We start from the raw sequence: 562,317 nt of genomic DNA, 5'->3' as shown, positions 1-562,317 counted from the left end.
TTTTCGGTGATGTTGTGAGCTAGACCTTAAAGTATCTTTGGTAGGTATTCAACCCTTCAGCTCTCTGCTGAGACTCCTAGTGGCAGAGACAGATGTGATGAGCTGGAGTAAGAAACACACAGCACCTCTTATTGAATGGGAATATGTCCTTATTTGCTGCTTTCTGTTCGTTCTTGGAAGTTCCCAATAATGACAGTAATTCAGCACACTGCTCTCTTGGGCCATGACATGTTAACCACTAAGGCAAAAACTTAAATCACATACTTAGTTTGCTCAGGGAAGTGGTAAAATCACTATCCCTGGAAGTGTTTAAAAAAATGTGTAGATGTGGCACTTGGGGACATGGTTTAGTATTGAACATGTCAGTGCTGGGTTAATGGTCAGATTTGATGATCTGAGAGGCCTTTCCAACCTTAGTGATTCTATAATTCCTCCTGGGAAATAACTGCACCATTATAGAGAGAAAGCTCTGAAAATATTGCTATGAACTGTCATTTCTTGTGTAGGCTGCCACAGTTGTTCTTTGTTTGTTTGTTTGACTGCACTAGAAATTAGTAAAGCTACATAAATCTTTTGTGGCCAGTGCCAGATTAGCACTATGGGGTCTCTCACTGAAGAGGCCATTGCTGCCCAAGAAGCTTAATCTACACAACCAAGTGACAGTTGACACGAATGCCAGTAACAACCCTACTCAGGTGCCCAAGAGCAGTGCTGGGATTCAGCAGTTGCTGCTTAGGAGGGTCTAAGTACCAGTTTGCTCAGTTTCACATTGCAAGCAGCAGTGACCTTCCTACTGATGAAAGCACAGCACTTGGTGAAAATGTCAGTCCCTAGCTCTTTGATGAACCTTCTACCTTAAGGCATTAAACTTCCCTCTTGGCTGTTAAGCAAAATTCACTGTACTGGGTATTCCCTTTAGTAGGAATTATTCAGGTGCTGCAGTCTTTTTCTCTAAAGGTCATGGTTTCTACCCCAGAAATGTTTTTACTGTACAGGTCCATTCATGCTTTACAGCTGCAGAACAGAAAAGTGAAAGTTTTCAGGCAGTAGATGTTTGTGATGGTTGTGCCTCAGCATTACTGCTGTGACTTGGGCCCTGCTAGATCAAGCTCCCCAGAAGACTGACACCATCCCTTCCCTGCTGAGACCTTACAGGAAAGGGAGCTATCCTTGCATGTTGACCCTTTTTTTTATCATCTTTACCAAGCCATGCTGGCACCCCCACCTAGGTGCCAGGGGAGCACCCTAATTAATTCCAGGGGAGCCAGCATTGGATGCAGCAAGGAGCAACCCAGGAGGGAAGGGCAGCCAACAGTGGCAGCAGCTCAAGGCCCAAAGGATGAGCTTATGGCTCAAAGTAAGACCACTTGACATCCCACTGGTGGAAACCCTTGTGTGAGGATACTGGATTCCTTGGAGAGCAATGCACAAGCATGTCAGAGCCTGCTGTGACACTGTTCAATCTGTGCCTGTTTGTGTGTGGAGATCATCCACACATGTGGGTGTGAACATCACAGTAGGTGATGTTCAGCAGTTGTACCTAGATTACATTAAAACATGTTTTAAGCTGTGTTTACATGTTTTCTAAACATCTGTGAAGGCCCTCTTGGGTGGCACTGTTAATTTTTGCACAATGCACAATCTGGTTGTACGAAGTAATAAATGTGTGCTAGAGTCTGTCCGTCCCGCTCGAGTGGGGCTGTGAGTGCTTTGCTAACTGCTTCCAAAGGCTGCCACACAATGTGGATCTCTTCAGGATGTCATGGTGCTCTTCCACCAGAGTCCTGGATGGAGAGCAGTTAAAGCAGAATCTGGGGTTTTTGGATAAAGCTGTCAGCAATTCTTTCTCTCTAAATTGGCCTTTTGTTGCCACAAGCTATAAAATGAAGAATACTCCAATGCTCAGCACATGGAAGGGTGGGTAGGGGAGAGCAGAGGCCCCAGCAGATGTTCAGTGTTAGCACCTGATTCAGACCTCACAGAGCCAGGCAGCCTTTTTTATTACTTGCCCCTGGGCTGGAAGTATAATCAGGCTCCAGAGAAGCTGTATCATCAGCTGCCTGCTAACCAGGAGACTTTCAAGAGCAAAACTTCTATTAGAAGGAGCTTTCAAACTTGGAAAGAGACCCCGTGTCTCCTGGGAATGAGTTGATTATTTGAATTTTCTCACTAACTTCCTTGTGAAAGAGTGGAGTTTCCAGTGTTTCATAATGCTTCAGACATGAAAGAGTGAGCAAGGGAAATGCTGATCAGGGGATTTCAGGAGAGGTCAAATCTTTGCATAGGAAGTTCAGGTCACCCCAGTTTAAAAGAGACTGAAATAGCAAAGGTGCACTGACTTGTTCTGATCACGGGAAAGATGAAAGAGCTTGTGTGCTGTAAAGAAGTCCTCCATCAAATGAGCAAAGACTTCATGGTACAATCCAGGCATGAAGAGGTGGAAGCAGACAAAGAAACAGTGATTTTATTTCTTTGTCTGTTACTGGGATAAGCACCCTCAATCAGATTGTGAATTGAGATGATTTTTCAGCGCTGTAGTGACAGGTAAGTACATGATGAACGTGCAGGTGACACTGTGCTGCTGGGGAGCAGGCAGGGAGCCTGGGGGTCCTAGAGCTGCACACTGCTGTGAAGGGGGTGTCAGCAGCTGAGCCCCTCTGTGTGAGCCAAGAGAGTAGGCTCAGTAATGCTCTGGTGGGATAAGGCAGACTGCTGGTGACAGCAAAGGCAGGGGATGGTGCAGTTCAGAGAATGTCTCACACAGACATTTCCCCCTGCATGTTAAGGGTTTCACTAGAGCTCTGTGTGAGCCACTTGTGTTCAGAGCCCAGCTGCCACACACACCACAGCTAACAGAGCTGCAGCAGCCAGTGCTGCTCCTGCATCCCACAGCACAGGAGCATTTGACCCTCCATCTTCTGAGCCTGCCTGGTTTTGTGTGCTGGCTGTGACCCATTCCTGTGTCCCACTTGTGATTCAGTACCTCTGATAGAGGAGTTCCTTTTGAGCAGTACACAGCTGTCTTTTGATTAGCTAAAGTGCCATGCTTCTACACATGTCTGCATGTAGGTGTCTTGGAAACATTCAGGCAATTTTCTTCTTCTTTAGAAGGCCCCTCAGCTGGCATCAAAAGCAGATGGGATGAAATGTCTTGGCTAGCTTGGTTGCCCAATGCAAGAAAACTTACCTCAACAGCCAAGGAAGTGCCACAAGGAAAGTTCTGGCTTTGTTATGAAGTGGCAAAATGTGGGGATGTTCCCACTCCTACTGCACAGGCAGTTAGGGTTGTGTCATGTCCAAGCTCTGTTTGCTGGGGTTTGTGTATTTGTGATTTCTTAGTTGCAGAGGAACATTTTTCTGAGACTTAGTAGGAATTGTTCAGTGTCCAGGTTAGGATTTTGGAGATCCCATGATCTGGTTGATACAGGAAGCAACTGAACCCATTCCTAGGATGGTTACTTTTGGAGAAACTCATCATGCATCCTGCCTTGCTGTCTGGCTGTACAGTAAGATGTGTAGCTTTGTACAAACTCACTTAAATATAGTATTTAGAATATTTGTTTGACAAAGAGAGAAATTCTTACTGCCAGTTTGCAACTCTATTGCTCTCATTTGTAAGTAGCCCCTGCATATATTATTTCACTGAGGTAAAAGAAAATGTCTTGGAATTAAGATTTTTTTGAACTTGACTTTGCAGAGCAAGAAGGTAGAAAAATATTTGCCTAGAGGAAGCTGCAATTTCTTTTTTTTTGTGGCTTTCCTTTTTGTCTAGCAGTTGCACTGCTGGGCTGGGCTTTCTGTTTCCAATTTGTTTTGAAATAATTACCATTGTTTACCCATCTCTCAGACAGCCTTTGCAGATGATTTGGTTGCACAGAGCCCTTTTTGCTTGGCGGTTGGTGTTCTGGCACAGCGTGCTGTGTGACATCTGACTGAACAGGCTGAGATCTTCCTTGTGAAGGAAAGGTCACCCAAATGGTGAAGGTGAGAAGAGCTGCACAGAATACCAATTGGACTGGCAGAAACCATAGCAACTCTGCACAGGGTTTATAAATACAACCAAGAAGAAAAGGGGAATACCCTCAAGGAGATGCTGACAGCACTGCAATATGCATATTGATAAAAGTGTGGCTCTTTGCATCTTCACCAGTGAGGAGAGCCTATGTAAGAGGGTGGAAGTGGCTCAAAGGAAACCAATTTCAGGCACTGCCAACAGATTTCATCACCCAGCCTTGCTGCTTTATAACATGCCAATATCCAGGGGCCAATTTGCTACTGCTGCTACAAGAGCTGCCCTTTAGATAATCAAACTGGACTTTCTAAAAGCTTGCTGCCCATCTTGAAATGTCTTCAAACTTTGGTGTGTGGTGGGACTGGAGCTGTGTTTGGAAGGCTAGAAGAATAAGGGAATGTTAATAGTGGTGTATTTCTGTAAGGTCCTGGGGCTTTTTTGTGCTGGGTACAATCTGGGTGTGCAAGAAGATGTGCTGCAAATGCTTATGGGGAGTTTGGATGGTAGAAGGATGAGAAGGATGGGGGGAGGGAGGTGGAAGGTCCTGGGATCAGTGGAGGAGACAAAACTGTCCCTCTGATTCCCAGTTCCCAGCCCTAAAGCAAACAGTAGTATTTTTCAATTGTTTTTGATTTGCAGCCCCCCTAGCATTTTTTGTGCTGAGGCTGAAAATCTCTGTATTGTGAATTGAACAGAGCAAGTTTGTTTTTCTTAAATACCTTTTGCAGACCCTTAATAGGTCCTCCTGTGGCTACAGATGATAGTCTGAAAAGCACTGGCCCATGTCATCCTAAGCTTGCCTGAATTTCTTATGGAAGAGAGTCTATAATGGATGGTGTTGATTTTTTCTACTTGTTAGTTTGCTCAGAAAGATGAAGCTCAGTGAATGTGAGGTGCTTCTGGGGAGTTTATTTACAGTGTATTTTCTTCTGTGCAGATTAGCATTTCATCAGCATATGGCACAGCCATTTAAAATAAATATTTGGCTTTCCTTAAATTATGCTTGTGTAGAAAGGTCCCTGAGTATGCATATCTGTCCCTCTGTTGTATCTAATTAGACATTTCTACCATAGTGCTGGGGAACCAAACTCCTTCCCTCTTGCAGGGGAGCCAAGAGCCTGCTCCTCCCCTGCCTGAGGGATCTGTGTGCCCCAGCTCAGGGGGAACAGGCAGGCAACCCACCCCTTCCCTGAGGGGCTCCAGCCACACACTGGTGGCGCTGCCAGGGCAGCATCCCTCCCTAGACCCTGGCAATTCAGATTTATTTAAACTGGGATCTTAAGCCCAGCTTAAGCAAATGCTTGGCACCTGGTCCAGGCTCCCCTCCTTCACCTGCCAAGGCAGCTGTGCTTTTGCAAAACACAGACCTGAGCAAAGCCAGGGGGAGAGAACTGCACAAAAGGCTGGGGAGGAGCTCAGGCACTGTTGGGGGAGGATGGGGTAGGATGGGGTAGGATGGGAGGCTGGGCTGCAGCCCTGTGTGCCCACCCAGTCTGGGCAAGGGAAATCAGCAATGAGGAGAGGGAACAGCATTCCCTCAGGCATGCAATAGAGATGTGGATGGGAGAAGAGCAGGAAGCTTATTTTAAAACAAAGGAACAAATGACAAACTAATCAGTTTTAAGATGGAGTGGAGCCTGTAACCCAAGAGGCCTTTTACATCTCTTTGGCATATCCAGATGTTTTGTTTTCTCACAGATGATTTGGAACTTGTTTCCAGTCTAAGTTCTCACTTGATTTGTATCCATCTGATCTTGTGCTGATAGCACTGTCTAACAAGTATTTCTCACTCCCTGATATTTACCGTACATCCCTGAATGCTTTTATAGACTCACCATATAAAGCAGCACCTTGTGCTTTGCTGTACTGTATAAACTCCTTCAGTCTCTTATATAAACTGGATCCTCCTCAGCACCCTTCCTTTCTGACTGAGCCTGTTTTTTATTTAACACAGATCATCAGGAGCTTACATGGTGGGTCCATAAGCCACACACAGCAAGATACTCAGTAAGGTGAAGAAAAAAGAAATTGCTGTGATGGTACATTTTTGTAATCAAGTAAATAAACCAAGTATTTGGTTTCATGACCTGCAGGAAGGCAGAAGATTTGGGTATATCATTATTGCACAGCAAACAGGCCTCATTAGATAACTGAGGCATTCATAGGCACAGGGAAGTGGTGGAAGATGCAGGAGCTCTGCAGACAGCAGTGAGAGAAAAGATGTGCATATTCTGTTTGCATGTCTCCACATGGTTGGAGACCACAGCACTTTTGTGGATGTTTGGATGCTGCCCAGACAAAGGGGAAGAAAGTATCTGGGACCAGCTAACACACACCTGGGGCTCATGGCCACCAGTTTCCAGGGATGAATGTGAGTGTGGAGGGACAGGATGGAAAGCAACAACCTTCTGCCATTCTCACTGCCTCTGCCTCACTCTTGGAGCCCAGGCACTGACACTCAGGTCCCCACAGACATTAGCACCCAGTCAGTCTGTGCAGGACCTTGCTGGTACAGGACTCTTCAGTGCATGCTCCTTGTTCTTGAGCTGTCCAACCACAAAACCAAACTGCAGCCTGCCAAAGGGAATTGTTAGCATTTGGCACCAGAAATCCTATTATGCAAAAAAAATTTAGACTGAATCTGTTAAAGAGATTCTCTTCATATCTGCTGGTGGCTCTTACAGCCAAGGTGGGAATAAAGCTATTGCTCCTCTGCTGCTCAATGACAGGGCTGTTTTGTGGTTTTTCTGTTGTGTTGCTCTGCTGGGACTGTGTGGGTGTGCCAGCAGCCCAGAATGGCTGTGTATAGACAATCACAGCTTTGCTGCTTGGTGACCCTGGGAATGCAAAGGCTTTCTCCATTAGAGACCCAGCAGCTCTACTTCTGAAAGACTTCTTCCATCCAGAGGTATTTTATACCATGTTTCAATTCTCAATCCTTTTGACAGAAGTTACCTGCAGGCTGCCTGGCCAGTCTTTTCCTCTAATGGTGCAGGGTAGTTTCAAGAACACAAAGAAACTGTCACACTTAACAAAAAATGCCTGGCCAGGTTTGGTGAAGGACAGGAACACAGGAACAAGGTGTCTGAACCCCCCTGACAGAGCCCACCACACACTCCCCAGATGGGAGCCACACTTACTTGAGATGGTGTTGAACATGGTCAGGGAAGGACCATGGGACAGCAAGACACAGGTGGTAGGAATTCCTGCTGCTGATGCAGCTCCCAAGTGAGGATCCATGGATGCTTTAGGGGCATGAGTTTGGAACAGGCTCATAGTTTACATGGCTTTGGTGGTTAAATTGTGGTTTCTCATAGCTGTGAGTTTTGCTAGCACTCTTCTCAAGGGAGGGGGACAGAGGTCCCATAAAAAGAGTATTGTTAAGGCCATTGATCTTTGTGTGTGCACTGCATCTCTTCAGAGGCCTGTGTTGTGCAAGCTGCTGGACAGGCACACAGGAATGACAACCCCAGCCTGAACAAGAAACTGGGGACACCAGTGAGACAAGCCAAGATGGGAAGGAAAAGGCAAGGAAAGGAAGAGGCAAGAGCAGAGGTGGGAGATCCATCCCATCATGGGTGCAGCCAGGATGAACTGAGCTTGCTGCTATCCCTGCTGCTTGCTGGCAGCCCTAGGGAAGGTGTCTCCCAAGGGCTGAGGTCAAACACAGCCTGTCTGAAGGAAGCTGTCCAGACCACAGCCATGGGATGGTGCAGTTTGGGGCACTGTGGGGCATGGGCAGCTGGCAGCACGGGCAGCCTGCTCTGTGTGAAAATGAAGCTGGGACCATTTCCATCTGCTCCCAAAGAGATCTCCTGGCTCAGCTTCCTGAATGTTTCCTGGTCCCACCAGGATTTTCCAGCTGCTGCTGCTACACTGCACAGAGCTGGATCATTTGAGTCTCCAGTAAGCTCTGCTCTTCAGCTTCGGTTTTAACCTTGAGACAAACTCATTTTTTCCTTAAGGATTGATTTAGCACTCCATGAAACAAATGTTCCAGTATCTCCTCCAGTCTCTCAGGACTCATTACAAATTTACACTTAAGCCTTGTTTTTCATTTAAGCCTCGGAGTTTTCCATGTAATTTTCCTGTACAGAGAGGAATGTGCAGGTACTGAGTGTGCAGAACCCACTTGCTCAGCCAGCACAGATCCCTCAAACAGTGTTTTATATGCCATTTCCATGGAGTTTATAACCCCTTTGATTTAGGGTTCTTGGGCTGTGCTGCCCACACTGGATTGATAAACACTGAAGTTTCTTAAGAAGCACAGAGGCTGCACAGCATAAGAGCTCAGCTGGAAGGGATTCAGAGTCCTGCTGAGCTCTGAATTCTTGAAGACCACTTGACTCCTTGATCCAACAGAAACCTCCCAAACGCAGCCATCTGCAGAAATCTGTCCTTTAAGAGAGTAAGAAACTGTCAGGGGAAGAAAGGGTTCAAACTGCTCTCAAGATTGAAAAGCCCCTTGAGGAAGCTGGCAGGGCTGGAGGAGCTCAGCAGCTGCTTTAGATGCCCAGCAGTTCTCCGTGTGTGCTCCAGCAGCCGTGGCTGGGCTGGATGCAGCTCCCAGCCTTGGGGCTGGCTCAGGCACATGCCTCTTGCTCAGAGCACTGCAGCTCCAAAGCCACTGCAAAGGTCTGTGCACAAAGTGCTGACTGCAAGCATCCATCACGAGGAAAACCGAGAGGAATGCGATGCACCAGGCGTGTTTAGAAACCACGGATGATTTACAAAGTGCTCTTAACTGGAAGTTTCTCTGTGCAGCTTTCTGACCTGGTATTCTTCTGATGCAGACATGTAGGAGTCTTTTGAAAGGTCCGTGTTTACTAAAAAGGAGTTACATAATTGGGGATGTATTTATGAAGTGTATATGTGCAGGAGGGTGAAATGGCTTGAGCCATGAAAGGGTCTGGATGTGTCAGGGCACCACCAGCCCAGTATGAGGGACCAGCACCCTGTTCTCTGGGTGGAAGAAAGCATTTCCTGTCCTTATCCCCTGGCCTTCTGTTCCCAGGGCTGGCACTGAGGCTATGAGAACATGGGAGATCTGATTGTGTCTATACAGAGGCAGTAAGGAATAGAAGAGGTGAAAAGAAACACAGTCTGTTGAGGAAGGTGCTCAGAATGAGGGTCATACATTTTTAAAAAGAAAATTTTAAGGGAGGTTAACCTGACATTTTTCTAGAAATCCTACTTTTAAATCTAGTTTCAAAAAATCTTTTAAAATCTAAAGAAATTTGAAGAGGGAGAGGACACACCATTCTTGGTGTCCACTGTGGGAAAGGCAGAGGGAAACAGGCTCAAGTTAATGCATGGGGTATTTATGTTAAACATCAAAAGAAAAAATGAGAACATCCCTACAACAAAAATTGGAAGTGTTGTGGAGACACCATTCCAGCAAGATGTGTCTGGACTAAAAATTGTTCTCTACAAACAGCACTGGAGGAGCCATCCTGCCTGTGAGCAGGGAAGTGGACTGAGCGATCATCTGGACCTAGTTCTGATGAGTTCTGCCACAATTTGGGCTTTAGAGCCTTTTTCCCTGCTCCTGTACACCAAAGGAATGAGTTTATGAGGGCTGCTTCATGGAGTTGCCACTGGCACCCACCAGCAGAGGCACAGGGAGAAGTTCAGTTTCAGGAGCCTGATGACACTTTTCCACACCCAGCTGGGTGGGCATTTCCACACTGGGAATACTGGGGCTAGCTGGGATGCTGGGATTCACCCCCATGCTCCACAGTCCTGGAGGCTCACAGCACACATCCTCACACCCCAGCTCTCCCTCCCTATACCCCCCCAGCCTTAAAAGTGGCCACTTGGCCTGGTTATAGGTTATTAATACTTCAGAGACTGAGCTGCCTCCCTGCCACAAGGATTTTGTCCAAGAACATGATGGGCAACAGGAGGAAAAGGAACATAAAACAAAATGAGGAACTCTAGTTTTTGTGAAGGTAAATTCTGTTGCCTCCCAGGTTGTATTTGGGCAACCTCACCTCAATTTCCATCCACTAGGTAACCCTGCCTCTATCCTGACATGTGCAATTAGCATCCAGTCTTGTCTCAAACACCTCAAGAAGTGCAGTTTCCATCACTTGCTGTGCAATTTTCTCCAGAAAGTTCATGTGCTTATGGTTAAAAAGCATGTCTGGTTTCTAATTCAGCTGGGCACGCTCTCCAGTGCCCATCATTGTCTATCTGTGAGCCTTTCTCTGACCAAATTCTTAGTGCCCTCTTAGCATTCCACATTTTCTCTCCACACATGTACTTATACACATCATCAGATCACTTCTCAGTTTTCTTTCTGACAAGTTACAGAGGCTGACCTCTAGAAGTCTCTCCCTGGAAGTGATTTTCTTCAGCTCTCAAACCATTTTTTATGTCTCTTTTCTTTACCAGCTCCAATTTTTTGATGTGCTCTTTTAAATATGGCACCTCAGCAGGATGTGGTATTCTGGTGTCAGCCTGTCCAAGGACATGCACAGAGATAAAATCACCTTCTATTCCACTTCACAGTCCTGTTGCTTATGCACTGAAGGACCAAATTAGCTCATTCTGCTGCAGCAGACCAAAAAAAAAAAAATAAATTGACCCCACATTTGAGAACCAGAAGGCTGGATAGTGGTATTAAAAAGAAATAAATGGAGCCAACATGAAAGCAGAATTACAAACCAGGGCAGGATTAATAGCACACTGTGATACTAGCCTGGACACATGAGTTGAAATAAAATGCTGAGAAAACAGTTTCTTCCCCTTCAGAGCTGCTTGCAAGGCTGTGCTGCTGTGAAGGCTCCTGTGTGCTGGGCAGGGAGCTGCAAAGAGCCAGGGCAGCCCCAGGGAGGGTGAGTGACTCCGGGATGGCACGGCTGCCCTTGGAGACCCTGCTAAACTGTGCCCCCAGGCTCTCTGAGCAGCTCTGATCTTTGCCAGGCTCAGCCCACAGCTGGCTGTGGATAGATCTGCCCTGCAAACTGAGATACCACAGGGCTCTGTCACAGGAAGGCACCCACAGCCCTTTGTGCTCTCTGTCTTCTGCATTCAGAAACAGGCAGGAGGGTTTTTCCTTAGCTCCCATGCCTGGTGACACTTGCTGAATGCAGAGTCAGAGTGCCATTTGCAAATACATTTTCAGTACACATCCTCAGCATAAGCCTCATCTTCCTGTATCAGAAACAGTGACCTGACCCCAATTGCTCTAAAATCTTTGAGGGATTCCCTGAAGCATCTCAAGGGTAATGTGCCCTGTGCCAGTGGTCAAGTTTCCTGGTCTTTGAAGGATTTCTGTGAGATAGTTCCTTAGTCCCCTTCTTCCTCATTTCTATATCTGTAAAATAGATTTAACAATCTTGGGGGTTGATAAGAGGCTCAGATCTCATGCTAAGATTTTTGTTTGTGCTGCTGCAAGCCCTGTTGCACTGCTTCTCTCCTCAGAACCAGAGTGACAAGGTGAATCCTTCTCCCTTGCTGACCTGCTAGTTTGGGGGTTTGGCCCCTGGTGCCTGGGTGCTCCAGGAGCCTGGACACTGAGGGCACTGCCAGTCCAGTGCTTGCAGTGTGTGTATTGTTGGACACATGTGGGAGGGTGTCCCTTCCCCAGGGGATGAAGCAAAGCCAGGGAGAGGAGCACTGGTGTGTAGAGACAGCTGTTGGGGGACTGATGGGTGGAGAGAGCCTGGAGGGGGTCACCAAGCTGGCTGGTGCACACTGAGGCACCAGGGGATGGTGAGAGAGCTGAGCTTATTCAGCTGTATGAGGAGAAGGCAAAGGAAAGATCCAGGTTTTACCTGCAACCACCCCGTGGGAGGTAATACAAAACATGAATCCAGACCTTCACAGGATATATATGGTGAAAGGATGGGAGACAGCACAGGAAATTCTGTGTAGATATAAGGCATTAGGATGGCACTGTGAGAGTGTCAAACACTTTCACTGGCTGCCCAGAGAGGTGTCTCTGTCCTTGGAGGAGTTAAAATTCATTGTGGTCCTGATCAGCTTGCTATGACTGGATCTACTTAGAGCTGAGCTGGTACTTCCATAGGTCCTTTGTGACCTGAGTCATTCTGTCAATCTCTGACACACTTGAAGGAACCTGCAGGGCAGTGACAGCAAGGAGACAGCAGCCATCATCCCTCGAAATGAAGGCTATGCAGATGGCTTATTGGCATAGGAACAGGATAAAATTTAATCTTCATGCAGCACCACTTTCCTTTTTCACTTATTAAAGGAAGCAGTGTAATCCTAGTCCGTGGAGCAGCATTTCACCTTGGACAGGGGCATGCACAGAGGGCTGAAGGAGAGCTGTGCTGGTAATGGCTCTTTGACCAGAGATGCTCCAGGTGCCCTACAAGCACTGCTGGGAGCTCTCACAGAGGCAGCAGCTGCCCCAAGGCCCTGGAGACAGACCTGGGCAGACCTGGGAATCCCACAGCTGTGGCCTCTTGGCCTGTGATCCTAATTAATGCTCAGGTCTTTGGCAGTGATAAAGAGAAGACAAATGAGCATCATTTGGCCAGCTGGGGGTGATGTGAGAGGCTGTGTGAGGTCATGTCACTTCACTTGAGGTCTTGGGGGCAGGGCTGGAGCCCAGCTGGCTCCCCTTCATCTGTGGAAGGGGGTGTGCTCCCCTTGGAGGATTCAGCTCATCCTGAGGTGTGTGTCAAAGACTGGAGAGTTGACAGGGCTGGTGAGGGTATTTGGAGTTTGCTGTCTTTCTTTATTGGCTACAGAGGGGGAATCTAATCTGGAGATTAGAGGGACAACCATCTTAGACTTGGCCAGTGGAAACAACCCATTTTGGGGTTTGATTACAGGTGAACCTTAAGACTCCACATGGCTCAACATATCTGGGAAGGGACTAAATCCCTGTAAGTGCCAAGCTCAGCACCAAGGCAATATACTGCCTTCATGGGATCAGAAATCAGAGTTTTATATGGCTAAAGCTAGAGAGGGAAGTCCAATTCCTGATGCCACGTGCCACTATCCTGAACGTTTTGCTCTTTCAGAGTCAGTTTTTTTCATACTGGGGAGCTAAGGAATTATGCTTCCTATAGGAAAAAAAAAAAAAAGTGTTCACCTTTGGTGGAAAAAAAGCAACACCTCAGCTTGATTTGCCCTGGCCAGGCTACCAAAGGCATCCATGTGTGTTATTCTCTCCCCATTCTTTCTTCCATTCTCTGATTCCAGACATCTCCCCATTCCTCCTAAATGGTATCCATAATTTTGTTTGCTGACTCTTCCTCCTGTGCTAGCAGTGCCTCCTCCCTCTCCAGGCCCAGCTACCACACTGTGTTCTGCAGAGATTGCCTTGCAAGCCTTCAGAAAAGCTTTCCCTGCTATGCAAAGAGAGAAGAGCGCATTGCTGTTTGATTCTTCAAGGAAGCCTGTGTTTTGGTCAAAAAAAAACTTAATCAGTGCAGTAAGATGGAGAATAAAGCCAAGAATGCTGAATTACATCTAAAAGTGTTGTGCTCTTTCAGCACAGATGTGAAATATATGCTTTGTGTCTGTGGAAATCCCAGAATAACATTTTGGAGGATACCTACAAGTGTCCGGACAAGCCACTATGCAGGAGCAGGCAGTTCCCAGGGAAGGCTCTGTGTCCCTCAGGATTCCCAGCAAAGCAGCATTGCTGGGGACCCTGACACCCAACACACTTCCTTTCATTGTAAACAGTACTGGTGGAAAAGCAGATTTGAGCTTGTGCCACAGGTACATTCAATGAAATAAGATTTTGTTGCATTTGGAATTTACTTACAGAACTTACAGAATTCAGAACATTCAGAAGTTACTTACAGAAATTGTTCCACCATTGCAAAGCACTTCCCAGATTTTAAACATATGATTATGCACTTCCAGCCCTGTGTAATGCCATGAAGAATTACAGTGTTTCACCTCTTGTTCAGTATCTCACATCTGTACAAACAGTCAGTCTTTTGGCTTTAGATCCTAGGGATGGAGCAGTGTCCTCTGCCCATGAGATTGCTTGTGGGAGGATAGATGTTGGTTCCTTTAGTTCAGCCTCTGGACTGCTTCACCAAGATTTCTTATTCTGCCCCTGAATTTCTGCCCAGCAGCACTGCAGCCTGGGGCTCTGCTCCCTGCAGATCTGCTGGGATGCAGGCTGCAGCCAGCTCCACCAGCAGCGTGTCCGTGGGTCCGGCAGCTCCGGGAGCCACGGGTCACACAGGGACTGCTGACTGCCAGCCTGGCAGCTGCTCTGGGAGCCCTGCCTTGAAAGCAAACTGATAAAAGACCTCTCTTCGTGCTGCCATGGAAACTGAGCAGACTGAACAACTTGTTACTTCTCTCATCTCCAGCAGCTCAACACCTGGAGTGACTTGACCTATGAAGATATTTGCATTAAGTATCACACGATTGCTGAAGAAATGGGATTGAATGGAAAAACAAAAGAGAAGAGAAATGTCCCAAAGATCCTCTGAAAGCCGTTGGGAAAAGGGAGAGCTTTTGAGAAATGGAGGCATTTCTTTGGAATGACAAACAAGGGAACAGAGAGGCCAAGAAGAGTTCACTATGGACCCAGAAGAGTGGGAGAAACCCAGAAGAGTGGCTCCAAGCTTTGCTGGGACACACAAACTGCAGGAGCAGCAGAGCTCCAGGCTTCATGGATATGTTGCTCCTGGACAGCATTTTCCATCCAGCACCCCATTTCTCCTTCAAATAGCCAAGGCAGTGTGAAGCTGCCCTTGCTGGGGAGCAGGGATTGTTGCTGGAGTCCTATCTCACAAAGAGCTCTCACTATGAGATTCCTGGACTAACTTCCAGCATTCACTGCAGCTCTTGCAGGACCCTGCAACAGCTGAACCTCCCCTGGGAGAGGTTATTAAACAATAGGTTGTTGGTTTATATGTTTAATGTGGTAGTAAATTAGAGAAAATCAATATTTATTTGTGAAGTTCAAGAATCCAGATATTAGCCATGAGCCTTGAATCTTCCCAGTGATATTTTTTGCAACCCCATGGCACAGGCTGCTCAGAGTTGGTATCTTTGCTCCCAGCACATCTTTCTCCTAACCAGGGAAGACTCTCTGGTGCCTACAGCAAAGCCTTTAGGAATAAACCTTCTCACCATGCCCTGCTGACTCCAGAGCCCACTTCTCTGTCCCCTCTCACTCCACTGTGACTCTGCAGCAGGCACTGCTCAGGCTCAGCCCCTGTGGCCCTTTGGAGGCTGGGATGGATAGGCTGTGTCTGGCAGCATCCCTGGGCATGCAGCAGCTCAGTGTGCTGATACCAGCCTGCAGAGCAGCCCTGGGCTGCACAGTGCTGGGCAGGGGCAGGGCTCTGGCCATCCCCCTTGCCTGTGCATTCTCCTGTTTGCTCCTGCTGGGTTTGCCCTGAGTGATCCCAGCCAGGCAGGCATGGCCTGCATCCAGGGGCTGCTCCCTGGTGAAGCAATGTGGTTTGCTGGGCTGAAGAAGCTGCCCCACCTGCCCAGCTGGGTGCTCCTGCCAAGGCAGTGCAAACACTGTGTGAGCCCCTCCTCCCTGCCAGAGTGGGGCTGCTCTGGGAGGGACAGCCCAGGCAGGTCAGAGTCACTCACAGACACAGGCTGCCTCTGACAGTCACAGTTTATTGCAGGTGCCATCTTTCTCCCTTCAGGTACCACCCTGCCTGCTGGCAAGTGTGTGGTCAGGAGCAGCAAACCCCACCAGCACCATGCAGCCATCCTGTGCCCCACCCCTTCCCTGGGTTCTCACACCAAATTGGGCAGCATGCTGCTGGGGACTCAGCTGTGATACCCTGGTTCAATATCACAGCTCCTGGACCTGCTCCACAGTTTGTTGTTTGGGACTTTTCCCACTTTTTTTTTTTTTTTTTTTTTTTTTTTTCCAGTTTTTAAAATTTTGTGCTAGTTTTTTTTTTAATGCTTATTTTGTGTTTTAATTTCATGTTGAAATTGTTGGCGTCCTCCCACTGGGGGCTGGGCATAGGTATAACCAAGCCACTCCCACATGGACTCTATTCTGAAACAAAAAGATTTAATTCTGAATAAATAAGTTTAGGACTGAAACTATTTTTCTTTACTGAATCAGCCAACTGCTCTGCACTGGTTTCTTCAGAGGTGGTTATTTCAGTCTGGTTTTCCATGAAGATACTTCATGCATGTGAAATTCACTGAATAATGACAAAATGGTCTTTGCTGGTTTTACACAACAAATTCTTCACAAACATGGGGTGTCCCAAAGTAGTGTCTCCCAAGCAAATGCCTCCCAAGCACTTGGTGCTCCCTACTCCTGGCTGGAACAGGCTAGGAGTGCAACCATAAGTGGTTTTATTGTTGTTGGATGGTGTCCTGGATCAAACATTAGGGGCTTGGGGCATGATTTTGGCATAGCAATAGCACTGCCTAAAGAGGAAACAGATGATGGTTCTTTGCCTGTGTTAGTTTTGGCATGGGCCAGTCTTTCTCACAAAATAACCTCTTAAATTAGGCTAACGAGGTTTCAGACTAGACAGGCTCTCATGGCATGGAGTGGAGGGGAGGAAGGAGGTGTATCCTGTTGGCTGTGGAGAGAGATGCACACCACCAGCCACTCAAATGCACCAGAATTATATCCAGAATAAGTCCAAGTTGTCCCTGCCAGGGCCCAGCCATGGCATTTTCCCCAAAACTGTGCTGGGATGATGATGTGGGAAAGGTTAGGGCAGAGATCCTACAAATCAAGTGCAAGTGGGGAATTCCCTGGGAGGGGATGGGAGGTGACCTGTGAGCTACCTAAGCACACATCTCTGCATCTCTGGGCGAGGATTTGGCACCAACCCACCCAGGGGAAGTTCTGGGGTGTTCCCTGGAAGGATTTGGATGAATCATGCCCAGCATGGATGAGCCATGGTGGGACACTGAGGTCTAGTTCCACGGAATGCTGCCTACCATGCTCACAATGCTAACAGGGATGTAGCTGGAGAATATCCATCTGACAGGATGTGTGAAGGAATATTCCAAATCCCTGTCATTGTAGGTGCATTTTGACATATTCCTGTGAACTAAGCACTAGTGATCTTACAATTTGACATGCAATTTTGATCTCAGAAGGCACCACTGACTGCTGCCTTCTCAGCAGCACACAGTCCAGAGGGTGGCAAGGGATAGGCACTTGGAAGGGGCTGAGGCTTCAAGTGTGTTAATTAATTTGTGGCAATTATTTAGGGAAATGGGGGGAGAGATCACCAGACAAGTGAAGGTGCCAACAAATTTTACCCATTTGTCTGCCCTGCCTCTCCAGCAGACCTTTTTCTCTGAGTGCCTGGGAAGGGCTGAGCCCGAGCTGCCCCATGCACGGTGTCCCCACAGCATCACCTGCACCTCACACTTATTTAAAAGTGATCCAGACAGGCAACCAAAATGCTCAAACAAAATCCTGCATAACAAAACTCAGGAGCTGCTTTGTTCTACACCCACCAGTTTTGCAGCAGTAAATAGCTCCGGGGCACCAGTGACTCGAGCACTGCTTTTTCATGGCTGAAGAGTGATTCTATGTATTGAACATTTGTTTTACACTTGAGAGCTAAAAGCTTCCTTTTCCCACCTCCTGCTGGAGACGCAGGCACCTCGGGCATGTAACCAGGAGCGAGCTGCCTCTCTGTGGGAGAAGGGCTCTGTGACTCATGGAGAGCCACTCTGCTCAGCCTGCGGGCTGTGATGGCCGTGCAGAAGCAGCTTGTGGAGAAGAATGCCTCTAAACTGCAAAGGTGTTGATTCAGAGCCCTGTGCAAATGCAGGGACAGGAAAGTGGAACAGGAATGTGTGTTGGGTGGGCAGGGGCTCAGGCAAGGCGCTCAGTGGGTGTGCCATGGCCAGGGGAGCATCACTGGCTACCTGGGCTTTGCTTCCAGGATGTGCAACAAGTCTTCAGGAGGATGCAGAGCTCCCCTCACCTCAGGGGTGGGATTATAATATTTCACCCCACAGGGCTTCTTCTGCCAGGGAGGCTCCTGGTTCACTTCCTGAGTAGCTACCATGTGTGTGACATCCTGGCAGCACTGCTCAGCACAGGCCAACCCATCCACCACCTGCAGAAATCCCTGTCCCTGTCTGAACATCAGGAAACACTTCTGCACTATGGGGGTGACAAAGCACTGGCACTGGTTATCCTGAGAGCTGCAGAATCTGTACTTCTGATAAGAATTATTTTGAAAATAGTTGATTTAGTTACAATCCTCTGCACAGGAGAAGAGCCTTGATTTCTCAAGTTAGGCCAGAATATGCAAGATAACAAAATATTACATTACAATATCCACATTTAATTTTAAACCACAAACAGTTAAACAGTTTTAAATATTATAACAGAAAATGACAACAAGCTGAAGTGGAAAAAGAAATCAGAATGTGACCTGTCATACTTTCTTTGCTAAAAATGGTCCAGACCATCCTGTAATACAGTCTAAATTGGGCAATGCTTTGTTCTGAAAGCTTCATGTTTTAACAGCATTTCTAAGATGGTGCAAAATAATTACAGCTACAGTAGGGATTTTTGTAAAGTTTTGGATTCTTTTATCCATAATTCCAAGTTTTCATTTGAGGATATGAATGCTTAAGAGAGAACTGCAAACCTGGTTTGCAGTATGTGCCAGGAAAATTCATTGTATATACGATAGGTTACATTTTATTCATAAATAGTTTGATCGTTGAAAGTCATTCAGAGAACCCGAGCTGAATATGAATTTGTGCCACAGTCAATGAGTAGTGTCAGGTAAATGAAGACTGAGAATGTTGTGTTGTAGAATCACAGTATCATGGAATTGTGAAGGTTGGAAAAGACCTCTGAGGTCATGGAGTCCAGCATTAACCCAGCCCTGCCACCTCCACCACGAAGCCACTTCCCCAGGTGCCACAAACACATTTTCTGTGCACAGCAGAGGCTGGTTCCCCCTTGTCTGTGGCTGTGGGGAGCCCCCAGCTGCCTGTGGGAGCATGGTGTGGTGCAGACTGAGGCTCTGTCACCTTTTTGCCCTTAGGCTTTGTCGAAAGCTGCAGAAATCTCTGGCTGAGTGGCTGTGGAGGGAGGGATGGGGCTGTGTCATGCTCAGGTCCTGTCCCTGTCTGCGCCTGTGGCTGTAAAAGGAGAACAAACCACAGGGCAACCACCCTGCCCAGGGCTCTGTCAGATTCTTGATGCCTTGACTTTCAGACAATGTCCATGTAGAAGGCAGTGAATTTCTGTGAGTGGCCAAGCACAGGAATGTGCCATAGCCCAGGGCCCATCCCTACCTGGCCTTGTGGCTTCAAAATGCAAAATAATATCAACAGCCAAAGGAAGCAGCCACCTTGGCTCGCCTGGCTGGAGCCACATCTCCCTGGCACACAGGAGACACTCATTCCATGGTGTCATGGGCCACCATCAGGCAACTGCCTGCCCTGGCAGAGCCACCACACCAGTAGGCTGGTGCCAAGAGCTGGTGTCATTTTTGATTGCTTGACCCAGTGCTGGTGTCCTTGCACAAATTAGGAAGTCTCTGGCTCCGTGGCTGAAGAGGGGAGTGCACCAGGCTCCTCCTGCTGTGATATACCTGGAATTGTTTGTGGCCATGCTTGGGTCAGGAACATGTGTGTGACATATCTCTGGTCCCACTGGTGTGCTCAGCACTTTTGGGATGAAAGGTATGTCCCTCCCACATATTTTCATAGGAACATGGTGAAGCACCAGTGAAATGAGCTGCAGGTGTGTTTTCTATCCTGGAGGTGTAAAATTACCAAGATGATTTCCTAATTAATTATCATAGTTAATTATTTTTCCCAGGGACCTCTTCCCTGCTGACTTTTCAGTTTGGATAGACAGGATGTCTCCACCAGCCTTCAGCAGCACTGTATGTTGCAGATGAAAACATCATGGTTGTGGTTGCTGTTTGCTGTATGATTGTGTTTATCCCACATGCAGATAAAGTGTGGCAAAAGCCAGGATGTAAGCTCCAGAGTGGACTTTAGGAAAGAGGAGTGACAGAAGATGGACCCCAGCTGTACACCTTAGCCTTTGGGAAGAGAACAAAATTACTGCTGAAGCCAGCAAGCATTTCCAGCCCAAGTTGGTTTGCCACACACAGATGTGGATCACCTAATTGCCTGACCATAGCTATTGGGAAAGAATGGCTATAAACTATTTCTGGGATAAAATTTCTTCCACTCAACCTCTTCAGCGATGTTTATGTGAGAGCTGGGGCTCCTCTGATCTGTTTACTGAGGAATGATTTGCAGAAAATGCATCTCTAACAAGGTTGTGCCCTTCCTTACGGCTCTGTGGTGCATGGTGTGTTCCTGTCCCAGGTCACCCATCATTTACATGTGGCAGTGAGTGCCGGGAGAGGGGAGCAGGGGGCAGCCTCCCGTGCCCGGAGGGTGAGCCCACCACACTACAGAAGGTGAAAGGCATTCACCCCACTCTAGCACGGGCTGCGTGGACTTTTTCCGGGAAACATTCAAACCCCATCGGGGCCAGGATGAGGACGGCATCCCTTAGCTCTGGGACCCCCCACAGGCGCTGACATCTGCCCAGCCCATCCTTCCCTGCGGAAAGGCAGCAGCTTCAGCGGGGGCATCTCAAGGACCGAACCGAGCTCTCGCCGGACCACGCTGGATCCCCAGCAGCCCCGAGAGGCATTTTGCAGCCGATATTTCGGCCAGAGAGGGGAGCGGGGCCAGCAGCGGAGGCGCTCCGAGCGCTCCCGGGCGCTCCGGCATCGGCGGGGTGCAGCTGCCCTCTGCCGGCCTCCCGCCGCACAGCTCCCCTGGAACAGCTCCTCTGGAACAGCTCCCCTGGAACAGCTCCTCTGGAGCAGCCCGGAGCCAGCCGGGCTCCCCCCGAGCCGTGCCACGCCTGCCCGTGGCAGTGCGCGGGGCTGGCGCTCCTGCCCGGCTTCCCCAGGCTCGCTGCGCCAGGGGCGGGGATGGTTGAACTGTGCCCACGGGGGCTGCAGCGCCTGCATGCGTGGAGAGGTGCTTAGAACTGGTTTTCAGATGCTTCAGCGTCGCTGGATGCTCCTTATGCTTCTGGGTTTTCTGATATATCTGTGCCATCCCCAGCCATTTCTGCTCCCAGCAGAGGAGATCTGGCTTAGTCAGATCTAAGTCAGAAATCCCTAAAATAGAACTATAAAAGCGTATTTAAATCCTGGTTTTGAAAGCAAATCTCATCCTTTGTCCCAGAGGACAACTGGGGATGTCGTGCTGGTGCATTCAGCAGTTAGTGTTCCACTGCTGGTGAGCACCAGAGAAAGAGGTGAAGAATTCCTCCAGGCTTTTCCCACATCGCTGCTGGCATTTTGACACCTTTGAGGTTCAGTGCCGCAGAACTGCAGGCAGGGAGCAGAGCACCCAGCCTGGGTGTGACCACGCAGGTGACAATGCTGCTGTCTCCCGTGGTCGGCACTGGAGGCAGCGGGCTGAGTTGGCAGAGCTGGTCCTGATAGCTCTCACATTGCTTGGGTGCTCCAGAAACTGGGTTTGCTCACTCCCCATGGCCAAGAAGCAGAAGGACAAAGTCCCAGCTCTGTCTGGTTTCCTCCTGCTAGGTCTTCCCAAGGGATTTCTCAAGGATGCTGTGAGTGATGCTGTATCCATCCATCCATCCATCCATCCATCCATCCATCCATCCATCCATCCATCCATCCATCCATCCCAAGGTGTGTGGAGGGGATAGCTGTGACTATAAACTGAGTTTTGAAGTTGCACTGCTGTTTAGCTTCACCTGACACAAGGATGCAGTGTTACCCCAGGTTTTCTGTAGATTCTCTTTCCATGCAAATGTCAGAGAGAGGCTGGAACGAGATACCATGTGAAAAATAACAGGCTTTTTAGTGCCCAGCTGGGTATGATATCCAGCTGTGCACAATTCCAGGAAATGGCTATACAGAGAGAGCTCTGGAAATGCATTTTTCACTTACCATAAATGATGAGTCAAACCAGGAAGGCCAGGCACAGAAAAAGGCAGTCACAGTGCCTGTGGGCTGTGGGAGAGCAGAGGGGCAGAAGCACTGCTGAGCCAGGTGCACAGGGATGCCTGGGTGGGATATTCAACCACAGCATCCCATGGAGACCTCAGGGCCACTATAACATGTGGTAGCATTTCTGTGCAGGCAACTTTCTTCTGCTGAACTTTGTTTTCCTTCTGTTTTCTCTCCACTGCAGTCCTGGGTGTCCCAGCCTGCTCCACTGGGTGCTGGCTGGGCAATGCCATGACATCTCCAAATTCTTGTCATCATCAAAGGAAAGTCCCCCCACCTGGTGGTGCCTGCAGAGCAACAGCAGCAGGAACAGAGGGAGTGGGAATGTTCGTGCAGTCTGGGAATGTTAGCAGGGAAGAACAGGAACTGTATTTCTCTTGCTCTACTTGGAACAAAAAAGATGATTTAAAGTGGAACAGTCCCTCTCATGCTTTCTAATTTAATGTGATTGATGATAATTTGGTTGGACAACTACAATTCTCACAAATACTTTGGTGTCATTTTGGGAAATGGAAAAAGCATTATGTTGATTTGAGCTGCAGAATTACCAGTGGTCACTGAAGTGTACAAATAAAAATAACTCTTCCAGGATGGTTTGGGATTGGAATACTAAATGCAGTAGTGGTTGCTGCTTTCAGGAAATTGTAGATTGAGTGATTCAATATTAACTGTTTTAAACATAACTATAAATACATCAGAGTTTTAATTACAATTGCCTAGAAGTAAGTAATTATTTTAGCAATTCAAACAGGAGCTAAAAATTAGGTTTTCACCTTTTTGTAAAGCAGGACACTGTTAAAGGACAATCTTGTTTTTTCTTTTTTTCTTTTTTATTTTTTTTTTCTGAAGAATTTAAGATGTTATACTGGGTCTGGAGTGGCAAAAAGACATGGGATTATTGTTTTGCCCATGACAAGACAGAAATGAGCAAGGAGCCTGAAGGAGAATGATATCCCCACTCCAGCTCCAGGGCTTTGAGGCCAGGGTGTTCCCATCTGGCAATCTCAAGAGATGCTGCAGAAGCAGGATTTCCATGGCCAAGGCAGTTTTGTGTTGTTGTTTTCTAGAAGATCTCTGGCAGTGGGGATCTGGGTCCCGAGGCTCAGGTCCTGTCAGAAGAGACATTTATCAACTGCTGGAAACGTCTTCAGGACAAAGTTATTTTGAGGAGGAGGAATTACAGTTATCTCCTGCCTGGTGAAGCTCTATCGACCCCTGACAGCCTCTGGGGCTGGGGTTGGTGGCAGCTGGCATGGGATCTTGCCAGGACTGTGAACCACTGGTGTTTTCTGCTGGTCTGGACCCTGAGCTCATGAGTGAAGCTGAGCATCTGCTTTAAAGCTTCAATGCAGGGGTGTCTGAATGAGAGCTGGAGATTTGCTCCCCTCTTCAGACCTCACAGACATTCAGCCTAGAGTTACTCAGAATGCATGGCACAATTATCCACCTAAACCTGGCAGCAATTACTTCCCTGTTCCCTTGGATTTCAGGGAAAATCCTTGTCCTGGAAGCTGCACTCCCCATCCCAGAGATAACTAACTTTCTGCCTAGATGGCAAAGCTGCAATAGTAGGAGTGGTGGAAAGATGAACAAAGATGCTATTATTTATGCACTTGTTACTCAACTCTTCTAAAAGCAAGTATTTGTAGTCACTTCTCACCATAGGGAGGCACTGATACACACTGTGTGACATTCTCTGTGGGTGCCAGGCTCCTCACTCAGCTGTGCCCTTGCCCTGCTGGCTCTTTGCTGGGGCTAGTGGCTGTGGGTAACCCTGTGGATCTACTATGTGCATCATTACCAGCACAGATGCCAGAGTAGCAAATCACAGGACAGACAGCACATGCCAGCCTCTATTGCACTGCCAGCAGCAAAGGTTTCCTGCAGTCAGTGCAGGTACTGCTGCTGGAGAGGGGGCAGTGGGGACAGGAGAGGGAGGAAGGCTTTGCTGTCCATTAGCAAGGCTTGGGCCCCTGTGTTCTTTCATTTTCTGATTAGTTTGTCTGTTTTGAAGAGGTCCAAAAAGCAGAGTTGGGTGAGAGATGGGAAACTGCTGGTTGGGTGAGCACATGCTGCAGTTTCACTGCTACAGCACAGTCCTGTGTGAGCCTCAGTGCTCTTGGGGGCTGTGGGAGCAGCTAAAGGCTGCCACAAATAAAAATATGAAAGTGCTTCAGGCTCACCCCTCTGCTCAGAGACTTGTGAGACGTTGCACATGCTCTGCCAGGCAGTGGGATGCAGATCAGAGCTCTTTTCCTGTGGAAGCCACACCCTGAGCCCCAAGGTGTGTGTGGGCTGCTCCCCACCCCTAGCAAGGGCGAGTGGGCAACTGACCCAGCCTGGGGGCAATAACCTGGCTGGTGGGAGCATCCCTGCCCACAGGATGCCCTGGGGGAGCCTGCATCCTCAATTCCCATCTGCCAGGAGCCCCGAGGTGCCCTGCAGGTGGGAAGCATCCCCAGGCAGTTTTGGTCGTGGCTGCAGGACTGTGTGTCCTTCCACTCTGTCTCAGCCAGGCAAAGATCTCTGCAGACACGCTTGGCTCATCCTGCTGTGTCAGGGAAATTTTTTCAGACATTCAGCCTGCATTTCTGCTTTCTTAATCTCATTCCTAATGTTCTTTGCTTAAGCCCTTGGGGCAGTAAATAGGAGGCAGTTTAGCAGGAATAGCTAAGTAGCTGTAATGAGATTTCTGCTCAGGACAGTCTTGCCTCTCTGTTCATCTGTGTCATGCCACTTCTGCTTGAGTCAGCGTCCCCTGGAGAGACGTGCTGCTTGCTGAGGTCTTCCCCCAGGATTTATATTTAGCTCTTTCAAATCACAACCAATTACCTTTAGATGCCTCTCCCTCTGTTCCCGTGGCTGACTGTAGGTTCTTCAGCTCCTAGCAGAAACTGGAGAGCACAGGTCCTTCCCACCTTCTCAGTCACAGCTGCTCCTCACCATCAAGTGTTCCCTGCAGCATTTCCAAGTGCAGGAGTAGGGTCAGTGTTGTATTCACTTTGACCTCAAGACACAAGAGAGTTTTTGTAGGTCTTGATCTTCCTTTCTGCTCTGAGTCTTACCTTTTTATTTCCAAGATTTACAATTTCATTTAAGTGTTCTGCAGTTACTGCTTTCTATTGACTTTATTTACTTTTCACTTTTGTCCTGCCTCATTCTTTCACATTTAACAGTGAAGTTCTCTGAACTACTGCCCAGTTTTTCTCCTCCTCCCCTTTCACACTTCTTTTTCCTCCCAAGACACTCATGCTGCTGGGATGGGCAGCAGCTGCAAAGGTCCACAGAGAAGCTGTTCTTGGCCCTAAAATGCGACTGTAAATGAGGGCTAACTTCCCGTGGTACCCAGCCCCCCCATTTCACCCAGCTGATAGGAAATTTGCCTTCTGAGCCTGCTGCAAACTGCTCCCAATTATCCTAATGGTCCTCTAGTGCTGTATTCCTACAGGCACTCTTACCCTTGGATGCCCTCCAAAGCCCTTCTGCTGCACCCCAGGGCACACAAAACACACCCTTTGCTATAAGAAGGCACTGGCAGCCTGTGACACGTCATTTCAGCCCCTTGGAACTGAGAAACCATGGAAAAACATCAATTACACTTGATGACTGTGGGGGCACAGTGCAGGACTCCAAGCCTGGGCCAGCTCTGAGAGGCCAAGCCACCTTGCAGCAGGCTGGGCACAAGCCACTGCCTGCCCAAGGAGATGGGAGGCTGTCCCTGGCTCAGGGAGGTGCCTGCCATCGGATGGAGAGGTGCCTGTGCTGCACAGCCACAGAGCTCAGCCCTGCTGAGCAGCACCAGGGCTGAGGGCTGCTCAAAGTCACCTGGGGCTGCAGGGTGAGCTCACCTGGAGCAGCTTCTCCTGCAGCTCCCCCGGGCAGGCTCAGCTCCTGAGGGGCAGGTGGAGGTGCAGAGGAATCTGTGGCAGAGGCAGGTTTGCTCTGTGTGTGGCAATGAGCAGCAATGGGTGCAGCTCCACCCGCTTCTCCTCCGGCACTGCCTGGCCCCCTGCTGACCTGCACCCACCTGGAGAGGGGTGGGTTGGCTGGGGAGCAGTTTTCACAGTTTTAAGCCTTTTTCATTCAGCATATTCCCTGCTATTGCAGGAGGTTTTGATGCAGTGCTATGCCTTAGCACAGCACAGCTTCAAATAATTTTTTATTACATTGAATATAATATCTTACACTGAATTTTATTATAAGATGCTGAAAGCTTTTTTTGGCCTGTGGTGTGCAGGGAGGATGTGAACAGCTCATTCTGGCGTCTCTGTTGCCTGAAAGTGTACAGTCTCTGATGGATGTTGTTCCTTACAGGTCCATGCCTTTGCCAGTGTGTTTCAGCTCCTCCCATAATGTTTATCACCTCTGAAAACACCCACAGCATTTGAATCAGTCCGTTTGGGAAGTAATTGATGTTATCAGATGTGTGTGTCAGAAGGAATTTGTCCCTAGAGCAATTAGGTTGGTTGGTTGTCTTCCACGGGATCTCTCTTGATTTATATAAATTGCAGTAAATATAGGCTTGGCCTCCTGTTAGTCAGGCTGGGACTGGTCTGACTGGGTGATGAAAAGCTCCTGGGTTTAATGTCTCTGCATATTTCCTGGCAGGTGAGCTCCTGCCTTTGCAGCCTGCAGGTGTGCAGGGATGCTCCCCAGCATGCGAGCAGCAGCTGCATCCTACAGCACAGAGCAGGGCAGCCTCACACCAGCCCTGAGCCATCACTTCAGCACAAAAGGGGCACTTGGCTTCACATTCCTCCTCGGAGCAGCTGGCACGAGGTGCCCCTCTGGCTCTTCCTGTTTTGTTACAAACTGATGTGCAAATGATGAGAGAGGTGAAATGATGCCCTTCCTGTGACAGCCTGCCTGTGCTGGACACAAACAGGTCCTGACCCAGGCACCTCAGGCTTTGACTAAGCCCCTTGATGGGCTTCAGGTATCACATGTTATATATTTCCTGGGTCAAGGAAATGCCTGCTGGTTCTGGAAGGCAAAACAGCCATGGGATGTGCTGGGGCAGTGAGCAGGGTAGAAAGCCACCCGAGGATGAGAGCATGCTCTAGTCTCCATTTAATGGTGGATCTCAGGTCTAGAGAACCTCCTCTTACAAAGCCTCTGCTCTGGAGGGGGCAGAGAAGTCACATCTCCAGTCACAAATAAAAGTAATATATTTTCTCCTCTGGGGAGTGGCTCTGGAGGAGCTGAAGTTGTGCCAAGCCAGAGCTGTCCCTGCCTGGCAAAGCCAGTTTGCTCTCACAACCTGCTCTTTCACAAGTAGCCAGGTCCACCCAAACCCTCCTGCCCTTGTGGTGCCTCCTGATGGTGACATCCACCCCTTGCCCTGGTCAGGGTAGCCTGGCATTGGGGATCTCACTTGGGTGAGCTGAGCCTTTCAAGTCTGGTTCTGCCACAGCAGTGGTTTGGGAGAAATGTAAACCAACCAAAAGCTGAAGCAGGACCCAGCTGCCAATGCTGGGACAGCTCATGGGCGTGCAATGTGTCCCAGAATGACTTCCACCCAGCAGCAATCACAGTGAGACACCTCCTGTGTCTTTAAGTGCTTCCTTCCCTTGTCCCCTCCCTCGCTGCCCCTGCCCCACGTGGAACTACTTGCAATTCCCACTAGGGTAGGTGGGCACATTCCCCAGGACCAGGGGCTCCCTCGTGGTCTATTTGGAGCAGGGAGGGGACACTGGCATTCCCTTGTGCCCTTGCTCCTTGTCTCCCTGCACCCAGAAGTGGGCTCTCACCACCAGCTTGTACCTGGTGACATGACCCACCCGTGTGCCCTTGGCTTACCTTCCTGCTCCAGAAAGCACTTCTATGGAAACTGCTCCAGCACAGCTGGCACGTGCAAATAACTTCCTAAATCAAGGGGCCACTGTTACCCAGGATGCAGAATTACAACTTGCCCAAAAAGAGAAATCTTGATTATTGTCAAGTAATGCCTTGGTGAGCTTTGCTGATGGTGGTGCTCATGTATCTTACTGCTTCTGAAACATCCTCAAATGCCTAAGAAGTTGCACAAATGCATATTCTAGACAGTATTCATGCCTCACATGTTAACAACTGCTAAGCTACAAACAGCAGGTGAGTAAAGAGAGGAAGGAAGATGCTTGATTGATGTAGGAATGTAAAGGACAGTGGAGCCAGGGAGCAAACTGTTTTTCCTGGCTTTGCCAGGGGCAATTCTCTGATCATCATATCCAGAATTCATGTTCCTCTAAGGTGAAGGTCCTGGGTCAGCTAGAGAATGAAGATCCCTGGATTTCTTCTTGTGACTACTACACGGGGGTATTTACTATTTGATGCTTAATCAAACAGAAACATGCATAAATGTAATATTATTATAGTAATAATGATAAGACCCAAATGGCAGAATGCAAGAAGACACCAAATTACTCTGAAATTAGTCAAAAATGAGAAAAATGCTGGATGTCAGTGGAGCCTTAATTCCCACCCACCTCTGGGTGACACAGGCTGACAGTCTGTAATTGCACCATGACACACCAGTTTGCTCACAGGCTGGGATGAGGGTTTGCAGCAGGAGGGAGGTGGCAGGAAAGGGGAAGCAAGCCAAGCATGGCCAGCAGTGCTGGTGACTCCAGGTCCCTGCACTAACCAGCATCTTCTCCTGCAGCAGCTGCAGCTCTGGAGCCTTCATCCCCTTCACTTCCCCCTTTTTGCCTTTACTACCCACCTCCAGTCCATGGCTTGCTTGTGTGCACCCAGGTTTCCCTGCACAGGCTTTATAATGGTTAATTTCCTCACAGGTGCATCTGCAGTGGTGCTCATGTGGCAGCAATTTGCAGCTGCTGTGAAGCTGTCTCCTCTGCTCCCTTGCAGGCACAGGCAAGCCTCCCCTCTCAGCTGTGCAATGAGGGGCTGGGGTCAGTGTGCCCACCCCATCCAGGGTGCTCAGGGCAGGGTATTTTCAGTGTGCAGAACACATTTCAGTGCAGCTCTGCACACCTAGCCTGCCTCAAAATCACACGTTGCTCTCCCTGCCTTCTGGCTGTCTGGGAGACAGGGAAATCACATCACCATGGGCTGGTGGGCTGGTGGCAGAAACAGAAATATCACAGGTTCAGCAAGGGTGGATCCCCATTCTCTGGCAGGGCCATCAGCTCCTTCAGCCTGTCACTTTAGCCAGTCACTGTTCCTCCTTTTTTCTTCTCAATTATATCACAGAGGCAGTGATCTTTCAGGCAGGAGTCTTTCCTGTGCATAGCCCAGACATGTTCCTGGAGCATTGTCTCTCCTGTCACAGATGGGAGCATGTATTCCTGCCAATCTCCACTATGTGATCATGTAATTCATTTTTCTAATCCACAGGTTAAGTGAAAGATGCAAGCAACTTTTGTAGGATGTACAAGTACATCTAAGAAGGAGTGATAATATATTGTATTTATGTACCCTAGACCAGCTATATCATGTACATACCATGCTGGTAGAAACATGTTCAGAAACTAGTGGTTTAAAATGCTGACCTATCAGTTTTTCTGAGCACTTTGATTAGTTCTTATTTTCTGTTTGCACAGCACCATCTAAATTCAGCTTTCCCTCAGGTCTTAAACAGTAAAAAACTGCAAACAAGCCCCATTTACAGGCAGATCCAGCCTTTAAAATGTTCTTCAAAAGCATGGCTTCTATGGGGGAAAGACCCAGGTGACCCTCACCAGCCTGCAATGATGCTGATCAGCCCTACAAAAGCAAGGAGAAACACTGAGGCATCTTCCCCATCCTCAGCTCTTGCTGTATTCATAGTGCACCCCAGAAAACCACCAACTGAGCAGGAAAATTCTCTGCTGTGTAATGACACCTTCCAGCCTTCTGTGCTTCCTTGGAGTGGTGTAAAAGCCACAGGCAGGGCATTGGGATGTAGATCTTGCAGAGCTATGTGCATGTTCCTGCTGGAAGGTGGCACAGCTTGTCTGCCACAGCCTTAGTCCTGCCAGGGGTCCTGGTACGAGCCTGGGCAGAGATGGGCACTGTGTGGGAGTGAAAGTAAGATAAATATGAAATTACTTTGTAGTGGGGACAGATGTATAGAATTTAAAGACAACCATGCTGATATCTGCCTACCCTTGGATCAGATCCAAGGAGGCTCTGTCACTCAGGATGCTGCAGCTTCTTCTGGAGGTGCAGCCAACTTCTCCTGCGGGTCCAGCTCTGCAGTCATGGAGGAAAGGCTGCTTGGACCTTCCCTCTGCCCCTAGAAACAACCCCACCCTTTTATCTCAGAAGAAAATCTTCCCTTCCCAAAGTGTTACTGATTCTTAACTTATGCAGGGAACAGTTTTTAAAATTCCTGCAACACCTTCCTGGCAACATTCCTTCCTTTGAGGAGAGAGGGTGGGCACAGTCATCCCCATGCCTGACAGCAAGCAGTACCCTTAGCAACATCCTCAGTGCTTTACTAAGGGACCAGCACTTCCTCCAAGGTGCCCTCTCTCCTCATGTGTCAGGGTGGAAAGCTTCAGGGCAGCAATGCTGTGGCCCAGTATGGGCTGGCATCCTCACCTGCCCAGTGTGACCCTGCACCAGGCTGACCTGACACTGACAGCAATGGACTCTGGAGCCTCTCCCTAAATCCAGCTTTTGGGTGAATGAGTGAGCTAGCAGCTGCTCTCTGCTTGCAGTTATTGAGACATTCCTGGGGCTGGACAGAGTCCAGCCATAGCAGTAATTGCCCACATTAGCATGCCAGGGATGTTGGGGTCAGCCTGACCAGCCTGCTGGCTGCAAGAAGCCCTTCCCTGGAGAGGCAGATGAGGACAGAGCCATGAGGAAGAGCAAGGCAGTGTTCCCTGCACGGGCAGCCCTTTTCCAATCCAGCAAAAACCATGGTGAGGGTGTAACAGGGAGACTGGGTGTGCTCCACACACACACTTCATTTCTTGAAATTATAAGCTAAAAAATGACTTTTGCTGCTGTGGTGGCCCCAAAGGAGCACTTCTATGCCTGGAGTGTGGTGACTTGGTGGCCTACCACTCATGGTGGATGAGAGTCCTCTTGCTCAGCAGTGAAGAAGGCCAATGGGAGCCTGCTTTGTCCTGCCAGGGCTTCAGTTTGAGGAAATGGACTTGGTCCATTGAAAAGAGAGAGGTGGCAAGCCCAGAGGCAGAGTGACACAGCATGCCCAAAGCAAAGAGAGCAGCTGTCACTGTCACTGCTGCTGGCTCTGCTGCTGCCATGGTGCCATTGAAGGCAGCAGGGCTGGTGCCAGGGCCCAGCTCCAGAGACTGCCAAGCATCCCTGCCTCCACTAAGCAGCTTTCCTCACAGCTCCCTGGAGCAGGATCAGCACGGGGGATGAGCCAGGGCACCCATGCCCTGCCAGGACCCAGGTCCCCACAGCTGGTGGCAGGCTCAGCAGAGCCCTCCTCAGCAGGGAGAGGTGCACAGAGCAGGGAACCAGAGCCTGCTGCCCCATATGGTCTGGCCACAGGTCTCTGTTGGCTTTCTTCCTCTGTCACAACCGTGTAATCCCTTCCCAAGCCAGCCAGGAAAAATCTTGCAGTGGGTGCTTGGTGTATCACATCCTGCCTGAGCTCCATCTGGCCTGGAAATTGGAGGAGGGGAGCTTAGTCTGCAGCTCCCTGTGCAGTGCCAATCTTCCCAGAGACTCCCTTGTTACCCCAAATGCCCTTTTTCTGATAGCACAGCCAAGGGGGAGCTGCTGAAACACGGGCATTTTGGGGCTGGCTCTGCAGTGAGGTGGCTGTTTGTCTGCCTGTGGAGCTGCCTGCAGCCACCTGGTGAAATGTCACCTCCAGTGGAGTATGGCTGTGGCAGTGGTGGGGGGTGTGCCCTGTGTCTGCCCCCTGAACAGAGGCACAAGTTAAGCCATTTAGCAGGGACACAGTCTTCAGATCTCATAAGTGGCTAATTTTGCTTCCAGGGTGGTGGGGCAGCTTGCACAGAGACAGAGATGGTGTGCTTGTCCCTTGCCTCAGCCAAACATGCAAATACTAACAACTGGGTAATCTTGGGTGCCTGGTGCAGCCCTGAGGCATTCCTTATTTGCTTTGCAGCAGCAAACATTCGTGTCTGACAAGAAAATCTTTATTTTGATAGTTTTCTCTTCTTTTTACAGCAAACCTTCAACTTTTCTGAAGGGCCTTGGAAAAGCTAATCCTAACATCCTAAGTTTTACCTACCACCCACCACGCCTGTCAGTGCTGGGAACACTGGGTAGTTGGGGCTGGCACATACTGGAGGTGTGCTTCCACTTTTTGCCTGCCAGGAAAATATCCCAGACCCTGGAAATACATCTTGCCAAGGAAGGGAGCAGTGTTAGATAGATGCTGAGCTCTCAGAAATCATCAGTCTTCCTCTAAAGGAGGAAGGCTCAAGTTGTGCCATGGTGATGGGAAGCATGAGCCTCAGAGGGGGACATGGGGGTCACTTTGTGCAGAGCCATCTCATTAGTTTGATGCAAAGACCAAGCTGATCACCAGCCTGCCACAAAAGCAAGAAACTGAAATGTTCACTCTGTGGTCTGTTCTGGCTCCCCTCAGGCTGCCTTGCAGCATCTGCAACACCTGCATCCCCCACTAAAATACTGGTTTTGTTTCTGTCAGGCACCCAGAGTTGGTTCCTTGGTGTCAAGCTGACTCATAAGTCGGTGCTTAATTTGGTGCAGGACATGATGGCACAATGCATGGTGGGGCCAGGGCAGCACAGCCCTGCTGAGGCTGTGTGCATGGTGCAGAGCCTGCAGCACCTTCCTGCTGAGTGTTCTGGAAGGTAAAGTGCAGGAGAGGACAAAAAGCAGCTGATAGCAGCAGCCTGAGACCCTTAAGGATCTGTCTGTGCTCCTGGCATCTCCTGGGTACCCTGTGCCAAAACAAATCCCAGATGATTGTGTGGTGGACTCATACCTCCACCTGGAAAGTAAACTGGTGAGTTTACCAGGGGGAGAGGAGGCATGCTGTGGTCTGTCCCCTCACAGTGTGGTGCCACTGCTCCCACAAGGTTCCTCCTCTCTGCCATCCAGCCTAGAGCCAATGCCCCCAGCGTTTTCCTGACTCACCTTCCCAAACCACCTCCTCCCTTCCCGCTGGCACAGAGCTGCAGGGTGAGGGCAGCATTCAGCAGAGGTGTGATGTTAATGACAAGGTGTAGGGCAACATAAACAGGAAATCCTGCCACAAGATACCTCCACAAACACTTAATCAGGCTTTCAGAGCAAACCATCTCCCCAAAGAGATGGAGCAACCCCACATCCTCTTGTAATGCCAGGTGGGAATGCTGCTGTTGGGGTGACAGTACTGTGCCTGGTCCAGCTGCCTTGCCTTTGGCAGCTGTACCCTCCTGAAAGCAAATGTGAGAGGGAGCCAGATGCCTGGCAAATCCAAAGGAGAAAGGTTGGCTTGCCAAATTATTTGGTCTGTTCAAGGCAGAGTAATAAATGCTTGTCTGAGTAGCGTCTACTATTAGTGGACGTGTTCCAAAATGGTAGGAGACGTGATCAAAAAAAGTGTTTCCATTTTAATAACTAATTAAACAGCCTAACTTAGCCAGGAACCGCTGCTGTGGAACTGAATCCAAAACCTAAAAGAAATAGCAGTAGCTATAGCCTGGAGCCTTAGCAGTGAATGAGTGATAGAGCAAAAACATCTGTCCCTTGGAAGAAGGTCAGAAAAGGCTGATAGCTCTCTTCCAAACAGAGAAAAACCTCTCCAGACTGGGAAATAAAACTGTTCTCATTGGACCCGTGCCCCCCAGTCCTTGACAAGCTGGCCAGGGCAGTGGCAGATGCTCAGTCTGTCCTGCTCATGCTGCTGTGGTTCAGGCATATGGCTGTGCTTGGGCTGCAGTGGTCCAGGCTTAGCACAGAGCCAGGGTGATGCTGTGCTGCCACAGCAGTGGCTGGTGTGCCCCAGCCTGGCCCTGGCCCCTCTTGTGGTGGAGCTGGTCTATTAAATCATCTGCTGGGCTGACAGCTCCCCAGTGTCCCCATGGCTTTGCCTGCAAAGCTGGCTTGATTCCTGGCCTTGAAACAGGCTGGGAACACAGCATGCATGGGGATTTGCAGCTCTCAGCACGTTTATAAGGGAAAACCTTTTCCATGACAGTTAGGGGCAGCCCACAGCCTCCCCCATCACATTGTGCTTGCATAAGCCATCTTGTTCACCTGGGTTTCCTGATGTTGCACTGATGCCAGCTTTTTATCTGCTTTCCTCAGCACAGAGGGCATCCTGCCTTACCTTGGGGGCTGTTTTTACCTGATTTGTACAAACATGGTTGCCTTGCCCTTGCCCTGGTGCTGCGTTTGGCTGAGGTAGGCCAGTGAGGTAAAACATTACTCCAGAGAGGATCAGAGAGGCAGCAAGGTGCCCATGCATGTGCATGTCCCCTGGGAAGAAGGCTGGAAGCTCAGAGTGTGATGCCACATGCTGGGATGGAACACCAGACCACAGCAGCAGCCACTGAGAGCATGAGCAGAGACCTCACCCCACCTGGATTTGCATCCACAACTGTGCAGCTGAATCAGATGGGAAAAAATTGCCCTAACAGGTGCCTTTGACAGAAAAATCTTTTTGTTTTTTTTTCCACTGAGAGGTTCCCCAGGCAAATTTGGAAGAACCCAGAGGAGAGGAGTTGGGCACAGTTTATGCTTAAAGTGAGCAGTCATCTCTCCAGTGATGGTGTCTTATTTCTCTCTGTGGGCTTCCAGGCAGAACAATAAATCTTTCACATGGAAGTACTTGGCATGGACCTAAATTCACATCTCTCAGCTGCACACCAGCATCTCCTATTGCTGCTCCCAGTCTCTCCAGGCTGCTGACACCTGCCTGCCTTGGGTCACACTTACTCCTGCTACTTTGGGATGAGGCAGAGAGGGAGTAAGAGACTCTTCCTGTGTTTATTTATCAGAGGAGGCCATTCTGCATGCCACAGTGGCTGGGCTGTGCTTGTCTCCAGGAGCCATTTGTGGTGTGTGTTTGACCTGTGGATGCATGTGGAACAGCCCCAGCAGAGCCCCACTGCTGGGGATGATAGAGTTACAGAGGCATAGAATAGTTTGTGCTGGAAGGGATGTTGAAGATCACCTGGTTCACACCTAACCCCCCTGATATGGACAGGGATCCCTTCCACTAGACCAGATTGCTCAGATTTCCATCCAAGCCGGCCTTAAACACTCACAGGGATGGGGCACTCACAGCTTCTCTGGGCAACCTGTGATAGGGCCTCACCACCCTCACAGTAAAGAATTTTTTCATAACATCTAGTCCAAACCTACTCTCTTTCAGCTTGATGATGGAAAGCAATTGAGTGCTGGGAGTGGCATGTGCATATTAATTCCAAAATAATCCCTGACATGACAGTTGTGGTGTTTTGGGCCCTTGGAGCTGGAATTTGTTCAGCTGCCTCTTCTTCTGTCCTCCAGGCTGCCAGGATAACGGCTTCTCCCCTCTTATCTCAGCTGATGCTATCACAGTTCCTCCCATGCCAGCAGACACATGTCATGTGGTGAAATCTCCCTCTGGGGGAAGCTGCCGAGCCAGCCTGGCTGCCAGCGAGCCTGGCGTGATCCTTCATGTCAAACCAGGGTGGAAAGGGGTCAGCAATAAATGCCTCTCTGCTTTTTAGAGTGTCTTTCATCCAAAAAAGCCAGTATGGTATCCTGCCCTTTGATCTGCATATGAGAGCTGGGAAAGGAAGATTACAGCTGAAACCCTTCTTAGCACAAAGCACAGCATTGGGCTTTGTAAATTCTGAATTGTTCCTACCTCCAGTGTGAGTCTGGGCAAGCCCCTCCAGGGTTAGGGACAAGGGCAGTAGGGGTTTGCCCTCTTCCCAGCATCTATCTTTTGCTGAGTGGGGACAGACTGGCTCCGTGAAAGCCACTTGGGAAGTTAGTCATTGGACTGGACACCCCAGCCATTGCCCTTTCTGCCACAGAAACAAGTCCCTGATTGTAGGTAGATGTGTCTGTGTGCCCACAAACTCACCCTCAGTGTGCACTCCTCCTCTGGTGGCACTGAGGGTGCTTTTCCTCACACACTGGTATTTTGCTGAGCTCAAATGTCCCTGGCAGAGGGAGCCTGACCAGCATCATGCCTGGGGGATCCAGGGCTGCCCAACAGAGCTGAGGAGGGAGGAGCAGTGGCTCAGCTTTCTGCTGGATGATGAGATGAGTCATTTGGACCCTTCCACTATCTTTGCCATCACAAATAAGTTGGTAAGTGAGCCTCGTAGTGCCCAGCATAAAATACAACTCTGCAGTTCAAAAAGGAATCACAAAATATGCTGAGTTGGAAAGGAAACACAAGGATCATTGAAGTACAGCTCTTAGTCCTGCCCAGGACCATCCCCAAGAGTTACACCATGTGTCTGAGAGCACTGTCTAAACACTTTGTGGACTCTGGCAGGCTTGGTTCTGTGACCAATTCCCTGGGGAGCTGTTCCAATGCCCAAACACCCTCTGGGTGAATAACCTTATTCTAATATCCAACCTGAACTTCTCCTGACACAGCTTCAGGCCATTCCCTGGGTCCCATCACTGTCACCACAGAGCAGAGCTCAGTGCCTGCCCCTCTCTTCCCTCATGAGGAAGCTGTAGCTGCAGTGAGCTCTCCCCTCAGTCTGCTCCAGACTGAACAAAGTGACCTCAGCCACTCCTTGTCCAGCTTCTGCTCAAGGCCCTTTACCATCCTCATTGCCCTGCTTTGGATGCTCTACAGAGGTTTAATATCTTTTTCACATTGCAGTGACCAAAACTTCACAAGAATTCAAGGTGAGGCAAGGACAGGTTTGCTAAATATACTTCATATTGCTGTTTCCCTGTGTGCCATAATTGCTCTGGGTGTATGTCCATGACCAAAAGGCAAATAACAGAAATAAAATGCAGGTTCCCTGAGCACAGTGTTTAAGGGAGGCATGGGGGGAAAGGTGGGCAGATTGACCCCTCATTACCTGGCTAGGGATCAATAAAGCCTCCTCAGATATTGAGGCAATGCTCAAACATGTCCAACAGATGAGCTGAGTGGCTTTTCTGTGCAATAGGATTTTGGAGAACAGCTGGTCACCTGGACTCAATGGCCCTCTTGTGATACACAGGCGGGATGCTGGGCCAGGGGCTTGCTCCAGCCTCTTGATTACAAAGGACATGGCATCCCAGAGGGTTTGGGAGAAGCTCTGATAGAGGCTGGAGTGAAAGCACAGCCTCTGCCTTGTGCAACCAGCTCTCCTGGCCCTGCTCAGCAGCTCAGCCAGGGGCTGTGCCAGCAGTCCAGGCTGCAGCTGGAGCAGGACACAAGGCATGGTCACCTTGTCCTGGGTGCTGCAGTTCCTGCAGAGAAACCTCCTGGGGCTGGGTCTCTCTCCATACATTTTTATATCCCATGCAAAGTGTGGATACTGCTCAGATATCTCCCTTTGGGGAGGGGTTGGTGTCCTTACATTGGTCCTGGATTTGGTCTCAATTTGACAGATGGAAAAACAGTAAAAGAGAAAGAATGGGAGTGTGTAGGAACTTTCTGCTTTTCACAGCACATCTCCCCCAGCACAAGGGCTGGAGGTAAACCCCTCAGCCTGAAGAGCTCAGGAGCAGGGGTCACCTCTAAGCTGGTCCCTTTGCAACAAGACACTGCCAAGGAGCAGCTGCCAGGCCTTGGATCTGGATCTGGCAGTGCCCTGTGTGCCCCCACCCACCTGTGCCTGGGCAGGGCTCCAGGCTGAGAAGCAGAAACGCTTTGGGAAATGCTTTTCTCCCCACCCAGCTGTGACTCACAGGGCACCTGCTCTGCCTGAGCTCTGTAACCATTTCCACATCCATGGCCATCTCACCATTCCTTGGGCAGCATCCCCTTGGCAGTCCCTGCTGCTCCAGGGACCCCTGAAGAGCATCCTGCCTGGCATGGGGCAGTGTCTTGTGCAGCACTGTGATGTTCCCCTCATGCCACGTGCCAGCCCTGAGCTCCATGGGAATGCTCTGCCACCAGCCAGGACAGACAGCACCACCTGCATGGCACAGAAACAAGGCATGGCTGTTGCACAGACACCTCTTGATTCACCCTGAAAATTACCCCTCTGGGCTCTTGATCACCCTTTGACCTGTCCAGACAATCACGATGCTATTTTTGCCTCATCTGGATCCGTGCTGCAGTGTCATATGAATACAGCTTGTCACTGTGATAACTCTCTTCCTTCCTAATCTCTCATCACTGTTGTTGGTCATGTGCAAGAGAGTGACTCCTTTCCTGTGACAGAAGAGTGCCATGCCTGAAGGATTACTTTCAGGGAACTCACAGGAGATTCATCTTGGCAGCCACAAGTTACTCTGTTTTACACTATGTTCCTTAAACCCACTGTTTTGTCTTTCTAGCACCACATGAAAGAGACTTCCAGGCTCCCTTTTAGTTTCCTCTGCTGCTCTTCAGCAGGTTTGGTGCCTAGAATCCCGTGGGAGTTTGCAGGAGCTGAGCCCTGCTTTGGAGAAGCAGCAGAGACCAGCCAGTGGGACTGCCACAAGAGCAGTTTGAACTCTCACAGAAGCTCCAAGAGGATGTGCCTAAGTGTCCATGGCTCCAGCTGCTGCCTCAGGTGGTCTCTGGGCTGTCTGGCTGTGATCACCATCCCAGCAGATGTGAGTGAAGCACCCCTGGCACGGCACAGCCGAGCTCACCACGCCATCATCTTGCCATCTGCAGTTTTCATGGAGACCCACGATCTGGGATCTGCTGGGAGGTGGTTCTGGGCTTCAGTCTGGGCTTCAGCTCAACCTCCTTGCCCCAGCTTACTGCCAGGCCTGTCCTTTCACAAGGAGCTGCTGGCATTTGTGCTGTGCCTGTGCCACACCTTCAGCGTGGCTGCTGGTGCATGAGGTGCTGCGAGAATCTGTCTCTGGGACAGGAGGGGCTCCCTGGGTTTGTGCTTGGCAGGAGGCTCAGTGGAGCTCTGGGCTTCTGTCCAGCAAGCCAGAACTGCCACAGTCCCCTGACAGAAAAAGTTTGTCTGGAATAAACACACTGTGCTGTGTGATGCCACCTGTGCCAACTCCTGGGCCAGTTCAGCAGAAATGAGCCCATGTATGTGCCTCTGTCCAACCTGGGTCAGACATGCCCAAATGGGTGATTTTTCTCAGTTTCATGATGATGAAGCTGCAGGGTGGAATTGCCCCCCTGGGGGAGAGCACCTATATGCTCTCCTTGAGAAACCTTTGGGTTTCCAAAGAGATTACAGCAGTGAGAAACACCACTTCCTAAAGAATTCAGTGGTCAATAGCCTTTGAGTGGGAGAGGGAGAATTTAACCTGAATCAGATACCTAAGAGATTTCCAGAAAGAAAAGGAGTGGGAAAGGCTGCTGTGAGTGGGATTTCCACCCAGTGCAGGCAGCCCAAGGACCTGGGGCACAAAAAGGCACTGGGGGAGTTTGCTGCAAAGCAGTGGGAATAAAGCAGCAGCTTTGCAGGGAGCTGTGCCCCTGGCTCTGCTGGCAAAAGGCCTCATGGAGGGTGGGTGTCAGGCCTTTTATCTGCACTGCCTTTGTAGTGATAAGGCTCTGGTTCTTGAGAATACCAGAGATCAAGTGTGGAAATCAAACGAGGGCTTTAAAGAAAGGGCTTTATTTCGAGCTGCAGGAAATAAAATGGCCACCCTGCCATCCTGAGGGAGCTTTAAAACAGGCAGCTCCAGCTCTCCACTTTCACACAGCAATGCAAAATCCCTACTTGATTTGTGTGCATTAAGGGGGCAGAAGAGTCCTGTGTGAACTTGAAAACTCATAAGGAGAAAAAACAAAAGCAGAAATCCTATGTTAGGTTTAGAATAAACAATGTTTAGCTGTGTTTTGCAGTTTGTGTTTTTCTCAGGCATAACCATCAGCAGACTCATCAGACTGAATCATTTCAGAGCTGTGCTTAAGCCTGCTGTTTTATTCTTTATTGCCATCAGAAGTTAAACAGAAACAACTGTTTCTCTTTACCCTTCTTTTTAAATTTTCTCATCTTTTTTTTTATGTGTATAACAGAATTGCAGAGTCATGGGATAATTTCAGGGAGGAGGAACCCAAGCCATGGCCAGCTCCAAAGCTAGACCAGGTCCTCAGGACTCCAGCTCTGAGTTTTTCCAGGGATGGAGATCCAAGCTTCTCACTGGGCAACCTGTGCCAGGGTTTACTAACCTCAAATGTGGCAAATTTTGACCTCGTTTCCTTTTAATGAACCAGATTTTCCCTTGTCACAACACCTGACCATTGCCTTGGTCCTTTCAGTGTGCATTTCTGGGAAGGTCCTGCCTTTCTCTTCCCTATAATTCCCTTTAGGCAATGGACAACAGCACTTGGTTCCCCCATAGGCAGCATTAGGACTCCCCTAGATGCAGCTCCATGGGTACTGAGCTGAGGGGAATTCTCATTTCCTTGCTTATCCTGCTTACTCTCTTGCTGATGTGGCCCCATGGGTGGCCAGCCCTCACCCCCCACTTAGCAGAGCTCTAAACAAGAAATGATGTTTAGTCACAGAGTTTGGAGGGAAAATACCATCACTGAGAGAGTTCATTAAATATTTGACTTCTCAAGAAGCCTAAAACCTGTATTTGCTTAGAATAAAACTAAGAGCATGACTTGAGAAATGAGGAAGAAGGAAGGGGGCATAATCTTGCAAAGATATTCACCCTCAGAAAAAAGTATGGACAAATATTCGTTGGAGGTGTTAAATAAGTTCAGGTCCCATTCAAGTCAAGGATCTCCTAAGGTTTAAGTGGGAAAAAGCTAGCCAATCCACTAGGATGGGCAGTGTTTAAGTTTTTGCCCCAAAGTTCATGTTCCTGCCCCATGGGCCAGCAGAGGAGCCAGCCTGGGAAGTGGTGATGCTCACCAGCATCCTGAGAGGGATAGCTCTGGAAGGAGAGAGACATGCTGCTGGGACAGCAGTCTCTTGGAGAGCTTCCCCCATGCTTGGTCCTCGTTTTGGAAGCTGAAAGTGCAAAAGCACATCTGAAGCACTCTCTCCTACATTACTCCACTGCTTGCCACAACCTTCCCAGCTCTGACACTGCTGGAAAACCAGCTGGGCCAAGGCAGCTGTGGCTTGTTATGGCTGGGGTGGGTACAGCCCCTAAAGCAGCTGGTAGATGTCCCAACCAGCTAGTTCAAAAACTTAACCCCTTTTTGCCCTTTGCTTCTTCCTCAAGATCCAACAAGCTCATGCCCACTAATGTGGCTTCTTGCTGGTGGCTGCTGTCCCATGCATTCTGCTCTCCCATCACCAAAACTGCAGAGAGGGATTCAGGGAAAGTTGGCCACATTTTGAGGCCTGCTTGGTTACATAAAAATTGAGTATGGGACAACCTGCACCTCATATACCAACCTTCCCTTGCCCATGGGATCCTCATGTCTCCCCAAAGCTGGCAGAGGCTCACTGAGTCACAGGTGCTCCTTCACCTGGAGAGGGAATGTGGCTGCTGTGATGCCATGTGCTGTGCAGGCACATCATGACTCATGCCTGACTGCCCTCCAGAAAGACACCAGCATTCCCTGGGAGGGTAATTCTGTGCTGGCCCTCCAGTTCCTGTGCCTTACTCTCAGGGTGCCAGGCAGAATTCCAGCAGGCTGCTGGTTTGGGGTGGATGCTGCTGAGAGAGTTCCTGGATGTACCTGTGTCATTGCCAACTGCACATGGTTGCCATAGAGATGTAGGACACGTAGATCTGACTGATAATCATCTTTCCCCCCCACACTTTCTTTCTTTTTGTGTTAAGTAAAGGAAGCTGCATAGCTAGACATGCCTCTGAGGAGCTGCATTGAGAAATCTTGGCAGCCAAGTGGTGGTTTCAGATACTGAAGCTGTAAGCTGCTGTGTGTTTACTGGCAGACAGGGGTAATTCCCAGGGAGCAGAGCTGCTCCAGAAAGGTGATGGACAGAAACTGGGGAAGGCTTCAGCTCTCTGAGACCTTATACTGCTGCACAAGGTGGAAGTGAGCTCAGACCCTGGTTTTGTTATGCTCCTCCAAAATATATGCTCTCATAACAGCAGAAATATCCTTTCTAATTAATAATCTATCTGCGTGTCCACAAAAGTCTGTCAGCTATTTCTGCCAGCAAATACTGTTTGCACTTTGCAGCATGCTAGGATGTGATCTTTGTCTATATAAACTTGATTTGCTCCTGTAGATCCTGGATAAAAACAGTATAAGGCCTCATTCACTCCAGAATTACCAACTGCTTGGCTCCTGGCACCTACCCCAGCACTACTGATTTTTAAGAAATCCTGCTAGTGTAACTTGTTGAAGTTGTGTTTATAATCTGTTTCTCCTTTTGCTTTGGAAGAGCAAGATCAAGGCACAAATAATCACACAGCAAAGAAATATCTGTTCAGACATTTTATCAAAGACCATAACAGAAGCATTTAAGGGAGTGTTGAAGTGTTGAGAGTTTGAAGAAATAGGGTTTCCCACCAGAGCTAGAGTTACCTCCTCCTTTGATTGCACCATGTCCTCCTAAAATGGAGCCTCCACCAAACCTTGATGGCTGCAATGTGAGCCCAGCCAAAACACCCAAGACAAGGAAGGCCTTTGCCTTTTGGAAACTTGGTTTTTTCTCACAGAAGCCCAGAAGGCACCTTGGTGAGCTGTCCCTCATGTGAGCACTGCCCTTAGTGTCAGAGGAGATGAGTGCATGCCCAGCAGCGTGGGACAGCCTTGCACAACCAGGCCTAAATGTAAACCAGACATGGAAGATAAAGTCTCCAGTAAATAAAATTGCCATAGCTTGGGGCCCCAGGCAGCTCCTGTTTATGTTGGGGGTGTTGGCTATCCTGGCTTCTCCTCAAATCAAGTTAACTCAGCACATGGCTGAGACATTGTTTTTTTTTTTTATTTTTTTGATTTAAGAGCATTCCTGAAACAGTCCCTGCTAACTGATGTTTCAAAAGTGCTGTGGCATCAGAAGATGAGCAGCATGGATATCCCTCGTGCTCAGCAGCCAGGCTCTCTCCCTCCATGCACAGCAGTCAGGACATTTCCTGCAGCAGCCTCTGCCTGCCAGCTGGTGGGATGCTGTGGGTGGCACATGCACCAGTGTGCTGGGCCCCATCAGAGGGCACACACTTGGGTTAATGACCTCCCTGAGAGCCAGAATTCCAGAGCTTATAATTCAACCCCAATTAAATTGCTCATCAACAGGTAATCAGCTGGTCCACTGGATTTGCTAAGAGTCATAGCTGTGCTTTCCTATGCCTGTGTTTTTTTTATTGACATTCCAGAACTTGAGGTTAAGGTGGGAAGCAATGATCAGTCCATCCTGCATGCCAAAGCCTGCCTTCCAACTCCAGCCTCACAATATCTTTAAATGACTTTGTGTTGGAGGGTTCAGCTACACACCATGTGTAGGATTGCTCTGGCACATCCCTTTTCTGACAGTCCTCCAGGAGACTTGCCTTCACAGACAGATTTTTGGGCAGCCCAGCTGCTGGTCTGGCACAAGATGTGCATTTTTGCAATACAAATGTGTGCAGTGATGATGCTTGAGCTTTCTTGCGTGGCACTTGAAGGGTGTAAACCAACTTGAATTTATACTTGAAGGGTATAAACCAGCAGCAGCAACAGATGGATCTAATTCTGGAGATGTTGTGAGCCTCTGAGGATGTGCTGGTGCTCTCACCTGCTGCTAGTGTCTGCAGGAGCTGCCTCACACCTTGTGAGACACAGGGAAATGGCCAGACTCTTTAAAAACTACCCTAAACAGTGCATCAGTTTGCATCCTGAGCTCCAGAGGGTGTGCAGGACCTTTTGCACTGGTTTCAGTGAGAGAAATATCACCCTGCAGGGTGGGGGTTTGCAGAAAGCAGCGTGGCTTGCCCACACACACAGGCAGAGTTTCAAAGGCGATGGAGATCAAAGGAAAAGGCTTCAGACAAAGCCACAGCACAGAGTACCAGGCATGTTAATAATTTAGAAACAACCAAATGTGAGAAGAGTCAAATGCAGGCACTGCAGGAGTCTGTGGGGTGTTTGCAGTGAGTGCATCCCAAGGCAGGAGACAGGCACCAGTGCAGGGCAAAGGGCTCTGGCTGCCCTGCCTCCCCTGCTGCCTCACCAAGGGAGGGGGCAGACTATCCTCCCCCTCTGGAGGGCCTGGAAGCATGCTGTGTTCAGACCTGTGTGTCTTTGGGAATAAAAACTTCTGTTTTTGCTGGCTGTGTGTGCAGAGCCTGTGGGAAATTGTGAGTGCACAGACTATGGCCAGCTGCCATTCATTCTGTGCACGAGTGACCTGAACCTGAGTATGCTGAGTGTACCTCCTGTGCAAATTTTAACCCTGATGGTTAAAAATTGTCAATAAATATAATAAGGGGGATGGATTTTTTTCTTTGAAAATAAAGGATTTTTAATCAAACTTTAGTTAACCATGTGCCACGGATCTTCCTTAAGCTGAAAGTAATGAACTTCAACATGAATAGTGCTCTTAGGTGACTAATGGGATATTGGAAAACTCACTTGGTGATTTTTAGGGATGAGTAAGAGATGGTGTAAAGAGAGAGCCTGTCAGAAAAGTGCTTGTAATCCTTCAGTGCTGGCTGCATGAAGAGATGAAAATGGGAACCTGAAATGGAGCTCCTTTATAAACCCATCTCACAATATTAAGGCATAAATTTTAGAGCTAGCCCACATAATGGCTTTCAGTTTCAAGTCACAGGTAAGATCCATTTTTAATGGTACTATTTTTGCTGTGGTGCTTCTGACAAATGGTCAGAGAAACGTCAGTTGTGGCAGTCCATAAAATTAGCAACATCTCCCTAATAAAGCTAAAGACAGGAGCCCCTTTCTGAACCTGTAGGGGCCAGAGCATCCCTGAGTGTGCAGCACAGCTCAGGCTCCTCAGTGCTGCAGGGATGGCCCTCTGGGGCAAAACAGAGCCTCTCCAGGTCCTTGTGCCACTGTCTGTGTCACTGGTGAAGATACTAAATAGTACTGGTCCCAGTACTGACCCTTGTGGGACATCTCTCTTTACTGGTTTCCCTCTGGACACAGCTGTGGCTTGTTGGACAGAGCCATCCAGACAATTCCTTACCCACCTAACAGTCCACACAGTACCTTTCCTTCTTAGTGTCAAGGATGATGTGAAGGATTGCATCAAAGGCCTTGGGGAATTCCAAGTAGAGACCCTGCCCTGAGCTGCAAGGCTTGCACAGGGGGAATATTCTGTGAGCAGCAGACTGAGCCCAGGGCACAGCATCAGCCCCCAGGAAACAGGACCAGGCTGACAGTGATGGAGGGAAATGCTTCCTTAGCACCTAACCTTGACAGGCCTTTTTGTTTAGGAGTTCCTTCAGGTATGTGCCTACACCCACACTTACATATCTATATAAGTACTTATATAGATTTCAAATCCAAAGTTTGAGTGCAAAGGCTTTTAAAAGCATTAAAGGATTTAAAGGCTCCTAGTAGGAGAGACACTGGTGTGGAAGAAGAGAGAAATTAAAGTTTTGCTCTGGCTGGGAGAGCAAAAATGCAAAAGAGCTGGTGTGGGGAAGCCTGGAGTCATCTTTTTGTCCATTTCCAGACTTTGTTGCTGCACACAAACTGTGGTCAGTGTCTGTGAAAGGGGGGCAGTCAGCCCCTTTCCCACCATGGGCTGCTCTGCTCTGCTCACAGGCTGCCTCCCTGCACAGCACAATGGCAATCCTGCCACCTCCCACTACCAAACCAAAAATAACATGAAATATGGGAAAATTTAACTTGGGTCAGTGGGTACTGATTGGCAGTGAATGGAAGGGCAGCAATTTCAGAGAGGGCTGGAATCAGGTAATACAGCTGAGAGCTGATGCTTCAGGAAGTATTCACTACAAAATGGGGGTTTTTTTCTTCTCTTTTCTTTTTCTCTGCATCTTTTTTATTGATCTGTGAGAGGAGAGCTCTGCAGATGCAATATCTGAGAGCTGGTAGTGTCCTCATGCCTTTGTCTGCAGCTCTTTTCTCTGTAATTGTTTCTGGCTTCCTCTGTACTGTACCTTGGGCTTTTCCTGGAAGGCCTTTTAGCCATCTGAAATTAAAGGTTCTTCTTCATCAGCCCCTTACCTGAGCTTCTTGCTTCTACTATTAACCAGCAATTTTCTTAGCACCCTGAAAATCTATTCAGTTTTTCCATCAGAGGTCAGGTGTTTCGGCTGGGAAAATCCTCTGGTGAGGAAGCTGCCACTCTTTCTTCTGACCCCAGCCCTCCTCCTTCTCCTCACCCAGCACACAGAGGAGACTGGTTCAGTTTCCATGCCCTCCTTTAGCACCAGGAGCTGGGGTGATGTTGCAGACATGCATTTCCAGTGGTGAAGCAGCCCAGCTCCCCTTATATTTCCATTTTTCTGGGGCAGTGGGTGGGTGTTTCTGTTCAGTACCTGTGTGCTCAAAGCTGACAGAGGGCAAACCTTGCCCTGCCCCTCACACCTTGTGCTCTGTGTCCAGTTTTGCCCCAGTGACAGATGGCTGCTCAGTTTGCAGCAGTGCTCAAGCCTGGAGGCACCAGCATTTCCCAGGCACGGTGCTAACTGGACACAGAGATTAGCTCTGGCTCCTCTCCATCTTTAAATGAACTTCCCCTAATTAGGGAAATTGCCTGTGCTTGCACTTCAGACAGATCCTCCCTGGAATTATCTCACAAACTCCTCGTGCACTGCTGCACACGAGCCCAGTGTGGGGTGAGGGTTATCCCGAGCCCCTGGCCAGTCCCACCTCTGCTCTGGTGGCCACATCACTGCCCAGGGTTTATGGCCTTTCCCCGCCTCTTTGCTTGCTTTGCTCACTTCTCACCCCCTCTTCAGCTGGAGATGGGCAGGTTCCTCTTCCCCCATCTCTCAGTGGTTACCCTAACACCACCAAAGACATAACCCCACACCTAAATTTTATTATCCCCCAACTCTGCTCAAATCCCTACAAGGCCAGATCATGGAACTTCCCCTACCTCCCTTTGCTAAACAGGTACAATTGTTTTAGGAGACCTTAAGGAAGGACAGCTTTAGGAGTCTCCTAAAGTGTGTTTGTATTATATTGCCACATTTTTTTCTCAAAACAGACTTTTGGTATATGGCAAAGTCAGTGCTGTGAGACAAATTAAGTCTGGGGAAAAAAAAGAAAGAAAACCAAACAAATTAAGCTTGTTAAGCTTTACAGAAAACCACTGCAAGGCTGAAGCAGGACTTAAAAGCTGGGGCTTTCAAAGGGCCCTGAGGGAAGCAGCCCTGGGACTGACACTGAATTTAATTTGCTCTATGCTGAAGGAGGCAGCTTTGGAGAAATGCCCATTTGCATACTGATTCCTCCAAGAGACACTTTACCAGGTTTAGCAAAAATTAGGAGCAGAGCAGCCAGGGAATCCTCATTATGAGTAGAGAGCAGAATCCAGAGAAAGGGTCCCTCTGCCTTAGAGAGGACTTCACAGGGCACCACAACTTTTCTTTTAACAGAGGCATTACTTACTCTCAGGAGATGTAATGGGAATTTATCAGTGTACACAGGCAAGAGAAAACATTTTCAAACTAGAGAAAAAACACCCCACGCCTCCACAAACTGCAGATGAAACCTGTGTGAGAACAGGAAATGAATTTTCTGTTAATAATCCTTAAGGTTAACAAACTCACAAGAGTCAGACAGTGAGAACAGTGCCCAGCTCTGACACCTGCCCTCCAAAGCACTTTTTATTTTATGTCATTTTTTAATTGAATGGATTTCTTTTTCTGTTCTTTGTATTGCAGGCAATGCTTTGGATGGCATAACGAGGCTCTGAGCCAGAACAGGCTGGAATTGAAAGAGATCTGGGGGAAAAGTGGAGCTTGCCTGGTTTGAGGATATTTCTTTTCAATGTGGAGAGAGACAAACCAAACAGGCGGAGTTTGCTACGGAGGAAAAGACACCAAAACCTAATTCAAGTCCTGGCTTCAAAGCCTGGCTCCTTATCTAAACTGCAGGTCTTGTCATCACAAGTACAGTCACACAGAGAGAAATAGAATAATAAGTGAAAATGTATTTAGTGCTTTTAATACAGTGTCATCAGTCAATATGATTTATTTAATCTTGAATTCCAGTATCTGGAGCTTTTCTTAAGAACCAAGATTCTGCAGTTGTGCAGCTTCAGCAGCATTGCAACTTTTAATTACACCTTCTTCTTTCTCTCTTCTATGTGAAAGAAGAAAGCTTGAAACTCCAAGTGCTGAAGATGAGGCTTCAAGGAGCTTGTGAAATGTTTTTAAAGCCTCAGTGTTTACAAGCAGGATGAAGATTTTGGGGGTAACCAGGTGAGCATCTGGGACTGATCAGTATGAGGCATGCACCTCAAAAATAAAAACAAAGAAATTGCCACATATGATTTTTTTTTTTTCCAAATGGTTGGATTGAACGTCAGCTTCATAATGGGAAGGAAATGGATGGATACTGACAGCTAGATATCCTGCCTTTACTTGGTTTTGTCCCAAAATCAATATGATATTGAATGTGTTGGGTGAGACTCTTAGACCTGGTAATAAGGTTTGTTCCCCATGCAGGAAGAGAATGAGTGTGGCATCTGTGCAGCCTCAGGCAGATCTTTGTGACTCCCCTGATGCCCAGATCCTGCTTTGGGTGCTGCATATCAGCCATGGAATCTCTCTGGGTAGTGATGCCTCTCTGCAGCCAGGCAGGGCTTTCAGCTGCCACACAAGCTCTTTGTTTCCCCTCAAGTACTTTTTGAATACTGTGTTTGCTTTGTGATTGGACCTTTGATTGGTGGCAGAACTTCATTTCTCTCTAAATTTGCCTGGGAACGAATCCAGTTCTTCCAAATGCCAGCTATTTGCACAGAAATAACAACATCCTGGGCTGGGGTAACTCTGGGGGCAGTGATGAGGTGTGCAGCCCTCCCTCCTGGCTGGCAGGGCACACAGTGAGCTCAGCTTTACAATGTCAATACCCCCTGCACTTCCCAACCCCTCTGAGCAAACATGCCCAGAGCGTGCTGCAGGTGGGCTGGCTGGCCAAGGGTGCTGCCTCCTTCCCTAGCAGTGCTTGGCAAATCCACAGCTTTGTTCAAACAGGAAAACACATTAAGAGGCACTTCATCCTTGAGTGTTCCTGTCTCTGCTGCCTGCATTCCTGGCTGGGGTGTTTAACACACATTAAGTGCAGTGTGCTCGTGGGACCCTCTGATTAAAATACCAGCAGGCCAAGAGCGCTGGAGGAATCAGCCTGACTCCTTAACTGAGAAAAGATCATTTATATTGAGTTTTTTTATCAGTGTTCCCTTTTCCTTAGGTTTCATGTCCTCAGTCTGATGGTCTGTATGCTTCCCATAGAGTTCCCAGTGGCCACAGTGATGTGACCTGAGATAAAATCCACAGTCACAATTTTCAAGCATGACCTCTGGTTCTGGAGTTGGGTTTCTTTAACTTGCACCATATGAAAGTTTCCTTCAGCCTCAGCTGAACATTTGTGTTTCTTGTGCCAGCAGGATTAGCTCCCAGTCACTGGGCCAGTGCTCTTCCTGTGCCTGTTTTTCTGTGCTAACCATGGATAGGATGCCTTACAGAAGAGGGATGGTGCTGCTTGAGGTGAATTTCAGCTGAGGTTGCTCTGTTTTCAGATTCTCAGGTTGAAAGGGGTCAAGGTGTTTGGCCTCTGTGACAGAGCTCAGCAACAAATCTGGTGCCATTAAAGTGTGAATTGAGCAAAGACACCAATCATCCAGCCAGGCCCTCCTCCTGGTTACATCTGCAGTGTAAAATCCAGCTCTATTCTCTTCTGCTCAATGGGGTGATGACAGCAGTGCAAGTCTTGCCCAAATGTGAAAATTTACAGATGCAGTTGTTCCAGAAGAATTACACCTAAACCAGTCCTTGACTATTACTCCAAAAGCAAACCCAAAATAATATTCCCTCCATGATATCATGAGAGGGATACTTTGGCTGAATGCAAGAAGGTGACACCTTACTGAATCTGGGTCCCCAAACAGCAGACCCAGAATCCCACAAGCATTTTGGACTGCAAAGATGACAGCAGAACTTTCTGTGACCTGCCAAGCATGTCCTGGGAAGGGGCTCTGTCTACTCCACCTTCATCTCCAGAAGATCCCCTGTCATGAGCCCAGTGATCCCTGATGGCCCTGGACACACTTTGCACTGACCAAAACACTTCCAAGAGTCAACCTTCCACTGTGACAGGCGTGGAGAAGGTCTCACCCAATACCCTCTAAGTTTAGCACTGGGGATGAGACACAGATCTCATCCACAAAAAAAATTTAAAATAATAAATAAGTTGAGAAAACACAGCCACTGATTCTTTTAACATCTTTTTCCTCTCTTCCCATGAACTGGGCTAATTTTCTCAAACAATAAGGTTTGCTCACTTTCATCTGATAATCTTTCATTCAGACCAAAACGCTTCTCACCTGCAATCATGGTTTGGTTTTTTCCCAGCAGTCAAACACATCCCTGCAGTACAAAAGGGAGGTTATTTTACCTCCTTCTCAGTAACTAGGGTTGATGAAGTGGGTTTCCATAGGATGCACTACACCAAACACTGAGGCTAACAACTGCTTGTTGGTCCTTCAGCTTCCTCCCAGCAGGTTGGGTTGCAGTTGTCAGATCTCCTGCTGAACCAGTCCAGGGCTGATGTGGTTCCTTGTGGGACATCAAGGACACAGCAGTTTAGACTTGCCAGAAACATAAGCTGTGCCTCAAAACTTCTCCCAAAGGATCATAACACACAAGGTATATTGAACTAAAATCAGGAGAGAAAAGGGATCTGACCTGGAGGTACACATGCCAATATTTACACCAAAATAAACAGCTGGAGTAACTTAACTTGTCCTGGAGCAGATGTAGAACAATTTGTTGAGCAAACTTCCAGGAGGACATAAAGCTGGCCAAAACCCCCCATTTTTACATATTTTTGGGAGATGTGTAGGGAAATGTTCTGGAAATAAGGCAAGCTCTATTTGCTTGTGCTGAAAAGATAAATATTTTAGAGTTTATGGTCCTGGTTGTCAGCACCTCACCTGAAGGAGTGCCCAGAGGCCCATTTGCCAATAATCAGGTTACAGGATTACGAGGCCCAACCCATGAGAAAACCAAGCAAGGAAGTCAATATTGTTCAGCACCTCTCTGTGTGTCCGTGCAGCCCAGGCAGGGCTCTGGCACTGCACAAACACTGCTGCTGGTCACAGAGCAAAGTGCCCCACAGAGAACCAGTACCTGGAGAACCAGCTGGCCCAGGAGATGGAGGCTGCTTTAAGAAACCTGATGTTCGTGGTGTACCCAAAGGAAAGCCAGGAGGAGCTGTCACTGCCTGCTGCAAATTCCTGAGAGGGTAGGGAAGGCATTTACCTTTATTTAAGGTAAATCCTGGCATCAGAAAATAAAAAAATTATACCTGTCTCCACAGCAGCTCAGGTTAGAAGGGAGTATCTCTCACCACTGAAGTGATGTCTTGTGAAGTCCCTGAGCTTGGGGAGCAGAGCAACATCTGCTTGCTACACTCAAGTCATTGGGTTGGCAGCCAGCAGGGATCCCCAGGATAAGCTGCTGGCTGAAACCACATCCTGGACACTGATGATGCCTGCAACATCCATCAGACAATAGCATCAATTGATCTCCTTTCACAGAGGGGAAGAAACCCAGAAGAATTCGGCCTGGGAATTTCACTCTCTACCCTGGGAAGAAATTAGTCTCATGGGTGAAAATAATGCAGCACAGCCAGGGCTGGGCAGCTGGCAGCAGTGGAAGCCAGGCTGCTCTCATTAACAAGGAGGAGCAAGTGGGGACAAAGCCTGGCAGAAGCAGCTACCAGACACCTTGGATCTGGGACCCAAAGACCAGCCTGAAGCCCTGGCTGGGGCTGGTGGCCACCTCCAGGCCAGCAGACACCCAGGGAGAAGGGTTTCCTGCCTACCTGTAAGACTTTTCCTCCAACTTTCCTCAATTTAAATCTGGTTTTATATTGACAACTGGTAAAATGATCTGGTAGCCTGCTCACCCTGGCCCTAGGATTTCTGGTGCCCCAGATACAGCTGTTGGAGGAGACTGCAGTGACCCCATTTATTCCCTGGTTGACATGTCCATGTCAATTCTGCTGTATCCATCTCTGCTGATAATTTTTGTCTCTGGAGGAATGTAAATATGCATTTGTCCTTCCCACTAATGAGGGGTTTCTCAGAGCTGGGATAGCCTCTCTGAATTCCACGGTGTTATTGTTGGGTTAGAAAGAAAAAAGTCCCAAAGAGGTTGGCCATGCCAGCCAGGAGTTGCTTTGTTTTTTGACTGTATGTCAGTGCTGGGTTTGCTCTGACCTTTGAGGGCTGCTCTAGCCTCAGAGAACAGCAGCACCTGCAGGGAATAGGCAGGTCTGCTGGGAAAGTGCCTGCCAGAGCTGCAGGAGCTCATCTGCCAGAGCCCACCAGGCTCTGCCCCACTGGAAGGAGCCTCCAGGGACAGCCAGTGCATCCTCCAAGCACAGTGTGCTGCACACCAGGGCCTGAGCTAGCTGGTGTCCTGGTTTGAAGGAAAGGTGTCTGCCAATAAAGGCAGGAGCTTCTCTTTGAAATGGAGAATGTAAACCCCCTTCCTCCAGATTATTATTATAATTTTGAAATTAAGGGGCTCTCAGGCAAAGATATGGGAATTAGGAATAACAGGTTTTTACTAGGAAAATTAAAACAGAAATGCAGTATTACAAAGAACAATCCCAAAACACTGACAGAGTCAGAATACAACCTGACACCCCATCAGTCAGTCAGGGTGTTGGTAGCAGTCCCATTAAATGGTGGCCACAGTCCCCCTGCAGTGACAGATGTGGTTCAGCTGAAGCAGTGCTCCTGTAGAAGGTGAAGTTTTCCTCTGAAGGTCCAGGGATGATGTGGAAAAGGTTTAGTTTTCCTCTGAATCCAGTGGAAAGAAGCTATCTTGGTGCTCAAAATCTCAGTTTTTATCTAGGTAGGAAAAGCTTGACTCCTCCCCCTGGCTGGAGCATCTCCCAATGGGATGATGTAATTTTATCAGTCATGCAGTGGGACTTAATGGGCCAGCAGCAGATGATATCCTCCTGGAGGGAGGATGGGTTGTGAAAAAGATGACTGCTCCACCTGGTTTTAAAGATGGCCCATTAGCAGATAATGAGTACCACGGAGATAAGGGTCACTGCCCCACCCAGCTTCAACAGATGGTGACAGAATACACATTTCTGGCCACATCAACCCAACACAGCTGGGTAACACCTTTCACAGTGTGCCAGCAGAATATGATTTGTCTGTTCATGAGGTAGTAAAAGGCACATTATTTACATCCACAGTGATTATGTTCCACTAGAAACATTTCTTTATAATCTGAGGTATTGGGTTTTCATGGCTACAGAGGAGGGCTATGGGGCTTTTCTGAGAAGATGCCCCATGTCTAACAGAGCCAATGACAGCCAGCTCCAAGACAGAGCTGCTGCTGGCCAGAGCCACCCTGCCATGAGGGTGGCAGTGCCTCTGGGATAGCAGCTCAAAGAAGTGCTGGGAAACGCTGCACAGCAGAGACTGCAGCCAGACAGGAGCGAGAACAGGTGAGAGGAGCAGCCCTGCAGACACCAAGGACTCTGAAGAAGGGGGGAGGAGGTGCTCTGGGAGCTGGAGCAGAGATTCCCCTGCAGCCCGTGGCACTCCATGGGGGAGCAGATATCCATCTGCAGCCCCCAGGGCACCCCACACCACAGCGGGTGCGAGCCCACAGGAGCCTGTCACCCTGTGCAAAGCCCATGCCAGAGCAGTTCCCAGCAGGACCTGTGGCCCCAGGGAGAGAGGAGCTCACACCGGAGCAGGTTTGTTGGCAGGAACTGGAGATCCATGCTGGAGCAGCCGTTCCTGAAGGATTGCACCCATGCTGGAGCAGTTTGTGAAGAATTGCAGCTTGTGGGAAGTGCACTGAAGGAGTTTATGGAGGACTGTCTCCTTTGGGAGACCCCACACTGGAGGAGATAAGAGTGGCAGAAACCGGGTATGATGAACTGAGCCCCTACTCCCTGTCCCTCTGTGTTGCTGGGGGAAGGAGGTGGAGAATTCAGGAGTGGAGTTGAGCCTGGGAAGCAGCAATGTGTGGGAAGAAGGTGCTTTTTAGATTTGGATTTATTTCTCATTATCCTGTTTTGATTTGATTTGTAATAAATTTAACCAATTTCCCGAAGTCAAGCCTATTTTGCCCATGACAGTAATTAGTGAGTGATCTCTCCCTGCCCTTACCTCAACCCACAAGCCTTTCATTACATTTTCTCTTCCCTGCCCAGCTCAGGAGAGAAATGACAGAATGGCTTTGGTGGACACCTGGCATCCAGCCAGGGTCAACCCACCACAACCAAATAAAATACTGTGTTTTCTTTTAAATGAACTCAGAATCATTCAGAAAATGGGTGAGATGAGGGCAGCTAATAAGCACACTAATCAAAAGGGAGCAAGAGTCCTTCCAGACATTCATTTATACAAACTAAGAGGAGGATGACAAAGGAGAAAACAACTGATAAAACACTGAGGAATTAAATTAATTGGTACTAAAAAATAACTGAGTTCTGATTTTTTTTCAACAATCAACTTACTTCTAGCAAAGAAACATGGCCTGGCTTCCAAGACACGATGAAGTAGATCATCAGGATTTGAGGGATTCAGTTTCCAGAGCTCCTGAACCTGGAGTCAGATTTTTCAGGTCTCTGATGCCACAATGAGGAGTTACTTTACAGAAAGAGCTTTAAAAAATAAAGCATTTCAAGGAGAGTGAGGTTATAAGGGGCTTGGCTTGCTCAGTCAGGGCTGACAGACATTGTGAAAGAGCTCACCACCAGTTTATCATCAGTGGGATTGCAGCAGTCCAAAGCACAGTGTCAAACACATGGGGACACCCTGGAGGTTTTGAAATCTGAGCAGACCAACACAGAGCACAGAGGTGAAGAGACTTGCCCAGGGTCAGGGTGCAGGCTAGAAGGGCAATTAGCTCAGGTCCCCTTGGCACTGTGTGTTCTCATTGCACATACAGTTAGGCAGGACTGCCTCAGGGCTCTTACCTACTGTGTGCATTTTGGCCTGGTTGCTGCAGACTTCAGCTGTGCATTCTTTCAGCACCATGCTTCCCTCTGGTACCCAAGCAGGAGGTTCTTCCTTTCACTTCTTCTTTCCCCAGCTGCACACAGCCTTGGGGCAAACAGCCAAGAATGGCAAGTTCTCCTTTGCAGCTTCCTCAGCTGGGTTAGGCAAGAAATTAAACGGTTCATGCCCCCTCTCCTGTCCCCATTTTCTATCTTATGACTTTCTGCAGGGTATCTTTCAATCAGAATTGACAGCCAAAGTAGTGAGTTGACTGCTGGCCCAATGCTGTACTGACTGACAGTGGTCTCTGGAGTGGCTGACCTGCCATCCCAGCTCCTGTGCTGCATAAGTGGCATTGGAACAGCCTGGCTGTCACCAGCTCTTTGCAGAAGTCACAGCTGAGATGCTGCTGTTTCACAGGAAGCTTAAGTGGTTGTCGTCACCAAGTGCCCAAGCCACAGCCTGTCTGCCCTGGAAGAAGCTGTCACCACCTGACACACTCCCTCTCACTTTTCTGAGCAGCTATCCCAGCTTCCAGGTGGGAGCCTGCTGTCATTAATCACAGCCATACTAACGAGAAAGGGCAGTATGAAATTGTTTGAGGGTATTTTAAACCAGAAACTATTTTTTAATGCTTCCTCTTGAGATCAGCTGGTCTCTGCCCAGGCATGAAACATCACTTTTCTCTTCCCTCTCCCCTGTGCCACCGTGATCCTGGGAGGGTGTGGCAAGGGCAGAACTGGGCATTCAGCTCCAGGGCTCCAGAGCTCAGAACACTCCAGCTGTCCCAATGCCATTGTGAAAAGCAGCAGGCTGGTGGTCAGGGGCACACACTGCCAGCCTGTGAGGGTTCAGCACATGGGAGCCACTCCGTGGGTGCCTGCCCTCTGTCCTGTGCTGGAGTCTCATGCTCCAGATCCCCTGCTGCTCCTTGTATGACCCAGCACAAGAGTGTGGTGGCACTGAGGCCACTGGCTGCTCAGGCTGCCTGCCCCCCTGGCTCTGCCACCCCACTCTTGCCTTCCCTTTCATTCAGCTCCGTGGTGTTCAGCACAAAGCACTCCTTCAAGAGTCTGCAAGAACGACCCAGGATTGTTTTCAGCTTCCACCACAGATGACAGCCCCTGGATAGCCCTCTCAAGAGCTCCTAGTCTTGCCTGGGGGCTGGCAGCTTGGCTACAGAAGATTTTCTTTATGCACTTTGCCATCCAGTCTTTCTTTCAGAACTATTTGCTCTGAAGAAGAAGCTGCAGCACGTTTGTTGTGCCAGAGTGTGCCTCGCCCCACAGCTACAGCTCCCAGTGCACTGCACAGGCTTTGGGAGCTCTAGGTGCCAAAGCATTGCAAACTGAATAGGGTCAAATCTCCATTAGCTCTGCAATCTTTCTATTTGCCTCTCCAAGCCTACCTCTTACACTCAGCTACAGTTTTTAGCAACACACTCTGATTGCAACATTTGGGCAGGAGGCACAACCAAGCCCTCCAGAGCAAAATGAGGGGTGAAGCCTGTTCAGTCCCAGCTCTGACCCTTTGTGTGTTTGGGCAAATAATGCACAGGCACATGAACTCCTAGGCACCACTGGCTGCCTCTGGCCAAAACGATCTGGTGTCCAGAGAGTGCATTGTATGGTTCCTGTGGTGTTTGGGGACTGGAGGAGAAGGTGTGCCCGTGGGACAGGAAAGCCCCTGGCACACACATGCTGCCCACCTGCCCTTCCAGCAAAAGTGGGGCAGATGTACAGGAATAAGCTCTACAGCTCCTGTGAACATCTCAGAGACGGTCCTTGCCTGGTTGGGCATGTTTTATAAGGTCAGGGAAGGGCCCATGTGGCTGTTGGAATTGTTTCCCTCTGTAAGACAGCCAGACACAGGAGTGGGGAGGAGCGTGAGCACGCTGCTGAGTGGGCAGCACACCTGGCAGGGCAGGAGGTTCACAATTCCAGTCCCTGCCTGTGGGCTTGTCTCTGGGTTTCTCTTTGTACCATTCCTGGTGAGCTCCTGGGTTACCACAGGGCTGCTGCCATATGCTAGGGACTCACAGAGGGGGAAATTTGGGATACATCACCACAGTGCCTGTGGAATTGCCTAAGCAGAAAGAGCATCCTTCTGCCCAGCCTCCCCCCTTTCCCACCAAACCCAGACACACAGTACTCCCTCTGACACCTTGTGACAGCATGTGTACAGATCTCTGCTTCCCGAGGGGTTAGTCATTCCCGCGGGGATCACCCGTGACACAAACCTGAGCATCCCACTCTGCAGCCTCGCACCGGGACACCCAGCCTGTGCTGGGCTGAGCTCCCCGTTTTTAAAAATCATCACAGGGACACCAGACGCTGTGCTGTACAAGCTGCGGGGCCGCCAGGGAACCCGGCTTTCTGTGGCCAGCAGATGGCATCGCCACTCTCACCGCCCTGGCCACGGAAAACAAGGAAAACGTCTGCTTTTCTATTTCTCACTCTCTCTCTTCTTTCTTTCTTTCTTTTTTTTTTTTTTTTTTTTTTTTTCCCAGGTGCGGCCGAGCTCAGAGCTGCAAAGCACTTGATGGGCAAATGTACAAAATACAGTTATAGATACAGATATAGATTTATATAGGTATAGATACTGATTTTCTATAAAGATCTGTTCTTGCAAAACCTAATGGAGGAATGCTGCCCTGTCTATTCCCTGGAACTAATTGGCTGGATGTGCAACATGCCAAGCATCCTTACATCCTCCTGACCTGCGGAGCTGAGGGCACTCTGTGCCTTGGGTTGGACTCCAAGAGGATCCAGGAACACATCTCTTAAACACATCTCTTACACAGCATCTCTGAGAGAGGAGACAGAGAAACATGCTGGATGCTGATCCCAGCCTGCTTGGCTGCCAGCTCCTACATTTCACCCTGCAGAGCACTGCCCAGGGAAGACGGGCTGTGCCTCCAAAAGCTGAGTCAGTGAGTCAGCAAGATAAGGCTGACTAAGCACTTCCCCATCTGATGCTGGGCATCAACCACAAAGCATGAATGACTTTGCATTTATTAGGCAGAATTACTGAAGTGGCTACAAGCTAGCAGGCTTAAAATAACCAATTGCTCCCTTTGAAAAGCAACATCCTTACTAAGCTCAGGTGATAAAGATTTCAGTTCCTCCCTTCCCATAGCGAGGCAGATTTGTCTGGGAGGAGCATAAGCCAATATATCCTGTCATCTCCACTTACATGCTGCTCCTACCACGTCAAAGGGTCAAGTATGTTATGTTTTGCACATAAACCATTAATGATTAACTGTTTTCTGTAGAGGAACTAGTTTTTCTCTTGGCTTTTAAAAAAATAGACCTTGACAGATGAAATGGAAAACCATCCTTGGGTTGGTTTCAGTGGGTATTTATGATCATGGCATTGATGGTACAGATTAGAAGGCATTTGGAATCTCAGGCTTTTTTTTTTTTTTCTTTTTCCCCTGATCTGTTCCTCGTAGGTTTGAAAATGGTTAGAAAAGCATGTGAGAAAAAATAGGCTTGTGGCTGGGGCACATAATTTCCTGGTCTGGTTGACAACTCTGTGACCTTGAATGGGTCACTAGGAGAGCAAAGCACTTCTGTTTTAAGGTTTTAAAAGTCTAACTCCCAGAGAGAGAGAACCTAAGTCAGGATCATCCCCTGAGCTCGGGGCCAGACCCTACAAATACCACAGGCTGTCCCTACAAGTGATGGAGGGTGAATCATCCCACATGTCTTGGCATGAGATGAAGTGCTTTTTGGGAGACCCTACTAAGAACATTTTTTAAAAGAGGTTCTCAACTTGGCTTAGCTGTTTAATTTTGAGATGGCTGAAAGAGATTAGGATGAGTCCTAGCCTTAACCTCCTCAGGACCTTGCCTTGCAGCTGCACTGTCTTGCAGGTGTGTACCCCAGCTGGCTGAGCTCAGAGAGCTCATTGGTGACTCTCATTTTGGTGGCATGGATTGGCAGCACGTTCCCCAGCAGCCCCTGAGCTCGCTGTGCTGGGGCTGAGGGGGCCCCTGCAGGAGACTGGCTGCTGCACACAGTTCTGCCATGGCCATGGAACCCCCTCCCCCTCCCAAGGACACAGAAACAACCACCTTCCACAAGAATCATAGAATAGTTTGGGCTGGAAGTGACCTGTAAAGGCCATGTAGCCCAAATCCTCCTGCAATGAGCAGGGACATCTTTGACTAGATCAGGCTCAGAGCTCCATCCAACCTGACCTTGAATATTTACAGGGAGGGGACATCTACCACCTCTCTGGCAAGAGGTCCCACCTCTCCAGAGCTCAGCTTTCACATAAGTATCCCCTGATGATAAAGGAAAATAAAAATAGTTATGACCAAATTATTCTTTGAAAGACAGCCTCTGGTCATTGGGGGAGAGATGGAAGCATGAATAGAGTCACAGATCAGTCAGTTGCTGTGCACAGAGACTGTATTGATGGACATGTTAAAAATATCTGCATGGCTGTAAGCCAGAAACCATTTTGTGTCTAAAATGGGATTTCATTTCCTTTTCCTTTCTTTTGTTTTTTTTTTTTTTCTGTTCCAGTTTTGCTGAAGGACCCTATCCATGATTCACTATGTCAAAGCTTCAAACTTTTTTTGTTGTGAGCCAGGGAGGTATTTTTCTCTGCTAAGAAGCTCACAACAACATTTTAAATGGTGTGAGACAGACAGACTTGCAGGTAGAATCTCGGTTCACTGCTGCAGAGCTCACTGCACTGGGGGGCAGAAAGCTCAGCACATGGTGTCTCCCTCCAGCTCTGCAGGGGGCTGGTCTGTCCTGGGGAAGAACAAAGGGTTAACAAACACACCTGAAAAGGACAGGAGCTTCTGGGAATTACTGCTGTGAGTTTCCCTTGAAAACAGGGTCTTAGCTTGGATTTTCCAACTTGTTAAGCACCATCACAGCCATCCACAGCATCCTCTCCTATTTTCCAGTGTGTCTTTGGAACTGGGGGCACCAAAATTGCACCAGGCCCATGGACTCCACAGAAGAGTGCAAGAATGCCATCCCCTGCTCTGCCAGCCATGGCTTCGCCAGTCCAGCCCAGGAGATGGCTTGCTTCTGCTGCAGGAGGCTGCTGCTGACTCAGGTTTGTGGAGCTGCATGTCTGCTGTTCAGAAATCATTCAGGAGGCTGATTTCAGTGACAGGTACACAGTAACACTCATGGATCTGCTTGGGAGTAAATGTGCTAAATAATTGATACATGCTGGATACAGCACTACAGCATAATCTATCCTGGATGCAACAAGAGTGCCATGAAAGAAGCAGAGAGGAAAATAAGGACCTTTTGCCCAGGAGCTACAAATATTTAAAATCATCATCCAGGGAGCTAACCTTCCCTTCAAAGCTGCCAGATTTATTTCAGTGTATAAAGAGAATGTTCTCCTCAAAATGGATATCACAATCAGAAAGCTTTTATCAAAGGTCCCCAATTAGTTTTGTGCAAAATTTCAAGACAGTGTGTGCAGAAAGCAGGTAGGTTTTCTCTGGCATAATGGTGGTCCTTTGTGAGACATGACAACGAACTCCCTAATTAATCTTCGAAATGTCAGAGCCTGCTGGAAGTAATTGGGCCTGACAGTTCAAGGGCTAATTAACTTCAAACCTTGATTTTTCTCTTGCTTCCTCCACAATTCAAGGTCACTTATTTACTTTCTTTTTATACAACTTTTATTCTTCTGTAGCATGTCTGCTCATATGTGCTTTTCTGGACATGAAGATCAAAACTGAAGGTATTGAGTGGGGTGTGTTGCACTTCATGAATCCTCAAGGAGTTTCCTGACTTCACAAGAAACAAAGCTGATGTAAGCAGAGGGCTGGTCCCTGGGGAGCAGCTCACTGTGGGAGATGCTGGCTGGATATCAGCAGGCAGTGCTCCTGTGGCTGGGCATCCTGCAGAGTGGAGCCAGTGTAATCCATCATCACTGCTGTCCCAGCAAGGCAGCAGGGAGCAGTTTCTCAGTTTCAGCAGGCCCCAGAGTGCTGCAGTTTCACTGCTCAGCTTTATGTGAGCAGCATTATGTGTGCTACAGCCTGCTGCCTCGGCAGCCTCCACTGCCCTCCTGCTTCAGGTCCCCTGGGGCTGGTGTCCCATTTGTTTTTCTTGCTCTGCAATCTCACTTGACCCTTGGCTGAAAAAAAGATAAAGGACTTCTGCAGCAGAGGCTCCAAATCCTATCACCTGCTGCCCATACCGTGTTGAATGACCTTGTGGCTATTACTAGAAATGCACGAAAAGCTTTTTCTCTGCTCGACAGGCTCAGTCTCTGCTCACTCACGGACACAGAGCACATCTTCATAGAGCAGTGTGTGCATAGACTCCTGAGCTGACCCCTGCATCTCTCTGGCTTCCACATGGCAAATGAACAAGGACAAGTCAGGCAAAGAGCTGTTTGGGAGGCAATCCCTAGGGGTATACCTGAGCTGGGAGCCACGGGGCTGCCTTCAGGATCTCTGGCAATGGGAGCAGGGGCCTGTGCCAGCTCCTGAACCTCTGCTGGCACTGAACAGGTCCCCTCCAGGGCACAAGCATGGGCACTAGCCTCCCTCCACTACCTCCTGCCACAGGCACTGAAAGTCACAACTGCCAAATGGTTCCAGTCTCTTTCTGCCTCAGACATAGCTGTGCTGGTTACATTTTCCCTCAGTGCAAAAGACTACGAAGAATGAGAAAGAAAGCCAATTATATGGCAAACAATTTGGGGGGAAAAGAGGGATTTCATCTGACCAGGTCTGATCATAACAAGGCTGTCATTCTGGGTGACTGAAGTCAAGTCACAGCAGCAGCCAGCTCCCATCCAGCCATTAGCTTCAGACACACACAGCTCATACCTGAGCAGAAGAATCATCTGCACCAGAGATCAGGTGCTGGAGAAGCTGTATCTGATTTCCTCACTCTTTTTTTTTTATAATCCTCATTTCCTCTCCACCAAGCTTTCTTACAGCTGCTGCACAGCCCTCTCCAGACAATATCTAATCTGTCTGTCACAGGCATCTCAAGATGTCCCTTGAGTGTGGTACCTAGTGATGACTGACAACTGTCATTAGGCACTACTCCTCAAACGACAAGGCTCATTTTGTTAACAGGATTGCATAGATTCAGCCTGCAGACCCAGAAGGGGAAAAATGCCATATGTTCACATGGGATTTATATAATGTCTCCTTTTGCAATCCCTGTAATTTAGTAACCCAACAAAATTAAGAACATATGATGATACTAACCATATATTTCATATATTTTTTGTTGGTTTGCTTTTAAGTGTTCCATCAAAGAAATGAGTGTTTGATCTGATTCAGACTGTTTTTCTTTCACTGAATGTTATCCAAGTCACTTCAAGTTGTCTGAGCCAATGAAATAGAGGTGAAATGTCAATGGAGAATAGGTTTCTGAAAAGTTACTGTCTTACCTTAAAGGAGTGATGGCGGTGGTGGAAAGCAAATATAATGATCCAGAGAGCAAATGGCAGGATGAAGCCTTTCCATACAGACACTGCAATTTTTCCTCTACAGTTACAGCTTCTTTTTGTTCTCACTGTTCTAGGAAGGCCATGTGAAAGCACTATTAATTTCAGTTTTTCCTGGTCACCTTCCTATCCTGTGTTGAATGATGCTGTGATGACAACACTTCAACACTACCAACTGAAATCAGCTCCGCTATGAATTAAACTACTTATTCGAGTAAGGGAAGTCAGGGATTCATCAGACACAGGAATCCAATGTCAGAAGCAGTAAGTCTTTTGTTCAGGCTTGAAAAGATCCAGAAATGTAAGGAAATCACCTCCACCAGCTTCCCTTCCCCGGTGCTGCAAACAAGGCATATGGTGACATGTCAGGAGCTGGCGATGCTGAAAGAGGGGAAATGACTTTCAGCAAGGAGCTTCTTGCCTCTGTTTGCATGGCTGAAGCTTACATTTATCCTTGCTTTGATCTGAACCCCCTCCATGCCCTTGCCCTGGCTATCCTGCCTGGCTCTGGCAGCCAGGACAGCCCAGAACCTCCTTTGTGTGGGTAATGGAGCAAACCCACATTGGTGCTCTCATGCAGCACATTGATATTTTTCTGTCTCATGGCTGTGCCCTTTGCCTCTCTGCATAAGCTGTGCACAAAGATAAAAGTAAAGACAGGAGCATTTCTCTGCAAAGATTTTGGTATTGGGGTGGAATACTGCTGTAATATAAAAGTTATATGTTTTCCTGAATGAATTCCAGCTCTGACAAGCCAGAGTCACTCCAAAGCATACAGGTAGTTCCAGCAGCAGAGATTAAGGAATTTTGTAGGCCTTTAGGATATTTTTCTTCCTGAATCTGTGTGAAATAGTGCTCACATTAAGCCAGCATTCACCTTTGAGCTTAGCCCAATTATTCTTCCAAAAGAAGTTTTTTCTCCCCTCCCTGTCACAGGTGTTTTGGGAGGGATTAGGGGAAAGATGTGTGCTCTGGAAATAACCAGAGAGGATAGCAGCCTTATGACCATATCTCCAGAAACATTGTGTCTACAGGGATCTGTCTCTGGGTACTCCCACAGTTTCTTCCTTTGCTCTTCATCGAATCCATGAGATTTTGTTTCATCCATGAGCAGAAACAGATGATTTTTCATTGTGTATGCAGCACAATGAGTGGGACTGGTAATATTTACTCTGCCTGATGTTTCTTTCTCTGTTTTATGGAGCATCCCTGAAGGAGTGTAGGAGCAGCAATGGACCTTCTGCTGCTGTCTCCAGAGAGAGGAATGGTTTTTCAGATGCATTTTGGCTGAAGGAACCCCAGCATTGTCTGTAGTGCTGTGCACTCACTTTCTAGCAAGGGGCTTGGACAATAGTCTTTTCCTGATGCCAACACAGATTTGTCCTTTCCCTCTCTTCCTGCAGTCCAAGGACAAGTCTGAAGGTAACCAGAGAAGGCTTTCTCCTCTCCAAGCCGGAAGGCATTTGGGGACAGTGCTGGGAGCCAAAGCCAGCACGTGGCCTCTCCGGGTGTGAGATGTGAAGTTCAGCATCAGGAAGAAAATCCTCATGGGTTCCTGTGTGTGGGTCTTATTACAAAATTAAGTCATTACATTTTCTGCTTTCTGTGTGTTTAGATTTTTAAAAGACACAAGCACTTTCTGGTTTCAAAGTGAGAAGGAGTAAACACAACAGTACCAGAAGTGGCTTTTGAGTGTTTTTGTCTTTATTTTCAAGCAGAGTATTTTAGCTTCTGTATAAGGATACATTGCCAAATTTCACTATACAGGATATAAAAGCTACCTGTGGCTCTGCACCATTGCCTTCTCTCTGACTTCACTGTGTAAAGGTGAGACCATTATTTTCACTGTGTCCAAGTAAAAGCTTATTGGTACAGTGAGAATTTCCAGTGAATAATGCTGGAAAGGTAAGACATGGATCCCTTGATGAGATATCCCTGTGCTCTGGCAACAGTAATAACTCGCTTTGCTACTGTGTGCAAAGTGGTTTGTTGTTCTAAGAGCAGTAAAGTGTTTTGTTGTTCAAATATTATGAAGGTTGTTTTATTCAGATGTACTGGTCAAAATCACTTGAGCACTCTGTTGCTCTCAGCACAAGGCTCCTCACTGCTCAATGTGCAGCTGGAGGGGGCATCTTTCTTTTTTTTTTTTTTCATTATCTGCAAAGCAGGAATGAACTGGCATCAGAAATACCACAGTACCAGATCTCAACCAAAGGGCAACCAGCTTTAAAATTAATCTGGCATGACACAAAGTGCTTGGATTTTTGGATAAGTAACAATGAACTCTTTTGGGGGATCCACAACCAATCATTTTGTCTTAAGATTAAAAATTTAAGGTTGGGATTCTTACCACTTAAAATTAGCTTTTCAGGAGTCAGGCATCTAATCTAAGCAGTGTGTTGTGTCAGAGAAAAGATGGGCTGCCAAAATATGGTTCACCCCTCTGAAGAGAGCTGCCAGAGTAGATTGGATGGCTTGCCCTCTGCTCCTGCCTTTTTTTGTAGTTCATTTGAATCTTAAGGTAAATACCAACCTTTCATATGGCTTTGAGGGGAATCCACTCAAAGTGCTCAAAGTTGCTATAGAAGACCTTTCTCTGAGGTGAGGAACTGATATTTTCTCCATGTCATTATGTTGTTGGGGTGTGTTTTTTTGACCAGCATGCTTGAAACAAATGTGAAACCTGTTAAGAAACTGACAGATGGGGTTTTTTTCTGGCTTGGTTTGTTTTTTTCTAACGTGTGTCAGTATTTTCCAAGGGAGGTGTTTGATCTGAGACAGGCTCATATGCCAGAAAAGGTTTGCACTGATTCCGCAGAATGCAGAATTCTGGTTCCCTCTCAGGGAAGAGAGGGTGGTCACAGACCTGAGAGCAGGAGGGTAAAAGAATAGAGTCTTGGCATGTCCTCTGCCATTTGTTCATTAAAGAAGTCAACCCAATACTTAATTTGGTAGATTAACAATAGAAGCTATCCCTACAGAGCTGGAAACAAGCTTCCTTATGCCACTTGCCAATAAGTCTCTGCAGGATTTAATTTAACATATTCATTTGCTCACAAAAGTGCTTTAAGAACAACAAACACGTCCTTTAGAAGGACAAAGAAACTCTCTAGTCCCCTACTTTGTCAATCAAATTAATCACAAATACACAAAAAACTGTATTCTTCCTTGCTTTATTTGCACATGTATATTTGATTCTGTGTGAGTGAGAGCACCTATAAAACTAACTCTTAACTAAAATACCTCAAATGCTTATCACTAGAAGACCCCACCAAACATGCCAATTAATTCTATAACCATGCAAAATGTTCTGAGGGCCAAGCACCAGACAATAGCATTCCCAGGCAATAGATATGGGGAAAAGAAACAACTAGCTTTACTCATACACACATATATACTTCTATAAATATATATTTTAATGCATGCATTTTTTTATGTTCACCTCTCTGATCAGTACTTTTTCTTAGTTACAGAACAGATGAAGACCTGCTGTTCCCAGTAGGAGGAAGTGGATGCCCAGACTGTCTCAAGAGGATTTAAGAGATTCAATACGTGGCAAGAACATCCATCACACATTGCTTTACCTTACACAAATTCCAATAGTGAGTTAAGGTTACAAATGGGAACAGAATATCCTGATGGGACTTCTGACAGATCTGGTCACCTTCCATGTGAGAAAAGGCCAAGGGGTGTTTCAGAGTCCTTGTTCTCCACAGCTGCAAAGCCAGGACTCAGTCTGAAAATGTGAGAAAAAACTAGACCTGCACCCAGATCTGTCACACTACAGATCTTACAAGTAGACACCATGCTGAAACATCTAAGATGGACTTAAACCAACTACTTGAGCTTGACATTTAGAACAGAGCACCTGAACAGCTCACTAATTTCCTGAATTTAGTTGCCAGAGCAGGTGCTTAAGCATGATTTTCAAGGTTATGCTGTGCATGACCCAGTGGTTGCCTTAAGCCATCTCCCCACCCTTGGTCAGTAGAAGTCAGTCCCACACACAGAACACACAGCACAGACTTTCCCAGGAGTAGATGGATTCCTATGGGACGTGTCCCTGTGTGTCTCAGCACCAGCCAATAATGTACTGAAAGTTGTGCTTAGTTTCCACACATAAAGATCCTTGGGATTAAGCACGTACAAAAATATTCTGCCCAAAGAAGGAAAAGAAAGAGTGTGAGAACAGAAGTCAATGATGAAGAGAAAAATGCACACTCTGCTACCTGTTTAAAGAAAACAAAATATGCAGAACAAGATTAGACACATGCTGCCCAAACTATTCAGCTACTTGTTTATCAAACTGTAAAACATTGCATCAAATCCTGTTAAACTAATTGGAAATTATTTTTAAAATGGGAAAACTACTCTCACCTTTTAAATTTTTTCTAATAACTTCCAAGTCTATAGAGATCTCATCTCTCCTGTCATTTTAAGAGCTTATTTATATTTGCTAGCATGTAAATCCACTTGAAGAAATCATCTGTCTTTAGCTTAGAGGGTTGAATAAAAGGCTTAAGTGCCAAAGAAATCAGCACATTCATTTATTTTTCAACATTCTCTGATACAGCAAGTCTGTGATGCGTCACTTGGATGCTTATTGTGGAGAAGGAATGGCATCACAGACAGTGAAATGAAACTGAATCTAACAATGCATGCCAGCAGAAAAAAAAAGGAATTGCTTTGCAGAAGAATTCATAAGCAAACTGTTTAAATTATTTCTTCAAACCAGTACAGGTGTCAGCCACCTTCTTCTTGTAACTCTTGATACAAGTTGGTACAGGCCATTGTTTATTTAAGTGTTCAACTGCAGAAAAGAAAAAAACAAATGTGGAAAAGAAAAAAAAATCACCACTTCACACACAATAGTTCAAATTCTACAAAATATTGCCAGTGGCTTTGAAAATGCATCATGGTGGCTTATGGTTTTTTGTGTACTTTTGGGAGGCACATGATGCTGCCGTGGCTCACCAGGCAGGGCAGGGACAGTCTGGGACTGGTGAGACCACAGCAAACACATAATGCTCAGCTCTGCACTGATCTTTCACCTCTGCAGCTGTCTCAGTACCTGGGCAGCACGTAAGGACTAAGCCAAAACCAGTGGTTAGAATGGACAGGGTAGTGCTGGTAAATGGCTGCATATTAACAAGAAAATATTGCCTTAGTCACTGAGTTTATGACTTGCTTTGCTACATCCTGCTCTTTATTGCTCTTCTCCATCTTAAAGCCTGCAAGCTACTCTTAGTTAATATTCTTGCACTTCCCTGCTCATACTGTTTTTCTCTCGTCTTTTTTAACCTGACTCATATTTTCAATATTCTAGACTTGAATGTGATTAAGAGTCACCAGATGGTATCACTGAAGATGGCTTTGCTGATCTTATTTAAACTGGCTTATTTGAGTGCAGTTCCTTACTGAAGAAATGTTTATGGCTAAGTGTGATACATTGACAGTTTCAGTTGTGAAGAGGTTGAAGAGTAAAATCTATTTTGTATAAATGAGGTTGTTTTTTTTTCAAGACTGATATGTGGGTTCTGCCTCTTGGTTACATCTCTGCAAGTGAACAGCCAGGAGCCTTGTAAATCCAAAATCAATCTGTGGAGAAGTTTGCCTATATTATTAAATTTACTAGGATCCTAGAAAGAATTGTAAAGGTCTGATACTCTTGGGAGGAGGAAAAGTCAAAGCAGCATGAGAGCTCTGCTGGATCACTGACAGCCTACAGGAATGTGCTGCTTTGAAAATCAGTTCTTTATCAAAGGTTTGCAGGCATATATTGCCTGCAAAAGCTAAAATGGAAATGCATTTTTTGTTTCATCATGCTACACACAGTAATCAGGAGTGGAACAATTCAGTCTGATGAGAGTTTTCATTCCTTTTCTTTTAGGGAAAAAAGAAAATCTGAATAGCTTTTTTGTTTTTCAGTACTTGCCTTGTTCCGCCACTCTAATGTACAGCTTTCACCAGCTCTCTCAACTGCCACTTATACACTTTCTAAAGCACAGGAATATTAGTTTTTCATACAAAAGGGAAGAGGTGTTTAATAAATAAGGAAAAGCAGGAGTTCACTTTTGCTGCAATCATTTGTCACAGAAAGGGCAGGGTGAGTGAACAAGATCTTTGTTAGGTGGCATTTCTAATACCCTTGAAATACTCCAGTATTCTGTTTAACCAGTCTCTGCTTGAGAACTGCCTCTTGCTGCATCTACAGAGAAATCTGCAGCAGTGAACTGGGAAGCATACACACATTACATGCCATATTAAAGCCGTGAAGAAAAAGAGATCTAGGCATATTTTCTCTGAGCTTTCATGTCCTCTTCTTGTTCTTTTTCAACAAACCTTTAACAATCAGCTCCCTCACTGTGTCCTTGGTGTCCTACATAAGGATCTTTCTGGAAAAATGAAAGGTTTTCAGACCTGCTGCAACTCTCACCTGGTAATGGGACTCTGTCCAGTTAATAGCAGCCAGGCTGCACCCCAAGCACTTGATGTTGCAGATGCCAGAGCACATGCTGTGATCACTGAGTAGCCTCATTTAGCAGAACAGGCAGCCCATAACCTTCTCACCTCTGGCAGGAGAGCACTGAGGCGTTTCAAATGATGCCATGATTGTAACACATCCAAAGTTACTCCATCAGTCATCAGTTTGAAAACCGAGTTAATTAAGTGACAACAGAAAGTGTTGTGCTGCAAAGGAAACAAAAGAATAACATTTTCTTGCCTTGAGGTGATTTTCATTTAAGCCTTGATCCTGCCAAAGTTTCTCCACCTGCTTAAATATGTAACCAGTTCTGCTTCTGTTAGGTAATTCCTTCAGCCTGTGCCCACTGACTCCAGCCATGGTGGCACTACTTTCATACTGAAGGTTCTGCATAAATGTTTGCAGCCTCCCTGGCATTGGATCTCAGCATTCTGGAGCATGAACCATGCCAGGATCTGGGTGGGTTAGTGTGGAACAGCCCTGAGCATCAAATCATGGTTAACTTTCCAGCTGAGCAGAGTGGGGAGCAGAAAACACCATGCTGGTGGGGAGAAGTGAAAGAGATTGGAGAGAATTCACTAAGGTTATCTCCAGCTGTATAAAAATTAAACATCTAGACTAAAATGTAAAAGCTTTTAAAATGGTCAATAGAAGGAAGTCAAGAATCTTATCTAAGAGGACATACTTTGTTCCACTGATGACAGACAGAGGCTGCAAAAATAGCTTAGGATATCCAGTATTTTCAAAGGACTAGATTTAGATGAATTGAGTCCCACCCTTAGAGTTATGCTGAAGGGGATCTGAAAATGTGGCCTAAGTTTTTGTGCACGGACAAGAATTGATACTCAGCTCCTCATCTCTCAGTTGTGCCTGCAGCTGGCACCCAAGGCACCAGCCCACTGCCAATGACAGACAAGCATAGGCAAGCACTGACACTGATGTCTGACAAAGCCTCCTTTTATTGAACTCTTCATTAAAATAATTTTAATAAATTAATGAAACTAAGATCAATAAAAACTAATCAAGCTCTTTCAAAGCAACTACACACACATAGAACAAGCTCAAACCTGTTCACTCAGTCTTTCAGATTCTGTTGCTCTTTTGCTAACAGTAAACCAATTAGAAGACTTCTAGTGCTGGCTATTTCAGAAGCAGTTGTCTCTGCAACAGAAGTACCTATCACTGTCCACAGAGGCCTTGGGACTGGAATGAGGTAGGGAGGCTAGAATGAAATCAGGCTCTCTTGGGTTTCATGCTCATGATGAGCAAAAGTGAAAATAGAGAAACAAAAAATCAATCCCAACACTGGCAACATTCAGGACTCAAGTGGCAGTGAGCTTGGAAATAACATGGAATTCAGCTTCCCATTAATTTGCCCAGTCCCTAACGTTGTATTGTAAGCCTGGAATAATTTAGATTGTATCACTAGAGTTGAAGTAATATAAAATTATTTAAGAACTTAATGCAGCCCAAAGCCTGTTAAAAAAAAATCCTATTTCAAGATTCCATTTCCCAGAGCTACTACTTCTTTCTGTATTTTCCCCTTTAAATCTGAAAGAAAGGGGACTATTCATCAAAACAAAAAGCAATTATTCAGTGTTTCATATACTGACAACATTCATCCTCAGGAAGTCTTTGTCGATTGTGCCTCATATGTATAGTTATAAAGTAAAAGAAACACAAAACTGTGGTGTCTCCATATCCTATGGATGACATGAGACTATTGTCCCATTATGTTTAAACAATGCACCACCACTCATGGAGAGTCTCCCCAACAACAGTGACCAGTTACCAGAGGTCAACCAATCTCTTTAGCCAATTAAAAATAGCATTTCCAGACACTGCTTCATTCAGATGTTGTTTCTGATCTAAAGGCTAATGAATGATAGAAAATAAGGCAAATAAAATATTACATTACATTGACATAACTTACATAAACAACAATTAAGTCAGCGCAGATTCTGAGTTAGGTTTTTGTTTCAGCTCAAGTAGTGTACAATTAGATTTGCATGTAATCTATCTGAGTGCTTCAGCTAATTTAAAAAGTGTTCAGAGTATTAATATGTATGTGTGCATATAGATTGAGAGCTTTATAAACATATGTTTAAGTATATATACACATGCATATAAGTAACAGCCTGAAATTGCAGGCATATGAAGGTCATCAAATTAAAAAAACTCAATGGTTCTAATGTATTACAGATAACAGACATGAAATTCAAGGAAGGAAAAATTATTTCTTACTTCAATTTAGTATTTTTAGTACTAATTTTATAAATAGTAAATGTGAGCTATAATGGGAGCTCACTAATGTTTAGCTACCCACCAGAGACCCTTACAGTAAAAAAAATGAACTTAGCTGCCTAATAGTGTAAAAAAATAACCTGCTGCAGTCAGCAGGACAGAGGCATGATAAAACACATTGGTACCCCAGGGTCCCTGCTGATTCTGGCTCTGCACAACTAATAGGCTACACTCAGCCTTGGGCTGCCATGGCTCATGTCAGGCACAAACAATAGCTGGGATCCTGGTAGCACCAACGAGCAATCTGAGCTTCAGCCTTCACATCTAACAGTTTCACAAAGCCATTCTCCTTTTCCATCCTTGATCCGTCTGAGGCTGATACCTGATGCTCTTCTACTGTTTTCTCTTGAACACCAACCATACATTTTCTCCATTTTTTTCTAGACAATTTCTTTTGCAGCATTGAGTTTTGCAACAGTCATTCCCCAAAGCCACAAATTCTTGTTCCTTTTTCTACAGGGCTGTCATTTAATTTGATATGGCACTTTTCCTGATCTTTGACCTCCCTCTTCTCTGGAAAATTTTAGTAATTTTTGCCAGCATAACCCTTATAATCAGTTGTGTAGAACTTCTTCATTTCCATATATTATTGCCTGATATTAAAGAATATTTTACTCCTATGTTTCATTAAATTCAAGTTTCAAGTTCAAAGCTGTAGCATAACCTCAATGCTCCCCCTAGTTCCCCTTCGTTGTCAGGAAGCTGATCCAGGATGGAAGTTTTTCTGCTAAAATTTCTCCTTCCTGTTTCCTATATGTTATAAAATAAGGGACCTCTTCCCACTGTTTTCAGGGTTATTTTTCTGTATGAACTGGACAGATGTATCCGTTTATTCCTAGATATACAGATAATTAAACCACCTCCAGATCTCTGGTGATTTGAATACTCTCTAAAACAGGCTTGGGGACTTCTTGTTCTTATTCCACCTTTGTACTCTCTTCTATCAGTCCTCACCCCTGCTCTTAGGAGTTACCTGATGTAATTTGTGACAACACTATGCCATATCTCAGCAACACCCACTAGATTGGCAGAGCACAGTTCCTGCCTGGTTCAGCTGCATCAGGAAGGTCAGGAATAACCTTGGGCACTCAGTGTCACTCAGTTTTTTCCTACAGTCTTCTGTTTGTACACGGGTTCTGCAGATGTGAGGGGGGAAAACAAACCCTTAAAGCAAATTGGGGCATTCAGAGGAACAATGTGAGTTGGTTTAAACTGGCTGTGTGTTTTTATTTTCCAGCAAGATCAATCTGATCCTAACTTAAAAAATATCTGATGAGTAACTAAAAAAAATAGAAAAATAAACCACGATTCTGCCTGGCAGTGTGTATTCTAAACACTGCAAAATCTCAGAGGTCCTTCTGTTGCTTTCCTGCTGGTTTAGAGAAAGGTGTGGACCTGAGGAATGTTGTTCCCAGAAGCCTGCTGGCATTGACGGAGAGGCTGATAGGACCCACATGCTGGTTTGGCTTGACACAGGAGCAGCAAATAGGCAAAAATCAATGTTCTACCAAGGGGAAAGGAGTCAGTTTAGTTAAAAAAAAAAAAAAAAATCTGAACACAGAAAATAGGAGTTTTTTGCAGCAGCCAGAATGAGAAACCAGCAGCACATGGGGGCAGACAGCAGGTGGCAAGCACTCTGTGGGATCCAGCCCTCATTTCCAGTGAAGCTTTTTGCCTGAACGCTTCTTTTTCAGGTGCCTGAATACAATGTGACTGAGTCATACCGAGTTGAATGCAAACTTGGCTCTGTAAGAGTTAAAAAAAAAAAGGCCACATGTCTCTACAAAGGTATTAAAAGTATCCTGTTGAGTAACCCGGTGTGCTCCTTGCTGCCCTGGATATCTTGCCTCTAAGGCTGCCAGAGAGGGAAAGAATCCTGATCTGTCCCATGGCCAAACCCCAAAGAATTAAACCCTTTGTCTTAGGAGCCTTTCACCTTCTCAGGGAGCTCTGAAAATCTGGAGGCAAATCAGAAATTGCCTTAAAAGAAATTTCCTGATGGTGGGTTACCTCTCCTGAAGATGCTCCTGTTCACAGCCTGCCTCAAAGGGAAAACTCTGGAGGACAGTACTGGGCTGAAAGCTTTTAATGTCAGTCATGGGAGGTAAGCTCGATGTGGTCTCCAACCCCAGCAATAACAACATCCAGGAGAGTGCTGCTCTTCTGAAAAATGGCAATCAGTCTCACATGTTAACACTAGGTTATGCTGCCATTAAGGCTATAAACGACATGAATTTTGTGCTCCAGGCCATAAACCTCTGGCACCTTTGGCAGCAGTGGAAACTGAGCAAATAAGATGATTATAATGTGATTGTCCACTGCAGGGGTCTGTGTGTCCTTCTCCGAAGCATTTGATGCTGGCCACTGCTGGAGACAGGATATCACATTGGCTGGACTATTAATCTGATTTAGTATAACAGACCTTTTATTCCTATTAAGCACGTCTCAGTACAGAGTCAGCTTTCAACTAGTACTAATGGCCATGAAACACTTAATCCGCAGCCCGGTCTACTTGTAGACACCTGGCACAATTCTTCTCTAAGGCAATACAGAATGGCCAAATTCTACTTATGTCATGTCGTATTTTTCAAATAAGGAATGAAATATCAGTTGCATACTTCGTCAATTTTCCCCATAAATTGTCAAAGTAGTGATGATGAATGGTTTTCTACCTTGATGTCCAAATTCAAATGACACTTCTGCAAAGGAGACTTAACGGAAATAAGATTTGTGCATTTGAGTACAGGATTAGGTCCCAAAAACAGAATAGCCTTTTAAGATTTCTATGTTGCCAGCACTCCTCTTGAGCAGCGTTTCCCCTTTTTCCCTTGGTCTTTGGATGTGGAAACGATTTGTTTTCAGACGTGTATGCCTGTAGCACTTGCTTGGGATTTATCTGCAAGCTGATCCCAGACTCAGCCTGTGGTTATGCTTTTGCAGGGTCCCCTGTTCCAGACAGCTACTGCTGACCACAACTCTCATTTCCTCTCTCTGCAAATGTGAAATGAATACTATCATAACAGCATTTCTTAATACATGCCAAAGAGAAAAGGTTGTTTTTCTGTTTTATATTTGACCACCCTGCATTTCAAGTATATGACCTCACCTCTACAAAACTGGTAAGCTATATCCCTGTCATCATATGTAGTGCAACTTCTACCAGGATCAGCACCTCTTCTTATTTATTTGCCCATCACACAATCACCTTGAAATGATCTCCAGCATGTACCAGTTGTACCAGATCCTCCATTCATCCTTTGGATATGTTTATCATTATGCACCACAGAAGAGTTCCTCCATGTGAACATTAAAAAGAGCCATCTCCAGTGCCGTGGATGTGCCCTGCAGCTGCCTGCTTGCCTTGCTGACCCCTCATCCAGTTTGCCTGTGCTTGCTGCTGTCCTTACTTGCCTGACTTGCTTGGGCACATGGACTCCTTGATGTTCAGTGGATGGGTATTTCCACATAATCTTTGGCAATCCACCCTGTGAGCTGCAAAGGATTACAAAGCCCTACTGTCTGCATTGCCTGCTTGTAGGAGAGGTGGGAAGGGCCATGCACCTCAGCAGACACAAAGTGGTCAAGGACATAACTGCGCTGCCACCAATTTCAGATTACATCAGGAGACAGCTGTGATGTGCAGTGCCTGTAAAGCAGCTGTGGTGCCTGTTCTCTTGCCCCTACAACAAGAGTGCTAGTGGGAAAGGTATGAGCAGGGCACTTCCTAAGTTACCTGGACCACCTTGAGGTACCTGTACAGGGCTGCTTTCTGAGAGGAGTGAAGGGCTGGTCTGCAGGATGGCCTTGGAGCAGATCTTACCTCCTGGTTAAATTTTAGCTGCTGTATGTAACTTTCTTGGTGTTTGTTGTTTTTTTTTTTTTTTCTTTTTTTTTTTTTTTTGTTTGATTGTTTTTCAGGGAAAAGCCCACATTAGTAAGGTTCTAATAATAAACTCTACTAAGCAAGATCTTTTATAATTCCTTAGTCTGTCACTGATTCAATCAGAGAGTCATAGATACCCAAGAATGCATAATGTTTGAAAGAGAGAGCCATCTTTCAAGCCTCATCTCTTTAACTCTCCTCTTGTATTTTCTCTGCCCCTCAAAGACAGCCAGTCAGAGAGAGGGTAAGCAGTGCTTCAACAACTTGCTATTGCTCCCACAAACTCAAGACCTTTTATCTGTTGGTGTCTAGAAGGCCTGACAGAGACTGGGGCTGTCACTGACTCCCAAAAACATACAATCTAAGTGAATTTGGCTGACAAGAGAGGGAGTGACATGCCTAAAGTCGTGCAATGTGGCAGTACAGAATCCTCACAGAGATCACACATGCACGGCCACTTCTGCTGGCCCCAACTCTTTTCCCAGACATCAAATGGGGCTGCTTGCTGTCAGATTTATCTTCTGAAGTCAGAAGTTTTGTACTATTTTGGGGCAGAGTACAAAGTAAAGAATTATAACCCCTGCAAGGAACAGTGTTTTGCCAGGGGTTGCCTTTGCAGTGTGAAGTCCTAAAGAGGACAGGAAGATTAGAACTTTTAGAATTAAAGGGAACAACTCTGTCTTAATTTCCTGTGGTTTCACATGAGATTTGTCCACAAAGGAACCATCTGTCACCATCTGCTTGATTTTCTTGATTTATTTTTCTTTTCTTGGACAGTTTCACAGTATTGGTATGTGAATGTGCCTACCCACAGCCCTCTCAAAAGGCCAACTCATTTCTTCAGTAGACATGTGCCTTGTGGATTTTTTTTGTGTATTTGAGCTGCAGTGCACTTTTCATCAGGCACCGCCTTTCTTTGTTGAATGCTGGTCTCCAGGAGCTGTCTGAAATAAGGGATAAAACACCAGTTGCACACACAGTTTCTGACAACTTGGGTCCATAACAAAGTGCAGAGCTCTTCAGGAAGCAAGGTGGCTTTTGTAGGGGCATTTGCCATGATGAAGGAGCTCCCTTTCTCCGGGTACTTCCAAGGTGGCACCCATTGTTTGCACTGTGAATCTCACAGGAGTTTATTCCATTATTAAATCTACAGAGTTTGGAGAACAAAAAATTAAATAATTAAAATAATTAAAAAAAAAAAATAAAAACCCTAAAGAAAAATCTATAGAGCAATGTGAGAATGAGAAATACAAAAATGTGATGTACAGGCCCAGACTTGAAGATCTGGGGTGCAAAACAATTAAAACAGTAACATGAAAATGTAGCTTATCTACAGTGAATCTGTAGAGGGATTCTTGTCAGGAACTGTAATGATAGGAGGATGGGTAATAGGACAAGGAGCAATGGGTCCAAACATAAAGAGGAACAATACAGATATTAGGAAGAAATTCTTTACTCAGAGGGCAGCGAAGCACTGGGAAAGGTTGCTCAGACAGGTTGTGGATGTTCAAGGCCAGGTTGGGTAAGGCCTCGAGCAACCTAGTCTCGTGGCAGGGTGGATTAGGACTAGACGATCTTTAAGCTCCAGTCCAAACCCTCAACATTCTACGGTAATTACTTTTTTTTGTTGTTGCTGGAAGCCATCCAAGGGGACGGCGCGGGCCCACACGCCGGGAGCGGCACACGCTGCGGGAGGCAGGGGCTGCGAGGGGAGCGGCGCTGAGGGAGCTGCAGGGCCCGCGGGGGCACAGCGCCGATTCGCTGCCCGGGGGGAAGCGGCGGAGCCCGGCGGAGCCCCGCGGTACCGGGAGCGCTGCGGAGCGCGGCGGGGCCCAGGGCTGCCCCGACGGGGCCCGCGGAGGGAGGGTGGCCCCGCCCCGCCCCGGCCGGCCCCGGCCGCCTACAAGCCCCATGGTGCCGCGCGGGGCGGCGGCGTGTGACGCGGCGGGAGCGGGGGCGGCGGAGGCGGCGGCGGAGGGTCCGTGTCTCCCCTGCCGCGTCCCCTCGCTCGGCTCGGCGGGCGCCATGTTGGCTTGAGCCGAAGATGACAGGGGGCGGCTGCGGGCGAGGATCGCGCTGAAGGAGCGGCACCTCCGGCTCGCAGCGCGGCTCTCGGGGGGCGGCCGGAGCCGCCGGCGGACGAGGCGGGGGAGGGAGGGAGGGCGGGCTGAGGAGGCGGCGGCGGCGATGCGAGCGGAGAGCTGAGGCTGCGGGAGGCGGCCGCCGTCGAACGCCCCCCGGCCCCCTCCGAGCGCCGCGGGGGAGGGCTCTCCCCTCCGAGCGCCCTCCCTCCCTTCCCTGCCCGGCCCGCGTCCCCGCCGGGCGCTCTTGGATGCCGCACACCGCCTAGGGGGGCCGCAGCCCGGCGTCCTCCCCAGCGGCCCCGGGCCCACCCCGGCCCTCCCGCCTCCCTGCCCCGCCGCCCAGGGCAGCAGCCAGGTCCTGCCTGCGCGCCCGGGTCGCCCGCGCCGGCTGAGGAGGTGACTTGGACGCTCTATTATCCCGTGTGAATCATCCCGTCGTCATTTGTCGGGGCTGGGAGAGGAGGCTGAGGGCGAGAAGGGGGGAAAAAGCCCGCACGCAGCTCATGTGGCGGTGTAGTCCTGCTGCCTGCTCTACCTGGCACCGCTGGTGCTGCTGCCGCCGCCGCTGACAGGGATCTGCTGCCATCTCTGGTCTCCCGCTGGCTCCTCCGGTCCAGCCCGGCACCGCTGCCCCTGGATATTCCTGCTCCTCAGCCGGCCCCTTCCCCGCTGCTTATCGGGCACCTCTTTCGCCTAGGGGACGTGGAAGCTGCTGCCTCCGATACTGACACCGGGTTTGCATCTTGAAGATCTCCGGCGGGCTGCTCCTCGTGCTGCTGCTTTTTTCTTTTTTTTTTTTTTTCTTTTTTTTTTTTTTTTAAAGTTGATTTTAAGCCATTTAGGGTAACATCAAAATGTCCAGCAGCGTTCCAGCTGATATGGTGAGTGTTGTGCTGTTTATTTAATAGTTTTATTATAGAATAACGTTTATTTCAGCCCAGTTTTGACAGAGAACATGGAAAGAAGAGGGGCGTGGGAAGGAAAAAAAAAGGTCTTGGTTGCATATTTAAGGAACATAAAGTTCCCAGTTAATTACCTTCCCCCTCCCACCCTAGATGCCGGTTCTGCTTCGCTTTTTGGTGGTGGAGTGGGAGATCTGCAGCGTCGCCTCCCGTGTAGCGAGGGAAGGGGGATGCCAGACTCCCTTACCTATGGCAGTCAGTTACCTGAGTGCTCACGCTTGGGTCGTGTAGCCCTGCTCCTCAGCTCCGAGCATTTTTTGGGGGGAGATAAATACGAAGCAGAGCATTCGGGATGAATTGCTCGACCCATTTCTTTCTTTCTTTCTTTTAATTTTTTTTTCTGTATCTCTCTTTCTAAACCTCTTAAATTTGGCTTGTGTCTTGCCGTCGCTTTGTCTTCCGATGTTGGTGGGAAGTTAATCTCTTCACTTGCTGCCGGCTCAAGAGCGAGAGAGAAATTTTCATGCGCTTTATTTTCATGGCGAGGTCCTTTGTGCACTAGCTGCAATCTGGACATTTTTCAAGGGCACTCCTAGTACTTCTTATGGCGGACTGTACTTCAGCTTGTATTTGATACTCGGCTCAGTACGTTTAAAACAGGAAGGTATAGCAAATCATGAGAAGCCAGGGTGAATCAGGTCTGCTAGGTAATCTTCCGTTCAGCACGACTTTCTCCATTTGTATGTATTTCCATAAGTCAGGATATATTTTCATAAGTCTCTTAGCTGGAAAAAGCACCCACGAACTTGTAGCTGCAGTTTAGTATGTTAATTCTTTATTCTTCCAGCAGAATATTTTCACGCGTTTCCACACGGTTGTTCACATTTAAAGGTACTTTTTTCCCTTCCCAAAAACAAAAGACTTGTCTATTTTTTTTTTTAAATTTCGGGATGAAGTTCTGTTTTGTGGGTAAAACCCGCCCCGGTAGGGAGAACAATAAAACGGAGTAGCCCTTGTTTAAGTCATTGATGTATAGTTAACTGGGACATGTATGGCAACTGGGCTATTGAAATAATGGTATCTGTTTAGTTGCTTGCTTTCTGCATTTCCTTCACAGCTTTTGTATAGCAGTCACAATGAGAATTTTGACCAAAGAAAGAGAAAAAAAAGCAGAAACAGTAAGATACAGAGGGTGATAAAACAGCGAGTTATAAGCTTACAGATTTTTTTCTTTTTTTTTTTTCCTCTGCCTTTCTCAAATACTATAAATAAATTTTGCCTCCCCTGGATGAAAAGAGCGATGAAAGGATTTAAACTCAGAGGCAATAAGCTCCTCAGCTATCAGTTTTCACATATTTCTTTCTAGTGTCTCTCTTTCTCTCTGCTGTTAGAGCCTTTTGAACCCCCTTCTCTCCTGCACGTGGCTGTCTAGCATTATATCACAGCAATCCTCGCCTGGGCCGTGGAGGATTAGGTGCAAATCTCTCAGTGCTGCTTTTTAAGTTGCCTGGAGGAGTCCCTTGACTGTGACATGAAACACACTCCTCCTCCCTGTCACCCTGGGCTGAGCTGCCACCTCCTCCTCTCCTAGGGCCTGCCTGGGAGTCCCGGTGCTGCCACTAGGCTTGTAATGCTTGGCGTTTGCTACAAAGTGCACAGATTTTAAGATAGGCAAAATACAAATTTTTCTATGAAAACTATTTCCTTCTGTTGTTACAGTGTAATGAGAATACCACTGCTTGGGATAGCTGGGCCTAGTGCTGCTCTGTTTATTCAAATCAGGAAGAAGCTTGTTATACATAGTGATGTTTAAATACTGAGTCATTACAAAAACATTTGAATGAAGATGTTACCAATGTTGGTAGAATTTAACTAAATAAATATATATTTTCTGGCCTGTCATGGGATCATTTTTCTCTTAGTTTCTGCAGTATTAGATGCAGTTTCTCTCTGAAAGTTTGCTGTAGAAATTCCAGTTATTAATTACAACAAATAAATACTACTCTATGAAAAGATTGCTTGAAAGCTTATTTTTGGTCTCCTGTTGTTGCCATCCTCCATATTTGAAAGGAGTTTGTTCAGGAAGGAAAATGGGATTGCCATTCCTTAGCTATTTGGAGAGGAGCCCTTACCAGGCTGTCACCATGTTTATATATGTTTTTATTTAGTGTAGGATTTTGCAGTTTGCATTTCTCTTACCCACCCACTGTGTAATTTGCATTTGCAAAAAATTGATTTCCCATTTCTGTAGGAGCTGGCAGCAGTGTGATGGAGTGTCATTTTATGAAGACTCCATTATACTCAGTAAATCTGCTATGAATTACATAAGTATTATAATAATAATGTTTGAAACTGTATATGTCAGGTTCATGAACTAACCTCCTCATAATAATAATAATAATATTATAATTGCTGCTTCTTAAAAATGTGTTAATTCATCTTCCTGTCCCACCTTTGAGAGTGATCTGCTGTACATAAATTCATAGTAAATTATCTGATTTCCAGTAAACTTCGTATTTCTAAGCAGACATAATTTGACCCAGTCTCCTGTTCTCTGACATTGAGTTGACTTGTCTCCAGAACTACAGCAGTCTTTACCAGCTAACCATTTCAACATCACTTCCTAAATAATTAACACAGTACTTTATCATTTGCATTCCACTAATAAATTGGATAGTGACACACCACATTCCAGGTGTTGTACGTTTGTGGTGCATTATTCCCTAGCAATGTGTGCTACTTACTGCTTAGAACTCCACTCCTGGAATGAAACCTGATAATATTGACCTCTCTACCTGAGTTGTTTCATTAACTTCATTAGGACTAGATGTGTCTGAGACAGTTTTTGAAGACTAAACTGCATATCTAAGGCCTAATTTTTCTCAATTTTTCACATAAGCTCTGATGACTGTAGTGGCAGCAGGGCTCCTCTGATTATGGTCAGTAATTTAATCAGGTAATTTATTAGTTTTACCATTTGGTAGCTGTTAGTTTGACTGTGAATAACAGCAGGGCTGTTTGCAAGTTGTATTTCTTTTGTAATGATAAATAGACATGCAGTGGTTTATGGACTTGTGAAATTAATCACACTGGCTTTTTGAGCGGACCAAATGAAAATGGTTTGGTATTTGTTTAAACACTCTTGCTGACAATTTTAAAGCAAGCTATGGAAAGCATATGCTCAGTCAAGAAGTTCTTACTGAATTGAATAATCTCCTTTATTTTTGTAGAGTTATCATCAGAATCTGGGAAGGTTCCTCTCTGTATTCTGTGTGCCTGTGATACTTCTCCTTATAGTTAGAATTCTTCAGGAATTTTAAGAGTCCACAGAAAATCACCTGCTTGACTAAAAAGTATTAGCAGTGTCCACTGTTCCCTGCAGTCCGTGTGTTTTATGTCAGTATGAAAAGGCTCTGCCAGCTCTTTCTGGGCAGTTCTTTGCTTGCCCTCTAGGAGATCCAATTCATTTTCTGTCTGAGCAGTAAGAGAGAGTGATGCTTTTGGCTCATGGTGGGTTTTGTTGGTTTGTTTTCTTGTTGGTTTGTTGGGTTTTTCTGCATTTGGTAAACAGCAAAATACTGGAATCTACCAAACAATGAAAGGTTTTAATTTTAATGTGCACAGCTCTACAATCCATGTGCTAGACTTCAGAGATGTAGATGGTATGGTAGGAGTTATTTTTAAGAAAAATGAATGTTTGATGTGAGACATTTGCAGACATAGAAGATCATGAAGCATATGGTCTAAAATGGTTGTATGTGGTCAATGTTAAAAGGGGGCAATAGGATGAAGAATAACAAATAGAAACCCTGCTCAGTTTCCTCCTTATTAGAGTCAGCATCTTTAGTGGAAATGTGTGTTCATCTTCTTTTTGAGGAAATTTAATATAGAATATTGATGAATAGTTGAACATAGATAGGGACTTGATTTCTAATACATATTGATGGAGGCTAACAGTGGAAAAGGATGGACAGAAACCGATGCTACAGAATCAGAAATTTTGGCCTCCAAGAATAAGGTTCAGATATGAGCAACTTAAAGGAGTAGCTGGTTGTATGGCAGCTGAGTTTTGTTCTCCATCATTCTGTCTAAAAAATTATTTCATTTAAGAATAATAGGTGCCATAGCATTATAATACACTTGGAGCATAAAAAATAGTTTTTTCAGTATAGCATTTTAATGTATCAGAACAAAATGTGAGAAGTCCTGCATCTCTGTTCTTCTGTTTTAACTGCTTTTCCTTTTGCCTTCAGTGGGTCCTTTTTGTGGTTTTGAAAATTATTGTATTCCCAGTAGCTTTTGTGCATAATAGTCTTAAGTTAGTCGCTTATGTTTTTGTAGCAATAGAAGTATGATTATTTCTCTGTATTTTTGAATCCTCCACATGTTGAAAGTCCTAATTCGTTACATTCCGTGATAAAAATAATAAATTGAGTTCTGTATGGATATTTTTTTCATTTTTAAAATTTTTTTCCACAATTGTTTGCTGATTGTAACAGAAATGAGTAGCCTATCTTTTGCCATTCTCAATGTTTGTTTTGTTTTTCTCCTCTCGGGGAAGGAATTGGAGGTGGGATCTATGTTAGAAAGAAGAGCTTGGAGAAGCTTCTGACTCCTTACATATCGGGCCAATATATAAGCCAGTTGAGCCTTTGTAGCATATTGCAGTGCTTCTTGTAATCAAATGAAGAACCTCTTTCTCTGCTATCTGAGGCAGTGGCCGGGGATAAACTTACTAAAGGTCGTCTTCAGTGTGTATATATTTGGATATACTCCAAAATTATTCACCTTTATCATTTCCCCCAGCCACCTTTTTTTTTTTTTTTTTTTTTTTCTTTTTTGTTTGACAGATTAAAAATGTATCTAACAACCAAAAAGAAACATCTTAGCAACAACTGACATTTTTGTGTATGGCGCTGTAGGAGAAACTTTGTAACTAGTGTGTTATTATTGTTTGTATTAGTGTATACATCTGACATATTCTGAAACAAATGTTTGCATTACCTTCATCTCTTTTCTTTGGGGTTGAGCAGATGTAACCTGTGGTTGGATTGATCCTTACTCTGGGCTGTGGTGCAGCTCAATACTTCAGATGGAAGTGTAGGCTGATGATATAAACTGTTCCTTCCTTCCTGCCACCCACCCTTGTTGTTGTCATTACCTGAACTGGTTCCTTTACCTCCTTTTGTTGTCTAACTTCATGAACTACTGGAAGGGATGTATAGTGAAGGACATTTAACTCTTCCCATGTTGGGAATACTGGGAAGTAGCTGCTGGCAGGTTCCAGCGGAACTGAGAGGAAAAATACAAATGCTGAGTATATGTGAGTGTAGGAAAGCGATCGTATCTACAGCAGGAACACTCAATTGTGCATGTTTCAAAATTAGCAGACATCATCTGGTAAATGACCAGGTCAGTCAGGGCCTGAACAAGTTGCACCTCTCAGAAGTGGAATTAGGCACAATGTCAGGAATCTGTAGTCAGTGTTTCCCTGTGGATCTTGTTTCTGCTTTGTGCACATCTAAATCTAAACTTTGGATCATTCAAAGCCCATATCTCACTTCCTTGGTTTGGCTCAAGGCTGCAGTAGGAACTTAGGCTGTCTGAATGTGGTCCTTGCAGCTGTCTTGGTAAGAAATACTTTCATGATACTATGAATAAAATAACTAAAGGCACACTTTACTACTTTTTTTAGTTGAGAGCTCCTTCTAGGTATAACTTTTGTGAATGTTGAAAGCCATGGTCACAGTATTTTTAGTCAGTGGGATTTACTTGTTTTATACTTCTGGTCAGTCATCTTTGTTACTCAGTAAAACTCAGAATGTAAACTTTTGGAGATGTCTCTGTATCTGCTTATGCAATAGTGAGCAGAATGGAGACCTCGGTTCTGACTCAGCCTGTGAGTGCTACACTAGCTTGCAGGAATCCAGAAATATCTGGAATGTGACTAATCATTCTTAAGGTTTATGTAAAAGAGATAATTCAGCTTATTTTCAGTCTCTTCTGAGTACAGTATTGGATCCACTTGGTTGTTTATTTCTCATTCTGAATATGGTGAAAGACATTGCTGCTGATCAGTATTCTTTTTCACGTTAAGTCTGTTTTTACAGCAATTAATTGAGGCTACAAAAATAGCAAGCCTTTCCTGACACAATTTTGCATGGGTAAACTTTAGCTCATTGTAATTATTAAAGGAATATGACTGAGTGTGTTGTTTTCACTTTAGAAGCGTTGGACAATGAGCAGCATGTCAATGAGAAATTTTAATTTCATTATGCTAATATAAAATCTAAACATTGAGACCCCAGCTTTTTACTGGTTTCCACATAATTTAGAGATCTGTCTTTTGGAATTCAGTTATTGTTAAAAATTATTCTGTAATTTCTTTTAGAAAGCTAGTCTTCATTTTTTGACAGTTTCAGTTATACATACTTTGCTAAACATCTTAAAAAAATGACTGAAACATTTTTCATTTAGTACACCTCCAGGCAAATATAAAGTCATAGATGCACTAAGTGTTGAAAGCACTGATTGTAAGAAAGGACTGAGGAAAAAAACCACATGAATAGTCAAGACTTTGCAAAAGTTGGTAAAAGAAAGGTTGCTGAGACATCAATTGAGGTTCTGCAAATAGCATTGTGCACTTCAATATCTGAAAAGAGATTTGAAGTGGGAAAAAGTTGCTATAAAAGCTTTCTAGCAATGCAGAGAAATTATTTAGAAGGTCTGTTTAGTTTTAAGAGTAATACTTAAAGAAAAAGTTACTTTTTTGTAGGTTTGCTGAGCCTGAGAGGTATAGTTCTGCAGAAATACTTAAATATTGCAGCTGACAGCTCTTATATATTTGTGGAAATTTGGTGTTTTTTGTGATTGCCAACTGGGATTGTGTTTAGCTCCTTGACAGAGGATACATTTATTGCTGCTTGTAAACCATCCACAGTGAAGGCCTGCTCTCAATTTGTAGTAAGACTGCACACGTATGGTAAAATGTGATTTAAAAAAATAGTGTACATTTTCCACAGATAGAAACTTTGTGTAGAATGAAGATTTGGCAGATTGCACAACTCCTGGAGTTTTTTTCTTACTTTCTGTAAAGAAATTTGAAAATAGCTTGCCAGTGACAGGATTACATTTGTGGGTTTGTTTTGGTTTGGCTGCTTACTTAAAATTATTTGGGAGATTCAGTTTAGAGTTAAAGGGAAGGCTTGTGGCAGAGTTTAGCTGAGACTATTCCATGACACTGTCGTTATGGAGACAGAAGCAAGCAAGAAACTCCTTGAGTTTTATGTATCCCATAGAAATTAGCCAAGTAAAACCAGAGATTCTGTCTGGGAGTTTGGTAGGTTTGTTTTCTATTACCTAACAAGGCGTCTGTGCTTTAGTGGGATGGAGGTGCCAAAATGATACTTGGTGTTCACACAAAGGATACAAACTGGAAGTGTTTGTGTCTGTCTACTTGCTGTGATGGTTTGAGTCTCTCTCGGGGCTGGTCTGATTTATGTCCAGGCTTGGACCACTGCTAAGGAACAAAGGTGGTCTTATCCTGGGGTGCTTTTTAGCTGCAGCTGAGGCTCTGGATTTTAGTCTGTGACTCTAGGGACAGTTTGGATGGAAATGAAAGCAAAGGTTTTTTTTTTGTTTGTTTTGGTTTGGTTTTTTTTTTGGTTTTTTTGGTTTTTTTGTTTTTTTTTTTTTTGTTAAGGTAGTACTGAGTTTCTGTGTACGCTCTTCTGTGGTCTTCATTATGCAATATTAACTGTTTCATATTGCATAAGAAGTTATCTCCAGTACTTGATAAAAGTGGGATACCAATTTCAAAATAAACAGAAGGAAGCTATATGTGTTCTTCTTTGAGATTGAAAAGAACGGTGTATTTCATCTTGAAAAGAACAGTACTTCACAGCCATATCCTGTAGCCTTGGTTGGTATCTCCTCAGCAGAGTTGTGATGTTGTAATGCTCTGTGGTTTGGCAGAGATCCACATCACCATAATCTGTTTCTGATACTTAATGTGTGCTCTAGGTAGTACTACCTAGTCTGTCCCCAGAATCTGACATATGTTTTTAATATAGAGAAATAATGGAATAGTGATAAAGTAGTGAAGTGCAGTGCTAGTCAAAAATCTTTCATAGCTGAGGTTGTAAATTCAGGATTCTCTTCTTAAAAGTAGATTAGTGCCAATCTGTATGTGAATATATGCGGTATATACTAGTAAGTCTCAGAAAACTTAGTATAAATTACATTGCTATAAAGTAGTTCTTCTAAAATAGCATTTCTTTTCAGTATTTCTTTTAATCTTCTTTGAAGATTAAATATTGCACAAGATTTTTTAGACATGCTTACTTTTATATGCTGTAAGAGAATAACTAGAAGCCTTTGTGTGGTTTTAAAGTCTGGAATACCTGGCTGCAGTATTTTATTTTATTTTTTTTTATTTATAGAATTTTTATTTGTATGGGCAGTAACATCAAAATAAAGTTAATTCTTAGCATAGTGCTTGGTGGTTGTGTTTGATGCACAACACATTACTTAGGGCGTATTACATATTACAATATTTGTCATTTTGCCTGTGAATTTATTTTTAATCTGTGTATCATAACATTTGTGTCTTGTGACAGTGAAAGCTTAGCTCTGACTTTTGAATCCAGGTTATTGATCTGTGATACAAACAAACTCTATTGGACTTGCAAGTTTTAGTGATTTATACTTTTCATCCTTGTATAGGTATTTTTTTGGCAGTAAACTCCAAACTGTTAAAATAGTTAACAACTGGGGAATAAATCCACATTTGCTGAGTCCGTATGCTTCAGTGGTAATGATGTTAACATGAAGTCCAACATGAAATTAGTAACTTCTACCACCTGTATTAGCACGTAAGTGCAGTAATGTTTGACATGAATATTCAAAGATTTTATACCAAAATATGCTGTCATGTGTATTCTTCATGCTGTGGATTTCCAAAAAAAGGTGTTTTAGAGACCACCTATATAATTTAAAGATATGTTAAGTATTTTATGTAAGTTCAGCTCTTGCAAGTTCATTTCAATCTCAAGAAAGTAGGAAGGAAAGCTTTTATCTAATAAAAAAAGATTATGCTTGTGGGTATTTCTAGTATTATAGACATAAGACTGAGGTTTTTGAGTGCAATAGGTTAGGTCTGGCACCAAGACAGCAGTTTCTTACTGAGATATTTGACTTTGTTTTGAGGATCTCATTTTCGTAACTAATGGCAAGATAGCTAGGAGCTCTTAATAAAGAGAAACTGCAACTGGGTTTGATTGCTGTCTGCTTACTGCATCTGGCCAATATATTTCTGGATAAATCAGAATTTCATGTAAGTCTGCAAATGGATATTTTTTTTTCCGAATTACATATGTTTGAAATTATTTGGAGGTTCAAAACAGCCATCACAGTGGGTGGAATGCTTGGTAAACTGTGAGCAAGGTTGTGATGAGAGCTCTGGTGAAAGCAGCAGCAGGTATTTGCAAAATTATTTTAATTTGGATATTTTTGAATTGTTTCTTCTCACTGGAAAGGGAGAAGGTGGTTCAAGGGATAGCCAGGGAAATCCCTATGGAGGGCTGCAGTGCAGTTGCACAAAACTCCTTGTTCCAGCATTCTCATGCAGGCACTTGATGATCCCAGCATATGTGCTCCTTGCACTTAATGGCAGGAGTAAGGAGTGGAAAATTTTTAAGGGCGAACTTTTGGTGGGGGTGGACTCCAGAAGCACAGCTGTAACTGTCCCTGAATTAACTATGAAGACTGAAATATCTCTCTACAAAGAGCCTGGCATTTTTAAGCTGAGATTGTCTTTCAGTACAGATTTTGAGGCTTTCAATTTTATCTTGTACATTCTGCTGCTGTGAGTGTGTTGATTGTACGGCAGTGCTATGTCATGCATGGAAACCCCATATTGGGGGAACTCCCTCGACTTGTTAAATGAAGTACAACTGGTCCTAAATATCTGACTATTCAGCAATATTTATCCACCCTGTGGTGTAAATGCATAATTGTCTTCTTCCAGAACCATGTGCTTTTGCTCATCCCCTTATTCAGCACCTCCTCATTGTTCAGAGACTGCATCTGTGTCTTATCTTCCTGCACTGTTCAAATTTTTCTTGGAAGGTAAATCTTAATCTTAGCCTTCCTGTGATACTAGTCTTCTTTACAAATACTTAATAAAAACCCATCTGTTTTTGAGAAGAAGGTTATTATTTATCACAAATGGTGGATGTTGTGGAAATGTAGTTTCATTCAAATATATTCCTATGCTAGATAACTCTGCAGCAGAGCTGCAAGGGAATAAAATCTTACAGTTTGGAGTGAGTCAAAGAAAATTCAAAAAAGATCAAGACTTTTTTGTGTTTTTTTGTGGTTTGTTTTCTTAAATGGCATTTCATAATTTAGTCAAATTCTGTTGAAATTTCTCAAGCCAGCTCTGCTCTGGTACACCTCCTGTGCCTGTCAGTCTCAGCTGTTCAGAGCATGACTTTACCAGCATTTCAGTTAAGCCAGAGTGTTCTGTGCGGATGTGAAGGGTTTATTTCAAAAGACTTGTGGGCACTGAGTTAATTAAAATCAGGCAAAAGACAATAAAATATTTATACATTGAGAAATGCTCCCAAGAACATTTGGAGAAAGGTTGTAACTGTATTTGTTAATGAGATGTAAAAAGCAAGTTTTGAGGCTAATGCATATGGGGAAGCTGGTTTTTAGGGTTATGTTAGTATTAGTATTTCTTTCCAGTCTTACTCTTTGCGAATCACGTGGTTTTGTTGATGTGTTTTTGTGATCTTTCAATAAAACAGTAATTCTGAGCTCTTGATTTTCAAATATTGAATTAATGTATCTGTCAGTTTTTATATTCCTACTTTTAAAATAGCATTCCCTCAGTTTAAATCTGGAACAATCTCAAGAGAAGAAGCAAAATCCAGAGTAGTTCCCAGCATTCAAGGACATGGGGATTTAGTTTTATTCTTAAATTATCTACTTTAAATTCTGTAATAATTTTTTTTTTCAGGAAATGAAATGTAGGAAAGACAGCTTGCCCTAAGCATAGAGCACAGAATGATTATCAGTCAGTGCCTTTATCTCCAAATGTGCTGCTTGGTAAATTTCAAAGTCAGCTTTAAAAAAGCCCACAACCAACAGACAAGCACCAAAGTGAATAATTCAGTGTGCTGAGTAGTGCCAGATAAGGCAGAGTGCAGGTAAATAGTTTGCTGCCTTTCATACTTGATTCTGCTCCTTCATGTCTATCCTGACTTTGATGCTTAAATAAGTGTCCTAGGTTATGAATTTTATTTATAATGAACTTGTGGTTTGGAGTGATTTTGTTCCCCTTTATTGTTCTTTACAGGAAAGAAAAAAAAAAAAAAGAAACTTCTTGTTTTATTTTGTAATTCTTAGCATATAGAAATGAAGTCCATTTGACATACAGTTTTGAAGATGTTCTTTCTTTGCTTCAACTAGATGTTGTTTTGCAGGAAATGGAAGGTAGAGAATTATACTTGAATGAATACAGCATTTTCTGCTGTTTTGTATCACAACACAGCTTTTCTTATAAAATCGGATTGTAATGTGTTCTAAAAAATGGGATCCAGTTTTTAGGAAGACCCATAGCTCTTTGTTGTAGCAATTGAAAACTTTCTATGCAAAAATTACTAACTCAAAATCCAAAAATATAGTAATCTTGTATTTTTGTCCTGTGTTTGACTTTTGGATAAAGCCAGCAGTTGTTTTGTGGAGCTCTGTTGGAAGCTGTATTGGCTAAACCCCCAGAGTGTCTGTGGAGCCATTGGGATAGGGAAGGGAAGTCTTTTGAATTGCTTCAAAGTAGTTCTTGCTGGGTGGCTGGGTAAGATGGCATTCACTTGTCAGTGTAGGCATTTTGGAGTACTGTAGCAGTTTGTAGGAGGATGGTGGTAGCAGCTGAAAGGAGTAAAAGGGAAAGACAAATCATGATTCCACAATCATGTGCTGATAAAGGTACAGACACTGAACCTATCAGTGTCAAAGCCATCAGGCTTATTTATGGACAGTAATTTACTGTACAAGCACAATGGGCTGCAAGAAACGGTCAAGGAATTGTAATGAATTTGTCTTACCAAGCATAGGTTGTACTTGGAGTGATTAAATGATGAAGAACACCCTTGCTGTTCCTCTGCCTTCCAGACACAAACATATCCAAATCCATCACTTAATATTTGTATTTTTAGTATTGCTGCTGAGTGGAGATAGAAAAGCAGTGTGTGTTACTTTGCTGGGTGGAAAAACTGTTGGGAAGTGTCGATGTAAACATTATCTCACCTTTTGGCAAAAGTAAATCTTACCTTACCAAATACAGCACAGACTCTACAGCAATAAAGCTTCAAGCACATGATTCAGTTGCCTAAACATGGCATCCAGTGCCAGTGTGCACATGCCAGCGTTCTCAGGATGGCCAGAAAGGGCAGGCAGCAATGACACACGAGCTGCAGGAGACCCATGCCCTGCAGGAGATGCAGCTGCTCTGTACAAAGGGAATATTTCACAACACCTGGAAATAGCACTAGATGTATATATTTATGTAATTCTTTTGAGCTGTTGGGGCTTTGTAAAACCATATTTTCAGTCCTTTCATACTGGTTTTTGGTAGCTTGGCTTTTCCTAGTTTAAATTCATTAGGTAGTGTTTCAAAATCATTAAATGTTCAATTTGCAGGTAATCACAGTTCTACCAGCTTTGTTATTTCCTACAGAAAACTCTCATATCTACATATGTGAACACTGCAAAAGAAAGAAAATTTTCTGGGATTCAAAATATGTTACTGCCATTTGAATGTAGCAGATCTTCTCCTAACTACAACATGGAAATACTGTACAGCTGCTTGTGGTGGTGAAGCAGGTACAGTGTAGTTGCAGACCTTTGCTAAGTGAGATCCCATCTAAGCTGTTACACACAGCCTGTTAAAAAGAAGAAAAAGGAATTTTATACATGTTATCATGGTAAATTTAAAAGTAATCTAGGTTATCAAAGAAATGCAAATTGGGTTAATTTAATTTGGCGTAATTCTGAAAAATTTTAAAGAGCATTATCCAGTCTCACCGTAATCTGTTGTATAAAATTGGACTTGAATGGTCTGTTCTAAAAATCACAGCAGAAATATGGTGTGTTTTTGCTTAGGTATGTAATCAGAACTGTGGAGCAGGAGAGAAAGAGCACTGCCTGTACCAATGCTATGTTGTTTTAATAACTTTTAATAATGGAATCTTGCAAAGAAAAATATGGATTGGTTTGGGGGTTTTTGTATTAGACTAAAAGAATTCACTGCTTGAAGCTTGACAGGTCTCTCTTGACTTTTGGCCTGAAATGTTAGCAAGATATTTCATATCCTTGGAGCAAAAATGAATATGAGTGGGTTGAAAAATTATGCTTACATAATTAAATAATGAGGATTCTTTGGCATTATGTAAGATATAAATGCAGGGAAGCTTGTTATCACTGCCCTAACAGTTCAGTGCAATTTCTTCAGTTGGATACTGAAGTAAATTTCACACTTACATTTTGATGAATATATTTTCCATTTACATTTTGGAGGGCAGCTTTTGATATGCGTGTACTGCTAAAGATTAACTTACAAATTGAAGCCTTTCTGGTGTGTTTCATATTAACACTTCTGTCTGAATTTAAGTTTTGAAACATTAATTTTGCATGTGTGGTGTTTTTTGTTGTGTTTTTGTTGTTCCTGGTTATGGTTTGCTTTTTTAAGTTGAGGTAGAAATCTAATGGCCATAAATGAAACCTTTCTAGCATAAATTGTCATCAAAGTTATTTTGCTTGTACACTTCTTCATGTTTTGAGGAACTTCATGTAGAAGTATCTTTACATGGTAACTGTGTAGACAGATATATATATCCAAATATAGTCTTCATTCCTTTGATGAAAATAAACTTTGTAGTTTTTTCCTAGCAGACTTCTTTTGTGTGGCCAGATTCCAATACTAAGAGATCAATGAAAAATTGACAAAGAATTGATAGATTTGGAACCCTGGAAATAATACTTGAACTGAAGAGTCAGATTTTTATTTTATTTTTTTTTTAATAATTTTAAATTACAAAGGAGCAAAGAACTATCAGCTCACAAATATATTTGTTCAACTCCATGCCTTTTCTCTTGTTGATACATGGGCTGCTATACATACAGCCTCTGTTTGAGGATGAGTATGTCATAATTGTTGAATGCAGGCAGGTTTGTTTAAGTGACTTTTTTATTGTTCAAACTAAGCTGAAAATGATCAGTTAGATAAAACTGTGACATGGTTCTGGATTTCCATGCTTTGGATAACATTAAACTGCCAAATCTCTGCACATGTATGTCTATGCTTAATTTTATTTCCTTATCTTTGAAGATTGATGATTAATAAATTATTTTATGTTTAGGAGTTACATGCCCGTTAATAGAATGTGCACAGTATTTTATTAAATGTTGTATTTTAGGTTTTAATTTTAATGTGAAGAGAATGTTTCACCCAATGTAACATATTGGAGAGTTCAGCCTACGTAATTGATGTGGGCTCTGGAATAAGCAGCTTGTGACATCAGCATGCTACATACTTAGGGAGAATTGGCTGCCCAGCCTGTAGGGTTAGGTATTTGAATTTTGGAAGTCTGATAATGAAATAAGGAATATATTAAGTTGAGAAAGACCTGTAAGGTCAAGTCCAGGTGTTAACCCAGCACTGCCAAGGCCTCCACTAAACCATGTCCCCAAGCACCACATCTTCATGTCTTTTAAATACCTGCAGGGGTGATGACTCCACCAGCAGCCTGCTCCAGTGCTTGATAACCCTTTTGGTGAAGAATTTTTTCCTGAAATCCAATCTAAACCTCCCCTAGTATGTGTTCACAATTCTTTTTCAAGGATGATCAAGTCACTGTAAATGAACAAATGTATTACTTAGACATGTAAAAATAGAGGTTTTAAACAGTAGAATAAAGAATTGCAGTTATGTTCTGTGTTTTGCTTTCCTTTCAAATTGATGAAATATAGAGCTGTGCTACTTAAGCTTGAGCCCAAACTGAGCTTGTTTTTTGTGGCATTAAATTTGCTGATTAAGAGTTCACAGGATTGACAGACATTTATTTGGAAGTTTAAGAAAAAAAACGTGATTTAAACCAATGTTTTTTGAGAGGATGCCTTCATTTTTTCCTGTACCATGTGAAAAGGTTGACTTTGATTTATGAAGGAATAGAAGGGAATGATCTTTGTTATTTATAGAAAAACAAATCCCTTTTTCCTCTGAAATCCTGTGATATAAAACAAAGGTAAAAATGTTACTCTTTTCTCTGTGAAAATTACATGTGGTTGCATGTCATTACATTCCAGACCATCTGTGTAGGAGACAACTTGGTAGCTATATGAATGAGGGGACAGTTTTAATTGTTTGTATTTTTTTTAAGCAATAATGTTTAGGTACAAGAAAGTCACTCTAAACTCCTCATTTTCCTGAGCACAGTTTTTTTTTCCTCTGGTAACAGAAATGTGGAATAGGATATAATCTATATACACGATGCACTCCAGTAAGTGCTTAGTTTTGTTTCATCTGAGAATTATTCTAAGGGTCTTTAAATATTATATATCAATTATGTTAAAAATAATATTTGGAGACTGAAGCAAAGACCAATTTCATAACCTGTGCCACCATCTGTTAAATACACCAGATTTTCTGGATGGGTTTAGCCAGCTGTCCATTTTATAATGTTGCCTGGATGGAGGCGTGCATTTAAGAATAACACAGTAGGCTTTCTGTGAGTTGACAAAAAGCTTTTTTATTTTCATCTGAAACTCCCCTAGCTTGTCTGACACTTCCTTGTATTTAGTCTCTGGCTGAGGAATGTATTTGAAACCTTTCCCCTCTGGTTTGTGCTTTCATCTGCTCCCACTGAGGTCCGAAGCTGCCCCCCAGGAGGAGACGCGCCTTCGCAGCGACCCCTCTGCGAGGCACGTGGGCGTCTTTGCTCGTGGCAACCAAAGTCCACTCTAATCCTATTGACATCCAGCCCACGTGGTGCTCACTTAATCTGTCCAGTGCTCTCCTTGCATTAGCTGACCCTGTGAGATGATACAGCTTTTTCTAACTATTTTCCTTTACGTGAGTGTTTTGGGATGGTCATTTAGACCACTAGAGCTTGCTGAAATCGTTCTCTGGTTTTGATTGTTGTCTTCATGATAAAAAAGATCTGTAGTGGTGTCAGGGTGACCTGGCAGATTTCAGTGTTATGTTGTTTGTGTACTTGATTATAATTTATATAAGAGATGATGAGACAAGGAAAGAAGTCAGTATTTACAAAAGCTTGGAAAGAAGGTTATTGCAGGTCAGGTAATCATTCTATTCTGCTGTTCAGTTTGCAGCCAGACAACTCATATTCAAGGAAAAAAAAAATGAATTGTGGAAAATGATTTAGAATTAAAAACTTTTTGCCAGCTGCAATTTAGAGATGGCTTTAAAACATAGTTTTAGAAATTAATTTTCTGACTTTCACAGGACTTTTGCCTTTTTTAAATTGCAGAATGATGCCTTAGTAAAATTGAGCAGAATTCAGTTGAAGAAGCTGCCTAAGGCAATGCACTGTATTTTCTGATTGGGATTTCCCTGAAATACATTGTCTGCTGTGTCTGATCACCAGGAATGGCAAAGCTCCTTTCATTGGCTCACTGCTCAGTCAGGATGAGATTGCTGTGCTGGGAAAGATGGAAGTCCTCGTTTGTTTATTCTTCATCACTGTGTTAGCTAGGCATGTTTTCACTGCTTAAAAGCATGAAACCTCTCAATTCAATGTCGTGCATGAATACTCCACTATATTCTTGCCCTGTCCAGCTTCATTTTTGATTTTCACAGAACAGCAGCACTGTTTGTGTACAGCTTGATGAAATAGCATTGTGCTGTTTCTCTGAAGTTTAGATATGCAAGTGAAATGAAAACAAGAATTTGTTGATACTGTATGGAGTACATCTGGAGTACTAATTAAGCTGTGGTATCAAAATACTTGAAATGCTTGGGGTTTTTGATGCATATGTGAGTTGGAGGAACTGAACATGAGAATTAATTGCATCCAGTCTCTGCCGTTTGCACATGGTTTGCTTTGGCTTAACTTTATTGGCCCAGCTCATCAGAGGCTTATTCTAGGAAGATCAAGGACCTCAAATCTATGCTTTTAAAATCTCCTTTGCCCCAGCCCTTGTCTTCAAAATCTCACTGGAAGCTTTGTAGCTAAAACCAGAGTATATAAGATGTTTGCAAGATGGTCCATTTATCTGTGTTCCTGGCAAATGGACAGCCAAACCAAGCACCTCTGGAGATTGTCTAGTCCAACCTCCCAGCCAAAGCAGGTCACCTAGTGCAGGTTATACAGGAACAAGTCCGGGTGGGTTTTGAACATCTCCACATGAACCAGCAGACAAGACTGTGCTGTAAGCTCTGTTTCTCCCTCTACCTTCCCATCTAGTCGTTATGTCTGTACATGATTAACCATGTAATACTTGCCCTCCACTGGCCGTGTTTCCACGACATCCTCATAGTAGGATTTAGTTAGAGGTCCTACCGCTCCAATAGGAATTAGCCAGTGAGTGATTTGAGGGAACAGTAATCTAGAAATTCCCCCAAAGCTTTTCTATAGGTCCAGCTTAAACCCACTCATCTGGTGATAGTAGATCATTAGATCTGACCCCAGCAAAGGGGAGAGAGTGGGAGCATCCCTTTTATTGATGGCCTGCGTTAGCTCACGAGAGGTAACAGAAGATGCACCTTCGTAATCAAAAGACCAGCAAGCTGAATGTTAGAGATCCAGGCCTGCTTACATTTATGTAACCACCCCTGTTCTGAGACAATGCCAGTCTCCAAGTCGGATCATAGCAGTGAACATAGCTTAAAGGATTAGTTGCTTGTCAGGCAAAACAGAAGCACTTGTCTGATTTTTTTTTTTTTTTTATCTCTTGAACTGAATATATTAATAGTGAAAGGCACCTGAATACCTAAATAGTCTTCATTTTAGATACTTATTGCTATTGTAGACTTCTGATGGAATTGAATAACCAAGAGGAGAATTTTGGAAATAAACTTCTTTAGTTTTAATATCTTTTCAATACAATATTCCCTCACTCTCCTCTCTCATTCCTGGTGCCATATTTATCAGACATTAATCCCCCAACAGGTTCTGTTTTGGGAGAGCAGGGGGGAAGTAAGTCAGAGGAGCAGTGAGGAATCTGTAGCAATAAAAGTCTGTTGGTCTGAAGAGCGGACATGAGTTTTAATAAAACTTTAATGTGCATGTATGTGAGGCATTGGGGATGTTCACCTATTCCTGTGAAATGTTCTTTTGTTTGTTTAGCCCTTCAGCTATCAGTTGAAGTAATGAAGTAATAGTATGAAATGTTAAGGTAGAATAATTTTTTTTTTCTTTTTAACTCTCACAGAAAATTTGTAAGCCAGAGTTTGTTATGCAGAGATATAGTTCTAGACTCATAATAAATCATTTTACCAAACTTACGAGCTGGGCTTAAGTCTGTTGATGAGGCTGCCAAGCATGAACTTCGAAGCTCTGTTCAGTTTACCAGTGCTTTGATATATACAGTGTGTTTGATACAAATGATAAATAAAAGTAAGAAAATCTATATTTATAGATCATTGAGTCTTAAGATTAGAAGAAACCTCTGAAGGTGTGTATCCCAAAGCATAGCTTTGGGTGATGGTGGTTCAGAGCAGGGCTAACCTCAGATCTAGATGATGCTGGTTGAGCCTTTTGCATTTCAGTTCTGGCTGTGTCCAAATATGCTGATTCTGCTGCCTGTCTTAGGACCTGCCTTCACTGGGAAGGCTGTATCTGCATGGGCAGTGGGAATTTCCCTTGCTGCAGCTTGCCACCATCAGGATGGTAGAAATGCTCTTAGATATTTTTGCCTTTGGAAACCAAACTACATTAGAATTCCTTGTATTTTAAAAGCCATATGTGATTTATTTGGCATCTGTGGTGGATAAGGAGTTTGCCTGTACATAGGACCTTGAAGATATATCTCTGAGGTTTTACCAAAATAGTCTATCATTCTGCATTCCTCACTTGATTTATACGTTTGCTCTCTTTGATGAGAATGGTTGTGATTGTGTAGATTTGTATTGAAAATCAAGCTTACCTGAAATACAAACCAAAAAGGTAATTTCAGTTACTTGAGTGGAAGTAGGAAAGTAAATTTATTTTTTCAGGTTAAGAGGGACTTAAAAATAGCAAGATGCTTCAATTGAAACTAGATAGCTAAATAGGAACAAAGAAAAGAATTCTTCCCAAATGCTAAACAGGGTATTGTGTGTGTGAAGCTTTAGAGAGGAGCAGTTGATCAGATTTTTGTAAGGCAAAAAACAATAAACAAGGAAGTTTATTCTCTTTTTGCTGTTTATAACAGGGAAAAGTGCTTTAAAAGTGTATTCACAATGTTATGTTCTCCCATCCAACCTTCTGAGTCAGAAGTTAAACTTTTGTTCCTTTCATGTATCGTAACTTGTGTTTTGTTCATTTATATACTTCTTTTAATGTGTTGGAGGGATTTTTTTGGTTGGTTTAATGCTTACTTGCTTTTGGTTTTGTTTTAAACTTTAAGCATTCAAACTACTAAAAGAAACAAAGAAAAAGGGGGAGAAAAAACCAGCAAATACCTTATTTAATCTAAATGGTGCCAGTGGTACTGAAAGATATGGAAATTGTGTTTTAAGTTGTTCTCTGAAATGCTTTATTGCACGTGTTTCATGAATTTTTGAAAACAGATATTGCAAGAGTTATCTCTGAAATGTGCATCCTGGTGGAATTTGGTACTAATTACTGGAAAAGAGAGAGATCTAGAGCAGAATGTTGCTCTTTGCTTTTGTTATCAGCTAAGAAAGGGGCCTCAGTGATCTTGTCCCTGTCTGGTCAAACATGTGATGTGTATTTCACTGTCCTGGACTCGAATGTCCACGCTGTCACTGTACCTTGCTATTTGTATATAACAAACTTTTTCATTTTAATGTCTATTGCCCTGGCTTTATTTCTGAAAAGCCCTTCCATTTTCTGAAGTGATAAAACACAGCAGTTTAATCCTGCAGGGCCACTGGGAGCTGTGCCCCTCAGGATAATGTCACATTAGATGTACAGTACCTTCATCTTTGTGCTGTCAAGCAGTGTCATCCTTGCAGCAGGTTGTGCAGTATTTCAAGTGCTGTGACCTTATACTGGGTGGTGTTTTTCACTCTGTCACAGCTCCTGTGTGTCAGTGTTGCTCTCTCATTCCAGTACCAGGTGTGAACAGGCAGTGACTCAGTGGAAAAAATCGTGTTTATAGCATTTGTATATCAAGGGAATGCGACTGACCTCTTATACCTGGTGACTGTTTTCAACCTTTCAGATATAGGAAAAAAAATACACATCTGTAACTCAAAGAAAGAATTTCAGTACTGGAAATCAAATTGTGACCTAAGAAAATGCCCAAACCATACATAAAGCTTTCTAAAGGGTTTGGGTAATATTCTAGGAAAGTAGGGCTTCTGAATACCTTAATTTTAATGAAAATGACACTTTGGGATTTTTTTTCCTCCCTTCAGATATGGGTCATGAAGAGAAAAGTTCATGCTGTTTTAATTAATTAAAAAATGACCTTTTCATAGTCATTAGAGGAAGAAATCATAAAAAACCACAAAAAATACCTTCAAATCCTAAATTACCTTCTGAACAGATATTTATTCCCTGCAATATGTTTGTCTTTCTAAGCAGATTCAAGGCTGGTGTATTAAATGTACATTTAATGCTCAATGCCAAGGGAGGATTATGAATAAAATGAAAATAATTTGTAAGTAGGTTTATATACCAACATTTGAAAATATTCTGATAAGACATGCCTTTCTTCCCTGGTCTTTTGCCGGGTCTGAAAGTCCTAACATCCCTGGGAAGGTTGTGGGAAAAACTATGTTAATTCAGGTATTCTGTAGACAGACATATGGTAGGAGAAGAAACAGAAGGATTTTTTTTTTTTAATTAGATAATGGTGGAGATCCTGTAGACTGCAGCATCCTACAGTGCCAGCTGGAAAGTGTGCCATAGCCCTTGCCAAACTGAAGCTTCCCTTGTCTGTGCCTTCTTCATCAGGGCTTTTTGCAGACTCTATTTCCTCTAGAGCATAGAGATAGATAGTCTGTCCCAGAAATGGGGGAAATGAAGAGCCTGTAGGCTGGCTGGTTGAACAGGGAACTTATGGTTGGATCATTAAACTTTAGAGGTTGTGCCTAATGGCTGGTTTCCATGCTGTAGGTTGGGTACAAGCAGACCTGCAGGGCTCTGTTGTTGGACCAGATTATTTAATATCTTTTATCAGTGGCCTGGAAGAAGAGGCAGTCCTGCCTTGTGAACTCTCATGAACACCAAACTGCAGGTGCAGTTGACCTGCCTGAGTTGCAGGGTTGCCATACAGAGGAAACCAGGCAGCTGAGGGAATGGACCAGCAGGAGCTTCAGAAAATTCACAAGAACAGATGTCTTGCACCTGGGATGGACTGACCTCTAGAAGTGATGCATGTTGGGGACTGACTGTCAGGGAGCCAGACATGAGCTGCCAGAGCATCTTGGCAGGAGTGAAGGCTGATAGCACCTGGGTGATACCAGGAGCATAAACCAGGGAATTAGGGGAAGTTAGCATTCAGCTTTAGTTGGCACTTGTAGACTGCATCCAGAATACAGTGGCCAGATTTGAACATTGTTTCCTGTACTGCACTGAAAGAGGAAATGTGTCCATCAGCTGCAGCATGTTCAGCAGAGAGCACTGGGGTGGAGCACTTCTGTGAGGAGAGGCTGGGGGAGCAGGGCTTCTTCAGCCTGGAGCAAATCTGACTTTTGGGAGACCTTAAACTTGCCTCCTTGTATCTACAAGACGGTTGTCTAAAAGCTGAAGTCAGGCTTTTTACTAAATTAAAAGGGTGACAGAATGAATGACAGTGGTCATAAACAGGAGCAAGAAAGGTTTTGAATTAGGAAATGGGATGGGGGAATACTGGTGGCATAATTTATTTTTTTTAACTTTTGCATTTGTCTGTATGAAATTTTTTTGACTCATTCATAAGCTTGCTTCACATCCTCGATGTTCAGGTTTACTTTGAAATCGTTTTTACTGAAATCTAGGTTTATATAAAATTTAACCCCCCCTACTATATTTATAATATTTCAAATAGAATACATAAATGATGTAAAGAACACAACTACAGAAATGGAAGAGAGGGTTACAGTTAACTGGTTTACATTAAGATTCAATCTGGAATACCTCCCTCTTGATCCAGATGGTTTGCCATATTTTATTTCTCGAAACCCACCTTGACTTGGATGCTGTCTTTTTGTGTTATGTTCCATAAGTAGTCGCTTCTCCTGGAGCCTCTTTAATTTTTTTGTATTTTGTTTTGTTTTGTTTTTAAATCTCTGACTTTTAAGTCCTGAAAGGCTGTGAACATATTTAATCACTAACTCGAAACATCTTAATATATACTTTAGACTGTGTCTTCTGTTGTGTTGATACAAGTACTGTATTACTTTCCTGAAGATGGAATTGCAATTTTATCTGGTGTAATTTGCAATGGTTTTTGTCCTGCTAGGAACAACTCAAAAAGGCTTAAAAACTTCTTGTTCCAACTTCTGTACCCACTCTAGTGCTTGTAAATCATTGAGAGAAATGTCATCTTCAACTACATCTTATGTCTGTGTCCAATATTTATTAAATAATACACTTATTACTAACCTCTAAATGACATGTACACATATATCTCACTATTGGCAATAAATTACATCATTGGGGTTATAATAGATTTGAGGAAGTCTGTCCCTCAGGGAGACTGTAACACTATTTTGTCTTTTTTTTTTCTTGCAGTGTCTTTATTGCTTTAGATGGCTCAAACTCTTTCAGTCCAGGCTTTCTTGTAGAGGTTTCAAAACACACTGTACTTTGCTCAGCTGTGGTTGTGTATCCATCTTTGCTCTCTCTCTCTCTCTTTCCTGCTAAGACTTTCCCAAGCATTTTCTTTTTCACCAGAGAATCATCTGCTACCAGGTTTGTGTGAAGACCTCTAGTCCAGGCTTGTCTTTTGGTCCAGCTAAAATAAATCTCTGCCCCTCTGATACACCTTTTGTTAGCTTGAGCAGAACTGGGCTTAAAGCTGTTTGCTTTACGTCTGTTTTGGTTACATGAGCAACATCAGCTTTCTGATCATTACTTGGGCATGAAATCTGGGTGGCATTTTTAATGGGTGTGATTGAAAGGCCTTAATAAGATCTTCATCTAAGTAACTTCAATTTTCTTGTCCTACAGCTCGTACTGTCCTGGTTCTCTTTTTTTTTTTTTTTTTTTTTTTTTTTTTTTTTTTTTTTTTTAATTTTTTTTTTTTTTTAGTTGCTGCAGTATTCTTTTCTCTGACTCATAAGTTTTCAGAATGATCTGCAAAGATAATACATGTAATGTTTGCATTCTTAATATGTCCATTCACTGTCTCTTTCTTCCCTAGTTCATGAAAAAATAGATTGCTTATCTTTGTATTATACACTTCTGTTTGCTGTGGATTGTTTGTCTCTCACTGGCAGCTGCACGTGCACTTAATGATCCAGTGAGTACATCTTGACCTTTATCCCATACTGCTCATTCTCTTCAGAAAGAGTATTGTATATGTCTATTGCAAAACTAATATTTTCCATTTTTTTTACCTCTTAAATATCTTTTGCAAATTTCCGCAAGGATTTTGACAACACACAGTTGTTGTTCTAAGACCACTGAGCATAATAATAGTCAGCAGTGCTGTCTTTCTGGTTTGTCTGTAGGGGTTTTGTATTTTTTTGTCAACCCTGAGTTACAGCTTGTTCATTCTGGTAACAGTTAAATGTGCTAGATTTGGTTTTCTAGGCAATATTGTGATACAGATAAGCAAGGAAAAGGTGGATGGTGTCTGTCTGCGTTTGTAAGGACAAATAAAAAGTACAAGGTGCTCCTGAGTGAGTCCTGGCCAGCAGCTACTCACAGCAGTCAGAAAAATGGGACAGTAGTAGTAAGTACAAGTAGAAATAGGTACAAGTACTTGCCTCAAACAAGAGTTTGAAGGCAAAACATAAGCTCACTTTGGATTGTGCTGAGACTGAGCTGCCTGCAGATGAAATGAATTGTCTCATATGTAAGTGAGTAAATTGAGGCAAAGTGCTTCAATGTAGTGTTAAATAAATGTGTGAACATTTATTTTAATGTGTGAACAAATGAGTTGCCTTGTACTGGGTGCAGATAAGAGAAAACAGTACTGAAAGGGGGAAAAGTTAGGAAAGTAAGTAAGAAAATTGATAGGAAGTTGAAGTATTGTAAGAGGTGGAGAGAGCCAAGAGCATCCAGGATCACAGCAGATGACTGGGGATTAAACAGTCATCAGAGTGGTTTCTTGCTAGTTTTGTTCACCTCCTGGGAGTAAATTGATTTTTGGCTTCTTGACAAGTTCCAGTCAAACAGGAAAAGTGATGTAATACATGTTTTCTAGTGATTTGTACTGGTTTTCCCAATGAGCAAGAACTCAGCCACCTAGAAAAAGTAAAGTTAATTGTATAGGATGATTCCTGAGGGAAGCTGAGTATTATATGGAATGCTTATAGAAAAATTTCCTCAATGTTATGTACTTACCTGTATTGTTGTGGGTACTTGGTCTCTTGAATAGTATTTGTTTCTTCATATAGTTGCATCTAGTTTACTCTGAGCTAGGCAATAAACCTGAGCTACAGACAGCAATGTAGGCCAATGAATTAATTGCCAGAAAGCTGTCAGCTAAAATGACATCTGCAAAGGATGACTTGTTGCAAAGCTTCCCTTTAAAATGTAACTCTTTCAGGAAAGACCAAATGTTGTGTTCTGATACAGTTTCCAAGATAACTGTAAATAGGTTAATTTTCTTTGCTTGAGTTAGAAGGTAGCTAGGGTAGTTAGGGAATAAACGTTAAGGGCTTGGAATGGGCCTTAAAGATGATCCAGTCCCAACTCCCTGTCATGGGCAGGGACAGACCAGGTTGCTCAAGGCCTTATCCAACCTGATCTTGAACACTTGAATGGCTGGGTTTGGGCCATTCACAGCTTCTCTGGGCAGCCTTTTCCAGTGTCTCACCATCCCCACAGTGGAAAATTCTTTTCCTAATCTCTAACTTAAGTTTCCCCTCTTTCAGTTTGCATCCATAGCTCCTTGGCCTATCAGCTCCTGATGAAGTGTCTCTCCAGTTTCCCTGTAAGCCCCATTCAGGTACTGGGAGGTTGCTATGAAGTTCTCTCTGCACAACCTCCTCTTCTCCAGGCAGAACAGCCCCAACTTTCCCAGCCTGTCTTCATAAGGGAGGTGCTCCAGGCCTCTTACCAACTTTATGGCTCTCCTCTGGATGTGCTCCAACAGCTCCATGTCCTTCTGTTGGGTACACCAGGACTGTAGGCAGTACTCTATGTGGGGTCTCACAAGAGCAGAGTAGGGCACATGGCATATATCACTTGAACATTACCGCTGGACCTTTAGGTGCCTTTCCATTTGTGTTAATACAGTTGTTTCAAACTTTAATTTTTAAAATTTAAAAGTTGCATTTTTAAAAAATAAGTGGGAGTGCTTCTCCTTTTTTGTTGTTTCTTCACTTTTTTTCAGAAGCAGTTACTTCATTCCAGCCCCCTCCTTTTGGACAAAAAGAGCAAGCCCTATCTTAAGTGAAAACTAGTGTAGAAAATCTCTGTCACAGATGTAGGTCTCAGAATATTAAGTGTGATCAGTGCAGAAGGTTTCAGTGGAAAACCTCAGGCAGAGTTAACTATCTCTTTGCTGCTAGCATTGTATGTGCTAGTAATGCAGTGAATGTGGGCCTGTTTTTCTCTAAAAATGTTTTTCAGGAAAGACTGGAGTCAATGTATGACCTGTAGTTTTATACAACAAAAATGTAATTGTGTTGTTTCTGAAGCAATTAAAATAATTGTGGCCATTTAAAAACCCAAGCAACTCCAACCCTTTATTTTACATAGAAGTATCTAATCTCTTGAAAGATATGTATTCCCAAGCACTTAATGCTTTTATGGAAAGAGAAGCAATCAGTGTTATTTCAAGAAATTAAATATTTGTTCTGTGTTTTGTGCTGCTTTCATACTTGAACCATGTACAAAGGGGAAAACATTCATGCTAGAGCACACTTTTTGAGTGTCACAAAAAAAAAGAAAAAAAGAAAAAGAAGCTACCACAAAAACATACTGAAGTTCTTGAAGTACTGTTGGAAAAACTAGAAATTATTGTACTTAATAAGCACTCTGGATCAAAAGTCATAAAGTCTTTAAAATCTGCTGATTTTGGGAGCTAATGATTCAGTTCCATTCTCTGCACATTGAACTGCTGCCTGTGGAAGACTAGTAAAAAAATATATGTTTTTCTTTTTTTTAAGTTCAATCTAAGAACATATACTGAGGATGGTACTTTTGCATCCCTTTCCAGAGACATCATGTCTAACTAAAACTATTTCAAGTGTGCACAGGTACGGCACAGTTCTCAAAATGGAAATGGATACCCTTCTCAATTTGAGGTTTATGCCTTTGGCCTGTAGTCATGAACTTATGCTTCCAACTGTTAATCTTGCTGATTTGCCTATAGGATAATTTTTCCCCATATGTATTTCCTGGTGTTTCTGTCTGCACTCATTTATGTGCAGGAGACAAATCATATGACAGCCTGTGTGTGGTTTTGGAGAGACAGAAGGGAATAGAAGGGGGTCCATTTAGCAGCTTGTCATCTTTAATATTTCTCTTTAGTTTTTTTCTTAATGCTTTTCTACAGAGCCGTAACAGCTCTGTAGGAGAATCTGTTTGGCTTCAGCCCGTTGTAAGGAGGCAGCAGAAGCAGCAGCCTGGGGAGCTGCAAGTTAAATTTTGGGTCACCCCCACCTACAAGCACGTGGAAATGATGTAGAGCCCTCACTTGTAACTTCTCCTGTTAAATCAGTGTCAGTTGGACACTCAGTGCCCATTCAGAGCTTAGTTTGTTGAGAGAGGGGAAAAATAATAATTAAGAGTCATAATGACTTTGTCTCTTGTGGTTTTAATGTCAGTTACACTTCCTTCCTTGATGAAACAAACAGTGTAATAACAAGGAAGTATTATTTACCGTTGTATTTTCCTTTGGAAAGTGTGGAAGTCTTTAACTGATGAGTGTCTGTAAATGTAGCTTGTGAAGCAGAGGAGGGTGAAATATTATTTTGATTTATGTCCTATAGCAATTTAGCTTATTGCAAGTACCTTCCCTCTGTGTAAGTTCACTCTGTTACCAAACCACAAAAGAATTAATTAGTAGGCAAGAAACATTTGGATTTATGCTGCAATTTGCAGAGTTCTTAAGAAATGTGTTTTCTCTGTATGTATATGCATGTGTTTTTTTTGGCAATGATTATCACTATTTAAAGAAAGATCAAAGTTAATGTTTTTTCAACCCTGCCAGCGTGCACCTTAGTGCACTTCTATTTGACTTCAACTTTATCTGTATGTGGAAATACCATATTATGAATTATGTTAACTATTAAACATTAACTGAGAAAATAATGGAATCTGAGTAGCTGTGAATTGTTATTAACCCTTAAATTTGAAGAGAAGTGAGAAGTTCATGTATATGCAAGAGTAAAAATGCTGTTTTGGGAGTGAAAGGTTATTTTTTCTTGATTAAATACAATGTTTCAAAATGTACCAAAATTGGCTATGCACGTGCTGAATTACTTCCTTTTTGGACATGCAAAACATGCTTAATCCCCTTTTTGAGATAAGAAAATGATGGGAAAATGCTGTAAGAGTTAATAACCATATAAATTGTCTTTGGATAGGGAGATTAATCGTCAGATTTCAAAAACATAGAGGATGTGCAAGGTAAGTAAGTATTCAGTCGAATTTACTAGTTTATTTTAATGAGACAAAAGATGTAATTTTGTAAGAATCATTGTGAAAATGATTGTCTTGATTTATATTAAACAGGGCTGTTAATTTTCAAGAGCCAAAACCAGTCACTGAAGGCAAGAAAACATTCTTCAGTTATGACACTGTGGAAATGAGACTCTCCCTAAAAATTTTACTCCTTTCTTTGAGATATCCAGATAGGTTTGTGATAAAATAAGGCTCCATCTGCAAGTTAATATTCTCCATAGGTAGAATTAATACTGAGAGGTAACATTATAATTAATAATTATGGAACTGCTTGCTAGTTTATGTACTTTACTGTTTATTTGGCAGAGCTCTTAATGGGGAAAGATAGGTGCCTTTTGTAAAAATGCTATTTGAGTTGCAAAGGAATATCTCAGAAATTTAAGAGAAGTTTAAACTTGTGACCTGACAAGCCTTCTAGAATGTAGGATTGAAATACTTCCTCAATTTTCTATGTGAAAGCACAAATTATTAATATTGTATTGTATTAGTATTAATATTATATTCTCACTGTTAGTGAAATTAAATTCTATGGGTAGTTTATCTTAGTTTTTCACAGTGACATTGCATGTGAGTTATTTTTCTTATAATGCAGCCAAATTGTCTCAGTGTATGTGGAATGCTTAGAAAACTAGTAGGTTTTAGCAACACTAGTAACTTTTTTATTACTTAATCTATTCTCTGATGTGCATTCCTGTTTGTTCAGTATTATGAAGTTTCTGATCATATCTGAGGGAGACTTATCTTTTATGAAGACTTATTCTTGTTTCCGTACTTAGTGTGTTGAAAATTGTTTCTGTTTTGTTAATCTATTATATTTCCTGGTATAATGTATATAAATGTGTGTAATATAAGTAACATCACATTTATTAGTGTAAGGATTTTAGTTTATTATGGAGGAAGTCCATTTTCTTGGCACTTAAAGAAAGGAAGATGGATTATGGAGAACAGGTGTGTTCTCAGTTCCGGAGTGTGGACGGGTACAAGAGAGCAAGATCTATGCTGTACAACACAGCAATCGTGCCACCTTCCCTATGTTGTTTTGAGATGACACCAAGGCTTTTGAGATTTGACTGTTAGCAGGTAATCGTGATAATGGTCTCTTCTTCAGAGAGCAAATAATACCCTGGTGACTTTACTGACGCACGTGGGGAGGAAGGTGAATATGATCAGCTGGTTCAGTGCTTGCATAAAAAGCTAATTAAACTTTTTACTCTTCCCTTTGAGGCATGTATTGGAAATGTCCAAAATACCACGGGTTCTGAAGAGAGGAGTTTTGTTTATGGTCTGTTACAATTATCTGTTCTGCAGTTATTAAAATGTGAAACATATTTTTGCCAGGATAGAATATAAACTTTGATACTTTATTAGAAGTTTCTAAACATTTGTCTCAGAGGTACTTTGGCCGAGGTTTTATTTGGGGCATGTGAGGTGTATTCACCTGCTCTTTTTTGCAAAGGTTTGCAATGCAGGAGACTTGATTATTACCTTGGATTTACTTATTTTTAATTGCTTGGCCATGATTATTTGTGGCCAGTTACTTTTCATGGCTTAGAGCCTCACAGGCTTCAGGTAGCTTCATAAAGTTTGTAGCTGGTGGCTATCAGTCTTGTTCCATGCTCTGCTCATCACCACTGTTCTTGATTTTTGTCCTTTTGCTGCTGTTTTGTTTCCCCTGCTGATGTTATTCCTGTGTTCTTTGAAGTCTGGAATTGAGTTGAGTTTGGGTTTTTGTGGGTTTTTTGTTTATAGTTATTTTCTGTTTGTGTTCTGCTTTGGATTTGTTTGTTTGGTTTTTTCCCAGGGAGACAGTTTCCAGGTTCTACAAGTTTTTGTAGCTGTCATCTTGTTCCACTTCTATTTCTTTCATTCTTCCTCTCTGCACTGCCTTGTCTAGTTGCTTTGTAGTGGTTTCAAGCTTTATTAAAAAATCTAGAATTTTAAAAAAAAAGTTTTTTTGAGCGTCACCTACAGTACAAATTAAAACAGAACTGAGCTGTCCCTCATGGTACTCACTTGTCAGATAGTTGACACACTAACAAATGTGTTCCCAAGATGACAAGATTGAATGTGTGTAATGTGGTGATGTTTAGATCCTAGAGAGTATCTAGCAGTGTATGCTTATATAGCTTCTCAGATCCTTGTTTTTCTGTGTAAATACTACATAGTGTTTGTGAAAGACATATTTGATATGATCTGATGGGCTGTTTGTTGCAAGTCTTGCTTGTTGAAGTAATCAATGGAATAGCTATATGCACATGAGAATTCATTATACTTGCTGAAAAGTGTTTTCTGAATGAGGATGGGGATGTGAAAAGCAGATGATGCTGTAGCTGTGTCTGGCACCAGTAAGGGACAGTATTACTTGTCGCAGGTTGATGCTGATTGACTCTCTGCTGAATAGTTGCTCAAGCCTTGCATAACTTAAGACAATAGTTTTCTTGATAGCTGTTTTGTATGACAAATACACTTTTCTTTCTAAATGCCAGTTCTTCCTTTCAGCTTTGTATAATTATTTGTCTCCCAGACTGATAGGGAAGAATGGAAAAGATCTGACTATGTGGACCTTCATTTTCTTCCTATAGAGCAGCTGTATTTTTCTAGGCTGTCTTGTGTGTATATGCTAGACCCTTTGTAAGAAGTAGTTATATCTGCAATTCTACTACTGTTCTGTAATTTTGACTTGGTAATTAGCTAGAAAGCCATTTGCCTGATAACTGGAAACTTTTGAACCATAACATGGCTAGCATCAGGTTGTATGCACAGAATTAATATTCAGCCAATATACGTACATATTTCCCTGAAAAAAGATTTATACTAATGAATGTTGAGTCTCCTGGCAGAGAGCTTGCTAAATTCTGTTCTTATCCTCTTCTCTCTAAAAGCATGATTCCATTATATTTATTATGTCATGACAGGAAATGCAAAACTATAACATCTTTCTTCCCGCTAATGAAAAGATGTCTTTATATATATGTCTAAAATTATTTGTGTTAAAGGTTGGTCATTATTTCTGATATGAACATCTGTCCACAACTCTTGAGTTGAATGTGTTGAACCCCAATAAGAAAGACAACATTTGGGCTTGTTAGTTTTTGCAAGAGGTTATTCTGTTTCTTGTAACATCAAAGTAATGTTTCAATTGAGATAAATACAGAAGTTTAATAACTGTCTGGGGAATCATTCTTCTCTAACTATAGCTAGTTATAACAGTGGTGCCAGTAAGATTTTTTTTCATAACATGGTCAGTTGATGTTATCACTCCAGACTGTCAGGCCTTTTCCTTAATGAAAATAAAGGGATAGAGGGTCTTTGAAACCCATTATAGCATTTGTGGAACTATTAATACAACACTCTTAATTTTAAATCAGCATCTGTCCTGTAGCTTGGAAGTATGATATGTAAGGCATAACAAATAGCTATCCTGAAAAACTTAAGTCTGAGGAACAAAAACTAGGAGAGAGAGTCAGGTCATCTCCAGTTGGGTCATCTCCAGATCTCAGAGGACTTGGACATGCAGATGTGGTGAGTATTGTGTGCTGGCTGTACTGACCACATGCAAAAACATGAGCACAAGCTGATTTAGAGTTTTGGAATATGAAGGTTGAAAATTATTTTATTGTAGCAAAAGTCACAATGTACGAGAAGAAAAGCATGTTAACTTATGCATTCTCCTATTGCCTATGTGTATAGGTTCAAACAAATTATTTCAGGGAAGTAATACTAATTTCTTTTTGCTTTAAAGGTGAGAATCATAGCTGCTTGGGGAGCTGTCAAGTACATACCTCTGTGGCTGTCCATACATAGTGTTTTGTAGACCATAATTAAGATGCAATCCAGAACACATGTTGCCCCAGATTCACAGAAGCCAACCTTACTCACTGCTTTGACACAGAGCAGATGGCTTGTTATAATGTAGTTGTTGGTGCAGTAAGAACTGAGAGCCGTGACTGGTGTTGCTTATAATCACTGCTGATTAAAAGACTGTATTGCCTTCAAGAAGGCATCACTGTTCTCTCCTTATGGTAAGGATTTAGTGAGATCCTAGACCAAGAGGATATTTATGCTTAGAAGAAGCCTGAATATCAATTGATTCTTAAATGTGTGCTATTTGTATGAAGATAGATTTTTCTGAAGGGCTAGAATGAAGCATTTTCATGTAATTTGATGCTTTTTGTACAGATTCTGGGCATATAAAACAAATGAAGATAGAAGATAGCTCTAAAAAGCTTTTCTTATAAATTATTTTTTTTCCATCTTCACTAAAATGTTTTTCTTTGAAGAAAACTCTTATGTCGATGAAAAAAGTTGAGGTACCTTCCCATGCAGATACACTGTGGTGGCAAATACTTCACAAAGCTGTGGGGTAGTCATAAAGGGATCCTGCATCAGAAACTAGATCTTCCAAGGAAGTTGAGTGGTAAGTTAACAGCTGACAAATTGTAAAAGTCTTAACAACTCTGGAAAAGGAGGAGACAAAAATGAAAGAACAGCTTTAACTCTTGTAGTCATTAATAGGCAGTCTGGATGTGCTAGTGCTCGTCATGATGGACACAGGATAAGAATTACTCTTAGGCTGACTTACTCTTAGCTGGTTGGAGCAACCCAAGCACTTGACTGGCTTCAAAAAGAAAGGTGGATAAGCTGTGCCTTTTAGTGTTCAACAGTGAATGCAGAGCACAGTAAATAACTGCATCAAACCTTATTTGTGATGTCATTCCATTAACTTAAGTCAGTTGACTTCAGTAAACTTAGCTTAGGGATGCATTAGTGCCATAATGTTTAAATAGAAGAAAAACATGTAAGACTTCTATAAACATGACTTAAATTTTTGTTGAACATTAAGGGTAACTCATTGAGGAGGGAAAAAAAGGAAAATGTGTTCATTATTCTATTCTGAGAAGCACAGGCAGAGGTCAAAGTTAAGCTGTTCGCTCTTGAAGAGTTGTAGTCTGAATAAATTGGCATCAGCATCAAAATCCTTGATTTTTATCACGTAATTCACTGTTTTCTCTGGGCTATTTTGGGAGGAAAAGGATTAGAAAAGGTTGTGTTCTCATTCATATCTGAGTTGCTTGGTTTTGCTAGAGCAAATGAGCTTCTGGTCATTGAAACATCCATTTTGATTAAAATATGAACTATTATTTTGCATCAGAGACAAAAATATATAATGCCCTGTCTCTTGCCTTTAGTTATCACAGATCAGTGATTTACATAGTGCTTCAGAATGGCAAAACTTTGGCTGACTGCCATGATACACAGTAAGCCCAGAGAAGCTAGGAATTGGTAGCTATTAATAAAAAATTAATTTTATGGTATGCCCACCGAAATGATCTGAAATACATCTTTAAGTAAAGGTACAGCTCTTTCATATTTTAAAAGATTTTAAAGGTTTTTGGGTTTTTTTTCTATCTTTTTTTCTATCTTTTTTTTTTTTTTTTTTTGACAAATACTCTTATGGCCCAAAAAAAATCATATTTTGGTTCTGACCAAGTTAAAGGACCTCTCAGCAGAGATCCAATATGACTCTGAAGTGAGAAGCTGCAAATTTGACCTTCTATTGCTGGTATTTCCATTGTGATGTAGATCCTGAAAAATCCTAGGGAAGTTTTTTTTTTAATACGCAATGTACTTATTAATAGCTCAGAGTTAATGTGAGGGGACTTCCACAGAACTGTGTCACTCTTCATTTGTATTTATGGAGTGACTTTTTTTCTCTTAAGAGTTTTTCAAGCTGTGTTTACTTTAAATGGCAAATAGTATTTTTTTAGCTGTAATCTCCTATTTAGTCACAGTGTGATGTTTTGTGTACTGCACAGTAAACTATATTAAATAACATATAATGCAACAGTTATTGCAAGAGAAAAGAGGAGATAAAATTCTGTTTGGAAAGTTGGGTTGTTCCTGTTCTCTTGTATTATTTTTCTTCTGCTCCAAATCTGGCTATTTTTGTACTTTGTTGTTGTCCCTTTTGGGGGGCCTGAAGAGTAGCATATTTTAAATATAGGCTTTGTGTTGGAGATCAGTTTGTTTCTGAGGAAAAGTGTAATCTCATGCTGTAATCTTCATGGGTAAGATCTCATGAATCTTTATGTTCTCATATGTAAGTAGTAGAGCGTTCATTTCCAGGACAGTGGGGTGAATTTATATGGGGTTTTTTGTATCTTTGTTTTATGTTTGGGGGATTTTTTCTTTTTAAATAAGTGCCTTTTTCCCCTTTATTTAAAGATGTCCCAAGAGATTTTATGAATTGTGTCTTTTTATATATATGTTTGTGTACCTGAATGTACACACTGAAGTGATCCTTTCTTGGTGTTCCTGCCTCACATGGTAGAAAGTGTAAACAAATGGAGGAGCATGTGGACTTCTGCAATTAAGTCTAGCTCAGGAATGCAGAGAGCCCAATGCATCTTTATTATGTTTAGGTAGCTTAATATGAAAAATCATGTTTTGAAACTTCATTTAAAAACAAAAAATTTTAAAAAACCCCAAACTTTTCTCCTGAAAATTAGGATGTGGTACTAGATGATATCCATGAATATGTGCTGCTTGCAACTATGATTATTTTGATTACTCCAGTAAATAGCAGCTCCCTTGAAATGTCCTTTTTTCCTCATGTATTTTTAATGTTTTCTTTATGTTCACTCTTTTATTTTCCCCAAAGAGCTTCAGTTTTGGTCAAATTGAAGCTGATGTATATTTTCATCCAGACTGTAAATGGAAGACTACTTTGACTTTTGTCTATGGTCTGCCTATGTGGGTTATAAAATTGTAATACTTTCCTATCTAGGTAATCTTTTAGATACATGATTAAATCAAATTGAGCTCTACACAGTTGGTTAAGGGTAAGAAAAAATAATTGATTGGTATTATGAAAGGATAGAGAGTATCTGTCTGCCACTTGTACTTGGAAAAAGTAGCTATGTATGGAACTGGTTCTCCTTTGTTAGCAGCAGTGGTTGTGTTGACTTTCAAATTGGGGGTGTTAGGCATTGCACTACACCAGTGTCCACAGTCTTGGTGATCTTACACCCGTACTTTAAAAGATGCCATTGAACTGTCCTAAATAATATTTTAAAATAGTACGTAAATATTCTCTCTACAGAACACATTAGAACAATTACTGAGTTATATCAGATTTAAATCCAAATTTAAGTGACTAGAATTATCATTAATAGTATTTGTGGGGGAGACTTCTAAGCTTCAAATATCAGCTTAATAGGAGAGGATGAAAACAAGGTGTTGGGCTTATCCAGGGGCAGCTCTTGAGAAGAGATGACAGAATGGTAACACAGATGGTACACACTGATTTCACTTTTAAATTCTGGAGTCAAATACTGGGATGTGTGTCATTAAAAGATATTTTTAGCAAGACAGAGATTGAAAATATAGAAACAGACACCTTCTTCTCTCTCTCCCTCTCTCTCTCCTACTCACACTCTTTCCCACTTCAGAAAGAAACCCTGGAATGCTCTTCTCTGCTATTATTATATGTAAGTTCTGAGGAAAGCATGAAAACGCCTGTGTTGGAGCTTCAGCCGTAACTCCATGCACTGCAGGTCAGGAACCCCAAGAAATGTCCCAGCAGGATGGCCTGGTTCCTGTTTTAGGGGTCCCTCCTGAGAACAGGAGCTGTAAACTTTCATAGTTACCAAACCACCCAACCGACTGTGCTGACCAGGGCTGACTGGTTCAGCCTGCAAGCACAAACTTCCCTTGTGGGCATTGACATTTGATGCAATTTTACTGTTGTTTCCACTCTTGTGTTTGGAATTGACTGGCTAAATGGGGTATCCTGATTGCTGAAATGGTCTCTACCAAAATTTCATGTCAGTCTAAGTATATAAATTTCTCTGTTTCATGTTTTAGTCACTTTATTCCTCAGTGAAAGTACACTTATTCCAACACTGAGTTGAAAGGATGAACTTCGAAAATAGCAAACTTGAATGCTGCATGTCTGACTTTCTGCATTTTTACTACCTATTTATATTGCATCTCCTGGTCCTCTGACATGTATTAAAGACAAGCTGAAGGTCTTCTGTGTCTTGTAATTTGCACATTAGGATCATGATGGACTAGACAATTATAACATGTGCAGGGTGAAACTGCCCTGACTATGGCTAATGAGTAATCAGAGTAGGTCTTTGAGTCTTCTCTGTCAGAGTGAATTCTTCTGGAGAGCAGCAGGGGACAGTTTATGACCAAAGTATGTACTTGGGATACAGTAGCCAAAATTCCACTTGAGCTGAGAACACCAGGTACTTGACCACTTACCTTGTTTCAGGTAAAGTAGTGCCTCAGTTTTCTTGTACTGTTGAGAGACAAATTATTCTGTGATAGAGTCTTATTTCATTAAATCCTGAAAAAATCTTTTGCTAATAGAACCAGTATGTTGTAAGAAAAAGTTATTCTTCTGGTTTTAATGTCTTGTCAAAATTGATTTTCAGTGAAAATTCTTCATTCTTAATGAGCTCCAGCTGATATGTTAGTGTGCTGTGTTTTACCTCATCCCTCTTCACAAATCTCCAAAAAACCAAACCAACCCAGAATTGTTTCAGGAATGCAAATAGGATAGTAAAGGAAATGGTATGTAAACTTGACTGAAATCCATTGTATTTTGCTGGTTATTTATCACAGTGGCTGTACTAATTTATTTTGAAGAACAGTGTTTCCTAGGTATTTTTTCTGAAAACATAACCCTGGAATTCATTGGAGGATATTACTGTGTTGTTCCTGTGTTATTTGAACTGTAGTGAGGAAATGAATGAAGTGTGACCAAGCACTAGGATTTTAAGTTCAAGAGTGTCCTGGTTTCCATAGAAGCAGCTAGTTTTGTCATAGCTACCGAGTTCAATGCCTATAAGATTTTGCTTTTTCCCCCCCTTAAATAAAATTTGTTTATGCTCTTTTTTTTTGTTTTATCTTTCTTTTCACACTAAATTTTTAGCAGTGCAAAGCTTCCTTGGCTGTTCCTTGTTTGAGAAAGCAGTTGCACATAAAACCGCACTTGTTTCACTTTGTAGTAATCTAAAGGTGAGTGTGTCATTGGTACTGCTATGAGGTTCACCTTAGCCTTGAATAGAGTGACACAGGGTGCTGTCACATTTACCTGGTGTGATGTTGGGATTGCCCTGCTTTCACAAGTGGTGTGGCTTTGAACGAGTGACACAGCTGGCAATGAAACTTCAGAGCTTTTTTCATTCACATGGACAATTTATGTTTCTTCTCATTTTCCGTGTCAATCTTTTTCTCATGCTACAAAGTAAATTTATTACAGGTACTGCAAGGTGCTGTAGAGGTAGAACAAAGCTAAATACAGGGGTTCTGAGTGTTGCCAAGTGTAAATTTTAGGTGTTCAGTTGAGAAAGTGTGGTCAAATTACCTGTATTTCCTATTAAGTATCTGGTGAAAATAGGTGGCTAGAAGTGTGATTCATGAGAACTGTAGTTTTATTTGTTTTACCAAGTGACCCTTGAGGAAGAGTTCATGATGAAGGATCTCTTCTCCCTCATTAAGAATACTTACATGATTGAGCTACAGATTCATACTTTTGCTCTCTTACTTTACCTTGGGCACCTCAGTTCCTCTACAAGCTGGTTTCTTAGCTGAGAAGGAGTTAATATTATTATTCTAGATGTGTCTCAAATTCCCAGAAAGTTCAGGAAGTCTTTAGAAGGCTGCTTGGGGAAATGACTTAGTTTCAATGACCATGAGCTGATACAGTTAAAATCAAATGGAAGAATAAACAAAGCAGGAGTATATATAAAGGCTTTGTATTTCAAGGAGGCAGATGCTGGTCAAACTGAATGTACTGTGATAGTAATAAGGAGTGTATCTAAGGAATTTGCATGCTTGGTGTTTCTTCAGGTTGAAGAAATTAAGTTATAAAGTATCTGTGTGCTAGATGAGCAAAAAGATGAGAAGAGATTTGAACTTTGGCTTTTATTTGATCTGTTATTTGAACTTGACAGATGAAGAACCATCTCAGGAAGGATGCTGAGAAGGAGCAGAGAAGAAATAATGGAATAGAATTCATGATTTCTATTTATCCAAATTAGATCATGATGGATTCATCACCCAGTTTTCTCTAGAAGGAGAGTATTTTCCACATAAAGAAAATGCAGAAGAGGTGTAATCTGCCTGGACTTCAGTGAATAGTTGATATTGCATAGGAAGGAATCAATTGGGGAAGGCAGGGTTTGATTAAGTATGTTACTTAGGTGGAGAAGATGGTAAGGTACAGTGTTCAGGATATAAGTGTCAGGCTGTCAGTTATGCTTAGTGGAATTCCTTGAAGGTAATTTTTGGTACCAGCTGTCTTTGTATTGTTTTCATTTATGTCACTAGGACAAAGAAAATCAGTATGCTGATGAAATTTGTTGGTGATGAATAGTGTAGAAGATGATTGTGGTGTTGTATGGAGATGGGATTATCTCAAAGACTAAATTAATAGGAACTGAATTAATTGAATTAAAATAAAAATATTCTGTTCATTATAGGTGGTTAAAAACTATTTTGAAATGCAAGCTTGAAGGTTTATGTCATAAAAACAACTGAGCTAGAGAAGAGCGTTGGGAGATTACTGCATTACAAATATAAGACAGTTGTGATGTTTGTAATTGAAAATGGAGATGCTTTTGCAGTTGATTCCTGAAATACTGTGTATCATTCTAATTATGCATACTTAAGAAAGTTTAAACAAAACTTAAGCAGATGTGGATTAAAGTGGATTGTGGAATTTTTCACTTTGGAAAGAACCTTGAGCAATTTTCAGCCCAAGCTTCTTCTGGAAGCAGGGTCATCACTGAATTCAGACCATTGCTTGGGGCATTGTTGGTTGAGCCTTGAAAATCCACATGGCCAGAGCTTCCAGAGCATCTCTGAGTGACCACTGTTTTGAGATCTTTAGGGTGAAAACTTTTTACCTGATCACGGTTCAGTGGCTCTTGTTTCCATTTATGACCATTGTCTATTGTCTTCTGTCTTGGAACTTAGTAAAGAGGTCCTTTGGTAATTTAGCCATGAGAAGGCTGCTAATAGGTCCCTTCCAGACCTTCCAAGCCCAGCTACCTTAATCTCTGCTGATATGCTTCAGAATTCTGAAGACAAGATTTCTTTCTGAAGAAAACTTATACTTGTTAATTTTAGCTAAGTGTGTCCTTGTCTGCGGATGTAGAAGAAAGCCATCAAACCCCAGGTTGTTTTTTTTTTTGCAAAAGCTTGATGTGCACTTGGCATCAGTGAGTGTAAAGTGTTCAAGAATAAATTTAAGCTGGGAATGAGAAGAAAGCACTCAGTGAAACAGCTCAGGCTCTACAAAAGCCTTCCAGGGCATGTAGAAACTTAAGTTCTTCGTTATATTCAGGTGGATGCATACTAGCAGTGACATGGTGTCCAGAACCTGCAGGTCCCTGCTGACTTGGCTTGTGTGATGCTTAGACTGTTATTTGGGCTTGGTTCAACCATGTATGAAAATCTGGTGGAATCCAGTCATTAAAGTGGGACTGGGAGGTTTCTCTGGCCTAGAGCCATTAGGAAACCTTAATGTGTCTTTGGAGAACCAACTCACTTCTTACAATAATGAACTTGAACAAAAAAGTAAGTGTATTGGATGTTGAGGAAAGTGTTTTGTGTATGTATTTCAATCTTAAAACAGCTAAGGAAAAGCAATTAGTTCAAACTGGGGGCTGCATATGATGTAGTGATATGACACTTTTCCTTCTCTGTATTTTAATTATAAGTTGGGGAGCAATCTTAAGCTGCTACTGGAGCATAAAACTGATAACTAACTAGCTTGTTTAACTGAATAGGTGAGAAGTCACTTAAACATTAAGAAACAAGATTTCCAACCTACTCAATGTTTATTGATGTTAGAATGACTTCCCATTTATTTAACATTAGCTGTGAAATTAGAAGCACTGTGCACTAAAATGTTTTGTAGGTAAACCTTAAAGAATGAATAAACTTTGTAGATGCCTAGAATAAAGAAAAGAATTTACTCTATATCAGCATATATGTGACCCAAATTTATCTTCCAAAAGTTGTTGTTACTATAATCTTTTCATAAATATAATTTTATTTTTGGGTGGTTTTCTTTTTAGTGGTGGGGTTTGTTGTTGCAAAATATAATCTACACTGAAAAATTTTATTGTGTATGCAGTGCAACTGATGGGGTAGTTATTGGAGCTGTCATTATGAGATTGGGGTGGGAGGGAGAGGATGAGGTTTACATGCTTGAGATCACAAACAGAATGTGCTATTACATAACTGTGCAGAGAGAGGGGATGTAGTCTGCAAATTGTATTTAATCCTTTTTTTGATACTCTGGCTGCCCTTGACTGCTTTCAGCGGTAATGTTGCAGTTGGTACTACAACACAGAAGTGTGAGGATATGATCCCTGTCACTTTGTTGTAGCAAAAGTTTTGGACCTTGCAACTCCCTCTGATAACCTGAAAAAAAAGAAAAACCATAATAAGGACAGTTGAACTAGCAGAATTGTCAGGGCCATGAGAATTGAAAGTCTTTGGCAACCAAGACACTTGACAAGAATAGGTGGAGGGGCTTTAAGCATACAAGAAATACAGATACAACCTCCTTGGCAGCTTTTAAAGTAGGAAATAGGATACAGGTTAGCTAAGATTACTTAGAAGCCTTTCTTAACTTGAAAAATAAAAAATTGATGCTTTTATGTCAAAATTCCTCTGCCTAACCAAGACTTTTTTCTTCACTTTGAGTAATTATATACACATATGGTCTTATCTTTTCTCTTTCTTCTTTTACTTCTGAGCTTTCTGAAATTTTGCCATAAAAATTTTTTCGGATCCCCTATAGTTTGTTTGCAAGATTAAGTAGTACAGCAGTTGCAAGTTGTTAAATTTACAAATATTCTTGAGGGAAATGAGATTGGACTCTAAATTTAGATGCAAATTTTGGGATTATTTGCTTCAAACCCTTTGGGGTAGTGTGATATGCAGCTCAAGACTAAGATTCCTTCAAGCTAAGATTAAGAAAGACAAATATATATATAGAGAGAGAGACAGAGAGACAAACGTGCAAACTTAATGTGTTGGTGGCATGCTTTACTATAAATAAGAAAATACTCAAACCTTTCATTAGAACAGCTGTTTCTTTGCACTTGATATAACATCTGCTTAACTGACTTAAGAAATTTATTTTGGGTTTCTGCTGATATGTGAAGATTTTTTTTTTTTTAATGAAAACATTTATCCTGAATTTTCCACATACTTTGTAATATACCCTGTAAAATTATTATCTTATCTCACTGTGCCTTTTATATTTCATAGTAAGGCTATAAGAAATGCTCTTCAGCAACAAGGAGCTTATCCATCTTAGGGAGATAGGGGGAAGGAAAGATCTAACATTTTTAACCCTTTCCCCCACCTCATATTGCTTATATTGATTTTTATGGTGTATAGTAACTGCAGAGGTATGACTTAATCAAAATTTCCAGGAAGCCAAGTTAGTTTGGGTTATTTTTTAATGATATTTGTCTGCTTTCTGTATTCACTGTAGTCTGCCTGGTGATCTCAAAACTCAGTAGTAAGAATAAAAAGAAATGTGTCTCCCTAATGTTATGGTAGAGGAAGAATAACTTCACTTCTGTTAATGCAGTGCCACCATCATACTTTTAAGTGCTGAGCAGGGCTAATCTTTTGGGGTTTATTTTAGTCATTTCCTTGTAGGATCCAAACCAGGTAGTTCTAGAGAATGGATGGGTTTGGTGTTAAGTCTACTGCCTAGGAAAATACCATGGTCTTCAAAAGGTAACCCCCACCACACCTAAATTACACACAGATGAAGCAAAATAAATCCTTAGATAAACAATATAAATTCAGAGTTTGGGAACTGCTTAGCCAGAGTGAGCAAGCTAAGGGGAGTGTCTCATGAGCCAGTTAGAGTATAGGAAATGGATATGGGGAATTGAGTGAGAGGCAAAAGGGCTGCTGGTGAAGAAGCTAAGTTAGGCACAGGTGCTGAAAATTTGGAATTGGCCTGTTTGTTCTTTTAAACAGGCAGTCCATTCCAAGCACAACTAACACATTGTGATGTGGTCTGAACGTCCTAAGTTTTTGGCAGTATGTTGGTATTGTAAGGAGGTGCATTAATGCTTAAAAAATAACTTGAAATAATGAGGTGTAAAGAAAATGAAATAAAATGCAATACACCTCACTTCTAAAAGCTGATGAAAAGAACTTACTTTCTATGTGCATATTTTTATAGTGTCATCTGAATATGTACTTTGTAACTGATGTGGTGCTGTTTTGCAAACTGTTGGTTAAACAGGAGAAATTAAAAAGTATTAGAGAAACTATGTGTGTGACCCTCATATAAAGGACCTAGCTGAGAGGAGGGGAGGCAGCTCAGAGAGAGCTTGTTATTAAATTCATTATGAAACAACTGTCAGATCAATTTTGTTTTTTCCTGATTCATTTAATGACAAAGATAAGTGTAAAGACATCTTGCTGCTAGAATTCATTGATGACATGAAGTTTAAAAAGTGCTTGTAATGCAGAGAGGAAGAACTACTTTGGGAGATTTCTTAGGTCCAGTGCCCAGACACTGGGAAAATCTGAAACATCTTTGTGATGCAGAATAATTCTTTACACCTAGCCTTCTTTCTCTCAGAGGGATGGAGTAATAGGAGTGGGATGAAATGTGGAGCCATGTGCTTTAGGGTGATACAGCCAAGATAAAAGCTTGGAGGCTGAATAATTGAAAGGATCAAAGTAGAAGAGGGTGAAAAATAACAAACAGCATGGTGCAGTTATGAAGAAGGTACATGTGCTTTTGGGACACAGTCACAGATGTTTCCAGTAGCCAGAGGAAATTACTGGTGGTGTTATACAAGCATGGTGAGACATCATGTAGTACACTTCAGAAATTGTCATTTGTTTGAGGAGAAAATAGAAGAAATTGTGCAGAGACAGGCTCTTAGGATGAAAGGAGGAATAGGTGTCTCACTAGAGAAAGCTTGAAGATTTTATCTAAGGTAGTCCAGCTAAAGAAACTGTGTGTGTGAGTGTTGTCTATACATACACAGGTGGAGACAGTAAAGGGGGGCGAAATACTGAAACTGAAAACAGTATAAGCAAAACAACACCTGAACATAGTCCAATTTTTTGAAGCTTCAGTGTAGTTTCATCACAGCACTCAGGCTTTTGGAGTAAACAGGAACAGTAGAACTTGATCTTCTTTTTCTGCTGAATACTGGAAATTTTCTGCTGAATACTGGTGAATACTGCAAATTTGAAAATAATTCCTTAATCATTCTGGACGTTTCAAAGAAAACAAAACTTTGTTGTGTATAGCCAAATGTATACTGAATTTTAGGAAGAATTGTCTTTGACTAAACAGCATTCCCTCAGTTTCCTCTTTCAATTTTTTTTGTGATTACCTGGTATGCAGTGATGCTCCTGTGGTGGCTATGGTGCTTTCTCCGAGACAGCTACCACTTGGCCTCTTTCCTGGACTAATGGGAGGACTTGTATTTTCCAAGGGGTGTTAGTAGGAGGACAGGGAGGAGAACTTAGCCTTTTATCTTCCATCTTTTTATACTTGCTACACATTGAAATAGACACTGAATTGCTTTTAGGAGGGGTCATTTCCTTCCTTGACCTTGAAGTGTGCTGGATGGTAGAGATTGTAATTTGGATACCTCCATTAGGTGCGTAAAGATAGGTAGGATGAATCCAAGCCAAAGCATTCAAGAGGGAATAGATGATCTGTCTAAAGAGCTTCTGAAATAAGTGGAGAGTAGGCAGCTGAGACAGGGCCCTTAATGTTCAGTGGATATGATGTAGTTTTTTTTCAAGAAGTCTAGAAAACTTGAACATTGCTGTAAATTTTTCACTTGATATTTGATGTAGAAAACAGTTTACTGAAGTCCAACAAAGAATTCTTTGTTGCAACTTACCTAAAGTGAGAGCCACAGCTTAACAGTTTAACTTGGAAAAAAGTACTCAAGCAGTTAGTCTGCTAAAGTCTCACTGAAACTTGATGAAATGTGGGCTTGTAGGTCAAAGTACAACAGCAGCTAGACTCCTGCTTGCCATGGGCATTGCTAAGTGCTAGCTACCCAAATGTATTTTGTGACCTGGCTAACAGTCGCTCGAGGAGGCAAAATTTAATATCTTCTGCATTGTAAATAATGTCCTCGTGAGCTCTTTATATGTGTTGCTTTAATGCTGTATGGAGAAGAAATTCTATTCAGTAATTTGCAAATAGAAGAGAGGAAAATTATGGCTGAAGGTACTGGTGGTTAGTTACATGGAGGAAATTAATGAAAGAAAAATTATGATGTGATGTTACAATGGTGTTGCATGTTGACCTCACTTTGCTTGTAAGAAAGGTGAAAGACAGTTGTGGGACAAAGTTTTGGATTTGGAAGACTGGCAGAGGGATTCAGGGAGGCAGCTTTGTGGCAGCTGGGAGCAAGAAAGGATGCTGTCTGACTCCCTGGTGTTCTGTAGAAGATACACTGGCTGAGATTGGGAGGGAGCAATCTTGGGCTTTTATTTAGGGTCACAGGCTATTTGGGTGCAGATTTTGAAATTTTAATTCTTTCTGTATAAGTTCATTTTTCAGGTATTGCTAGAGTATGTTCCTACATTATTGAAAGTTATTTTTTACTGGCACAGTTCATTCAATCACTAACAGAATGTTCTGGTGTTTATAATCAAAAATACCAGCTGTTAGAATTTAATCTTCCTAGATTATGGGTATGTGAACAACATTTTATTGACCTCTTTGACCCTCTTTTTAACATATGTTAACATGTTAAACTGTTTTCTCAAATTGTTTGGATCAGTCTTTCAAAACCAATGACAGTTTTCAGTGACTGTAAAAAATAAATAATTTGTCTCTGTAAGCTTTCCTAATACTGATGGTTTGGGTTTTTTTTTACCAGATAAATTTGCGCCTCATCTTGGTAAGCGGGAAAACAAAAGAGTTCCTGTTTTCACCGAATGACTCTGCTGCAGATATTGCAAAACATGTGTATGACAACTGGCCAATGGGTGAGTAGCAGTGTGGCTTTGGCTATTTAACTGGTGAGCAAGGAGCTTCCCTGTATATTCAGACTAAAGTGTCAGTAAACTGATCTCCTGCTTACCATTCAAATTAAGTATGTTTAGTCACTATCTGGACAAAGATTTATATAGAAATACAGGTGTCCTGCCTACAATTCCTCCAGTTAGGCAGATTTTTAGATGTCAGGACTGTTTCATTCTTTATTTCTAAAATTTGCTTCCCCAAATTGAAGTACTTTCCTCCCCTATCTTTAGACACTTTTCTTTATCGATCGTGTTAGAGGATCTAGTAAGTGTGAGGAAATGTTGGAGATATAAAACCTCTTATGTGAGGACAGCTAAAATAAAACATGGGAAATCACAGGAATGCATTAGTGAAATTGAGTCTGAAGTACTTTTTCCTTACTGAATTATCTTGGAAAGGATCTGTAATACTGAAATTTTTCCAGAAAAAAGACAAATATAAAAGCCCATTTTAAGAGACATTAGAAGACTGGATGTTGTTTGTGTAAATATACTTGGTGTCATACAGGAAAACTGGCTTTAGAAAATGAACTTGAGAACTTAAGATGTGTATTCACATATGTGAATAGGTCCCCAAAACAAAGTGCTTCTGTTCTCCCCACTATGATTTCATGGGAAAATAGCCAAAACACAGACATAGCATTACATACGATGAAAGAAAATGCTTCTTTTGGTACAGGACTTCATTTGGGTTACTGTTTTGATGTTAAAAAGACTACTATTTAGACAAACTAAAACATTGCACTGTCTATTTCTGTGGTGCCTTTGTCAAAGACATATGGTGGATGATAGTTTATGCCAAAAGTTAATGGTGATAATCGGTATTTTAGGCCTTAAACTGGTCTTTGAGGTCAGGAAAAAAGTTCAGTTTGCTGTTTGATTTGCTGGGATGCAGTATTATGTATTTAGTAAAATATGTAATGAAGGAGGAGATTTAAAGTCCTCTGAAGTATTAGATACAGATGTAAAATGCTTTAAAAAATAGGTTAACATAGCATCTGTGCTGCACATATTTTAATGTGTGCCTATAACATAGTTGTCATAACCAAATGTTCTTTGTGTACATTAATCTGAGTTGGTAGAGGCAGAACTGGATTTTTTTCCCTTACTAAAGTTTATGCCTGTGAACATGTGATGTCATGTTCACAGGATTGTGAAGAGCTTGAAAGTTGCAGATTTTGAGTTTAGAGTTGGGAAGAAACCTAGACTTTAAAGTCTCATCTTTAAAAAAAAAAAAAAAAAGTAGAACCAGACATGGAACCCTCAGTTCAAATATCTGCTTTCCTGAGGGATTGCTCTAAATTTTGGTGAATACTTAGTTGCTTTTGCAAAGAAGAATAGTCTGAATTTAAAAGAAAAAAAGCTTCGCTTCAGAATAGCATATAGATTTTCACAAACATTAGCCCATTAGCTGTTTTCACACTGAGAGTGTTCCTCTTTGCCACAGAACTGAGAAATCTTGATGAAAACTAAAGTTGCCTTGAAAAAGAGATGTTGCAATTGTTTTTACCACCATTTTGACTTGTCATGATCTTGTGGGGGAAAAAAAGGAATGAAATAACCTCTGTGAGATGCTGGCAGGATTAAGGCAAACCTTGCTCCACTTCTTTTGGCAATACAGTTGTTAATTAAGGATCTCTCGACTTACAGTAGAAAATGCCACATTTATTTTAATGCATATCATCTAGATAGGTTGCCTGTTCTCTTTTTCCCCTCCCCATTTTCTTCTAAATAATATTAACTTCTTGCTTGTACAGCAATTATCTGAACTTTAAAAAACAAAAAAAAGCTAGATTCAGTGAGTCCTTGGCTCATTTGGTAATTGGTGGAAATTAAAATTTGAATTAATGTCAGAAAGAAATGTTTCAGACTTCCAGCCAAGAAGCAGAAATTAAAAGGATGGGTAACTTGGCAGCTTAACAGTGAGAAAATACCTGTGCCAAAATCTAGTCTGTCTTCTTTTGGTTGTGGTTTTATATCATTATGGCGCTGTCAACTGGCTGAATTTCTCCTCTTTACAGCCACATATAGTGGAGTTCAGATTGTGTGGAGTAAAAAAAAAACAAACCAGAATTGTTATGGTAGCAGAGTAATAATTCATATTCTTGATGTAGCCCACTTCACAGCACAGCAGAACGGACATGTGCTTGAATTGCAAGACAATTGAATCAGACCCTAAGTGGAAATACTTGAAATTCAAATAGCTTTGTTTGCCTAATTTGATCTAATCTTGTAAACCAGGCACATGGGAGCACCTGGGAGTGTTGCAGCTTCTGCTGCTGGTACCAGCCTTGCTCCTGCCGTGGTCTGGGGCTGAGATGGCTCCTGCTGCCCAGTCTCTGCCTGCTTGCTTTTTGCACCAGATGCCTCTCCATACACTCTGCAGCTGTGGCTTTTGTTTTAAATGCTTCCCCTTCTACCCTTTTCAGTTCTTCTCCTTTTGTGGTGCCAGTTGCTATTGCCTCTATGTTAATTGTATGTTCCCAGTGAACAGGTTGGTTTCTGTGGCTTGTCTTGATCCCTTGCTGAATATTCATTTTGCTATATAAACACTACAAAAGCAGAAAGAGAGAACATTTGTGAACAACTGTTGCCAGATATCTGGTCATCTAAGAAACAGAAGACACTGTATTCCCAGAGAGACCATTGAAATTCAACATTTCAAGGCTTTATGATACTTGTTCTGAAAGCAAAGTGCATATTTATTTGTTCTTCACATTGTGACAGGGAATGGAAAAAGAGTAGGAAAGGACCATTTAAGCTTATCATTTATTAATGATGGCTTAAGCATTATAGGAAAATGCATGTTTGCTTTTTTTTTTTTTTTTTTTGAACCACTGTTTGCCACATAAAAACCTCCACGGATGGGCCTTTGAGAAGCTGGTTAAACCGTGTTGGTGGGTGTCTGAGAGAGAGAGGCTCTGTTCCGGCGCTGCGGTGGCGGTCGGGGGCTGCTCAGGTCACTGCCCCCTCCAGACATGGAACTGGTTGGATCCGGCCGCCATCGAGCGGCGCTGAGCTGCCTCCGGAGCTTTTTGTCAGCGCTGTGATCTCAGAGTCCTGTTCCAAGTGACCCATCACATGCACGCTCGCTCTGTGTGTGGCAGCTTCCCCTTGCTGGAGAGCAGCTCCGCTTAGGCAGTTAGCTGGTGACAAGGAGCGTGGCTAGGGAAACTTCAGAATGGCCTGGATATCAAGAATCAGGAAGCAATCTGCATGTATGAAATACTTGCTGCAGGACTTATGTATGTGCTAAATATATCCTGCAGTCTGTGACATCAGTAATATTTATACTCACAGACATAAAATTACCTGTTTTAATGCCCAATGTCAAATAATAAATTCAAGAATAGACTTCAGGAGTGCTGACCTTGAATTATCTTCCTGTACCTTCAGCCTGTATTCTTTCTTTAGTGTTTTATGCATAGAGTCCTGTTCCCAATTTTCTTCCTGGATAAAGGTGAGAGAAATAACAATGTTTTTACTACAATGTAACTGTGGAAATTCTCTCTCTCTTCAGATTGGGAAGAAGAACAAGTCAGCAGTCCAAATATCTTGCGACTTATTTATCAAGGGAGGTTTCTTCATGGCAATGTGACATTAGGAGGTACGAAAATAATTTTTATTGTATGTGTTACAGTTATGGTTCAGTGAATACTACTTTAGTGTTCAAGATCACAGGATGGCCTGCTTTATACTGTTTTTCTTGTGCATAGAGTGACATTGTACTTGATTGCATATTTTTCCATGTTGTTACCACAAGTTGTTAAACTTTGAGAGGAACCACCTGCTAAGTCAAGTCTCCTCTCACACAAAGAAACTGTGGTGCTGCTTTTATTTGTTGTCTTTCTAAATGGAATATTTTGTTCCACCTCTCTTACACTGCATATAGTAGGGTAAGGTGCTTAATAAATATCTGAAATATTTCTAAATACTTGATAAACTATGATAATTGGTCTAACAATACTTTAAATCTTAGTGCAATGCAGGAAGACATCCTATGAATGAGAATGAGGGGAAGCATTCTTGCTGTCCAGTGCTCTCCCAGGGATACAATTGCATAGTTATGCGAAAACAACAGTAAATGGCTTCACTTCGTTTGCTAAGGAAATGCAATTCAACTGTGCCCCCTCGTGGCAACTGTTTCCCAACAAATATGCATTTTGGTGGGAACCCTTGTTAGAGGTGTGACACACACTTAAGTCATCTCTGCTTTTGTAGGTAGCACTTGCCAATGGGAGTATCAGCTGTATCAATGACTAACCAATATGAGACCCTCCATTCTGTGCCAGTTTAAAAACAAATTAATGCCCTACTTTTATGTTCAAATTATATTCATGGTTTGGTACCTGAATTCAGTACAGAAAGGAGAATGTCATATAATACAAAATCACCAATGAATTGGTTTTTAAGTTAAGAGGAATCTGAAAATAATATTTCTGGACTTCTTATGGTGATGTTCCATGAAGAATTGACTGGGATGACACAGCTATTGATTCACTTTCTACCATTCCCAGTGTTGCCTAGTGATGTACTTATAGATTTACTCTCCACATATATAAATTTTTAATGCTTCTATATATACAAACAAGATCATTGTCAGCTCAGTTGGAAGAATTCTGAAATTTCTATTCACTCTTTAATTTGTATTTTTACCAGGTGACAGTGAGTGCAGCTAGTAGCAGTTGGAGTAGAGTTGAAAGACAAATGTTAAGTCTTGGATCATCTCTGCAGTAAAAGATGCTAGTCTTACCCTACATTTCCAGGCAAGGATAGCTAACTGGGATTTACTTCACCATTTATCTGAGTGCTGCTCTTTACCACCAGCATTTTTTCCCTTTAGTGACATTTGTCTAAATCTGAAAAAAATATTGACTATTTGTTTAATGTATTTAATATATTAGTTAATGAGTTGAGCTGAAACATAATAGCTGCATGCTGCTAACTCTTGCATTAACTTAGGTCTATGAATTTTGAACACTTTCTTGGGTTCAGGGCATTTCAGTTCATTCTTAATCATTCATGCGTTGCGATTTAATCATCATGTTTTTACCCCAAGGACCTTACATGTATATTAAGTGTTTTTGAAAAATATTTTTGTTGCTGTATTGTTTTAAGAAAACAAATCCCTAAAACATTGGCTTAACTTCAGCACTAATGAAGTTATCAGGAGTAAGATTACACAGCTGAAAGGGGAACAGGAATTCATGAAACAGCCTGAAAAGACTTACTACAGTTTGTGTTGTTCATTAGAGGTAACCTTAAGTGAACTAGTTGCCTTTGAAAGGGAGGTGAAGGGGGGAGGTTTCTTGCTAAACACAATATTTATATTATGTTTCTTCTTATAATACACTTTCATTAAACTTTTCTTGCTGCAGTTCTCTTTGACTGAGTTACAGCACTTAGTGTTATATTTGCTTTAGGTGATTAGAAAATATTGGCTGGAATTTGGACCTCCTGAAAATCACTTTATCATCCAGTGAAACAAAAGTTTCCACGGAAACAGTTTGGTGTTTTCTTTTTTAACTGGAGTCCATTTTTCTTTGTTTTTACCTTACATGTCTGTGTAGTGGCTTATGAATTTGAGACTCCTGTGAACTAAGATGTCGCAAAATGAGAAATTAATAGTGAATTAATAGAGAAATTAATAATTGAGTGAAAAAACTTTATTTTCAAAAAAAAAAAAATCGCTTTTGAGACCTCCTCTGAATGGCCTGTCACTACAAGAACAGCAGAGCTGGTGGCACTGGGAGCAGTGTAGAACAGGCACCTCTGTAAAGCTGTGCCACTCTTGCCTGCAGTGCTTGAGCCACAGTTTTGTTGTGTGCTGCCTGTGCAGAGGGCTGGGGACTTGGCTAGCAAGCCTGAGTCTGTTGTTCAGCTTCCAACAGGAAATTTAATCCTTTAGCTAAATATTTGTTCTGCAGTTTGCATTTCAAATAATATTAATTAGGGAAGTAATACATAATCAACAGTTCTCCATTTCTTGGTAGATAATGGTAATCAGCAGCATTTGCTTCCTTATTTGCTGGGGTAGGGAACTCAACCCACCATGTGCCATGCACTTTCCATAAAGGGGTGAAAAGTAAGTTCTGACAATAGAAAATACAGAACAACAATGGAATTGAACAGTTGGGAAAGGAATTAAATAAATTTTGGTTAAAATGGAGAAAGGGATGAGAGCACAAAGAGAAGAGCAAGAAAGGATTACTGAGAATAGGTTAGGCTGCTCAGATGCTGTCATGGTGCTCCAAGCAAGAAGCTGGAAATTTCTAGCAAAAACTTGTGTAAACTATGCAAACTTCTAGCTGAAATCAGTTAATATAAATAGTAGCATAGTTCTACTTGATTACTGTAAATCGTTAATCTCCACAACTCATTAATCAAGTCTCCTGAATTGTGTTGGTGTTATGAAAGATGTTCCTAATGTGATTATTTTGTAATTCAAGAGTTTGTTATGAAGACAGTCCTTTTCCATGGAGTTTGCAAAGAGCATATTAACAGTCAGTTTGAGTTTCCAGTTGTATCATGGTATCAGGTACCCAAAATGCATCATCTTTGTCAGATTCCAAGCTATCAATAGCTTCTAGTTGCAGGCACAACTTCAAGTAAACGAAGAAATTTTAGATTTACCTTTCCACAGAGATGGCTGTTCCCAAAGTACAGATGCTTCAAAGAATCTTGTGGAGTTCTGTATCACTTTGTGTGCTTACACCTGTGTTTGAACCTGAGTTTTAATCATAATTTACATTTTTTGAAATAAATATGTAGGCAGCAAACAGATTTAATAGCGGTGTTGTAGAGAGGCTTTTTATTAGTGAATCTTTAATCTATGCTGTAGTGATTAAAACAGAGAAGCTGTTTTTGCTTCAGTTGCCTTCAGGTTTATTGGCCATTCCTTATTCATTTATTCACTTAAAATGCCATTTCACTGTATGTGAAAAAGCTGTAACTTGAATTTGATAGGACAAAGTCTACTCGAATCAGAATTATTTGTGTATTAAGGATTAAATTCTTGTTAAATTTATCACTTAATGTTTTTTCCACTATAAGATGGGAAAGACAGAACTTAGGCCATCTTTGCCTTCTATTTCTCAGAAAAACAATCAAGGAAGATACTCTAAGTATACAGTATATTTGTATACTTAAATTGGAATGTAAAAATTATAATTTTAGTTTCAGACACAAGCAAAATGAATTGTGGAAAGCACCATTTTAAAAAATGTTGTGTTACTAAGGCTCATAAAGGCAGTGAGAACTACTTTAAATCTGATATTTTTCACACGCAGCTGATGTTACAGATTAGTATTAAAAGGCAAGATGCAGACATTTTGTATTTCAAAAAATCTGTGTAATGGATCAAAATATGTTTTAGGAAAATCTGTTTTGCAGTAGAGGCTCATTGTTTTGGTAGCTCAGGAATAACGATTTAGTGGCTGCATTAGCAACTTTTTTTCATCCTCATCATTAAAGAGTGCTTAGCACCTGAGTCTTGGCATGAATGCCCACTTCTTTACTTAAAAGAGGAAGGCTCAGTTTCCTAGCAGGAGTATCATGTCTTTAAGAATGCAGTGTTCTAAGTGACTATTGTCATGCCCTGAGTCCCTGATTTACCAAACTTCTACCAGTAAGCAGCTCAAACTTAACATTTTGAACTTTTGAAGGGTGCTAAAAGGGTGCTAATCCAATTATGGTTAGTTTCAACTGGGTATTTTGGAGAAAAAAAGGCTGATATAATGTGTTAATTACTCTCCCTTTCTCCTTTTGCAGCATTAAAACTTCCTTTTGGCAAAACAACAGTGATGCATTTGGTGGCTAGAGAGACACTGCCAGAACCAAACTCTCAAGGTAAGCTGGGCACTACAGGAGTTTATTTGAATATATGGCAAAGTGGTCAGGTCTCTTACAGGCTTTTTGAGTATTTCATAGTACAGAAGAGTCAAGTCCTTGTGCTCTTTTGTGAAGAAGGCAATGGAATGCTTTTGTAGAAAACTAAGAAACACTAACTTTCTGGTTTAGCGTTTTTATATAGTGCAGAAACTTACTCAGACCTTAAAAACTCTTGTTTTTATTGTGAAAAATTAGTCCTGATTTATTTTTCAGTTATGTATCCATGTGTATAACAATAAATACAGAAATAATTAAGAACAGACTTGTATTAAGCATACAGTCACACAGAACAGTCTGATTGCTTTAGAAATGGAATGTAAGTAAAACTTCCCTCTTCTTTGCAGGTCAAAGGAACCGTGAAAAAACTGGAGAAAGCAATTGCTGTGTAATCCTGTAAACCCTGTTAGCTTTACCTGCTAAGTGTGATGTAATATAGTCTTTGTCTTTCATGCTGCTGGAATAGAAGAGGCCCTACCTTGCTTCAGACACCTGTAGGAAGAGCCTGTCTGTAAATCCATGGAACTGAAATAATACACGAACACTGTCTCATTAGTCTTTTTTTTTAAAAACAAAAAGTGAAAGATCTATGAACACTTTAATTATTTTTTTCAATTCCTCCTTTGTTGAATAATCTTACAGTACATCACTTTTGAAAGAATTCATTCTCCAGAAAGGTTTGTGTTCTTTTCCATAGCAGGAATCATTTTGCTACCACGAAAATCTGCATTAACCGGATCTAACCAGTCAAGCTTTCTAGATGCAATTTGCACTAAATATGGTTGACAGTATATTTCTCCTCAACAATCTCTAACAATATTTGAGACATCTAGTAATAACTCACAATGTATAATGCAACACTGGAAAATAGTATATTAATAATTAAAACAAATCTCACTTATGGCCAAATCAAAGGAAAAACTGTTAAGTCAATTCTACCTAAGTCAACCTCGGTGGCCAAACTGGCACAGAATACTAACTAAACCAAGTCTAACTATATATATTTTCACTGCAACAAAGAAAAATTACTATGTGCCTGTAATTTAAAAGCACTCTGTAGAGGGCTGATGAAACTGATTTTTTTGTTACTGTGTGCACTCCAATCGTGTGTTAGTTGAGTGCTTATTCAGACAGCACAAACAAGTGCAGAGAGTGCATTTCCTAGCCTTAATATGGGAGGGGTAGTTTCCTGTAGTTCATAGGCTTTTATTATTGTGCATAAACGTTAGAAAACATCATTTACTAATCAATTTTATGTATTTGAATATTGGCAATTGGTGTTTTTCAGTCATTTTTCTCATCTGTACCTTAGACTCCAGTGTCATGCTTACTCATTAGAGATTTCAAAAGAATTATTAAAATTTAAAAAGCAAAAAGAAAAACTTCTGCCATAGTACTAGTTTTGTTTCCTTATGTAATCTGCATTTGGAATTAGTGCTTGCAATGGTATTAAAATCAGAAGCTGATTTTTGAAGGCATACATAATTGAAAAAGGATGCCATTCTTTTATTTCATATCAATAATTTAAATGTTGATATGCTAAAGAAATTTGCACAGCACTAAAGCATGAGCTAGTTTCATCTAAACCTGTAAAAAATAAAAATAAAGAAAAATTAAAAAATATAAAAGATTTTATATTTTTTCACTGGGGAGGAATTCTTCCTGGGTGAAATTACAAATATGTGTAGAATATATTTAATAAAAATCTTATAAAATACATAACTATAGAAGTTAAATATAGATTGGCGTGTAGTATAATAGAACAATATTCCATATAAATAGCTTTAGCCTTTAAAAAACTGAGTCACAGGTTGACATTGTGTTCTGTACTTAAGTGTCCACAACTCTTACAGATGTTCTGTGTAATCGTTTTTCCGAATGATCGGCATCATTCAAATGTAAACAGGTTATTTTATTCATTGTTACTGCTTTGATGAAATGCTTTATATGCAGTAGATTTACAAAAATATTGTTCATACTGATCAGAATTAAATTTGTATAGAGCAGAGTTTTAAAACAAATTGTAAATAGCACTAAACATTTTCTTTCTGCAACCTGTACTGATAGACTCTTCTGTAAACTAAATAAAAGAATATTGTAGTGCATTTCAGTGGTGTTTCAATGGTTGTAATTGGGTCTGAACTGGTTTTTATAGTACTTCTTAATCTGGAAATGAAGTAAGGACTCCATTTTATTTATTGTTAAAAAAGGAGGGGCACAAAGCCTGTTGAAAAATGTTAATGGGATTTATCACTTCAATATTTGTTTTCCTTCCACTTAATAAGTGGCCTGGAAGTCTTTTTTCTGTTGAAGATAAATGTGAGCATGAGCAGTTGCAAGTGTGCTGCGGTGTCACCCTTGTGTGCCTCACAGGAGCTGTGTGCTCGTGCTGTGAGTTTTTGCAGTCCTCATTTGCTGATGAAAAGAGCATGCACATACTCCTTGAGGTGCTAGGGACTGAGATGGCACCATTATGTGCTCATTACCAGGATGAATCTTGGGAGGGGGCATATCCTTCTACTCTGCAGTGTGGTTGCTAAATAAGAAACTGTAGGGAACAAACCTTCTTCTTTAAAAAGGCAAAAGTGTGATAGGCTTCCCTTTTCCAAAATGCTGACCACCCAAGTAACACAGACTGAGATGGGAAATGGCTATGACAGCACAAGAAAAAGAAAGGGTCTGAGACAGGACATGCTCAGTTAGTTAAACAAGGCTTTCAAATGCATTGATTTTGAAAAACAAATGCAGGAGATATAATCCTGGTTTGAAAAAGTAGCCAGGTACTTAATACAGAATAAATACACGAAAATCCAGAAGCTTCTTGTCAAAGTGTTTGGTGAGGTTCTGTAGCAAAGTATGTGGAGTTCCCTTTTGTTAAGATGAATAAGATGCATATATGCACATGTCCAAGCAAATCCTTAAATACCGCCTGGCATTTAAAGCATGCCAGAATGGCTCCTGCAGAAAGTGGATAGAACAGTTTGCCTGAATTTTCCCACCAATTGTCAGAATTCTGCCCTTGGAAGAGCATTTCTGTTGTGGTGTGAGGCGGGTGGAAAACTGGGGCAGGGGGATTGCTAAAAGATGTGCTTTTTTCCTTGTGTGCTTTATATTGTGGTTTGTGTATTTGCCAAAACAAAAGCAGTAGCTCTTAATCCACATTTCCCAGCTCATGCATATGCTTCTCTTCTATTTTGTTTGGAGTAAAATGGATACTAGCAGCCCAAAAAGATTAAAGCTAAGTCTTTGCAGGGTCAGGCCATTGGATAGTCTGATAATACACTGAAGAGTTTGACATTTGATTTTCACTGCCAGATGGAAATTATCTTTTCCCTATGCTATGCATGAGTTAAAAGATGTCATGAAGGAAGGAAAGGAGAGGATGATCTGAAGCCCTTATTCTGAAATACCATGAAGAGACTACATGTGTCTCCTATACCATTGTGTGTGTTATAAACAATCACACATGTGAGGAGTTATATTGTGGCCAATAGCCCAGAGTGCTGTGCAGCCCTTCAGAAAGACCTCAACAGGGTGGAGAGATGAGTAGAGAGGAACTGTCTGAAACTCAACAAAGGCAAATGCAGGGTTCTTCCCCTTGCACCAGCACAGGCTCAGGGAAGGAACTTTGTGGAGAAGGACCTGGGGGTCCGGTGGACAACAAGCTGTCCCTGAGCCAGCAGTGCCCTTGTGGCCAAGAAGGCCATTGGTGTCCTGGGGTGCCTTAGGATGGAAGAGCACTGCTAGCAGGTTGGGGGAGGAGATCCTGCCCCTTTACTCAGACCTGGTGAGGCACATCTGGAGTGCTGTGTCCAGTTCTGGGCTCCTCAGGACAAGAAAGACAGGGAGCTCCTGGAAAGGGTCCAATGGAGAACAGCAAGGATGCCTGGGGGACTGGAGCACCTCTCTTACAAGGAAAGGCTGAGGGAGCTGGGCCTGTTCAGCCTCAAGAAGAGATGACTGAGATGGGACATCATCAGTGCCTGTAAGTATCCAAAGGAGAGTGCCATAGGATGGATCCAGGCTCTGCTCAGCAGGGCTGAGCTATAGCACAAGAAGGAACAGGCAGGGACTGATGCACAGGAAGTTCCATCTGACCATAAGGAAGAACTTCTTTACTGTACAATGATTGCACACTGGAACAAAATGCCCAGAGTGTGGAGTGTCCCCCACTGGAGACACTCAAGAACCATCTGGACACAATCCTGTGCCATGTGCTCTGGGATGGCCCTGCTTGAGCAGGGAGGTTGGATGACCCCCCTGTGGTACCTTCCAACCTGGCCCATTCTGTGATTCTGTAATATCTGATAGTGATGAAAGTGCTCTACAACTTATGTTTTCTTAAAGGATAGCAAAATTATGGCTGTGGAAACAAGCCATAGGAGATTAGCTAAGCTGCTGGAGGAAAAAAGCATGGTTACTGCAATATTAGAGGCTTTGCTAAGGTGCTGCATCAAGATTAATTTAATGCTGATCTCTGCTGTTTATGGATATCATTCCTTAGTACATTTGCAACAGAAAGAACAATGATTTAATTTAGAATAGAAATATACAGCACTTTGTAAAAACTTCCTTCCTCTCTCGCAGGTAAGAAGGCAGGCAGGTGTTTCTGGGCTAGCCAGAAATCAGGAGTGGCTGCTGCTGCTTTCCAGGGGAGTAAAGCTTGTGTATTTTGTAGTTCTATGTGTGCTCTGATAAGAGTTCTTAAACAAATCTTGCTTCAAGAAGCAAATAGGAGTATATCCATCCTTCTCCATCTAAAAGTCTCTTGCTGACTTACGTTAAGTGGTTAAGCTTAAGCAGATGTTGTGCTGTATGTCCTGAGTAAATTGGCACTTAGACAATTAACAGCAGTTACACTATTGAAACCGGGGGGAATTCTGTGCCTAAATCAGAGGAAATGCCAAGACCTGTTAAGACTCTTAAAGGAGAGTTCCTTTCCCCTTTATTTCTGCTGCAGTACTGAGGTTCTTCCTAGATACCCTGTCTTGTCCATAGCTTTGAGTTTCAAGCTTATTTTCAGAGCACAATAAAAGGTTTGTTGCTGCTCAAGAGGCTGATGGTAATATATGTTTCTTGATAATAAGCTGTTAACAATTCTCATAAAGCAGGATAATAAAGGCATATTTGTCCTTCTGTGCCACGTGTACATACCTGTGAAGAGAATTTAAAATGTGAAGCTAATTTGCTTACCAATTTATTACACTAGACTGTGTAATTACAAAACCCTTGTTATGCTCTGGGTTTTTCCAATAGTTTATTATTGACTTCTGCTGGGCTTTTTTTAGTTGATAAGGGTTTGGTTTGGGGTTTTTAAATTAATCTGGAAAAGGAATGACCAGCGAGATAGAAAATAATGAAGGTTATGAAAGTCAAGCTCACAAAAAAATAAAAAAAGAGACTGTAATGATACCTTATCAAGCTCAGGAATCACAGTGCCAAATGAAGTTGCAGTTTGGAATGTGAAGGACAGCACAGGTTGAGAAAGCGAAGTATTCTAACAACTCTTATTTTTGAAATTACCTGGATCAGTCCAAGTCTGAGTTCTGGGCATCATGGGCAGATGATTTGTATTTCAAGTTCCTTAGGATTTTGAAAATGCTGACAAAAATAGTGAGACAGCAGAAATATTATAGAGAGATTGAAGAAAATGAGAGGTTAAAATAGCTACAGTGATGACAAAAATGGATAACTTCTGATAAAATGGATAACAAATTGGAGAACTTCTATTTTTGTCTTGTAGCTATATAGGCCCAGTTTTTACATTTGTAAAGCAGTGGTGACAAATTCAGATTTGATAGAAACATTTTTCATTAAATGAATGGCACTCACTGCCACCAGAAGTAATTTGAGGAGAACAGCTGAACTAGATATAAAAGTAAAATGGATTGTTGTATCAATGAAAATTGACAGAATTTCTAAAATTAGCAAAATTAGTGATGCAAAACTCTTTCCCAACAAGGTGGTATTTTTGTCCTTCAGATATTATGTTACCTTTGAGGGAAGAGCCCAGTTTTAAGGGGAAAAGTACTTCTGGCATTGCTACCTCCATTTTGTTCAAGCAAGTGCATAATGTGAGCCCCAGGGCCAGCATATCATGTACTCCAGCAGGAGTTTATCTCTACAAACCTCCTGCTTCCAAGAAGAAATTTTGGTCAGAGTCAAGGCAATGTTTGTGCTTTCCTGGAGCAGGCTTGAGGGAATAATTTACTGTGTTTTAGCTGGTAGAGAATGTGAGCTAGAGTTCCTTAGGGCAGAGGCTGCTGCCTCTTGAGTGGTGCCAGATGTAAGCACCCTGCTTTTATCAATTCCAAGGATGCTGAATTCATAGGTAGTAAATGTTTTGACACTTCTAACAGAAAATACTCTTCAACTACTATTTTGTTTGGATAGAGGCAAAGTAGTGGGATGAAACAACAATTTTCGTTTTTTACTTTCATCTATTCATTGAAGCAGGAAGAAGCAATGGGAAAAGTTTTAGGTACCTGCCATAGGATCAACCATTAAATGTCTGTTGAAAATAAACTGACCAGCAGCTATCCATGCAAGAAAGAGCAGCTGTAGGAAAGAGGTGATCACTGCCCACAGTCAGCAAGTGATTGCCAGAGTGAAGTAGCTCAGGTTGAGAATAAGAGGCAAAAGGGAGTGACAAGTTGTCACTCTGGGACTTTTAGCTGTTGCCTGGAAAAAATGAAATAGGCTCTAGCACCAGTCATTAGGGAGTAGAGTAACAGAGTGGAACTGCCTGTAGAGGCTAGATTGGAAAATTAATGTTTTAAAAAATTCGTGATACTGGAAGCCAGCTCTGTATTGGATGGATGATATTGGATTCCAGAATGAGGGAAATACATAGTGGTGTATGCCTTACCTTGATCTGCCTGTTACCTGTGCTGGCTAAATTAAAGATTGGGTTTCAGTTCTTTAGTTTGTGCAGCTCATGTGTGCCTAAATAAGGCTCGTTAATCCCCGGTGGTTTCAAGGTTATGGCTCTGCTGGAGCTGGCAGGGAGCTCCAGAGTGCCCAGGTGAAAAGTCATTGCTGCAACTGTGCCCTCTGTGTGAGGGGAAAAGCACAAGGGTCTTGAGTGGGATAAAGTGTCAGTGTGGGGACTCAGCAGGAGTTCAGACTGGGGAACTCCACCAGGTCCATGGGGCTGTACCAGCTGAGCTGCCTTTCAGTGAATTCAGTGGGTATCCTGGAAAGCAAATAGGCAAGAGTCTCTCTTGCACTCTTGCTTTAATCAAGCAATGCCAGCCTAACCTTTTTGTTCCTGTCACCCTGACTGACAGCATCCCAAGGGGATATCTGTTTGCTCTCAACAAACAGATATGAAGGCTGCCTCAGGCTCTGTTTTTATTGTGCCCTGAGCAATGACTGTCTCTGGCTTCATCACCAAGGACTTTGAGCACCACATCCTTCTCCTGCCTGCAGACAGGACTCCTCCATGGCTCTGGTTGTTGATGGGTAGTCTCCTCTAACAGAGGAGAGGAACGTGCTTTGAGCTTCCAAGCAAAGTGCAGGCCCACGGTTCATGGCACTGGCCAGCCCCCAGCTCCAGCTGCATTTGGCTCCTTTCTTTGGGTAAGACTTTCCTTTGGTGTTGCAGCAGAGAACTTCACTGGTGACCAACCTAGTGAGAGCTACTGGTGCTCCTGCAGCAGGGAGGCTGTAACTCCTGGGGTGCTTTTCCAGATGTGACCATGAGAGCAGAGGTGGCTCAAGAGCACCCTAAGCTCTGTCCCTGCTGCAGAGGTGAGTGCTGTGCTGGCTACCTGGGGCACCACGGGGAACAGGCAAGGGAGAGAGCCTGGGGGGATGGTCTGGGACCTGGCCTTGTTCCTCTTCTGCTGCTGGAACTCCCTGTAACAGTGGAGACCAGAGCTGGGATCACAGGCCTGGCTTCTGCACCCTGAGCTGCCCTGGGAGGAATTTGCCTGGGGGCTGCTCAGCTGCCAGTGCATTTTACCATCTCAAGATCTGAGATGATTAGAATAATCCTGAGCTCCCGTTGGGAGGCTGGGATGTAACTGCAGGGCTGGGACAGCCTGAGGCAGCCCTGCCCTTGGAGAGCTGCAGTCAGTGCCAATCACTTCTGCCAGCTCCCCGTGGCTGCACAACCGCTCATCTGTGCCCCAGCCCCTTTCGAGAAGTGACCTTGATCACCACGGGGCTGCACGGCTCAGCCTGACTGCAGGCAGCAGCCTCACTGGCCCCTCTTATTCCCAGATCCAGCACCCACACCTGAGCTGCTAACTCCTCGGGAACCAAGTGCTCCCATGAGGAGCTGTGCTGCCACCAGCGGGATGGGGGACCTGAGCTTCCAGAGGGTCTTGCAGGATACCAGGCTTAAGCCTGTTGCTTTCCTTTGCCTCATTGGCCTGGCAGCCCCCTGGCCTTCAGGGGTCTGGGGGTTTCATCTTCAAAGACACAGTTTGTTCTGCCTGGTGGTCAAAAGCCGAGGAGGCTTTTGTTCATGTTAGATCGTATGCATGCCTGGCTGTTCTTTTTCACCTGAAAGTTAATAGTTAAGCCCTGCAGACTGCAGCCAGGCACTGAGAAGCCTCTCCTTACCTCTGGAAATTAAGGCAGCTCGAAGGTGTGGTGGCTTGTTGCCTGTGTAGGTGCCAAACGCCCACCCTGCCTTTGAGGAGGGCTGGGTTATCAGTGGGGTAGGGCTCTGCACGGGTGGGAGGATCCGTCTGTGGCAAGGCTTGTGTGCAGAAGTTCATGGGCTGCGTGAGGGAGCCTGCTCTTAAAGATGTTGGGTTCGTGTTGTGCTACCTAAATCTCTAACTCAGCTTCCCTTTGATTCAGTAAAGAACTTTTGTCCTGTTTCCTGGAAAGGGGAACCAGGGTGCAGAAGTTAGGTCTGGTAACAGCTCTGCTGGAAATAGCTGCCTGGAGGGCAGGTGCAGGTATTCCCCTGTGCTCCAGGAGGGAAGAGCTGCCCACAGGCAGCAAACGTGGAGATTCCTTGCATCCTCCTTGGAGTGAAATATTGCTGCTGCCAGGAAAAACCTGACTGGCCCCTGTAGGCTGATTCCAAAACCTGGAGAGACACCTCTCCTTTTGCAGGTGAAAAAAATATAAAGTGGAGACAAGAGACATTTCTGTGTTGGTGTATTAGGGCAGACAGGAGAGATAATGAAGCTTCTGAGAGCATGAGATAATTGGCATTCAACAACTCACCTTTTCAGACAGCTATTTAAATGTGAGTGGTTCAGTTCCTACCCCCTGGGATGAATACTCCCTGACTCGCCAGATGTTCCTTTGAAGATAGCCAGTGGGATTTGCAAAACCCCCGACGGAAGCTGATTATCTGCTGAGCGAGAGGACAACAGGAACTTGATAGCCCTCCAGAGCTCCCGGCCCTGAGTGGGGCCAGAGAGTCTGGGCAGCCCCAGCCCCGGTGGCACCGGTGCGGGAGGGGGAGCAGGGACCCAGCAGCTGCCCAGCCCTGCTCACCTGCACAGGGAGGTTCAAATCAGCAATCCGGGCATCCCCAACTGCACTGTCGGGCCAAACAAGTCAAAAGGGTTGTGAGCCAAAGCCGAAGCAAAGTATTTGTGGAACGAGCAAGAGTTGATAGGTTCAGCTGCCCTGAAGCAGCGCTGCTGTCAGAGGTGCCAGATTCCAAGGTGAAAGGCAGCACGGTAATGGAAGAGGGGAAAAGGCTGAGTGCATTCAGCTGGGGAAGCAAGAGGCTACTGCAGTGTCTCAGCATCAGCAGCTAAAGGCTGCTGGTAAATAATGCTGCTCCCAGCACTTTGGGGTTTTGCAGACTGTCGCACCGAGGCTGCATCGATCCCTGGACACAGGTGCTGAATTTCGACATCTGATAGCCTGTTACAGCTGAGGTTTGTGAGCTTGTTTCTTTACACAAGTACAGTTTCTACTGCTGAAAAGAGCTGTGTGCTAAGAAATGCTCCAAGGGAGACGAGCTGCTTTTGTAAGGAAGCACAGAAGTGACTGGTGAGGGGAGCTGAGGCCATGGCTTTTCATCTGACAGTTGTGTCAGGTGCTGACAAGGCACTCACAGCACCTGCAGATCAGGACTTTCCCTCCTATACCTGCTGCCATTCCTGCAGGGTATTTGTACTTATTATCCTAAGGGTGAGAATAAGGTCTCACCAAAGGATAATTACCAGAGCAGCCCCTTTTTGTCACCTTTACAGTACTGTAAAAGTAGCTTGACTTTCAGTCCTAGTTTTGTAATGAAAACAGTATTTTTCTACTGAAAACTGGAAAAAAAAAAAGGACTGTATATAATACACTAAAGACACAGAAGCATGTAATAGATGCTATTATTCATTTCTAGACTGAAAATCCAGCCAGGATGTTGGCATCTGATTCAACAAAAATTTATTCTTTTCCTGTGTGATGTCCCTTCTTTACACCTCTTTTGAGCACTGAATTCAGTTGATCAACATGAAAAATCACATTTCTGGGACATGTGACATCTTGGCAAAGTTGGGCCATCAGTCCTGCTGTGGTGAGAAGAAATATTTCCTTCTTATGGCTACTCCATCACTGCTCCCTGTTGGGACTGCTGTCCTGAGCATGGACAGAGACAGAGGTCAGCACCTCTGGCTCTCAATCACCCCCTGGATGAGACTGCCAGGTGTTCAGGTGCTAACAAGAAACTATGAATGGGCAGGCCTCTGCACTTCTTTAGGAAAACCCTATAATAATTCCCCAATTTGTGTCTCTGCATAGATCCTGTACCAGTGACGTACTTATATACTCCTTTTATACTTTATATTTATATACTTTTTTTTGTTTGTTTGTTTGTTTTTGTTTGTTTTTTTTGGTGTGGCAGCTACAGGATTTGGCTGGCCAAGGTGCAGCAGCAGGAATCAATCTCCTTTCCTCCTGTGAGGCAAGCATCTTTATGATGCAGTTGTGTGCAGAGCAATAGCTGCTCTGCCAGTGCAGTCATTGCTAAGCAATCACAGGGAAGGTTCAGCAAAACCAGCCAGGAGCTGCATCACACACACCACAGGGAAGGGGGAAACAACACTGCTGTTCTCTGAGACCATCTAGAAAGGGCTTTAGTCTGTAGATAGAAAGGTAGGCTGGTGTGCAGGTGCATCACATGATGAATGACTTTGGGCTGGTGCAAATTAACATACTGGAGCACTGGGGACCAAACCAGAGGGCTGTCTGCTCTCACAGCTATGCTCCTAGATCCCTCTTCCAGCACAACCTCTCTTCTGGGCTTTTGCATTTGTCTTATGCCAGCCTGCAGGATTCTATTCACCATGTGTTGAGAAGGAGGGAAGAGATTTTTTGCTGATCAAGTTAATACAACTCTAAGCTGACATAATATCTCCGTTAGGGAAAGGGCAGACAGTAAAGGAGCTTGTAATGATTTTGCCCTATTTAGCTTCACTCCTGTGTTGGTCCCTCAGTGCTTTTGTGCATCTGTCTGAAAACCTGAGGATCCACCTTATCTGAGTACTTGAAGCTCGTGTGTTACATGATGCTGCTGTGCAAACTGCTCTGCTAAATCTGTCAAGCTGAACTGGCCTGTTGGACTGCTGGAGAGCTAGGGCTGTCAGATAGATTTTCCTCTCCCAGACTACCCTGGGATTTATCAGCAAACTGAAAATTGCTGCACAGTTTCCTTCCCTTCCCTCCTTGGTCAGCCGTTGGGAGCCCTTTGGTTTGGCAATTGTGTGTTGTTCTCTCAGCAGGCACCTGTTCTGCTGAAAACATTCTGGAAATCAGAAAGGCTGATGCTCATTTACATGGAGGGCTGCATGTGTGTGAGGGAGGTTTCAGCATTAACAGATGGGAAATTTGCATGTGGATGGAGCCTTCCCTGCCTTTGTGTCAACAGTGATGCAAAGGGCTCACAGCCCATTGAACCTGGGTGATGCTCACATCCTTAAAATCAGAGCAATTCCTAATGGATAGGGGACAGAGCCCTACCTGAGCACCACACAGGAGTAGCAGCTGCAAAAGGACTCATGAAGGAGCTAAGATCTTTTGGAATCTCCTCCAGAAGAAGTAGTTTGAAATGGCTTACAGAGTGCTGGAGACCCAGTTGTCAACACAACTGTTTTACAGTCTTTAATTAGCTGAGACTTCATTTTGTCAAGCTATCCTTGTTGCAGGAAATGACAATGCACTAACAGAAGCAGCCAGTGCAAGGCTATTGATCTTTAGGTGTGTGCTGAAAAATGAGGAGCACAGGAAGCAGACTTGGCTGGGCTCCAAGGACTGCCAAGAGAGAGAAGATGCAAAAAGAAAAAGGTACTGAGAAATGTGGCCTCTTCTTGTTCCTGCAGTAGCTCATGGAAAGTTTGCTGTTGACTCCAGTCATTACTCTGTTTGCATTTGGCCCATGTACCAAACATGGTGAGAGCTCTGGTGGAAGTTTCCCAGTGAAAGACCTTGTCCCTTTTCTGAAAGCAGGATATCTCTGTCCTTTTCAAGACCAGAGTCAAGTCTCTCTGGGAGGAAGATCCCCATGGACATCAGAGTCAGTCAGCAGGCTGGATCAATCTTCCCCTCCCAGAGTTTTCCTTTGAGGAAAGGGGCTAGAAGGAGAGAGCAGTGTTCTTCTTGGTGGCTCGTTGTTTTTCTCTGCCCATGGTGCAGATGCAGCCATGGATGGGGCCTGAGGACACTTTTATCTGCCCAGATTATTACAGTACTACTTCACAGATTGTGTTTTACTCCTCCTAATCTTTGTCATGTCTGCTCTTTGTGAAAGCAAGCTACTGATCTCACAAAGACTAGTGTTAGCACACTCTAAATAATTACTGAGAAGAGGACAAAATTTGCAGAGATGAGAAATTAGTAGTGAGAGAGCTTTTCAAATATACCATCCTCTTCCTACTCTCTGCTGTGTTGGAGAGTGAAAGCAAAAACCAGCCTAGATGATCAGGGGATAGTGGGCTGTGTTCTGCCCACAGCCCAGCAAGTGGGGCACCAGGGGCCATCGTGGGGACCTGTCCTGTTTAACATTGTTAGCCACTTACCTGGAGGAGGCAACAGAGGACACGTGCCAAGTCTCAAAGCTGACCTTGCTCTGGGCAGCAGGTTGGACTAAAGACCTCCTGAGGCCCCTGCCAGAAGTGTCCAAGGGTCCTGAGATGAACAAAATGTTGAATCATTGTTGCAGCTACACACTACAGCCTGGTGCATTATTTACCCTGTCACACATGCAGCAGCCCCAGCCTTGTTTGGTGGGTATCTAATTCCAAATGCTTTCCTGACAATCACAAGAAAACCCCAGAGATACTTCCCTTACAATGGCTGCAGTGTAAGCAGTCATGCCAAATGATGTGGCAAGTCTGCTAGGTCCAAAATCTATTTACTCACATCTTTTTGCAGAAACCTTCTTGCTTAAAGCCAGGGAGAAGTACAGAACTGTTGTCACTATGGAAAAGGCAGTCCTGCACTTTGAAGGGGCCCTGGGGAGGATGGGAGGAGCAGGAATAGCTGCAGCATCCTTTGGAGGCTCTGTGGGGACAGAAAAGGAAAACAGTGATGTGCAAGCACTGGGCAAGAGGAGGAGAAAGCCTCTTTCTCTCTGGCCCTGCCTGGAATGGTGGCAGGGGATGAGGACCCCTGCATGCTTAAAAGCTTTTGCCTTCCAGATCAGAGTGAGGCAGGCAATCCACATTAAGGTAAATGTGAGAAAGGTCAGTCTGAAAAGGGTAATTTATTTTCTCTCTTACATTTAACAGTGTCACCAATTCAGGTGATTCTGCCAAAAAAATACATGGGTAATGAGACAGGAGTAGGAGGCAGTTTGTTTCCTCTCCAGGTAATTTTTTTTCCTCTGGCAGATACAGCTTAAAAAAATAAAATTGTACAGTTTCTGCTAAACAGCCCTGGCTTTCCTGTGCATCCTCTGCATGAAAGTGTCTCCAAGCCCCTAAATCAATACATTCCTTCCTGTATTTCTGAGATCTTGACTTATCTGCTGTGACTTCACTGCTCTTGCTGCAGACTGCTGAGCTCCTTGCTTGCCAGTTGAGCTGGGTGCTCTGAAAGAAACCTTCAAATTCCCATGACCCAACTCAGTTTAGTGGCATTTCAAAGGCATTTTTCTCCTTTGTCATGGCAAAACCCAGTCCCTGGAAGCTGCAATTCATGCTGCCACTCCAGCCCCTGCCATATACTGGTGGCATAACAAGAATGCAATTCCTGATGAATGAAAAAAACTTCTTTACAATTGACTGGAAGTGCTCCTAGCCTCCACTACAAGCCCATGCAGTGGAAATCCAGTGCTTATTTTGGAAGGCACAGGTGGGGACAGTGCTGGATCCCCCTCCTGTGTATTCTGTGCTGTGCTGTATTCCCAGTTGCCATCCTGCAGTGGGCAGTAGAGGTGACTGCAGACACTTTTACTCCCTTTGAAGTGCTTTGGCTACTGCTTAGCTGGATTTTGAGCTTTTGCATTTTGGAGTCAGCAGACTTTAGATGATACCTTGATATAATGAAATGCCTTGAGAAAACCCTCAGCCCTGGCCCCTCCCCAGCCACAGACCATGTGTGTGGACATAAGTTTGTTCTGGCATGTCTCTTCCAGGGGTGAATTTCATCCTTGATGCAGAAGGCTTCCCGAGCCACAGGCATTGGCTGAGTGGTGAGAGGTTAGCTCCAGGAGGATGTACTGGCACCTACAAGCTTAAAAATTTTCCCTCACCCTCATAATTGACATAATTATCCAATTACAGGAGTGAGGTGTCGACTGAGATTCATGTCAAAGGGGGAGCCAGGAGGATGGCTGAAGTCAGGTGAAATTCTGGCTGAAAAGCAAAATCCCTCAGCTGAGGCTTCTGCTTGTCCCTGCTATTTAGGAGAGCCACTTCCATCTTCTGGTGTCCCTGGGCATATTCCTGCCTTGGGAGAGCATCCTGAAGGCAGCACATGAATGGCAGGATAAGCATGTGCTTCACCTCCTATAAACCACAAAGAAGAGGGGAAAATGGGAGGAAATTCATCCTGGGGTGCATTTTGCCTATATGCAAAACTTATTGGCTATTTCATGATGGCAGAGACTGCTCCAGAGCAGAGGGGCAGCTTGGCTGCTGCCACTGCCTGCAGAGAGGGGCAGGGCTGGCTGCAGGAGTTGTTCCCTGTTCTCTACACAGTGGTGCTGCCTCCTGGGCACCAGCAGACTGCAGTGAGGCAAGAAGGGGAGGCTGCACACATCCCTGGCAGCACTGAGCATGCTGGCTGCAGGACAGCAAAGGAGGGATGAGCAGTGGCCCCTTCCTGCCTGAGGAACCACCCCTGGGTTTTGCCCATCAATTTTTGAAGTTTTGTTGAGACAGATCTCTGTGCAGTCGTGCAGAGCCACAGCTGAGCTCTGAGCAAAAGAAGGCATTTGGGCTCCTGAACAGGCTTCACTGAACTGAACTCACCTGAAACAAGTCTCAGAGGGGCTTTAGGCCCCTTCCCTGCCTGCTGCTCCTGGCATGGCCCCAGCATCCCTCTTCCTGCTCTGGCCTATTGACCCTGTGGCTGGACACAGGAGATGCTGCTCTTGTTCATGTCTCTTAATGGCAGTTTTAAATTTGCTTTTCGATCTCTTTTAGTGCCATGGATCTAAAGGACTGTCATCACCTTACAGGGCAAAGCCTCCTGTGCCTTCCTCCAAGGAGGAAAGGGGGGGCTGGCATGAGTTATCCTTGGGGTAGAGGTGGTGGGCTGTTTCCCCTGGGCCCCTGCTCATTTTGCTGTGTGGTGCTGTGGGTGTGCTCCTTGGGAGCACCTTGGGTGTGCCTGACTGTCCTGGCAATGGGGTGAGAGAAAAGCAGAAAGCTGCAGCTGCAGAGAGCTCAGGGGGCTCTGGGCTGGGCACCACCCAGGGTGGGCATTGTTTGTGTTGTTCTTTGTCAGCCATAGAAATAAGAAAGTCTGTGTTAACAGATCTTTATTGCTGGATAGATTATTATATATTATTAGACCTTTTGTTCTCAGTTGCCCAGGACATGCAGTGAGCCCAGAGCAACTTTTTCACATCATCATAGAAACTACTGCTGTCATGGCACAAACACTTAATTTTAGCTTGGATTTTTGAGGAAATTAAGTCCATAAACTCACACAAGGCATCTGTCTCACCAGCCAGGCACCCAAGCTGGGTCTGCTTGCTCCCAGCAGCTTCTGATGCCACTGATCAACTCCATCTCCATCTGCCAAGCAGGAGTCAGTCCCTGCAGGGAGAAGATCACACAGGTGATTTTGGGAGTGATGGATGGCTGCATGGGTGAGAGGTCTGGAGACCCAGAGGGGAAAGGCAGGAATGTAGCTGAGCTATTCATTGCTAGTGTGATGGCCACACAAGGAGCTGGGGGTGTGACTCCAGCAGGAGAAGATGGTCTGCCTCCCCCTGGATAGATGGATAGATGGATGCCAGCTGGGGCAGAGGTGAGAAACAGGACCTGAGTTCTGCTGTGAAAATATTTTGGACCCAGTTCTGGAGGAAATCTGTCTTTTCTTCCTCTGCCATCCCCAGGAAAACCACTGCCTGCAAAGTGGATCTCGGGCTGCAGAGCAGGGAAAGGCAGAGGTGGGGGAGAGCTGGGGCTGGCCTGGGGACACAATTATTTCCCCCTGTTTCCCTGTGGCCAAATCAGGGCAATGCATTTGCATTTTGTGTGAGGTGAGAGGAGCCAGCCCTTCCCCTCCCTCCCTGCCTGCCCTGCCTCGGGCTGTCCCTGCCCTTGGGCAGCCACAGGTTCAGTATTTCAGCTCCTACTGCAGGGGCTGGCTGCGGCTCGGGAAATCCCGGTTTATGTTGCCAGTGAGTGCAAAGCACGGCAGACAGAGGCCAGGGCACCACTTGGCACACAACAAGGATGCAAATGCTCCCTTGCTCTCCTCTGGATGTGCTCTCTGAACTCAGGGCACCCTGGGTTCATGACCTCCACTCTGCAGTGAGGAAGGGTTTTTCCATTTTGAATAACTAAGAGCAAATCCTGCCTCATTTATCCTATTTTCTGTTTTCCTGACCCTTTAAACATATCGGGTTCTTTAAAAAAAAGAAAATCTTTGTGAGAATTTACCCTGAAATAACTCCAAAATCTCATAAATTCAAAGACACCACGTATTCAGCTGCCAAGCATCATAATCCTCACGGTGAGACTGCAGGGGGAAGCACATTTAGATATTACCAGGGCTTGCTTTGCCACATCACTGATTTTATGGGAATAAAACTGTGTTGCAGGCTGAGCTCCAAGAGCTGGTGGCTTCATAACCTTAACTTTCTCCAGACTGTTATAATAACATTTTTAACAGATCCCAGGTGAAAAGTAACCTTCTCTGACTTATAGATGCCATTTTGCTGTATCCTAACATCCAGCCAGTATTTAGAGACTTGAAAGCTATTTTCTTCTGGAGAGAAAACAGCCCCAGGATGGTATTCAGTGTATTTCAAGTATTTTTTTCTGCTGTTGCTTAGCATTTGTGTTTGTTCCCATTGGTCTTTTTACTTCCCTTTTAAACATTATGCCTGTTCCAATTTGTGAATATCCAGACAAGCAGTTTGCTGTCTGCAATGATGTAGAAAGGGCACACATCTTATATTTGTCTGGAGTGGTAGTTTTTGTGCCAGCTGACACGGATGGGAACTCCAGGCTGCCTCGTGACAATGAAGCTTTTCCATGGGACAGTGAAGATTTCAAGGGCAACAAGATGACCAGGTTGTGACTGGTGACCTCCTGTGAACCAGGTTAGGCTATGCCAGAACACACAGGTCTGAAGCCCTGAGAGTCCTTTTGACCCCAGCTGATGGAGTCAGCTGAGCTCACATCTGTTTGTGTGACGTGACTGTGCTCCCCTCAGACAGCAGCCTTCCCCTGCCAGGACTGGCTCTTTCAGGAGCCTATTTCCCTTCCTGAGCCTTTGCAAACCAGTGAGCTGTGAAGCAGAGCCCTGGGGTAAATCCCACCACATCCAGGGGGTTTATATGTCCAGCTTTACCCCTGTCCCAGGGCCTGCACAGACTCTTCCATGGGTGTTCATCACCATGATGACTTTGGTAATGTGGAGTGACTGCATGTTCCCATAGTTTCAGAGCAAATTATGGGTACAGGACAGGCTGGGGCCAAAGCATGGGGCAGTGGGGATGCAAAGGTGGGGGGATCTGAACCAGCCTTCACTTCCCACCTTCCCATCCCAAGCAGTTTCCAAGCAGCAGCAGCAGCAGCGTTGCAGGCTGCAGCCCAGCTCTAGGGACATCCTCTCTCGCTGGACCACGGGAGGAAGGATGCAGAAAAATCAATGGGCAGCTTCCATTTACTGTAATGGGCTTTTGTTTGGGTCAATGGCCTTCTTCCTCCTATTAATCATCACAGCAGTCCCTATGCAAAGGCAGCACTTGAAGCTAAAAGGGAATAAAATGCCATCCCTGCAGGGAATGAAGGCAAGCCATTAGCCACACATGCATGCAATGCTCTCTCACTTGCATAAGTTCTGTCTGTCTGTCTGTCAGTCTGTTGTGACCAAGGTTACAAGGGGAGGAAGGGCTGGGCTCAGTTTATATATCCATTATTCATTGCAAGGATTACTCAGAAAGAAGTGGCCAGCACACAGGTTTCCCCGAATAATCCTTGACATTTCTGCCAGTCAGACATTTCCCCGTGCTATTCGGCTTCCTGACAACCTTTTCTTCTGACTTAACTGGTGATGAAATTAGATTTTTAAATTACCTGGTAGCCCCTGCAGCTCGTTAAGGAGCAGTCTTTATCAGGAGTTTGTCCTAAGATGGGAGCTGGGTAAGGCTCCCAGCTGTGTGCTACAAACACATGGAGCTCCTTGGCCCATGTTCTCCCCAAATCCCTCTGGGAGCCAGCGGCCACAGGGGCTCACCCAGACCAGCCCTGCTGCTCTTCATGCTCAGTGCTGGGGAATGGCCATGCTGCCTCCACAGGAGTTGGGAAGCAGATCTGCCACCCCTGGGGGAATCTCTCAAGTGCCTCTTGCAGTGGAAGGCAGCAGCAGGGAGGTGCCTGGAGAGGGAAAATTGCTTGGGCACCTGTGCTGGACCTGGATGCAAGACCCAGGTGGGACTTGGTGAGAGCCAGGGCTTGGCTTCCCCCAGGCTGATGAGCCTGTGAGTGAGTAATAAAACTCTCAGTGATTAACAGACTTTTAAATGGGGCTAGACTTGGAAACAGTCCAGGGAAACACAAGCTGCTCAGGGCTATGCCATGGCACACAAAGGAGCTACAGATAAATTATTCATTGCCACTTCCCCAGCTCAGCTCTCTTGATGACCTGGCACCACTGATAAAAAAGGGCCTGCAGGGAATAATGGACAAGGTGGGACTGAAAGATCAGAACGTTTGGACAGAGACTCAGCAGGTGAAAATAGTGTCAAATGGAAACCAACAGGAAGAGGCAAAGGTTGAACTGGGAGGTGGAAAGGGAGGACAAGGTGAAAAGCCTGGTAGAGAACTACTGGAAGTGAATAGAGCTGTGCAACTGGCACCAGGAGAGGAATAATTCTAGAAACTGCAAGGGCTGGAGTGCAATCCCAACATTTTGCCAAAGTCAGGAATGAGTGTGTTTAAGAAGGCTTCACTGAATGGGTCAGGATGTGGAGCATGAGAATGGCAGAAACTCAGGGATGGGGACCACAGAGAGAAGACAGCTGGGCAAGAGCTGCAGAAAATAAAAGATGATGTGATGAGGGAAACAGCTAATTGGAGAAGCTGCCCTGTTACTGAAGTGTTGGAAAAGACAGCTGAGATGACTTGGATGCATGTCAGGAATGGTGCCTGAAAGATGCCTTACATGGCAATGCACATGGGGGTGCTAGGAATAGAAGAATGCTGAGCACAGGGCATGCACTGAAGAGCAAAACTGAGATAAATGGTTTGAAGGCAAGGGAGGCTTCTCCAAGACCAACAGGGTAGAAGGAAACCTCTACTGAGCTGATGGAAAACAAAATGGAAAGCCATTGTAGTTTTCTTGGTTCAGCTAATTAACAGAAGGGTTTAAAACTCGACCCACCCAAAGAACACCTCTCACCCAGGTGCTGGAGGAACTGCTGGTCCTGGGAGGGCTGGTGGGGAACTGGAAGGAGCTGTCACATCCTGGGGAGAGGACTAGGATCCAGCACTCTCCTCCAGTGAGCTCTGCTCACTGCCATGATACCAGAATGCACTCGTGGTCCCTTGTGGGTTTGGTGGACACTCTTCATGGAAAGGCTTGAATATTTTATTGAAACCTGTGAAGTAGCAGACTTCAGACTATCCAGGCACCTATATCCCACTGTAATCCTTGGAGTGGGGCTGGTACTTCTTCCAAAGTGTGTTTGTTACCAGGGAGGGACCATGGGGCATCACAGCTGCCTGCTGTGAGTGGGGAGAGTTAAGGAAGATTCTCCATGCAGCTCTTTTATGGCTTTCTGAGATTCATCTTTGCTGTGATTTATGCTGAAATTTATATGCACCTAGCTCATGTTTTGGAGCTTTGAAGTGTACTTCAGGTAGCAGCAAAGGGGCAGTGGGTATTAAATGAATAATTAAAATGAAGAAAAGCACTTTGTACAAACACAAAGGAAAATACAAAGAAACTATCCCATTGCTTTTCTTATAAAGATTAAAAAGTGCCTGATGTAGGTCAGGATATTTGGCTTTCAGGAATTCAGATGGGAATGACTCAGTTGAAGTAACAAATATGGCCAAGAAAGAAAGCAAGTGCTTTGATTTACATTGTTGAAGGAGTGCTCCTTCCCCAACAGGATGCCTTGCACTGCAGTGATTCTTGTGCCCACCAAAACCAAAGGGGGATCCTGCCTTTGGGCACAACTACCAGGGAAACTGGGATGGGGAGCAGTGCATCAAGTGAGAATGCAGTTATTGAAAATTGATTAAATGAAAGCAGCACCTCACAAGGCAATGCAGGCTGTGCATCTCATTCCACCAATTGCCTTGGGGGATTCACCCCAAACCCATGAACCTCCTTCCTTCCCACCATTACTGAGGTGCACTCTGTGTTGTGAGAACTTGGGTTTGCAGGACCTCCTTGCTCCTTTCCATGATTTATGGAAAAATAAGGACATTAATAAAATGTTTGCATATTTTTCTTACTGAAAACATGTAGCCTAAATACATATGCAGAGCTGGCCTGGCTGATAGATCCATCAGGGCTTGCTTTTCTCCAAGATTAAGCTGTCACCCTGTCAAAGGCAGCTGCTCAGAACCTGAATTTTTTTTCTGCTCCCACAGCCATCAAATTTTAAGTCAGTTCCAGCTTGAATAGTTGTTGTAGTCCTTTAATAGATTGTCTGTGTATCCCTCTTTCTCTTTGGTGAGGACCCTGGGATGGGAGGGAAGCTTGGGCAGGTGCTGGTCCCCTTCCCAGGTGCCACCAGGGATACCTCCAGCCCCTCCAAGGACAGGTGGCACTCAAGAAAAACCTAGGAGAAAGAAAAAAGCATCTGGTTTATTTCCATAGGGCTGCTTTTCAAGATTCAGGAAGTGTCAGAGACACATTTATGGCTGCAATTGCTTAGCTTTGTTAGCAGTAGTAAAAGAGAAAGAATTATCATCCCTTCTTCCAGGAGAAAGATAATTTTAAGGGAAATTTTCAAGGGAACTTCTAGAGAAAAAAAACTAAATAAAATCCTGGAAGCAAGGAAAATAATAAAATTACTTTGCTTCAGTCCTTGCATGGGGAAATACTTGGCTTAATCTTTTGTGAGGCAACACGTTCTGAAATTCATTTAAGACAAAAAAAGCCCTGTCAGTTGTTGAAATGACAACAAACACTTGACAGGTTTCAAAGGATCTATTTGTCTTTCCCAAGTTCAGTTTTATAGGGAATTAAAAAACTTTCTGGTTTTGATCCAGCAAAGAATAATAGTCTGTTGCAAAACTGGGGAATTCCCCATGAAAATGGAAATTCGAGCTCCTGCACAGTGTTAGTTACTCTGACTGGCTTTAGTTTCTGGCTTGCACACTCCTTGTTTTCCCTGTTTCCTGGGACACCACGATGCAAACATGAGAGGCAGCCAGTGCTGCCCAGCCATGTCTGTAAATTGATTTAGCACGGGATAAAAAAATAATGAAAAAGTTTTTCCCATCCCTAGTGTTTTGTTTTTTTCTCTATCTGGTTTCCACACCTCACACAAGAAATCCAGCATCACACAAGAAAGTTGTTTTCCATGGAAAAACTATACTTGCCACCAGGAAAATCAACTTTCTGCTCTCATGAGCAGCAGAGCTGCTTGCTGGAATTTGCTGTCCCAGATGTGTGTTTGCATGGGCTCACCCCATCTGGACCCAGGCACACAGCCACAAGGATACATGTCCTCCATGGCCCACAGATGCCCAGCACAGGCAGTCCTTGTGCACCTCAGTGTGGTGGTGCACTCATACTTTACTCCTTGACATGATTTAGACTCTTTGCAGCAAAATATTCCGGCATGAAGCTTCACTTTAGGATTCCACACTGCAGTTTGTAAAAGCATACTTGTATCATGTATGCAATTTTTACATAGTCCTGGTTTGAAGGACAGGTGTCTGCCAATAAAGGCAGGAGCTTCTCTTTGAAATGGAGAATGTAAATCCCCTCCCTCCAAATTATTATAATTTTGAAATTAAGGGGCTCTCAGGCAAAGATATGGGAATCAGGAATAACAGTTCTTTACTAGGAGAATTAAAATAGAAATGCAGTATTACAAAGAACAATCCCAAAACACTGACAGAATACAACCTGACACCCCATCAGTCAGTCAGGGTGTTGGTAGCAGTCCCATTAAATGGTGGCTACAGTCCCCCTGTCCTGTAGGGTGCAGTTTTCCTCTGAAGGTTCAGAGATGATGTAGAAAGGTCCAGTGTTCCTCTGGGATCCAGTGGAAAGAAGCTTCAAAATCTCAGTTTTTATCTAGGTAGGAAAGGCTTGGCTCCTCCCCCTGGCTGGAGCATCTCCCAATGGGATGATGTAATTTTATCAGTCATACAGTGGGACTGAATGGGCCAGCAGCAGATGATATCTTCCTGGAGGGAGGATGGGTTGTGGAAAAGATAAAGATGATTGCCCCACCTGATTTTAAAGATGGCCCATTAGCAGATAATATGTGCCACAGAGATAAGGAAATCACTGCCCCACCCGTCTTCCTGGCAAGCATTTCTGGGCATTGCTGCAGCTTTCATGAGAACCAAGAGTATCCCAGCCTTTGAGAACATTCCCACTGGTCCCAGATGCACCCGAGTCCAGTGACAAGGGGAATGCATGTGCCTCCAGCCAGGGACAAATAAGCAACTCTTACAAGGAAAAAAAGGAAGAAATTGGGAGAGGGAAGGGCAAAAGTAACAAATTGAAAGAATAGAGTCATGTGATGTGACAGAAATTAATTCTTTAACGATGCAGAACAGAACATGGTCTAGCTGGGTTTTTAGGTGTATCTCCTGTGATTCATGGACTGACTTGTACCAGAGTATCACTGCTTATATAAAGGGATATGTTCCTGAAGGTATGTTGTGGCCTGAAATTTTCATAATGGATGAATTCTAGATAGGGGCTTCTATTGTTACATGGATGGATAATGCTGGCAGTGGCATAGTGCAGAAAGAAGAGGAACAGAACAAAGTCACAGAAACATATGCTTGACACCCCTTTCCATGAAGAAATTTTTCTAAAATCCTGCCCAAATCTCCCATGGAACAACTTGAGGCCATTTTCTCTTGTCCTGTTACTTGTTACCTGGGAAAAGAGACCACACTTGGCTACAATCTCCTTTAAGGTAGCTGTAGAGAGCAATAATTTCCCCCCTGAGTCTCAATTTCTCCTGAGGCTGAACAGTCCCAGGTCATGTTCAGGATTTCAGCAGAAAATAATCATTTGAAAGACCTATAGCACCAAATTTTGCACATTATTAGTGCTTCACTCAGAGGAATGGATATTCTCCACTGGATGTGGGTAGCTCCTGGTACTATAACCAGCTTCAGGCCCTATGAAGGTAGCACATGGACCCTGAAAGTCCTCAATTTGTGACATGGGCTTTCTCAGGGGACAAACAGGACCAAAAGGCTTGTAAGCCTAACTGATGAAACTTTTAGCACTAAAGAAATACTTCTAACTTGTGGTGTCTGATGTTGATGCTACAGCCACATTCTTCATGTTGCCTTACTGTGATGTTAGATTTAATGTTTAGATTTTCTTTATAATACTAGTTACTTCATCTATTTTTTTTTTTATTTCATGTTTTCATTTATAAGGCACAACTATTGTCAACCTGGAATGCTTATAGTGAGCAATTAGAACAATTATTTTTATTGAGGTAGCACCAGAAAGCCTTCAGTGAGGGTGAGGTCTCTATGATTTCATGCATTGCTCAAAGAAAGGGCAGACTGTTTTTGTTCTACCTTGCTGTCTCTGTCTTGCTCTTTATCTGTAAAGGTAAACAAGCCCAGAAGAGAGATTGAACATGAGCTGAGGACTTGGCCCAGTGATGTTGCTGCACAGTTAGAGCCAATGCTGTGGAGTGTTGTCCCCTGAAGCACAGCTCCCATCCAAATGAAAAGCCTGGGGGGTACTTTTGTGCTCAGAGGTTGCTGGGGCACATGAATCACTGCTTTGCTGGCTGTGAAAATGTTGTGTCCAGCACAGGAAAGAGGTAGGAATTGCAAATCATGGGGACTGAGCTGCAGGTGTGGGATGCTGAGGACTCACAACCTCATGTCAATGCAGAGCTACTCTGGAGGCAAACAGAGAGGGTTTCCACTCTCTGGAGAGGGTTGTGGTGCTGGAATCCTGCTCTACATAGGCAGCAAAGATGAAACAATCTGCAATAAAACCAACCTGGATGGTTATTTATGAACAGTGAACAGTGCTACCAAGGGCTAAGCATTAACACAACAGGTGGTTGAACCCTTAAGTGTCCTGCTCAGATGCTTCCTATGACATTGATACCCAAAAAAGTGGTTTAGACCTCAGACTTCCCAGTGTGGGCTCTGTATAGACTGTGAGGAGCCATGACTGTGTTCAAACCATAGTCTACTGGCAGCTCCCTAAAGTGTTTGGATGGCTTCTCCTTATGGACCACATAAACAGGCAGGGTCTGGGCATGCTGGAAAACAGGGCTTTGAATTGCTCATTACTCTCTCAAATGTAGACTCCACAGGAGGCACCAGTGACAATGCTGGTATCATAGAAAAGTACCTCAGTATCATCTTAGTCACTTTTTGAGACATTTGTCTAACCCAAGACAACCATTGATCTGCACATGGGTTCGTTCTTAAATGATGGTTTTCCACAAACAGAGCTCTAAAAGATATCCATGATTAAAAACTTAATTATTGCATAAACAACTTTAGCTTAATTGCAAGCTCCAGCTGAACCAACCCACTGGGACATTAGGGAATTATAGCTAATGCAAACAGAACCCTGATGAGTTTCTTCACAATATTGTGTTAAGTAAAATCCTTGAATTCCTCTAGTATTATTTTAAAGAACTCTGTGTGATAAGTCAACTTGGTTATGTGCGCTTGTGTGACAAATTGCCAAACATCCCACAGGGCAAATACAAAAAAAACAACAGAGAAGTCATTCTGAAGAAATGAGACTTTATTGACTTTTTTGTCTCACTTTCAAAGGCCATCAATGGCATATTGTTGAATACCATAATTTCACAATTTCATTGCAATTCCAGAGGGTGGATAGAAAAGTGAATCTCACGTTGGCATATCATCGATCGTGTGATTTTTCTTTTTCAAACTAAAGAAGAAACAAAGCAATTGAGGGAAGAGTGATGGAGAGCGAGGAAACAACGACAGTCCTTGATTCACTCCTTTCTGATATCCATGACAGGTAGTGCTGGTCTGTTACAAGGACAGGATTTACACAGAGGAGGATATGATGGGAAAGCAAAATCCATCATCAGGGAAATAAATTACTTTTGAGCAGATCAAGAAAATCTGGATCCTGTACTTGGGGTGTTTGGTTTTGATTTTTCTTTTTTTTAAGCAGAGAAATAATAACCAGAGACACAGGTATCTAGTTAGTCTACAGTGGCATATTTTTGTTCTTTTCTTCTTTGCAGTTGGCAAATACTGCTGTTCCAGCAGATCAAAGCTGAATAAGGGCTTTTACTCTGTGCCATACCATGTTTCTGTTTTGTGACTGGCATTCCTTGAATGGAGAAAGCAGCGTAAGACAAACCCATTGGAGCACCCGCTGCCACAGCTGGGGACAGCAGCAAAGCCCCAGTGCTGAGCAGCTGCAGAGGAGCACAGCTGTCCCCACAGCCTCCACAGCTGCACTGCCCTTCTCCACCCATGTGCCCATGAGGATTTAGGGCCTGCTCTACCTTCTGGTTTCCACCATCTTCTCCAAACCTTCCCAACTCCTGCATCACACACTCCATTACCAGAGGTCACATTTAATTATTTTCCATATATCTCATAGCTGAAGGGCTGGTTCTCTTTTTCCTCTTTGCTATTTAGACACTATATTGATGCTATCACTACCTTTTTATCTATTGATACATATTTTTTACCTATTGGCAGTGTAGTCCCTATCTCAAGAACATTGTGGGCTTGACAACACTGATCTGTATCCTCCAACACCTTCAATGGCCTCGAGCTTTATTGTCAAGGACTGCTATGAACCACATCAGGGAGGATCTGGTGCTGGTAATCTACAAAAGCAATAAGTTTTGAATGCAATCTTCTGAGTGAGCTTGTGATGTGAATAATAATTGAAGAAGAGGAACTGAGGAGAGCTGCATGCTGAGGAAGCATCAAGAATGAGCATAATTACAGGTGGAACTGTAAAACTACAGACAAGCCAGGCAAAAAATAATGAGGTAGCTTATGTTAAATTACAGCATCAAGCTGTGGTAAATTGCTGCCATGAAGTGGTGTCACAGACAAAACAAAACTGTGTGTGGGCCTTTAGGAGTTTTTCTGATATTTCTGTTTCCAGATGTTGCTTCTCAGGATTTGGGTCCTGCTGGAGATGGGATAACATTAGTTCAAATGCTGACAGCCATTGATGCTTCTTCCTGGAAGGCTGTGAAGTGCTGTTTTTCTTAACATTTCAAATGAAATGTCCTTGAAATGTCAATAAGTGTGACAGTGTGATGAAAAGGATTTACAGCAGACCTGCCTGGAATGTGTATGAGAGGACAATGACAAGCACGGAAGGAAGAAAAGACAGCAGGCAGAGCTGCAAATGAGTGAAAATAGAGGGTTTATTTATTAAAACAGAATTTAGTATTGCAGTACCAATCTAGTTATTCTCCATTACACCAGAATATGTGTTATATATCAGCATCTCCTGCAAGCATCAGAAACATCATCCTGTTTCTCTTAGCAGTTGGAGCCTTTCTTTCCTGCTAGATTTTGAATCTGATTTCTAGATTATCTTATTACTTTCCAACTGAGTCAAGATACTGGAATGTTTCTTTTGGAATTGTCCAAAATGAGCTTTTTCTTCTTTTCTTGGAGATTCACTTCTATTTTCTATACAGAGTTCATGAAGTTCTGAGTATTTAAATTTTCTGCAGCTGACCAGTGTCAACAGCAGTTCCACACACAAAAGGCTTTGTACGAACAGATCCTTGGCATTAGTGCAGATGAAATGCATTAAATGACCTGTGTGAAACTGTGCAAATCAAGAAGTAGTTTCCAGCAAACTTAGAGGAAGGAGAACAACCTGGACAACTCTGACCAATTTTGCAGCTATTCCTGAGGAGATAGTGGCTGATGGGAAGGGAAGGATGGAAAGATGCATTGAGACACTTATCTCAGTTGTGTCTTGATTAATACAACTGAAAGACAGAAGTTGTAATTGAACATGGGGTCCTGTGCTGAAGTCTCTGATAGACACATTTTGAGAAAAGCTGGTATGTGAATATTGCTATGTATTATGTTTACCTAAGCATTAAGGAGGAAAAAAAAATGAAGAGAAAAAGGAGCTTTTCTCTGAGTTTAAAATATTAAACAGAGGCTAAGCAATTGGTTCTGAGCTCTAAAAAACCTTCTTACATGAATCACTGACAAAGTGAAGACATGAACCTTATTTAATATATCAGTTCCTAGAATGGTACTCTGGGCTTTTTACTATGGAAAAATGCTCCCTGAAAGTAATGGCTTTATCAGAGTGATTAGCACCATCCAGATTTTACTGCCTTTTGAAATCAGTGTTCCCCTGTGAGAGGTCCAGGACAGTACTTGGCTCTTGTGAGTGATTTTCCTTCCTCACACACAGGTGGTGCCTAAAACAAGGAGAATATAGCTGGGTGAACTATAGCTCATGGAACTGGATTTATCTGTATGCTGGGGAATGAGCTGTTTGCTCTAATTTATCATGAGCTGATTTATTTTGTGTTCTGATTATGAATGTAATTCCTTAAGGGGAAAGAATTCCTGACTGCAGTTATATTTATATATATATTGCTACGGAGCCACTCCCCATCTCAAAGTGCTTAATTTACTTTCCTAATGTTGTCAAGTTGCTTTCTAATTTATAATTCAAGCATTGATGTACCAAAAATACCAGGCAGGACTGTCCAAAATACAAGTAGTCTGAAGCCTGTGTAGAATCGCTGGAGACCAGTGAATTAGCTGAGAAATTTTTTTAGAAAAAGATATGGAATAATAGAGCTATATTTGGATGTTCTTTTAAAATCAGTGGCTGTCTAAGAATGGTAGCTCCTAGCACAGGCTTCATTGTAACTGGAAAATGGATCCTTCCAGAGAGTTCAATCACACATACATCACACAGGCTGACAGCTCACATTCTATTACTTTTCTTTAATGCTTCATTTCTAAGTTATAATTATTTTAATGGGTGATTATTCCATTTTTGAGCAGTTTAAGGAATTTCTGATGTGGGTAAGCAGGTGTAACTTTAAAAAACCTTTGCTTCATATAAATTTGCTCTATAATTGAGCATATAATCTCTGTGATACAATCTCTAAAAAGTGATCTGACTAAAACCTATCATTTTATCTCCTTTGAGATACATATATCCATTAGACAAGATTCTCCATTCTCTCTTTAATTATTTGTTCTGGCAATAAAATCTTCAGTGGCTGTTTAAGAAATAAACCTGGAGTTCAAAACTCCCAGTAGAAACTGTGGTGAATATAATTTCATTATACACAGCACAGAAAACATTCTATCTGCTGAGCCCTTTGTGGCCTACTGGGAGAGTTCTGGAACAGAGAGAGGAAAATGCCTCCTTCTATGGGTTGCAAATTGGATCATATCTAACTTTTAATTTTGAGCTGAGACAGCACTGCCAAATGAGTCACTGGCCAGATGAAGAAAAAATACAACAGACTCCAGTCTTCTTTTTCCTTTATCAGCCTTGCCCTGGCCCTTTCTTGCATGCAGGACAAAAGTAAGAGTTCTAAGCCTCCTTCATTCTTCAGGAAACCAAGGAAAGCAACTGTCTGGGCACAGGACATCCTATTTTGGTGGTCAGGGGATGAGAAAGAAAGGCATAGACGTGAAAGGTGTTCATACCAAGTCTGTCAGGAGAGAGATTCAGGATAGGGTATTGTCCCTGCCAAGCAAACTGTGATGAGTGAACACCCAAGGAAGGGGAATATCTGCTTTTCAAGGACCACCATTGCAAGGAAAGGCTCTGGAGTTACTGGTACATCTGCTTCTCACACTGAAGACTGGTGTGGGGGTGGATACATCTGTGTTTGATGTTTTCCCACTTACTGCAATTGTGAAGAGGGGATTACCCAAGGATTTTCCCTATTCTGAATGGTGACAAAGGCAGATGGGCCAGTCTGTTATGAACACATTGGGAAAGGGGAGCTGCTGCAAAACACTGTGTTCCCTCCTTATGGTGATGGGGTAGGAGGGCAGATAGGTGGGGACCTGGTCTGGTCCTGTTTCTTATGGCCCCAGGAGGGTGGCCAGAAGGAGGCAAGGCAAGGCAAGGCAAAGTTGTGATAAAAAGAAGAGTATGTACTTTTCAGATACAAAATAAAACAAATGGAATCCTGACATTTTCTTTGACTAGTGCATGAGTGCACACACCATCACCAAAGAATAAATTCTCTCAAGAGGCCTGTGGTGACCACACAGTATCCCTAACGTTTTCCTATTCTTTCTACTCTCATATTCCTGATGAATATATATGTATATAGCACAGATTTGTGATAAACTGGAATAATTGTGCTGGTAAGAAAGGACACAGTAAATCAATAATACCCTGTTTGTGCGACCTGCTCCTGCTAGACAGATCTTCATAGTCTCCACCACTGTTTCAATGTGCTCTGTGAACAGGAAGGTCTCCAAGTGAGGTGGCTAAAGCTGCAGCCTTTGGGAAAAGTCTCTTCTGGCACTCTAAAGATGGACTTTAAGGGATTAAAACCAGTATTAGGATAAGCCCCATGAAGTGTCGCTGGCCCAGAACTGTGTGATACCGGTCAGACATGAAACAATATTATTTGCTGATCAGGTGAAACAAGTCAGCTCCTCTTCCTCGACAAGGATATGGGAATGTTTCAGCACAGTTCTTGGATGAGCAGAAAGTATGTCTTTGTCAGCTCTCCAGGAGGATGGGTGAACTTTTGTCTGCATTCCTCGCTGAGACTCATTCAGTGTCCTGAAGGGCAGAGCTCCTTTGATCGTGTTTGATCAGCCTGCTTTGCTGAGCAGGTTTCAGCCAACTTTTGATCTGTGGCTGGTAACACACTCCTAATAATCCAGCACTCAGCTCTACAATCAGTCAGCCTCTGGCTTTAGGCAATGGGTTTCTGGAGAGGGCACCTGCTGTGGCAAGAGTCTTCTCCTGGGCTGCCAGGACCACAGGCTAATTGCCTCATCCGTCACATCTGGATTCACTGCACTCCCTGTGAGAGCAAGCTGGGACAACCTGACAGGAAGAACTGCTTGTGGCTAGCTGTGAGAACTACACAGAAGCCTGTGGTGATGTTTTTTCTCTCTGTGGGACAGCGTTCCTGAGGCTCAAGAGCCCAGCCTCACCATATCCTTCTTTCTCAGTGAAAGATCTCCTCTTTCAATGTCATAGCATTGGCAAATTTATTGGCAGAAAAGTGGTGAGCTTTAAATGGAGCTAATGATCATCTTGTAACATAATTCCTCCTATGCCCCCATCACTTCCTTTTCTGCACTTCAGTCAAAATACCACAGTTCAAAGACTGCCAGGTGCCAATCATTTTGGGATACCTTTTTTTTCCAGTAAGTTGGCCACACCCAGATAAGAGCTCAGCTCCATAGTGATGCTGTAGATGTCCTCTGCTGGGTCTTGCCAGGGGAGTACTGGAAATGCTTTCTCTTGTGCATCCACATCTGCTTGCATTCAGATGAGTCTGGCTTTTTGAAACAGACACAGCATTTTGGTCAGATGATTTTGGTCAGATGACAAAGCATCCAGACAATAAAGCCATGCACGACAATGTGGTGAAGGTCATGCTTATGAACATTACAGTGCATGGCTAATTGTCTTTTCAAATGTCTTAGATGGAAAAGAAATTTCAAAGAATAAGTATCTGAGCTTGCACCTTCAAATGCAGCTAGTGGGTGTTTGGAGACAGGAGGGAGTGAGACCCACAAAATACCATTCATTTTAGCATGTTTTTGGCACCAGGTTTACCTGGCCAAGTGCATGCCTGGATGCTAGCCAAGCTAAAGGTTGTGTTCCAGCTTTTCCTGATGGCTTTTCCTGATGTTGTCACATACCCAGGGGACTCTGCCCACCAGCATGAATGCACCCACCAGCCAGGAGGCACACAACCAACTCACCAACTGGGACCATGCCATGGCCCATCATATTTCCTGAGCTTTATTTTGCAGAGGTGATTTAGAGGAATATCAGAGAGGGCTCCACAGGAAATAAACTACAAAGAAAGGATAGTTCCCCTAATTTTTACTGAGTCTGTGTGAGAAATGGAGGCAGCATCAGAGATGAGAATCTGAGTGCCACTGAAACTGCTGGCATGTCTGTTTGCATTGGTGTCAGTGATTTAAGTCTTGTGACAACAAAACACCACATTGCTGCTCTGAATGGGGCTGTGTGCTGTAAGGCAGCTCTTCTGCAGGAACTGGAGCTGTATGAGGCTTGCTGGCCAGCCATGGCTTGCCTTTAGCTTCTCAGCTTGAGTAGGGATTCTCATTAAGCCTCTGTCACGGCTAGTTCTTCACTTAAATTACAGCTCAGCAGCACCATTTAAAAGGTTTTAACTCAACAGATGTCTTCCTGTGTGGACACCATCCCAAACCATGCTGGTGTCCTGGATACTGATTCTGGCTGTGTGGACCTCTTTGGTACATATAATTGCCTGCCAACAGGGCAGGGTGTGTGCTGAGCCAGAAGAGATTTGTACATCTTCTCAGGAATATCTGTTCCTATCACAGTCCTGAAACAGACTGTACTCTCTCAGTGTGAAATCTCTCTATTCCAGTGACTTACTCCCTCTTCTCCCAAGAGTCAGATGTGTCTAATGGTCCTTGTGTCCTTTATTACCTCAGCCATTGGAATAAGCAGCTACTGCTCCACCAGATGCACACAAAACTGTTTGATTTTGCCTTACATAGTGCAGACTGTTTTTAGCTTGTTTGGAAAAACTGCTGCAGTGCAGATTATTGCTGATATTTCTTTAACTGTTGGCATCAAGTAATAACATGGTTGATGTTTCCTAGGGGACTACTGGACCCTGCATTGTCACCTGCTGCTTCTTGGAGTTCTTGGTTTGTGTATCTGCTGTAATTGCTTTCCCTGGCATCAAATCAGTGTCAAGCTACAGCCTCTCTGACACCCAGCAATCCCTCTCACAAAAAATAAAAATAATTCCTGTAACATTTAATCATGAAACCTGCTGGTGATTCTCTGTGCTCTGCTGGGATGTGCAGGGCTGTGAAAGCTTTGCCAATAGAATCAATCTTGTTGAAAAAAACCAAACCTGTCTCTTATGAAATATTAATTCAAGTTCCCAGCTTCAGCATTCCAGGCTTTTGCATTTTCAAAGTCATCAGCTTGACGGAAAACATGTTTTCAGCTCTTGGCCCACCAAATACAGAGCAGAGCTGTTCTGAGAGTTTGTCAGCCTGATTCCTGGCTAGACTGCTTGAATCTTATTTTCCATTTGGTCTAATCATCCCCAGCCTTTAAATAAATTGTTCTGGAGCCAGCATCTGGCAATGGGAGGACCCAGACCTCAGGGCCATTGTTAGAGCTGGATTCCTGCAGAGAACTTTCAGAGAGCTCTCTCATTCTCTTCCCAAGTTTTTTCCCTCTCCTGTCACCACAGAGCATTTTCTCATTTAAATAAAAGCTGCCCATCTGCTCTGGTCTCCCCAACGTGCTTCTACTCAGCTTTTAGCAAACTAGCCTGAGGAAGTGCCGTGCTTTCTGGGAAAAATCCCAGCAAACCTCCTTCTCCACTAGCCAATAAATCAAAGCCCACACTCCAGCACCCTCTGGCAGGAGAGAGCAAAAATGGTATTTCTGCAAAGGGGGAAGGAATTCCAGAGACACACAGAGAATAATAGCAAGAGAAGACCCATGATTGGGCATTCCTCAGGAAAACAGTGTTTTAGAGGTTTTTGCCAGAGCTACTTAGGACATGCTGTGGAGCTGGAGTGAGGTTCCTGCCAGAGATGCTGAAGCAGCCTCTGTCAGCTGCCTTAGTCCTGAGTGGTTACTGCACAGTACATGGCACCACGAGTGAAATAAAATGGAAAATACTCCCACTGGAAAAGGGAAGCTGTTCAGGAAAAAGACACAGCACAAGGACCTGCAGGCTTTGTGGCAGACACCACAGAGATGATTGTTTGTCATTTGGAAGGAGACGAAAAACCTGCAGCGGCTCCAACATTTTGCAGCATTGTCAGAGGTTTCCAGCAGATGCAGAGCACACATGGGTGACCAGACCCATGTGTAAAATTTGATACAGATGCCCAAACTGGTGTGGCACTAAAAACAGTTTTATCAACACTGGAAGCAACACCATAGGTGAGACAAGACATGCAGTAAACCCTAGAGACTATACAAGGTGATCTTTAAAAGGAAGGGTGTGAAATGCAAACTTAGACAAGTACCAAAGTGTGTGTAAATTTGTTACATTCACGAATGTGTATGTGCAGGAAACAGAGTCTCTTTGTTATTTGAGAAATCCTACTAATCCTCCTAATCTCTTTGTTATTGGGAAAATGCTGAATTTCAACAGAAGGGATGGGCACCAAAGAAAGAGGAGACTGAAAGAAGGGCGAGATCAGTACACTCCTTAAAGGATTCCTATAAATGTGTTAGAAGGGAGTCATTTCACTACATGCAAAGGGAATGTTTTCTTTAGGATATACTTGATGCCAGATATTTTTCTACACTTTAGCAGGTCTCTGGTAAGGCTGTAAAAAGACAGCACATGTTTTTTTGCATTCTGTTTGAGAGATAGCCTTGTCTCCAAACTGCTTAATTTGCATTCAGCAGCTCAGAGGTCTCAACAGGCCAACCAACCACGGTTTCCTACTGTGGGGAGGGATGGAGACTACCCTCACAGACCTTTTAAAGAGCATCTCAAACAGCTATCTGCCATAGTGCTGGTAAAGAAGATGCTGCATTCGGGCTAGGAACTCGAAATAAAGCCCCTTCATTCTGCTTCTCCTATACTAAAACCTGGGAAAACACAGTAGCAGAGACTATGCCAGCACACCAAGCTGGTCTGACACCAGCTGGAGCACTTGGGCTAAAGCAAAGTGACAATAATAGAAGACAGCTGCAATATGCTTGTCCTGCCAGAGAGAAAGGTTTACAGAAAAACATGTCTCATCTTCCTCAAGCAACACCTGGAAGCTTCATAATACAGAGACTGAAAAAAGGGAAGCAAATCTCATTCAGGGGGAAAAACTGAAAGAATGCTCTGGGCAGAGCCAGAGGAGAAATTTGTCCAGGGTGCAGATACTTCAGCACAAGTGCCAACACATACACCTCGAAAATCAATAGGACATTTTAAATCAGTGAGGTTGTTTATTTATGCTGGAAGCTATGTGTTATGACCATTTCAATTCTTCCTTGCTATTACCTTTGGCCTGAGGAAGAAAGAGGTGTGAGGAACTGCCCTCTTTAAGGGAGCCTGGTAAGAGCCAGGCAGAAAGAGCTGTGCTTGCAGAGCTGTGGCAGGCAGCCCAGAGTGGCTGGATGTGGCTTTGAAAGGAGCCTGTCCCAGTCAGTGTCCTTTGCTAGGACTGATTGCAGAACATATTTAGCTTTCCACCATTTAAATGTACAAATGACTGCTCTGTGACTCAATTAATAGCTCTAGTGCTCCCAGTCTGCCTCTCTCCCTTGAAGGGCAAAAGACAGATCTCTGTGACTATTAATGCTCCTATAATGCTGCAGACTTGTCTTAATTTTTATGATGTGGCACTCCAGACCCAGAGCCTTCTCAGCTGGCTCTCCCAGACTTGCTTTCCCACTGTGCTCCCTCTTCCAGGGCAGTATGTCATATATCTCATTCCTCAGGGACAAAGAGCCAAACTGTTCCTTTTGTCTTCCAGGAAAATTGCTGCCATTTCTGATAACACTAAATTTACCAGGAATCAGCTCATAAGCTCTAAGGAAAGGGTGTCACAGTGAACACCCATCTCCTCCCCAGGCAGTGGGACCCACTCCTGATTTCCACAAGCAATTCTCCACCATCCCTCATGGAGTGACTGGGCAGGGTGGGAGCCCAGTGCTCCTCCTGCCTGTGGTCCCTGCTCAGTGCTGGGCAGGGATCTGAGCTCTGATGAGCTCCAGCAGCCCTTGGACATCTGCAGCCATTGTGTCACTGGGCAGGAATGCAGTGGGTCCAGGGCAGCAGAGACAGTAATGGTCTTGTCAGGCTCAGTGAACCCTGAGCAAGGTCAGGGCCTCGGTTTTCCCAGTGATGGAGACAAGTTTTCACATAACACTTCCCTGGCTTCCAAACACCAGGAGAACCAGGCTTGTTCGGGTGAAAACATTGCATAAGGTGATTAGGTATTTTCTGTCTGAATTCAACTCAGCCAGAACCTAAGAAACAAAACACAGTGGGGAAAGCTGGAGACAGCAAACACCAAGCTGCTGTGTTTCAGAGACAGCAAGGGTCTGAGAGGACAGGGCAAAGATCAGAGCTGCCTCAGGTGTTAAGCCTCAAACACATGTTTTTTTTACTGAGAGACTGGAGGATGCTATGTTGGTCTGGAGAAATATATGAAAGGCTACCAGCGGGAGAGAAAGTCTGGGGAATTTCTACATGGCACCACAGCTTGGGTGGAACATAATTACTTCTCTGGAAAAAAAGCATAAACAGCAGTCAAAACCCATGAGGTCTTAGAGAATTTCATGCAAGATATGTGCATTAAAGCCATATTACAAACCTGGGAGAGGGTAGTAAATGACTAAGAACATCCAAAGAGGAATGGACCACATTAGGCAAGCATAAACAGGAATTACCACATGCACATAATTCCAGGATACATTTTCATTGCCATCTTCAAGTCTCCTGCAAGGGTAGTAGCCCTTTCTCCTTGAAGACTGCATAAAATGCTCCTTCATGAATTCCTGGTTGTAGGCAAACATCTCAGAGCAGGAGAGGGAGACAAAGGACAGAAGCTGGGGAAAACCCATGAGCAAGCAGAAGGTACAGATTTTGCTGGAAGGTTAGTGAGGAGAGATACTGGAAACACATTCCTGTCTGGGAAAAATGTCCACATCTGCTCCTCATTGCCTTGGTATGGTACAGCTTGAGGGAAGGAACAGAACAGAAGGAAGCAATCTCAGAGATCCTAGCTTGGGAGATGTTGCTTTCAGGCTGCACCCAGGCTTCACCAGTCCACCCTGAACCAGAGGGGCTGGGAGACTCTAAATCAGAGAAGACATGAGCCTGAACTGTCTCATTATGGCAGGGTTGTTGAATACTGAAGAAGAAACACTGTGTTTAAAGGGATGGAAAAGACTTCTTTGGAGACTGCAAACTGGCAAACCCAAATAATATATGGCTCATGGCTTAGGAATGGTATTCTTCAATTTAGTAGTCCCACTAAAATAAAATAACACATCGTCCCTCCCCCTCCATTTGGAAGCAGAGAAGCAAATAACATGGGTTGAGATAAGAACAATTCACTGGAAAGAGTAATGAGGTAAGAAAATGAACAGTAACAGCAAAAAACATTAATTATAAAAGTTATAAGACAAAGAAATGATTTACACAGCAAGCCCCAAGAAATACTGACTGGCTCTTCCCCACCACACCACTCTTTCTCCTGACTGGAAAAGAATGTCCTTCTCCACAGAAGCCAGAAAGTCCCTCACCCCTGGCCCCAGCAATTGGCATAAAGTGGTATAGAATAAATTTCTAGCCATGTCCATAACACTCCAGGCTTCCCCTCCTTACAACCACTGCAAAAATTAACTCTGTTCTGGATGGAAACAGGACATGTATGTGTCAGCAAGAGCATGAGCTGTGGAGGGCAATGACCCCACTCTTCATGGGGAGACCAAAAAGATATTTCTGGAGGGTATGTAATTTTTGTGGGGGAGATGATGGATATGTCAAAATGGAGGAGGGTCAAAGTTTTCTTGTATTTCTGGTATAACTAGCTGTGCAGGTGCTGCACAGCTACACAGTCAGGGTTTTTGCTTTTCTTTATTTTGATGTCATTAAAGTAGAGTTTGTAGGGGGTTTCTTGGGGAATTTCTCCATTGGCCCAGTGGAAAATCCCACGTTACCTGGAGAACGTGAAATAAAATTTAAGACCTACACATGTATTTAGGTACACGAAATTGGAGGATTTAGGTGCCCAAATGTCTTTGTGGGTCGGTTCGCTCTCGGAGAGAGGAAGGCTCGGTTCGGGGAGCGAGGGTCTGTCCCTCAAGCCGGCAGCACCCGCTGGGACAGGAGCCCCCGTAAGCCCGGGGGACCTCAGGGACGCGGCCACCCGCGGTGTTCCCGGCGGTGACGGGGGGAAGCCCCCGCAACACGCACCGCCGGCTGAGGCCTGAGCCCCGCCGAGCAGCCGCCATTCCTGAGGGCCGGGCGGGGGCTGGAGGCGGCTCCCGCCGATCCCGCTGAGGGACGGGAGCGGCAGCGGCAGCGCCCCGGCCGCCCGCACGGGGGCGCCGCAGGACGGCGCCTGGTTGGGCCCGGGATGATCCCCGGGATAGGCCCGGGCTGGGCCCGGGATGATCCCCGGGATAGGCCCTGGTTGGGCCCGGGATGATCCCCGGGATAGGCCCTGGTTGGGCCCGGGATGATCCCCGGGCGGGAAGCTGCTCCCGTCCCACCGATTCCTAGGGATTCAAGGTGTGAACACGCCCTTGGATCCCAGCACGGTCCAGTCGAATCGTTCCTCCTGTGCTTAGCGGTGGTGGTCACAGGCACAGCCTGCTCGTCAGTGGCGTGGCTTGCCTGTTTTTTTTCCCTTGCTCATGTGCCCAGAAACCATCACCTAGAGCAGTGGCAGAGTGGGAGTTAAGAATTGAGCTATCACGAGTTGCCTGGGTTATCGAGAGGCTGGAAATGATGCAAGGCCGCAGAGGATGCATATGCAGCTCCATAGTCACAGTTTGGTCCTGCGAAAGAAGAGACTGTCTCTAATTCAGGTAGGAAGGCAGAAATAACAAAACTGCTCTATTACTGCAAGAACTAAGCTGGGGGGGAAAAAAACAAACAAACAAACAAACAAAAAAACAAAACAAAACTGAGAAGCAGCAGAAAAAGTATTCTCACTGGAGAATATTCAAGCAGTATTTGGTTGCAATCCTGTGCCATGTGCTCTAGGATGACCCTGCTTGAGCAGAGGGGTTGGACCAGATGCCCCACTGTGCTCCCTTCCAACCTGGCCCATTCTGTGAAGAGGCTGCATAGGGTGTATGTGAGCAACGTAAGAGGACCATAGGAACCAGATGTGAGTATGAAAGAACATGGCACAGAAAACCATCATGGTGTGCTGGGTGAAGGACTGGCTGAAGGGCAGAGCTCAAAGGGCTGTAAAGTGAAGGGGCTACATCCAGCTCTGACCAGTCCCCAGTGGTGCTCCTCAGGAATCAGTTCCAGTCCTGCTCATGTACTTCCCAACAATCTGCATGCAGGAGTGCAGTGCACCACTACTGAGTTTGCTGATGATACCAAACTGGGAGGTGCTTTTGGCTTTTGTGAGGAACAGGGGGCTTTCCAGAGGGATCTATGCAGATTGGAATATGATTGGGCTATGATTTATAGCATGAAGTCCAAATGTCAGATTGTGTACCTGGGATGAAGTAATGCCAGACACGAGTATGAATGAGAAAGGAGTGTCTGGAGAGCAGCCCTGCTGAGAGTGATCTGGGGTTCATGGTGGGCAACAGCTCAGTGTGAGTCAGAGCTGCAAACTCAAGAATAAAAGGATGTGGTATTACACTTGTGTATCTCCACAAGCAAAAGGGCATGTATTTGGGATGTAGTTTTGGTAGTGACCATATTATAGAAGAACTATGGTAAAAAAAACCAACCCGTATCAGAGTCTTGATAGCATTTCAATAGAATGGGGAAGAGGTTAAAAAAGATCTTTCTGGGTTTTGTTTGTTTGGTGGTTGATTTTTCCACAAAGCAAACATCAAGAAATTTACGAAAAGTAGGGACTGGAGTTAATAAATTTGGCAAGCTCTAGGGTTGCATATGAGGGTGTATGAGATTTTACATCAGAGGTAGAAAATCTCTCTGGAATTTGCATGCTAAACAAAGGGAAAACTAACAAGGACATTGTCCAGTGTTACCTGGATAACTGACTGTTCAGGAAAGGATATAAACAGATATAAACAGTCTATGGGAACAGGTCAGCCAGTCTATGCAGCTATGTTTTGAAGGTCAAAAATGTAGGAATACAGCACCAAACAGCAAAAGTCAAGCTGAGTTAGAACTTGCAAAGATCTGTGAAAGATTTAACTGTGTAAATAGAAACAAAATTTAAAAAGGAGGAAGTGGGGCTGCTGTTTACAGAGTGGAAAGCTGAGATCAAACACAGTATTTGGATCACACTTTGGATGATCAAGGGCTAGACCTAGGGGGGTATACAGGCTTGTAATGCCAGGAAGTTAATTTAGCTCTGGGAACAAAATGTACAATACTGAGGATGTCTTATTCTTCTGGCTAGTAAATGAAAGAAAGTCATGTTTGGGGATAAAATCTACAACAATTGATGTGGTGTCTGAGCTGCTCACGAGGAAATGCCATGCCACCTCCAAAACCATCTTGTCTGGTTCTAGATTCACAGCAAAACTCCAGCTTCTGTGGCTACCCCTGTGTCAGCAAATAAAGGATGATGAGGGCTCAGGATGTACTAATCCTCAACTGCCCATGGTGTGAAACATTTCCTGCTACAGGTAAGGTCTAAGTAAGAGCTATCTCCCAGGACATGCCTGTGCACAGTTTACAGGTTAGCATCAGATTGCTCTTCCCAGTGAGCAGTTTGGAGGTGGTCACCTGCTATGGAGTTGTTCTGGAGAAGAGGGTTTTGCTGTATGGATGTAAGCAGGGCTGTGCTGCGTGCCCTCAGAGACAGAGAACAAACCCACCTTCTTTTGTAACAAAGTCTGGCTTCTGAGACTGGGATGATACAAATGACTCAGATGTTGTTGGGACATCTTGGATGACCTCAGTCAGTAGTGTTGGAGGTCATTAACCACTGGATAACTGTTTCTTGGTTAAACTGGGAGATAATTGCTGCATTTCTCCATTTACACATTTTGTTACATCTTCACATTTGGCCTGATAAATTTTGCAGGAAACATAGAACTGCTTAGTCAAAAGCAGCTCTGCCCTTCTCACTGCCTTATCTATCATGATCTTATGGTAAACAAGGCAGTATTCATCTCACACTTAATTTCACACCTCCAGCCCACATCTGTGCTTGGTAGTTAAACAAAGGGCATGTCCCTAACCACTGTTCTACAAACAGCTGTATTGATTGCTTTTTTATTAGTCTACTAAGCTTGCTGAAGACAGAAAATGCTTATGGAACAGAATGGTTCCATAAGCATTCCACACTCTCACATCCTCTTGCCCTCCAAAATAGGGTGCTTGTAGTAAACAGGGAATGGCCACGGGCCTGTGCTAACAGCTCTTGTGTCTAAAGATCATTTCAGATACTATTAGTTGGTATGGATGGGTTCCACAGATTAAAATTAACTAGGACAGGCTGACCAGCTGCTTAATTAAAGAACAAGGAAAGATTAGGATGTGACAAATGATTTTTGAATACAGGGTTTAATTCTAGCAAAAAGAAGAGAAATTTCAGAACCATTGCTTGTTGGGGTTTTTTCCTATTAATTGGTACTTGGTATTCTTGGGTACTTCAGCTTGGCAAAAAAGAAGGACTTTCTTTTCCAGAACAATTTTAGGAACCATTGTCTCAGACCACCACTCCCCTTATTTATGCAACCACATCTATTAATAACACAGGAGATGAACCAGGGCTCTATGGAAATGACAGGCAGAAGCAGATGGCAACATGACAGGTATAGTTGTTGATCTCACATAGAGCAGCTGATGAAGAAACACAGCAGTAAAACATTGTTTTAGGGGTTTTTGTGAATGCTTACCCCCAAAATGTCCTTCGGCCTCTCCAGTGGGTAATTATTAATGAGCATGGTGCAATTGTAATTGAATTAAACTTATTTCATGTTTATGCTTTTGCCTCTTAATAACTTAAGGATGTTCTACTACTCTACCGGTGTCCTGGAAAAGAAAACAATTCCTTACACTTTTCTTTAATGAATGTGGCTCCTACCAGCATTTTTTCAGGATTCCACCAAGTCTTTATGGTTAAATGTCAAAATAAGCACTGTACTAAAGTTTTGATTGTACTATGTATGTTTCAATTAAGGTGCTCTACTAGAAAGATACAGTTATTTTTGACATTATTTTTTATTTCATAAGTACCATTAGTCCCATGTATCAGTCTCACATGGCTTTTGGAATCCACGGTAATTATCCCAATCTCTTTCTAAACAGAGTCGTTTATATTGCAAAAAACCTCTGAGATTATCAAGTCCAACCATTAATGCAGCACTGGCAAGTCCACTACTAAGCCATGTTCCTCAGTGTCCCTGCATGTCTTTTAAATACCTTCAGGAATGGTGACTCCCTCAATTCTCTGGGCTGCCTGTTCCAACCCTTTTGGTGAAGAAGTTTTTCTTAATATCCAGTCTAAACCTCCTGTGATGCAATTTGAATTGGTTGCTCTGCCAAAGGTTCTTCACTCCTTATTTGGTTTTCTTTCCTTAACTATAATTCTCCTCCTTTCTAGAATTCCATTTTATTTTGGGACAGTTTCTTCAAGATTCACGTTCAGATGCTGGCTCATCTTCCAGCACACTGGACAGTTTTCCCATAGTGGTCTCTTATGAATGGTAATGGAAATGGGATCTTGTCAAGTGTGGCACAGATACCATGATGTTCTTCCAACATCCACAGCTTTTTTGGGCTGTTTGCCCTAGTTATGGGGTCAGTCATGGCAGTTTCATCAACAGTGTATTTTCCAGATTGGGAGCATTGTACTACGTGGAAGGTAATGTCAAAAGCCTAATCCAAGACCACCAACATGCACCATTATTGAATCCTGAGCTGCACCAAAAGCAGCATGGCCAGCAGGCTGAGTATGATTCTCCCCTTCTACTCTGCTCTTGTCAGACCCCACCTGGAGTGCTGCATATGGTTCTGACTTCTGCAACATAAAAAGGAAATGGAACTATTGGAACAAGTTCAAAGGGTGGTCACAAAGGTGGGAAGAGGACTGGGGACACCTCTCCTGTGAACACAGATTGAGAGAGTGGGGGTGATACTGAAATAAGCCAGATGTACACTTTTCTAGCACAGTTCTGAGTATTAGGTAGCAGGCATTCTTTATTACAGCATGCTGGGCATTTGAAGGATATTTCCTCTAATTAATGTCCCGGGTGTCAGATGTACAGTTTTTATCATAAATGCTGATTACATGTTCATTAGCTATCCCCACTTGCTTGGCCAATTTTACACAGTCGCAACCCTTATCAAAGTCCTTCTGTAGTTCTTTGGGGCCCGTCTTCCAAGTCCAATGTCCTTTCTAGGGGGCTGTTCTTTGATCCCTGCTTTTGATTGAGTACAGTATCATTGTTTTGCTTAACTTCTACTTTTTAAGCGTTGCAGAGCTGAGCTGGCATCCCGCTTGCATTTTGCATGATTTCTGTTTGCCTAAGTTACATCCTTTATTTATTTCTCCAAGGCTGTGCTGTTCTGTCCTACTGTCCTTGGTAAGAAGTAAAATGTTTTTCCTTATCCTTATCAAGTGAGTAAAATGCTCTTCTGCTGTCCTTATCAGGGGCTGTTCAGGCTGAAGAAAATATTGTGTGGAGGCCTCACAGCAGCCGTCCAGTATCGACACCCACATGGAAGCTGGAAAGGGACTGTAGAGATAGGACAAGAAGTAATGGGTAAAAATTGAAAAGGGGGAAATTCAAGTTGGATATTAGGAAGACATTTTTTTACTGTGAGGGTAGTAAAACACTGGAAGAGGTTGCCCAGGGAGGCTATGGATGCCCCGACCCTGGCTCAGTTCAAGGACAGGCTGGATAATGCCTTGAGCAACCTGGTCGAGTGGGAGATGTCCCTGCCCACAGCAGTAGAGTTTAGGACCAGATGGTCTTTAAGGTCCATTCGCAGCCCTTAACATTATATGATTATCCACTGCGTCCATTTCACGCTAGCATCGCTTGTTCAACCACGTTCTGCAGAATCCATCAGCCCTCAGGTGAGCGCTACAGGGAGCATGGGGAGAAGAAGAAAAACCGAGTAGCTTTGCAGACCACGCCAAACGAGCGGCATGAGCCGTTTCCTGGGAGCCGGCCTGTGAAGCCCCTTCCTGCCCCGCGGCGGGGGGACATCTCCTGGTTGAGCCCAGGCTCTCCAGATGCGCAAAGCCCCTTCCCTCCACCCCGGCCCACCCCTTCCACGTAGAAACAGCGCCTCCCATTCATTGGGAGCTGGGCGGGCCCCTGCAGAAGATCTAAAGCGCACGGGGAGCGGGGTCGGCGCTGCGCTGCCTCGCCGCTTGCCCGCGCCCCCGGCTGGGTGAGTCTGGGACGGGGCGGGCGGGGGCCCCGCGCGGCGCCTCCATTTTGCGCGGTGCGGCGGGCGCGGCGCGGCGCATTGCTGCGCTCCTGGCCTCCTGCCGCCCCCCGGGCCCCCGGCTCATCGGAGCGCTGCCCTGCCTGCCCTGCTCTGCCCTACCTGTCCTGCCCTACTCTGCCCTGCCTGCCCTCCCCTCTCATCACCCCCAGCCCGCGCTGCCGGGGCCCTGTCCCCTCGGCCGCCCCCAGCGTGCCCCCGGGGAGGCCTTTCTTGGCGCTGCCCCCCGTGCATGGCCATGCGTACCCTGTGCCCGGGTTGGAGCTGGGTAGCATAGATCTGTACCCGAGCTAATCGTCTCTGCGGTGCGAGCAGCGGCGCTGTGCTGGAGGTGAAGGCCCAGGGAGACCCTGCGCCATATCCCTAGCAGCCTTTCCAGGGTGGCTCCCGAGGGGCTGCTGTGCTGGCCTTTGCTTCTTTCGTCAAAATGCAAAAGAGACTGAGAATTTACCGAGAACGCCGGTATCGCCCATAGGGCCCGTAGCGCTCGAGCCAGCGCCGTATCCCGGAGTTCTTGCAGTCTGCTGCTCCCGAACCTGCTTCTGTGACCAGGACTGGGAGCGACCTCCATTTAGTTTGTCAGCGTTTTGTCCTGGCTAGCAGATGGATCTCATCTTTTTTTGCATATGAATGTGTGAATGTGGGTGGCAGATGGGGTGGAGCAAGGGGAACCCACTAAAAATCCTTAAGAGGAAATTTATATGTGGCTAAGGCCGGAGGGGAGGATTAAGGCTACACAGGGAATTGCTAGTTCTGTCGTCAGCTGCTAGAAACCTTAGTTTTGGGCAGTTGCAGCTCTACAGAGGCTGCAGATCTGGGCAGAAGAGCTGAGGTGATGGTGATGCTGAAGGTTCACGAGTGAGCTGGCTCAGCCCTGTGGTTTCACCACTTGCCTGTGGTCATTTGCAAATGTTACTTTGTGCTTGAGCAACAGCTGCGTGGTGAAGTCCAACATCACTGAACTAGCGGATACCCTACCCTGCCTGCCTTTGCTCACCTGTGTGGACTGCTAAGGCATGGGGACAAGTGGTGAAGCTGTGGTCACACATGGCAATGCAGGTATCGTGTGGGACCCTCTGCAGTGGCACAGCAATGCCTCTTGAAGCCGTTCGTTTACTCGCTGACGCATGATTGCTGTCTCCAGCTTAGAGGCAAATGCAATGAAAACTTGGAAAGAACAGGTAGAAATTTATCCATAGAGCCAGGTACTGTATGGACTTCTGTTGCCTTCAGTGGCTATCTGACATGCTTTTTGGACAAGCTTTCCATATAATGCAAAAGGCTCCATAGGCGCAAGTGCTGACCCTGGCACGAAGCAGGAGCAAGCTTGTGCCACAAGCTTTGGAAGTTACTTTGCCTTCGCGTACTTCAGGTATCTTGCATTTTGAGCAGTCTCACAGGGTCAGACCTTGACTGTGCTCCATCACATGCATGCTTTAGGTGGTCACATTGGCTTTAAAATAAAGCCTTTTCTTGGGCAGGGGAGCTAATGGGTGTTTAGTCCCTGACCTATGCCACTTTGGTGGTATTTGTAAAATTTTGAACCTTGCTGCACGTAGGGCTGTGCTTAGCAGTGAGGAGGTGTGTTCGGAAGGCACTTCTTGTTTTGAGTGGCTGTAACAGAAACTTGAGGCCTACTAGGCTTCTAATTCAGGCAGCTCAGCTGTGAGTGTGGGTGAGACGCAATATGCTCTTGACTCCTCCTGGAGTATATTCTTGCAATATTTTTTCTAAATGGAAGGAAAGAGGAAGCTAGTAACTCTTTAACCAGTTACTGAGTTACTGGAGAAACCAGTTCTAAGGTGTATTGTTGAAAGATTTGTCACTCCCTCTTTTTTTTTTTTTCTTCTTTTTTCACTTCCCTTTTTTTTTTTTTTTTTTTTTTTTTTTTTTCCCCTCCTCCTTTTTCCTGTGTAATCTGCTGCCAGATGGCAGGTAGTGTTCATTCTCATGGTAGTGTACCTGAACTCTGTGTTTCTGCTTTAAGTAGTGTGATGCAGTAAATGGGTGGATTTGGTAATCTTGGAGTCCTTTTCCAACCTTAACAATAGCGTGATTCTGAGATGACAGGAGCAAGTTCCAGTCTAGCTGGTGTTGAGCACAGTTGCTGGCCTGGTGTGTGTGCAAGAGGGAGGGGAAAAAGGAGTGGTGGGAAAACAAGAAAAAGCAAATGAGGAAGAAGAGAGGGAGAAATATGGTTTGAGTTAAGGAGGGCAGGGGTCTTTTTGCAATTACTGCCTCTGTTAGCTTTAGTTCACTCTTGATCTGGCAAGTTCCTCAGCCTTGAGGACAGGTTAACGAGACTTCAGTAGTCTTTCAGATATGTCACTTCCAATTGTATCCCAGGTTTAAGTGAGTAGAAAACAAAGCAGTAAGTTTAATTCTCTTCTCTTGACCCATATGTGTGATACTAGAAGCATCAGTGTAGAGTGGGGGGCAGGACAAGAGAGTGAGTTACTTTGTCTCCAGATGTGCTGGGTGGATGCTGGCTAGATCCTGGCAGGATTTATTGGCTTTGCCATCCTGGTGACAGAGGCAGATGGGGATGCGACACAGCCCCTTTGCCACTCCTGAAGGATGAGCTAATAATCCTGCTGACTTAACTTTGCATGTGGAGAAACTAGTGCTACTGACCATCAGCACCCTGAGGCTGCGTGGTGTGGAGAGCACTTTGGTGCTTCGGGCAGAGCTGGTTTGGGTCAGCTGCAGTCAATGCTGACCCAGAGTTAGTAACCCAGGGTGGGTGTTCTGTATCCAGGATTTTTTTTCATCACCTGTTATAGCCTCATCCTTCATTATCCCAGGATCAAAATCCTTGAAAATCTGTCGTGTGCTGAATGGTGTTGAAGGTGGCATTCATCTGGTTGTACATACTCATACATGTCCAAGGTGGTCAGCCAGGAGGGGGATGGACATTGCTGGGGTGTGATTCACCTCAGCCCAGTACATTTAAGCAAATGAGTTGTGACCTGACATGCTTATGTACTCATCTACTTTCCACTGGGTATAAAAGAAGGCATGAATGGTCCAAGTGTTTTTCTCAAGAAACTTGTGAGGCTCTTGGAAACCTCAAGGACTGTGGGGAAGTTACGGCAGTTTTGCCATAAGGGTGGGTTTGTTTTGGTACCTGGGCACTCCCTGCTTAGTGCAGTTGTTGCAATGTTACTTGCTATTAAAACCTACTTTAAAAAAAAAAAAAAAGGGAAAGGAAAGAAAAAGGCATAAGTCTGATGGTCAAACAAAACAAGGGGGCTATTGCTTGACATAGGTTGGGCCCACTAGTTGCAGGATTCTTGACTATTGTCTGTGGTTCTTGGGTAGTTTGGGGGGGTCAGGGATCAGGAGCTGGGGCTCCCACTTTCCTGCTGTGGTTTGTAGAAATCTAACACCTCTTGCCCTGGCAGCACTGGCTGGAGCTGCCTTCCCTCTGGTGAGTCAGCAGCTGCTGCTCTTGCTAGGGTCCTGATGCTGCTGGAGATCACCAAGCTAGTGGACCATAAATCCTGTGAGTGGTATCAGAGGTGCCTGATTTCAGAGTTTCCAAAATAGAATACTGTGAGATGTTTGGTTCTAGGTATGTATTTTCAGTTTCTGTTTGGTTTTGTTGTTGGTCTTGTGTTTTTGTTTTTTCTTAGTCAAATGAAAAACAGTTCAGAAAACTTTATTCACAGTAATGCAGGATCCTTCATTCAATTTTCCTGTAAATCTGACCTGTACCTCAGTGCCTTCTGTGCCATGTTTTGACCTCTTTTCTGAGAAATCCATGTGATTCCTATATTGACTGAAACACTAAATTTATTAGTCTGCTTTGTGCTAGTATTTAGCATCGTATTTTCTTACTCTTCTTTCTCCTGCCTCTTTTTGATACGAAGAGTAGCTCTTGGGTTCCTTTTCACAAGATTATCAGTGAAATATCTCAGCAGGCTTTCCTGAGCTGTACAAATTTCACAGTTCACATTTGCCTTATTTTCTGGATCCTTGTAATTAATTTGTATCTTCCCTTGCAGATCTTAGTGGCCCATTTAATTTTTAAATTACAAGGATGGGGATTTCACTTAATATCTTGACTGTAAGACATTGCACTGGTAACTGTGCTGCTCTGTGTCTTGGCAATGGACCATGTTGATTCAGTGGTTTGATTAAACCAAAGGTGAGTTTACCCTGAGTTGTGATGTAGTGCCACTCTCTATTGCTATAAAAGAGATGCCATGCAAAATCACCTTTTCATTTTGAGTAAAGCATGTTGACATTAGGGCTTGTGGGAACTTGCTTGCCCCAAACTGTTTACTGTGAAATCTGGAGTCGGTAAGCAAAACCAATCCTGGAAAATAAGAAGGGAAGGTGAAAAAGAAAAGTACAAGCTTTAAACCATTACAAAATCAGTCCATGTTAATGCTAGTCATAGTTTCATTTGGGAATGCTGATGTAGGAGGTTTATTTGGATGTGTATGCAGCGGGAGTAAATGCACAGAAATTACTGTGATTTGAAAAATGAACTGCCTTAAGCTGAAGGATAGCTTGCTTTTGTCAGGTGACAAATTCTTAAAATAAACTAGTTGGAAAAAATGCATTGTTGAGTTTCTAGAACTAGGTTATTTTCTTGAAGTGACTCTTTTATAAAGCAGTTTCATGTTGTATCTTCAGAAAATATTTCAGAGGGAATCAGTTATCGGAGGAAACCAGACTATAGTCTTTTATCATTAAGTTGCTGATTGAACTTTCCTTGGGGTTGCACACTGCCTGGCAGCTAGTTGATGACCCATGTGATATAATCCCCAAGCAATGGGTGCTGCCGCATGCCACTTTATTTTTCTCCCTCCAAAAAGTTCACAGAACAGGGTGACCTGTAACATACGTGATGTGAAGACTCTTACTCTTTGTCTCACATTGCAGAGACAGGCTGTGTGCTTCTATCTTCCAAAAGCTGAGAGGAGGCCATTGAGAAGAACACAGCACTTGGCTGATCTATGTTGAAGTGCAGAAGTGCTGCACCATTGCGTGTCTGTCTGTGCTGACTTACAGGTGCATTAGGCATGATTGTCCTGGCTGGAAGAAAGGAGCAAAATGTTCTGGCACTGCAAGCAAAATGAAGGCACAACACCCAGAAGTCATCAGCTGGATGATGGATTAGGGTGGAGCTGCTGCATATTGGGGGAGAAAAACAATAGGTGTTGGGATTTTGGAAGTGAACTTCTATGAAATGGGAACAGAAATTTGGCTTCTTGCAGCTTTATTGTTCAGGAAAGGTACCAACACAAGCAATATGGTGAAAAGTATAACAGCTAAGTAACTGGAGAAGAGCTGCAGTGAATGTTTATGCTTTGCTCTGGCAGTACTAGGAGCAGTGTTTGGACAGTTCTGAAACCCAAGGTTTTCTCCAGAAAACACTTATTTTTGAGGAAAGCAAGAGTAAGGACGATTTGTTACTCTTGAGAGAAAAGTGCATGTCTGAGTTGTTAAAACCCCTAAGACTATTAAAAAACTTTCACCATCCTTTTATTAAGTGTCCACAGAAAGACCAGTCAAAATTCATTAAGGTGTTTTTGCTTCAGCTGGGCCTAGGTGCAGTCCTGTCTTCTGTCTCATGTGTCTGTCTGGTGGAGTTTTTGTAGATGTTAGCTAGAGCACTGCAGTAGCTAGGGAAAGCAGGTAACTGAGGGGCCATAGCTCCCATCTTTCCTCCAAAGGGACAAGCTCATGCCTGGAGGTGCCTGTCTTAGCCTGTTGGTTACAGAGGAGAGTGAGATGATACCCTAAGTCCCCATGTCTGCTTTGAAGTGGGCTGAAGCTAGTCAAGAGGAATCCTACCCCTCATAACCTGGTTGGCATGTGAAGAAACACAAGGATCATGCCCAAAATAACTTACACACGTGATGAAGTTTCATTGTTGTGCTTTGGCTGCTCCAGATAAACCGTCACAGATGTTAGAGCACTTTTGAACCTGTTTTTTCCTTCGAAGGAAGTACCTGGTGAGCAGAGCAGCATGGTGTAGGGCACCATCAAAAACACAACAGCAGTGCTTTGCTTTTCATGCTCCTGTTCAGACTCTTGGGGGGAAAATGGTAATTATAATTTGTTTCACTTACTTTGCTTTAAAACCACCTATTTTCTTTTGTAAGTCCCAGCACAGGGGAACTAAGCAGAGTATTTACAGCCAGTTGTTTGTTTCCTTCTTGCTGTCACTTAAAGCACCTTGCAGCAGCAGAGCTTATTATACTTCAAAGTTTCTTGTTCTAGATAAGTGACATGGGGAGAGATGGCTCTGTACATGTTCTGAGAGGTGTTGCATTATACATTTCACCATATTTCTCCAAGACTGTCATATCTAGGTCTCTCTGTGTATTCCCCCAGTCCCATAAACATAATTAGGAATGATTTCCTTTGATGCCAGAATGATGATGTGAAAAAATATAATAATGTTTTTAAAAGTTGAGTAGACTAGATGATATTAGTCACTTTTCTCCCAGTAAAAAGTCTATACTTACTCCAAACACTGTATTCTGCTGTTAGGGACACAATTATTTTTAAGGATAGCAGTATAACTTCCCTTGACAGGGCTGTGTGCTAGGTGGCTTCACTTACCTCTGTCACTGGGCTGAAGGAGTATTTTTTGGGGTAGACCAGGCTTCTGTATGAAGGGCAGGGAGGTGCAGGTGGCAATTCTAATACATTCAGAAAACGGAATAACATTTTAGCCTACAGATTTGATAACTACTACACTGATGGGGTTGAATAAAAAGTAGATGACAAATCTTTTTTTTTGCTCATGGGAGTTAATTAGTTCTCTAAGTTGTCTAGTGCTTCCAAGGAAGCCTGAACAAGCTTTCTTCAAGGAGAGATGTGCGTTACAAGACCTGGTTTTCTGCCACACAGACGGCAAAATAAACTAAGGATGTCTACAAGCTAATGCTTCTCCTTGTGCACACCAGGGACCTGAGTCTGTGTGGTATTTTGCAGTAGCCTCATGGCTAGGTTCAGGCCAAGTCTGCCAACTTTTTTTGCATTTCTTACCTCCTGGTATCACTGTGTTGTCCCTGCTGTCACTTCTTCAACTATCACATCCAGCAGCTTTCTCTTTTTTTTCACATCCAGCCCAATCTCTCTTGGGGTTGGCCAGCGTGGAACCCTATTTTGAGGTTGTGCAGGATTCTTCTGTGTGACATTGGCAGCAGTGAGACATGAAATATGTGTCTTGTGGTCAGGCTCACAGTGTGGCTGGTCAGTGTAATCTTTGCTTTTTGAGGGAAAAAACCTCTTAAAATACCACAAACTTCAGCAAGTCTTGGTTTGATCCAAAAAAGGAGCAAGAAGTCTTCAGTCATATTTTTGATAGAAGTTCTGAGATAAATATGAAATGGACTGTGTTTGGACGCCTCTTTTACCCAGTCCTTCCCTATCAGAAGCCTTCCAGCCATGAATGTTTGGGTTAGGTGGAGGCAAAACTCTACTTAAACAACAGCTCTCCTGTCCTGGACCTGGAGAGAGCTGAACAGTGAACGTGTGCCTAAGAAAAGAGTATTTACTCAAAGCAAAAAATCCTCCACACCTACTTCACTGTGAAATTTAAAACACCAGTGTTCTAGCTCTTTTCTGATGAGATTTAAGTAGAATTTACCAGAACTAGGCTGTGATACCTTTGTGTGAAAAAAAGGAATGGTTGGTTACCCCACTGATGTATTAATCAAACATCATGCTTGTATGATTTGCCATGCTCTGTACTTACTTTAGACTTAAATGCCTAAAACAAATGCATTTTGTTGTAAATCCATCAGTTTAGGAGCTGTGAAGTCTTTCCAGTCACAGCTTGTGGAATAATTTGCAAAACACTTAAGAAACTGAAATTTTTTTCCACATAGCCCCATACTTTATCTTGTCTGCTCCACCTCCTTGCACTATCCTCAGCTCACATTTGTCTGTGTGTGCATTTCTAGGCTACACTGATGTACACATATCCTGTAGTCCTGGCAGCCAGGCTCTGTGACTGACCTGCACAACTAATTTCCATCCCAAAATGATGCTCCCTGATGAGGCATGTGTCATGGACTGGTGGGGAACAGGAGTCTTTGACTAGCCCAACAAGTTGGAACATTGCCATATCCCAGTTACACTGGAAATGTGGCCACACCACTGGTGCTCAGCATGCCCTTCTGCCTTTGTTTTGACTACCCAGGCTCATTTAGGGCTTCCTTGTGTGGGAGCATTTCATGCTTTTCCAAGGCAGCTGAGGCATTGGTGGCCCATCCAAGCCATGCACTGTTTTTTCCTTCAACACTGAGTGACCCTGGTCAGTGGGGTGGGTCTGGTCAATGAGCAGTACGAGTTGGATCAGATGGTAGGATGCAGACATTGTTTTCATTCCAGTGTGCATCAGGGCACTGTCTGTCAGAGGAAGGCCTTTCTGAAGAACTTTACAGTAGCAATTCCTTGGAAAAGCCACCCCTGAAACAGCAGACGTGCAGCAGCCTCTCGCTGCAGGACTGGATGTGTCTGCACACGCTAGCCAAGGGTTGTAAAGTGTTTGTCTGGGCCTGCAATGATGAGCATGTGATGCCAGGAAGGAGCTGATCCCTCCCCAGCCCTTGAATTATGGCTGGAATGTGGGAATACTGAATCTGAAAGCAAACATTTTAACTTCTTTCACAGTCAGCGTCGTATGGTGTAAATCATAGTTGCAGAAAGCTTTTGTATTAGGTCTGTGGTTATGCAAGCATTCTCAGAAGGTTGTAATGTATTTTTAAATTCAGCTAGTGTGTTCAATGATAAATTAACTTTGGTTTCTTCAGAAAAGGGAAGTTTTTCTTAATTCTGCTCTGTTGAGTCACTCTCCAACAGCCACACCAGGGTGCAAGGCTGGCAGGTCTCACTTGGAATTCTGAATGGGGCAAGTGATTGAATGGCCTGCAAATCAGTAGAAAAACTCCTGAATTAATAAAAAGGTATTCTAATTTCTTGCTAATGACTAATGTTTTGATTGCAGAAGCTTAAAGGAGTGATGTAGCATAATTTGAATTTTCATACAATCCTATAATGGTTTGGATTGGAGGGAGCCTTTGAAGTTCCATGCAGTCCAATCCACCTGCCATGGGGTTATTCAAAGCCCACTCCATCCTGACTCTTAATGCTTCATTTGCATACACAGTTACCCAGGAATAGCAGAAGAAGTTTCTCAGAAGCCTGCAATCACCTTGGCATAAGGCAAGGAGCCCCATGACTTTACCACATACAATTTCTGTTCCCCTTCCACCCAGAATGAATATGTGCCCAGCACAGGCCGAGTTCTCCCTTATGTGGGCAGTTCCTCTGAGGTTTGTAACAAAGTGTTTTCTCTGAAAAGAGTTCACACTCTCCATCTCATTCACAGAAACAACACTCCTCCTTTCCCAGCAAAGGAAAGGGATCTTTTGCTTCGATTCAGTACCCTTTCTGGTAATGGAGGAAGTTTTTAATTGGGACAGTGTTTTAAAATTGGGACAGTTTTTAAATTGGTGCAGCAGGGCTGGGAGAGGCTGTTTGAGAAAAGTCTGATCTGCAGATATGCTGATCCCCAGGTCCATGGTCTAGCCGGTCAGTCAGCCAGGATCCTCATGGGTCGCTTGGCAAGGGAGATCAGGGTCTGCAGCTGCCTCATGGTCCTGCCTCCAGCTGGAGCTGCCACTGCTCTCCATGACTTACCTGCTGGCCTCCACCTGCTCCCTGCTGCTCAGGGATGTAGCAAAGTCCAGTTGTTATACCCACTTTGATCTGCCCCTTGCCTGCACCAACTCAACTGTGCCCTTCATCCTGGTGAAATAATAGTGTTTGGGGAAGTCTTCTCCTTCCTTTCTTCTGTCAGTCTGATTGGATGTGGATGTGTTCCATATCTGTGTAGGATACTTTTTGTTCTGCATGAAGGCTAGGGCTCTTAGTGTTTTGTTTGTTTCCCTACTATTGTTTTAATAATAACCAACTTCTGTTGCTGTCTAACTTACTTCCTTATCCCCTAAGGGACATTTCCCACCTTCTTCCAGTACCATTGTCCAAGGACCACAACTGGTTTCTGCTCAGTGACATGGCCAGGGCTTTTGGCTAAGCAAAGATCTGCCTTCATTTTATCTGGTTTAAAGGAGACAGAAGCTTACTTATTCAATATTGTTTCCCAGAGCATTAATTTTTTCTGTTCCATGCTAAGGCTGAATTCCTGGCAGATAATGGACGATGGGTTGTTTCAAGTGAATCCCTGCCAGTCTGTCTCAGGCTTTCATTTGGGAAGTTTAATTATCAGTGGAGATCCCCTTTGGTGTTATGACAAATTGAGAGAGGTAAATCAAGCAATTTTCTTGCAAGGTGTAATTTGAAGTCATGCTGAGGAACTATTTGAGGAGACTGTACTAGACCTGGTGGGAGACTTTTCAGTTAGATGCTTTTTCATCAGAAAATAGTGATTCATGTAATTAGAGAGGTGTGATGCCATAATGGCTAGGCAGGAAGACATTTCCTTAACTTTTTTATCTCTGAGGAGCTGTGGATGGCAAATGTGCTGCTGTCCTCAAAACATCTGAGTGCTGTTTTGAGCTGACAGGATCCTCACCAGCTGAAATTTGAGGTGTGGGCTAAAAGGGCTGGGCACTGCTGGCATCTTTGACTGGATGGTGCTTCTCAGATGGGAATCTGTCCTGAAAAGTGTCACATCCCTGTCCTCTGCCCTGTCTGTTGTTTGTGGTGGCCTGCCATTCGGTCAGCTGTAGTCACTATGGTGAGTTTGTTTCAGTGGTGCTGGTTTTCAGCATGATTCCCCAGGTGGTTGTTCTGGTACAGCTATGGGATGAGAGGCAGCAGGCTGAGGAGAGGAAGATCTGGTTTCATGGTTTAACCCTGCCAAAACAAACATGTCTGGCTGCACCTGTTTTCCCTGTTTTGAGTCAGGGTGCACTATATCCAGTTGGAGTTTAAAAAGTATTTCTCTAATCTGTTTTTGCAACACTTGGATGGTGGAGATCTGATATTGTACCCTGTCCAAACTGTTCATTGTGCCTGCAGTTGGAAAGTGATGTTGCATCAAATTCCCCACTGCAAATTAAGCATGACATGGTGTGTGTTTCTGCAGTAGGGGAATTAGTGTCTATCCAACCTTCTCCCTGTTGAATGGCTTACTGTGTGCTACGTTTGATAATAATCACAGCTGGAGCTTTGTGCAGAAGAAAGGGTGTCGCAACTTTCATTTTGGAGATTTTGAAGCTTGAATTCTGAGTGTTTGAAATACTCTTCTCATTACTTCCACAGCAGGAACCTCCTTTACTTTCGTCAAAAATGACTACTCATTTCAAAATGTATTTTGTGTATCATCACAAATAACCCAGATTGACTTTGCTGCAGGTATTGAGACAAAACACTGAAGTTTCCTGCTTTGAAATTTTGGGTAAGTTGAGAATTCCTATCTGAACTTATGGAGTAGGATGGTCTTTGCCATCTTGGAAATTGTCCTGGGATGAGAGGATTTTCTGACCTTGGTACAGCCAGTAGCCATGACAGTTTGGAAAGCAATTGGGTGAGCTGCAGCATAGCATTCTCCCATAGCAGTAATTGAGCACCTTCATATCCAGTGGGACTTGCTTGTATAGAGATTATATATTATATATATATTATAAATTTTATATATATATAATATATGTATTATATAATAGGGTGCATCTATACCCTACACCTTTCAGTAATTGGTTTTTGGTCAATGGGTGGTATAGGGATTATAAAGAGCACCTCACCTTTTCCAATAGAATAAATCCTCCAGGTCTGTGAGACACGTGGAGAGGAGTGGGTGATGATGCTTTGAAAATGTTCCTATACTCAGGAGACTGAGGAACAGAAAACTGCAGCATGCCCAGCTGTCGTGACAGTGGGCTGGTCCCCCAGCACCACCTCCCTCCTGGAGTTGAAGGATCTGCTCAACAAAGGAGAGAGTAATATGATCCCCTTCAGAGAGGCAGTGTACCTTTAAGCAGGTAGATGAGATTGGGTTTTGTGTACACTGCACACCCCACACCTGTGTGTGCCTGTTTCTTTGTTTAATGTGTTGTTTGTATTTAACTGCCTGACTCCCTTCCTTTGGGTAGCAAATGCCTTGCTAGTGGCTGATGTTGATTTTTAATGACAAAACTGGCAAAGAATTTAACATTAATATCCATATGTAAGTATATACACTCAAATGTAATCTAGATTAACATATATTGAAGTATATGCATACATTTGCACACATATTAAAAAAAGTAATGATAATCAAGAAAGGAACAATTTAACAGCACTTAGATAATACCTTTCTTTTCTGGTTAAAATATGTCAGCAGGGCAACATCTCTTTACATACTATGAAAAGATTGCAAAGAATTGCAGCTACTTTGGTGGCTTTTGGCTTGGACTCCTTGTCATTGCTGCTACTGTAGTGAGATAATTCCCAGCTTTCCATAATGCTTGATCATGCCTTTGCTTTCACTGGCCTCTTTGCTGGTGGCTGCATCTGCAAATGGCTACAATCAGTGTGTCTGAGTTGGTGTCTTCTCTGAACTGCCTGCCTTCTCCAGCACAGATTGTGGGGACACTTGCAGCTGCTTCAGGGACACAGCCAGACACAACTTAGAGTCTGGTGCCACATCCTTTTCTTCTGTTTCTAAAAGTCTAGAGATAAGTGCTCAAATATCTGTTGGGAAAGTTCTTCTGTAGCCATCTTGACTCTGCTCTGTTGCTTGTTGCAGAGTAACATAAAGCATTGGAGTTTTTCAAGGCAAGACATTTTGGAAGGACATGTCTGACAACTCTTGCTTTATATTGCAACGGATCACACCCAGGACTGATGTGCCTTGGTGACTTAATTTGCTGAATGATACTTCAGAAAACATTGAGGAGATCTAATTTGGTCCCTTATTTTATGACCTTAGTTTTATGGTCTTCTGCAAATTGGAGAGGAAAATTCTCAGGAACAGCAATGCCTTGAAATAGGTAAGGAGTGGCGTTTCAGAAGTTGAAACAACTTGTAATTGTTGAGGAAGTGATAGTATTGCTTTTGTAAAATGGTGCCCTGTCAGCTTGTTTTTACACATGGTGTTGTATGTTTAGCTGGACAGATGTTTATTATGGTTTACTTTTTGCTGTCAACCACATGGCAGATTGCTTATTTTCTTATGGGTTTGAGGAATGGGGAAGGAAATCTATCAACCTGATATAATAGGTATGTTAGCCATTAGATAAAAGGAGGAAGAATATCTTATTTTATTTGAAAATACAATAGAGTCAGGACACAAAAAGTTGGACAGGGAACAAAAGTAATAAACACAAAATCCACTGTAAATAAAACACCAGTAGCTGTTGGACTATTGAAGTTGGTGGGAGCTTTGCCATCGACTTTAGTGGGACAGGATTCACCCAGGGATGTGGCCCCTGGCCTGGGGTCCACCCTGCTAGGCTACTTGGGTGTGTTCTTTCTTCCCACCACTCCCAAAGACCTTCTGCTCCAGATAAAACATGGAGCTACCCAAAGCCTTGGGGTGAAGCCATTTCCCCAAGACCCAGGGTCTGAGTGGCTGGGACTTGCAGCTCAGTGTTTCTCATCGGAGAAACTAGAGTTAAGGCAGGGGTGAGAGCTAGAGGGCATGTGCAGAGCAAAGCTAATCTATATTCATTCAGATTCGTGTTTCCTCAGCTTGAAGGTGGTTAGGTACCATCTGGTAACATTTCTGGAATAATTTATATTGTTTTATGTTATTAGGACTGCATTATGCCACAGGAATAGTGACTGTACATTTAAAAAAAAAGTTCATCTTTTCAAGTGAGGTTGGGAGTGGAACCAGCCCAGAACAAAGGGTCACTTCAAAGTCAAGGATGACTGTTTCAGAAGGCGAAATCACAGCTGGATCCAACTTCTAAGGAAAGGAAAAATCATAATCTCTGCCAAAATCACCCTTTGATACACTTGCAAAGATAACAAATGATACACAGAAGGTTTTGGGCAGAGGTGTAATGACTCTTTACTGCATCCTGCTAAACCAAAAGATTGTTCTCCTGAAAAAAAATCCCAGTTGTCTTCATTGAAGGTCTCTTTGTCAAGCTACAGTGAATATAATTGAAAGTGAAAGGTTGGTTTGGTACCTGCTGTTTCAAAAGCAAAGAAAACATGTAAGAGATGCTTAGGGTAGTGATCAGTGGTCTGTGAGATGAATGACAGTGCTGTGTGTGAGGGCCACAGAACATGGCTGCATTGCAGGCTCCCTGTTTGTTACCTGCAGCCTGTAGGAAGTATTCTATTCACAACAGAGATCCTCAGACTTTTAGATGCTTTTTGGGATAGAGGGAGTTAATATCTTGATCAGCTAGAAGAGTGCTGTCTGCTGGCATTAAGCCAGTTGCAGGATGTTGATCTTAATTTCAGGTCTGCCATAATTAAATAGGCCCTCTTCTAAGCAAATTATCCATAAAAAGCAGCTCTGCTTTATTCTTGATGGCCATAGTACAGCTGCGAACACCTGCAGACAGGCCCAAGGGAGCTTCCATATGAAATTGCTTTGAAATATGTTTCTTCTGGGATACTCTCAGGTGATGTATAAATGTGAAATAATTCACTAGATCCTCTTTTTAGTGAATAAATTGTATGTCCCTCTGGTCCCTAGGACCTTGCCAAATTCTCACCCTTATCCTCTGTACCAAGGGTCTGTTCCTATCCTGGAGACGTTGCCCCTCACCAACCCTGTTTTTGCCAAGGAAGTGATTTCTCAGGATGTGTGTCTGTGACAAGGCAGGGAATTTGGGACCAGTTACCCCTTCATTTTCAGTGCAGAATTAAAACCACTGAGTTATGTTTTTGCAGGATACCAGATTTTGTTAAGGTAGATAGCTGTGTAAGAAGTAAAAGGTCTACCATTGCTGTTAGGTAGCATCCTATAAAGCAACAGAATTGTTAGGTTACTCCAGTGCCCCAATCTTGTCCATTTAACCCAGTTCAAAGTTTGTGACTGCCCTGTCCCAGGTTTAGGGAGGTGGGCAGTTGTCCAGCCAAAAGCAATCCTGGCTGACATGAATTTGGGTAAAGTTCAGATGGAAAAGAGATTGAGTGAACAATTGAGTGCATTTAGGTAAAGACTTAGATCTGTCTTCCTGCTGAAGGAAGAAGATAGTTTTCCCTCTCTGTATGTGTTGGGAACTCCCATGGTTAATGAAATAAGATTTTTGTGAGATTGGCCTAAAACCCTGCCTTTCTTTATTTGTCTAAACCCATGTCTGTTGGGAGCATGTTTGAGAGCTGTTGGTGGGGTACAATTCCTGACACAGTGGGCCTTGTAAATCCTCAGCCCTGTTCCTGCAGTTGTAATTACTTTCTCATAGTAGGGGAGTTTGTGTAAAGCCAAGAGAAAGGGATTTAAGCCAGGACTTATGACCGGTGTCTTGGAAAAGTGAAAAGGATTTTTGGTTTCATAGTTGATGCTGTGGTGACAAAATTGAAGCATGGATTTAACAGTTGCCTTGGTTAATTAAGTTTCTTAGTATGTATTTTCCCACCTTTTACACTAGGTTTTAGCTGGAGCTGATGAAGTACCTATCTCACTGAACTGGACTGTAAATTGCATTTAGGAGTATTTTTCTTGTACGTTATTCTCAACACAGTGTTGATGTCTGTGTGAGTGTGTACTGCTTGAAAGTGTATGCCTCAATCCAGCATTTCATCTAAGTAAAAGAACCTTGTTCCTTTTCCATAATTAATGAAGAAACATTTATAAACCCCTGTTGCTGAAGCCAGGCTTAATGGTCCAATGTGGGTATCAGGGTGGGGCTGTTGGAGCTAGAGGATGCAGTCTGAGATGAGAGATGAGGTTCATCCTTGTAGGCTGTGGCCAGCCTGTAGATTTGCAGAGCAAACCAGAGAAAATCTGATGTTTGCACAGCACATCTTATAGAGGAGATTGTCCTGGAGTAGCTGTTTCTCCAGGGTGAGAACCCCATCAGGCTGGGATGTGTCATGTACCCCCCTGCAACATCCTCAGGTTTAAATTCATCCCAGTAGTACAGGGTTTGTGCATTTCACAAGCTCTCTGCTGTGTGAACCAAAGTGTGCTAAATGGGGCAATTTGGACATTTTTAAAGTACTCTCTTGCCCAAAACAGGAAGACCCCTCTGAAATCTGAAAGACAGGATTTGCATTTGTAGTTTGCCCACTTGTGTGTGAACTGAGTGACTGTGGAGCAGGGTGGGAGCTGGACTGGAGTATTGCCTCTCTCCTGAGATTGCACAAGGTTTGCATCATGATTAAGAGTTGGAAACAGAAAATGCTTTGGTGGTGTTTATTTTAATTCCCCATGGTACGTCTAGATAAAATGCCAGAGGAGACATTTCACCCTGTAAAAAGGTAGAAAATGGGAAGTTTCATTTGCTGAATGTTAAATTACATGGATGTAGCATTGTGCCTGTGCAGTGATGCTGATGTAGGAGGGTATTCTGGTCTGGATGATGATTGCAGCATCTTTCTTGCAGGTCCAAACAAGAAGATGGAGTGTCAAAAAATTACCAATTTTGGAAACCAGCTCCTTCGTCGGAAAATTGTGGACTGCACTCGAGAAGACAGTCGCCTCTCGCGATGCCTTAACACGTTTGACTTGGTGGCTCTGGGTGTGGGCAGCACTTTGGGTGCAGGTGTCTATGTGCTGGCTGGAGCTGTGGCACGGGAGAACGCGGGGCCTGCCATCGTTATCTCCTTCTTGATTGCCGCCTTGGCTTCAGTGCTGGCCGGACTCTGCTACGGAGAATTCGGAGCTCGAGTTCCTAAGACAGGATCAGCTTATCTCTACAGCTACGTGACTGTGGGTGAGCTGTGGGCCTTCATCACAGGGTGGAATCTAATCCTCTCCTATGTTATTGGTAAGTGTGGTGGGTGTGCTGCAAGACCCTAGCTTTAGTTCGAGGTGACAGCCTGGCCTGTAAGGTCACCCTTGTTTGGATGCCTGTGTTACTGTTACAAAATAGATACTTCATTCTTGCACTCACCGAGGATATCAGGACTCATCAGTGGGATGCGTTTCTGATGGCTCCTGCCACCTGGTGAGGTGAGTGGTGTGCTGCTGGCTGAGGGCTTATTGCTGCTGGGAATCCCTCTGAATCTCCACCTCATTCCTCTGGCTTCCCCTGGCTGCTGCACACTTGCTAGGGTGCAAGGTCCTTTCTCATCCTCTCTGCTGAGAAAGGAGCTGCTCACAGAAATACGCTTTTATACAGAGCATCTGTACTCACAGCTGATCAAGGATTAATTCTGGTGCCTTTGGGATCTATTTAAAGTATCTGGAGATAAGAGTTTTGTCTTGTGAATTGCTGCAGAATTAATCTTGAGATGATCTGTGGGTTCACAGTCTCTGGAAAATACAAACCAAATCCCTTCTAAGCTCTTGACTCCCACTAGGAGAGGCCCTGGATCAAGCTCAGAGCATGCGCTGTGCAACTCAGCTGATGCATTAAAACTAAGCCACACTTTGCTAATTAAGGATTGGTGTCTTTTCAAGCACATTCTGGGCAGGCTGCTTGTTATCACGCCTCTAAGGCTGCAACAGACTCTCCAATTGAGACTGAAAGCTTGCTAGTTAAACTGAAAGCCAACTGTATGCAGAATTACTAAAGGGAGTTGGTTTTTTTAAAATGCTTTTTATGGGATTTGTAAGCATTACCTTGGAATTTAGTTTCCATGGTGCTTGGAGGGTAAGATCATATCAAGAACATAGTGGCGTAGCAGCTGTCTGTCTGAGATCATGCTGGCTTTCTTCTGTTACCTGAAATATTTTTCTCTTCTCCTCCTCCTTCTTTTAAAAGAAAAAAAAAAAAAAGAAAAAAAAAAAAAAAAAAGAGAAGATGAAAAGCCAGAGTCAATTAAACTTCTCTCCTTAAGAAATCAGAGTCCTATAGCTGTTTTGTGAATTACATTCACTGCAAGGAGTAGATAAAAATTTTTAAAAAAGTAAATCTATAATTTCCTCCAGACTTCTATGATGGACTCTGCTTAGGCTACACATAGAAAAATCGAACAGACTTCTTGGTAATTTTTCTTCTGTTCCAGAAAGGTAGTGATAAATCGTCTCCTTCATGCCCTTCATCTAGTTGGTTTTGGGGCCCTTCCTACCATGATACTGGACCACCAAAATGAGTGACATAGCCGTGGTTGCTGTCCCAAAACAGATTCTGCAAATGTACAATGAAAACATTTGCCTACTGAATGTTCTACTCCAAAGATCTGGGCTCAGAGTGGTATTTCTGAGATTTTTTTATTCCCTCTCATAATGGATTTTGAACAACTGCCTCAGTTCTTATTTCAGAGTTGACTGCTCACTGTATTGTCACAAGGCAGAAAATTCAGTAAAAAATAAGTTGATACTATCCATGAATGTGTTCAAATGCAACTTCCTTACTTTTATTTCAGTCCTGTGTCAAGAATGTGTATTTGCAAAGTATCTTTCTCATAATTTGTGAGAAAGGGTGGCTAAGGTGGAAAAACATTGTGGGAGGATAAGAGGTATAGGAGGTCTCTTTATCTTACCCAGCTTTTCTTTCAGAGCTAATTGCCCCTCTTGTGAGCAAGGACAACTCCCAGCAGCTTCTGGGGCGTGGAGGAGAAAGATATGTTGGCTGCCACTGTAAGGCCCCAATTAACTCGCTCTGTGAGACTTTTGAAAGTGTTTATAATGGCTCCTGTACTCTGGGTTAGGCACACGGGAGAAATACAGACCAGATATTCTCAAGAGGTCAAAAGAACACAGAAGTTTACTGGCAGACTTTTGAAAAATCAGGAAACTTTGGCTAAGGATGTAGTACAACATCTGATCAACATAAAACATTTCTCACAGCATTAATTTAGCCAACTTTGCAAACTTTAAATCTCTTCCATGTTAAGTTACTCAAAATCTTCCAAGAAGAGGGAATTAGAAGGAGTGAAAGTCAGAGAAGATATAGAAAAGCACACATAGCTGCACCAATGCCTGGGTTCCAGCAGTGTTCAGATACAAACTCCAAGGGGAAGGTAAAGTCAAGATGCACTGCACTCATGCTCAGCCTTAAAAACCCTTGGGCCTTTGTGGGCCTTCCCCCAGATGGGGCTTCTGGTCATTTGGACCCTCAGGAGCTGGTTAGGCAGAGTGGAGCCCTGCCCCTGGTCTGCCAGTGCAGGGCTGGAATAGAGGCTGGGGGGTGTGGGGGCAGAGCACTGCCTCACCAGGGCAAAGCTTCACCTGCTCACTCTCACACACACAGGCATCCCTAAATGTCCTGAGGCATCAGTCCTTCCAGTCTCTGACAGGTGCATGCTGCACTTCAGAGCCAGGGCTTGAGAGGGGCAGAAAGCCACTTTTTTTTTCTTAATCTTGCTGACAAAATGCCAAGCAGTGCATTGAAAATGTGCATCTGTAAGGGGCTCAGCCAGCTTGGTGCTTTCATGCTGAGGTTCTCAAACATCAGCTCAGGAAGTATTATGAGGGTGGAAAAAGAAATCCTGGGGTCCCAAGGATGGGAGGCCAGTAGCTTTTAATTAATCAAAGTGACTTGACTTGGGGGAAGGCTTGTGTGGAGTCTTGGAGGTGGGTGATGAGAAAAAAATAGGCATGCAACTGATCAGTTGTGGTCTAGAGAGAGGAAGAAAGATGTCCCAGGACCAGGATCTGTGAACTTTCTTCTGGGATGATGTGGGTTTGTGGTACTGTGCCAGATTGTGGATGTGTTTCAGGAACTAGAAACTGGTGGGAATTAGTAGTGTGATGAGTAACAGTGTCTCTGGTAAGCAGTTGCTGCTGGGCTTTCCTGGCACTTGGTGACCTTCTTGACCTTGGCTGTTACTGCAGCGAACCCAGCACTGGAGCTCTGCAGTTCTCCTGGGAGCTGTGTGCTGTAGGCAGGAGCCAAATCTGCTCTGGTGAGGCTTTACTGACCCAGAACTAGTAAATCCTCCTGAGCACTGTGCTTTCTAATAACAGCAAGAGATTATCCAGGTGTCTGCGTTGTTGAAAGAATGTCAAATTCCCTCTGCTCCCTCAAGCCTGTTGGTTACAGAGAGTTCCAGATAATGGCTGATAGTTATGTGGAACTGGCATCCAAGCAGCTGGCATCTAACATAACACATGCAGGAAGGAACTGGGTGTTCCCATCCCAGAACGTGAAATATTAGAGCTAGGACAAAAAAATATCACTAAAATAGTTTTTTTTGTCAAATCGTGCCAAAGCTAACTTGAAAAATTGTAATGTGCTATATGATAACTTTTGCGATTTCTCAAGATTAAATTAAAGGCAGTGATGTCCAAACTCTTTAAAAGTGTTCACACTGTGCACTTTTCTGTCTTGGTGAACAGAAGAGTCTCCCAACAGGCCTGTTCTGCAGCTTAATTTTTATGCTGTTGCAAAGCTGGATGGGGCAGGTGAGTGTTCCCAGCTGTGCTGCAGGTGCTGCCCACCGATGCTGCAGAGGATTTGCCTGTAGGTGAGCACAGACATTGTTTGCCAGGATTGCAGGTGCTGGAGTTGGGACCTGAACACCCACTCACAGGTGAGTGTGGCAGGACAGACTGTTCTGGGTGGAAAGGGGCCCCTGAGGGCATCCTCTGAGGAGCTGCTCTGCAAGCCAAGCCAAGCCAAGCTCTTTTTTAAACTAGGTAATTATGTACAGTAATAATTATGATATGCAGTTAGTTGCTGTTACGTGCAGTGTATGTACTGTATAAGACACTGGGAGTGTAACAGTAGCCACGTTAACACAGCAGAAGTTGGCTTTTACGCAATCCCACTTATTTTACAAAATGCTGTCATGGTCTGGTGATGGCTCTTTGTTGTTACTGTTTCAGTTCTCTAAAATGACTTTTATGGCCCAGACACTGTCCCCAACTTGCATAAGACCCCAGGTTCAGTCCTCATCCCAGCAAGCTGCATGTAGTTGGATGCACTCAAATGGAAGCAAAAAGTGGCCCCAGAGGGCAAAGCCTGAGCACTTGCTGCAGGCAGGAGCTGTTCCACTTGCTGTGGTCATCACCAGCATTCTGCAACAGGCTGACTTATGCTCAGATGACACGTAAATTGTATCTGAGTCTTTTTCCTGCTTGGATATTCTAGCACAGGGGGTCACAGCAGACCTGAGTGTTGCCAGAGTGCAGAGCTGGCCACTGGTGTGGTCCAGGCTCTGGTGTTCCAGCATTGCTCTGCTGGAGGGCAGCTGGATTCTGTAAGGTCTCTCTCCTTGGACTGCAGCCACCTAACTGGAGCTGCCAGGGACTTCTGCCAGCATTAAATTTGGACCTCTCTGGTAACAGAAATTACCAGGTTTGGAGGAAGGTCAGGCCCTTAGGGGTGTAAGGAAAAGGTCAGTCAGGGCAGTATCTAGAGCAAAGTTGAGGTTTGCAAAGAAGGCAGACTAAAAGGATTTTTCTCATCTTGTCAGCTCAGCATGAGTCTGAGGCCCACCACCTGTGTGTGTTACCATCAGAGCAGATGCCAAGCATGAACCCAGGCTGTGGGCTGGGTATGGAGAGGAAAGGCTACTCCCAGCACCTGGGAGCACATGCAAGGTTGCTTTGAGACCCTCTGTACTGAGAACCTTAGAAGGCTCCCCCTGGTTTGGAACATGTGGCAGCCACAAAAGGTGATCTTTGTCCTTTCTATCCTCTGCTAGGAACCTCGAGTGTGGCCAGAGCCTGGAGTGCGACGTTTGATGAAATCATAGGGCAGCACATTGAAAAATTTTGTAAAAAATACATGACGATGGATGCTCCTGGAGTGCTAGCAAAATATCCAGACATCTTTGCTGTGGTGATAATCATCATCCTAACAGGTGAGGCACTGGAGGGGTTTGTGGGTCTTGCACCTCCTTCGTCTGTAATCTCATTGTTTGCTTTTGGAATGAGTGTGAAGTTCTGATTTATTTAGAACAACGTATTAAAGACTCTTTTTGCTACAAGTGTTGGATTGACATATATAGCTGCTGTGCAGTTAGCCTGTTTACAAGGTTTTTAATTAGAGGGGAGCATTCTCAATATTTTGAGAGCCACTTTTAAAACCTTCAATCAAATTTTATATAAGGAGGAAAAGAAAAGATGACTTTTTATCCTCAATCACAAAACCTATTACACAGGAATTTCATGCAGTTGATCTATCAAACTTATTCCCCCTTTGATAATCTGCCAATTTTTGAGCCAGAAAAGTGAGGGGAAAAAAGAAGAGGACTTGGTTGCAGTCTCGTGTACTACTGTTTTGGTTTTGTCTTTTTTTTATATGTATGGGCTTCAATTTGCAGAAGTGAATGCGGGACTGCAGAGAAATAAATGTGTCATAGACACATAGTCAGTGCCTCTTTTTTTATTTATTTATTTATTTTTTTTTATTTATTTTTTTTTTTCTGAAAAGATGCCAAGCCTTTGATTATAAATTGGAAAAGTTTTGACAACTTGCAACATCAAAATTCTTTTGAATTTTTGCTTCTACTCCAACTGGATCTTGCAAAGCATTACCAAGTTTAGGCGAATTTAAAAAATGACACTTCTGTACTCCTCTGCGGTTTCCAGATGCAGAAGCTGCAGTGTCACACTAGCAAGGTTATCCTGACATTTCCCACTCTGATGGGAATGGCCTTCTCACTATGTGAGCTGTGCTCATGGGGACAGGCCTCATAAGCAAGGGATGCTTTGGCATTTGGGTTTGTGTTTGGATCTAGGACTGCATCGAGGGCTGCTGAAGCCAATAGCAGCCCTCTGTTTTCAGGATTACATCTGAATGGGAGAGATTTTCCTCTTTGTTCATTTGTATGTAATATGAGTTGCTTTCATTTCAAATCAGAATCTGGTCTTTCACCTCAGATACAACTTATAAAATTTAGAACTCCTTACTTCAGCACTGCTGAGGTGTAAAATTATAATTTATAATAAGATGGCTTTATGCTCCTGCATGAAGAAAATTCAATGGATTTTAATAAGAAAGGCTTAATAAAAAAATTAAGAAATGGTTTAATTAAAAAAACATTATTTTCTAAAAAAAAGCTGCTGAAAGAGCAGCTTTAGTCCCAAATATCATCACCACGCGTCTATTTCTGCCTGCATTGTCTTGAGCCTACGTGCCTTTCAAGTTTTTATGGGCTGTTATGCAGTTTTACCAAACACTCCTCTGAAATGGCTGTCTCATTTTATTTCCTATTTTAAAAGAAGGAAAGGTGAGTACACAGGATGCTTCTCTCTCATTGAAGTCCCTTGGAGTAGCAGTAAAAGAACACTGTGTTATTCTTTTCTTCTCACTCACATCTATATGAAGTTTTTTTACTTCTCCTTCAGCATTAGATTTGAGTTAAAAGTTTCAGTTCTTAAAAGTCAGACACCTGAAGAGGAAGTTAAGAGAACTTGTCGACCTGAGAAGCCGAGCCATGCCTCGGTGAGATTCTGTTTGCCAAGGCCTGTAGCCATGCTCTTCAGATAGATGATCTTAGACCAAGCTGAAATCCTTCTCTCACTGATCTCACTGGCAATGCTCTTGCTGATATAAGTGGGAGCAGGATTCCCAAGATGCCAGCTTCTTCTTGGTCTTCAGCTCTAAAAGTAGTTATTAGAAGCAGAATCCTCCCAGATTTGGTCCCTGCTCATATTTCCCCCTATTTCTAAGGAAAGTTGAGTGTTGTTCATAACTACTTCATTTGGCCAAGACCTCTAAGACAATGTTCCTTCATTGGAAACCAACTGTTGTGCTGTCTCTGGGTCTCTGTATGGAGTTTGAGGCTGTGGGAGTAGTTTAAGTGTATTAGCAAAGCACTTCACCAGGGACACAGTCCACATCGGCATGCTGGGTGGGAGGGTGTCACATTCTGGAGCATTAATGTCTGAGCTGGAGTTCTCATCCTATTTCTGGATGAGTTAGTCCTGAGCTACTTGGCTTTGTGAAGAAACAAGGTGTGATAATTTGGGCAGACCACAGCATGAATCAGTTGAGCTATGTCTGTGAGTCCCTAGCACCTGCTGTTTTTGGTGAAATACCTGACCTATGCCATTTTTTTCCCAGGGCTTTTAGCTTTTGGCGTGAAAGAATCTGCCCTGGTGAACAAAGTGTTCACCTGCATCAATGTCCTTGTCCTTGGATTTGTCGTGATCTCCGGCTTTGTGAAAGGATCTGGTAAAAACTGGAACCTGACTGAACAGGACATTTACAACACCAGCCATAGCATTTTCAAAGACAAGTAGGTTGGATGTTTTCTTTTCATCTCAGCAACTGGTGCATTTTCAGAAGCATGTTTAAATGGGGGCTTGTGGACTGAGTTAGAAAACCAGTGAATGGGATGGCTGCTTCCTTTGCCAGATACCTTGGAGGCAAAGCTGCCTTTGGTGTGTGTTTGCTGAAATAGTCTGTGCTGATGGGCTGAAAGTGCTAGGAGTAGGCTGTGTAATTGTGGGCCCTGCTGCAGAACTGATCATTATTAGCCTTACAACCAATGTAGCGTTCAAAGTTGAGAGAAAAGAGCTCTTTAGACAATGTCCTACTCCAGTCTACACCAGGCTGGCTCTGGTGCCTGTATGAAGCTATGTCCAAGTATAGCTGTGTACTTTCTTTGAACACTTGGGTAGTATCCTTGGGGCATTGTTATACCTTATGGAGACCTTGTCTCAAATGCCTCAATAAAATGAGGGCAAGTTTCAGATTATTTTAATGCATTGCTGCAAACATATCATAAATCTGCTTTTAATGACAATTTGCTGCTTAGCCAAAATTCTCTCATCCTACTCAAGATTGAAACCAAGGTGCTTACAAGGCTTACCAGTAAAACAAAGCTATTAATTTTTGCTTGAGACTGTACCACCCAGAGTAAGGGCTTTAAATATCTCCACATATATCATCTCAGTCCTGGCTTGCTACCTAAACCCTTTATGATAGTCTGCAAGGAAGTGCAGTTGGGCAAAATCTTCATAAAAGGTTTATAAACGTTGTGTGGGTCAGATTTATCATGTGTAAAAACCAATTCCTGAGCCTCTTTTCAAAATTCAACCTGCTGCAAACAAATTGCTTCCATAGGACAGGTCCCCTCTCTTTCCCTCCTGCTATTCCCATGCAAGAAGCAATTACAGTAACAGTTTGAAAGTATGAGTGCAGCTCTTTGACCTGTAGTCCTTATTATTTTTGTAAAATCCATCTGGGTTTTTTTTTATCATTATCTCTAGAGTAATCCACATTTGGCTTGTGCTATTTATGTAGAACAGTTTTCATGTAAGTCTCAGCAGAGCTTCTTTGAGAGAGTTCAGATGCTTATATGTGAGAAGACTTGTACATTTGGGATTTACTTTAGTTCAAGTGCCTTAATTCATCTTTACAAAGGCTTTTCACTGAAAAAGTGACCCAAGTCACTTGAACTGAAGGGCATGCTTGTTATATGTCACTCAACACAAGGCACATGGATCTGGGGTCGCAATCCAGAGTGCACTGAGATCAGCCTGTGTTTGTCTGTTGACTTAAATGAACTTCGGGTAAGACTCAGCAAAGCCTTTGGTGTGTCAGGGATCCAGGCTCCACTTCTGTCTCACAGTTACAGTCATGGTTTGAGTATGAGCTTGGCACAAGGAATTTGGAAGCTGAGAATGGAAGATGAAGTGGATTTAAAACCATCATGGCACCCTGCATTCCTCTTATGTCTATTCACCTACCTTTTATCTGAGTCCATCTGAAGTAAAAAGTGGATGGTTCACATGTTTCTCAGTCTTCAGCTTTTCAAAATCTTGTGTTTAAATGACTATATGTATGTACATGCATGCAGTAATGTTATTAGAGGATTTTTAATATTCATGCTATCTTCTCCTTTTCTTAACCAAGACATTTTTATCCACCCCACAAAACAGATGGTGGGAACAAACCATGAACTGTTCTTATTCCATGCATTCCCCAGGCTTTTGCAGGCCAGTCCAAAGCTCAGCAGTGGGTAGGGCTTAGCATTTTGCCTGGTATTTGTATGCTAGCATATGAAAGGTTCTTCAAACGTTGGCTTTGGATTTTGTTATGAGCTATGTGAGTAGCTTTGTGACTCCCAGCTAGGCAGGATGACTTCTAATCCTGTGCTATGCCTTTCAGTCAAACACAGGAAGAAAAGCTCTACGGTGTAGGAGGGTTTATGCCCTATGGATGGAAAGGAGTCCTCTCAGGGGCAGCCACGTGTTTTTATGCTTTTGTGGGATTTGACTGTATTGCTACTACAGGTAAGAGAGAAGTTGTCTTCGTTCTGGTTATGTGCCTGGCTGCTGGTAGATTGATTTTGAGTTACATTGCAGAGCACAGATAATAGGGAATTCAGGGCACTGCATTTGTCATCTCTCTGAACCTCAGCTCAAAAAAGGCTTTTGGCTCAGCTGCTCCTAATAGTGAAAGTGCTGAATCTGTTCAAGTTCCTGAGTGCCTGAGTGCTGTGTATAACCATGAGCTTCCTCCCTTCCTTGCCTGCAGGGCCCTAGCTTGTGGATGGTCAGTGATGACACTAATCAGGTCAGCCTCCACAGAAAACACATCCAGGTTTACCAGCCAGGCAAACAGGGAAGGCCACATGCTTCATATGAGTCTGAGCCTCTAACTCCAGATGATACTTTAATAAACAGGTTATTCTGGAACAGAGTTCTTCAGTGCCTTTAGCTGAAGAAGCTCTGATAGCTTTCAGTATTTTAAAGATTCAGAGAAAGCGAAAGCCTCTGGGGAGTTAAACTGCACCGTAGAGCTGTGCCTCAGAGTGTGGAATTTTTACCTGTAAATGTTGAGAGGTCTCATTTTGGGAGAGAAGTCATCAGCATAGTCATGTTTCTTGTGGCTAAGATGAATCTTAATTCCCTGAAGAAAGGATTATCCTTAATTTCACATTTAGCAAGAATGGTTGGAGCAGAGGGAGAAGGGAATCATCACAGAGAGATAAAACATTACTGTGTCTTGTTCCAAGCAAGGAGTTGGAGAAGTGTTGGCTCCATTACTCCAGCCAGCCCTGAAGCCTCTCCTTGTGGAAGAAACATTTATCTGCTTTTGACTTGTATGTGTATGGATCTGTTTATCAGTTCATCCTGCTGAAATGCTGTACCTCAGGAGCTCTTGCTTTCAGAGCAGTTTTGTAGGAATAGGAAAGCACAAATCTGCTCTGTGCCTGAATTTTGAGGAATTTTGGATTTTTTCATACATTTTTTCCTACTTGGCTGTTGAAAATTTTCCATAAAAACTAGAGGAGGTCCTTTTGTTAAGAGGCATTTTCAAAGATCTGTATGATCTTTCAGGCACTCTGCCTTTCTATGGAAATGGGCACCTATGGTGTATTGGTTCTGGTGGAGATGTTACTAAAATGGTCATCCATGAATTTTCCCTACAATAATTTCTTGTTCCATCACCTGTGATCATTGAAGTCTTCTTGGGTCTGTACCATCAATAAGATAAAAGGATGATCTGTTTTGGGTAAAGGCCTATTTTTAATCAAGGTTGTTTCTGTACCTGAGTTTACAAGGCTTCCATCAGTGTGTGTCAGAAGTAGTGACAGGAGCAGCAGAAATGGGAGCAGACAGGCTATGGTATCCCAAGTGAATGGAGCAGGCCATCAGCAGCGTTATGGTCAGAGAGCACCTCTGTGCCCATAAAACCTTTGAAAGCCCCAGCCAGCACACCTGCCCTAGGTTGGGATAAAGGTCTTGCTTGTCATTTAGCTGATATTTAAACTCCTTTCTTCTAGGTGAGGAGGTAAAAAACCCTCAGAAGGCCATTCCTATTGGCATTGTGGCATCTCTTCTCATCTGCTTTGTGGCTTATTTTGGTGTGTCGGCTGCCCTGACGCTCATGATGCCTTACTACCAGCTGGATACCAATAGCCCTTTACCCAATGCCTTTAAATATGTGGGTTGGGATGGAGCCAATTATGCAGTGGCTGTTGGTTCCTTGTGTGCACTTTCTACAAGGTAAGAGACTGCTCTTCATTTTTGCATCCTTCAAGGCAAACATGTACCTCCACTTCCTTTAAGAAATGGAGCGGAGACCAGGGATGAAATTCAGAGCTACTGACCTCAAAAGGACCGGGATTTCACCCTGTGGTAGGTACCAGAGAAGCAGGTGACTGGTACCACTTCAGAAACTCCCACTTAGCAGGAGACCCAGCAGGTACATCTCAGGAATATAAATCTGGACTGTCATGGAGGCAGCTATGCAATGCAGGCACGGTTTGGGTGCAAGACATCCTGACCTGCTGAGTGGAGAGCAGGCTTGTGTCAGGTAGTGCAGGGTGCATCTTCAGGAGTGCATGGGGCTTACCATATCCAGGGCCATCTGTCTACAGGTTGCCTGCAGGACAGCCATCTGGATGGGTGGCAGGGCAGACTGGAAGCAGAACATGTCACTTCCTGAACTTGGAAAGCCTATTTCAGATCAACTTAGATGTACTCAATTAGGTGAGCAACTCTCAGAGACTCATAGAAGTTACAGCTCTTTTACTGCCTGGAAGTCAGGCTGGTTTTATGCCCCATGGCTAAATTTATCTATCCAAAATCAAAGAGCTGCACCTCAGTTACCAGCTATCAGTAACATGGGTGGTCAGAGGGAGCCCTGGAAGGAGAAGCTGAAGTGAATGAAAGCCACCTGTTCTATAGTTACACTGCCATAAACTTGCTTTCACTTGTGTGCCTATGCTCAGTGGGAGGTGATATAAGCAGATTATTTCTCCTTCCTGTGTTTGTAGTCTCCTTGGATCCATGTTTCCAATGCCTCGAATAATTTATGCTATGGCAGAAGATGGACTTCTGTTTAAATTTTTGGCTAAAGTCAACGAGAAGAGAAAAACTCCCTTAATTGCAACAGTGACATCAGGAGCTACTGCAGGTAGGATCCAAAGATTTGCATGAATCTGTGGAAAGGAGACATAAGGTCATCTTCAGGGCAGATAAATCTGCCTGACTCTAGCCCACTTATTAATTGGATCTATTGCAGAATACAACATCCCAGGGGGTGTCCTGGATTTCTAGGGCATGTCCTGGAGTGACTGGGTGAGCATGAGCAGCTCACTGTGTGCTTCTCCCTCCTTCTCAGAGCTCATTGCTGCCATCCTGTCTCATGCCAGGAACTACCTTTATCTGCTCAGCCAGCCTTAAAAGTAATTAACACCCTGCAAGGTAGCAGCCAGTGGTGCCCCAGCATCCTTGTGGCTGTTGGCCTGGCTTGGCTGAAGATGCCACAGTGCCTGTGGGTAGCAGCTCTGCAGAAGATGCCAGAGCAGCCGGAGACAGGCATATGGCCCCTGTGGCACTGGCATTTGTTAATCAGTTAGTCACAGCTGGCAGCCATCCTGTTCTCCCCTCCCTTCTCCTGGCCCCCCAGAAAAAAGGGAATTAAACCTCCCAGACAGCAAGGATGAGCAGCTTACCCTGTTCTTGCAGCCACCCCCTTCCTAACGATGCCTGGCAAGGAGGAGAGCCTTGTTGCTTCCTTTTTACCTTCTGCTGCAAATGCAGGATGAGCCATGGGTACAAGAATGTGCCACCTTTGGTGGGGAGTTGCTGCCAGACTGCTGCCCTGGGCTCTGAGCTCCTGTGAAAGGGCTCAGCTCCTGCTGGGATTCACAGTCTCCTCACAGCTGCCTTCTCCTGCACCTTCCTCTTCAGGTACTCTTGGTCCAGACCATGGTGGGGTAGGAAAAAGAGCAATATAAAATAAAAAAAAAAGCTTTGTGGTCTCATCCAAGTGGTCCATAGTGCCTATGACCAAAACCCACACGAAGCTGCAGAAACAGCATTTGCCACCTGAGTTTGAAGGTTGGGCTGGTTGTTGGGCTCCAGGTTGTGCATTAAGGCTAGGCTGGGCCAGGCTCAGCTCTGAGGTCCCTACACTCCATGTGACTGTTGGTGTCACCTAATGTCTGACCATGTGTCTTTTATCCACTTATTTGCCTTCTGAAAGTGCTACACAAAGTCCTGTACAACCTGGGTTCCCTGGTGAGGGTGTGTAAACAGGGTAATCCCTAAGGAATGGCAGCCTTTTTCTGGAAATCCCCATGATGACACCTGCTACTTCAAGACTCCCTCTTTGATGCTTGGTCCCATTGCATGCACTAGCCTGATTTCATCCCAGCTGAGCTGAGATACCAGATCAAAGTGCTGCTCATTCTCTGTTCCCTCTAGCTACTTCCAAGAGATAACTGTGATGTTAGGAGTGCTGCAGCTCCACTGGGGGACTAACAATGAGGTTGTGGCTTAAACCCCTGCTTTTTGTTGGTAGCTGGGTGAACATAGCCGTGTGAGACAAACAGGCTGGAATTTTCTGTAGTGTTTCCTATTGTTTCAGCTAGTGAGGCTGGGACAGCCTGTGGAGTCAGGGTATTCATGCACCAAAGCCTGCCTCTCCTTGTCTTGGGACATCTTGAGCTCCCCTATCTAGTCCTGAGCAAGGGTCACATGTGTGCTGCATCATTATTAACGCTTCTGCTATGTTGCTGATTTTTCTTCTCTCTTACCTTCCTCTTCCTCCTACAGCTGTTATGGCCTTTCTCTTTGACTTGAAAGATCTTGTGGACCTCATGTCCATCGGGACCCTCCTGGCTTACTCCTTGGTAGCAGCATGTGTGTTGGTATTGAGGTAAGAATGCAGAAATTTGGCAATTTTAGAAATTTTAGTCTCTTCTGGCACACAGAGAATTCCACACAGCAGTCAGATGCCCTCATAGTTTCTATGGGCACATCTCCAGCTCCAGGCATGTGAGGAGCTTGTTTCTTTAAGCTCATGGGGGATTGTGTTAGCTGGATCTACAGGGAGGTCCTCTGAATTTGGTTAACCCTTGTTCTGTGCCAGTCCTGCTGTGGTGTTAATTCTGAATGCCCCAGGAGATAAGCCAAGGGGTCGGGAGGAAAGATGTGTGATCCTGGATGCCTGCCTTGTCCCCACTCTTGTCCCCACTGAGGATACCATTTCAGGTTGTCCTCCTTTTGAAAGGGGATTTGAGATGAAGTCTAGCAGCAGGAAAAGATCTGAGCATGTGTTTGCAGGACAAGTGTGTGTTCTTTAGAAGTGCTGAGCTCCCACAGCTTCCCAAACCTAAGCTAAAAATCTTGGGTCTTCAGTGCTTGGCACCTTACAGACAACAGGGCTCAATTAATGAAAAAAAAAAAAGGTCTGAAGATCATGTTACTGAAAAATAACTTTGTGTTGAATGATTTACTTAGAATGAGATGGAGGCTTTCACAGCAATTGCACTGAACTAAGAATAGTCTTGCAATAGGTGAAGAGCCAGTGCTGTTCTGTAGTACCATTGCTTTGTGTTTGTGCTCTCTTCCCTGCCCCTGGAAAATTCTTGCCGATTTACCTTGTCCATCTTACGTTTCCTGATTTCCTAGCCTACTCTTTTCCTCAGAGCTAGAAATGGCTGTATAATTTGTTTTTGCAAGCTGCTGTACCTATTGCATGACATTTCCGCCATCCTGGGTTGGCAGAGCCAACAGCCTGTTTTGTATTGGCCTCGGCAGCTGATTTGTCTGCCCCTTGACTGCTTAATGATGTAGCAGCTGAATTGTTTCCAAAGCTGTAAGATCCTGCCACAAGTTTCTTGCTGTGGCTAGACCCAAGGATTTCACTGCATTTCACAATTCTCAGTGTTTAACAGATGCCTCATTGTGAGCACATCCCCACAGGAGCAGTTTTAAGGCGACTTGCAAAGTGACCCAGTCCTTTAGTCAGATTTGTGGCTCACTAACTTGACAAAACCTGTAACAGAGAGCTGAGGCTGGAACAGTGTTTATTTATGGATCGACATGGTTGTGTGCCACAGCCCTGTTGAATGTGCTGTCCAGACAAGCAACAACTGTTCTTGCTTCAGCTCTTCCTTTCCTGTGGGGCAGCAGAGAAACTGGCAGAAGAGCCTGGGATGTAGGAATGTTGCTGCAGGGTGTGATATCTGCTGAGCTGTTAGCTCAGCCACCTCCATGCCAAAATGCAAGAGCTGAACTGCCACAGAAGACAGTGGCCTGGTTGTGACTGTCAATCTGTTCTTCTGCTGTTTCCTTCTCCTCTCACCCAGTCACGTATTGGTGATATGGATGACAGGGTTCATGAAAGGGAGCACTGTCCACTTTAAATCACTTACAACCTACAGCTTAGTTGCAATATAAGAGCTCTGCTTACATCATGGTGACATCATTCCTCCAATTTCCCCTTGAAGCAGAAGGGTATAGATGAGACGTGGGCTTATTCTGATGCTGTAAAGGTCTGGCATGCAGCCATGACTATCTGTGTAGCTTTTAAATGAGTGCTACCCTCATTTAAAGGCCAAACTAACAGGCTTTTTGTGTCATTTCCTTTTCATAGGTACCAGCCAGAGCAGCCTAATTTGGCATACCAGATGGCTAGGTCAACAGAGGAGACAGATAACAATGAGTCTGTGAGTACCAGTGAGTCCCAGGCTGGGTTTCTGCCAGAGGAAGAGGAGAAGTTTTCCTTCAAAGCCATACTGTGTTCCACAGATTCAGATCCTTCCAAATTCTCTGGTTCAGTAGTGAACGTCTCAACCTTCATCATTGGTAAGTGCTGGGCAGTGTGCTCTGGGGCAATGAACCACCTGGCAGGGCTTTGTACTCACCATGGTGGGAGAACTCACCTCCTTCATGTGGTTTTGATGAGCTCTTGTAATGGCCAGAATAAATGAAGATTAAATGATTAAATTTCTGACTTAAAAAGAAATCCACAGATGGAGTGTGTGGGGGTGTATAGTGGGAAAGGCGTATCTGTTATGGTCAGGGTTTTTGTGTTTTGTTTGTGAGCTATCAGATTCTGCTTTACCTGCTTATGATTTGTTTGTGGGTTTTCCCTGTCTAAAAAAAATTCAGTAACCTTTGGTGTCTGTTCACAGGTTTCCTTATTGTGGGTATCTGTATCCTGACTTCCCTTGAGCCAAACATTCTGATAAACACTATACAGATTATTGCCGCCATCCTTGTTGTCACTATCATCTTCATTATACGGAAACAGCCCGAAAGCAAAACCAAACTCTCCTTTAAGGTGAATGTCCTGGGACATGTAGCTAGAAAAGAGGTGTCTGGGAGGTGGTTGGAGGAGGAAGTGCATGTGTTGGCCTGTGTCAGAAGAGGGGCACTGGCCAAATGGACGTGCATAGCATATAGGCATGATGTGAACTTTTGTATCCAGCAGAAGCTGGAGAGGCAGAACCTGCTGCAGAGGTGTGGCTGGAAGGGAAGGGCAGGACCCTGCTTTTGAAAGCAGATTGTTGTAGGATAGGGAAGAGACTGGAAGAAAGGGGATGGTTGTGAAGGGCCGCATCAGGTCATGGATACAAAAGGAGAAAGAACACAAGAAGTAATCTTGTTTGTGAAGATCTAGGGCTCTAAGAAAGTGAATGTTCATGTCCTCCTTAGTCCCCATGGAAGCTAAGGGATGACCATTTTCTCTTAAACAGTCTTTAGTATGAGGAACTCTCTTGTTTTCCTGCCCTCTCCAAGAACACTATCCTTTCTGTATTAAACAAACACTGGGATGGGCTTTTTTTCTCCCAGTGTAATCCTACAAGTCATGCTTTATCATATTGATTTCAGGTAGTTCCCCAATTTATTAAATTAATTTTTGATTATAATCCATCCTCTAAACTGCTTTCATTTAAATTGCTCTCCAATTAAAGTTTTTCATTAAATTCAAATCTTTTAATAAGTTAATATAACCAGAGTTTTCCAAATCTGTGTTTGCAGCTTGGAGTTTGTGTTTTGCATTTTGGGGTTATGGTCCCAAAGGTGGAAACAGAGATTTCCAGGAGCAGAAAACTTAGGATCTCTCATCTAGATATAATTTTCTGAACATGCTTCTGAGGAGGTCTGTTCACCTTTCCCTCAGGATATTTCACCTCCTTTTTTTCCCCTCAGCCACTACCCTGTCCAAGAAAAAATAAAATTATATCTGTCACAACTAAATCTGTGATCATAAAATCATAGAATTGTTTAGGCTGGAAAAGACCTTTAAGAGCCTTAAGTCCCACCATTAGCCCAGGACTGTTAATGTCCCTCAGTGCCACATCTACATGTCTTTTAAACACCTCCAGGTATGATGGCTACACCACTTCCCTGGGGAGCCTGTTCCAATGCTTGACAACCTTATTTCTTATCTCCTTGCTGTTCTTTGGGCATTTACAACCTGATTGTGATTTTTCTCCAAAATCACTCTGGAAATCCAAGGCTGACCTGTTTGTTTCCCAGTTGTTTTTCTGTATTTTTAATAGGTAATTTTTCTCCCTTCTCCAGTCTTCAGAGACTTTACTAGTCTACCAAGAGCTCTAAGAGTTGTTATTTAATAGTTCAGAGATCACATCTGCAATCTCTGGGTATATAACTCACCCATCTAGGGAAATTTTATTTGTCTCTACTGACTTGACAAAGCCAAATTTAGAAAAACATTCTTCTTTTCTTTTCTTATTTGTGTGCCTATCCCCTTTCTCTAATGATGTGAGCAGCTACTTTACATAAATTTTTTGGCAAAGCTTAAATCAAGAAAGACCCACATTTCAGCCTGTTTGTTTTTGTAAATCTCCTTTTCCCTTAGGAGTGAAGTTCGCTTTCTACTTTATTCCACCATATTCAGAAATGTTTCTATTGCTATAATTTGCCTTGTTTGATTTTATATTTGCAGTGCTGTTTTTTGTATTCTTATTTTTGCATTTTGGCTTTGCTGTCTCATTCTTCTTTGATTCTCAGACCACTAAGGCATTCTTGGTACAGCTGTAGTTATTCATCTCTTGCAGTACTTGTTGGTTTTCTTTACTTTGGGGTAATTTCTATTTCTCTATTGCTTCATTGTCTTGGTACCTGATGGATTAAGTTCCTCAGGTCCCTTCCTCTGACATTCCCCTTACCTTTATCTCTTGGTCTCCAATAGGTGCTTGTCATGATACAGTCCTTGGTTTTTACTCTTCCCTCCTTTGCCCCACAAGTATTTAGTATTGCCACTAAAATTTGCCTCTTGCCTCCTCCTACACCACAAAACAAGCTTTTAAAACAGGTGAACAGCATTGTTCATACCCCCCCTCCTGTGGTGATCTGATGTCCTTTTGGGTTTAACCTTGCCTTTTCTCAGATTTGGCAGCTGAAGAGTTGGTAACAGCCATCACTTCCCATTTACAAGGGATGTGATGTTCTTTCCTGCTCATTAATCATGCTTGTAGATGTAACATATTCCTCATTCTTTTTCAGGTACCTTTTCTGCCCTTTCTTCCTGTTGGGAGTATTTTTGTGAATGTTTACCTCATGCTGCAGCTAGATGCAGGCACATGGATTCGATTTGCAATCTGGATGCTCATAGGTGAGTTTTAAGTGAAAAATGCTATGTTCAAAGTTACTAGATTTTGTTAACCATAAATTTATTGTAGCACTCCAGGAAGGGATTCTGCTTTCTGATCATCCTTGGGCAACCCTGCTGACTTGACCAAAGCCATTTAGCCAGCATGTAACAAGCTTTGTTTCAGATTCAAGGGTCTTGAAGCCTTTGTGTGGACAAAACAACAACCATGAACCATCTTAGGGGTCTTGCTGCCAACAAGAAACCATAGAGCATTTCTTGTTGGCTGGTCTTGTGCTGCTGTTCAGGTGGGGGTGCTTGTGCTTCTGAAGCTGAGCTGCATTGCAAGATGCTCCCAGCAGCCATGTACATAAGGTTGAATTGTCTGAAATGCTCAAATCAGGATACCATTTGGGGCTGGGATAGATTGACTTTTTAAGATTGGTGCCTGTGTTAATGGCATTTTTTCCTAAAGATAGTGGCTGTCTGCTAGAAGCTAACCATGAGGCTGGTGTAACTTGTGTCAGTGGCTGTGAATAGGGGTTTCTGTTTCTTTACAGATCTAACAGTGCCCTCTCCCTTGGCTTCCACAGGCTTTATCATCTACTTTACCTACGGGATATGGCACAGTGTGGAAGCCAGCTACGCAGCCTCAGCAGAAGTGGAGAGAAACACAGACACTGGCTCGGACAGCTGTAAATGACTGTTTGGCTTATGGGCAACTGAAAGAATGGCTGCAGTGAAAGAAACTTTGTGGTGGGGATCCTGAGCCAGATTTACACCTGTGATCAGTTGTGCAGGAATAAGGAAGAGGAATGCAGGCCTCTCCAACTTGGTTACTGCAGCTTGCAGTTTGTTTAGCAGCACAGTTTAAAGGGACCACAAGATGAAAAGACACAACTCTGGCATATTCCCAGCAGCACTGGCAGCTCATCTGGGGCATTTCCCTCTCTCCCTCTCCTGTTTTTTTTTTTTTTTTTTTTTTTTTTTTTTTTTTTTTGTTTGTTTGTTTTATCCCAGTGTGTAGAAAGAGAACTGCTTCTGTGTGCAAATGCTGCTATGAAACCAGGCCTCACAAATGTCCTTCTTTCAGTAGCCCCGGGAATTACCTCCCCACAGATACCCTACTCGATTATACCTGGAGCAGATTTTGCAGTGCTACTGTCAGGCATAGACCAGGACCCATCCATCCTTCACCCTCTGTGTACGCACACAAAAAAAAAGGGTTCTCACAAACGCTAGATTTCACCAGGTTAACAAAGCGCCTGCAAGATTTGCATTCTTTAAAATATCAGGTCTTACCTTTTGTTGTATTTAACTGGGTGTTAAATGTGCTCACATGCTTTAAAGCATGTCACTGCTGTGAAATGTTGGGAAGGTTTGTAGTTGCTGATTGTCAGGTGAGTGATTGCTCGTCAGCACACAGGTAACAGCAGCAGGTGTTTCTCCCAACTGTGCAGTCCACAAAGGAATTGCCAGCTTGAGTCAGGAAACCATGTGGTGCAAGTACTGCAAAGGCTTGAAAACAACCGGTGTCTCCAAAGAGCAGTCCTGCCTCTTTGCCTCAGAAAACACCAGTGCTGTGGCTGTAGTGGTGGGAGTGGCCAGCAGCACTGAGCTAGCTCTGATAGCAAATGGAGCCCTGTGTTCCTCCTCCCACATCAGTTTTGTGTGCTGGCTGCCTGGCATTAGCAACTTGGGTTTGGCATTGGCAGGTGGAGCACATTCCTGCCCTGGGAAGGGAAGCACAGGAGGATCCTCAGAGGCATGAAGTTCTTACATGGGCAGTGCCTGGTGTTTGCTCCCTGCCCAGGGGAGCCTGTGGGGTTGTGCAGGGGCTTCTCAGTCCCAGCAGAGCAGGCAGCCCAGAAAACACCATCAAGCTCTAGGGTCTGACTGACTTGCTGAGGGGAGCTTTCCCTTTGGGGCTGGAGCCTCCCTGTAGTGAAAGGCAGAAAATCTGGAGTTGAGACCAGGGTCTTTATTTGATTGGCAATGTCTTGGTTTTGGCTGTGATTTTTTTGTTTTAATTCTTTCTAATAGCTTTCCCTAGCCAAATTAATCCACTACCCTAAAAAGGCTTATTAAAGCACCGTGAAGGTGAGCCATGCCCTAGTAATGCCACTGATCTAAATTAATGCTTCAGCTTGTACTGAAAAACAAATCAGACTTGTGGAATGGTTTGGGTTGGAAAGGGACCTTTGAAGATCATCTGGTCCAGCTTACCTGACATCAATAGGGACATCTTTAACTAGATCAGGTTGCTCAAAACCCTGTCCATCCTGCTCTCAAACACTTCTGGGGTTTGGAGCATCCCTGATAGATACTGCAGAAATCCCCTTTCCCAATGTGAGTGGATGCTTTCCTAGGTGGATGATTTTCATACTACTGCCTCTGAACACTGGACAATCTTTAATTTGTTTGTCAGCATGGCTCTTGCTGATGAAGTGACAGGCTGTTGTATCTGTCATTGAGTTGGAGAACTGAACAGACCCCCTGCATGACTTGCCCAGGGTCTCACCAGGCATCTGATGCAGCAGAAGGGGGAATCCGACCATCTCCTGGATTACATGGCTGGATTGTGGACCATTTCTTGTGTTTCCAAAAGACTTTATAGCCTTTCTGCCCACTGAAGAGTTTTAATCTTTTAATTCTAGTACACTGGGAGGCTTTTCTTGTTAGGATTGGAATTTGAGGAAGTGAAAGTACTGTGTTTATTGCCTCCTAGGTGCACTCCAGAGTGTGCTATGAGTGCAGCTTCCCCTCAGAATGAAGTAAGTTGGGGTTCTGCTCCAGCTGCTGGGTCTTGACCATCCACCCAGCCTTTGCTCCTCGTGCATATACAAAGTCTTACATGAACAGGGAGAGATGAATATAGAATTTAAAACCCACTAAGTTGAAGTCTATTTTGTTTAAACACAGGCAAGGCCGACACACTCCACAGCCTCCCAAAAGGCACTGAAAATGTGGTGGGAGGGCAACTCAGACAGGATCAAAGTTTTGTATTGTACTAAAAATATAAGGATGTTTTTTTCCTACTTGGCTACCAGCTTTTGTTCAATGAAAACATGGAGCTTGTGTCCTTGCAAAGCTTCATCTGCACTGAGCAAGCTGCGGCCTGGTGAAAAATCTTTCAGGAGCATGTTACCAGGCACATTTCTGAGGTGGGGTATGACCTGGTCCCTTTTTAATCCTTGTGGCAAATCCTGAGTGGCTCTGTGGCTGTCAGCAGGAGGGCAGGGGACAGGGTATTGAAACTGAGAGAACTGGAATATTGGGGAGTTCAGGTGTTTTCTGATGAGCCTGACCCACTGACAGGAATGTTCCTGTTAACCACATGCTGCATCATGACACTTTAATGGAAACATTGCAGACCACACTCAGTATTCTGGGAACTCCAGTGATATTGGAAGCATCTTAGAAAATGAGTCCATGGAAACTGAGCCTGTGAGCCACTGTCAGGTAATGCAGCTGACCAGCCCTGCTGCCAGGAAGCTACTGGCTATCTGGCTTCAGCCTTTACCTTAATGGGGTAACCCTCTAGTGGGGTTTTGCTTTGTTTCCCATTCATCCCAGTTTCTGTGTGCAGAGAAAACAGAGCAGGACATGCTGATCTGTATGCACCAGCCCATAGGTGCACTGGTGCACGGATTTATTATCAGGAATATATTACACTTATCTGTACATCATCATTGAAATAATACAAACTCTTCCTGTAATCATTAGCCACATAATAAATGGGACCACAGAACTCCTGCTGCATGGGAAACTGTACAGAGGCTCCTCACAGTGTCCATGGGACACAACCACCATCAGTGCAGAGACAAAATACCTGATTTTGCACTTGACAGTTTTTCCTTTCCTCCCCTGCCTGCTACCACCACAAGCCTTTGCTGCTGGGCATCAACTGAGTCAACCCGTCTGTGCCAGCAGTCACTGGAGGTGCAATCCCAGTGGGGCCAAATGGTACCTTCCCACAATAAAAAGGAGTTTTCCATGCCCCCTGCTGGCTCTCCTGCCATCCCATGGCTGATACCTGCTCCCAGTGCCCATGTCTGGAACCCTTTGGGAGCAGCTGTAGGCTCGTTTTATTGCTGCTGCACCCTTCTGCATTGAGTAAAGATTAACAAAATCAAACAGCTTCCTTAAAGACAGAGATGATAAAACCCTTTCTGCTTGGTGCTGGCTACATTCCCTCTCCTGCCAAAGGCCATCCTGTTTCCAAATGGGAAAGTCCCCACAGTGGCAGTGGTGTTCGGGAAGTTTCCAGCCCTGCAAAAGCAAACACTTCCCCTTGCTTGTCTTTGAACAGGGATGGCCAAGGAGCAAGGACTAGAGCTATGGCCCCTACCCTGCTGGGAATCAAGCTCACCTTGCATGGTTGCAGCTCCCTGCCAAGAGCAGGGCTTCCCAGCTTGGCCATACACACCTGAGGATCTTCATTTCCTGGGAATGGCTGCCCTGCTCAGGGGCTGCTCCCTTCCTCCCACTGTCTGAGTGCCCTGGGCTTTTCTTTCACACCTACTTCAGTATGCAGAGGCAAAGAAAGACAGGACAGAGGAAAAGTATAAAAGAGGAATAACCTTTTTTGGGGAAAAAAGTCTGTGTTTCTGGGCTTGCACCAGAAGGAGCCACTCTTCACACCTGCCACAGGGACAGGTAGCTGAGACCCTCTGGTTAGGCAGAACTTCCTGCAGCTTTGCTAGTGATAGGGCAGGCCCCAGAGGGTGTGCCAAGGAAGAATCCAGTGAGAGGCAGGATTGGGAGGCAAAAATTAGATGGGAAAGGGATTGGCAATGATACCAAATGATGGTGGAGCTGGGTTTAGCCCCCGTTTTCCCACCATAAAAGCCTCACTCCCAATTCACTGCTGGAAGCATCTCTTGAATATGACTTTAAACCAACAAAGTAATAAGGTAAGCACCAGGTATAATGGGGAAAGATGAATAAATTACAACAGGTTCAGCCAGCCTGTCCTGGGCCAATAATATGCTTTAGTGCATTTAAAGTTTTGAGTAGCATCAAGGTAACAACTCCAGGTGTATGATCTCAACCATTTTTACAAAGGGTAAAAAGGAGAATGCTAGAAACTACCAACAATCCACTCTGACTAATGTGATGGCCTCTGCAATGGTGTGATTGTGCTGGTGAGTGGGGGATGAGCAGCTGATGTCATCTCCCTGGACTCTGCAAGGCCTTTGACATAGTCCCACACAGCATCCTAACCTGGGGAGATACAGCTTTGTTGGATGGAAGCTGGATATGGAATTGGCTGGATGGTTGCATCCAGGACAGCTCAATGTCCAAATGGCAGTGGGTAAGAAGTGGTGTCCCTCGGGGGTCAGGGTTGGGACTGATACTGTGCAATGTCTTAAATGACATAGACAGTGGGATCAGGTGCATCCACAGCAGGTCTGTGGATTGGCACCAAGTGAGTGGTTCAGTTGGTACACTGGAAGGAGGGGATGCCATCCAGGGGGACCTGGACAGGCTTGAGAAGTGGGGCCATGTGGACATCATCAGGTTCAGCAAGACCAAGTGCAAGGTCCTGCACCTAGGTGGGGGCAATCTGTGGTATGAATACAGGCTGGGGGATAAAGAGATTGAGAACAGCCCTCCTGAGAAGGACTTGGGAATACTGGTAGATTAGAGGCTGGACATGGGTGCTCAAAGCCCAGGAAGTCAGCTGTATCCTGGGCTGCATCCAAAGCACTGTGCCCAGCAGGGCAAGGGCAGGGATTCTGCCCTTCTGCTCTTGTGAGACCCAACCTGGAATGCTGTGTCCAGCTCTGGGGAAAATAAGGACATGGACATCTTGGAGTGAGTCTAGAGGAGGGCCACACAGTTCTTAGAGGGCTGGAGCACCTCTTCTATGGAGACAGGCTGAGACACTTGGAATTGTTCAGCCCGGAGAAGAGCAAACTCAGGGGAGATCTTTTAGCAGCCTTCCAGAACCTCAAGGGGGCCTGTAAGAAAAATGGAGAGACTTTTTACCAGGGTCTGTAGTGAAAGGACAGGGGACCACAGTTTTAAATTGAAAGAGGATAGGTTTAGATTGGACATAAGGAAGAGAATTTTTGTAGTGAGAGTGGTAGGATACTGGAACAGGTTGCCCAGAGAAGTTGTGGATACCCCATTCCTGGAAGTGCTCAAGGCCAGGTTGGATGAAGCTCTGAGCAACCTGGGCTGGTGGAAAGTGTCCCTGCCCATGGCAGTGGGGGCTGGACTAGATAGTCCTAAAGTTCCCTTCTAACCCAAATCAACCTATGAGTCTGTGATCTCACTGTATCAGAATTATAAAAGTGGAATGAAAGATGACAATGCTGTAGGTGTTGCAAATAGCTGTGCAGTTAGCAAGTATCAAAATGATTAAAGTTGTACTTGGCAAGAAGGGGCTTTGTGTGCATGTGCGTGCCAGCTATCTACCTTTCAGGTTGTACTTGCTGGACACACTAAAATCTAACAATGCATTTCAACAGTAGTAGCTGGTGTGGCATGATCTATTCTAACAAGATGCTCAATTTACTCAGTATCACAGTACCATGCAAAAGCTGCTACAAAAATAAATTTCTCTAAAAAGGAGAGAAAAAAAATCATCTTTCTTTTTAACACTGTGGAACAGGCCACAGGTGCTTTGATGGTGGTTGAAGCTGTATCTAAGCTGCAGTCTGTGAATCCTGAGTATTTCCCAGGAAAGCTGAAGCACAGCTCCCACTCGAGCAGGATGGCAGGGCTGTGCAATGCCAGCCCTGTGGGTGCAGGGTGTGCTGGTGAGAAAGCCACCCTCCCTGCAGCACTCCTGCACCTCAGGGATTTCCTCTAGGTACTGTCCCCCTGCTGACTTTGACCGTGGTGCACAGAGCAGGCCTGCATGCAGGATCTCTGCCCTAAGCTGGGTAGGAAAGCATCCCACACATCTTTTTGTTTTTAAAATTATGCTCAGGGATATTTTTATCTTGTTGGCAATGCCCATGAGGGCCCTGCAGACAGTCTCACCCCAACTACTCAGCCTTACCATCCCCTCAGATGGGAGGTCACCCCAAGCCTGGGTGAACATTTTTGCTTCTAGATGGGAAAGTTAAAGGTAGTTTAGCCACTCATTTCCATGAATCTTCAAAGTGCTCTGTAACTCTGGGTAAGCTGTAGCAATGTGAAATAATGCAGATATGTGGAAGGGAAGAAATTCTGACCTTATCTGCATCTATGAAGTTGGCTGTGCTCTATTTGGCATTTGAGGTGGAAGGAAGCTAGAGTCCCAGCAGATGCCCAGTATTATCTCATCTTCCTACTGGAAACCCTCTCACCCAGCAAAGGTCAAGGATAAACAACTTACTTTCTCCTTCTTGCTTCTGGGACTTGGAATAAAATAAAATGGATAGAAACCTAGAGCCAGAGATTTTGATTGCATCCTAACCACGACATGGTAAAACAAGATGAAATCGTACTAAAATTGAACCATGTTAACCAGTAACCTCTACTGAATTTGCTAAAACTCTCAGTTTTCTCATCTCTAGCCTATCTCCACTTACAATATCAATGCTAAGAGTTAAAAAGCAGTGGATGGTATGCATATCTTTTCTGGTGTTCAATGCAAAGGTGAGGGTTTCGAAGGCAGTACTGTCTTAGAATTTCAGATTCGCTGGTGTTCATGTTACATAGTTACCACTTGGTGGTCACTTGGAAGGCGCTTCTACTTCTGTGTAACTTTCTTCTGCGTTGGGTATAAATATTCCTGGGAGGCTAAACAGAAATGCTTTTTGTTTAGATACAAGTCTTAGGCACGAGTTAGAAAACTGCTGACTGTAATGAAAATATATCAGCACTTAGTAGTATCCAATAATATAAAAAATGTAATTCAGAACATCTGCAACTACATATATATGTGTGTGCGTCTATATATAGGTATAAAGGTACAATACATACATGTATATAAACACAGACACATATAAATAGAGAAATATTCACAACTTGAACTATATTTGTAACTAACCTGAAATACTGCAGCAAAAGTTCATTCTGATGAACCATTAATAGAGCATTGCCCAGCTTTTGGCTCTAACCATAGTTAAAATATTCACACATCAAACTAAACCTTTTGCTATCCTAACTTCCTGCTGTTCTAGTTCTTGGCTATCTTTTCTGCTACCCTAATCAACGTGTCAGAACCAAGAGTTTCCATGTGGGGACTGTAGGAGTACCCTGCCTAGTGTAAAGCTTGCAGCCATGAACCCTGGGCGCCTGTTGATGGTAGTGCTTCCTTGGATGGTAAATTTGCAGGTTGGAAATGCACAAGGGCAGGAAGCCTTCGGCTGGCACACAGCTGCTGATTCATCGCCTCAAGGTTCTGACTTTAGCTGGAGAGGAGTTCCCTGAAGAGCAGCGATAAAAAGGAGTGGATGGTGTGGGTGGGAGTTTGACAGGGCTCACAGCATCTCCCTCCTGCAGCTTCCAGAGGAGCTCCTCGTTAGTCCTGCTGAGCTTCTTCTTCTCCTCCACTTCCTTCTCAACGTATTCTTGAAGATTTGCGTTCTCCTCTGACAGTTGTCTGGAGAGGGAAGCAGGACAACATGTAAGGAAGGCACTCCAGGGCAAGGATGGTGGCATTCATGCAGCCAGGGCCAGGCAGGACATTGAGCACCTCCCTGCCCCTAGGGCCAAAGCTGTGGCACAGCTGTCCCCACATCCCCTCACTGCTGCATGAGAGTCACCTCCACAAGCCACAGCTTCCCCCCAGTGTCTGACTCTGCTTCCAGATGCACCCATGTCTTTGCTCTACACCTCTTTGAGGCATCTCAGCTGCCAAAGCCTGGGTGGGATGAGCCCCAGCCTTGTGGCACTTGTGGGGTGTCAGGGTAAGTGCAAGGAGGGGTGACAGCAGTTGCATCCATGATTTTTAACTTGCTGCTATGGTATGCAAAGGAAAAGCAGTCTGGCCTTTCCCTGCTCTGAATTTCAGCTGATGTCCTGATGCAGGACACAGCTTCAAGGCTTTCCCTGAGGTCATGAGGTTATGGGTCCTTCTCTGCCTCCTTCCTCCTTGGTCCCAAAACAGCCTCTACTTCTGACTGCAGAACTAGAGAAACTTCACCTGTAACAACCAGGGAGGTGTTCTCCCCAGAATGCCCAGTAACTTCATGGCTTTTTTGGAGCTGGGGCATGGAAATATCCTATAGGCACTACAGCCTTAGTGAGTCTGCACTCATCAACCAGGTGACTGGTTTTGAAACAAATGGGGCAGGGCAAGTAGACTGTGGGACCTGACTGAGATGTGTTTTGGGCATGTGCTGCCAACACCCGTGTCCCAAAGGATGCCTGCAGGAGCACCAGGCTTCTGCAGCCCCACTGGGCTTGGGCAAGAGCCAGCTCCTCATGTGAGCAACCTGCAGCAGCTCTGGGCAGGCACCTAACCTGATCTAATGGCAATTTAGGGGATTTTATAGACGAGAACAGGGAGGAACCTAACCTTCCCCTAGGTGTTTGCAGTGCTCAGCAGCAGCTGGGTGTGGACTTTGGATGCATACAAAAGATTCTGTACAACTGCTTTTTGGGGTGTAGCCTGAGGGCTGTGGCAGATGTCATGGACCAAGTGTCTATGAGAGGGTGGGGTTGGCATTTCTGATTTTGTTTAAAAGACATTTTTTAAGAATTTCTTGGTTTTTAGTCTTGATTCCTACAGAAATGTAGCTCAAGTAATCAAGAATATGTCTCTTTCTTCTCCCAGTCCCTGAAAGTTCTGAACTATGGAGCAGTGGCTAGCAGAGTCACCTTGATCTCTTGGGTATTGGAAACTATTGTTCTTCAGATATCCCCAGTCTAAAGGACCAAAAAAATGCTGGTTGATTTGGAGGGATGATCTGAAATGCTGGGAGACTGGATGATTTATTCAAGTGCTTGGGGAAGTCCCAGCAGGGGCTCTGTGGAGCTCCCTCATCCAAAACTGGGTCATGATCTACCTGAAAGGCTCTTGTCCTTCCCTTTGTACCTGCCCTTGTCCTTAATTGGAAATCTCTCTGTGGTGCACCCCTCAGAGCCCAGTGCCTCCGGGACCCCCTCCTGACGGTGCTGGCTTTGCTCTGTCTGCCCTCCCTCCTCTCACTGCTGCTGGGCTGCCACTCCACTTCTGCAAGCTGGCAGAAATAGCTCTAATCCAGGGCAGCTCCCTGAGCTCATTCAGGCTGCACTTCCCAGGCAGTGCCAGTACAGAAATCAGCAGTCAGGGTGGTTACTGCTGCTGGAAAATGCATGCTTTAACAACAGCTTTAAAGCCCTGGCTGCCCCTGTAGCTGCTCCACAGCTGTCCCCAAAGAGTTACTTGTTGAAAATTATTCTCCTTGAAGCTGACTTCCCAGGCTGACCTTGAGTTGAGAATTTCTCCTAAAAGGTGTTTCTAAAAGCAGCTCCTACATAGTTGCAGGCAACAAGCAAAGCAGCTGGATGGCAGCAGGGAGAGGAGGGAGGGTGCTGCTCACCCAGCCAGAGACAGGGAGCTGCAATGCAGAGATGCCAGCACTGAACCAGGCACCCTGGCTGCTGTCAGGCATGGAGAGACACTGCCACTCCCAGGCCACAATTCATCCAGCCCAAGAGCAGGTGTCTCAAACTCATCTGGTGAACCAGACCTCAAAAATACCCAGTTTTCCTCCCCCAGCACAGAAATGCTGTGGACACCCACCTCAGGCAGTGAGACAGTACTACAGGTATTTACAATCAGGTGAGAGAAAACATAATCCTCACCCCAATCTGAATGCTAGTAAAAGCAATGCTGCCTTTTAAGAATATCTACACGCTGGAGACAATTTCAAAAGGTTAAGTCATTAAGAAACGAGGCATGAGAAAGACAAAAACTAAGAGGTGAGACACTGACAGTTTAAAAAAATGGCTAAAAATTAAATTTTTGGCCAGTGGCATCATTTCTGGATGCAATGACAGCTAGGTAGCTGCAGTGCTGGGACAAGACCAGCTCTAGTTTCTCCTCTGGCACCCCTTCTCCCTGGCTCCAACTGGGGTCTCCAGCATCACAGCATGATATTAACTCTCTGGGACAGGGACTGTCCTGCCCTGTTATATGCCACCTAACAAGGAGCCTTGTCACCCCTGTCACATTGTGACAAAGTTGCAAAAAGCAGTGCTGATGAAAAAATCCTGCCAAAGGTTAGTCGTGCCTGAGTGACAATGGCATTATTAGGATTTCTTTCCCAAGATGTTCCCATTTCACATCCTCATTACCCACTGACTAATGGATTTCAGGGCACTGATCCTGAAATCAGAACCACTTGTTCTCAGCAGCATGTCAAAACCATGGAAATTCATAGACAGGTACATGGCCTTCCTTATGTTAAAGGAAGCAAACCCCAATATAAAAATATTTTTTTAATAAAACAAGCACAGCAGAACACAAATACCTTTTCAGGAAGAAATAAGTTTTGCCCCTTGTGAAATAAGTGTCAGCCTTGGACAATTAAGACCTGGGGCTTCCTTTCAAGCTCAGACAGATTGCAAATACCAGCACAAACCTTGTTATGACAGTATTTTGCTCAATCCTGGCTCTGAGTTCTTCATTCTGCTGTTGCAGCATAGTGATTTTTTCTTCCAGTTTTAAATTTTTTTCAACCTGCAGCAAAAGAAGGCTTGTCAAGTGTGAAGAACACTCAGCACCTGATCCAAGGTAATTTGTTCTATATTAGTCTGTGGAGCAACTTCTAAAATTTGAGGATGGGTGGAGGTGGTTTTCTTGACTGCAGCAGAGACTTAGAGATCTGCCTCACACCACCACATCATTCTGGAGAAGCACCTGGGGCCATCAGCAGAGCATTGAGCAGGGGCAGAGCTGAACCAGCACTTCCTTATAACTGAGGAGAGTCTCAGTTTATTTCAGTGCAAATAGAGGTTTTCCTCAGTGGTGCCCCCACAGCTTTGTCCCCCAAAGAACCTGTGTCACCAGACCTTGGAGAAAGTGCTGGTGACACTTGAGGAGCACCCAGCACGGAAAGTCACCCAGCACTGTGCTATGAGTGCTCAGTCTAGTGATGGAGGAGGAGTGCAAGATGGGATGATGTACACCTCCCAGACATTGCAGTCTGGCATCCAGCCTCCAGGATCATGATTCCTCAGTCATGGAGAGGAAAGAGTCACCCACCAGGGCAGATGATGCCCAGCAGAGTGCTGCTGCATTCTCCTGAGGTGGGCTGGCCTCTGGAGATTCTACTCACTGCTGCTGACAATGTCAGCTTAAATGACAGGCTTAAACCAGACATTGGACTTTAAGCTGTAATTAATTGAAATTAATCCTATCCCAAGCACAGGTAGATTTTATTCAGCACAGTTCAAGGGCAGAGTTTGAGGACATCAGTAGCAGTGTATTAGAACATCAGTAAAATGTTTGCAGGCATGTTCCACAACCTCAGGTGCCTTGCTTTCCTTTGATTTTTGACATACTTTATCACCTTAGTCCTTGGTTTTCCAGCACTTTGAATTTTGCTGGATTCAACACTTTTGAAAGAAAACAAGATAGCACAGGGTAACCTTATCTCTGTGTGAGCTTGGTTATTGAATTTCCCAACCTTTTATAAAGAACCAAAATATTGTGTACTGAGGATAGCAATAACTCACACTTAATGGTGGAGACATCAGTTTTAGGTTGTGTTTTCCTGTCTTTGGAGGTAATTGTAAAGGATACATTCTGATATTCTGGTGTGTCCCGGTTTATTTTGTTAGAGCAGCACATGGATTCTAGCTCTGTTTTGAAATGCTCTGAGAGAGAAATCACCCTCACAGACTCTCTCTCTGCTTCTCCAATAGTTTTCACAAGTAGTAGCTATGCCACTTTCATTTCCAGCCTCCCTTTCAGCTGCCAAGGAGCCAAGGCTGACCCTGTGTTTGAAATGCCCTCTTGCTCCTTTGTGAGGCACCAGAGCATTTGGAGATGTCCTGAAGGTCCTGGCACTTACAAAGGTATATCTTGAAATGGAAAGCAGTTGTGCCTTTGGGCCACAGCAGACCCAGCCTTTTGCTGTGATAAAAGGCAGGAACAGGACTGTGCACTTGCATGCAGTTAATGAGCAAAAGCAGCTAAATGCCCTGGAATTACATAGGCTGTTGTTTGGGATTTTTTCCCCACAGTGTTTCCAAATGCTGGCTTAGCTCCAAGAGTAGCACGTTGGAAGGAGCAGAGATAATAAGCCTCAGTTGCAAAGAGGCACTTTTCTCTACAGCCACTTACTAAAGCATCTGTTCAGCAAAATAATCATCAGAGTTCTCAAATTTCCCTGTAAATGGAAACAAATCTTGCTGAATGCTGTGCTGAACCAGCTGCCACAGCTCCCAGCTGAGGTATTGCCTCATCCTGTCACCACACTGTATTTTACTGTCACTGCAGGTTATGCTCTACAGAATGAACCCCCTTTCCCACAAAAAATGTAATTGATGGTGAACTGGGGAGTTCTTCATTAGGGAATCCCACAAGCAAAGGACAAGAAAACAGCATAGCCTGCAGAAATGCATTACTGGAGGGTTGGAGAGAGATTTTCTAGAGTAAGCCTTGCTAGGCTCTGCTTGCTGAGTATTGCTAATCCACACATGGCTCCTTAAATACCTGCAGGAGCAGCAGTAAGACACACCATGGCTCAGTCTTCCTCCAGATGCCCTCTCCAGCCCTGAAAGGCTACCTGACTGCTGTAGGGGCATATGGTGCAGGCTGGGGTGCCCTGGACTACCACAGATTTCCCTTTCCTCCACCACTCACCTTGCTGTCTAACCTTACAGCTGAGCAGCTATTGTATGAAGAAGCAATCCAGATTGATGGATGTGAACCTCTTTGGTTGTGTCTTGCTCCAACCTCATGTGTGTGCTCACCTCTCCTAAGTTCATCTGCTGTAACCAAACTTTTCCTTTATTACCTCTGTGATGTCTCCTCTGTAGAAAAAATGACAACTCACCTGTTTTTCTAGCTCCATAATCATCTTCTCCTGTTGGTGAATCTGGAGGTTCTTCATTTCCAGAACATGTTTTAAACTCTTCAAATCTTTTTCTAAGTGCAGATAGGGAGCTCGCACAATCTAGAAAATATATCAGGGATTTGGATATGTCAGCCACACATACATCTTCAGCCATAGGAGAGAGATTCCTTAATGTAACCCTGTGGTTTAGGAGAATCACTGGTGTGAAAACTACCTGGACCTGGTCCTGTGCAGCCCATTTGACCCTGATATTGTCTCCTTGACACCCCTTTGGCTAAGATTTGTGACTCTTCCTCAGAGCTCAATATTCAGGGTCTCAGCTGAGACCTGCCCCCTGTCCCTGGAGTGAGGATGCAATTGCTCTTCATTGAATCAGGTGATGTGCAATACTTAGAAAAGTGTATCTTGATGCCTGTATAGTTAGAGTGGTCACCTACCTTCAGCTGTTCCTCAGTGTTTTTCTTCAGAGCCTCTTCAAACCGGTCTGCTTTGGCCTTAAGAGATTGATTCTGGAAGGTCAGGGTGTCTATCTGGTCCTGGGGGGGAAACACAACAGTTAACACATCAGCTGTGTTATCAGCCCACTTACATTCATACTGCCAAACTACCAGGCAAGTTAAGGAGGTGTCTAATAAGCTTAGACACCCCTGTAAGGTGATACTTTTTAATGCAAGGCCACTTGAACATAGAATGGGGTATTTGATAAGTACAGGGAATCACAAAATCCCTGTAACACCTGTGGCTGAGGCTAAATCACTCCATCACCTTGTGCTGGATGAGAACAGATATATCCTTCCTTAGAAGAGCTGGCATTTATATCACATGCATTTGAGTGCTCCTTAGAGCCTGAAGAAGGCAGGAGATACCTGTTTCCTTCCCCTTTCTAAGCTTCTATCATGGTAACAAGCAATGATGAGTTGGTGGTGTGGAATTTAAATGATCATCATTTCATCTCAGAGCTAAACATGGGAACAACATGTTATTTTAAGGAATCATATTTCTGTTACCATCAAAGGCATTTCTGTCTACACAGCACCTGTAAAATCCACAGTTGCTGTGAAAATGGTATTTTTATCTTTCACAGTAGTGATTTCTTGTCTGGAACATTACATCAGCCCATATTGCAAAACTGCTGACACGCCTCTAGCTGTTGCAGCAGTGCAACAATATGTGCCTGTTCAGGGCATTTAAAAATTATAATTCATCTCTGCCTGGGAAATCAAACAGGGCTTGCATTATTTGCTGTGGCATCTTTACTTGTTCACACATTTCCAAACTTAGCTTGTGTCACAGGGGTGCAGTTCTGCCCTCTGCTCCTTGGGATTTCTTCATCTGGGGAGTGAGAATGGCATGGAGTTTTTAGGAGGGTGAAGGGGTGAAGAGTGAAGGGGCTGCCCCACCAGCTGCTCCCCAGCACCTTTACAGGGTGGAAACAAAGAAACTGCTCACCTGCAGGGACAGACGCAGCTTCTCAAAAGTCTCTTCTAGTTGTGCCTTTTCCAGCTTGTGAGCAGTATTCAGTTCTGGAGAAGTTACACACACATGACATTACTGGGTAAAGTCCAGCAAACCAGGGTTTGAGAGCACAAGTGTCATGAGCCAAGCACAATTTGGGAGGCAGTTTTAGGACATGGATATGGAATAGGAAGCTGGTAGCAATATGCTCTTTACCTCAGGTAAATTGTTCTGAAAATCAGAATTTCCTGATCTTTCACTGTTTGCAGATAGCTCTGTTTCTATGTGACCAGATTCTGATATTTCAGAACTGCTCAGAATTCTCAGCTCCCAGGCACTCTGATCTGAAAAGGGTGAATCTGACAAAGGGCCATTTGCCAGTTCAGAGTGAGTATCCCCAGATCAAAGGATTTAAAATTGGATACATTTAAAAGCTGGAGTTGCAATTTCTTTGGGGGGAGAGGGAGGAGGACCACCACCTGAGATGGAGTTATGGCAGAAGAGCTAAGTTTATTCCAATAGTGAGACAGACAAGAAAAAACTCGATTGAAGGTTTTTCTGCTAGAATAACTCACCCTGGGGATGCTAATAACCAGAAGTTAAATAAATAAAGTGAAATAAAATTTAATCTCTAAAGCAATGGCATCAAACAATCACTCAGTGCAGTATTAGCAGCTGCCTTTTTAGCATATGGACGCTGTATTTTTTGTGTTTTCCCCCAAGGCCATGGGCTCTGCCCTCCCTGCTCAGCAGCCAGTCACAGCCGCGATGATCCCACTCCCCCGCAGCCTGCAGTGCCTTTTCCAGGCACAGGAGGGCATTTCAGACCAGGAACAGGGAACACAAACTTTGGCCACCAGATCCGTGATGAACCACAACTGAATTTTATCACCAGAAAATACTAAAAAAACCCCTGAGAGATAAGAATATCTTCAAGCAAGAATCAGCTTTTTACTTATTTATTTTCAAAGTCGCATATGTTAATTTACAAATGCTATGCTAGATACCTTCTCTGCCTATAAGAGAGGGGAATAGACTGTACTCAGTTCAAATTATGCTCTGGACTGTGTCTCTAATTGACACAGTGCAGAGCTAAGCAATATGGCTTGGTCTGGGAAACGTGGGAAAACCCACTAGAGACATTTAAAATGTAAAAAAATAGGGAGATTGTATAGATTACTGTTATATGTCAGCTAAAGCATGCACAAAGGCAAATGTTTAGACACTGAATTGCTAGGGAGGGAAGAGCTCTGTCTGCAGCATCAATCCTGTGGCCAAACGGTAACACAAAATAAAGATAACCGTGCTGAGGTGCAGATTTGCACCAGTGAGAGGCTTTGGTTTGCTCAGCATGGCCAGACAATTGCTACTGGAAATAATGAGTCTTGTTTTTAGAAGCACTGTGGGCATTTAAGCACCTAAATTCAGAGATATCCCAAGAGCTCTATCCTCCCGAGCATCCGAGGATTAGGCTCTTGAAAAAGCATATGTGCAAAGTGGTGTGGAATTTGGATTCTATTTTCAGCAACACACAGAGAAAAAAGCCTTATCTTTGACCCAGAGCCCCCCTCAGATAATCTCAGGTCAAAGTTAGATGCTGTAGGCTGCAGACATCTCTCCATCTGCCCTAGCATGAAGCTGGTGGTCCACCCCACATGAAAGCATTAGACCAACACAAATTTTCTGTGTAATCTGCTCTGAAGGAAGAAGCACAGTGCCACTAGAGCATTAATTCCTGCTCTGGAACAGCTGTTGGGTTGTCTTTGGCTTACCTTGAATCTTGCAGTCATTCTCATCCTGCAGTACTGTAATGGCCACTATGTGGTTATTTTCCAGCTGTGACATTGCAGCTTCATGTACAGCTGTGAGATCTTCCACCTGTTCCAAAACAGTGAGTGCAGACATGGACACATGGTTAGACAGGCTGTGGCACACAGCTGGAGAGCTCCAGTGAGCTGGAAACAGCAAAGGGATCTACTGAATGGGGCACTTGCAGCACCTGAGCCAGTTTTGCCATGTTGATGCCTTGAGTGGTAGCATGTGGTCACTTTTTTCTTTTAATTTAATGGTGATGAAGAGGTATAGAAGAAAGCAAAAGGTTAAAAAGCCTTAGGTGGAGATGCTGTTTATTGAATGTTCAGAAGTCTTGACATTCCATTAATCTAAATTATAACAATGACCTCACAGGCCATGGCTGTCATGGGAGTGAGGAGTGCAGCTGGAGAAGGGCAGTGGGCAGCCTGTGCCCCAGGGCATCCTATGGGCTTGGGACTCCTTCAGGACATTGTCACTAGACCTGGCTAAAGGCAAAGTGAGATCCCTAATGATGGTCTTCTGACAGAAATCATTAAAGGAACTGCAATAAGAAGTCCTGATGAAGATTAAGTCAGTGTCCAGGGCACTTTCTGAATGCAGTGCATCAATTTGTTTTTCTGGGGTTTGTAACTACAGTAATTTTATTCCCTACATTTAATACACTATTATCTGTGATATCTGGCAAAACAGAGGATCAACCTATTTTACATTTACAGTGAGACAGCTGTTCTGTTCATGGCACTTGACTCTAAACAGCTTTATTTGCTCACAGTTATGTAAATAATGGTAGAATTTTACTGCAGCTGGATTTGCCTTGACTGAAATAAATATTATTTCTCTGTGTTTAGTTGTCAAACATATGTATTAGGTAACCCAGCAGAAGCCAAATTTCCAACCATAATGGAGAAAACATGCTCTTAGAATGAAAGCTGGGCATTTAACATGGAATTTAAAATTATCCAAACTACTTTTCATAATAATGTGGGAGATAACTCAATGGTGAAGAACTGTTTGCAAAATAATGGGGACTCAGCCTGCTGATGTATTGCATGACAGAGCTGAGAAAGGTGGGGGGCAGATGACTCAAAGGGCTGCTAATGGGGCAAGGACTGTCACCTGGCTTTTCCCAGAGCACAGTGTGCTTGTACATGATGTCTGTAAGCTGAAGGCTCATGAGCATTGCCATGCTCTTTACCTCACCCTTGCTGGAGCCTTTATTTGTGCTCTGATTGCTTCTCAACTGAACAGCACCCCATAGGAATGATTATCCTCAATGCCAACACCCTCAGAAGGTGAAGGGGTCTCCTCTTGCTGCCACCATTCCTGGCAAGTTATTTATCTATAAAGCCAATTAAATACGTCCCAAATTGTCTACAGGGATTTTTCTGCCTTCTGTGTGTTTCATACCCACATCCCAAATGACTCTCTTTAATCTTCCAGTGTGACATCCTGTCTGCAGTTTTTCATGGCAGATAGTCAGCTTGGCACTGGGAAGCAGCTCTCTTGGATGCTCATAACTTACTTAACACAAGTCATGTGTATTTCTGACTATGGAAAGTACTTCAGGTGAGATTTTTAAGGCTTAACAAAGTAAAATCAAAGAGGAGCTGTAGTAGAAGAAGTTCAGTAAGCTGCTGGACAAAGCAGCTTGAGCTGAGCACTTCAAGTGAGAAACACTGGCAAGACAGATCACAGCCTTTACTTTGCAATTCTGCCTTTAGCTGCAAGGAGATGTGAGAATGCACTGGCACACAAGATCATTTTGTGAGGAGTTTGGCTCTCATGCTCTGCTGCCTCCTCAGAGACAGCTGAACCTCCAAAACCTGACACAGAACAGTGTCTCCAGAAAAATAACAGCTGTCTGAGAATGAACTGAGTGGTGACTGAGCACAGCATGGAAGGTTAAACTGTAACTGGAAACCATGATAGTGGGATGAGTTTGGATAATCTTCCAAATTAGATTTATGGATAGAGAAATACATGCAGATCCATGGTCAGAAGGATTTTGCTGTTGTTATTGCCTTCAAGAATTCAAACCCCCCTCATGCACCTGGACAGCTCAAGGACAAGGCTTTTCTCATGTACAGTGTAAGAGCTCCATTTCCTTGGCCAAGAAACATTGGTGAGCAGCTTTCCAGCATGGCCTTTCAGCCTCCACTGATCCTCCACTGATCCAAGAGTGCTCAGCACAGGATGGGTATACAGCAGAGGAGGAATGCAAAGAGATAAACTGCTAAAACTCACCATGCTGACTGAACTATGAATTGAAAATGTGGGCTAAAACTCTGAGATACTGGGGTCACAGCTGCACTTTCAAAGCCATGGAGAGGAATGTTTGTGCAATTTTCAGTCATCAGGGAACACAGAGCTCTAGAGCAAACCAAGAACTATTTGCCCCACAAAGAGGAAGATGTGTTTCCATTGCTCCTCTGTGATGACGAATAGAGTCACAACAGATGAAAACATGATAAAAATAAGCACTCTTCTAGTCAAGTCCTACAGTGACTTTGAACAGCTTTCTTGCACTGATCACCTTGAGAGGAGAAGAACCAACATCTGTTCTTGTGGTCCTGAGAGCTTGCAGAAAGACTTCAAAGAGTTGCAGAGCTAAGGTATAAGCTATATCAGCAAAAAATGAACAAATTCCTTCACAAATGCTGATTTTGGGTGATCCAGGAGAGGTAAGGCTTTGCAGCTAGAGTTAACATCTTCTACCAGGCAGACTGACACAGTGACACAGTGAAAGGGAAAAGAATGTCAGGGCTTTTGGGAACACAGGAAAGATTGCCAAAGCTTTTGGGAACATGAGCCCTCCTACATAACAGAAAGAAAAGCTGAAGTTTTGAAGGGCATTGCAAGAAAACCAACTTGAATAAACTGAAATGAGAACCAAAGACATGCCTCAGTGTGGGTTTTAACCATTTACAGAGAAATATTTTGAAAAATCTGATTCAGAACATGAAAACCTATTTGACAGCACCTTCTAATACATCTTTAGAAATCAATTCATTAACAGAAATAGGTAGTTTGTCCAGGACAAAACAGCCCAGCTGCATTGAGTTACAGTGTTTGTTCTGACAAAACCAGACAAAAGTAGCTGCTTGTGAGAATACTCCTGCCTACACACAGAAAGCAAACAAGGAGCAGCACTTGGGAGGCACAGTCCAAGAGATGAGACTGGATGGTGGGGCAGCAGTCAGGGAGTGTATCAAGTGCTTGGTGTTTAGCTGCACGTGTGCATGGGTGCTATCCCTTCACTGTACTGCCCTTTAACTAGCAAACACCAATGGGCTGGCTCTGCTGGCCTTACTGTGTGGAACAGGTTCTTATAACCCCTGGTTTTTGACTAAAATAGGTGGGGTGAGGAGCAAGTATGGGTGGGCGGCAGAGCTAATTTTATTGTAAAACATCAGCAAGCATGGCAATGTAATAATAGACTAGTGTGTAGAGAAAACAGTAGAACTAATGGGGAGACAGAGCAGTAAAGATATTCAGGATTACATTTTTCCACTCATAACTCGTTACCAGTGTCTCAGGCTGGAGTGCTCAGTACATTTAATGACAGAACCCGCTCGGCTCCAGCACGGCCTGCCGTTCCCAGGCAGCAGGGGAGGCTGACCTGATCCTGGTGCTGCCGCCTGGCTTGCTCCAGCTGCAGCCGGTGCTGCTCCTGCAGGCTGTCCCTGCGGGCGCTGTGCTCCTGCTGCAGCCGCAGCTCCAGCGCCCGCAGCTCCCCCTGCTGCTGCCGCCGCAGCCGCTCCCCCTCCTGCTGCCAGCGCCGCTCCAGCGCCTCCTTCTCGCCCTGCAGCTGCTTCCATCTCGCCGTGTTCAGCTCTGTGGGGACAAGGACACAGTGCTGGCGCTGCCCGGCACCAGGCAGGGGCATGGGAACTGTCTGCGGAGCCATGAGCTCGGCCCTTCTCTCCCACTGTCACACAAGGGATATCATTGACCACTTGACCAGAAGGATTTGGATCTCATACATCCCATTTTGGAGCTGCTCATCCCATAAACCTGCCTCCAGCACCAGCAAGGACCATTCAAATCCATTCATGCACACTTGCTTAAAATATTTTTGTATTCAAACCACTATCCTGTGTGCTTCGTGGCATCAGAGAGTACAATGAAAGGCTGACACTAAAGGCAATCAGAAACTGAAATTTTTACTCTAGTGAACTAACCCAGTGATTATTTCTCAGAATTCACACCACCATGTCCCAACAGCTCATCAAGTCAAGGAAAATCAGTCCATTTTCCCATTTGGTTCCTTACTTTTACTGTCCCCTGGGTCCCAGGAAAGCAACGTCACAAACATTATGTCCTCAACCTTTTGCTTTGCTAAACAGCATTTGCAAAAAATCCAGATATTGAAGACTTGATGCAAGCTGGACAAGATCAGCCAGACTACATTCACAGAGGAAGCTTGTCCACTTTTAAAGATCTAACAGGTAAGAAGTGATTAAAGTCATCATGAGCATAACATTCAGAATACTAGAGAAGGAGAAATGGGTTTCTAATGACACTGCTAGATCTTCTTTCTGATTTAAACCCATAGCTGATTTAGAAAGATGATCAGGTTTTTGAACAAACTGACTGCATATTTATCCTTCCCTTGGCCTTCAAAATGCAGTTGCCATGCACAGGCCTGTATGGCACTGTAAATCAGAGAATTAGGAGCAGCTGTGTCCCTGCTGAATGCTTCAAACCCACATTTATCCTGTGACAACATATTTGTTCAATATCTGTATCATCCTGCGTCTTCCTGCTATGGTGTCAGACTGTGCTCATTTTTCCCAGGATAGTGACAATTTGTCCAAGTTACCAGTGCTGTCCCCACAGCTCATGTTAGGTACACCCATGCCAAGGTAGTTTGGACACCCAAGCTAACCATTCCCTTCCCCACACAGCTATTTTTCACCCTATTTAGAGCTCTGCTTCCACACCTGCTGGACACCAATATCCAGACTTGCTCAGTATGTCCAGACAGATAAACACTATTGGGCTCCTGTTCTGGTCCTGGTATTTTCTGGAGCACTGTGAGGGACTTGTCCCTGTCAAGCTCTCTGCTCCTTACAGAAAGAGAGTGAGTTTAGCACCTCAGTGGCAGCACACAGAAAGCTTTCCCACTTGCCTTATATCCAGAATGGAATGGTACATTAGCTGGAATGTCTTGTCTCCTGGCAGTCTGGATAATAGCTCTAAGCCCTCTCTCTTGCTTTTTTCTTTTTTATTATCTTTGGCATGTAAAGTGATCCCAGAGCAGGAGGGGCTATGCTTGCAGCTCTGCCTTCAGCAGAATTCAAACTTACTCAAGCTTTAAATAGGAGATGTAATGAACCCCATCTCTCTCCTGCCTCTCTAATGAGATTACCCAGCACACAGGGAGGGCTGGGCAATGGAACAATGTGCTCTAACCAAAAGAAAGTCCATCTGAAACACATCCTGTAATCTGAAATACAAGACTATGCACAAATCACACCCTTATGCAGGTGCTAAATGGAGGGAAGAGGGAAGCAGGGAAAGTGAGCTTGCATGGCTTGTTTCCCATACACCCAACAATGCTACTGGAAGCAGAAAATGAGGCAATTTGCCCCATACAGAATATTAAACATCTGGGCTGACCTTCCTTCCCCCAGCTCACACAGCCAGAGCCACAGTGCAGTCCCCAGCCCTGGCACGTGGCATTCAGGAGTGCAGCTCCTCTGGGAACTGGGGGCTGGTGTCTTTTGGCCTGACAGAGGGACTGCTTCTTTCTGACACCAGAAATGGGCTCTTCTTCCTGACCCTCACCCCCAAATCACAGACAAATCACAGCCACCACACTCAGATTAAGTCTCCTCTGACTGGGAGGCACATCCAGGAGGAGATGGCACAAAGGATTTGGTTTTCTTGAGAACACAGCTAACACAAATTCTTGACTTGACATCTCATCACTTTTCCTTCATCTAGGTTTTTTATGCATCTCCACACCTCCTCTCAACACACTTCATGTCATTGGTCTGACAGTAAAGGAGCAGGTAATTTTGACATTGAATTTCCACTAGTTTGAAGGGAAAGAGCTGGTATTCCAAACCTCTTTATTGCAAGTGTTGCAGCTGAAAAGTGCTTATATTTATAATTTATAAAGATTGGTGTCTTGAGTGTAGAACGATTGCTTGTCATGTTTTCCTAGCCTTGCTGTTTCTAGCAAAATACATAAGCAAACCTTATTGCTTTAAATAACAAGTCCCTCAGTGTTTATAGAGGCCAAGATTCCTCCCCAGGACTGGGAAGAGAGAATCACTTTCCTATTTCACCCATGCTGGTTTCAGATGCAGTGTGATACTTCCACAGCAGTGCTGGGGGTAAAAGTGGACAGTGTTGCCTGAACCTCAATATTTTGCCTGGCTCCAGAGGGATGCAGGTTTCCCTAAGTTATTTTTACACATGGTCCATTGCTGCTATTGCTTAAGCAATGGTTTTATTTACCACAAGAATTTTCCTTAAACATATATTCCTGATTTTCTGAACAGTGGGTTCCCTGTTGCAGTTTCATTGCTTAGCATAGCAGAATCCTGTAGTTTCTGTTGAAATTAAAGACTGCATGCTGTGATTACCAAGCACATTCGGCGCCCAAGTTATAACTCTGAATTTCAGCTATTGCCTAAACAACTAAATGTTGGACTCACTGCCTGTATCAAACCTGGCTAGTCCACACTTGTTTTACTGATTCATTCAGGCATTTGCATCAGTGAGTCTGACATGGTGAATTTACACATGAGAAATCAGGAATTTCTGACCAACACCCATGCTGTTTAACTGGACTGGTTATTAATCAAAAACTACTTATTAAAGTGATAGAGACAAGTCATAACTACAGCTTGGTTGCAGTCAAAATAACATGCTCTGATTTTCCCTGAATTCCTTCAGAGAATCACCCAAGATTGCTGCTGTCAAACAAAGGACTGTTTCATTCTTTGCATAAATCATGTATGATACTGTACAACACACTGATTCACCTTATGATGAGACCAAAATAATCCTCCTATAGCACAGGTGGGCTGCTTGTCTCCAGTGCACCCTCATGTCTCCAGTTATAACCTCAACTTGGGGAGACTCTAAAGAACTGCTCTGATGAGAAAAGCTCTCATGAACATGGCATTTACATTTCACCTTGTCCACAGTTTTAAAACACTGGCTGTTTCAGAAAATTAAGTTTTAAAGGAAAAAGGAAAACAGACTGTGCAGCAATGTTTTACTTATGCAAAGAAGCACAGTCATTTACCTTCCATAGGTAAATGATATATACTAGGATTTTTATTGCTGATGAATTATTTCACATTCTGCTGAAGTGCAATACCTGCACATGTTCATCTTTCTGTTCATCCCTACTGGGAGTGCATCTGGCTGGCCATGTTGCATCTCAGGGTTGCACAGAGAGGATTACCTCCACCAGGCAGGTGAGCAGCCACCTGTGTCACCCACAGACAGCCTCTGCTCAGCATCTCCATGTCTTCCAGAGTCATGGGAAGAGGAGGTGGCCTGTAATGACTCCTCTCCATCACACATGCCCACAGGACCACTGAGGAAAGGACTCTCACACCAGCTTTTCCCTTTCTGAGGAAGAAAGCCCATACACATCTACAGCTTACCTCCCTTCTGAAGCAGTACAGCTCAGGCTGCTTTTCTGGGGTGTGTGTGGTTCTTACCAAAACTGTCCCCACATATGCCACCAGGACTCAGCTTTGTGCAGAGCAGTCTGTTGCTGCATGTGCAAGGACAATGGCAATGGCAGCAGAGCAGTGATCTGTTACTGAGCATGCTGCTCTGTGACCCCAAACAGACACAGTTATACCCTTGGCAAAGTTCTCTTCTCCAGCAAAACCACTGGGATTTGTATTCACTTCAGCTGTACATGGTGTAAAAGGAAGCAGAGCTCTTTATCTCCAGCACTGAACCTCTCCCTCCTTCCCATGGCACTGCCACTTAAAAAAGCACTCACCAAAACGAGCAACCCCCACCTGCTAGGTTGAGGCAGGGCTTTCAAATGACAAGTGGCTATTGAACTGAGAACTTCAGTGTGCCCTGCCTGAGGAAAGCACCAGTGGCAACAACTCTTCTGTAAGAGCTGTAGAGATGCAGAGGATGGAGGAAGGCAGGCATCAGGGAATAAGTGGAAACCTGTTTTGCTATTGCTGCAGTATACATTGGCCATGGGGACAATAAAGATTTCTATGAAATGGCAATCAGCCAAATAATTTCAGAGGGGTGAAGCAGGGAGCAAAAAATGCTGGGCATCAGAAAAGGGCTGTGCTCAGCTTTTCTGAAGTGGGCTGTCATGGGCAAGGTGAAGGCAAAGCACAGGGAGGACCTGCAGCTCTGCCCATCCCACAGGGGTTTGGCCTGAGCCTACCTTTGCTGGCCATGTCATGCTCTGGCCACATGACACAATCTGTGCTTAATGTGTGACCCAAGAACTGGGCTCCCACATGCAAGGAAAGCTGAGAGGTCCCTCCTATTCACAGCTCCAGTCATCAGTGGCTCCAACACCTTTTGGTATCCCTAATGCAGTGGTCCTGCTCTTCATTTGCCCTGGGGCAGATGAACCCAACATCACACTCATTCTGGAGAGATTTAAGCCCAGAAGAACTCAGCCTGTTGGCTGAAGCCAGAGCAAAAGCCCATCTTCTTTCTCAGGAGTGGCAGTATCTTTACACTCTCTCCTGTCTAGATCAGAAACTGAAAAGGAAAAGAGCATGCAGGTGTACAGGGAATACACAGACCAAATGGGATGCATTGCTTCTTCTGTCTTTCAAGAGGCCTCAGAGATATTAACACACAAATTCTGAGCTTGGTGTCCTTTGGTTTGTAGCTGAACTGCAAAGCACAGCAATGTTCATAAGCTGGTGATGAACTCCCAGTCACTGTGCACTGCAGTGGTCCCAAGCTCCCACATCTCATCACACTGTGCTTCCTCCTCAGCAGTGCTGGTGTTGGAGCACAGAAGCTATGGGTCAAAGTGAAATCAAGGCTCCCTGCAAAGTCACAAAACCCTTTGCCACTGGGCTCCAGAAAACACTTCATCACATGTATGGAGGTTCCCCAGGATCAGGTCACAGGGATTCATAACTGCTTTCATGTAAAGTGAGAAAATCACTTTGTTGTTACTTTTCTTGTACTACTTACCAACTTCCTCCCTGATCTTTGCAAGCTCGACTCCTAACTCCTTTATTTTCACAAGGGCATTTTCATTCTGTTTAAGGAAAAAGAGAGAGAAATATGTATAGAACCCAGGTTTATCCCAGATAAGCACTTTCACATGTTCATTTAGTAAAGCAGATTAGATTGATTCCTCATACTGTTTGGGTTTTTTTTTTTTTTTTTTTTTTTTAGGGTTTTAGGGGAGGGGACTGGGATTATAATGAACTCATTCAGTTTTTAAATCAAGCTTAGGAGCCACAACTCACTGGCTACAATTACCTTGTATGTCTACAGTACATGCACACACACTCACATGCACACCACAGTGCAGAGTATTTACTCCTATGTGACCAAAAAGATATCTGTATTTTTTATATAATTTTGTTGTCAGTCTGTGCACCATTTATGACTGGACTGCATGTACAAGATGAATTTATTGAAACTGTTAAACTTTTTTCATCTACTTAAGCCTGCATTAACCATATCCACCCATATTAGTATGTTCTCAGATCAAACTTACAGATTGCTGCACTCACACCATTCTATGCATGGTGAGCATTCCCATACAAACACCACCAATAACCTGATGTTCATGCCTATCTTCATATCTATTTCTGATACTTTATTTATTAGGGCTCCTTTCCTTGACTAGTCCCAAAAGAAATCTGAATATTTAAGGAGTAAAACAGATGAATTTGCTATAAGAAAATTAAAATGTATTCACATGAGCAATATTAAGGTGTTGTTACCAAAATGCAAGGATTTTGACAGCAGATATCTGACTAGTGCTGTGCAAACTGACAAACAAAATTCTTATCTCCATCCACTGGAGTCTGATTTAGTACAATAAATCCCAGCATAGCAGTTCAATCATTTGGGCACTTTAAACTGGGATGTATAATGAATCATATTAGAAAAAAAGACAAAAGAATGTACTCTGCTGGGAAGATCACTAATGATTAATAAAACTAGATCAGGTTACTATAAATATGTCCTGGGCTAGAAAAGGTCAGGGGTCCTTAAAGGACACTACAGAAAAATCATATTCAAGAGAAAAGGCAGTACAGCTGTAAATTGAATTAAAAGGAGTCCTAGAAACCAAATCTTTCTGTATTAAGCAAACAAGGCTAATAAAAATCTAGGGCACAGACAGGATTAGTTTAGCTGCAGGATACATAGCAGATAAGGTAGCAAGTCAGTTCTATATTACAAAAATGAAAGTGGAAAAAAAATTTTCATAACTTAATGTTTCTGTGTATTTTTTCTGCACCTAACTTTTAACTCTGTTAAGAGAAGTAACACAACTTTATTTCTAGTAATACCAAAATAATAGAATCTGGAATTTGAATTAATCCTTTACACATTGCCCTTTTGAGATGATTTCCACCAGATCCAAAGGACACACTTTGCAGAAAGTTTGCTGTAAATGGAGTGATAAGCTGAACAGATTTGAGAGCCTTGAAGGCTTGAGGAGACCCAGAAGATGTGGGCATCTTTCTGATTCAGTTATGGAAGAAGCCAGGAAGGCAAGGCAGTGGCTCCTCCTGGCTCCATACCCTGCTGAGTAATGCACAGGGGGCTGTGTGCCAGGACTGCAGAGTGTCCAGTCCTGGACACCTGCATTAGGCTCAGAATAACATCATCTGGCTTCTTATGGATTTCTGTTTCCTAATTAGTCAAAAATGATGGAAAAAACAAAAAAGTCCAGATAAATACAGCGTGATATATTAAAAAAGCAGATCTCTTCACACAGATTCCCAAACCAGCAGCCTTACAGGAGTGAGGTTTCCCCTTTTGGATAATACCATTGCATCTGCCCATGCAGCCTGTTTAACTCACTGGAGTCATTTTCAGAAGTGCTCTTGGCAGACTGCCAGGCCTGGTGCCCTTGAAGGCGTGTGCACAGGGATAAACTGGATGCAGGACTTGCAGATGGGAAGCACCCACTCAAATTACCAGCTCTCATTCTTTGAAACAAGCCACTCAAAGCAAGGGAGCTCTGCACAAATCATTACCAGCACCTACAGACAAGCAGAGCTCAGTGGGAGTGTTACTAGTCTCTTTACATGAAGAAAATTGGAAGTAAATAAAATCCCTACTTTTTTGGGAGAAAAAGTGTTTAAAATTTTAATCCCCCATAAGAAATACTACAGGCTCCACGTTTTACATGATGTTTTATTTTAGATAAGGTTTTTCCTACCCTTGAGGACACTTGGTGGTGGGATCCTCACCAAAAATGTGGAGAATTGCCATGGTGCCAGCTTAAACCTTCTATTCCATAACTCCAGCTCCAGCCTGGACACCATCCCACCAGGGCAGTGGGAGGCAGACCATGCTGGGGCTGTGGCTCCCAGAGCAGAGCAGCCCCTGGGGCTACCTTGGGCAGCCAGATCAGCACAGCTCAGGTGCCTGCACTGTCACTTTGCTGCTCTGCCAATACTTCTTGCATTGTGTTTTATTTTGGTCAGAGCTTCCTGTCTGCTCTTTGGGACCTCATACTTTTGTTTGCTGGGAGATCAGGTGTGCAAGGGCTGCCCTCAGTGCCAAGGTGTCAAGTAGTGCCTTGTTCTCAGAGGGTTCTTCTAGAGAAGAGTCCTTATCTTCCTCTTGTGGAACAGAAGTGAGGTGCAGTTTTGGCTGATCATCAAATCAGCCTCATGGTTTTCTGGATGTGCAGTGAGCTCACAAATCCCTGACATCTTCTGTACCTGCAGCCTGCTGTGTCAGGGTGACATGACAGGTTTGGACTGCAAATGTTCCTGTGACGCTGCAAACACGACAGCAATGCAAAACAAAAATCCCCTGCTCGTTATCATCAGTGTGGCTCCACAGATAACCAGCACTCCACTGTCAGTGTAGCCAGGGAGCTGGGAATGCCAGTGCTAAGGAAACCAAACATCACAGTACAGCAAATCTGGACCTGACTCCAGTGACTGACTTCTATCACGTTCAATGCTGAGACTCCTATACATCCACTGTCAAAACATCAAAGCACCTCAAAAATTCACAAGCACACAAGGACAACTTCCCCAAAATAAACAGATAACAAAGCAAGGCAAGAGGATGTCCCACTGGGTTAATTGGCCTTCATTAATATTTGTCTCAACAAAGTATTTGAAAGAGAAGACAGGGCAAGCAGCTGCTCTCCCAAGAGTTTCGTGTCCACTAAGGCTCAGCACATCAAAGGAGCTTGGTAGGGATTCTCTGCTAGGTCACCACTTGGAGCTGAGCATTGAGGGTGAGCATCCAAGGGCCAAATCTAACTTAGGTTTAATAAGGTTCATTGACTCTACACACCTGTTTTCAGTAGGAGAAAAGATCAGAGACCCTGTGAGCAGATTGTGCAAATATCCACCATTTCCAGTGCAGCAATTAAATGGCAAGGAAGAAAAAATACTGCTTTGATGTGATCTGGAATTCCTTTTTTTTAATGTCCAAAAATGTGAAACTAAAACAATTTGTTTTGCACAAATTAAAATGTTGTATTTACTTTTCATATACTTTTAATGAATGATAGACTGCATTACTTTTAGAAAATTGATGACAAAGCTCTTCTGTTGGCTGCATCCCAAGAAATTACTCTGATAGTGAAGTAATTTTCATAAAATAAGATTACACTCATGATGGAGATGAAGAAAAACATCTTCCTCATTCCTGAACTCTGCAATATAATGATTAAGTCTTGTGTCTGGAATATGTCCCATCTCCTCAGACAGAAAAAAAGTAGAATAAAACAGGTAGAATGATATGTTTGCCCTACTGCTCTCTTGAAGACAGTGATAACTCTTTTTCCTATGACCAGCTCTAGCACACAGGCCTCCCAATATTTCTCCTGTGAAAGGCTTGATGCTGGACAGCCTTTCAGCAAGTGAAACAAACACTGAAAATGGCACATGTGAGTTCTCCATGGACTGAGGCATGACCTACACTGGTGCAACAGCTCCAGAAAACAAGGCAGGTAATCAAACAGGTAGGCAGAGGTGTAGGAAGAAAACAGGAATTTGTACAATTAAATAACAGTGGCCAAACCTAGCAGTGTAGCTCAGAAAAAAAAAATCAGAATTTAGACAAAACTGCATGCAAGGACCTAGAGAAATAACTTGGTAGGTGACATCACAATGAGGATAAGCAAGATGCTGGTGTTATTCAAATAGATTAAGAGAGGAAGGAGTGATGAAAGCTCGTGGGCAGAGGATGAATGGGGCACTGAGCAACCTGATCTCATTGAAGATGTCCCTGCTCATTGCAGGGGTCTCAGACTAGATGAACTTTAAAGGTCCCTTCCAACCCAAACTAATCCATAATTGTGTGGTTCTATGAAAGGCTCTGCTTTAGTTGCTTGGAGCTTCAAGATGATGGGTAGACATCCTCAAGGAGACATCATCAGGAAAACAAGTGAAGATTTTACCTTGGACCAGGAATAACTGAGGGATGGGGAGGCAGATTTGAGGTTTGTCTTAGAGTCTCTCTCCTCTGAGAGCTACAGCCTAGCTGAGAGGTACTAATGAATTAGAAATACTAATTAAGCAAACCTCCAGGTACTTTTAGCAATAGGTAAGTAATAGAAGGTCCATCACAGAAATAGAAATGGGTCAGATCAGGCAAGGAACGTCAGAAAATTGCTCAGACCCACAAAGGAAGTCAGCAGCAGCTAGGAAGCAAACATGGGAGACTGGAGTTACCTTCCCCAATTTACATGCCTCTCCACCCTGCCAACTTGTTTGCTTATACTCTAAGATCCGAATGTATGTACATTGTCTCCACTGTATAAACACTTCCCAGCTCCCCACAGTATCTCCTAAAAACTCTGCACACAGATGCTCTGTGGCACTTGTTATTAAAACTGCTCCTCCAGAACAGCTGTCTTCTACACAGAGCTTTCAGAATACTAAAAAAAAAAAAAAAAAAAAAAAAAATCCCTGACCTGTAAATGGTGCTTAGTCACTGCTGTGCTGTATTCAGACTTCCCTGTGGCAAGGTATTATATTATAATTGGAAAGAGAATCATATACATTGGGAATTCTATTGTACCAATAAATATTTCAGATGATACTTGTAGAAGCAATAACTGAATCCCACTGCTGATATTCACTGCAGCTGATATTCAAAATTACCAAGTCTTCCTTTAAAGAGGTGTTTTAACACTGCTGTTCAATCATGCTGGTTGTCAGGTAATCCTTCCTCATAACACCCTTTAGATTAAAGTTTACAAACATTTAGATATTCCACCATGACTGCACCATGCCAAGTTTTATATTAACCCACACATTTTTTCTTAACCTGGTTAGTGGCATATCTTAAGCTATATTTGAACTGCTATTAGGTAAATGGGAGACACTATCAGTTTTTCCATTTAGCAGAGTTATATGAATATATCATAAAGCCAAGCTCTAACAGAATACACTGCACAAACGTATTTCTGCCAAGATATTTTCTATTAAGCAAATTAAATGCATATATTCATTCTCTCACTCTTTTGTACATAAAGCCCAGGCAAATGTCCAGAAGAATAATGGGAAAAGCTATGTGTTCAAAGTGTCACACAACTTCTCTTGCACATGCTCTTTTCCTGCTGCCTGTACTTACTTCTGCACTGACATTTCTTTCATGACCCATTTTGGTGCCTAGGAATGTGTTTGCTTTAGATTCACACAAACATAAGAAAACAGGTAGTTTTGTCTTGATTCGCTTCTCCTAGACTGAATGATCATTCCTCTGTTGGAGATGTAAAACTTTAGGACAGCTAGAGGCTGATAATCTCTCTTCAAACTTTAAAACTCTCTGCAAGTTTCCTTTATAACTTGTACTCCACATGGCTATTAAAAATGCAAGACAAGCAGAGCAAAATATCAAACCGACTGTTGCTGCAGAAGATGCCAGCAGTCCCTCCTTGTTTCACGAGCATCCAACCCTTCCATTTAGACTGCAGGATAAACTTACGTAAGGCACTGCAGAGCACGAGAAAGCGACACTTAGAGCTGTCCCTGGCGAAGGGGAGACCAGCACACCGCAAACCAGCCGAGCATCGCTCCCCTCCCCGCCACCCGGGAAGCGCATCCGCCACCGACCCCAGCCAGAAGCAGCAGCACAGGCTCTATCACAGCTACCGTCCTTCCCTTTCCCTGAAGGATAAAAAAAAAAAACAAAAGAGGCAAAAGTACCGTCTCGTCCTCGCACAGAGAGGGGGGCAAACAGGTGGAGCAGCACTTGCCCATGCTGGCAGGACCGACGGCGGCCGGACCGCCGCCAGCCTGGCCCGGAGCCGCAGGATGGTGACACTGTCACACAGGGATGTCGCATCCCCGCGACACCGGCCAAGGGGACCTGTCAGCCCGGTGCCTGCCGGGGCGCCGGGGGATGCGGGGAAGGGAGCGGGGAAGGGTCGGTGCCGGGGGCGGGCGGCTGCGGAGCCCGGCGGGCTCGCCCCGGCCAGCGCTGCCCGCTCCGCTCCCGAAAAAGGCTCCTCCGGCTGGCGAAGGCTGGCCCGCGGCAGGGCACGGCCCGCAGCGCCATCGCAGGGAAGCGCCGGGGCGGGCGGCCGCCGGGACGGGGCTGGAAACTTCGCAGCGACAGCCCCTAAGGCTGAAATCCGAGACCGAGCCTGGGCTCCAGCCGGACGGAGCCGCGGGCTCTCTTCTCCGTGCCGCATCCGCAGCCGCCCATCTCCGCCGTGCCCGTCCTCCGATGGGCTGAGCGTGTCCCGGCTGCTGTCCCGCAGCGCTCCCAAATCCGCTCCGGGGGTGCCGCGCTGGGTCCCTGCCGGCGGCCGGGAGGGCTCTGCGGCTGGGCACGGCTGTCCCCGGTCCTGCGCGGCTCTGCGCGGCTCTGCTCCATCCTGAGCGGCTCTGCTCCATCCTGCGCGGCTCTGCTCGGCTCTGCTCCATCCTGAGCGGCTCTGCTCCATCCTGAGAGGCTCTGCTCCATCCTGTCCGGCTCTGCTCCATCCTGCGCGGCTCTGCGCGCCTCTGTTCCATCCTGTCCGGCTCTGCTCTATCCTGCGCGGCTCTGCTCCATCCTGTGCGGCTCTGCGCGGTGCTGCTCCATCCTGCGCCGGTCTGCGCCGCTCTGCTCCATCCTGCGCGGCTCTGCTCCATCCTGCGCTGCTCTGCTCCATCCTGTGCGGCTCTGCTCCATCCTGTCCGCCTCTGCTCCATCCTGCGCGGCTCTGCTCCATCCTGCGCTGCTCTGCTCCATCCTGTGCGGTTCGTGCGGGATGTCCCCCATCTGCCGGGTGTCCCCCAGCCTCCCGAGACGCTCTAACGTCCCTGAAAGTATTTTCCCTGAAATCCTTTATTTAAATCGTAAGGACGATCAACACTCGCTGGACCCCGGTGTCTCCTTGTAATGGCAAAAACAGATCTCTGCAACGTACCCAGAGACTTTTGTAATGCTCAAGCTCTGGCGTGATTTTTGGGCCATGTGTATATGTATTTGCGTCTATCACCTCACCCTACCCTGCATATACACACGGGTGTGCTCAGTATGTCCAGTCTGTATCAGTTTTCCCACTGGGAACACACTTTCTTGGCCAGACCCAGGACATGGAGCTGCAGCAGCCTCATTTCTCCTGGGCTGTCACCTTTGGCATGACATATTTTCCTCTAACAATTTACATTAAAGGCAAAGCTGGGAAAAGGCAAAAGAGTTCAATGATTCACTCCCAAGGTGGTATTTGTGCTGTGTCCACTGTGTAAACCTGAAACCCACTATTTTCCTGAAAGCCAAATCACTACCAAACATACAGAAAAATGGCATTGCCCTTACTGCTGAACAGCTCTGCCTTCTGCTGGGAAAGATGCTCAGGTCTGTGCTTCTCTGGACAGGTGTTTTTGTTAAAATGCATCTTCTACTGTGACTGGTGATGCAAAAAGTGATTTTAAAACTAGTAGGAACCAACAAGAATGTCCAACAAAACTGTGTTAAATTGTATTTAAATTCCAGGTAACTTCGGTTTGTGTCAATTTCTTTTTCTCTCCCTCGCTCTTCCTCAGCCCTGCCAGGACTCCAATTAAAGTTTTAGAATATCACAGTCAAGTAATTAAAAAAAACAACAAAGCAAACAACAGAGAAACCCTACCTAAAAAACAAAATAAACAAAACACCAAACCCAAACACCAACCCAAATTTAAAATTGCACTCCAAATACATGTCTTTTAACATTTGCATTCAAGACCTTTCTTTACAGCATCCTAAAATTAATTTGGTTGGCTACTGAACAGCTACAGAGTAGAGGTAAAAAAGACTTCCTTGTATAGTGAAATAATTTCATCCTCACTGTAGGAGCTTCGTTTTTTTGCCACACAGCCTGAAGTCTGTAATTTGGATCTTTTACAGTCCAAATCCCCACTGGAAACTTTCTAACTGCCATAGAAAAAACCTACATAACCACTTGTAGACACATTACCATGGCCATTTCTCTGAGCTGTATTTAGATTTTTAGATTCAGTCTGAGTGTCAGGCAGGGGAAATAAAGCCCAGTCATTATTCCTTTTGTTATGCTTCTAAAATGAAGTACTCATCTTCATCAACTGCTTTGCTGAGAATGGGGGATTTGCTGTTTGCATGTGATTATAAATCTAAGGTAAAGATTAGCTAGCAAGGTCTACACTTGACTTTAGAACCACTTAAGCACTAAACTAGAAGAGAAAATATTAAAGTGAAACTTAAATTAGGCAGAAATTATCTGTTGTCCTTCTGCCAAGGGTGAATTGAGGTTGATTGATAAGGGATAAGGATGTGCTTGGGAGAGCTGCTGGGCTCTTTGGTCAGCTTAGATCCTTTTGGAGAAAATGAGACCAAACTCAGTTTGAATTAAACCTCATCTTTTAGGTGAAGCATTAAGGTGAGAAAAGACTAAAGTTAAGAAAGCAAATGGAAAATAGAAACTATTTGAAAGAGCAGTTCCTCAGTCAAATGCACAAATGAGGAGAATGAAGAAAGAATTTAGGAGGGGTCTCTGTGGTGGCAACATGCTGACAGCTGCATTACTCTGTAGAGGACTTTGAGCACACACCTGAAGGCAGCAATGCCTCAGGAATTAAGGATATAGAAAGGGAAATGAACATAACTGAGACAGGAGCAAAACACTCAGCAAAGCAGACACATCAGAGGAGAGGACAGCCCCTACACCCAAATTCTATGAGAACTGGCACTTCAAATAGCAGGTTCAAAACAAGGTTTTCAAATTATTGATTCTTAATTTTAAACTGCTAGAGTCATCTGCCTGATTTCAGGCACGTAGCACTTGGATCAAATACTGAGAGGAATAATATTTTAAAAGCACTTTGTTAAGTACAACAGAGCACCAAAGGAAGATAGATCAACACCAGTGCAGACTGCTGCCTCTGTACACTGAAAGAATTGATAATTTTAGATAAGGTATTTAGATAGTTTTAGAAATTTTTAACATATAACTCCCACCTACTGGGACGAAGTGACCATGTGGTGCCAATCACAACGCTGATCACCAGGTTGGGAAAGATTGGGAGTTGCTGAAGAAGTGTTAAGTGAGGAGGAGGCCTTTGGGGGAAGAGGACAAGGAGTTGCAGTAAATGGAACTGTTGGGCTGAGTGGAGATAATGAACAGAGCTGTTCAAAGATAATCCTGGGGGGCAAGATATGTCATTCACTTTTGACCTTGGTCAAATACTAGTGAGTGCTAATGAGATGCTGGGATGCACTGTCCATCCAGGGGTGAGTTAAAACACCATGCTTGTCAAGCTGGATGCTATTTAGGGCTGTAGGAGTGGTCATGATAAGAAATACAGAATGCTGAGCAGTCCAAGGTCCCAATCACAGGGACAAATAACAGGAAATTCAAGTAAAAGGTGGAAACTCATCAGCTGGAAACAACAGCTTATCCAGTTGCTTATCCAGTCATGGGATGAATAAGAATGATGCCTACTGCACAGATCTGAATAAAGAAAATACCTTAGAAAAAATCTTAGGCTTTAGGAAACACTAAGAGGGAAGTTTAAATGTTTTAAGAACACAGAGAGATCTCACCTGAAACCTCACACAGCTCTTGTCCCCCGTGTTTGGGGGATAGCAGTTCTGAGGCAGGGAATATATAGCCCACACCACTGGAGGGGTGCCATGTAAATACACATCTGCTTCTTCTAAGAAAACAACAGTAAAGCTGAAAAATTACACCATTCTATAAATATAGAGGGAACACTAAGAGAGGCAGAAGTACTTAAAGGTCAAAAAATGTATTTACATAAGGATAAAAGGATGTGAACTTGGGCACACCTAAATCACACCTAAGAGATTCTGAAACAGTCCTCTGGTAGAAACAGGAAAATGTAATGGATTTCAAGCTGAAAATTGATCATTTTAGGGAAGAAATTATAGGATTTGGCAAGAGGAGGGTCTGGATTTGATGACCTGGAATGAACTTTGCTAGCCTTTCCCATCCATGCAATACTGCTTGTCTGTGCATTGTCACCAATGTATTGCTACAGATTTTGCTGATGGTCCACACCCAGAATGTGAATGTGCCTCTGCCAAAATGCTTTGCATGGAGCTCTGTCCCAACAGATCTGGCTCACATTCCCCTTCAAGGCAAAATGAAGAAGTCTGTGGGTAAGACAGAGATCAACATGGGCTGGGAAAATCTGAACTGTTAGCTAAAAAACCATTCTTCATAAAAGTTGTGGCTGTGTTTCATTACTGGAAAGAAAAAACACAGATTAATTCCACAGAGAAAGGTGTTCTTTATGTATAGGATTAACAACAAATACAAGAAGAAATCTGATAAAATTAGATTTTAAAACATAAAGGTAATTGCACAAAACAAGTGACTTAATGGGGTATGTTTTACAGTATTTATTGACTTCAGTGGAAATACAACGGAGTTCAGGGTAAGGCTTCTAGGTAATTAAAGGCCAAGGAGGACACCTACATGTTCCTAAATGTCCCAGAGGAGCAGCTTAGTCTATAAACAACTTACTCTAATGGTAAAGAGGCACCATGGGCAGCAATTTTTCCCTACAGTGACAGAATCAATGCTTTTTACCATAGCACACATAATACAATTCCTATTTATTATCCAAACAATTTCAATATTTTACATCTATCTGAACTAAACTGGGAGAAGTTTATATATATATATATATATATATATATATATATATATATATATATATATATATATATATATATATATATTTATAATTCACTATGGTCCCCAAACGGGGCACATGGTTCTATTTAGCTCCATAATGGTCTTTATGAATCATACACTCTGCTCTGTAGAGAATAAACAATAAATCATCAGAGTTATATATATATATAGTAACATCAATAAGATTTGGATTCCTAACTATTAGTATCTGATGTTTCCCTTTTTTTATGAAGGGAAAGATATAGTGCTTTCCCTAGATTTTCACTGGGCAAAGTGTGAAGATGGAGATCCATAGAGAAGGAAAAACAGAACTAAAGTCTTGGGAAAGCTCTGGGAGATAAAGGTATTAATGCAGTGCTATGTGTGTCCCAGAGCAGGAGAATCCTGAAGGGAACTGCATATTATTCATCCTTTATGAAACCCAGGAAAGGCTTGCTGAGGGGCACAGCATGTGAGGTATGTCAAACAAATATTTAATTTAATTCAAGAAGGTAACACTCTGAGAGCATGAGCAGCAAAAGGCAGTAGAGGAAACATGAAGGGATGCAAATTTGTTTGCAAGAGGACTGGCAGCTCTAGGAATAAGCTGATAGGGCAGTACCCAGTGGTTGTGGAAAGAAGCAAAAGAAGCAAGAGGAAAGCTGAAGGAAGCAGTGGTTAGTGGTGAGGACCAAGGAGGCAGCACCACAGGGATACAGAGAGATAATCAGGAAAGCTGAGGTGGGGTGTACCAAAAGTTCAAAAACTGCTTCACCTGCTAAAGAAACAAAAGTACAGATTCAAAAAAAGAGATGAAACTAAGGAGAAAGGAAGGATTGTTCTGCAGGTGGCATTTCAGAGGACAAAGGGATATGCAGTGGTGAGGGGAGACAAGGAACAGGAGACTGCAGGAATGAGGACAGTGAGCTGCAGAGGACCTGGTGCCTCAGCCCCCAGGGTGATGGATAAGCCAGGCTATCGGCAGCTGCATTGTCCTGGCATTCTCTGCAGTCAACAGCGGGAGGTGACAGTGACACCGACACTAAGCACCTGCAAAGGATGGAGAATGGCACCAGGAGAAGTCTGCTCATTCCCTGGGAGCAGCATCCTGTCTAAGGCACTGCAGAGGCAGAACAGGGCAATGCTGTTCCAGCAATGCATTTTGAACAGGAGGCTCAGAACATGATTGAGTGGCCTGCCAAAGGTGGGAGGGCAAGGCAAGGAGGGACATCCAGCACACTTTATGTGATTCTCTGCATGCACTCTCTTCAAACACTGTACAGTTTGTCTGACAGAACATGCAGATGCACTTTGTCAGAATTTTGATATCTACAAGAGGGAAGCTGAGTACACTGACAGAGCTGCAGACAAGTGGAGAAACTGAATCTATTTTTCAATAAGCCAAACATTGGCCTCAAAGACGGGAATTGACTTATTGTCTGTATTGTTAATTCTTCAATTCTGCAAGCTGCATAATTTGAGAACAGTCTCAATTAGTCCTAAATTCTCTTTCCAATTTCACTTTTTGAAATTACCAGTCACATTGTATTTCTGTGAATACTTGAAACCAATGAAGAGTGCTGCTGCCAAAGGAAGTGTTTTAATCTTCCCATTTCCTGTCATTTGTTTTGTCCCAGCTTCCTTCCTTATAGTCCCACAAGTGTTTGGGCACTGAATCAGATGGGGGTTAAAACTAAAGCAGGGATAAAGCAGTGAATTTGGGGAGAGTCAACTTTGTTAGCACAGGACCAACTTCCCCAGGACAAGGAATGGAATCCACACTCTGCCAGAATTAGCCAGGAGGAGAATCCTGTCACAAGCCCCTGAACCCTAATCTTGTCAAACTGAAAACTACAGTGGCCCAAGGAAATAAGAAAAGCAACTATATTCTCTATTACACTTGACTTTCCTTGGTGGTGCATTACAAGCTTTCCCTGACACAGCTCTCTCATAAGCAGCACAGTTCTCCACACTGCTCTTCAGACATACACACGTGGTTCATTATTTTCCAGGTTGGGGTTGTTATTTTTGTTCTTGCCTAACGTTAAACAATAATTCAGAAAATGTAATACAGTGATTTGGGGATTTCTGAAGCCATGAGCAGTCAGTAATGAGTTTCAGTGAGATGACTCAGCTAGAGCTGAAAGTCATGCCAGATGGCCCCAGAATGGCAATTTCCCTTGGATTTACAGTGAGGTTTCACATTTTGTGCATTACTCAGTACCATGAGGTTTTCCTCATGGAAATGGTCCTCAGGCAATTTATATGGAAGCAAACGTTTTTTTAATATAGTTTTTCAGCTATACAATTATGCTATTGTATATTTGGGTGAATAGAATGTTTACTCTAGAATTTAACAAATTAACACGGACTACATGCCCTCTGTTTCTCAAGTGAGAGAGCCCAGCCAGATGACTCCTTTTTAAATTCAGTTCTCATATAAAAAGAATGTGAGGATCTAAACAGAATTCCTTCAGAGTTTTGTTATTTCTGCTAGTGTAGCCTTCCATTTATTTTAGTGTCAGTAGTTTGCAAGGCCATGGATTAAAATTCATGAGAGAACAATGCTTTATTACCATGTTTTCTAGTTCTTGATGTTTGGAACAGTACAAAGTAAGCATTCCAAATGAACTAGCTCTCGCTGTCAGGGAATTTTTATTTCCTCATATCATTTATGTACCAAGATCACAAGGAAAAATGCATATTTTCACTGAACTCCTCACCTGTCCTCTGCCCAGGAATACATCCCCTGCAAGGCAATATCTAAATTCCAAACCTCTGAGTAGCTGCAAGCAGATGGTCTTTTTCTTAAATCAAGTTTGCAGAGAAATGTTCCCTTCTCCCAGCAAACAGGTAATCTCTCCTCCACTCTGGGCCAAAGCCAATGACAACTTCAAGCTGCTGTACTTTGAGGCCAAGCAGAGCAAGGCACAAGTGCTGACATTCTATGACAGCAATGTCAGTGGCAAAAAATTCCAGCAGCTTTACGTGGAGCAAGTTTCTCCTATTGGAAAGATTCTCAGTGCTCTGCTGGGAGGAACAGTACTAGTGAGAATTCAAACTATCAGTTGTGGGATTGGGAGGTTTTTACACCCACAGAAAACTTAGCTCAGATGATCTTTAGAACTCATTTTAGAAATGCATCATTTATACTAACTCCTCTGTAGTTAGAGCTGGTTTTAAGAAAGAACCACAACAAACAGTTCTCAAATCATTGTAATCACACTATCACTGTCTGAAGTCATGATGTGTGAGAAGTGATTGTAGGAAGCTGCAAGTGAATTAGATCTCAGGGGTGAGAGCAAGGCCAGAGAATTTCAGGAAAGGATGGCAAAAATGTCCTTGGAACACAATAATTACCATTTATATATATGTTTGAGTCATGGTCTGTCTAACCTAGATCCTGCATCAAGCCATGATTATTGCCAGAAAATTCAGAAGAAAGTGCAAGTAGCCCTGCTTTAGAGAGTGTGATGAAAAGCTGTTCTGCATGGAAAACTCATCTTAACATCTCTCTGAAAAAGGCTTCCAATCTAAATAGACATCTCCTCTCTAACATGTATTGCACCACCAAATATTAAATGCCCAGACACTATTGCTACCTACTGATCTTAGTAGATTTAAGGGCAAAGGACAAAGGGATGCTTCAATCAAATAGTATGATTTTTTTTTATCACAGGACATATTTTACACAGTTGCTGTTCTATAATTACATTTGATGAAAACATCCCCTCTATAAAGGCATCCATTGGCAAACTGCAGACATGAAGGTGTGGATCTGCTTTCTCTTCTAACAGTGGTTTCTTCTAACAACTGACTAGTCCTAAAAGTCTGTGCTTCCTTCATGTGTTGAAGCTACAAAACTTCTGCTAAAGTTTAGCAGTGGTTTCTGCTAAACTTTCCCCTGATTGGGGATAGCTCTTTCTGGTATACAGCAATACCTCCTTATTAGAATTCTTCTGTTCTGCAATCAAACCACTTTGCCCTTTTCCACAAAGAAATAAAGAGTTCTCTGCTGTCTCTCATGAAAAATGGATTTTTCCAGATCTCAGTGTTGCTTATTACTCTTCTATTTTTCCACCCCAATTTTTCATTGTCTTCTGAAGAGGAGTGAGCACCAGTGCTAAATGTCACATATCCAGTATCAGTCTCCCCAGTGCTGAATGTGCAGGTGTTGTCACTGCCTCCCTTCTACTGGCTGCATCTCTGCTCACTCACCCAAAGATCTTGACAGCTTTTCATAACACATGTTCACAGTAGGAGCTCACATTGCTTTTTGCTGACATCAGAAACTCTAATTACTCCTGGGGTTACTCCCTTCCAGCTGATGGCCAGACCACAGCTCCAGGCAGAGCTGGTTTCAGCCTGGCTTTGCTGCATCCATCACTCAAACCCAGTGCGTGGGAATGTCAGTGTGTTGGTTTTGTATGCTCAAAAGTGCAGGCAGCTTGCAGTCCACTCATCAAATATGTGGCTCTCCAGCTGCTAAAATCTCTAATCCACATGGACTGCAAAGGGAATAAGAAATTGTACTTGAAAAACTGAAGATCAAACCAGAACTTCACTTAGAAAGGAAGGGCTGCATTTCTGTCAGCATGTCTGTACAGGTTTTTGCAGATGTGGTACACAGTCTTGAAACACATGAAGTGAAATAGTTGTCATGGTCTATCTGTATTTTCAGGCCTTGCTTTGCACTGGAACAACCCCACATCTGCCAGGAATTTTGATCAGCAGGGAAAGTTCCACTACACTGCTGCAAAGTCCCTCTTGTGCGTCAGCTCAGAACGCGTCTGCTGATGGATCCACATAGAGGACTTGTGATATTTACACTGCCACCCCCTGGGACTGTGACAGTAACTTTGGAGAGACAGGGAGTTACAGCAGCAGAGCACTCTAGCTTAGGAGTATGCAGTGGTGAGGGAACATAGTAAATAATCTGAAGTCTTTCTACAAATGACATTAAAAAATGCCTTTGGGGCAGGGGAAAGAAGACAGAACATTTTTTTTTTTTAAGTGCATCTAACACTCAGTAATTTCTAGTACTTAATTTCAGCTAAAGATTGGTAAAATTAAGTTTTACATGAAACAGAAGATATTCCAAGACTATGGGAAAGAAGTTCAAGCATTATAGTCATATGAATGGCACCTATGTAAATATATGGTACATACCCAACTGTTCCTTGTTTATTTCTAAATTAATTATTTTCATGTATTTAGCCATTGCTTTGAGTGTGTTATGCTCCTTTGTAATGTGTTTGTTTTTTAAAAATACCACTTAGCAAGAGGTGAAGGCAAAAAAAATCAGGCCAAATACCTGGCAACTTGTACCAAATCAGGAGGTGATTGATCTCTGTTCTTTACAGTCAGAGCAGAAAGAAACCCCAAAACCTTTTTCTTTTGCAACATGGATCCTACTGGAAATGTAGAGATACCTGGACAACATTCAGCCCCCTAAACATTTTCCTTTTACCTTCCAGGGCAGAATAGCTCTGTAACACCTATCAAGCATATCTTTCCCTAACCTAGGGAAAGTTATCTGTGTGTTGTCATTGCCTCTCCAGAGGGCTGGGAGCTTTGCCCATCAGGGACCTGCCTTGGTGCTTAACTCCTGCCTGGGTGCTAAGTGTGAGGCAGCTTAAAGCAGGCAGCTCAGCATTACACAAGTTTTTCCAAGAAGCTTCAGAAACCATTTCCAGAAATGCAGCCAACTTCAGCTGCTGAAGGGATCAGTATTTGACTGTCTTGTGGTCAGACCAATCCCCCAGGGTAAGATTCAGCCTGAGCAGGGTTCCTATGCCAGCCACAGGAAGAATCTCCCATGTGCCAGGTGATGCAATAATCCAGATGAAGGGGGAAAATAGCTTTCTTTACTCTGGGGGAAGCCAAGACCCTGCACAGGACTGAAGAGTCATGGGACCAAAAGGATCCCCCTGCAGCATGCAGCCAAGTGCCTGGGTACCAAAGCTCAGGAGTAGAAAGGCATCTCCAGCCTCAAATAAGGTCCAAATTCAGGCACCTCTTGGGTGATTGGTGGTGAAGCCCAGTATCCCCCAGCCAGCACACCACAGGTGCCAGGGCTTCTTGTTCAATCCATGTGCACCTACTCAATACATCCCTTGAGGAGAAGCATCCCTCTGGGTCTATTAAATGACTGTATTGTACTAAGCAATTAAAAAAACCAACAAAACAAAACAAGGGAGAAATACAGCTAATTTTTCCCCACAGATAAAAACAGAGTGTGGCAATAAGAATAGCTGTGGAGCCTGTCTGCCTCAGAAGCAGCCACAGCCCAGCAGTGCTGCTGAGGACACGTCCTGCTGCTCATTTCTGCAGCTGCCTGGAGCCATGTGCTGCACCATGGGAAACACCAACAAGGGCAGATGAGACAAACCTGTGTGGGATATAAAATATTCATCACAGCCATTTGGTGTAAATAAACACGAGCAGAGGGAGTATCCCTGTCTGCAGAAGGGAAACTACTCACTGTGCTTTCTCCTACAGCTCACAGAGCTGCATGCACACAACCACTGCTGCACCTCCTGCTGTATGTGGGCTGCTCTGACTTCTTCCCTATTTGTGTTGGGTTGATGTGGCCAGAAATGTGTATTCTGTCACCATCTGTTAAAGCTGGATGGGGCAGCAGTGATTCCTTATCTCCATGGCACACACTATCTGCTAATGGGCCATCTTTAAAACCAGGTGGGGCAATCATCTTTATCTTTTCCACAACCCATCCTCCCTCCAGGAAGATATCATCTGCTGCTGGCCCATTAAGTCCCACTGTATGACTGATAAAATTACATCATCCCTTTGGGAGATGCTGCAGCCAGGGGGAGGAACCAAGATTTTCCTACCTAGATAAAAAACTGAGATTTTGAACACCAAGATACCTTCTTTCCACTGGATCCCAGAGGAAAGCTGGACCTTCAGAGGAAAACTTCACCTTCTACAGGAGCACTGCTTCAGCTGAACAACATCTGTCATTGCAGGAGGACTGTAGTCACCATTTAATGGGACTGCTACCAACACCCTGACTGACTGATGGGGTGTCAGGTTGTATTCTGACTCTGTCAGGGTTGGGATTGTTCTTTGTAATACTGTATTTCTATTTTAATTTTCCTAGTAAAGAATTGTTATTCCTAATTCCCATATCTTTGCCTGAGAGCTGCTTAATTTCAAAATTATAATAATAATTTGGAGGGAGGGGGTTTACATTCTCCATTTCAAAGAGAAGCTCCTGCCTTTATTGGCAGACACCTGTCCTTCAAACCAGGACACTATTGCACTTGCAGGACATCTCCCTGTCCAGTCCCCATCCAGTGGTGGCTATCACCCTGCTGGTGATCCCAGACCCTCTGGTGCTCTAGCCCTACCCCCTACAGAGTCACTGGAAACACAGATCCTGTTCCCAGGGGATTCCTGAAAGCAGAACACGCAGCACAGTGTGCTTGTGTGCATGCAGGTGTGTGTATCCATCACACACTAACACGTGCTGACCTTCCCACATAAATCCCCCAAGAAACCAAATACATGGTAACCTCCAGACTCAGGCACTTTGACACACCAGTTTTAATCAGACTTTTGCCTATTTAGATGCTAAATGCTCCAGGATTGGGATGTCATCTTGTTTCAAGTCATCCTCAAAATGCCTAGCACTCGTTGGCATAATTGCAGAATAACAAAAACTGCAATGTCTTAATTTCTATTAAGAATGCCATATAGAGCTCAAATATTAACAAAGGGGAATACATTAAGTCAGCCAAATGCTTTCTGTTTTCAAGAAACCCAGTTCAATCCCATCATCTTTTTTTTTTCTTTGTTCTGTGTAATTTGATTAAACACAAGCTAATGCTAACTTAAACAGATTGTATTCCTCTGGTAAATAAAAAGATAAAAATTGAGTTTTTAAGTGGGGCTAGCCTTTATGTTATGTGATGGCTAAAACCCTAATATTGCTGCAATTAAAAAGCTGGCACATGGTTGGTTTGATGGATATTTAGCATTGCCAGATCTTTGTTATGGATAATAAATTGTTCCTCTTTTTAGGCTGTAGAGGTACTAAGGTCACTTGAAAGAGCTGAAGTTCTAGTGCACTGATCATTGTTGCCAGTATTATTATAATGCCTGCACAGGTCATTATTGGACATGTCTACATTAATGGAGCCATGCCACTTTGACCTGAGGGGGATGTAAAACCACCAAACAAAAGCATTGCTGCCAGAGGAGTGAAAATCCAAGCAGGGAAAAGGTAGGGAAGGCCATGGGTGTGTATGTGAGGGCAGGAGAGCTCCTGGGATGCTGCAATGGGCATCTCCAGGTGAGGCCTCAGCCACAGAATGAGTGATCAGGTGATGCTTGAGGTTTGCCACACAGGAAAGAAGGACCTGGATCTGCCCAGAGGGACAGGCTACTGAAAAGCAGCCACCAGCATGTAAATATGTGTCTTGTTACTCAGTGGTCACTGCTTCTTCTGGGGGGAACTCAACATTTGGCCTCTCTCTGGGCTCATTCCAACCTTCCTCAGACTTCTGTTCAAAAATTTCATCTTGAAATGACTTCTGAAGATTATTTGTGAGTTGAGGCATGGCCTCCCCCTTAACAGCAACTTTGAAGAGTGACTTTTGGTCTTGTCACAAATATTTTATGCACACAAATATGTGTGTAAAACAAGAGATGTGCTGAAAAGTTTGCACTTGAAGGGAGGCTCTGCTCTTTGACTCCCAAAGAGAGGATGGGATCCCTCTCACCTGGACAGGCTAGGTCTTGTTCACCCCACTGCTAATGAGAGTTATGGTTTCCTTATTTACTTCCTGAAAGGTACTTATACATTTTCACTTGTCAAATACTTCTGTTCTTGCATGGAAACAGAAAAATTCTTCTGTTTCTGGTGTGATTAATACTTTCATATCTGAACCTTGCACCTATTGATCTACACAGAATTGTAGAGCCTTTGTTCTGTTACATTCTTATCAGAGATCTTCTTAGAATGTCTCTGGGGAATAATCAATCAATCAAAAGAAAAAAAATCTCCAAAAAACAAAACACCAAAAAACAAACAACGATTGATCTGACTATATTGCCTCTTTGCTGTAGAGAGGAATTTAAAATGCTTGGAATTTAAAAGAGGTACACATTTCCATTGATTCCTTTGCTGAATTTGAAGAACAGCAAGAAAACACTGTGATTTGGGTTTTTCCTGTCCTCTGCATGGTGAGAGGCCACAGGAGCACTGGACCCTATTACTCATCACTGCTTTTCCACTTCCAACAACACCACTTCCAATGTGTTGCCAAATCCCTCAAGCCCAGACATATACCCAGCTTGGAGGCTGCCAGCATCACAAGAACCATTTCCCACTCTTAGGTGTTTTTTTCCTGTGAATGCAGTATAAAATCAAGGCTGTCAAAGTTACTTGCCTACACAGAGATCGATAAAACAAACAAAGGAGAAAATAAATTCACTTTTACCTGATGCTTGGCACACATCCTAAATACATTTCTCTTGAAGGACAACCTGTTAATAAAGAGGTCTTTAATTTTTAATGATCATTTAAAGCCTCTTCAAGAGAAGCATTAAAATGCCTGGGACTATTTATTTTTTATCTCAAAATTTAAAATATTTATGTGTAACTAACAAAATTCTTCTCCAGCCAAGGATACAAACATAGTCTAATTTGGTTGGTTGTTTGGTTGGTTTTTTTTTTTCAAAACAAGGCCATATAACTAAACCAATGCTTCCCAGGGAAGCATGATCTTCCACCTTCCTAAACTAAAATTTGCAATTTTGTCACAGCAGTGTCTCTAAGGAGGCCACTGAGGACACAGGGAGAAGCCAAGAGGTTCCCTACACCTTTTTCCTTCTGTTTTGCAGGACCTGAAGCAGAGCTGGCCGTGCTGTCTGGGGGCAGTGTAAGATCCAGGTACCCAAAGGATGAGAGATACTCAGCTGCTTTAACGTTTTTATTCCTGTAGCACTTTACCTACTCACTGCCTGACTCTTAGCATGTACAGCAAATAAGCAGAAGGTGATTGCCTTAATTTCACAAACCTCAGTCCATTCCTTGGGTAGACTGATCATGTGTGAGTGTCCTGCAGGTCCACTATAGAGCCTTCATTGTTTGCTAGTAAAGGAATACACCTCTGGATCCTTACTGCTCTGTTTTACCATAACAAATAGCCCCACACACCAAATCTTGTGCATTTCTCCTTAAAAAGCAATTTAGAAAGCTCTAAATGATGACAGAGCTTCTTTCTATTTTTTTACTCCCAAGTAAACAAAGTGTTTTGTTTTCCTTGCAATAAAATGTTTTTGATTCATAACCCTAAACTGTCAGTGTTTGATGAGAGCAAAGTGTATTTTTTTTTCAGGATACAGAATGAAAATATTGAGCTGCTCTGAATGCTCTGGTCTTCATCAGGAGCAATGAAAAGAATGAACTTGCTCAATACAGGACACGTAGCCTAACTGTAATAGTGAGGAGGGAGGAGTGGCACTTTTCTAATGACTATTCTTGGGCCAAATTCAAACATATTTTGCAAATGCTGGGAAAGCATTACCCCTGAAAGCCAGAAGGTCAATCTTTCTGATGAGTGCTGGTTTCTTACCACTCTGCCAGCACCAGGCATGAACAATAGATATATTTCTCTTGAACTTATTCTCTGGGACAGTTGTGAAAATGACCATTTTCAGCTTAGCTTGAGATAATCCCTTGAAATGTTAGCCCAAAACAATGTTTTGGAGGCAGTGGTGGGAAGTGCCAAACAACTTACAAATAGCATGCCCAACTGTGCCTCTAGCACCAGTGGTCATTAGCATCTGGCCAAGGATGTTACATGACACTGGGTGGCATATTGTCCATACACAGGACAGGAACATTCCTCTCAAAAAGACACACCAGCACACACCTGTCTGCTATTGGAATGAGGGAAAAGGTTTCCCTTGTCCATCCTAGATTCTGCAGGATATTCCATGTGTGTTCACTTCTCTGGAATACATGTATTGTATATCCATCAGATGTGCAGACACACCCTCTGGTTACTGGTGACATGCCTTGCTCTGTCCTGGTATATATAAAGTTCTGGGATGTCATCAAGTACTGCAGTGCTGTCCCAGCTCTTGTTCAGGGCATCTCTGTGGTTCCTCCATTCCCAGGTGGTCCAGATGCACTCTGTGCTGTGACCTGTCATGAGGAGTTTTCCCCATGATTAAACCATACCAGAGGCCATGCTGCAGGTGTGGAAACTCCTGCGGACTCAAGCAGAGTATGGGACAGACTACATGAGCAAAACCCTTTCCCTTACCTGTGTCTTGGGTTGCAATACAGGGTGTGGCCAGAAATGTGTATTCTGTCACCATCTGCTGAAGCTGGGTGGGGCAGTGACCCTTATCTCTGTAGCACACACTATCTGCTAATGGGCCATCTTTAAATCAGGTGGAGCAATCATCTTTATCTTTTCCACAACCCATCCTCCTTCCAGGAAGATATCATCTGCTGCTGGCCCATTCAGTCCCACTGCATGACTGATAAAATTACATCATCCCATTGGGAGATGCTGCAGCCAGGGGGAGGAACCAAGCCTTTCCTACCTAGATAAAAAACTGAGATTTTGGACACCAAGATACCTTCTTTCCACTGGATCCCAGAGGAAAGCTGGACCTTCAGAGGAAAACTTCACCTTCTACAGGAGCACTGCTTCAGCTGAACCACATCTGTCACTGCAGGGGGACTGTAGCCACCATTTAATGGGACTGCTACCAACACCCTGACTGACTGATGGGGTGTCAGGTTGTATTCTGACTCTGTCAGTGTTTTGGGATTGTTCTTTGTAATACTGTATTTCTATTTTCATTTTCCTAGTAAAGAACCGTTGTTCCTAATTCCCATATCTTTGCCTGAGAGCCCCTTAATTTCAAAATTATAATAATTTGGAGGGAGGGGGTTTACATTCTCCATTTCAAAGAGAAACTTCTTCCTTTATTGGCAGACATCTGTCCTTCAAACCAGGACAACCTGCTCCCACCCTTGAGGTCTGCAGCCCAGAAAGGATCCCTTCTCCTCACATGAGCTGTAGCTCTGAGGTCCTCCTCTGACATTCCAGAGGCAGAACTTGGACTCCACTTTCTGCCTGCTAGGGCAGGCTGTGTTGTAGAGAGCCATTAGCCAAGTTTCAGCACCTCAGTGCAGTCTGGACACCACACCCCTCAACACAAACCCTTCTGTGAGTGTACTAGAGACATGACAGTGGAGCTTTCCCCTCCCTTTTTATGTCTGGAAAGATTTTCTGTCCCGGATTGGTCATTGTGGGTTGCTCTCCTTTAGATGGCACTGTTACCACTTCCAAGAGACATCACTGCTGGCCACTGCTGAACAGGGCTGAAACTGGGCCAGCACTGCCACTATCACTGGGTCAACAAGCCAGAGCAGGTCTGGAGTGATCCTGGCCAGGGCTCTGGAAACATTTGCTCTGAAAAGCCTTCCTGGTATCACTCCAGCTCCCGTCAGTCAGCTGTTCACTTTGGAATGCCAGCACAGCACAAGGGCTGTATTGGCAAGATGAACATCTGACACCATTAAGGACAAGCTTAATCTGCTCCTCTTCAGAATTAATTCGAAGCAGTTCCAAAAGTCAAAAAGAGTCATTTGCATGTATTAGTCTTAAGCTAATACATCTACTAATTAAATAATAACTAAAAGCTAAGCTCTGCATAGGCATTGCAATCATTGCTTTTCATGCTTATGTCAGAACCACTGCTTTAATATTTTTTATGTCTACTGCCTCAGTTATCACCTGCTTTGATTGCCAAGGCTTTTCCCAAGGATAGAAAATTGGTTTAAGTGGCATTTATTTAATGGGTCTGTATTAAATTTTGCTACATGTTGTGCACTTCTAGCTGCCAATTAAGAGAATCTTGCCAATTATGAGCATTTTCAGCTGAGGAAGAGAGATGATTTCAGGATATCATTCAGCAGTAGTCTGAAACAGTCAGAAAACAAATCCAAAATAATTAAAAGAAAATGGTCACATAATCTTAAAGCATTCAGAGAAACTGCTGGTGTGGTCCAACACTCTTTGTTACATACAACACTGTCTTTCCACACAGCTAAACATGTCTGTTGAACCACTTGCATTGGTACTTTCCCCAGCTTTGGAAAGAGAACAGAAACAGCATGACCAAGTCAAGAGAGCCACAGGCATGGGCAGAACTCCTACTTACATGCAAAACACTGGTCCTTGGGCTGGTTTTAAGACACAGTCCTATTCTCACTGCCTAGGATCACATTTTACAACAGAATTTAGGTCCAAATCTGAGAAAAATCTACGTTTTGAACATTATTTTGTTGTGATGTAAGGACAGAGAGACACAAATGACTATCAGCCCAAGAAATGACTATCAGCCCAAAAGAGACTCCTTAGTACCAAAATAGGATTGGGCCCTCTGCTAAACAGGAGTGGACAAATCAACCCCAAACTTCTCTGGAATAAGGCTGCACCTTTCTCTTGAATGAATGTTTTTTCTTTGCCAAACTGCAGTTCCACTCAGACCTCAACCATTTTGCCTGCAGGGTTCTCAGAAACAGAAACACCCAACTGTTATTATCTTTATAATGTGAAAAGTGGGTTTACTTTTTTTTCCCATTCTGCCCTAACTTAAAGCCAGCCAACTCAATTTTGCTCAAGCTTTCAGACAATAATGCCACCTCAGAAAATGTCTACAGATTGTGTTTTTGAATGACACTCAAAAACTTGTGAGCCTGTGTCTATGTTGCAAGACAAACGAATGCCCAGTTACACAACTGCTTGAGTAGTCCCAGATTGTCCCACTCTGTGTGGGCTCTCAACTTCAGCATTGAATTTAAGAGTGCAGCAGCCTTAGTGCTCCCTGGAAGTCTCAGATGAGACAGGCAAGTAACTCAAGCAGAAATTCAGGTCTTTGGTGCTTTAAATAGTCTTCATGAAGTGCTCACCTGCCTGCATGCACTAAAAAATGGAGCCTAAAGCAACCATACTCCTAAAGGAGGTACCACATCTGTTTCATGGAACTGAAACAAATCTACATCTAATCCTGCCCAGACCTGAAGGCACTTAAATTCTACAGGTGTGCTATTTTTTCACCTCCAGGCACTCAGAGGAGCATTACTGCAATCCCCAGCTGATAAATACAGAGGAGCTGGGAACATGAGGTGCAGCTATGCTTGGCCAGGACTTGGAGAGGATGCTATTAAATAAAGACACCTGAGTTGTTCAATTTAGGAGGCATTTTCAGGACAGAACCAACATGCATCAAAAGCAGGACAGTCATCTCAAAGCTCAGTTGCAGCAGCTGTTCTCACTTAAAACATACCCAGAGGAGATGAAGGAGATATGCCCAAGATTCCAGAGTTCCTTCAGCAAATTGTGAATGAGGCATGTGATGAAAAATTTCTCCCCAGTGGACAATGCACAGACAAAGCTGAGCTGACAATGCTCTGCCCTTTTTTATTTCCCTCTGATTTAAACAGGGATACTCCACAGCCAGCTCAAAAAAACCCCAAAAAACCCAAGCAAATAAAAAAACCCACCACCAAACTAAAAAAAAAAAAAACCAAGCAAAAAACAAAACCACAACACCCAAACACACCCAAAAGTGTTTAGAAATACCCAACAAGTCCTGAAATACAGAAATGTCAATTCTAAAAAAAAATAGAGGGGGAAGATCTCCTGGGAAGGTATTTAAAATATTTAGGACATTTAAAAAACTCCCTGTTTTTTCAGTTCAGTGAATCTTCCCTGGCAAGCTCAGCTCCTACTTAGGGAACAGTGTGAAGTGTGGTTATTTATTCAAAGGTAACCTTTCCCACTAATATAAAAACCCCCAAAACTAAATAAACTATTTCAGAATTTTTAAGACTGAATGAATTCAGGTTTTGTTTCCTTGCTTTTCTTTCTCTTGTTTAACATAGAAAATTTATTCTTGTCTCTTCCAAAAGTAGACAAACTGGCAATCAAGGGTATTATCCAAACCTTGGGTCCTACTGCTGGTGATTGTCTGCCTGTTTTACAGAGTAGCCAGGACACCAGCTTAACCTGGGATGTTATAAAATCCATGGGCATGGTGAGAACCAGTCTGGACCTCAGAGCCCAGCTACATTTCCTAAGTCATGAAACAGCTTTTGAAACAAGCAATACCATCAAGTCATTCATGGTTACTTCAGTTGTCTTAAAATTTATTCATTTTGACTTGAGTGAATAAGTAAGGTTCTCTAATTACCAGCAACATTTTCTTTATGTTCTCTACACCTGCTGTGTGTAATCTTCTGCATGCTGAGATGATGTTATCCTAACATCTTCAGGAATTGGCAGCTCTGTTACAGGGACACCCTGCCCGACTCATGGTGAGCAGGAAAAGCAGATAATTATTGAGGCAAATCAAATGGTTTCCTTCATCTAACAGCTTTAGTTGCTCACAAGTATCTCAGTATCTCTAGCAATCAGAGACTGGGGCTTCTAAGTTTCTGCATCTCCTTTACTCCTAAAAACCTCTGCTTGTGACAAATACTTCATTCAAAATTCTTCCTTTTCCAAGTTCCTGAACCGTTTTTTTCAAATATATGGCATCAAATTATTCACCCTATCAGACTGAATGACATCTACACTTTACACACAATTTCTTTGGCCACCCAGTCCCCAAGCTTGGTGACTTAACAGAGCTGCCAGATTTCCTTTGTCATTGCAGTTTTCTTTTCTGTAATTCTATGAAGTTTAAATTCCCTTCTCATAATAATCATTGTAAAGAAACTACATGCTTTGGTCCCAACTTTTCAGTGACTGTGGAATAAATTTGGGCAAGTGACAGGTGTAAAGGCAAAGAATCTTTCCAATGTAAGAAGCAGCCATTGCACTTACCTGCCTGAAAAAGTACTGTGTTGTTATAGCAAAGACATCAAAGCCACAGCTGGCCCTTTTAAGCTCCTCCTGGATATGGATTAATTGCCGGGATTGCTCATCACACTTCTCCTTCAGTTTCTGAATGAACTGCTTTTCAGCCTCTCGCCCCTCTCCTGGTTTGGGGGAGAATCCATTCTTTGGGGTGGCTGGCCTTTGCTTGGGATGTCCTTCGAAGGGGAGAAGAAAAGACCATTTAAATCACTTAGTTTACATACACACATACACACACAGACTTTATGTGTTCCTATGGCCTTTGGGACTCATCCCTACAAAAGAAATAAAGGTCTAAAGGTCTATAGCACCCACAAAGAACTTTAAATATTAAAAAACAAGTGCACAGTGAAATATGTTTCTTTAGGGGCCAAAGCTCAAAGCTTTTTAACAGTCATTTCACCTCAGGCTCTGAGGCTGAAAGTCTTCTATAAATTGAGGAGAGCTGTTCTAAGAGTGTATCACTGAGAACTGAGGTTGTTGGAGGAAGGAATCACCTCACTTCTGCTAGACATCTACAGGATCAGAGGTCTGCTTCTGTGATGCTGGACTCTCTTGAATGGCAGTGAGAGAAATGGGCACTTCCAGGTCAGGATTCACCTTATCTTACTGATGATGTGGAAAACAGCTAGATGACATTTTTACTCTACAAATGGTTTCTTTGTTCACCTGAATCCCCAGCTTGGTGATTTGACAAAGGTGCCAATTTTCCTTTGCCTTTCCAGATTTCATTTTGCCTCTACACAGGACAATGTGAGGTTGGAGTAGTCCTTCCCTGAATGCAAACATAGCATGGATTGCTTGCTATTGGGATATCACTGTTACCTTTTATCTACAATACTGCAGTCTACCTTGAGTGTTCCCCTTGCTCTCACCTTTACAATGTGTCTAAAACTGCAGCACTTAGCAGATGTGTACTCAAGTGCCACCAAGTGCCACACAATGCACAAGTGTTACATCACTGGCTCTGCTCCCTCAGCATCACTGACCACACCACAATCACTATGTGGTTTGCCTGCAGAAATGGGCCCAGACAGACTCTGCCTCCTCTGATGTGCTCCAAGCTGGCTTGAAGCAAGCCTGATGCTGTACAAAGATGTGAAAGCACTAGTGTGGCTTGGGTTTAGGGTATCAGCCCAAATACGTGGTCATATTCATATCAATGGCAGCAAAACTAAAGCTTACTCATGATAAGCCACTTCAGGGCAGTGAGGCTTTTGTCCTAAGTTCACATCCTGCTTGAGTCAAATATCCATTTCTGTGGATATAACCAGTTATGAGGATGAAGCAAGAAAGGGCAGTGTTCTGGTAACTCAAGCCACTGCTTGGAAAATCTGTTCTGTCTTTACCTTCTCTGCTTTCTGAGAACTCCCCTCTGCAAACACTTATGGACAGCTGGGCATCACCTTTGCACAGCTTAGTAATTTTTCTTTTTGTTGTCCTCAGTCTTTTTTGCTACCCCTCAGTTGATGTTCTTTAGCTCATTCCTGAATACTGGCCAGGAACCTCCAGTCTTCAACAGATCCTCCCATTATTTGTCAAGCCAAAGTCAGTAAGAAGGTGGGAGAAAATATGAGTCAGACACCTTTGTCCCATGTGTTACTAGAGATGGTGGTCATGGGTCTGGAACATTTCTGTGTTAGAAGAAAAGGTTGTGTGTGTAAGAATATGAAAAAAAGAGGATAGTTTGTAGTTTTATAGTCTTGTAGTATGCAGTCCCGGAAAAACAATACAGAAACCATGTCTACAACCAGTCTCCAGAAATCAGTGTAAGAGGGGACAGTCTTCTGCCATGAATACTACCTATCCCTTTCCTAAAAAGCCAAAGAATCCTTCCACACAGACTCTGATAGTATGAATCTGAGCCAATTTGTAAAGTAGAGCATTACAAATTCCAGAGGTAATGTTTTCACATGTGCTTTAGGTCTTTTAGATCTTTAAGGCTGTGGTGGGGGTGTGCAAATAGATCCTAAGGGCAGTTTTACCAGATCAGGCAGGGAGCAGTATGGCTTCCCAGAGCAATACCCTAGGAGCACATTCCTACTTTTTCAGATTCCCAGCTTGTGTGGAGCTATTGGGAGCACATCCTCTCTTGCTCAGCTACATCCTGACTGCAGGCTAAGCTTACAGGGAGCCAGCTTCAGCAGAGATGCTTCCTCATGTCTCCAAGCACTTCGTGGTGCAACTACAAAGAGCCTCGAGTGCAAAAATCCCTTTGAAACTCTTTGTGTCCATGACTTGAATTTGTGACAAAGAATGCCATGTTCTGCAGCATCAAAACTAATGCCATGTTGGTGGAAGACCTAAATAACATAGCATTTTTTGTCATTAAGAGAGTTCAAACAGCACAGCAATTGCCCTCCTATCCATTTTTATGCCACTTAAAGCCTGCCAACCTTTTTGTGCAGTAATAAGAAAATACAGACTCTTCTATTTATGTCAAGAGGCTCTTAACTGTACAGTAGGTAATACCACAAAATAAGAAATTAATAAAAGCAAAAGTTATAAATATCTTTCTTTTTAGTATAAAAATCTTGGGTTGTTTAAGGAAGATGATGATGCTACAACAGAAGGCTTAGGGAGAAGTGCAGGGGAAAGCCCTTGAAATCAGCTCAGTTTTAATTGAAACAGAAACCCATCAGGTTACTTAGTCTTATATATTTCTATCCTTCTTGTTCACTGGAAGATTTGAAGTGCACATCTCTGTGTTGTCCTTGTCAGTATTATAAGCTGTCCTTGTAAATTAAACAGTGCTATTCTCCTCAGGGATAAATCTGAATTTCTCGCTTCATTTGGGTCTGAAAGGCAGCTTACTAAGCTTATTCTGCCATTGATGTCTCTCTTCTGTTACTCTGCACAAAACAGGGTATATATTAATGATCCTCAATGTCCTTTTTGCTGGTGGTGGGACCAGAGGGGCAGACCCAGAGTATGCTGAAATCACTGAACCCCTTTGATCCGCTTCAAAACTCCTGAGTCTTTTTTATCTGCGTGAGTGTTTGAACTAAGGAGACATAACAAGTATATACTCATAATTAACACTGTGTCCATGAGAATTTATATGGGGAATGCAATTTATTTGCCTTTTAACTGTCCAATTTCCAACATTTTGGTAAGGAAAGTGAGCAAATTACTTAGAGACAATTGATGTCAAGCATTCTGTAGAGTGACAGATGCCAGAAGCAGTTGGCACCATTCTAAAATGGAGTGGAAGGAGAGCACTTGCATCTATGGACATCTGTTCCTATACACAGATCTCAGGAACAGTATTGCAGGATAAAACTGAGATCCCTGCAAGACTCTGCATCTCAAAATTCCCTTGCAAGCCCTCAGATTCAAAGCTCAAAAAATTTGTGCATGACAGCCAAAACTCAGCACTGATTAGAAGGAACTGAATGTGAGAGGGCCAGTAGCAGAGGCAAATACAACCCAGAAACAGCACTCAGAAATTTTGAAACCCATTTCACAGCCAGATGTAGCTGTGGTGGAATTACCTGTGAGACACATTCTCCCCCATCAAAAAGTGTAAACCATGCAGGAGTCTGTGATCCTGATGGAGGAAAGTCTGTGACTGTCCCTTAGCATCAGCTACTCTGAGTGTCCTCTTCAAAGGCTGCTTTGAGTATTTTTTGAAATTGTTAAGTAGGTGAAAAAATTGTCATTATTGCCTTGTTATTGCAGCAGTTATTTCAAAGAATACCAAAGGCTACTCTAGAAACAATAAATGAAGATGAGGTTTATTTTTCTACTTGATCCTTAGAGTGATAAATACATTTACGTTGGCTTAGTTGCAGACAAGCAAGCTGAACAAATTCTACATCAGTCTGATGGATGGAGGTCAGATACTCAACCTCTCAGGAGAATGAAGAAACCTTTGAGGCCTCATGAATTAGATATGCCAAAACTTTAGGCCTTGAAAATTATTAAGCCACCTGTGGAAATGCAGACCTCCTTGAGACAATACAAATACACTGTACAAATATTCCAGTGTTCCATTTTGCTTTGTAATCCTAGTGGAAGCAAATCAGCTGTGCTGTAACATGCTGCTACAGCCACAATCAGTGCTGATGCTCCAACTGGACTCCCACTGCTATAAACACTGGTGAGCTTCTGGTCTGGCAGTCTCTGTAACAAATTCTTTGGGTCTCTCTGTGATCTCACCAGGTGCAAAATAGCCTGTAAATTATATGACTCAGAGGACAGTGTTAGGTTCATCTTTTTACTCTAGTATCTTTGTAAGGAGGGGAGATTTGTGTCCTGTTGGTGCTTGGGAAGATTAAATTTAACCTTCCATTTTCTTGATTTTGTTGGCTGAGAAAAAGAAGAATAGAGATTAAGCTTAATAATAATGGAGAAACTCTTGGTGCAAGTTATAGGAGCTGGAGAGCTGTTCTATCTACATGCTTTATATTTTGCCACCAAATGAAGCAACATGGGGTTCTATCCCCCACAGTTATAACTTAAATGTCACACAGCTGTGGAGATGAAATTTTAAGTATTCAAGCAGAGTCTGAAAAATGAGGCAACAGAAGATAAACTGCAAGCACAATGAAATAATTGAGACCATGCACACTCATTTCAGAAGCATTTAGATCAGCCAAAGGCCAGGCTCACAAAAACCTTTAGGCACCTTATCCATTTGTTAATGTGCACTCAGTAGACATAAATAGAAATAAATTATCTTCATTTTAGTAAATTAAAGCAGGTATTCTTCAGAAATGATAAATCATGTGTTTGTGCCCAATATTGAGGTATAAGTTGACAATGTCCCAACAGCACTTTGGAGGTTTTTCTATAGACAATCCCTTTCCCAGTGATGCACAGATACAGCCCAGGAAATTTAGTGACCTGCATAAGAGTACATTCTGAGCAATACACCATCACTCCAGGTAATCATCTGAGGTGTCTTTTATTTTGCTACAGGTATCTGTCCCCTTTCTTTGTAAGAAAATTGTAATGATAAAAAACATGTTCCTGTGCCTTTAAACATGTAATAGCAACAACTCTTTGTTTTGAAAGAGAGATGATTGCATGGTCATAACAAAGAGAACAAGTCTATTCAGCTCATGCATTGGTCTGATAAAGCCAGCTTAATGAGCCTTGGACACAATCAATCCTCACTTTACAGTAGTAGCTCTCAGATTTGGGTGTGTTAACAAGAGATGCAAAGTCAACAAGTTTAAATCTTTCCTGAAACAGTGCTTTCAGGTTCATAAATACCTGGTGAATGGAGTTTTGTGGCTGTCACTGCTGCTTTCTTAGGGGATGAGACAGCTGGTCTGCTAGAATCCTGATCTTTTTGTACTTCTTTCTTCACACCTGTTTTAGGAAAAAAAAAAAATCAAAGGTAGAAAGACATCTGGTTTATAATTCTGTTTGTAACTGTACAGAACTGTGTCACTAAGATACACATCAAAGTGGCAAAATGTATTTTCACATACATATCCTAGGCTCTGCACAGAATGATGCTACACAGCACTCCTGGGTTGGATGTAACCATGACTGTGGACATGTGGCTGAGCTGGCATGCACAGCACTAAAGCAGGACAGAAGAAAGCCTTACACACTACCTTGGCCTTGCAGTCATCTGCACTATGGCAGATGCCATTAAGGCACAAATAGCTGCACAGGTAACCCATCCTATCTGTTCTGGGGGCTGTGTTCTGTCTCTTTACCTTGCTGGGCTGCAGGAGAAGTGGAATAGGACTGTGCAAAGCTGAAATTACCTGCAAGTGCCTGCCCTGTCCCTTTTCCACAGGCAAGGAAGCTCCTTTTCTGGAGACCAGCTTTCCCAAGGTGGCCTCATGTATTCAGGAGAGAGGCTCAAACCAGAGCTAGAACCAGGTGTCAGGGCTGAGCTGGGTGTGGCTGCCTGGACACATGGGAGTGGGTCTCTGTGCAGAGTCAGGCAGGGACAGAGGTGGGCAAGCACATTCAGGGCACAAACCTACAAGACACTGTGCCAGTGTGGGATGAAACAGGGCATGGAATATTTCAGTGTCTGTTGTTATCTGTGCCAGCTCTCTGCCAGCTGTCAGAGTCCTGCAGTCGGTGGCTGCCTCTTGCACCAGGAGACACAACTTCTCTGAAAGCCAGAGTGGCCACCCAGGCTCAGCTCCTCCTGCCCACCCTCAGCTCCCATCAAAATAGCTGTGGGCACCATGCTGTGTGCAGCAACATGAGGTCCTGCCCTGCTTGTTTGACCACGGTGTGACAGTCACAGACATGGATTTCAGGCAGAAAACATGCATCAAAGAAGTAAGGAGGAAGAGCAATAAAAAGCAACCCCCTGAGAGAATAATGTATTTTCCTATTTGCTTTCCTTTTCTTAACCATTAGTGTTTGTTGGGGGTTGCATTTTAGCCTGAAGGACTGTGTCACAGCCCCTGGATACACAGGAAAAACTGAGAGATTTAAGGCAAATAGAGGGAAATCAAAGTTTGCCTTATTAACTTTCCCCTCTTTTATAAGTATGTTCACAGACATTTTATAAGAAAATGTCCCACAGAATCTGAAGTATCTGAAGCAGGAAAACAAAATCCGATTTTCCAAAAGGTAACACTATCTTCCATTTTACTTAATACAAATGTGACCTGGCTCTTTCAACAGTGGATAAAAATTATAATTTTATATGGGGATCATAACCTTCAGGGACACTATCTGATTTACTAGTTTTCTGCTCCCTCCAAAGCCACACCTAGTCACAGCTGCAGTACATAGGTTTATTTCTGCTGCATCTTCCACCCTTCCTCTTCTGTCTGCATCAGGACTTGCATGCAGGGAGCTGCAGACGCAGCACTTGCCACACACCAGAAGCTGAGCTGCATAATTCCTAGCACTGTCTCAGCATGTGCTTGCAGAGTGCTTTTGGAAAGAGCACACCTGCATGTACAACTGTTTGTGGGACAAGCTCTAAAACCCTCCTTGACTCTCTTCCACTGTTCATAGGCAAATCATAAGGGGCTTGTAAAGACTGAGCACTTGCTCATACCTTTACTTTTGTCAATCTCCATTTTCTCTGCTGTTCATAAATACATGTAGAGGCTATGCTTCTCATTTGTGATTAATACTTTTCACAGTGAAGTGACTGAAGATATAAATTGCCTGTGCCTGCCTTCTATTACACTGTACTGTACTACAGAGCAGGACATAAAATAAGTTTATGGTGCCTATTCATTGCTAAGGACCAACCTGAGATGGCAGCTGTGAGACAAAACCAGGGCTTGTTTTATAAGACATAGTTTATATAGTTACAGATTCAAGCATTACTTTTTCACAGTAATAAGGCTTTGGCTTTTCTGGGGCTTTAAAAATAAAAATATCATGCACAAATGGGCCATATACTGAGCTCCTCCATAAATTCTGCCATGCCAGATGCCAAACACAGGCAACAGTAAAGTGTGTGTTTTCCTTATGCTTTCCTTAGGCATGTAAATAATTAACTACTTCTGGTTTTGAGACATTTTCAATGAGGAACACCTGGGGAATTCATGCAGTGCCTTGACCTTAAGCACAAAGCGAGAATCAATTCCCCAGTTGGAGCTTGGCTGTAAGAAAACAGAGCAAAGAAGCCCAGAATTTTGCAGAGGGCAAGGCAGGGTTTGAGGAGAGCAGTGGGAGTTGTGTCTGGGTGCTGCTCAGCAGGTGCAGCCACGGGGGGAGCACTGGCTCCAAAAATCCAAGGCAAGCAGAAAGAAGGTGCAAACAGATATCTGGTCAAGGGGGTTGGGCTAATAACATCAGCTGGGCTAATAACAAGGAAGGTTAGTGCCCTTGTTCAGTTTACAAGGACTAGGAGAGCTCCTAAGGTCTGGGCAAGGGACAAGGGAGGAGCCAGTGCCAGCACAGCCTTGCTGGGAAGGGGACAGGGACAGGACCCATGCAGTGTGTTTTTTACTCAATTACTCAACTTCTCCTTCATAGGTAGAAGGGCCCTGGTGGCCTCTCCATGGCCCTCCCTAGAGGAGAGGGATTTAGAAAGCACCCAGCAGGCAGAAGGAAGGACAGTCTGCAGGAGCAAACTCTCATCGCTTTGCTAAGCTCATCACCCACAGGGAAATTTTAGAGGAAGAGCCATCCCTGGCATCAGACCTCATGTAAGAGCTTGAGATGAATGCTTTTCTAAAAATGGGGCTTGTTCTTGTCTTTTGAAACAACAGCTGTTAGTTGGTTTGAAGAGAAACATTCAGAAAACAGGTTGATTTCCTGCAGGGAAAAGAAATCTTTGGATTACAAGTGTTTGGGCTCAGAATTTGTCATTTCACAGAAATACAGAATTTCAGGTTTAAAAAAATCTGAGGGAGACCACTGGTGTAGCAATTAGCATAATGTGCAGTAGTACAGGGCATGGTACAGCAGGAGGTTATAAAGCTTGATCTTTTCTAGCTTTAAGTGTAATAAAAGTAATCCAAAGACAAAAATGCACAAAAAAAATCTGATGCTCCAGGGTAACTCAGGAAACAAGACAAACATTTTTCAGTTGTTATTACAGGCCTGAACATATGTAAAACCTCAAATTGTATTCTGTCATATATATATTGAGATGTCAAAAGGTGTTTTGCATGCAATCGTAAAATAATAACAAAGACACAAAATTAGAAAAGGAAATTAAGGACCATAAGTGTACATTTCTTGAATTTGCACACTTTTTAAATTTTCTTCTAAATTTGTCTTTTATAATGTATGTTAAATCTGATCTGGAACAAAATTTACCTCAAATTCTTAATGTCATTGGAAATATAGAATTCCAATTAGCTGTGTTAAGTGCCTGCATTAGCTTTATTCCTGCTGGCTGCATAATCAGGGCTCTTAGCACTGAGCTTCCCAGCAAAAAGCTCCTGGCATCTCAGGAGCTACCATTAACTTCCAGGCTTCCTGGAACAGTTTCCAAGGCTCTGCCAACTCCTACCACTGACAGGGCTCATGCAATGAGAAGTTTTGTTTCTGGTAGCCAGCAATCAAAGCCACAAAGTACTAATTTTTATGTGAATCTACATTCCATTTAAGTATAGAAATCTCTCAACGTTTCCCCTCTTTTAAAAAGCTATACTTGTGTAAATAAATGGATATTTTATGCCCTAAGAGAACAATGAGCATAAATATTTGTTTGTCTTTTTGGCTAGTGTGCTTACAACTTTTTCTTTTGAAAAAGGCCTCTAAACACACAGTTCTGTAAAGGTATTTACATTTCCTAATTAATATACACAACCTTCTCCAAATTATACAGAAGGAGCAAATGCAAAATAATTAGAATCACAAGGCAAAACATTCCAGAAATCACTTAGAAAAATAGCAAACAATGCCACTTCTCCATTCCCCCAGCAGTGCTGAATGCCAGCCTAGGAACCAGAGCAAAAGCCACCCTATCCAAGACATCTTCTCAAGCACTGCAGAATCAGCACTTGTATTTGCCTGTACCTTTTTGAGTCTTCAAAAGCCAGTGTACTGGGATAGGCTTCAATTTGCTTTCATACTTCTCACTGAAAGCACACTAACAAATTGTACATTGAGTATTTATTCCAAAACAAATCCTAACATGCTGTAGACATCATTAACAATTCAATGGGACTGACTGCATTCAGATGGATTCCAGCTGTTCTCAGGAGTATTTTATGAGTTAACTAATGCAGTCTGAAAGTTAAAAAAAAAACAACCCCAAAAAACAACCAAGGAAATATCTTCAGTCACTCACAGACACAGGGAGCCCCTTTGAGCTTTCTTCTGCCTTTCCCCCTGATACCTATGACTAGTCTTGTCCTTGGTGAGTAATGACACATCCCTGCATGCATTGTTTGAGACAAAATGAGCAAAGCTGGAAATATGATGGATTCTGTAGAATGAGAGCAGTCTAATCCTCTCCAGAGACTCTCTACTTCCTGTGATCTATGAGACACTGAAAGACTGAATAAATAAGTAGATGTGGAAGAAAGACTATGTATTTCTTGAAGCAGAAACTGCTAATGCTTGTGCTTTTCCCTTTGTATTTGTTTCAAATTGTTTTCAAGTCTGATAAGAAAAAAAAGGACAATGACTATTTCATTGTCTTGTCCAAAAATGGTTGCCTTGTTCTTGCATTAAAAAAGAAGTCTGTCTAGCTGATGTCTAAGAAAAGAAAGGGAAAAATAAAACCTGATAAAATAATTCATTCTTTGGACTAAATAGAAAATCTTAGGGTAATTCAGAACATCCAGCATTAGTTAAAGAGTTAAAACAGCTGCTTCTCTTTCTGCCATTTTGCATGGATCCTATGGCATTTTATTATATCTTCCTCCTACAGTTGTGCTATGGCATGTTTTAGGGTGGTTCCCTGAAGAAAGGGAGGAAAACTTGCAGATGAACTCCCCGTTTCTCCTGCAAGTTAGTGCTGAATACCCCTGTGTTCAGCACAGGAGCAATATGAATGTAACCCACTGCACAGTGCTGTTCAGCTTTGGAGGGAAGTGTTTGCAAGGGGGAACAAAGTCCAGCAGCAGACTCTTCTCCCTTCATCCCTGCAAGAGAGCTGCTGCTCACTCTTCCCCCTCAGGTGACCTCAGCTCATCCCTCTCCCTCCTGCTGACGTTGTGCTGTCTGGATTTTGCAGAATCTGATCAAAAAAGCACATTTCACACTATAAGATTGCTGGTGAGAGCTGAGATAACACTGGCCTCCTATTTTTCATCTTGACTGATTGCATTTAACAGCCTGTCCTGTTATATATGATTTACTGGTACTTGCAGAAGCACAGGAATTGACTGGGTGAATTTTTTGAACAATGCTTTTTTGATTGTCTTTAATTTAGGGGGCCAAGTAGGAGCAAGCTGCTCAAATTAATTCCTTATTGCCACTGTCATTGCACTCCAATTAGGATATTTCTTATGGATGACAACAGTCATTAAATAACCAAGTAGAAATAGGCATCCCATAACACACACCCCTCAAAATCCATAACATAATAGAAAATATAAAATCCCACAGCTCTCTGATTTCATAGACAGTTGGGTGGCAGATCCAGCCTGGTGGACAGAACTGAGTCTCTGAACATTGCCTTCTGCAGATATTGCCCCATTTTAAGGGAAATTTAAAGCAGAAAATTCATATGTGTATGCTTCAAGTACTACATATTTTAATCAACATCTGTGGAAAGAGGAAGCTTGTATGAATTTCAGAGCTAATTATAGTTGCAAAGTTCCTGATGGAGAGCTGTTTTCACCTATCATTAAACAAAATATAAAGTAATATAGAAATGTTAAGTTTTAGTTAGGTTATCACTTCCCAAAGTAGCAAATATATTTAAGTGAAATAAGGCCTCTCTTTTTCTAGTCAAGTATGTGCTTTCTTTTCACTTACCTATAAATGGACAGACATGTAAATATAAAAAGTGCTGTGCAATACACTGAAATCTAATTCAGTGTTTTCACTTTTCACAGACCAGTCATGCCTGAAAAACAACTTGCATGACAATGATCTTCCACTGCTATTGTCCCATGCCAGAATTTTTTTTTATCATCTGAAGCATCTTCTGCTGCACAGCATCAGCTAAAAGAGTCCATTTTCATTAATTACATATTTTTTTATTCCCCAAAGTCCAATTTATTTCACAAGCACTTTTATTGAAATATCAGGTATATAATCTCTCTTGAGCAGTTGTGTCCTTATTTTTTTAAGTGAAAATTTACTGTTCATATGGTCTTCTCAAGAAACATCTAATACATGAAAACTTTCATGTAATTTTTGATAGCTATTTTTGATTCATTAATATAGGTAGATATTTTCATTTGTGAATTAATTTACTATTAATTTACTTATTACATAGATAAAATTATGCATGTCTCTGAAACACAAATGTAATTTTTACATTACCTGACATTGCACTCTTTCAGAATATTATTTATATTTAAATTACTGCCATCCTCTTTGTGAAACACTTTCCCTTCCTTTCATAAAATATGCTGTATGCAATACACAAAAGTGCCTGTGCTCCTCAGCTGTAACTGTGGAGTGCTCTAAGCACTTCAGTTTAGTAACTGCAATGTCTTGCACAGGAGGTTGGTCAGATGTTAAATATGTATGCAACTTCAAGCCTATAGAAATCACTGTCCAAAGGATACCCAAATAGAAAAGTTTACATTCTGTAGGTGTCTCTAACACATTGGGATCTATACCCAGTGTTCATATACCACTGCAAGAGAGGCAAGATTAGAACAACTAAAAAACTCCTTGTTCTTCATAATTTCTTTGAGTTATTTCTACTTTTTCTCCTATCAACTACTTAGCATTTTGAGGAGCCATGACACTGTTTTAATAAAAATAAAAAAGATTTTAAAAAATCATGAATTGGCCACATCTACATGCTGCTAACTTGGCTCATAAAAAATTAAACCAGAACATTGGACTAACATAGTTTCCTTTGCTTCTGTCTGTTTTGTATAATAACAACTTCCTAAACTTGTCAGCTACCCCTGTTCAGAGCTGTGTCTGACTGTTTGCATAGCACAGGCAGGTAACCCTACTTCCATGTTTAGTTTCCTTCCTGAATAAAACAGACAAGTTTATGACATGGTAATTGCCTAATTATCCCTTCATCCTTTTCTTGATCCATGAGCCTTTTATTGTATTTATCTCCTTCTGTCCAGTTGGTCTGGTGGGTACCTGGTGTCCAGCCAAGGTCAAACCACTACAACAGGTTAATCTGTCTGGAAACCAAGGGACAAGAACTAGCAATTCATAAAGTCTTTGTCTCATATTTTGCACTGATTTTTTCTTCCCAGCTCCATTTGCAATGTGTTCTCAAACCCAATGGAACTTATATAGAGATGAAACACTGTTGAGTAAGAGCCAGCCTGGAAAAAATTATTTAGTTTGGAATTTTAACTGTTAGATCTCATCTGACCTTAATGGAACTGGTCATTTGAGACATAACTGAATTGAGCAGGAGAGTTTAGGCAAGGAAACAATTTGGAAACAAGACTAGGGGTTTTTTGATTTGTTTGCTTGCCTCCTCCTGCCTCTCTGAATGAAAAAAACAAAGATTACTTAAACCTAGAAGCCAATATTCTCATCACTAGCAATGAATTATCTGCTCAATGGAATGCTTTGGTCTCCCAATTTTTTACAAAAATGCATTCAAAAAGCTGCTTGTTAAGAACCAACAATATATGCACTAAATGCATATTGAAGGCATATGCCTTCAATTCCCCATATAACTCACAAAATGAGATTATAGTTGTGTTGTTGACAGTGTTTATAAGAGTAAACAGAGTAAATTGGTACACCAGCAATGGGTGCAAGGATGGCATGAAAATTAATGAAAAGCAAGCAGTAAAAGAGCATCACAGCAAGGTTCCTGCACTTCTTGGCTCCACACAGGTGGTGTTAGAAGCGTGGAGCACTTACCAGGGGGTGCTGTGGCAGGTTTTGGTGCTGGCAGTAAGCTCCTGCGTGGGGTCGCTGTGCTGCTCGGCACCTGCGTTGTGCTTTTGCTGCTCCCCTTGGCAACGTCCTTGGGAGGTGCAGATGCCCTAGGGGTGCTCTGCTCTTCATTTCCAAAGCTGGAACCTGCAGGAGACCAGAGCTGCACTAATTATAAGTCCATAAAAAATGTATGAACTGTGGCATAGAGACCCAACTTCTATCAGCGATTACAACCTACAGTGACACGTTCTCACTGCACCTTGGGCTAAGCTACACAGACTTTCTCCAGTGTAAACCCTCAGGCAGAAATAAAGAGTTCCCAACAACTTCCTTAAATGCTAAATCTTGGCAGCTGCTACAGTCTGATTCCAACAGGAAATTGAGACCTCCTCTTGGTCTACTTCTATGAAGCCACAATGCTCATAAAGAAATTCCTAAATATTTGGGTGGATGAGTTTATGGTGTTGTAGCTGCTAGAGGAGCCACAGCACACATTCACCCTATCACTTGGAAGCTGCTGGTGTTTGAAATAAAGGGGAATAGCAGGGCTCAGTGGTGCAAAGTTTCAAATTCCCCTGCTCAGGTGGAGATTTCCCACAAAGAGTCTCTCAGATCACACTCAGACATTTGAATAATAAGATAAAAAAACAATGAAAAAATTCTGCCTTAACTCTCACCTCCACTTCAGTCATTTTCTCATAACAAATATTAGATTGCCAAGTTTTCCATATTATATTGACCTCTTTCAAAACTTTTAATGAGTTTGGTTTCCTCCTGCATTTACTGTCTAGGGAATAATGACATCCTAGATTCCTTGTAGACATAAGGAAAACAATATTTTCTTAACATTTGAGAAAGGCAAAGTTGGAGTATTGTTTTTACCTATCTGTCTTCAAGGCCTAAGAGGAGCAAAAGATTACAGCAGATCCAGACTTGAACATTTGCAGAAGAATGAACATTTTGTTTGAAAAAATGAGTGGAGATAGTGCAAGAAATACAAAGGATGTCAGAAAAGACCTATAATTTTTATTGCAATTGTTTTACAAAAATACAATATAATATTGGTTAGGTACTGCCTGCAGGAAAATGGTAGCATTATCTTAATAATTGGCATCCCCAAGTCTCCAGTATTTTTAAGATGTAGGCTTCTTGAAAGTGTACAGGTAAAGAAGAGATTTCATTTTTGCCTTTGTTGCTAAAAATCTACTAGAAAAAAAAACCAGTTTGGAAAAGAAAATCCTCTTTCTGATAAAGGAAGATTATAGCTTTTGGCTCTGAGTAAACAGCTTTAAGTTTTGCTGTGTCTTTGAAGCTGCTTGCATATAAGTCTTAATTTAAAGCATGTATCTTCAGTATAAATGGACTTCTACAAACATATTTCACCTTTCCCAAGCCACATTAAAAACTCAAAGCAGTGTAGTGTACTCCACATAGGAACAGAAGCACCTGAAGCATTTATCACCTTTACACAGCTCTGCACACAACAACCCCTCAGCACATCAGGTCATTGCTGAATATCCAGACAACATGGATTTCTCACCTGTCTAACAAACATTTAAGTTTATGTGCTGAGTTAACTGTGACAAAGCACTGCTGACTTCCAGAAAGTCACAACAGCAGAAAATCTGGCCCAGCCTAGCCCTGTCTCCTCTGCAGCTGGCACGAGGGCATCTCTTCTGCCAGGTGCAGGGGGGATGCTGCAGGATGTGTGCCCACCTCAGGCTGTCTGCTCCACCCTCCTGAAGCTATTCCTGAAGGTCTCATATAATATAATATTATATAATATTATAATATTATAATATATAATATATGATATATAATATAATATAATATATAATATATAATATATAATATATAATATATAATATATAATATATAATATATAATATATAATATATAATATATAATATATAATTATATATAATATTGTGCTTACCCGGTCAGTTTGGGTAACACCACTTGTAGAAAATTTTTTTCTTTCTTCAGCTATTTTTTTTTTAAGTTTCCATTGCAGAAACACTAACCTTGAAGAGTCAGTTATTCTTACTATTTGCAGAGAAATAGAGTTCAAGTGTTCTTTAATGGAAGCCCTTTGTTCTCAATTTCAATATTCATTCAGTGCTGTGCAGTGAGGAGTAAGGGAAGAAGTGTGAGGCTGACAGGGAGCAGGTGTTCCCTACAGAGCCTGGAGAAGACTGGGGAAGCAGGTATTTCCCTGCAGCTTGGATATTAAAAATTTGGGAGTTTTGAATTTTTTGTGGGGTTTTTGGTACTGATTTTTTGGAGAATACTGCTTTTGATTTGAGGTTTTGGAGAAGATTTTTAAATTTGATCGAGTTAAAGTTACAGGTGTATAGTTAAAATAGAAGTGTGTGATTTTACATGGTGAAGAGTTTGAAATCTGAGTTTTTATTTTTATGGGACAAGATGGAGGATTTTAGGTGTTGGGGGTTTTTGTGTTTTTTTTATTTTTAATTATTTCAAGTAGTAGTTTTTGGTGGGACAGTTAGTGTTGCACTGCAGATTACAAGAGTTTGATTATTGGGTTAAAAATATAAATAATATAGGTGTTAACTTTTTATTAGACTGTTTAGCTTTAAGAGACTTTGTAATTAGCTAGGTTTACTTCCATTTTGTTCACTTTTAGCAGAATTCTTTGTACTTTAGATAAGATTTAATAAATAACCAAGCCCGAATACAAGAAAAGTTGGGAAGGAAGAAGTGAAGTTGAGACTGGAAAAAAGCAGTGGGGAAAAAGCTATTTTAGTTTTTGGTTTTGTCTTTCTTTCACACCTGTTTTAATTGTTAATAAATTAAAGAATTTTTTCCAAATTTTTTTTTTTTTTTTTTTTTTTTTTTTTGCCTGTGATAGAACTTGGTAAGTGATCTCCATGTCTTCATCTCTACCTGAGGTGTTATTCACCTTATTTTCTTTGCTGTCCTGTACAGGAGGTGAGAGAGTGAGGCAGCAGCAGGGTGGGTGCCTGGCAGCAGCCAAGGTCAACTCACCACAACAGCAATATCAACACACTCAGGGTTTGCTGAGATAAGGTCAGTGGTTGACTTCAGAGACATTATCTCTCACTTTGCTCTTCACTCATAGATGGAGATTGGAAAGAGACAGTGAGATACAACAACGTGTGTGTGTGTAATGTGCCCCAAAAAGCAAATATTTGCCTCTTTCATGGATAGCATTAGGGCAGCAGGAGTTCCCCAGGAGCAGAGGTAGGTGAGGCTACACATGGTGCTGGATTCCAGAGTTCAGGCAGCATTCAAAGAAGAAATTAAATTAAAGGCCTAGGAGAATGCAGATTTCTCATGATCTAGGAGGAAAATAAAGGTTTTCATTTACTTCAAGGAATCAACTTACAGGAAAATCAGAAAGATTATTCATCAGATGGTCCATGTGTTAGTCCCTCATGAAATAATGCCTCCCACTATTATCTGCAGCAGGTGGATCAGTGGCATCTGCCCTCCCATGATACCACCTCTTGCTTTTCAGTAAAACCTGTACAGAAGCAGCAGATGTGCAGTAGGTGAGCAGCTCCAGGTGACCACATCCTTTGTTGTATGGTACCTCTTCCCTCCCACTCCTCTGCTCTGGCATTCTGTCTAAGCCAGGGGAGGCTCTGCTTGCCTTTGAAGCACCTGGTGAATTGTTTGGGGGCTGCTACATAAAAGGCCCTGCATTTTTGCAGCTTCTGTGCTCTGTGAGGAGCAGCACTGCTGACTTGGCAGTAGAGTGTTTAACAGGCTGTTAACAATCTGCTGGGGCTAAAGGCCTTCAGCCTCACTTTTATCATCTCCTCGCTGTGAGCCCCAAGGAATCCTACTCTTCTGCTTCTGAAAATAAAAAGGGATATGGAAAAGAAGAATATTTCTTTGAAGACTTGAAGTAACTACTTTGGAAAGTCCCAGCTGCAGCCACTCTTTCCCAACACTTGTTTGCCAGTAGACATGGAGAAATTAGGACTGGGAATATACTGTAGGCTGTGTGTTGGAAAAAACCCATGATCAGAATCCCACTGGCTCCTCTCTCAGTATGTGCCACCACTCCTTTTACCATCTGGCTGCAGCTCATTTCAGTGGCTCCTCACCCTCAAAAAAGGAAGACTCTCTTCTATGTGTCAATGTGAGTTTGTGTATCTTGATTTACAAATATTTATTAAAAAGGATAAAAATATCATATATAAAACTAACTATAAAACTAGCAGAACATGGATGGGGAGAATTCTGCATTTGATGAGAAATTAATTAGGCCATGTTGTGTGGCAGGACTTGATCTGGGAGGAGACAGTGATAGGAAGGGCTGTGCTCTGGAGCCCCACAGCTACAGATTTCCCTGTCTGCAATCAAGGGCAATAAAGTCTCCTTCTGTTGGTGAATTTGCATCCTCTCTAGAAAAATATCTTGTTTGACAATGCCTGAAGGTCTGTGTTTTGCTGACAAACTGCAGGGGAGTGTCAGAGCCTGAGTGCAGCTGCTTCTGCAGCTCCCTGTCCTGTGGGCTGCTGTGAGCAGCTGTGACACTCCTGGACATGAGTGAGTTTCCAGCTCTCCACAGCAGCCCAGGCACTCCCTGTGCTGGCAGGAGGCTTGGAGCTGATAGCTCCTGCCACAGCTGAAATCACACCCAAGGGAACACGTTGGCATTGGCATGAGCATTGGAGGACAAACATTTACCCAGGGTTATGGGAAAGCCTGTTCAGCACAAAGATCCTTGGACACTACTCGATGCCAATAATGACAATGAAGTTACACCCAGTTGTTGCACCAGTGATCCCACTCAGCAATTCTAAATCCCTTCCCAGACACAGAACTGAAGAAGCTTAAAAAAATTATTTGAGCCACTTTCCTAATTCACACAGCCAGGAAACAGCAGAGACAGAGAAGTGAGCAGAAAAACCTGATGATAAATGAAGCTGGAATGGCTTTTTTCACCTGCAAAACACTGGGATGTATTAGTCCTCTGGGCTTTACTAGGCTGCACTTTTGTGCCCCAGTTTTCAAGCAAAAGTACAAGCACAAAGTGAAATTTAAAGTCACTGCCATGGGGAATGATCTGATAAGAAAAATATCTGAACTGCTGGAAATAATCAGGTGATCTTTAAAACCAAAACCTGCAAGACACACTTTTCACTGACTTGGGACATTTGCCCATCCTTCAATTAATGCCCATTCTTTATTCCTGACTGTTACTTGTGAAGGGGTAAGTAAATTTTATAGAATGATTACCACATATGCAACCCGTCAAATGAGATTTTTTATTTCACAACTTTAAGGGTTGCTGTTTTGAAGACCAGCATGGTGTATTTGAATATGAGGTTTCACAGTGTAATTTTCAAAAGACACAATTGAACATACAGCTCTGCAGCTCAAGCTGAAACAAAGCTCTGGACCAAGAGGTATGATGTGATAATTAGCTCTGAGGGCTAACCATGTTATTAAGATGTTGTGATAGTACATAAGATTACTAGCTGGATAATTGGGTTTTTTTGCCTTTGCAGAGAGACAGTGCCTGGCATTTCCTAACAGGCCAAATATGCAAGAAATCAGGCACCAGCTCATGAAAAGTTTCTTTTCCATCCAGAAAAGAAAATGCTTAAGAACTGATGTCCACACAATGCTTAAGCCTAACTTACTTACTTAGCTCAAAGTCTTTTTTCCCACTGCCTTTTTTTTTCTTCTTTTTTTTTGTCTCATTGGCTCGGGCCAAGATGTTTGAGCAATAATTCCCTGTAAAATATTTATTTTGTGCCTGATCATATGCCTTTATAAAAGCTGATTTTTCAGAAGTCTTTACATTCAAAAGTGAAACTTGAATTCTGAATTCAGTTTAATCATTCAGGTTAATAATTTTCACCAAAATAAGCAGCCACATTTACAAGATTTATTGGTTTTGATGACATTGAGTTTTTGAAATCTAGGTTAATTTTTGTGGCACAAACCCATCTTCAGTGTCCTTAATACATAATAGATAGCAGGAAAACAGCCTTCTGCTGATACACCTCCTTGTATTAATACTAACTAATTCATTTCACATCACCAAATAAAATATATATTTTAGGATCCAGCTATATGCATTTCTTACTTGAGTGGAGCCATGCACTGCTCCCTCCTGAAGTGTTACAAGCCTCAGTGGACAAGGTGAAAATTTCACCACAGAGTAAAATCTCTGTATATGTTACTGAGATTGCAGACAATTTGCTGACCATGCCAGACTTTGGAATGACATAACCCATTTTATTTGGGTTCTGGTGAGATGTTACACCTCTATCAGAAAAGAGGAGCATTTTATTATGTAACAAAGTCTGTATGTTGGTGGTGGCTTTACCTGCCACTGCCACTGGCAGATTCTACAGCTGAGAGCTTCTGCATGGCTGGCTAATTAAAACCCCATAGGACATGGAGCAAAGACAGCATAGTATTTCTCTGATCAACTGTAATATTTGTCAGAAGAGATAATATAAGTTTTTTGGAATCCTGCCAAAGATATCTGGGCTGCACAGACATTTTAGAATGGGCCTCAGACATCACTGTGTATCCACCTTCTGAAAGAGGAATCTCCTGGCACTACTAGGAGCAGAGCCATCAAAGGTCATTCAGGACCAAATTTTCCCTGCAAACCTTCCTGATCCAGAGTATGACTCTCATCACAGTGCCAAGAAACATCCCACATCAGGATGTTCCTCTTGTGGTACTTGGAGGAGCTGACACAGTAGAATTATATGCTGGGGAAATGTTTGCTTCTCTAGCTAGGAGAGAGAATCACACCTGCTGTAAGCTTCTCCTAGACATATGGATTAAGATTTCTAACAGATCAGATCAGAGTAACCTGATGTTACTCTGTAATTACTGAAGTTATCAGTAACTGTAGCACGGGCTGGTTCTTAAAACCTGAGATACCCTTGAAGGCAAGCAGGTACTCATAACGTTTTGGGAGCTCTTCTTGCTCACACAAGAACAGTCAAACATTTACATTTCTCTGAGATTCATTTTGGGAGAATAAATAAGTAGCTATAGCCAAGCAACAGGATCCTATGCCCTATGTAAATTTACTGAAATTGTTATTGAAGGCTGAATTTGTAAGAAAAATTATATTTGATCCCAGTGAGGGCAACTGAGGTGTTTGTCTTTGCTCCAACAAAATTTTAACATGAGCTGAATGTTTTAGGCAATAGACTACTCTCTATACCAGGCAAAAATCATGTGAGGAAAATCAGGAACATAGATTTACTTTAGATTGTGTCTGACAGTCATGCACTGCCTTACAGAGGAGGTGGATGAGTGCAGGTCCAAGGGCCACTTCTCCGCCTCATTGCCCAGCAGGATGGTCCTCTACATCACAAAATTCCCAGGCACTGTAGAGCTCTCAAAGTAACACCAAGCATTGATGGCATTTTTATCAAAGACACAAACATGATCCAATGGCCTCAGCTGCCAGAATGACCCCTGGGATCACCAGAGGCTGGCCCAAAGTTAAAATAACCAGAAAGAAGATACAGTTAACATCAATTTTCTATTACCACTAAAGCAGTAATGGGTACAGCCTACTTAGGGGGAGTTTTCCTGCATAGGAAGATTTGGATGCTCCTGGGTAGTCCTTCAGTCTCAGCACCCACACTTCTAGAAGCACCAGTTTTGTAGCATGCCTTGTGCTCATGACCATCTGCTTTCATGGCACTGAGCCTGCTTCTGAACTGGCATAGCAATTCCTACAGGGCACAGGCACCCATGAAAGACAGGATTAGAAGTGACATCTGCTCTGCAAGAGGTTCCTCCTGATGGCAAGGAGTGCCAAATTAGAGCCACATGCCTTATTATAAGGAATGACATCTGTTGGCCCTCATGGCATTTTGTCATCAATAAATGCCTCTTCCCTGGAATCACTGTTTTTAATTTGCTTGAACTCTGGCTGGGAGTATTTTGACACCTAAAGGCAAATATAATCCTTGGGAAAAGTGTTAATGACATTCCAATAGACATGATGAATTTCCAGCAGTGTTAGCAATCCATGCTGGTTTAGGAGAGGTTAAGCAATGCCCTAACAATTGTCAGTGCTCAAGGCCTGGTGGCATTCAGTCCTGCTCCTTCCCTGCCAAACCCACAACGTGTGTGCTGTGGTTTACATGGATTTATGCCAGATCAAAGAGCTGGTGAATGTGTCTGACTCCTAACGTGGCATAATGATGACTTTAGAGCATGTGACACAGGCTAAGGAGGGGACCTGTCATGCTGAAACCTCATGGATGGAAGAGCCTTAGAGAGTCCCCAGTTAGTCACTAATTAATTGCATTTTATGAGCTCAGGCACAGATCCTCAAAGCTGCTTAGGAACTTAACTCCTATTTCATTTCACATTCAAATTTAACTCACTGTGCTTACTCTTAATCACAATCTCAGCCCTGAAGGAGTTTCAAACCCACAGATGTCTCCATTTCAGAGTATGAAGGATGCAAGCAGCTGAGCAGAGCCTCCCATGGATGCTGAGCAGGGCTTTGGTTGGAGGAGAAAGGAGGTGATGGGCACCAAAGCTGTGCTTTGAAAACAGGCAGGGAGTTTTCTGAGCTGTTCAGAGCAGCCTTTTGCTGTGCTCACATCATGTCCATCCTCCTGGACAACATGATGTTCAAGAAAAAAACTTAAGAACCTGCTTTTCCCAGGTAATTTTCACAAATTCCTGTGTGAGTAATGCACAACATGTACAGTGCTGCTCTGGGCTGACTCCTGTCTAGATCTGTGGTGTGTGGCTATTTTGGATGTAATACAGAAAAAAAGAAACAACCCAAACCTATTGCAAAATATAAATCTGGGAAAAAATGATTTGTGTAGTTCAGAGTTTCAACAGTCAGGAAGCATTTTTCAGTGGAAAGCTTTCTTTTTACCACATGCACTGGCTCCATTGTATATTTTAAGACTCCAAAAATAAGTTTGACTTGTAGAATTCTGCTGATTAAATGTCTTCCTGAAATAACATCTTAACCTGTTCAATCAAACTAAGGTATTTTTTCTAATAAATATGGTCAGTTATGAGGAGCCTGGGTATAAAACTGCAATTCAAAACCACCAGGAGAGAGAAACACAAGCAAAATAGATTTCTGTTATAAATGGCATTATCCATGGAGAATAAACAGAAATTTTTAATGATGTGAGTGTTAAAAATTTTCCTTATCTCATGCTTACTAAAACCACTGCCTTTATTAGAAGATTTTGGGAAAAATTCAGTTATTTTACAATACACCAATCTTACAATTAGCAATACTAAATGCTATAACCTAGTGATACAGCTAAATATGTTTTGCAAAGTGTTTTATCTATGATTATATTTCTATGAACTGCAGTAATCTAAACCAGTTGACCCATAATGTTTTGCAGGAAGCAGATATTTAATTGCATTTATTTCACAAAATGAAACCTCTTTAAAGTACATAAAATTAAAATTCTGTTGAAAACCACAAAGATTAAATAGAGGAGGTAGATTCTTTAAGAGTGGCAGTGACTTTACAGAACAAGTCATTTAACTTTTCTACTTGATCAATACTTCTGCTTATTTGATAATTTTACACGGTTTTTTTTCTCCTTTATACTTGAATGTATCTGACCAAAGGCAAGTGCACACATAGTCTGTGCAACAAACAGGAGGAACTGGAATTTTGTGACCACTTTGAGGTTTATGATGTGATAGGAATTACAGAAACTTGGTGGGAAAATTCTCAGGACTAGGAAACCACAGTGGATAGCTACAAACTCTTTCAGAATGATATAAAGGGAAGAAGAGGAAATGGAGTTGCATTTTCTGTAAAAGAGAAGGTGAACCATGGAATACTCCAGAGTCTCCTGCTCTGGTTCAAAGATCAAAAACAAAATGGAAAAAATGGAGATGTTACACAGGAGGTCCATGAAAATGATCAAGGGCTCTAGAACCTGCCCTTTGAGGAAAGACTCTCATCAGATTTAGAGAGTCAGCTCTCATCTGCTTTAGAAGGGTTCATCTCAACATAAGGAGCAATTTTTTCACAATAAGAACAATCAGTCACTAAAACAACCTCCCATCACTAAAGTTTTCAAGATAAAACTGGACAGGGTGCTAGGTAATCTCATCTAGGCTCCCTTTTCCACAGAATGTTGGACCAGATGATCTACAGATTTCCTTCCAATATGGGCTGTGTTTCTATGAAAGGGGAATAACCAACAAAGACCCCAAATTCCAGTGCCAGGATTAAAGCAAGGACTATGCACCACTATTTGGTCAGACAGTTTAAATATAAATTATGGTATTGTAATACCATTTATGTTCCAGATATGTATTTCTTGCTGAGTTTGTAAATATGAAAGATACCAGTCTGATTACTCAGAAAATCTGCTCTTCAGAGTGCAAACACAGCCTGGGCAGCCAGGCATGAAATTCCCTGTCTGACTGCAGCACTCCAGTGGTCTTGCCACATGCTCTGGCAGCAGGGAGCCTTCTCTGAGTGGCTTTTGTGGGCAGGTGCCATGTTTTCCCATGTCAGCACATTACATCATGGGATCACTGAAATTAAACAAGTTATGAAAAAGTAATGAATCTGTTCCTGGTCTTCTGCATTAGTGGGTAAGTTGCTGCCAGGCTGGAGCCATGACTGCAACATCCATTTTGGCATGATATGATACTGAGTGGATTGCTCCTGGCCTGGCTGGGACACCTGATAACACTGCTTTGTTGGACAAGATTGTGCCTCTAAATCCACTGCTTTTAAAAAGCAAAGTCCTGATGTTACAAAGAGAAATAATTACCTGTACCTGCCCCATTGCTCTTTTTCTTAAACAAGACCTTTGAATATAAGTTCACTTGCCTATCTCTGGCATGTGGAAATTGAACTGCAGGATTAATCAGAAATACCCTATTAACCTCACCTCCATATTAATTTTAAGACTTGTAAGGGACTACTTAAATAAAAGCTTTTCAATCATACATGTAGTATAAGAGTTCTTGAGTAAAGCACAACTTCTCATTTCACACCATTTTAAATCCAAGTCTTTTTTCAAGATGCCTGGAATTATCAACAGGTTCAAGAACAGGTTTGTGTATGTGGGGAGTGGGTAGGGATGTGAATGAATGCAAATTACTTTAAAGAGGCACAAAATACATTTAGGAATATGATCTGTAGCGTTTTATACCAACACAAATAAAATCCTTTTGTATATCAGGCACTTTTAATTAACTTTGCATGTACAGTACAAGTGCAGAAATATTAAACCAAAGTGTTGTTTACTGGAAGATTGTAGTCCAAGTGATTTCCATAGTACTTCAGTTTTAGGAGAAGGTCTCCAAAGCCCTGTACTCTGGAGGAGGAGTTGGATAGCTCTTAGAGCTGTTAACAAATGGCAGGAGAGTCTAAGTAGTAGATCCTCCTTTGAGTTGTTTTGGTGGTTCTGCAGAGTTTCCTTCTCCTCCATGGTGGCAGAATCTGACAGGACCCTCACATGGCCCTTGATTACTCTCTTATGTTCCTGAATCCTGAAGGCAAGTATGATTATGTAAAAATCTCAGTTGGTATTACTGTAAAAGAATTACACTAATATGAATAATAAAAGAATAACACTATGCTTCTATTTTTAAAATTTTTTTAACCTCTTTCTTCAGCACTTATATGTAGCCTGAGAGCATCTCCAAGATCTTCATTTTAAAGAAATATCCTGGGGTTTTTTGAAATGGCATGAGCAGTGATATCACACCACACTTCTGTGATGACATAGAGGTTAAAGGTGCATTTGCTCAAAGGAGAGCTAAAAAAGCTCCTCCTTCTCTCAGTTAAACATGAACATGTATCTCAGGACACTTGAGTCTAGTCCCTGACATTTAAACACGTGGGTGGTGGTACAGCTTTAGAGAACTGATACTGAAAAGAAAGAAGGAGGCTCCTAGAGGAGACAGAACAGTTTTACTGTTCTGTAGGAAGGCCAGCTTTGGTTAAAACTGCATGTATTTTATTTGTAAACTCCTTAGGATCTGGGGAACAAGACAATGCACCAAACCCATCTGTCTCCTTCCAAATTTCCAAAGTCCCATAGATGAAGGAGGGAGTGGAAGATACTGCTGAGGCTCCTTGCAGAAAGGATATTATTCTTTACTGCACCAAAATTAGAAAATAGGGCAAGAACTTATGGAGAACAGCCCTGAGGAGAAAGATTTGGGGGTCCTGGTGGATAAAAATTGTCAGAGAGCAAGAAACACTACTAGCCCCACAAGACACACATGGAGATAATATTTTACATTACAGACCACACGTCTCCTAAGTGAAACATAGCCACAACCAGAAATTTAGATCCACTCCACCTGAATCCCCACGTCAGAAACAGTCAGTGGCTTCTCAGTGGCTGGAAAAAAAGCAAACAGCTTCATCTTTTATGAGTGCTAACAAGCTTTTCTTCTGGTTTTACATGACACAGCTCCATGAACTTCCTTTGGAGTTTTTTTTTTGTTTTGTTTTCTTGTTTATATAATGAAAAGACAATGGAAAGCCTGAAGAACAATAAGCACTTTTTCAGATTAATCAACACTTCAGATACTGGTTTCTCTGGAAGGTTTGTGATTTTGTTCAAATTCATAATGAAATTTTAGCTGCTACACCCCAGACAGGGTTCTTATCCTCTTTGTATTCTCTAAAATTTTGGGGAAAAAAAGATCAAAAGTGAGTTCCTGTGAGTTTGGAAATGTAACATATTTTGCTGAAAACCCTCTAAATTAGATAAATTTGGGCTGGTGCTGGTGGTTCCTCAACATTATTTCACCTTCTTGTGCTTGTTGGCAGAATGCAGGGAGTTGCAACAAATCAAAAAACTCTTTGTGCTTTGGGCGATCTGGAAGACCAACCCTATTTAACAATGCCAGTATCATCACCAGCTTCTGCCCATCTAATTATTTTTTCAACAATCTGCTCTGTGAATAGGGGGACTAATGTAATCTGGTCTCCTCTGAATTGCTGTGCTGTGTTCTTTATTACATCTCCACTGCACTGATGATGGCAGCACACCCAAGTGCCAGTTATTCCCAGAACAACCTCCCAGCTCCCCATCAGCTACAACATGAGCTTCCCTGTGGGTCCTCCTTGAGTCTGCAGTTTCAGTGTTTCCCTCCTGAAAAGGCCTCACAAGTGACACAGAGAACCCTCATTGCCCTGCCAAAGCCTCTAACTGCTGTCCAGGCTCTGGTGGTGTGACAGGTTTTATTCCAGAAGGCCAGAAAGGCTCTGCACCACTGAGACCACAAGATAGGAGTTTTCTTAATGGAAAATACTAATTTGGATCTTTGGTCTCTGGCAAGCTGCTAATTCTGTGACACCTGTAGAATCTGGAGTGGCTCCTTCCCTCAGAGCAGTTCAAAATGCTGGGGAGATGGAGAATTAATACAGGACTAATCCCACTGGATTACACAGATTTTGTTTACTTGGGAAATCATAAAAAAACCTAAATTTTGAGAAAGAAACCCCAAACATTTGAGTCCCTGTGATCACATTTAAAAATGAAACATCACCTGGAACAACAAGGATGGCTTTTGGGACCCAAGGGAAGGAGGAAAAGCTTCCTTGTGTCTGTCAGAATGACTGCACTGATACTGGAGAGGAAGCATGGATCTGGGCTTTCCAACTGGTGAGCTGTGGGGAGCCTCTCTAATGCTATCAGACACTCCAATTTAAGCAGGAATACAGTTCTAAATTAGAAGGCTGGACAATAAGTTCAGCTGTCATACATTTGCAACTAAAAGAACTATTTTTAAGAAACACATTATTAACTTAAATGCTACATGATTCCTTCAAAAGCTGTGACTCTGAGTGGATTAGTGAAGTGGGAATGCTTTCAGGCTATGCTTAATACATGTCTTATTAATTTAAAGCCTTATGATTGCCTTCAGTGTGATTATGACCCAAAGTCAACCCCCATTGTATCTGTCAAAGTTGTTCTAAGACCCTTTATGTGGTGGAACAATCACTTCTGAAAGCCTGACTGTTTTTCAAAAGGTAAATACAAGTCTCTCCAGTCGGATTACTTGAGCCTCAAGGCCTGGACTCCCTAGGGATTGGCTCCCATCACAAAACCAGGACCACCCAGCATCCCACATTGCACATAAACAAACACACATTTGCATACTAGGAACTCTCACAGGGTTGTGTTTTCTGTTTGCTCCCCAGAAGCAGAAGAAAGTCCAGTAAGGGATGAGGAAGATCTGCTGACAGGTTCTCCTTCCTGGGCCTTTCCAAGTTCCAAGTGGATGGGGAGCAGCTGGGCCCCTTGGTACTGGGAAATCACCATGGGGTTTGCAGTGGAGCAAGCCCATATCCCAGCTGCCTGCAGCCAGGGTGGCTGTAGGGGGACACCTGCAGCACGTGGGGTTTTTGAGCTGCACAGGGGGTAGATAACCCCATAAGGACCTTGTCACCTGGCTAGGGTCACAGCCACAAGCTGTGGGGTGCAATGGCCATGGCTTAGGGACACAGGCAGTGACTCCTGGTGCACAGTCACTGTCCTGCCCACCACCCAGATCAGATGAGGCAGTGTGCCACCTGCTAATTGCATTAATAAGCACTACCAGACTGTATTTAATACAAACTCAACATCTGACAACTGCTAATCTTCAAGATGAAAGTTCTCTTTATTTATTGCTTCCCTTTATGTAAACATATAGACTGCTTACACTTCAAGTGGTTTTGCAAATACAACAGTCTATATAAGCTCTTTTATGTACCTAGAATGGGCCTCCCTAGCAGGGCTTGGAAATAATTCAGGTTACCTCTAAACAATTCAGAGGCACAGCATGAAAGAGAGATAGAAAAGAGTAACAATTACAAAGATATCTGATATCTAGCAACAACTGTGACAACAACAATTCTTTGAAAACTGTGTAGGTGTATCTATGTCATAGTTTTAAATAGGAGCACTCAAAGGTAGCACACACCTTAGTAAGAAACAAAGCTGAACTGTGAGAGCTATTGAGTTTGTACAGCCCTCAGCACAATGAGGCTGAAACTGGTTGTGCTTCTTTTTCACCCCTGCAGTATGGGTGCAGAGCAACAATAGATAATTGAATCCCTTTAGAACATCAAGCCCCGGTTTTGGGGAGGTCACTGGAGAACAAAACATCAGCCCTACTGGCAGACAGCACACCCAGTTAACCCAGTTTTCTCTTTGCACTGGTGATCAGCAGCAGAGGCTGAGAAAAAAAGAACTAACATAGAAACAGAGCAAGAGAGAGTGAACCTTCTCTCCTCCTATGTCTTTTCCAGCCTCAAAAGTGCTTTCTGTGTGCAGAGCCACAGAGGGCTTTCACTCCTAGGGGCTTGTCTAGACTTTCCTTGTGCCCACAGCAGCAGTGCCACACTTCAGTCTCTCCCCTTTTTGCTCTGTACCCACACTTTTGCATTTCTGAACATCCTGATGTTCCAGTGTACAATCAGCCTGCCTCTGATGATGAGGCAAGCCCAGGCAATTGTGTTTGACAGAATATGCTGGAGATGGAGGCAGCTGGCACCTGAACAAGCCCCTCCAGGCAGCTCAGCAGCATGAGGAGCAAGGTGCTGCCCTGCCTGACACCCTGCCCACTGCTGCCCAGCCCCAGAGACCCCCCTTCCCTCCCTCCTTCCTACCTCCCACCTTTCAGCTGGGAATGTGTTTTCCCGACACTGAAGTCAGCACAAATGCCTCAGTTTGGAGCACGTGCTAGTGCTGGTTCCTCAGAAAGTGAAAAAACCCCTCTGGAAATCACTGAGGAGTATCCCAAAGGAATAGCTAAATGGCATCTAGGCATTTCCTAAGATCTCTGCCAAAGTACAGTACAGTACAGTACAGTCAGTTCACACATCATGCAGAAGTATTTGATTTACACAGTCAGCCTCTACATACATTTCGGTCTCCATGCACTCTTTCTTCTCTGAGAAAGATGCTTGGCTCCCAGAGAGTTGGAGCAAGTCCAGTATAAAGACCAAGCCTTAATGACCAGGAAAACCTTTGGATAGAGAGAGGGTGGGTGGTCTCCCCTGACTTTCTTCTATCCTTTCACTTCCTCAGCTCTCTTGGTGTGCTGTGGGGGGATGCTGAGTGTACGGGTTGAGTCATTTGCTTTTCTCACCGAGTCACACAAAGACTTCAGTCACAGAGAAGGAAAACAGACCTTTGCATTGGAAATGGCCTAGGAACCAACCAGCCTAAGCAAAACCACACAAATCACCTAGATACACAGAGCCCAGTGGCAGAGAAATGTATTTCTTGAGATCAGAGTTCCTTTTTTGGCTCACACACATCGATACTCATCAGGAATTAACTCCGGGGGGGGGAAAAAAAAAAAAAAAAAAATCAGGCTCAGCCTCGTATTCCTTTTGAATACCTTTCCCCATCGATTTCCCTTTCCTAGGCAGGCAGAGCCCCGGCAGCGGCCACAGGAGGGCAGCGCCGATCCGGACAAGGCATCGAGCCGCGCATCCTCCGGGATCGCTGCTTCCCACCGAGCTCAGGGGGAGGATTGACATCTTAGTTTGCCTGAGGTGGAGGAACAAACAAAGGGCTGCTTGTTTTCCTGCTGGGTACTCAAATCTTGGCTTTACTACTTTCTTCTGCCTGTGTGTTTGTGATTTTGTCAAATTAATTATTCATATCATCGGGAAAATATTTAGGTGGAAATTCTTCAGTCTGCTCACCCTAGATAATGGAATAAGAGAATAATAAATATGACAAAAATGCTAGAGGATGAACTGTTTCCAGTGAAGTTGAATTCAGCACTTAATGGAGTGGGAGTGTTCTACAAATATGTTGAAAATGGTTCTTTAGTTACAAGGTACACTGTAAATTTATATTTTGCAAAGAAAACAGGAGTCATTCATTGAACTGATATCAGCTGCCAGATATGAACAACAGGGTTAAAAGAAAATAATTTCTCTGGAAATAAACCAAAACACATTCATCTGTTAAATCTCTCTGATCCAGGAATCCATGAAATAATCAGCCTGACTGTGCTGGTTTTGGCAGGGTAAAGTTAATTTTCTTCGGCTGTGTTGGATTTTTGCTGGAAATGGTGTTGATAACACAGGGATGATTCAGTTGTTGCTGAGCAGCGCTTGCTCAGCATCCAGGCTTTTTCTGCTTGCATTGCCCTGCTGTGAATGCTGGGGGTGCACAAGGAGGGGACACAGCCAGGACAGGTGACCCTGATGGACCAAGGGGATATGCAACACCACATGCTCAGTGTATAAAGCCTCTGAAGGAGGAACAGGGAGAGATTGGAGAGACTGACTTCCCAAGTCACCCTTAGGTGTGATGGGGCCCTGCTCTCCTGGGGATGGCTGAACACCTGCCTGCCCATGGCAAAGCAGTGGTTTTTTTTTGTTTTTTTTTTCTTTGCTTTAATGTGTGTGGGTTTTTTTTCCCTATTAAACTGTTTTTATGTCAACCCATGAGTTTTCTCACTTCTACCCTTGTGATTCTCTCCCGCATCCTGCTGGTGGGAGTGAGTGAGCAGCTGCATGGGGCTTAGTTTCTGACTAGGGTTCAACCATGACACAGTTGCAGCTTTGCTCATTTACTCAGAGCTTCTCTGTATTCCATCACAAAATGGTCCTGCAAGAATGAGACCATGGCCCAGTGCAGCACACTGCAGTGAAGGAAAAAGCATGTTGCCATGGGTCAGTGACTGGCTTTTATTTTTGGAAATCAATACTGTCAAAAAGCTACATGTTTCATTCCACTGCTGCACAATCATCAAAGCCTCAGACTAGAACAACAACATGTGTAATGACACCGTAAAATACAAGCATGACCTCTAATACAGTTTGTGGGAAGGCAGCAGTGCTTAGAGGGAGGTTGTGATGAGGATGCTGGACATTTCCTGCCCCCTACATCTGTAACTGCTTCAGTGCTGCCCTTGTCCCTGCACAGTTGGTGCAGCATTTCCCTTCACTTGTCCCACATCTCAGGAGGATCTGAGCAAAATTCCTAACTACCTGAAAAGAGGATGTAGTGAGGTGGGGTCAGTCACCTCTGACGTGTCTCACGTGAAAGGATGAGAGGAAATGATCTTATATTGTGCCAGGGGAGGTTCAGATTAGGAATTAGGGAAAGATTTACACTGAAGGAGTAGTTGGACATTGGAATAAGTTACTCAGGAGGCTGATGGAGTCACCATCTCTAGAAGTGTTCAAGAAGCATTTGATGTGGCACTTGGGAATATGTTTTAGGGGTGGTTATGCTGTGTTGATGATTGGACTAGATGATCTTCAACACCTCTTCTAACTTTGACGGTTTTGTGATTCCATGAAAATGCACAAAGACCTCCTTTGCTTTTTACATCATATTATATCTAAAGGGAGCATTTCCCTGTGATCCTGAAAACAGGAGAGAAGAAAAGGAGACAAAAGAGGTGACCTCCACTGATTTTCCCATCTTCAGCTTTTCCTGGACTAATGGAAAAGTGCTGAAATAAAAAAACCTGCTCAGAGAGGAGCCAAGAGTCAGTTGATACACCCAAGATTTTGGTAATACCATGATGGGACTCCATTCAAAAGCATGAGTGACTAGCTGTAAATATGACTGAAACTATTAGGATCGACTTTTAAACATTGCAAGTCATGATATAAAGGGGCTTTGGGGGGACAGTTGTTGTCTCCCAGTCCAGTAGGAGAAACTCCTAAGACCAAATTCAGCTTTCCACCATCACTCTACCACAGAGGAAAACTCATTTTGGCAACTCCAGCATCTCCTTCCCAGGGGATGAGGGAGGCAGTAGAATATTGCTTCCTGGTTCTATATACCAGAAAAATGAAGTTTAACAAAGAGAAACACACAAACAAGGGCGAAACAAAGCACCAGAGCACCAAGCTTCATCTTATACTAGTTTGCAGAATCAAGATTTTAATAAGGATTACAAAATTGACAAATATTTCATACTGATAAATCTGTAGTAATCTGGAATAGATGTGCACCAAACAAATGAAGATTCCCCAACATTATTTATGTTCAGGTATCTCTAAAGTTGCTGACAGAAAAGTACCACTCACTGATATCACATATCAGTTTGTGGTCCTTTGTGGCATTGGACACTCACATCCAATCTGAATTAGCAAAAAGTTACCAAGTCAGGGTCCTGAAATGAAATATCCTGAAACCCAGGAACCAATGGGGGAACCAAAGCATAGACCAAAAGAAAGCCAAACTTGAATTCAGTTTTCACATTTGCCATTGACACTATTGTGGCCATCATGAACTCAGAAAAAATGTTTCCCTAAAAATTGACTACCTGGATTTGAATGAGTGACTCCTCAATCTCTTCATGGTCAGCAGAGAAGAGGAGACATCTGCAAAACCTTTCTTCTAAGAAGACCTGATTTATTTGCAAGAGCCGCCTGCTCCTCTTTGCTGATTAGAAAAAAAGCCTACAGTGAGTGCTGAAGACTGAGGCAGTCTAACTTTGAGATTTCTAATTAGGATGGATGAATCTCAAACCTAATCTGCTTGGGCCTTTAATATCTCATTTGCAAAATAATGCAATGGACAATAATAATAAAAACAATGATAATGATGCTATTAATGCAGAGATGACAAAAAGTAGCTCTCTATTCATCTGTAAAACACCATTTGATCCAGCAATGCATGAAGTATTAAAAACAATTTCATTGTTTTGCTGAGCAACTAAGAAATTGGAAGGCAGCTGAGTGCCAACAAAACAGAATAAATATGTGCTGTTGTGCACTGTTTGAAGCTGAGCTGACTGACACTAAGTGCCATCTACCATCAGAAGGGCCTCTTGCAGCTCAGGACATCCTTAGGTCTTTAGCACATGCTTAGATATAAATACCCAAATAAGTTAATAGTTTAAACTGGACAATTAAGTGTTGCCTTAATTAATTAACTTAATTAACAATTAAGTGTTGCTCTGCTGGATTGTAACCTGAAACTGTATCGTCGAATAACTACATTCTCAAGAGAATATAGGATCTGTTGCAGTGGGTCAGGCTGATGCTCCATCTGGGCTTGTATGCAACTCTAATAATTCAACTGCAATAAGTGCATTTCAGGGTAAGAAAATTAGGACAATTGTGATGTCATAGTAAATAGAGAACCCACTTACTCTGGATGATTTTTGACAAGTTTAGCATTGTATACTTCTTAACTTTTATTCATACACGTATACTATAGATTCAGAGAAAATGTGACACCTTCAGAGGATAGCAGCATATCATAACTTGAAGTAAGAAATTTACAGGAATTTACTCTCAGTAAAAATAAAAACCTTTCATCACTTATTCTGTCTGACAAAACAAGGTCTGTTTGTTCCATGTCAGAAAGCTTCTGAAGCAGAAGTTTTATCAAGGCTCCGAAATCCCTGATGTTATCAAATGCAATTCGCAAGAGCTGAGCTTAACCCTAAGGAGACAATCTTCTCTAAAACTAAGATACTTCATGGATTAATTCTCTTAAAGCATGAAGCCATTAGGTGAAATCACAGCAATTTCATTTTAAAAGTCTGTTCTCTTAACTATAAATATTTAATAAGCACAATGAAGCTGTGAAAGAAGCTATGAATCAAAAACTATGAAAGTAGGCTCAATATACAGAACAGCCTCTTGTGTCCTACCAGTTTGATTGGAATTTCAACTGGGAGGAATAAAATTGTTGACCAACAGCACCAGATGTGCTTTAGGTCATAAAAGAGTAGAATGAAGTAACTGGCCACTTATTTTCATGTTTTGGTAAAGCAAAAATTACTTTCCACCCATGAGGAAGATACATTGTATGATTAGATGCAAGATATTGAACTAAATTAATTGGATGTTATGGGATTAAAAAATAATAAAAAATCATGCATTTGCAAGCATCTGATTGACTGAGGAGATCTAATGTTTGAAAGATAAAATAAGCAATTTTCCCCTCTTATAGTAGTCTCAACGAATATATATTTTCTGCTCCCAAACTGAGAAATGCATAAAGTAAGTATTAACAAAAAATGAAGCTTGTAGCTTATCAGGAGAAAACTTCTATATGTAAGGTGAAACTGAAGCTATCACAACTGTGGTTATAGTACAACAGATTCTATTTTATGAGCAAAGGAGAGGATAAATGTTTTTTTTTCTGCATCTCTATTTCTGCAGTGATGGAGTAAAGTGCAACATTTTCTCACAGCTGGGATATTTGTCAAGAGCCCTGTCCCACGCAGATCCTTTGGTGCCTAACAGTGTGGGAGCTCATATTTTTCCCTTTCTCTCTGTCCAAACACTTACAGGGTAGCTCTCCCTCTACACAGATGTTTACTTTCAGGAAATTTGCAGGGATTTAAGAGTTCTTAACCCCCTGTCAAATTCAGAGTTCAAAGGAACTGCAAGAGCTGCTGACACACACGACTGCCTGAGACACATTTCCAAAGGGAGCCAGGCCAGAGGGAATGTCTGTGGCCTCAGGGATTCCTCCTGTCCTCAGCCCCTGCCATTTCAGGGGATGTGCCCTCTCTACCTGCAGAAACCATTAACTCTCTTCTCTTTCTAGCTGCATGGAGAACTTGTGCAAATGAGAAAAAACCCAAGCTATTCAACACATAAAAAAACTATGGAATTAACCATAAACAAAGATATTGTTAGTGACACACAAAACCCTGAGCCAACAATTAACTAGTTTGCTTTCTATTTCATTGAGGTGCGCATACTCTAATAAACTATGTATTATTTTTTAATGGAAGTGATTCAAGGTCATCTAAGATTTATGTACTCACCATTAAGTGCTGATTAAGAGTATGATATTAAAAATATAAATTGCTGGAAGGTCCAGGACATCTGGTATGACCCTTTGTGTTTGTTTGAGGGCATATAGGCTTGTGCTTACATTGCACAAAGTGTATTGTGCCAGTTGCTAATGTTGCAGTGAGGCTGTGACATGGGAAAGAATATTTCAGGTCACTGTGTGCTGAACTCATGAATTGTATAACATTTTCTGAAAAAACAGGAACCTAAACAAATCTTTAAAGACTTTCAGTGAAAGGCATACATTTTGTGAAAAGGAAAAACAAAGTTTCATTTAATAAACTGGGTCATTTATTAAAAAAAAAAAAAAAAGTTTACAAAAGGGAAGCATTTTTGCAAAGTGATAATATTAATGATTATATTCTCACTAGCATGAGTCTCAGGCTGCAAGTTTTAAATTTAACCAAAAAATCATTAACGTCTCTAATTTCAAAAAAAAAGGCTCCATGTTAGAAAACTGCAAGTGGATTGTGGATTATTTTAAAATAAGGACCATTCAAGAAGCACTGTTTAAAGCAGACAATATGCAAACCATGAACTGAAAAAGATTACTATATTAGGAAACCCAATTTGATTTAAAAGGTTAGTTGGGCTAAATGATTGATTTTCACTTTTCGTGCAATCAGAAATCAATTGTTCTGAAAAAATTGTCATCATATGCTTTTGTGAACTAGAACTGAAGAAAGTAGAGACCAATTTGCAGTTAAATATAAGATCTTAAAATGTCTCTGATGAAGGCTGAGACTGACAACTCGACTCAAAACTCAGAAAGTCCAGCAAGACAAGCAATAGAAGCCCATGTCATCCAGTTTTAAAATCTAAAGAGGACAGAATGACAAAGAGAAGAAAAATGAACAGGAGATGCTGCTTTGCAGTTCAGCTCTGTAGCTTTTAACATACCATTTTTCCTAAACCTAATTTGCTGAGCAAATGTTTAAGAGCTGGATGGATCTCTGGCCCATCTAATTTGATCCCAGCCATGTTAGAGATCTGCCCCCCAGGCACCTTAACACAGAGCCCCAATACTTGAGGCAGGCACCCACATTTCTCCACCCAGCTGAAGGGCTGCTTGCCACACCTGGAGAGCAGGAAACACCCTGGAGCCATCAATGTCTGCAGCCATGGCAAGGGGCTGCAACCTGCCTCCAGTTCCCAGGGGCTTTCCCAATCGGGTCTCGAGGAAAATCCTCACATCTAATCATCACTTGGGCCTGGGGGACTGACCAGTCACCTATGGCAGGGCTGTTGTGCCACTTCAGGCCACCATCCTGGGGAATTAGTCTGCACTGACACCTTTAATGCTCAGAAAAAAGAGATTTGGGTACGTGCCTGGAAAGCAAGCACACAGCCAGCTGTGTGGGGAGGCAGTGGTGGCTGGCAGGGTGTGTGGGGGAATCCTTGCTGACCTCTTGGTGCTGCAGGAAATGGGCTAAACCCTTGTGTCTCATGGGGCTAATGCAGAGTGGGGTTAATTGGGGCTTCATTAGTTAATTAATCAATTCTTGGAACTCCCTTTGATCCCATGAATGCCTTCCTATGCCTATAGTGCCATCCCCTCCTACATCTCCTCACAGTCCCCTTGCTTTGCTGGTACAACTTTGTTTCTTCACACTCAGGTGGATTTGCCTCATACTTGTCACAAATTGCTGACTCATAAGCATCCTTCCCAAAAGTAGCAAAGATTACATCTGTGAAAAGCTGGGAGATTAAATCCTGTGCTAGAAAGTTCAACACCAACTCCTGCAGAAACAGGGATTCACTCTGGCACAGCATTTGGGTCCTTATGGATACAGTTACACGTGGTTTTCATTTGTATATGTTAGCTTAGCTTGATACCTATTTTATCTTACCAAATAATTTACTGCCTTACCTTTCTTCTATTGCCCCAAACAATTCTCAGAGCTATTTGTTGTTAGCTATCTTCCTCTTCTGGCATGTACAGTATCTGTTGTGTTTGCTGGTTTGAATAATTTACATGTCTGTGCAGCCAGGATCTAAGAGCGAGGTGTGTATGTGAGGTCACAGGCAGGAAAGCAGATGAGATATTCTCTTTGATCCAGCCACCTTTGTGTCTAGTGACTTGTTGCCATGACTCTTCCACTCCTGTTTGATTTCTTAAATTGTGTGCAAGGTTCAAAGCAGTGACAATCCTTCCAGAGCAGGGAGTTGGGAGCTCAGATGCTTCGAAACACAGTAAATGTCTGTGTAGGCGTCATCAATATTTAGCAGCCTAAAACCTTGGAACAAGCAGGTTTCTGACAAAAGCTAATGTTGTGACAACAGAGAAACAAAGGAAACAAATCTTCTCAAGAGTTTCTGCCAGCCCTCCTGAACCTAGCACCCATTCATTGCCTGCCACAGCACCTCAGCATCATTCAAACAGCAGGACAGGAACATAAAACCAGCATCCATTTATTTTTCAAGGAGACAGGATAGCTCATAGGAAATACAAGGTAGGAGCAAGACTTCCAAATTATATCTCAGGGTATAATCTCATCTCAGTCACCATCTGGCAGTGTAACCTGGTACCAACTCAGCCCCACAGCTCCCTCACATGAACCAGTGAATGCAGCACATTCCTGCAAGAAATGATACAACACCTGCTTAGACAAACACCCCTAAAATCCCATCCTGTCTCATGCCTCCTGAGGCTGAAGTGCAAGGTTGCAGGCTTAAATGCAGACACTTTTTGCAGCAGCTGGTAGTCTTGTTGCAGCAGCAGGTGCTGGGGTAAGGAGGGCAGCCAAGGGTCCCACCACAATTCCTGGTGCCCTGGTGACCTGAGAGCTCCAGGACACACAGGCTGCCCTGGAGCTGCACACCTGGGCAGTCATCTGTTTCTTGCAGGGGTGTCTGAGCTCCACAGCTGCTTGTGGGCAACAGGGAGGGTGGCTGTGGAAGAATCTACACCTCCTTTGCAGGGCAGCACGCTTCTGGCTGCTCAAGCTGGACTTGCAGCATTTCCCTGTCTGTTCCCCCTCCTGTCCCCCAGGCAGCCACCCCTGTGACAGCACTGCTGTCCCCCTGCTGCTGCCCATGACACTGCTGGTGTGCTTCTCTTGGTCCCTCTGAGGGCTTGGCTGTGATTGCTTTGGTCACAGTGAGCAGAGCCACTGGAGTCAGTGCCTGGGTGAGCGTGGAGAGCAGCACCAGGGGGGCACCACGAACAAATCCCTAGTTTGCTGTGGATTCTGTCAAAGCAAGATTGCTGCCCTGCACTTGTCAGAATGTTAATAGGTTGGATTGACCTTCACAGTGGAATAAAGCTTCTCCAGAATGTGATTAAACCTTTAGACATTGCACTTGATTCACACCAGCACTGTGCTCCTCAGTGTGCCTGTTATACATGTTTGTAATTAAAGCATAGGTGCTATTAGGAAGATGGTCTGTCTGTGAAAAAAAAACAACCTTATAAAGAGACAGTAAAGAATAGACAGCCAAATAAGTATATTTATCTGTGAGCCAAGTCTTTGGGACAGCAAAACTCCCTTGCTGCTGCAATACCTCGGGGTAGTTCTTTCCCCAGAGTTTTCCTGCCTTAGGACAAACTGAATGCTGCCCAAACTGTGCAGCCAGATGGCAAATAAAACCTCCCAGCTGTGAGGTTAAATTCTCAACCCTCACATCCTCCTGGGGCTTTCCTTCCAAGGCAGTGCTGCTCCAGGGCTGCTGGGTGCTGCTGGCCCCAGGAGCAGGTTGTGCCTGCTTGCACCAGCAGTGAGAGCTGGCAGCAGCCTCCCTTCTCTGCACTCAGCCCTTGCTTTCTTCAGGAAACATCTGCAGCCACAGGTATAACACTATCTACAGTTGCATTAGAAAAACATAGAATTTAAGTGTTCCAAAACACATTATTTTTCTTGGCATTGCAGCTTTTATCTGGATTTGTTCCTCCTCCTGGGCTACCCACTGCAGTTATGAGACAGAAATCCCCGAGGGCTCTCATCCCAGGCTGCCTCTCTGTGACTAACCAAGCACACAAGCATGAAGGAAACTTGTACTAGTGTCTGGGCTCATCTTTTTCTGTCTTAGGCTACACTGAGAATAAACAACTCTCTCACTTGACCACAACATACCTCTTGTTTAACCAATCCACTCCCTTCCCCCTGCATTACTGCCAACAAAATACAAACCACTCTTCACAGTCTTAGAAAACATCAACATATATCTACATGATTTTCTCCATGGTCACTCTCCTAGGAGAATGATTTTAACTCCTCTGATAAACTGTGGAAGATGTCAGAAAATTTATTTAAATTCACATGCTTCAGAAAAAATTATCACAACTCTTGCAGACATGGAAAGAAAAATTAAACAGAAGTTCATGGGCTGGACTGGACCCATATGGACCACGTGAATCTTGTAGACTTTTGAATATATTTGTTAAAATAATAGATATTAAATAATGCATCTACACAAAAACAGGGACTCAATGAGGTACAATAATCTGGATATGATGCAAAAGGGACCATTTTACAGAGTAAAACAAATGATTTGCAAAGTATATAATTTTTTTAAATAAAGAATTTTGGTACTATGACTGCTGTTAGTTCCTCCCATATATACCATGCAAGCTGTGACCAGTAACACAGCTTTAGCCAGCAGCAATAATTCAGGGTGTGATTAGCTTCTGGATTTTATTTTTCTTGCCATAATTTATAGTAAATCTGTAGGACTGAGTAGGTAAATGAAAAAAAATGGTGAAAATATGGCCTATTACTGAAGTGGAACTGACACTGAATTTAAATTGAGTCCAAAGTGTCTTATCAAGTAATAGGCAATTCATCATATCAAAATTCCCTCAACTGAAAATATTAATAATTAGACAAAGGCTGTTAGCTCACCACAGCAGAAAGGATATTGGTTTTATACATACCAGCTCTGCTTACACTAACAGTAATGCCAGTAGCTAGATTAGTATTGCTGCTGACATGTATTTAAATTTCAGGGAATGCTTTACAGGCAGAGGTCGGCTCATTTCAGTCAGAGGTTTTCCTCAATAATAAATTTTTTCTAATTTTGATGTGTTTAAGATGTCCTCAAATGGTCTACCACAGGCCTATTGAGAGACTATCAAATGATACTTACAGTAATATATTGTCTTATATTTCAGTTATGACCTCTAGGTTTAAACGAATCATTGTTAGGAGAAATTTTGATTAGGAGACCACTGTTTTGGGAAACCTCCACACAGAAGCAGGACCTGTGGTGCCTCTTATGAGCTGTACACAGCTGGAGAAAGCAAGAAGCAAATGTCTTTAAAAAAACACCCAAAACCAAAAACAAACAAACAAACAAACAAACAAAAAAAAAAACCCAACCAACCAACCAATGGAAATTCTTCTTTTGGAGAGACCTGTGGGATAAATCACTGAAGAGCCACTGTAGTCTCTGACAGGACAGCATCAATGGAAGTTCTGGCCCCATATCACAGCAGATGAGAAATTGCTGAAATTCAGGACACTCTCTTTCTTCAGCATTTATCCTTAAATGTGACCCTGCCAAGATAGGTCCCTCAATTCCACCTTCAAACACTATTCACTTTCTTTTTATTCTTTGTCCAACCTTGCAGGCAGTGCTGAAAATCGTAATCTAAAGTGACACCTACGTTGATCTCAACTTTATCCACTTCATTCTGGTTTTCACTTAACAAAGGGACACACTGACAAAACAGCTCTCATGGACAATGAAGTTGTCCCCAAGATTAGAAGGGAAAAAAAAAAAAAAAAGACTGAACAATAAGGATGGGGTTAAAAAACAAACACAGCTTTCTATAGAGGAGACCAAAAGGTGTGGGAATTAAGAAGTTATACTCTTTCCCAGCTCTTTCTCTGACTTTCTTATGTTGTCATTTACAAATACTGTAGGTGAGGCAGCTGTTCCAAATTCACTTTCTGCTCCTTTCTAATCCAGCTATCTCTATGGCTTTGCATCTGGATCGGTTTTACCACAACATCAAATGTTTAAACCTTTTCAGCCATCACAGAGCAGCAGTCCAAGCTCCACAAATCCAACAGACTTTGCAAACAAACCAAACCAGTCATGGTTATACCAGTTCTGGTGTGCCATGAAGACACTGGCAACATGCACCTCACCAATCTAAATCTTCTGAAGGGAACTGCTCTTACCCTCAACAAGGACTTGTGTTTAGGAGCTTGCACAGTGTAGATACATAACAGAATACAAAATGTAAACCCCAATTGTAAAGTGCTTCTATTCATCACAAAACATCCTGGAAAGGAGGGAAAGGGGAAAGCAACAAACAGTTGGACAATCATAAATGGACTTTTCCTACTACTGCCTTTCTTGGTGATCAGGCAATCTCCTCTGCTTGTCAATCTTAACATCAGAAGCAAATGCCTTGAAGGTCAAAATGCAGCACCATGTAAGAGACCTCCTAAACCTCAAATCTGTCAGTGTCATCAGCATGATGCAGACTCTTTCAGCAACTGCTTCTTACATCAGAAACATAACAGCTCTGGGTTTGCTTCCTTCTACCCAATGCACTGGATACCCCTCCCAAAAGTGAGCCACTCTACACTAGAAGGAGGATGCTCCAGATAATTGACAGAGGACAGAAATACCCAGTTGTCAGTGGGAAATCTGTTTTCACAGAACAGCCACTCCATCTCTGACTTCTCAGTCCCTGGCCCCACAAAAGTCTTTAAAAATCTTCAAAAGCTGAGTCTGGGAAAGGAAATTCATAACTCAAGTGGACATTTAAAATTATGGACTTGGAGAGGAAGGTCACTTTATGGCACACAACAATTTTGCTCACTCCCAGCTAGACCCTTACTGCTTCACAGCTGGTTATTACTTTTTCTTCTTTGTCCTAGAAGTACTAATGCCTTTTTTCAACTCTCACTTATCTAAGATACACCTCTAGTCTTCAAGTACTAAAGATCTTTTTCCTTTACATCATCTAACTATTAATATAATCAACTTAAGCTCAAAGTAGTGTAAATATAGATCAAAGCTTATGACATCTATACCAGCCCTAAGGAAGATCTCATGTGTCTGAAACCTTGTTTATTTTTCCCCCAATTCTGATCTATATTCTCATAAATAATATTACTTTTCCCTGTAAATATTTTGCATTTTTATATCCTTATATTGCCCCCGGCTTTAACAATACAAATATACAAATATTTCAGCTTATGAAACACCAAATAATGCATTTCCAAAAAAAACCAAATTCACCTAGTTTTTAAGAAACTCCAATGCTTTATAGCACCTGCATTTACAAAACATAGAATCATGCAAATGAGAATGATTTTGAATCTGCTTGCATCTGATAAAGCCTGGGGAATACCTGCTATGGCTATTTAAATTGGAGATCCTATAAAACCTCTGTGCATGCTGGATTCAAAGGTGGATTTGTTTTACAACAGCCTATTTATCTGTAGCCAAGCATGTAATTCCCAGGTGGAGTTAAAAGTGAGAGCACTTTGTTTCCATGCAAACACTGGGGAAGTCTTACAGGTGACTGGACTACAAGGTCTGAGACTTTCCAAGCCTGTCCTTGCTTCCCCAGTTCAAACTGTGACCTGCCACATGCTGCTCCCCTTTCAATTTCATCTTGCTCCTGACATGGGACCTGCATTTGGAGGTGATGTGTATGAGCATTTCAGTGACAGCTCAGATGCTGGGCACATTTTGTATGTTTTAGAAAAAAAAAAAAAGTATTTAGGGGCTTCTTAAATCCCCAAACCCAGCAATGTAACCTGTCCTGTGTGCAGAAAGTCCAACATGCCCTCCCAAATTGCTGGGACAGACCTTTATTAGCATCAGCTTGGTGACCCACATTGTTTCATGAGTCCTGGCATATGTACAGTTCTTCATCCTCCCCCAAATTCTCCAGGGATTATTTTTGCTTTTGAACATCTGCCATCACTGCTCAGGAGCAGCTGTGTGGAGCAGGTACCAGCCAATCATCTCCCAAAAAACTTGTGCTCTTACATGGTATAACTGGGATTGCATAGCCAGGAGATATTTCCTGGATTTTTGCTTTTGTCTTTAAATCACATTTCTTCCCTCAGCCTGCCAGACCTCTGACTAAATAGCATTTGATAGATTTCAGGACACAATGTGAGAACCTGTCATTCCCAAGTTTTGACAGCAGAGAAGGGGAGGGAGGGGAGCTGTCTGTGGAGCCCCAAGGAGTGCTGAGGACATGGGGAAGCTCTGGCAGTAGCTGACACCAGGTGATAACTGTGGGGAAAAACCCAGCAATGTAGCTAGGGCAGCAAATAAATAAGTAAGTAAGTAAGTAAATAAATAAATAAATAAATAAAGTAAATTATATTTCTGGGTTGAATCAGGCAGATATTTGAGATCAGAGAGTGGCTTCTGACTTCATCATTTTTCATGGCGCATCATTTTTCACACCAGGTGAAAATAGATAACAGAGAATGAAAATGGTTTTACAAAAGGTTGGCAGGGGCATTACAGCCTATGAGTTAATAATTAGCTATTGTTAATTTTGTCAAAGATAATGTTATTTTCTGTCTTAGCTCTGACAATTATTTTTCACCACTTTAACACTATTCCTTCTATTTAATGTCTTTGCCACCTTATGTGAGAAGACTTCATTTCCACTGCTTTTCCTGTTTGTCTAAATAGGTTTGTTTTTGTTTTTGTTTTTTTTTTTTAATTATTAAGTCTTCCTTGAAAAACCACAGAGATTGAAGATTTTTCTGATTTCCTGTGGTATTGTGCATTCTGACTCTCTTCAGTGGAGGTCCCTGTCAGTAGCTGCCTTAGGGGATTCTCCCAAGAATATATAATATGAATTAAACATTCTTCTCATATAAGCAAAGCAATTATAAAAAATTACACAATTAATTCTGATAGTGGTATATTGCTGAGAAAGCCTCATTTAGTTTCCTGAATTTAATGCAATTCAAGAAAACACCACAATTTACCCACAGCAAATCCTTAGCTCTGACCCTTCAATATTTAAAGAGCAAATTCAGTCTTAGTCTCTGCCAGGCTCTGAAAACCTTTTAAAACTCACCATCCATGACTAGCTGTGCTATGTGGGCATGCCACAATTATTCAAAAATCTTTCCACCTCACACAGCCACCCTTGTACATTTTATGCATAGGACTGAAAAGGAGTCTGTGCCAAATTGCCACCGTTCTTCCAGGCATCCTTTAAATTTTTTATAGTTTTGCTAAAAAACCTTAAAACCAATACTGTAGTGATCTGTGGGTGCCAACAGTGGGGTCACCTACCCTCACCTGCCTCAGTAATGGGCATCAAATTAATCACATGGAGATTTGGAAACCTATGAAGTCCAGGACAATTCAAGCTGCATATATTGGCAGTGCTTAACATCATAGGTACCAGCTGTCAGAGCAGTGCAGTCTGTCCCACCAGATAGGTCTACTCTAAGATTATAAAACATTTCCTTAATAATCAATTCTAAATGAATCACTTCTTGCATCTAAGTGGACATGAACTAGTGAATCCAAGGACATGGACAAGAGGAGGAGTAATTCCTTAGATCAGACTGCCATTGAGTCAACAGTTCAGTTATTTTTTAGCCAAACCCTGTGCTTACAGAGTGGAAGAAAAAGAATGTACACTAGGCTTAATAAAATTCACTGAAATTTAGACACATTGCAGTCCTTTGGAAAATAGTGTTTAATTTGTTCAGGCTTTTGATCACTTACAGGGAAATTCAATGTAGGACCCATTACACCACTATGCTTTTAAAAAAAGGTTACCTGCTTATCTAAACCCAAACAGCACAATCATTCTGTTTTACTAAGATTCCATACAGTAAAGACAATTTCTTTTCAATACAAATAAATCCTATCAGCAATGTCCATGGCTCATATAAACTACTCAAGATCCTTCTTTCTTAATCATCTTTCCTGCAATAATCTTTCATCTGGTGGCTCATGATATGATTCAGGGGAAGAATGTCCATGGCAATTTCATAAATACATGATGACAGGGAAGAAGGTAAGGCTGAAAGATCACACTGTGGGCACAGGGCTGTTGTTATGCAAAAGTTAATAAAGCTCATGTGCCACCTCACTTACTATCAACAACAGTCTGTGGACATTATTAGGGATTCTGAGCCCTTGCTTTTCAATAAACTTCCTATAACCCCTCTGATTTTCACAGCACAGTCTATAGTCTAGAACTGAATTTGGAGATTATATGTTGTCCTTATGGATTTTTGACATGGGAGTCACCATGGTTTTGTGTCGACATGCAGTATTTGCTTCAAACTAGGTTAGCATGAGAAGCAGTCAGGAGCATTAGAAATACAGCACACACAGATCATGCACTCATGCATTCCCTGAGGATGCACACAGCCTGTCCTAGGTTTCCAAATGCAAGCTGGGAGAATGCACACAAAACTGGGGAAGGCACAAAAACAAGACATGATGCCAGCTATGCAGATGGATGGATTACAGAAATATCCAGTGCTGCAGGATATTCCTGACCAGGACAACACTGGCAAGTGATACCAATGAGCATTCTCAGCTTGGTGTACTGGAGGAGGGCTCACTTTTTGCATACCTCCAGTGAATACATGCCTGACAGTGACATGGCCTTCCAGACCAGTGTGCTCACTCAAACCCATGACAGGGGCTTGCAAAGACACTTTGTGCTGACATGGCTCAGGCCTCCAACCGTGCACTGAACAGGATTTGAGCATCCACACAGAATTAACCTCAAAAACACATTAGTGACTCAGTTGTCTGTCTCTCACCTCTTAGCTGTGCTCCCATTTGCCTGCAGCCATGATAATTTCACTCCATGATTTTTCTGATTCCTATTTTTTCTGTTTCTAAGGAAGGTAGAAACTGTTTTATGGGTGGATATCACCTAGATGAGTATTGAAGATGTACCTGGATGTTACTGAAGATATGTATGGAACCTCTTACAAATTACAAACTGCTGATATTTAAGAAGTCAGTCTTACTTTTCGTGGGTGTTGAGTTTTGGTTTCTTTCCTCTCTCAAACTGAAGAGATGAAACTCAGTGTTCATAAAAAATAGCCATAGGATCTAAAGGAATTACAGTTTTTACTAGTTGTCTTTCAAATTTAAATCAGAACTTTGTGTCTCTTCAGGTCTAATCTTTGCATTTCCAAAATGCCACAGTAATTTTGTTTCTGTGACCCTTAATGACTTGGACATGGGTTGTGCTGCTACTATACAAAGCATTACTTTGAGAAATTACCACAAATCACAGTTTTACATCTCTTGAAACTGTGAAAAATATTTCACTTGAGCCTTGTTGTTGAGAAACTATAGATCTCCTTGATTTTCAAAATAGTTTCTGAAAATTGTAACATATATAAAATAAATGATAGGCAAAATTCTCTAGATTTTCATTGTTGGCATCCCAAAAGGCTAAGAGTCATAATTTCCAAAGACAAAAAGCATATCCCTAAGGGATGGCATCAACCTGAAGGAAAATCCATGGGTGTCCACCTAATTATGAAAATATATTTAGTAACCAACATGTAGCCCTTCAAACAATCAAAAGTAAATACATATAGAGGTCACCTTCTGTAGTTTATCTTTAATTGTTATCCCCAAATGCATGAAACTCTTACTCACAATTAGATTCCTACAATGTCTACTGAGCCGTTCAAACATTCCAAAAGAAATATCTTTATGTAAACAACTACACTTTGAAAAATTAATGTAATTTTAAAGATAGAAATCTTAACCAGCAAACTATCCACTGAAGTCAAAATTAAGGTTTCCACGGCAACCTGAGCTATCTTTGCATTCCATACCACCAAGAAAGGGAAATACTTCTGGAAGAAGGATGCAGCAAAGCAGAGCCCAAAAGCCAGAGGGACATGAGAGCTGTGTCCTGTGCTGGAGCCCCCAGCACACTGCTCACAACTGCTCTGACATATAGACATGTAAAAATTCTAAACTTCACAGAAATACTACAGCATATTAAATAATTAAAGATGAGGGATTTAACTGGTCATGGGATCTTTTCCTTCTCCCTTCCATTTTTTCAGCTCAGAGCAACAATTTTTTCTGGTTAAAAGATTAACTGCTTTAGTAGTTTAATTAAAGCAAAGATAGGTTTATAGTTTTAGTATTATGTGAAGTCCATTAGGATCTCCATGTATTATACCATTGGGTCCACTTCGCTTTCTCTGTCTGAAATAGAAAAATATTTTTATTTTAAAAAAGCAGGCAAAAGTTAATTAAAGGAAAAAAAAAAAGAAAAGGCAGGCTTTTTCTTCTTTCTCCTAAGAGCTTCTTTAAAAGGGTGTCATCAATAAAGTCTCATTCCCTCTTTGGTTACCAGTAAAGGATCTATGGAGCATCCCCTGATAATAAGGGAAAGCCAAGCCTCAAAGAGTGGAAGAGAAATAGAAAAGGTCTGTAGTCAGTGAGAGTGACTGTATCATTCCCAGATTTTGGAATGAAATACCACTTTCTGTCGTCCTTGACTTTTTCTCCTGAAATGCCTTACAGGAGACTGGTCATTATTGGAATGTGACACTTTATTGTCTTGAAGATAGTTAAAATACAGTTCACAAAAATCTGAGATTCATTCTGCTTTCAGCAGCAGGTTAAAATGATTGCTGCTTTTTCAAACTGTGCATTCAGTGTGCTCCAAAATCAGCTAGATTAAAAACACAGTATAGGGGACAAATCAATTATTTATTATATAATCTTGAACAAATCTCTTAAAAATTTTTGAGCATGAAAATAACTCATGTGTGACAAAACCAAACCTCTAAGATGTACAGATAGGGGATGTATGACAAGAGAAATTATATTTCCTGAGTAGGGATTTCAAACTTGTCAATACTTGTCAATACAAACTGTACCCAGGGATCAAATCAGGCTCTCTGGGGGATGTTCTCCTGAGCTTACACCACAGAAACAGAAAGAGAAAAGCAATCAAGGTTGAATTTTGTGTGTTTTGTGAATCACAAAGCAATGTGTGTCTGCACTCTCAAGGTGGCAGATGCAGTGGATTACAAAGTAGGCAAGCCCTCTTTGATCCCTGAAAAGAGACAGGGAAGCCATCCTGCTCAAAGCCCAGCTCAGTCTGGGGAGAAACCACATTTTCTCAACAGTTATTTTCTTTTTATCTCTGTAGTCATTTGCAGCTCTCCAGAGGATGTGATGCTGGTGTAACCCCCATGATTGATGGCAGGAGGTTATGAGACACTGCCACAGCCTAACAGTGTGTGTCTAGGCTTGGCTACATCCCTACTGGGGGGTAGCCTCAGAGGGATAGAGGGACATCTCCACCCCAACCACACCTCGACTAGAAAAGTGATATATAGGCCAAAAAGGCACTGCTGCTGAGGATGAGCAGACATTTTCTAATGAAAATCCCATTTTAAAAAGATCTATCACCTAAATACACTTTAATAACTTGGAATATTCTCCCAACCCCCATCACTTTATTAGATTTCTCTGTTTATTTTTAGCTGAAAGGGTTCCCTGTTTTACTTAGCAGCACTGCCTCCCTCAGCCCACAGGTTGGATTATGCCTGGAATAAACCCAGGCTGAGCAGTGAGAAACAACTCCTTGCACCTTATTGTTCTCGTGCAGAACTCCAAGATTTTGCTGCAGATGCTGGAAAACTCATGTGTACTAGCACTCCACTGGATGAGAGGGTTGGCCAGTGTTACTGGGAGACTGTCAGTCTATGGGGCAGGAGAGTGAAGGATGAGAAAGGACAATGATTTTATGGTCAAGGCAAGTGACTGCCACACTGGAGAGTGACCTGGACTGCAAAACAAATCACTCACTTTGGGAGAATGATACATCACCCAAACCAAATGTTTTACAGGTGGTTGCAATTTGCATGTTCCTCCTTCTCTGAGCATCCCACTCAAGGCTTTCTGATGTGATTTTTTGGAAGGGGTATCTCTGTAAAGGGGTCACTAAGAAATGTCCTTCCAGCAAATAATTAAAAGATCAGTGATAAAGAGAAATTCTCCTGCCTTTGTGTTCGGAGCTACAGCTCCAAATAGGCTACAGCTATTAATAGGCTACAGCTATTTGTTACAGATTCATAATGGAGTTGGAAAGCAGACAGTGGATAAGGATTGAGGCCACACCTTACAAAAAGAAACTACCATAAAATGGTGAAGAACTCTTTTGCCTTTGAAGCTTAAACATTATTTTCCTGACAGGTTGGAGTTTTTTGTGCACAGCTACAAGTATTCTTGTGTCTGTAATTGATGTGCTCATATACAGAAATACACCTAAACAAGCAGGCCTATAGTGTGCATAAAAACTGAAGAAGGATATGCATCTTTTAAAAACTGCCTCTACTCCAAACTGTTTTCATCCCTTGAAATGAGATTTTCATTAGTAGATGGTGGCTGGATTAAAAGCTGTGCACTCAGCTTTTCTTCTAGGGTACCAAATATGAAGAATATTTAATGTGACAAAAACCTCACATGTTTATCAATATTTTATTAGTAGTGGAATGTGCCTTCCTCAATGCCTTTTGGCAATATTAATTTACAGTACTCTTCACAGTTAAAGGAAATCACCTGCTGTTTCATATCAGTATAAAAAAGGAGAACAGAAGTCTTCAAGTACTCATTATCAGCTTCTCTTCACAAAGAACATCCCATTTGTTTGATTCCCTTATTAGATGGCTCTTTTCTTTGTTATCCAGAAAAAAACTATACAAGAACAATAATAAATCTAGTTAATTGTGTGGAAGGCTTTCATGTACTTTTTATGTGTATGGGAACAGACAGATTTTGTACCTTGCAGTGTTTTTCTCATTTAAGTACATTAATATTTTCAAAGGCAACAAATAAAACTTTGATTTCAAAGCCATATAAGTAAAATATTACTTTAATTTTGAAGACTAAAAAAAAAAGATTGAGAGGGAGATGCAGAGCTAAAGATTTAGAATGCAAAATGTGTCTGGTGTTGGAGCTCCTGTTAATGTGGCAGCAAGAACATAACAAATTTTCTGTGACCTTGCTTTGTGACCAGCTCATGTAATTTGGTGGAGGATGTCATTGCAGTAATTACATATTGGGTTCCCTGCTGCCATAGTTATCCATGGTGTTGAGGTGCTCACAGGAGCAGTGCTTCAGTGTGATGGATTGCTGTGGAAAATTGACCATGCTAGAAAGCAAGCTGTCTGATGAAAAGGGCCTATCATACAATTGCTTCCTTGACCACCACCCCAGGGAAGGGTTTCATCCATAAAAAGATGTGTTTTAGTGATTGGAAAATGATATTTTGCACAGTATTGTTTCACTCTTGATTCTCACCAAACAATTTGTATTATTTAAATGACAAGTTCCCCAAAACTGAAGATATCAATATTTAACAGTATTTTACACAGCCAGGGCATCTTTCTCCAGTCTGTTGAGAATATCAGATATGGCCTTGGAGGTTGGCTAATCTCTGGTGCCTGCAGCAGAATGGGACACTAAACACAACCTGTCCTCTGCAGTCACCCCAGAATTTCTCATGCTTCTCACATACAGGAAGAAAAGCTTCCTAACAATGAGAAGACAGATAATTCCCTCTTAATTTCTGCTTATTACAGCCTGATGTGCTGCTAAATCACTATATTAAGTATATTTTAATTGTAAAATGTACATTCCTTAGAAAGGATTATTCTTTCACAACAATGGAATGCAAGTAGTCCATTGCAATATTTTTCCTCATTATTTAGTTTTTTATCTGTGAGCTTGCCTTCTTTCTACCATGCAAAGGCATGGTCCATTTACAGCCAGGTTTCCAAAATCTCAACTTGTACTCCACTGAACTCTTTCTGAGAAAAACCTCACTTTTCTGTTTTTCACTAGAAATATTTTGTCAAAGACAAATATTTATTTTCCTTCCTATTCCAATTGTTTGTAAATGCCCTGGGAGTCTTGTTCAAAATCCCATTGTGTATTGAAAAAACTTTCATTCTAAATGAAAACATTTAATTTATATATATTTTTAACAATTAAAAAGACCTTAGAAAAAGGAATGCATTTGCACCAAGTAATTGCAACATGAGAGCAAAAAAAACTGTTTAGATTCACAAAATGAAGAACATTGCAGAAAACTTTGCCAAGGAAATATTAACTCTATCCTCCTGTGCAAATGGATTACGATTACAATCTTTAATTACACAGCCATATCCTGATTTTCCACTGCTCCTTTCAGTTTCAACAGCATGCCAGGAACAATCCTGGGGGTTCTCACTGAGCAGTGGGGGCTCAGGACTAACCCACCTCCTGCCTTCTGTGCTGGTCACTATGCAGGCTGTCCACCAAGTGGGAACAGGCACAAAGCATTACAAAGATAACTTTTTGTTTTGTTTTGTTTTAAAATTTTATTTCTTTTTGTTTTCACAGAATATTCTGAGTTGGAAGGGACCCACAAGGATCCAGCTCCTAGGTAAATGTCCTATATGGGGATTTAACCCACAACCTTGGCTTTATTAGCATCATGCTCTAATCATCTGAGCTAATCTCAGTGCCATTTATATGATGATTACCTGAAAATACTGTGTGTTGTTACACTCAGACTCTTTTCTTTTTCATAGAGCCACCTGTAGACTATCAACCAAATGACCAGGAACACCTATGAAGGTTTCTGGAACAGCCTGTTGGATCATACTGGCAGGCACTCATGCTGGGGAGCTCAGGGTTCAATGTTTGAGCTCTTAAAGTTGAGCCTGAAGGACAAATACAAAGTTGGTGAAGGAAGAAAACTGGAGTGTCCAAAGGTTATGGAGAAATCTCAGAAATTCACCTCCCAGTTTTTCTCAGATTCATGAGAAATAGGTTATCCAAAGTACTGTGCAGAAAGACAAGTTGGGAACACTTAATCCAGCAATTCACAGAGAATTAAGAAAATACACACATGGAAACTGTGAATTTATAGGAGTGTTTGTACAAGAGGAAGGCAATATCTCATTGGGGACTGGGAATCTGCACAAGAAAGACTAGGAATAGCTAGAAGGGACAAGTTTAATATGTGATTTCTTTGGGAAGTAACTAGAGTCAGTTCAACAGAAATAATTAAACTGAAGATCAATGGCAAGGATAAACAAGGAAATACCCTGAGCAGATATCAGATAATTTATTTGCTTTATGAATGAAGCCAGTCAGTGCTTTCCCTACACTCTACAAGCACAGCCAGGGATTGTCCAACATGTAAGTACTCATCCAGGAAAGCCATTAGCAGGAAGGTAGCAGGAAGAGGCTCTCTCTGCTAAGGCTCTCAGCCAAACAAGTCATTAATAATTGAGGGGCAGATACAGATATATATATCTGATGCAGATAACAGAATTTTAAACAATCACTGACATAGAACTACAGACAGAATTACAGACAACTAGCACATGTCCCTCTTAACATGTCTCTTCAGCACACAAGTTTTGGAAGAATAATTTCTGCCTTTCTACATATGTGCAGGCATGTGGGTTCTGTGTGCATGTGTGTGCACCCAGTATTTAGCAGATTATAGACGTGGGCACACAAATAAGCACCATGAATTGAATGCTAGTAGAAGACAAGTTATAACTGAGAGCCAATAGGGAAAATTACATTGAAAAAAATAAGTAGAGAAAAAAAGAGAAAAATCTTCAAGCAAATAGAGATTCACACAACTATGAAAACTGCTGAAATCAAGGAAATTTGTAATACAATATGTCATGGCCAATTAGACATAGCAGAAAAATCTCCAGCCAGTAAAAGTATTCATGTGCAATGCATTTTTGTTGAATGGATTCACTCATTCCTTTGTGCATTTACTTCTCTCCTATAGCCAATGAAACTTATACCCAGGAGAAATTAGGCACTAGTTTTGCTGCATTAAGCTGGTGCAGGCCAAAACATGTTCTCTGTAAATCAGGATTATGACTACTTAAAAAATGTACAGCAATAGCTTCTGATCCATTCAACAGAATTATTTGTCATATAAAACTATCTGCTTTACAAAAAAGTCATAAACACCAGCTTGGAGCAGCTCAAAGAGTGGTGTTTTGGGGTTTTTTTCCCTTTGGGCTGTTTTAGATAACTTTTCATGTGTCCATGAGTCTGTGCAGGCACACAAGTGCCTTAGCTGATGGCTTTGTACTTAAAATCCATGTGCACATAACAGAATGCAATATATGTTTTTTACAGCTCTTCATCAGATCTGTATCATGATCCAAATGATGTGTCACACCATCTCAGTGGTTCTTCATGCAGCTATTGAAAGTTATTTGCTAATAACAATCACAAATACAGCAGGTGGAAGAACTATTTTCACAGAAGAGTAGAATGTTTTGGGTTGGAATGGACCAAAAGATTGTCTTCCTTCCACTAGACCAGGTTGCTGAAAGATCCATCCAACCTGGCCTTGAGCACTGAAGTGATGGGGCATCCACAGCTTCTCCAAGCTCACTGTTCCAGTGCCTCACCACCTGCACAGTGCAGTTTCCTCACCATGTCCAATCTAAACGTGCCCTCTTTCAGTTTAAATCCCATAATCACTGTCCTATCAGTACAACTGACAGAGCTTTCTGCTAAGACAGGCCAGAAGAATGCCCAACAAAATGAAACATTAAAATCTCTAACAGAAATTAGTAATTATGATTTAAAGCAAAACCACTCAGGAGCATTAGGAAGTCAAACAGTGCTTTCTGCCTGTTTTATAGACTCATAAAGAAACAGTGATGAGTATGAGTGGTGTGACCAGTTAGTGTATTTATGAATGAGAAAGAAAGGGTGAGGAAAGATGTGCTGAGGCAGTAGGAAAGAGTTGTTGTTGTTGTTTTAAAAGGCACCAGAGCTAAGTGAGCTGCTGGTTGCGTGCTTCTGAAGGCTTCTCAGTGTGTGCAGAGCAACCCACTCGAGCATGAAAGAGCAGCCAGGAAATGCTGGCCTTGAAGGAATAACTCCCTACTTCAATATTAACCACGTGTAAATTATTTAGCCTGCTCTTTACACAAATTTTCAGTTGAGGAGAAAACAGTGAAAAATCACCAGCAACTATCAAATCTAGAGTCTTTGCCTCAAAAGATGTGAATGTGTTGAACTCTGCCAGTCTCCCTCCATGAATCACTCCTTATCAGCCCCTTTATACTACAATTTGCATTTTTTTGAATTGTACAACACAACTTTTAAGAGAGACACACACACTAAAAAACAACTATCACCAAAGTGGATCTCAGAGTTGCTTGATCTGCTTTGTACATTGCTTCAAAGGGATTGTTTTAAAAGGGGATGGTTGTTTCCCTCATTGTATTCTGTTGTGATAACTTGCTCTTCAGTTCAAGAGAGGAGCGTTCCTTTCTTTTTCAAAGATCCTAACACCCTCAGTTTATGCCTAATGTGCTGCTGACAATAACATTTTAACATCTACCAGGTCTTTTACAAGCCAACATGGCCAGAAGACGATTTTTATTACAAATTACTTCTAAAAACTGTCTCTGGAAACATAAACCTCTGCAGAAATCAATGCATTGCTCTGCATTAAAGAAAAAAACAACTTGTCTCTTATTTGTGTTGCTTTCAGTCAGAGTTCTTGTTTTGCTGCCCAATTTGTCAAGGCATTATTAAACATCTCGGCCCATAAAATAGCACAAGTTCATAACTTCAGATCTCCCTTTAGACTTCTGAACTGTGCAACTAGAGAACTTGGCCAAGAGATGCCAAGAGATGTTCTGTGGTGCACAAACAAATTGCATACCAGCTTGTGGACATCATAAAATAAATACATGATATATAGAAAAAATCTTGCCATTACAAATAAGTGACCAAGGTGTATGCAACAGATTATATCAGAAAAAGGAAGGTTGTTGAAGTATGGTTTTTTGTTTTGGTTTGTTTGTGTTGGAGTATTTTTTCTGTTGGGGCTGTGTGTGTGTTCACATCTGTCCAATTTAACAGTATTTATTGAGGAGAGACATTTCAGCAGTGGACAGTGCTGGTCCCTTCCTCCACCCTGGGAGTCAGCAGGAGCCTGCAAGGAATGCTCAGTGCCCCTGTGCATCCTGCTGTGCAGGTGGAACACACATCACTTCTCAGGATCTCCTTTGGATGACAGCACTTCCACAACCTCCCACAGGAGCCTCCCTGCCTACAGCATCCCTTATTTAAAAAAGGGTTATAAAATGTCCCACTTCAGACCTTCTGCAATTTTCACCCATCAGCTACTTGTTCTGTCAACTTTGGGCATTGAGAACAGACTATTACTTCTTGCAACACCTTTCCATGACTTAGAGACTCACTGTATCCAGCCAGACTTTTCCTCCTTAGGCTGAAGAGCCCTGCTCATGTCAAACTGACAACAATATTTCATTATAAGGAATGGGTTTTTCTGTCTTCCCTGTTTTTTGCAGAATACAATTTGTGCTATTCTAGCTAGTGCACCAATCTTTTGAGGGCTTTCCCCCCCTCCTTCTGCCTATCTTCTTTTTCCTTTTACCTTCTCTTTCAGTGAAAATAATACTAACCAAAAGTTAAAAGGCTAAAAGGAAGAGGCTTTGAAAATATGAATATACAATTATTTTCACATTTTCTGGAAGAAATAGCAACAGATTTCTGCCACTTTAATACACAGTTGGACATACACAGCAATATCTTAAAAAATTGTTAGAAATGTGCTATTATTTCTACTCAGTGCAAAAATAAGACAAAGAATGCAGTTACAATTATGATGATACATCTGTGATTCTGAATAGGAGACTTTCTAAATGTAGGCAGCTTCCATTATACTGGAGTAAGTTAAGAAGAATGAAAGCCCTGATGAAATCAGCTTGACTGTTATGAGTGTATAAAATCAAAGCAGGAGAATCTCTGCCCATACAATGCTGCTGAGATGTTCCTATAATGCTTAAAAATGTTCTGGCCTGACTATGTGTTTCATACCTTGGTAGCAAAAAATAACAAAATACAGAGACTGACTGGAGAATCTGTACATTGAAATTAACTGTCCTGATATGGTTAGGAACCATAGCACCCAGTGCTGATCACAGGCTTAACAGGTGTGGGGCTTTTTTAGCTATTTATACATAGAAGTTCCTCCAAAGCCTCTTTCCTCCTATATTAAGAACCTTCTTATTTATAAATTTATTAAAATTTCAGGTCTAAGTTTCCACACAGCCTTATGTACCCATTCATTTAATATTTTCTTTATCCTCACTTTTATTCCCCCATCACAATATTTATATATATGACTATGTAATACTAACCACAACAAATCTTTTATGTTTTATTCTATATATCAGACTCTTCATCCTTCTGATCACTTTGGTTGCCCTTTTTCTGCATCTTTGAGGTGAAGAACACATTTCTACTGGAAATCAGGGGAAAGAAAAGCAAACCCTGAGAAAATTTGTGGGCTTTTCTCTCCAGACACCAGCTTACATGTTCAGCTGCAGCTGCAGGGTTCCCTTACAGTATTTGCTAGCAGTCCTCAAAAAGTGAAATTCAATAGATCCACCATTATGAGGAAACCACCACTGGTCACTAAATGGCCACCTACATCTATTTAGAGGCTACATCTCCTCTGGGCTTTCACCTTGCCAGATTCTCAGGAGACATGGGAATTTTCCCTCACTTGTGGCTATGAACAGTTTTCTGCCACTGGCAGGCCTTTCTGCCTTTTTCCCAGCTGGAGTTAATCTTTTTGGCAATAGATTAACAGAGTCTTGACAAAGTCTTATGAGGTGGAGTTCATATTCCTCTGCTGAAATAATCCTTTTTATTAATCTCTGGGATGGTTTCTGATATTTTCAGAGTCACGTGCCATTGATTATATTAATGGTCACAGGGTAGGAAATACAATGAGATCTTCCCATTGAGTTTTTTTCCAGATGATCCTCCTAGCTTGTAGTAAAAATTCCTGTTATTAGTTTCTAATTTTTTGTACAACTGAATTTAATCCCATTTCTGTTACTAGAGACTTCAAGGTCATCTGACTTTTTGTATGATAAACAAATCTCTTCTTTATTGATGCAGCTTTCACACCTGAGATAGTCAGCAAATTTCATTAACAAGCCCCCACCAAGGTCAGAAATTAAAACACTAAATAAGATTAGTAACCAGATCAGTTTTGGAAGGACTCTATTAATATCTTCACCTTAGCCTAATAAATCCCTTTTCAGTGGCACTTGAGCTTGTCTTCTCTCTGGCCAGTTTCTCACCAATAATGCAATTTGTATACTAATCCTGTTTTCTCCAGATGAAGCAACACTTTTTTCAGGTATATTGTGTCAGCAGTTTAGGGAGCTGGCATCTCCTATGCCTTACCAAAGAGCCAAATGACCCCTTTAAAAGGAAGTGCCAGGAGCAAGTACCTCACTCTCTTGGATATTCAAGAGAGCTCCTGTCCCAGAAACACATGGAAAAATACTTCCCCATCATAGCTAGTGTGGAAGCAAGAGGAATAACTTTTCCCAGATGACAAAGGAATCAATCTGTGCCCCACACATGTGCTGCTTATCCTGCTCCTACCACAAAGACCAGTGCAGGAATGGAGGTCAGAGCTGCTCCGCTGGTGGGAGAGAGGGCCTTGAGAAGAAAGTGGGAATGGAACTCCTACCCTTCACTTGCTGTACCTAAATAACTCCCTCAGGGATGTTTCTCTGCCCACCCTTATGGGCAGAACCTGATCCCTTGATCCTTCTCTTTTTTTTTTTTCTTGTCAGTAAGACAGAGTACTCTGTCATCACACACACTCTCACTCATCCTGGCTCTTTCATCTTTAATTCATGATTATTTTTTTTTTCTGACAGAGAAGATTTATTCAAACAAGAATCACTTGAGTACTAGCTGATAGCCTTCTTTATACAAGCAACCAGACTAGAATTTCACAACAATCCCTACATGCTAGCATTAGCTTAACCTAAATGATGCTTCCTCAGAAAGCCCAGAGTGCCTTCACCTTCTATATTACACACTAAAGACCATATGGGAACTCATTTAAAAAGAATGAAGTGCACTGACCTTGTGTCTTATTGCAGTGCTTCCAAAGACCATCAAAAGCCAGTACAAAGCTATCCTGACAGATATATGGAGCATGGTGTATTCTTTCATTGTTACCAACTGAAAGCAATTTTTATCAATTACACACACATCAAGCACAGATTACACACTGGCTACAAGTTATTGCTGTCCTTATAGCTATTGTCAGTATTCTGCTGTATTGGCTGACAATGTTTTTGAACAGAAATAAACATTTTCATTTAAGCAGTGAAGGGTAACAATTGCAGTTAGTCCATAAAAGCAATTAAATTAATTGAGCCTGCATTCTGTAGAGCTGCCCATTCATGTATTTTATTTAAGTTTTACTTCTTTCCATTTGAAAGAAGTAGGCAGACTCCAACCCTGACCACTGTACAGCAACTGCAATGTGTGTTGGAACAGCACAAAGGGGTGAACAGTTTGCACTGTGATAGATAATAACAGGAGTGTGGGCTGAGAAAAACACAGATGAGAATAAACATCAACAAGAATCAACTTAAATGGACATTTTTGATGACCACAGGAAGGTACCATGAAGCCCCCATGATATATTTTTGTAAAATAATATCTCTTAAGATATCAACTTAGCTTCACAGAATGTTTAATAGGTTATTTACTTCAAAAGAAAACAGAAAGTGCTCTCTAAAGTGTAACATTTTACTGATGTGAGAGAGGGGGAAAGAGAGAACAGGAACAGGTTTGAGACTGACTTGGATCATGTACTGGAAATTTTAGACTATTTTGGATTCTCTGCCTGGAGCAGCTATTAAAGTATTCCATCAAGGCTGAGTTAATTTAATGGCAAGGGAGTTCAAAACAATGTCAAATTATGCATTTTTAAACAACACTGAGTATTTATTCATCACCAAACAGTATACAAGTTTGATTTATCTTTTTCTAGTATAGTCAGGATTTAGCATCAAGCCAGAATTCATCTTTTGCCATTCCTCAGTTTAAAATATTTAATGTTTCCTAATCTAACATGAAGAGCTGGGAGACAAAAATAAATGGAGCGCACTACTTGCTGCTCTATTTTTGATAGTTCGCTGATTTTCTTGAACACTACTGCTTACAGCATGTGAAGGGTTTCCCAAGGATAGAAATATTCAAAGCACAGGCAAGCCCTTTTCCCTTTGTTGTCAGTGAACTGGTTTTCAGTAATTTCAGAGGTAAAAAGGAAATGGAAGAGAAGCATGCACCCCAACACACAGTATAGGAAAACTGAAGCACATTATGCCAAGTAAATAGTGCATGCCTCTTGAGTAATTACAGAGCTGCAGGAAAACCTCTGGACTCTTAAAAAAGGAGTCAAGGGAGTGACTGCTGGGCAACCAAACAAAGGAAAGAAAGATGTGTGTGCCCAGGTTTCCCTCAAAATGAACAAAGGCCAGTGCAGTGACAGTGGCAGTGACAGCTCCCCAGAGCAGACCTGAGCCAAGAGAACAAAGGCATTACACTAGCATGAAAGTGCCTTGATGGAGGAGAGCTCATTTCAATAGCACCCCAGTTAAGCCCCCACATTCTACCTCCAGGCCCTTGTGGATGGATATATGTCTGCACTGCAGCTGGGAGATGTGGCTGATATGCATGTCCAAGACAGACATAATCTAATAGTGGGGCTGGTGTGATGATTATCCAGCCAGCTTGAGCATATCAATCTGTGTGACAGCCCTGTGTCCAATGGTAGCACTGCTGGAACCATAAGGAAGATATATGACCCTCTTAAAAGAAAATCCCACTGTCCTTGACCTGCAATTGGAGGTGAACACAAAAATAGACATGATCTGATCTTCAAAGATTTACTCTGCAAGAGAGGGAAGGATGAAATTCAGCTCCAGGTGAGGCACCTGTACATAGGCACAGCAAAGTAGGTGTGTCTCTGTGAGCTGGGTATGCTGCCAGCACCTCATCAGCAACCTGGAAAACACAGCTGGAGGAGTATAGTGGATTGTACATCTTGAGGAGACACCAACACATTATTAGCTCCAGGAATAATACAGATACAGGCAGCAGTAGTGCTTTCCTGAAGTTCTTTTTCCTTCTCCATAGGAGTTGTCTTTAAAGAGTAAAATAGAATAGCACCAAGGACCAAACTCAAGCACTGAGTTCTTGATTGTCCTTAAAGATTATTTCAATTTACTAACTCTGCTTTTTGGCTATTCCAACGACTTGTCTCCAACACAGCTCTGCTATAGAGAGAGCTAGTCCCCAGTAACACATCGCCATTTCACACTGCTTGACTTCTGAGACAGGAATCAATCCCTGCCTTCATTTTACTCAAAATTTCTCAAATTTCCAGGCCCCTGCCACTCATTAGATCTCCAGACAGAGATGCCAATTGCTCTGTGACCAAACACAGGGGCCTTGGCCACAAGAATCATCTGTGAACAGCTCATGAGCCTTTAAAACTAGTGCTGAGCCATGGTCTACATGAGGCTGAGTCCATGGAAAGATTTGCTTTTAAGATGAAATAAATGGTGCTTTAGTATGTTCAAATGCTACATCACATCTTCATTCACTGTAGTATATTATCAGCATTCTCTTCCTCCACTGAAAAAAACATGAACTGTCACTTTGAATTTTAAATTCTCCCAAGAAAAGGGAAAGAAATGCCTTACACATACTCTATATACCACCCAGACTACTTGTCCTTCTCAGTTACAGAGCAGCTTTCAAGTATTACTAAGACAAAGTAAGAATGGTGTATCTGTCAACGACATTCTGAGTTAAATCATGAAGGACTGGGAGGATGATAAAGGCTGAATAAACATTTAAAGCTTTCAGGGTTAATTTTTTTCTATTTTACTTTACCTTAAAAGTTCAAAACCATGAAGTCTCAGCAGGGAGGTAGATGGAAATTTTTATAACTATGATTTTATACAGGAATAGCTATTACTTAGCTTACTCATTTGCATAGGAAATAAAAACTGAAGAAGCAAAAAAAAAAATAGGGAAAAAGTGACAAGAGAGATGCCTAAAGTAATTCACAGAAAATCTCTGCAAGTATGAGTGCATAGTTGCTTAATGTCACTTCTTGTATTGTCTCTGAAAGGAAAGAGATCTTTCAAAACAATCCCTGCAGTTTTCCTCTGGAATGTACATTTTTTGTAAATATAAATATCCTGGACCAACAGTGTCAGCTGTGTCAGGCAGATGTAAAATGGTGATTACAGACACTTCACTTTTCACTATCAAGACATCACCAGTCAATGCAATCAGTGCAGTTTTATTTCTTTGATCTCACTTTGAACTACACAGCTCCAATGCTGAGCTATTTACACAGAAACTGGAGTTCAAGATGGAAAAACTCAGTATTTTGGATAGTGTTTTGTCTCCACCACAGCAGAAAGAATAGGCAGATGTGAGGGATTTTTATCCCCAAAGGATCAAAGCAATTATTCACAGTTAGAAGCTAGTGTAAGCAGTGAGAACAGCCTCCCTGGACAATACTGTGAGAATAAGTGAAGAATCCTTCCTCTTCTTTCTGCCCAGTGACAGTTCAAGACCTTTTCACCAGAACACACATATTTTCTAATTGGAAAGCATTCTCAACAGAGTAAATATATACCACTAATTTCACTTTGTAGATGAGAAATGGGAGCACAGAAATTTTATTTTTATCTCCTTAATAAAATGATCCACCAGGTGCTGTGATTCCCACCACATTTGCTATCCAGTGCACCTCAGTGTTTCTACCTTATCACAAGAAGTGTCATCAAGCAATAAAGAGTCCTTCTGTACAAGCAGGAGGAAGGCAGCAATATCTATTTGATTGCTGGCCAGATGCAAAGGCCAAGGTCACTTGGTCTTTTCAGCCTAGAGGAGACTGAGAGGAGAACTCACTGCAGTCCAAAACTTCATTGAGAGGGGAAGAGAAGGGGCAGGCACTGAGCTCTGCTCTGTGGTGACAGTGACAGGAGCCAAGGGAATGGCATCAGGCTCTATCAGAGGAGGTTTAAGCTGGATATCAGAACAAGTTTCTTCACCCAGAGGGTGTTTGGGCACTGGAACAGCTCCCCAGGGAAATGGTCACAGCTCCAGACTGACAGAGCTCAAGAAGCGTTTGGACAGTGCTCTCAGGTACATGCTGTGACTCCTGGGGAAGTCCTGCACAGGAGAAGCTGGGGCTGGACATTGATGGCCCTTGGTCCCTTCCAACTCAGGATATTCTATGATTCCACAAAGTTTAAAATCATGTTGGCAATGAGAAAGGAAAAACACTGACTTGAACTGCAAACACAGTATTTGTCCTACCAGCACATTGTCAACAGACTACACCATTTATTATGAGAGAATTACACAAAATTTAGTGCTTAATCATGCACCAATACAAGCCTTTGAGATTTGGGAGCAATAATAACGACAATTGATGTTAATAAGCTTCACTCAGCAACTCTTTTACACAAGTTTCTACACAAGTTTCAAGACTCAGTTGCAGGCTCTCTTTATACTAACATGAAATTTATTAAGAGCACTCATCCATATGCCTGTAGGCTCATTTTACTAAGTAAGGCTTCCTATTGTCACTGTCTTATATTGGGAATTTATGGCTGTATATATAACAAAATACAAGAAATTAAGTTACTAAATTTGCTGTAACTGGAAGAGGAAGAAGAGATAAAAATATCTATTCACAGATGTTCTCAAATAGCAGACATGAGCTCTGGTTTCAGTTAGCATCCATTAGTTACTGACTCTGGAAATTAATAGGAGGCCATACACAGTGGAAACATTTTTCAAACCCCAGCAATATTTCATAAAGATTCCTCTTGCTAAATGCTTCAATGCTAAAAAATGTTTTGAGTTGTCTGACAAAAAATTGGAAATCATTGTCCAGAGCTTTAACAGAGGAGCAAATGGTGAGAGGCTACATTCAGTCATGGATTCATCCTTAGAAGAGGAGGTAGAAAGCTTCAGTGAGGCCACTTAAAAAGTGTTCTGAGCCCCAGACTTTGACCATCTCCTTCACAGATGGTTATGTCTATGCTGTACCTATGTGATTCTTGGATTTTTTATCTCTTCTGACTGCCACCTTTATTTTTCTCTCTATAATGTTGTTTACATCCCTTAGGGAAGTTACATATATTTTTCTACTGTCCTGACACAATGCTTTGTTTTGGTTTTTTTTTTCCTACTTGTGGACAATTGGTAGTGTCCTCCTGTCCTTTTTACTGTTTTCACATTATCCAACTCCAAACATTTAGTCTAATCTACTGATATACTGTAAATTCATTCCTGCAGCTCTAATATTTTTCTGTTTGTTCCTCTGGATTTACCTCTGGTAAGGATTCTGTGAAAAAAGGGCTGGAGGAGTCCTGTACAAAGGCTGCTCTCCTCTTCTTGGAGCTGTCTTCATGATGAGGTTCTTGCCCTGGGTCCCCACCTGAGCTACCCCACAAAGGCATCACAGCCATGCCCTTCCCTGACCATGGACCAGCTGGTACCAAGCAGAACTGCAGCTAACAGGGAATTTGGGGCTTGACCAAGCAGAACTGCAGCTACCAGGGAATTTGGGGCTTGGCCACACCTGCCTCATCACTATGGGCTTGCCTGAAGATGACTGAGCTGGGCCTGTCCCTGGGTATGGAGTCCAAACCTGACCCTGACTCACTGATTTGTGTTCCTGCTTTAAGTGCAGACTGGCCTCATCCTCACAGACTGAACTTTCCTAATTACATACACTGCAAGGTAATGAGGTATGGTTGGAAAGACAGATAAGCATTATATTTAAGAACTTTATGAAGTTATATTGACCTATATCTGGACTGAGCACTTTTAAGCAAACTACTGGCATTGTTCCTGCATATCTATGAGCTGCTCAACTTTTTCAGCTCTGAAATTAAGCTAATGGTTATAGCACCCCTGTGGTTTCCTACAAGCGCTACAGGAAGTCCAAAAGAACTATAACATTTTTTTTTAAAATTAATCCCTTCAGGAAAAAGAATATAAATTAAAATAATTGCAGTGACATGGCAGCCTTTCAAAAACAATGCATTAATTATTAATCCCCTGAGATACGACATGCAGAGCTCTTTAATGGGTGCAAACTCTATGTAGGAGGGAGGTGGGTGAAAAGGATCCAGCTTGGACTAAATTTTGTTTCTCTGTTTCTTTTTTGCTCTTTTTGAGCTATTGGGCATCTTACAAAGAACAATCTTTGATTGCTTGTCAGGTTGAAGAACTCTTCATCTTCTGGTTTTAAAAGCAATAGTCCAGACAGTAGAGCTTTTGCAAACTCAACCTGCTCCATCTTTATGAAGACAGATGAATTCAGGTCTAAATACCCTAGCTAGACCATTATGTGTACAAACTACAGCATCTTTTTCCTTCCCATAATACAAAAGTTGCTCCACTTGGTTCCAATAGTGGATGTAATACAACTTACCAAAATAAAACGGGACATACAAATTGTTCACATTAAATTACATTGTTTCCAATGGTTTCCCACTATGACAACTACAAGGAAATTAAACCTCTTCTAGTTTTCCTTCAACAGCTAATGTCAGGAAGGAAATGATTCTTTTTGCCATTGCTTTACTGAGAATTTATCTACAATCACTTTTGAAGAGAATCTGTTTGTATTTTCATATTAATGTTTGTAGATGAACATAAAGGGTACCAGAGATTCTCATAACAATAATGCTGATTTATAATTGAGAAGATACAGATATAAGCAGATAGTGATCTACAATACCAGGAATAATTTAAACTATAACAGTAGAACAACTCCTCCAAGTGAATGCACAAAGAAGGCATGGATGGGCAAAGGAGATATCCAGATAGCAAGAGAAAAATTAGTGGAAAATACCTTGCAGAATTTCCTTACTTCTATTCATCAGTAGATTAAAAAAAAAAATAAATTAAAGACAGAAAGGTAATTAGATGCCTGTCTCACAAGACATTAAGGAAATTGAAGTAATCCTTGCCTTCATATTATTAAAGATAGAACATGATCTTGCTGACACGTAAAATAAGTTTTCTAAGATTTACAGCTTCCAAACATAAAGACCTCAGGGATATCTGTTTGCTCCTCTATTTTGTATACATATATGTACCACAGAGGCCTCTGCTTGTGTGGTTAGTGTGAAATGCTGAGAGATGAAGCTGCAGGGAGAGCTCTGTGCCTGGAGGATGGAAGGCACATTGCTCCATTCCCCTTCCACAGCACTTATCAAATGTGCCTGGTCCCATCTCCTCACTGCAGAAGGTCCTCACCTGCCTGACTTCCAAAAGACAGGGTCCTATTTTTGGGGCAGAATTAGTAGGAAAACATGTTGTGGTGGATTTGTCTGAAAAGGCTGATGGGCCTGACTCTTTTCTCTGCAATTTCTCTACTCCTAATGATAAACAAATACCACTCTGTTTTAAAAGAAGTTTTCTGAGTGAAGCTTCCAAGCAAAAGCCTACAGGTTACAGAATCCTGAAGGCTAAAAGATCAATACAGTAATGCTGAGGACTGACAAGAGTGAACATGGCAGGAAGAAGGACAACCCAAAAATAAAACCAAACAAATCACAAGATGCCCCAGAGGGACCAAGGATTAGGTACTGATAGTACATGTGCCAAAGACAATGATGAAGCACCAGGAGGGCAGAAGCACAACAGACCTGAAAAATACATCAGCTTTCAGACCTTAATTATACAAACAGACCAAGACACTGTTGTTCCTCAGCACACACTGTAGAACTCATGGGACAATGTTATGCTTCTATTGTTTCTGTTTTTCAACATGCTGGAGGAGTTATTGGGAAGCTTTTTTTCATAATAGTTGCTTGGAAGCTGTGAGGTGCTCTACTGGGAGCTGCTGAGCAGGAAGAAACACTAGAGTTCCTCTCAGATAACAGCTGAGCAATTCAAAACCAAGATGTGCTTCAGTCTTGGGGTCAGAAATCCCCATCTTTTTCAAGTGCTGTGAATACCATCATGGAGGTCCCTACATGTCTCCTGTTCATTTTTCAACAGCTTGATCTTACTGGCATTGTAAGCATGGCTTGGAAAGTGTTTAAATTGGTTTATTCACTTACTGTGATTTCTAAGACACATTCAGCTTCTGGTGTGGGAACATGTAGAAATGCTGCAGGTTTATTTTGAACAATCAAATAGCACTGATAAACCATTCCAAATGATGCCATAATTTAGCATAGTCAGTTAGTCAACTTGAACTTGCTCCAGTCAGAAGTGAAAAATTATTTTTAATCTTATAAGACATCAGGGCAATGTCAAACCTTGTTTTGCAACCTACCCCACAAAATACTGCACAGAGAAGGCTGGGAGAGCGAGACCAACTCAAAACAATTTCATAGTTTTGTTTTTTTTTAAAGAAGTATGAGGTCTGTCACATTCAAATGTTACAAAAAAGCAGTGATCAATAAACACAATCCCTCCCTTTATTCACTATTACAGACAGGATATTACAGGCACATACTAGGGCTGTCTTTCTTTTGCAGGTGCAAAATGCTTAGTCTACAAGCAGAGAAGGCAGCAGTATTTCAGATGGTGATTATTTTTTGCATGACTGAAAAGGAGTTATTTGCCAGTACATTTAAATGGTAGCTACTTGAACCACTGTGAGCATGAACAGAGCTGAAGTGGCACATTTCTGAGCCAGCATGGAATCATTTGTGGCTAAATCTCAAAAGCAGCCCAGTAAACAAATTGGGGCAGCTTCCTCAGAGATGAACATGTGAATGGAAAAATAATTGCATTATATTATGGTGCTCACTTGCACAGGTAACCACAAAAAAAAAAACCCAAAACAACAAAAAACCTCTAACAAAGTAGTTAGAATCATCTAAAGTATTGGTTCCCCTATGGCTTTTGACTGAGAAGCTGGTAGGCTGTGCTTTCTCAAAATTAATCTTTTTGAGTGGTGAAATTTTAAAAGGTTGCTAGGGACAGGATGCTTTCTTCTGGTTGAAAACATCACTCACAAACAACACCCTTGTAGCAGGGGACTCGGTTTACTATTTATTTCTGACAGCTTGTCTTGGGTTGCAACACAACTAAAATAAACAGAGCTAACAAAATAGAGAAACTTATCCTAATGTGGCTTTCTGAACTCTCTCAAGATTGGACCTGAAGATTTCTTTCTGCTGTGTAACAGCTGGTGCACCACTGCTCTGACAGCTGCACCTTTAAGATGCTAAGATTATTTTCTCTTCCATTTTGCACCTCCAAGACCTGCCTTTGATAACTTCCATGAGACAATACAAATACAATCAACAGCACAACAGGTCACACCAACAGCTTTGAAAGCCAGCACAGGACAAACCCATCTGTATTAATCTGCCTTTTGTGCAACTGGCAATCAGCCCATCCATGTTTCTGTACCTCTGCCACTTAAAATGATGTCTACTCTCTATCACTATAGGAGGAGGAAAACAATTTGACTTTTTAATTCTAAAGAACGTGTACACATCTAAAATAACAATACATGGGGAAGGAAAATCGTATCTAGCCATTGCTGGATATCCTCAGACAGTTTTGGCCCAGTTTCATTTCATATCACATTAGCTAAACTTGCACTCTTCTAATACTCATTAATCACACACAAAGGAAACAGCTAAATGCATGGTAGGCAACAAACTACAAGTAATAGAAATACTCTTTGAAGAGAGCAAAGATACAAAGACATCATTGTAAATGCAAGTATCTGGGACTTCTACTAACTGGATTTGCAGCAATGCATGGATATGCCCCATTCATTTACAGAAAGTATGATGAAGGCCATCAACACTGTGGTTTTGTCTTTTTTAATATTTCTATTGCAGGGTATAAATAGGAATCTGTTCTTTGTTTTGCAACACACCTTATCTCATTCTACACTGTAAAATACAGTCATCTAAACATAAAAAGGTCACTGAAGACACAAATAACTCAGATGGTTAATGATACACAGAGAAATAAAAGTAAAATTTCTGTCAAAATACATTATCTGCAATAAAGCTGGCAAAGTTCAAAATTACTAGGCCATACATTTGCTTAGTTATACTGAAATCTATTGGGAAAGTCTCCCATGGGAGAACTTTAATAGAAGTTTGCAATTGTATGTGGAAATGCAAGAGTTTTGAAAAAGAGAAAAGAAGTGCTAAGGAAGAGTCAATAGTTTTCCTGCCAAGATGAAGTTGTAGGTGCTCTCAATATCTCTGCAACTCAACAACTTTTTTATATTCTTGAGAAGGAAGCAGTATGCAAGGTGGTGAATCTGCTGAGGAAACAGAATTATTTAAGTTACACAAAATGACTGGGAATGGAGAGGAATTCCAGGAGGATCTAATCAAAGTGGATGATTGGCTAACACAACAGTAGATAAATTTTAATGAAGGTAGGCACGAGGCAATGCTTAGTAAGTAAAACTGTTCACTTCAACTTTATATTTACTGATTAGGCAGCATATTTGGGGGAAATATGCTAGCAATGATGATAATATTTTCTACCTTCTTCTCAGTGTGATAAGAAAAGGTCATTGAGAAAAAGAGTTTTCTGTGTGAGTATTGTTTATTTTTCTCTTCTCTCACTGTCTGCTGTCTGTTCAGTTTTGGATATACATGAAACAATAGTTCACTTTTCAGAAGATCAGGGAAGGGCAAAACTCCTGAGACTGTAAAAAGTTTAAGAGGTGTCCCTTTTCCCCCCCAGCTTTCTAAAATGTGTGAAAGGAACAAGATTTTGAAGAATAGAGCTGGTGACAATTAGGTGATTCCAAATGCAAGTGAAAGGGAAGAAATCTTATCAGCATTGGAGCTAATGCAGTCTAGTGGCTCATGTCTTCTGGCTGCACCCTCTGGTGTCTAAGAGAGTGCTTTTAATGAAGGTTTCTGCAGACTGGGACACTTCACTGCCATTCTCCTGTGAGCATTTCCTGCCATTACAGATGATGAGCTCGTTTTGCAGGCTTTGCCTCAGTAAGAGCATCAGTAAGATTTTACCTCTTAGGGTGTTTATGATGAAATCTCTGTCTCTGATGAGTTTGGTTGGATCTGGCCAACAGCAGTGCCACTGGTTTTGAAATAAGACACGTGGACAAGATGAGACTGCTTGGTCAGAGCTGACCCCTCCCAGACTTGAGCAATGCAGGTTCCTCGAGACTGGTCCAAAAAACCCACCAAAAACTGGCCAGACTCAGCAAGCAAGAGCCCCTTTATTTGGGGAAATTGGCAGCAGTGTCTCCCCACTGTTTCTTGTAGTGCCAAGACTGATTCACCTGAACAGCAGCAGCCAGCAATGTCACCATGGCTGGGGCCAGACCTGGGCAGCAGTAAATCAGGGAATGCATGATTTCCATGGAGTAGGTGGTCCCACAGACAGTCCTGCAGGCTGAGGTAGGAGGTAACAGAAAACTTACTGGAGCTCATCCTGCTTTCCCTCTCCAAATCTGACAATTTATTCCCTGGTATAAATTGATTTCAGCTGTACAGGGCACAGGGCACATGCTCCTTATTCAGCTGGATGCACTGCAGTTCATGTATGACAGAGAAATCCCCACTTGAGGAAATTGGAAGTGGCCTTTGGATGTGCATCATTAGGTGTGCCACAGGCAAGGCAGCAAGAGCTGTGCTCTGCAGAGGACAGCAGCTGCAAGTGACAGCACCCCTGAGCTCTGTGTGAAGAGCAGGGCACCTGGTAAGGCATCACATATTCTATGGAGAAGTGAAAGAAAGCTGCCCACTGGGAACATCCCAAAATCCCAATATATCAGCATCCTAAAGAAAGCAAGGAGGAAACTGCTGTGGCTTTGCCTGCCCCACGAGTGCCCTTTAGCTGGAGTGAGACTCAGAGAGCATGATGAGAGGTGGCAACATGGATTCAGGCTGTCTGTTAGCCTTCCCAAGCACAACCAAGCTGTTAGCAGTCCCTATATACAATGGGGCCTTGCTGGAGCCCAGTGTGTTCAGTGAGAAGTTTCTCATTTTTACAAGTGCAACTTGAAAATGTGTTTTTACTCTGAACTTGTCCAGTGATTTACATGGCTATGTGGGTACCAGGCTGGAGCTCCCAGTGTGCTGAAAGAAGTTCCTGCCCTTGATGTCTTATAGCATCAAATAAAAGATCCAGAAACAAAATAAGAAATACAAGAAGATAAGGAATACAAGAAAAGATATATCATCAATTACTAAGTTTTTACATTGACCAGAGCTTAGGCACATTAAAAAGGCAAAAATCCCCCAAACCCAAAGTACTCAGAATGATGAGGTCTTAGGGTAACATTCTTCCTCAAGCCAATTTCAATATCAAGATTAGCCTGAGGATACTGTTTGCCTCATCTCCTCTTGCCCCATGATATGCATCTTAGAGGAGCCCTGTGGACTAGGAAGCTGCAATCAGTATAATCCCATATTTATACAGAAATAGTATGAATGGGAAATGAGAAGATAAGTAATCTCTTTGCTTGGAGAACATGCTAACTCATTAGCAGAGGAAGCTATACTTGAAGGCATTCCTACTGAAAGGGTTACACAAAGAGGGGAAGTACAATGGCACACGTGCCAATAGGATTTTGCCTGAAAGATGTTGAAGGGAATTAGTAAACCTCTAAGAAGCATCTATTTTATAACAAATTTTACATTACTTACTTTTCCTCAGATGAACTTTCTTGCTGCCTGTGCAAACATTTTTGGCCATTAACAGAAATAAAGACACTGCATGAAATACAGCAAGCATCAGAATCTCAAGGACTTCATGCATAAAAAGTCCATCCTGGGAAGCAGCAGCTATCATTATTTTAGTCCCTTATTCACTGAAACCCATGCTGCTCTCCAGTCCCTCCAAACTCTATGTTACCATTCTCACTCCTGTTAAATATGCAGCTGGGAGGTAATCTGCTTAGCAACCAGCACAAACATATTGCACAAGAGGAAAAGGAAGGTTCCTTGACAAGCAAACTTGGCTAGAAGCCAGCTGAAAGACCCAAAGGCACCTCAGTCAAATGTCTGTGTTTTCTGAATAAACTATAAATTAATAAGAGGAGCAGCAGGGACAGACTAAGTCAACAGTGATTTCAGGGCATACCCAAGCAGATGAGCCACTGCTTGAGCACACTGTTACTATGCAGGTAGACTGAACCAAAGAGAAGTAGTTGGTTCTCAGTGCAGATTTTCCACTGTGTAATCTATGTAGCTGAAACAAATAGTTTGGCCTCCTGGTGTCCCCAAGTCACTGCAGCACTGTCCCTGCAGCAGCAGGGGATGGCTCTTATCAGGAAGGTACCAGGTAGCCTTGGTATGGCCAGATGTGTGTGGCACATGCTAAATGAAATCAATAATTTTGGGCTTTAAAAAACATTTTCAAGGCTGAGTGAGCAATCAAGATGGCATTGTACGTGGGGTGCTCTTTATAAAAGCACCACAACAGAAGTGAAGGACCAAACTGAGGCATCTTTTACAGAGTCAGACAGGAAAAGGAGCAGCAGGGACTGATTTTACTGATAGAAACAAAGACTTTGAGGATGTGGCTTCAAAGTCTTCCAAAGCCTCCAGTGCTACCTGTACATGGCTCTCACATTATGCTTGCAGCCTGTGCACAGAGGAAAGATTGTGTGCTAGGCAAAAGCATCTCCACAGCAAGCATCTATCCCTCTGGCTCAAACATGAGCATAAAGTCAAGCATGACCCTGTAGCTCACTAGAATTCACCTAGAAATCACATCCCTGTGTGTTTCCCCACCAGATCCATGCCCAGGACCTGTGGAGACGGGCATTTTCTGCTGCCTGTCTTATATTAGAGGAGGGAGCAAAATAAGACATGTAAGAACCCTTCACTGCAGCAGGGAGGACTATAAGATCTTCAGCTGCTCTTCAGGCTGGCTCTCAGAATTTTGTTCACACCATGTCAGAAGACTCAAGAGCTTCAGTGGCACAATTTGGGAGCATAAATGCATGAAAACTCTCCTGAGAAGTGATAAGATTTGCTCTTACTCTGCAACATATGGCTGAAAACTTAAGAGAGGCTGGGATGCTTCTGATTCAAAAATAATTGTCAAGGATGCAGCATACTCAGAAGGAAAAACCATAAATTTTTGGACTCCATTCTGACAAAAGGTCAAGACAATAATGACTCTAATGAGGCAGAAAACATCTAGGAATGAATCTTGGCTGCTTCAAATAGTATGTAAGGCAGATCAAGGCAGACCATATGCTCTGCTGGAATAAAACATATGCTTTAAAGGACAAATGATTCATGAAGTGGGATACATCATGTGCAGGTACAGAAGTTCAGGATGCTGCTACTACAAGCAACTGTCTGGGGGGGATGACAGCTCAGTATATTATCTGTACATGGGGGTAAGTGAGGACAAAAAATACCAGAGTTGGGGGTGGCAGTATTGCAATCCAGTTTCTAAATATATTAACATGGAAAATACCACATTACAGGAACTCTTGATATTCACAGAAATTATCTTTCCATTAATTCTTCACTCGATTACAGTGACTGTTTTCATAACAAGGAAAGCTCTATCTCTAGTGTGTCATGTAGCTCCAGAAATAATAGATTCAGCCTTAAAGCATGCACAGTTAAAGATGAATAACAAATTTTGGAGAGAACTGTGCATCACCCATGATGACAAACAGAAAGGTAACAGAGTGGAAAGCAGGCAGATTAAAAGTAAGCAGTGTCCATAGCTCATCTGTAAAGATAAGCCATGGCACTGGAATTTAAGGTGTGAATGGATCAGAGCTGACTCAATAGAGAGTAAGTTTACTAACCTGTACTACTCGCTTTCTTTGTACAAGATAAAAAGTGCCCAGGGAGGTAAGGGAGGCTGAAGGCCTAGAACCAGCAGTGATTTCAGGAGGAGGCACATAGCTGTGGCAGGCTTCTCTGGCTATACTGAACCATGTTTCATGTTGTTAGAGCCACGAGTAGCTTGCACACAGGAAGCATTGCAAGTGCCAGGATCTACATATCTGAATTTCTCTCTTTGAGATTAATTCATCCATGCAATCCCAGGTTTCTAAATGCCAGTTTTAGGAATCTTTATGCCCCTGTGACATCTGCATGGCATTGGAGACATCACACAGTCAAACAAGGTGCAGGGGATCTCCTGGGCTTTCCAAGTCAGCACAAGAAACCCACAGTCACACAACTGAATCCCCCTCAGAGCATCTTCCTTGTGCATTTTACCCAGGCACTACTCTTCATTATGTGTTCAACACAGCTCATCCATCTCATTTGTGATAGGAATGGTTTTTTGGACCCAAAAAACCCCAAAACCCTGTAAAATCTTCCACAATGAAAATATGTTTATCCTCAGAGGATAATAAACTGTCCCTCAGTCAAGGCCACCTTATCCAAACAAGTCCACTCCCAACCAGCCTTTCTCAGACAATACTTAGCCCAACCTGAGCAGATGGATGAAGAGCTGAACCTTCCAAGCTAATTTTATAGGATAAACATGCCATTTTAATGCCTCTGACATGGCAGGGTTTTACCCAGTGCATAAGCATCATCCTCTCTCTGGCACTCACAGGCAGTTCTCCAAGGCTCTGATTTTTGTTTATGGTACTTTTAAGGGCAGAGCTTTGTGGCACAGAAGCCCTGTTTATATTTCAGCTGCTTTAGAGGGCAAGATGTGACATGGAACTTTTTAATGTCCCTTGTGCTGTGGCAAGATCCTCAAGGCTCTTACAAGAGAAGGGGCTGCACTTCCATTTATTCTGACCACACTGTGACTGACTTCAGAGAGTGTTGCAAGGAGATGACTTTCTCTGAGTGAAGAAAAGCTCATGAGCAAACTGAGCTGGTCCAGTTAACACAGAGTACCCTGCCCTACCTCTGGAATTAGACCCTAGGAAAAACTGATAGTTTATCTGTATGTAAATATGCTCACAGTTAAACTCCCCTTTTTCTCCATAAGAATTCTCTATCCTATAGTGCAGTTATTTGCAAACTAGCTTAAAGGGCTCATTCACTGCCAAAGCTACTTATGGGAAAATAAAGCATGTTTATTTGCCCTTGCCACAAGAAGTACTTTGAAGTTGGAATGACAGTCATGACTCTTGTGCTGTGCAAGGTGAGTCAGTGCTCATCAGAGGAGATTTCAGGTAAATGGGGTAGTGGTGTAAAAAACAGAAGAGCTTTCTAAAAAAACAGCAGAGGACTTGAGGATGGACAGAAACCTGAACAGTGCTGCTGCTGTGCAAGACACATCTCAGAAATGCCTTGATAGGATGTTTGAAATTAAATTCCTTAGATGGCAACTAATCAATCCACATGGCTGAACTACTGTAAGCAAAACCAAACAGTAAGTTCAACTTCTTTTCTTATTGCATTCTTTCATTTTAACTACCAAATGTACCATTTGAAACATGGAGAAGGAACTTGACAGTATCTCTCTAGGCACAACTAGTTATGAGGCTAGACATTAAAATATCAAAAGCTTCTAATAAATATATATATATACACACACATATTGTTACCAGTAACAAATACTTTCTAACAACTTCCTACAGTGGGTTTTATGATGACTTATATTGGTCCATTCATTCTAATAAACACACCTCTATTGCTTCAGGAGAGATAAATACTAGACATTATATTATTTCACACATAATAATTGTTTCCTCCCTCTCTGGAACAGAAATAGCTCATAGGTAAGGGGTTGTAGCTAAGTGATACTAGTAAAGTGTTCAGAGACTGCAACTATCCTGAAATGCAGCCCAAGTCATGTTAAGATCACCACTGTACCTCAAAGGAAGGAAAAGCATTTACTTTTCTTCTGTACTGTAGAGAAGATTTACATTTGAAAAAAACCCTATTATTTGAGTTCAGCTCTTTCAGGTGATGTCCAGTGAGTTTTCTTGCCACAGTATCTGATACCCCTGCAAGTTTCAGTGCACACATTTCCTAGTAACTAAGCCACATTTAAAAGATCTTTTATGGGCAGAGCTCTCCACCACTGTGTGCAACACAGGGCTGTACACCTGTCACAGAGATTCTGGCTGGACAACAATATTTGCTCAGCTTGCAAGCAATACTTATTAGCCCTTGCAAAGCCCTGAGTATGTTCACAGGGCTCAAAAATTATTTGGATCAATAAAACCCAAATCAACTCCCACACATGGCAGTGCAGAGCACAACTGGGTCACTAGATCGCCAGGGTGTGAATTCTTAAGTAATTATAAGTGCATGTTTAAGAGATTAAATAGCACTCTCTAAGGATTCAGAAGGATTTTAAATGCTGAGATATTTATCAGGTAAAATATATATATAACTCTCGATTGCTTTCAGTGATGTATTAAATGCCTGCAAAGTCTTTCTCTAATGTAGCTTCAGCTACAGTTCAAAATGAGGTAGTTTAACAAATGTATTTAGGACAATGAAAAAAAAAAAAAAAGAAATCCACGTGTGGAAACAGAACCAAAGGCTTTTATTCAGAATCTTTTGAAGAAAAGTCTCCTGTGTTTTTATAATCAGCAGTGTGCTGGTGCAAGTGCTGCATGTTCATAAAGTATTACACCCTTTCTTGCACTGGAGTCCCTCTGGCATTGGGTAGGTTAAGCAACTCCTGGTATCAAATTAATTCATTGATTTCCACTAGCAACGAAGTTACTGCATCTTAAATTACAGATAAACTATTCCAATAGAGCAGAGAAGAAAATGAATAAATTAATCTTGTTAAAAAAAAAACAAATCAAGCACCAAACAAAAAAACCCTCAAACAAACAATAAAAGAAGTAAACATGCCTGAGCCATAACAAAGGTAATATGTATGGGTCAGCTGAATAATAATTAGAATATTTTAGCATTTTTAAGACAGATAGATAAGTATGTGTTTACTCAGTGTGTCTGAGATGTGTTGTGGTTCAGCAAACATCACATAGGTAAGGAGAAGGCAGAACATCTTAATGTACTCACTACTGCACAATAATTAAGAAGAAATAATTTCCTGCAATTGCAGCTCATGCTGGGCAACCTCCCCTACAACCTCATTTTAGAGATACTTGTAGTTTTACTTTATTGAGTTGGTGAAGTGAGCTCTGGTTGGAGCATGCAGCATATACCAGCTCTTCTTTTTTAAAATGCTCTGCTTTTCTTCTCTAATCCATCACTAAAAGGCACAAATTTACCTGAATACAGCTTAAACTTGGATGCCCATCTCCATTTACAGAAGGTTTTGAAGGTGTGAGGGAAGAGATTAAGCACATTTTAAACTGTCATGCCTTCAATCTGCAAGAGACTGGAGCTGTAGGAGTTTAGCTGGGTGAATGCCATCTACCAAGAGCAGTCAGCACATAAATACAAGAGGCACTGCTACATCTCATATTTTCCAAGAAAAACAACCAGTCTGGGGGGAAATCCAGATCTTTTAGTGATTCCACATGGTACATTTCTCCAAGGAAAGGCTTGCAGGTAGTGTGTTTGCCAGTCCTCACAAGGACTGGCTAGGGAGTTGGGGTTTGTGTCATCTTCCTGGCTCTGCCTCTTCTCTGACTGGTATCCTTAGGCAAGTTCATATCAACTCTGAAAGGTTTAATTTCCTTGACCTTGACATGTGATTGACTTCCATTATGAAAAGTTTTATAAAGTGGGATTTATATTAGCTTTTTGTAGTTAGTCTAGGGGAATCACACTTAGGAAAAGTAGAAGTCCGAAGGTGAGCATCAGAAAATTACCAGAGGTCTTAGAGATCATGGTGTAGAAAAAAGCTGAAGCACATGGATTGATTCATTTCTACAGAAGGGAAATGAGGTGAGACATGACAGGAGTCTTCAAATATATATTAGGCAGAAACAATTCTCTACATCCTTTTCAGATAGAACAAGACAAGCAGGTATAAACTCTCGCAAGAGAAATATAGGTTAGACACCATGAATTATTTTCAAAAAATATCAAAGAAACAAGCTTCCTAGTCAAGGTCCATCCTTTGCACCCATGATAAACAGCAGTAGAGAAAATCTGCTCCAAATCATGCTCAGTATTACTGATCATCCATCAAGAGCAAGGACTTCTCACCTTGCTGCCCTGTTTTCAGTGACCCTACATCTCTGATCTCCCTGAGAAAGCTTTGTGAAATGCCTTATATATATTCATTACCATTTAAAAATGAAAAAAAACCTTATCAAATAAGGTCTTTTCTGGCTGCATTCTGGCTATACTTTTACTTGTGCACTAGGGTATAGTACACACTAGGACCACATTTCTAGGCTCATGTCTTGTGGTCTATATGAAAGCACCTTTAATGTCTAACTTCCAGCTTTGTTATTTCTTGATTAGCTTGTTCTAATTTTGCAGCAGTTCACATGATGCAGTTCTCTTTTTTCCCTGTGCAGTTTTAACAGGGAGGCAGCTCGGCTGCTAGTTCTGTTAAAAAGTCACCCATGGGACTAACTGAGCTCCAAGAAACTGTTTCATAAATTTGAATACTTTGATATGATAAATGCCAAAGCCAGCTTTATAGAGATGAAGGACTGTATCTACTTCACTGCTGAAATACGCCCATGGAAGTTCTCCCTCAACTCAGGAAGTCTGGAGGGGACATCATTACATCATATAAAGGCATAAATGTTCCTAAAACTTTCCCCAAGGAAGCAGAGCTTTGTTCTGCTGGAGCTGGGAATAAGTGGCTAAGTGTGACACTTGTGTCAGAACATTTCAAACATGGAAGCATTATCATGCTCCCCTGACATGGTTTTGCTGAACTTCTCATCCAGTGCACTGTGCCAACAGCTGGTGGTCATTTTCCCTGTTGTGGACCCAGAAAGCCCATCTCTGGGGTCAGAACGAGTATCCTGGGTTCAGAAAGCTGAAGGCACCTGGGCTCCAAATATCCCACATAAAGCTTCCAATATGCTCCAAGGTGGCTCCTGTGAGAGCTCCTCCTTTTCACCAGGCAGTGATAACAGCACTTGCCTGCCTCCCAACAGTTTTCTGGAAGAAAACAAATTATCATTTACCAACAGCTTTCAAAAGAAATTTCTTTAGAAATATCAGTGTAATAAATTGCACTTAATAGCCAAAAAAATTGAATGAGGTTTGTCCTCCGAAAAGAAAGGTTTCTGTGTCTAGTTATATCATGCAACACAGAAATGCTAAAATCTGTCACCACACTGCATCCCTTCAGCCAGCAGGAAAGTGCAGGCACACTACAGAACTGGTGGAGCCAGTACTAACACTACCATATGGAGAGACTCTCCATATTTCATCTAACTGGAGCCCTTCATGCAGCTGTAAACAGAGTAACCTTCAAGTGTCTAATAATCCATTGTGGGGGTTTTTCTAAACAAACGTGAGATATTTGAAAACGTAGGTTGCTTTTTATCTGTTATTGTTGGAGTTTCCACTTGCAGTGACAGTGGAAACACCTTGTTCCCAAGTTCCCTGGATGATATGAATTCCCAGCTGGTGCTGCAGCAGACTGTTGGAGACCTCTCCTTCCAAGGTATACGGCGCTGACTAAACCTTCTGAAGCCAATGAAAACAATTACTCAAGTTAGCATGAGTGCAAGTGATCCTTAAGCCCTTAATTACTCCCTGTACTTGTGCTGTTTAATTCCCATGCATTACTCTGAGTTCTTGTCTTGAATTTTTTTTCTTTTCAAGCTTGTCTTGAAGCCCTGTGCTGCAAACCCCCGTGGCTCATGGACAGTCCAGGACTCCTGATGCAGGGTGGGTGCCAGGGCCAACCCCAGCTAAGCCGTTCCTTCCCATCTCTCAGCACTTGCAGATTGCACTGAAAATTTATACACCATGTATCCATTTCCTTTGAATCACTAGCAGAAAAACTGCTTAATCTCCAGGACAATACTGTAAAAGAAGGAGGAAAGTGTAAAACCTAAAGCCCTTACCAGATGAACAGCAATTGTTCATGTATCTTTGCTAAAATGTTGCCAGAACTGAATAGTTAAAAATCTGCTAAGCAGAATAGAATGCAACAGAAGTCCAATGTCAACTGTGGCTTATTTATCTCCAGGTCTGCAAGCTAATGCTGAAGAGAAGTTAAATTTAAATAAATGTATTCTAAGTGTAACCAAAATGCTGTAAATAACATACCACTTGATATGCAGGAACATGCACTACATATTGGGGAACATAAAGTGCTGCACCCACCCAGTTTATTTTGCTGCTCCTACATCTCGTGCCCCACTCTCAAGGCAAAATTGTATTAATATTCTCAGGTCCAATGCCAAGCCAAGGACAGGGATCCATGAAGCTGGGAGTGTTTGGCTCTCAGCTGCTCTCCTGGTGCAGCAGGACTCCCAGCTCTGAGCCCCACACTCACAGGCAGAGGCACAGCATCCTTTCAGCCACAGGCTGAATTTGTGCACAGGGCCAATGTGACTGAGCACATTATCCACCACCATTGATTCATCCCCAGCTGCCAGTGTGAGATGCCAGCACACCCAGCCTGGCTCCAAGTGACAGGGCATGATGTCAAGCAGTGGAGGACCTTGCGTTGGCGATGGAAGTTGCAAAAATTCAGGGATCTGAGCCTAGGGAAAACCCTGACTTCTTTACAATCCACCCAGTGAAAAACAGCTAAAAACTCCAGCAAACTCCCCAATAAACTTCCCTCTAAAATATCTAGACAGTGAGGTAAACTTTCAAACAAGCATGCAGTATTTACCTGGAAGGATTATTGCAGCTAATTACATATACATTTCATTAGTTAATTACAAACTGCAAAAAAGCAGGGAGAAGCTTTGTGCCTGCTGTAGTAGAGGCAAATGTTACAACAATTCCTATTTAGCACCAGTCTGCCAAATCATCACTGGGTGCCATGCAAGTGATGGGCAGCACCCACAAGAGAGGAAGTTCCTTGTATGGGGCCATGAGAGAAAACAGCAAAACAGAGATAGTGCACAGGCACAGAATAGAATGACCCCATTTATGGTTAAAGAACCATAAATCAGCACTATACTGAATTTTAGCAGGATAATCACTACAAATATCTGACCATATGGCAGGGGAGAAGTCATGAAAGGACTTTGCTGCTTTGCTTCAACCCTGCCAAGATGCTTCCCACCACCCTGGCAAAGGGCAGAAATCACCTTATGAAAGCTGCTGAGATACCACTGAGGGAAACCTTTGCCATCCACCCAATTAAAAAGTAAAACAAAATCAAGAATAACAGTTATGAAACTGTGGGCTCCACGAAAAAGTCAGTCCTGTTTAAAATACACAAATCTTTGATGTTTTAGACTAGTTTTACTAGTTGGGCTGTTTTTAAAACATGATAGCTGGCATGTTTCAAAGTGGGGAATACCAAATGAATCATAGCTGCAAATTGTTTACCATGACAGTCCACAGTTTTATCTTCCAGCTGTGACTGATACCAAGCTTCTATCACTTACTGAGCTGCTCGGAGGCTTTTCTCAATTAATCTGAATTTTTTATCTGCAGGTACCTTTGATTCACACAATGGGTAGAGAGATGACAGTTCAGGAGTGCACACATTCCCCCAAGCCATCACAGCTGAGCTCCAGAGCAGGCCTGTTGGTGAGCCATGCATAATTCAGTGCATTTCTTAGAGCAGCTATCGCTTTGCCAAAGGAGTGGGACTGCTTTGTGCTCACAGGAGGCAGTTTCTTAGCATCAGCTCTTTTCTTTTAAATTTTCTTGCATCTTTTCTTCAAGTTTAAGCTTTTTAAAACGACACCTTTTTAAACTACATCTTAGACATTTTTAGAACATAATTCCAAACTGTTCTTTGGAAGGCATACAGAGACCATGACGCTACCTCTTATTCTTCTTTCCCACACAGTTTGACAGTGTACAGGCCTGCTCTGTGTCTAAATTTACAAGCTGTGACAAGTGATAAATATCCTAATTCTAAAACACTATTGTATACCTCTGAGACAATTAAAATTCCTTAGATACCTAGATGCAGTACATAATGCATTTAGTCAACATTAGAACATGCCAGAGAGAGAATGTTTTATCCCAGGACACATCCAAGCATCTAAAAATAGGCCTTCAGTTTAAATAAAAGTATTTTAATAACATTCATTGGGAAATCCCCTTTCCTCAGATTACAAAAGTAATATTAATTCGTAGATTGTCTCATGTGCAGTAAGAATGAGCAGAAGAGTTTATAAAAAGCATCAAATAAATAATATATTTCTTTTAGAAGAAAAATTCTGGTTAAAAGTGATGCATTTTTAATTCTCTCGTTTAAACCCAAAAAATCATACCATACACTTGAGGGCACAGACTGAACTTCAGCTCCCTGTATTCTATACAGTTTAGCAGCAAGGGAAGATGATCCAAGGGTTTCTGAGGTTTGGCCATAAGATAGATAGAGACATGCCATTTTATTCCAAACTCAGAATTCCTCACTCAGTTTTGCTTAGTTTCTCTGGAGGGTGTGCATACCTTTCTGGGAATGGCTGGCAGGAGCACAGTGTAATGCAATGTGTGATAGACAGGAAGTTAGCCACTGACTAAACTTCAATATTTCACTATCAGGGCACCAGAAATGCTCAGTATTTCTGAGATTCATGGCAGTGCTAGGAGACAACTCATTTACCTTCATTTAACTTCATTCTCTGTTTTTAGTGGTGAGGTAGAAGGGCGTCTCCTGACTCTTCTCTACAAATTAGAAGCTATTTTCTTTCTCTGTGGTAGTTTAATTAAGGACTATAATGGAATTCATCTTCTTTGGGAGGCTTACTTTAAATAAGAAAACAAACAGAAAAGACTAGTGTCATGTTCAGCTGGAGAAAGGTTAATGACATGCAAAAACTAACTGATCTGGCCTTGTTTTGTCTCATCAAGATCCACTGTGCAGCATTAGTGATGCTGGAAGTTGCTGCTGGCATCAATCCAGCAGCTGGCCAGTGAATACATCCATCTCCATTGCATTCTGGTCAGCAGTTCTTGCCTTTTGACATAGAAACACACTGCTCAATGCCCAATGGCCCAGGCCAGGTAGTGTGCACTAAAATAACTGAGTACCCTGTGACTGCCTGGTGAATCAGCACACAGTGAGTGATGTGCCCCATCCCAAGACAAGCCCCACTATCCCATGTTGAGGTTTGTATGGGAACACTGCCAGCTCTGCCAACGAGGTCCAGTTCCCAGCTCTGGATCAGAGCACTTTATTCTCTCATCTTGAATGTTCATATTTCTGCATAAGTGTTTCTGACTGTTTAGCCTTCTGTGGAAGCAGTGATGGCAACTTACACTGTGTCAAGACAGATGAGCAGATCAGGAAGTTGGAAGAGCATGTATGAATGATTTACACCAGGTAGCCCAGCTTAATTGACTCCTTGCCATAGGGATCAGAGTCAAAGCCTTGCTTGTAAACCACAGAAATGGCAGCACCTTTCTCCTCCAACCACACCAATTCCACAGGTAGACCCTTAAAGCTGCCACATGGGAAGCATGCTACCATTCCTTGGGCTCGTCTCCAAGGGACAGAACATCTGCTACTGCTGATGGTGGTGTCACTGATGTCTTGTGTCAACAGCCCAGTTTGTGGTAACTCCCACCCTGGAGGAAAAGACTGTGCAATTGTTCCTGTTCTATCCAGCCTGGTTCTTGGCTGGAGGGTCTCAGTCTGTCATTTTTCTGCCAGTGGTGGTTTTACTTGTTTCAGACTTTAGTCAGCTTTCTTCTAGCACTTAAATTAACTCTGGAAATCTCAAGTTGAAAACCTATGCTCCCACACCACAAGACAAAGATCCACAACATTCTGAGCTGTTTACAGCCTCATGTAACCTTGTCCAGGCCTCTAGAAATTGTCAAGCAGCAAGCCAGAGGGAAGTTGTTTAAACTGCAATTTTCAAGTTCTTGGGTCATAACTAATAGACTCATGGCAATAATGAAAACTGCAAAAGATGCTATTACTTCCTTTATTTCAGATATTCCTAAAAGCACCTGGAAGACTTACATAAATGACTTCAATTTTAACCTGTTTGGACTAGTTTAGTGTGATGGAAAAAAATGTCATGAGTGATATTCCAGCCCAACATCTACATGGAAAGAGCTTTTCCCTCTAAAAATAGTGCTGCACGCTTTTGGCTGTAACACTTCTCGTGCTACTAAATTAGAATTCACAAGTCTTCCACAGGATTCCTAATGGGATCAAAGATTAGAAATATCTTTGAAGTTTGTCTTCCTTTGCTCCACTGTTAATACCTACCTGCACTAATCCACCATGGTTCTCCTCAACTAATCAGTCACTCTCCCTCCCAAAAGGGACAGTTTACAGGTTTTTTCCAAATCCCTGTTTGTTTGTGTTCATTCTCCACACTTCATTTTGCAAGAGCATACCATTTTGTTAATTGATTTTTCATGTTCTATAAAAAGGACAGTTTTGTTTTCTGAAACCTTTTGGTCTAAATGCGATTTGCCAGTAATATTTACAGTACTTATAACTTGGGTCCTGTTTATTGCTGGTAAGGCAATTGGATTGAACTGTGTGTGAGACAAATTCACAGCATTTTACTCTTGACTACAGCTATTAATAACATGATTGCAAGGAGATCATCTCAGTTTCACTCTTTAAATTTGGTCCTTGTTGAAAGAGATCAAAGAAACATTGAACCCCGAGCTTATTTGCTTCTTGTTTAGGAAAACGAGCTAACAGCCTCACTGACCCTAAGCAGAAATCACACAAGAGAGAACATAATTTAAAAAAACCTTTCAAAACTGACATAACTCCAAACTGTTACACAGGTATCTTTCTTTGTCTCACTGTGACTCAAAGTTGGCTCATAACTACCATATCAAACTTTCAAACTTCTTGTATCTTTAAATTAATACTTATTTTGGGGGGGAAAAAAGTTATCTTTGGAAGAAAACCTATTATCATAGAGTCTGTAATGATTTTTGTCACTGACAGGAATTGGTTCAGCCATGCAACTGCTTGATTTACTTAAAGATTTCAAAGCCAGAATGCCTCACTGTGCTCACTGGCTTCAACTCACAGACAATAAAAAACTGAGAACTGAACCAGAAGCAATATGTGGTGCTTTTTGAAGATATATCTTTATGGAGTTGAATGCATCTAGATTACCACAGGCTTGAATTTCAGAAAGCACGAAAACTGCAGATGAAGTCAATGGAATAAGCCAGTGATAAGCCCCATAGCTAGATATCCAAAATTAACCCTTTTAAAATGTTGATTTATAAACTGAAATGAAATGCATGAGAGGGACATGGTGAAGCAGAAAGTTTCTCAAAAGTCCTGCAAGGTCATACTTCATTAGTGGGAGACTACGAAGATTTAACCGTGATTCCTTTAGAAGACAAGGGGAAAAAAGAAAAGAAAAAAATTAGGAAAAAAAAAAGAAAAAAGAAAAAGAGAAATGGATGAGCTCACATTTCTTCAAAGCTTTATTCCTTAATTTTTCTCTGGGCTAAATTAAAAGATTAATCCATTTCAATGAATACCCACAGGGTTCACTTCTAAACGAGTATTTCCCCTCTCAACAGATAGAATAGGAAGATTAGAGTATGAAAAGGAGACAATTTATACTGAGTTTTCTGGTCTTAGGAGGAGTTTTAGTATGGATATGACAGACATGTTCCAGCTGCTGCTTGTCTTCATATTTTCAAAATGACATTTTAAGTGCCACTGTTCCCAGTGCTGAGTGTCCCCAGAACGATGAGTGTTGTGCTTGTGCCTGTTACTGGCTCTGGGCTGACCGAGGCTTTTCCCCAGACTGTGAAATTGACACTGCACCAGCAGCTCTCTTCTTCCTCACCTCTCACTCACGTCCCTACCAGAGGGGATACCCTTCAGGATCACTGAAGACTAGATGTTTTAAAAAATGTGATTCAAAGATCAGAAAAAAAAAAGTTGTTTTAGAAATGCCTTTACTGCTTTCTTCGCATCCCTCTAAGAAATTGATGAAGTTAATCATACTGCAATAAATAAAGTAGTCATGATGTCCCATTGACCAGGGAAGCACAAAATCAACCACAGGACACCTTTAAAATAAAGAAGGGGCTGATGAAACCTCCCAGTATAGGGTCACCAAGCAGGTTGTCACAGTAGCTATATTCACAACACTGATCATTGAATCAACACCTTCCCACAGAGTTAAAGGGCAGAGACACCTTGGGTGTCTGTAATGGGAACAATCTAATCCTGGGGCAATGCACAGTGAAACTGGTGTCTGGCAGCCTGGTGTGCAAGTGGTTTGAACTACTTCTTACCCTCTGCAGATTAAACACTAAGAGTCACCATGACTAAATTAGGTGCACATAATCAGTCAAATAATCCTGCATGGAAATGGGCCAGGAAAGAGGATTTGTCACTATCTGTTTCTTCCTTGTCGTCCTGTTACTCAATACATGCACAAACATTTGTACTCTCCCACCCCATGCTACGGACAGGAAGGTGAGGTGGATAATTTAAGCCACTTTTTAAAGCCAGACAGAAACCAGTGCCAAAAACTGGAACTGGATCTGCTGGGTATGAGCCAGGACAATTTTAGAACACAGAATCTCCCAGACCGGACTTCTTACACTAAAACCACAGGTTTTATATGGCACTTTATAACAATAACAAACATGATGATTAAGCACTCGAGTCGAGCTGGCACAAGAGCTTGGCAAAATTCTTCCAACAGTTCTTTGCTCATAAAAAGCAAGCTTTGCAGAATTCAGAGTTTCATGGATTTCTTCAGTTTTGACAAATTTAAGCTCAGCAAAACTGAAACCCCTTTAAATATTTCAGGTTGGCATCTTCATATAAAAGCAGTTCTGCATTGCCAAACCAGCTTGATCTTCCTGCCTCCACGTATTCATTACAAGGGGTGGTGAAGATCCTCCCAGTGTGGAACTGCTCCCTCTGCTATGTGTTCTGATGGGCAGGGTAAGAGGCAACAATGGAGATAGCAAAGACACATTTAAAATACTATCACAAGCATCATATCATCATATCTAAAACCCCCTGAAATTAAGAGCCAACTTATACTTCAGCACTGTTGTTTCAATCTCTGCAAACAGAGAGAAACCTCTGTGCCCACACCCCCAGTTAATTATTTGAATTTTTTTTTTTCTCCCATCATTAGCAGCTAGAGTTTGAAAAGTAAATGTTGCTAAGTCAAGGCAGCTAAAATGTCTTGTAGCCCTTGCTCTTCTTGGCTGGCATACTGCACTTTTCCAGATGCTTCACCCCACAAAACTGAGAATCTCAATACTGCTCTATTTTAATCCTATTCACAGTGAAAATGATGGCATAAAGTGATTCTTCCATCAAGGCACTAATATCAGAACAAGACCAGAAGGGAAAAAAAATTGCATTTGTCATGCAGAAAACTGAACAGAAAATCAGTCATAGAAACATGATGGGAAAGTATTTTCATGCAGGAAATTCTTCATATTTACATAATACTTATGTATTTAAGAACAACTGGTATACCTGTCTACCGTGTCACAAATGTGAACGTTCTACCCACTTTGGAGGCAATTAGGCATCTATTCAAGGCTTCTGTGCTCACTCTAATTTCTTCATTTCTCCACCCACCTGAATCTGACACTTTGACATTTTTGCTTATTAGAATGGAAATTCAACATTTAGCAAGGCCAGGCATTGCAAGGTCAAAAACCAGTGAGAATTAGATATATTGAAGAAAGGATCATGGAAGTTTACATCAATAAAACATGCAGCTTCATTTTTCTATAATTTTTAAAGAAACAATAGCTGTCATGAGACACTAAAACAAGTTTTGAAATATTCATCACCATTTTCTTGTTCAGTCCCAAAATAAATTGCTTCAGCACTCAGAGCTGTGGGTAGATATTGAATAGCATTATGTCTTTTAGTCTAGCATGTCGACGGGGAAGAATTGCCTCTAACACCCTTCCATTGTTCTATTTAAAGAATCTTAAGCAACAGGGGTTTCATCACTTGAGTTGGAAGATTATTTAACAGACTAGCAGACCTTATGACTATGAAATATTCCCCAATATTCTTCAATTTCCTGATCTAATAGCAGTTAACTCATTCCAAACAATCCAGCCTTCTTCCAATCCTCCACTCATCACATTCTTCCACAGTGCTTGACAAACTTTCCCACGTGGGTTCTTGCAGCAAGTTACAGTTTATGCTGATGAAGTACATAAAGCTAATTATGTGAGCAGGACATTCAGCTGATCACTCAAAATGCAGATACAAGTGAGGGAACTCTAAGTCCCTCAAACCAGCAAAGCAGAATGTGCAGTCTGAGGGTTGTGTTACCCCACTGCAGAATCACAATACTATACTGGGAAACACATCCCACATCCTGTGGGCCTTTTGTGGATGACATGGATGAGCCTCTTATGCCAATTTTATTGGGGCAGACACAGGGGCAGCTGCCATATAGTACACTTAAAATTCCAAAGGAAAATACATAGAGTTAAGTATTCTAAGTTGTTTAAATTGGAAGTTTCTCTTTATGTTTACACAATTGTTTCTCTCTACTTCAAATCATAGTGGTTTCAACTTTAACATGACTAGTCAGTCTACTCAGTCACTTTTTCTCATATTTTACAGAATACATTCACACTTCTCTTCGACTGAAGTATCTCAATTTTTCAATTCTAGTCAATTTAGACTGTAAACAAGCATCAAGTTTTTAGACATACAAAACTTCCTTTTTCTAAAGAAAGAATAACGGTTTAAAATATCAGGCATTTTTTGAAATGTAGTACACCCGAGCTGGGGCTAAATTTGAATTTTTCAGGTAACCCTGAACAAAAATATTAGTGAATAAATCTGTCTGTGCCACAGAAGAGATCTGTGGAGTACTGATAGCAGGACCAGGAGCTGAGCCTCAGCCTGGACTTTCCCAGAAATACCCCCTCAGTCTCAACACAAAATTGGGCAGGACCTCATAGGAGCAGAGCCTTGTTATGACTGATCCTGATTAGCAGCTGGTGGCAAGACTGTCACTGTTGGCATGTCATTAGCAAAGAGCAGTCTGGCTGATACCCCAAATTCTGGGATGGAACTCCAGGACAGACCTGAGGACAAGCAGGCAAGCCCTGAGCAGTGTGTCCTGTCTCACCATGGGAAAAGAGCACAGTCCCACCACTCCAAACCCATTTAATTGAGTCAACCTGAATACAAAAAAGTCAGCCAAGGATCACAGCACAGGCTCCATGCACATCCAGGCTTACTTTTAGAGGGGTCACAGGAAGGGGAGAAATCTGGTGAAGAACAAAGCTGCTCCATTAGCAAACTTCCCCTCAGCACAAACATCATGTCTCCTTATTCTAAACAACTGGGTTTTACTCCCTAGACAGGGACACTAGCTGGGACTTCTGAAAAGAAACATGTTTAGGCAGAACTAGCACCACAAGACATCTGGCAGAGGAGAGAAAAGCAAGAAAAGGATCTCACCTTAAAGAATCACTGTTTACCCTAAAACATTCTGTCCCTAAAATAAGCCAGTGTTTTCCTCTCCCCTGGCCATAGTCATTGGAGTTTTAGTAACCTACTAAACTTTTAGTAACCTGTCATGATTTTGAAATGAGCTCCTCGATTTACAACAGTAGCAGCTCTTCTATTTATAACAAATGCACACTTCCAAGATGTTATCAACTACTTTTATCTCCCTGCCTTGCAGAGATGCTGCTTAAATAGAAAACTGTGTTATGTGTTTGAAGACTTCTAAAGTGAGATAATTTTGCATTTTTCTACCCTACTGAGCTAGGAAATTAACAGTGAAACTTTTTCTTGCCCTCTAGGAGACCTGATTTAGTCAAAGACATGATCTCAGGTAGTAGCTACAGAATCAGCTATTTATTTAATTTAAATGAAACTGTTCTTCCAGCAGACAGTGAAGGGAAGAAATAATATGTCATGCTAAGATTCCTGAGCCAGTGCTTCTCCCCTACATCCTTTCTGTGCATGTTGAAGTGCACTGCTGCTCTGTGTTAAATAAGTGAGGTAGAATGGAAAGCAACTAATTTGTGCTCCCTGGGTGCTGGGCAACTAATTTAACTCTTGCTGGTACATAGACTATAAATAGAAAAAGATGGTACAGTTTCATACAGATAACATTTCTATGAAGGTTAATAAGTCAACAGTAAGGAAACGTTTTTCTTCCTACAGAGTCATGTTGTCTTTAATCCAAAGCAAGCAGGGGATGTTAGGTGCCACCTTGTGTGATGACTTACCAAGGGCTGGCACCCTAAACACCAGGTGTGCCCTCACCTGCTTGGCAACACACCTTCTCCCTCCCTCAGCCACATCCAGGAGGAAGCACTAACCTTTTGGAACTAAAGAAAAGTAAAAGGCTTCCAGGCCAGACAGCTGTGCATGTCACAGGAGCCACATGAGAGAGATGACCCTTGGGAGGGGCTCATTCTCTTGCTCCCACATGGAGGTGGAGGCAAACTACCCAACAGCTTCCATGAGTTATCTAACTTGGCAGCAAGAGTAAAGTTATAGGTGCTGTTTTCCATCAGGTGATGGGCTGAGCTCGTCTCTACATGAATTCATACAAGCAGAACACTTCCCCTGGGTAATTTTCATACACATCAAAACTGATCTTGTAATATGCACAGGCTGGTCACAAACATCCTGATCCCAACCCTGAAGAGTGCTACCATCCTCAGCTGAGTCAGCTGAAACCAAATGCTTCCACGTCCTTCCAGTGACTGGAATGTGGTTTCAGTTTTTATGGGCTTAATGTGCAAGGATAATATAAAAAATACACCACAACATATAAATGAAACCAACTTCCTTTAAGAGAACTGGAGAATCAGATGTAACCTTCTATGCTCAAGATTACTAATGCTTCAGTTTTTTAATAGAAATAAATTGATTCCAGTTCAGCAGCTTGGAGTATTTTGCTTTTGGATTTGTATGAACCTGTACACATCCAGTGTGTTCAAGGATAGTGCTGTACCTACAGATGGCATTTTTTTCAGATTCCCACCTGAAACTGCTAAACAACAATATTACTTGCAGAGATATAGTTTATATCTAATCAGATATCAGGTAATTTTGTCCTTAACAGGGGTTTTATGTAAATAAACACTAAAAGATTACAACACCAGATAAGAGGAGAACTTTTCCAAAGGCAGAAATGTAGGGTAAAAGCACAAAGCCAAAGAGGTTGACTAACCTTAAAGTAAAGTTTATCACAAAATAAACAAAAAATGAGTAATCAGTCCAACAAGATAGCAAGTAAAACAAGATACAAGTATGTTTGGGGGCATTGGAAAAGTTAAAAAGTCCCTGCTGACATTAGTCTTTTGCATTTCAATCACCCCATGTATAGGGGAAAGAGAAAATCCTTAGGGTTTTGAACTATATTAATTGTATTTATTTTAATTAATTTCAAATTAATACAAGCAGTGAAAGATTTAGGAGCCTGCAGCATCTTGTCTCCTCTGCTGCTTCATGTCACCTGGTGGCCCTGTCTGCACCCCTCCTGGGCTGATACCACTTGCTTTGATATTGACACAGCTCAGCCTCAATCCAGTCTTCAAAGAAAAACGGGCAAGAAAATCCCTCAATCCCCCTTTCTGCTCTGAGCCCAGGGCATGTGCACATTTCCCAAGGATTGCACAATCCAGTGGGTATTATTTTGTACTTAATAAAATTAACAGCCTTTACAGAAAATAGGATTTGGAATGACATTTCTGCCACGGGATCATTCAAAGTCTGGTAGATGTACTATGATATCAGTCCTGATCCCTTTCATATCACCAGCATTATTTGCTCCATTTTCTAAACTAAATTTATTATACTGAATATTAAGAAGCAGAAGAAAAGGAGATGAGAAAGACTGTATCTGTTATTTTATATAATATTTGTCCTGTTCTGCACTGGCTGCCATTTACTTGCCAAACACAGTTCACTCTGTTTATTTGCTGTTTCAGATTGTAAGAAGGGATCTTCCAAGTAAAAACAAAATACAAGAAAGAAAGCCTCAGATTCACTCTGGAATTTTCTCTGTAGCAGAGAAAACAACCTCCTCACATTCAGGCCAAATTCATCTGTCACTATTAATATTTTAAATAGCTGTTAGAATTTAATGGTTTTTATTAATATTTAAGAATCATTATTATTTTTTTTTAGAACTCCACCGGGCAATCAAGATACCAAACCAAAGTAAGTGGTGCAGAAGAGATTAGCGAGGAGTGCACAGATTTCTTTAGTGCTGAACTATATGGAAGCTGCAGTCTGGACAATCCTGGAACATGTGTTTCACACCCCCCAGAAGGAAGGGCACTCTGGGGACTCACGGTTAGCTGTCCTGCTCTGGTCGCTCTGGGCGCTGTCGTTTGACTGGGTGCTGGAGACAGAGGACACACTCGAGCTCCTGACAAAGCCAAATGCAGCAAGCTTAGCTGCTGGCAGCCGGGAATAACCTGGGGGACGGAGTCCAGACGGGCAGGGCTTGGGGAGGTTGGATTTTGCAGCACTTGGACATGATCCTTTCTTAAGATCAACTGAAAGAAGGAAAAAGAGAGAAATCGTTGTTAAATAAATTAACTGGGGCACACTGACCATTATCTGTATCTCCCAGCTACATAAAGGCAGCATTAAGACTGAATACAAGTTTTAATGGCTGATCAAACTGCAGTGATGTCTTATTCTTTGCTGCATTGAAAAGACACTTGGTGGAAAAATTACAGGTCACAATCATTTTTTAAAAGGTGAAATATGCCAAGTACCCACGGGGCATAACTCAAACTTCCAGCAAAGTAACATAGTTCAATACAGTAATGAATTTCTTTTAATGTTATCTTCTTCAATGCTGTAACCCTTTCTAATTTTATATTATTATGTGCCAATTAAAAAAAACCTCACAGAGACAAACATGCTAAGCATAACCTCCAGTTTTGGAAAGTATTGTAGACCAGCAACAATCCTCTTCAAGGACACAGGACTTTGTACTGCATCAAAGAAAACACTTCTTTGAAGTCTTTCTTTTAAATTCCACTAGAAAAAAAATCCCTTTCCTTGCACCAAGCCTGGGAACAAAGACATGACCTGTAAAGTCCTAGTTTTTAAACATACCACTGGCCATTTCCACTGGTGGGCTTCTCCTTAAGACGTCAGCCCACGTGAGTGACATCCAGCAAGGCTCAGACAAGTGCCAGTAGCAGGCTGACAACACCTGAAGTTAGACCACAGCAGCAGCTCAGCTGTGATGTCTGTCTGTGGTCACCAACCACTCCTCTGCCTTCAGCTCCTGTCCTAACCTGTAGGCTGCTGCTCTTGCTCAGACAAACATTTTTAGGCAAACACAGAACACAGGGTCACAAATGTTCCTCTTTTCCTTCACTGGCCAAAGGTCCAAGATCGTGGCAGTCTTGCTTTCAAGGTCAAGGACCAAAGACTAGAGTTTGCTTTTGCTTGGACACCTCAAGTGTACATAAATTTGGAGCTTTTCTTCCTAGGTTTGAGAATACCAGATTCCTGTTCCTTGTGGAATCCTGTGCAGCAAAAATACATATTTTTGAAAAAAAATATTAACAACAATCTCCAAAACCTGATGCTAGAGTGTTTAATCAGGACCAGTGGGATAGGAGACAAGGCAGCATTAAAAGCTATCAATATATTCTGCCAGAAAAGGCCACAAAGTCACCTTTTTCCATTCTTATTCAGTGAACATTATTTGTACACTAGCCCAACACAAACTTCAAAGGAAGAAGTGAACATTCATAATATAAAGAAAAATACAAATTAACTGCACAGTAAGAATACAGTCATATTATTACAGCATTTAATTCTTTTGTAAACTATGTAGGTCACAGCCTTATTAAATTTAATGAAGCATTTCACTTTGAGAAGACTTTAGAGAAAACAAGACTAACTCCTTTGAGCAGAAAAATGTTACAGGGATTTTGAAAGATATTTGTGTACCTCATCACAATACTAATGCTAAGCTTTGTTTAACATAACTAAGCCTTTCCTTTTGCAACAGAAATAGGTGTAACACCAAGCTAAAAAGAGTTTTGTTCTCCTATAAAACATGTCCCTGTAAAGATGTAAAAAACCTCTCTCCTGGCTTAATGAATAAAACAATTTATATACTCCAGGCTTTTAAAAATGCATTTTTGTACCCACTTTTCCCAGGTTGAGCCCTTTATTAAGACTCAAGGAGATGGATGTCTGCAGCACCTTTGCCAGCCCAGAGAAGTACATGCTGTGCAGAGCAAGCCAAACTGAAATAACAAATATCCATAGAGAGTAATAAAAGGCTGCTAAAATCCCCATTCACTTTTCTGGCACCAGCAGAGGCAATTTCGGACTATGATCCTGAGTGTGGCTTCATTTGGATATTGTGAAGAGGGGCTCAGAGGCAGCCATGGGTTGCAGGTGAAGGGCAGAGCAGGCAGATTTGCACAGAGAACAGAGGCAGTGAGGTCACCATGAGTTTACTGCAGGTTTGTGCAGTGCTGCTCTGACAATGCTCTGCTACAGCTGATTTGTGGCTGCAAGGCACCCAGACTTCCTCCAAAGCCAAGACCTCTCCCCTACCCACTGCAAAACTCTCCATGTGCTGCAGCAACGACAGGACCAAGCCCAGGCACCCTCCAGATCTGAAGCCAAGACAAGTACTCGTGGTAAGGAACCTGCCCAGCTCAGTGGCAGCAGGGAGAAGGTATGGGGCTGTCTCTAGTAGGTTTTACAAGTTTCCAAAATATGCATCTGGACTACATAAGCTGAGATTTCATTTTCTAAAGCATCTCTGAAAATTAAGGTGGAGGGAGAGATACTTCCATTTTACAGCAACAAACTATAAATACCACAGACTTCCTGCAAGAAAATAGGGGAAATTCCACTGGGGCAGTGGGATAAAGTTAGAAATGGCTTTATTCAAAAAGCAGTTCAAATGTGCTTGGCCTAGGGCAGTGTGGCTCACCTGAGACTCCCAGGTCCCCAGCTCAAGCACAGGGATGTCCACATCAAGGCCAGACTGACTGTTCTCTGCAGTCTGTGACCAAGCACCACGAGAGGCACTGAAGAATTTCCTTAAAACCAAAAGGGTTTTGGTGACAGACTGCCCAACCATCTTTACCTTTTCCTCAAAATCATTCCTCCAGACTTGAGTAGAGGATTCAGTGTTTTTTTCTCATACTTTTTTTGGATGCTTCTAGTTTACTACTTCAATTCCAATTCCCCCTAAACTAACAATACTTTGTATCTTGAATTCATCATCATCCTTAAATTATTTTTCACCTCTCCTCTTTGTAATCCAGTTCTCCTGTACCTGAGGGCAGGACATTATGCTCATTAAAATACATGAGACATCAGCCTATTGTACATATTTTCTGCTCTAAACTTCATCAGGTTTTCTCATGCATGTTTTTTGCTTTATTTCTGTTCCTTAAAAGTATAGAAGTACTCCTGCAAACAAGGTCTGAGAGTTCAAAACAAAAGTAATTTTAATGAGCAGCTTTTATTTTAATAAAAATCTGCCAAAATAAGCTTAAAAATCTTGCTAGTTGTCTCACTGCCTGAAGGTAATTATAGAATTAAGTATTGTTGTCAGGATGCACACAAGTGATTTTCTATGACACTTCAAGCTGTTCCCATCCAGAAACATAAAAACATTTTGAGTTAGGGACTGATTGACACAAACTAGATGTGCCTGGGGAGACTTAATAAAAGTCTGAACTTCACTTCTTATGCATCCCCACTGCACAAGAATTGCATCTTCATGCACGAGTAAAAAGCAACTTTCATGTAACTTCTCTGTGAAATTTGAAATACATTTTAGCTGAAATGAATGAAAAATTAAAGAAATGAGTTATACAGATACATTCTTATGAAAAAGACTAGCAGTTCAAGACTTTAAAACTCCATAATTCAGGCATCCTTGGAAAGTCTTTGTTATCTGGTCATAGGATTTTGTGGTTTTCTTTGCTTTTCTTTTTAAATTTTTTTTTACCAGTGTTTCTGTTAAAACTTTAATTATTAGATGTCATTTTCTCTCACTTACTGATGATCTGAATATCTCTATTCTCATTTCATATTTGGAAATCTGGGGTAAAGAGCTTACCTCCAATTTCACTGCATCAGTCAGAGACAATACAAGCTGAGTTAACCCAGCTCAGAGTTAAACCAAACACGGGTATCTTTGCAGATTTAAAACAAATCACACAAGTGAGAAACCTGTTCTGCTCCACTGCCTTTGTGGTTTTCTCTCCAAACAAGAAAGGGGCTTTAAAACAGAGGCTTTAATGATTTACACCTGAACAGCAGTGAGCACAGCTGCTGGATGGTCTCTCACCCAAGCCTGGGACAGTTCAGTTCCAAAGGCCAAACTGTTGTTGCTGCTGAACATTGATTAATTTCTGATGGGTCAGTCCACCATCATATGGTAGTAAATGCTCACCTCCTCATGATTCAGATTTAAAAGCACCAAAAGACTGCTCTGTGCCTTCCCAGCTCCCAGGCAAACCAAGGCTACTTAGCACATTCTCAACACCCCAAGAACTTGTCATCTCACAATTCATTCAAGCTGCAAATGTCCATCTTCTCTTGGCAGCTAATGTGAAAAGCATGGCATCCCTCAAAACCTTGCAGCACAGGAATCATCTGTGCAGGAGTCTCACTCACTGCATTTTCCACTGGCAGCCCAGAGCAGCCAGAACTCTTCTCTGCACTGGAGCTGCCCCTCATCTGCCCAGCTGCTGCTCAGAAGGGCTGTGGGTGTCCAGCCAGAGACAGCACCTGGCTCTCACCAGGAAGGAGGCAAGGCAGGAAGTATTTGCCTGCTCCTACACCCAGATTGCTCCACACACTGTTCTCATGGATGACAGCTTGGTGCTGCTGTCATATAGACAGCCCTTCTAATATGGGGGGTTTAGTGCCTTGAAGACACAGTAACTGGAGCAGAGAGGTGACAGATGGTGATGTCTCAAGTAAGATGACAATGTCCTTAAAAACCTCATGAGGAAATGCATCCCTTTGAAACTTTATTTTTTATTTTTTATTTTTTTTAATGAAATACAGAAAACAGAGATTGCCAACTGAAAACTCTGCAGGTTAGTGGAGGACAGAGAACATTTTCCTCTCTCAACTATTCCCTTGTACCTCTTTCCTTAAACAGTTAAGAAGCTTACCAGTTCAAACCCAAGCACCTCAGACTGCAAGTACAGACAGGGCTGGAGCAGCAGTAATGCAACACTTCAGGAAGTAACCTCAAAACCTCTATTCTATCATCAAATCTAAGTTACATGTTCAATTAATAGGTCACTATTAGGTTGTTTATTCCTGAGAATAAATATGAAAATAAAGCTTTTCTGCTGGCAGAAAGCTGTAAACATATTGTGGCATTTGAGATGAAATATGTTATACATATGCAAAGACACAAATAAATGCATATATCTGTGTCTGTCCCAGGAATGAGAAATATTGAAGTCCTGATTTATGGGTAAATTCTATCTTCAATGAAAGTTGACTTGCTTAGAAATTAGAGGAGCAGCTAGACCCTCGGGACTGACAAGCTTAATATACAGAGAGTTGATAAGCAAGTAACATTTCATTAACTCACTCTTTGAGAAAAAAATACCCTAAACACTACTGAAAAATGTAGAATTAAGCTAAATTAATGAGTATAATTAAAGTGAAGTTTTAATGATGAGATCTCTGTTATACTTTTCAAAATCAGACATTAATTCCATCAAAATAATCAGCTAATGAATGCAAATCCTAACACACTTGCTTCAAGAAGTCTTTATTACCAAGGAAAACATATTAATATTTTACATGTTATAGACTCAGTATGCTTCAATGCTTGTTTTGAATTACAAGTTTCCCATAGAAAGAGCAATCTATTTACATAAAATAAACAAATATTAAGCTTTCAGAGACTCTACGGCACCTATGAATATGTCAAAATTCAATGACTTCCTATTTTACCTACTTTGCAGAACACTTTTTCTTACAGTCAGGCTTCTTGTCTGACCCACCTGAGGCAAAGCACCACTGAAGGAGCAGCACAGCTCAATAAGGAATTTGCAGCCAGTGCCACCACATGTCCTATATCCTAGTGATGAAGAAGGATCACTGATCCAACCACATTTTAGGCATCACACTTAAGAGATCACACTTGAGGGGCCACTCAACATTATTTTACTTTCTACTTGGCATAATGTAAAACTAACAAAACCTTAATGCACTTATAACACTTGCAGTCCATCACAGCAGTTCAGGGATTTAATTATCAATTACTTCAGAGTCAGTTTTATGAGGATTAGTATTATACATGGGCCAAACCACTCAGCTTATCAGTGCTGCCTAGCCAGACTGCTGCACTATGAATGGCATGGCAAAGGGGAATCAAATCCTCATTCTGAGGCTCTGCTGCTGTCCCTGATACTGTGCCACAGCGATTTCAGTCTGAAAGCCTCTGTGGTACCACACTTTGTCACGGGATAGCAGCTGCCCAGATCCTTGTTCCATTACCTCAGGGAGGACTGAGATCACTGGGATTGGGAACTGGATTAAAAGCTCAGGATCAAGCTGCAAGAGGTGCTGATTAGCAATCCTGAAGGCAGGCCTGTGTATCTGACAGGAAGATCCCCCCAGTCCCTTCTGCTTTTGTGGAAGTCACCCAAGCTCTCACACCCCACGACCCCCGTGAGCAAGTCTTATGGCTCTGCATCCCAGATGCTGACCATATGTTCATGCATGTCATTTGCTCATGTTTGCAAATATGACTCTACCAAAGCTGTGTTTAATCCTGTTTTTCAAATAGTGCAGCAGAATCAATGATGCAGATCAAACACGCTGCATTTGCAGTATACATCAACACACTGCAGCTAACAGCCAAATTAAGGGAAAGTGGTTGAAAATGGTGTTGGGTACCTTAACACAGATGGCTAAAAGGTGTCTGGCCCTATTATGAGCCCCTCTAATTAACACCCCAACAGCTCTGGCATGCCAGGGGTTGCTGCCCTATCCATCCCCTCCATGGCAACCAACAACTCATCTCTGGTCTGCATGTGTGCTTTGCTGTGGATACAGGCACAGGAATCAGTTCTCTGATGCCTCTGCACTCCTATACCAGTCTTGTCCTATCTTCTGTCACCTCAGCCTCTTTCATGAGCAATTCATTCTTCTTAAAAGGAAGTATTAAAGACAAAAAGTCTGGTAAGCTGAACCATAAAGTTATACACTGCTGAGAGAAAGATGAAGTCATCTGAGGCATACAAGAAAAAAGGCTTTAGTCAAGGAAAAGGTGATTATGAGAAAATCTTGAATGGATAATTAAGAAAAAAAAATACCAAAAATAAATTAATGTATAGAAACCAAGATTTCAGAGGTACACAAAAGGTAAGTAAGAGGAAGTATCGAACCAAAAGAGAGCAATGAAAAGTACTTTGCAACAGAATAAGGTACTGCAGAAAAATTAAACACATTTTTCATCTTGCAAGGAAAATGGTAGGTGAGATGCCAGAAATGAAAACAATATGTCCTGAGGTGGACAGTGAAAAACTGGTGACATTAGCAACCTCTCCAGAATAAGTCCTGTGTAATTTAAAATCCATAAAAACAGTCAGAGCCCAAAGACCAGATGAGACACACTTTGGGGTCCTGAAAGAGATGACAGGCAGATTATTGGACTACCAGGAGTTATCTTTAACACCCTTTCTGAAACAGCAAGGTATCAATAGACTAGAGAGAAACAAGCAAAATGACAGGAAGGAAATTATGGAGAGCTATGAATTAAATTTGACCTCCAAAGTAGATAAGATCCAAAAAACAATCAGTGATAAAAAAATAATTTATTTTTAAAAATAACAAAAAAAAACTTTTGAGAAATATGAAGCTGTTATGAAATACAATCTTAGTGGAATGGAATCACAGTAACAGCTTGTGCATTTTGAGTATACTTGTCATGTACTGGCTCTTTAAAAGGCAGTACTACAGACAAAAAATGGGACTGATAAGCTGATCCTCTTTAGATTTTAGGATGTCACATAACATAGGAAGACAGTAATTAATACATGCAAGACATGTATTAATTATGTATGGATTAAAAGTGGCTAAGGAAAAGCAATGTGTGCTAGCATCAATGGTGCAGGATAATGTGGCTAATGGATGGGTGATGGATGAATAAAAATGAAGGCAGTGTTCATTTCTGAGGATCAGAAAAAAACATTTATTTGATAATAGGTCCTGTTTGCATTTTCTCTTGTATCTATCTCCCAAACTGGTTCCTATAACACAAGGGCTTATCCTACACATATCCTGAACTTGCAGTTTCATTTAAATGGAAATTATGATCCAATTACTCTCTGCACCTGTATTCCTGTGTTCAGTGCTGACAGGGCTGAACTGGAATTTACAACCCAGCCTGCATTCTTGGGGTGTCTCAGAAGTCACATACAGGTGAGTTTGGGCAGCTTCTGCTAATGGAATCAGCACAGGTAAACCTCAGATGCAGGGTCAGATAGTAAAGGACACTGGCAAGAGGCACTGCATTACAGAGAACCTTGATTTTCTGATAAACACCAAATCCTGTCAACCTGTATTGCACTGCAGCAGTCCTGCTTTCAGAGGCTCCAAGAGCTCACACTGAACATTTTTATAAATAGTTTTTCATGAACAGGCTAAATAAGCAGAAATGTGAAGGCATCTCCTCCTGGGGCAAGAGGAGGGATCATATCACCTTAAGTCATTAACTAACTTTAGCTTTTGTGACTATTTTAAAAAATCTCTGCAGCATTCTAGGCTGTTAAACAGCTGCTACATTTCACTCTGGAAATGAGTGATTTTCAGTTGTCTGTCAACTTGTTCCTGTTGAAATGTGCATTTTTTAAACCTCCACACTTTCCCAGGCTACTAAGGAGTGTCCTGTAGAAGAAATTACTGTCTCTTTCTTGTGACATTGTACAATTCTCCTTCCAGCTCTTCTTGTGCTTTTCCCTCCCCTGTAATTCTGCCCAGGGTCACGCTGAACTGGGCAGTAGCTAGAAAGAAAAATGTATTAGAAGTGTTGTCTCTGGAGAGAAGTACACCAGGGCTTCAGAGAATCAAGATCTGTGCTGGCACATTTGAACACTGCCCAGGTTTTCAGAGCACAACATGGTGGAGAATATCAAATCCAGACTGAATGGTGGGGTCTTCTTGATGGAAGAAAATGTCCCATTATCTTCCCCAGAACAAAACCAAAGATTTTTCAGGCATTTACAAGGCAAAGGAAGATAAAAAGGTGAAAAATGAGAATTATTATTGAAAACTAGTCTCTCTCTTTGGCAATGAGCTGCTAAACAACCTTTGCACAAGTCCCAGACTCCCTTGTCAGCTTTTCTGCAGAGTAAAAAGACACACCTCAAAGAGTGCTGCTGGAGATTTGTAGCATCAGGTCAAAGTGTTGCTCATTTTGTGATTTTTCTGCCTCAAAAAAAAAGGTATCTTATTGGTGAGTACAGTAAAGGGAAAGGAAAGAGAGTTCATGCTTTACCTGAAGCATCAGGATGGTAGAGGCTGGGAGCACTGGTTATTTCTCCCTGCTGATGGAGGCAGCTCCCTGAGGATCTCTGACTGGCAATGAGAATCCTGCTCTTGGCAGATGGCAGCCTGGACACTGCCCCCAGCCCCAGCTGTGGCTTCAGGATCATGGCAGATCTATAAAAGCTTGGTGGCACCTCGTAGTGAGTGTACGGAGCAGGGCAAAATTCATCCTTGGCAGGCCTTTCCCCAACCTGCAGAAAAATCAGTAACACAGGTATTATGCAATAAATCTATAAACCCAGACAATGTGCAGCTCCAAATTGGTTGTAAAGGCTAAATTTCCCTCCTAGTGAATCTGGTCTTCAGAGCACTGCAAACTTTCAAAAAGTTACTGAATGAATCCCTCTTCAAAAATATATAAATTCCACTATCAATATGCAGCTACACCCAAATAAAGAATTGATGCCTTCCCCAAAAGAAAATGGACAAATTGAAGACCTTCAATTAGTGAAAATGAAGGTACTGTTAAGTCAGAGAAGTAATACACTGTGATAGTGTGTAAGTGGAATTTTTATTAGAAGTTATTTAAAATATTCTTGCCCAGTTCTGGGAGAAGTTGGTTTTAACTCAGATAGCTAAAAATAAAGCTGGAGGTGTTTTAGGTACATTTTATCAGAGAAATTGTACTGCCAAATAATTTCTGTGAGAAAAATAGAACCCCCAGTATGTTCTCACTGCAAAATGTTCATTGTAATCTGTGCCCCTCTAGTTCCTGGAAAGAGACTTGGTTGTGGACATGAGCACACTTCTCTAACTTTTGCTTTCAGAGCCTGTTGAATATTCCAGATCAGAGCTATAAAACCCATCTGCCCATGTGAATTGGAGAAAAAAAATATTTGAAAATGTGATATATTTACTCTTTATCACAAATAGATGCTGCTTTGTTAAAATCAGTGACAAATCTCTTAGTATTTTAATGGGCATTTACTGTAAGAACAGCAGAGTAGGTCCCAAGCTGGAAGTGTTTCCAGCTCACAGCTGGTTCATGGCACTGATCTTGTACTCAAGGAACGACCTGGTTCCATGATTCAGCCCTTGCATCTCTGTGTATTCAAGCTGGGCTCTGACTCCCACCTTTCTGTGCTGCTTCATGACTCAGGACAAGAGAGCAGAGTTTTCATCTCTCTCTTATTTGCAAAGAACTGTTTGCTCTTCTGGGTAGAGTCCAACATCTTCACCCTTTTCTTATAAAATGCAATATCATCATAATGTAGAAAGGACCTATGAATATTTTTTCAGTCATCCTATTTAGGCCATGGGAAAATAAAAAAAAAGCAGAGGAAATAGGAAATCTGAACTAAATCTGTTTAAAAATTAATCAAAAAGTGCCACAGGCTACCTAGGAAGAAATGTAACTGCCAATTAATTAACTCTGCTGTAAGTTATGATGCATATAATATGCCAAATCAATTTCTATTTAGCAATTATAAGCACTAGAATATACGCTTCAACATTGGCTATAAAAGCTTTGATCCCAGCTCCTTCAAGAGCTTTAATCCTAATTTAGCAAATCTTTAATATGCTAAGAGACAAGATTGGCCTTAAACTATGAAATACAGAATATTTGAGGCCTTTCCACAGGAACTAGGAGGGCAGATGCAACCAACACTGAGCTTTATAGTTTTGCCCTATATTTTTTCCTCTGTTTGCAGTCCTATTTCCTGCCATCAGATCTTTTTCTTTTCTTTTTTATTGTACTCCTATGACCTATTTTAAGTTAGGATGCATTTTTTTCTGTATAATATGAATGATTCTGTAGGCTTGGATTGCATATGTCTGGCTTCTTACTTTCAGCTTCTAGATATGAGATTGTTTTTCTGGATAAGCCTCAGTTATCTTCTCTTTCTCTGATAAATTTATTTCTATCAGATTACACTATGCATACTATCATTTCATATTTAAATGAAAGTTAAACACCAATGCCAAGTATTTCATATAAGGAAAAGATAAAATCTTTTAAATATAGAAAATAAGCATTTTTTATAAGCTGGGTCAGTTTATTCAGATCTTCTCTTACCCCATTTCTTTTTCCTTATTGACAATAAATAGGAGTAACAGAGAAAGGCAACAAACATGGACACAAAACCAATCAGTCACAAGCATAAAACCTCTTCTCAAGTTGAGAGAAGTGAGAAGGACTTAAAATAGAATCATTTAGATTGTAAAAGACCCTTAAAATAATCAAGCCCATCTGAATTTGCCCAAATATTTCTCAAGAATTAGATGCTATTTTTTGAAGGTCACAGTTTTGGAGGACACAAAGGTGTCATGAAGATACACTATTTTTTCCTTTCTATTTAACTGTGAATTCATGAAGTGTAAAATTCAACTGGTTTCAATAGCATTGTATAAAATTATTGCCATTTTAAAGCTCTTCAGAAAGATATGGAGTATGACCCCCCCTTAGCACCCTGTACTAGATTTTTGTATGAGGGACTTCTAGGGAAATGATGTGTTGCAGCCTGTCCACCAAGAAGATCAGCCCAGAGTTTTATTCTGTGGTGCTGTCTGCTCATTACCCACACACTTGTGCATGAATTTGTTAAAATGAGCCAGAAAAGTCTGCAGCAAATACTTTGAGCATACCGGAATTTCCAGAGGTTGGGTATTCCTGAGCAGAGCTGGCAGCAAGGCCAGCAGGTAGGGATGCCCAACACTTTCCTTCATGTTACTTTGCTTATAACATCATCAAACATTAATGCCTGGAGGAACAATTTGCTTGGCAAGTGCCTGCTCCAGGCAACTCTTTGGGAAAAGAGTTGGCAACATCAGTTCAGACAGTTCAAATAACAGGATCAAGGGGAAAAACTTTTGGTTTGACTATATATAAAACAACTCCCCTAGCTCCTTTTTACCTCTGCAGACTTTTTGTTCCAACAGATTTTAGTCCATCCTTTCTGGAGCACAGTGATGTCAGTGCTGGGGAACAGACCCACAGGGGTGGTTGAATGGGGCTGGCACAGCCTTGGTGAGGCAGGCAGAGAGCTGGTGATCTGCAGACCTCCTTCCAGACCCTCACCACATCAGGGCTCTTGGCAGCAGCCATAAAACAGTGAATAAAGTGGCCAGTGGGCACTCTCTGACAGCCCACAGACTCTACCTGTATGAGTAAACCCTCAGTCTGCAGACCAGGCTAGCCACAGCCTGAGTCCTTATGCTAAAAACAGTCCTCAGCAGTGCTCAGAAACCTCTCCTTTGCTCACAGATGTGTCTGCTGATCCTGCCTGATCATCTGAATCCCAACTCTCACAGACACCTGTGGTCTTCAGAGGGTCATGCCACCCTATAAAGAGTCAAACAGCCAGTGCACAGTCTGGGTCATTTTGGCTTTCATTCCATTCCCATGCATTAAACAGTAATAACCTAGTTATTATTATTAATTTGCCCTCATCTTACAAGGTGATTGTAAAGATATACTAATGATGGCTGGAGTAGACAGTCTCCCAAGGACTTCAGTAATTCATTCCCTGAACATAAAATATAAGGACAGAGCTGAAAACTGAAGTTGAGGAGAAAAGAACAGCAAGCACTGTTCTTTCTGTGTTTGTGATGAGAAATAATATAATCTTTGCTCATTCCAGTAGGTTTCTGGTTAATATGCCATAAGGGGAAATCTATACTCACACACAGTATCTTAATTTGGGTATTTGCCAGGTTTTGACTGTCAATAGTGTCACTAAATTTTTTATTTCAGTGTTGTTCCTTGGATCTATACCATATGTAGAACGAGGTAGAGAGTAGAACAGCCTTAATAACACCACAAGACACAAAGCCTAAAAAACATACCCTTTGTTTTAAAGACTCACTCAAAATCACTTGTGTTATTTTCAGTGTTCATATGAAAAGCTTGGTTGTTGAACTACCACAGGTCCCAAGCAGTGGATGCAAAAGCACATGACAGACACAGCTTGCTCTTCCCTGTCCTCTCTCCACCTACCAAGCCAGCTCATCCTTCCTCCACTGTGCTCAACTCCCAGTGGGGATTTCAGGAACCCAAGGCTCCTGCCCAATACAGCAAGTCAGAAACAAAGTGAGATATCTGGAGCCAGAGACATCTAGAGGGATTTCCGTCACATTTTGGCTCAGGATGGCTTTCCAGGGAAAATAAGAAATCTTTTTGGAGGTGCAGGTCAGTGTAAGAAACAGCATTAAAATTAGTCAAAAGTAAATCTTCTTTTGTATTCTATGTATAATCCAGAAAGAGCTCTGATAGTTCCTACACAGGATGGAATTAGTTTAGACCTCTAGCACTCTGTCTACAAAAGCCTGCCAACTTTCCCATTAGGAAGGAAAAGACTGTATGGGTAAATTACAATCATTTCCCATATGAGAAGAAAAAAAAAAAAAATCAATTCAGCATGTCTTTTTCTTTCTAAACATCCCTATTTATAATACTAGCAGGTGACCAATTTTCTGGAAAATACTGGAACAGCACAGTGACAACTTCCATTAACAGCTAAGCTATCACAACAGGGTCAGTGCCAGAAACAGTTAGGTAAGTTTGTTCCTAATGATCACACATTGTTCTAAGATTAATTTCTTGTTTGAGGTTTGAGAACTAACGCCTGGCAGCAGCAAACCAGTAAACAATCACACAAAAGCAGCTGCCTAAGCCGCAGAAACTTACCTCCTGCAGAAACTTCTCGCTCATGGGACCGAAGTGATGGCCTGGGGGCCTAATTCCTGACACCACCAGTCCAGACCCGAAGAGCCTTGGCTTCTGGAGGTCGGGTTTGAGCTTGTCGTACAGGATGCTGGCGGGCTTTGCGTCCCCCGCGCCCGGCGCCTTCTGCTCGGGGACGGGCGCGCTGCCGTCCAAGGGCAGCCCCGCCGGCGCGAATAGCGGCTCCAGCTGCTCCATCGAGCGCGGGCTCCTCCTGATGTACGTGATGATTTTGGGTCTCACAGGCTTGGGCCGGGGGATGGCAGGCTTCATCTCGGCGCCTTCCTCCAGCTTTGCGCTGCAGTCGCTGTCCGCACCGGCCTTATCCGTCAGGGAGCCCTTGGGGTGGACCAGGATGGGTTTTGGGATGGCGCTGCTGCAAGCAGCCTTGAGAGGCACTTTGGGGGATGTGTTTAACAACTGTGTGCTGTCAGTGGGAGGTAGGACTGAGGAGGGTGACGATTTGTCATCATGAAGTGCATAAAGTTCCTTCAAATTAGTGTTTGGTAGCGTGGGCTGACCATTAACATCCGGCGTTGGCACCGGGCTCACGGGAGTTGGGACACATAAAAAGATATCAGCCTTTGCTGGAATGTTACAGCTCGTTGGTGCTTCCTCTGGAGGATGTTTCTGTACATTAGCTGTTTCTTTGCATGAAACCAAAACATTTGGGGTTTCCCCATCGCTGCTGTGAGTGTCAGGTTGTTGGTTTGACACTGTCTCTGCACTGCACGCTCCGTGATGATCTGAGGGATCAGGAGCAGGCACAACAGCATCCTCAATGCTTTCTTTGACTAGCATCAGTTTATTCTCATTAACTTTCAAGGGTTTGCTGTCAGGTGGATTAATATCAGGTAAAGAAGATATCTGTTCACCAACTGTTTCAGCACAATCTCTGTCAACTTCATGTAAATTTTTGTTTTTTCTCGATGTCACTTTGATGCTGGATTTACTACTGCAAGTAAGTGGAAATATTGTTTCCATTTCCTCATCAGTAAAATATTCCTCACCAGCCTGGCTGATTGCCCTGCTGTCACTGTCACTGCTTCCTCTCCCTTCCCCACTGATGGTGGCATTATAATTTTGTAATTTATCATCAGGATGAGTTACTACCTGGTTTGACAATGGGTCCTCTACTCTATTACAAGTGTCTTGAAAATGGGATACTTGAGATTTTGACGTGTCAGACCCAATGCTTTTCTGTTCCTGCACTGCTGTATTTTCAGCTCTTGGACATCCCAGGAACTCCACCAGCATAATTCTCTCTATCTTTTGTGGACACGTATTTTTATATTGTAGAGATGGTGCAGTCCGAATCTCCAGTTTTTTACTTTTATCACCCTGACCTAATTGTGCTTCTGATTTACTAGCAACCTCATTGAGCTTAACAGTTGAATGCTGAGAATGAGAAGTATGCAGTGTGCTTTCAATGCTAACATTTGGTACATTTTCTGGTTTACTTGTTTTCTTGTTCCCTGAGGTAGATGGTTTGGAATAAAATACAGTATTTTCCTCTGAGGTATTGTCAAGCGGACGAAACACCATCCCAAGAAAATGATCCGTGGATGTTTTTTGGGATTTCTCTGTACTTCCTACCAAGTGGTGAGACCTGTCGATGGAGTCCAATGATGCAGAAAGCAGACGTTTACACGACACGCGGCCAGCGCCGTCTTTTGCAAATGGTTCAGGCTGAGGAGAAAATTTACTCGGTCTTCCCAAGGAAAGCCTTTTTATTCTCTCCACCTCCACAGTCCTGGACATTTTTCCCTTAGGAAAGTTCTGGGTGAAGTCAATATCACCTTTGGAGACAAGCTCCAGGCTGGCATCATTTGTGCTACTTTTTAAATTGGACAGGCTTTGTCCTCGGCTAATCCTGATATGCCTCGATGTATCCTTAGATTCGCTGGTCCTACAGTCTTTCCCCATTTCCCTGCTTGTGGTGGAGGGCAGCTTGCTTTCCTGTGCACTGCTGTGACAGGTTCGAGAGTCTTTGAAGGTCAGAAGTTTATTCTGCTCTGTGGGCAGATGAGTCACTCTCTCTGTTCCTCCACAGTATGTATTCCCACTCTCATCTGTCAAATCATGTTTCTTAACATCCCCCTCAGTGGCTCTAACTTTTGTTACAATTTGGTTGGCATTGGTATCCCCAACATTCACAATGCTTTCATTATTGTTTCTTATTTCACTGCGGTTGTCCTGAAGCTGGGAATAACATGACTTGTTTGGAATTAGTGGAGCACTCATTTTGAAGCTTCAGGTGACTGCTTTTCTTTTTTTTTTTTTTTTTTTTTTTTTTTTGCAGTTCTAATTAATGAGAAGGTGGTTTTCCCTGTCAGGTTAACTTTTATGCATGCTTCACTTTTAAATATAAATTAGAACTGATTAGTAGAAAATTCATCATCAGAAGGCTTGAAGTCTCTTCTCAGAGTCACATTTTTCTGCTGCTCAGTTGTCTCTTCTGCAGCTTCTGGACCTAGGAAATCTTTATGACGTGCTGTAGAGAGGTTCAACAAGAGCAAAATAGATCTGCCAAGTTCCCTCTGAATGAGAGCCAGTTAATCCAGCCAACCTAAGGGGAAAAAAAACCCAAACACAAATAAAACAAAAAACCCAACAGACAACATTACCCTGATGTCAGGAACCATGCTAACTAAATCAAAGTTAGAATCAACAGCACTCCCAGGTATAATCCCAGCACAGAATGTTTTCAAACACTTTAAATGCTGTTTCAATCACAGCTTTGCTCCCAGCAAAGGTTCTTAGTGTAGCACAGATCTCTGACTTGATAAGTTACCAGCAAAAATTGTCCTTGTTAGAGGAGTGGTTGTTACTGTTTTTAAGACACATAGGTTTACAATGGAAATAGGCAAAAATAGCCAGGTGAGGGTGGGACCCAGTCTTGAGGGTCTAAACATTTGCATGTTGCTTCAACAATTACTACAACAAGAGTAGCTACTGAAGCCTTTAAAGCATCATTGTATAAATTAGCCATAAATAATAGAATTCCAAGTCCATAAAAGTTGTTTATGGGTTTCTCTCCTTCCCATGTAGAAATCACTGCCATTCTTGTGCTGACACCCCCATCCCCTTGACCATTTCTTAGCCAGATCTATAGATTCCAAGAAAGTAAGAGCTGTGGCTGGAGGCCTGCAAGGAAAAATGTATTTTTTCTAAGACTGATGAATGTGTATACTTTTAACTATAGAAGATTATACACCAATCCCAATACAGTGCATCTCCTTTTGGCTTCCTCACACATGTGGCTCCAGGAGTTCAGATTTTGTCCCCTGTCACTTCCAACAATATGAAGGTGAGATTTCTGTCTATTCCATGCCTGATTTCACTCTCTATCTCTTGTACCATGTGTGTTCGTATCCTTCATCACAAAGAAACATGGACACAGGAAATTGGAACACGCTCCACAGTTCCCAGAACTGGAATTCAAAGCACTTGTGATACTCCCAGCTGAGCTGGGTTTCTAGCTAGGGGCACTAATTAGAAGTGCTAAATAAGTCCAGTGCTCTGTCTACAGTGCCTGGTACCGGTCTGGGTCCCTGTGTTCACTGAAAGCATCTTCACACACAGTGTGTAGAGGGGCTGTGCTGGTGTGCTTCAGAGACCAGACCAAGCACTTGGGCTTAATGTTCTAGTATAAATTTATTAACATGAAGGTCAAGAAAGACCTGGCCCCTCTCAAACACAGGGCACTGCTCAACCTCAGTATGCTGCCAGCTGAGACTAACCCTTTAAAACTGACAATGATGGACTCTATGCACTTGACATTTCAATTTCATCTCTTCTTGTGGCATCCAGTCTCAGCTGTGGATGTCAAAGGCTTGAAGAACCCACTATATTCTTACAATTAGCATCCATACAATTACCAAAGATATTTTCCTTTTTTGCAGAACATTGCCTGCTTAACTTTGTAACGTGTTTTATGACTACCATTGCAATAACTACACAGAATAATGGTTATCTGTAAATAATACAAGGTTCCATTCTGCTATAGAACACATGGGACTCCTATTAAATTAATCTAAAAATATTTTCCTGTTAAGCAATACAGGCTTTGGACCTTGGTTTAGTCAATGTATTGAACATTTACATATTGTGATAGGCCAATTTGGAAGTAAGGTATGTGGTTTTGTGTTACATTTGGGATCTTAGATTTGATCATTCTTCTGTAAATAGCTGTTATTTAAGAATCTTTGGCTTGTATTTTTCTGCAAGATAGTTTATTTTCAATGGCACTGTCCAAGCTCAACTTCACTATGCTCTTTGGAGTCAGTGAGATGAAAAGACTCAGCTGTGTCTGGGTTCTGCTGGCTCTTCCCCCATTTTTTATTACTCACCTCTCTTGACTGATGTTGGCTGACATACACACATCTGAAGTCACTCCCTGCTGTGCAGGAATGCTCTGAGATGAGAGGGATATGAACCTCCTAACTCTTCAGATGCCCTCCTCAGCACAGGAGAAGGGACTAAGAGGAGTCTCAAGCCCAACAAAGACGACACTACATCACATAGCAGCATATCACTAGGGACTCTGGACAAGAAACATGCCTGCAGTCTTAAAGACTGAACTTGGTGTATGTAAGGATTTATATGGATAACATTTTCTTGATACTGTATAATGTAAAAATATCCCCTATGAATCACTGGGAGTAGGAAATGAAGTCATAGCTCTCCATGTCACAGCATTTTGGCAGTAGCTGTATTGTGGGGGGAAAAAAACAACAAAAAACCACCCAAAACCCAAAACAACCAAAAAAAAACCTTTACAAAGTGATGTGAACATGCTAGATAGCAGAACAAAATTATATCCACCAGACTATGTTTAGCTATGAATCCCACAGGGAGCAGAAAAGTTCAAGGAGCCAGAAACACAATTAAATACTTCTGTTTAACTCCAGCAGTATCAGGTTCCTTCTAAGATGGCTATCTCTTATGAGAGTCTATTTTAAACCTGAGCTCATTTAATGATGATCTAGGAAAGAAGCCTACAAGAGTTTCTTCCCATCTGATATTGCAGTTCCTCCACTACACTCCAAGTTACATTTGGCCAGCAGGTCTCACCCTAACCTCTGGAGACATCAGGAAGAAGGAGAAGCTGAGCTGGATGATTTTTGCCCCAGGACATGCAGCAGGGACTGCATCAGCAGTGCTCAAGTTTATAAAATAAAACTGGCTGGAAAAAGAAAACAGCAGCCCGCTTTTGAATAGTAACAGTGGTGCTTTTTTTGGTTAAACAAGTAGTGTAGAAATATTATTATCCTCAATAGGAATGGAAAAAAAGGAAAATGGTGAAGAATTCCACACTACTGGTTGTTTATTCTGTTTTCAATTTGCCACAAAAATAGAAAAGCAATAATTATGAGATATGCAAAGGAATTATCAAAATACATGAACAAATAAAAATGGAAATAAAGAAATAAAAACTTAAATATGTTGAGAATTTTGCTTCCTGTATAAACATTTCCTAATGCAGGCTGTTACAGCTGCTTACCCATCCTAGTACTGAGAGTCTAAACCCAGAATATTTACAGCAAGATAATCTAAAAACATCTGGGTGTTCTGGTAACACTTCACATGGCTCAGGCTGATTCCTCTCCCAGTACAGTGTGTATTAGAAGCACCTGAACACTTCATTAACCATCTGCCACTGAACTGATGCCTCTTGCTACCACCATAAAACAAAACAAAACAAAACAAAACAAAGCAAAACAAAATAAAACAAAACAAAACAAAACAAAACAAAACAAAACAAAACAAAACAAAACAAAACAATGGGTTTGTAAATTGCTGGGGCAGAGCTAGTAGCCTGAGAAAGGTGAGCCATGGGCCAGCATCCCCCATCAGCTGCCCACTCCTGCTAGGTAAATGCTCTCAACCCAACAGAGTAGAGGGTTGTGCTGTCCAAGAAATAGGATTACACAGGCAGGCTGTTCACCTGGAGAAGAGAGGGTTCCAGGTAGACCTCATTGCAGCCTTTCAGTTCTTAAAGAGAGCTTATAAAAAGGGAGGAGAATGATTTTTTACAAGAGCAGATATTCACAGGGAAAATAAAAACAGATTTGAACTAAAAGAAGAGAGATTAGGTCAGATATTAGGAAGAAATTCTTTATTGTGAGGGTGGTGAGGACTGGAATAGGTTGTCCAGAGAAGTTGTGGATGCTCCATCCTTGGAAATGTGCAAGGTTGGACACGGCTTCAAACAGACCAATCAGGAAAGTGGAAAAGTCTTCCTGCCCATGGCAGGAGGTTGGAACTAGAAAATCTTTAAGGCTCTGTTCAACTCAAACCACTCCATGATCCTGTGATACATGGGGGGAACCTGTGCACAGCCCACTTGGCCATGACTCAGAGAGGAGTCAGGAGGTCTGATGGGGTCTGTCCTCACAGGAGGCAGCCACAACTGCTTGATCACAGCTTGGTTCAAAGCACAAAGTGAGAAATCTCCAGCCATTTCCCTCAGAGGCTATCCTGATCAAGAGCTCCAAGTTCTTAAACTCCTGGAGCATCCTGGACAGGGTTAGCACAAACTCAGCTCTGGTGCCCTCTGCCCAAGCAGCACACATCCGAAGGGTGAGAGTCTTGGATGCATCACAGCACTCACAGATAAACTCCTGCAGAAAGAGACCTGGCCCACGAGAAAGACACTGCTGTGTCTGACCAGTGCAGTGATGCAGGGGCAGGGATGAAAGCAGATGTGGGATATATTCATATGAGGTGGGAAACAGATGTGGTTTTTACAGTTACTACAGAAAATTGGCATAAGCAGATGCCTCCTGACAAGCACAGTTGTCCCAGGAAATGCCACTGGGCAGAACTGGCAAACCTGGCAGAGCCTTGCTGAAGCCTTCTCTGGGAGATGAGATACCAGCACATCAATGGCAGCACTGCACCCTGCCTAGAGCTGAGCCACAGATGAAACAAACACAGTGCTGGATGGAGAGGAGGTGGGAACATCTCCTTGGGAAGCCCAAATCTTCATGGAGAACTACTTCTAACGGTGACAGAAGCTGAAAGCTGATACTAGGATATTAAAAAAAAAAAAAACAAAAACCAACAAACCTTTTGGAGTGGGTAATGTACAATTGGAATGAATTAAAAGTGGTGGAGAAGTGCTCACCCAGGCATGTGATAATTTTGTTAATGTGATTTGGAAGGGTGAGAACTAAGATTTGGATACAGTCCCCGACAGCTTCTATTCATAATGAAGCAGACACAGCTGTTTGAGGAAATTACAGCATAATCTCATCTTTGGCAGATCCTGTGGAAGTGTTGCTGTCTGTCATGAAGAGGACAGTACTTCAGAGAGACAACTTTCTGCCTGACAAACAATTAGAACATAGGCAGAGAAGAGATGATAGAGCAAATGTTAAATTTTTACACACTGGAAAGTGGCAGGAAGGCAGTTCTGATTCAAGAGTAAAACTGAAATTATTTGAAGATATTAAAAGCTTTTGTAGAGTGTGGCTCTGTAGCATTTCCAGAATTTCAGTGGTGTAGCGTGTTTAATGTCTCTATAGTCAATAAATTTTAATGATTTCACTGTTTACATGATTGTGTGTTTTACACCTTTGCAAGTATATTTATAAAAATTGAAGATAGAACAGCTTATGGTTTCATAGGCCAAGGCAATCTTTTCTTTATACTTTATACTTTAATTTTTATTCATTAATAAAACAGATTTCATTTTATCCAAATCATTAATAAATTTATGCTGGTCTATCAAATCAATTTTACAAAAAATATTATGAACAAAACAGACTTTAAACATTTGCCATATTTAGCTTCAAAAGTTTCCAAATAAAAACTTTTCATTTTCAGTTCCAAATAATATTTCAAGATCAAATTTACTTCATCTTGCCAAGAAAGAGATGTTCCATGTTAGAAGCATTTATAAGCATCCTTAGTTGCCTGTGTATGGCAGCTGGAGGACACCAACACAGTGGATGGAGCAAAGGGAATGCACTGCTCCTCCTTTGGCTCAATGCCCCTCTTCAGCACTGGAGTGTTTTATCTCACAGGCCCTACTCAGCATGGGAAACAACCACGACCACGTGCTCTTGGCTAAAAAAACCTGCTTTTTTGTGGTCTCCCTGGGGAACAGACCCCCAGTTTTTCCTGCCATGGTAGTGGCAATGGCAATACAAGAGCAGAAATTGTTGTACAGCTTCGTAATTTACCTCCAGTTACATGGTGGGGATCAGTATGTCTTCTATGCAAACTCATCAAAAACCTTTCCAAATAATGTATATAATTTTCTTCTCATAAGAAACTTCATATGAGTTTGGTGGGGGAATTTTTTGTCAAAACTGCATTTTGTAATAAAATACTCTAATCATTTGTTACCTGTGAGGCTGAATTCCCATAGTACATTATATGGAAAGTATCCTGCTGACTGCTATTTCAAAGGAGTACAAGATCTGGGATTAAAGATTCTCATTATCAAAACTGACAAATTATTTTCATTATTAGCATCAATCAAGTCTCCACCAGGCATAAGCCTGAAAAGCTGTTTTTCAAGACTTTTTTTTTTTTTTTTTTACATTTCTACCTGCTTTCAAATATTCACTGTTGCATAAGATAACATAAGCTGATATAAACAATCCTATTAATTAGTTATCCCCCAAAAGGCAAAAGTCTCTGTCTTAGCAATGGCAACCAGGAGGCTGATTGATAATCACAGCAACTAACCTTTGAGAAAATGCCTGATTTTATTTTAATTCCAGATAAGCACACCTGGCTAAAGGTACAGGAACAACTCATACTTTCTGGGGCACAATGCTGTTCAATTTGAGGACTTAAAAGAAAAACAAACAGCAGAAAGGGAAAACCAGTATGAAGACAGTATCAGATAAGGGCATCCTGACTTTTTAAGCAGTACAAGCTGGTAAATTGAGCAAGGCAAGACCTCAGCTCAAGCCATGAATATCTCTATTGCCACAGCCATGAGCAAAACACAGGCAGTACAAGAAAAGCTTGAATCAAAAGCCCAAAGGAGAGAAAATTATCACTTATCACCCTAAGGCACCATAGAGCAAATGAAAATGGCAAGAAAGAAAGCAGTAAAGAAATTTTCTCGGAGAAAAACTATAATCAAGGCAAAAATTGATTCCTCTCAAACAAGTGCAAACAAATAGGAGGAAAATTCCATATCAAATCCAGTCCGTGCTGCCACAGGGAGCCCATCTGTTCACACTGAGACATAACCCAGGGGCCAACCCCAAAGATGGGGACAGCCCTCTGCCCTCCTCTGCTTGCCCAGATGCCAGCAGGGACACCACACATGCCCCCTGCACCACTGAGCACTCCTGGGCACAGTGCCACTGATGAGAACAGGAGAGTGCAGTGACGGGGACAGAGGCACCATCAGCTCCCACTCCTCTCTTTCAGAAGGGAGGGACAGCAAAGGGATTCTGCCCATCCTTTCTGCTGCCATCACCCACAGAGCCCAGCCAGAAAATTACTATGTCCCTCTCTATCCAAAAACATGAACTGCAGCTCATCATAAAATCTGCAACAGCTGGAGGTGGATGCGTGGGGCCCCAAAACACTGCTTAATTTATTTCTGAGCAGCACAAAATCTTGATGTGGAAAGGGGATTGTGAAATGTTTCCAAAATGATCATTGTTTTTTTTGCTAAGGCTGCTAAATCTTTCCTGGCTTCCAAAAAACATCTGGGAGACAGAAATAAATAGATTTAGTTGTAACACTCAAACATGAAAAAAAGTTCATAAATTTGCTTCCTATTGAGCAAAAACCCCAGAAACTCAGAAGCTTTGTCTACTCCAGCAAATTTACCCACTGCTGATAAAGCACTTACAGCTGGTACTGAACTCAGTTTAACTTCAAGTGTAGCCAAGGGTAAACTGTCTTTCCACATCAATTTTTTGAATTTTATTGAATTCAACAGCAGGTAAATGTGTCAGTTCTTAACTGAATACCTAAATACGAGTTTAAAACCCTAATTTTAGATTGCTAGGTTTGCACATTTCAGTTTGAACCATGACCAGTTCTGTAATACTGTCAAATTTCAGAAATGCTACTGCAGTTGAACTTTCTAAACATTACTGCAATCCATCAGTAAAAACTGAAACAAATGTGAAGCATTATCAGAAATTCTGCTCATTTGCTTTAACCTCAGTAAAAAACATCTTCCATAATTTGATCTGTATTTCCAGAATGCCACTATATTTCCAAAATATAGACCAAACATTGAAGATTTGGAAATATACATTTCCAAAATGTAGAACAAATAGTGACTTGTGACTACAGACCTAAGGGAGGAAAACAGCACTGTTAATTTGTTTTAAAAATCAGTGTCAGGATGAAAGCTGTGTTAAAATCCAGACTGGGCTCTGGACTAGAGGAGCCTGATTACAACAGTTACTACAACCAACTGAAGGGCATAAATCTCAGTGTGGTTTTATTCACACTTTTACTTTCCTATCAATCTCAGTGAAGTACATGAAGTAGGTTTGCAGGTGTAATTCCAACCATTAGTAAGGCAGGAGGAACATATACAAATATTCCACTCAGGCCACCCTGACTGAGAAGCTGGAATTTCAGATGCCATGATGTCTGTAGAGGCCAAGGGAGAAATGGAAAGGGAGTGACCACCTAAGAGCACAAAAGGCAGAATGCAAAATCCTAATAATCAGAAAGGTGAAGCACAAGTAATGCATTACCCACCTGCTGCTGTTGATCCTGAAAATGTATGTACTACTAGCACTCCACAGCCAACACTGCTCTGCAAACAATTAAATCTGTTCCATTTAAAAAATTTTGTGTATATTGCTCAAAAACACTTAGAACAAACTGTCAAAAGACTGTCTGCCAAAAGGCCACCCCTTTTCATAAATTAACAGAAATTTGGTTCAGCTACAGCACTCTATCACCATGCATTCCTTACATGTGTAAATAAAATCAGAAAGACTTGGGAACTTAGGGATTGCTTTCCCTATTCTATTTTTCAACATCAAATGGATATACAATAAAAAAGCAGGATTTAATAGCTTTCTGCTCCTGTTTATTTTTAAAATGCCGTTAATTAGCAGTTGTGCCCCAAGCATCTCCTGTATCTATCAGATACAGATCAGCTGAAAACCAGCAAGCTCCCACCTCCTCAGCCCAAAGAGAAAGGGATGTTTTGAGTTCAATGTTTCAACTTGCAGTAGTCCCACTCTCCACTTACCCCAACCATGCAATTGTTTTCCCTCCCTCCTTCTCCAGCTGGAAGAGGTTCAGCCTTTGAAGCATGTGCCAAAGAGCTGGGCTTTCAAGGCAAAACACTGAAATCAGGGGAAAAGAAATAAAAGAAAGGTGTGCTGCAAAGGAAGCACCTGCAAATTCCCTTCCTTCTTCCTCCAGTTTGACTACAACTACAAACTGAAGGAAGAAGGATGTGGTCTCCCAAGGAACTGCTCAAGACTTTCCAGCTTTGCTGGTGGAGCTGGTTGGGGGTGAGTGCTGGTGGAGGACAAGCTGAACATGAGTCAGCAGGGTGTCCTTGGAGCAGCAAAGGTTACCCAGGTACTGGCCTGCTTTAGCCAGAGTGGCCCTTCCCTCTGCTTGGCATGCATGAGGCATCTGGAGCACGTGTCCAGGTGTGGGGCCTCAGGCTGCTGAGAATGAGGAGGATCCAGGGAAGGGCTACCCAGAGGGTTACAGATCTGGGGCATAAAAAGTATGAATATAGGGCCAAGGGGTCAGGGTTGTGTTAGCCTGAAAGACTGGAGCATGGGAGTGACCTAACAGCTTCTTCTCAACCACCTAGAAAGGGCAATAACAGAGAAGACAGAGCCAGACTCACCTCCTAGGTGTTCAGCCAAAGAAAAAGAAGCAAAAAGGAAATTCAAGTTGCAATAAGGAACATAAGAGGAATGTAAGGAATGCAAGAAGGGAAAAATGTTATAATGAAAGAGGTGAGGCACTGGTACAATCACCCAGAGGGGTTTTACAGTTTTCCTTCTTGGAGGACTCAAAGGGGTTCTGAGCATCCTGACCTAAAAACAGTCCAGTTGTGTGCACAGCTTCAAGTAGGTGAAGCCAGACAGAAGTCCTTTTTTGAAATCAATTTTTTCCATGATTCTGACAGCAGCAACTTCAAAGGGAGAGAAATTCCTTTGGCAAGGACACACTGCTGGAAATACCTCTGAACAAGACACAGTGCAGCCTGAAATTATTATTTTTATCTGCAATAAAGTGAACTTTGCCCAAGAAGAGTACCTAGAAAATATGGCAGCCATTATTTGCTCAGCACTTCAGGAATGGAGAAGAATCACCTGTAGTGTAAAGCTACTTTGCAGATAAAAGCCCCAGTTTGGGGTTAGAAGAAGCAATAATGCTGGAGCCACCAAGGATGTAGCAGAGGGTACCTACCAGTGAGTTACAGCAGTTCAGGTAAAACTGGCAGGCACAAGTTCTCAACAGACAGGAGAATACAATCCTTCTTCATGCCACAATATCTATTTTTAAATCTATTGAGTTTTAGGCTGCCTCTATGTGCCCTGGCCAAGGCATTTCGTAGTGTGACCATGGTTAAATGACACAAAGTAAGGAAACAAAATGAGTGTGACCCCTATAGGAATCTGCTTAGTGCAGGTAAATCAGTGCTATTCTGTTAGTGAGTGCATTTGCATTCACTAACTCAGAATATCATTCAAAACACAAGTTTTATATATCTAAACACTAAATTATCCATTGTAAAAGCACTCAGCAATGGCTAGCTGTCCCAGGATTCTGCTAACTCCTGTGGGGAAAAAACTGAGGGTAAAAATTGCTCCGTACTCTAAACACCCTCTCTGCTGAGTCTGGTATGTGAGTGCTACACTGAGATTTTGTTTCACTCAAAAGTGTCAGAGGCACAGGAGAAGAAATTCCCTCTGTTTGACATTTGTGACATTTTTGTCAGTGAATTATTACTGCCAGAAAATTATAGTGCCTATTTCCTTCATTATGTTCAATTAATCGTTCTCCCAGTGACATACAGACAAGAATAGACTCAGTTGCTCAAAACCACCTTGGTGGAGCAAGTAAAAGTTTTAGGCTACTTGCTGGCATGATGCTGTGAGAGAGAGGAATGGCCTTGACTCTGTGCAAGTGCTGCTCAGCAATAAACAAAACATTCCTGAATTATGAATACTGTTTCCAGCACAAATCTGAAACATAGTCCCATATTAGCTGCTGTAAATAAAACTAACTCTATTCAAGCTAAAAGCAGCACACAAAATTATGTTAAAATTTCTTTTATTCTACCTGAAACAGCAGGTTATTCATCCAATTAAGCCCTACATTCTATTAGAGAAACAAATTTGACATTATAAGGGTAATTACACACGTTACTGAAACAGAAGTCTTTTCTATCAGAAAAATAGGCAGAAAATCAAAAAGAACTGAAGAAATAAGGCAGACCACTTCAATCTGTAAGAAGGAGAAAAAATTGTACTGCAACAAACTTTGCCATTTGTAAAATGTGTATCTTAATCTGAATAAATATGTAATGGTGACTAATGAGTAATACTGCAAGAATGCATAGCTGGACATGGCCAAGCTTGGGCCTGAGATGGAGCAGGGCAGTCATCCCACCTGCCCTTACATACCCCCTTCACTTATATGGATACCAATAAAACTAAATTAAAACTACAGGAGTGGCCTTCAAAACACAGAACTTTCCTAGGATGCCAGTACAGCATCATGTACTTTCAGGAAGTCTGTAGGACTGTGCCTTTCATTTTCCCAAATTAAAGGAGTCTCAGTGAACCAAAGTTGCAATTTTTTTCTTTTTAGTTACTTCAGCACTTAGGAAAAAAAATTCTACATAAAAAGTCTACTGTTGGCTTCCTTCAACCTCATAATTCACAGTGCATCAGTAGCCAAGTAGTCAGTAATAATCACTCATTGTGTCCTTAACTGGAAAGATACTGTAGATGTTTGGAAACAATTATAAAAGAAGACAGCACTGGATGACAGCAGAGAACAACTTACTGATGTGCTCTCAAAGAACTACAGAAGGAATGTACATGGACTAACTAATATATCTTCAAATTCATTCTGAGTACTTTTAAAATACATGAAAGCTGCTTAGAATGTTAGGCAGATCACAATACAACCCTCAGAAGTAGAAATGTTATTACACTAATGAGAAAACTAAAGATTGCTTTTCCTTGAAACTGCAGAGATCTGCACCTCACGTGCAGCTCTGAACATGTCAATGTTTCAGTAAGAAATTGCAGGTCATCAAGAAAAGTGCAAGATAAATGCTTAGTAGGATAGCAGTATCCCATAATTAACCTCTGTGTGCCAGTAAGGTAGTTCATCAAACATTGTACTCAAATTTCATACGGAGACATGGAAATATCATTAGATGTTTTTAAGAACATTTTAGACAAATCTTATAAATTCTAGATTATCTTGCCTTGAAGAAGAGGAATGGATAATGTAACCTCCCTCCCAATCTTACTCTGTAACTTATCTGTGAAACTTTGGGAAAAAGCAATAAAAGAAACTAATATATGCAACATGGATAAATAATGGCTATGGGAACTATAAACTCCTGTCCTGCAAATGCTTCCATACACGCTGAACTTTATTATCTGAAGCCATCTCACAGATGTCAAGGGGATGACTCAGAGCAGTAAAATTATGGGCACACCAGAGTGTTTGCTCTGTGAGTACAATAACTCTCACTTCTGTACAGCATGAGGAAAGATGACTGTTCACACTTCTATGCTGCCTCTCTGAGAGCTTCCAAATAAAAAAAATTAATGCCTGGAAATGTCTGGCTGGAGAAGAGCTCTGGTAGTTTGTACAAGAAACAGTTGTAGGGTTCTGGACATAGAAAAAGTGATGGGGTGATGAATCAGTAAGTTTGTAATGTGTTCATACATTCATTTGGAGGGTATGGAGATGGAATAAGAAGGATCTAGTGTCAGAAGCTCCCACTTTTGCAGTCAGGATGTCTTGACACCAAATATTTTAGGATACTGGCACATTCTTCCCAAGATCTATAAAGGGACCTTAATATTGTCAGTCTCAAAGTGAAGTGTTTTTGTTCAATATTATGGGATACTTTTACACAGTTAACAAGTGGATGAGTCAATCATGATTTGCAGATATACCAGTATAAATCCAAACATATACCAATTTTGTGGGGGAGTATTTCTCAGGATGGGATCTCTGAGAGCTGCTCTGGCTCTGGCCAAAGCACAGATAGTAGGCATGATCCCTAGAATCTTCTTGGAATGCTTACACAGAAGGAGTGATAAAGGCTGTTAAGTCACACCTGGTTTGAATTCACTGGACTAATATGTATTATGTCCGATGACCACATTAATAGTTTTGATGTAATTGCTTAGAGGGTTGGATCTCAAAAAGAAATAGCAGTTAAGCTGGTCTGTCTAACACACAGTACTCCTAAAGTAACACTATTAGGGGTAATAGAAAGAAAATGAGAAAAGGAAAATTAAAGTGAAATGAACATTTCTCCTGCTGTGACTCTGTCGTGCACCATGAGCTTTACTAGGGGCAGTTTTACTGCCTTGAATGGCTCAGGACCAAGCCTATTGTTATAGTCATTAAAAAGTGATTAAAAGAGAGTACTGAAAAATAAACATCATGGAACTATTGCCCTCATGCTACAAAATGGATTATATATGGAGCTTGTTCATTTAGACTCATCGTTTACTTACAGTAACTTACACAAAGCAATAAGGGAATATAAATATCCAAAAGCACAGTGGAGGAATGAAAATATCGCCTTGCCAGGAGTAACACTAAAGAAGCAGGTTGCCTCTTGGGTATTCCACTCTTCTGAAAGGGAATTAACTTTCAAGAAAGTTTCCACTGGTTAACTGACAATGATGGCAGTAAATACAATACAGAAACTGCAAGAGTGCCTTTTTAATAACTGTGTGGTTAGTCTTCTTTTATTTGGCAAAGTGTCTGAATAGCATTGTGACATCATATTAAACCATCTCACAGAGGACTCAATCAGCTAATGTACCATTGCTGGGCTTGAAGAAACATAAAGAAGACCTATTTATAAATAGCTTCTCTGTGTTCAGTGTTTTGGGTTTTTTATTCTTTCAAGGAAGGAAGGCTGTTGCCAAAAACTACATGCCAGTATCATTTGGCAAACTTTCTGTAGCGTTATCTGATCTGCAGAGACATTAAATCTGTCCTGCAAATACATACTCAACAACTTATTAGAAGGTGGAATTTGTGGCCTATTACACAACTACATATACAGTTGATAAGACATAATAGAACAGCTGTTGTGGAGATATTTCCCCATAATTCACTCCTTGCAAGCAACATATATACAGCTGACATCTTACTGAAAAATCTTGGAAAGCGTGCTGACAGAAGTGAGCATGCACAATCATTAGCTATACTGCCATTCTCATACACCTTTGTCCCCTTTTTGCTTCTTTTGCACTCAAAAGCTGCATCTTACACCAACTACAGGCTGCATTTCAAAAAGGGACTGCTTGTGTAGGAACTTCAGCATCTGAATCACTATACACCAGGTAATTTTAGAAGTAGAGAACAGCCATGCAAAAGGTTTTCTTCCCTTGTTTGCTCATAAAGTTAAGTTTAAATAACTAAAATACGTTTTCAAGAATGACACACCAGATGGTAGATTTTTTTAATGAATGAAAATAAACGATTTACAGAAGAGGTTTTTTTAAGACAGGGGTGTTTCTTGAAAAACAAACAGTGACAGACTCTTTGCTGTACAACAGCAGTGGGCATTGCCATAGTGCAAAAGCAGGATGTTACAAGCTGTGGGGACACTTCTGCAGGCCTTAAATCCATACAAAACCTATCCAAGACCTTAATTACTTCCTCTGTAATACATGTATACCTAATCATGTTTCAACTTTCATCTTCTCTCCTTCCTCTCCCATAGTCTTGATATCTAATGTTCTGTTCAAACTACAAGCATGCAGAAAATTCTTTCATCTTATCCTTGGGGAAAGCAAGTGCAAAGCATCAATAGAGGTAACAAAATCTCTACAATACCTATCCTCCTCATCAACTGAGAAATGTCAGCCAGTTTCAAATGTTGCAGGAGTAGGCAAAAAATCGAGGGGTGTGAGTGCATAAGGAGTCAGATGGTGTCTCTGACCTGATTTCTGCTGTTTGATATGAAGTCTGTGCTCCTATCATACACATGAAAGCAAAGACATACAACTGCACTGGCAGCAACTGAAATGCAACCAAAATTTTTGTGCACTTTGGTCTTACTGCACATACTTACATTTTTAGGATGTTCTTTAAAGTGATACGATTTAGCCAGGACATTTTCTGCTAAAACACAAGGCTCACAAAAACAAGAAACAGATTTCAGAATTGACAGGTTACATGTGTTAGGGCATTATTGATTTTGATTCTGTGAATTGATTTTTAGGATGAAGGGAATATTAGATCACAGAGACCATAGCATTTGATCATACAGTTGAATCTTGGGTATTCAAAGGTATTGTGTGTTGACACCAAGAATGTGGATAAATTATAGGATTTCAGTGCTTGAGAAATGAGGCACAGGCATGCAAGATGAAGGTATAAGAAGGTCTGAGATCCGTGCACAGCAGGGATGATGTGCTGCCTGCACTGGCAATGGTCCAGGCCAGCAATGATGCCCCCTGACACAGTGAAAAATTATGAGTTCTCTTGTCTTTGCTAATTTCTTCCCAGTCTAAAATCTGTTCAGGATTTGGAAGCTGAGCATCTTAACAAAGGTTCATCATCCAAGTAATTAAGAAATAATTGTTTGTACCTCTTATCTCTGTTACTCAGAGACATGTCCACCAGTCATTTCCAATTGTTTAGAGAATGCAAAAAATCCCACAAGCTAAAGTGAGCCTGCATTCCTCCTTCCTCATCCCTCATCAAATATAAATAAATCCAAAACACATTTGGTAAATTGCATGTTAGAATAAAAACACCACCAGATTAGTGAAGGCCACTAGCAGAAGTCCTGTATTATAATTGCATCAAGAGATTTTAAATTTCAAGCTATTACACTCACATATTTATATATTGCTATTGAGAATGGCTCAACATCTCAGTGCTCAAAGAACACTTGGAAATTACCTAATTTTATCTTGCTCTTACTTTAAATAGTGCAGTGAGGATGGTGGAAGAAGTAATTTGTGAGCAGCCTTGACTTAAACACAGCAGCTAAAAGTCCTGGGTAAGGCAAGCCTCACATGAAGTTCAAATTTGTCTTTTCAAATCCTGTGTATTGAAGAGAATTTAACAAGTGGTTCACTAAGGATCTCCAATAAAAATGTACCTAAATCAAGCACCACAGTAGTTTCCAGTGACAGATGAATTCATATAAAGTGAAATTTCTTAAGAGGATCTCTGGGAATAAAATACCCACATTTATTAACAAGATCCCTTGTTAGATATAAACTGTCCTGGCTTTAGCTGGAAAACTACACTGTGGGAAGCATATGTGAGTTTTTCTGTAGAATAGCTCTCATCACAAAAAAAGAGTCTCTTTAGATCAGGTTTTGCATACAAAAAGAAATTATCAGTGAAAATTGTCCTATGTGAACTGTGTTACTTTGTTTACACAGAATGTCCCCTTTAATTTTTTTTCATAATGAATGGTATTTCAAATTCATCATGTCAGATGAAGATACAACAATTACACCTTTCAGTTGCAATTACCTCTATCAGTGCAAATATTTTCCACCTGTTTGGTCTAGCTCTATTGTTGTATGAGTTACACTGGCAATTATTTTTCCAGACAACAAAATGCCCCTTTGACACCTCACTTTTTTCATAAAATACAATCTCATAGCACAGCTCCCTTGATGAAATTATATACTTATAATCAAAAAGGATATAAAGTGTTAACAAAAAGAAAAAAGAAAGAAAGTGGTATGGTAGCACTTCAGCCAACACCTAGACTAAAAGTACACATGATCAGAAATGTTCCTGAACAGTGAGGGCAGCTGGCTTGAAATGGCCCAAGAGCCCATCTTTATCCTTCCAAAAATTATTATCCCCCAAAAGAGGGTGGATACTTGTAAGAGCATGCTTGAATGTTCAAACACTGGAGATATTCTAAGGAAATGTTTGGGAGAATATTAATCCTCATGGACCACAGTTGCACTGCCTGCCACTCCAAAGATTTAACCAGGAGATGAATTAATATGGAGGAAGGCTCCCTGTCTAGTTTACCTGCATAGATGTGGCTGGGGGAAATACAAGAAAATGTAGCTGATGAAAATGCAGCATTTTGGGGTCCTGTGGAGAGCCTCATCATACTCCCAGACTCCAAATCCCAATGAAATAAGCCTGAGAGGCAGGAATCAACCACTGAATAGCAATGGCCTACTACTCCTGAAATTCTTTTACCCTGTTTTTTTGACTTTCCACTCTGAAAAAGAGCATATGTACAAAATATCGCAGTAAAAACACAATCATGCAAAAACATAAAAATACCTGATGTCCATGGTATTTGTGGATTCAAATTTAAAAACAACCATACATAGTCAGTGGAATCCCCCAGAGTATCTGAGTATCTTCTGCCCCATTTCTCACATGGTACCAAAGCCAGAGCCATATCCCATCAGGAGGAGATGCAGTGCCTGGAGCACCCCATTGCTTTCTGCATCAGAATGTCTTTTTCTGCCCAGTACCTAGAGCACTGTGCAGGACAGGCTTTTATCCTTCAGATGCACCTGAACCTTGCATAAGTTCCTGGCAAGAAATCATTGAATATCTGGAATTGGAAGGGACTCACTAGGATCAGGTCCAACTCCTGGCCCTGCACAGGACACCCCAGGAGTCACATCATGTTCTTGAGAGTGTTGTTGAAAAGATTCTTGAACTCTGTCAGTGTTGGTTCCATGACCACTTCCCTGGGGAGGCTGTTCCAGTGCCCAGCCACCCTCTGGGTCAAGAACCTTTTCCTAATCTCCAGCCTAAACCTCCCCTGAAGCAGCTTCAGGCCATTGCATCACGTTCTGTCACTGGGTACCAAAGAGAAGAGATCAGTGCCTGAATGTTCACAGCTAAACATCTGCTGCCTTTAAGAAAACAGGTTTCTACCCCTTTGGAGTTACTAATGTGGGTCAATTTTTTCAATCCAGGTAACCCCAACATCCCATTAAAATTCTATACATTTTTGGCAGAAAAGTTTCTATCTTGATTTTTTTTTAAAGTAGGGATGAGAAGAAGAGAGTTACGACAATGCAAGTTGGTTTTTTTTGTTTTTTTTTTTTTTTGTAACATTTTCCCCATAATCCATTCAATAGTTTTTGGCCAGCTTTTTTTACTTGACATTTCAGGACAAAGGGATCCAAGTCAGCCTGCATGAAGCCACACCATGACCTACAAAGAAAGTGCAAAGCCTGTATTAATAATCCTCGTCCCACAACGGATGTGAGGACAACACCAGAGTGCTGAAGAATATTTGCAGAGACAGCAGAAGGAAAGCTGAGAGAAAGCAGGAAGGCAGGAAACAGTTCATCAATCTTAATGGATAATGGGATTATTTTGAAAAAATGAAGGAGAAGAAGTTTTGAGAAATCCATTATTTGCAATGAAAGGACAAATAAAAGTAAAAGAAACTGGAATAGGCTGATAACTAGAAAGATGACAGGGAAGTACAATCATAGAAGAGAAGGAAATTGCACCCACTTGCAAATAACAATTCTTGCCTTTCTCAGGCAGAACTGTCACTCACAGAAAACCCTTTGGACTTTGGAGAAGATGAGAAAAATGAAAGAAAACCCAGTGTATGCAATCAAGACTTAAGAAGTGGATAAAGTCAGGCTAAATAACTCCCTTTACACACCATTTCCCTGTGTTTTGCTAAAAAGGACACTCTGGAGCAACCATCTCCTGTTCTCATCTGATCCAGATACTGAGAAGTTCTTCCCTCTCCTTGCTCTCTCACAGACTTCTCTTGCATTAATTAATTTTCTTTGCAAGAGATCCAGACTGTGACCCTTGCACCTACCTGGAAACCTAAGGAGAGAGCTGCTCAGCTCAGAGAGGTCCCCAGTGGCTGGGGAGCATCTGTCTACCCTGACACACAATGAACCAACCTCTGTCATTTTCTCCACCAGCTCCAGCCAGCCTGGCCTAGCCCTGACCTCCTTGGCAAGAGCAAAATCACAGTCAGCCAAGTCCTGGCTTAGCCCAATCCCTGTTTGATCAGTGGAAGATTATGTGAGGAGGTAGGAGCTTTTTATCTGAATGCAGCATGTGAGCTTTCAGGCTGGCTTCTGCCTTCCTGTTGTAATTACTGGATAATCACCATCAGTGCACACACCTTGCACAGGCACCTCCCCTGCAAGGCTCCAAAGCCCTCCTGTCATCAGCCCTTTCCCTGTCCTTGGAAAAGGGATCACTGGCTGAGAAATTGTGGCATGAGGCCATTACCCTTATCATATGCTGGGGGATGTTTTTTGAGAAACACAAATGCAAGTGATTAGCCATGGCTGTGCCCTACAGAAACAAAACTGCTTCCTTCTGATAAGCAAAGTAACTGTTTTGAATGTGACTTCACCTTAGTCTGTGCTGCTGCACAAATCAGGGATGTTATCTGGGAGACAAGGACAATAATGAAAATAATCTATTTCCATTACTTCCATGGTATCAATGTTTTCTTGCTTAAAACCAGAAAGTTTTACAAGAGAAAGTCTGATGTCACATCTGGCACTGGTGGCATCGGGCTGTGTCCAGCCTGTCCTTGTTCTAGCACTTGCTTTCTGTGGCAGTCAGTAAGGTTTTGTCTTGCCCTCATGGATTTTTAACACAAGTAACAGCTAAAACCCAAGCACTCAAGAGCTGGAATTGCTGGAATCAACTGATCATAAAGTAATTACAACTTTCTGATGTGATGCACCCAAAACAAAGGCAAATGCAATATTAGGGAAGCTTTTTCAACACAGACTCACAAATTTAGGTGTCTCTGTAGATACCTAAATTTGGTGAGATAGTAAGTGACTCAACTGCAAGCCACATTCAAGGCAATATGCAGATAATGACATTTAAGGTAACTGAGGGAGATGTAAACCTCTTTTGGGAGAACAGCAAAGAAAATGTGGCTGGTTTAGTCTAGTCAAACAAAAGGAGAGACTGACTGATCTCTCTGTCTCTAGGGGAGCATAAGGGGGTTACTCTAAGAAAAAAATAATATGAAAATGATAAATGAGAGAAGATATTTAAATCTGGGTCATAAAAACAAGTGAGTGCAAGACAGCAGTCAAGACAGCTAGGTAGAAAGTAGAAGACAATTCCTAGCCTTTACAGCAGACACTTTTGCTATCCAGGTATTCCTAAAATGGAAGATGGGAACATTCAGGAGGGATTAGATGATGTGAAACTTGTGGCAGGTGGTGCAGGACTCATGGACCAGAAATTGCCCTCCAGGTAGGTGTCATAGTGAAGCTCTGTCAAGAAAAGGAAGAGACAATTTGACTCTGCTACTGGGAGTCCTTGCCTCCCAACAATCACAAACCTGCACACACAGCTCTGTTGGAACCAGGGCTCCTGGCAGAGCTGCAACCATTTGGGAATTCCTGTACAGCCAGTACAGAGATCCCTTGAGCATCTTAGCAAGGCTCAGATTTGGATTCCCTGTCCACAGAGTCAATCTGCAGCTAAGCATTCACATTGTTATGATCCTTCTCCAATATCAGAAACAATTATTTGCTGCAAGAAGTCATTCCATTTTCTTTTCAGCCCTACTTGGCACACAAAAAGATCAAAGTAATGTATTTATGCAGAGAATATTTGGAAAGAAGTCTAATCTCATTAATTTGGAGAGACCTCAGAGATCCACTATGACATAACCAATCCAAGATAGAAGAATGTAATAAAATACATTACAGATATTTCACTTAGAAGTATAGATTAGTGAGGAGGTATTATTTGAAGTGTTGCAGTGCAATGTTAGAGTTGGGGGAAACAGGGAGAGATTTGCTTAATCTTTAGTGATACAGGCCTTGCTCATTCCTGGCTCCACCTCAGTCTTTGTTAAAAGCAGCAAACTGAAGGTGTGCCAAGTAATTTATAAGACTAGATCATTTATTGCTTTAACACCTTTGAATTCATTACTGGGGATTGAGCCACATGCTGCAGATGTCTTTCACCTGCTTGATTAGCTTGGCCCACTAAGGACATCCAACAAAAAACAGAATGAAGGATAAAATCAAACTCCAAAAACCATAGAGATGTACACTCCACTACTTCCCATACAAATTTTCTCTCCTATTTTCCCCTCACTTGCCCTGTGTGTTTAACTGACTTGCTTTTTTTTAGTCAAAGGCTGTTCAAGACTTGCAAAAAAACTGTGGTATTTGGTCAAAGACTGTGCAAAACTCTTTGCACACTCCTTGTGCTTCACACAGCAAGGTCCTGCTCTCAGCAGAAATGCTCTGTGAGGTAATGTAATATAAATAGCAGCTGGACAGTTAAGGCAGAGCACTCAAATCTCACATCCAGCCTGCTCCCTTTGCACAGACATAGCTCAGGCACCATCGTGCTGTGAGGGAGCAAGAGATTTAAATCATGATTTAAATGCTCAGGTTTATCCTGTCTGATGCTCTGTCATTCCGCTATTCAGGGGGAAGACATTTCACACTACACATCTCAGGGCCATTTCAATTTTTCTACTCTTACATGTTGCTTAAGCCAACCCAAGCTGCTGTGACAACAGGCTGGTCCTGTATTGAAGGGAAAAAACTTAGAGAATCTGGAGCAAGGAATGTATATGAAAAAGAACCCCAGTCCTGTAATCCAGAGAAAGGGCACCAGGGAGATGTTTATATGAGGAAAAGGGGTCTCCAGAGCACTGAGCACAAAGAAGTGAGACAATGAAAAGTACTGTTGAAAACTATGTGGATGGGGACCTTATATTTAAATCACCATTGGTACTAAAGCTGTTTATTATTAGCTCATGTCCTATTTGTAATAACCTGCAACAAGCTATCCTTTGCTTTTATATTGGTAAAAGTGGCTAGAATCAAGATTTAGGATTTGATTTACCTGTGATCCATTACTCACAACACATAGCAGCAGATTGTCTTAGTTGTGTTTAAGACAGAAATCTCAATTGGCATTCTCCCAACCAGTCCAGTCTATTCCCTCTTCCAGTGCACAGATCCAACAGGAGCTGCAATCACTGCAGTCTGCTGTTATTAAAGGCCAGCATTTGTAGAGTAAAGGCTATGATGAGAGGCTGGGCTCATCTCACCTGTCTGCAAGCATCTACAGCTGAACTAGTCACCTAAAGTTCCTTTCACAAACAATAGAGAAAATTAAATATTTCCAGGGTATGAACCATTCAACTCATTCTATGTCCCTAGCTCAGACTGAGATGAGTTGATTTTCTCTGCTGAGCTAAATGCTGCCTGAGGGGTAATTGAGACCTAGACACCCACAGTGCAATCTCTGCACCTGGCCAGAGTCTCAGCCTTGGAGGTCTGAACTCTGGTTTCTGGACTCCAGCCAACATTAGTGAAGGGCAAACCTCTTCATCTCTGTAGAGCAGAGTTTCTCTCCAACAAACTTTTGCTGCCCAGGATGTAAGCACTGAGTTTAAGCAAGTCATACAGGCATACTCTACAACCTGCTGAGAGAAGAAGGCTCCTCTTGGTGGAAATTCAAGTTAAACTTGTGGCCTGAATCATCCTGACTCTTTCATATGGTTAAACTCAGGTAAATCTTGGCTCCCTGTTTTCAAACAGTATTTCCTACAGTTAGAAGGCTGGATACTATGGGTAGGGCTCTGGAAAAGCCTCTGAAAAACAGGTTTGACTCCTTCAAGGAAAACCACCACCCAGGCTTCTGGTAGGTGAATGTAAATTAGGCAGTCAAATAGTCTGCTTTGTAAAAGTACTCGTCTTCTTGCAGTTCAAGAGTTTTTCTTCTGTTGCAGAGGTGGCTCTGCTTGTACATTACCTACTCTGGACTTAAAACCACACAGAGGTTTTAGCAGATTCTCTGGGAAGCCAGGCACTGGGAGCAGAGAGTTGCTGCACAAGGAACAGATCTAATTCTCTGGGTCACCACTGACAGCTCTGTCAGCATCATTCTGGCTCTACAGCACAGGTGCCCTCACCTGGGTAGGGAGCACCTCTTCAGTCAGAGTCAGCCAACACTGCATTAAGAGCAAACTTTTGAGTTACACTAGATCTAGATCTAGAGATCTAAGACACTCATGCAAACAAGGAAAACCTGTGCCAAATGCAAAGGTAACAAAAGAGAAAGAACACAGGTTTTATCTGGCCATTCCTAAGAGATTTCTATGTTGACTGCAGCAGTCATTGTGATAAGAATAAGTGAGTGACTGTACCCCCAAAGCAATTTAATAATCTAAGATACTGAGTTCAGTAGTCTCATCTTACCTGTTCCTTTCTCAATTATGATCAATGATGTTTCTTTCTTGAAAAGTTTTGTACTAGCTTTGGAGTTTGGGTTGGTTTGGTTGATATTTCTGAGCATAGTGTGCAAAATCCAGAGCTTTCCCCCAAGCAAAAACACCCATCTCCCCCAGGACAGCAACCCTGCTTCATTTACAAGGCGCTTCTAGCTACCCCATAAATCTTACCTTTTCCATTTTATCCCACCCCAACTTTCACAAATTCCACTACTTTCCTGTTTCCAGGAGTTTAAAAATACTTATTTTTCCACACAGACATCCACCCCAAAACCGTTTTTATCTTGTATAAACTCCCCAGTGTTCTTTAAACTCTTTGATTCCATTTTTTTTTCTCTCTGAAGAGATAACACGATGTTTCTTCCCTCTCTAAGGTTCCACCAGAGATTTTCTTTTTATCAATGAATATAGGTCAGTGAATTTAGACCATATGTGTCGCTCCACTGGGTGATTGTTCCATTTTTCAGTAAATAAGGCAGGACATCTCTATAAACAACACAAAAACCTAGAGGGGTTTGTCATATCAGACTGGTTGTGTACACCTTAAGTGTTAAAAGACTTTGAATACCCAATAACACAAAAGGTCAAAGAGAACTTATGGGCATTTTAATCTGAAATTATTCTTAATAAGAGCTCTGTAGATAAATCAATTTAAAAGGAACAGTTCTTTGATTGGATGTGTAATTACACCAGAATTCTGTGTTGGGATGAAAATCATCATCAATCAGATTCTAGTGAAGTCATGAAAGAAAAAAACAGTTTAAACTTTAGTATTTCTAATACTTTGAAAACAGGAATATTCTATTATTATTTTAACTATTCTGATGATTACATTGATTATGTTGACATCTTTGATCAAATTATTGTGTCCTCATGTGCAGCATAAATATTTTTAATATGAATAACCAATTACATTACATTACTACAAATATTATATCTTAGTTACAAGGTAAATAAAAGTAAATATGTCACAGTCTCTTCTGTTAAGAAGAAAACATGGAGAAGTTAATCAATGCATAAGTCTTACACACCATTTAAGCTGCAGTGCCTGAGAGCAGTTACACCTAGAGTACAACCCACAGAGCATATTGTTAGCAAGTAAACTTTGACAAGCTTTGAGAGGGAAACTGTGTTTAAAAAAATAGATGCTTTTAACACCTTCTACTAACATTCATTTAATCCAGGCTCTTAAATCTGAAAATGGAAAAATCTCCAGAAAGTTCTGGACAAATACTACAGTACACACAGATGGTGATGTTGGGGCAGAATGCCAGCACACAGAATCGCAGCGCTCGGCGAATCGCAGGCAAAATAATTAATGGCATTTCTAGCAGCATTACACCCTGCATACATACACACTGCCTCGTGGAGTACTTGTCAGCAGTATTAATCTGGGAAATAATTAGTCCCTGTAAAGTTCTTTCATACTCTTTCACCAGATGGCCAGCAGGATCATCAGCTAAAATCCTGCTGTTTCAGCACTGGAGGAAATGCCAAGGAGTGATGCTTTATGCTACCCTGTGCAAGGTCTGGGCACCCTGCACAGTGCTCATGGTTTCATTCTCCCAGGTACTGCATAGCAGCACAACATGCTTCACAAATCCCACCAGCTCATTTTCCAAGCATCACTGCCAAGTGTGCTTCACACCCCAACATTTGCAAGCCACTCTGCAGAAAGTTCCGCCATCTGCCAAAACACAGGACCTCTCCAAATGGAATTAGATCAGAATTTGTATATTTAGAAGCTAGATTAATTCCAGAAGAGACAGAATAAAAAAAGAAAAAGGTTAACAGTAGCTCACAATTGCAGTGGCCATCCAATCATGTAGAAGCTCCAGCCTGACAATCAATTAACCTTCACTTTATCACTTGACTTTGTTATCTCTTCCCACAAATATCCAACAGTGGTTTATTCTACACAGGCTGCATATCAGCTACTGATTTGATGGCAGCCTTGTAAGATAGAAGCACACAGCTGGGGCAGGGCTATCCAGCAGAAATGCATACACTGGCCTAGAATCACATTCAAGCACTCGAATACAAAAACATACCTTCTATTTTGTTTGGGGTCCCTGTATTCTAGAGCTATCTCCAAGGCCCTGGAAGTCATAGAAGAATAGTCTTTTCTTAGAAACTCAAGACCTGCTCAAAGACATGGATTACTGGCTAGGACATTTGACAACGTCTGTAAGACTCATAAGCAGCAGCACAGGGAATTCTGGAAAGTTAACACTTCTCCTTTGAACAAGGAGCAGTGAGTCTGATTTGGCTGACTAGGGGAAAAAGAAAACAAAATAGGGCTCTGAGCAGCACTGCTGTGGCTGTAGCTGAGGCAGAATTTCCATTTCAAAGCCTGGTTTTCCATGTCCTACTTCTCCCTTATAAATACAAGCTGCAAGTTAAAACTTGGCCCAGAGAGCTCACCTGTCACCTGTTTAGGAATTAAAGACTGAATCAATTTGCTAAGAAAAAATGGAAAAGGAAAAAGGATACTATTGTTATTAAAAATATGTTTACAAAAAAAAAATCTGCTATTCTTTTGGTTAGGCTGTGGGGAAAGAGAAAGCCTTGGCTGCTTGGTTTTCAAGAGGTCAACAGCATGCCACAGCTGCACACTGCTGCAAAGCCAGTGATCATAGAGCCCAAGATGGCTCTCCAGACTGTTTACCTTCAGTACAAAGTCATCTCAGGTCTGGACATGAGAAAGGAACTTTGCAGGTTCAGTGTTGACAGTCAGCAAGTTAAAGGAAAAAAACTCGTTTTGAGCTGTGCACCAGTCTAGTCTCAGTCAGAGTTAGCCTCAGCTGCTTGATATGTCAGAGTTTGGCCTGAAGGACACAGGTCAGTCAGCCAGTGACTGAATGACTGACATACATCCAGCCTTGCCTGGTAACATCCAAATGCTGCATGGCTTTCCAGGGGAGGGGGAGTCAGCCTTCCCAGAGGTTTCAGCAGTCTGGCCCCTAGTGCAAACACAGATGTATTGATGCACCAGGATGTTCTACCAAAATCCCCACAGCTCAGCACGGTAATTCAGTCCCTTAGGGTGAGCCTGAGCTGCAGCACTCCTCCAGGAGCAGTGAACAAAGCAGATGGGCTTTTCCACACAACTGCCTCCCCTGCCTCCCCTCTGCTTGCCCATCAGGAATGCAGAAGATTTCGAGACCAAATACCACCATGCTGCTTATTTGTGAAAACAGGGGAGCAAACAGAAGGGGGCATGGTGCAGGATTAAAGCTGCCTTACTCTTCTGTGCAGCTGTTTGCATCAGGTTACTCTAAACAGCATCCAGGCATCTTGCAAGAGTCTGTGAAGTGACGTGGCTGATGTCTGTTATCTACAGTTCACTCACTCCTCCATCCTGTTTGATTATCCCATCAACACATGGCAAGTTCCCCACTTTACATGTAGCCATGACCTTAGCTGTCTTTGGCACATTAATCAGCATGCAGCTTGCACGTTTCAATGGTTCAAAGCTTTTTCTGTGGATAACAAAATCTAGCAATGAGCACTGCCCCCACCTCACAGACACTACTAACACACACCACAGTAATCACTGGTGAGCTTTGGGGAGCACTGGAGCTTAGGCCATGGCAGTGATCCTTTGAAGAGGCTGAACACTACAGCTGGCATCTGCAATAACCACCAGGGGAATCCAGGGGCTCGTTTTCTCTGCACGAGCAATGAACATTTCAGGCAACAGAGCAGTCAAAGAGGAGATAATTAAAGAAGACTTACTGAATAATTTATTTTGTGAAAATGAAGTTTAGGGTTTGGTGCTGCTTATTTAAGGAAAGTGTCAGCACTTCAATGGAAGAAGTTGTTTTCTGAAGATACAGAGACATGAGAAACACTAAAACATTAAGAAGTACATTAGAAAACAGTGATTACATTTTAGGATCATTTAAAAAAAAAAGTCATAACAGCTTTGCTGTATTTTATAGTCATTCTGCCCAAGACAAATATTTGTTAGTACATTAGCCTGCCTTGCAAGATTTTCTATAACATGCAGAAACTTTTACAGGCTAATTGTAAAATCAGAATTGATTTCTCTAGACAGCCCCATTTTGGACTTCACTGTTGTTCTCCTACCATATAAGGGGCATGGCTCTCAGCAAATATTTAGATTATATTTGAACAAGGCTAAATTGCCAAACAACATTATGGTCACCTTACAAATAGGGACATAGATAAGGAGAGATGCTTAATATTTTCTTTGCCTCTGTCTTTATCACTGATGACAAGCTAAGAGAGCCCCAGTGCCCTGAGCTGGATGGCCATGGCTGTGAGAATGATAAACTCAGTGAGCCCTGAACCTGGGCAGGATCTGCTGCTCCAGCTCAGGCCATGGTGTTTGGGTGCAAAGCAATAGTGTGAGGGTCTGGAGCAGAGAGCAGTCCCCAGCAAAGTGCTTCTCCTCCCTATTCAGTTCCATTACAACAGACAGTGGATGCTGGAGCAGTTGGCATTTGCCCATTTTACCTAAAAAAGGGAGATCACTGTAAAATACATCAGCAGAGAGATCAATCTCACCTAACTTTCCATGCCTACACTGTAGACACTACATCTAAATTTTTTATAATTAGGCATCTAGGATCAGCATTTACACCTATGCCACAGCCTTTGGGCAGAAATAATCCCTGTTAGAGTCTAAAATAATCCTTGTGAATCCCACTCTAGAGATACCAATGTCTGTGCACTGATGGAACAGAAATGCAAGCAACAGGAACCTCAATATGTGCCTGCTAATCATGATCAATGCCAGCCAGGATGTGATGGGGTTTATTAGCCAGCCTCACTAGGAACAGATTTAATGCTTACTGTAGCTGGAGCCCTGGAGAAAAGGAGACTCCAGCCTGTCCTGCCTTGTGCTGATGTTTCTGCCAGTGCTGGATCTCACTATTTGCCCCCACCCCAGAAAAAGACCTGCAGGTCTGACCAAGCAATCAGCAGAACACTAACTTGGTAAAGGTGAGGCACTGGCTGAAATGGAGGGGTTTGGGAGATGGAAGAAAGGATAATAAATTATCACAGTACCATCAAAACAATCCAGCAGGCACCAAAAAGTAGAAAAGGATGTTAGAGAAAGAGGCAAAGGGAGTTGAGAAGAAAAAGTTTCAGCTCCACCAGACATCATTTCCCTGATTAAAGAAGGCCTTCCCAGGCCATCAGGCACAACACAGTCTTGGCTACATGAGCCCTTAGCATTTCCCATGACACTGGGGAGGCAGAAATCCTATTCCTGGGAATAATAATCATTAGGTCAGGATCATAGGACCCTCTCAGTTCTTCACTGCTGCTTGAGGCAGAGGACCAGGACAGGCCAGGGCTATACATCAGTTTCCAAATGAGCTACCATACCTTGGAGGGAAAAGGAGACCACAACAGCTGCGGATAGGAATTTACATTAAATAACACTTTCAAGAATAGTGAGTGAGGGAAAGGTTAGTTCAAGATTATGAGGAGCATATAAACACCTTTGTCAGATGAGAAACTGATTTTTTCCCCTTTATATTCATATATCCATATCATGCTAATAGGAAAGGAAATGTGATGTCATGGAATAAGGCATGTTTACATTATGTCTAATTATACATCCCTAAAATGAAGCTTTCTAGTTTGGTTTGGGGTTTTTTGTAATTTTTTTGCTGGGAGAACTATCACATGAATTATCATTGCTTTTCACTGTGAAAATAGGAACTTACCAGTTTCAATTGCAGCTATTAGAATACAAATCTGATAAAACACATGGTTCTTGTAAAGTACACTGATTCCTTTTGCTGAAGATTTTTTTTTTTCTGGAACGTGTAATAGTAGTATCTGTATTTATTGAGGAATAAACTCAGCAATAAATGGCATAAAATGAACAGAAGAGTGTAGTCACAAAGCATTCAGTCACATTTTACTCATTTGTACACTGTTTATCTTCTGGTATATGTCACAAGAAGTAATCATTTAAATAAACAACTTCTTTAGCAGGTAATAAAATGTTATTTAGTTTCTAGTCTCACAACATGTGCTATGGCTATAAATCAGATTATTCTAAACTTGTATTGATTTGCAGCACTGGGAGGCATTTTAGAAATGCCACAATTGAAAGGGAGGTGCTGGATTTTTGTTTCTCTATATTTCTGTCTGTCTCTGCAGCAATCCTGAGAAGACCAGGGGTGCCTGGAAACCTGCCCATGCCTTTTCAGCTACATCAGCTGTTACAGTATGCAACATTACCTCTCCTGCAAACCTTGCCTAACTTTTATATTGCCCAATTTTTAAATGAGTATAAACCACTTTCAGATGTCAGTTATGGTTATTGCTGGAAGTGTTCTGCTGTAAATTACCAACAGCAGTGCACTGGGAAAATCTGCCAGGAGGTGATACAACAATGACTTTGATCAACACTGGCACCCCAGTTGTGGAAGAACAAAGCAACAAAAAGAGCATCTCTTATTGTACTGGCCTCTCTGGATTTAAGGAGCATTTGGTGCATCTCTCTAATTAGAGATGATAGCCTACAACAGGCCCTGCCAGCCCTGCTTCTGGGCTCCTTGTGGAAGAAAAGGCAGAAGCCAGCCACCCCTTGTTACTGATCTCTGTACTGCAGTCTTCTCTTTGGATGAAGATATGGCACCTCTGAGGAAGGTAGAGGTGTTCCTGATCCTGAATAACTGAGCTGGACTTCTTTGTTCTATCTCTCTTCAGCTAATGCCTTCCACCCCACAGAGCGTGTGCAGTCCCAGGAATGTGAGCAGGACTGGATGCCTTGGGAAAGGGATTTCACAGAGCTCTAGGATGTGTGAAACCTTCCTGACAGCTCAGGGGATGCATCAGGGTGATTAATGTTGCATGCTTCCACCTGAGAACATCTGCAGAGAGGCAGGGAGATGCCTCCTCTGTCCCTTTCAGACAAATACCATCTAGACAAGGAAGAGGTTAGTGTACTTTGGACAACTCCTTATGCAAGGGCAGTCCCACACCAATCCTATAAAGACCTCTCTAGAAAAAGCCTTGCATTAAAAACAGTGTATTAACTTCCCTCTGGCTCCAGCTCACAGTGTGCCTGAGAATCTGACATAGCAGCAAGTGACCCAAGCAAGGAGAACACAGCACAGTTCAGAGTAAAGCTGGACAAAGCAATTATATAAAAATTTAACTTCTCAGACCTCTACTGGGTAAATGAAATTCCTGTTCATCTCCTCCTATTTTCTGCTGCTTATATTTGAAATGAGGCAGAGTTACATAGTATTTTATCAAATCCTAATTCTTTCTATGCAACAAACAAGGAATTTTAAAACTGTTTCAAAATCTGAAATAGCACTGGACTCTCACATAAACATAAGGATTCCAAATTTTGGCATGAGACCATACAGTCTACTTTTAGCCACACTTGAAACAAATGAGAAACACTCCTTGGAAGCTGTTAATACACAGCTAAAGTCTCTCCTCTCTGCAGGGTGCTCAGGAGGTTGTGGAAATCGTGGGTTGGAGGCACCTATGCTGAGCTGGGACTGTGCAAACACACTCAGTCCAGTGCACCTGGGGGTAAAACCTCTTAGAGGGTCTGGGCACAGATTTTTCCATCAGTCTCTGAAGAGAGAGGACTGGATCACCTCTCCTATGAACACAGGCTGAGAGAGCTGGGGTTGTTCAGTCTGGGAAGAGAAGATTCTGGGGACACCCTACAGCATCCTTTCAGTACCTAAAAGGAGCCTACAAGAAAGCTAAAAAGGGGCTTTTCACAAGGGCATGTGTTGACAGAACAAGAGGGACCAGCTTTAAACTGAAAGCCATTATACATGATGGAGCCCTGCTCTCCTGGAGATGGCTGAACACCTGCCTGCCTGTGGGGAGCAGTGAATTAGCTCCTTGTTTCTGGCTTTTACTCTTCCCTGATCCCACTGCTGGGAGACTGGGTGAGTGGCTGCCTGGGGTTCAACCACCACAGTGCTCCAAGTGACTAGGAGCTAACAAAGTTCTGCTTTCTATATTATGGGCCATGGTCAAGTCTAACAATTCCTGCATCAGAGGCTTCTTGTAAATTCAGGGCTGCTCCAGGAACAGAAACAACAGAGATTATGGAGCAAAAGACATAATTTCAGAAAGAAAGAAGAATGTATCAGGCAAAGAAGACAAGTGAGGGAATGACATGTGGCAGATGTGACACATGGCTCATATTGGCCATGTGGCTCACTCTCAGGTACACCTACAGTAAAACTTTCGAATATCAGCTCTATTAACCCAGATGAATCCCCAAGACTCTCTTGGGAGGTCATTAATCTTTGGAAACTGTGCATACAGAAGTTGGAAAGAGGAGATATCAACATCAGACAAATAGGACTCATTGCCTTGAAGTCTATGAGTACTGGTTTGGGGACCTGTAAAAGCTTTATCATAATCTCTGGGGAAATCCCTGTCTGCATCATGATTTAGATTAAAGCTTGAGTACCTGGGAAATTGCTTCTCCCTCTCAGACCAAGACTTTTTCTTAATGCCTTTTTACTGCTGTGTTGCTGACACAGGAACTTGTCTTTTTAAACATTTTTTATTCCCATTTCATGTCATAATTCTTCTTTTAAAATGTATTATTATTATTATTACTTATTATTATTACTTATGTCATTATTGTTACAGTAGAAAATGAAAAACTTTATTTAAAAAATTACAGCAATTAAACTTGTACGTGAAATGGAAGACTTTTAACATTTCACTTCACTTCCATATGCAATCTGTTGCCACAGTTTGTATGAGCAGGGAATGACAACAGGCATCTAATTTTCCTGGAAACATTAGCCATGAGCTATAGGCAGCTAAAAGTTTTCAGAGACCAGAAAGGGGAAGGCTATATTTTCTTACACCTCACATCCATCTCTTGTAACTGAGGTTCAACTCTATCAGGGCCAGACTAACTTCTTTCAGTCTAAGCAGAGTTTCATTCTTCAGGCAGTCCCATTACATTTATTTATGGAGTAATGTCTTGTTGAATGCACTCTTGGCAGGATGTGACTCTGCACAGATAAATAAGTTGCCCCATACAGCTTGAAATGTCACTGTCACACAATGGAAAACATCCCAGGTTAGATAGATGTGCTATGACCAACACATTGAGAACTTTTACTCCCCTTCTGCTGATTGATTGATTGAAGAATTTTACCCATGAAATGGGATGATTTACACAATTGCATTGCCTCTTGGCTAGAATAAGCTTTTGCCAGTCAGATTGTCCTGAAGGATGTCTGCTTGAGGAATAAATCTGATGTAATTCAATACACAGCATGACACACAATCAAGATGAAATGATCCTTAGATAATTCTTCCATGTGCAATCATTTTGGGAAGACAATTTTAATAATGTTATTTTCTGTTCTGTTAAGTTCTTTGGACTATTTTTTCAAATAATGAACAATTGCATCCAGGAGAAGTAGTCACTGTCAAGTTAATATTTTATTAATCCTTTACCTGGGGCCAATATCTTAAGAAAACAGAGGAGATAGCTCTTACTGAAATACTCAATAGTGAAGGCCTTTTCCAGTCTAGACTTCCACAGTGCCTTGTTATTACAAATGCTTATCTCCCACTTTTAACAGTCCCAACTTGCTTGTGCCAGTCTTTCATTTGTTTGTTTCTCCCTCATTCATACTCCTCCATTTTTGCTTCCCTCTCAAAAAACAATATTAAAAGAAACTCTTAGGATTGGCAAGCATGAATGTAAACAGATAACAGCATTTTTAAAATATGTGAGTCTCAGTCAAAGCACCATGCCTGCTCAACAATAGGGAAAATCCATGTCCAGGATGGAGCTGATGAGCTACCAGAGGAACATATTCCAGCTTGAAAAATCAGATGTTCCACCTCCCCAGTAGTGATTAGGATGAAACAGTACTGAGAAAAAGCCTAGTCCTTGTATTGCCAAAGTTGCAAGCTTAAAAAAAGCACAGGTTTTTGCTTCATGTCTAGACTTTTTTTCTGAAGTAAAGGCACGCTGTTGTCAGTGTTGCCAAGAGTATAAACTTCCATGTGACATTCAGAAACTGGTTCTGGAACAATTTAATTTCATCTTTTATGCCATTCCTCTCCCAAAAAAGCTCTTCATGGAGGTGGGATTAGCGATTAAGAGATGTGGAGGGTGGAACACATATGTCTGTGAAAACTGGAATTAATGTGATTATGCTAAGCAGAACGTATTCTGGGCATCAGTGGTTTGCAAAGATTTAAGGAAATGTGCCCCAAGCATAGAATATCTTCTCTGGAAAATAAAGCATGATATTCAGAGAAGGCTGGGATAAAGAGGTATTTTATGGGGAAGCAGAGGAAAATCAACTGCCACTTTATATGAAACACCTTCCCTTTGTTCTGCTCTTCTAATCACTCCCATGATAAAGCAATTATATGAAATTTATAATTCTGAAGTATTATTAGTGCTATATTTTTCCTCACTGGAAAATAAAAAAAAGAAAGGAAACAAAAAAAAAACAAACCCAAAACAAAACAACAAGCCACAAGCAGATAATAAACTGATCAATGCATAAGACGTATATTGGGCATGAGTTGCTACTCATTCTAATACTCCTCTATCAGGTCTAGTTCTGTGAAGAGATTGTTCCTTAGAGGATATAAGAAATCCCAAAATACTTTTCCAAGTCCGTGAGATGTCACTGTTTTGATGTTACAATTTGACAGACTTCATGCAGCATGAACTTAGCCAGAAGGGCAAACGATCTATGATGCCAATAATCCTGATTGCTTGGGAATACACATACACCCAGACCTGTGCACAAGGGCTTCCCCAGTGAGACACATCATGGTTTCTTTATTATTTCACATGTGATCAAAAAGAATCCTGCCTTCTGCTTATGCCTGCTGTTCACCTTGTTCTCAACCACCCCACAAGTCCTGCAAGAATATCTTATATCCTATAGAGTGACACATTTCTGTATTTTAGTGTTGTAGCTTGGTGGTCTGTTGTGACACACCAGCAGAGTGAAAAGTAGGACAGGTCATTTGCAAGGTAACATGACTTTTAAGAACCAAGCTGTTGCAATTTTTTTACTTCATGGTGTCTCTAAATGCCATAGTTACCTTTCATGGCTTACACAAGCAATTCCTCCCAGTACTCCAAGGCATTTCTGCACAGTGGAGACACTCCAAGCACAAAGCAAATGTTCAGTGATTCATAATGTTTTGTCTTCAGAAAACAGTCAAAAATATCTCTTCACCTTGGTCACAGGATGACCAAGCATACACATGGACAAACTATCTACTAGTTTGGTTATAGAGCCAGAGTCAAAGCAACTACAAGATACAAGAGATCCCCAAATGATAGAAATTTGCACCTAGGTAACTCTACAGCTGTACATACCTGAGTGTGCTTATTTGTGTTGTTTTATTCCACTATATAATTCATGCTATTCAAAACTGTGTTCCAGACGTATTTGGTTCTGAGAACACACCCACTCATTCTGTGCACAGCAGCACTTGTAGAACTATTGTTCAGTAATGCATAAATCTCACATGCAGAATCCCACACATGCAACAGCACCAGATAACCTCCACCATCTGCACTGGCAAGAGGTTACCTTCAGAAAAAAAACCCATAAACAGTTTACCCAAGCATTTGTGCACAAAATCTAGCAGACAACTACAAGGTGTTTGTTAAGGCAGTGTGCTCACTAGTGACTAGTTATACTGAGTTGCATCTTCAAAACCTTCTTTGACCAAAAGCATTTGTCATTCTTTTTTATAATGAGAATTTGAAATATGAATGTCTTCTGGAGATGTGGTACAATAGAGAATTCTGAATATTTTCTTTATTGAGAAGGTAAAATTAGGCAATTAGACCAGACTACACTAAAACAACCGAAAAGCTGAGTAATTTTCATAACACAATTGATTTTTTACCACATGGTGCCATTTAAGGGATTAGAACAACTCACCAGGGTAATATCAAGCTTGATTAGAAGCCAAGGGGCCTGATTGTTATCTCTGTTAAGCCAGACAAAATATAATTGACACCAGCAACTCTCAATTTTCACCAGTGTAACTAAAAGGAAAGTCAAGCACAGTATCTTTCGCTGGGGTAAGTCATTTTCATATCTTTGAGTGATTAACAGTGATTGTTTCAACCTCCTTGAAAATATCAAAGACAGTGTCTCTGGCATTTTCACAGCTAGGTGTGCTGTGTGGGTTTGAGTGCCTTCATATAAAGAACAATTCACACAGCAAACAAAAGGAATATCTTATGTAAACTTGGAGAAAACCCTTAACATGCTCAGCATGCCAAGACCTTTGCCCCTCCACAAGTACACATCTAAAGATAATGGGAGGAAATTTTCCAGATAGTATACAGGGGAGGAAGTCAGATCTGGGAAGCTTTTCAGGATCTCCCAAGATAGGTGTCACAAATCCCAGTCAACAGATACTTCAGGGCTGGATTCATCTGAACTCAGGCACCTACAATCCAGGTAAATATGCACAAGGTTTTTGGCTAAACTACCTCTGTCCACAGTGGTTAAAACAGTAACTTAGTAACAGAAGGATTTATCTCATTTTAGATAAAAACTGTCATATATATGACTGTATCCCCAAAATGGAGTATTTCTCCTCTTGGGGTGGAAGAGAGGAACTTCAACCAGAAACCTCAGAACTGTATTTAAACTTGAAAGCAGAAGAAGCCAGAATCAATTGAAATGTGGATGAGGTATAATGTGCATTGAAGGTGAGGTAATCTGGGGTTATTCACCTCTGCTGGTGAGCTGCTGCAAAGAGCCCATGCAGAGCAGACGTTCCCTGCAGAAATAATGAGTGTCCATAAAAAAACAAACAGCATGTCATTACTTCTCAGCCTGACTTCCAATTTTCTTTGCTCACCACTAATATACCTGCCAGCCTACCGTCTCCTTTTTCTATAAACTTATTTTCTGTTTTATTCTAGTTTATTTTTGTCTTCTCCTGAGTATCACAAATGACAAGTAGATAATACACTTATTTACCTATGTGAATATACCTTTGTAACTTCAAACATTGACAGATGATTTGGTTAGAAGGCATCCTTTCATGAAAAACTGTCTAAATTTACACCCTGTAAGAGTAATACAAATGTTTATACTATTTTAATTATATTTCAGTCAAGGCTTTCTCTAAACAAATAAACATTTATAATTCACACCTTGAGAGAATGGCTGTAAACTAAAGTAAAACTGATTAGCCAATTTTTCTTCTCTTGCTGAGTGAGTCCCCAGAAAGAAAACCACCTGCACATGAAATTCAGAATGATTCAGTTCTTCCAGTGGGAAGCACTGTGAGAAACAGCTCTGCAGTACCAGGCATTTTAAAACAGCAGCATCCAAGGGCTCAGCTGAGGAAAGTCCCAGGGCTTTCCTTGGAGTTTGAGAGGCTGGCAAACTGAACACCCTTCCCAAAGAGGGGCTGAAAGCAACAGCCTGTGTGCTCCATTGCACAACCAAAACCTCCAACTTTGGTCCTGCCCTGAGCATGGCCTGGCCCCTTTGGGTGCTGAAGCCAAATTTCTCTGCAGTAGGTGACATGTCCAGGTGGAATCCTTCAAGGAAATGTTAATGGTAAAAAGATAAATTTCAGGCATCAACCTATGGAAAATGGACCTAAGAGACACCTGTGTGACACTTTCATTAGTGTCCTTGTCCTCTGCAGCTTATGGCTTGGCAGATGGGGTTCGTGGCTTGCCATTTTTGTCCTTCTTGTATAAAAATATGCCCAATAGATGAGTGTTACATTAAAAAAAAAAAAAGAAGAAAGAAAATCACATTTCAATCAAGATATTAGCAGCTAAAAAAGCTATTACAGCAACTGGAAACCATGAAGATTTAATCTGCTCTGACCATGCTCTGTCCTTCCACTCCTGCTGCTGATTAGACATCCCAGGCAGCATCTTCACAGAATAACAGAATGAAATCCCTCAGGAAGTCATATTGCTTCTCCCGTAGGAACAGACAGAAATTTTCTCCAGAGCCATGACTCCCCACTGGTTAATTACAAGTTACTATTGAGGCACAATAGCAGAACTTTTAACTTGTTTTATCATATTTCCCCTGGCCAAACTGGCTGCAAACCATGCCCCAAAAATCCCCAGCACCAGAAAGCAGGAGGAGCAGACACGTAGATGATCCTGGACTGAATGAGCCATCCCAGCCAAATTTCCACATATGCTATGATGCCAAGCAGGAAACCTCCATGCTGGCAAAGTCAGGAGCAAATATCCCTATTTTCTCAGCTGGTTTTCATTTCTGATGCCACAGTGGTGACTGTACTGGCTACAAGCAGTGGCACTTCTGCTGTCACAGGCTGCTGTGGCTAGCATAGCAGCCCACAGTCAGTGTGAGGATAGAAAATCTCCTGAACTGTGCAGCTCAACAGAACAGCAGGTCCTTTGGATACCAGCCATAACTGTAAGTGAACAATTTCAGTAGTGGCTTTGTCAGTCCTTCCTAGGAGCAGTACTAATGGGCCAGAAATTACAAAATGAAGTTCAGCTGCTAAAAGAAGAACACAACAACCTGTTGAAGGAAGGGAAGGGAAATTATTGTCATAAAACATTTGTATGGCCTTGTGAATTCTGCACTGCGCTGTACAGAACAGAGATCACACCTTGCCCTGCCCTAAACTCCTTGCTGTTGCTAAGACAACTCCATCAGTGTGCAAGAAGCAATGCAGAGTCCAGTGGTGAGATTTCCAAAGGGGATGGATTGGCTGCTAGGCATTGCTAGAAGAGAGAGTGTTGGTGCAAAGGGTAGGATGGCTGCTGTGGCTGGGGAAGACTGCCTGACACAGGAACTCAACCAAGCACAGAGACAATGGGTATACAGTGGGAATATCCCAACAAACAGCAGGGGCTCCTTGTTCCCAGAAATGCCACTGCTTTATTGACTGAGTCAGGGTCTAGGGAACATCACTGGGAGCTCCAGGAGCACCATCAGGAATTCCAACAACAACATCTCCTCCCCAGACCAGCTATGCCTTCTCATTTCTGCCTGGTGTGTTCCAGCAGCAATATATCTGCCTAAGCTGGGAGTTACTGAGCCTTTAGGGAAAGTTTTTCCCTGCAGCACTGGGCTTCAGGCCTTGCCCATGGGTAAGAAAAAACATAGCAAGCATAGGCAGATAAAGGAGATTACAAAGCACTTCATTGTATCAGCTCATGAAACCCATGTGGAAAGCCCTTTGTAGGAGCAAAATCCCATGCTATGAAAGATCCACATCCTGGCTCCCTCCATCAGTTTATTCTAGAAGTTTCATATTACATTTGCATAGAGGCTCTCCTTTACTTGATGTTTCTTAGACTATTTGCAGACCACCTTACCCAGAATATTACTTGGATTATCTGTCTGAAAGTCAAAATGTGGATCCTACAGTATACCACAGGAAATTGCATCAGTGAATTGATAATTTAATGTTTTCTGGAGGAAAAGATCATTATCCTTGAGGGAAGCACACAGAAGTGCATTACTGACAGAGCTCATCTAGACACCCTTAGCACACTTCACTACTTAACATAACACTGCTGACTGGCCTTCCTATACCAAATTTATGATTTTAGGTACAGGAGAAAAAGCAGATTTAAGATTGGCAAACAACACATTAGAAGAAGGCAAACCTTTATGACTTATCCTCTCAGGCACTCATGGCCTAAAGCGATGAACTGCAAGTACCAAGGGTGTGAAATCTGATAGTTTGTTTACATTGTGAGGTTCATATGCATCCATATCTCTGCACAGACAAAAAATACTCTGTCTCTTAAAAGGACTCTTCCCAACAAGGAAATCCAAATCAAGCAATTGTCTCTTCTCCATCACCACTTTGAAAGAGACTCAGGAAAGGTTTTCATTTCACTTCCAGAGATCTCTGTTGATGCACCTTTGTGGGAAGAGAATTCCAGCAGCACATACATGTCATAGGTCCTACCCCTGGTTTGCCATCACCTGGTTTGGTCACCTGGTTCACTGAGGTGACTGGTAGGTACCTGCTGTGCTTGCTTGCATAATATCACCTCCCTTACAGTGCTAGTCATTCCTCCTGGGAATTTCTCCTATTTTCCTACAGCACCAAAAACATGTGCACTAATACCAGGATTGGGACATGACAGACACATGTCTAATTCATATGTTCTGGGGTTTAAGACTTCCTGTTCTTCTCCCTGCTCACATAATTCACATGGCTCAATTAAATGGTAGAATGGGATACTGCCAAATATTTCTCTCTCACTGAAAAAGAGATGGCTATTTAAAGAATGTTGTTACAACTAGCCACATTTCATCACAAAAATGAATACCTATAATTACAATATCTGTTATTATATAATGTCAAACATAGGAAAAATAAGCAATCCAACATTTTGAGGAAAAAATTGTAACCTGTATTATTCACATTAGACTAAAAATGCTGGATCTTGTCCCAGCCTCAGAAATAAAATATACCCAGCAGTAACTGAAAAACAAATGAATCTGATTATAATCTTACCATACTCTAGCTTTTGCATTCCCCAGCTATGTGGCAAACAGATGGAAAAATCCCATTACATGCACCAGGAGACAAAGTTTTAAGGTATCTCTGCAAACATCAGTTATCTTTACACTTGGATATTTCTGGCCTTGGAGCTTGGGTCCTTTTGCATGACATCTGTGAAATATTTGGCCATTTGTTCATAACACAGTTTGACACTGGCAGTGGACCCGCTGATCAAAATCCTGCTGGGTTTGTGGGTTTGCCTTCACACTCAGATGGTGGCAGCCCTGGCTTCCTCTTCATCTGATGTCATTTGTGAGGGTCTGAAAGTTTGTCCATGAGGAGCTGAGCAGCCCATTTGGGGGCAGTGGTGGGGACACACATCTGGAGTGAGCCAGAGCCTGGCGGGAGGCTTTCCATAATGCCAAAATCCCCTCCAACACCTGAGAGGGTGCAGAGGCCAGCCCAGCTCACAGCAGCTCCCTAACATCAGGCTTGGGCACATACATCCCTCCCATAACAAGCCAGGCAGAAATGAGAAGGGAAAATTGGTCTAAGGAAGAGATGCTGCTGCTGGACCTCCTGACGGCATCCCTGGGAGCTCCCAGTAATGTTCCACAGGGCAAGAGTCAGCCAAGAAAACAGTGGCATTTCTGAGAACTAGGAGCCACTGTCATTTGTTGGGATATTCACACTATTTTCTCCTGGTCATGCTCTGTCTTCTTGTAGCTTGTTGGGCTGTGGTTACCCTCAGTGGGCAGGTGTGTAACACAGGGTATGAGAGAACTGTGCTATCATTTGCCCTCAGCTACAAACCACAGGTTTCCCTCTCGCTGAATGACATGAAACTCTGTCAGTTGGCTCTTTCTCTATGAGTTACCAAGATGCCTTTACATTACTTGTATATAGCCCTATTGATTTTTTCAGTACTTAAATGCTTTAAGAAAAATCAATGTTTCAGCAAATAGAGTGAAGCAGAAGTATCACAGAATCCCATTTGCCATTCCAGCATCAGAGATCATGGGTAAATTAAAGGAAATAACATGTGGGATGATGGATTTAGAGAAAAACTGCAGAAGACACAGAAAATGGGTGAATGGAGAGACATGAAATCAGAAACAAAATAGAAAAAGATACGCTGAAGATAAATGTAGTGACTGTGGATATGACTTAGTTAATTTTAGCAATCCAAATCTTAATTGTCTAGTCCAAGAGAGTAATTTTATCTCTCTGCATGCAGTGAATAGAGAGCAGGAGCCATCTCCACAGAAAATTCAGCCTAAGGCAGGACAATGCATCCACATTCCTTCAGCTATCCCAAAGTCTACACTCAGAGGCAATGCATAACTTCTGTGTTTTAACAGCACTGCAGCTGACATAGGACCATACATCATTTTAAGTGTTGCACCTATTTAATAGAAGGTCTTCTAACTCAACATTTTTTGTTTTGAAGATAAAAATAATTTGGTTTCCTTGAAAAAATCTGGCATTTCTTGTGTCAGAGGAAATATTTCCTTATAATTGCTTATCAGAAGGTCCTGATTCGAATATTAAAATAATTTACAAGCACAAAACCTATTTATTTGTTGTATTTTATTATAATGGGCCAAACTTATCACTAGCACAATCTCATGTATTGCCATTCACTTCAAAGTTGCTACATATGTTTACACAGCAGGGAATTAGGCCAGATATAGTCAAAATGCTTCATTAATAGTCAAGTCAGACAATAAATCAGATCTTCTATTTGCAAAGTACTGCAATTTGTGTCTAGTGACTGGAAGAACTGGTATACAAAGTAATTATCAAAACTGGAAAGCAATCATCTCCTAGATGTGCAGAACCTCATGTAAAATTTGAACTTAAAAACAGAAAAAAAGGATGGCAGTGCAAAAAACCAAAAAATCTTGCTCCTTCCCTTTATCTGTAACAATTGTTGGGCCAGTCTGTTGGCCCAACAAACCAGCCAGTTTTGTTTTGGCATCTTTTATAAACGAGGGCATTCATTTGCCCCAAGACCCTGAACATTTCTGACACCTACCAACCACTCTGAATTTCCTCAGTGACCTTGCCAACTTTTAGTACACAAACAATTTGCTAGGTTACCATCCTTTTGCACTGCTCATAACACATGTTGTGAAAAAGATAAGAAATATTACCATATAGACACATACCTAATTAATACACAGGTGTTTTAAATAATTTGCCTAAAGTGTCAGTCACAAAGTAGGACAAACCTTTACAGCCAAGTTTCAAAAAAATCTAATTAATTGTTTCTCTTCTGCATTTTAAGTGATGAGTCTATTGCACATACCTGCAAGTGATCTATTATTTCCCATAAAACAATCACAGCCCAGAGGAAGTCCCCAAAGACAAAGCACACATGGGATGTCTAGTCCAGCTCTTTCAGAATTAGAATAAACACCCCAGACAGAGATTTTCTCACTACAAAATAGATGCGCTTTCACTATTTTACCCAAGTTTTTTTTTCTTACATTCCCAGAAATCCCTTATTCACTGCTGAGATGTAACTTCCAGAAAGATGAGCCTTCCCTCATGGGAAGTTAGATGTGGGATCAGAAGTTGGTTTATAACAGACACCCAGTTTCAATTTCAATACAACTGTTTGTTTCTCATGAAATGACTAATATTAATCAACTAAAGCCAGTTGGCTGAAGTGGGAGGAGAACATTTAGATGTTTAAAAATACTTTTTATATTACAATCTCTTCTTTAGTTTGTACACCTGACCAAGGAGTGGAGGACACAGAAAGCTTGCTGAAAAATTTGGATTACTGCCCTACCAGTGCAAGTCCAAAACCAAAGCATGGGCTGCACATAAACTGAGTATCACATGCTACTTCACAGTTATAAGGCACTGTAAATTCTGGAGGTACCCATTAGACTATGTGGAATTGAGTAGCTGTCTGCAAGGTGCACCTTGCATGCCTCCTGGATTACTTACTATGTATTACTTACTATTTGGTTTCTGCTGAAGATTCTCCTTGGGGAAGACTCTTGCTCTGTTCATCAGAAGCCTTCAAAAGATACCAAAAGGGAAAAAAAAAAAAAGGGAATTTACTCTAGGTCAATAGAAAAGTTCTTTGAATTACAGAGTATCTATTAAAATGCCAGTACAGTTTTTTCACACAAGCATGAGTCTAGATTACATTTGAACTACCTGTTCTATTCATTTCTAGCATAGATTTTCTATTAATTTCATTGCCTGGGTTGCAGCTTGAGCTTCAGCACAAGCTTTGGGCCAGTGCAGTGCTGGGAGAACTGAACACTCTGTGAGCAGCTCTCAAATGTGGATGCAGTGCTTCTATGGCAGGATAAAGTTCTGGGTTTTAAAAGTCAGAGAAAATGAAATTTTCAGCTCAGAGGATTAGTGACTCTAAAACACTAAAGGATGCAATCTTTAGGACAGTGACCTACTGACAGCTTAAGTGCTGTGTGCCACAGAGGATGCAGGTAAATAACACTCTCTAATTTCTCAGAATTGTTTTGATGGGGGAATTACACATGCTTTGGAAATTCTAGTGGCCATGGGAATTTTTGTACCACCTCTCTTAGGACAGTACAGAGAAAAAGCAATATTTGATTAAATAGTCATAAAATATTCTAAGAGCACTCTTACACTGCTATCTATTGGATATACATTTCTTTACTCATTTGTTTAGAGTACAAGTAGTGATAAAAATTGACTATTTCTTCAAAGGAGCATTCTGAAAACTTAACAAATACAAACTTATATTTGAGTATGCAGTTAGATGTTTCCTCTCTTTTCTTTATCTTCATATTTGCAGTTAGATTTCTTTTCTACATACTTTTCCTGAATCTTGCTAAATAAATATTCATGCTCAAGACAGGGATGAGAGGAGGCACATATTTGACTGATATCCCAGAATAATGAGATTTTGGCTGTGAAAATGTGATTAGACTGATTTCTCCCCATCCAGAAAAAAAAAATATTCATCGATAAATCAAAGTTACTATATAATTTGGTTACAGGCATTCAATGGAAAAACAATCCTCATTGTCACTTATACATTTCCATTTATATTTAAAAAACTATTGATTCATTATTCCAAGTGACACATGACAAATTATGTTTTTCCATGGACTTTCATAGAGTCTCTTTCAGAGAAGACTCTTTTCCTTCAGTGCTCAGCCATTAATCCTTTTTTTTTTACTGGAAGAGATGCTATAGCAGAAGATGAAAAAAGTGCCTGTGAGCATGTTCATCATGGAGTGATTGATGCTGCCACTACAAGGAAAGGTTAGACAACATCCTCAGCAGTTTTCACCACTATTTACAACACAGTGTCATCCAAACTAAGGATTGATCAATGCACAGACTTTAAATTAATTCAATAAGAGTCCTCTGAATGTAATGGCAATTCTGATAGGATCCATCTATTTTTATTTCTCCTCTCAGCACATTGCTGAAGTCTGAAGACATCTGAAACTGATGAGATTTTAGAAAGAGATAAAGTTATTATAGAGCATCCAAAGGAGGGCAATGAGGATGGTGCAGGGTCTGGAGGGGAACCTCATGAAGAGCTGCTGAGGTCATTTGGTCTGTTCAGCCTGAAGAAGGTGAGACCTCATTGCAGTCTGCAACTTCTTCAAGAGGGGAAGAAAAGATGTGAATTCTGGCATGTGGGTACACCACTAATGGAAGCACTATTGTAATGTGAATCTAAAAAGACCAGGTTTTCAAAACTTCTGTGAATGCACTTGTTTTTATAAATTATTTGAAAGTAAATATATCTGTTGAATGAAAGAGCAAGCAACTACTTCTATAGACTATACTTTTTTTAATAATTGGTTTGATTTCCATATATCTTTTTTCTTGTCAGCTGTAAAAAGAATCACACATGAATACCAAGGAAAAAAAAAATTAAATTATCATTCTAATAAAATTATATTCTTTTAAGTCCAGGATTGCATCATTTATTTCCTTTATGCTAATTTATTCAATAATTAGAGAGATCAGTATTAACTTACCAGTATTTTAATTCCTCTAAGCGATTTAACTGATAAAACTAAGCACTACTGCTTTTTATTAGAAACTATAACAAAACTGTTCTGCAGCAATGTAGATCATAAACATACCTGGGCAGTAAATGTCCCTTTCCATCTCCATTACTGATTTGATTAATATCAGAGTAATTGCTCTGAAGCAATAACCATACCAATGACCAGAGTTTTACCTGTTACATTTCTTTCCAATATTGAACACAGTTCTAGTTAGCTGAAGACAAACTTCCTTGTTCTCTAGTCCATTTTTTCCAGGTTAGTCCAACTACTTTCTTGAATAATATTTTTAAAACTAAACCAGCCAAGTTGCTGCCTGACAAGTCATCTTTTGTGGTCACTTAAATGACCATAACTGAGTACTACTGTGGTCTGGAAAAGCTTTCCTTAGCTTTTCAAAGCTGTGAGAAGCTCTTCTTCCATAAACAAACACTAACAGAATTACCAATGCACTGCTTTGCTAGAGGCTTACTGGAATTGCAAACTCATCAGGTGTTTTTCACTTGTAGTCTCAACCCAGCCAATCAATGCACAATTACTCAGTGTACATATTTCAGTGGTGTCTGAAGAGGGTCATGGTCATGTCAAGCATTCAGAGATCATGTAGGGTGAAAAGCACAGAGCCAGTTGCAGTTTATCTCCCTTTCACCTTATCATGGACAGTGAGTCAACAATACAGCAATGGATTGCAAAGAAAGAGCTGCCAAATAGTCTTGTATACAAGATATTTAAAATGAAAATAAACAGAAAGGGAATCAGGTACATTCTCCACAACCATATGCAACAACACACTCAATTCAGGTACTTAATTTGGGTGACCAGAAGGACAGTATTTACATAACACAGCTCTCATGTGCTATGAAGTTTAAATGTTATCAGACCACACCCCTATCTTCAGCAGGTACCCTAATTCAGCAGGCTTCCTGCTATCACTCTTTGAGCAGATCCCAGCAAGTTTCCCTTTCTTCCAGTGTTTATATTTCCAATCTCTTCTGAGACAGAAGCTGACACTTGCAAACCCTTCTGCCTCTGTGTGGTGATGTGTGAGCAGACTTGGTTGCATCTCGTGGTATGTTCCCTCACAGCAATGCAGGACAGCCTTGCAAAATGAAGGGATTTATGCAAAGATGTTGGGGGAAAAGAACCAGAGTAAAGCTTTCATGTGCATCCATGGCTACCAGTGCAAGTGCTCCCAAGTCTGGGGCCTCCTGGGTCGCTTTTCTTTCTAGCTGGCAGCCTCCCCTTCAATTTTAACTCTGATCTAGGGAATCACCATCCTGTTCCAGGCACCATAAGGAAATGCCACTCACTAATACTCCATTAAATCTTCAAAGAAATTCTCTTCATGGCTCCCAGTAATTCCTCCCTTTCAATCCAGATACGATTACTATCCTCAAGGTTTCACCTTCCCCATTTAACAGGAGAATTTAATGCCTCTGTCCACTCAACCACAGTGCAGAGAGGATAGAAAAAAATGTCTCCCAAACATATTTAGCAAAAGTGATCTCCATATTCTGCACAAGTTAGCAGGAATCCTTCTTGGGGAAAGACTTTATTTGATTTTGCATTGTAGATTATGATGTCCTATCTACAAAGTTTAAAGCAAAGAAACACTGCTAACTCTTCTTTTTCTTACTTACTACTATGCACTATCCATTAAGGCAGAAACACTACTCCACTTACCTTTCTCAGCAGGCCATACAAATCCCTTTATCAGACAAAATTTAATAGGTCACTTCAGCTTTCTGGTTCTCACTACTCCTCACAATAAATCCCACAACATACTGCAATCTAAAAGATCCCTCTTGCAATTCTGTTTTTCATGCATGAAGTGTAAGAATCACACAGAGAGAGGCCAAAGACAAGTTTCTGCATAGGGGCCTCCTCATTTGTATGCAGCAGACCAGATCCCCACCAATTTGTACCTAAATGTCAGTTCTAATATACAGTTATCACAGTAAGATAGCCAAGGTGATTTATCTTAACCATGAAGGTAAAATATTACTATGCTTCATGAGCAAAATGGACATTTTGACCCACTTCTTTTAAAATAGCTGAAACTATAAACATAATTTTTCAGCTGTTCTTTCATTTCAACAAGTTATATGTTGCTGCTAAGGCACCAGCACTTGAAAAAAAGGTTCTTTGGGTACAGCCTCCTAGGAAAGCAGATTTTTTAGAAGCACAATTTCTTGTTTGCTACTGATCAGGAAATGTCCATAAAATCTTTTTGAAACTGAGGGTTGCAAATTATGCTTATGAGCACTGTTAGACACAACTTCTAGATTTCAAATTTTCACTGAACAAAGGGCAAAACTAACCCATAAAATTAATTCATTTTACCATATCCTCATAAATAATTACCTGGTCATTACCTTACCAATGAGGTCAGTGGGAAGAAATTTCTTTGTTCTCTGTACTGACCCCCTTCCTGGAGCCAAGACACATGGAAACACACCTCAGGAAAATATATCTCCAACTATTAACTCAACTATTGTCTTCAAAGTATTTTAATAAAAATCCCAAAGGAATAAAAAATAAATAAATAAAAGGCTTTCCTACCAACTACTAAAATTGAGGATGTCTATGAATTTTGAAAAACATTCTCCATTATCACAGGAGCTGTAGATCAATGCAGTATTCAGGAACACATAGGTCCAAAAGCCCAAAGTGAATTTTAAAGAAAGACCATATTTTGTCTGTGAGCATGGGGCTTCAAACCCTCAGTCTCCTTCAGGAGTGTGGCTCCTAGCAAGGAGGAAAACTTTCCCAAGAGAAGACAGCTTGGCTGAATTCACCAGAGAGCTTCTGTGTCACACAAACCAACAAACAACAGAATAGGCAACCAGCACTTCTTGTCTCTCATCACCATGACCTTCATCTGTCCACTTCCCCTCCCAGAGCCAAAATTGCCTTATTTGAGCTACTCAAAGGACTCACAGGATTGTTTGGGCTGGAAAACACCTTTAATATCATCAAATCCTACCATTTAACCCAGTTTTGCCAAATCCATCACTAAACCATGTCACCAAATACCACTTTACACATCTTTTAGATACCTCCAGGGATGGTGACTCCACCACCTCCCCAGGTTGTCCATTGCAATGCTTGGTTACATCAATGCATTGCTCACACCTTCATTTTACCTTTACAAAAACCAGCTCAGCTGGGAGCAAAGGCAATTCCCCTGAACCCAGTCTATAAGCTGTCCCCTTTGCCATTGCCTTTTGCTGAGCAGCCATTCTGATTTTTATTGCAATCTTACAAAAAAGTGTTTGCATGGATTTTTTTCATACTTTTAATAGTAGTTCGGTCATTCAAATCCATGGTAAAAGAAATCAGTGTTCCAGACTCCCAAAGACCACCATGCAAAGTATGTCTGTCTATTTCACTAGTAATTCCTAAGAATAGTTACTATCTGCCAATTTACACACAAATCCATCACCAACAGGGAGGTCATATGCCAACAGTGTATTTCTCTGCTGTCTTTAATTTAGATTTATAATAGTATTTTTTTCACAGATAAATACAAGTTGGCAAAATACTGGTCATACTGCAAGGAGTTTCATTTTCCTTAGGGGAAAGTAGATGCCAAATTTTGATAGAACACCAGGAGGCCATAAAAACAGAATTATAAATCCACATATATTCTATGGTAAGTTGACTCAATTTTTTTTCCCTGCCAGGGGGATTATAGCTCAATTGCTGCATCTGCAATATCCAAAGTCCTTTGCTGCTACAAAATTATTTTCTACTTGGGTCCAACCTTTATGGTAGCTGGCTTCCCAGCCACAGAAATTCATACATTATTTACAAATCTTTGAGTCTAAGTATGTTATGAATACATTAACTGTTCTCTTACCTTCAGAACTCATTAGCAACAGGAACAAGTCTTCTAATGCTCTTTTCCACTATATACCCCCTGCATATGCTGAACCTGCTGTGCCACTCAAAAGTGGTGTATTTCCAATGTTAGCCTTATTTTAAAGAGTGAATTGAAAAAACAAATTGACTACAGGGAGAAAAAAAAATCTTTAAAAATACCTCCAAAGCATGTTGACCCAGTAGGTAGATATCTAATGGGGTCTCCATGAACTGTGATATATAAATATAAATCCCTGCCTAGATGCAGGGATTTATTGTTGAAACACTGCAGACATTTTAGCCTTGCTTCTAAGGAAATGGAGGATTACAAAATCACATTGTGTGGCATTTGTCAATCCTTCCTTCCTTAGCCACCCTTGAACCTCTTGGCCAGTTTAAAGCAACCTTGACAGCTGGGCTCAGGGAAGAAAGAGGTCTCAGAGGCAGAAGTCCTGACAGGTCTTGTGAAAATTAGAGGCTGGGTAGGTACAGAAGACACAGAGGAGTTTTTTGCCCACCCTGGGAGGCAATAGCCTGTCCCCAACACCTAACTCACCTCAGCCACAACCTGAGCTGATGTTTGCCCCCCAGGCTGGGAAAATAGAGCAAACACAGCATGCTGCAGGATTAGAGGATGGAGGACACAAACCCACACAAACCCAGGTTCTCCCACTGAGGCTGCTTGATTTTTCATAACTCTTTTCACAGAAAACATTGGTGAGTAGAAAGTTCATTGTTTTAATTTGTAAGGCAAACATGTATATAATTGTGAAATAGGATACTCTTGCCAGGCTGGTTATAAGAAATAGGCAGAGTCTGGCCATATGGGGCCAAATAGTATAAACTGGAGTCATTCCACCAAATTCAGTGGAAAAATGGCACTCTGCCCTGGAAAAGATCACAGACCTCATGGAAGCCAAAGAGCACCAGTGAGAAGTGAGACCAAGATGGGATGGGGCCTCCTTTCCCTGCAGATCCCAAGTGCATGGCTGCCATGGCTTGTTCTTGAGCAATACTCTCCCTTCCTGGGCTCAGCTGCAATTCTTTCAAACCCCTCATCACAGAGAGGGGCCACTGCCATGTTATACTTGAGCAATTTAGACAAGAACTGTAGGGGAATTCTTAATTGCTGTACTTGGGCTCTGCCTTTGTGTTTTGCTATGAAGTGCACAGGCAGGCAAGCTTTTATAACTGAAAGCACATTTTACATATATATATATAGATAGATACAGATATATATATATGTATATATTTCTCCTCTATGGTAAATTCAGTCTTACATACTGAGAAAGCAGACTGCAGTGATTTGCTTTTAGCTGGTTAAGCAGTCTGAAGTGATCCAAGAAAGAGAAGTCAAGGAAAATAGAACATTATTTCACTCTTCAATCAGTTTGCCTAGTTACAAGGCTCTTGCCAAACAAAAATGTAATACCTCTGCTAAAATTAGGATATTAGTTGTAATTACCAGGCACACAAAAATCTTAAAATTCTGGAGCTGAACTGATAATGTTGCTATGGAAATAAGCTTAATTACTACAGACCAGCTAACAAACTTCTCAATGCTGCTATCTTTACAAGCTACCTACACTCCTGAAAATTTGTGGTTTTTTTCCTCCCCCAAATGGGACTAAACATCTCTAGTGTTAACAGTAATTAAATTCAGACATTCCAAGTCTGAGGCTATTCTGAGAATTGCTTGACAGAGGCTAAGGCAAGAGAAACACAAAGCTCAGTGCTTCAGTGTAACCATTCCAAACACTCAAAACCACATTTTTATCAATGTACTAATTCAAACACACCAATGCAAATTTCCCCTGTACATAACAATGAATGCATGCATGCTCATCCCACACATTTTTTTTCCCCCCCTCACACAGGAGGAAAATTTATGAGCAGCAGAGCCATGCAGCAGAGGTTTTTCCTGCATTCCCAGACTTTGCTCACCAATTACTCCTACTGAATACAGAGCTGTGCACACAGAGACACACATGCATATGGATATATGAATACATGCATGTGAATGCATGCACACAAGGCAAAGACCATTCATAGGAGGCTCTGGTGCTCCCAGCAGGAAGCCCCACACTCCAGCTCAGGCACAGAGGGATGGGCAGCTCACAGGGCTGGTGCTCCAGGGTCACCATGACTCCACATGGCAAGGGGCTCACAGGGGATCAGCTGGGCATGGAGGGGGCAGAACACAGGGGCTGAGGCTGCAAAATGCAGACAAAGTAAACTCCACAAGGGCTCAGTAGCTGAAAATCCTTCCTTTCCAGCAAATGTTCTGCAAATTTTCACTGATAGGAAAAGAGCTCAAATTTATTAGATTATTTATACACCATGAATAATTGAAGCAGTCTTAATAAACAGCTGAAATCAGAAAACTCACACGGAGAACATTTTAGAGTGCTCCTTGTTGGTGGCCTGCAATACAAACTTGCTTACATCCAATCTGACAAATGTCACTCTGCTGACTTTAGTTTAATTACTCCTAATTTATACCAGTCTGAAAGCAAAATAATTTGTTTAATTTCCCAAAGGATAAAGCTACTGCTCAGTTCAGAAACAGTAGCTTTTTAAAAGATTCTTCATTCATATTATTTTCCAAAGATTTTCTTAAATCTATTTAAAATCAATGCATGCCTGCCAAATTGTACACAGTAATAATTCAGAGATAATTGGTCTCAGAATAACTTTACCAAAAATTGAAGCAAAAATGCCTCTAAAATTCTGACACTCTAAAACCCCATTTAGACCATAGAAAACATTTTCAAATGGGTTCAGAGTTGAGGAAATATGTTTGCTAGTTACTACATAGTTTTTCCTTGGTGAAACCACAAAAGGTGCATCAGCTCTTGCATTCACAGAACTTAAGCCCAGAGGAATGAACCAATTATCTGGTCTGACCTCTGTATATGAGGAGTTATTAAATTTCATTCATTAGTGCCTTTATTGAGCCATAGAAGTGGTGACTTACTTCCAGCTGGAATTTCAATGGTATCAGCTTTCAGCTATTAGTCCTTGACAGTCCTTTCTTCACCAGTCTTTTACTGTCACTATCCCTTTATGGCTGAGTTTATATATGACATCAAGTCACCTCTCAGGCTTCCTTTGAGGTGTTCAGTGCCTGTAACTTTGTTTTCCTATTTCTATGGTTCCTTTCTGCACCTTCTTCAGTTTTTGATGTTCTTTTTAAAACAAGGATATAAATTCTTCAAAGAAAGGCAGAAAACATCTATTTTTTCTGCCCTGTGGTTTGTACACCCAGAGACTAAAATAAGCATTTGGCTATAACCTCACTAGAATGCTTCAGCTTTCCAGCAAATATTTGAAGAGAGCAAAAGCAGCATCCCACAGAACTGGTTTCTGTAGCCAGGTGGAGTGCTTCAGGCTGACTGGCCTCATTAAACATAAGCAATGCCTCTTCCTCTAGCTCAGGCTTCCTAAAGGATGCTCAGTGTCTATCTGATGCACAGGGTAAGTTCTGCTGGAACCAATGTCGAGTATCCCATAGACAAGCAATCTGTATGGTACAAAACAGACTCTGAAAATACATCTGCAGAGTTTAACTTCCTTCTTTTAGCAGCACAATTGTTGACATGAGTGCAAAAAGCAAGTGCTGCTAAAAGAGCCCAGCAGTGTCAGCAGCCACCTGCACTGGGGTGCTTCTCAGCAGCAAATCCCCTCATTTGGTCCAGAGAGGCAGCATGCACTCAGGTGAGAGGAAGGAACACAGGTGATGTGCTCTTCAGTACTTCTGCTGCTCCTGGAGCAAGTCCTCAGGTCACACACACATTGCTGCCTAAGGACAGATGACCAGGAGAAAGAAGGATGCTGCACCAGCCATAGAGTGCCAGAAGAGGCTGAAGGCAGGTTTAAACCACACTGGGTGTGATGCAGAAATCTTCAGGCTAACTGTTCATAAGCTACTTCTGGACTCTCCTCAGACACTTACTAGCTCATTACTTTTTAGTTTATTTCCTATTAGCACAGTAATGCAGCTCTACATCCCGTGGGACTTGCTGTGGTGGGGACATCCAGCATCTATGGCAGCAGCTGTGGGGAGCCCAGCCTTCTCACAGGAAATGTGCCCCAGTAAATAAGGGGAAGGAAAACCCATCCCTGAAGGAACCACCTGATCTCCCCCCCAGGGCCAGCTGGGAGAAAGTCTGTAACGAGCTCTCCAATGTTTCCATTCACATGGCTGTAAGGGAAAGAGCAGCCAGACACTTTTCTCAGTAGTCACTAACACACTGAGCCAAACTGTGAGTTCTCCCTGCCAGCTTCTGAGACGTATGTAAAGCAGTCTTCATAGTCTGCAGGTGCACAGGTAAGCCTTGGCCCAGGTGCATGACATGCACACCAGCTCTGGGGACAGGGCACAGGGGACAAGGCTGCAGCTGGTCAGGAAGAGACATGCTGGCCATGCTCCATTCTCACCAGCAGCCAAAGTCCCCAAGCAACAGTCCTCAGACTTTTACAGAATAAACTCTGCCAGCACAGGTAAGGGCACCCCCAACCCACACTCTAATTAGTTTGGAGTAATCCCCTCCAGCAAGAAGCATGTGACATGCCTTCCCAGCAAGAAATCATTCAGGTTTGAGCTCTGCATGACTCTTTCTGATTTGGTTCTGCTAACACTGCCAGCCAGCCCTCAACTGCTCACAGAGACCTCCTCTCAGCCCCTGTTCCCACAAGAGCAGCAGCCACCCATGCTGGGAGTCCCTGCCCTCTCTGGAGGTGCAGCAGCTCCACCTGCTCCCTCCTCCCCAGAGCAGACCTGGAACTCAGCTCCCCACCACGCTGCTCACTGGGCCATGGCAGCACTCCCTGTGCATCCCAGGGGCAGTCCCTGGGGACAGCACAGCCTCTTGCACAGTGCCTCTCCCACGAGTGGTTTCTGCTTTCCCTGGGCACTCTCCTCCAACCTACTAGTGCTTTCCCAGGGAAAAAAATAGTGCTGCAGTGAGGCAACTGGAAAGTAACAGAATGAATACAGGGTGGGAAGGGGATGGGGGGAGTAAAACTGTGTCTTTAACCTCATTCTTGACTTGTATTTGGCTTTGAGTGCTCCACTATGCAACATTAATAGAGTTTCCCTGCAGTGGGGTTACATGGATCCGTGCAAGCACCTGCAGCGTCAGCAGACTTGGAGAGGAGCATGGAGCATGCCTGCTTGGAGACTTTTCCACAGAAAACTTTCCAGGGCTCTGACATCCCCACTGAGATGACAGGGCACCAATCTTCAAAGGCTCTTCTGAGCTCCCTGTGTGGAGCTGAGTTTATTTGCTTTAAGGACATTCATCCCCTACGGCCAACAGGGAGCACAGGGGCTCAAGCTGCTACAAGAAGAAGGTCTGCTTGCCATGACCTTGCCTCCCCTGGAATTGTTGGAAAGCTTTCTGAGACAGCTTGGAGCAGTGCACTGGATCAGGCAGCTAATTATAAAACTCGACTGACTTTGCAAACATACCTGACTCCCCTGGAGACTGACTGCAGGGCTCGTGGGATTTTTGCTGTGTACAAACATCAGCTGGTTTTCAAACGATCGTTCATACCATTTCCCCAAAATTTGTAGCACACTGAACCCCCTGCTGTGCAAACATACCATCGAGGTTCAAAGTTCCATATGACTCCCACCTTCCCAGGGAAGCATCTTAAAAATCACTTTAAATGCTAACATTTATTTTTCCTCTTTCCTCTCTCGAAAATATTGTTTAGTGAATCTGTAAAACCTCTAAAATCAGGTTGTCATCTTTGGACATAGGCCATGTTTGGAACTTCTCATCTAGAAAGGCAAATGTTTCACTAAGTTCTGGCTGCCTAAATCCAGGAAACTATTATGAAAACTATTTCACAATCTTATCTATGGTTGCTGCCTCCTATATACTTTACAGTTGGCATATTTATAATGCAAGGGGGATGTAAAATATATTCACCTGAAGAGTAGTCAGTCAGTCAAAGAAGGACCAGCACAGCATAAGTCCACAGCAGATTTTAACTTCTGCTTGTTCCAGAGAATAATAGCTGTCTGTCTGGCTCTGCAAGTAATGGATTACACACAAAACACAGACACCTGTGCAAAACGAGTGGTCTGATTCTCTAAGAAAATGTGGGCATTCCCTTAGGCTAATTTTTCCCCTCTATCCACTGGCAAAGGCAGTACTGAGCAGACTATGTGGTATTGGAAGCTTTTACATTCTGAATGACTGATGTAATTGCATTTGAATCTTACCATGACCTCTGCATATCCCCAAATCCAAGGCCAATTTAACCAAATGGGCTGCTATTCCATTCACCTGCAAAGATGCTTCCCAGATGAATTTGCAAGTCTTTTAAAGTGAGCATCATTTCATGATTCCCTGGTTGCCACCTAGTTCAGACTCATCACAGCACTTTCATTACTGCCCAGCCAAACAGCAGATAGTGTTTGCAAATGTTGTTAATGCTACTGCAATACCCTATATGAAGAAGAGTCAGATGCAATATGCCAGAAGTCACCCCAGCCTGACAAATAATACTAGCTAACTGCAGCAAAATCCACATGTCATCTAAGTGCAAAGTACTTTCAAAAATGTCTTATTTAGGCACACAGTGCAGGGGCTCAGAAGCAGCAATCAGCAGCAGGATACTTAGCAGCTCAGACTGTGGTCTGTGAGTGGGGAGCTACAGACTTGGCTGAGGAGGCTGTGTGAGCAGCACAGAGCACTGCTGCTCAGAAATGGAGCAGCTGCCTTGGAAAGGGAAGAGACAGAGCTGAGATGGAGATGGAAGCATGCCCTACCTGGCCTGGGCCACAGCCCCTGGAGGCAGTGCAGTTGGAGCAGGGAGAGTGGGCACTTGATCAATTTTGACTAATGGTGGTACAGAACCTGACCTGTTATGGGAGAAATGAAGGGCTCCCCACAGCCACTCAGAAATCCAGGATGGATGTACAGGCACCTGTGCCCAAAGCAAGTGTGCAGCCTCTCCTGAGTGCTGTGGTGGCAGCAGCCTTCTGGGGACTGAGGCCACCTTAAACCAGCTGTGAGCACTCAGGGTGCCCTGGCCAACCAGGTAGAAGAGGATATGCCTAGGTAAACCAAGACACATAGAGTACTTGATTAAGGCTAGCCCCTAGAACTCTTTCCTTCTTTATAATGCATAGAGAGTGCCTCAAAGAACAGGCTGCTGCATTTTCTTTAAATTCAGTCCTTGTCTGCAGTGCTTATTTGAAAGATCCTCTTGATGAGTGAGGAACAAGGAGAATGATGGCAACCATAACAGTGACCTCTGCTTGAGGGAAAGAAATCATTTTGATCAAATGGGTTAAAACTGCTTTTCAGCAGTGTTAACTTCTATCTTGTAGGAATGCCATATAAAGAGCTGGAAGAAAAGATCTGCTTATTAATGATCAAAACTTCCCAGGCTTTCAATTAAGGAATGAAAGAAAATGCTAGCTAGTCACATCTATGTCCTCTACAAGATTCCAAAGAGGGGACAAATGATAGGACATTTCCAATATTTTTTGGATAAAGAAACTGAGAACAATAAAACTAAAAGTCTTTCAAGTGACTTTGAATACTCCTGATGAAACAAAAGCAAATACAAGTAAAGCTTGAAGGATTTCTGCATATGCACCTTATATTTTCTATTTTGCTTCTGCAATTGCCTCAGAGTTTGTTTTTTTTTGGGGTATTTTTTCAGAGATCAGAAATACAGAAAAAAATCAGGATGAAATCTGACAATTGTTGTCACCAGTTTTTTCAAAACCAGATCACAAACTGCTTCACTGGATCACTGCTTTCATTACAAATGCTTCATTCCAGGAGCTCACACCTTTCCAATATTCAAAGAGCTAAGTTGCCAGAAGAGGATGAATATCCAATGCACATTTTGTTTTCTTCACACACTTTTTTCCAGAAGTTTCTCTGATACAGCAGATACAGACTCAGAGTTACAAAGGCAGATCCACACCTCCATTCCTCCTCTCCACCTTGCAAGGTCTCCTGAGACCCTCAGCACAGGGACACTGGATTCTGTGCTTTGCACAGAGCCCCTCCTTCAGGACCCCTGGGTACCACCACAGCACATGAGCAGAACAGACACTGTCATCCCTTCAATTACTCAGGGCAAGACCTTTTACCCTTCCAGGATGTAAATTACCCACTGTCAAGTGGCTACAATGGCACTCAGCTCCACATGAAGAAGTGCTATAGAAATGTTAATCAATTCTAATCAATACCAGACCCTGTGTCCAAAATGAGCTGCTGGCAGCAAAATGGCAGCAGCATAGCTGAGGTTCTCCAGCAAACACTTAGAGTACAAAGGGAAAACCACTGGCTCCAAAACATCCCTCACATTTAAAGCAGGCTGGCAGGAGTGACACTGAGAAGCTCTGGCATAGCAGGTACAAACCTCAACCAGCTGGCAAAGAGAGTGGGTTTTGATTTCCAATGCTATCCACACAATTATTTTCATTGAACAGGATCCCATGTCAAGTTATTCAACCTCTGCTGTCCCCTGTACTGCTGGGACCCTCAGCATTGGCCCCAGGGCAGCATCTCCCATGGCAACCCATTCCAACCCCATGGAAAACAGAGCATCTGGAACCTAGGTGGGTTTGAACCCCTGAAAACACTAATGGCTGTTTCATTTCAAGAAGGGGAGAAGACAGGCTGATAAAGAAAGTTCATCATTTCGTGGAAGAAATGTGACATGGCCCAAAACTAAATGACAGAAATACATACTTTAAAAATAACTATTGCTAGCAGAACAGTCCAAACAGAATTCAGGGAAGGAACACAGAGCAAGCAGACACTCACAATACATTCCACACAGTACACTGATGGATAATAAACCTGTCTGAACCAATACAACAAATTGGATGTGGTTTCCTGCATCTTTCATGGACCACCAGCTGCCATCTGTATGTTTCCATATTCATCTATCATTATCTCATACTTATTATAATTGCCACAAGCTTCATGAGAACACCCCTCACAGTGATCCCAGCCTGTCTTCCACGTTAAAATCAATGTCAAAATTGGAGTCCCAATGGACTGAGTCTTTGTTATTTCTAATTCTGGGCACAGAAACCTTTTTTTTTTTACACACATTTTAAGAAGCAAATGACTTTGATACTAAAATGTTCAAGAAATAATATTTTACTATAGTATTTGGCAGAATAAAATATTTTTATAGCACCAAAACATTGCTTGATTTTGCCTTTTACTTGTAATTTTGGTATAATAACTACCTTATTCTAGCTTCCCCAAAATCATATACAAAACTATATTCTTTTATTTTGAACCTGCAGGGGTATCCTAGTGCAGTTTCAAAATAGTTTTGAATGTTCTATAAAATTAAAAATTCACCCAAACTTAAGAGTTGCGAGTTTGGCCCAGCAGCATTTTCTGAGGGAAAAACCAGAACAAAACAAAACAAAACCAAAACAAAACAAAACAAACAAACAAAAAAAAAAAAAAAAAAAAAAAAAAAAAAAAAAAAAACAAACAAACAAAAAAAGCACAACACCAAACCCTGCACCAGAAACATGTTGGTCAGCTCCTGAAAATGTGTGCTTTTATGGAGTCCCAGCTGGGCTGGCAGGAGGTATGAAATATTAAATGCTTTTACAATAAAATAAAACTAATGGTCTTCCTATGCATTCATATGAAAAGATCCTCGAGTTTCTGCCTTTCTTACTTCCAAAACAGAGATATATGGATAGACAAATTTGGATTATTTACAAGTCAACACAGAAATTTCAGTTTATAGCTATGTAATACAGTAGGATGCTCTAATATCAGAAATCTTTAACAAGTCAGTATTGGCTTTGAAGTGTTTCTAATTCTGAATTCCTGGTGGTTTGCCACTTTAAATTAGGGACCAGATAAGATCAGATAAAGGGTGGCTTTTTTCATTGTTTGCTCATTCTTGTGCATTTATGAAAGCAATTTTCTAGTTCTCTAAAAGATCCTAGGTAAAACACTCTAGAAATTGAACACACAAAATATTACAGTAAAATACAAAGAGACACAGTATTTTATCTTCTGATGAATAGCTCTCTTATTAATTGTGCATCCCAAACAGAAATTAATGCAAATCAATTTTCTTTTGTTAGATATAATTTCATTCATTCCAGTGACCTGAACCACAGAAATAATCATCAATATTTTATCCTGACACTCAAACATCCATTACAGGATCCCATCCAGGCACTCTTCTTCCAAGCAAGGAGCTCAGTTCTCCTGAACCAATTAATCTCTGTTTACTTACGTGTTTCCCCACCTATAACAGCACTGATTTAGTAAATCCCTTCTAAAACTAAATTTCAACATTAAACATAGAACTTCGACATGAGAGCTGACAGAATTCATCAGTGACATATGGATATTCCCCAGCTACAGGAAACAGGAATTTATTCAGCTCAGGTTTACTGCTGGAAGTGTTTCCCTAGCACACAGGCTCTGCTCAAGTATGTGGTGTGCACTTTATGTCTCAATAATAAAATGTACTCCTAAAACCAAAGAGTTTCAGTTCCTGGCTCTAGCTGGTACCACACACCCCACACAGATCAGTGAGCCTGGTGGCTTTCTGAACAAAACATTTGCAGCAAAAACCTCAAGACATTTGAAAACAATCTTTCACCCTTGTGTATAAAACACACTGAACTAATAAGAAGAGGTCTGACACAGACATCAAACCACTTTTGCTGCTGTTATCCCAGGGCAAAGGTGGGAATAGCCCAGAATAAGGACTCAGCACTCTGCTGACCTGAAGTAGGAGGTGAGGACTCAGCTGATTTGCTGTGATAAGTGCAGCTCACTCATTTTCCCTGAACACAAAGGATATGGGCAAGACCAATGGGGATGGGGAAAAAAATCATCCCCAAGGAGCAATAACAAATTGCTGAATGTTATGTTAGTGTTTTTCTTAAAGGACTTAGCTCCAGGAGGCAAGAGATTAAATAAGAGTGAAGGCTTTTACTTAAAAGACATAAGTTTCTATCCTGTGTACAGAGGAAACCTTCCAAGAGCTCAGAAGACCTTTTGTTTCAGCATGTAACCATCCTAAAAAAAATTGTCATAATCACAGCCTAACTTAAAAAAATCAGATTTTATGATTTTTTAAATACTAATCAGTGTTGGATTCATTCTCTCTTTGGGTGTGTGTTCATCATATTTTTGATTTCTTCACAATGAGCACTAGACCTTTGGCTTCTGTCTTCAGTGAAAGTTATGACATTGGTGTCTGTGTCTGCAGGAGGCAGCACACCAAAATCTGCAGGACTTGCAGAAAACTGCAAGATCTACTTGTGTTACCATGCCCTGGTGGAAAAAGGTAAAGTATCATACCCATTCACTTACACAAGTAATCTCTCAGCTGGCTTTTCTCATTTATTTACTTTAAGAAAGCAGATTAGGTCAAAATTTGAAAAGGTCAAGAAATTATAGACTGCTTCTTTAGCTCATCCAATACCAAAATCTGAAACAAAATGCTAAATTCTCACTACCAGAACCAGGTTTCCATTTAGTTAGAATTTGTATTATCCTTTTCAAATATACACACTGCCACTTGATTTGATAGAACCCCCAATTTCACACTGAAATACCTCATCAGTAACTCTTCAGAAAGTCAAATATACTGAGCCACTTCAATTACCTTTAAGAAAATTCTTGTGCTTTAATTTGTTACAAAAGTTCGAGTTTTCTACTCTTGCAAAAGAATCTGAAATATTGCAAGACTTTAACAAAGTCCCTGTAATTCTGTGGAGAAAAGGTTTTAGAGCAGCTCCCTTGGTTTAGAAATCCTTGGCATGACCTGGAATAACAAGTACAGACATCCAAGTGCTGTCTAAGTGGAATTAACACCAGTGTTCAAGAGGACTATGATCCAAGAAGTCCTGACCAGCCCAGGAGTGGGCAGCAGCACACCCTGCAACACTCGGTTTCCACATTTTCTTGAGTGCTCATAATCTTGTCCTCTTGAGCATTGAGAAATGAGGCTCTTCATAACATTCCTGCCTCCTGCAGTGGGGACACACAGTTCTGTGTCTAAAGGACTGGCAGCTCTCTAAGTCCTTTAGGGCCTCATTTAAGTCCTAAGGTCTTGATTTGCTATATTTGTTCAGATCCAAACATTCTAACCATGCTCAGGCAAGCTTTAGGAGTTGCTATGGTTTTTGGATTTCTTATGTGAGCTATACCAGCCCTTGAGTCAAGCCCTGAGGGTAAACTTCTGCTTTCCAAACTAAGACTCTCTTAAATTTAGTTGCAGCAGCTCTAAAAACCTTAGACCCTCTATGGAAAGGCATGTGTGCCTTAATCTTCTCATGGGATCTGCTCTGCAGTCAGTATGCCATAAAAGACATGGAGAAGAGCCCTGCATGCAGCCCCTCCCCAAAGCATCATTGTGGGGCTCATCATCCCAGCCAAGTCGCTGCCAAAGATCTCCCTGCTCCTCCTGTGGGATGAGACTTGCCAAGAGTGCCCCAGAAAGCCAAACCTACACCCCATACACACCTCACAGCCACTAAGGAGTCTCCACAGAACCCAAAAGCCAGCCCTGCTCTGGTTGGGTAGATAAGGACATGGGAACAGCCAGCTGCACACCATGGAAATCAAACTCTTCAACCAGTTTTTGCCACTGCTGCTTCTATTTTCGGAGTCCTTTACTCGAAACAGGAATTTCCTAAGAGGAAACTACTGGAGCAGCCCAGGCAGGTCTGAGCACTGCAGCAGCTTCTTCTTTCTATGGTGGTAAAGGGTACATTGCACTTAACAAACAACTTTTTCTTTTGCTTCATCAAAAGAGAGGTTTTACTGTCTTATATTTCTTATATAAGCTGCCTCTCTTCAGCACAAGCAGACACAAAAAACCCATGATGGGGCATTTCTAATTCATCCACTTACATGCTCTACTCTGAGTACAGTAGATTGCTACTGAAAATCCTCCTGGCAAACAATGCAGGATCAAAGAGAAGAGCAGGATTCTGTGTGACTTATTACTAAAAAATGAATGGTGGTGCTAAACAACAGCTTATGTAAGGAGTAAGTATACATTCAAAACAACCCCTTTTATGCAAACCCTAGAGTGCTCCATATAACAGCTTTTAAATGGAATATAATAACTGCTCTGTTATTCTATTGTCTTGATATAAGCTCATCAAAAAAGTAAAATAAACCTTACCATTCCTTTCAACCCACAGTCATAGAAAATAAATCTTACATGGCAATCATTTTAAACCATATACCAAAACCAAAAAGAGCCAAAACAAAACAAAAAACAAACAAACAAACAAACCAACCTTCAAAAATCCACAAAAAATTTAACCTATTATGGAATATCTGAGATGGTTTCTGCTGTAGGTCTGTAAGCCAATTGCCAAAAATTATTAGGCCCAAACTCCCCACCGCTGAAGAACACATGGAAGACCCAAACCCAGCCTGCCCTTTGTTCACACCACAAGCACAGTACTCCTCTCTGGGAAGCGATGCTTACCAGAACAAGCAGGACTACAGACCTCCTTCAACAGTGTCCTCACAAAACACTTTCTTTTGCAGCTCTGTGGGCTACAAGAGACAACTGAGCAGGTTGTTCTTCAAGCAGAAATATTAGTAAGAGGCTGTTGGATCACCAGCACCGGTGATCCCACCCAGCTCAGCTGCTTAACAGAACCAAGATGCAGAGTGCACATGTGTCCTGTGCAGGCAGAAAACATTTCCTTGGTAATTAGCAGCAGAGCCTCCTACCTGGGGAGGCACTAAACTGCACTCATCATGAAAAATTAAACATCACTGATTGAAACAGAAGCATTTGTTCTCAGTGTCAGGCTTCAGCAGCATAATAGGAGATGGCAGACCCAGTATCAAATAGTGACTGCAAGAGACAATGAAGGCAAACCAGTCAGAAAGCCCAGCTTAGCATGCAGGGTATTACACTGGTGACAAGTCAAGGATTTTGTTCTCAGATCTGTTTGTGAGAGGCAGTTTTGTTCATTCAGCAAAGGAATCAGAAGGGAATAGCAATTACAGAGAGCTGCTGCAGCTGAGCTTTTTACACCATCACACCAGTGCAGCCCATTTCCCAGCAGGATGCTCCTATTGGGAAAACCTGATATCTGCTTGACATTACTGTTCTTCCCACAGCAGTTCAAGCAGTAGGATGTTTCTGAGCAAAACTGTAATGATTCAACAGAGAAATGTTCCACCCATAGAGGGACAAGACGTTACCTCACCAGAGCCAGCAGCTTTAGCAGATTTATTGCACGCTGTCCCACAGCAGTTATTTTTCCTCCCAGTTTTAATTTTGCAGCACACAGTGGTTCCTTGGTACAAGAACAATTTGCATAACCAAGCAGAGACTCATTTTGAAGCACACTTACAGCAGCATCCAAATGCCATGCTGTAAACAGGGAATGGCACATCAGGTTTCGGTCTTGTTATTAAATCTTAATACTTCCTGAGGGCTGTGTAGTCGTAATTGTATCTCATGTCTTTGCCACAGCACTGCACATAGAGTCATCTCAGTTCAAATCAGATGAAAAACCACACAGATTTATCTGATCTGTTCCCCATTAAAGTTTTTGAATCCCATTTTCTCTGGAAACCTCTGAGGAGAAGATAAGGTGCAATACAGAGAAGTGAAAGATTGAAAACACATGGTTTTGTATTGGTGTAAAAAGTGAAACACTAGGGAAGCAGAGAGTGTGAAGTGCTTGCTGTTCTCCCAAAAACACCAACAGATGTTTTTTGGCAACTGACACTGAAATTTCAGTTTGGTCCTCACAGCCCCTCAAAATGCATTTCCTTTTTTTTTTTTTTTTTTTTTTTTTTTGGTTATTCTTTAATTTCCCTATGGAGATATGGTAGGGCACCACTCCATGTTATCTGTGTAGATGGTGTTTTAAAAAATCGTTTTAGGAAAACACACTGTGCTATATTTATCCAATCTTACAGTGGAAAGCAGGTTACTGATCTGCTTTACTATGTCAGCCTGTAACTTCAAGTTCTGTATTTAGAAGTACCAAGCAAGAACTTGATGAGGGTATTGTAGCACTCACTTAAAAACACAGTATGTGCATAATTGGAAATAGAGCTTCTGGACTTCCTTGCTCTTTGCTCACCCTATGGTCTGCATCCTATTTTATATACACAGCTTCTGTGATGGTCTTTCAGTGAAATGTTTTCCTTGTTCTTCTTTCTCCTTTTTAATTATTCAGTGTCTGAATTAATAAACAGCTTAGAAAATGAAAATGCCACAGCTTGGCGCAGAATGCATCAATTACTAAAGCAGGATGCAGGACAGTTAAAGGTACATTCCCCAGTGGCAACAGAGCTGATCCTCTTCCAGCTGGAATACAAAGCAAAAATATCCCATTGACTGCAATGAGAGCCAGTGGGCTTAAAAGATTCTCATGATCTTACAAATTAAGACAACCTACTTTTCATGAACAGGGACAGAACTTGTAGTCTAAGCATCATTTAAGAGCTATAAAGTGCACAAAATGCTCAAAGGGATTAAATTTACTTTAAGAAAGCAATTTGCAGATCTCATGAAAATTTTATATCAGTTTGATCCAAATATGTGTGCAATCAAAACTACAAAAACTTGCTAATCTCTCCCCTTCACTCAACTTGTCCTATAATGAAATATCTTGGAGAAGGAAACATAGGATATCATTTTTAGGTTTTTTAATTCTTTGAAGTACTTGGCCTGGGCATAAGCAGAGAGGTTGATAGGTGCTTTGGAGATCGAAGGGTAATTTGGCCTTAGCTCTGTCAACTGGATTTGAGGAAATCACTGAGATCTGGCTGAAGAAAGATACCCTTATCCACTGGCTTCTACCATACTTCTGCCTACATGACAGAATGCAATAGTGCTTACAAAGCATTTACAGGGCTCTGAAAAATCTAGCACAATCAACCAAATCCTGATACACCATTTGTAGAGGCAGAAAGAGGGTAAAAATTTCACCATGGCTCCTCACATCCTCTCCAGTCTGGATGCAGAGATGCTCCTGTTTCCTTCTTGACCTCCTCAAATCTCTTTTCACTGCAACTGCTTTCAGCCATTCATCAGAGAAGCAAGCTGGGGGAGATTTTGAAAAGAAGTGTCCCAATCTCAGCTTGGGGACATGGACCTGCTGCAGGGGGCAGAGCCCAGACAGTGTGGGTCCAAAACCACCTTTTCTTCCCAGGGACACCTGAAACAACATACTTTAACTGTGTATATGAGAAAACCACTTTTTCTGAGGGATCAATGGTACATTAAGTATTATATTAAGAAATGAAGAAATACAATTCAGCAAAGCAGGAATTTCTTAACGACTATAATCCTCTCCAGCTGAATTCCTGTCAACTACATCCAGTGTACATCCGGCTAGCAGAAATCAAAGTTGCCTTCTTGAAAGAGGCCAGGCGTTTTACACCCAATTGAAAATACAATTTTTCTTGTCTCAACTACTTACTATGTTTAACCCCTTGGGACATGTATCTTCTGCTGTCTTGTCATCTCCAAACAAGCCCTCATTTTTAGTTGCTCGTAGGCAGGCAGTCAAGTGCTGTGGGCTTTACACAAACACACAGTAAGAAATGGACACTGCCTCTAAAGGTTGAAGCAGGATGAGTTAAAAAGAAAGCGTGGGGAAAATCCAAAGTCATGTGGAAGACACAGAGCAGGAAAAATCCTTGTCCCAGGACATTGGACAGATAAGTAAGAGAGAAACAGTGATGGCCTCCTGATGCTCAGTTTAGTGTTCTGTTAATAGAAACTCTTCACTTTAAGCACTTCATCCTTCTGCTATAAAAAACAAGCACCTTACATGGTTGAGGAGAGAGTGGGCTGTATGTTCACTTTAAGAAATCTGGAATTTCAAACACAATGATGCCTCAGGGCATCTGTGCAAACCTGTGCTCCCTGTGGCTGGGAAAGGGCTCACAGAAAGACGTACATTAGGTACATGCAAAAGCATTTTCTGAGACAACCAAATGTATATCCTGTTTTAACTGAGAAAACACAATCAGAGTTAAAGAGGAAAATATTTTAATCTATCCCGTGGCAGACAAATTAAATACAGAAACATTAATCCTTAAAGTCGTATAGATGTTTGATTAGGCAAAGTATATTGATTGGCAAAAATTAATTCCAGCATCAAAACCTGTATTGATTCAGTCCCTCTGCTTACCCAGTTTAACCAACATGGCCTAAGAGACTTGTATTTAGTGAGTGTGGCTCTGAGAAGGGGCAGTTCCCTTTTCCTTTTCTGCTCTTTCCTCCCCATTTAACCGGACTCCTTGGTGGTACCCTTCTGCCCCCACATACTGTGTCTCCCCACCCACTTTGCTTGTGCTTAATTCCACTTCCATCTCCATTTTCCCCCAGCAGGAACTAAGGCTGAATGCTGGGATGGGTGTTAGATGCAGAGCAGGGATGCAGTGCAAGTACACATGGCAGCTCACTGTGCTGACAGCCGTCCTTCACCGAGCCTGCAGTGCCAGCAGGCTTCAGGGACACTTGTGCCAGAAGGAAAACAAGGATTTGGCTGCTCCCTTCCCAAGGACCTTGAATGAGCAGTGCCACAGGCCAGTGTCATGCTCAGTCTGGTACAGTCAGGGACTTACTAAATCCTTATCCAGTATCAAGAGGATACTGCATTGCAAGATGACAACTTGAACCTCTTCTCCTTCCTACTGTTTATGTATTTTCAGATCATCTCCACAGATCTGTGTGTTTGTCATATTTGAGCCTTGCAGATAGAAACCCAGCTTAAAACTACTCTTTCTTCTCAGCACAGCCAGCAATGCCTCCCAGTCTAGCACTACCTTCAAATTCAATTGATTTTTGTATTCACAAGCCAGACTTACTGGAAATTCCTGTGGGAACACAATGGACATTATATCCCAGTTTAAAGTATGACCATCTATCATTACCATTGATGACACTTTAGATATGTCTGATATTATTGGGCCCAAGCAAACTTTGATATGCTAGGCAGAAGTAGGAGGTGATGGTGGAAGGTGTTCCTGCCTATGAGTTGGAACTATCTGGTCTTTAGGGTTCCTTCCAACACAAACCAGTTTATGTTACTATAAACGATATCAATATAAGGTCAAAATTAATAATGTCACCTTTAAAAGTCACTTCTATATTCTACAATTTTCCTTTATTGAACCACATGTACATTCCTAATGAGTCCATTACCTTCATGATAAATTATGATTTTTCCTCTTAAGATAATTTAACTATTACTTTACTACAGTCAGGATTTAACACTATCTAACGACATATGCCATAATAATTATTTTAAATCATTGCAATATTGCCCTACTCAAATAGAAGATAATTCCAAAATTCTCATGACTGCTAAAGAAATTTGCAGTGACATAGCAAAGGTGTAGGTAATTCCCTATTTCACAGATCCTGTCCCTCATACCTGCAGGGCATCTCTAACTGCCTCTTGTAGCTGTTTATTTAGTGATTCATTTATCAGCTACCCATGCACCTTGTTGGGGGCTTTTCCCAGCAGAGATGAAATGCATAGATGAATAATGAAGCATGGGGAGAGAGAAACCAGCTACAACGAAAGGGTTGAAATGCAAAATATTTTGAAATCTTACTGCATTCTTTTCTGGGCTGCTCAGAATAAATGTGAATGACCTACATACTGTGCATACACATGAACTTATCAGTTGGGTGAGAAAGGTTACATCTACAGTGGCCCAGCTCCAGTTCAAAAGCAGTTCAAATAGAGCCTCACAAAAAGAATCTCAGCCCTGCCTCTTCATGTTAAAACAGAGCAATTATTCTTTATGATTTTCTGTTCCATAGTTCACAACTCTCATCTCACTTGATATTCACTTCAGTGCTGGACCCAGTGCTTGTCATTCAAGTAAGGAAGGATATGAAATGCAATGCAAATACCAAGCCTCACAACTTTTTTTTTTTTTTTTTTGTTTTACCAGCATTTTCATTTTAACTGCTCAGTTAATGAGTGGTTTAACCCCAAAATTATAGCAACCCTGAAAATAGTCTATAAAGTTTTATTCTGTCTATTAAGATTAGACTCATATTTTTTCTACTGGCCTTCAGTGTTGCACCAAAATAAAACAGATCTGGTGTTGCCACTACAGTTATCACAAACACATAAAAAATCATGCAAATCCTAAGCACTGAGCAACATAAATCAGGATGCATAATTACACAGCAGCTGCTCACTGGCAGGAAGGAACCCTGTGAGCACAATTTGGCCTGGTGATTTGGAATAGGATTCAAACAGATGCCTACACTTCTCAAATGGCTAAGATTTAATTTAATGTTAAAGAATAATTTTAGCTAGACGCAGATCATTGTAACCCTTTACAATGCCCCTCTTTACTTTTGCCCCTTGAATGCCAAACTTGCACCTCCAGCTCTTCTCCTGGTAGCTAGCACTGGGTTCTGAGGCATAGTACTGCAAGAGGCCAGAAGCCTGAAAGCGAGCAAAAATTAGCACCTAGCTTTAAATAAGGCTTTGTAGCCCTTTATTGGGTTTAGCCCTCGTTTTCCTAAAGGTCATTCATCAAAAGTAGTTTTTAAAAATGAGATGTCACTGTTTGAAAATCTTTGACATTTCTAAGGTCAGAGAGACTGCTGCTCTAAGGGAGCTGGAGAGCTTTAGAAGGAAACCACAGGAGCACAGGGAAAAAGCACTTTAAATACACAGCCCTGTTTCCAGTTTACCAGCATGAGCACCCTTTTGGGCAGAACAAGTAACTTCCTTTGCAAGAGCTGTCCCAAACATCCCATAGCCTGCTCCAGCACTGGCCCTCCCACGAGGAAGAGGGGACCTGCAGGATGTCCCCATCTGGCTCACAACCACCTCCTGCACCTAACAATGCAGAGAGCTGGACTGGGTGACCTTCTGCACTCCCTCCCAGCCAACACTATACCCTGGATCCTAAAAGGAGCTGGAAATAAGCTTGTTGATTTTATATATACATGTATATGGTCAACACATGCACCAACAACCTGCCACCCCATTGAGCAGGGAGGATGGGGGAAGGGAGCTGATCTCAGTATCAGAACCTGGGATCCATCAGATCCCAGACACATGGGTAAGCAGGGTAGCACACTCTTCCAGATAGTGACAACAATCTTCTTAATGTATTAAAAATTCAGCCAGAAAGGTGACAAAGGAGATTTTGGGGGGAAAGGAAAGATCAAAATAATAATAGTTTCAAAGCACTGTACTTATTTTAGACATTACAGCATGTTTCCATAGGAACTGGAACGCAGAGGAGCACACTGCAGCAGTGTTCACAAGTGTTGTGTGGTTTAGGGGCTTGTAAAGGATGGGTTAAGGGCACCATGACCACTCAGAGTGCCAGGCACCTGCTGCCTTTGCTGCACATCAGGATCTTAGCTATGACGTTTTGCAAAATCTAAGAAAAGAACCTATTTTCCCAATTTTTTTTCCTGTCATCCTGCAGGCATGGCTGCTTTCACATCTGTGTGTAGCCTCATTCCTAGCACCCCCCACCAGATCTAGTTCATGTGGGGCATGAAGACAGCAGTGTTTGACCCAGGTTGTTTGGTTGCTGTGGAGGTGGTGTGTCCGAAGGAGGAGCACGTGGGCCTGGTTTTTGTACCCAGCTTTAGCACCCACCTGCTGAGTGACCTTGTGCAAGTCACCTCAGGTCAGATCTCCATCTGTTGGCTGCCTGAAATGCATCTCACCCAGCTCTGCAGGTAGCACTTCTCTGGCCAACAGCATTGCATCTATCCTGCCTGAGACACACACACACCATGGACAGGTCTCTTGTTCCCAAAGCATCCACCTGGTCACATTCCTACACTAAGCCCTTTGCCCACATGTCAACGTGCCATGAGGCAATTGATTATTTTCTCCATTCAAAATTGCCCACTCCAAAGTGAGGTGTGTGTTGCAGCTCACCAGAGCAGCATTTAACTGCATGGAGTGGGTGTTGGATGCCCTGGAGCAAGGCATGGCCACAGGGATGCTTTTGGGACAGCACTGGAGGATATTTACAATGTGGGGAGCCAGACCCGGTGTAGTGTTACCCTTAACTCCTCCTGTATCAGCTCCCTCCATAAGCTGTACCCAAAATTAAAATAGGTTCTTTCTCAGAGGGAAATAATTAGTTGTCTCCAAAAGGCAGCATTGGAAACAAGGAAACCCAGCCTATCAAACCCAGGCAACAAGAACCTGGGACTGAGCAGGAGAATTAAGCTATTTAACTGCATTTCTCAAAGAAAACAAAGATGCTCCAGAGTGTAATGAGCTGTGCACCTCATCCCTGTGGTGGTGAGCCCAAATGACCAGTTTAACTTTAGATGGTGAAAATGAGACAAAATTCCTCCCACCTCCTGTTCTGTTATTCCTTAATGCACCCAATGGTGCAGCAATCCCATTTGTAAAGGATTTTCTCACCAACTTGTGACAAGGGCTGTGCAAACACTGGTTACTTGTACTTATGGATTGAGAAAAAAGCAGAACTTTATTACTTATGGATTTGAAAATATCCTAATAATAATATATATATTGAGACCTGTGTGACTCATACAAGTAAAGGTGGATAATTCTTAACAATCAGGGTAAAATATATTCTTCCTTGCCAGGTTTAACTTCACATGCCAATAAGAAACTAAGCCAAAATGCTGGCCAAATGCCTCTGCCCAGAAGTATCATCCAAACATAGCTAGGAGAATCACACAGAATCACAGAATTGGAAGGGACCCACCAAGGATCATCGAGTCCAACTCTTAGCCCTACCCAGGACATCTCAGCCCAAATGCTCCATCACTTGTAACCACCTACAAATATATTTATGCTGTTGTGGAAGTGCAAAAAACTATTTTTGTGTTTAAAGCTGCATTTTGTAAATTAATTCAGTGGTTGCCTACTGCACAGAGGTATTTTATAAACACGATTACAAAAATATATCAATTTAGATATGTAGATACTCCACATACTCAACACTTCTTTCTCATCAAAACAACTTCCACTGTAAATATTGCTGTAGGAATTCATATTTAATTACAGATTTAACAAAAAACTATAGATGTAGGATGTCTGAACCCAGGTCCCATTTCAAATGTTACAATGACAGTTTCAGTCAGTGTAAGGATAGAATTATCTGGGAAGCCCTGGCAGCCTCACACTGAAATTCTGTGTTTAAAACCCGATTATTTAAAAGAAGAAAATTCTGATTATTCAATCTATTTTCACATCTCTCTAACAAAGCAACTTTGGGAAGGTGCATTGAAACTTTCTTTATGCCTGCACCTTGTATTTTAAGGATCAGAAGCAGTATGTTACAAAAATACATACTGATGATTTTTGCCTGTGAAGTCATACACTGAGGTAGCAGAAGACATGCTTTAATGTTAATTTTCAAATCTGAGTGAAATGTAATGACTTAAACCAGTGCTGTAACAAAGACACTACAGCAAGATGTAACTTTTGCACAATTCCAGATGCAAACACTGAAATTCCCAGTGGAGAATAAAGTCACAAGCCACAGTGAGATGGACTAAACACAGAGCAATCTACTCCATAGCCCAAACTAAACAAAACAACACATACAGCAGCAATGAGTATATAGACAATATTGAGATATTAGGATTTCTGATACTGCTATTTTTACCCTGGATAACTCAGTCTATAATAAAGGAGAACACAGCATTCTGCACTGGACAAGCTGGCTGCTGTGAACTCACCCAAGCATTCAGCTTTCTGTTCTGGGTCCCCTTGTGGGCAAGTCAGATCCAGGTCTTGTCTCCAGCATCCAAACTTTGTCTGTTTTTACCCGAGACCACATCTCACTCCAAGAAACCATCGCTTTCCAAAGGAGCACCAGTGCCCAGAGTGAGCCCAGCAAAGGTCAGGCTGCAGGACTTCTCTAGGGGCCAAGAACAAGTAGAGATCTGCCAGCCTGGCCACCCACTCCTGAAAGCATTTCTCCAGCTTAGCTTTCCCACCAGAAATTCTTGATGCAGAGAAACAATAATAATTATTTTAAAAAAGAAAAAAAAAAAAAAAAAAAAAAAAAAAAAACCGAAGCAATCCAGTGGTTTATCCTCCAGGCTGGAGAGAAGGAAAGAGGCTGCCACAGCAGTGCCTGCTTTGAATGCTTGGCAGGTACACAAGCACAAGGGGGGTGATGCTACAGATAAGCATAGACAGAAATAGCTAGAAGGATGAGCTGGCTCAGGGTAGCACTGGTGAAAGGCAGCAATCTCCCTTCTCCTGTGATTGCACACAAACTTGCAGCTGACCCAGAGACTCACCGAGAATGCTGGCAGGAGAGGGTGCCCCCAGGCTCTGAGCCTCACACTGGAAATATCCTCCTTGCACAGATCCCTTTCCCCATCCTGGATACATGCTTTGAAGGCTGCATCTTCTCAGCCTGCTTCTGACTCAGAGCACAAAACCTGCTCGCTGCCTGTCGGGGGTTTTGGTGCTGTTCCCAGAATCCTGCAGGAAGCTGCAGCTCACAGATCCCCCTGTGCCAGCAGGAAAATCCAGTAACTGTGGCTCACAGAATACTGCCAGAGCACCCAGCTGAAGTGTCTGGGCAGCCACCTCATCTGTCCCCCATGAGCAGCCTCACACAGCTCTCCCTACTGCTTGTACCAGCCCACAGTGACAAGCAGAGATGTCACCTGGCACTTATGCAACTCTGCTGCAAAAATGCAAAACAGTAAATGCAAGAGTTTTACCCAGCTGCCACCATTTAATAACCATTTCTTCCCCACTCCTTTTCTGGATGGCAACAAATTCTAATTTTCTTCTAAAATTGGAAAACTGTCTTGCTTGAATGTGCCTGCACTGGGGAAGAAGTAGGATTTTAAATCTTGCTTTTTAAAGCTTCTTGAACAGGAAGAGATTAGTCAGTGCCCCCTTTACTCTGTGCAGTATCAATATCCAGGAACCCAGACCTTTGGCTGTCAGTATGATGGGACACCTGAGAAACTTCACAGCTTGAAAAGGGTTCAGGTGGGCAAGAACACTGAGCTCAGCCAGAGGTGGCAGTCTGGGAAGGGAGATAATCCTCAATCTGAGCAAACAGAGAAAGAGGGAAGTAAAGAGAGGACAGAGTCACAGGCATTGCTGCTGTGGTTTCACTGGAGGAGAGCAAGGGTGCTTGAGGGCATGACAAGGTGTGCACCAGAGAAAAGAGAAACTACAGAAGACTAGGACTGGGTCACAGACAAGTGAAACTATGCAATATAGCAGAATTCATGAGTGGGGCAAGCAGCCAGGAATGTGAGAACACAACAGAAGGAGGGAACAGGCATGGGAAGAAAGTGATGTCATGAGAAAAGGAAGGAGAAGAATGATCTGAGAAACAAATGAAAAACTCAGTGCTTAGAAAGAAAATGAGGAAAAAACAAATCCCAAACTAACACCAACCTCATATTAAATCATTTTGTTAATCTGTTGAGCCTGAAAACATCACATTCAGACACATGTTCTGATTCCCTTGTTACCACTGGGGGTTACATCACTTCAGCCACAGCACCATGCTCCTGTGTCCAGGAGGGAATGTCCTGAGGGACACTCCTCACCTCCTTCAGAGCAAGGGGACAGAGGTGGTGGTGGGGCAGACAGGAGCCATGCCACCCCAGAGCTCTTCACCTGCTGTGCCAGCACTACATCAGCCTCGTGGAGAGCAAGCACAGATGAGGGATCAAACACTGATGTTATGGGAGAGCTGCTGCCTTGCTCACCAGCTGCCAGCACTGCCAGCTCAGGCTGCTTGAGGAAACACTGCAGGTTATCCCACTGCAGTTATCCCTTGCAGCTATCCCATTCAATCAGTCATTCCCAAGTAGCTTCCTGGGAACAAGGTCACCTTCCAAGATAGGACTGAAATGGGTGACTGAATGTGAGCTGCCTGATGGGGACATGTCCTGACCCTCCAACTCCTGAAAATAGGATGGGAACCCACTGGGAGAAAGCCCCCTCTGGCAGGGGTCTAATTCAGGCCAGGAACTGCTCCAGCAGCTCCCCAGTGTCAGCAGACAGGCTCTCCCTGGGGCCTGGCAGTGCTCTTTGCTAATAGAGACAAACCTGTAGCTTAACATAATACTGCAGCTGGTCAGAGAAAACCTGTTATTTTATCATCCCACTTCATTTGTCTCGACTACCCTGGAAAATCAGGAAAAAGTAGTATGTTTGTCATGGTAGGAAAACTCAGGAACCTAAAATAAATGGCTTTTGAGATAGTACAGGTAAAGAAAAAAACCTGAGGTTCAGAAAGATAAAATCTACAAGTGACAGCAGAGATACAAAGGGAAACTTAAATTTGACAGGGAAAAACAATAACGACAGCAAGGGATAGCTTTAAACAATTTGTGCCCAGGCAAAGTCTTCAGGCACATTTATTTGCTGTTTTCCATGAAAAAAAATCATTATTGTTATAAAAACTACTGCACATTTTTGATTATATTGTTTTGTTATATAAGAAACAATGTTGCCTGACAGTGTTTCAGTAGCACTAGAGCACCCACTGTACTTCAAATTAAAGCTTTTCAAACTCATTAAACAAACTATATGTGGACCATTAAAATAAAAAAAAAGCATTTTAAAAAATCACAGGGTGTAAACTTTTCCTTTCTAAAACATTCCTATCAGCTAGGGTTACCTCCTTTCAGATTAATGGAGAAGGAAGCAGGAAAAGCAGGCAACTGTGACCTACAGAAACTGAGAGGGAATTGTTTTGGCAGTTGATTGGAATAAGTACTTTGTATCTGAGCAGCTGATGATTTCAGACCTGCCTTGTGTTTTTTGGGCTGCTTTCACAATGATGTGAACTGTTCTTTGTCACAGAGGAGAACATAGTTGAAGTATTTACAATTTTATATTTACCATTTAAATGATGGGTAAGAAAACAAGAACAGTAACAGATGGGCTTCTTTTGACTGAATTTAAGTTATTTAGAGCTATTCCTGGGTTTAAAAACAAAAAACAGAACAAAAAAAACAATACACACACACACCAAAAAACAAACACAATATGCCTTCCTGCTATATATTATTCATCTGAGATTTAAAATCTACAATTGTTGAAATAAAAGTGAACTGGAGTACAGTTTTTAAAGTGTATGATTGATAAAATTTAGTGCCCCATTTTTTACTTGCAAAGGCTTTGAAGGAGCTGTTTTATTTGCCACGAATCCTTAAATATTTCTTTATCCTTTCACTAGGATTTAGTTGCTGATTATTTTCACAGCTAAAAACCTGCCTGGTATGTTTGATCTCTCTCACCAGCACCTCAAGTGAAGGAAAAAAAAAAAAAAAAACTGTCTTAAGTCTTTATTCTACCAGGAATAAACACTTTTGAAAACTAACTGGGAATCTCCTTATAGGCAACAATATACATACAGCTTATTTCCCAGTATAGTTTTAGGAGGACACTCTTCCACCTGAATTATCATTATATAAGGTCTTGCAGAAAGACCTCTGAGTCAGTTTGCCTCTAGGAATAAACCAGTGACAGATACCTGCACTTCTCATCAGTCAAGCCAGCAACAGCCAAAAAAACCCCATAGAAACCCTTTTGCAACCAAAAAGGGATATCCCCAAAAATCAAGTACAAGAACACCATGAACCCAAGCAACTCCCAAGGGCAGATGCAACAGCACTAGAAACAAAAAATAAAATGTATTCTTCCTCTACAAAGAATTTATGTGTCATGATGTGCTGGTTGTGGCTGGTACAGAGTTAATTTTCTTCACAGTAGCTGCTTAGTAGACTATGTTTCAAATTTATTCTGGGAAAAATAAAGTGTTGATCATTCAGAGATGTTTTGGTTACTGCTGAGCAGGGCTTACACAGGTTCAAGGCCTTTTCTGCCTCTCATCCCACCCCACCAGCGAGTGGGCTGGGGGTGCACGTGGAGTTGGGAGGGGACACAGTGGGGACAGCTGATCCCAGCTGAGATCCCAGACCGTGTGGTGCCATGCTCAGCATACAAACTAGGGGAAAGAAGGAGGAAGGGTGGGATATTTGGAGTGATGGGGATTTTCTTCCCAAGTCACAGTCATGTATGATGGGCCCCTGCTCTCCTGGAAATAGCTGAACATCAGCCTGCCCATGGGAAGTGGTGATTTTAATTTCTTGTTTTTCTTTGCTTTCATGAACAGCTCTTGCTTTCCCTATCAAACTGTTTTTATCTCAACCCACAAGTTCTCATTTTTACTCTTCAGATTCTCTTCCCAAACCTGCTGGTGGGGAATGCAGGAGGGGCTGACTTGGGACTAAACCATGACAAAAAATAGTAAATTCTACAGCTTAAAGGAGGTGTTTAGGTTTTGTTGTTTGGGTTTTTCTAAATCATAGCTTCTGAAAAAAACACCATTACTGATTTGCTTCAGAAATAAGCATATTTTAGCTCAATAGACTTGTGAGTTTATCTTTTGTCTAAACTGAAAGCATTCACATTCAGTTACTGCGTAGCACAGCCTGTACAAGCAGCCAGTGAAGATCACCATCAGAAACAGTTTTCCTCTGACATCAACACATAATTCCCATTACAGAATAGAAACTGTCTAGAGGAGAAGTTCTAATTGTCTGTACTGCACTTCAGCATGCAACTGTAGAACAGCTTTCTGGGGGATGGATTTTTTTTTCATTTGCTTTTGGTTTTTGTATGATCAACCATGTTGAAATCACAGAGATGAAAATCCTCCTTGAGCTGGAAAATTGTCAAAGCTGTCTTCAGCCATTGTGAGGCCCAGAAACGCTCCTTGATTGCTACACACACATTAATCACTGGCTTTCCTGAGGAACCTGCCAGCTCACTGCCTGCCTTTTCCTGTATTAAAATGCTCATCACTGCTTCAATCATCTTCCTATAAAGGAATTTGAAGGTGTTTTACAGCACTTGCCCTCTCAGATCAGAGCTGAAGCCCATCTGGCTTCTCACCCTATGTCCAGCAGTAAGAACCAAACTTCACAGGATGATGTAAGAGTAATGCTGAGTTTTGTGAAAGCTGGCAATCAGGGAGCAGAGCTGAGGAAAGCCTGGAAAAAAGCTTTCACTTCATAAGACAATAGAATGTCTTCATGGGAAATTTTTCCTTAATTATGAGAAAGGTGCAACTGGAATAAGTATTTTATGATACACCAAGGAATTAATCTCTTCATCATGGTTTCTCTCCCATGGTGACTGTCTATTCCCTAATGATTTGCTACTGCAATTCCAGCTACATTCCAGCTACAATTTGCTACAGCAATTCCAGCATCACTAAGGACTCTCCTCTGTGTGGCTTCTCTGTATAAAAGGGCTTGGCACAATCCAGTAAAAAGTGAACTAATCATGAGAGACAAATGCAATAGAAACCAAGCTTCAGGAGTTCTACTAGTTTTGTGATGATTAGCATAATTCTGAGGTCTTGAAACCCATTAAATTGTCATTTTTTAAAAAATTCTATCAATTTTTTTGTGCAGTGTTTCATAAACATGTTAATTTATAAATGAAACATTTCTTTATATGAAAGGGATTTACTCCTCTTTCTGAATCAATGTTTGATCTTAAAGACTGTCCCATTGCTTTCATGGTAGGGTGATTGAAGCTCCCAGCATTCACAAGAAAATTCTCTAAAATTAATTTAACACAGTGTAAGTGTACCAGATAGTTCAGAAACAGCTTCTTCCTACCCTTATTTTTGCCAGTACTCTTATTTGGACATGATAACATGCTCTCTATACAATAAAAACTCTATAAGTACCCATGACACTGCACAAGCACTTGTATTTCCATGCATGAGGCTTGTTTGTTGCAGCTCCAGTTTTAAGGACCAATAATTCAAACATGGAACAAGTTGGGAAACAGAAGCATGGGGATGTCTGTTGACCTGTTAAAAGATCATAAATCACACCAGTCACACATCTCTGGTAAGAATCAAACCAAAATCACTGAGTAAGAGGTCCTAATTACCAATGTTCTTTTCTCTAGCTACCTTCCTGTGCCAATTCTATGGATGCTAAAAACCAAAGTGTCCTTCAACAAAACCAAAACTTCAGTTCTATTGCTCTTGAAGTTTAAATTATTCCCAGTGCCACAGATAGACTTTCCCCCGAAGGATTGGTTTTACCATTGTAATACTAGTATTTGATGTACATTAATGGTTTCTTTTCAAGTTACTTTTACTGAGGGGACTACCATAGTACCTGGATTCAACCTCCAGTCATGCTTGATATCAATTAAATATTTCCAGAAGCCTGAACAGAGTCTAAAAGATTACCCATGCAATTAGTGAGTGCCATGGATTCTCATCAGTGCATGTGAAGATGGGTCAGCAACATTTTAGAGTGCACACATGTGAAGATGATGTTACAGGATGCCTTCCAGCTCCCCTCTTCTAAGTCTACAACACACACCACTGAGATAAAGCCTGTGTTGAGCAGTATCTAACATACTGCATACCATTTCACCACATTCTTTGAAAGATTTTGTTGGGTTCCTGAAGTTTGCTTCCTCATCATCCCTCCAAGTTTTATTTCTGCCATCCCTTAAACTTCTTTCAATCTTCTCACCTGATTATCCTTCCCATCTGTTTTCTCCAACCTCCATTTCCTGCCTTCTCCTCTGTATTTCCACTTAAATTTAAACCATGCTTGCAGTTATACTGTAGTGATTGTGACCCTAAATCATGTAAGAAAACAAGTGGTATGTACCATCCTAAGACACAGATGAAGCTGTCAAGGATTCTCTTGAACACTGAGCTGTGAAAGACCTTCAGCTTTGCTAAGAGATTTTGTTTTACCCACTACATCTACTGTGTCTTAAGGTCATGCTGAAAGACACTCTGAACACTAACAATTAGCAGTGCAAGTGGCTCAGCTCTATGCTTTTCAGCCTTAGTGTGCCAGATATTTTTATGCTATCCCTACACAATTCCCAGCAGCCAGGGCCAGAGCCTGTGTAATGATGTGTGTCACTGAGAGCACTCCCCTTCAATCTGCAGTGCCCAGCCCTGCCAGCAGCCAGTCTGCTAAGTGATCACTTAGCATCAAGAATGAAGAGTTTAAGCTGTGTAAATAAGAAGCATTCATGTAGCTGGGAAGGGAGGCATTAGCCATTGTGCTAACAGAATATCCTGACTACAAAAAGGACCATAGTACACACAGATCAAGGATCCACTCATCACTGATATCAAATAAGAGGATTACATATTGCATTAGCCAGAGATGTTTTCATATTCCCTGCTCTCTCTATCCCAGGCAATTTTCTCTGGCCTCTCAGAAGAGAATACTCAAAATGAACTCTTGCAGTATAAAAGTTAATAAGCAGCAGGGATGGCTGAGATTCACTAGATCAGCAGGAAGCCAGCTTCTCAGCAGCAAAATAAAGATTTCTTCTGTTCTCTAAAGATATTTCATAGAGCACAAATTCTTTTATTACATCAACAACATGAGGTGGCATAGATTCTTCCACCTTACTTTGATAAACTGACTACACTTATTTGCTCTGACAAGAAAGATAGGCTGTTCTCTTACAGAGTGTGGAGCTGGATAAAGGAAATGATGTCTGCAAAAGGGCTTGTAGACTGATCAGTAAGGTCCAGCTTTTTTACAAATGGAGACCAACCATGTTCTCTAGTGAAGTGGCTATTTACAGTTTTGGGCAATTCAAGGCAAAGAATAACCTCTGCACTGCTCTATGACACGTCTGTACAGCCACTCCCCTGGAATAAAAGTGATGTGTCAACTCAAAAGGGTGACCAGTGCACAGTGATGGCTGCTCCTAGTAATGCCCTCAAGTCATGTGTGCACAACCAGACATTCTGCAAAGGGAAACTCCAGCTCTGACAGAACTCCACACTTAAAAACATCAGACTCCAGGACTATCAATTCCACACTGTGCTGTGGAACTCTCCTCAGGATATTGTCCTACCAATGGTTTGCAGGTGCATTTTTTCAGAATTAGTGCCCTTGGGTCTAATTAATTCTTCCCCTGGGTCAAGTGGTAATGACAGTTTTTGTAATTCCAGCTGGTAAAAAACCTCTACTCCAGGAACATGGCATAAGCCAGCTGGATTTTTATAGTAGCAGCAACTTTCCTTCAATGCAGATTGTAGTACTATAAGATAGAAAATTAAGGTAAAATCTAAACTTTAATAACATTTTAAAAGGGAAATAAAATTTGGTATGAGGTACAGCCTGAAGGTTTTAATAAAAAAAAAACTGTGTCTTGAGGACACAGGCTGTTCTTAATACAATAAACCAATGAAGACACAATGGGGCTCAATCCACTGAAATTTTAATAGAACTGGTAAGCATGTGAAAACTGTATTCCCAGTCAAGTCACATAGCCTTTTGAAGGCAATAAGGAAAAGCAGATAAAAAAATAAAAGAAAGGAGAAAAATAATAGAATATTAAGAGGTTGGAATGGACCTTAGAGATCTCCTAGGGCAAACATCTGCCACCATGGGCAAGGACATCTCCTACAGGCAGGACACAAAATACCTCTGAAGCAATGCCTGCGAGACCCAAGAAGAATTTCTGTTCTCACTGATGAGGACAGGATGATCTGATAGAGACCCATGATTACACCTTTCAGAGGATTTATAAAAGAAGGATAGCTGTTGGATTCCCACCATTCTACTCTAAACATGAAAGATGAGCAAAAGCCATCAGACCCTGGCAGAACCAGATCCATGGTCTGATTCATCCAAAAGACCAGTGAAGCCAGAACAGACCCATTTCTCAGACTGGTGTCATTCTGCATTATTATTTTGTTATTATTATTATTATATATCCCTCTTCAGCCAGCCCATATATTAAACAAACAATTTCAAACTGTCAAATCAAAGACCCCACCCTATTAAATTGGGTATCCATCAATGGCAAATCACTTAAGAGCTGGACTTGATGGTTCCTGTGTGTCCCTTCCAATTCAGAAGATTCTCTGAGTGTGAACACTATAACTCAGGTGTTACTCTGTGGTAGACAGAGTTGCTGGAGCTGGCTCACTGCAAAGCCAGGTGAGATATCCAAGCCCCAAGTAGTTTTCTTGCTTATTCTTGACCATGAAAGTCCAAAATGCTAAAGCAAATCCATGGATTTCGCTTTATAAATTGTCTGTCTTTGAGAAGAGATCCTTCTCTTCTCACACAAGAAAGGCTTGTGTCAATGGACAGAGAACTGCAATGTTTAACACTCTTGCTAGTGATTTTCCTCATAATTAGAAGGGAAAAAAAAAAAAACCAAAACCCCCCAGAAGATTAGACCCACTATTATTGACTAAGCACAAAACTCATTATGTGAAACAACATTACAACAAAACTGTTTTTACCAGCATCCCCATTCATCTTCACCAGCTCCCATTGCATGGAGATAAAATCCATGAAATGCAACAAATGTAGTAGTGCCACTGTTAGAGTCACTGACAAGTGGTGCATGGGTGAGGCATCAAACCAGCCAAGGATCAGATGAAGATGTGAAGGGCATTCAGGGCTGAGGATAAGAACTTTCTGCTGCCTCAGCCACAGATGAGAGGCAGCAAAGGGGGTCAGAACAGAAGATGGTGCAGCAGGATAGGTCAGCCAGGAGGGTGGCTGATGATTTCCCACAGCTGGGATGGGAAAAGCACTTGCATCAGATATTCAGTGCCCTACTTCTAAGGGGTGTTAGAGGAAAAGTGACAGGATTTTAAATAAAATGTGTAGGTAACTCCCTGCTGTGAGGGGGGAAGTAGTCAACTGTGCTCTCTGCACAGAAAAATGTGCAGGGGGAAAAAAAAATGGAGAATATCTATTTTTGTACATGCCTGAAATACTGATGAGCCATTCACAGAGAGAAAACAGAGATGCAATAAGGTGCAGGATGGCATGGCAGGACATCAGGCAGATGGTCTTGGGAAGAGCTGACCTAGCAGTGGTAACTGCAACTGCGAAAGGTGGTAAAACCAGGTCAGCCCCATTCAGGAGCTAAGAAAAATCCCCCACTCAGAGATGGGGATGAGAGGATGAATTTATAAAGTAATGGCTGGGCAAAAACATCAGCATGTTTCCAAATGAAATGTTTTTCATGTGAAGTGCAGTGTCAACATCGGGAACAGAAATCCAAGAACATCTAATTTTTTCCAGAAAAAAAAAAAAGCTGGAAAGGGTGAGGAAGAAAATTTGTTAGGCTTGGTTAAGTTTGAAGTTTACCACCCATCAATAGTGGTAAAAGTGCAGAAGAGTAATTTTTTAGAGAGCTGTTTCCTTGTTTCTTTATCAATAGATAAGAAATTGCCTCTTGCCTCTATCCAGACGTGCATGGCTATGATAGCACCTCACATAACTGCAGGTCAGAGGAGCAGTAACAAAGTGTTTTCCTAACTGAACCAAAGCATTGTTTTCAAAGCTTGTCAGTATGAATCCACACACAGTCCATTATAACTTAGGATATGAATCTTTTGGCAACATGGTATTTCCTAACCCTCAGCATACTCTTCTTGCCTTTTGCCCAGGTGAAGGAAGGTGGGAAATCAAAAAACAACAGATCCAGAAGGTTTTACTGATGGTAAGAGTAACTGATTTGAGTAGGGGAGTCAAGCAAGGAATTTATAGCAGGGATTAATTGAGACCAGAAGAGAGACTTAGGAAAGAAAAATCTGGTTGCTGACTTTGAGGTGTAGAAGGTGGTGACAGTCAATGCCTATTTTCTCTCACTGTCACAGCAAGTTTAATCTCACGCATTTATGTGATACAGGGTGTAAATAACAATTTCTTCCTATCTGGGATCAGGTTTGGTATAGGAAGAGCTCAAGCTCCTTCATCCATTCCTCCAAATTTTCTTCGACCTCTTCATCACCACTTGCAGTATAAGCAAAGCAATTCTTTTCATATCCTTTAGAGTTTCATCTTCACTGAACACTATCAGTTGTCCCCAGAGTTCTACTTTATATCCTATTACAGTACTATATGGGAATTAAATTAGCAGATGCCAAGCCAATCTCCCAAGGAATTTTAGCAATGTAGTCTTTGAAATTGACTAAGAGTGGAACATTTATTCCTTTCAAAAATAGAATGATGTGGGCTTCTCTAAAAACTGTGGTAAGTTCACAATTTTATATGTTCTAGTCTAAACTAGAAGTAACATAAAGCCCTAAATATATGAAACATTTATATTACCTTTTGTGAGTGAAAACTGAGAAAAATACATATTCTAAAACAAGCTATACACATACATTCAGGCCTCTTCTGTTCAGAAAATCTGTAAGAGACAAATATCTAACATACATATTCTTCAGGAGAATTTGGGAGAAAGATTGTATTTTTTCCCTTTTATTTTTAAACAAAGGCCTTTGGTGTATTCTTGATCTTTTCTCATATTTGAAAGTGGAACAATTATTTACTTTTTTTTCTGCTTTTTTTTTTTTTTTTTTTTTTTGTGGAACCAGCATGCAAAGCTTGCTTTTGACTCCATAGAAACAGCATTAAATGTCAGTCAAATTAATAAAGCCCCAAAATTTACAGGAACCAATATTAAACAGCATCAGGGCAGAGAGAAGAAGAATGCTCTTGCAAATCAGAAAATGGAGAGCAGGCTCCAAGCTTCCTACATTTATTCTTTGAATGGTTTATGGTGTCAGCAAAGACCTCCTCTCCCTTAAGAGTTAAATTCACTTGAGCAAGCAGCAGCCTCAGTCTCTCCTTCAGAGACACCTTTATACCTGGGAACTGTTCATACCCTACATAATATTCAGGCAGATAAAAAGGCATCCTGTAAGTTTCTGGCAAGTTCTTCTTTTTCAAAGAGTCAAAACTAATATGAAGTATTTTATCCTAGTATTAACTAGTGCAACAAGAAAAAAGCATTGTAGGGAAAAAAAATTAAACTCTTCCTTATGAGAGGAAAATATCCCTTTTGATGTTTCTGGGAAACCTTCTAGCTACTGTAGTGATGGATCACAGACAAATCTGTGACTGCAGCTCAAATGTAAACAGATGACATCTGACAGGAATTATGTGAATTCTAGAAAAATATACATGCCAGGCTACAATCCTATGTACTTCCAGCAGGAAACATAACTGAGTCTACATTTATTTGCCTGTACAAGTAAGTAAAATAAGAGTAGAACAAATTTTGCATTGAAAAACCCTGCAATTAAAAAATTATGAGTCACTCCTCCAAATCTTCATCATTAAAAATAAATTACAACACATTTATTTCCCAATTGTTAATTCAGACTTTGAGAACAGTTGCATCGCTTTTTCTCCTCAAACTGTAGGTATTAGAAAAAGCTTATACACATATGTATAAATAACATGTATGCAAATCAGGCATTTAAAAAAACCATTAAATATCAGGAGACCCTCAAGAAAAATTAGCAGGACTGTAATGAATATGATTATAATCTACTAGGGGAAAAAATAAAACAAACACTTCAAGCAGAATGCACAGAATGCTCCTCCAGCCTTGGTCCTTACAGCACACACAAGTTGTAACAAGTCTCTGTGAGCACAGACTAGATAAAAATGTCCAGTTTGGGAAGAATTGAATCCTCAGACCTGAAAAGCACACTCTAACTAGATCCCAAGACCACAGAGCAACAACCTCCATGTCACCCTGTCTCCATCTTTCTTACTGTTAAAGAAACCCAGACACTGTGCCAGCAAAAATGCCTTTAGATCCTAAAATCCTAGAAGAGGATGAGGAAGGATCACCCTCTATCCTACACCTCATGCCAAATGAGGCAGCCCCAGGCATGGTATGCAGAGAACAGGGATGCATGGAGAGAAAACCCTGAGAAAAAGTCTGCAGAGTCCTACAGTCTGCAAAGCTGAATTTTGAATGGCTGAAGTGCTCCCAGAGATCAGACCAGCTAAATGCAGGGAGGCTCACGTCTCAGTGTTAGCAACTCACTGGTGGCAACCACAGTTCTGAATGAGACACAGCACTGCCTCAAAAATGCACACCCCAGCACACAGCACCATTGATTCATTCTCTAGAACTATCATATGTATTCCCAGATAGTGCTTTGAACTTGTCCCAGCAAGATCAATAGCACTGCCTTCTATAGATCAGAACTCTCCAGCCTCACAGTTACTACTTCAGCATAAATGAAAGGATAGCAGGATATAAAGGGATCACATTCAGCTCAATGTGTTAAGACACTAGAAAAATCAAACAGGCATGTCTTGGGCTCCAAATTACTTCAAAGGTCAAGATACAAAAGGAGCACTTCACCATACCATCTTCTGAGCAGTATTAATATTTTCTTAGCAGTCTTAATGCCAAACACAAACAGCCTGCAACAACATTAACACTATTGCCCAGTAGATCTTCTGACTTTTTAGAGTGACCCATCCATTTACTCATCAGTGGATGATTTTTCCTTATCTAACATTAAATTAGGATTTGTACTTAGCAAAACACAAACTGCAAAGGAGCAGAATATTGTTATGGTAGAGACTGCCTACTGCAGCCCACCTCTGCTCTCTGGCTGCCACAGCAGCTTCACAGTTGTGGTTTCCTGTCTCCTCATCTGAGAAGCTTTAGGACTAGAGAAAAGGTTTGCTTCCAGCTAAAAGAACTGACATTCATTTTCAGCCAGCCTCTACCTTGCATGTAAGTGAAATAATTCAAAAGTCAGTAGCACTCTGTGCCCAAATACTCTGGTGGTCACCAAATTTCAGTTTTTTACTGGAAAAAAATGCACATGGAGCAATAACTGTGCTGTACAGTGCACTGTGGGTCCCTGGGGAGACTCTGAGCTGAGTGCTGGAGAGTGCAGAACAGCTCTCCACACAGAGGAGGGCAAGTAAATCCCTCCCTGCCCCATACCCACCTCTTGTTCAGTGCTCTGGACACAGTCTAAGGAACCTCCCCACATTCACAGCTGGCAACATAATTCTGAGACTTCACAAGACTTTTATTTTATCTCAAAAGCCTTTGGATGTGATGGTAAAGGAACAGAAGTAGGATGAAACTTAGAGAGAAACAGAAACTGCAGCATTGCAGCTTAAACTGGACAAGAACAGAATATAAGCAAGTCATGGAGGCATCAACATTAGTGCCACCTTCTTCTGGCCACATTTGATTCACAATTTCATTATAACCACAATAATTCTGCAAGAATTCAGAAAAATTCTCCTCAAAAACTAAACTTGATGGGAATCTAAAACACATTTCTCTGTGGCTCAGCATGTGATCATAAACTCAGATCAATCATCTTCTGGATAATTAACGACAAAATCTACACCAAGATTGTTTCATTTTTATGCTGCCTTTGGGCTGATTTGGGGCTGCATATGGCCCCAGTTGAGAACAGTTTCTCAAATATGTACTTTTGTCTGGTAGGCATCCAATCTTAGATGACCTCAAGTACTGTGGATGCTCTAGCATCTATCTACATGTGCAGCTGACACTACATGGATGCTATCCTAGAATACATGATTCACTTTTGGGTATTTTGTCCCTCTGAGACACTAAGTTATATAAGCAGCAGTTCCAAGATTCAGGCAGGCAGCTAGAAGGAACAGACCTCAATTGCTTTCTTTTTGAAATGTATACTTGTAAATTAAGAAGCATTTCAAGATTAGGCATCTGTCCAATTCTTTTTATCATTTAGTGCATTATGCTAATGAGGATGCTGTTTCTTTAATTATATCATTTGAAGAAAAAATTGCATTCAGTCCCTTGATCTTCTTTAAAACCATTCCCAGGCTTGATTCCCCTATAGGCTTTTAATCACACTGCCTCAGTGTGAAACTCTGCATTTGAGCAAAACTTTTCTCAAAACTGGTTCACTGAGAAAGTTTAAATTGTTTTCTCTCATTGGAGCTCTATCCTCTGTCACTTAGGAGGAAGAGCCATAAGATTCAAACTAGCACTAGCTAGAATGAAGTAATGCTGACACTTAATACACTGTGTATGTAACATTCTAAATGCCAGGGGTATGTTATACAGGGGTAGAGAAACAACTGAAGAGAGCTATGAAATAATACCTTTCCATGACACTTTACAGTAGAATTCAGTAAATTCTATTGAAAATACAAGTAACATATCAGCTGTTAAACTTCACCATGCAAAATTACCCATATATGATGTTCATGGGCATTTGCTGTTAGTCAAATGCTTCACTGTGGCTTTTTTGGCTGTTTTAGCACACACACTACAGTAACTAAAGCAGATGTATGTTCCAGTTATGGTATATCCATTTAGAGTTTAGCTGCAGTATTTGTTAATGTGTTGTGCTTTCATCCTACACTGACAGACTGGATTTTGATGAAACTAAGAACAAAATTGCACTTACATCTTGAAACAAAGTATTTACAAACAAATATTCTGACACCTCATTTATCTGTTTTGCCATAAAATTGGCTTATACATGATTAATTATGAAAAATAAGCACAGCATGCCTTCATGCACTTTTACTTTGAAATCCAGGTCACATTTTATTTTGAAATTCAGAAAAACAATATGAATAACATAATTAACATATCAGAAGATTCTTTGCAAGTAACTTTATTTAAGCAGGCTAATCCAAGAGCTTATGAAGTTGTTGCTTTCTGTAACTGCAGACAAATATTTTCCTGACCCTTTTTTATATACTTCACTTCATTTGACTAATCCTTCATACTGAAAGGATGTTTGGAGTAGGCATCCTCATACTAAGACACACAATGCTGAATGAAAACAGTGTTCTTTTCCCAAAACACCTACAAGGTAATTCCTGCTCTGTGGACTTGTTTCCAGCTTGGATGCTGCTCCTCAGAAACAAGTCAGTAACAGTGTGGTCACAGATGGGAAACCAGAAACTTGAAATACAGAATCATAGATTCATTTAGCTTGGAAAAGACCCTTAAGATCATCAAGTCCAACCAATAACCCAGCACTGCCAAGTCCACCACTAAACCATGTCCGCAAGTGCCACACTTGCCCATCTTTTAAATACCTCCAGGGATGGTGACTCCACCACTTCCCTGGACAGTCTGTTCCAATGCTTGATAACTCTTTCTGGGAAGCAACTTTTCCTAATGTCCAGTCTAAACCTCCCTTGGTGCAACTTGAGGCCACTTCCTCTTGTCCTTTTGCTTGTTACCTGGGAGAACTAGCACCTGGCTCCCCCTCCTTTCAGGCAGTTGTGGAGAATGACAAGGTTTCCCCTGAGCCTCCTTTTCTCCAGGCTAAGAAACCCCAGACCTCTCAGCTGCTCTTCACAGCACTTGTGCTCCAGACCCTTCCCCAGCCCTGTTGCCTTTCTCTGGAAATGCTCCAGCACCTTGATATCCTTCTTGTAGTGTGGGGCCCTGAACTCAACACAGAATTTGAGGTGCTGCCTCACCAGTGCTGAGTAAGGTTTTTCATAGCCCACATACACACACTGAGTCATTCTACAGGTTCTCCACTCATGGCACTTAACTGTCAAAATACCTTTGTGATGGTGCATTTCAGTGTTCTACTGTGCTTTTCTCAGGCATTTGCATTTGATCACCTCATGTGAACCATCCTCTATCTGTACAGCTCCTTACAAACCCTTCTTAAGTCTAAATGTGAGTCATTTCTGACAACAGAGCAAGATCACACCTCAACCAGCCACTTGCTTTATTTAGTCAGAGTTTAACTTCAGGGTGCTGTTTTCACTATAAAATTCACCTGGTTATCACAGTAACAGCCATTTCTCATGGCCTTACATTCAAGACCTTCACAAAGAAGGAGAACAGAGGTGGTTTATCAGCTTTTGACCCAGCTGCTTTCTAGAGGCAGCCCCAAAGTCAACTGCAGCATCAACTCCAGCTCAGGAAGTTCACCTTGCCTGCACAGCAGCTGAGCAGTGAGCACTGGCTTACAAGAGGCCACATGGGCTGGGAGCTGCCAACTGGAGAGGTCTGACCAGCAAACAAGAGCCTCCCCATGTCAAAATGAATGGCCATAATACTTGTGAGTGGTGTATTGCAGGGCTAGAAATAGAAAGCAATGTTTTCACTATACTGGTGGTATTTGAATAGCTCCTCTTTTAAAAGGGCAAACAGTTCATTCCCCTGAAAGCTTGCTTGCTATGGAAATGGCTGGGCTCCATTTCAGTAAATATTAGAATTGCCTTTTTCAAAAAGGAAGCTCAATTCTTTTAAAGGTTAAGAAGGTAACAGACAAACACATAAAAAAAACAAAACAAAAAAAAACAAAAAAACAAACCACACTGAAAGACACTATTTATTTATGAGAGAAAGTGTGGGAAGACAAAGCCATGGATACCACATGTGCAAGAAGAAAAGCAAAATCTGGAATAATGGCAAATGACAAGCTGAGAGGCTGAGGTCTGCTAGAAACCCATCAACTGAGGCATTCCTCAAGCATGTATCCTCAAAGGTAGGAAAAATATTGTCACATTGAATTTTATTCTAGCAAGAATCTGTTCTGTAAGGACCACTTTAAAAGTGTGGCTTTGGGATAGTCTGCAAATTTTGGTCATGGCTTAATGCAAGAGAGTAGTGAAATCAACTCCAGCTGATGTTCTATTGGACTCCTACTGGAGACAGGTAACATTTAACTAGAAAATTATGATTCACTACAGGTAAAGGGCAATGCTCTAATTTCCTTTGCAAATGGAAAACAATGTGTAATCTTAACCAATATTTAATTTGTTTGGATATTTTAGAAAGACCATTTCTCAAAATTAAAAACAAATCATATGTAAAACTTAGCAGGGGAAAATAGTCACACACAAAAACATAAAAAGACCTGCTAAGAGATGTTTTATTACATGACAACAATAAAAAGGAAAGTCACTGTGCTAAAGACATGAAAGGAAGCTTTTATGGTTGAAGAGTCCTGGCTACAGAGAGTGAAAGCAGCAGCAGAGAAACCTGTAAAGCAAATGCATAGTACATAACAGATGGGGGAAAGACACTGCTAGCAATGATACAAATTAACACTGCAGAAATGCAAGCAAACAATGGAAGCAAAAAAGTAAACTATGCTGAGGTTTATGGCAATAGAAGATCCTCCCTAAAAGGAACAAGAATAAGAGAATGCAATTACTACAAGAGCTGGTCATTCCAGACAAAAATTACCAAAAAATTCAGAAAAAGATTTATTGGACAACTACTTCTCTGCTTTCAGAAAGATGCAAGATGCCTTATTCACTTGTTACAGTGATAATGACATCACTATAACTTGAGAGAGCTTTAAATAGCCCCTCAGCTTAAACCCTGCATTCAAGAGCAGAGGGCAGATGAATCAATAACTGTTAATTCAATGACTCTTTTAAAAACCATAGTTGCATGAAAGGTTCCTGGTGACTGGCAAGACTTACTATCAAAGGAGCATTTACAAAGGTTAAGTGGGATAAGTAAAGCACCTATGGAGCAGTTAGACTGACATCAGTAGTAAGCAACAGCAGGGAAAAATTAGCATGGGACACAATCAATAAGGCATTGAAAGACAGTGACATAATTAACACCAATCAACACAGCTGTATGGAAAACAGGCCTGGTCATGTAAATCCAATCATTTGTATGCAGTGACATCATTTGATAATGGTATGTGCTGACAGGACGCATTTCTAGCCCTAATTTCACACTACACAGTGATTTAAAGTCATGCTATACATGAAATCCTGAACTAAAAGATTCACCATACTAAATCAACAATGCTCATAGCAAGTGAATTTCAAAAGTGACTAGATAAATGGATAATGAAATGGAGAATCAACATGCTGGTAATAGAATCCTTGTCAGTCCAGCAGGGAAAAAAAAATTAAGTACAGCACTTGGAAGCTCAAAAAAGATACAGACTGTCTTGGAAGGCAAGGCTCATTATTTACTGAAAAAAATTTAATGGTGACAGGGTAGATTGATTACTACTGGCTCCCTTTAAATCAAGACCTGGTCTCTTGAAAGATGTGCTAAATAAAGAAAAACTAAAGGACTACTACTGAAATACTATGAATTCCTCTGACCTCCACAGAACAGACAAGAAAAATAGATACTCATGTGGTCCCCTTTGGTCTTTAAATTTATAAGCCTAGGAAACAATGACCCAAACATTATTAATATCTCAGGAATTTAAAGCAATAAGTGAATCATGCTTAATCCATCTGATATGGTGTAAAGTGAGTTGAGTATTTCTATGGGATTTCAACCATAATCCAGTGTTTAACTACTGGATGGCTACTAAAATATTATCAAGTCACTTCCCTGAATTTCTGATTTTTTGGCTCTGATTTGGAGAGCAGCAAAATTCTTTCCCTATGCACAAATAGGGAAGGACAGTAACAAACTCTCTTGATCCACACCTCCCCACGTAGATCACTTTGACCTGTTCCTGGGAAGTGTTATTAATATTAACAGTGACAGAACAGTATTTCCATGGCAGATCAGAAAGCCTCCCAGCAGGCACAGCTGTGACTAACACTAATTTCATGCAATTAGGGTTGTGCTCTTATATACCCATCATCTTCCTAAGCTGTGCTCAGAGATCAGTACAAGAGGTGAAAGTCACTTTACCCCTGCCAAATGTTCCTTTATTCTGTCTATTTGAAACAAAACACAGGGTTTTGAAAATGCCATTCCTGGAAACAACTCTGGAATGGGCCAGGAGACTTTATATTTCCAGTTTTGCAGCAGGCACTGAAATTGTTACAAGGCTTACAACCTCAATGATGAGAAGGCACAGTTACAATTGCTTTTAAACCAGAGTCATTTTCAACAATGGAAATGCATTAAAAAATATTTCTGTACAATCTTTGCATCATTCAGTGTCCTGCAATGTTGTCTTCAGTGAGGAGATGTGCATTCTCCTCTTCCACGTGGGACAACACACAAGGATGGAACATCACAAGGCACCTGAGAGCCCATAAACACAGGATTTCTCTTCTTTGGTGTTTAGCCACCTGACTGCTGCAGGATTTTACCAGGATGTATGTGCCACCCAGAACACAGTGATCAAACTGGAGTGTCACTAATTCCACAGCCATAATCACAGTATTTGTGACTGAGGGGGACTGTCACCAGAGAAACAGCTTTTGGCTCTGGGCCTCCCCAGCAGAAAGAGCAACCCTTATGCCATGTTGATGCCTGAACTTGTCCAGCCAAACTGCTTTCAATCACTTGAGGGACAGGACCATGCCTGGCCACAGAAGATGCATACACAGAGGCTTCAGCCTCACACCACTACAGCACAATTTTACCAGGAAGTACATCACACCCATCTCCCACTGACAAAGTTATGCCTTCCCAAGCATGAAAGACTATCTTCAAATATTGTTATAATGCCTCAAAAAGTAACAGGATTTAGTTCAGATATATATATAATACATTAGTTTAGGTAGTCACATTTTCAGCATATACTATGCCTATAACAAAAAGCAAAAACATCAGGAAAGCAAAGGTCTATCTTTGTTCAATAATTTCCCACAGTAAAAAAGCTTCATGGTCTGCTTTGAAGTCACCTTTATCTCTACTGCTTACACAATCATTAAATGGAATGGAATTTTCATTGGATAGAATAGCACTATTCAAAAAGAATCAAAGACTTCTTGAAAGAGTTCTTTGGTGGTAAATACATTTGAAAGATGAAATCAGACATTAATAATACAGAAGACAAGCTTACCCAAAATGTTGAAAAAACAAGTTTTTCTTCCATTGGTGGTAGTTTGCCTTAGAAGACAGTTCCAGGGTGGAAACCTTAAAAAAATAAAAAAAATAAAAAAATAAAAAAATAAAAAAAAAGGAAAGAAAAAACAAAACCAAAACAAAAGACTCATTAAAATTAGAGTAGGTAACAAGGGCATACACCATCAAATCTTCTGTAAACACAGTGCTCAAGATTAAACATCCTGCTCTTCTGATTAGGATCCTGTCCAAGTTTCCTGGCTCACAGATAAGCTGATCTGCCTTAGCACTGAGGGAAGTGAAGAAATGCACCTACGCTCAGAAGGGGAAGAGGATACAAAACCTTTGTGAAACAAGCTCCACATTTTCTCTTCCTCTGGAATATCTTTAGAGTAAGTCAACACTTAAGTCAAATTTAGGTACAGAAACTGAAGGGGAAGCACAGATTACACCCAGTCAGGTTTAAATATATTTTCAGAGATCATTGCTTTAAAGACACTGTGCTACTTGACACCTTGTCCCCTTGCCACATTTTGATGTGATATGGGTGATGTGGTGCTGCTCAGGGAGATTTAGATGCATTTGCTTGTGATGAGATCACCCAGAAAAAGTATGGAAGGGAAGAAGAAAAACAAGAAAGGGTGAGGAAAATCATTCAGAAAGCACACAGAAGGAACTTCTCAGAGAAGTCAGGAAAAGAATGCAATCACAAAGACTAAACATTGTGAATCAGAGAACGTGAGTTATGTCAAAAGAAAACAGGTCAAGGCAGAGAAGGAAAGAAAGCCAGTCCTGAGATTAGATAAGTCATGAGATGTGCTTCTACCAATGGTAAAAAAAAAAGGCCAAAGTCAAACTGCTGATATTCAGAGATGAAACAAGGACAGGCTCTCTCAAGTAGCACTGACCAGATAAAAGAAACAACAAAAAGAGATGAAAAAGGTTTTGGGTTGGGATTTTTAGAGGAAAAAAAATTTATGGGATTGTTTTTCTTTTAGTTATGTCAGTGATATGCATTTATTTGTATTGTGATGGGAAACAGGAGATATTAGAGTGAAGAACTAAGACATATGAGTGCATGGAAGATCAAAATGAGGGATCTGGCTGTGGGACAAGCAGAGTAGTGGAGCTTAGACGAGACCTGAGAGTATAATAGAGAAAAGGGAGGAGAGAAAGAATGGGGAAGGACAGGTGAGATCATGGCAGTATTTTTTTAAAATAAGACCAAGTGAGAAGAGTTGGATGAAAATCTTGGAAAATATTAGAAGATGGGAGATACAAATGGCATTTTAGGAAAGAGATTTAATCGAACAGTCTTTCAAAATGTTTTGTTCACATGCAACCAATGGTAACAACTTATGATGCATTTCACATAAAGGTGGTAAAATACCAAATCCAAAGGAGCTCACAGCAAAGCATGCACTAATGGCTATGAGATCTGTATTTTAATATGAAAATCCAGGTATGTCTTACTTTTTTCCCCTTATCTTCCCCAGCAATGCAGGCTGCTTCTTTTCAAATAACTCAGTTAAATTAAGTTGTGTGTTCAGCCTCATTAGCCACCATCTCCATCCCCTGCAGTTTTAATTAGATGGGTCTCTTTGTGCTCAGCTACTTCAATCCTTCCCCCCAAACAATCCCACAGTGTTGCTTCTTTCATGTCATCATTCTTCAAATGCTCCCAGTCACAGCAGAGGCAGCCCAGGTGACCAGGGCAGTGCCTTGGAGATGGCCAGGCAGGATCTGCACCCAGCAGTACACACACACTCCTTGGGCAGGGCTAAGCTGCCCTTCCACACTGTTTCACCCACTTTAAATATGAAAATTAAATTAATGACAATTTATGACAGACGCAAGTGAAGGGTCAGACCCTCTGCATAGACACTGAGCCCCAAACTTTTCCCAGTAGCCTTCTTCCTACTCCATGAGCCATCCATCACCTCCCCACCCAGCCCAGGAAAGCACAGAGCAGGAACAAGGCCTCTACACCCCACCAAAGCTGGGGGTCACAGGTGTCCCCTGAACTCAGAATGATAGCTGGCTGCAGCTCTTCCCCCACAGCACATCCCTCAAGGCACCAACACATGGCACCATCCCACAGACAGAATAAAGGCTCACAAGGACCTGCTCCAAAGGTCTGAGCTAGCTTTTCATCTTTTTGTTTTTGTTTTTTTTTTTAAGCTAGCACAGGAGCAAAAGTTACAAAAACCATAAGAACCATAAGATGGCCAGTTTTCAGCTGGAAATGGAGGTAAATGCTGATGTTTCAGGAAAAATAAAAAGGAAGTGACAAAGGATCAGGTCTACTCATGAGGAGCAAGACAGAACTTTTTAAGGGCAGGGCTCCCACTTCACTAATTGCAATTTATTGGCAGAAGGACCATAAGCCCAGCAAGCATGGCTGGCAGCAAGCCCCCAGAGCAAAGGAGCTCTGCTCCATGGCTATCCTGCAGCCCCAGAGGAGAGCCTGGGGAGCTCAGCACCACTCCCAGGCTATTCCTGGCTGCCCAGGGTCAGCAGTGGCACAGCAGGGATTAAAGCAACTTAGACTTGTTATGTAAGGGACATGTTGCTCATGGCTTCTCTCAAATCCCAAAGATGTTGCTATTATGTAATAGGAACAATCAAACAGGGCAGCTTTTCTGTGATTTGATTTTTTAAAAGTGCTGAGCAGCTAAAAATGAACAGTGGGATTCTGTCAGACTCAGTGTTATGTTTTCCACTCTAAATCCAAGTTTAATCTTAAAGATTTTGTAGCTTATAGGGACAGTGACTCAGCTCTCACTTCACTCAAGATACAGAAAACTAAAATAAAGCAAATTTTGTCCACCTCCCCACCAGGTGAAGAGCACAGCTTTTATCTTGGGAACTAAGCCTGAGGGCTTTCATTGTTTCAGCATCAGTATCTTGCTGGCTCTACTGACATTTAAGGATTACTCATATGAATAGAGGCTGTGGACCTGGCTCTGAACTTTGCTGCTTGGATTGGATGGTGGCTCTGAGCCACCCTGACACTTGGGCTTTCATCAATGGAAAAGACAAGCTCACTCGGCAAAGTCTCAAAAGTTTGACTTCTTAGATTATTACTGAAACAATTCTGATGGTAATGCACACAATTTTGCCTGATATATCTATGCATACACATGTTATTTTAAAAAAACCCATACATATCAATGCAACAAACTCCATTGTTTCTCTAGTCACTTAACTCATACTCGGGGCAAGTTCAGCAATATCAAGGATGGATAGATGCAGACATTTCAACAGTCACAGTTGATAATTTGATCAAGCTGCTGTCATAGCAAGATTAGCACTTCAGCCAGTCTGGTTTTGTTTTAGAAATTTACTAATTTCCAGCCTACAAATCATGACCAAAGAATATTTCCTTTCAACCACCCCTCCCCTCAACATTTTCTTAGTTTGAGATCTGAAAAGGAGAAAAGCTCTCTTTTGATGTAGATCTGATTTCCTAACTATTCTCCTAGCCTCTCAAGCCTCTAGCACATGGAAGAAACAATCCAGTCTAAGTGCTCATGCTAAATACTCGATGTGACCTTTTAGTATTAAGCCCCAAACAACCTATCCAGATTGTGATGGTGATACAGCAAACCTGTCCCAAGCACTTGCACCCAATCTCTAACATTTCTAGTCTTGTTCATGCAGCTGTTTGGTTCCACCAAAGCTCATGTGAATTGTTTCCAGAGGTTGTGTTATCATTCTTTCCCTTTTAAAGCCTTGCTATTATATCACATCAAGAGCAAAGCAATCTTCCAGCAGCAGCAAGAGAAAGACCTAAAATCCCCATGGCCTTATAGACCAGAAGGAACAAATTCATCCTTAGAGCATGAGCCTGCTGAGCACAGTCAAGTGGAATTTACTTTTAAATTTCTTATCTGTGCCCAGCATCCTGCCAGCTTTCCCTGTACATAGCACATCATGATTCCTCCCAGCATTCTGGAATGAGCAAACTGTATCAGGCTCAGATATACTTAATACAAATTTTTTTTCTCCCATCACAATCTAATTCTTGTCCAATAACATTTACATACTCTGGGGCACAAAAACACATTACTTGGGTAATGGTCCCTCTGAATTTTTCTGGCAGGATAAATCTGAGAATTATTGGGAGACCTGCCTCATACTGAAATCACAGGTGGTTTGAAAGGCTGCTGTTCCATGTGCCCCACTTGAAACTTGGCAGAGGACACAAGCCAGAGGGCAAAAGCACTATCAGTGCATCTCTATTTGAGCTACCCTTGCCTGCCAGACTGGCTCTTTGACAGCCCTAGTATTTTGCCATACATACAGCACCCTGTGGGGATAATAAACATGGAAGCCAGCTCATTTAGGATAAGCTATCAAATAGTTAAAATTCAAAAAATGAAATTTAATAGAGAAACTAATTTGCCCAGTATCTGTTTTAGAGGCTTGTTTACTTTTTAGCTAAGATTTCAAAGTTAAGTCATTCTCCTGGAAATGCTTGGTGATTATGCCCATGAAGAGATACTCACAGCTGTGCAAAGAACAAGTTATACCTTTCTTCCAGCTTTGCATCCCATGCAGCAGCTGTTTCAAAGCAGTTTATAGCCCTCAGGCTCATATAAGGAGCAGCAACCTTTATTACACCAACATCTGAACTGGGAGTCACAGCTGCAGGCTGGGAGGGGAACCCAAGAAAATGTTGATGCTTTTGCTGGTTTTGTGGATTGCATAAAATCACTGATCTGCCAGTTATATCACTAACAGCAAAAGCCTGGTAACTGCTGCTACACCAGATGCTTCTGAGGATTAAGCCATTTTCAGAGACATTTGATGTTGAGACCTCTGCTGGAACAAAACAGACTTCACCATCCACAGTCCCCAAATGCTCTGCAAGAGTGAGCCAGCACATTCCTCCCAGTTTTTGAAGAAGCTAAGGCATGCTCTTAACCCAAAGTTACCATATTTATACAGGAACAAAACTTGGATTTCCTCACCCTCCAGCCACTGCACCACTGGTGCACTCTCTGCTATGCCACCCTACATCACAAAAGTGACAATAACTTTTCCTTGAGCAGAAAACAGTTCCTGTCCTAAAATGTGAGGATTTGGTATCCCAGGAGTTTAGACACTCTTTGTCTGACTGCCAGCTTTGTAGCCTCTTAATTTAAAAAGAAAATACAAATCCTTAAAGAAATCACTAAGGCAACTGCTTAAATAAAGTCTTTTAGAAAGCACGGTCTAGCACACAAGACTTATGAGGAGCAGCTGAGGAAGCTGGGGCTGTTTAGCCTAGGGAAAAAAGTCTGGGGGGACCTTTTTGCTTTCTACAACTGCCTGAAAAATGTGAGGTGAGGGTGGGCCTCTCCTTACAGATAATAAGCAACAGAATGAAAGGAAATGGTGTCAGTTTGTGCCAAAGGAGGTTTAGGTTGGGTGTTAGAAAAAAAATCTCTTCACTGAAAGAGTTGTCAAGCACTGGAACAGGCTGCCCAGGAAAGTGGAGTCACCTTATGTGGAGGCATTTAAAAGGCATGCAGCTGTGGCACTTGGAAACATGGTAGACTTGGCAGGGCTGGGTTAACAGTTGGACTATTTTTCAAATGCTTTCAATATTTCACATATATGTCTTTTGGTTTCAAAACACTGACACAGTTCTTTGTCTAACAGACTAAAATGGGGCAGAGCTTTAATTGGTATAAATCACTTGGTTGTCAAGTTACAACAATTTATAGTGGTTAACCATTTCTCCACCTGCTTTGCACCCTAAAAAACCCTTACTAAGGAGGGATTTCTTATGAAATCATTGACAGAGGCCAGTCAGGTGGTTTCAGCATTTGGTTGTCCTCTGGAGATGTTTCTGGTCACCTTAGATGAAGCACTGGATCTTATCCACTTTCCAGTTCCCCACTGGAAAACCCAGAACAGCAATATAATAGCAATGGGCAGAACAACAACCAAGTCAGCTTTCCAGAGAGTACAGCATCAAATGCATACCCAGCAACAGAAAATGACAGCATTCCCAGGCTCACTAGTTATACTGGGATAGTGCCAGAGTAAGTTGTACAAAAATCCATCTGAATTATTTTCCTAAAGAAGAAATGCTTCAACAGGTTTGAGTTTGCAGTAAAAAAGTTCAGCCACAGAACAAAGCACCATGCATTTAAGTTTTGCTCTCCTTTGCTACTTTCTTTCCAATTTCAGCTGCTTATGACTTCTTTAATAAAACTGACTGCAGCAGGTTTGGTAATAGTTGTATTTAAACAATGTCACTACAATTATAAATAACTTATGATAAAATGCAGTACTTTTCTAGGGAAAGCACTTGCTAAATCAGCTCTGTCTCAATAGTTTTTTAGCAAACCTCAGCATCCAGACAAGGGAGGATGGGAAAAGATCCTCTTGCACTGCTTGCTGCTGGCATTTCAGCAAATATCTTCACCCAGATGTCCATTATTATGCCCAGATCTTTTCTCCTACAGAGCCTTCAATCAAATATTAAACCAACCACTGTGTACGAGTCTCTACTGTATTGTGCTTCACTTTATCTACCATTGTATGACTTTCCAGAGAGCACACTTAACTGGAGTTGGCTGTAACTCTGTCCTATGCTGATTTCTGGTTCTTCCTGAATGAACTCAAGAGAGTACACACTGAAAGCTGAAAGTCTTAGTTTCCCTAACTTAAGAGGACTAATTCTCACTGGTTACCAAGTTCCCTGCACAGGCTCTGATGTGCTTTACAGCTGTGGAAGCTGCACTTCTGCTGTTAGCTCTCCTCTCTTCCTAAATAGCTAGCATTGCCAGTGTAACAGAAAAGTATTTTGCATAAAAATGCACACTTCAGAAACTAACACTGGGAGTTTAAAAGCTGCCTTCCTGTTTGTTACAGTTGCTATCACTAAAATAAAAGATATCACACTAGAAAATTTTACTACAGAAAAAGACTTGCTGTGAAGAAATAAACTACTTATCTGACCCAGCCCTACACTTGCCATTTGTTTGATTAGCAGCCAAGTGTCCACTTCTGTCCTTAAAGAGACAAATATACAGAGAAATACAGTACCATATCAAAAGCTACTGCAAATAAACCACATGGACACAGCCTTGCAAAGATTTTCCTCAGTGTCTGAGTCCCACCCCATCTGTTTTCAGGTAGCAATTTCCAAACTCACAGTGCAGCACTAAAAGAATTCCTTACAGAATCCCCCTTCTGTACCGTAAAATAGAGCTGATTCTCCAGAAATCATGGTGAGGCTGAACACCACAGAACGAGAAGTTAACCCTCATTTGCACACAAGTAGCTCGCTCCTACCGCTCTCCGGCAGCACAGGCTGCGCTGCTCTCCACAACAGATTGCATAAATAGGAGACAAGTAGCTGGGTATATTTAATTGCATTGGAAACAGGCAGACTGGTAAAGGGTTTATGTAGCATCGGATACAGAAAAGCCCACAACCCTGCTTGAAACTGGGGATGAGAAACGATAAAACCCAAAAACATTGCACTGGATGTGGAGAGCATAAAACAACCCCTGTATGAAATCACACACAAACCAAAACAAAGCGTTCGTGCATCACGTTACACCCAGCTCCTCGGCTGCCAAGTGCCTCCTTAATGCAGCCATCCGTAGCAAAGTTAACCTGCACGCAAACACTTGACATGCAAATGATTTTGCTACCGATGCCTTAGTATAAGCAAATATTTCTAATGCTTGACCCGCAGAGAGCTGTTTGGTTTTTGTTGTCTGGTTTGTTTGGGTTTTTTTTACCTTTGCAGGTTTTAACGCAAGGATAAATGTCAAGGCTCCCGCTGGTTTACTCTTTTCCTGTTTAGCGCAGCCAGGGGTCATTGGCTCCTCAGCAGAGGTACCTGCAGGGAGCCCGGACAGGCTGGTGCGAAGGCACACAGGCACAGTGTTACCCCTCGGGAGGCACGGATGGGGACCGGGGAGAAAGACGCAGGGGCAAAGATGGAGAGGGAGATAAAGCAAAGAGGAAAAAGGTACCCGTACTAATTTAAACAGAGTTGGAAAGGACCGACCTAGATGAACAGCGCTTCAAGCAGAGGCATTCCACTTGAGTAGGAAAACCTGGATTCGCTGCCCTATCTTCCACACATTTAGCTTTCCCTTCCAAGAAAAACGCTGCTTTTTATTCATAGTAGCTTCTTTAACTCCCATCATTAATCGGAAAAATAATGGGATGCAGTTACACGCCAGGAGGGTAAAAGCAGCATTTCAACGCTGCGCGCCCGTGGGCTGCCGGCAAGCTCGGCACTTGCCCTGAGCCCTCCGCTCGTCCGTGTCCCGGGGTCCCCAGCTCTCCCGGGACCCTGTTTCCCTAGGCACTGTCGCCCCGCTGGCAATTCCGATCCTGCGCGGCGAGCGCACCCGCTCGAGCCAGTCCGGCTATTGGCATCGCCAGAACTTTGTCCATTTAGATTTCATCACAAATTTCATCCACCCCGATACGCTGCGCTCGCTCCCCCATCTCCTGCCCGCACCAGGGGTACAGCGGCATCCGCCAGCGCCCCTCCCGCGCGGAGCCATCCCCATCTCCCGGAGCTTCTGCCCTCGTCCCGTTCCCGGCGTGAGCATGGAGCGACCCCAGCGCCGGGGTGATGCGGGGCAGGCAGGGCGGCACGAGGCGGGAGCGGGGCCGGCGCTGCCCGCGGGATGCGCGGCGCTCACCTGCCTGCGCGGCGCTCCCGGTGCCGCTCCCGGTGCCGCTCCCGGTGCCGCTCCCGGTGCCGCTCCCGGTGCCGGGCCGGGCGCACGGCGCGGGGCGGGCGCGGGCCGCGCTTTTATAGCGGGAGCCGCCGCCCGGCAGCGCCCCCTGCGGGCCCGCCCGGGCAGCGCCCGCACCGCGCACCGGCACCGGCACCGGGGACCGCGCCCGGGGACACGGGTGTGCGGGGACACACGGGTGTGCGGGGACACGGGGCTGTGCGGAGACACGGGTGTGCGGGGGACACACGGGTGTGCGGGGACACACGGCTGTGCGGGGACACGGGGCTGTGCGGGGACACGGGTGTGCCGGGACACACGGGTGTGCGGGGACACGGGTGTGCGGGGACACACGGGTGTGCGGGGATACGGGTGTGCGGGGACACGGGTGTGCGGGGATACGGGGCTGTGCGGGGACACACGGGTGTGCGGGGATACGGGTGTGCGGGGATACGGGGCTGTGCGGGGGACACACGGGTGTGCGGGGACACGGGTGTGCCCTGGAAGCACGTAGTGGTTGTTAGTAGGTTATCGAATGGGGGGTTTTTTGGTTGGTTGGTTGGGTTTTTTTGGTTTTTGTTTGTTTGGTTGGTAGGGAGGAATTTTTAGGGTCAGCGTCTGCGTAGTAGTGCCTCAGATGGCATCAGCCAGAAACTTGCTGGTGGCGCGGCTTTTCTGCTCCTCGAGTTCTCCCTCGCTCCGAGTTCATTTCTCCCTCACTTTAAAAAGAGCGAGATAATAGAAAAATAAATAAATGAATACGCCAGCAGAGACTCAAATTTGCCTTTCAGCAAAACTTGTGGCTCGAAGGGTAATCTCCATCACTTTTGCAATGCTTAAACTGCAGCCCAAGGGTTTTACTCCCATAGCAGAGAGAGCTCTGTGGTGCCGGCAGAGGATCTTTATTGTGCCTTTACAGCCTTATCTACACCTACAGCCCGTGCTACAGCTCTCTCTGTGGGCATTGTTACATTCCCGGTGAGCCAGCGCTCATTGTTTCAATCAGCTGTTAAAATCGGCAGCAGGCACGAGATCAGATGGGAGTTTTATGATCTGTGTCTAATGCTGGGCAACTCAATTAATTTTTATGAAGTCCTGTGGGCAAATGCATGAAGATCTGTTCAGGAGGGGGTGATGAAGGGATTCCCAGTTTGCGAGGCCAGCCAGATGATCCACAGAATCCTCCTGTCGAGGAGCCCCCGCAGTGGTGCCTGGAGACACTGGGAGAACAGGCAGGAGCTCACACAGAGGCATGACAGAGTGCCTAGGGGTCTAGGGAGACATGGGAGGAAATGTCCAATATCTGCATCACAGTGAAAGCCTGGTCCTTTGGCAGCTGGGATTCAGTACAGCACTGAGGAAAGGCTGTGCTTTCCCAGTCTAGTCAGGTGGTGTTACAGCCTCATACGGCAGGACAGCCACTGTCATAGGATATATCCTTATTTCCCAGGCACACAATAACTTCCTTATTCCTGCCTGTGCTCAAACACACTGTGCTTGCATCTGTCTGCAATCTGCAGCGCCAAGTACCATCCCTGTGGCACCATAAGGGTGTCTCTTATCCTTAAAGGACCTTCCTTTAAGGTTTGTCTTACTGCTGAATAAAGCTGTGTTCCTCCCCCACCCCCAGCCACACCCGCTGGGCTAAATGCTACGCTTCAGTTACAAAGACAATGAAGATAAAAGATCTTAGCTGGTCAAGTCACTGACAGCATCTCTCTGGCCGGCACAAAGGAGGGCCCTGTCAAACCAGGCACTGGCTGGTTTATCTGTGGTGGTTTAGGACATGAACCCTCCTGCCTTCCAGCAAAGCAGGCAGGACAGGAGATGTGGCTGCACCTCAGCTCACAATTCAGAATATCACTTATGTTCAAGCCCTGAGCTTACCTATGGCTAAAATAAGGAGGGGGGATTCTGAAGAAGTGAATGAAGCCATCCCGTAGCTCAGCCATTGATTTTCAGAAAGCAGCAGTGCCATTTGTCTTGTCCAAAGGCATTACCATGAAGACTTTGATGACAGGGACTTAGCAGGCTTTCACTGCCCTCTCTTACATCATTATGTGAAAGGACCCACTGGCTCTATTAAAACAGGGACAATAACAGAGAAAGTCCAAATTTAGCCAAAATATTAATCAGCCTGGAAAGATCTACTATATGGAAAAAACCCCAGATACATGCCAGTACCAAGTTTCTTTCCTCAGTCATTTTTGCAAACAACCATTGCTTCCTTCCTTTGACTTCTGATCATGGAATTATTGCACTCTAAAAGATAATTCATGCTGTTATCACACCTAATTAAAAGCTACTTAGCTGTAGAATGTGGATTTCACTTTATTTTTAGATTCTGTGCAGAACTGAAATTATCTGCCATAGATAATTCACATAAACTTGTTTTTCTTCAACATTTGGAAGAGAGATCTCTAGCCTATACAAATGTTCAATGAAAGATTTCTTATGCAACTCCAACAAGCAGAAGGCATAACAATAGAATAGTTGTTTATGTTGCAAAGAGTAAAAGAAAATTATGGGAAACTGAAGAGTGGATGGCTTTTATAAATGTAGACAGAGCAGTTTCAAGCTGAACCCACTTTGTTGAGCTGCTGCAGCTACAGAGAGGTGGCAGAATAGCCTCACACATGGACCTGGAAATATAAGGGTGAGGAGCTCTGGCCAGGGCAGGGACAGCCTGCCTTGGAGCACACTGCACTGGATGTAACAGTTCCTGATGGAACTGGGCAATGGCATCACCTCACACCTTGGCCATGGCTCACCTGTCAAGCCCCCCAGCTCTTCCCTCTCTGGCATTAAGACCATGGTTGGTCAGCACACTGGAGGCACCTTTTGCTGCACATCCAGGCTTCATCCCTGGTGTTTAAACAAGCACCAGTGGCTCTGATTGTACTGATGGACACGGTGGGACCAGGGAAGCGGCTGGATTGGTGATAATCCATGCTGATTAGCTGTGAGTGTGCTGCAAGGCCAATGCCATGTAGCCTGGCATGGCAAGACAGTGCCTGGGCATGCAGGAGGGACTGTCCCCAGCAAGCAGCAGAGATGGGACTGCAGTGCTTCCCATTTCCTTCACCCTACAGTCTGCAGCTCTGTCACAGGAGGCTTTTCAGCCACAAACTTCACTCCAAGTCATGCAATCCACACCCTGTTCCATGCAATAAAACACCATTCTTGTGGGCTGCTGCACAGCTTTACATTTGCTCGGGCAGCACAGGTTGGGAAGAAAAAAAAAAAAAAGAAAACATCTCTGCATGAATACCAATGTCTTAGGGCCACAGGGGCACCAGATGGGAGACTAAGATCAAGCACTGTGCAGCACGGATATTGCCAGTCTGTGCCCGTGGCAGCTCCTGGCTCTGTTTACTTAGTGATAAATATAAAGCCAGGGATGCCAGAAAGCTGCATAAGGCTCATTTCTCTGCAGAAATAAGCAAGAGACACAATTGGTGTTCAGCTTTGCAGATTATCTGGGAATTATGAAAGTCAGGGGGAAAAATAGCCTCCCCTCCTATGCTTAGATAAGGCTGCAAAAGCTGCAACATCATATTAAGGCTGTTAGTTCCAGAAGATTTTTTACAGGTTTTTGTACCAGGGAGGATGCAGCTTGGGTCTGCATCTGAGGAAGGGTCCACAGAGAAGCTCCTGGGCTGCAAGCACTGCTGAGGGCACAGGAGCAGGGACTGGAGCTGCTGCCTGGGGGCACAGATGTGCAGTAGCCTGGTGCCCAGCTCTGACTGGGTAAGATGCATAAGCTACTGTCTCCTAAGGGAACTTTTCCTTAGCCTTCCAGGTCTGGGCTGCACACAGTTTATGAGCAAAATTATTGCTCATAAAGTTGAAAGTATGATTTTTTTATATATTCTTTGGGGTTGTGTTTTTTTTGTTGTTGTTGGTTTGGGGGTTTTTTTGTGTGGGATTTTAAATGTGTTGTTTATTTGTTGTTGTTAGGTTTTGTTTTTTTTTAAATTTATGTCATTACTGTAGTCCTAGCAGCTATTTTTATTTAAATGCCATCTTAAACTTCAGTTTCACTCTGTAAAACTAGAGTGCTGACATACTTGTCCCAGTATGAGGCTATCTAATATTATCTTCTTGTCTTGAATAGCTGTAACAACACAGGCACTTTTCCATTAAAACAAGCAGTGACTGGGTCACTCAAACTGTTATCAGTGTAGTTAAAGTGGGACAACTCTTGTGTCTCAACAAACACTGAGAAGCTGGCTCTGTCTATGACTGCTGCTCTTCTCATCAGGGGAGGGACTGGCTTGACACAGCCTCCCAAAGAAACCTGTGCTGTAAAGATGTAGGGGAGCTCTATGTAAATTACAGCTAAACCAACTTATTCTCTCATCTGTGAATGCTGACTGGCTAATTTAATAAGAAATAAATGGCTGCAGTCAGGGCAAATCTATCATGTAAAGTAAACAGTCTTGCCCAGCAAAATATCAAGTCAATCTATAAAGTTGATTTCTCCTTCATTTAAATTATGAGGTCTATCTCTTATGCTCAAAATCCTACAAAAACATTACATTAGGCACACCAACAGCAATAACCTGCTCATTTTTTGAGCAGAGTACAACCAATTGGTTAGGATGACTTCAAATACTCTTCAAATGGCTGGATTATTTTAAGCCATAAATGCAAAATCTTCTGGGATCACAGTAGTTGCTTCTCTGAGCTGTGTTACTGCTTGATAACAGCAGTGAAACACTGCAGACAGATGATAAAGCAGGTTGATGTGAGCTCTTGTGAATGACACCATGGAAGATATCTGTCCCATGAGACCCGAGGAATCCCAGCCATGAAGAAGAGTAATTGCGGTCAGATAAAAATGGCAGCTTGCATTGCACATCAACCTGCTATCTGAATAAATATAATTGAGCACATTTACTTGGACCAGGGGGACTTCTCACGTGCATAATTTCTAATCATCTTGAGAAAAGATTGCGCTATTTAAGTAATATTTGTACAGTCCCTTTTTTTCCCCCCCAATTTGTACTGAAGAAATGTAACAATTGAGAAAAACTCAGCTGTTGGGCATTCCAAGCAGTGTGAGTGTCTGTAGATTATGGATTCATGCTGTTGCATATAAAAATATGTGCACACATACCTGTATGTAACTATTTGTATATTTGTATTTTGCTGTTTGTATATTGCCTGCATCTACTGCCTTTTGAGCCACAAAAATGAAAAGTCCCTAGACCCAAACAGTTCCTGTTCAAATAGCAGCACTCAAGACAACAGGATGGTCACATTGCAGAAGAACCACCTTCCTCCAATTCCTCTGCCAAGAGGTGGGATTTAGAGACTGTCAGAGGTCAGAACAGGAAAACAAGGAGTTCTGATGTTAAGCCCAGAGTGGGCTTTGGTGGCTGCTTGCCCACTTTGGGCTGCTGCCATCAGGTGACAGACTGCACCCAAGTTGAACCTTACTGACCATGGGTGGGGAGGTCTGATTCCCCAGTCCTTTCCCCACACCTCAATCCCAGCCTGCTCCCTCATTTCCCCAGCCCTGCTGGTTGCTGAACCCACACCAGAGCTAATTCATTTCACTAACCCTGCTCAAACCACTCCAGCTGTCATCACACAGCAAGGCTGCATTCCTGCTGTCCTCATAGTGGCCCCAGCACTTGCTGGAGCTGCTCTGAGCCACCCCTGAATTGCAAAAAACTACCAGGACAACAAAGGTCTACCCCTGAGTTTGCACCCTGAAGTGCAGCAGCAGCAGGGCTGCAGCACAGCACTGGGAATGGAGGGCAGGAGGCAAAACTCTTGGAGTCAGCAGCGGGGTGGGCTGAGGGCTGATTTGGCAACACAGCCAGTCTGGTTTAAGGTGGCTCTTTTTCTGTCAGGCTGATGACTGACTGGCAGAAAATGGGGAAAAAAAATTAGAAAAACTGATCTGTCCCACAGGGAGTTCAGTGAGTGTCAGCATTGGTATATGAGGTGGGGTGGGGAGAGCAGGAAATGGTAAAAGGAAAGGAAAACATGGAGGGAAGAGAAGGATTTCAGCTTTTATCAGAGCTGGTTAGATTGACTCAGTGTATCATGCAGCTCTGCTCATTAAAATGCAGCTGGTCACCCAGAAAACCTTCCCTACACAAAGGAGGCCAGACCCCTGTTCCTGCCTGCATGACTTGAGGGCTGCCCAAGGAATGTGCTGGGAAGGAGCAGGTGGAGGGAAGGATGGTCAGTGGGAGTTCCTGTTGTGAACCACAGCCTGAACCTTAAAACTCTGCCCTTGCACTACAGGCTGGCTTAGGGAGCTGAGGTGCAATTTTTTAAATTTCCAGAAAATTGTTTTAGGAAAACAGTCCTTGTGCAATGTAATAAGTGGTTGGACTTCCACAAATAGGCAGCAGAATGGGCTGCAGGCTGTGGGGTGCAACAGTCCTAACATATGGTAAGATTGCACACCAGCCACACTGGCCCTTCAGCCCCCAGGAGCACACAGAACAAAGGGCAGAAAGAAAAGACATGTAATGGAGTAATCCTGTATGATCAGCAAAGGAGCAGGGAACAACTACCAGTGCAGGTGGCAGAGATACATCTTGTCCAGAAAGCATGGGTAGGAAGAAGGACCTGGACCTAAATTCAGGAGCATTTTAAGGTTAAGTTATTGATATGCATGCACACAGCTCTCCTTTGGCAGCCCAGAAGCACCCATTTGTTTGTGTAACTTATATCACATCTGTATCCATCACTTCAGAGAGCCACAGTAATTATTCAAGCCCACCTTCTACCAACCATCCTCATTACTGTGTTCTCCATCCTTTACCTTGATTGACTCTCAATTCATCTGAGGAGGAGGGAGAGGAGGAGGAGGAAGATGTGACTACTATAAAGCAGCAGCAAGAATCCTCCCGAAAATTTTACAAAAAATTCTGCTTGGCTGGTAAAGTGACTGAATTCACTGGATAACAAGCTGGTTTTTCCCTCAGAATTAATGAAAGAGAGGGGGATGTGTCAGGGACTTAAGAAATATACATAAAGGGAAGACATATACAAGAACAGAGTAACACACAAGAAGAGAGTAATATTATGTGGAGGATGAAGATGCAGGAGCAGGATTGTCTAGATCATCACCTGAGAAGGACACAAGCAATCCACTCTCCTGACTGCTTTATCCATGAGAATTGAACATCCAGCATCTTTTACTGTGAGTGTTTTTTGTGCCTCTTTCTGAGCAGCCACATTCAGCATCATCTTCCTCAGATGAATCAAGACCAGTCAAGTCAATGCAGCGTGAAGGGCAGAAATGGAGGATAATGCTTGAGTGCTCTCTCTCTCTGAGCAGCCAAGATCATTTCCAACACTTATCTGCTCATTAATCCTGACGAGAAAAACTGCTTCCCTGTCCATTGCATGGCTAGTGCTCATGCTTTTCAGGAGCATTTTCTCAGTGGGAAGGAGAGTGTGGCTGTGCATTTCTTCTGACTAGCCAGGGCTGAAGGTGCTTCACAGCCCACTCAAGGCCTGTGATTTCAGTCCTCTGAATGTTGCTGTATGGAGAACAGGAAACCCCAAACTGGAGCTTTTTATTTGAAGGTATCTCTGCTGTGGGGGAGCCAGGCTGGTTCAGGAGACAGGTTCAGGTTAGATACAAGACAACATTGCAGTCAGATGTTTTTACATAGGGTTATGGACTTTGCCAGACCTGGCATTCCCATTTTAGAGGATGCAAATGGTCAGGCTGCTGTAAAATCATACCCAAAGATATCCTCCTCAGAGCTGCCTGCTGCTCTGATTTACACCATGGCTTTGCAAATCAGCAGTAGGAAACTACACCCTGTTCTTGCCAACTATCACTGTTTGGACCTGTGATAAATCAGACAGAGAAGAAAAACAGAGTAAGTTTGTTTTTTTTTTTAACAGAACATTAGTTCCTGTTTGTATTGCTTCTTTTGAGAACTCACAGCTTAGGATGCACTGTAAATAGTGACCAGGGAACACAGAACATGGCCAAACCCTGGCTGAACCAAGCCAGAATTGTTGGAGCAATGGTAAATCTACATGCTTTTCTCTGCATTTCCTCCTGAGAGAGCTGGGAACTGTCAAAATCAAGAATAAATTGAAAACAGGGATGGTTCAGCTTTATCATCTAGTATCAGCTAGTTTTCCTCAGAGTATGTTTAGATAATAGCACTAAAGAAAATAGAAGCTGGTTTACTGTAGAGCTGCTGTTACCTGTGTCATTCAACTGCTGGAAATGCAGCACCAGGTAATTTTCAGGGAAAACTCACTGAGTATAACTATGTGAGGGAGGAAAACAGCCACAAATGAGGACCAGGAGGAAAACAGCAATACAGTCACAGCCAGGAAAGCAAAGGGAACTGACACTCATGTGGATGCAGAATAATGAGCTTTGTGGAGCTATGACTGACAGTGGGGCTTATCAGCAGCCTGAAAAGGCAGGGATGCTCCTCCAGAAAATGATATTGCAAATGAAGTGGAAGAATGAAAAATTATGACAGTGACTCTGACAAGCTCCAAGGAAAGCAAATTCTTCAGCAAGTGCTTTAGCAGGCCCATAAGCAGCAGTGACATTGGCTGCAGATTCTCTCCTGAGGGCAACTCAGTCCAGCAGCCACAGAAAGAAGGAGCAGTGAGAACAGAGCTCAGCCCTGAATGAGATCTCCACATACTGCAGACAACTGAAAAGCTTCAAAGAAGGACCATTATTTATACAGCACTTACATTAAAATCTGTGCCCTCTTATGTGCCATCCTCTTCTTATCTGTCAATCTTCTCTAGCTTTATGGCACCATCCAGTGACATCCCAATTAAACTGTCAAACTTTTTACTCTCACACTTTAAAACCCAGGGTTCAACAACTGGGACCAACAGCCAACTTCTCTGTGGAATTTGGGGAGAGTTTGAGGTATTTTCCCACTTTGCTTTCCACTGGGACAAGGTTTCACTTCCCTGAGCCTGAGTTCACCTGCAGAGACATGGTGGAGTTTGGGATGCTCTTGCTGAAGGTAACTCCTTGCCAATAGGGACTGCAGTTTAGAGCAGGGGTGAGTGGAGGAGGAGGAGGCTAGCTGAGCCCACAGGCCATCTGCCTGTGCAGGGCTGATGCTTTGTCAGGGTTTATCACAGCCCCAGACATCATTAGCCTCCATAGGATTTGTAGGCAACAGAAAAGAGACACAGTCAAGAAATAACAACCCTCTTCTGGATTCCCTAGGAGCAAAGGGAGAAGGCTGCTCCAGGGCTTCCTGCAAGCATCAGTTATACAGGCTGCCCCAGGGCAGGCAACCTGCCAGCCTCCTTCATCATGTACATTTCCATTTGGACACTGCCCTTTGCATCTGGCTTTGTTTTATAACGAGACTATGTGGACTCTGAAGCCGTTGAAAGAAAAAAACAAAAAAACAAAACTATGATGTATCTGCTCTTCTGTGAAAAATACATCTATAATTGAGTCCTACAGGCAGGGTTGGAGGACTGAAATGGGATTTTCTCCCACTCTCATTTCTTTACTTTCTTTCCCCCTCAGCACATACTTTTTTCACAAGACTTTCCTGCACTAACCTCAGTGATGGACACATTTTCATTTCAGGCACTTGACCTATTGTCCTTGGGTATTGTATTTAACCAAACTCAGCTCTAAGCCCCTAAGAATGAATGGATTACTATCTCTCTATGAATTTTGTAAAAATGCTGTAGGAAATGTCAGCTTCACAGTTTCCAGGGTTTGTGTTTAAGGAAAAAGGATTACTGTGCCAAAGAGTGAATTACCAGCTCCTAGCTCCTTCAAATGAGACTGATGCAAATCTTTCTCAAACATCTGGGAAAAACTGGGATTAAAATTGTACTGCTGCAGTCCATACACTGCCCTGTTTGCCCTGATATCCTCTGCCATGGGAGAGGCCATGCCCATGACTGCACTTGGGGCTCATCATCACAGCTGGGGACACACAGGGGTGCTCCCCACACTGGCAGTGTCATCCCTCAAAGGGAGAAAAGGTGTGATTGCCATCCAGCTGGACACCTCCCAGCCTGCATAGGGAGACACCCATCATTTTATGTCTGGTGAACCCTGGCCTTTATTGAAGAGCAGAAGCCTCTGACTCTGGAGCTGCTGGAACCTGTTCTCCCCAGGCTTGGCACCACCTGTTTGGGTTACCTGTGATAAGGTGAGGTGGCTGCAATTGTGGTAAGAGCAAGACCCCCATGGGCTGTGTGGGGATCAGGCAGGCTGCTGAGATACCCTGTGGCTTGTCTGATATGTAATAAAGTCAGCTCCCCTACCTGTGCCGCTGCCTTCATGACACAGGTGAGTACTTGAGATATTAAGATTTCTATTTCCATATCAAACTTGGCTTAAATCAGCCAAAATTAGTCAGGAATCCAAGAGACTCAAAGGCAAGTAATATTTGTGACTCTTGAGAATGGTGCTGTGCAGGGCCAGGAGTTGGACCCAATGATCCTTGTGGGTCCCTTCCAACTCAGCATATTCTGTGATTAGTTTCCAGCAAGCCTCAGCTCAAGTTTCCTTCACTCCATCTCACCTGGTAGGCCTGATCCTTTTCCACATTGACTGCTGCCTCATCATTTACACCCAAAAGTATCTGCAGATGTCTTATCACAGCTCCTCACAGGCACTCTTCCCACTAACCACATCTCCAGTTCAGGATGCTGACCATGTTCAGACACCTGGAAAGGATGGTGGTACCTGATGGAGTTAATGGCCACATTTCCTGGGAAGAAAGAAGGTGGAAGAGATACCAGATGTGCTGATACAGGAACAGAATGAGAGAATATAATATGGATGAGAAACAAAAGGAAAAGAAAAAGAGAATATGAAACAGAACTAGAAGAAAAGTGTAGGATGAGGTAAAATAAATCCAGTATTAATCTGTTGTAATTTTACTTGCATCATTCAGTTAGAGACCACAGTGCATATGCCAGTAAAAAAAGGTGTGTATATACTGTTTATGTATTCCTTCTCAAGGATTAACCATACAGTTCATTTCCAATAAGGAGAGCATTACTACTTCTAAAAAGAATGTCAGGACAGGAGATGAGAGAACACCTGGCAGTGGTCCTTATCCCATAAGTGGTCTCCAGCTAGAAATCAGATTTGAATTAAATAAACAACCTGAGCAGGAGCATGCTTATCTAGATGCTCTTAAAAATGAGCAGCATGTATAGCTCCTAATTACAGTGACATCTGCTTTGTCCTTAATGAGTGACAACTGAGAAAGTCTCTTCCCAAAAACACTTTTGACATTATCGACATAATCAGAAGTCATCCCAATATATGCAGGCAATTAGTGATAACCACATTTCAAATAAGAAGTGAATCTACCACAAGTGTCAATATTCATCTGGAGAGTACAAATCTTTGAGTCATATTTAAATGAGTTTCCTTAATTAAACTGACAATGAAGTCAGTTCATGTTTATGAAAGTGCACCTCTTCCTCTATCATCACAGGTTAAAGATTCTCTGGAACTTTCTCTCCTTTCTTTATTAAGAGCTTACAGAACTGAACCAAGTTTGACCTCCTGCAGGCTTGGGTCTATCATATGTGGGTTCACCCACATGTTTTGGATGCTCACAGAAAAAAACTTCATGCTTTGAAAAGCTGCAGCACTGCTAATTCTGATGTAAGCAGGGACAGGTATGAGTCTCTGCCTGCACTGATGGGTTGCTGACTGTCAGGGTCTGCATAGATCTACATTTAGATTCGCTTCTACTTTTCAAAATCACATATAAAATTTCACATAAAAAGATGAAGCTGTGTATGAAAGATAATAGTGTAAGGGTAGAAGTTCATAGCATTCATGAAAAAGGAAAACTCTTGTGTCAAATGGCTGTGCAGCTGCCATAGTTGCCATAGTGCAGTTGCTTATAGTTTTAAAAATACGGTGCTTATTAGCAAGAAACTATCTGATAAGCAAATAAAAATGTAAAAAAATAGCTGCCTAAATCTGCAAATGCAAAACTTCCCTGCACAGATTTTTTAAATTGAAAGTATGAATAATGCTATTTGAGCTAATAATTGTTTCTGCAGGGGTCTGGGGTATTTCTAATGTGTCAAAGATGTTAGCTCTCTGGCTAAACCGGTCTTACATACTCAGCTCAGCCTGCCTTGAAACTGGATGATTAAAAAAGAACTATAACCTAGGATGGAATTGCAAGTCAGATCTAGGGCATCTGTGCCTGGGGTATTGTTGCATTGTCTACAAGCATCATTCAATCTCCCTTTGCTGTCTGCATTCAGCCCTGGTAACTAAAGTAAATACTGCCTCCAGCTTAGACTCTGCTTTTTCAATCGTAAGTCTCAAAGCTGACAACAAATAGGAGGCATGAATTATCAACAAGAGTTTGCTGAAATCTTGATGGAGCCATTCAAAGTAATTTTTGTGTGAGAGGCTGTGTTTGAGATAGGAACCTGCCATGTCAAAGGGCAGGCTACTCTTTCTCCACCTGACACAAATCTCTCCGTTAACATTTCAATAAATGCTGCTCCCCAGTCACCTCCTGAGAAAGGATAAGGGTCCAGGACAACAGCTTCTTTAGGGATTGTAGGAAAGAGCACATTTTAACTAAGTAATAGAGTTTTCTTTCAATTCTGAAGATGAGTCTAGAGTGGTTCATGCCCTGAGTACGTAATCATCTCTAGCTTTACATTTCATGATGGACTTCTCTCTTTGCACAGACCTGCATCTATTTTCAAATAATTGCCATCTCCTTTTCCTGCCCTTGGAAACTAGCTCCTGTGTAAGCTACTGTCAAATTCTATCTTCCCTCCATAAAGTGTGTCATGTCATGATTTTCTTAAACCAGCTGATGAGAGGCATTAGACTTCATAGACTGTTCACAGGTGATAAAGAGCCTGTTTCAAATTTTGTCAATTTAATTTTTACTTGTTAATTAGAATCAAAATTTAATAAAATATCAGCTAAGCTGAAAACGTGGATGGAGGGGGATATTCAGTTGGTTGAATTATTGGGGAGTTCCTAACTATGGCTGCACAACTAACCTTAGATAGGAGGGCATGGTTGGCATCCCACGTCAAAAATACATCCCAGTATAAGCTGCAGAATGCCTGAGGTACCTGAGCTGCTCAGTGAGGACTTTGAGGATTTTCCAAACCCTTACCAGTCAGCAGAGGGCAACACAGTCACAAAAACAAGGAAAAGCTTCACAGGCTCTTTACAGATGTGTAACCCAAACCTACTGTTCCCTGTGCCAACGTGAGCAGGATCAGGTTCCAGCCTACTGCAGCCAAGGATGAAACATTTTGTACAAAACCCTCTTTTCCCAAGTACAGCTGATATGCAAATGAAAGGACACATAAAAAGTAAACCAGGTACAGTTGTCAATATCCCAGTAGAATAATTCAGAATTTCTATGTGATAGCCAAGAAGTAACTGACTACAGCAAAACATGTGAGCTGGCTGCACACATTTTAAATGTACCTTCAGCACAGGGATATGGGACAGACTTTAAGCTGGAAAACTAAACAAATGGAAATTCTGGTGTAACATTGAAAAGAAAGATATAAGAAAGAATTCTTTCACTCTTGATGGCAGTGGTACAAATACTGGACCAGTATTTGTAAGGGTCCAAAATCTAGCACCATATGCCCTACACCTATGTGGTACGCTGGCAAGAGGCAGTAGTTTGGAGAGGCTTAGTCCCACTTTGCACTTGGGTTTTCCTTCATGGAGGGTGGAATTTGTGTGAGATTAGGGTCAAGGTGAGACAGATACATGCACAGTGAGGAAGCTCAAGAGAGCTGCAAGAGAAACAACAGATAGGAAATGTGGCGGGACAGAGGCATCCACTGGAGATTTCTGACCTTTTTTTAAAAATAGTCACTGCCTGTGTGCCAAATCTCTGAGAATATGAGAACCATATCATCTTGGATCAAATATCAGTTATGCTCTTATGACAATGACCAGAAGTAGATACCTAGAGAAATGTTTAAGCAAGGAAATGCCTGTAGAGATACTGCCCAGAACATCCTGCCAACCAGTCACAACCTGCAGGGCAGCAACTGCCTGGACCATATGGGCTGTGTTTGTGTTTACCAGCCCTTCACTGGTTTCTCTGATGAGAATTAAATGCATGAAACCTTTATCATCCTCCAGTTCCTGTAGCAAAGAGCTCATGGAGCTCATAGATTTTTGAGAATCACCTTGAGTTTTGCCCTGGAACTTCTTATGCACTGATTTCCCTCCTGCTTGCACTGGAGGGGGTGGTGAAAACCCTCTCCTGTTCCTATTGCCCCAGCACTTAGAGGCTACCTTCCTCTCTCCAGTCACCTCTTTGCCATCTAGAAGAACTGAACTCTTTATTTCTCATAGGGAAGAAGCCCCATTCCTTTGACCACTTTTGTCATCCTGCTCTGAACATTTTCCAGTCACAATCCAGCTCTTTTGAGAGGCAGTTGAACTTTCCACTTCTGTATTGCAGGGGATGACTGTGAACTGTACTAAAATAACAACTAGAATTGAAGATTACTAAGGTACAACACTATTCAGCTGCCTATCTGCCTTGTCACGATGCAGCAGAGACCAACAATAAATACAACTAAAACTTAAACAAATGACAATCAGAAGTAAAATGAAACTAATGAAAATCAGAGGATGATGAAAATAATTCCTTCTTCTTTACTCCCCACCCTAGAGAGGAAAACTGTCACAAATTAACACCTCCTTCCGATTCTGTAACACAGCATCCTGTATCTTATTCCAATGGCATCTGTTCTGATCTCCCATAATCAGAGCAGCAGTTTCAGGTTTCCAAGCCAGGCACAGCTTTCTTTTCTCATAATGAATTCTGCCTTTCCAGCATTTCAGACATAACATGGTTGCTATGGATTTTTGCTGTTAAAAGATGATGGGCTTTCTCATTCAGCAGCATGCTGTTCCATGGTCAGGGCCTGGAAGGGATTCCAACATCTGGCACACCAGAGGTAGCTGATGCTTCCTTCCAGTCCTTTATGAGCCAATTTGCATTTTCCATACATGTTCTTTCTGAACAACCACTTGCCGTTTCATTTTCTTAATTTCGCTTTATGGAGCACAGTCGGCCTCTAAGGATTCTTCAACAGACTTTTCCATTTTTTGGAATGGGGAAAAGCACAAATGTAAAATCTGCAGCTTTGGTTGTTATGCATCTGCTCCTTCTCACTGCAAGCACTTCTACAAACCCCATGGCAGAATGAGGGTTTGTTTGCTAGATCCTGGGACATAGCAAGTCTGCTGCAAGACTTTTTGCACTGGAGGAGGAGGGATTCACGTTGCTGCAGGCAGGTAGATACTCCTGGATCAACACTGGCAGCCAGGATTATTTGGCATCCAGGAGCATCCAGGAACGGCTGAACGCGTTGCCAGCACACGCAGCGGAGACGTGAGTGGCTCGCACGTTTCTCCCGAGGCAGAGCCGTGCTGCGGAACACGGACACACGGACACAGCCCCTGGGCGCCGGAGGAAGCCACGGCTCTCTGCAGGCACGGAAGGTGTCCATTCCTGTGGCAGATAAGGAGTGAGCAGAGGCCGGGCAGCGCCCGCGGCTCGGCGGGGATGCGGGCTGGCCGTGCCTGCAGGCAGCGCCCAGCTGCGCGCCGCTCCACACGTACGGACAGCGCAGGAAGGATTTCCTCTGCCTGCCCAGCCCCGGCACGCAGCCCCTGCATGAATCACGAGCCTACAGCTGAGGTACCGGGGAGTTCTTCCAGCGTCCTGGAGGCAACCCGCCTCAGCCCCAAAACAAAGCTCTGAGTTAGTGGTGCTCTGCACTCTCAACTCTGTAAAAAACACACATCAGCTGCACGTTTCATTCTGCTGCCCCTTACGGCAGGAGAACTGAAGGCAGAAATTCCATAGATGAGTTATGTATATTAAACCCACAAATTTAATTTTCCCAACTGCTCGTCTTTTTGAACCCCCCTTCTGAGATGACGCTGGACAGTTTCAAGGCTGATTCATGAGTGTTACATTGTTGACTGCCAGGAATAGCATCCCAAGCATCCCACTGGATCAAAAGAACAGGCAGCCTCATCAAAGAAAGACCAGACACAAGGGATTACACCCTCACATGTCACTGGAAACCCACCTATGAAATCAAAAGAAAGCTAAAGGTAGATAAGGGGCATATGCTCAAATTTTATGGTCTTGCAGGACTGAAATATCAGACACCAACCCAGACTGTGTAAAAGCACTACAATTTTCAGCTAGAAAAAGCTGTCAGCTGACATGCAGCTGCTTGACTAGAAAACACTGATTTTTGTCATAGAAGGGGTAAGAAATAGTAAAAGTAACTATGAGTTACTTTGGTGGGATGGTGACAAAGATACATTTTTAAATGTATGAGTGGTTATTTCTTAAAAAAATTAAATAATCTTTATTTTACAAACAAGTTAAACCTGCTTGAGAGATTAACAAGTGGGGAATCCAGGGTCAGGTTTTGTAAGGCCTGTTCTGCTGCCAGCTGCCCACGGGCTGGGTGGGTTTGGGAGAGCAGAGCAGAAGTGTGTCCCCTGATGCAGCACATCTGGAGAGCATGATGGGGTAGGAGACTGATGCACGGGGTAACACAGCCTCTGAAGGGTGAGCTTACATTAGTAGTCTTGATTCAGCAATCTTAAAGCCAAAATCTCCTTAGACATCAACAACCATGAGAATTCAAGACACCTGGACATTTTGGGATTTGATTGTTGCAGCCTAGGTAGGTCAGAAGAAAGTTGTGAAATGTCAGAGTGAGGGATTTTCCAATTCATTACATGAAACCCACAATGGAGAACAGAATCCATGTCTAGATGAGCTCTGGCCAATACTGGAGTACAAAATACCTTCAGTGCTTCTCATTTCTGAAAAGAATTGTGGGGCAGGAAAGGGCTGTCCTGGGAAGTAGAAGCAAGTGGCTACACAACTATACTTGCCACAGTGAATCAGGCAGCCTGCCGTAGGGCAAATTCAGAAAAACAAGTATCCCCTAGTGAGCCACAGAGCTGCTACAGGACGAGGACAGCCTTTCCAGCAGTCAGCTGGGACAGGAGTGTGCTTCCTCTCAGCCTCTGCTTTGCTCTCTGCCTCAGGCTTTGGTGGGACGGTGACAAAGATACATTTTTAAACGCATGCATACTTTCTTTTGCATGGAATAATGTGAAATACTTATTTATATTTAAGGCTATTTGAGGGGAAAAACAAACATGCAATATGTGATCTAGTAGATTTTTATTTATATGTGAAAACTGTTGGCAGCAGTTTGGAGGCTGCTTTGTGCATGTGCTCTCCTAGGAGATGGAATGGTCCTTTTATTAAAAAACAACCAAACATTAGGCAACACTGTCTTGTACTGTCCTTTGGAGATTATTAATTGGAATATCTTCCTTGTAACTTCCTCTCTGCAAAGGGAGATGGAAGATTCAGTTCCTGCTCTGAAGACTGCCAGCAGCATTTAGACTTAGTGCCCAGCACAAGGACCTAGATATATCTGTGCGGCCATGTAGAACCAATAGCATGGAAAACTAAATGAGAAAGGTCCCAGCATTTATCTATTGTGCCCCACTGCCTTCCCACTGAAGCAGCAATGGGTTTATGCTGGCAGAAGTGTGGCTAAGGCACCAGAGGAATGGGATGAAGCAGTGGGAGGCAGTGTTGCATCATCCACATTTAAAGTCATTCTGTTTTCCCTTCATAAACTGGGGGAAAGCACAACACTTAAAAGCAATTCAGAGGAGGAGACTGTATTCAACTCTCTTTATTTTACCAGTGGGAGTTTTCAGCTCTCCTATCCTATTTGAAATGATATGCCTTAGTGCTTCAAAGTAATTTCAGAAAGGGGGATGAGGGCATCAAGCTGCATAACTCCTGCAGCATAAAGAGAGGTCAGGAGTTGGTTTTGCATAAAAATTATGTTATCCAGTTCATGGGGATCTATTACTGCCAGGCAGCTTCAGGAATGAAAATGGAATGAATTAGACAGATCTTACTGTTCCTCATCATATCAGTGCTGATGAACAGAAAATTTGTTTTACAGTTGCACAACCAATCAATCTAACTCCAGCCCTCTAGAAACAGGAATCTAGAACCAGTCCTCAGCACTCCCTTCACGATCAGTAGCAAATGCCAGGTGCTGCCAGGCAGGGTTTCACTCCCAATGGGAGCAGCCCCTGTCCTGAGATGCCACACAGCCACTGTCAGAGCAGCAGTCAAAATCTAGTATTGCTCATCTGGGAAACCTGCAGCCAAAGAAGCTGAACACAGTGAGCTCTCCAGAAGTACCTCCTGAAGTTAAAACAATTCCATTTATTTTTCATTTACTGTTGATAATCCCAAGTGCTTCTTTAAGGATAATGCAACTCACTGTGACACATTTGCTACATTTTGTTTTCCTGGAATTATATAGACTTTGCTTTGCTTGTAGTATCTGTCCTGTGTGTCCAGGATTAACACATCAGATAGAGGAACCCCAGAACCACCACTGGGCTTTGTGCCCTTCTTTGGAATTTCAGGGTAGAGAACAAAGCTATTGAGATGAGAATTGAGCCTTTGACTCATGAAATATGAATTACCCATGAGTTTTTGTTTTGTTTATTGCAGTTTGGCTAAGTTGTATGCTGCTGATTAAAAATCACTCTTCCCAAATATAAACCACTTTAATGATTTAACGCCAGACCATGAAATAGGATGTGCAATAATCCACCTTATTCTTCATTCAGCTGGAGGATAAAATGACCACAAAACATAACCACCAGAAAAAAAATCAAAACCACAAAACGAACAAAAAAACCCAAAAAAAACCACACCACAAACGGCTTCATTATTCTGCTCCATTCATATCACTGTTTGCTGGGGCTCATTTGCCTGCAGGCTCTAGAGATGTTGCTTCAACTTTCTTGCCTAAACAAGCTTCAGTCCTTGGGAGCAGGAAAGCACTGTGCTTCCAGACAGTGAGCACTCCACAGTGATTCTGAGCAGGGCTCTGCTCATGATGCTGAGGCAGTTATTGGGTCTCCCAAACACCTCCTTCGAGGTTCTGGTCCCTCATGTGCACTCCTCAGAGGCATTGGGCTGGAGCTGCCTCGTTTGGCTGAACTGCCTTTCCAAGCCAATGCTACGGAGCCCCAAGCCCATCAAGGGAGGCAGAAGCTCAGGCAGCAAATACAGACCATGAAGAACTGGATTTGTCTGCTGACAACTGTTTTTGCATATCCAGTCCTGTCACAGCTGCTAGGAGTCCTGGTGGCATTGATTCTAGCATGAACAGAGAAAAGGGATGATAGCAGTGTAATCTTTAACTAGGTATATCTTCTAAAAGGATCCCCTCTCTGAATCGATGACCAAATTACTTCTCTAGCTTTCCAGATAAATATTTTGCACAGTCAAGAAATCCCTGACTCTTAAATTCCTCCCTTTCCCCTGCCACATGACCACAGTTTCTTTGTATTTGGAAGCCCATCTGAATTTCATAACCATTAATTTTGTCACTTATTAGCATAATGGTTCACATAAATAGAGTACTTGAATATGAATGCAACCATCATCATCACTCTTCACCTTAAGCGGGCAAGATGAGTGCAGCAGGTCTGCACTGATTATCCTCCAGATCATTTTTCAGCCTCGAAAAACTCTCTTTTCTGTGAAAAAGGATCCTGCTGCAATTAGTACTGACACATGGCAGTTGCTGTCTCAAAGAATTTGCCAAAAAGAACTGACGTGTATTTTTGGACAAGACTTTAGGGGAAACCAACAGCCAGGTACTTTCCAGGTACCCATGATACCACTGCTTCCTTATGGAAAATGAATGCCTGAACAATATAAGAACAGATGAGATATTTAATCTGTTCACTTTCAGAACTTTTAGTTATGTGTTAGAGCACTTTTAGTGTTAGATCACTAGATACACCATGGAAAGTAGGATTCTTATGCATTACTTCTTCTGCTCCCAAGCACGTATGACTCCAGCTCCAGCCCTCAAATGCACATTTACACAGACTCATTGTCTCAAACGTTCCTGTGCCCCATTAAATCCCCAGCTGTAGTACTGAAACGTGTGCTCCAGAGAGTCTGCCTGGCACTGGTCTTACATCCTTTCAATATGTATATGAAGGAGGCAAAAAGAATAGTGCCAGATGGCAATGGGAATGGAAATGATATGACGTACATATGTGATGCCATTTTCTTTCTTTTTTTTTCCTTCTTCTTGTGAATAAAGCATCTTGTGAAAAGAGGAATTAGATGCAGTATTTATAACAGTCCTTCATAAACATCCCCAAATTCCAAGCAGAAGACAAAAGGCATGAATCATATCACAGCAGGCGCTGTAGCTGGGGAAGTGGCCTTTATGAAGATTGCTTCCGTAATTTGGGCTCCAGAATGAAAGAGAGCTGCTCTTAGGAGATCTGTAGGAAGTTGATAATGGCTTATTTAATTGTAGTATCACTAATAAAATCTGTGTTTTCATCAGGAACATTTCCTTAGCTAAAAATGCCATGATTCTTCAACTGCAGTTTGATCCTGTTCATTTTGTCTATAAATGATATAATGCCAAAAAAATAGATTAGGATATTATAGTTTCCTTTAAAAGGAAACTTTTAGACTGTGGCTGCAATCCACACCATAGAAGATGATAATCCCATAATAATGGACTCAGTGTGCAGAAATAAAACAATTACTCATAAGCCAGAGATCATAAAGCAAGGAAATTTGTTCTCTATCAATTACAGAGGAAATGAGGCTATAATTTACTCTTGACAGCTAAAAATCTCCCATTAATTGAGTCATGTCATTAAAGGAATTCTCCCCCTGCATAATTCTCCAGCAGTTTTGGTGGCAGGTTCATGTTCTTAACCTGTTTGGTAATATTGAACTTGCATTGCATTCCTTGTACCAGAAGAATATCACCCCTTTCACATTACTCGTGGGAAAATCCAGAAATAGAAAGGATGTGATCTGAAGCAACTTCTGATGTCTACAATGAGAAGTGTAAGACCATCTAGATTCACAGGATTGATGGACACCAACTATCAAATCAAAGGGATCTTCACACACCAATCATTTTCAGATGCATCTGGCTTCAGACAACCACAATGGAAAATACTAGCTATCAATATAATTTCAAATTAAAATATAAACTACTAATTTACCTGTTTTTCCCACTATTTCACAGCAAAAGTTTGGCAAAGCTGGCAGCAGATCTCAGATGATTCAGCAATTCAAGCTCTGATTTGTAGTTAGACTTTTTTTCCTACTGAAAGTAGGAGGGATTATTTGGGAAGCAAATAGGTAGTGGCATTAATGAGCAGTATATATTGCTGCATTATTCATTTATCTATGAATACATTCCCTGTACACATACAACAGAAGGGGACAGGCTCCTGCAAATCATAGAAGATTTAATGCAGTGATGGCCAACAAATACCCAATGACTAGGTGCACATAATAGCATGGTTATCATGGAATCCCTGCTGATGGCCTTGTTTTGTGAGCCCTGCAAGGACTGGTTTGTAGTTTCCTTACCTTTGTGTCATTACTGTCCAGTGCAGAGGCTGCAGCTGGATCCAGAAGATGCACAGAGGGCACAAAAGATGTGTGGATCAAAAGGTGAAGTAACTCTTCTTCCTGCACACAGATATTTTGGTACAATCCACCTTATCCTGTTTAAGGTGCTCAGCAGCTGGGCATCACTTCATAGCATCTTCAACTAGAGAAGTGCTGAAGGTCAGGGCAGGAAGTTACACAGAGTTCTGTGAGGAATCCTGCACAATACCAGTGCCTTTGTAGTGCTAAGCATCAGGAAAATCAGGCAGAAGAGGATACAATGAGATTTAAATGGGAATATATCACTTCCAGCTTGTTAGGACTGCAGTCCATCCAAGGGAAGATAATGATGCAGCATTTTGCATCCTTTGCGCTTTACCGTCAAACCAAAGAACTGCAAATGATAGCTGACAATAGCTTTAAGGGAGAAAAATGGATGAAAGCAGAGCTTTCTCAAACAAAGCTCCAAAGCATGAAAGGCAAAAAAATTCACAGAGTTGTCTTCTTGCAAGCAGTACCAGATTGCCTGCAGATGACTCCAGACAATAACAACAGCCTCAAGGGGATAGGCAAGATATCATGATAGCTGCAAAATTAAATATTGCCAGATATTCCCATCCCAGTCCCACATAGGAAATTACTGGGGTAACTGGGATAACCAGGGCTCCCTAATAGCCATTTTAAAGATTATGTGATATTGTATAGCATTCAGGAAGGTTTATCAGCATGAAAAATGTGTGTAAGAGGGGAATATTTATTGTGCAGAAATGAACAGTGCAGTCATGGAAAAATTCCATAGACAGTATTTTGGAAAATGAAAAATTTCAAGTACAATTACAAGAAAATAAGGATCGTCAGTTTTTGCTAGCTGAAGGAATGGTTGATATTCAGAAAAAAAAATTACTTTAGGGAATAATCATTACCTTGATTTCAGTTTTGTTGCCTATCCGATGGGACTCAGCAATTGAGACAGGTTTGCTCTGCTAATGCTGGCAGGGTCACAACAGTGAGGATGACAGCTTATTTTCTCATGACTTCTTATCATACAGAGGGTTGTCTTACAGATAGACATTAATATGACAATGCTGCAGCTGCCTCCATCAGATGTGTTCCCCGGGGTTGTTACATCATCTGCTACTTTTCACCTTTCTGAAGTAATTGCAGCTGTCTTCTACCTGCAGCCTCGTCATTCTGCTGAGATATTTCTACACTATGTCCATTATTGAAGGGGAATGAATAATATATAATCAAAAACAGCCACTCACTTTGTCTTTCTAAATTCTTTTAGCATTACAGAATGCATTATTATATCAAAATAGCTACACTTGTGTCCTAATCTGCATCTATTGCATTCCTTCCATTATGTGCAGTGATGATATGGGAGTTGCACAAGTATTATTGCTCATATCCATGAAATATCACAAAGTCTCTCCTTTTTTTCTTGCTTTCTGTTTTTTTTTAATAGAATTTATCGATCTAGAAATTCCACCTTGATTATATTTTTTTTTCATTGTAAATTCATCTTTGGAGAGAACTTTTACTTCATTATAACGTTTTTTTTTCTCCCATATGATGCTCAAAATTAGTATTACTATTCAACAGCCTTTCATTAGAAGACTGGTGTAGGAGGGGAGGGCAGGGCAGGGGAGGGAAAAGGAGGGGAGGCAGCAGGGAAACCTCTATCTCCCATGCTTCCCCTTAAATTTGCTGGAGTTGTCCTCAGTGTTTTGACCCTCCCTGCATCTTCTTAAAACCTGCTTCTCACAAGAAAACTGGCCACTGAAATGGATGTAGTCAAAGAAGAATATTCAGAACTTCACTCTCCTCCATGGTAGTAGGCATGATTCTTTAAATTTTATTATAAATTTCCCCCATTTACTATGGGATTCCACACCACCCAATTCTGAGATTGGGCTGAATTTTCTACTAGCTTAGAAACAAAATCCACTCTTTAAATTCTAGGAATAGTATAATTCCCTCTCTCATACAGTGTTCCCTGAACCCTGTAAAACCCATTTCTTCAGTTGTGCTCATTAAATAGTTAATTAGTACAATGGGTTTGTAAGTGTTTGAGGTGATTTCACCAAAAAAAAGTATAAAATACTTTGTGTTTAGTTCAGCATGAATGAACTGTGAAATTGTATTTGACCTAGACTGAAGAACTGCACTAGGATGGAGAATTAAATCAGCCTTTAACCAGTAATTTCAAGATGCTTACTTATTAAAAATATGTACTTTGCTACCCTCAGTTAAAGAATGCTTGAGGCTACATTCATTTCAGCAGCTTTTCAAAGACAGGTAAATACTACCAATATTACTAAGAAAGAAGAATCTGATATACTGCAAATTAGTTAAAGTACTGGTACCAAATTTTCTTCAGAAGATGCAAAAATAAGGATTAAGTTAATCTCTCCTCCCCTCAGTAATCCCAAAATGAGGTATCTAGTCTATATCACATGCCCAGGGAACACCATAGGGAGAAGAGAGATGGGAACCCTTAGACAACCCAGCCCCCTCAACCACTTTTTACCTCTTTTCACCCAGGCTTTGACAAGCAGCATACAGCACATTGCCTGTGCTTTGCATATGACCAAAAGAAATGAAAAGTGCAAATGACACTGCAGCAGCAATCATGTCAGATCTCCTGAAAACTGCAAATGAGCTGAATTTGCTCACAGCAACAAGGAACAATTTCCAGAGAGGACCTCAGCCAGTAAGTGACAGTAAGTAACAGCCAGTGAAGATACAGTTTAATGAAAAGTTTCAGTACCTATAGCCACAAGCCTTGTTGTCACATCATCATAAAAAGTAGTATTTAACTTACAGGGCTAAGGAACTTGGCCTGAGGCTGTCATGTAGGCAAAGGATTGGAGTGTTTGGTCAGACACTATCTGATCTGCAATATGTCTTATCAATGTAAAGTAGCATTAGTGGTTGGGTTTGGGAGGAGGCATGCTAAAATTGGATTTCCTCTTCTGTTAAACCAAGGCCTGAGGACAATAACAGTGACAGTCCAAAGTGTTACTCTTATTCAGACATTAAAAAGAAATAGCTGAGCATGGAGACAAGACATCACAAATTAATCTCTCCTTGATTCACACATTAAGGAAGTAAAGATCTTTTAAATAGTTACATTTGTTTTTGATATCTTCTGAACATGCCAAAAAGCCAGGCCAAAGAAACACAACTCACCTGTCACTATCTCATGAACCCAAGCTTTCAGGTGGGTTGGTTGTAGACATGAGTAAGGCTGGTACCTCCTGCATTGATACAGCTCTTCTGGAGCCCCAGAGGAGAGCCAGCCGCTCAAGAAACACAAAGACAAGCAACAAAAGGGGGAGCTTTCTACCAGTTCAGTCTTGTGAAAAGTAAACAAAAGCCACAGTCAGAGAACTTGAAATAGAAAGGACAAACTCCAAGCTGTGGTATTTCTAAATGAGTGTGTATTCATTTATCTCTCAAAATGTTTTCAGGGGTCTTTATAAAACAACAGTATTGTGATGTCAGTCCAGTATTCAGAAAGTTTAGAACAAAAGAAGAGAGGGAAAAGAGGGTATTTCAAGTACTCACTCTTTCACATCTGGCTTTTCCCAGGTAAACATTATTTACTTGAATACAGTATGTTATATTTTAAATCTATTTTATGAATCTATTTGAATCACTGAAGATATTTAATGATGTCTTTGCTAATGTGGTTTTGTTTCAAAAATAATAGAAATGTTCAGCTTTGAAAGAGGAACTTTTCCCATTTGCCCTGGAGAATGCATGCAAGCTCAGGCTTAAAATATTAACAGAGCTTATTCAAGTTCAAAAGCAAGTGTGTGAAAAGGCATAATCACTTCAACTAGAGACTGGATGGTTGAAATGGGCGTGGATGGAGCAGGACAGGCAGAGAGCAAAAACAGTGTAAAACTAGAGGGAAGCTGAGGACACTGGCTGGTTTCATGGAGAGCAGCTTGATCTGCTGGTGATAGCATGGCTTTTTGGTTTCCATCTCTTTTTCATGCTTTCAGGCTTCATTCACCCGACATCTGCAAAGAGCTGGAAGCATCTTTGAGGTGTCAATGCTGAGGAATAAGGCATGGAAATAGCAGGAGGTATTCCCAGGCCTCAGGCATGCCAGGGAGACAAGAGCTCCCAAGGCCATCACAAGGCCTCAGCCAAACAGGTCAGAGGAGAGGGGATGTATGAAACTGGGCATAAGATACACCAAATGAGGGCACAGGGTAGCAGGGAGTTTGGAGTGGTAAAGAGGAAAACCATCACAACACAGTCAATGAGAATCAGCAGCAGAGAAGAAAAGAAACATAAACAATTTCTGTGAGTCAGGCAGTACTTTTTCTGTTTGCCAAATTAATTTTGCAATTAAGTCCCTAAGTGCTTTATTAGCTGTTCTTTTTCCCATTAAGCAGGTTTAGCAGCTATAGGCATGCCAATAAATACAGTCAGGGGAAGCAGACAGCATAGTCATGTACAGGAGGTTCAGTGTCTGTATGGCACACTGTCACTATCAACTTTGTTATGCAAAAGCACTAGATAACTGGTTTCCCAAATCCCCACAACAAACCCAATTTTTTTGAAATAGACAGAAGGCAAAACTTGTTGCTCAAAGCAGCCAAGTGTGCCTAAAGCATGACAAGCTCTGATCAGGCTCAGCAAGTCACTTTCAGGGCTATCTGAAACATACTTGTGCCTTCTTATAAAAAAAACAACTACCCCCAGGCTCATGCAAAAAATAAAAAGTTTTTCCATGATGTTATGCAAACTCATATGTTTATACAGCTGAATAATTCAGGGCAAAACTGCCTGTAACTAACTGTACATATTATAGCCCAAAGTGTGCATCTTCATGCAAATTTATTTGAGAAGCTTCTCCTTTTTGTTAATTCATACAGCCTTTGCCTTGTATGCTCCTATTTTTATGCTCCCAGTTTTTATGAAATCTTTTCAAAATGCTAGCTCTATACTTCTATCAGCACTGCAGTCCTACTGAAATAATATGGCCACATCAAGTAGACAAAAGTCCACCTACTTCAAATTCCCTTCTCTGGCAGAGGCAAACAGATGCTCAGAGAACAGGTTAAAGAACAAGTACATATGCTGACTGTTCTCAGGACACCTTCCTCACTTCCAGGAATCATCAGTTCAGGAACTTCTTGAACCAGGAACAACATCTGTCATGGTTAGGTTATTGGGTTTAATAGATCCCTGAAGGTCCTGTTTAAAGTGCTTAACCTGAGTCTTCACACTTATCATTCAATTAGATAAACTCAATACCTCCCCTTTATGAGCTCCAATTTCCAAAGGAATGGAGGTGCTTTATTATTTGCTTTCCTTGTAGGAGCAATAAATAGCATTCAACACTATTCTAGAAGAAATTAATGATAATGCCTAAAGCTGGATTGAAGTGCCATATTGTTTTCATCAATATTGCCCCATCTTTCTGTAAAAGAAATCTTGCAAGGCGCTTGTCTGAAAACAGGACGTGACAAATGCACTTCAGGTATTGTCATAATCTGAAAGAACCCAGGAAATTTCCTGCTGCTATTATATGATACCTAAGAAACCACCACAAGACCTACTGTCCTTGCAACTATTTTTAAAAAAGCGACAGGAACTACTGAACATCACTTTGCAGATCTTTTTGAATAGATCTGGGGGAATGTTTGGAAAATCTGGGAAAGGGTGTATTTGTATTTTCAGTGGATAGGAGTAAGGACTGATAACTGTGTCTCCTGCTGCTTTGAATGTCAAGAATACTTTTGGTGGTCAGTTGGTGGAGGAAAAACACCATTACCATCTAAACCACAGCTAAGCAGACTGAAGTCCTGCTTCCTCTGAAACCTTTCACAGGTTCACCTTTGAGACAATTTTCTTTTTCCCTCAAGAATCTAAAACTAGAAAAAGCACATGAAATCCCTGTCTGTGGTACAGACACAGTCTCACTCACCCTAATTCAAACTCCTTCAAGTGATGAAGACTTTGTCACTGATCTCAAGAGTTCAGCTGGACTGCTCAGGCTCAAGCCTGTTCTCTGGGAGAACAGCAGCAAATCTCTCACTGACTTTGAAAGATGAGAACAGCTTGTCACCTGTCACCGCCTTCCTGATGATACTCAGCTTAAATACTTGTATCCTAAACACACTGCATTCTGCTTATTGGTCTCTGTGGAACTCCTCAAAAAGCTGCTGCTTCTCGTAAGGGCGATGGTAGACAATGAGTCCTTATCTCTGAAAAGGGAATGCAGCCAGCCAGTCCCAACAACTTACTAGGAATGAAAAGCACTTTCATTTAGCAAATGGGGAAAGAACTTTGCTCTAGCAAAATTTTAAGAACAGATGAAATTTAATAGCCTCCTGTAACAGAACAGCATGTGACTCAGAGGCAGGCACTCCAGCTCTTCCTCAGCTGCTTACTTTCAGTTCCTCATTAAGGAATTGTTTACATTAAATAAATGGAAATTTAAAAAATGAAAGAAATCTGCTCTTTCAGATTAAAAGATGTGTGTAGGCAGAAGGATGCCTCTGTCCACTTCTGCAAAGGGGTGAAGTGAAATACGGAGCGAAGAGAGGAGCTCTTTGCTGAGTCACGGTAACCACGGATATCTCCGGCTCGCTGCTGCAGCTGATCATCGCAAAACACAGCTCCAGAGGGAGGGGACAGGGAGTGGCAGGCAGCACGGCATTACCAGCAGCACCACCTATTTCTCAAAGCACATCTAAGGTGCTGAACTGGAGCTGTAAAATGGCTCACTAGAAATTCTGTATTAAGCAATGCAGTCAGACGAAAACAACTTGCATCAGCTATCTACAGTGAAGAGCTATCACATGCCTAGTACATAAATGTGATTGAAAGCAAAACAGGAAGAAAAACAAAATCACCTCAAACAGAACCAAGCAGCTTCATCAAACAAATTTCAAATCCTCAAGCAGTCTGAAAGCCAGTCACAGCAAATCTAGTAGCTCTTGTAGATTTGCTTAAGATTGGGCAAAACCTCAACTCACTGTCTGCCAAGCTGCACCTGAACATAGCGCAAAGGGAGCTGCTAAATTCTTCTCCACTGAGTCATCTAAACAGAAAAGCCACCAGTGGAAGGCTTTCAATAGAAATATCTAAATCTGAGATGTGAAATAAACAGATATGAGCAAGGAGGACTTGCAAAAACACAAGTATGAGAGGTAAAAAACTGAAAAGCAAAACCACTGAATAAACCACACCATTTAGAAATAGCTGCTTTTATGTGGTGTGGGAGGCGAGAAGCCAGCAAGAACACCAGTTCTGTTAAGATCTTCTTATTCAGAAAAAATAAATATATCCTTATGCCTTATATATATATACTTGAGGATTCAAACAAGCAAAATTATTCAAGATTTTAGAAGAGTAAAAAGTGCCATATGGTATGGAGACTACAATTAGCAGTAGTGTTGGTGCTGTGACAGAGGTGTTCAGAACACCCCATTTTCAGGAACAGGAAGTCAGTACGATGTTATTGCCCACACCTTTACAGTTACATCTAAACTTAGGTTTGCCTCTGCAGAATTACATTACTTACTCTCTTCTCCTTTCTCCAGTATTTGGAGAACCTCCTTCATCTTTGTTTACCCTGCTCATGGGCATGACACAGGGTATGAAAGGTTTCTGCAGAACTGCATTTTGTATAAATAAGACTATCTGCCAAAAATGTTCTTCTCTTCCCTTTTTAGGTTCCTTTTCAAAATTTGTGTTAACCATTGTTCTTAAGATAGCCTTGAAAACATGAGTTGAACATTAGTACAAACAGTACAGCAATGTTACTCCGTAATCCATAAATGACATGTAGAGGGCTAAGGTTCTCAGTAGATTGTTAACAAAGTAACTTAAAGCCAACCCAATTTTTAAAAGTATTTAACTTCTTAGAAGGCAATTAAAATCACATTTTACATGTTTATATTACTTAATAAAGCACTACTGATGTTTTCAGCAAAATATTTCAGCACAGCATTTCTCCAAAATACCTTCATTTTTATCAAAAGTATCTTCAATTCTTCACACATGGAGGATGTAATAAAATGCCAACCAGTGCAAACTGCAGAGCTGCAGCCACCACAGGCCTGTGACCTTTGTGAAGTCTGTTCATGGGCATGTCACTCAAATTTGGGCCAGTGAGAATACTGATGGCAGGGGACAGAGGAAGGTAGCTTGCCATGTATTACATTATTTGGAAATGCTCAGCTTCAAAGAATAAGCATCACCCAGCTAAGTCTGATCTCAAAAGTCCAATCATATCTATTGTTTTTAGTTCCCCTTGCAGCAGGGGGGACTAGAAACAAAAGAGGGCCAAGTGTTTTCCAACGCCCCTGCCTGAGGGGAATATGTTGTGTCAGAGCTAGAAGATATTCATGAACAGGCTTTGAGCTGTTGCACAAAGGTAAAAAGGTGCTTTGAGGCGATCAGCTCAGGCTGCAGCTGTGCAGCACCGGTGAGATCACAGCTTTGGTGGAGCCACTTAGCTCTGTAAACCCAAGCCCAAACTTAAACACAGTTACTGGAAGGAGGGAAGCAGAGGACCTCTCCAGAACACAGATCCACAGCTCCACTCTTTGGCACTGGGAAGGCTGTCCTGAAGGAGCTGTGTGTTAAAACAAGTTTTGGCCAGCAAGCTGGACAGCACTCAGACACTTGTGTTCTTTCATAAGTGACACAATCTTCAGCACAGCTGGATTTGGCAAGAAACCTAGTGGGCCTCTGGACAATATCCCTCTGTGAAACAAAAGAAAGTTCCAACAGGCTTAAAATCCCTTCTGCACCCTGCTCAAATAGATATTAACAGCTGGATGAGTGACCTGAACAGCCCCTCTCACCTAGCAGTCTCACATGATTGTTTTGGCTTTACCTTGTGACAAACAAAATGCTGTCACAGGATGAGTCAGACTTTGGACTTGGACAGGATGAGAAGGACACCACTATCTACAAGCTGATCTCATGCCAGAGCAGCACTTTTTTGATTTAGTCTGCCTGTGTGCCTCTGTGAGCAAGTCTATATGCTAGACCAAAGAAGTTCAAGCAAATCATCTAGGCCACTGAGCTTGTATGCTGGGCTGGTCTTATGCTAAGAGACACCTGACTAGCCAGTGTTGTCCCTAAATTTGGGACTGAATGATGTGTCACATGGCAGAGAACAAGTTAAAGCATTACTCAAGATCATATGACCCATTTTGCAGATAATCTGTCTTCAAATCACTTTATGAAGAAACTAAATTTTCATGAAGTTTCTAAACTGCCCTTCTGATTTTAATAGAGCAAATACATCACGGAAACTGAAGTTCTGATGTGCTGTTGGCAAAAGGGACTTCTTGCAGTGCTTGTAATGGAGAACCAGTATTTCAGAGAGAAAGGTGGTCTTTCAGTACTCCCCAGCTATGTCACCTCTCCTCGGTATACCGCAGCTGCGGCAAGGGCAGGATCATGACTCGGTGCAGTCTCGGAGGACAGTGCAGAGCTGTGTGCTCCCGTGCTGTGCAGGGTGGGAGGAGGCTGTATCCAAACCGCACACCTGCGGGGCCGCACCTGCACAGCCTTTCGTGTGGAAACGCTGCATGTGCCCAGCAGCTGCTCCCACGGGGACACGGAGCCTTTCCCCTGACACCTGGCAGCAGCCATGCCAAACACAGAGAGAGCCAGATCTATCTCTCCCTGGCAGTGCTGGGTTAATGGTTAGACTTCATGATACTAGAGGTCTATCCAGCCTACACAACTTCATGACTCTATTACTGAGAGACCAGCTGGTGGCTAACGAATGTTGCTTTCACACACGCTGGCAAGCCGAGAGCACACGGAAGGGGGGCAGCTATAACAAAACCTCTAAACTCTGTCAGCTGCGAGCATGCGGCGGGCTCCTCTTGGGCCAGGCACGGCCACCTCGCCCCCGTGCAGGCGGAGCTCCAGGCCGGGCTCCAAAGCGGTGCCAAACGAGGCCGGCGATGCCGCTGATCGCGCAGATCCCGCTTGTGTAACCAGCCCGAACACGCCGCGGGGCCGGGCGCGGTGCTGAAATCGCCACGGTGTTCATGCGGCCTGACCTCTGGCAGCAGCCCCACAACCCCGGCTGGGGACAAACACCGGGCGGTGACACCGCGGGGGTCACACCGCGGGCACAGCGACCCCGCTCCGCCGCCGGGCCCAGACGGGGACACCGGGCCGAGATGGCGGCACCCGGCCTCGCTCTCTCGGCGGCTGACGGGGGGCGGTGACGGCGCGGCGGGGACACTGCTCCGCTGAGGGACACGGCCCGCCTCCCGGTGTCACGGCGCTGCGGGACGGGCCCGGCGGGCGGGGACACTGCTCCGCTGAGGGACACGGCCCGCCTCCCGGTGTCACGGCGCTGCGGGACGGGCCCGGCGGGCGGGGACACTGCTCCGCTGAGGGACACGGCCCGCCTCCCGGTGTCACGGCGCTGCGGGACGGGCGGGGCGGGGACACTGCTCCGCTGAGGGACACGGCCCGCCTCCCGGTATCACGGCGCTGCGGGACGGGCCCGGCGGGCGGGGCGGGGGCGCAGCCGGGGCCGCTGCGCTCCGGGACGGGGCTGAGGGAGCGTCTGCCCCGCGCTTTCACCCACCAGTTTCCGCTCTTGCCGTATGTTTTCTGGCGCAGGGTTTGAAGCCCGGACCCAGAAATGAGGAAGGTTCTGTGCGTGGAGCCCGTCATTTTCATCTACGTTTTTTCGTCTTTCCTGACGATCCCGCTGGTGCAGCAGTTCATCTACCGGCGGCTGTGGGAGCAGGAGTACAACTCCACTTTCGTGAGCGACAGCAATGTCACTCACTGCGAGCAGAATAAGAGCAGCCCGGCTTATATCAAACAGAAGGCAAGTGACGCGGGAGGAATGATAATCGTGAATAAACTTGCAGCCAGGAGGTGCTGCCTCAGTATAACCTCCTGTTTTATAACCTTAACCTTGTAGTTTTGTAACCTACCCTCACTTCACTGTCTCCTCGCTCTAATGGTACGCTGTAGGTAGTGATAGTGCTTTAAAGACAAAGATTCGTCTCCGGGAAGATGCTGGGTTTTAGCGGGAGTTGAACACTCCTGGGAGAATGGGGACCAAATTAGCATTGGGCTGACATAACCGCGGGTACGGCTGGAGGCTGCTCCTCCCACGAACATTGTGCGTGTTGTGTTTGTGTGCCACCCGTTGTCTCTGCGGCTCCTACTGTTCTTTGTAGCCATCTGAAGTTTAGCAAGTGCCCTGTAGTTTTGAGAGGAGAGGATCTAGCTTAAAATACCTGTATTTCAGAGGAATTACAAGAATGAGGAACAGGGCAAATTAAATTAAATTTTTTGTGGTTTTAAAGCGTGGAAAAAAATTAACTGATCTTTGCATGATCAAATACAGTTGGTGTTTGCCGTTCAGAGTACTAGTCTGCCTTGTTGGAATACAAGGAATCAAGATGACAGGATCCCATGGTCAGTTACATTTTTAGCACTTTTCCATAGTTTAGTGTGCTGGATAGCAAATTGTTGACTTGTACCTCTTCCATTGCACTTCCATTGCAGTTTTAATGCTACCCGTAAGCAGAGCTAACTGTGAGCTGCCCGCAGAAGAGATGGTCATTCTCCATTTACCTGTCCCCTCTCACATCATGTGTTGCATCTCACAGTTCTGCAGTTACAGCTTGTGGTTTGGATTTGAGTGGGACACTGATTCAACAGAAAGCTCATCTCTTGTTTTGGGGTTGTTGTTTTTTGAATGTTGTTTGTGTTTTTCTGAGGCAGTACACTGCTCTGGCACACTCAGTGGCCACATGATTTCTGTGTCTAACATGGGAACAGCAGAGGGGACGTTTTTTCAGAAGAGTTGCTTACTTGTCAACAACAACTGGCAGTTGGGGTGGATAAACTGAAAGATAAAACCACCATAGGGTCAGAAAAGTAAATGATTCACTGTATAAATTATACAGAAGTTGGAGTTACAGAAACAGTCAGCTGGCATTCCCTTACACTGCTGAAAAGGTGGTAATTGAAAATTTTTGCTCCCGTCTAGTATTTGGATTTCTGATGTGCTGCATATGTGCAAGACTGAATGCCTGAGCTTATTTCACTCATTTGTCATATATAAAAGAGATTGTTAATGGTACATGCTTCCAGTGAAGGTGATCAAAGAAATAATTCAGGACTTTTAGTGTGGCATATGTTCTTTGTCATGTGACAGAACCTGGTCTTAGTAGAAAGAATGTTAAATTAAAAAGATCAATAGACCTGTTCCAACATGGCTTCTGGTCTGACCCATGTTATTTACCAGTTTTGACATTTACAAAAATTTGTCAATTTTTGTTAATTACCAGTTATTGTCAGAGTAATGCTTGTATGTTGCTCCCAAAAAGTTTTTCTTTCATATTAGCTCCCCATTTGATGCTGTGTCTGGCCATATTCTCTAAGCATACAGTTCTAATTGCAGAGCCTGTCAAGAAGTCTACATTTCAAATACATCTTTGCATTTTTCAACCCCCTCAAATTCAACCTGATTTTCAAATTGCCATCACCAAGATAGAAGACTCCATATTTCTTTTTGCAAAACACTGAGGCAGAGTGCTTAATTTCATCTGAAGTTTTGGTAGCGTCTCTGATATGATGGCATATTCACACTTTACAGGTCTCTTGTTTACAAATTATAGTTAATTTGATATTTGAGAGCATGAGTCCTTCAAGACAGCAGTTGAATAATGGCCAGTAGAACCTCTTAGTTTCCCTTTCCTGCCAAATTTCATTCCCTGCATTTCAGCGATTGCCAGTCAGGCATGAGCTTTTGAACAATTGCACTCTTGTCTGGATGCCTTGCTGCATTTTTATACCACTCTAGTTACCATAGTGTAACAATTTAAGTGCTCAAAACACACACTAATTTAAGTGCAAGTGGGTCTCTGTGCTGAGTAATAGTCCTGTGTATGGGCCAAAGAGTACATCCAGTAACTTAATTCCAAACCCTTTTGCAAGGAAGTGTGAAGTAGGTGTTCCAGATTTTCCAAGACCTTCCTAACTGAATTAGGTTTGTAGATGTTGTAATTTTTGCTGAGGCCCTGTTTGCATTAATGTTTAAAAGAATATCTCTCTTAACAGTTAATTTAGTGTAAGTCCTTATGTTCTGAGAATGAAGAAGCTTTATACTAATCTCACCTATTTCAAAGTAAAATATAAAAGGAAATTGAAGACAAAAATCACTTGGAGCCTGCATAAAAGGTAGAATATAATTTAAAAAGGTTAGTCCTTGCAGAATTAATTATTTTTTTACAATTTGAAGAAAAATAATCATCTTACAATAAAGTCAGTTTAAAGGTTATTTGAATATAAACTGAAGTATTCTGATCACTGACTTGGATAATCCTTTTTTAATATCTCAGAAAGAGCTATACTATTAATCATTAAACACTGTTTATCATCCATTGATTTATTATCCAATCAGTTCATTTCCTCTTGCTACTCAGTAATATTTTATCTTATGAACCTGTGAGTTTGTCATGTCCTTTATATTGTTCAGTCTCAGGTGCTGCACTTCTCTCTTAATTAACCTTTATATCAGTTACTTATTCATTTTTATTTTTTAATTTTGAAATAGATGATTTTAATATCTATTTCTGTTCACCATGAGTAATTTTTCAGAGTAGAGTGAACTTGCACATTAAAAAACTAGACCTTTCTCTTCAAGTATATGTCTTTCCATTGATTATTTAATGGAGTTACATGATTTTAAAACAGCTGAAGGTTTGACCTATGATTTTCTATATTATTTTCCTTTGGCTTTATAAAACCATAGAGTGGGGAGTTGCATGCCTTAAATATATTTTTTCTGTACTTATGTCTGTAGTCTTCTTTTCAGTAGACATTTTTTATCTCAGCAAGTTCATGGTTACGTGTGGTACCTGGATGTGTAGCCAACTTTTTTGTGTTGCACAATTTCTTCCAAAACAAGGACACCCAAGTTTTGGTTCTTTTTTTTTTTTTTCATTATTTCAGTTTTACACTTCATTATGGTCTGGCAATAATCTTTGTATTATGTGGTTAATGTGGGTTGAGATGATACATATTAACTTTTAATTTTATTTTTAATGTAGTAGCATTTGTTTGATGCTCATGTCTTTCAACAAGACAATCCTAATAAAGAAGCAACTATATAGAGTTCTCTTTGTCAGCAGCAGAGGAGTTAAAGATCAGAATAATATTTTCCATCTCAGTTTGTTCAGTCTTCATGGTTTTGAACCTTCCAGAGCAACAGCACTGCTGGCCAGTGGACAGGATGTCATGAATGCTAAGGATCTTGAAAGCTTTCCTTGAGAACCTCAGGATCAGTTGAATTTTCCTCTTGTGGTAAAACCTGGTATCTTATAAGCAAAGGAAGAGATTGAACCAGAAATTCATGGTCTCTGCCTGTAAATATAAATATGAATTTATAAAGCATTCAGCAGCTTTTAAAATTGCCCAGAGTATATTCCTGTAAGTTATAGGGATTTTTCATCCTTTTGGATTCTACTGAGTCAGGATTATGTTAGCTGCAGAGGAAACACCTGAAACATGGAGTATAGATAGCTTGAATACAGGCTGAGATGGTGTGGGCAGACTTGCACAACTGTACCTGTTGCTGATTGAACAGCACAATGCCTGCCCAAGTCAGTGTTATGCCTCATAAAACTCCAGGAAGACTTTCAGCATGACTTTACTCTTTGCATCTAAAACTTTCTCTTAGCTAGTATAAAGGGTTATGTATGAATAAATGTATGAATAAAAGTATGAATAAAGTTACTTCCTTTTCCCCTGCTGTCTGATCAGGTGGTTCTTCTGTCTGATCAGGTGGTTCTCTTTGAAAGGGCTGTTGTGGCTCCTCTCTTGTCAGGTCTGCTTCTATGCTTTAAAAATAAGATCCGAATTAGCTTGCTGAGTGTCCTTTAGCAGCTGGCTTCATAAGATTTATTTTTTTTTAATTAAACATCCTTTAGTTCTTTTTTTCTGCAGCCATTCATGCCCTGTTAAATGGTTGTTTTAAAGTTACATTTGATTTTTATACTTCTGTTAAAAAGAACTCTGAAATTTTCCCCGTAATGGGTGTTTAGATTTTATTTTTACAGTGTTAGCTGCTGTTCCTTATGTGAAAATACCTGCTGGGGTGTATCTGTAGAGACATCACTGATTTGGACAATTTCTGAACCCAGAGCTTTACAGTGTTTGCAAAATCCATTAATTCACATACCTGTGAGTCAGTATAATATTTAAAGCTGTATTTCACGTTCTTAGTTGTTACTGTTGTTTGTAGTGGTAAGATTGTATGGTGGGATGTCAGAGCAAATTGTGATCTGTTTACTTGCATAGTGTGCTCTAGTCCATGAATTGTTTCTTCTAACTCCCTCAGTAGAATTATTTGGTAGGAAAAATGATCTGAAAGGAGGGAGCATGCAGTGTGTTCCTTAATCAATGACTGGCTTACTACTCATTTCTGAATAGTATTAAAATAGGCCAATGCCCTTTTGCCATTGTATTAAAGGAGATACTTGCAGTTAAAGATACTTAACAGCTCTTGTAAGTGCATGTTCAAAAGGATTATTCTCTTTTCTGCATTGAAACTTCTCTGTCAACAGTACTAGTAAGACTGTGTCTTAAGCATTATGTTTTGGGTTAATTTGTAACACAGAATGTTTGAGGAATATATAAAAGTCTGAATATGCAATGAATTTTATTATAGCCTAGTATATCAGAATGTCATATAATCTTACAAAACTACAATGCATCTATCATGTCTTGTAACAGTATAATTTATAATCTATGAACATGTACAGCGATATCCATTATATTGCATAATAATTATGTATGTAATATTTTTACAGGTTTTTTTCCCAATGTATTATAGTATTTACAATTATTTTTATTTTCTCTTTGCAGGAAGTTCAAGAAAAAGCCTCTGTTTTTAATATGCAGTTGGACTTAACTAGGGCCATTCCCAGCCTTACAGTTGCCTTTGTCATTGTAGCTAATGGGGATCGCCAGGGACACAAAAGGTCTTTAGTTTTACCATCAATGGGAGCTTTGATTTCTGGTATTAGCTTCACTGCAATATCATATTTTTCCTTGTCACTCTCTGTCCTATTTGCAGTTGCATTTATTACTGGACTGTTTGGGAGTTTAGCAACTTTCCTTGGAGGAGGCTTTGCTTACATAGCAGAGGAGTGTCATGATGAGAAGCAGAAAACAACACGAATAGCTGTAGTGGATTTGATTTTTGGAGTTGTATCTGGATTGGCAGGACTGTCATCTGGCTACTTTCTAAGAGGAATAGGCTTTGCATGGACATTTGTGATAGCATCTCTGCTCCATGTCATTAATATAATCTATATTGTATTTTTTCTGGAAGATACTGTAGGTGTATCTCAACTGCAGCATGAAGCACCAGTATCCTGGAAAGAACTTCTTAGGGAGACATTTTCTGGAGTGTACATGCTTTTTAAAACTGCCCCTCATAAAAAGAGAGTTTTAATAATTGTGTTACTTTTTACATTTATGACTTATTTATTTACTATGCTGGGTGGGAGTTCACTTTTTACACTGTATGAACTGGATGAGCCGCTCTGCTGGAATGAAGTATACATTGGATATGGAGCAGCTGCATTCACTTCTGTCTCGCTGACCAGCTTTTTAGGAGTTTACTTATTTTCCAAATGTCTCAAAGACATTTATATTGTCTTTATTGGGATATTTTCTTACATTGGAGGAATGATCATGGCTGCCTTTGCCAAAACTACCCTGCTCATGTTTTTAGGTGAGTTCTGAATCAGTTGTTCCATGGTCAACAATGTATATGAAAATGCTGCTCTGTTATCTGTAGTGAATGCAGGTGTTGGATATTGAACCACCCTGAAAGGGTCCTAGGTAAAATACAAATGGTTGCTCAGACTGATCTAGGATTTAATTAAAATATGAACTGTGCAGAGAAACAGTGGAATTACTTGCTTATGATTTGGTTTTCGTGTCATAGAACTATATTTGATTTATTAATTTCTCTGTTTGTGGATAACTGTGTCTCAGTGCACATTTAGTCTGACTTTTCTGTTGCCTTTTACTATTTGAGGATCTAACTGTTCAAAAGTATATGACTGATGCAGTTGCAATATATTTGTAAAATCCTGGATTTTAATTACTTCAATGTCTCGTGGCTGCTTTACAGTGAGAGTGCCATCTTTGTTCTGCTTTATGCCTATTCCTGTTCTCCGATCCATGCTGTCAAAAGTGGTTCTCACTGGTGAACAGGGTAAGTAGAATTGTTTTTAAACAATAAAATAATATGATGCTTCAGAACAGAGATGCAAGATTACCTTTAAACAAATAAATGCTATTTTAAGATTGCTTTTCTTTCACATTCTGTGCAATATGAGCCTGTCTCTGACATTAACAGCTTCTGGTTTTGAATTTAATTTGAACAACATTGTGTTAAAAACTACCGCAAGTTTCAGCTATCAAACAAAATACTGTTCTTAAATTAAAGACCATTGGGAACTTGAAGCAGAATGCTTAAGGTTTATACAAGTGTGATTTCACAAGGGCTTCTACATTCACAAGATTTTGGCATGCAGAGGAAGATGTGTTTCTGTTATTTAGTCAGTTTCTCACTTAGTAATTTAGAAAGGTAAGCAGCAGGTGGTTAATCTTCATAGCATTTGGAAACAATTAGACTTTGATCCTCAGAAATAGAGCAGGAACACAACTTCAGGCCTGTGGCTTCCAAACACATCCCAAGTAATGTAACATAATACTTCTTTAAGTCCTTTCCTTGTGGAACACAGAAAAAAGCACATCAGGCTTCAAAATATGGCTGTAATATCCCATATTTTGCTTCTAGGGAGTGTGTATTTTCTAGATTTTGGGAAACATATACTATCTAGAAAAGTATTCCTGAGTTGATTAGTTTTATTTTTTAAAAGATTAATCTTCATACACTAAAACAAAGATCTCCTTGTACTAGCTTTGCTGAAATACACCTGTGGTATGGAGTTTCTTGGCATTCTTCAGGGCTTTGGCTACTTGAATAGTTTGATGCAGCAATCAGGTTGCCTCTTGTCATCCTTTTCTGTTTACCTAGTGTGATTTTGGTTATGGTCCTGTGACTATGAATGCAGCTTGGGAAAATGTGTTCAACAAGACACTGACAGCATAGACTGCCACCCCAAAGGGTAGTTCAGTTCAAAAAATGTTGTTTGTTTCTTTTCAAAAATGAGAAGGCAGTGGTTTTAAGCTGAACCAGTAGTTAGTTCCTTATTGAATCAGTCTTTTCCACGTATAAGAGTGAAGATTAGAGAAGGAAGAAACAAGAAAGGGAAAAGTAAGAATGAAGAAGAGGACTGGAAGGGGTAAAGTATGGAGATGTGCACAACATGGTTAGAGAGAATGAACAGGTTAAACATCATGTGATAAGCAAATGTAAGAAAGTAGGCATGATGACAGAATAAGTGATGAGAAATAGTTTCCATCAACAAGATGTGTTGTTTATTTGTTGTTTTTTTTTGTTCATTTAAAAGAATAGCATTTTGCAAGAGTTGCCACAGAGCACACTTTCATAGCAAAGTATAATCCTCTAGTGCTTGTACCTTGCATACATGCAAAAATAATGTCAATAGATATATCTTTTGAACCATATTTAAAAACTTCTGTACTTTGAAGAGATTTTGTTTTATTTTGTTTTGTTTGTAATTCACCCATTTATTTTTGGCAGGTGCTGTGTTTGCTTGTATTGCCTGTTTAGAAGTTGTGACCGGCACTATGTCAATTTCAGTTTTTAATATTATCTATGCAACTACTGTTGCATGGTTTTCAGGCTTTAGCTTCCTCCTATCAGCAGGCCTTTGTCTAATTCCACTGTCTGTCCTGTGGTAAGTATGGACTGGGGGGGTTCTTCTGACTGCCTTTGCCAGTAATTTCTATTTTGACATGAATTGAAGCTGAATAGTTTAGTGTGGTAGTCCTCAAACTTTCCTACCTGCTAGTGTGCAGTGTGCTGTAGTGGCCCTTTTTCCCTGATCAAGCTACCTGCTCTCAGCTCTGTCCTATGAATTTTCCCCAAACTGAAGCCTATCCTGAATGTACTTCCACTGGGATATACCATACCCTTGACTGCGTGTGTGCCTTCCCTTGGTTTGAGACCTTTACATGGTCTTTCTTCCAGGAAAGCCTTTCCCAAAAAATCACATGAAAGGCATGAGCTTAATTTTGCAATCTGAGCTCTTCTAGATGCTAATGAAGATTATAAACATGACATTAGCATGTTTAATGGTTTAATGGAAAGCTATCTGTCCTGGTCTTTGGTCATGGATACCTTGTGATCAAGTGCCATTAAAATCTGTAAAAGATTTTAAGGCCCAAAAGAATAAACCTGTAAACATGTTTAAAAAATTGGCATCTGTAGCAGTTGTGTCTAATCACATCTAGTGACCATCTAGTAATATGGACAAAAAAGCAAAGATTGGTTTACATTATTTCCAGTATAAATTATACTTATTTTTTGGATGCTTAAACAAAAATCTAAATAACAGAATAATTACTTTTCATTAGATAGATTTACAGCTGGAGGGGAAAAATGTTTTTCTTAAGAGGGTGGCACTCTGGCTGGAGACTTGTATATCTTTTCCTAATTTTCAGACTTCACCTCAGTCACCTTTTATTGCTGCATCAGCTGCATTTTAGGATTTAAATAGGCAGTGATAATGCTGTAGATTTAGAACACGTCACATAAATTCAAGTCTATTCCTGCTTCATTATAATTCTTTACACAGTCTTTATGGAGCAGCTATACTAATGGTAATTTACGGTAGTGATGGCTCTTACACCTGAGGGAATTGAAGCAAAGGCATCTTGCGTATGTGAGTAGAATACTTTCCAGTAAAGTAAAAAAATAATTGAGAAATTCAGTTACATTAACAAAGGCAGAGTAAGTACCTCTCCTATTAAGTATTATCATTAGTTTAGTTCAGTGTAAGTAGAGAGTGTCTATTAAGAAAGCAAAATCTACTGCAGAAAAGGTAAGATATTTACCATCAATCAGTCTGTCTTGCAATCAGTTCTGTAGTACATCATAACCATAAATTTCTGAAGGTTTTTTTCTTTACCTTCTGTCATGAGTTTTAGATATCTGACTCTTTGAATACACTTTCTCTGCACCTTTCTTTTTAGAGTGTAATGCAGTGTTACAGCTGGAATGCAGAAAGGGTAGTTATTCCAGTCTGTAACAGCATAGTTTAGTACTGTTCTCAAAGGCAGCAGTAATGACAGTCTGACCTGTGCAATTAGGGCAAATAGTGGCATTGCTTTTGTTTGCTAAGACACATCACCAGCTTTGTGCCACAGAGGATGGCTGCACAGAGCTATCCTGAATCAGCATGCTATATGAACTATCTCAGCTAAAGATACCTGTCTTGTCTTTGTCTTACAGCTGGCTTCTGTGCACAAGCTGGAATGGGGAGGACTTGGCTCTGCTGGTACCTGAAGAAGTGTCCAGCATAGAGAGTGCTGATAGTTGAACAAAGGATCCACATACCCAGGATGTCTAATCTGACATGCAGTGGCAGAGATTGTTATGTCACACAGAAACCACAGAGATAATACAACACAATCTCCAAGTGGCCCTGCAGCAATAAGCACTAAATTGGTACCACTCAATACCCAGTCTCTTTTTAGCACTTGACTAAAGCTAGCTCTTAACTATGGAAATAGGCAATTGAGATTAATGCTGCTTCAGCATGAAGGAAAAAATAAGGTAGGATGATACTTTTTCCACTTTCTCAAGTTTGAGAATGCTGCTGTGGATTATGGTACATCTTGTATCACTCTAAGTTGGGCGACAGAGATAAGCTTAGCAATCCAGAGGACTTTGGCAATTCTGCTGAAGCCATTGCAGACTTTGCCAGCTGAGGATTTGGTCTACTGTGTATATCTTGAAAGGCCTGTCTTAACACTGAAGCCCCCAAATTCTCTAAAATTCCTAAACTAAAAAATAGGTTTTTTTCAGAAAGCAGACTGGAGGCAGTACTTACACCTGCCATAAGTACACTTATTGTTCTGCAGCTAGCAGAGTGTTTGTGTAAGTTTAACATAAGATGTGTGGACCTTGCCTGTGACTTAGTTCTTGAAATGGATTTTCACACAGAACTGTCAGGAAATTTTCATCTTGCAGAGTGTGAAGTTCAGCCTAAACCTACATTTTGCAGAGGCCATATTGCACATTTATCATTTTCCCTATATTAAGGACTGCATACAGACATCTCTGTTTTGTCCCAGAGATACTTGTTTTCTACTTAAGTCGGTACTTGGCTTAAATGTTTATTTTAGTGAACAGCTGTGATAGCATTTCTTATCTGTAGATCTTTATTTTTTTAACAACCATGAAATGAGGTGACGAAATCAGAATCATGAATCTAATCATCTTGCCACGAATGCAGCATAATTTATGAGCACTTGAACAGCACTTCTAATCTTCAAAGCATTTTACATATGCTATTCAAAACATTCTTCCATAATAGATACTATCCTCTGTTGCATAAAGAGAAATTAACAGAAAGGACAAGTGACATGAGACTGCCAAGCTTGGAATCAGTTTAAGCACTGATTCCTCACCTTCTCCCTTAAAATCTTTAAGTATAAGTTATCCTGAGTATTAGGTTCTGCAGAGCACAGCAGAAATGTGAATATAGCACCATCTTAAGGACCACTCCCATGTGTTTATTTTGTTAAGAGTTTGACAGCCAATACTGTTCTGATCTCTCAAAATTGTGACTCTTTTCCCCCAAAACAGATTAAGTAGAAAAAGCAAAACAATGTAAAGTGATAGCCATTTAGAGAATGAAACCTCTAGGAAAGCAACTACAATGACTTCACATGCACACAGCATAGGATAAAAATGCAGACATAGCAAGTGCTGTATAATCAATGAGCTACTTAGAGCCACTGATACCCATCCTATGATCAGAGACTCCTGCAGAACTACTCAGTGGTACTCCACCAAAAAACAGTAATACCAAATCATGATGATACTTTTATAGATCATTTATAACTGAATGACTGCATTCTTTCCAAGTTACATATCGTGATCACAGAGAAGGCTGGAAGAAGGTTCAAGTAAGTTAAAGAAAGCACTTACAGTATTCAGGAGACCACTATCTGCTCATCACAGAGCCATTTATCCAGGCCAGAGGGAATGTGCTAACACCTCTAGCCAGCTCTCACACTTCTGTGCTGAACTCACAAGACTGATGTTGGCAATTAAAGATCATTAGCTTTCTCTCAGTAGTTTAGACAAGAGCCAGAAAATAAAACTGCCTAATGCCTTTGAGGTGCCCAAGCTACTGCCAACTTGTTGGAAACATGAGCCGAGTTCTACAATAACCAGTGGGTCCAAAACATAATGAGTACTTGTAGAGAGATTAAAAAAACACTGATGTAAAGGATTTCAGCACAAACATTACATTGTCTTCCTTGCCTCTTCATTATGCAGTTATGTAAGGCTTTATGAAATTAACTATTTCACACAAAACTGCCTGGAAATAAAAAAGCAAATGCAGAAGGAACGTGTACCTTCACTTGCTCCTCTTCAGTGCACACCTCTTCTAGCACTCAGAAGCTTACAATGAAGTGAGCCACTTCCACAGTGGTGCTGTGTCAGTCTGAGGACAAGCATGTACACCTCAGGAATGGCTTTGTTATGATTTAACTGCACAAAGTGTGCTGTTTGCAAAGTATTTCTGGTAGATGGAGCATTTAGAACTGGCTATAAAATTAAGTTAAAATACATGGAGGATATGAACTGTTTTTAAAATGCCTTGCACAGTGCAAGCTGAGGAACCAAGTACTAATACACATCAGATTATTAAAACAAAGTCTTCTAAGTTTGTAATAATTTTTTTTGTGTAAAAAATACAAATTATTTTGACATAATAATAATAATAAAGTTTGGTTTTTTAAACTCTGTTGCATGTGTAGTTCTTGTGCTTTTACATTTTGTTTTGACAAGTGGCATGACTGATAAGAGGGTATTGGTGTAAACCAGAGCAGCACTATGGTATCATCTATTCTTTATGGTCATAACAAACAGCAGAGCAGTTTTTTTTTTGCTTCCCTTCTGTGCCTGGGGAAAGGATGTTGCCCAGAACATCAGCACCAAGAGGAGGTGGGGAGTTATGGAGTAGGGACAGCACTGCCACCTGCAAGAAGCCATGGTGGGGGCTTGTGCTGCACCTGCCAGAGCAGCAGAGCTGGAAGGGCTTTTCTCCCCTACCCAGGCCAGATCTGTCCCAGCTCCAGTGCCCAGCACACCCCACTCAGCTGCCACTGTGGGTTACTCCACGCAGCACCTGCTTTACAAAATGAGGCTTGTATAAAATGGGAAGAATGGGCTGGGGCAGGAAGTCCACAGCCAGCCCCCTGCAGCACTCAGAAAATTTAACCCTTCCTTTTTACCTCAAAAGCTTTTCGCCTCAGTCCTGCTTGATTTGCATTTCTCTACTAACAGCATAAATTCTCACATGGGCCTCTTACACAAACTATTTGCTTTCTAGCCTGGGTAACCCCTAGGATTAGCCTCCTTACAGACATAATGAACAATGCAACTTCCTGGCTCTGCATATGGCTTGATTTCACCCAAGATTATTACAAAGTGTACTAATCACTGAACAAAACCACCTAGAAATTGCATGCAGCATCCTAATCTGCTTCTGGTTTTACACTGTACAAACGAGAAACTCTAGTAAATTACTTGTCTTAATGTAGTTTAGCTCAGATGCAACAGTATCCATTTTCAGCCAACAAACATTAGGAAAGGCCAACCAGCTCAATACACTGAAGTGGGGAGCTGGAAGGTACCAGTAACTGTGTCTGATTGTTGGATGGCTCCCTGTTTTCTTGAACAGTGCTGGTAAGATTGCAGACCTCATAAAAATCCACTCCAGTACCTTTAACCTATCCCAGACCTGGCAATGTAATCCCTCAGCTTTTCTGGCCTGAGCCTTGAGCAGTACAAAGCCTACTGAACCCCAAGCTTGCTTTATAACAACAGTTTAGTTTTTGCTTCACACAAAACTGCAGAGGAACTTGTCAATTATAAAACAGCAGCCAACTGATATTTAATAAAGACTATCAGCTCACAGAAGGGTGAAGACAGCTGTAGAAAACAAAATGTAAGTCTACACTTGCATGTTCAATTTATTGGTCCTCTGTTTAACCTCCCTAAGGAAAAAAAAAACCCAACAAATTAAACAGCTTGTACTGCATAGCACAAGCCTCTAATCTCTACAAGTCTCAGGTGAAGAAAATTTTAGAAGCTTTACTTCTTAAATGAAACAAGTTCAAATATAAAACCAAAGACCACCACTAAAGCAAGTCATACTATCATCCTAATGTTTCCAAATGCTGCATGTTTTGCACATAAAAGCACTATAAAACTTACAGGACAAAAGCTAGAGGCTTTAGCCCATATGGATAGGGAATTTGTAGTAGCTATAAGCCCACTGAAAAGCACGAGGAATGTCTGCAGTTGTGGAAAGTCGGTTATAGCAACATTCCTGCTAAAATTATCTACAACAGAACACTATTTACATTTAACCAAGTCATTAAAACCTGCTGAATAAAGACAGTTCCTGTTTTAGAAATACTGTTTCAAGTTCTTCATATCTGACAATAGATAACATTTTTTGAACCAGACTTTTTTTCCTGATATGCCACATTGTATTAGCTGCCTTGTAAGATTGATACAACATATACACATATGACACCAGAAATAGTTGTTACAACCCTGAATTTAATAAATAAAACCATTTAGCACACAAAAACCCTTCCAGTTGTCTGCTCCTTTAAAAGGTGTATTTAAATACAAATCTCTCATTCTTCCTTAATTAAGATCTGATTTTTGTAAACCCAGAAATATTTTTTTTTGTATTTGTATCACCATATCTTCATGTTCTTACTGCAGCAGCTTTATTAGGTACTTTCATAATTCTGCATTCTTTCTTAATACTAAAATACCTAGACCTGGGAGTGCTCTTTTGGATTATGTTCAAACAGATTTTAAAACATCTCTTTAAACCCCAAATGGAACTTGCTTCTACTTTCAGAAACCAAAATACCTTCTCAGGGACACACATGAAAAAATCTAGACTTTCAACCCCATTCTTACAGTAATATTTGCAATTCTTCACAAAACCTTAAGAGCTCACTCAAATAGGTGTCAAGAGAAAGATACAATGTAAGTAACTTGCAATGCCGAAGTTAAAGACCTTTAAATATATTGCAATAAAAGGGACAACACTGGGTCATGGATAAGAGATTCTTGATTTAGGATTAAATATATTTTTGAACGCAACAGCATTTATAGCAAACTTTTATTCAATAGTTTAAAAAGTGTATGGAAATTTTCATGAACAAAGAGTTATGCAACAGAAAATACCTTCCTCGTCCCCCATTAAATGCATTTACCACAGTAGTCAGTTTTAAAATGCCTGGGTATTTTTGAATTTCTTGTATACATATATAGCATTTCCATATTTAAGAAGCTATTGTCCTGAGCAGTTTATGAAAAGGCATTATTTAAACTACTTAGTTACAGGACATTTGTATGATTGATAACAAGCACAGAACAATTTAGAGACTTGAAACATTTAATGTGCCTTTTCATTAAGGAAGGCAAGTGATAACTAGGTCTGCTTAACACTGTGAGTGTCAATTTAGTACCATGTACTTAGATCTGCGCCAGAAAGACACACACAAAACATTTTTGTGATGTATATTTTGTTACAATAAACCAAGCTTGTGCTCCATCATGATGTGTGGTTCTCCCATAACCTCACTCTGGGAAGGATCTGCAAAAAGAAAAGTTAGACAGCATGAGGCCTTTACCAAGCTACAAATACCAACAATTAATGAAGATGAACATCTCTATTCATTATAAAGCTTAGTGCAACAGTTGCTTGACTGATTTTTGACAGTGTTGCAGAACACAGATCTGTAACTCCTCTCTCCTAAGCACTGATCAGAGAACAAACACATATATTGTGGAACAGCTTGTCATAAGGACACACACACAAACCAACCAGTTCTGCATAAACACAGACTCCAACTGCCTGAATCTCAAAGGGTTTACATTACAAGTTTAGTGTTTGAGAAAACTCAAGTCTGACTGAAGTTTTTCTCCAAAGTTGCCCTACACCTCTTTCCAACACAACTTCTCTGCACAGCTGGAGCTCACACTCCTCTCTTCTGTTAGCTGGGACATACTCCTGTTTTCTCCACCCAACTGCCTAGTTTCACAGAAATTCTACACCTGTAAATACCTCTGAGATTTCCTCCATTCTGTAAAGTATGGTTGACATTAACCACTCTACTCAAAGGCTACCAAGGAATGTGCAGAGGACACAAGAGACCAATACTGACAGTACGAACTTCTTTTCTACACAAAATATTTAAATTTAAGTAAAAACAAACAAACAAACCCAGGGCCAGAACACATGTTGTGACTATTTGGAATAAATACGCTTTTCTTTATGGGTGCATCAATCATATTTTCCTTCCATAAATAAGACATTAATGCCGCTGATTCCTCCAGAGACAACAAAAATATCTAGTCCACTTCCTGATAAATAAAGTCTTACAATTGTAACCCACTCACTCCATAAAAATCTAACAGTTTGTTGTAATGGTAAATAACCAAATTTCTGCAAATTATGTTCGACATTGCTCTACCCCTGTGGAACCACAATAGCCCAAGATTCCTTCCCTGGAAAGGAAACCCTTGGATTCCCTTCCAAGATCCCTGTATATCCATCTCAGAAAATAATCCCAGATTTACACCATGCTCTAGATTCAGATTTGTTCCTCCATTATTTCCAGCTTCCTATCTCCCCAGCTATTTCCAATCTCCAATCCCACTTCAAAGTACTATGTCCTTCCATGATATTCTCTGCCTCCTTCCATGTCCTTAAGTACCAGCTAGAAATAATTTGTTCAAAAGCCATTTTTCCAGGTTTATGGTATGCCACATGTATTAATAGTCAACAGGCTACCATGTAACTGCAGCCTGTTGAGTTCATTTGAGGGAGCGTTTTCCCTGCTAAGTATCTGTTTCTGTTAGTTCTGAACCTCTTCTCTAACATTTCTTCTTAATTACAAAACTTAAACTTTGTAACCTCTGCTTGACAAAATCTGCACAAGTACTTTAAAAGTTTCTGAGGAAAGAGGCATACAAGCTACATGCACAATCTGCTCCTTCAGAAACCCAGCCTACAAGCAAATACTGTCTTGCTCAATATTTCAGAATAATTTCCACATAATTTACAGCTAAATTACATTTATTTCTCCTTCCCCAGTGCTTCTTTGCTTTTAGGATTTAATTTTGTTCTTTGTATTTTGGGAGTTTAACTCTTTTTCAGTAGAGGAAAAGAACTTTACAGCTCCCAAATTTTATTTTTAAATGTTTCCATAACATTAAAGCCAGAATGTATTTACCATTAAGGATATCCTCAAAACCAATGCATTCATCATTTCCCCTCAAAATATCCATTGCTATGTTTGAGCTGTGAAGAAATGGTAGACGCTGGACCTGTAAAAAAGAGTTCAAGCAAGAGTTCAAGTTTCTGCAAGTCTGAAATAGAAAGGGTTCATATTTGGATTTCTCAGTCTGAAGTGACTAAGAAAAGTCAACAGACAGAAAAAACACTGGAATAAGAGAACTACTGGCACACAAAGACACACTATCAGCACCATCTTCTCTTGGTTATCTGTATGAAAAGAACAACCTTCTAATAGATTTTTGGTTTTCACTGGAGTGTAGGAAGTACAGCAAATACTGCACTTTAAAAAATAACTAAGTACTTTCTGTCTCTACTTTGTAAAGCTCCTCTCATGAAGCTGGGGAGGTTCACTGCAAACCTCCATACCCTGAGGTCAGTACAGGGCAATTGATGTATACTGCAGAGTTTGGAAACTACATTCTAAACCTCCTAAACCTCTGACACAGGTCAGGAGTACAGATTAAAGAGCTATATTGACTTTCCCATTCAAACATAATCCTCCTTTTAATTAATCTACATTATAATTATGTTTCCGATCTCAACCAATTCTTAAGCTTCAAGTCCACTCCCAGTTACTTTCAACAGTCTTCTTGTACCCTTCACTTCCAGTATTTCCAAAAAAATTTCAAGTGGCACACATAGATTTCAGAGCATAAATATTCTGAGAATGCATTCACTACTACCAGAGATGCTTCAGTCAAACCACAATAAAACTTGCATACTCAACATGAATCTGGAAGTGTAAAACCTTCTGATCACTGTATTTCCCCCACCCATCTCCCAAAACCACCTCTGGAGACAGACTAACAGGATATCCTCACCTCCCTCATTCTCTGAAATGTGCTAACGTTAGTTAGGAAAAATATTCCTCAAGATGGCACATCTGAGACCAAGAGATATTTTTGTATCTCACATCATGACTTTCACATCTTCAGGAGCAGTAACTTCTGTAAGCTTAATGCAGCTCACTGTGGTTTAGTAGCACCTCATCACTTAGAGTACAAAATTGCTCTAACTCACTTGGAAAACCTACTCTTAGTAACTTGACAACCTTCAAGAAGAAAAAGAAGTTTACTAAGACCAGTGAGCTTTCTACTTCTTCCCTTTCTCCAGCTACCCTCAATCCTAGGAGAAAAGGAGGAAAAGGAGACAGACTCAGCTTCTCAACTAAGAGTTAAAGCCTTTGAACTTAACTCCCTGTAGACCTCCCTTGATCTTACAACAAAGGCTGAGGAACGATAAGCACATAGCAAACTCTGTTTCAGGTTTCACATTACCTCTACATCCACTCCCAAATCACTACCTCCTTCAGACCCCTCAGTGTCTTTTCCCTGCAGCTGCAGAGACTCTTTCCCATGAAGGTCATACGTTCTGCAGGGAGAGTATTAATTTTAGGAATTAATACTCAATTCCTCCTGCTTTTCTCTGAAGCTTAAAGGAAGCTACTCCACAACAAAGCTAAAGCAGTTAGCTTCACCAAATAACCAATAAAACAACAGTAGCTAGAAGGCTTTAGCATTTGACTGTTCTAAAAACTAGCAATTGCAGTTTGGGTCATCATTTTTAACAGTGAATTAATTTCTTTTGGAAACATAAGGTATCTCAATAAAGAAAGATGTGTCTCTGAAAGCATGCTTCAAGGTAAACATTTTTCAAATGGCTTAAGTTATACCAGCTGGATAAAAATTCCTACCTGTTTCACTGCTCTGAATTCCATCTGCAGCTTTAAAGGTGCATGGATTCCTTGGATGTTTCTCAGTGTGGCAAAGTTTGTTTTATCTTGATTTAACTGGAACTGTCACAAACAATATGAATTTTTATTTCAGAAAAAGTTACTTCGAAGTACAGCCATAGAAGAAATTTGTGACATCCTACTTAAAAGAACCTGCTCACTAAATTTGTATGTAAAAATTCAGTGATACCATCAAACATGTCTCAAGTGTATAGGAAAGAGAATGATGCAGTAAGATTTGTTCTATAAAACTGGAACTTTATTTTTGCTGGATTTTATTCCAAATTAAGAACAGGAATTTTATTTTGCTATTTTGATAATCAGGAGATGTAACACCACCAAGTGGTACAGTTTTGCACTACTTTACTACAATATTGTCTGGATGAATAGGAAGCTTAGTCCAGTTTAAAGAAGACAAAAGCCAATTTGATCTCTTTAGTTAGTCATTAAAACTACTTGAAAACACTTGATGTACTTCTTTTCCAATCAATCAGGAAAACAGACCACCACTTACACTCCTTATGATTGTGAAAAGCAAATGAAAATTCATATTTTTCCCAACTGCTCTCAAACTTATCAGTAAGACAAAGAGAATCTATTGAGTAGAGGCTTTTTAAAGAAAAAGTGCTCACTCATGTACACTGGAGTACAAAGAAATAAGTTACACTTAAGCTTAAATAATAAAAAAAATTCAAATCTCTGATTTTAAAAGCTGTACTCCATCACCATAACAAAAGCCTATTATTATGAGAACACATTTACAAGAAGGGATATCAAAAACCAACAGAAAAATACAAGTCAAAGATATAACAAGCATTTTCTTTGTAACAATCTATACTGATACTCTTCACAAGTTAAAAGAAAATACTATTTATATGCCTCATCCTAATCTTATAATTCTGGCTACATTATTCTTCCATTTCTTTTATTCTATAGAGAGAAGGATTTTTGGATAGCAGAGACTTTTGGTTTCTACCAGCACTACCTGAAAAACCTTTTTAACATTGATAGCAACAAAAAAACCATTACTATCTCAGGCTAAATTAAGTACTTTCCCATTCATGAAAATAATTCTTAAATTGGCCTTAAACTTACAGAAAAATTAACCAAATGTGGGAGAAACAATTTAGAATTCACATACTTCTTAGGAGATTACACAGCATCTTTTATTTCTGTGCGTTTTTGTCTCTTTAACATGTGATCTTTTAATTATGTAGATTTTTGTATGGTAAGAACAGAGTTAAAAACTAAGTTATGGAAATCAGTTTTTTAAAATAAAAAATCAATCAATAAATAGTTCTGAAATATTTATAGTATTTATAAATAAGCCCACAAATTTGGTGTCACAATAACATCATCCCTTTAATGCAAGTGACACTAACACTGGCTAAAATTAGAAAATATTAGACATTACAGTCAGACCTTGTTCTGCCGTTTAACTTAGCAATTTGGAACATTCTATCAAAATAACATTTTTGATTCAGGACAGTTTGATACAATGTACCTTCTGCACTGACAGAACAGGTATCAGAGACATTGAGTTCAACCAGCATGTCTGGCCTCGCTGTAACTCTTATTTGTATAAATAAAATGTTACTATTGTTGAACACCTTTATTCTGTTGAAGACCCTGCTCATGACCTCGTACTGCAAGTCATGCAGTACTGCTTGCTACTTATTTAGTTAAGAGTGAAGACGGCTACATTGAGTTTATGCTTACATTCTTTTCTGTCAGCTCCAGTGGGTGGCTGGGCAACAATTCATTTTTCACACTTGTAAAGCTAGAAGAACAAGTAGAAAAGACATTAACTTCAAATTAACTGGGATATGGTTTTTTTAAGTCCCATTTCAAACCCAATCTCCAATTCAAACAGCAGCCCACAGAGACACACAACTAGCAAAGACTGAACTACAGAAAAAAAAAAAGATTAATAGTGAAGCAGCAAGTAAAAACTCTAACTACAGCACTACCAAAAGAAAATGAATTCAAACATCCTTTATGCTTGACAAAACAGAATGTGTTTTTCTTCCTTGATTCCCTTCAGAAAGAGATGAAAACACTAATAAATGAGATCATTACATATTTAATTATGTCCAAGCTACACTGTATCTTATTTTGAAGTCTCTAAGCTTCAGCAATGGAATATTGTACACACCTTCCCCCCAATGCCAGTGGTACAGCATTTTAAACTCCATTAACTTCTTTTGGATTCATTACCCAAGACAGAGACATAAGTTTTGCAAAAATGGCAAACTCCAAACTATTTTTATTATATTACTTTTGGGGTTTGTCCCAGTGCTGAAATTAACCATTTCCCAAAGTGTTATGGCACACTTACATAAATGCATATTAAAACTACTAGATATTTCACAATTATCAATACTTTGCTGTTTCTTCTCTAAAGAACAGTATCATAGAGGTAAATGCCTGTTTTCAATACATCTTGCAAGAAAGTTCTGTAAAAAGCCAACATTTAACATATATACTGAAGTTCAACACTGTCTATGACACAATTCAGCAACCAAAAGTAAAGCATACCCTCTGCGCAGAAGATCATGACCTTCAAATAGCCCTGAAGCTGAAACTTCTGTAAATGAGATACTATCCTTCAACAGAGAAGTAGTGCCTCTGGAATTCTGGGGGAAAAGAAAAAAAAAAAAAAAGAAAAAAAGAAAAAAAAAAAAGATTACTTCAACAGAACCAGACGATTTTTGTATGGGCCAATAGGCCAGCCAAATGAAAGGAAGTGCTCAAAGACTCCTTAAAATACTCCTGGACAAGCCCTAGACTTTAGAGTTTCCTTAAAATGGAGAAAAAATAAAAACACACACAAATACCCAAAAACATAACCCCTACACTAATAATGTACTCTTTCAAACAGTCTGACAAAAACTACTGACAATGTTTTAGGATCTAGTTGACCCAGAACAAGTCAAACTCACACTATAACCCTATTTGTTCCCACCCTGGGCTGCAGGGATGGAAAGGAAAGAGGCAAGTCCTGACAGATGACAGGACAGAATGGAGCATTCCTTCATTTACTGCAATACTGATACAAGATCAAACTTAGCCATGGTTTGAGGCTGCTGTAAGGAGGACAAAGTGTACTTGAGCAGTCTAGTCTAGTATGCAAGTTAGGAACAAAGGAAAAGAGTCACTTGCAGTGGATCACCCAAAGTCCACACACTAAGTAAGTAAGGCTTACTAGTAATCCAGGTCCCTAATTTCACTCTAACCTACCTGAATTTATTGAAGTGATTTTAGGATTACTCATAAAAATTGCTCCACCAATGGGGCAATGTCTAAGAAACAGCAGAAGGTGACAGCAATAATCTCTGGATGGTGACAGTGATGAGCAGTTCAGTGCAAGGGTTTCAGCCAGCAGCACTGCCAGATCCAACAGAAAACTCATGCTTACAGTTAAGTTCTTCTGTACCAACATGTGAGCTCCCAGTAACACAGGAGCTGTAAGACACTCCTAGCATGCCTGTTGTTACATGCACATAAAGCATCTACCAATTCACACACTCAGCACTGACGCGACCTTTGTGAGACTGCTGTAAATGACAGCACTAAAGAGATACGGTGCCCGGGGGACGAGACAAGAGGGAAGATCAAAGTTAAACTCATGGAGAGAACCACGAAACACCCCTCGAAAGCAGCACTCTCGAGTCACACCAGTGCCCGGCCCGCCTGAGGCGCCCAGCGCGGAGGGCCGAGCGGGACCTCCCTCCCCGAAGCCGCGGGAGGCTGGCACCGCCGGGCCCCCCGTCCCGGCCCGCTGCCGGGGAGCGCCTTCGGCACCGCGCCCTGCGCGCCGCCCGGCCCCCGCGCCCGTGAGGAACCCGCCATGGCCGCGCCGGACCCCCGTGACTCAGCACGGCCCCGCAGCCCGCGGGGACGCCGGGAGGGTGAGGGGAGTGGGATCCGGCGGGGGCGGGACGTGCGGTCCGGTGCGGTCCGGCACAAGGACACCCCGCCCGCCCGCCCGGCGCCGCCAGTGCCGCCAGTGCCGCCGCCCGCACTCACCATCTTGAGCCCCCGACGCGCGCGCAGCCACTTCCGCCGCCGCCGCCCTCACTTCCGCCCCGCCGCGGCGCGTCACGGCGCGAGGGGCGGGGCCGTGCCGGGGATGGGGCCGGGGCTGTGAGGGGCGCGGGGCGATGGAGGTCGGGGTGCGGTGCGGGTGAGGCGGTCATGGCCCGGCCTGTGCCCTCCTTGGCCGTGGCTTTCTTACTCGCAGGGCTGTGTCTTGTAGGCGCTGGTCACAGGAGCGCTGGGTCAGCTGGGTTGGAAAAGACCTGTGAGAGCAGCGAGTCCCCTGTGACACTGCCGTGTCAGTGACGCCGTGGCGCTGAGTGCCGCATCCAGCCCTTCCCTGAGCACTTCCAGGGGTGGTGACTCCACCACCTCCCTGGGCAGCCCGTCCCAATGTTAAATCACCCTTTCCGCGAAGAAATTCCTCCTCATGTCCAACCTAAACATCTCCTGGCAAAACTTGAGACCATTTCCTCTTGTCCTGTCGCTTGTTACCTGCGAGAAGAGGCTGACCCCGGCTGGCTGCACCCTCCTTCCAGGCAGTTGGAGTGAGCAGTGAGGTCTCCCCTGAGCCCCTTCTTTTCCAGGCTAGAACTCCAGGTTCTCACATAAAGCCCAGCTGTCCCAGTGCCACCGTGGTCCCAGGCAGGAGCTGAAGTTTACCAACACCTTCCCATGGCAGACCGGCACAGCCATACCTGTGGTGCAGGGAGCTTTTCTCGGTCAAACCCATCCTGTCCCGCCCTGCCACCGCCAGCAAAAGCTGCTTGGGTGACACCAAAAGCACCGCAGTGCTCGCAGCCTGAGGTGGTGAAACCAGGCACTGATGCTTCCAGAGAGTTTTCCATGTGTTTCAATGCATAGCTCCACATGTGCATCTGGGATATTTATTTTATATATTTCTTCTGAGATGTGTAGCTCATTCAAACCTTTAACTTTTTAATTTGGGTTACTCTTAGTAACTCAAATTGAGCTTTTTTTGTAAATTTTATATATGACAATTAAACGCCATCTTTTGCTCTCACACACACACACACAGACACAGAGGCAATATTTAAGCAGGAATTTTACATATGTTTTTATGGCACTCAGATTTGTTAAAAAAAAAAAACACGAAAAAATAACTTTATACTCCATTTTCCTCTTTCTTGAGCAAAATCTGTACACCTCTTAAACTCCCCCACCCCCCACATTCTCAACCCAAGTTCTGGCCCTTTGTATTTTAGTCCTGAGTTTAAAACAAAAACTTCAAAAGCATGGGAATGGAGGACTGGAGTTTTTAAAATAAGTTTTAGGAAAATGAGTACCACAAAGGTTTCTCTGATCTCATAATTATAATGGGTACTTGGTTATTGTGATGCTGGATCCATTATTATAGAATAGATGTGAATACAAAAAACAAATCAAGTTCCTGTTTAACTGCAGCTTACAGAATGCTAGGTTTTGTCACTAAATGTATTTATTTACTGACTGAGTTTGTTGATCAGGATATGACTGTAGAGATGAAACATCTAACTTTCAAAGTCGTTCTTTCAGGACACAGACAGGATGCAATCACTCCATGTACATTTTTGACATCACTGTGATCCACAGTCTTGGCTGCATAACATAAAAGGGCATACATTGCAAGAAAGAACTCATTTTCCTTTAGAGGTTTTCACACTAGGGAAAACTTCCAGACATAAACACAAATCACACAAGTATTTTTTCCATCAGATTACCAAGTATTTCAAATTGGAGCAAGGCTTGATTTCTTTCACAGTGAGCTTTGCTTTAACAATCTTGCAGTGAGCATCTCAACAGTGATTGGGAGCCTCTCTGCAGCCTCACTGCAAATAAATAGGAATTGCAGGAGCAATTGTCAGGCTGACCAAACCTGGGATAGAAATGAGAGCCTGTGGGGAGCAATGAGCAGTGTGACTGCTCAGAAGCAGTGGGTATGGCTGCTCTGTGTGTTACAGGTGATTTCAAGGCTGTTCTGCATGTTGCAGGTGATTTCACCAGCACCAGGGTCACGAGAGTGCAGACAGGAGCCCACAGGCACTGCACCAGGCACAGTAATCCTGGCACACAGTGCCCTGTGTACTGAAACCTCCCTGCCAGGGAGCAGTGCTGCCTGCAGGGCTGGGTACTCTTCCTGGAGGCATCTCCCTGGCAGGTGGTAACATGATAGAAAATGAGATGCAGTGACTGCAATTGCTTCAGGGGCCTTCTTGTCTGGGGACAGACTTTTAAGAGGTTGTGGACACCTTAAAATTAGTGTGAAAATAACTATAGCTCCTCTAAATTGGTGACTTCCATAAAGTTAGGATGAATTTCACATGTTGCCTTTAAAGATAAACTCCAAATGTTTAGAGTTTTTGGAGAATTTCTTTTCATCACTTTGTGTAGAGGAGGTCTGAAATGTATGACAGTTGCAAGTGCTTTGTGGGTATTTTTTACCACAGCACTTTTGGAATATCAAATCTAGTCTTTTAGCTGTGGACCTTCACTCAAACTATCCTTAGACCATGGATATTGTTATATTTTGGGAAGGGGGAAGTGTTTAGTCTTTTTTTAAAAATGATGCTATTCAAATAATCTTGTATTAATTACATTTTAATTAAAAACCAAAAATCCTAATTAAAGATAGTTTAGATAGCCTGACCTAAAGCAAATTCTGGTTTCAGTTACTAGGTTTCTCTTGCCTGGATCCCAGCATAGCATCATTTAATGGGAGGTCTGTGCATTTCCTGCTGAAGCCTCTGGAAGAAAGGTGGACCCAAAAATTGTCACACAGAGGCACATTATCTCAAAACCTGCTTTAACATAGCAGTAGAGTTCCCAGAAGAGAGCTGGCTTCTGCAGATCTCCTCTTCCTTGGGTAGAGAAGGCTGGTATGGGGCAGTCTTTGCTACCTAACCCTAACCCTAACCCTAACTCTAACCCTAAAATTTTTTTTTGTGGGGGACAAAGGCTGCAAAAGGAGTATGTTCACCAAAGAAACTTGTCTTTGTGTCCATGTTTTTTAATATTGATGCAGCTTTGTCACTTTTCAAAATATAATTCCTTTGACGTATCAGTGTCAGCAATCTGTTCTGACTACGTGAACCTCTATCAGAAGAAAACCTTTATCCTGTGGGGCTGAGAAACTCTTTCACTGTTTTTTGTCAACAGCCAGTTATAACTTGTTGAAGTGAAAGTACTTTTTATTTGTTTTTAATCAAATCAAATAAACACATTTTCTTTGATCTTTAAGAACTCCTTTCTTGTTAACTTGCTTTATACTTTTATGTTTTGGCATTCATTGTAAATCTAATTATTTAAAAAGTTATTTTGTTTTACATTATTAAACCTTTTCTGAATTTAAGATAAACAGGGGCATGTTTTGTTAAAGATTAAAAATAAATTTCACACAAAACTGCAAAACGTAGCAAAGATAATAACGTGTAGGCGTCAGACTGTTCCAAAACAAGACTCTCTAGGGGCTGCTCTGAACACAGGGCTTCGTTAAAACCATGTTCTGAAAGGGCTCAGGAAACCCCTGTCTCTAACCCACCCTTTCCTGAAGCTGGTGAAAGTATTTAGAAAAAAAGTTACTGTTGCAGGGAGGCAAAAAAAAAAAAAAAAAAAAAAAAAAAATCCCACGTATTGCTGAACGAGCTTATTTTTTCCTGTTTGTTTACCAGCAAAATCTACAGTTTGTGGGATCTTCTTTAGTCAAAACTTTCCCATTTTTATTGTTCAAAAGCAGCAAGCAGTCCAATAGGTGACCAGAAAGGGAACATCAGGATCTCTATATGAATGTAGACGTTTCAACATACTGTAACATCTAGTGGGGAAATAATATTGACAGTCCCTCGTTTCGTTTATAAGTCATCAGTGACATTTAAGTGAAAAGACAGTATTTCTGTGTAAGTGTCTTCAGTTCCTTTTTTGATGGGTCAGCCAAGTGAAGCCAGTTGCTCTTTTAATCCAAGTAATGTACTCGTGTTAAAAAAGAGTCCTTGTTCTCTAGAAGTGATGGCTTACTTTGCAGCGTGTCAGTGCTTTTGTAAGTCTAGGAGTACTTTATTTGTCCTAATCCGTTGTTTGTACTCTGCGGATCCGGGCTTTCCTGCGCTCTTTGTGCAGACTCGGAAAAGCAGGATGCTGCACTGGGAGAGCCGGACACTAGGGGATGCTCAGTACCCGAACGCTCACCAGCCGCCTCTGTTCAGCCTCGCTCAGATACTCCTGGCTGGGTTTGGGTACTTTTTCACTCTCGGTGCTGTGAGAATTATGAAAAAACAAGGTCAAAAGATAAAGAAAACAAGGTATGTGCGACAACTGAAGCTATATGGGTTGTACTCGACAGAATGCTGGTAGGCTTATTTGCAAGTTAATGGATTGATAACTGTTTTCAGTAAGCTCTGTTACCTCCCTGTGACACTATTAAATCCTTCAGGCTGAGTCCAACGTTTAACCAAGCCAGTGTTCACGTAGTCAGGACCTCTGGTCTGAAACCAGGTCCCTCATGGGAATTCAAAGGAAAATATTTTTGTGTTTCCCCTCAGTCTGGAACGATTTTTCTCCCAGAGGCATGCACACTCTGAACATATAGGTGAGACTAAGAGCACATGTCCTGTGAGAGTGTCTTCCTACGGGAAACCTTGAATTTAATTAATGGTAGTCACAGCTGAAAGAATTGAATGGAACATTACTTCCTAGTCCTGCTACTGTGCAGGAAAAAAAATCCCACAAGAGTTTGCCAAAATGCCTAGCAGCAAAAGGGGAGCCTGAGACTGCTCTGACTCATAACCATATCCATTAAGCAGCTAAATAATTAGAAGTCACCTTAATTTCCTCCTGTGGCTGACTACAATAAATAAATCCATGATCACAAAACTGAAAAGTTGGCAAAAATGTATGCATCACTAAGAATATTTTTTTCTTTTCCCTCTAAGAAACTGTCAATCAAAAATATTTTCCATGTGCATTTTATGTTATTTGAAAAGTGAAATTGTGACAAAGTTTCTAATGCAGCCATAATATGCTACTTAAGAATTAGGCTCACTGATATAATGGTGGTGTCTGGCTTAGAAATAGTTAAGGCTTAAATCTTCAAAGGCAATAATGTGTTGAACTCCTCAGGATGTGAGCCAGCCAGTGCCTAGGTTTAGCCAGCAAAATCAGAAATAGGTCTTGAGCCTCTCAAACATTGGCCAGACTTGAGCTTAGGTTTAAATCTGATGACTCATTTCTGACGGAAAAATGCAGTTAGCTCCCTTCTAAGTAGACAGAGGTCGTAGCTTACAACAAGCTCACGTGCAAACCCTGGCTCTTGTAGAGGGCTTGCTTGGCTTACAGAGTTCCACACAGGTGGAATGATCCCCCACACTGGAGAATGGAGTTTACTGAAGGAACGAAAAACAACACTGTTTTTGTAATGGACAAGTATTCCACTGTTTCTGCAGGAAAAGCTTTTATTGCATTCAACAATATTATATTGTAAAGCGTGTTGGAAGTTAATTGTTTCTAAGGAGAAAATAATGTATCACAAATTTTATCTTTGTTCCTACTTTTTTTAAATTTTTTTTTTGAAACTATGAGTATGTATTTTCCATGGATGATTTCATTTGTACTTCCTTACGCAGGTTTTCCACATAATGGATTTAACTTGTTTTTATCTTTGTATTTCATCTCTTAATTCTGAGTCTTTACAACTACCTGTTCCATGTCATGAATTACTTTTTTGTTATATGTGTCCTACCAACAGCTTAAGTCATGTTCCTATGCTGCTGTGTTGCTGGAACTTTGTTACAATGAGATTTCCTATTTAGTTTATATTATATCGTGTTCATGACAGAAACTGTCAGTGAATTCAAAGAGTGGCAGCTTTATACTCACCAAGTAAAGAATATTGCAGCAAAGAGCCAATACAAGTTTTTTAACAGCTAGTGAAGCACATACCATTACAAAGTTGTAGAAAGTTCTGTATTTAAGATACTGAACTAAAACTAAGGAGAAAAGAAACATATTAAGATAATGTAAATGGGTAAATTCTCTAGTTTTAGCTCTAGTTTTGTAATGGAAGATTGTGGATCAGCTTCAGAGTGACCTTCAATGAAAAGAAGAACAGAAGGAAGGAAGGAAGGAAGGAAGGAAGGAAGGAAGGAAGGAAGGAAGGAAGGAAGGAAGGAAGGAAGGAAGGAAGGAAGGAAGGAAGGAAGGAAGGGGGAGAGAGAGAAAGAGAGAGAGAGAGAAAGAAAGAAGGAAAGAAGGAAAGAAGGAAAGAAGGAAAGAAAGAAAGAAGGAAAGAAGGAAAGAAAGAAAGGAAAAAGAAAGAAAGAAAAGAAAAAAGAAAAGAAAAGAAAAGAAAAGAAAAAAGAAAAGAAAAGAAAAGAAAAGAAAAGAAAAGAAAAGAAAAGAAAAGAAAAGAAAAGAAAAGAAAAGAAAAGAAAAGAAAAGAAAAGAAAAGAAAAGAAAAGAAAAGAAAAGAAAAGAAAAAGAAAAAGATTTAAATAGTTAGATTTAGGCTGGAACAAAGAAGATGCAAATTTACCGGGAAAACTTGTGTGGTTTCTTTTTCTGAAGGAGTTTTTTAAGTTGTGGAAGATTACCGGAAAAACAAACCCCAAGCCATTTATTCAAAGAAGCAAACAGTCCTGAAAGGGTTTGGGAAATATATACAGTGGACATTTCAAGACAGACTGTCATATCCTCCTCTGAGAGTAAATTTGCGTGAATACCTTTGTGGCAAAGGATCAGAGTGGGCAGATCAAAGCAATATACAAGCTCAAGGGAGATGAGGAGGGGAAAGGAGGTCGACATTTGGATTCAAGGGCTCCTCTTGACTTACTGAGTCTTGTCCACTGAAGTTACAAAGATCCATGTTGTATAATTATTTTCATAACATCTTAATAAACTGGAATATTAAGTTAACTTGATCTCATTCCACTTCCTTCCTTCTTCCCTTACTGTTCTTATTATAAGAAGTTGTGCTCGAACCTCGTTGTTCAGGCCATGAAAACTTGATGTCTGGACAGAAATCATTCAGAGATAGTTTAGACCATTTTGTTCTGGTGGCTTTTAGCTCACGTGGTTCTTTCTCCATGCAGAAAACTCTGCGTCATCTGTTCCTTTGATATTCCCAACAACCCTTCCCAGAACATGCTCCAATTTGTGTTCTTGAATGAGTAGTCAAACTTTGCAGGGTGCTTCAGATGAGATCACATCAGTGCATACACAGTTACAGTAATACAATTCTTCTCATAGAGTTTAGGATCACATTTGGATTTTTTTAATAATTGCTTCACACTGGTGCTTCATAGGATATCCTCAGGCTTTCTCTTCCTCTCAGATGTTTGACTGGCAAGCACTTAGTTTGCTGTGGGACGTCTTTTTTTTTAATCTCTAGTCAAAGATCTTGTTTTATTCTGTTACATTTCTATTATTCTCACCTCATTCATGTGTGATCAGTCTGATGTTCCTCTGTTTTCAGACTTCATGACTTTCTGGGCTACAATTAGCTTTAATTAACATATTTCTATTTCTTGAGGGACCATCAGCTATGGAAATGTGAATATGATCCTAAGGAACTCCAATATATGCTGAATCATCACATTTCAAGGCATTTCAGTGTAGTCTTCTGAGTAAAATTCTATTCAAATATCAATCCTACCATTACTACCCTTCTTCTCAATCTTAAACATTTTTCCTTATAATATTGTCTCAAGTACTAAACTAAAATTATGCTAGATGAGAGCTGCACTTTACTTTTTTCTAAACTTCCTTTTCACTGTCATGCAAGGATATTTTATTGTTATGACACAGCCTTCTCTTGGAAATTTATTTTTTTTCAGTCTGTGTTATTTTCCAGTCACCCAATGCCTAATTACACTCTCCTTCAAAGCTTATTATAAAATTATGCAGATTGTTATAATCAGATTATTGATCCCACTATCTAAAATACTCCTTCCCTCTCTTTTCTAGATAAAGCTCCTAACTGTACCATGAACTAACAGATAAAACCAATATTTTTAAGATTTATTGAAAATCTTTATTGTAAAATTTGTGATTGCTGTGCTGATTCTTTGAGAACTGAGGATAAAAATCACCTAAACTATGACATTTTGATTATTCAGCTCTTAAAAATTTTCTGCAGCCTTGGAAATAGAGATTTCCAGTTCTAGAGATTTCTTCAAAATCACTATTCAGTCTTTCTGCAATGTCATACCTTCTCATTCTGTTTGAAAACTGAGGAAGAATACTCATTTTTCTTGGTTCTGTCCTGGCTAGAAATTGGATAGATACCAATTTCAAGAACAGCTAAATCTGCACTGAAATTATGATTATTATTTTTTTCCAAATTTTATTTTCCCTCTAGATTCCTACTAAAGCTGATTGCAGTAAAAGCTATAGCTTTTGGCATTTCTTTTGGAATAGCATGCTGACCATCCTGAAAAGATAAAAAAATCCTTTGAAAAAAGAGAGGAAGGAAGAGTGTCTGGAGCCTTCTCCTCTGGGATATTTATGTCTAAAGAGCATAAATAAGGATCATACCCTAAATGATGTGCTGGATTGTAGCTTCTCAGTGCACAAGATTTGGCTAAACAAGACCAGATTTTCCATCTTGTAGTAGAGGGAACGTGAATCTGCTCTGTATCTAAGAGAAACAACCTACTTTTCATTATATGTTGAAAAATACTACTGGGATTGGGTGATAAGCAGTTTCAACTATTCTCTCTCTCTGTTTCTATTCTCTTTTATTTCATACCTTTTTTTATGAATATAAGGCTAAAGCACCAGGCCTTACCACACAAATGCAATAACTACACTATGCCAGTGCTGGTCCCAAGGATTCTTAAAACAAAGTCTATCCAGTGTGCTTCCAAAACTCTAAAGGTCAGAATTTTTCAGATCTTTAAATGAAGAGACAATTGTACATCAAGTTTACTTAGCATTTTGCATTATTCTTATTTAGCTCAGCCTGCCAACATATTTATTCCCTGAAGCAGTGCTCAGATCCTGCCTAAAATATGTTCTTCTGCACATTCCTGGGTGGTTTTCAAAAACAAACTGAAAAACATACTCATTCTTTGGACACCTTTCTAGAGGTCTACAAACTGCAGCCCACCAATTCATCCATTAATGATGAAAGGGTGATTGGGCATTGGGATGGGCTGCCCAGGGAGGTGATGGAGTCATCATCCCTGAAGCTGTTTAAGGAAAGATTGGCTGTGGCACTCAGAGCCATGGTCTGGCCAAAGGCCTTTTCTAAGCTAACTGATCCTGTGATTCTGGGATCTCAGCTAGCTTCTTACTAGTCTGGTAGTGAGAGGTGAATGCAACAATCTACTATTGTGTTTTAATGCTACATTTCCCAATGTTTTTTTCTGGCAGTTTTCCTGAAAGCTTGTGAAATTATTCATCCATAAATTCATACCTTATATGCCATGAGCTCATACTTTCTTTAGTTTAATGACACATATTATGGGGGAAAAAAATCTGCTGTCAGTTGGTATCTTCATCTGCTCTGCTTCCAGTGGCAACTCATGCATGTTGTAAGGACTGATAACTTACTGAGTTTGGTATCACTGTGGTTTCCCGAAAAGTTGCCTCAGATTCCAGAAGGAGAGAATTCCTCTGAAGAAAGATTACAGAGATAAGGAGCATGAAGTGATGTGTTTGGCCCTCATTCTATATGCACTTATCTATTATTAGCTACTGTCTGGCATATTTGAACATAATAAGATGTGAATGTTAGGCGATAAGAAAGAGAAGAGTAGATTTCAGGATTATTCCTCTGTTCAAAGGATTTGATGTCTGTCCTACCCCCCACTTCCTTTCCAAGCATTTAAAACCACAAGCTACTGAGTTATGATAATACATTAGCCTTTGTAACACTGCTAAAATAATTATATTATTTGAAAAATTATGAAGAAAGGAACCAATGCATTTATTCAGCAGTCAAAAGCCACAGCAATAATTATGGAAGAGAACTCCTTGAACCTCCATCTGTGTTTATTCATAATAAAATATTAAGAAAACATAGCTGTCTTGTAACCAAAGGAAGGATGTTATGTGCTTACTTACTGAAACAAGAAAGCTAAAAAACAGTTTTCCATTGTCTCCCACTCACATATTTTTCTTGCTTTTCCTAATTTTCCTGTAGTAAAACATAACTTGCTGACTTTGCAAAATACGTTATTTAAATTTTGGAAAACATTTCCTATTTTCTGCATGAATTCTGTGAACACAACAGTGCCAGATTTTCCTTGAAGCTTTGAGAGTCCAGGCAGTCAGTGTGTAAGTATGGAGTCATGGCATGCATTATCAAGTTATCTCTATATCCTCTTACTTTCTTTATATTTTCCTTAGCATGGAGCCTTTTTCTTCTCTTGCAATGCATACTCCACTTTCACCTTCTTCCTTACTAGCAGTGAAATCCATATTGCAGGCATACTCTAAAAGTTGATTGTTCTTTTCAAGCAGGGGAGAAGCAGAAGAGAAAAACAGTAAAGACATAAAGTATTTGCTTCATGTCATCTAGGTGAAGATTGTACAAAAAGTCATTTATAACAGGCTATGAGCCTTAATCACAAAGTTTGTAGGTAGGTAATGTTTAGTCCTCACACCGTAGCCTCTTCCTTCCTCTCTAGATCACTGTTCCTTGGAGCTCACAATGTGTCTGCATTTTCCTAAAAAATCATTGCATCTTCCTCTCCAGGAAGTGGCTTGTTCTTTTATAGCAAAGCCAATCTTTGTCCTCTTTAAAGACCATATATCCTCTGCTGTCTAGGGACAACAGCCTTGGACACATCTGTCTAGACATGCTAGAGCATGCCTTCCCTCTTCCTATATTGAGGAGATGACATTCCTGTAAAACAGACTTTACAGCTATCTTCTTGTGTCCATGCAGATGCAGAACTGATTTTGAGTGGTATTTGTCCTTACACACAGTTGTTTCATAAACATGCCTTATTAAAATTATGAACCATTATTTTTCATAAGTAAGCCTGTATGGGTCACTGCTCATCCATTCTTTCCCATGCTGTACAGCACAAGAAAACAAAATAAAACACATCATGGTTTCTTGGGTTTTTTTTAGTAATCTGGACCCTAACATTACAAGAATAAAGGACAGCCAATTCATTCCCTGTTGATTCTTTGTGGTCCACTGGTAGGGAATGTAGGGTGTCCTATAAATGTTATTTGATAAAAGCTGAGGCTAGGCACCCTGCTGTTTTTAAGGATCATGCTGAGACGAACTGCTGGTAGGATATGCAAGAGAGCAGATTTGTTTATCCTTATTTCTCCGCTCACATCCCTGAGCACACATGGTTGCTGTTTTTGTTTTGACTAATTTTGACTTTTTTAAATGTGAGAAAAGTGGTTAAAATGAAGTCATCCCTGTCTGAAGCTGGGACTCGTGTGAAACAGTGGAAATGCTGACAGGCTCTGGCTGGAGCAGAGTGAATAGCTGTCCTCCAGGGCTGGATGCTCTCCTGCCCTCCCAGTCCCATTCATACCATTGTTCACAAGGAAAAAGAAACCAGGCAGTGGCATAAGAAAGCCCACATGCTTCACACACTCCAGCTCACTGGAATTGCCCAAGATCTTGTAGAAACCCGGAATCTGGTGAAAAGTGATATATTTGCTTTTCTTACCCACTTGAACCTACTTTATGATTTTCCCAAGAGCCAATTAGTATAGGGTTTAAGCATTTTAAATCACATCTGCTCATTAGGGTATGTAAGAAATGACAGTGGATTGTATAATTTTGTGTGGATTTTACTTATCTGTGAATACATAGATTTTGCTGGTTTCTTAATCTGGAGGTAATTTTCTTCCCATGCAGATTTTCTGTTAGTTAAAAAAAGATTTTAAAATGTTGCTTATCAATGTCAGTTATTTTTCTTTGTGTAAAATATGCAGGCATGACAGTGTAAGACAAGTCATGGTCTGCTACATAATGTACATAGAAAGAATGAAAAGATAATTTTTATACTTCTAGCTTAAGAAAAATCAAGAGATGGAGCTTTGGAGCTTGTAGACCAGCCCTGCAGCCTTTAATTTTTTATATCATAGCTGAGGATTTTAAATGCCCTTGGAAACACAGACACGTGCTTTTAAGAGTGCAAGTCAGCCTGTGGTAGATGATGTTTACATCATGGGTAGGAAGGCTCTGCAGAGGGACCTGGGCAGGCTGGGTTGATGAGCCAAGGCCAGCTGTATGAGCTCCAACAAGACCAAGCACTTGGTCCTGCCCTTGGGTCACAATGACCCCAGGCAGTGCTACAGACTGAGGGCAGTGTTTGGAAAGCTGCCCAGTGGAAAAGGACCAGGGAGTGCTGGTCAATGGCAGCGGAACATGAGCTGAATGTGTGCCCAGCTAGCCAAGAAGGCCAGTGACTGGCTTAGTATCAGTAGTGCTGTGGCCAGCAGGATCAGGGCAGTGATGTTCCCCTGTCCTTGGCACTGCTGAGGCCACAGCTCAAGTTCTGGGTTCAGTTCTGGGCTCTCACTACAAGGACATTGAGGGGCTGGAGCGTGTCCAGAGAAGGGACACGGAGCTGGGGAAGGCTCTGGAGCACAAGTGCTCTGAGGAGCAGCTGAGGGAGCTGGGGGTGTTTAGCCTGGAGAAAAGGGGGCTCAGGGGGGACCTTATTGCTCTCCACAACTGCCTGAAAGGAGGGGGAGCCAGGTGGGGTCTCTTATCCCATATAACAAGTGACAGGACAAGAGGAAATGGCCTCAAGTTGCACTGGGGAGGTTTAGATTGGATATTAGGAAAAATTTCTTCACTGAAATGATTGCTAAACACTGGAAGAGGCTGTCCTGGGGAAATGGTTAAGTCACCATCCCTGGAAGTATTAGAAAAATGTGATGGTGTGAGACTTGGGGATGAGATACAGTGATGGGGTTGGCAGTGCTGGGTTAATGGTTGGACTCAATGATCTTAAAGGTCCTATCAAGCCTAATGGTTCTATAATCATCTTTAGCTAGCTAAATTAAGTCAGGCTAACTATAATTCCAGGAAGAATGTCAAAATGGAAGATACCAGTAGAGAGCTGAGATGGGATATTCTAGAAGCTTGGTTAGGAAACTAATCTTGGCAGCAGATAAGCTGGTAGATTAATTTGCTTTTGAGACAACTCCTTACATTTATATTGATGATAGTATTGTTGGGAGAAGAGTTTAACTCCAAGACAGATTTTTCTTTTACTGAACTCGGGCTTGTGAGTAGAGTTTCACTTTTGCTTCTCTTGTATATTGTTTCTCCTGCTGACTCACCTGGGGAATACTTGCACTGGGATTTGTGGAGAGCGCAGGCAGACAGAGCACCACTGGGAAACACAGAACACAGAGTCTACTAAGCATTATATGGAAGAAGTGGTATCTCATTTTAGTGGTGATCATGGCATTCAAAGAGTGCAGTGCAAAGAGATTTCTGCTGTTTAAAGAACTTGCAAAAATCTCTGTATTTGTAAGCAGTCAATGTACTTGTCTTAGGACAGTTCCAGAGATATTTTTTCCCAAGAATCATTCATGTTTAACCCAAGTTTAATTGGGACCATTTGTTTTTTATCCAGAAGTTTATTTCTTGGAAGTCATTGGAACAGCTGTATGATTTTAATAATCTAGTTTTTTAATACAAATATTACAACATGGTTTTGTCAATGTCTTATTGACAACCATGCAAAATGAAAAACATCACCAAGTGCAATTATTAAGACCCTGAGGAAAAGAATGATCCATCCTCTTTTTTATTCTGTTCTGATTAATGCTACATCTGAAGGCTTGAAGAAGAAGTTTTGCATCATATCTTCCTGGGTGAGACTCTAATAACCAAATCCAGATGTCTACAAGATAGATTCCTGGAGCTAAACCTCCCAGCTTTGCTGTCCATGACACTCTTATAGCACAACTAGTCTTACAAATTATTCAGAACTTAAGGAGATGCATCCCCTCCTTTGCCCTTTTGGAATCCACTTGTGAACTTTCTTTCAGCATTGCTGAAAGATTCACAAATATCTAAGTATAAACAGATTTATCCTTTTACTTAATAAATCAGCAGCTGATTTATAGTGTGATTAAGATATTTGCCCCAAATCAAAAAAGTCTATTAAAAATGTTGGAAATGACAAATGGTCTCTTTGGTTCCAATCTGGCTGGCTAAGCAGAACATCCTTCCCATTTTCAAATTATTGGAACCTGTATATTGGCACTGTATCTCTCTATGTCCTGCAGCTATATTTCTCTCTTGATTTTGCTTCAGCAATAATTCAAACACATACATAAATGCTACTAAAACTAAACTGGATTTCAGCATTGTCTTCCTGCACTGTGTTTCTCACATGACCCTGTAAATCAGATAATCATATAACTTCAGATGAAGGGATCTTAGGACCTCATCTGGCACCTCAGCCACTCCCCCACTCCAAATGGAGTCAGCTTTGAAGTTACACTGTGAGGTCAGGGCCTTGAGTACCTTTGAGGATAAAGATTCTGCTGCAACCTCTTCTCCCACCTGGGCACCTCATTAGGAAGATTTTTCCCTTCCATCTAATAACAGCTCCCCAGATGCAACTTTTCTCTCTGAGAAGAATCTGTTTTCTGTAATCACCCATTAATTAGTTGTAGACAGCAATCAGATCTCTCCTTTGTGTTCTGTTCTCCAAGCTGAGTGAACCCAGTTCTCTCACTCTCCCTTCCTACATCATGTACTCACCCCCTTAAACATTTTGGTCGCCTTTCTACCTGCCTTGTTCTAGCTTGTCCTTGTGCTGAAGATCCCCATCCTGGCTCAGCAGACCAGATTTCTGTCACACACACTGACCAGAGGGGCACTCCACTCTGCTCAGCCTGCTGGCTCTGCTCTGCTGAAGCAGTGCATGGCTCTCCTTCAGTGCTGCCCAGCAATACTGATGCAGAGCAAGCAGCAGGGAGGAGAGGGCACAAACCACAAGCACTAAGCAGGTTCTGCATTTATTTATAACCATGTGAGATCATTTCTGTTCATTGCCTGAGGGCTGACTCCTGCCATGAACAAGGAGAGAATCAGAATGGGAAAGATCCACAAATTCAGCAAACACTGACTGCCTTTGAACTTTGGTTCAAAAACCTGTTTAGTTTCAAAACTGCATTTGGTAATTTATGCATTAGTTTGTCACTGCTTAATGCAACATATTAATTTAATGTATGCTTTCCAAGTGCCTCCACTGAGCCACTAGTTTTTTTCACTAACATTTGTGAACGCTGCTGAATGCCTTAGGTAAGAGATATGCTCAGTTGAATTTGGCAAACTCAAATATCTCAGACAAAATTAAGTTTTGGTGCACCTGTTTTACATTTGGGGATTCACACCGGCAAAAAAGGTATGTATGTCTTCATGGTGTAGGTTCAATTTTGAGTGATACAGCTTCATTTTATCAGATCATAAGCACTGTGTAGAATACCAAACCATTAAATCGATCAGAAATTATACTGTTAATCTCTTTGTATAGTTGCTGGTTAATGATTGCTTTGACCTCTCTGACATTTAAGGCTAGAGAAAAATAGGAAAAAAGAGAAGGAGAGCACTAGAAGATGTTAAAGCTAACAGAATCCTATTTATAGTGTTCTTAAAAAACTAGTCAGATATCTGAATGTACAAATTCAACATTAGCAGTAGCTAGGATCCAGTTTTTCATCATTGACCAGTACCAAATATTTTCCTGGCCTAGAGTTCACATATGCTCTATGATTCACCTGCAATCCCACAGCCAGATAAAGAAAAAACAAATTGTAGTGATCTCTAAAGCTTCAAACTCTCACTGAATTCCTGTCTGTACAAGATTTTCCTAAATCAATCAGTGGAGAAGTGCACAGACTGGAGTGACACATGCCCTACTCCATGAGTTTCTAGCACTAACTTTTGCTTTCACTGTTTAAATAAAGTTCCTTCTCTTTTGGCAAACATTTAAGGCTCTTTTGAGTGCTTAATGTTTGTCTGTAAATACACGTGTCAGTTTTTGAGGGGTGGGTTTAGTCATTGTTCATGGCCTTTTGTGGCCTCTGACTGACATTTCCTATTATTTAAACAGCTAATTAGTCCCTTTTTATTAGGTGTAAATGTGTTTCCATGCTTTGACAGGCAAACACTAATCTCTGAACTTCAGTAGCATGTAGGAATTTATTGCTTGTTAATTGTGCCCTAGGGCATAGTGACTTTTAAAAGTGAAATAACAATCATTACTTCTCCATATATATTACTGCAGTGCCTGTATTGTTGTAACATATGTCCAGTTGGATTATCAGTCATAGAGAGGGCAGCTATTCAAAACTATGCTGATTTTCCAAACAGATATTACTGCTAGCAAAATACAATATCTGTTTCTTACACTTCAGTCCATAAGTGATTTTTTTCAAATGGCTTCATCTATTTTTTTTTGTTTCTGTCTGTTCTAGTGACAGCATGAATGCCAGATTCTGTAGATGTTACCTGATTTTATTCTTTATATATGTAATGATTTTAAATCCTTTTACATTCTGCTACTTCTGTAAGGGCTTAGTTGCCATTATATTATACACTTGAGATATTTTCTATGTTCTGTGTCAGCAGATGTGCTTCTCAATGTGTGACTCAGTGATAACACACTGAGTTTTCATTTCACTTGTCAATGCGTTTGCCTTTTTGTCATAAATGCTGAATGCTTTGTGGGATCTTATTCAGCCACCCACTCTTCCTTCTACAGGCATTTTCTCAGAAACAATGTAATTAGTCAAGACTCCTCTTATTTAACTTGGAATTCATTCCTTAATGTGACAGTGAAGTCATGCAAAGATTCATTTTCGGTTTATGGCTAATTTAATATCTATTCTCTTTATTTTCTAAGCTAATATGCATCCTTGAAAAACATACCAGGGGGAAAACTCTGAAGGGACTGAGAGAATGACACTGTACTCGTAGGGCTGAATGTTTTGGTCAAGGACTTCCGATGGAAGTTTCTGTAGTATCAAATTAATGCATTGCTTACACATTTTGGAATTCAAACGTGATTCCCTCAGAACTCCTAAGGAAATGACTCCATAACTGTAAGTGATTAGATACAATATAGAGAGTGTGTGTGTGATTGGAAAGGGAAGTAGTGTCCTTGATTGCTCAGTTTTATTCTTTTTGGGCTCCATTCCCAAGCATCTAAAAATATGCTGTGCTGATCCCTTTTATTCTGAGGCTATATCCTACCTCTTACTTCAGCTCCCACTTCCTTTTGGCTTACCTTCTTTTTTCATTCTGACCCCAAAAGATGTACTATGTAAAATTGCTTCAGCCACAGATATCTAAAACCACACAACCCAGTAGGTAACTATGTCCTATTGTTCCAAAGGAGGAACGTTTGTACCTTCCATTAAGTTCATTTAACAATGCCAATTCTTGGCACCTTTAGAATGAAGGAAATGTGTATTGATGCTAAGACAAAACCCTCAGTACAAACGTTTTATCCTGTGTCACGCTTGTCTTTGTCAGAAGAGTCCACAAGCAGAAGGAGTAATATATAGTCCATACTAATCCTTCAGTCAGGCTACTAAGTAGACTGTGCTTCTGCTCTCTGTTCAGAAAAAAACCAAGATTTTGATGTTTTTTTTCCAAATAATTGTATATTACTACCTCCCTATTGCACTGCTGCTCTGAAAGGCTTTGGAAGGATGAATTTCAGTGGGAAAATGAATGTAAAGATAAACTTGCTGAAGTTTTGCCAAAGTGTTTACAGAGATGCCACACAATTTTACATGTACTACAGAGTGCATAGAAAGATGAAATTGTCATAGGCAGATAGATCTTGAACAGTAAGTTACATTATCTAGAGTGAAAGGGAATAGGGAATGAAGTCATCCCAAATAGTAAAAAATGAAGTCAATATAATCACAAAAATGTTCAGCAGAAGACATGGTAAATTTTTAAGAATACTTTTCCCTGTTTCCTCTCACAAGTGTATTTTTTGCATCTAGTAGAAATGTGTTTGGTCTGCCTTCAGATCAGCAGTACAGGAGGGGGAAAAAATCAAAAGGAAAAGAGTTACACGAGGGTTAAAGAAACTTCTTTCTTTTGGAGCCATGTTACAGGACAGAAGATCACATCTCGCTGGTCCTGGGGGATAGCTGCAGGTGGAACTTGGTGCAAGGTACTCCTGCACTCAGTGGGCTGGGTTGTGTCTCCTTGTGGTATTGGACAGGGCTGGAGACCGACTGTGACACCAACAGCTGGGTGCAGTGAGGCTGCATATGGTGCATCCAGCAGTGGATCAGGGAAACAAAAGCCCCTGAGCTCCCTTGATAAACTTGTACACTCCATTTTCCTTGTTGTATCATTTTGCTTTCATTTACTCTGTTAATGATCTGAACGTCTAGGATCAGGCAATTACTGCTTTCAGTAGCAGGAATGTTAAGGCAATTCTACTGTTACTGCGTGGGCTGGGATGGAATTTTTATACTTCTCCTCAAGTTTCTTCCTCCTTAGTGTAACAGTTCCTGTGCCATCACCAGTATCTCTGTGGTTTACAGCCTTTTCCACTATTGCAGTCCCATCTCCTGATAGTACTGTCATTCCTACTCAAGAAATGATGATGTAACTGATACACTTACCGATTGTCAGAGACAATTTTGTTGCCTAATTTTGTGGGCAGCTTACATGCCAGTCTCCAAAATTCTTGAATTTCAAACCCTTCTGCTTTCTGAAAACCAGATCCACTTAATCAATTTTTTGTTGGGCATTTATAGTTTGGATGCCCTACACCACTACTTCAGTGGTGGAAATTCTGGCTGTGATAGGCATGTTCTTATCCCTTCTTGAATAAGCTTTTTGACATATGACAACTTGGTTATTGACAAGATCCTTCAAAAACACAGAAGCCCACGTTAAGATTGTTTTCTTCCCTATACAGCTACTTCTTGTGCTCTGTGAAGATTCTCCCAGCTCATTCACTGAAGTCCATGGACCCAGAGGAATATCCAGCATTACTTCATGATCTACTTCTTTAAAAATCCATTGCTTTAGTCAGCCGTTGAGACACTGCAATAGGGAGGGTAAGGTTGTTATCAATTTTTGTATTTACTGAAGTCTGGGCTTGCCATAACCTGATTTTGGTTATAAGATACAGGACTTGTGGTATGTCTTTCAATAATGGCTTTGATTTAGGCTGGTTGAATAAAACCCTGCTGAATAAGAAAGTCAGGCTACGTTAGGGGATTTAATTCAACAGCAACATGGGTCTGTGGATGAGTCCAGTCTTTCTTGATTAGAAAGCAGTATATAACTTTTGTTCTTGAGCATTTTTATAAAAATAAAAATATAATAATTATAAAACAATTTAAAATAAAGAAAATATAAATGATTGGTGATAAGTATGTGTTAAAATAAACCACATTTATATAAATTGTGATAATTTTTCTAAGTTTTTGTCTTGTCCTATGTTGGTAGCCTGTTCTACAAGTTCTGTGTTTGGTGCTCAGGGTTGTGTCACTAACTGCAATGGGTTAAAAGAAATTCTGGGATTGGAATGGAAAAATATGTCTTCTTTCTTAGTGGTTTCCAGCAACTTACAGTAGTCTGAGCAGAAGAAAAATATTTTAAGGTATTCTCCGTCTTTCTTCTTAAAAAAATATACTGACAAAGTATTGTTTCATCTGCCTTCTATTAATTGTCAAATCACCAAATCAGTTGATTTTTATGGGGCTATTTTTTAAACCTTTGCTGTTTCTACAGCGTTGACTCCTGTTATGTCTGTATGATTCTGGTGCTAGTGTTGTTTGTCTTTCCCTGTGATTAGTAGTTAATGACTACTTCCATTTCTATAGCAATCACGTTGCTATTGTTTCTGTGTCATTGTGCCCAAGCCCAGTGCTGTCTGTCAACACTCTTCATGTCTTGTTTTTTTAATTAGTAGCTGGAAACACAAAGTAGAAAAGGACAAAATTATGTTTTGGTATGTTCTGGGAAATGGTCTGTGTGATGGCTTTGAGTAACTACTCCATAAAGCTGTTAGAAACAATTTTAAAGGCTTAACTGTTTTAAACATTAAGATTTAAAAGAGTGAAGTGAATTATTACCTGGACATTTTTCTTCTGTAATTGCAACAACTAGAAAAAGAGATTGAAAAAAAAAGATAAGTGTATAGTTATGATATTTAAGCCAGATGGCAAGGACTCCATTTTTTATTCCATTACAGACTTTTTTTTTTTTTTTATTATAGAATTATATTTAAATTTTCTTGTTGTTCTATTTCTTTCAAAAATATAGGAAGATGCTAGGTCCCTTTCAGCCGCTTCAATAAGAATTATTGATTTCCCAGCAAGTATAACTCAAGTCTAGATAAATAACGACAGTGAAAAAGAAGAAAAGAAGAAATGGAAGCAGTACCCCTTCTGGATAAAGTTAAAAGTCTCTATTAGATAAAAAAAAAGCCAAAGCACTAACAAAAAGAGAGAATAAATATATGGAAAATGTCACCAAAGTAGAAGTAATCACTTTTGAAGGAGAGAAAAGTGAAATGGACTATCAGATCAGCAGCCTTCTGACTTGCAAATTCACACCAAACAAGATGAGACCTTGGAAATGGTTAAAAATAAAACCCAGCAGAATGAAACTACAGACAAAACATTCTTAAAGAGTGCCAACTGAAAATGAAACAGTGTACTATATATGCTGTCACGTTTCCCAGCACAATAGAAGTGAAAGATGCCAAAAAGAAAAAAAAAATAGAAAGGTGCAGGTGAGGATTAACTTATGGGGAAACACTTAAATGTCCTGATGGTTGTGATGAGGAAACTTCATTAAGTCTCTGTTCTCTGAAATAAAAGGAAGTTGTAAACACAATGACAAAGAAATGTGACCAGAGCCACTGTGGCATCTGACTGTGTGCTACACACTGTTCAGGGGCAGACAAGGCAGACAGTACCACCCAAAGCAGGATTGAAAAAACAACTGCTGACAAATAAGGGAAGCAGAGATTCAGTTTCTAAAATATATATTAATTCCTCATCCACAATTCTTCAAGCTGCTGTATGTGGGTCAATTTTGATCCTGGAAACAGTAAACCACAGAGTAATTATAATTTCCATATATTATGAGCCAGAAAAACACAAACATGCTGCACTCTAACAGGCAAGTCAAATGAATCAGGGAAAAACAGACATAAAAGCAGTTTAGCCAACTTTTCACAGAATTAAGGGAAATGCTCTGTAACAAAGCCACTAGCAATTGTCTTTCTTGCCTAAAAGGTTGGGTATTCTTTGCATTAGAAAACACTGACAAGCCCAGCAGATGTTCCTCATTCTGTTTATAGGTTTAAAGACAGCATTTAGGGAACCACCACACAAATGTATTTGGGAATACCCTAGGTATTATGATAACCCCTTATAACAATGAACTTCATCAGAGGTTTTCCTTTGGTAAGGAAGTAGAAGGTGTGTTCCATTTAGATTTCAGCAGTAGAAACCAGTATCAGTTGCTTATTACTTCTGGTTTGAATTGTTGCTGACTTCATTGTGACAAAGAATAGGTGGGCACAGGATGGATATTTCTAGAGAATCTTGATTGTCCTGGCAACACAGCATAATAAACTGACAGAAGAAGGTTTTCGGCACCCTAAAGAAAGACCAGAGAACCAGTATCAGAGCTTTTAAACCAAAGCATTTTCTCAGAAAGGAAAAAGATTCAGGAAGTGTTTCAGTGTTCCTGCCCTCTGGGAAGTATGTTTCTAGTTGACAATGGAGCAACTGCATTCACCATCTTCAACAAGGCTTGGCTGCTGAAATAGGCAGCCTAAAGGCCATCCAACTTACCTGCTATTATACCTTTGCTTAGGAAAACATCTATAAGGAAAAAAAAATATGTCTCCACAAAGCAAAAGCACCCAGAAGGTAGATCCTCCTTGTGGAAACCAGGCCAAATCTATGTAGCACTTTGCAATAGGGTGTCAGAAATAACATCAACCAAACATGACTGTGCTGTTTCCACATCTAGACTGGCTTTATTCAATCAACTCAACTCATCCATCTCCCTCATATTTCCAGTTCAAAGACTGGCAATACTATCAGGAGGAGTTGAGTCTGCCTTTGGTACAGTTATGGTTGGGTGCCCACTTTGGTCCATGTGGCTTGTAATTTCTGTTGGCTCACTCCAAGCCTTCAGACGTGTGCAGACAGTAGAAAACATCAATTTAAAGGACTTAGTTTAAATCTAGGCCTAAATGCCTTTGCAAATAAATTCCTTAGAAAAAACTAGGTGTTAAGCATTCAGCAATATCTTGGCTAGAAAAGAAGATAAAATACCTGAGATATACTAAAAAGGAAGCCTGAGGGAGAACTCAGTTGCCCAAACATTGGCATCTGGTCACTGTACACACCTCAGGGAATCCCTTCTGGATTCTGGCTATTGCTCCTGAAAGGCCTGGGCTTGCTGGAACCATTCATCTCTGGATGGGCATCTCACATGCCACAGGTTATTACAGGTAGGATTAGACACCTGTGTTTGGCTCTGTGTGGGTAGGGTTGCTTAAGGAACATGAAGAGGTATCTGAAGATTTGTCTCCTCAGCAGGGTTCAAGGAAGAAATATTTCACACTCTGGGTCTTCAAGGAACACTTTGTCCTGGTCAGACAGAGCTGGCAGAGACTTTTCATTCCCTCAGTACATGCGGTGACTGAGAAGCAGACTGATTCAGAAATGAGTGTGTTTTCTTACTTTCAAAATATTGCAAAATTTCAGATGTTGCTTTTTTGAAATAGCTTCAGGATCCTTATCTTAGAGGAGAGACAGAAATGCAAACAGGGTACATTTCTTGTGAAACACAAACCAAAGCATCCACTTTCAGATCCTCCTATTTGTTTTTGAATAGACTGGATTTTTGCAAGCATCTTGATTTTCGTTTCTGTTTTGCATCTATCTTTGGAAAAAGTAGGCAGACTTGGTGGTTAAAACACTATTTCAGTCTCATTTTCAGAGGTCTATCTCCTGAAACAACCATATATTTTGGTTTGGTTTATCTGCAGAAAGCACTTATTTCTTTCCCTGGCCAGATCTAGATTTCATTCTCTATATTTGTAAGTCTCACAAAGTTATCTGAGAGAGCAGAATATCCCCAATAAAACCAACTTTCAAAATTTAATATTGCTGTACATAGTGCTTAAAATAACTTACGACAAGCTGTGAGTCAACCAGTGAGTCAATCACAACCTCAAGGAACCAGGCAGCAGAAAAGTACATTGACTTTTATTTCTGAGCCAATTCCTCAGAAATATCTGCTCCAAGTTTGGTAATCATATATTGGCAGTGACTCAGGGGGGAAGAAATGTATTCAAAATCTCAGAATTGTCATGACCCGTTAGTGTGAAACTGCCATGAAAAGGCATAGTGTTTCTGCATGTTTGACTAAAGTGATTAAAAACTGGGGTAGATGTAGGGAATGTCTGTGGAGGCATTTCTGTCCTGTGAGAAGAGGCAGTTGCAATAAAAATAAAGTTGATTCTGTGTCTGACATAAGTATTTATCAAGGAATAAATACCTGTAAACAGTATTTAAGCTTGAAAGGAAAAGTCAGCAGGAATTAAGTTAGACTGGAAATTGGAAGAAATTCTTTAAAGTAGGAGAATAGGTAGGTTCTGTGGCAGCAAACAATCTAAGCAATTAGCCTTGTTTTTTAGAGAAATGAGAGTTGTATGAGCAGCACAAACACTTACTTGAATCCTACATCTAAAAGGAAAGTTCTGTCTCCCTTTGGAATCTGTTGGCCTGTTTGAATTAAATCTGATACAAAGAAATAGGCTTTAAAGTTAGTTCTATTCTGAAAGTTTTCATGAACATAAGGGCTAGGTAGAGAGAACCCAAACGAGAAGCAATAGAGGGAAAGTCTTTAGTGTGAATTCATGGTCTTATTGTCAGCAGCATGTCCCTGAGCTCTCTAGGGCATTTAAATGGGAAAGGCATTGAGCAGAGCTCACACCTTCTCACAGTGAGACACAGGAGCCTCACACTACTCTGGAAGACAGGTTTCAGTAGTTCTTCCTCTGCTTTCATGTGGTGCATTGACTGGAGCCTGTCACACAGTGAAAGGTTTTGAACAATGTGTTTTTCTGCAGAGGGTCTGATGACTTCACCAAGAGAAAACATTTTCTGGCCCAGTCATTCATGCTGTGTGAAATTAGACACATAATTTCATTGTTATATGAACTCCTTACATTCACCCTTCACAAAGCAGTCAAATGACATCTTCAGCTGAATCATATTTAAAGTGTTCAAACTGGATATGTTACTAACACCAGCTTTTTTTTCTTTTTTTTTTTTAGTCATATTAATGATGAACAGTTATGGATCTGCCCCATCTGGATGCAATGATAGTTTTAAACCCTCTGAAATTTGTAAAAAGTTTATACTGTTCTAGGAAATTCCAGGTAGAGGGGAGATTACGTTTTGGGTGTTTTTCTGTTTCACAGTTACGAAATATTTCTGTGGCAGCTTCAACAATAGATTTCATGGAACAGAAAATACAAAGTGTTTATTTTTAGGTGTTCATTTGGTATGTTCTCTCCCTTAGGGCTGTGCCTATTTCCTCTCTTAGTAAGCCTCATCCATCTCTCAAAAATGATGCGCATCTTAACTTCACTGCTGGCTGAGTCCGGTGTAAAGCGGATGGCTGGCCGTTTCCAGGGCTCTGGAATCACAAGCACACTTCGTGTTTGGCCATGAGGAGGTCCTACACGTGCATGGGTGAGTGCAAGGAAACGATCCCTCCCATTTCCAACCCGTTCCCGACAGAGACCCAAGCCGGCAGCTGACTTTTTTCCATGGCTTGGCGGCAGATGTTACCGTAGGCAGTGTCTGATACTCCGTGACCAGCCATCACCAGAGGGGCAGGAGTGACATACCCTTAACATCACAAATTTACTTCTTTGGTCAAGCCTGAAAACCCCTGGAAAGCAGAAGGTGGCTGGTGCAGTAACGTGCTCATGTGCTCATGGCAATCTCCCCGTTGTTCCCACTTGTGTCAGACGTACTTGCTGCTTCTTCAGCTCTTTCTTAGCTGTGAAATCTCGCAAGCAGAAACTTTTCTCCTTGTGGTCCTTCTCCCAGCGGACTCCTAAGTGCCGACTTGGACTTGTGAGTATACAGATGTTGAATAGCAGCAGCAGCAGCAATTAATAAAAGAAAGTTAGCGCTTTGCCTGTGCCAGACTGTGGGTACTTACGTGATCTCTGTTACACAAATCGTGAGCAACTTTGTAGATTATCAGCGGTATTTAGACAACTACATCCCTCATTCTGATGGGAGTTAGGCACTTCAATGCCTTTAAGGATTTGTGCCTCTGGGGCTTTTCCCAGATAACAGAAATCTGTGGCAGAGTTGGTGGGAGATAAACTTGAATTGCCCACATCTAAGGGCTGGGGGAAGGGCAGGCACTACCATCGGCAGAGCGAGCGCAGCTTTTCCTGCCTGCGGCATTCCCGGCCTTTCCAGACAGCCTGGAAGGAGCGCGGAGAGCTGGCAGCTGGCCGCGTTAAAAATGACCATGTAGCTTTAGAGCTAAGGACCACGGACCAGAGCTGGACACGGTGTTTCAAGCTAAAACAAAACCCAAACCTGTGTCTCCGTGAAGGGGGAAAGGGACGGTGTGAATGAATACAGCTGTAGGGTTGCACGACCACCGGCGACATTCAGCACCTTTCACAACCAGCTGTGCTCAGCCCTGAGCACCTTGCAAGCCGCTGGAAACTCGGATGATCTGTTTTACGTTGGGATTTTTATCCTGTTATGCTTTCACAACGAAGGAGACACATGGGCATCATGTTTGGTGGGGTTTTTTTGTTGTGGGTTTTTTTGTTTTTGTTTTTGTTTTTTTTTTTTTTTTTTTTTAAGAACTCTGCTCTTTGGACATAGGAAATCCCGTTCTATTTTTAAACAGAAGTTTCTAATCGTTCCTGAAGGTTCCCCATATCATCTTTCTCTAAAATTCCTTTAACTCAGCCCATCTACATGTGTAAAGAGGAACATTATGTTTTCTTTGATTGCAAGCAGGCATATTTAAAGAAAATTATTTGCATTTTCTCATAATGAGCCACTGTCAGTCATTAGCTGGCCAAAGTGATTCCATCCTGCAGGCATCCAGATGCCAGAAAACACTCAAAGCAAGAGACTGACCCTGCTGCTCTTACTGGACATAGACTTCCCTTGGAAATAGGTTTTGTATCCCATTAAGAAAGGCAGGAACTCTCCTTTAATAAGAGCTAATAAGAAAGTTTATAAGAACTATTTTAAGGATAAGAATTGTTCTTTCAAATCCTCTCTTAAGGGGAGATTAACTCTTTAAGAATTGTTTAGCAAAGGACAGCGTCAGCATGAACACTGAATCTATCAGTATATTCATAAGAATCTGTGTGCCCCCTCTTTTGGGCTGACACGATCCTTCTAGACTAGGAATAAAATATCTTTATTACTTACTTAAGGGAATGAAAGCCACGATATTTTTAAAGCCTGTGACAGGAAAATATTGGGACAGGAAGATGTCCCAAACCGCTTTTGGAAACACCGTGGCTCTTCCTCAGATGTTACTTATCTTTTCCTGCTAAGAGACTGCTGGGACCTGCAGCTGGCACCGTGCACCCTGAGTGCAGGTCGGTGCGGGCTGGCAGCCCCCGGTACCGCCCGGGAGCCCGTACCGGGGAGTGCCGGTACCGCCCGGTCCCACCGAGGAGCGCGGGTACCGCCCGGGTCCCATCGGGGAGTGCCGGTACCGCCCGGTCCCACCGGGGAGCGCCGGTACCGCCCGGGAGCCCGTACCGGGGAGTGCCGGTACCGCCCGGTCCCACCGGTGAGTGCCGGTACCGCCCGAGTCCCACCGAGGAGCGCCGGTACCGCCCGGGTCCCACCGGGGAGCGCCGGGACCGCCCGGTCCCACCGGGGAGCGCCGGTACCGCCCGGGAGCCCGTACCGGGGAGCGCCGGTACCGCCCGGTCCCACTGAGGAGCGCCGGTACCGCCCGGGTCCCATCGGGGAGTGCCGGTACCGCGGTGCAGCCGAGCCCCCGGGGCCAGAGCTGGCCGCAGCACTAACGGGGACGGCAGCTCCTTCCCGGTGACCGCGGCTTTGAAATCTACGTTGGACCGAGGGGTTAAGTGAGGGGGAGGAGGAGGAGGAAGACGCTCCTAATCCCTGGTGTCTTTGTTCCGGCTTGCACGCATCGGAAGCGGGGCCGGAGCGGTGTGATCACTTTGCATGGGAGAGGAAAGACATTTGCAGGCACTTTTTGCGCATCCTGAGCGAGGCTGGAGGAACGGCGAAGGACACTCCGGTACCCAGCTCGGCCGCAGCATCCCTCCCGGCTCCCAGCCCGCACCCGCTTTTCTCTCCACAACCCTCCCACCCACCCCCCCAAGATCAAAAGCTCCTTGCTGTTGCAAAAGGACTATTTTCTCAGGCGCCCTTCCCCACCACGGCTTTGTGAAAAGGACAATAGACTCCTGTGTCAGTGTTGTTGGCACCAGCCTTGCATAATACAGGAAGCAGCATTTCCTTTCGGGGGTGGAAAATTAACTTGGACCGTGCGTTTCTCTTTTTATTGCTGACCGTACACACCCCGGGAAATTCGGCTCGCGGGCTCTCGGGAAGGGAAGCAGCAGCAGCCTCTTCTCCGCATCCTCCCCGGGGCAGGGGGAGACCCGAGCGCGGCTCCGGTGCCGCTCCGCCCACCGCGGGGAGTGCCCGGGCGGTGCCGCCGCTCCGCCTGCCCCGGGCTCGGGTGCTGCGGTTCCCTCGTTCTGCCAGCGAGAACGCAGCCTGCTTGTCTCCTTCAGGGAAAAAACCCCCAAACAAACAAACAAAACCAAACCAAAACAAAAAAACCCACCCAAAAAACCCAAGGAGAAGAGGGTCTGTTTCCAATCGTGAGAGTTAAAGAAAAACCAAACAAACCGAGAGCTCTGCCCTTTGACAGCTCACAGTACCTGTAAAGTCCACTTCCACAACATAGGTTTTAACCAGTTTCTTCTGAGGATGTTAACCCTTGCACAGCAGCTGTGCTAGGAAACATTTGTTAATAGAACATTTGAATGTCTTTCAGAGTTAAAAAAAATAGATAGCCCTGTATAGACATACATCTTTGAGGCAAATTTGACTTCACAAAGACTGTGTAAAATATAATACACATTCCAAAATTGCTCCTTAAATGCTTGTGGTGTTCAGGCAAAGGTAAGTTTGGATTCCATGACTGTAGCCCAGTTCTGGCTTCTCCATCTTCCCTCTGCCCACTATTGGCACTGAGGAAAAGTCAGTGCAAACTCTGATAATCTCAAGAGAACTCCCATAATCAAAATTTTCTGGTCTGCTCTATTCGTCTTTCCCCTTTTTCTGCCAACAACAACCAAAACCTTATCTTTGGGGAATGACTTGTGATCTTTGCAAGGTGAAGACACACGTGAACCATATCAGCAGGTCCTCTTGTGAAGTTAGTTTGTGCAGAGATCATTCTCCCTCCTAGATCTAGAATGGATTCTATGTGCTGATCTAGTGACAAGAGAGCATTTCCAGATGAGATTTCTAAGCTGGGCAGCTCTGAGGCTTGTTGAGTCAGTGAGTGACCTTTTTCTTCGTCTCCCATTCATGCTGATCTGCCAGTTAAGATTTTCCTGCACTGAAGGAAGCAAAGATGCTAACTTCACAGCGTGGAAATTACACTGTTGCATCACTGAAGTAATGACTGCCTGCATCACCATGTGTATCTCGTGGAACTAGAAAGGAAACAATCTTTTAACTATTCCTGCTAGCTAGTTTAATTTTTAAAACATTTTTATGCTTTTCCTTTTTTGCTTATTTTCAAGGAAGTGTTCTGTGGAAAAGAGCTGTCTTAAAACTGTTCCCTTGAATATCTCAGTTATGACTACAGAATAAGACAATTTAAGTGCATTTTGGAGGAAGAAGCTTTTACTCCCACTGGACCAGTGGAGCTCTTCTTAGTCTTCCTCTGTATAATGTCATCCTTGCTACTTGCAGATGGAGCTGCAGATATCTCTGACATGGTTTTGGACAAACATCACAGCTAGAGACAGCTGTGTGAGGTTCTGGGCAAACATTGTATTGGGTCTTCTTTCTTTCCTCCTGTCCAGTAGACTTGCACTGCTACTGATGTTGGCCAATTTAGCCCTGGACCCAGAGCTCCAAACTTGTGTCCTGAACTCTGTCTCCTGAAATGCCTTTCCCTGGGGTTGTGTAAGTGAGCCAGCACGTGGAGCATGGAGTACACTGGTGCACTATTTGAGGCACATGTGGTGTAACCATATGCATGACTCTGGTGTTGCAGGACCTTGACAGTGCTGTCTGCATCCCACATTTCCCAGTACAGCTCCCAAGACACTCCTGTGAACACCATTTCTGTGGCCAGATAACTGTTTTGTTCACATTTTGTATCTGGTTTGTTCCAAAACAATCAGGGCACAGGCAGTTGTGCACATCACTGAGTCACCAGCTCCTCTGGAGCAGCATCTGCGTGGCTCCCAGCACAGAGGCCTGGCTTGTGTTATGCTCAGGGAAACACTAAACCTCGGGGGGGTTACTGCTTGGGGTGGTAAGAGGAAAAGACCTTTTCCTTGTAAGTTTGGTTTTCTTTTCATGGCCCAATATTTTCTTGGGTAGTTTTCCCTTTTTGACGTGTTTTGGTTTGGTTTTGTGGTTCTTTTGCTGACCTTCTGGTTGTCTTTCCCACTGAAAGGCAGTGACCTTGGCTCAGTGCCACAGGGAGGATATGCTGTCGAGGCTTTCATGTGGTCTTGACTCTTTCTAAATGCTTATCCTGGTACAATCCTGCACTTATGGGTCCAAGAAAGGCTCTACATATCCTCTTGGATAAAGAGAAGAAGAAATGGTTGGGAATAAAATTTCACATGCCTGGGAGATGAAGCCAAGAGCACTACATCACCACCACACTAACCCTGCTATGATGGAAGTAGGTCATTCCCATATTGATGCAGGTGTGGGTGCATGTGAGTGGGGTCCAGCATACAGTGGAAATGCTTACTAGCATTCTTCTATTGTACTTGTGTTTTTCAGGGGGGAAAAAAAATCTTGTTCCACTCTTTTTTTTTCCTGTTCAGTAAAATATTGCTGAATGCACATATAAAACCAATTGTGCAGTATTTCGTAGGAAAATGTGCATTGTAGTAGAGTTTGCTTTTAGTAGGGAGGTTGAAATCTCTGGCTTTCTGCTGTATGGTCCTGAGCAGAAGAGGAGATGTGGGCAGAGCCAAAATTGTGTTGGATGTGCCAGACACCAGTGAGGGTCAGCTGATTCTCAGGTGAGCCAAGGGCAGTAAACAGGTAGGTAAGAGCAGTTGTAACACCAGCAAGGAGCCAGAACATGGAATGGCAAGTTTGGGTCAGGATTGGGTCCAGAGACAGTGATCGGGGTCAGACCATGTAGGGCCACAGCAGTGGTACAAGGCTGGGCACAGATGTACCTGTGTGAGCTGTGGTGCAGCATAAGCTGGGATCAGTGGTATGGCTTCAGTCTCAAAGCAGCTGCCAAGGAACAGGAGGGGCAGACTCCTCTGTCTTTCTCCAGTCCCCTACTGCCAGTGAAGGCAGTGACCTTGTAGTGGACCAGCCACTGCAAGTCCTAGGAGTGGGAAACTCTCCAGGCCCAAGTATTCCAAACTTTTTTGTTATGATTAGACAGCTGCCTGCTTTGCCTGCCCTCAGAAATGAACCTAAGGTTGATGCAGGTGGGAAATTTGGATGAAGATGTGACACAATCACTGCTCTGAGATGTCATACCCTTTAGTGAATGATGGGCAGCAGTGCTGTGAGGTTCTCTCAAGAGCTCCAAGAACTAATTCTTTGGTGCAACTTTTGGTTGTCTTTGCCATGAGCACTGACCAGGTACAGAGTCAAGAGTCTATACAACATAAGCTAAAGGTCAGCCTTGCTGAGGCAAAGCACCACCACAGCTGTAATTCGTGTTTCTGCACACATTTACCAATGCATGTGCTCAGAGCAGGCATAAGTTGATATCCCAGCAAACATCATAGTACAGAGAAGAGGTCTCAGCTTCTACTTCTCACTGTCCTTGAGAAAAATAAGGATAATGATGATGATAAATGGGATTTCCTTGATAGAGTGCTTCTTGAACTCTCTTCCTGACAAAGGATGTCAAAATAATGGTGTTTGGAAACACCTCATTGAAAAGAGAGAGGAAAAGAGAGTCAGAGGGAGGTCTTGGGTCGACCAGTCCATCTCACCTCACCTCTTGCTCCAGGTTACAATCTCCCCAGTACCTAGATCAGCACAGAAAATGACAATACTCTTCTAGTCCTCACAGCTCACTGCATCTCCCACTGTATGGATGTGCTTGCTGTAACCTGTACCACTAAAATGACCCAAGTTATCAGTGACTCTCCATAGAAATCATGCAACTTACATCCTAGATTAGTTCACCAAACTGTTTTAAATTGAGCCCCACAAACAGTTCTAAGCCTCAGAAACAGCTCTGCCAGTGGAATTGCCAAGGGACTACGGGGCTGGAGTATGGTAGACAGGGAGCATTGGAACCTTTCACACTGGTTCTGCAAAAATTTTAATGCTTTCAGGTGATCACCTGAAATATTGCTTTGAATAAATTTTCAGTTTTGGAAGCATCCAGTCAAACTAAGTTGGCAGATGCAGATTCTGCAGAAGATGTGCAGAGGAAGATCCAGTCTGCTCTGCTTTGACGTCTTTCCTTCTCTCCCGACAACAAGAGCTTGGGACCATCTCAGAGAGGGTCTGCTCCTGTGAGGTGTCTGCCTCTTTGCTGTCAGTACAACACACATCATGGGGTGCCTCAGCTGGAACTCTGACCCATGCAGCCTTCTTCTGAGGGCAGGCACCTGCTGTTGCAGGTGCTGGTGGTGACCTTCTGTGTGATGCTCTGAACATTGGAACCAGTGCCACAAGGAACTATTCTGAGCATCAGCACAAATAAGGAATTGTTGCCATGGCTAGAAGGAGTCAGGTCACGTTGGGAGGGTATCAGCTTCTGGTGTGAATGAGATTTTCCAGGCTTTTTGTTTTTGCCCGGTTCACAGGAACTGTCCAAGCAATTCCTCCCACAAGACGTGGCTAAAGCCTTAACCAAGGATGTTTAAAGTGTTTATTTCCACTGGGGAGTAGAAACCACAACCTCAGAATGTGTCCCAGTGATTTGACTAAGGGGAGTGACTTGACATATCCATCGGGGAGTTGCCACTCCATTTAACTCCTGAAGCCAGACATGCAAGACAGAGAGCAGACAAGGGGAAAGGCCTGCCTGAGTATGCAGCTATGAAAAGTCCAATGTGCTCAGGGTGATGTCTCTGTTCCTTTGTCATGGTAGTCTGCTGCTCAACATGGACCTAAGGTCTGAATGCCTTGATTACTCACCTTCTCAATCAGATTCCCTATTGCTCATTTTCTATGTTGTTCCAATGAGTCTTGCTGACCAGGAATGGGCAAATATGCAAATGGGAGAGTTGGTGCTTTTACTGCATGGCAGCTTGGTGATTTTAGCATCAGATGTGTGAGTTGTTCAAGCAAAAGCCTTACTCTGATCTTCCTTCAGAATAGGGTAAAATTCAATAGAATACAAGCTACTGCTGGGCTGCAAGTGAACACTGAAAACAAATGTCTGCTGTGAAGGCTGTTTCTCCTCTCTCTTTTTCAGCTTCTGTAGTGCTGGAGGTTGAGCAGATGATCAGTCTTGCAAAATGTTTGCCTGATATGTTTCAGAGGGCTTACTCTCAGCTGCTAAATTTGGCTGATTTCCTTCCTAGTATTTAGTAATAGTATTTTTAACAAATGTAGAAAAATGAAAATTCCCGCATTTCAGAGCTGAAAGGAACATAACCACTGTTATGTATCCATTATTCATAGAAAAATAAAATCACAGAATATTCTGAGTTGGAAGAGACCCACAAGAATCATCAAGTCCAACTCCTTGCCCTGCAAGGACAGCCCAAGAATCACACCATGAACCTGAAAGCATTGTTAAAACACTTCTTGAGCTCTGGCAGGCTTGGTGTGGTGGAGAAGCTGTTTCAGTGCCCTGTCACACTTGGGTGAAGAACCTCTTCCTAATATGCAACCTAAATCTACCCTGGCACATCTTTGTGATGCTTCATGGGACTTATTACTGGTCACCAGAAAGAAGATAAAAGCTCTTGCCTCTCCTCTTCACCTTGTAAGGAAGCTATACAACACTATGAAGACTCCCCTCATTCCCCTCCTTTCTAGGCTGAACAAATAAGTCACTTGAGCTCCTCCTAAGTCTTGTTCTTGAGGCCATTCACCATCTTGGTCCCATTCCTCTGGGCATACTGTAATAGTTTGATGTCCTTCTTATATTGTGTCACCCAGAGCTGCCCCCAGCACTGGAGGTGAGGCCCAGCAGTGCAGAGCAGAGCAGGAAAATCTCCTCTCTTGGCTGGCTGGCCATGCTGTGCCTGATGCCCCCCAGGACATGTTTGACCTCCTGGCTGCCAGGACTGACTGACACAGATCACTAATATGAGTCACACTGAGGACTTAACTTGCCACTGACATTTTCTGTGGTGCTGCTCTACAGGAGAACCTGACAGACCTGTAGTTATCAGGGTCATCCTTCTTGCCCTCCTTGAAGCCTAGGACATTAGCCAGCTTCCAGTCGAGTGGGATGTCTCCAGATTGATGCTCGTGCTCCCCAGAGGCTCCTGGTCCCGTCCCATGCTGAGTCAGCCTCTCTTGTGCAAGCTGCCAGTTCCATGTGGGACTCTCTTGGGTTTCCCCTGGCTCTAGAAACTCACCCTATTCTCCACGATCCCTTGCTCTGCTGTGAGATGTGCTTGTACCAGAACTGTTTGTCTCAGTGAGTAATGGTTGAATTCCAATGATAAATTTGCCACCCACTACTTAGGACCAAACCAAGGCCTAAGATTCTGGTATGAAGAGATCATATTGACTGCAGGATAGACTTTTGCCTGGGACAGAACTATGGCTGTCCAGTGTCTTAGTGTTTGTCCAGCCACAGCACCTAAACTACTCTTCAAAGGTAGTTTGTATCCTACTGGGTGTTGCGAATTTCATGGCAGTAGTATTAAAAAATAAAAATAAAAAAAGGTTGAGTACATTCTGCATAGCCCTCCCCTTCACAAATGCATTGTTCATCTGTCCAAATGTTCCAGTTTAGGTGTTTAGACTGTCCAGTTCCAGGCACAAGCTTCCTACTCTACCTTCCTTCTGCTGTATGGGAATACCTTATCTGCTTCTTTCTTTCATATATTTGACTGCTAGGGTCTTTCTATTCTATAAGCTCCACATCTCATCTCTCCCTGACCTTAGCATAAGAAAGAGTGAAAAGAGATTGCAAGCAGATCTTCAGGTTTGGCCTCCCTGGTCTTCAGCCACTTGAGTGGATCAGGAGTTGATGACATCTGTTGGAGAAGGGAGAAGCTATGTCTTGCCAAAGAAATGTGGTCTTTGGAGGGCCTGACTGAATGCAGCTGTGATGTAGGAGGTGTGAAGAGGATGGGCAGGAACTGGTGTGGCACAGCTGCTGAGCTTGTGATTGGGTTTGCATCATCTCATATTCAGCACATACTCAGCACTGGGTTGGCCAAAGGCAGGCACAAACTATTCCCTGAGGTCCTTCCCTAGGGGGGCCCTTGCTCCTAGGGGGTCTAAGCTGTCAGGATGCTCAGTGTCCTAGTTCTTGTTGGTCTGTTCTCCCTGGATGACTGTTTTCCCAGCTGCTGTCCTCTCCAGTGGAGGAGGTGACTGAGTCATCCTCTTCGGGAAAGAAACCTCTGGGTTCTTCCCCCCATGGTGTGAGCAGCTGAGGGGGAAGGTATCCATAGCTATTTTATTTTCAAGGTCTCAGCTGGGGGCAGGAAGATTGGAAAATGCAGACTTAAATTTGTAGCTTAGGGTGTCATTTATGAATAGGAGTTGAATAGACGTGTGCAGGAAATATTCTCACAGACTTAAAACTTTAAAGCTAAACAGTTCTCAAGTTAAAAACAACATCAACTTCTTATTTTTTTCTTGCACAGGATGGTCTGGTGGGACACGGGAGGTCTGAGTTCTATTTGTGTCTTCTGTCACCAGCTTCCTATGACCTTGGACTAGCTGCCTAACCTCTCTATGCGCCTCCGTTTCCTACTCTGTAAGAGGGGGATGACCACATTTACCTGTCCCATGCAGACACTCTTGTGACATATTTCACAGCATAAAAATATAGAAAGGACCACACTGGGTCAAACTGAAGACACTGAAGACTCACACAACAGCTGTTCTCTGGCTACATAGGGAAAAAGTGGTAACGCAGGACTTGACTTTTGCTGTCGTGGGCTCTCTGCTGATCTTTCACAAAATAAAACAAGTGTGGGAAACGTGAGGTATATGTATAGGGAGGGAGAAACATATTTCCAGAGCTACCCTGGGTGTTTTAGAGTCAGTGAAGGCCAGCAGGGGAGCAGGCAGAGCAGGCTCCCTAAGCATCCTTAGTCAGTGCTGCCCCTTCCTGGCTTCCCTGCTCCGAGAGCTCTCAG

The 562,317-nt window shown here is 42.3% G+C and overlaps 5 protein-coding genes across 14 annotated transcripts; 3 read left to right on the top strand and 2 right to left on the bottom strand.

The window, feature by feature from the left end:
- The first annotated feature begins 77,169 nt into the window (after positions 1-77,169).
- UBL3 (ubiquitin like 3) lies at positions 77,170-133,140 on the top strand. 2 transcript variants are annotated; one of them, XM_056495712.1, is made up of 6 exons: positions 77,504-77,592; positions 77,894-78,077; positions 123,004-123,112; positions 126,669-126,755; positions 130,919-130,996; positions 131,383-133,140. In XM_056495712.1, the coding sequence occupies exons 2-6, from the start codon at positions 78,051-78,053 to the stop codon at positions 131,433-131,435; spliced, it is 354 nt and encodes a 117-aa protein (XP_056351687.1). In that variant the 5' UTR covers positions 77,504-77,592; positions 77,894-78,050; the 3' UTR covers positions 131,436-133,140. The 2 variants fall into 2 exon arrangements, with proteins under 2 accessions (XP_056351678.1, XP_056351687.1); XM_056495703.1 differs by having other exon boundaries at positions 77,170-78,077.
- A 41,712-nt stretch (positions 133,141-174,852) lies between these two features.
- On the top strand, positions 174,853-218,224 carry SLC7A1 (solute carrier family 7 member 1). 8 transcript variants are annotated; one of them, XM_056502437.1, is made up of 12 exons: positions 174,853-175,043; positions 191,585-196,632; positions 196,737-196,895; positions 199,103-199,277; positions 201,155-201,279; positions 202,776-202,998; positions 203,772-203,911; positions 205,558-205,660; positions 207,383-207,594; positions 207,924-208,072; positions 210,265-210,373; positions 210,943-218,224. In XM_056502437.1, the coding sequence occupies exons 2-12, from the start codon at positions 196,626-196,628 to the stop codon at positions 211,050-211,052; spliced, it is 1,512 nt and encodes a 503-aa protein (XP_056358412.1). In that variant the 5' UTR covers positions 174,853-175,043; positions 191,585-196,625; the 3' UTR covers positions 211,053-218,224. The 8 variants fall into 8 exon arrangements, with proteins under 8 accessions (XP_056358412.1, XP_056358388.1, XP_056358404.1 ...); XM_056502413.1 differs by having other exon boundaries at positions 174,952-175,043; positions 191,585-191,968; XM_056502429.1 differs by lacking the exon at positions 174,853-175,043 and adding an exon at positions 179,113-179,250.
- Positions 218,225-218,447: 223 nt separating this feature from the next.
- MTUS2 (microtubule associated scaffold protein 2) lies at positions 218,448-443,102 on the bottom strand. The gene is made up of 16 exons (XM_056502483.1): positions 442,971-443,102; positions 413,769-413,827; positions 368,862-371,466; positions 364,185-364,425; positions 355,000-355,206; positions 277,150-277,311; positions 268,996-269,094; positions 263,743-263,951; positions 236,740-236,806; positions 231,194-231,408; positions 227,532-227,637; positions 225,754-225,827; positions 224,742-224,840; positions 224,284-224,403; positions 221,863-221,960; positions 218,448-218,894 (listed from the first exon to the last, which is right to left on the bottom strand). The coding sequence occupies exons 3-16, from the start codon at positions 371,139-371,141 to the stop codon at positions 218,678-218,680; spliced, it is 4,194 nt and encodes a 1,397-aa protein (XP_056358458.1). The 5' UTR covers positions 371,142-371,466; positions 413,769-413,827; positions 442,971-443,102; the 3' UTR covers positions 218,448-218,677.
- Positions 443,103-503,304: 60,202 nt separating this feature from the next.
- SLC46A3 (solute carrier family 46 member 3) lies at positions 503,305-516,436 on the top strand. 2 transcript variants are annotated; one of them, XM_056502376.1, is made up of 5 exons: positions 503,305-504,314; positions 509,372-510,245; positions 510,651-510,734; positions 512,193-512,349; positions 513,906-516,436. In XM_056502376.1, exons 1-5 carry the CDS (start codon positions 504,123-504,125, stop codon positions 513,991-513,993), a joined length of 1,395 nt encoding a protein of 464 aa, XP_056358351.1. In that variant the 5' UTR covers positions 503,305-504,122; the 3' UTR covers positions 513,994-516,436. The 2 variants fall into 2 exon arrangements, with proteins under 2 accessions (XP_056358351.1, XP_056358361.1); XM_056502386.1 differs by having other exon boundaries at positions 503,951-504,318; positions 509,376-510,245.
- POMP (proteasome maturation protein) lies at positions 514,486-527,083 on the bottom strand. Its single transcript, XM_056502399.1, has 6 exons — positions 526,787-527,083; positions 525,296-525,393; positions 524,477-524,537; positions 522,719-522,820; positions 520,961-521,054; positions 514,486-519,318 (listed from the first exon to the last, which is right to left on the bottom strand). Exons 1-6 carry the CDS (start codon positions 526,787-526,789, stop codon positions 519,251-519,253), a joined length of 426 nt encoding a protein of 141 aa, XP_056358374.1. The 5' UTR covers positions 526,790-527,083; the 3' UTR covers positions 514,486-519,250.
- Positions 527,084-562,317: the final 35,234 nt, after the last annotated feature.

Source organism: Oenanthe melanoleuca, chromosome 1 (assembly GCF_029582105.1).
Source record: "Oenanthe melanoleuca isolate GR-GAL-2019-014 chromosome 1, OMel1.0, whole genome shotgun sequence".
NCBI lineage: Eukaryota > Metazoa > Chordata > Aves > Passeriformes > Muscicapidae > Oenanthe > Oenanthe melanoleuca.
Note: the sequence above shows the minus strand (reverse complement) of the source record. Positions and strands in the feature narration are given on the sequence as shown.

Coding starts and splice junctions, on each gene's coding strand:
- UBL3 (XM_056495703.1), top strand. CDS start 78,051: ATGTCCAGCAGCGTTCCAGCTGATATG. Junction 78,078..123,003: donor GCAGCGTTCCAGCTGATATG/GTGAGTGTTGTG, acceptor TTTTTTTACCAG/ATAAATTTGCGCCTCATCTT. Junction 130,997..131,382: donor GCCAGAACCAAACTCTCAAG/GTAAGCTGGGCA, acceptor TCTTCTTTGCAG/GTCAAAGGAACCGTGAAAAA.
- POMP (XM_056502399.1), bottom strand. Junction 522,821..524,476: donor TGGAGCTGACAGAAAAGAAT/GTAAGCATAAAC, acceptor TGTTTGTGACAG/TTCCAGTTAAATCAAGATAA. Junction 521,055..522,718: donor AATTCAGAGCAGTGAAACAG/GTAGGAATTTTT, acceptor TCTTTTTTACAG/GTCCAGCGTCTACCATTTCT.
- MTUS2 (XM_056502483.1), bottom strand. CDS start 371,141: ATGAGTGCTCCACTAATTCCAAACAAGTCATGTTATTCCCAGCTTCAG. Junction 263,952..268,995: donor CACAAAACTCCATTCACCAG/GTATTTATGAAC, acceptor TCCCCTTCGAAG/GACATCCCAAGCAAAGGCCA. Junction 227,638..231,193: donor GGCGGCAGCACCAGGATCAG/GTCAGCCTCCCC, acceptor GTTTTGGAACAG/GTGGAAGATCTCACAGCTGT.
- SLC46A3 (XM_056502376.1), top strand. CDS start 504,123: ATGAGGAAGGTTCTGTGCGTGGAGCCCGTCATTTTCATCTACGTTTTT. Junction 504,315..509,371: donor CGGCTTATATCAAACAGAAG/GCAAGTGACGCG, acceptor TTCTCTTTGCAG/GAAGTTCAAGAAAAAGCCTC. Junction 512,350..513,905: donor ATTCCACTGTCTGTCCTGTG/GTAAGTATGGAC, acceptor TTTGTCTTACAG/CTGGCTTCTGTGCACAAGCT.
- SLC7A1 (XM_056502413.1), top strand. CDS start 191,599: ATGGAGTGTCAAAAAATTACCAATTTTGGAAACCAGCTCCTTCGTCGG. Junction 203,912..205,557: donor GACATCAGGAGCTACTGCAG/GTAGGATCCAAA, acceptor TTCCTCCTACAG/CTGTTATGGCCTTTCTCTTT. Junction 208,073..210,264: donor AAACCAAACTCTCCTTTAAG/GTGAATGTCCTG, acceptor ATTCTTTTTCAG/GTACCTTTTCTGCCCTTTCT.